Source organism: Cervus elaphus, chromosome 29, assembly GCF_910594005.1.
Source record: "Cervus elaphus chromosome 29, mCerEla1.1, whole genome shotgun sequence".
In the NCBI taxonomy this organism is placed as follows: Eukaryota; Metazoa; Chordata; class Mammalia; order Artiodactyla; family Cervidae; genus Cervus; species Cervus elaphus.
The window spans coordinates 8,669,137-9,245,852 of NC_057843.1; the positions used below are offsets into that span (position 1 = coordinate 8,669,137).

Below are 576,716 nucleotides of genomic sequence, written 5' to 3' on the forward strand. Positions count from 1 at the left end.
ACTTAAGACTTAGAATCTTCAAACATTTCTGGTTGGAATGTAAAACAGCACAATCACTTTGGAAGAAATCCTGGCAGTTCCTCAGAAGGCTACACACACAGCCGGCATTGGCCCCTACAATTCACTCCTAAAGAAATGAAAACATAGCCACACAAAAACTTACACAACAGTTTAGAGAAAGTGTTAGTCACTTAGTTGTGTCTGACTCAGACCCCATGGACTGCAGCCTACCAGGCTCCTCTGTCCATGGGATTTTCCAGGCTAGAATACTGGAGTGGGTTGCCATTCCCTTCTCCAGGGACCTTCCTGACCCAGGGATTGAACTCGGGTCTCCCTCACTGCAGGCAGATTCTTTACCATCTGAGCCATGAGGGAGTGTTCATAGCAGCCTTACTCATACAAGCCACAAGGTAGAAATCCAAATGTCCATCCACTAATGAATGAATACACAAAATGTGGCACATCCATACGTTAACTGAAAAAAAAAATGCACAACTTAGAAGTTGAGAGTAGAAAAACTATGTTTGTTTTTTTTTCTGCAGACTTGCTCAGGATTCAAGCCCATAAGGAAGCCTCTCAGATAGCTCTGAGGGACTGCCCTAAAGAGGTAAGGAACAGTGGAGATGCAGACAGAGAACAGATGTGTGGACACAGTGGGGGAAGGAGAGGGTGGGACAAATTGAGTGAGTAGCATTGAAACATATACATTACCATGTGTAAAATTAGATAGCCAGTGGGAATTTTCTGTATGTTACAAGGAGCTCAAAATCTGTGCTATGTGACAACCTAGCAGGGGATGGGGTAGGAGCTGCAAGAGGGAGGGGACATATGTGCAGACTCACGTTGATGTCTGGCGGAAATCAGCACAATATTGTAAAGCAATTATCCTCCAATTAAAAATAAATTTTAGAACAAATAAATAAGCGTGGCCATTATTAGTAGTAAATTTAAATGGAGTCACCTATAAAAAATGCTGCACATCTGAAATGAATATTATATTGTAAATCAACTACACTTTAATAAAAATTAAACTTTCCAAAAAAGAAGATAATGGAGGAGCCAGGATATATAGGGGGTTTTGCAACAAAAACCAGGTAGTTGAAACATCAAAAGATTACTGTTAATTAAAGAAAACCACACATCGCAGGGGCTCCCGTAGTGCCTCATTGTTAAAAACCTACCCAATGCAGGAGACGTGGGTTTGATCCCTGGGTCAGGAAGATCCCCTGAAGAAGGAAATGGCAGGAGATCCCCACTCCAGTATTCTTGCCTGGACAATTCCACAGACAGAGGAGCCTGGTGGGCTACAGTCCATGGGGTTGCAAAAGAGTAGGCTGTGACTTAGCAACTAAACAGCAACAACACACAAGTTAATGAACTGCGTGGGAAGATGCAGGCGTCTAGGTGCAGTGAAATCATCCTTTTGATATGCACCTTAACCAGCTAGGACCAGTATCCTGTTCTTTCCCACCGCGGGTCCCCTCGGGGCTCACCAAAGCAGGCAGCTGTACAGGCTGACGGGTAGATGGGCGCAGCATCCTTTGTCTGTGGCGCACACGGGATTCTTAGTGCTCACATACAATAGGATATTGCTACACGTGGAGAAACCTCCAGACCTGTGTTTGTGCATGTGCTCTAGTCACTCAGCCGTGTCTGACTCTCCGTGACCCCGTGGACTGTAGCCCACCAGGCTCCTCTGTCCATGGGATTCTCCAGGCAAGAATATTGGAGTGAGTTGCCATTCCCTTCTTCAGGGGATCTTCCTGACCCAGGGATCGAACCCACATCTCCTGGATTGCAGGTGGGTTCTTTACTACCTGAACTATTGGTAAAGACCCAACATACCATACTAAGTGAAAAAAGAGCCAATCACAAAATACCATATATTATTGATCCAATTTATTAATACATGAATTTGTAAGCGTCTTTTGGCAGGAAAAAGTTTTTTTGCAGTTTAGAACTCTCTATAGGAGGCACCCTTCTGTCTTGTCACTAACTTTAAACTAGGCACCCCCATGTTCTACTCATCTCTGGCCCTAGCACACATTTTCAATCTTTTGATCACACAACACTTTGCCTAATGCGTTCGTTCTTTCTATAGAACAAAGAAGTAGAAATGGAGAATAAGATTTAACAGACAAACAGATTTCGTCCCCACCGTCCCCTTCAGTAATCTGGTGAAGATAGTGTGTGAACAAGATGCATCTGAAGAAAGATCACGAGGATTTTCACGAGCCTGCTCACAGAGTTGCAGAAACCAGTAATGGAGAAAGCAAGCACCACACTCGGACAGTTGGAGAACTCAGGTTTATTACCCTAGCAGGCCCAGAGGAATTAACACTCCAAACTCTGAGCCCCAAACAAAGGGGTTACAGAATTTTTATAGACAAGCTATAGTGGGCAACACGAGCTGCTAATAGGCTGGTTTAAACTAAGGGGTTTTACATGAGCGGGAAGAGCAGTCAAGATGGGGAGGGGGATGCCTGACCTTTACACAGACAGGGGCTGGGCAACTGCAAAGAGCAAGACAAGGGTGAGTGAGATAAGCTCCAGTTCCTAGTATCGTCAGTCCCCACTTTCTGAGCCTACGTGACTTACATGATCCAGACTGTGCAAAGGGCAGCTGAGTTACAGAGGCAGAAGGAGCAGGAGGTTATGTAAAGTTTTAACTTTTCCTCTTTAACGGTGGGGGATGGTAATGACTCTGACACTTCCTCCCCAATCTCCATGATCAACTGAGATGACTTCCCAGTTTCCCTTTAGCAGCTTTCATGGCTGAGCAGAATCTAGTGAGGTTTGGGAAAAACATCGAGTCCACCATCTCCCCAGACTGCCGGCATTCTAATTAAAGGCACCTCTCCTTTCTGCCAACATCTGTGAGTACTGATTTTTAAGCAGCAAGCAGCAGGACCTGATCTGATAACTAAATGTCCAGAACAGAAAAATCTAGAGAGACAGAAAATTATTTTGGTGATTGCTTGGAGCTGGACATATAAGAGGACATGAAGACGATAACTAAAGGATGTGGAATTTCTTTTTTCAAAAAATATTTTTTTAATATAGACCATTCTTTTAAATCTTTATTGAACTAGTTACAATATTACTTTTTTGTTCTGGTTTCTTTGCCCTGAGACATGTGGGATCTTAGCTTCCTGACAGGGGTTGAACTTGTACCCCCAGCACTGGAAAGCAAAGTCTTAACCACTAAGCTGCCAGAGAAGTCCCTGATGCTGCTGCTAAGTCGCTCAGTCGTGTCCGACTCTGTGCGACCCCATAGACAGCAGCCCACCAGGCTCTTCTGTCCCTGGGATTCTCCAGGCAAGAATACTGGACTGGGTTGCCATTTCCTTCTCCAAGGGAAGTCCCTGGAATTTCTTTTCCAGGTGGTAAAAATGTTCCAAAATTGATCATGGTGATGTTTGCAGAGCCCTTGAATATACTAAAACCTAGTGGTTTGTACAGTTTAAATGAGTGAATTGTATGGTATGTGAACTACATCTCAACAAAACTCTTACAAGGAGACAGAGAGAGAGGGAGAAGCTGTTGGTAAAGGCAGAGATGCAAATTAATGTAGGGTTAATACTCAACCTGCATTAAGCCATGTTTCAGAGAATGTGGTCTAAACCTGCATGTCCAGCAGAAATTTCAGGGATGATGGAAATAATCTGTGCTGTCCAATAGGAAAACCACTAACCACATGTGACTACCGAGCAATGGAAATGTGGCTAGAGAGACTAAGGAATTAAATTTTCAAATCTGTTGGTGTTGCATTATGGATTGTTCTGTTCTAAGGAAACAAATCTCATACCAAAAAACAATACTCATGATTTTCACTTGTTCATACACTATAGGAAAAATCTTACAACTAACCAGAAAAATGGAATCAGTGTACTAGTTACCAAGGTCTTCCGAGGGATAACTTGCTTGGTAATTCATCTTCAAGAAGCTCTTAAATTTAAAGATGTGAAAACTCCTAAAGTCCAGAAGTTGCCTTAAGTCACAGCAGGAACTGACAGCTACTCCCATTCCGCTTTCCGTTCCTCCTGCTATGGACTAATTGTGTCCCGCATATCTCCATGTTGTGTTCTAAAGCCCATTGTGACGGTGTCAGAAGGTGGGCCTTTGGAAGGTGATCAGGTTGTGAGGGTGAAGCCCTCAAAAATAGGATTAGTGCCTTTACAAGAGAGGCCTCAGAGAGCTTCCAAGTTTCTTCCATCACATGCTGCTGCTAAGTCACTTCAGTCGTGTCCGACTCTATGTGACCCCATAGACGGCAGCCCACCAGGCTCCGCCGTCCCTGGGATTCTCCAGGCAAGAACAATGGAGTGGGTTGCCATTTCCTTCTCCACATGAGGTCACAGCAAAAATGCACCAGCCTGGAGGAGGGCCCTCCCATGACCAGACTATCACCCTGATCTTGGGCTTCCAGGACTGCGGGCAATAAATAAACTGCTATTTATAAGCCACCAAGTCTGTGGTATTTTGCTATAGCAGCCTGAAAGGACTAAGATGCCACAAGAAGGCAATTCCCCTCAGCAGCCACTCACTGTAACTGTGACAGGAAACTCAGGTTCTGATCCAGCAGCATCCTCTGTCAAACGGCTGTTACACAGATGGGTCTCTGCTGTCAACCAACACATACCCGTTGCAAGCAGGCCTTAAATGAAAGATCAGGTGGTAATAGATAAACCTTCGTCATGAGTTAGGTGCTATTTTTAAACCTAATTAAGAGCCCTTAAATTAAAAAAAAAACTCCATTAATTTATGAAACCTATAATACTAGCCAATCCATGTTGTACCAGATGTGAGAACAAATTACATCTCAATACAGCTCCCAGAATGGTTCAAAAATGCACGTGGGAATCACCAGGATAGCCTGTCTGCCCAGGGAGTTAGCAAATGCAGTTGGAAAGTCAAATTCAATAGAGTTCCTATTTTGATGATTTTTGGCAGTTAAAAAGAACATAAATAAGCAAGATAAAGAATCTTGAAGACTCCCCACAGAGTAAAAAAGTTTAAAAATGATGCCAAAATACTTAATGCTTTAAACATGCTGGCCCTTTAAGAAAAACTCTTCAGCCATGGGAAATAAAATGTACAATTTGTTGGAGCGAGTCAAGTTGCAAATTATATACTGTAACCACCTATATATACACATCTATTTCAATAATTTAAAGATATCAGTCTTCTAGAAACTGAAGCATCCACTAGCTCCCTTTTTGGAAAGGGAGATTTCCAATACGAAGACTTAAAGTTAACACAGCTATTAAAACATGGATTAAAAGGTATATTTTTACAAACCAATGTGCATATACTTAACATCTAAGCTACAAACTTAAAAATGGTTAACATGATTTAGAAAGAGATATATATTACCCTTATAGTAAAAAAGGTATATATTATCCTAATTAGTAAAAAATTAAAACAACATCTAAATAAATCCTTAATAAAAGTATAAAAAGTACTTCTGCTTTCTAATACTAAACCAATTCTCTCTAAAAAGTTTTTGGATCAGAAAAGAAAAAAATGTAAGAGTTTAATAACAGCAGTTCCTTTTGATAAATTACAAACAATAAATAAATGCAAATCAGCATTTGGTCAACAACTACTCATCAGATAATGGTTCCACAAACCCCGTATTCACATTTTAAGAGTTTTAATATTATTTAGTACAAGAAAGTTATATAAAAATCTATATTTCAAATTCACCTAATCAATTATGAATTTTGATTTTAAAAAGTTATACATTTGATTTTATCATAATGTGCAATTTAAATATAACATCTTAGGTAGGCAATTATTATCCTACCACAAACTTGACTAAATAGGATGTCCTAAATTTCGTATACTTGTCAGGTCATCATTACTTACATGGTATATTTAAGGCCATAAATACAAGCAAGAGTATTTCATGAGAGTTACAATTACTAATGGCTTCATGTAAAACCCCTCGAGTTATGTGAACCAATGGACTCACCCCACCTTTTCTGCCTGGATGAGGTTTACAGTGTTGCATTTCTGACAACTTTTTAATAATAACCATGATTATGTATTTTTTAATGTCAACAGATCCCTAATTGACCTGAGACCTCAAGTTCCAACTGAGGAGACTGGGGAGTAATTGCTATGTATCTGGAAATTTCCCAAAGGGAAAAAAAATATTTTTAATTTATAAGAAAAAAAAAGGAAACTAAGTTCATGTTCATATGGTTTTGGCTTCTGTTATTCCTGCCATAGAAACACATACATCTTTATGACACTCACAAAGAAAGTAAAAATTGGTTATAAACATTGCTTAATAATGTTCTTGATAAGATGGATTATTTTTATTAAGAGTTTCAAAGGGTTAAGTAACTCTGGCCTTTAAACACTGTTTGGGTACAAGGCTATTAGGAGCAAGGCATGGAGAAACTCTAGGAGTAAGATGTGATGGGCCCCGAAAGCCTGCAGACAGAGGTCTCTGCCGCAGTGGGACAGCACCTGTCCTGGACCAGTCCTGGGCCATCACAGGGGAGGGCGGTGCCTGTGAGGAGCAAGGTGCCCACCTGGAGCGCGGTACCCCTCTTTGCATGAATAAGTGGGTGATGCCTGGCTGAGCCAGCGGTGGACGGAGGGCTCCCAGCCTCGCTTCGGTCCCCGTGCTCCTCGGTGAGGGTGACGCGCTGAGTGCCGCGCCTGCCGCATCCCCTGGGGTGTGCTCTGGCCTCTCCTGAGGTCTGCTACGTTTGTTCAGACTCATTTCAGGTCTTGGATACTTCCCACTTTATGCAAATTCCTAATGGTGGTAATATTACCTTCAGGACTGGTTACTAGAAAATATACTAGGTCAAGACAATGGACACTTCCTGGTTTTTGATACCTTTGCTTTTATCATAATAAATTGATCATTTCTGTTTTTAAATTAATAGACTCTTTATCTCCCTCCTAATCCTTTTACCCTACACTCACCGACTCTGAAGTTTCCCCTATTTATTACATCTTTTACTAGTGGGGTACATTTGCTGATTACCATCCTGAAGCATTGTTAACAACTAAATCCACAGTTTACATTAGTGTTCACTCTTAAGTCAGTTCAGTTCAGTCACTCAGTCGTGTCTGACTCTTTGTGACCCCACAGACTGCAGCATGCCAGGCTTCCCTGTCCATCACCAACACCAAGCTTGCTCAAACTCACATCAATCGAGTCAGTGATGCCATCTGACCATCTCATCCTCTTTCATCCCCTTCTCCTCCTGCCTTCAATCTTTCCCAGCAGCAGGGTCTTTTCCAGTGACTCAATTCTTCACATCTGGTGGCCAAAGTATTGGAGTTTCAACTTCAGCATCAGTCCTTCCAATGAGTATTCAGGACTTATCTCCTGTAGGATGGACTGGTTGGATCTCCTTGCAGTCCAAGGGACTCTCAAGAGTCTTTTCCAACACCATAGTTCAAAAGCATCAATTCTTTGGCACTCAGCTTTCTCTATAGTCCAACTCTCACATCCATACGTGACTACTAGCTTTGACTAGATGGACCTTTGTTGACAAACTAATGTCTCTGTTTTTTAATATGCTGTCTAGGTTGGTCTCAGCTTTTCTTCAAAGGAGCAAGCTTCTTCTAATTTCATGGCTGCAGTCACCGTCCATAGTGATTTTGCAGCCCAAGAAAATAAAGTCTGTCATTGTTTCCATTGTTTCCCCATCTGTTTGCCATGAAGTGATGGGACAAGATGCCATGATCTTTGTTTCTTGAATGTTGCTTTACGTCAGCTTTTTCACCTTCCTCTTTCACTTTCATCAAGAGGCTCTTTAGTTCCTCTTCACGTTCTGCCACAAGGGTGGTGTCAACTGTATATCTGAGGTTATTGTTATTTCTCCCAGCAGTCTTGATTCCAACTTCATCCAGCCTGGCATTTCACATGATGTACTCTGCATAGAAGTTAAATAAGCAGGGTGACAATATACAGCCTTGATGTACTCCTTTCCCAGTTTGAAATCCGTCTGTTGTTCCACATCCGGTTCTAACTGTTGCTTCTTGACCTGCATACAGATTTCTCAGGAGGCAGGTCAGGTCATCTGGTATTCCCATCTCTTGAAGAATTTTCCACAGTTTGTTGTGATCTACACAGTCAAAGGCTTTGGCATAATCAATAAAGCAGATATAGATGTTTTTCTGGAACTCTCTTGGCGTTTTATATGTTGGCAGTTTGATCTCTGGTTCCTCTGACTTTTCTAAAACCACCTTGAACATCTGGAAGTTCACGGTTCATGTACTGTTGAAGCCTGGCTTGGAGAATTTTGAGCATTACTTTGCTATAGTGTGAGATGAGTACAATTGTGTGATAGCTTGAACATTCTTTGGCATTGCCTTTCTTTGGGATTGGAATGAAAACTGACCTTTTCCAGTCCTATGACCACTGCTGAGTTTTCCAGATTTGTTGGCATATTGAGTGCCACACTTTCACAGCATCATCATTTAGGATTTGAAATAGCTCAGCTGGAATTCTATCACCTCTACTAGCTTTGTTCATAGTGATGCTTTCTAAGGCCCACTTGACTTTGCATTCCAGGATGTCTGGCTCTAGGTGAGTGATCACACCATCATGATTATCTGGGTCATGAAGATCTTTTTTGTACAGTTCTTCTGTGTATTCTTGCCACCTCTTCTTAATATCTTCTGCTTCTGTTAGGTCCATACCATTTCTGTCCTTTACTGGACATATGTCTATCATTTTTGTATTATACAGAATAGTTTCAGTGCTCTAGAAACTCCATTCCTCTACTTTTTAGTTTAATTTGCAGTTGAGAACCTGTGGTTTTTTATTTTTATTTTTTTGGAACTCCCACTATCTTTGGTTTTTCCCCAAATGGTTACTAGGCGGTGCCTAGACAATTGGTAAACATACCCTGACTCTGGGAACATACACAGGTTAGGAAGGCAAGAATTAACACCTGGGGGCTTCCCTGGTGACTTAGTAAAGAATCCACCTGACAATGCAGGTTTGATCCCTGGATTGGAAAGCTTCCCTTGGAGAAGGGACTGCCTACCCACTCCAGTATTCTTGCCTGGGAAATCCTATGGACAGAGGAAGCTGGTGGGTTACTCTGCATCCATGGGGTCGCAGAGTATCAGACACAATTGAGCAACTAACACTTTTACTTCACTTTCACACACACACACAAAAAAAAAAACGGTGTGGAAATCACATTAAATCTTCATTTATATAAATACTTGTCTCATCTCAACCAGCACAACCCTGGAATATCTATAAAGGTGTGGCAAAGACATCAAGCTGAGGCCGTGGTTAATTAGGTTTCCTATACTTCTGGAATACGTCCTTCCAAGTCAGTGGATGTTCACTGGGGTGAAAGCACCCCCCTGTCGCAGGGCACCCCTTCATCCTGTTGCAAATACATTGGTACAGTATATTGTTCATTCCATCCTGGAGAATACCTCCAGTGCAACCCACTGACCTGCCTCTCTTTATGGAACAAGTTCTTTCAGCTGTCAGGCAGGCTGCAGGAGCCAGCTTATAGCAGCAGTATTCACAACAGCTAAAAGGCAGAAGCAACCCAGTGCTTCTGATATAAACAAAAATATACTCAAAATGGCTTTAAGACTTAAGTAGAAGATAGAACACCATAGAACTCCTAGAACATAGACAAAACATTCTCTGACAAATCATGGCAATGTTTTCTTAGGTCAGTCTTGCAAGGCAACAGAAATAAAAGCACAAATAAACAGATGAGACTAATCAAACTTATGAGTTTTTGCACAAAGGAGATTATAAACAAAACAAAAAGACAACTTAGGGATTCGGAAGAATTATCAATATTTGCAAATGATGTGGTCAACAGGGCTTTATTTCTAAAATATACCAATAGTTCATATGACTCGATAACAGAAGACAAACAGCCCAATCAAAAAATAGGCATAAGATCTAAATAGACATTTCTTCAAAGACGACATACAGATGGCCAACAGGCATATGGAAAGATGCTCATTGCTGATAATTACTGGAGAAATGCAAATTGAAACCACAATGGTGTACCGCCTCCCACTGGTCAGAATGGCCGGTGATCTCGGTTTTCTTCTCTGTGAAGTTGGGACTGGTGGAATAACAGTATCTGCCTTACAAGATGTGGGGGAGGAGGGGAGGAAAGGCTGGGGAGTTCCACGGGTACAGGGTTCAGTTTTGCACGCTAAGAGTTCTGGAGGTGGACGGTGATGATGGATGCACAACGATGTGAATGTACTTAACGCCACAAAATTGTACACTTGAAAACAGTTCATTTGGCAAACTCTATGTAAAGAACTCTACGTATTTTACAATTTGAAATAATTTATAAAAACAAAAACTGGGGGGATAAGGAGCTCATTTCTACACGGTGCCTGGAAACACAGCCCTCGGCTATTTGCCTTCCAGGGGGAGGTGGGGACTGGTGTTCATTTCACAGCATTAGCTGATGAGGGTCAGACACTGGGCGTGCCCTCTGGGCTTCAGTTTCATCACCCAAAAACTGAAGTCACTGTGAGAAGTAGAAATAAAGCAGATACAACTGTTAGAAATGGAGGCCTGGCCTTCACTGGCTTCCCTGGTGGCTCAGTGGTAGAGAATCCGCCTGCCAAAGCAGGAGACAGAGACTCGATGCCTGGGTTGGAAAGATTCCCTGGAGGAGGAAATGACAACCCTTGCCTGGAGAATCCCCATGGACAGAGGAGCCTGGTGGGCTATAGTCCACAGGGTCGCAAAGAGTCAGACATGACTTAGTGACTAAACAACAAACAACCACAATCCAGCCTTAACAAACAGTAACAGTTGTTGCTAGCCTGGAAGCTACCAGGGAACGGGGCTGACTCAGCCACCAGAGACCACACGGCGGACTCAGCAGGGTGGTATCCAGATGCCCCCTCATTTCAGGGGCTGGAACTTGGCTTCCAGTGCAAACCAGAGGGGCAGAAATTTTGCAGCAATGCCAACAAGAATGGACAGAATTGTGGTCAGTTTCTCTGGAGGGGTTAAAAACTCACCAAGTTCCAACGGAGGGCAGGGCATGACATCTTGACTTGTTTTTGAAGCACATATTTAGATTTCACAAGAGGCATGGGGTTGCAGCCAGAACACACTCACCGCGGGACTTTCAAACTCGTCTTCCTTCTGACCGATCCTTCCAGCTCCAGGCCTAAACTGCTGCTTGTCAGGTGCTCTGAGTTCTTCCCAAGTAGGGCTGCCTTAAATGAAGGGGGCAGGATTAGGCAAGGGGGACGTGGAGAGGCCTGAGGGTGGTTGGGGGCAGGAAGGAGCGCGCATCAGTGGCAGGCAGAGCTCTCACCCTTCTTTCCTTCCCTGAGACTCTTTCCCCAGCCCAGCACTGCTCCCTCCTTCTCTAAAGCACGATCCAGTTTCCTGATAGAAAAACCTTCCTTCAATTTTTGAATGGCTGTCAGCAGCTCTCCACCTCCCACAAAGGGAAAGTGAAAGCCGCTCAATCATGTTTGACTCTCTGTGACCCCATGGACTATGTAGTCCATGGAATTCTCCAGGCCAGAATATTCAAGTGGGTAGCCTTTCCCATCTCCAGGGGATCTTCGCAACTCAGGGATCAAACCCACATCTCCTGCATTGTGGGTGGATTCTTGACCAGCTGAGCCACCAGGGAAACCCAAGAATACTGGAGTGGGTAGCCTATCCCTTCTCCAGCAGATCTTCCTGACCCAGGAATCAAACCCGGGTCTCCTGCATTGCAGGCAGATTCTTTACCAGCCGAGCTACCAGAGAATCCCCCCCACAAAGGGAGGTGGACAGCAAATTGTTTGAGATTTAAGACCCAGGCGGACCTATTATAATTAACACCTGGGGTAGATCATTTTTTAACACGTCCCTGCCCATATACAACAAAATTACTTTTAGTAACAATCATATAATATTTCATTATTCAAATTTAGAACAGAGTTCAGGTATGAACTAAATTTTCACTTGCCAATAGAAAACATTAGATCTCACAGTTCCGTATTTTACTGTTTAAAAATTTTTGTTGTTGTTGTTGAGATACAATTGAATATAACTTTGTAGTCTACACTTCTCAGGTGGCGCAGTGGTAAATAGTCCTCCTGCTGACGCAGAAGACACAAGACTGGGGTTGGATCCCTGGCTCGGGAAGATTCCCTGGAGGAGGAAATGGCAACCCGTTCCCATATTCTTTCCTGGGAAATCCCATGGACAGAGGAGCCAGGCAGGCTGAAGGCCGTGGGGTCACAAAGAGTCAGACAGCACACACATGTACTATGAGATAATCACCAGGATGAATTTAGTTAACACCCATTACCACGCATGGTCACAATTTTTTTTTCTTGTGAGAACTTTTAAGATCTACTCTCTTAGCCACCTTCAAGTGTACAAAACGGTATTGTTCTCTAATCACCATGATGTACCTTACAGGACTTCTTTATTTTATAGCTGGGACTGTTTTAAATTTTACACACAATCAAAACCTCCAAGTTGGTGTCCTGTAGAATGACAAGCATGAAATAACTCAAGGCCATGCCTTTGTGCAATCCTTGTGTTATCATGGGTTATTTTGAATTGGCTACTAAAAGAGATGTTGGAGACCATTACTGGTCAATAATTAAACCCCAAGCTCCAGGGGACAGCCAATGGTTAAGACTCTGTCCTTCTACTTTAGAGGGACTGAGTACCACCCCTGATCACCCAGGCCCTCGGGGAGGCCAAAAAACAAAAACAACATCCCCTCCGCCCTCCCCTCCCCTCCCCCACCAGCTTTCAACCTTTCTGTATCAAATGGAACTTACCCTGGACTGAAAACGCATGAAGCTGAACCCACGGAGCAGGAACTTCGGCACAACAGGGAGTTCTCTGGATAAACTTTCAGATAGAATACAATTATTAACGGATAAATAAGGAAATGTATCATGCTGAAGCTTACATATGTACTAATAAAACACCATCTTACCTGCCAGAAGTTGTCTAGGACTTGAAACAATGAGAGATTTGTGTGTGTGTGTGTGGAAGGGGGAGGATTTTATCACTGACATTATTTGGAATTACTGGCAAGGGTGATCTAAAAAAAATGAAGTGACTCTTAGTCTGTATTATTGTGTTGAATTCTCCGCAAACAGAGTGTCCCTTGCTGCTTGTACCAGAAGAGGCTGCTCCCCAGCTCTGCCCCTTGCAGCTGATTTTAAAAGGCAGCCTCCAGGCTGTTAGATTGTACATCTGACTTCAATTAAATGAGCAGTCTCCAGTTGAGCGCTTTTATTTTAGGTATAGGACCTCTCAGTGGGGCAGGGGAAATGAATGGAAAGTCACTACATCCCTTTTTTCGGATGTCAATGCTGAGGATTTTTAGAGCATGTTTTATAAACTGAGAATTTGGGAGCCAGACAGGACAGCAGTTTTTTCAAGCTGCAGGACAGTGTTTGGCACGCCCTCTGGTGGACAGTTTGAAAACAGAACGATCAGATCTGTTGTAAATTTTAAAGTGAACAGCTTAAACCTGTCGCGAAAAGTAGACTCACTGGAAAAGACCCTGATGCTGGGAAAGATTGAAGACAAAAGGAGAAGTGGGGTGCAGAGGATGAGATGGTTCGATAGCATCACCCACTCAATGACCATGAATTTGAGCAAACTCCAGGAGATAGTGGAGGACAGAAGAGCCTCTGGCAGAGAATCCAACACGACTTAGCGACTGAACAATAATATCTTTACATTGGTTATTAAGTGCCCTGCTCTGGCTAAACCTTTTACCTGTATTATCTCCTCCTTACAACGGATTGTAAATTAGGCATCTGATTCTAATTTTACCAATTGAAGAAATAATTCAGAGAGGCCACATAAATTAACCACTACTAACACAGCTAACAAGTGGTAAAATTATGGCTGAAACTAGTTTTGTCTCATTCCAGAGCCTGAGCCCTTACCCACCGTGGACTGACTTGCTTCCACCTACACAACTGAGAGCCTGGGGTCTCGAAACGTGCCTACCCCAAACTGTGCTTCTAAAACTATATATTTGAACAATTGTGGTCGTTTTTGATGTTCACTTAAAGGTTGTGATTTGCTCTCAAATAATCACTGTGGCTTGGTTTGTCACTCTTTTCTTCTATTTTTGTTGCTTTTTTGTCTTAACATGTTCTAGCCAGTTCATGGCAATGGCTTTTTGTCCAACAATAGTAACTCTCAGACTTCAAAGAACATCAGCAAAATACCCCATCTCTGACTCCCTGGCCATCTTGGAGCCACAGAGCTGAAGCAAGCTGGTTCTGGGAGGAGCTCAGCGTTATCCAATTTAGTGGATTCACAAGGTGGGCATCTTGAAAATCCATGGAGGAAGTTTTGGCTGTCACATGATTGGAGGTGCTGGAAGTTCAGGACCCTGGATGTTTACCATGCCCAGGACAGGACACTCAGGAAGAGTTTACCCAGGCCCCATGCGACTTTCCAGGATCCTGCCAGACACTGTAAGTTAGAACATCTGCTTCAACCTGTGATGGGATTTCAAGATTTTGGATGCCTTTTCTGTGATATTTCATCCCTTCCACATCCCATGTCACCACGAGGAATTATTTTGATGTTGCACTTACACATTAGGCCTGGATGATTTGCAAAGTCCTCCTTTCTTATTTCCCTCTGCAATTTATAATCTAGCTCAACATCTTATCCCTAGTTAACTTAAGGTATTTTCCTCTTTCTCCAGCCATGTACAAATAAATCAGCTTTGCTAACACTTAGCACTAACTTTTGTCCCTTTGTCTAACAATTCTTCAGCTTTCTCATTCTCTATCTTTCTAGGAAATGGCTCCTAATCTTTGATTTTTTTTTTTTTAACCACTCTGTGAGGCCTGTGGGATCTTAGTTCTCTGACTGGAGATTGAACCCAAGACCTGACAGTAAGAATGCCAAGTCCTAATCTTGGAACTGCCAGGGAATTATCATCTTTGACTTTTCTTAAATCTAAGCTTAGTCTTTGTAAGTTTGTGCTATAAACCATTTCCGAATGTCTCACAATATAGTTCTGTTTTAAAAATATAGTGTATTAATACAAACTTTGAAATATAGGAAGGCCAACAGGCCAAGAGATGAATGCCATTGAATTGACAGTTTGTTACTCACAGTTCCCAAGAGAAGGGGTACAACACGGTGTGGGGGAGGGCACACAGGAGCATCAGGGTGGGCTAGGAGGCAGAGGAGCAAGGAGAAAATGAGGGCTAGTCTTCATCGTGGTTTCCATGGAAAAAGAACAAGTGAGTTGGGGGAAGCGGGCTTAGGATCTGGCCAGGGTGGATAATTTCAGTGGGCTCTGGGCACAGGGCTGTCCCTTGAGCTCTGGTACCTGGTTCTGGTGTGACTGGGAAAGGGAATTGTGGTCTATCAGGGATGTGAGAGCCTGATAAAGGAGGTGGCCGGATGGTGGGCTCTGGACTGGTTAGTGTGAATTTTAAAATCCTGCTCTTAGGACTCCCCTGGCAGTCCAGTGGTTAGGGCTCTGCACTTCCACTGCAGGAGACAAGGGTTCGATCCCTGGTCAGGGAACTAACATCCTGCATGACTGTGGCATAGCCAAAAAAAGAAAATCCTGATCTTGGGCAAGTTGCTTACTATCTCTAGGAATAATATCTCCAGCAGCCCTGGGAGGTCCAGTCTCTCCAGGCGCAAGAATGCCCCAGATGCCAAAGCATCAGAATACAGGCAACAAAAGACACATTTAGTACACTGCCCAGTACCTTTACTGATTAAAATGCATATTATTTTGTTCCAAACTTTCCACTTGAATTTCCCACTTAGGTTACAGCTGGGCATCAGAGTGGTTTTTAAATATTATGTCTGTAGGTGGTTATAGCTATGATTTTCAGTTTAGAACCACAAAGATGTTACCAATGTTTATTTCAGAACAGGAGATAGGATCAAATGAGACTGGAGCCACAGATGTTTTACAGATGAGGAAACCGAGGCCTGGGGACCCCAGTGAGTCTCCCACAGTAGGTAGTAAGTAGTGCTGGTTTCAGGCTCAATCTCCAGGATTCCCAAGACTTTCTTTGGCATTCAACAGCCTTGACTGGGAATCCCCTGGTGGCTCAGATGGTAAGTAATCTGCCTGCAATGCTGGAGACCTGAGTTCGATCCCTGGGCTGGGAAGATCCTCTGGAGGAAGGCATGGCAATCCACTCCAGTATTCTTGCCTGGCAAATCCCCATGGACAGAGGAGCCTGGTGGGCTACAGTCCATGGGGTCACAGAATTGGACATGACTGAGCGACTGAGCACACAGCGCAGCCTCGACTAAAAGCTCCAAACAGACAGTGTGAACGTGCCCCGCAGACGCCCTCAGTGAAGACTGAGGGTAACTCTAGTGTGAAGGCCCACTCTGAAAGTAACAGCAAAAATGCGCCAAAATACAGCCAGTGTTTCATTTTTTATAATCCTAGGGAGACAGAGCACCTGTGTTCCATTGGCTGCATCCCCTCTGCCTTTCTCTCACTTCCTCTTCTGCTGTGTTGGCCGAATAGGAGCAGTGGTCCACTCTGCCTTTCTGCCCATCTTAACAGTGCGACTTCTCCATAGTCTTTCCCGATCAGCCAACAATGGGACCATCATGGCCTCCCAAAGTCTTCCCGGGTCTATTGAAACCCTATGCCAGTGCTTCTCACATTTTCCTGCCAAGAGCCACTGTTTCTAACCTGTTCCTGGGCAAGGCTAAGGCCCCTCACACGGGGAACATGCTCAGTAGAACAGGTCAGTAAGACTCTCACGTGAGATCTGGGGGTAGACCTCAAAGGCATCTGAAAAACTTTTGAAAAATATGGCTTTCCAGTCCCATTGCAGAGCTGTGCCGTCATAATCTCTACAGGCAGAGCCTGGAGTAAGACTTCTGATTTTTACTTTTATTTTCTATTTTTTGGCCACACCAGGCAGCATGCATGAACTTAGCTCCTCGACTAGGAATCAAACCCGTGTCCTCTGCAGTGGAAACACGGTGCCCCAAGCACTGAACCACCAAGGAAGTCCAAGAAATAAAATTTTTTAGAAACTCTCCAGATCACTCTGATAACTAAGCAGGTTTGGTAACCCTCTCCCTTCAACCAGCACCCCAAAATGTTGACCTAACATGTATGGATACCCTGCAGACATTGCAACAATCTGAAATTGGCTTTGGAAGTAAGCATCTTGCAGGCTGCTGCAAACCTAGAGAGACTGTGATGTATTTTCAGGTCGAATTTCAAGAACGGTACCTTCCCACGCAATTACAGGACCAAACCAGATGGGAAAATGGTCTAAAACAATGTTGTGATGTTAATACCTTTATTTGCATGTACTTATACATCTCTTGAGATGATCAAGGTAGTTGCCAGAACCCAAATCGAAACATTCACTGCATTAGAATTTAAAAATTAGGGCACTGATGTATATCTCACCAGAGACTCATATTTGCATAATTATGAGTGGCCTGCATTTTCTTGGCTCCATCTCTGTCTTAAAGGCTTGAAGTCATCCTGCCCTCTGCCCGCTCTTACAGAGGGCAATTTTTTTTTTTTTTATTCAGCAAACATTTATTAGGTTCTTACTTATCTGACCACTATTGTAGTAGTCCTGGAGATTAATGATAAACGAGGCACAGCCCTGGCTAAGTGACTCTTACAGCCTAGTGCAGGGCTCAACAAACTACAGCCCAAGGGACACATCCAGCCTGATTTTGTAAATAAAGTTTCATTGGAACAAAGTCACACCCACTTACCTATATGTTTTTTATGGCTGTTTAAAAAAAAACTAGCTTTGCTGAGATATAGCCCACATACCACAAGATTCACCCTTTTAAACTTTACAATTCAGTGATTTTTTGTATGTTCACAGAGTTGTGCAACCACCAGAATTACTTAATTTTAGATCATTTTTGGCACCCTCAAAAGAAACTCCATGCTCTTCAGCAATCACCTACCCCTTCTCCTTTGCACCGGCCCCTGAAAACCGCTCATAAACTTTATGCCTCTATTGATTTGCTTATTCTGGACATTTCATGTAAACCGAACCATAGAGTATGCAGGCTTTGTGCTGGCTCTTTTCACTCAGCATTGTTTTCAAGGTTCATCCTTGCAGCTCATGTCGGTACCTCTTTATACGGCTCTCTGGCGGCTTCCGCACTGTATTAGCAGAGTTACGTAGCTGGAACTGAGACCGTCTGGCCAGCAAAGCCTAAAATATTTGCCAACATTGATTACACTTTATCAAAGAGTTTGTGACCATGGTCTAAGGTGAGGGGAAAAAGGAGTTTTAGAATCTTAGAGTTGGAGAAAAGCTTACCAGCCAGCAAGTGCCATGCCTCCCTGACTCTGGAATCTCTTCATTAGCACCCATGCTAGGTATCTTAGTGTGTGGAAAGGACATCTGATAGTCTTTTTTTTTTTAGTTTATTTTTATAGAGGGGACGTTGGTTTGTAACATTCTGTAAGTTTCCTGCGGAAAACAATATACTTTACTTCTGAGTACTCTACACCTTGCTCACCAGTAAACATCTAGTTTCTGTCCATCATGGAAGCAAATTCTTTGTTTTAAAAAATGTTTATTTATGTATTTGACTGCACTGGGTCTTAGTTGCCACATGTGGGATCTAGTTCCCTGACCAGGGGTTGAAGCCAGGCCCTCTGCATCGGGAGCCTGACGTCAGCCATTGGGCCACCAGGGCAGTCTCATGGAGGGAAATTCTTAAAATAGTCTCTTCCCCCACCTCCAGAGAAGGTGGAAGAGGGAAGAAGGGAGACAAACAGTGGAGGATCCCCCCAAATGAGAATGCTGCTATAGACTGAATGTTTGCGCTCCCCTAAAATTTGTATGCTGCAAGCCTAACTCCCAATGTATTTGGCGATGGGGGCCTCGGGGTTGATTCGATCAGGAAGGGTGGAGCCGTTTTCCCATCCTCAGCTTGAGAAGACAGAGATGATGTGGCTGTCTGTGAGCCAGAAGGAGGTCCCTCACATCAAATTTGCTGGCACCGTGATCTTGGAATTCCCAGCCTCCACAACTGTAGGAAATAAATTTCTGTAGTTTATAAGCCACCCCGTCTCTGGTATTTTACTACAGCAGCCTGAATGGACTAAGACAAATGCCCTTCTGAGCTACAGAAACCCTTAAAAAAAATTTTTTTTTCCAAAAGGGCACAGCAGAGAACCACAGGGATGGACTGCGCCAGCTTCAGACAGAGTTTACCCAGTCTGACAAAGAAATAACGCTGCGGCCCAGATGGCTGGGTTCAGACAGGTCTCAGGCTGCTGAGAGAACTTCGGAAATGCCTCTGTGGTGGTGACAAGGCGCTCCAGGGGCAGAGTCTTCCTTCCGGCCCAGCACGCCATGTAGTCACAAGTGTACGATGTCTTCAGGCCCAAACTGCCCCAGAGAGACACCCCTCCAATTTCAGATGGTAAATGAGTGTTCTCGGGGTGGGTGGTGCGGGGTTGTTAGATGCTCCAGGCAGCATTTGCTCAGGACTGCCAGTAGCCAGTCCTACGAGGGCCTGATCCCAGGCTCCGCCGGGTGGGACAGGGTCTGCTTCATTCATCCCGTCTCCCCAGCACCCACATGGCACCTGGCTCGTGGCAGCTACTCAGTGAGCACGTGACGATGGACTCACTTGAAGGTGAAATGCTTTTTTAGATCTGGAAGTGCCTGTTGGGGTCTGTGTGAGGTTTGGAAAAGAATTTCCAGACATGAGGCAGAATGAGAGAAGAATAAAGTTTACTAGAGAGGGAGACACCGTCTGAACAGTGGACTGGCTCAAGGGAGAGCTGACTCCTTTTGTGGGCTAGTGGCCAATTTTTAGAGGCTCAAGACAGAGTATTCCTACTGGAAGGGTGGCGTTACATAATGGATTAGGATGTTACAGAGTGGGTAATAGGGTGGGCATTTTACCTAACATGGGCTCAGGGAACTGGCCTGTTTAGATCCCAAGGCTCATGGCAACAGTTGCTACAGGGCTTGGTTAATTCTGAAGGTTTTTCCTGTGGTATAAGGTGCCACATTTTCTACATTTTCCCCTAAACTTTGATTCGGGCATCCTTTAAACAGAGCCTCTGAAGGCTTTGCCTCTCAGTGTCTGAGAGCCGACTCATTGGAAAAGACCCTCATGCTGGGAAAGACTGAAGGCAAAAGGGGAGGGGGGCGGCAGAGGATGAAATGGTTAGACGGCATCACCGACCCAATAGACATGAGCAAACTCCAGGAGATAGTGGGGGACAGAGGAGACTGGCATGGCGCAGTCCATGGGGTCGCCAAGAGTCGGATGCCACTTAGTGACCGAACAACAACAAATCTGAGATCAGCTCCCACTGGCTGTGAGCCGCCCCAGGCTGCAGTCTGGTCTGAAAATTCAACACCAGGTTAGGTCGGGGCTCCGTATCTCATACCCAAGAAGGTGAGGGGTGTTGCGGGGATCAGAGATGCAGTTTTGAAGGATGAGGGCGTCCCAGGGCAGTGTTTACTGCAGATTCTGGGGCCTCGCTTCCTCTAGATGTCTTTCTATGCCCATTGAGATCCTCACTGTGTCTGGGAAGTGGGGATGGGCAGGGGAGGAGGTTCTTTTCCTGATGGTGCCGCGGCGTGTAAGTGCTCCCAGGCTTGGCGTCTATCCAGGAAGGGGCTGGTATGTGGGTCTGCCCCCCTCAAGAAGTCACTCAGGGAGGAATGTGCTTATTTGAGTGAATGTTTCCCTCCCCCACTCCCCACCAGACAGAAAACCTCTTCCCAACATGGAGAGTGCCAGGGGGCAAGGCAGTGGCCGAAGCTCTACTCTCTGAGGTCCAGAAACCAAAGTCCTGCAGGGGGGACCCGGGCCACGTGGGTCTCCTCTCCACTCCCCCCAGCTTGGGGCTCCCAGTGCCGGGGGTGAGCGCCCCCTTCCTGTAGCACTGAAGGTCTTTGAGGGATCACGAGTCAAACCCACAGAACAGAAATCTGGTGCAGAGGTGATCAGACCAGAGAAGAAGCTAAAGACAGAGCGGGGACCCTGACTCACCTCCAAAGTCTTCCTCTGATGAGCTCTCTTTACGGGTTAAGGTGAGGCTTGAGTTCCAGGGACCTGGACCTGAGGGGAGGTGCCCATGAAGGGCAGGTGTAGTGTTACCAATTTAAAAAGTTGGGAGGAGTCGGGGAGGGGGTGGAGAGAGTAGGGGCATGTGGAGGCTCTGTCTCTCCTTCCCGGGTCCTCGACACACCCCCACTTGATGGAACCTCTCTCCCTCCCTCGGGGGAGTCCCACATGGGGCCATACTTCTGTGGGGAAGAAAGGGTTGATGGGTTCCCTTCCAGCCATGTTCCTTTCTCCTCCCAGATGACGCTGTTAAAAAGTAGAACATGTCCAAGCAAGCAGACACGAGTAGAGATGAATGTCGTTGTGAGGCTGGTGCAATCTCCACCCCGTTGGTCAAATCTGCTTGAGACTGTTAAATCCAGACAAGCCCCCGATGCCACTGCGTGGGATGCCCCTCCCTCTCAGCCCAGGTTGCGCCTCTTTCCTTCCACCTACCCCCACCCTCCAGGAAAGAGCCCAGGATGAGGACTGCTGTGTCAGATTCTGCCCTGATCCTAGGACAACGATAAGAACTTGTCATGGGACTTCTCTGGTGGTCCCTTCCACTGGGGAGGGCACGGGTTCAATCCCTTGTCTTAGAACTAAGATCCTGCATGCCACGCTGCGAGGCCAAAAAGTAAATAAAAATAAATTTACGTAAGCGACTTTAAAAAATAAAGAAATAAATAAAATTTTTAAAAAGCATGTGTCCTATTGGAGCAATGAGAAACCTTTTTTGCTGGTTGTCAATGGGTTTCTGATGAAGGCAGCTTGTCCCAGGGATTCACTGGCAGAATTTCTAGCGTAAAGTATTAGGGGGAAAAGTGTTGTCTTTGGAAAATACAACCTAGAACTTTTCTGTCTCTCCCCGCCCTCATCCCCAATTTTTAAAATACTCATTTATTTATTTGGCTGCACTGGGTCCTAGTGTGGCATGTGGGATCTAGCTTCCTGACCAGGGGTTGAACTCGGACCCCTGCACCAGGAGAGCCAAGCAGAAGCTACTGGACCACCATGGAGGTCCCACCCACCATCCCCAATTTTTATCACTGAGTTTTCTCTCTAGCTTCTGCTCCTTGTATCTACCTGGGATTTTCCCCTGCGTGGCCCCTATCCTAACCTTTGGTTGCCAGCCTCCATTCGGATTCAAGAGTCAGTAGTTTGGGGTTCAGGGTTTTTTTTCCTACCTGAATGGCATTGCAGGGGTGGGCTGGTGGCGTCAGCATCTCAGGGGGCAGTAATGCCCAGAGGGCCCACCCACTCATCTCCTTAATTCCCCTGCACCTCTCCTCCTCTCCTGGGGTGGGGGTTGGCCACCAGCTGCTGCTGAGAAGCCTTTGGCCCAGTCAGAGGCCACTGAGGCTGACAAGGCTGCTAATAAGCACCCAGAATTTTCCACTCTGGGCTCCTCTGCCCCTCCCCCACCGAGAACAAAGGAAAAGGCACGCGTACACACATGTTATTAAAATGAACTGTTTATATTATCTCAGTTGAGTCAATACATTATAATGTATTAAAATGGAAAGGTACAAAATTGAAATAAATACTTTCTGATTCATGTATAAATCTTTTTTTTTTTTTGTCAAGATGAATTTTATCGTCAGTACATGTCACAAGAAAACATTTAAAATGACACTGAAACAATCATTTAAATCATGGTGCATGGAGGAAAAAGGTAAAGAAAACAACTTTTGGCTTGTTTTGGCATGAGACTTTGATACAATTTGGGTTCCCCAAGACCATGTGAAGGGTGATAAAATAGAAATGCTCAAAACCGACTTAAAAAAATAAACAGGCTTTACAAAAACCCTCTTTTTTTTTTTTTTTTTTTTTTTGATGAACCCAGCCACTTCTCTACATGGTCTGCACTTACAGAAGATACATTCAGTATTGTCCACGGGAAGACAGCAACTGCCTTTCGTTTTAAAGAGCTCGGTGGAGGGGCTGAAGGAATGTGCTGCTGCTGAAGGCGGGGAAGGCGTGCAGGAGAACGGAGAGTCTAGACAGTCTTCAGGAAGGGCTCTGAGAATGAGGAGGGTGGAGGGTCTCTGGAACAAGAGCTGGCGCAGAGAGAGGTGAGTTGTCCAGATCTGAAGCAGAGCAGGAGTGCAGGGTGGAGGCAGTGGTCAGTAGTGAACGTTTGGGCGGGGGCTGGGGGAGAGGGGGTAGGGGGGTGGGGGTCTTCCCCTGAGCAGTACTGGGTTTCCCCTCAGCCTGGGAACATTTCTGTCTCAGCAAGAGGCTCACCCAGTGCTTTGGGGACAAGGCTGGGGACTCTTCAGGCACAGCAGCGTGGGGGGGACCAGGACAGGTGTGGGCTCAACAATGAACGCCACGCAAGGGGCTTTCTCCTCCGGTTCTAATCGCTTGGTAGGTGGTTGTTAAGGCAATAAGGACTTTAGCAAACTAGACATTAAGGGCAGCTAAATTCAGCCAGATGGAAGGGAAATAAAAGGTGAGAAAGTGTTAGCCACTCAGTTCCAACTCTTTGGGACCCCATGGACTGTAGCTCACCAGGCTCCTCTGTCCATAGAATTCTCCAGGCAGAATACTGGAGTGGGTTGCCATATCCTTCTCCAGGGGATCGTCCCAACCTGGGGATTGAACCCAGGTCTCCTGCATTGCAGGTAGATTCTTTAACGTCTGAGCCACAAGGGAAGCCCTAAGCAAAAGGCAAGGAGTCCCTTCTTCTCAGCTACCTCCCCGCCCCATGCACAGGAGGCCTCGGCTCCCAAAGCTCCGAGCGTCCAGTGTGTGAAAGCCCAGGGTTTGCCCTTTGGAAGGCTCTGTGGATAAGGAGGCTAAGCCCTGCTGGAGGCAACTTCTCTCCAGACTCTCTTTCCTGAGGTCCTTTCGGGAGGGCAGGCCATCCATGGTCACCCAGCCATGGAGTGAAAAGTGGAAGCACCATGGTTTGTGCAGAGCTAGGGCAAGTCCTTTGCTGTAGACTATCTGGCCCATCCCAATGGCCTTGAACTCTGTGTCCTGGAAAGCAAGGCCTGATGCTCAAATGCCCCAGTGAGACCCAGGCTCCGCTAGAGGACAGGGCTAGCCCTTCAGGGTTCAGGAATGTTCCCCCTACATCAGATGGAATGACAATTATGAAGTCCATGGGAGTTTGCGGTCCCGACACGGGTTGTAAGCTCATGGCTGGCTCCTCCGGGGTTTAAAGGAAGCTCCTTTGATCTGAACCCACTCACAGATAAACATACAGAAGACTGAGCAAAACAGATGGAAGAACCTATCCCTTTGCCCTTGTTCTGGAGTGAAGGAAACAGACCTTGAAATACGGCACAGAAGATAAACCTTAAGAGTTGCCTCCATTCTGGGCAGGCTGGCTGGCAAGATGCAGGATAAACTGACTGAGGAGGCTTAGAACCGAAGAACTGGCTCTCAGACAGTTTCTAAAAGGTACAGCGACTCACTCCAGCAAATGCAAGCTCAGTAAAGAAGATAACATCCCCTCCATCCTGTAGCACCAGGTTGCAGCCTAATGCCAGAGCTCTCCTTGAGATGCCTGGGGCCTGAGGATGTGATGGCATGGATACGGTGGTGGCTGTGATCTAATTACTCAGCATCACCTCAAAAGCGGGCATTCATGGGGAAATGATGTGCAGAAGGAGAAATGCCAATTGTAATGGTCAGCTGTTTGGGGACCAGTGTCCTGCCTGACTTTTCTCTGGTGGAAGTCATATTATTTTGGTCCTAAGAAAAATAGGTAACATTTCTTCCAGGAATCCAAGGATTATGATGACAAATCCATAATAAAACCAATGTGATCTCGAGCTGTGGGTGCCAGATGAAACAAGACTGGTCAAGAGTTGATTGCTGTTGAAGCCTACTAGTAGGTCTGAGGGACTTCATTGTATAATTTGATTTTCGTTTGTATTTAAATATATGTTTTGATTTTATTCACAGCATAAAACAAGGCCCCTTGGATGTTCTCTAACTTAACCTCTTATTTTACAGAGAGAACCCAGTGTCCAGAAACACATGGGGTGTTCATGCAGCGTGGGTACTAAAACCAGCACCCTTTCTGCAGGGATTAAGATATACTGGTTGGACATTTAGATTGTTTCCATGTCTTGGCTACTGTAAATAGTGTTGCAGTGAACATAGGGGTGCATGTATCTTTTTGAATGATGGTTTTCTCCGGATGCCCAGGAGTGGGATTGTTGGGTCATAGGGCAACTCTATTTTTAGTTTCTTAAGGTACTGTCATACCATTCTCCATAGTGGCTTTGCACCAACAGTTTAAAGAAATCCAAAAAAGCAGGGATATACATATCTGCACGGCTGATTCAACTTGCTGGCCAGCAGAAAATAACACAACACTGTAAAGCAATTATACTCCATTGAATTTTTAAAAAGATATATTGACTGGATTTACACACTTAAATCGATGTCATGTTCTTCAGCTCTGCTGTTACCATGTTGAAAAGCAGGTGGCTGTGTTTTTTTAATTTAAATCCTGCCAATTAGCCTTAAGAGCCTAACTGCCAGCTGCCCTTCTCCCATAAAGCCATGAGGGGGCGCGCTCTCTGAAGACTCTCTTCTCCCAGCATTTCTAAGGCACTCGCTCTCCCCTAAGGTTTCCAGTAGCCACTTGAACACTTGTCTAAGGAAAAGCAGCTGCTGTAGCTGCTTCTTCTTGGAGGACCCACCACCAGGAAGGACACTGAATGCCCTTCCTGAACCCCTGGCCGGGTGCAGTTTTCTCTGGAGCCTGATAGAGGGCCTGGTGGGGGAACGGGAGTGTCACATTTCTGACCAGGGTAGGGGTGTCAAAGGCTGGCATGGCAGCCCCTGAAAGGAATAAATCCCTTCAAAAATCTTCAGCTCAGGTTACTCGATCTCTTTAGAGAAACGGCCCTGTAATCTAATTGGAATCAGAGATATGAATCCATTTGATAAGAAAAAGACTTTTAAGAACTAGAGGCTAAGAAGAGGGAGGCTGAACACTGGACTTTCCTCACAGTGATGACACGAGAAGGGAATCAAGGGGCCTTGGTAGCAAGTCATAGACTTTAGCTTTAAAATTAAAGTAAAAATGTTCTATGTACATGCTTGTAAGCTTATGAGGACACACCTCAAGGAGTGTTTTCCCAAAGGAGAACAAGCCAAGCAAAACAGGCAGTTCCAAGGTTCCAAAAGGAGGAAGGTGAGGTGGGAAGTCCTGTACCATTTTTAGAAGAATGACATCCAGGAAAGTTCTGAGTCCACCATTTTACACAAGGGGACCACACTTTGGATTCTGGGGGTTCAGTTGAGATAAAAGTTAGCAGAGAGGTGCACAATGGAAAGAAGAAAACAAGAAACTTATAGTAAGAATTATGAATACTTGCATGGATGAAAAACCATGGCTTTTTATCTGTTCCTGAAACAGCTAAAAGAAACAATGGAATGTTCTGGGGAGATGAGATGCTATGGGTTGGAAGACCTCCAGGAAAGTTGACATGGCTGAAGGAAAGATGGGGTGACTGGGTGGATGGACAGACCACTCCCATTATCTAGAAAAATCTGTTCTGGCAAGAAACTTGGTTTATTTATAGATTTCAATTCTGCTATTTCTTACTCTCATTGTTCCTCCTTGTCCTTCAAAATATAGGTAAATAAGACATCGGCTCATTTTTTACTCATAACCCTACCCTCTTAACTTGGTTTACCGACAGCCCGGTTTGGAGAGGGGGTGTGTATCTATGTGTGTTGCTCATATTGCCTGCAGTAACTGAGAGAAGAGATTCTTTTTCTCTTCCCCAGAAACTTACATAAAACATGGCAGTTTGGGAAGTATCATCTGAATTTCACAAATTAAAAGAAGGTCTCTGAGCTACCAGTGACAGTCAGGAGAGGGGAAAGGAGCATTGTGGTTGGGGACCTGATGCAAATTTATAACTGTGTTTCTTTGGGAAAATGACTTCCTCTCTCTGGACTTGAGTTTCCTCATCTTGCCACTATGTAGTCTACCTTGACTCTGAGGAAATATAGCAAGTGCCCCTCAAATCTAATTTTAAAAAGTCAATATATTTTGAAAAACATCCATGGCAATGGTCAGCAATGAGCTCAGTGCTCATGGTCACAAATGTCCAGCAGGATGAACAAGACAAGAAACTCTCTGCAGAGCGGGGACAGCAGCAAGTACCCGTGTCTACCTCACCGGCTGGCAGAGCTGACATTTCACTGCAAAGCCAAGAAGCCTGAAGACCTCAGAGGACCAGCTGTGTCTGTGGATTTGAGGAGGAAGGAAAGGCCCATCTGGAGATAGGTGAACTTTTCTGCCAAAAGACCAACGTCTGCAAAACCAGACATGCTGGAAATGCTGGTGCTTCTAATAGCAATGTTGGTTGCACAACAACGCTATGCATGTTGGTTCCTTGCAGTGGGGGTGAGAAGATACAGCATAGGAAAGTCCTTGTGTTCCTTGGGGAAAAGCAAGCCCATGATTCTGACTCGAGTAGAGGGAAACATAGGATGCCAGGGCAGAGAAAGTCAATTCCATTTGCCAGAGACATCTCCTCCCAGTCTCACCTCCTTCCAAGCTGGGCAGGCGTCCCCCCAAGGAAGAGAAGATTCTAGAAGCCAGGGTAATGTCAGGCCAGTGGCTCGTGCCCTTTAAGACAGGACACGTCTTTCCCCTGAGCAGGGCAGGGAGGCTGTCAGCACGGTCACCAGAGCCCCTGCAGGCCCGTCTCTTGTGACCCTCTCTTGCTCTCAGGACACTGAAGACTCAGGAAGGCATAGATGCCTCCCCTCCCCCCCCAAAACATTTCCTCATCTTCCATCTGGGGAAACTGAGGCATGGGAAGCACAAACAGTTTTCCTGCAGCTCTCATACTGATCCAGTCACACGCCTGGGAGGAGAACCCTGGGTCTCTCTGAGTCTTTTGCTATCTTTCATTGCCTCTCTGCTTAATTTGCATTTAAAGTCTGTCTGCTTATCTATCTATAATATATGTACTATTATGTATAAAATATAAATAACTTGTAGATTTCTTTCTAACTCCCTGTCCTTTTCTCCTCCTTTTTACATAATTAGGTTTGCGGGGTGGGGGGAAATTGATGTTCCATGGCGAGGGAAAACCACAGTACTGCTCAGAGGAACAGCCTTCTAGGATGAGAGATGACAGCCTTTGTCTCTGGGGTGGGCGGTTGCTTCAGGTCTGGACCGTACAGCAAATCAAATGGAACACAACTCAGCAGAGGTCGGCAATGGAGACATCTGTGCCAGACGACATGAGCTTCCACAACCTGGTTTTAAGGAACAGTAAATACAATAGAAATAGATAGATACACTATGCAGAATCTTGAGTCATAAAACAAGTGATAAATAGAATTATGCTAAATTAAAGACGGACATCATAGGGAATACTCTGGTCAACAACCAATCACCATTAGAATCAAAAAGTAAACCGGCCTTTTCACTGAGTACCTCCACGACGTTTCTCAATGCACTAAGTACATTTTAACCATGCAAAAATACACAAACCTCTTAACTAGGTTGTTTTTTTTTTTTTTGTAAAAAAAATCAAACACCAACATTATGCATTTTTTTGTTAATTATATTGGTTAAAGTAACAGCCAGTGGCTGCCAAGTATCAGATACATCATATACATAGTTTTATACAGAATCTGGACAACACAACATTACACATCAGAGAGAGAAAGAGAGAAAAAGAGAAAGAGATTATTTGTTCCTTTGTGGGTTTGTTGTTGTTGTTCAGTAAAAAAAAAATAAAGTAAGATATGAGAAGCAATGCTAAGAAGGAAAACACTTCAACAAGTTAGGAATACATAGGGAGAATTGCTAATAGAAGTACAGGAGGAAAAGAGTTCATAGTTAGGTCTGTGTCTAGAATTTTCTTCACTAAGAAGCAAAAGAGCACAACAGGTGTATTGGTTTGGAAAAGCAGAAAGAGCAATTAACATCATGCTGTCTGGTTCCAGCACGTTTCCAGCAAGGAGGAAAAAAAAAACCATAATCACAAATTAATTTCACAAGTTTTGTTTTCAAAAATGTCCTCCCTTACCCAGGAAGCTGGGTAGTACAGGGGTGGGTGGGGGGAGCTCAGTTTTGAGAGTCCTTGGCAAAGGTTTGGCCAAAACAGTTGGCCTTAGATTAGTTGGAGATATGAGCTGTCTGTGGGAATTCACGCGATGGAATGCGACGTCGGTTCACTGGGTCCCCAGGCTCCCTGCGCCAGCCGGTGATCTGGCCGAGGGAGCACTCAACCCCCAGACAGGTCTGCTAGCCAGGCCCCAGTCCTGCCCCTGAAACATTTGGCGTCAACACAATCCTAAGAATTCAACCTGGAAAGAAACAAGACCTTGAACACAAACTATGGAAGCACTACCGTGGTCACGGTGAGATACAAAAATGTGAGAATTCAGATGTAATCAAAAATACAAAATCAGTTTCGAGAAGATTTGCTTTTTGTTTTGTTTTGAAACCATTACAGTGCGAGGTTTTTCAAATTACAGTAAAAGTTATGTGTCTGCTTACAGTAACTAGAGTAAGTAGCTGATTTTGCTCTGCTGGAATCAGAGGTCCCTGATAAGTGAGGATGCACCAGTCTGAAAGCAACCCAGCACGAGAAATGGATGTCTCAACAGAAACACAGGTCATGACGACGGTCTTCACCCCTCTGAACAGTTAAAAAAGATGGTGTCCTTTGAACCACTCATTAGCATGAGTGTCTTCTTCCGTTGAAAAAAATAATAATAATAAAAAATGGATGGTATTAAAATTCCCACCAGAAAAGGACTGGAAATCTGGGGCTGAAGGGTAGAGCATCTGAAGGGAGTTTCTCACGTCACTGAGCTTCCCCATCACGCTTAAAAAGAACTGGTTTAGCACGAGCCGCTCTGGGCACTGCCGCTTTGCGCTTTGGCCTTCCGTCCCAGGCTACTGGAAGAGGAGGAAGCGCCGCCTCGGGGGGTCAAAGGAAACCGCGGCGGCGGCCACGCCCTTGTGCCATCAAGCATCGCCCTCCTAGGAAAGGACCACGGAACTGCTAAGCAACGGTGGGGTGGGGGTGGGGCGGGCAGGGACCAAGGAGTCCTTGTCTGGCCAAAGGGATGGCCTCTGTCAAGATCAGTCTCAGAGCCTCGGGTTCTGGGAAGGATGCAGAGGAAAGAGTCAAGAACCACACATCACACCTGAAAGGAAAAGTCACCCAGTGGATGAAAGAGCCACGTGGCTCAATGAAGTGACAAGTGACAGCCTTCATGTTCATGCTGAGGGACAGCGGAGAGGGAACGGTGATGAGGGATCATGCGCTTCCATTCTAGAACTGACAGTCGGGATGGGTCAGGGGGAGGAGGGCGCCCTGGAGAGCCTCCGAGAGCCCTTATCTCTGTCCCAAGAGGCGGCGCTGGCAGCTGTGGGCAGGGACCTCCGGCCAGAAGACTGCCGAGCCCCTCTCCCGCCCACCCCTCTCAAGCCTTACCCTGAGTTCTGCCTAACTCAGTGGGGCAAACTCTCCCCAGGTCTGTTGAAATTAAAAGGGGATAATTTTTGACAGCCACGGCGGGATCAGGGCCTGGGATCTGCCCCTCCTACATTGGGGGTTAGCAGCCCTGTCTCCCATCCCCCTGGGATGTGCCTAGGTGGTGGGATCCACCTGCCTCCCGTGAATGACCTGTGTAGGTGAGTGATCCCTTTACTCACAGCTACACTTTGGGAAAAAGAAGAAACACACATTCCTCCATTCTGTTAGAAAGCTTCCTACCTTTGATATAGAATGTGAGGCACCCAGGAAGAACGCAATTATTGGTTGTAATTTGGGCCCGAGAAGAACTTTGGGCACATTTTGCTACATTCCTGGAGATGAAAAGATAGTTCTGTCAGACCCTGCAGGCTCAGCGCCCCCACACCATGCTGGCTGTGCTCCCCGGGGGGCGGTGGACCACCATGTTCCTCCGAAGCATGAGGCTTCCCCCAGCACGCATCCCTGGCTTGTTCTGACCCCAGGGGCTGTGGAATCGGGCAGAACCTGTGTGTGTATCCCTTGCTTGTGGCACAAGGGGCTCACAGGTCCTCATTGCTTTGGCTGTGAGAGACTCTGCACTTCCTAGGTTCCCCAATCCCGTTTCCTACCCAGCCTTCCCTGGGGGGTTAGGGACCCAACCTGACCTATTATAGCAAGGCAGTTGCCCTAGAAACATTCTCTGTGTTCTTCCCCCAGCTCTGAAAGGCCTAGTCCTCTGGGGCACAGAAGTGGTGGGACTCCAAACAAGCTGCCTGCTCACAGCTCTGGGTGCCACTGAGGGGCTGGTCACTTCCAAGCCAGCTTAGGTCTACAGGGACCGCGGACTGCAGGTCTCCGCTCCAAAGGAGGATTTTTCAAAGGCGCAAGCTGCTTTGCCTGAATGGCCTCAGCCAATGCCCCTGTTCTTTTTGAGATGAACCCGGAAAGGCCTGCCCAGCTAGACCTACTCTTGCCAAATGGTGTGTCTCTGATCTGGCAGTTGGTCACTAAGCATCATTTAAGGATCATTGATCACAGGTGTACTTACAGAAGTGAAGGGACAGGATAGAGTTAGGGAATGAGACGATAAGATAGTGTGGCTTAAATGCTGAAGAAATGCTCCAAGATTCCTCTGGGCTGAGTTTCTGTTGCCAAACTCAGGCAAATGTGAAGCCTGGTGAAAATTTCCAGAACTGGGCTGTGATAACCCATTTTCAGTTCCTGAGACTGTTTAATACTGTTTACCATTAATTGTGGAGCTGCACTGGCTCAAAGAGATTCCCAGGAACGGGGCTGCAGAGAACAGGCAGTCAGCCCAGGGACACTGGTGGGGGAAGCGGGTTTGGTCAATAATCTCTGTGCATTCAATACAGCCGATTCTCCCCTCGCGACGAGCAGATTCTCTGGTCTGGTCTTTCCCCCAATACACTTAATCTGCTTAACATCAACAAGAGAGGGATTGGGAGATGCAGAATGTTTTTACCTTCAAGATACATGTTTTGAGTTTATAAAGATGGTGAGATGTTGGCTTCCTCTTTTGAGCAAGAGAAAAATAGAGCTGAATGATTTAGGAGATGTTTATCTTCCATTTAAGGAAGATCCCCCCGGTTCTTATGCTCATAAACATGAGGATGAGTTTAAGAGGAGAAGCGGAGATTTTTTTTCTCCTGCGTGTTTTTTTTTTTTTTTTAAGAAGTTCACAGTCTGGAGACAATGAGCTTCACAGACATTTGTTGAATGAGTAGGTGTGTTGATAACAGAATTCCGGGTTGAGAAGGGACCTGAGGGAGTGTTGCTTTCGTTTTGTAGGAAAGAAATTGTACTTCAGCTGTTTCAGTGGATTGGTGGTGATTCCAGTTTCCTTGCTACTGCAAATAGATTGTGGGGAGGGGGACCCTGTTTGGAAGGAAGGCGGGGCTGGAGGCAGCTCTCCTTGGCCCTGTGATGAAACAGCACGGCTTCCTAAACAATCTGCGTTTCTACCACGGAAGTCCTTCCAGCCTGCTCTCACTCAGCCATGCTTAGAGCAAAGCACTGGATATAACAACTGGCAGACTTACAGTGGTCCAGTTTGCTGAACTGAACTAGGAGATTAAGAAATTAAAAATAACTTTTAAAAACCCACTATTTCTCATCACTGTTAAACAATGAGGACTTAAAAAAAAAAGCACCACCTATTGATAATCTGTAGCTTTGAAATGAACTTACTTGGAGGTTAATATGTAATATTTTAGAGATGGGCATCTGGTTAGTGGTGACTGCAATAGATGTGCTATACTTTTACTTCAAAAACTCTTTTGATTAAGCACCTCAAGATAAATATCAGCATTCACCATGAGAACAGAACAGTGTACCCAAAAGAATCATTGTTAAAAGGAATGAAATACAAATTCATCATTGGCCTAAAGGAGCATCATAAGAGTGAATGTCTTGTGGGGATCAGCCCAAAGCTTTGTATTTCCTAGGAAACCTTGAAGGTTAGCTGACTGTGTCAGGCCATTGTGCCTCCTTTTTCTCTTGTCTCTTCCTAAGATGACAGCCTTCTCTCTTGTTCTCTACAACCCATGCACACATTCACAGCACACTGCTGAACCTATACTCTGTAAACCCATAAACTCAGGATGGAGATATGTGTTCGTGGACATGAAGAAATAATGGCTAAGAATAATAGCTCGGGGTGGGGGGGGATGGGGTAGATATGTTGAGTTTTTGGTCTTTCATCTCCTGGAGGTAAAGAGGTCTGCTATGGACTAAACATTTGTGTCCCCTGCCCCCGTCTCATGCCCAAATTCCATATGTTGAAACCCTAATTCCCAATGTGATGGTATTTGGAGGTAGAGCCCTTGACAGATAATCGGGTTTAGATGAGGTCATGAGGGTGGGGCCCCTATGAATGAGGTTAGTGCCATTATAAGAAGAAGAATGGACCAGAGCTCTCTCTGCCACATGAGGACACGCCTATCCCTTCTCCAGGGGATCTTCCTAACCCAGGAATCTAACCAGGGTCTCCTGCATTGCAGGCAGATTCTTTACCAACTGAGATATTAGGGAAGCACGGCAAGGAAGCAGCCGCCTGCAAACTAGGAGAGATCTCTCATTGGACACCAAACCTATGACATCTTGATCTTAGACTTCCCAGCCTCCAGAACTAAGAGAAATAGATGTGTGTTTTTAAGTCCTGCAGTTTATGTTACTTTGTTATAGAAGCCCAATCTAAGACAGAGTCCTTTCCTAAATTCCTTATCTGCATCCTGTTTCAATCTTCAGATCAAGGCTAACGTGACTACAGGTGAAGCGACTCGTTTTCTTTCTAAAGCACTCTTAGGGAAAGAGGAGTCTTCTCATTACTCTTCTCGATTTGTCTCTTCTTCTGGTGAAACCATTTTCCCTAAGAGAGCACTGCTTCAGAGCAGGACTCCTGGTGACCTTGCAAGAGGCATCTGCTGAAAGTGGTAGTCAAGGGAACCAACATATTGGTGTCCACCGGGGGCTACGTTTTAGGGAAAGGAGAGGAAGAGTAGGGGACACATTGTGTTAAGGTCCTAAATCCAAGGTGTGCTACCCACTAGGGGTGCTCTGCGATCTTTCAGAAAGGCCGGTGGAGACAAAGAGCTGACAACACCCCCATCATCTTCTCTCCCTTAGAGCTCAGAGAGCTGTATCTGGACCCATCACTTTAAGGCTTACCCTTCAGCACTTGACGTATAGGTTCTAGTTCTCTGTCCAGACTATTCATTACTTGAGGACAAATTCTACTCCAGTGCCTGGGCTATTTTCTAGTTGAAGGATGAGTGAGTAAATTAGGAGACTAAGTTATGAATGAACAGACTGGCCTTGAGTCAAGAGTCCTGAGCCCTTGGTTCTCAGGGGAGGGGCTCTCCTTATCGGGAGAGACTGCTTCCGTTTTGACAGCGGACCTGAGACAAAGCAGAGTTAGAACCAGGGTTCTCCCAGGTCTGTGGGGCAGTCTGTCTGGAGGCAGCAGCTCTTGTTGAATGCAGAGCTTTCCTGTCTGGGTTTTTGTTTGTTTGTTTTGCTTTTCAGCAGCTTGGGCTCCTAAAGATGAAGGTGCTACTCAATGCCTTCAGCTCTTCTCTACAACACAAAGAACACCTCAGGAGAAATCAGAGGAATACAGACTGACTTAAAAAGTAAGTTCTCATATATCATTTAGGCACTTTTTTTTCCCCAGAGAATCACTGGGAAACAGGGAAAGGGTTTCTTTTCCATATCTTGACTCAAGCTGATAACTGAGGCCCCCTGCTCTTAGTTCATTTCACTATGAGTTGTTTATATAGAAGTCAAGCCGTTCAGTCTGCTGCAGGCTGAGATAAATGTCCCATCATAGGTGGACCCTCAGAGTTCTATTAGGCAGCAGGAAGAAAAGAAAGGTAAGATAATCCCACCAATTTACATGAGGGGTGCATGGCCATTCAATCAAGACACCCGAGCCCACATCATGGTTTGTCTTTCATTAATCAAGGGAAGTAGGGCAAATGATTCAAACCCCAATGTCTCTTTCCTCCTCTGTAAATTAAGGATCTACCTTAAATTCCCCCAGATAATAAGATCACTATTAACATATTCTTAAAAATGACTTGTGCAAAACAGCAGCCCACCTTTTCTGAAAGGATACTGGACTGATATGGTTAGGGATGCAGGTGGTCATCACCCTTCCCATTATGAAAAGATTCCAGGCCATGGGTTGGCAACAAAGACTTATTTTATGGAGGTTAAAGAGAGAATGACTAATGATCCAGACAGACCTATACTCTGTAAACCCATACAATCAGGGGATTCCAATGAGAGGACCAAGCCTGTTTATTCTATTATCAGGGTCTTATGTTCCGAACAGCCACCCATGCATGTCCACTTAGACATGCTGAGGTTCTGAGGTCTGTACCAAAGGCCCGGCCACTCTGATGGGGAAACATGAATTCCAGGAAGGCTGGGAAGGGTCTTGTGCTTGCCCAGCTTTTTTGTGCCTTGTCTCATCCAATGTCTGAATGTCTTTTTTTTCTTCTTGGAACATGAGATTAAGCTAAAGAAACTGTGGGGGCAATCTGTGTGTAGGGCTGAAGAAATTGGAGGCCATTGGGGAAAGGATCAGACAAACCCTAATTTTTCTTGGCCTCCTTTTCATCGATACTCTTTTCATGGCATCTGGAAAGGTCCAGAACCACTGCACTAACTATAGAAGCAAGTGGGCCTTTCCTCAGATCCCAAAGACTCAGCTCCCTTTAGGATATGCTGAGCACACAGCAACCAGCTCCTAGCTGCTCCAGGGAGCACCCAAAGCTGGCTGAGGTCTAGTCACTGTGGGAGGCTGCAGCGGACTCAAAATATCCTAGAATGTTGGCCTGACCAGAGCGGAACCAAAACTTTTTTAAGAAGCAGAGTGTGCTCTTTTGTGTCTCGTGGGCAGCTTTGAGCTTTGAGAAATCCCATGCAACATTCAAGCCTTCCTGCCCTTTGGCTTTAAATCAGACTTGGAATGGTTGATGGACACCTTCTAATCCTCTGATTTGCCCTCACTTGCAGAGATGTGAGGCCCATAAGCCAGTCACCACCACCTGATGACCTTATTCCTTCTGGCTTCCACTGCACTGAGAGGACTAGAGGAATGGGTTCTAGACGCACCCAAGCTGCAGGGAACTAGGCTTTGAGCCAAGACGTGCACATGAACACACAGGAGCAGCCCTCGGCCCGGCTCTGGGAAGCCTTCACGGAGGGAGAGGGTTTAGCCACAAGGGGGCGCCATTCTCTGAATCACGTTACTGATTGAAGAGAAATGGGCTGCAGTTTGAAGGACTCTTCTTTCAGTGAGGCTTGGTGAAGGCGAGTGGACAGTGACATTGCTGGAAATTGTCTTGCTTTCTTATCAGAAGGCAGCCAACATCTCAAATGAAGCAATGAGGTCACCCGACTGTGAGCATGGTCAACCCAACTCACCTATCTTTACGTATCCTATGGAACCTTCAAAACCCAACTCAAAGGCCAGTCTTTTTGAAGCTTCCTCTTCTCTTTCTAATCGGAAGCACGGCTTTTTGTTCAGGATGCCCCTAGCACTCTGCACTGTCTCAGGGCTCTGCTTGTCACTGTACTATGATTATTAATGTACATTTCTTGCCTCTCATACTTAATTCCTTGAGGTTTGTTTTCTCTTTAGCGCCCCTACCATTCTAGCCCTGCTGTTGGCAGAGTAGGTGTTTGATACATATTTGAGAGCCAGCTGACAGACCAAATCTGAAGTGGGAATACTGTCTGGCAGCAAAGCTGCAGTGAGGTGAAATAAGTTCATCAGGCAGACCTAATGGTCCAAGATCAAGACGTCTCTACATGGCCGTACTACACCTCAAATGCAGGGTAAGAGACATTCATGCATCCTTTGCCACATCCCACTGGAATACACTTCCCACCTCTAATTTCAAAGTGACTTCAAAGTACCTCAGGCAAACATAGAAGTCGTCCTTGTCTCAAAACAGGCCACCCAGAAAGCAGCTAGAGCTTCAGAAGAGGAGTCCAGGTTGGAGATTTCTCCAGAGGTTCAAGAGCAAGACACAACCATAAGCTGGACTGAAAGCAACCCTATCTAGAATGATCACATCCCGGGACAGTGCCCTCTCCCTTCTCCGGGACAGAGAAGCGTCCAGACCAGTAACAGTGAACGAGAATGCAGAGCAGCCTCAGGTCAGCGCACATACTTTCCACAACAACCCAATAACAACGGTCAAGGCCAAAGACCAACCTGCCATGCAGAAAATACCTTTTTACAATGAGGTGAAGCTTAACTTCCTTCTCCCCATCCTCATGCTCGCTCTGTCATGCTGGAAATTCCCTCTCAACTAAGGGAGCTTTGCTTGTGGGCCAGGGGTGGGGCACCACGTGGACCATACTGGCTGGTCTGGCTCAGAAGTCATGTCACACCCTCCCGCAGGGTCACCTTTAGAGGCTGGTGCGTTTGGATCCTTCCTCCATAAGAAACAGATTAAACCTGGGGCTGAGGACCATGAACACGCCTACCTAAAATGCCTCTGCCCCAGCCACAGCAAGGAGTTCCTTCTGTTCACCCTGGAATCTCCTAGCTACCCGTATCCTGGTGGCGATTTGGAGGTACAAGGGGTCTGGTCATCCAGGAAAGGTGACACCAAGTGTGGAAATGCCCGGAACCTACATGAAGAGAGAAGTCAGCCCAGGATCCAGAGTTTGGAAGGGTCCTCCAGCAAACCAGGTCTCCCCTATGGGAAAGTTGGGGGCTTGGGATGAGTGGAAACACAGAACAAAGACAGGAGGGTGTGCAAGGCTCTGTACTTAAATTTATTTCAGCATTCGGTGAGCCGGAAGGTGGTGGTAAAAGAAAGGATCCCACAGAAACTCACCTACAAGAGGGCTCCTCTGAATCTACATTAGTTATGTCCCCACGAGAACAGGGAATAATTAGAATTGTGCTTTCTAGTGCCTAAAAAAGCAAAGAAAAACACTTCTTAGACAATTATTTCAAAAGAAATTTTGGAATCTTGGGAAGCTCAGTGAGGTGGCAAATTCCTCAGAACCTAAAACCAACTTTGGAAGTCTATTGTCATTGTGCCTATGTGTGTGTTTTGTGTGTGGGTGTGTGGATATATCATATATTTCCACTCACCTACTTAAGGTATATAGATAGATTGATAGATAAATATATATTTATCATTAGATTTTTTTTCCCCTTCAAGTCAACACCAGTGTGTTCCATCTTCAGTACACATTTTATATGCATTTTGATTTATACACAGACCATTATACCATAAAAAGAGAGAAAGAGCTGAGAACAGGCAAGGTATAATCTAGCCAGAGCTGTTGAAATGCCGGTTCAGCATTGCTAAGGAGAAAGGCAAACCTCCCCAAACACAAGTAAAAATGTCTGTTCTTAATACACACAAGCAATTCCTTACGATCATCAGAAGGAAAAAAAAGGAGGAAAACAGGACATACTATGAAATTGAATCGTAAGCATTTTTCTTTTCTTGTAGTCATTGTATGTGTTTCAAGGGAAAACATGGCATTTGTAGAAATTATTCTCCCCTGCTTCTATTACAACTTTTCCCTAGCTCCCTGGAGCTGGGGAATTAAAAAAAAAAAAAAAACATGTACAGAGTATCACTCAAGTATCATCTTAAAGGCTCTTCACCTTACAGACCTTTCTTTATCCCATTGAAAACATTTAATGACGTTGAGAAATGTCTTCCATATTTTGGCAAAAGATACAGAAAAACACAGAGTTTCTAGGACTCATAACCTGAATTGCTTAGTTAAAAGAAAGTCATTCTGTTCAAATTACAGAAAAGGGGAGTCAATTGCAGATAATCCACCTTGAAATTTCTATTCAAGTTCCCTTCACCCTGTACTGTAATTGGTCAGGATTCTTCTGTAACTGGGTCTTTACGGCATCGCTGGCTTGTCGACTACAAACATTCCCAGGGTGCCATCCCTCTTAACACGTGGTGTGGAAGAGGATTTCACAGGGCTGGAGGAGATGTGAGGGCCGGGCACAGGGCGGCTCACCTCCAAACAGCACAACGCAAAGAAATCAACCCAGAGAAAACGGCGAAGTCAAAATGTCGAAAGCAGCCAAGACGGATGAGAATGCTAGGGAGTTCGTGGGCACTGTATTCCATGCCAAGAGACTGAAATTAAAAACAGAAAGCTGGGACATAAATCAAAATGGAAAGCTTCGAAAAGTCAAAGCCAAACCAATGTTTCCTTTTTCCCCCTACGCACAAACCTTTTGTTCTAAACCCAATGGCATTAAGATCCATCGTTTTATCTGGAAGATTCAAGTCTGCAGGGACACTTTCCTTCCATTTGATCACATGAGTCCACAGAAATAAAGCACCTTTGGAACCAAGAGTTGTTCAAGAATCCTAATGTCTTATTCAATGTGTCGAAAAAGTACAGTTAAAATAATTAGAAGAATTCATCAAATGACAAACAATAATATTGACTCCGGGGGGATCGGCAAAAGGGCTCCCAGGACAATTCACAACTAAGTGGACAGAGCACAATAAAAGGCTATGACGTTTCATGAATAGTCTGTGTTATAGCTTTGAACTTTATTGCAAAGCAAAAAATATATATTTATATATATATATATATATTTTTTATCTACATTTCACCTCTGACATTGTACACAACACGAAAGCACTGGAAACCAAAAAAATCATAATGAGGTAGATACATAACACTTACAGATGAAGGAGACTAAAGAGTTTAAATTTGGCTTAATACTGTGGTCACCAATGTATGCATTTTCAACACAGCAGCAAGCGTGGATTCACAGGGCAAGAAACCCAGTGATCTCAAACCCCAAAATAAGCCCCATTAAAAAATACCTGCTTCAAAATGAAAAAAAAAAAAAAAATTTTTTTTTTTTTTAAGTCAGGGAATCATATGTGTTCAATTACAAGCCCTGGTATAATAAAGTTTGTATTTTTGCTTTTTTGCCCAGGAAAAAAATATATAATTATATAATATATCTCTCTATATAATTTTCACCTATGTAATTAGGAGTAACCTGTCCCACGGGGCTCTCCTCTGGATCCCTGCAGGCGGGGGTGGGGCAGCCTCGGGGGTTCAGAGCCTGGGGTTGACAGTAAGGGTCTCTGGGCACCCTCGCCTCTGCACCAGGGACCGCCGGCCTCGAAGGGCCCTTGACACACGCCTGGAAACAGCTGGCAATCAATTCAGCCGTGACGTCTCCAGCATGACTTTACCTTCCGAGGATCCCCTGCTCTCCTAGTGGGTGAGGTCAAGAGCACCTGCTGATTTGGGTTGCTGGGATTGTCCCTTTCCCTTGATCACTTCCCTTTACAGCCTTTGCAAAAGAGAGCTTAAAAGGCCACCGAGAAGGTCATCTTCAGCCTTGGTTTTTACTGTAAATGCATTCTGCACTATAAAATGCACGGTCAGGCAGTGGTAGCTGATGAAAAAACCAACTAGTCCGTGTCTGATGTCTTGGATGGGAGAAGGATGGGGTGACGGAAAGGGGCCAGGAGAGGACACCTGGCTGGTGGAGGCAAACAGTGGGAGGACAGAGCCATGAAATGACCGACCAAGAAAGGGTTGGCTCAGCCAAGTGCAGGCAGAGATCTCAGGGGCTCCAACCAGAAAGCGCAGGAGAAACTCGGGCTCATGGCTAGTGACTCTTAAGGCCCTGGAGACCCTAGAGGGAGCGCGGAGGAAGCAGGGCTCAGAGACACTGACGGGGCCAAAGGCGAGCTTGAATCAAGCTTCTACGGACTGTTCAATAGGTATTTTGTCTCTGCTTGTGACCCTGCTTTGGATGGGATTTGTGTTGCTGGGAAATAGCTGGGAATGGGTCAGCTCAGGCAAGAGGGAAGACAGAGGGGTCCAAGAGGAATGCCTGGTGAGTCTGGGAGACTCAGGATTGGGGGAGGGAACAAGGTGAGAAGGCTGGTACCTGAACGATGGCACATCAGGGAAGCTTAAAGTCAGCCCGTGCTGGGCGGGACCAAGCCCTGCTCTCCAGGATGGGAGTGTTGCTGCACTGTCCCATCTGTTTGTGGACCATCTTTCTCCTCTGCTGGACTGCAGATCCCCTAAGAGAGCATCTTTCCCCTCTGCCACCCCAGTGCCTAGCACAGTGCCTGGCACATGAAGAGCATCACCCAGCCTGGATTGCATTTTTAGAAAATGCAAGGAGAGAAAAGTTTGGGGAAGAAGGGAACTGACCACAATGTTGTAAGAATTTTAAAGATCCTACATTTTCTCCCCCAAGACCATAACCAGGAACCTCCTCCTGTCTTCTGAGGTACATCTCAAGGCAAGAGTCATGTTTGAATTTTGAACATAAAACATCGTCCCGAGAAGAAATAACACAGAGGCAGAACCCAGTGGGAGAGGAACTAAAAACAACTCATCTGAGGTGAGGATGTGCGGAAACCAAGTAACAGTAAAGTGAGCAGCCATCTCCAGCCTGGAGCTGGGCTGTGGGGAGGGGAGGAGGTCGCTATATCTTAATTTTGCATCATTTCAGGAGACAAAGGCAAGGTGAGCTTATTACCATCACTCTCAAGCGATTCCCAGTCTTGCCCCCCCAGGAGTTCCTGGGAGGCTGTGGTTGAAGGCTCACTAATCCAGGGATTAGGTCCCCCTTCCCTCAGAGATGGGAAGCAGAAGAAATCAGCCTGCTGAGCAACAGACAGCGTTGGAGGCCTTACAGGATGGGACTGTCTGACTCCAGGCATTCAATAAGGAGTATTTTCACTCGAGGGGAGGCCTCGAGAAAAATCTGATACCATTTTGTCTATGACTGTGTGGACAAGCAATAATCAGGTGGCGTCTGAGTCCCCTTCAAACCCTGAGATTCCATTGCTCCTTTGTGCTCTGAAGAAGCCCCAGCTCTGCCCAAGGACTGGGATTTTTTTTCTCAGCAGGTAACTGCTCTGACTACAGCAGGATTAAGGTTGTGTGTGTGGTGTGTGGTGTGTGTGTACGTGCACGCGTGCGCCCAGGAGGCATCAAGCTGACATATCTGGAAACAAACATGTAAATTAGGAGGCTGACCTACCTCTGTGCGGAAACAGGACATAGGGGTCTTCTCTCCCCCACAACTTTCCCCACTCTGCGCTTTCCTGCCCATCTCTTTGCCCAGGCGCTCTTCCTCTCTCACTTATCCTGTTTTCCTCCCTTAATCAGCTCACATCACAGTTTTAACCACTTAATTCAGCCTAGTATTTCCACTCTGGTCATTTCCTCCCTCAGCTTAGGAATTCACAGTGGCTCCCGACACTCATCATCCCAAAAGCCAGTGGATCGGTTCAGTTGTCAAGACGTTCGTGACTGTGTCTGCCTGTCTCGCTATTTTCGTACCTTTGTGGTTGGGACCTGCAACGGAGGTCACCAGGCTCACTCCCATGTTTTAGAGATGAGGAAACTGAGGCTCAAGGAAGACAAGCGACTGGCCAGGAAGTGGGGACAGGGAGACGATGCAGGTTCCCTGGCTGCCCACACCTACACACACCGCTGCTCTCCCAATGCCAGGCTCACACGGGGACTTGCCTGTCCAGACTCCTCCTTCTCTCTGCCATGTCACAGCCGGCATCTTCAACAACCTTCTCAGAATTTATCCAGTGAAGGTTAAGTTTCTGATTCTGTCCTAATTCCTACTGATCAACTCTCCTACTGGACCCTTAGAGAAATAATCCACTTGTCTGGAGATCACCTCTCCTTTCAAGATCGATCACACAAAAACCACCACTATAAAACCCCAAGAAAGGAGACACAGAAGTTCTCAGGAAACCAAGACAGACACCAGCTCTCCGAGAACTCACATGGGAAACAGGCATCCCTTCCCACGGGGATACCCCGTTTCATAAACGTCATTAAACTCTTAGTCCTCCAAAACTCACTCTTCTCCTAGCCTCTATGGCCATCTACAAGGAAACAAAAATGCCAGGACAGCCTTGGTCCCAAGCTGTCCCTGCCAGGCACTCGTGGCTAGCTGGCCTCAGTGAACCACTGGGAAAGGGCACGAAGAGAAGCCTGGAAGACCAAAGATCCAGGTCTGACCCCCAGCTGGACCCCTGACTGACCACAGGACCCTTGAGCTCCCCATGCCTGTTTCCTCATCTGTAAAATGGGATGGGGTTTCTAATCTTGCCAGATTACTGTAAAGGTTTAGATAAGATCACTGTTCACAGGCACCTGGACACGGCCTTCCATATCATTGGCCTCAGTTAGGGTGAGCTGCATCTGATGCCTCCAGCCCTCCCAGAAGGTTGATGTCACCTGCCCACAGGTCACATTGATGGGACCCTGAGACTCTGGGCATCCTAAATACTCTTTTCCTCTAAAGCAACTGTCCCCTTCCCCCACAAGAGGACACACAGCATCTCAGATGAGGCTCTTCCTCCACCGCAGAGAGGGCTCGGGGCCGCACCTGACTTCTCTGGCCATGGCATCCAGAACTCTACATCTTTGGGGCCGGCACGGTTTCAGATACCAATCAGTGGCCACCATCCACCTGATGGACGGTCAGCTCCTGCTCCACAGTGGGACTCATCCCCTGAGAGGGAAGACTCTCCTGGGCAAAGGTTCTGTCTGTGCTTTGAGTGAACAGGCACAATCGCCGGGTGTAGATTTGCAGTGGAAACTCAGTGATGCCACAGCCCCGGGAGGTGGGCATGTCCCTTCCCAGAGAGGCAGGTTGTCACAGCCCCAAAAGAGGTGCTGGACACTCTGACCAGGCCATGGTGGAGACCCCTTCTCCTCGGCCCTGGTTCATTTGTCCTCAACTCTGAACATCATGGAAGACCCGGAGCCTCTGGGTCCTCTAGACTGGCCCAGGGCTTGAGCTCAGATGAGTTGATGGGAGATGAGTGGGGTCACAGGGTTCACAGGGTCCCACCAGCCCTTCAGTCACTTTTTAAGCAGGGCCAGGGGTTGAGAAATCTCCTGGTATCCTGGCATCCTGGCATTGATTCCCTAGATGTTTTCTGAGCTGTAGAGACGAGCTGGCTTCTAGGAAAGACTCCTAGGTCTGTGTCAGATAGGTCTAAAGGTCTCCAGAATGGTACTTCCAAGGGTAAGAGAACTCCTCTTTAGGAGGAATAGAGAAATAATGAGTGATAAATTCCAGGGATGGGTCTTAGCAGGAGTGACCTATGGAACAGGACAGAATGCAAATGAACAGTACTTGAATAAGATCCCCTGAGTCGCTAAGAGTCTGTGTAGGATGGGGAGGCAGGGAATGAGGCCAACAGAGAAAATGCATTCTTGTCAGAGGACCGACCTCTCTCATTCCAGAGGAATTCCATTCAAGCTCCCACCAGCCGTGGGGTGGAAGCAGGTTGTGCTGGAGCAGTTAGGCAGTGTCTGAATTTATCTTTTAAAAAAAGTGTCTCGGATGGCTCGGCCACCTTGTGCAAGATGTGTAAACTGTGTGCAAAACTCAGACTTGTGCAGACAACCGGAGGAGTTGAGAAGCTGCCTTCTGCGTGCAGGGCTGCCCCTGCCTACATTGTGCTTTGTCTAACCTCAGGATCGCTCTTCCGCCCAGCAACCCCTCTGTTACACCTTGTTAAGAAGGGTTCGGCCAAGATGGCCCCAGGGTGGTTTCTAAGTGAAAACTGGAACCGCTCAGCTCAGCTCCAGAGCTAACGTTGTGTTGCAAATACCTCCAAGTGACATGCAACCAAGGGCTGACCTCTTCAGGGCTTCAGGGGTCGAGTTCTTGGGAGACATCCTTTCTGTCTAACCTTCAGATTAAAAGCAGAGGCAGTAACCCCGCTCAGTGGCTGCCAAGGGAGGACAGGGAGAGCAGGAAGCAGTGCAAATGCGGGGAACTGGGCTTTGGCACTGGGTGGAGTGAGTCAAGTCGGTGGGAAGGAAGAGGCTGGCAAAAAGCTGGGTAGGAAATACGAGTTCACCCTCTGGGGATAGGTTACTCCATATAGAGGCCCACAAATAAGGAAAGAAAAATCCCCGGATCAAATCTTTCCCAGAGTAGCTGGCTCCCTGCCAGGGTCTTTATTCAGGACCAAGGTGTAGGTGCTAATTTAGCTGCAGGTCCACAAACATCCCCGCCCCGCCCCCACCCCAACCCCCCCGAGGTCACATGCTCATTGTTCCACTTAAGCCAAATTTTTTCTTGCCTTAAGTCAACACATCCCCCAAACATCCTATAAAAGTTAGACTTTATCAAGAAAATAATTATTTTGAATAGAGAAGAGGATGGAAAGCTTCTTTGTAAACATCTAACCGAAATGTAAAAATACACATCAGTTCACTTATAGAACCAAACAGGGTTACACTGAATCATTGAAAAGGAAAGAAAAGGGAAAGTTTTCTCGGGAGCTCTTAAATTTAGGAAAAGAATCACTGTAGCATGCTCACCTTGAACCAGAGGTTGGATATTGTGATTCTGGTACAAAGAAAAATCTGTGCGGGAGATGGAGCGCGGAGGCAAAGGCGGGAGGGTTTGCATAGTTGTGAAAACAGTGGCTTCTCATCAAGGTGAACAAGTGCGTCGTCTGATAAAATAGCATTTGATTTTTTTTCTGTTCATGTCTGTTTACGGTATTTTTCTCTGTTCATCAAACATTTCATCCATGGAAGCATATATACAGTACACACACACGCATGCGAACACTAAACTCTGGAATTACACAGCCGTACTTAAAAGGACCCCACACCACTTGTTCCGGGCAAAGTTTCTGTATTTACTCATCCGCTTGTGCTACAGTCTAACCCTTATTTCTTGTCAAAACTCATCTTTTGGGTTATTTCTCTCGTTTGCGAGGGAAGGGGCAGGTGAGAATGGGGGCATCAAGGAAAGCACCAGAAATGGTTCTAGTCTCATTGATCTTCTGTGGAAATGCCTCATGCTTTGCTCAGGGGTTCACTACTTCCTAAGAGATGGGGGGAAACAACTGCCTCTTTCTTCGAGCTTTCTTGAGGTAAACATGATTTGTTAACATCTTAGGCAACAGACGTTTACAGTGCTATCGAGAAACCTTAGAATAAGAGAAAACAACACCAAAGTGTAACATCAATGCTCCAAACAGTTAGAAAGCACGTCTATGTTTTCATTGATTTCCCTGTCCTCACATTCAACCAAACTTCTTCTAATAACATATAGAACAGGACGGTAATAAGACTTATTTCCTATATCATACTGGGCATTCCTTATCCCATCCCACCATAAACCTCTCTTGCTCACATACCAACAGTTGTGAACCAACTGAAAAGAAAAGAAAGATGAACATACTTTATGCTTTTTCATTCTTTCTATCTGCCTCAAGCATATATATATATATATATATATGTGTATATATATATATGATAGTTTACATTAATATAGGAAATAGTGAAGGTTTTTTAGTTACATTTTATACAGAATCACTGCATCTTATCTTTATTTTCTATTCTCTCTTTCTTTTTTTTTTTGGATAAACAATTGGCTATAACAATCTATAGTAAGGCTTCACAGAAAGAATTCTGCATGTTTTGTTTTTCTCTAAGAACCAAAGTTTATAAAATGAGGTTTGATTCTAGCACCTTATACAGTATTAGTGATGTTGTTCCCTTGGGAGAAATTAGCACTACCCAACCCTTTAGGTGAGGTCTATCAGTTACACGATTTTCAAAGGTATTGCCGAAGGGAGGACATACAATTTGGTGGAGATGGAAGAACAGGAGGGGAAGAAAGCAAAACTTCAAGATAGCAACATACAAACTAAATCTTAAAAACATGCCAAGTTGCTGTCTCCAAATTAATCATGATTTCATGTTTGAGGGTCATTGATGAATCCTCTGAAGTTACCCTTCCCTGTGAAGTAAGGAAATACGATGTCTATTTGAGATGGGGAGACTGAGTCTGGGAGCCAAACCCAGAAAACGATCTGGGTTAAGTCACAGAGTCAGAGACCCCCTACCTCTAGCCTTTTATTCCCAGTCCCCCATCCCCTTTGATGGGTGGGTCGAGATTTTGGAAAAGCAGCCTTTTGGCCACTGATGAGAAAGCAAAACTAACAAAGAAATTTTGAAAATATCAGCACCAAAGGAAGTTCAAAAAAGAAGCTGCTCTTGGCTCCCTTCACAAACGTTTCATGTTTATGGAGACAGCGACTTTTACAAGAAAGGAGAAGAAAACTCATCACTGGAAGTAACCTATCTCATTTGTTGGCGTCCTTCCCAGAAGTCAAAACTCTCCCCCAGAGCTGTGAGTTCCCGTTGAGTAGTGTCTATTTTTGCAGAGGAGTAATCAACTCCCATCAAAGCTGCATCAGAACCTCAATTATATAATTATATAACTATAGTGATATCTCTATCTCTATATCTATTTATATATGTATACATTAAGTCTTTTACTGCACTGGCACGTAAGACCAAGGAAAAGCCCCGACACTGCTGTTTGCTGCAAGTGGCTGCCTTGTCCGGAGAAACACGAGAAGCACCACAAGAAAAGGCACCACGAGGTTTCGAGAAGTTAATTGTTTGTTGTCACCGCCCTGACCTCGCTGTGGTGGGGCAACAGAAAAAGTTTTTCCTCTTTAGCAAGAACCCTGGAGCCAGTGATTCAAACATGAGCCCAACCGACGAGCCTCTATCCATTTCAACTTACCAGGGAGAGAGGGAAGAAAAGAGCCTGATGCGGTTCCTTTTATGGAAACGTCTTTTTGGCTCATAGAAAAGGAAAACCTTTCCATTTTTAAAAAGAAAAGTGAAGAGGTGGGGGTGGGGGGGCACTGAGACACCGAAAACCGGGCCCTCCTAAGAAAAGTGAGAATCAGAACAAAAATCTTAAACTAAGGAAAGTCTTTTTATGGACATCTGTCTTTCTAATATGTTTCCTTGGTGGCAATGCATTAGCGCGCACACACACACACACACACAGAGATGAAATGAAGGAATTACATCCATAGGCACTGTTAGCCACAGATAGCACCGGCTCTAGATTAAATGAGGACAGAGAGATGTCCACACCTGTCCACAGAGCTGAGAACCATGAGTGTTGGCTTAGAATCTACATCAGAATTACTCCATCTTTATGTCTGGCCAAGAAAATTGGAAGTTTTTGGCCATTCAGAGCACCAAGAATGATGTGTGCCACTGACAAACCAGAAGAGGAAAGGGGACAGATTGCAGACTGCATGGGAAATGGCATCTTAATTTTTTAGTCACTTGCTGGCCTTGAAAGAGCCTTCCCTGTGATTCTCGTTCCAGGCGGGGCCACACCCCCCATGGGGATTGGGAGCCTGCACTTGCTGCAGAAGGTCTGGACCTGAGGTGGGGCGAGGCAGCCCCATCCTCACCAGCCACATGCCTTCTGTCACGCCTGGTCGGGGCTGGACGAAGGAATGCCCACTGGTGATGCTGGTGTGACCTGCAAGGCTTCTGGGACTTGCTGTCTAAGCCCATGGTGACAGGATGGGGGATCCTGAGACTAAGACCAAAAGGCCTACTTGCAGGGACCCTTCTTCCCAAACCCTGGTCAATCCAACAACTCAGGAGGCTGCTCAGAGGGAGTCTGACACTGCAGTTTTGGTGACAACTTATGTAAACTGAATTATTGCTTTCCCTTCTGGTTCCTTGAATTGGGTTTCGTTTCCCTTAAGTTGCTCAAATTCTGATGTTTATCTATACCAAAAATAATACCCCCATTTCAGTGTGAGGAAAAATGAATCATTCCTACCACTTTTCAGCAATCTATTCATCCACACCTACTTTGGGGTCGTGGTCAACAGGGGCAAAAAAAGACTTTTGCCAGAAGAGACCTCTGTTTGCAGACAGCCCCCCTCTAGCATCTTCATGGGACAGAAAGAAGCTACCTGGACACACCACCCCCCCACCCCCAAGTCTCCATTCATGGTATTTTCAGCCTACACGCCTCCTGCAGTAACAAACCTGAGTGTTCAGGAGTCTGACTGCCCATAGTTTTAAGAGAATGGTCTCTGCCCATTTGTTCCTTCCAGGGGTTCCTAAAACTTTCTTCTTGATGGGAGATGCATTGCTGACCTCTGAGCCCATTGCCTCTCCACAGACCCAGAATCACTGGTGTCCTGACCACAGTCCCCGCAACCCCGGTGGGTGGAGTTGGGATGGGTGGGTGCAGTGCAGTTCTGAGCTGCTGGGACCAGGAGGGCCAGGCCCCAGCCTTCCCAGCTCCTCCTGCCGCTGCCAACCAGAAGAGATGGCAGAGAGAAGGAAACCCACATCTGTCACCACCCCTGCTCCCTGTAAGAGACCAAGGGCCAGCACAATCCATGGTAGCCAGAAGCGCTGCTCTGTAGCTTTGGAGAAGGGAAATACTGATGGACTTGGCTCAGAGGTCTCCCCTTACTGTCAGAGTCAAATGTTCCCTCGGCTGGAGGGGCTCAGCATTTGCTCTGTGTCTCTATGTACTGAGAGCTAAGTCATCAGCCGTGTCTGACTCTTTGCGACCCCGGGACTGTAGCCCACTAGGATCCTCTTCCATGGGATTCTCCAGACAAGAACACTGGAGTGGGTTACCATGCCCTTCTCCAGGGGATCTTCCCGCCCCAAGAATCGAATTTGCATCTCTTTTGTCTCCTGCATTGGCAGGCAGGTTCTTTACCACTAGTGCCACCTGGAAAACCCATCTATGGTATTGGGTTGGCCAAAAAAGTTCATTCAAGTTTTTTCCATGTTATCAAAATCTAAATGAACTTTTTGGCCAACCCAGTATTTATCATCCTGCCTTCCACTAGAGCGCTGTGACTTTCCAGCTGGGTCATCGTGGCCAGAGTGTGTTACAGCTGAAAAGGACATTTTGGAAACAAATAATTGGTCCAAGATCACACTGAAGTCCTATGGGGGTCTTTATCCTTAGGATGGGTGAATGCCATTCTCAGCCTTTACACCTTCCATGATTCAGTCAATGATTTCCCTCCCTAGGTTCATCACCCATGGACAAGGACTGTGTTGTGCACACAATAGGTGCTCAGTTAAATCAAATTAAATCAAGTTTTAAGAGCTTTCTTTTGCATCCAAAGGGGCCCATTAATGAATGCAGCCTAGGTCACCTGCCAAAGGCATAAGGACTCTCCCTGGCTTTAACAGAGGTTTCCCTTAAGCCTTTCCTGGACACATCAGGTGTGACGAAGGGCAAAGGTAGGTGCCTTCTTAGCCCTCTCCCCACCTCTGGCTAAACCACTTCCCCACAGACCTACTCCGGAGAGATGGAGCTAGAAATAGGCTCACTTATATTCCTTTAGGCTGAGAATTTGGTCAACAGCAAGGTGGCCGTAAACCACCTTGGGAGGGTCAGCTGATAGGCTTAATCCACTGTCTAGAGTTCACTGTTATTTTTGACATCAGCAAACTCAAGAATAAAAGAAGGTCTGGTCTGAAGTTTGGAAGCTATGTTTACTCACACATCTACTTCAGGGAACGTGGGGAACCGAGGATAAAGATGAGGGACACACAGGAGAAGGGCAAGTCTCAGAAGGCTGATTAAAACTCCTGCAACCAACTCCCACCTGAAATTGCCAGGCTCTAGAACCCTCCTTTCATAAATGTCTGCCTGATCATTTGTCCAGGGGGGAGGCAATAGCTGGAATCTCCAAACGAACAGTGTTGATGACTCTGCTTCCTATACAGCCTCCAGGATGCCTCCCAACCAGCTTCTCAGACGCCACTCACACTCAAGAGTAACCAAGAGAACATTTTGTTAGCCCTTTAGGGGAAATTACAAATTTTATGCCCTCAAAGCTTTGATTTACCTGAGAATTTAAAATAGTTCAGCTCTTTAAAGAGCCAGTTAGGAAGTCATGAGTTTCACTGGGGTTAAAATGGGAAGAATGACTGATAGAAAAGTAGCCAAGAGAAACCAAACAAATGCTAAGAGAACGCCTGATAAATTAACCATTATCTGGGGAAGAGAGACTGGATTGCAGCCTTCTGACCCTGCAGGCAGACGCACTGGGAAGGCCAGGGACTGAGTGAGCTTGGATGTGCCCCCCAAGTTCCTGCAGGGTAAGGTCAGTGAGGCCAGAGCTAGGACTGCGTGGCCTTTCCTGGGCAGACGGTGGAGTTAGGAATCCCAAGCTCTACCAGCTGCCAAACCGCAGTGACCACTTGCAGACGCCGAGAAATGGCAGAAACTTGATGGGAGCCTATTTTTCTTTTTTCCTCTTTTTTCCCTTCTTTCTTTTTCCTTCTTTCTTTCCTTTCTTCCCTTCCTCCTGCCTTTTCTCCCTCTCTCCCTTCCATTCCTTTCCTGCTCATATATTTTCTTCGATTGTGCACATTTTTTGTTTTTGTTTTAAAAAAAGCCACCTGAGTCCGTCCATGGCTGTATTCCCATCTGCCAGGTCCCACCTCTGCCTTTCCCTCCTTATACCCCAAGGAGCCGCTTTTCTGGGACACCAGTAGGAAACGGGTTTCTTGCTGATGTGTCTGGTCACAAGAGTCCATTCAGGGAAGAGATAACAGCTATTATAGGCTGGGGGCTGGCGCTGGGGAGAAAGGGACCTGAAAATGGGGGGAGGAAGGGTCCTGTGCGCTCCCGAGGCGGCAGTCTGCAGCAGCTGGCCACCTGCCACACCACCCAGGGTCGGGTGATGTGCGCCTGTCAGGGTGAGGGAGGGGACCCCAAAAGCTGCTCTTCTGCAGTGAGCTTGGAAAGTTTTCCAGGGGTCTTGTCCAGACCCCGTGGTTCTCTCCCAGCTGACATGGGTCGGAGACGCAGCTCCTGTCTGGATCCCAAACATTCTCAGTTCACAGCTCCGTCCCTCGCTTCCTGCGCAATTCCGGTCAGAGCAGAAACCTAAGAACAGGAAGCAGGGCAAGAGAGGTTTGTGACTCAAAGCACAAGTGCAGTACCTCGTCCCTCCAGGTGACCCCCTCAAAGTTCTTCTCCCCTCTGGGGAAGGACCCCTCCAGCATAACTAGACACCCTGGCACTTTGGGTCACGTGCATCCTGTCCCCCGAGGGGGAAGGGAAGTCCAGTGGACTTTTCCACACCACGCACACCGGATTCTTCCCAGCTCTGCCCCCAGACTTGTGACCATCACTGCACTGGGGAGAAATGTGGCCCTGCCCCGAAGTCGTTCTGCCTCCTAGGCGATTGCCCTGAAATGTCTCTGTCTGTCAGAGTCACCAGGAAGGGAGTCACACTCCCCGCGTCCCTGCGGCCTCACGAGGTAGCTTCACGCCATTTGAAGGTGCTCATACTGCCCGGCCAAACCCAGGGGTCTGAGTTTCCGTGGCCAGAGTCCCTGGCACCAAAGGACATCTGATGCTGACTGGACTCCAAGCAGTAACTTCCCGTCTTCCCTGTCCCCCTGTGTGAACCTCTCCTTCCTGCCCTGATGGCCACCATGCTAACAGAGTTTCTAGGCATGATCTACTTTATAGAAAGTGGGGAGCTACTTAGTCAGCTGCGGCATGAGTCTCTGGTTGCCCTGCAGACCTGCTTCCTGTCCCAGGGGGAAGAGATTCAGGAACAGCGTGGCCCCGGCCAGGAAGAAACAGAAGTCCATCTAGGCGAGGTCTATTTCAAGTCCAGCAAGAGACCTAACATCAAAATATTTCATTTCAGCAACTTTTTAAGCCCTTTAAGAAAAAGATACACACAAATATATATGTATTTGTGCACATGCATGTGTGCATGTATATACATAGACATGCACATTTGTATATATACACATACGTGTACATATACATGCCCAAGATTGGCATGTTCATGTGTCTCGATGTGTTTAAGAAGCTGATGATGCAGTTAGGTGATCATGGACTTCAATCAGGCTCCTCATTTCTGAACAATCCACCATAATCTCAAAATCTCAGATCACCTCACAGCTTATTTGTCCTTTCTCTCTCTCTCAAGCATTTCATAATTACTATAATTCCAAGCAAGTAAAAACGAAGCCCTCAGTAACTAGGAAGTTAGCCTCCCCTGCGAGGTTGGAGGGGACCCCGCCAGGCTATGAGCCATCATGTGCACAAAACTTTCTGCTATTTTGATGAGAAGATGCCCTAGACAGCCTAAGGGACAAGAAAACTTATTTTCCTTTGAGAGCTCAAGTTGGCCTCCAAAGTTATCAGCCCCTTTCTCCCCCACTCCCACCCCATTTCTCAAGTCTCCACTGGGACCCATGGCCCTTTAAAAGGGCCATGCCTTTTAAAGACAAATGTATTTAAGTGAAGGAAGAAAGAGAGCCTGTCCTTAGCCCCAGGCAGGCTGGACCAGAGGAGAGGCTGGGCCACAGCTTGGAGTCCCGCGGGGTTGGTGTCCAGGCAAGGTGGGGGAGAGCCTTGAAGGGACTGAGTTTCTGACCAGTAACCCCACCCAGAATCTGTGTGTGCTCAAGGACGGGCTTCAGGGAAGGAAGGCCTCTGGATTCAGTGCCAGGGTCAGGAGCTATCTTGAGCACAGGCTAAGGAGGGGCACAGCAGTGGCCAAGGGTGATCTGAGGCTCTGCTCAGCATCCCAACTGCAACCTCTCATCCTCCGGGCCTGGGTTGGAAGGACAGGACCCTGACACCCTCTCTCCCCAGTACTACCTTGGGTTCCTGAAGGAACTCACATAGGGCCTCCCCATCCTGTGTCCACGGTGGAGGGGACCACTGTGGACTGCTGAGTGCCATGCCTTTTCTCAGCAACAAAAGAGCCACTTTTCAAACCATATAACCTTCCCTTTCTCTTTGTCCTCTTCCCTCTGAAAGGCAGAGAAAAGACTTCTTTTCTTTCCCTAAAGACTGGCATCATCTAATACTTTCCGGAATAACAAGTGGTTGCATTCTGGTTCTGAGACACTGAGGATGCCCCCTCTGAGCTCTGAGAATGATCTTTCTGTGGCACAAAGATTTTAGAGGATTTAGGGAGATGGCCCGAGTAATACAGAAAGAGCACTCCTAACACTACCGAGGACCCAGGGCACTTCTGGAAGCCTCGAGGTGGGGCTTGGATTTCCAACCTGCTTAGCTCAGTTGGGGGGCTTTGGCTCTTTGTATAAACTAGTGAACTAGTATAAACTAGCATGGCACTGGAAAAATCATCTCAGATGGGCTATATTTTAGGCTACTTCGGAATCCTGACTTGATTCCTAGAGTGTGTTTTGGAAAGGAAGAACTCTGCACGTGGAGAAACAAAAGAGGAATTTTAAAAAGTTTCATCTTATGGGAGGCAGCTAAGGAACTGAAAATTCCCCCACCCTGGCACCACCAAAAAAAACCAAAAAACAAAAAAGGCAGTCGCATGTTTGATTTGCTTTCTAGTGAAGACCCTTGTCTTTGGAAGCCAAGACTTGCCAGCAAACAACAGTGTACCAGACTCTCCAAGGACGCAAACTAACCAGAGAGCACCCAGCTATTCCAACACAGCACAAGCAACCGTTCTCTGGGTCTGGAGAGAGGAGATGAAGGCGGTGGCAAACTGAAGCTGAGCCCGGAGCAATGGCAGAAACAAAGAAACCTCGTCTGCTGGTCACAGGACACGCTCACTGAGATCTGCCTTCATTTTCCCCCAAAGGGAGAAGAGTAATCAATTATTTGTTTGCTTCTCAGAAGAGCATTCTCTGATGGAAGTCAAAAGGATTTAAAGCTCTCCCTTTTTGCCCAAATACTTGGGGGAAAAAAGGAGGGTAGCCTTTTGGGGGGGGGAGCAGAAAGACAGAGAACATCTCTCTTGGCCCATACTGAGAAAACTCTGTTATTCTGCCCTCTTATAATCACTTTAAAATATCTGTTAATCAAAAACGAGGAGAGGAACTAGATGTCTTTCCCTCTCTCAGCAGCACCTCGCGTGGTACCTGGCACACAGCAGGTGCGTGGTGAACATTTAGAAGCATTTGAAATAGGAAGCAAACTTGACAACAGTGATACTTTTATCCTCAAAGTGCTTTCCTAGACATTAATGACTGTATCCTCACAACACCCCTGTGAGGTAAGTAATACTCTTCTCGCTTTACAGAAAGAGAATTTGGCCCCAAGAGTGACTTCACTCAGGTCTGCAGAAGGATGGAGTCCTGGGTTGTTGTTACTGTTTTTTCACTTCCAACGACGTGATTTGTTCATGAAAGCGTGCCTTTCCTGTCCATAGATGCTTTCTCTGACCTTCTATTGGAACAATAACGCTTCAATACGTCACTCCCTAGAAATCAATTTCCTCTATTTGAAAAGAACATGCCTTGGTATTTCTGCCCCAGAGCACATAGGAAGTAGTGATTATACGATGGCCACTGTTTTCTTTCCACGCATTTCTGGGAGCCTGCCTCTTCTTGATCATTCTTCCTACCCATCCACTGAGTTATTTTGTTCTTCTGCAGCTCCAATCCTCGAAGTCCTCATTCATAGATGGCATACAGTTCATCCGCCGTCCATTCCCGTCAAAAGAGGAGTGCCGCTGAGAACGGGAGTCTTGTGTTTTCCTTCCTCTGGTTAGCATCAGAAATACTTGTGGAAAGAAATAATTCCAGCACGATTTGGCCTATCCACAGAATGATCAGATACAAAATCAAACAGAAGTCATTATTGAATTCCAAACTGTGATCTGGTCCCTTGTGCTGTCAAAACAATAATATTAATTGAGAGCAGGGTCAGAGCAGGTGGGAAAGAGGTCTCGTCAGGGCTGACAAAGAGCAGGAAGATTTACAGCAGCACCTGGACCTGTAGGACAGGCTTGGGTGGTGCCTTTTTTTTTTTTTTTTTTTGGTGAGAATTTTTGTACCAGGATACAACCTGAACTCCAAGGAAAAGGCCAGAACCAGAGCCAGGTTGACTGAGCTACAATGGGTGAGGCTTCTAGGATTTTCCTCTCCCAGAAGGTTCTCAGAGCCCATAGAAAACCCGTTTCGCATCTGGTCCTCCTGGAGAGCTCACGTCACTCTCCACTGCTCCCACCTGCCCTCACTCTGGTGTGGATCCTAAGAAGTACATGGAGGTTCTTAGGATGGGTTTATTTTCCTGCTCAAAGAGTATCTTTATAGTTGAATTGATAATAGTCACCCCATAGTAAAAAGAAAAGAAAAAAGAAAAAAAAAAGGAAAGAAAAACTCAACCAAACATTTCCAATTCAAATGATGAGGGGAAAAACTAGCCACACTTGGATAAAAACTGTTAGTAACATCCGCCAACCCCTGTCTGTCTCTGAATCTCTGCCTGCAGGCTCCACTCAAAGCACACCAGGGAATGATAAAAATTTGCCGTTGGGACCCACATTGTGGCTGAAGGGTCCCCCCCCCCAAAAAAATAAAGTGTTGCTTCTGTATTCTGCAAAGAGGCAAAGAGAAGACCAGTCCATTTGATGAGATGAGCCTCAATGTTGAAAAAGATTATAAGGAAGAACGAAAGTGAGAGATATTTCCTAAAGCGCTTTCAATCACCTTAAAAACAATGTCCAAATCCTCTCCGAATTCACCCATTCTCTTATCTGCCCAAAGCTCAATGAACATCAGGTTTTCAAATGGATCCTTCCCACAATCTCCAATAATTTAGGAAAACTTAACATCAGGACATTTGGTTTTAGAATTACAAGTGGCCGGCTTGAGTCAGGGGACTCCCCTAGTCGCCTGACCAGAATACCATTGTGTGGGTTCACAGTGCTGGGAAGTATCTAAAAAAACTACAAGTTTGTGAGACTTCACCCTGTCCAGCTACGCTGCTCGTCCTGGGGGCTTCCAGGAGCTTCTGTACCTGGACAACCTGCTACCTTTCACTTCCCAAGTAACAAGACCGTCACTGGTCCTCATACGATGCCTTCGCTACAGGCAATAATGACTGAATCCTCACAGCATCCCTGAGCAGGAGAGAAAGAAGCTGGCCTTCTTCCTCTCCACTTCACAGATGGAGAAACCAAGGCACCAAGAGGTGAAGTGAGTTATCCATGATCACAGTGGGGACCCTGAATCAGCCCGTGACATTTCCTGATCTTTCTGGGTCAAAAGATGAGCTTCTTGGAGGCCAACAGCTGAAACAACTCTCCCAGCCCCACTCCGGCCCAAGGACCCCAGACCCATGTGGAGGACGGATAACGACCAAGGCGGGTCATCTGCTAGGTGACCAGCTGTCTGTATCCACCATGTCAAACGGCCAAAGGCTGCTTCTAGAGAGACGTTCACTGGGCGACCACTTGGCACTGTATCCAAAGGAAATTATTCCTTTGTTCTTTGTTTGAGGATGGATTTTTAGGACTAGACCCTCCTGGATGAGCACGAGTGAGCTGACCGACTTCCATTTCTGGTATGGGGGCCTTGTGATTGCTGCTCGGGATTGGCAAGGGCAGGCATCTCCTATTGGGGTTTGCATGTTGTTCTGCATCGGATGGGGGCAAACCAGGGCAGGAGCCCCTGAGGTCCTGCCTGCTCATTTCCGACTTGGTCTATTCTTAGCCCTTGACACAAGGGGTTGGCTGTGTGCAGGGGGATCTCCTACGGTGTCCGTCTGCTGCCCTCAGGAGCTGCCATTTATAGGACTCCCGACCTTTGGCTCCAGAACATACCAACCTCGTCCTGCCAGCCACTGCACAGGAAAGTGTGGGGAGGAAGGAGGCACATCCCTTCCCAGGAGGAGGGGAAGCAGCAGGTAATGCCCAGGAGAGTCAAGTAAGGCAGACAGAACCAGGTGGGCAGAGGAAGAAAGCTGCAGGCAGATGAAGGCAGTGCCCTTGTCTTTTGATATTTGGCCAATAGCATAAGATGCAGTGTTTTGAGCAAGAAATGAAACCTTTAAAATAGCTAAGGATGGGCAAAAAAAGAGGCTTAGGTGGCCACTTTAGGAAATAAGACTAAGCATCATCTTTTTCCCAGGGAGGGGCTTCAAAAAAGATCTCTGAGTGGGCAGAGTGGCCTTTTCACAGGTTTTGAAACAGATAGGCACACACTGATTTAGGGTGCTCTGGGGCAGTCCTCTATGAGCTTATGGTTTTGTAGCCTGCAATAGGCTGACCACCGCCACTTCCACGTCCAGGAGGTCGAGTTGTGAATGAGAACGGAATGTGGCTTATCTGGACGGAACGTCTGTTTCTGTGCTCCGTGTGAGACTGTCACGTTTGTATGTTGGTGGCCAGTGTCGGATGAGGAGATGGTGATCAGACTTTAACCTGGAGCAATTTCCCATCTTTGTCCATTTCACATAAGTCTGGACTCTCATAAAAAAGCTGATGTTGATTTAGATTCACTTCCTACAGGATACCTGTGTGTGCGTCACGAGGAAGGTGGCGGGACAGAATCTAGGAACCAATCAACGTTTGAGGACGAATGAACAGAACTAACTGGTCCCTGTAAGGCAGGTCCAGCCCCCTGGGGGCTGACCTCTTTCCCCCATGCAGAGGCTCTCCCTCATCTCCCCTGAGCCCCTTGAGATTTTTCCTGGCCATTTTCTGGTCTACACTGGGAATCAGGAGAATTTCATTGCAATGAGCCTCCTTCCCTTCATACTCTCCAAATATAGATTTCCCCTTCCCCATGCCAAATCTGGTGATGTTATTTTAATATTTTTCAGTTTGGCAAAGAAATCACAGATTTTAGTATTTTGATAAGACAATCAAGTGAACGTGCACAAGGAGTGCATCCTTCCTGAAGACCAACCACCTGGAGCTGCTGTCACCACACAATAGAGGCCTCGAAAGGGCTCCATTTGAGTAAGAAGCCACTTTCCTTGGCAAAGACAATGCCATCACATGTGCCAAGTGAATGCTAGGGGACCGCCTCCCCATCCAAGAGCTGGGAGCAGGAATATGACCAGCCTTTTTTAGTTTGGGACCTGACACCCTTTCTTCCAGCCCAAAGGCTCAGAGCCTGCACACTGCTGTCCTTTTCATCCCTGTTTCCTAGATAATGGAGAAAGAACATTTTGCTGCAGTCTGGGAGCATCAGGGTCCAGGGCTCATTAGACCTCCCCCAACCTCCAGGAGCAAGGAGCAGAGCAAAAAGAGAAAGAGGAAGAATGCTTCCTCCATCGGGCTTATCAACACAGTGAGCGGACTCTCGGTGGGTGCATAAAGGGCGTCTATACCCATTTAGAGGGCTGGACAAGATCAGCATCAAAAACCTCTCTTCGGCCCCTGCAACCCTGTGAGGGGGAGAAAGAAGAGGGAGAATGGAGAGAATGATGTCATTCGGTGGTTTTTAAGAACCCATAGGTTATTCTCTCCAAGAATAAGGCTGCTATTGGGAAAGGGTCTGATGCCTCCGGCAGGACAGGCCGTTTGGCTGGTGGAATCACCCTCAGGACTATGGACCAGACAGGTATTTGTATTCTTTCAAACCTTCCCTGAGACTCAAAGGGGCGTGGCTATTGAGGGGATGGGTTAGGCCCCTGGGTGTCTTAGGTGATTTTGTGCCTGGGGAGTGGAGTGGAGGAGTTGTGGGAGAGAGAGAGAAGCCCCTGAGCTATTAGGAAGTGTTGCCTCTCCTGACCAAAGAGGGACGGGACGTGTCGGCAGCATCTGCCACCAAGAGAGAGGGAGTCTGACCCCCACAGCGCCCCCGGTTCCCAGCCTGTTTAGACAAGGCTGACCCTGCCAAGCAAGGAGAACTTTCTGAAGACAGAGTGGAAGAGTATGTTGGAGAAATGAGAAACTCTGGGGATGGGTAAGGTCAGTGGGGGATTATCCAATGAATTTAAATCCTCTTAGTTCTCATTTACTTGTGACAATGAGCTCAGAGGACACCACCTTGATGCTGAGGGGACCAAGGTTTCCTTTCTTGAAGGGGCCCAAGAAGAGGCAGACTACCAAGCAAGGGAGAAACAGCTTGCAGAAATGATGCTAACAAAATCATACCGATGTTAGAGATGCCAACATGTCTCTGAGAAGGAAAAGAAGGGCTAGATTTTCTACAGGGGAGCTGTGGGCAGATTTGATGGGGGTGCAACGAGGAAAGAGAGAGTCTCCGAGTTTATTCTTTAGCTCTCGGTACAGTGTGCTTACCTTCTACCAGACCTAAATATTGAGCCTTGTTAATTAGTTTTCATTAGGAGTTCCTGGGCAAAAAGTGAGCCCAGGGATTTAATAAAAAAAGGAAAAAACATCATAAAGCGTCCCCTTAGGGAGCAGCCAGGGCACCATGGCCTGCTGCCTCAGCGCCCGTAATGGTTTGTCAGGGGTCAGGTTGATTAACTGGGGTGGGATTCCTGGGGTGGGCTGAGGCCCTCGCTTCTCATGGGAGTGACAAGACACCTGAAAACTCTCTTCATGTTTCCCTGGCTCCCATGATCTTTACTTCTTTCTTGACTTCCTTTTCCTGTCTCTTTGCAAAACCGGACTTCTCTGTCAGTGCTCACAGATGCATGTCTTCACCCTTAGGAAAGGCCGTGGCCCAACTGAAGGCATGGACAATAACGGCAGGGAAGCAGGGCGCCCTCCTCTCTGAGTCCTACGGAGCCCAGTCCAACCCCCGTGGAAAGAAAGGCTTCCTGAAACATCCTGTGGTCTTCTCCTCTGTTCCCAGTGGCTAAGGCGCCCCGAGGGCCCTCCCTGAGTCACCCCAACTTTGGGTGCTCCAGGTCAACGGACGTCAGCCGTTTTCTCAGTTGCATGAAACACACACGCATGCACACACACCCCACACACAAGTGTGTACACACCGGATGTGTTTTAGTAAAACAGAGGTGGCAAGTCAAAGTCTGTGACTGCCGCGAAATGAAAAAACAGAAAGGAACTAAAGCTAAGAATGGATGAACAAGCCGACGTGGCCGGGGTCCCAGAGGGATGCACCAGGGACAGCGTCAAGGACCGCTCTGGTGGCGGACACCCGAAGCGCTGAGGCAGACGAGAGCCGGGACCCCAGCAAGCAGGGAGGATGCGGAGAGCCCCCTCAAATGGCCTCACCTCCTCTGGCCTCTGCAGAGTAAGCAGTGAGCTAAGCCCTTGGTAGGGAAGCAGAATAGAAAAGAAAAGCACCTCGGACCAGACTGGAGCTCCCAGTTCGCCGCCGAGGGCGGGCGGGGACTGGCCAGCAGGGTCCACCCGGGGCCTGGTGTGCTGTGCGCAGAGTGCTTCCTGGGCCTGGACGCGCCCGCCTGCCCCTCCTCGGCCCTCCTGCCCGCGCCAGGGGCCCACAGGGGACACTTCGGCAAGGGAGGGGGCAGGACGGCACTGCAAACCTAGTCACCATCAAGGAAATCAGAGGGGGATCCGGTTTTACAACCCAACTGACATTTAAAACTTGTGGGTTTTTTTCCTGTTTTGTTTTTTTACAGATTTAGATAAACAATGAAGGGAGGGAGGAGAAGCTTCTTTGAATAATATTTTTTTTTAAAAATCCACAAACATTAAAAAAAAAAAAAAAGGTCCTCAGTTTTTGAACTTCTCTTAAGAGTAGTTCAATGTGAGGCCTTGCACCCTAAACAGTTATATCTGGAATTGAGAAAAAAATCACAGCTACACACAACAAAGACTAACAGTATTTTTACTTAAAAATATTGTGTGTATATAGAGAGACTTGTGTATATATATATGTATATATATATATATATCTTTTTTGTGGAGATTTTTTTCCTTTTGTGATTTTTTTCTTTTCCTTTTTTTGTTTTTGTTTTTTTGTGCCCAAGTAGAGAGATGATGGGATTGAAACGATGCCCTAAAACAAAATATTCCTTACAGGAGCAATACTTTGAAAACTAACGTTTAAAAAATAGTTTGAACATACTTGCAACACCTTGAGAAATTCAACTTGGTACAATGAGAAAATAAATAATTGAATCAAACCTTCACCCGAATGACACGCCTTCTAAGACCCAGAGTATGCTGCTGGCGTGTCTTGCCATCAGACCGGAACTCAGGATCAAGCACCATCCCCTCCCCAGCTTCCCAGCCCCTTACACTTGACCTTAGCCATACCCAGAATCTGTCTTATATCGCTTTTTCTACATTTCTGGCAAGACCTTGCAGCAGACACACACACACACAAACACACGTAAACACACACACGCACACACATATATGTGTGCGTGTGTGTGCATTATGGGCACACACAGACACACACACACACATGCAACACACACAAAATTCCCCACTCAACCCAGATGCACCAAGTGAGCTGAATGACTTTCAGCCAACCACAATGGTGAAAGACAGAAGCACCAAACAGTCTTTGAAATGGGTAGGTTATTACAATTTGATTTTTTTTTTATGTTCTAATTTTCCTCTTTGTGTTAACTATTTTTAAAAAGCACAAATGAAAAAATGAATTCTTTCCAGATCAATTTAAGGCTTCCCACCAAATGGAAACAGAAGAGGCCTTATCCAATATCACATGTGATAAATGTATACCTTTCACGGCCTTAAAATGACAGAACAGATCATTTTTGCCAGTCACTGATTAAGTATTGTGCCTTTAAATTGATGTCGTTCTTTTTGCTACTATGCTGAGTTTTATTATTACTGATTCTCTTTGATGACGTATATGGAAATGTCCTTTAATTTGCTTTAGAATTTCCTATTCTTATCGAATTATTAGGGTGGCTTTTTTTTTTTCTGTTTTGCTTTTCACCAGGAAACAGACGTGATTCTTACTAGGTGGACACTGAAATGGCACCTAGTTGGCCTTCAAGGAGCTCTGCCAACCATCTGAGTTTCAAATGGCCTTTTGGCTCCTAGAAGGGGCTGAGAAGTTGGGGGCAGGGACAGGAGGAGAGGGAGAGAAAGCAAAAAGAGGGAGGGGTTTCAATGCTTTTGCTTTTGGTCAATTTGTTTTCTTCAATACAAATAATCAGATAGGAAGAATGATTGCTTTGAGTTTTACCCATTGGTTGGTTTTTTTTTGTTTCGTTTCTAGATTGGTTTCATTTGATTGTTTAATTTTCCCTCTCCCGGTGCAGAAAACCACCAGAGAGTTTTGCATGAGGAGACGTGACAGTACTTAATGAAACTCAGCACCTAAGGGCATAAGGCAGTTGAAGGTTTTGTTTGTTTGTTTGTTTTGTTTTGTTTTGTTCTTTCAATCAGCACCAATCCCGGAAATGATCTACACTTGGTGTAAGGTATAAAACTTTGTGTTTTTTTTTCTTTTGGAGTGGAGACAACTGCTCCTTCTCCACCCTATAAACCATAGTGTGGGATTTTTTTTTTTTCAATACTGTTACTTATGTGTAAAAAACAAAAGAAAGGTTTTCTTTTTGTTTTTACTTACAAAACATAGAGAATATCTTTGTATACATACAGCGACTGGAAAGAAAGCTTATCTGAAGGGGTTGTGACTTATTATTTTCTTTTTTTGTTTTGGAGCATTGGTGGTGGTGGTGTGGTGGTGGTGTGGTGGGTCTGTGTTTTGGGGGAAGGGAGGGTTATATTTCTTGCAGGCGGCTTTACCGCAAACCAAACTTCAGGTCCCCTTCTCAACTTGGGTCAGGATGCTCTCAGAGCGAAGACTCATACTGTAGCAGCTCATAAAGGAGCGGTCCATCCCGATACCGGATGCCCACCGCGGTGGGTGTGACATACTGAAGAATGTTAATAGTCCTTCTCAACCTCCTGTCTACAAAATGAGCATCCCAAGCTGGGTATCTCTTTCTTGGCATGTCAATCTTAATGAGGGGCCCTTCTGGGAGGTAAGGACGCCCCGTCGGGGTCGGGGGCCCCATGGGTCTCACTTGGAACACGGGCAAGCAAGTGTCAGCCGTGAGATCCTCCTGTTGTTCCGTTACGGCTCTGGTAGGCGTGACCTGGGTCCCCCGGTACCCAGGGGTCTGAGGCGCCATGGGCTCAACATCGGGGGGCAAAGGGATGCCCCAGAGCAGCTCGGCACAACAGGAGCTGGCCAAGATCTTAATTCGCGGCCCCATGGGATGCAGCACACCATAATATAACAGCATCAGTGCGATCCCAGCCACGAAGCTAATAAAGACACAACACAGTGCTGGCACCGCAAAGAAGTCAGTGGTCTCTGGGTTTCTGTAAAAATACCAAAGGAACGTCAAGGCAGCATTCTCGGTCAAGACTATCGTGTAATAGGCAAACATTCGGTATCGAGTCCGCCCTTCCTTGACGTTAAACCAGCAGAAAATGTACACAATCCCTACCACCATGTTGAAGAGGATCTCCTCCCACTTGGACATGCAGAAGTCTGTTCCGCCATGGATGATCCAGAAGGCCATGGCGCACCAGTGGACCACCACGAAGATCCCGAAGTAGAGCTGGAAGATGGAAGCAAAGAGGGCAAAAGAGATAACTCTGGATGAGATGGTGAAGAGGCGCCAGAAGAGGTGGATGAGGGCCCCTCTGTAGCTCATGCTCTTCTTGTCGTCCCTGGAGTCCCGCAGCAGCTTGTGATAGGAGGCTAGCACCCAAGCCAGGGACATCAGGGAAGTCACAGAGGAGACACCTGCCGGAAAGACACAAACCCACACCGTCAAAACCGGGGCCGTCCACTGCCGGGCCCTGCAGGGCTGCCGGGCCAGGGAGACGCCCCCACACACTCGCGCACACACGCTGCCATCTGATGGAGGAGGGGGAAGAAAAAGCACCAGGAACCAAGCTCGGAGGCCGCGGCTGCCCGCTAAGCTGACGGCTTTTGTGAAATCGTGTCAATAACCCAGTCCAGAACCTCTGGAGATCCACAGCTGCAGGCGGAGGCTGACGTGCTTTGCCAAGGGGTTGGGGAGCCTGGACCACCTGGCTGGCTCATCACTTCTGCTGCGGGTGGGACCGCATGTGTTTCCAGTGTAAGAAATCACAAGCTCACCGTGGGGTCCATGTCCTTGTCACTAGCAGGCTGTGTTCTCAGAGGAGCCAGCAGAAGGGATTATGGGGTGTGAAGACCAAGAGCTTACTCTCTGCCCCAAGCTGCACAACTCTCCTCCTCTCAGAAGGTCCTCGAGTCACCCTTTGCCTTCTCATAAGCTCATCCAACGCCCCAAGGAGCCCTCAAAAGGCTCTTCTCCCATTTAAAGTCTTCTCATCCACTCCCTGGGCTTCCCCTGGTGGCTGTGTGGTAAAGAATCTGCTTGCCGATGCAGGAGACTTGAGTTCGATTCCTGGCTCAGGAAGGTCCCCCGGAGGAGGGCATGGCTACCGACTCCAGTATTCTTGCCTGGGAAATCCCAGAGGAACCTGGGATTGTCCTCCTGGACAGAGGAGCCTGGTGGGCTACAGTCTATGGGGTTGCAAAGAGTTGGTCACAACTGAGCAACTCAACAACAACTACACGTCCACTCTCTAAGGCCACTCTGATCAAGGACCAGGAAAGCCTATGTTTCTTGGGCTGCTTCCTCACTCACTCTCGGCCTCCCCATGATGCTTGTTGCCTCCTCCCACCAACCGCTGCCCACGGCTCCTTAAGGCCGTAACTGGTGAAGCCCGGTCCCTCTCTGAAGCCCGGTCCCTCCTTGCCTCCGTCCAGCAATGGGAGGGAGCAGGGTAACTCGGGTTTTGAGGATTTTTGCCCCTCCCTAGCATGGTGAGCTCTCGAAGGCCTCTGCATGTTCTTCCCTCCAAGTTTCCTAAACAAGCAGGTGAGCGTGTCTGATCCCAAGTGATACTTGAATCCCTACAGAGCAGTTTTATTTAGGACGCTGCCTATCTGATGTTTGTAACTCAATCAAACTGAACACACTAAACAGTGACCAGAGTTTCTCCAAATCCACCCACCAGCAGGCAATCTTTAGTCAGACGTCGTCATGAATCCCCTCTGTGCAAGACTCCCCATCACGCCTCTGCTCCTCCAAGCATCATCTCTACTCAGGCTACCCAGCGCTGCTTTTGTTTTCCCCCTCTCCCCAAATTCCAGAACTAAATGCAGCTCAATTCAGCTGGAGTCCTGAATACTGCCCCAAAGGCCACATTTCCTAACCAAATCCCCCTCCCTCGCCCCAGAGCACGATTTCCCTTTGGCTTCTTTCAGGCTGACAGCAAAGTCACCTGGTCATTTTCTCTCTTCAGCTCCAAGGTCAGATCCAGAAGCCCTATTCTTAAGACTAAAGAAGCGGGCCCAGAACTTCAGCCTTCTGCTTGTTTTTCCCTCAGCCCCTGTTCACCCCTCCACTCCTCTCCCAACCTCAGTGGAGGATCAAAGTCTGCTGTCGCTTTACCCTCCCACCCACCCCACGCCCTACCCTGCACTGGTTCTTCCTCTCCCATCCTCATCCCCTCTTTTCCAACATTTCAAGAAGCTGTGCTGGTTTGTAGCTTGCAGAACATCAGAGTCTGATAACAAAAACCATCTTGTTGGTGGAAGAGAGAAAAAGCCTGAAAGGTTAACTATCACAATGAGTACGCACTGCTTTTCTGATCATAACAACCAATGCAGAAAATAAACAGAAGTGATCCCCACTTCTCCATTGAAGCCAATCTTGAAAATGCCTGACAATGCTGCTATCACTTTTCTGGAAAGTTCTGAACACAGTACTCATGTGTGTCCTGTCTTGCCCGTTGTCACGCAAGACATTTCCACCAGCTGCTCCTGATTCCACGTGGGCTCTCTGACCATGTCACAGTGGTCACGCTAACCTGTGAGCCTCCTGCATGCCTGTTCTTTGGGAGTTGGGGCTGGGAGGGGGATGGGTCCCCTTGAGAGTCATGTGACTTGGGCTGTTGGTTTCTGGAGGGTAAGGAACATGCCAGGCTTATTACCAGACACCGGAGCATCCTCAGAAAGCTTCTTTGTGATGTCACCTCACTTCCGGTGAGCACTATCACTTTTTCTTGATGCTAAAAGTGATACGCCTTGGACGTACTTCCACCCTCAGTGATCAAAGGGGAGTTCTAGAGCAGCTACATGGGAAGAAGGCTTGATTTTTCTATTCCTTTTAATAAAGCAAAATGTATCACTTCCCCTGTCCACAGAAAAGCAGGAGTCAGGAGCTCATCAAGTAAGAAAAAGCAGTTTAGCTTTTGCTGAAGCGTGGTCTAATGCAGTCTCTGAATGTGCTCTTGAACAAACCTGCGGTGCAGAAGCAGGACGGGCCCTCAGCTGTCACGGTCCTGATTTCGTTGTTTGGTGTGTTGTGGTGGTAGCCCCGTTCATGCCACATACTAGCAAACAGGAATTCAAACGTCCACTGGCTGCATGTGGTGAAGCCACATCAATCCTCCATCATCAGCGTCGCTTCTGGGTCACCTTTGCCACTTCCAGATCTGTCCTTCAGGTGGCTTCAGGGTATTACAGAAACTCACCTCTGAGCCAACTCGGTCCACGGTCAGTGCCTCTGGAAGTCCTCTCTAGGATGTGGCGTGGGTGTTCCCCAAACGTCATAAGACATCACTGCTGAATTACAAGGAGAGGTTCGGAGACAGTCACGTGGAGGACGGAGCGCTAGCACTCGGCCGGGGGTCTGTGGGTCTGCTGATGTCCGGCCCACATCTTACCTCTCTGCCTCGTCCATTTCCAGCCTGGTGAAGCTGTAGATCACTAAACAGTATATCCTCAGTGGCTACACACACCACTCACTTCAACCCACTCACCCAACAGGAAACAGGCATCCTCGTGAAAAAACATGCCCTGTGATTCACTGAGCCGGAATCGTACTGAGAAGAACACTATGATGTTGGTACTCACTACGGGCTGTGTCTCCATCTTCTCCCCTCCCCCCAGATTCTTAGGTGGAAGTCCTAACCCCCAGGAGTTTAGTGTGTGACTGTATGCCGAGACAGGGCCTTCAAAGGGGCACTGACTTTAACATGAGGTCATGAGGGCGGGCCTGGATCCAACATGACCTTATGAGAACAGACCACGTAGGCCCATGGAGATGCCAGGGGTGCGCTCATACAGAAGAAAGGCCACTTGAGGACACGGAAAGAAAATGGCTATTTCTATCAAGAAGCAGAGTCGAGATTTAAACTCAGACTCTTTGGCCTTAAAAGTAGCCACTGTACTGAGACACCCTTCAGATATGGTCTTAGAAGGGGCTGGGCACCCTGGGAGTGAAGGATCTAAGCCTTTCTTGGAGAGTGGACAGGAAGTATAGCACCCACGGGTATCTGAGAGAGGCCCCTGATAAAGGAGCTGAAAACCAAATCCAAGTTCTCCTCTACCTTCCTCAGGAAAGGAACATGCAAGCCACAAAGAAAGAGGCGACCACCAGAATTAGCTGAGATCACTCTCCTCCTGTTAAGTGACCACTCTTCAGAGGCCTGACTTTCCTCCTGTTAAGTGATCACTCTTCAAAGGCCCGATTCTCACTCTTCAAAGGCCCGATGCTCACTCTTCAAAGGCCTGACTCTCACTCTTCAAAGGTCTGACTCCCCTCCTGTTAAGTGATCACTCTTCAAAGACCTGGCTCCCCTCCTGTTAAGTGATCACTCTTCAAGGCCTGGCTCCCCTCCAGTTAAGTGATCACTCTTCAAAGGCCTGAATCCCCTCCTGTTAAGTGATCACTCTTCAAAGGCCTGAATCCCCTCCTGTTAAGTGATCACTCTTCAAGGCCTGAATCCCCTCCTGTTAAGTGATCACTCTTCAAAGACCTGGCTCCCCTCCGGTTAAGTGATCACTCTTCAAAGGCCTGGCTCCCCTCCTGTTAAGTGATCACTCTTCAAGGCCTGGCTCCCCTCCTGTTAAGTGATCACTCTTCAAGGCCTGACTCCCCTCCTGTTAAGCGATCACTCTTCAAAGCCTGAATCCCCTCCTGTTAAGTGATCCCTCTTCAAAGGCCTGGCTCCCCTCCTGTTAAGTGATCACTCTTCAAGGCCTGGCTCCCCTCCTGTTAAGTGATCACTCTTCAAAGGCCTGACTCCCCTCCGGTTAAGTGATCACTCTTCAAAGGCCTGGCTCCCCTCCTGTTAAGTGATCACTCTTCAAAGGCCTGGCTCCCCTCCTGTTAAGTGATCCCTTTTCAAAGGCCTGATTCCCCTCCTGTTAAGTGATCACTCTTCAAGGCCTGACTCCCCTCCTGTCAAGTGATCACTCTTCAAAGGCCTGACTCCCCTCTGGTTAAGTGATAACTCTTCAAAGGCCTGGCTCCCCTCCTGTTAAGTGATCCCTCTTCAAAGGCCTGGCTCCCCTCCTGTTAAGTGATCCCTTTTCAAAGGCCTGAATCCCCTCCTGTTAAGTGATCACTCTTCAAAGGCCTGACTCCCCTCCGGTTAAGTGATCACTCTTCAAAGGCCTGACTCCCCTCCTGTTAAGTGATCACTCTTCAAAGGCCTGACTCCCCTCCTGTTAAGTGATCACTCTTCAAGGCCTGACTCCCCTCCTGTCAAGTGATCACTCTTCAAAGGCCTGACTCATTTCAGAGGGAAGGGGTGCAGGGCTTTCCCTCCGCAGCGGCTCACTTGACAGATTTCTGTCTGGCCCGAGGTCAACCCCAAAGTCAACATATGACCCTGGCCGAGACCCAAGCCCACACCGTGCTCAGCCTGTGAGTGTTTATGACTCCTCCCACTTACAGCTCCATCACCTGCATTCCAGAGATCAGGCTGGAGACTGCTAAACACTCCTTGTTCAGCCGTTTCGAGTTCCAGGCAGTGACCTTCGTGGCTTGCTCGTTTTTCCTGGTGCAGACCATGAGGGGTGGGGGTTGCAGCTGGCCCATTGGGCAACCTGATTCCAGCCCCACCAGCTGGGAGGTCACTAAGTCAGGGCCTCCTGGGGGGCACCCCCTGAGAAGGGCTGGGGTCAGGGGTCTTGGGGCTCTGATCACCAGACTAGGGATCTAAGGTTTCTAGAAAGAGGATGTCCATACCTCAAGACCAACAAAACACAGCATGACGGGCAGAAGTCTCAGTTGGACATCTTTGACCGGGGAGGCCCCTAAACCCAGCACGGTCACCCTCTGGTGGCTGACATGTCGTTGCGGTCAGAGTTAAGGCTTCGGTACTTATAAGGCCTGCGGGGCTCCTCAAGACACTGCCTTGAGTTCTGAGTGCACCCTGTCCAGTCCCCGTTCACACTCCTCAGCATTTCCTTCTCCAATGGCCTCAAACCGAAGCTCCTGTCATGCTGCCAGGCCTTCATCCTGGGCCCTACTCAGGACAGCCCCTGGCTGCTCTGAAGTCACCTCCAGCTAGCTCCTCACACCCGCTCTGTTCCATGTCCTCCAGGCACAGGCCCAGCGCAGGACATGTGTGCTGGCTCTGTCCATCACCTGCATGGCCCTTTCCCAGGTCCCCAAGTGTCACCGCACGGAGGCTTTACCAGAGCACGGCTTTTCAGCAGGCTGTTGCCAGCCAGACACTGAAAACTGCAGCTCCCAGTACCTGCTCCCGCCTTCCAGGCCTTCAGTCCAGTTCAGTCCCTCAGTCGTGTGTGACTCTGTGACCCCTTGGACCGCAGCACGCCAGGCCTCCCTGTCCATCACCAACTCCCAGAGCTTGCTCAAACTCATGTCCATTGAGTTGGTGATGCCATCCAACCATCTCATCCTCTGTCGTCCCCTTCTCCTCCTGCCTTCAATCTGTCCCAGCATCAGGGTCTTTTTTCTAAAGAGTCAGCTCTTCGCATCAGGTGGCCAAAGTATTGGAGCTTCAGTTCCGGGCTGTATTTCCCACTTTAGTGTCATTCACCGTCCCGTGCACTCTCTTACTCCTTCCTTTTTTCCTTAAGTATGTTCTCACCTTGATGCAGATGAGCCCCTCAAGGGCAGGGCAGCAGTTGGTCTGGTCCTTCTGAAACTACGTGCAAAATCGCAGGGGTATTTCGATTCTCAAAAGGGGCTGATGGAGAAAGGAGCCCACCAGCTGTCCCACCCTCCCACCACTATCCCTGAAAACGGGAAAAGAGAACTCCCGGGGGGCCTCCATTTATGCCTGCATCTTTCAGAAGAAAACCTTGAGGGCAGAAGGCAGAGATGAGGAGGAATAATACCCACTAAGTGTTCCCAGTACAGCAGGCATCGTGCCAGACACTTTGCATAAATTATTCCCTTTAATCCTGACAATAATCCCCTGAAATGCTTATTGGTACCCCATTTTATAGGAGAGGAAACCAAAGTGCCAGGAGGTAAAAGGATTTGTCTAGTTGTAAGGCTTGAAGCGTGTGCTCGTATTCTGATGGGTCCCGTCTGGGGCCATGCTGACCCTGGAGGGACCGCTCCTCTCAGGTTTGGCAAATTCCTAGAAACAGCAAACAGGAGGTGCTTTTCATATGCAAACCAACCGGTCCAGAACTCACACCTCCTTCAACCCGGCCCTGTCCCTCTGGGCCACTGTTACCCCATCCTAACCACCTCAGGGCGAGCTACCAGACAATCAGGGACAGCCCTGGACCCCAGAGCCTGCTGATATTATTCAGACTAGCTTATCTCAAGCCCCCCACCATGGCGTGGCATGCCGGCCTCTTCTTGGGAATCTGTGAGTAACAAGTGATTTGTTTTTAGTGGCAGCTGTCTCCTGATCTATTGGCCTTGAGATGCCTAAACAATAACAAAATCTGTCTTTTAAAACAGCTACAACATCAGCAAACTGCTGGTGAGGGAGCTTCCAACCCAGTACCTCCAAAGGCCCCAGTGCCCTGGGCTTACAAGCTCCAGTAGTTTCCCCTTCTCCCATGGACTCACATGCAAGCTCCCATTAATGGCGCCCAAGACCTCGGGGTCTATGCCCTGCTCCTGGCCCGTGGTCTAGTGATATTAATCCACTCACAGAGGCAGGAGAGCACTGTGGTTCTGCCAGCTGGGTAAAGGCAGACTTTAGAGATTCTAGAACAAATGTCAGCTGCTCAGCTGGTCTGGCACAAGCCTCATGAATGCCAGAATTCTGGTGGGCCTGGAGCACGCTGTGAAGGAAGCCGTCTGCCGTCACTGGAAGGTCCCAGTAAATCTACCCTCATTGAGGAGCAAACAGCCGACAAGACTCAAAGCTCTGATGCTCCCACAGTGATAGCCATTGAATCGTACACTTCAAATGAATGACTTGTGCAGTATACAAACTGTATCTCAATAAAGCTGTTTAAGTATATATATTTTTTAACAAAGAAGAAGAAGAAAAGATGCTCTGCTGACAGGACCATGGGCAGGGCTGAGCTATGGAAGCAATGCAGGCACCATGCCCCATCCTCCCAGCCTCCTGGCTGCTCCCGAAACACTGGGGTCACCTTCTCAGCTCAAGGCCTTACATTTGGCTATGCTCTCCTCTGCTGCGTGTACCTCCAGTGACCTGCAGGCTGGCTCCCTCCCTGCTCTACATCTTTGCTCAGAGGTCCCCTTCCTGCCCCCTTATTGAAAGCTGGACACAGCTCTGCTCCCCCAGGCTCTGGTCCCAGCTTTAGAGCTCTGCGGCATACTTGCCATTTTCCAATACAGAAGACAAAATATTTGTTCTGCTCCTTGTCCATCTGTCTCTCCAAGACAAATAAGCTCCATGAGAGCAGGGCTTTCTGTCTGTTTTGTTTATTACTCTTATCTGCCCCCAGCTCCTGGAACCATGCCTGGCACATGCTTAGCAAATAGTTACGGAATAAGTGGTCACATTATAGTTACTGCTCAGGCTTCTGAACTGGCAGCTCTCAGAGCCTCCCCCACGAAGCACCGCTGGTCAGCCTGCCTCGATGACCCTCTTGTTACAGCATCTGATGCAGAAACATTTTCAGGTGGCCAGTTGTTATTTCATCTGTGCTAACTGTTGTTGTTTAGCCACTAACTCTTTTGCGACCCCATGGACTGTAGCCCACCAGGTTCCTCTGTCCATGGGATTTCCCAGGCAAGAATACTGGAGTGGGTTGCCGTTTCCTCCTCTAGGGGATCTTCCTGACCCAGGGATGGAACCTGTGTCCCTTGTGCTTCCTGCACTAGCAGGCGGATTCTTTACCACTGTGCGACCAGTGAAATTGATTTACCCTGCCTTTCTCATAGCCTTCCTACTGCTTTAAGGACTCTTCCTCATATGTACATACTGCACTTTCTTTTGCACTTAAAATTTGTTAAGAGGGTAGATCTCACTTGTTCTTACCACAATTTAAAAAAAAAAGTACTCTCTTTTTCTCTAGCTTGTTGTTAGGGGCAACCTCAGCCAAAAGGCCTCAGAATTGGATACAAAGTCAAGTGAAACGCACACACTGAAAGCGTCATGTCTCTGCTTAAAATCCTTGCAGATTCTGGTTAAGAGTGTGAGGTTTTAATGTTCTGTTTGATAAGAAGCCACTGGGAGCTGGAGCGGGGCTGTGAGCTGGAGTTCGTTGCTCAGGGAATTCTGTGTGTAGACACCAAGCAAGTATCTGATGGGAGAGAAGGAGGGGTGACTCCTCAGGAGACAGAAGCACAGCTGGAGAGAGATCCTCCTACAGGGAAGTGAGAGAGGCCGCGTCTGTGTTCTGGTGGCAGAAGGCAGGCACGTCCCTCTTCACTGCAGCCGTCTGTGACGATGCAAGGCAGCCAGGGAAGGCACACACCTTCCCCTTTATTAATCCAGGCGGCGAAGACACAGACGTGGGTCGAGCACCCTGAAGTCCAGACCGGAGGCTGGAAGATCTTTCTATCAATCTGGTCGGAAGCCCAGGAATATCAGAGCCAGCAGCTAGCTCCAGCTTAGCACCAGGGGGGTGGGGGTGGCGCAGGAGGTGGGGAGTCAGGGAGGAGGGGGCTGCTCCATCAGGGTTAGGCCAGGTGGTGGCCAACATCACAGAAGATCGGGGCACCAAATCTCCCTATCACTTTGTACAAGGTGATTCATTATCTGATGGTGTTTGACACAGTGGAAATTCACACGTTGGTGTGGAGCACAGATCTGTCACCTTCAGGCCACACAACATCATTGTCACCGTCTGGCAGCAGCTTTACCTAACTGTAACCCAAATCCTAAATGATCAAGTAACCAACTTTGGGGAGTCTCAGGTGGCTCAGTGGTAAAGAATCTGCCTGCTAATGCAAGAACCGTAGAAGACATGGGTTCGATCCTTGGGTTAGGAAGATCCCCTGGAGGAGGAAATGGCAACCTACTCCACTATTCATGCCTGGGAAACCCACAGACAGAGGAGCCTGGTGGGCTACAGTCCATGGAGTTGCCAAGAGTCAGACACGGGCAATGTACCCATGTACACTGAGCGACTGAGCATGTACGCAATCAAGTTTTGTAACCCAGATTTGGAGGGTAACCGCTGATGTCTGGACTGGATGCAGGACTGGAGAAAGCACTTTTCACATTATAGAAAAGAAATCTCCCAAGAGGAGAGAGGTGGTCATCTTTGATCATGGGGAGAGGAGGGTGAGGAGGGCCAGTTAACCAACCCCACAGCTGGCCCTCCTTCCCCTGAGAAGGGGAACGTGGAAGACTGGTCCTCACGCAGAAGGGAAAGCTGATCAGGACAGGGAGCTGACGCCTCCTCCAGGATGCGAGCAGCTGAAGAAACAGGCAGACAAGAGCCGCAGAGAAAGCGGATGGACACCTGCATCTCTGTGGAGTTTCCCATCAGCTCTTGCTGGGAAAAGGAGCAAGTGTGAAGTGGGAGGGCTTCTGATAGAAGAGGAGCCAGCAAGTGAGCTTAAGAAAGACAAAAACCAGAAACTTCCAGTGGTCCAGTGGTTAAGACTCCGCACCCCCAATGCAAGGGATCCAGGTTCGATCCCTGGCTGGGGAGCTAAGATGCCGCGTGATGCATGCGGGCAGCTCAGAAAAAAGAAGAAGAAGAAGAAAACTAATTAGGGAGGTCAATACCAAAGGGATGGAAAGACAGGGGCCTATTTGAATCTTAGAGTTCAATGTTTGTCTAAAAGAAAACCAATGTTTAAGGATACCCACCAAAGGATAGGTGTCTTTGCAAACCCCTTCCTGACACAGCATCTTGCCTATAGCAGAGCAGATGCCTGACACATGGTGGGTGGGAGGCCATGAGCAACAGGTCACAGAGTCGTATGAGAAGGACAACACCTCAATGTGAGCTCAATCCCAAAAGGCAGGCTCAGGCACTGTGTGCGTGGAGCGGCTGGCACTCCCCCACCCCCGTCAAAAGCGTCAGAAAACCCCCAAAGTCGGGAAAGGCGAGAGAGCTGCTAACTCTCAACCCGATCCCCAGAGAGCATCTTTCATCTCAACATACCCCAGCTCAACCTCCTTCCATCACCACCTCCCCCAGGCTTGCTAAGTGTTGTTGATTTCTGCTCCAGAGTTGCCTGCCAATCCGTGCGCTTGGCTTCCTCTTCCAAGCACTCCAAGCCCATGGTTTCAGCCCTGGCTGCCCACAGCTGCCTCTAACAGGGGCTCTGGGCTCTCGGTTTCCTCCCTGCATACCAGGAAAGGGGTCTTCCTTAAAAGCTAATCTGGCACCAACGCAGGAGACACAGGTTCAACCCCTGATTCGGGAAGATCCCACACGCCCCGGAACAACTAAGCTGTGAGCCAGGATTATTGAGCCTGTCTGTGCCCCAGAGCCCGGGAGCTGCAACTACTGAAGCGCCTAGTCGGTGCTCTGAGACCAGAGAAGCCGCTCTCCGTAACTAGAGAAAAGCCCGGGCAGCAATGAAGTCCCATCTCAACCAAAAATAAATAAAAAAATAAAATTGAAAAATCTAACCTGGGACCCCTCCGGTGTTTTAGTGGCCAAGACTCTGCACTCCCAATGCAGGGAGCCCAGGTTCAATCCCTGGTCAGGAAACTAGATCTCACATGCAGCAACTAAAATCCAGGGCAGGCAAATAATTAAAAAAAAAAAAAAAAGCTAACCTGATCATATAGCTTTCCTACATAACCCTTCCCACTGCACTTGGTATACACCCAAGCTGTCAGGCCCACGCCTTCCTCTCCACCCTCCCCCACATCACTCTCCTTCCCCTGACTGCTGACCCCCAGCCATGCTGAATCCTGTCATTTTCTAGAATAAGCCAGGCTTTTCCCACCCCAAGGCCTTTGTATTTGCAATTCCCTCTGCAGGGGAGGTTGTTTCTGCTCCTCCCATAGTTGGTTCCTCCTCATCGTTTATACTCAGGCTAAGTGTCAGCTCTCTAGAGAGGCTTTCTCTGATGTGTGTGTGCTAAGTCGCTTCAGTTGTGTCTGACTCTGTGCAACCCTATGGACCATAGCCCGCCAGGCTCCTCTGTCCATGGAATTCTCCAGGCAAGAATACTGGAGTGGGTTGCCATTCCCTTCTCCAGGGGATCTTCCCGACCCAGGGATCCAACCCACGTCTTTTATGTCTCCTGCACTGGCAGGCGGGTTCTTCACCACTAGCACCACCTGGGAAGCCCAGCACTGCACCAATAAGCTCTCTGCACACCCCACCCCAGGTACTGCAGTCTTGGCATCGTGTTTGTTTGCTTAACGCATTTGCCACAATATGCCGGCTATCTAACTGTTCCTGTTATGTCTCCCAGGAGAGAATGGAAGATTAGTGAGGGCCTGGATTACCTCTGTTACGTTCCGGGTTGCCCTCCGCATGTAGTATGGCACCTGACTGAAAGCGTCTTTGTTGACGGGAAGACTGTGTCATGTACCCATAATACACCCGCCAAAGTGCTGCAGACGGGTATGTGCAGTCCACTAGACCTTCACAGCCACCCAGAGGAGTTACTATGCCCACTTTACGGATGAAGAAGCCCAGTTAGGAGATCAACTTGTCCCACGTTGTAAAGCCATTAAATGGTGGAGGTGGAATTTACACACAGCTCTGGTGGACTTTTCTCACCATGCGGGACTGCCTCCCCATCCCTGTCATAGCCAGGAAGACTCTAGAAGCTCCCAGCTGACACCAGGCTCATTACCAGTGAAAAATGGCACTCCATGTAAAATGTGTACTTTTTCTCCTTATTTAAACTTGACTTGAGACATCTGATTTAAGGAGGACTCCAAATGACCAAAATACTCAAATGAAAGTGAAGGTGAAAGTCGCTCAGCCATGTTCTACTCTTTGCGACCCCATGGACTACACAGTCCTTGGAATTCTCCATGTCAGAATATTGGAGTGGGTAGCCTTTCCCTTCTCCAGGGGATCTTCCCAACCCAGGGACTGAACCCAGGTCTCCCACATTGCAGGCGGATTCTTTACCAGCTGAGCCACAAAGGAAGACAAATAATATCTGCATAATATCTGCATGATTTAATATTACCACTATGATTGTATTTTGAATTGATAAGCATTAAAGAGTTGATGCCTTTGAATTGTGCTGCTAGAGAAGACTCCTGAGGGTCCCCTGGACTGAAAGGAGATCAAACCAGTCAATTTAAAGGAAATCAACCCTGAATATTCATTGGAAGGACTGAAGCAGAAGCTGAAACTCCAATACTTTGGCCACCTGATGCAAAGAACCAACTCACTGGAAAAGACCCTGATGCTAGGAACGATTGAAGGCAAAAGAAGGGGACGACAGAGGATGAGATGGTTGGATGGCATCACTGACTCAATGGACATGAGTTTGGGGAAACTCTGGGAGATAGTGAAGGATGGAGAAGCCTGGTGTGCTGCAGCCCATGGGGTCGTAAAGAGTCAGACACAACTGAGCGACTGAACAAAAACAACCAGTTTTACGGGTAAATTGGATACAAATCCATCTTTCAGGCTGACTACTGTAATGTTAACTCAGTTATAAAAGAGGAATCAAAGGTGGAGAGATGGCACAAGGATAAAAAGTGGAAGAGGCTGGTATCTGGCAAGATCCGTGGAAAACTCACCTATTACAAAAATAGCAGTCTACCTAAGCGTCTACTAGCATTAATGGTACAAAGTGGACAGGTGTCACCAAAGGCCACCAAATGAGACCAGCTGGCCATGATGTCATTAGTAAAGTGTGGTCCAATTCTACCATCACCAACAACAAAATGGCCAGTTGCTGCCCGAGGCCCTTGACATTTGTCATGTCAAAATGTCCAGAACAACCCTCCGAGGTAAGTACTAATATTATCTCCATTTCAGAAACAAGAAAACTGAGGAACAGAGACCCTCAGTACCTCGCCATAGGTCACACAGCTGTCAAGCAGCAGGAGGCGTCCCCCCTGCAAGAACTGCTGCTTGCAGGCTGCGGCCCTACAAGAACGCACAGCATCCACGCCGCCAACAAGCCCCTTGAAGTTCACAGACTCGGCTGTCCTCTCCAGATGGTGTGGAGCAAGGGGGGGATCCCATTGGAGAGTGCCCTACAGGTGCCTGTGAACTTGGTGGCACCCAGGGCCCACTGGAGCAGCTTGGGGAGCCAGGGGCCCAGAGGCAAGGACCCAGGAGGCCCACAGGCCCCAGTGGCCAGGGACCCTCTGCCCCAGTTGCCTCGCTAACACAGATCATACACACTCACATCCTCTGGAGTCAGGAATCTCTGCACTGAGTCCCTTCAGCAACATCTCTGCTTGAATGCTCCCCATGACGGGAAACTCACTACCTCATGAGACAGTCTCTCCATCTCTGGATGGCTCCTGCTGTTTGAAATGTCTCCCACATGTGAATTCATAACCATCTCCCTGTAGCTCCCTCCCGCTCTTTGGAACGATCATGGTTCCCCTACATCCCTTCAAATGCTGGGGTTCACATAGCCTACATCTTCCCCAGGATGAAATGTCCCCAGTATCCCCCAGGCATCGTGATCTCCAGCCCCTCCTCACATGGGCCTTTGCCCCAATCAGAACTCCAGCCCCACGGAAATAAGCTCTGATATGACCTGGACATGTGCAGGCTGGCCTGACTGAAGTCTGCCCTGACGTCAGCAACCCAGGGTGACAGGGTGCTTTGACCAGAGGAGTCCCACCTAGAAGGGGCTTCTTGGGTCTCCGGGTGGCCCCCAAAGGCTTCCTGCTGCTGTAGAGACCAGTGATGTCCAGACCAGCCCCTGGGCGCATGGAGGCTATCTGGAGCCGCGGGGGCCAGGAGTGGGGGGTGGGCGCGATACCCTGGGCTCTGGACCCCCACCCCCCGTCTGCCTAGAACATAGCTGCTTCAGCCTGTTTTATAAACGGGGCTTCTACATTTTGTAAACGCGTTTGAAGCACCACGGCTCAAGAATGTCTAAAACTGCTGATGCCGCGTGACACGATTTGGCCTCTTGGGCACCTGCTGTCTCCCTCATCCCGTGTGTGCCAACGCCGCGGCTCAGGCCAGCGCCAAGATAAGGGGCCTCTTCCCTGGACCCGGAGACCCAGGCCCCCTGCTCTGCCGCTGCAGGGACACTGGAGACCCGGCTGGACTCTGCGCACGTGAGGACCGCGCAAGCGCACGCGTGACGGCGGCGGTACGGGCGCGCACACGGGGGCGCACAGGCCGGGCTGCGCCCCGGAGTGCGCGCAGAGGGCGGGTGGGGGCACTCACAGGGCAGCGTCTCGGCGCGGCTCTTCTGGATCATTATGCAGAGCTGTAGCACCAGTTGGGGGGCGCTCTCCAGGAAGGTCTCCAGGAGGCGCAGCATGTTGACGTCTGCATATTCGTACATCATAGCCCAGTAGAAGCGTCGCTGGTGTTCCTTCTGCCGCTGGCTCTGAATCCCCAGGTACATGGTGCGGATATACCTGCGGGAGGCGGGACAGAGCAGAGAGAGAGGCACGGGTTGGGGTGGCGGTTCTGGAAGGGCCAGGCCCTCCCGGGCAAACCAGCCTCCCCTCCTTGGTTCGGAGGTTTTCCAGGTGCTGGGACCAGCTCTAGGGGTTCTCCCAGCCCACGAATGAGGTACTGAGGCTTCAGGGTGGGGTGGGGTGGGGCCAGGCCAGGGAAGGGGGCCCGGGCAAGCTGTCCCCTCCCCTGCCGCGGTTTGCTCATCTGTGAAGTGAGAAGTGGAAGAGTGGGGCCCAGGGAGCTTGCCGGCCTGCCAAGGCAGGATCACAGGTGAGCTCGGGGGGCAGGTGGGCTCGCTCAAGTTCGGGGTCCCAGGGGGAAAATTCCAGTAGGGTTTTCACCTCTCTGGAGGAGGAGGGAAAGGAATTAGCATTTATGAAACTCCTACTGGGGATCACTGGAGGGCTGCCCGCTGTGGCCTGGGGCCCGGTCGACAGGCAGAAGTAAACCCATGTGGGCCAGGCAGGCAGGGCTCAGGGGCGCAGGCTCCGGAGGTGGATGTGGGAGCCACCAGGACTTGGCCGAGGCTGTTGGACCCCAAAACTCACGCGTGCCCCCCTCCATGCTAGGGGGAGCCTACAGTGGCGCCTCCATCCAGGTGCGGCCTGGGACTTGGCCACACAGACACATGGACCCCACTCCCTCTGAGGAAGCAGCGCAGGTGGAGGGCATGGGCTCTCTCCTCTGCTAATTGTGGGGGCCTGGACTAATCACCCCAACTCTGTGTCTCTGTTACTCTTCTTTAACATAAGAGAGTTACAGCCTCATGAGGCTGATGGGGAGCTTGGGGAGATGATCCCAGTGCTGGCTGTGGACCCAGGCCCACGGAAGAAAGCCCCTATGCCTGCTGCAGTTCTCGCTAAACTGTAGAAGCTTTCTCCAAGCCACAACAAGGGGAGGATGGACAGTATCATGTAAGCCAGACTTGGGAAGATGCCCTGGAGAAGGAAATGGCAACCCACTCCAGTATTCCTGCCTGGGCAATCCCATGGACAGAGGAGCCTGGCGGGCTACAGTCCATAGGGTCGCCAAGAGTCAAACATGACTGAAGCGACTTAGCACACACAGAAGCCAGACTCAGCCAGCGGTCTCTGGGGCCGAGTGCAGCCCAGAGAAGCTGGTAGTGCCAGGACCAAAGCAAAGTTCAGAAAGCACAGTGGGCCCAGGTAGAATCAAGATCAGGCAGCATCAATTGGGGTCACAGACAACAGGACAGACTGATACGTGCATCCCTGGCCACCCCCTGGGAATGTGTCTTCTAAACCACCAAGCCAGAATCACAGAGGTTGAGAGTGTGGCTGACCCCTACATGGTCCCCGCTGTCCCCAGGCACCCCATCAGGGGCCCACTTGGGGGTCTGTCTCCATCGCCACTGCCAGCCTGGTCCCCGCCATCACCCCCTCTCTCTTGGATCAAAGCAGAAGCCTCCTAAATGGCCTCCCAGGGCCCACTATTGCCCCCAGAACAACCCACTCTCTGCCCAGCAGCCAAGGCACTTTGTCAAGATCACAGACGCAGTCCTGTCCCCAGCTTCTTCAGCCCTCCCTGACTTCCCATCATGCTCAGAAGAAAATCCCACCCCTCCCTCGGCTCCTGGGCCCTGCCCGCCCCCCAGCCTCATCGCCTGTTCTCTCGCCAAACGTTCTCGTGTCTTGTGTCTCTCCCGTGGACACGTGAGCTTGTCTCTGCTCACACTGTCCCCCGGGGGCCTGTGGAAGAAGGAAGACTCCTGCCCCCAGGGCTGAGTCCCCCTGCACTGTCACAGCACTGTGAAGGCAGCCCACCTCCCCGGGTACACTGAATTTCTAAGAGGCTCCCAGAGAGGGGCTCTGTTCCCCCCTCCTTGAAGCAATGGGAAAGGTGGGCATTGCCCAGGAACCTCTCATGGAGTTTACAGCAGCCCGTGCTTTAGAAGCAGAGGTGAGAAAACGTACATTTGCAAAACAATATAAAACTACAGTGATGCTCCTATCTAAGTCCAAACTGGTGGGCCTCCTACCTATGGAGAAGACCTCGAAGAAGACCCATCGGCGGGGCTGAGACAGACGCCTTATTTCCTGCATATACACTCCCTGGGGTGAGCGGAGAACAACCCTGGGGAGGCGCTGCAACAGGCATGGTGTCAGGCTGGAGTGAACAGTGCGTGGCTGCCAGCCCCACCGGGCACCGCCGCGGGCCAGGCGTCTCCCGAAGGTCCTGCCACGCCCTGGGGGTCAGCTCTGGTTACCGTCACTGAACACCAGACAGAAGCTCTGAAGTGAAGCAGGGCGCTGACTCCTCGTCTGCTCCAGGTTCTATCACTCACCGGCTGCGCCGCTTCCCGTGAGTCCCTGCCTCTCTCCAGGCCTCTGTCTGTAAGTTCCCCGAATCACGGGGCCAGGGCAGAGGCAGACGGGAGGATGGGGTGGGGGCGCTGGCGGCTGACCTGACCTGGAAAGCTGCGGGGTCACTGAGAGAGGGGCAGAGACCGAGAGACACGAGAGACGGCCACAGAGAGGGACGGAGGAGACCCTGGAGAGGGAAAGGGACGAGGGAGAGGGGAGCTATGTCAGAGCAGAGGGCCTGAAGGAGACCGGCTAGATGAGGTGACCGTAGCCACAGGCTGGGCGGGGGAGGCCGCTGTAAGGACCTGTGGTCCCAAGTAGTTGGAAGGGGCCGGGGAGCCGGACTCCAGAGCCCCGGGCAGAGGGGACAGTCGGATCAGGTCGGATGGTGCCCTGGGGGGACAGCGCAGGAGGGGAAGAGGGTGCCCTGGTGAGTCCAGAGGCTCCACACGGGCACCCAGAATAGCCACGTGGCCCGAGAGCCTTGGTGCCGTGGGTCTCCCGGTCAGATATGGGCTCTGTGCTCCTAAACTCCTCTCTGCTCAGCTGTGCTGCCTGCAGGGCACATTGCCGGGGGCCAAGACTCCCTCAGGGGCCAGACCACAAAGCTCTACTTTGTCAGGTCTGCTCTCAGACCTCAGCCTCCACCTCCCCTAGCCTCACAAGGGGGCCCCATGGGGGAACGATTTGGTATCACAACCCAAGCCTATCTATGCATCCAGGTCCCCAGGCGAGGTAACACCAACACTCAGGTTCACCCAGGTCAGCCTCGCCAGGGCAAAGGGAGCTCTTGATCTGCCCTTCCACGCCCCTGTTCCCCAAGCCCCTAGCCCCTCTGTCCAGCATGGCCAGAGAAATGGAAGACAACGAGCCCAGAACACATTGGTTGAACCATAACACCTGCCAGAGAAACCAAGCTTGCCTCCATGGTAACATCCCAAGATACGGGAAGAGATGAAGGTAGGAGCCACTCCCCACCCGTGAGCAGACAGATGCTGGAAGCCCCGTGTGCACCAGGATCAAGTCTGAGACCAAAAATGGTTATCATGCCTCCTGGGATGCCAGCTCACATAGCCTGCTGCCTGGAGTAGGGACTGTATCAGAGTCCAGTTCAAAACTCCCAGTCAAGGGCCTTCCACCCAGTCCTCTGGCTCCTGCGCCCTCCTCTTCTGTCCTCTGGCTCCTGCGCCCTCCTCTTCTGTCCTCTGGCTCCTGCGCCCTCCTCTTCTGTCCTCAAGTCCCTGGGTCCCTGGTAGACCTTACAGAATCCAGAGTGGGGTCTTGATGACCTCTGGGGAAGCCCAGCCAGCAGCCTCTTCTTGCTAAGCCGTCACCCCTGTGCAGAGACAGCCATGGCCAGGGCCACAAGGTGGCGCCAGACCCTAAGCCACGCAGGAAGGCTGCTCCTCTGCACCGTGATCTCATGCCCAGCCGGCGGCCTCCCAAGGCCTGCACCTTTCAATGCGGCAGCGTCGGGGTGCAAGGGGGCGGCTGGCCAGGCCGAGGGGCAGTCCCAGGTGTGCCATGTCCCCACGAGAGAGCATCTGCAGGAGACACAAGGTGGGCTGCTGCTCCCTCACCTTCTCCCTCTCCCCGGCAGGTTCCAGAAAGCTCACCTCCCCCAGAAAGGTGGTTTGGGAGGAAAAACATCCAACTCTCCTCCTCCTGACTGGCTTCCACCTGGATTCTGTGTCGCCTGCTGTCACACTGTTTCTCTCCTAAGAACATTGGATCATGAAAGGCACGGATCTGCAGGCAGCTGTCCTTGTGGGGCGAAGACTCAGGAAACCTGTGTCTGGTATGAGGTCCGCGGGGCTGCTCGACCTTGGGCAACTCACCCATCACAGAGGGGCAGGCCGAAGGCTCGCTAAGCCGAAGGATCCTTTGATTAACTCCATCTCTCTCTGGCTTCTCAGAGCCTAGAGAAGGGCCAAGCCTCGTGACAAGTAACACCACTGTTTGTGTGGCGCTCACACGTGACTGCTGTGAGTAATGTGAGAATCTTTAAGAGAAAAACAAAGTCTACCAAACACTGGAAGTAGAAATATTGATAGCATCAATTCTACACACTCTTTTCCCAGAAAAATAAAAGAGGAGAGAACACTTCTGTGTTCACTGAGGTCAGCATTACTCTATCAAAGTCAGACATGTACCACACAAGAAAATAAAACTACAGACAATATCTCTTAAAAAAGTAAAGTGTTAGTCACTCAGTCGTGTCCAGCCCTTCTCCAGGGGATCTTCCCTACCCAGGGATAGAACCTGGGTCTTGTGCATTGCAGGCAGATTCTTTACTGTCTGAGCCATCAGGGAAGCCCCATCCCTTATAAACACAGATGCAAATACCTTTAACAAAATACTAGCAAATCAAATTCAGTGATATAGGGAAAAAATAGTATTTGATAGCCAACTGGAGTATATCTGGGGAATGTAAAGCTGATTCTATACTCAGAAATCATTAATGTAATTAATGATATTAAGAGGTAAAACCACACACTATATTAACTGATGCAGAGAAAAGCATTTGACAGAATTCAACATCCACTGATGATTTAAAAAAAAAAACTCTCAGCAAACTAGAAATAGAAAAGAGCTTTCTTAACCTGACATAGATGAAGGACATCTATAAAAATTAATAGTTAATATCACACTTAATGATATAAAGACTGAAAAACTTAAGATCAGGAACAAGGCAGTAATGTCTACACTCACCATTCCTATTTAACATCATACTAGAAGTCCTGGTCAGTACAATAAGTCAGGGGAAAGAAATAAGTTTATACAAACTGCAAGGAAAGGGACTTCCCTGCTGGTCTGGCAGTTGAGAATCTGCCTTCCAATGCAGGGGACACAGGTTCTATCCCTGGCCAGGTAACTAAGATTCCTCCTGCCAGGAGGCAATTAAGCCCCCAAGCCACAACTATGACCTGATGCAGCCAAAAATAATCAATCAATTAAAAAATTTTTTAATTGCAAGGAAAGAAGTAAAATTGTCCCTATTTGTAAATGATATGATTATCTGGATAAAATCCCCAGAAATATAAAAAAAAGTTCACAGAAATAATTAGCAAGTTTAGCAAAGTCTCATGATACAAGGAAGACAGAGGAAGGAGCCTGATGCTCTGCAGTCCATGGGTTTGCAGAGTCTGACCCGACTTAGCCACTGAACACCAGCAACAACATGATACAAGGTCATCGTGTGAAAACTGAATGTAATTCTTTAGACTACTAGTGAACAATGGGAAATTGAAATTAAAAAAAAAAAAAAGGTACCACTTAAACAGGTTCCCTTAGGGAAAGGCAGACAGGCAAGGGGATTAAGAGGGACAAACCATGAGGCATTAAAAATAAATAAGTCACAGGGACGAACGCACAGCACAGGAAATGCTGTCAGGACGTCCCAGGAACTTTGTTCAGAGTATAATCTATAAAGATATCGAATCGCTCTGCTGCACCCCTGAAACCAGTATAATACTGTAAGTGACTTATCCGTCAATTTAGAAAAGCTTTTATGTTTTTGCAGTATTTAAACACAAGCAGCCCGTGCCTCCAGGGGCATGTTGACCCTCGTCCTGGGTGGGCGTGGAGCACTCTCTCACAGGCACACACACACCACCACCAAGAACGCCCCACACAAACACAACACACTCATGCACACTGCACTCACAATGTGGACACACTGCTACATGTGTACATGCTAACCACACGTGAAGTTCACGCACCCTCACGGCCACAAACTGTGTCCAATGCAGACACACACGCACACACTGCCACGCACCCGAACACACGGCCCAAGTCCAGGCCCTCGCTTGTATAGAACCCCGTAGCCCATGATCATATCCTGGTGTCAACAGGCCCCAACCGGGGACCCCTGAGGGGTGGGTCCCTGCCTGCCCCTGGCGTCACAGCTGACTCAGAGGACGGACGCAGAGGGCAAGCCCAAAGCACATCACTTCTGGGTAGGCGTGGGGATCTCCCACTTCCCCCACTGGTAGCCGGGAATCGCCAGAGAGAGGGCGCTGCAGCTACTGGGCAAGGAGAGAGGGCATGCAGGGCTCTCATCGTGGGAGGAATCCTGCCCCCTGACATCAAGGACAGAGCTGGGCCAGCTGCTACCTCCACACCCCCCCGAGCTCACTGCCATCTGAACTTGTCAGCCCCGGCCCTGCCACACCTGTCCTGCTTCATCTCCACCTGAGCCTGGCAGATCGGGGAAGCCTGGCTTGTGGTCGCGGTGAAGGCGTTGAGAGCTGTCACCATGATGCCTGATCTGCACTCTCGTCTGGTCCGGCCTTCTAGGTGGAGGGGCTCCTTCCCGCATGTCCTCTGCATCGCTGACTGCATCCCAGGGGCCCAGGGCCAGGTGGCTGGGAAGTGGCCCCATAGCAAGGTGGGGCGGTTTCAGGGTTCTGGGCTGCGTGGCGCTTGTGCAGGAACCTTGCTGGTCTGGGGTCTGTCACCTGCTGAGGATGGAAGCTGACCTGGGTCCCCAGGCATTAACGGGGGCTCCAGGGCTGTGGTATCAAAAAGGGGGTGCTCCCACCTGTAGGATACTGACTCCATGCCCAAGTAGGAACCCCTGAGAGTCTTCCCTGGGGCCCCAGGTCAGGACAGCGAAAAGTCCTTCAAGCTCTTCTAGGCCATCACAGATCTTGGGGGCACCCAAGCTGTGGCAGACAGGATCGGGGTTCAGCCTGCCTGCCTAACCTCTGCCAGGCACTGATACTCCCATTTTTACAGATGAGGAAAATCGAGGCTAACCTGGATCCAGTAACCCAGGGGGCTCCCCAGTGGCTGTGCAGTGAGGTACCCAACCTCCTGCCTCTGCCCCACCCCCCACACACGTGCTCCCCGCCCCTGGCCACACACGCTGGCCCTCCAGTCCCAGGCCTTCCTGGCATTGCTCATCTCAGTGTCTTGGCTTCTGCTGTCCCCATCATCCCCGAAGGACCCAGTTCTCCCCACGTGCCTCACTCCATGCCCAGGTCACAGCATTTCCCTTCCCCACTTCTGTTATGCTGGGTCCTCAGTATAGTAATAGCTCCTATTTGTGGGGTTCTCCCTACATAATAGGCACAGTGAGAACCTTCTACGTATGTTATGTCATTTAACCTGAGAATGTCACGATCATCAACAGATGAAGAAACCCAAGTGAGAGGAAGTCCCAGGATGCGGCTGCCAGCCTCATGCCACGCGCTGGACTCCAGAGGCGGTGCTTCTAACCCAGAAACGCTGCATTCTTCTATTCCTTATCATTTCCCCCTTCTCTCCTTCCCACTTCACTTTCAATTACGTCATCTATTAGCCCCGTTTTATAGAATCAGAAAACTGAGGCTCAGAGGGGTTACAGAGCACCCCAGGTTGGAAAGTCAGATTTCAGCCTTGATTTGATTAGCGGCGCCACACGCCTGGTTTCCACCCAAGCGGTCCCTCCCTGCTCACAGCCCATCCACACTGGAGTCAGACAGAGAGGCCTCTCCAGCTGTATCTTAACCCCCGGCTTATGTGCTGTACCGCCGCTGCCCCTACCCCACCATGGTGAGCATCCACGCAGAGGTGCTAAGGTGCATTTATCCCCTGCTCTGACAGTCTCGTTTGACCAAGAGATGCCTGCAACACCACCTTCAAATACATAAAATACATGGTCCCCGAGGCAGGTGGCCAGAGCGGGTGTGAGGAGCATGATTAAAGCAGGAATGACCCGGGTTGGACCCAAGAGAGAATGCCAGCCAGCCTGGCAGGACCCCACCACGACGCGGCAGGTTTTCTGCCCTCTCTGGACAGGTTCGGAGAGAAGTGAAGCTCCGGGGCTGTGAGGGGTCAGTGGCCCACAGCTCAGAGCAGAGCGGCTGGAACTGTCCTTCCAGTGCATCAAAGGCACGGCGCGGTGCGCCCACTGCCCGCCTGGGCACACACACGTGTGCGTCCACCCAGTGGTCCTGGCCGAGGGCCCCCTCACACTGTCCAATGCCGACGTGGGTGGCTCACGGGGCCCCTAAGCCGGCACACTGGCACGACTACCAACACAGCCCCGGCTGAGGGCTCTGGGCCCTGAGTGGAACCTTCCACCGCCTGGCTGGCCTGGAAGCCCCCCACTCCTCCCCTCCCCCCACTCCGGCTGAGACGTCTTCAGTTCGCAGGAGGGGTGGAGGGGCCAGCTGCCGGCTCAGCCCCGGAGAGCAGTGCATCAAATCAGAGCTATTTTTAGCCCTTCTCTCCAGCGTCTAACATCAGCTGAGCAGTGGTGGCCAGCTTGGGGCACACCTCTGAAAGAGCATGTCTTAGCTGGGGCCCAGGGAGATGACGGGGAAGCGCCCCAATGCTTCAGGGAAGGGAGGTGGCTGTCAGGTCCTGGTGGCAAGGTGGCCTCAGCATCCCTCCGAGCGTGGGTGTGAAGCGCCCCACCCGCCTCAATTCCCCACTGGCACAGGGGGGCCCAAGCGATTGTATCTTCTCTGAGACTCTGCAAGACACCTGGTTTAAACAATCAAAACGCCTTTGCAAACGTACATGTTGGAGGCACGCTCTCTGTTTCTCATCAGCTCCCAGGAGGACAGAGAGCCGAGCTTTGAGGTGTGGGTTTCTCTCTGCACAGCTGGTGCTCAGCACACTGCCGCACACCTGGTGGACATTCCCAGTTTGTCTCATGAATGAATGAACCAACTGGTCAGCCTGTGAGTCAAACCCTGGAGCCCTGGGACGTTTAGAGTGCAACCTCCCTGGTCGGGTATAAGGAAAACCCCTGTCTTCTCCAAGCTCTGTGTCAGCTCGGAGTGTCCACAGTGGGCGTCTGGGAGCTAGAGCCCAGGGCAGAAGCTGGAGCCCTCTTCCCTGCTCTTCTCCGGCCTCCCCATCCGCCCCCAACTCGTCCTCAAGCCTCACTCTCTGGCCTGCTGGGCCCCCAGTCCTGAAGGAACGAGGGACTGCCTTCCTCTCTCCAGCCAACAGCTCGTCTTAACCAAGTTTGCAAGCCCATCACCAGCCCCACCCAGCCTTGTGAGACTCTGCTGGGAGCTGGAACCGCTGTGCCCACCGCGGAGAGGCCGCTTCGCCTTCATCTGGATGAGAATTGAAGACTCTGACGATGGCCCTCCAGCGCTGGCTTTGCCTGCTTCTTGCTGGAACGGATTTACCGGTCTGCACCGAGCACTATGGGAGGAGGTTGGCCCTGCCCAGTGAAGTACACGTTCAGAGTGCCTCACCACCTCAGCAGGAATCCACTGGCCCCAAGTAAAGTCACGTGCACTCTGGCATGAGCTCTGAATCATGTGACCAACATATAAGCATGAGCCTGCCCGGGCAACGGCCCTGAGGATCCCTGGGCCCGGGTAGGAGGACACGCCTGTGCCTTTGCCGTAAGCCTCTGGTGCAGGGTGTGGCCAGCACATCCCAGTGTCCCTATTCTATCCCACAGTGGTGGTGGTATTGTTCAGTCGCTCAGTTGTGTCCGACTTTGTGACCTCATGGACTGCAGCATGCCAGGCTTCTCTGTCCTTCACCGTTTCCCAGAGTTTACTCAAACTCAGGTCCATTGAGTCTATGATGCTATCCAACTATCTCATCCTCTGTCGTCCCCTTCTCCTCCTGGCCTCCATCTTTCCCAGCATCAAGGTCTTTTCCAATGAGTCAGCTCTTCGCATCAGGTGGCCAAAGTATTGGAGCTTCAGCATCAGTCCTTCCAATGAATATTCAGGGTTAATTTCCTTTAGGATTTACTGGTTTGATTTCCTTGCAGTCCAAGGGACTCTTGAGTCTTCTCCAACACCACAGTTTGAAAGCATCAGTTCTTTAATGCTCAGCCTTCTTTATGGTCCAACTCTGATCCATACATGACTACTGGAAAAACCATAGCTCTGATCATATGACTTCTTTCCAAATCTCCACATCTGAGCGGACAACCGAGCAGAATCTACCCTGTGGCCTGCAGGGTGATGATCGTGGTGATGGCAGCAGTGACTTGGACGAAGCCACGGAGCCGGGGCAACCCCTCAGGTGTGTGGGTGGGGGGAGCTGGAGGAGGGGTGGGGTGAGCAACAGCATCTGACCGTGAGCTCAGATCACCTGCCAGGGCAACGAATCTCCCCTGAAGTCAAGGCGGAAAGCAGGGGCTCCCCCAGCAGCACAGGGCACAGGCTGTATGAGCAGGAGACACCCCCGGGCCCTGTCTCTTCCCCGCAGCTCTGACCTCTTCCTCTCGTGGCTGGGAAGTTACCTCATTCATGGAACGGTTACCTGAGAGGGGTGCCGGAGGCCTCCCACGTGCCGGACACAGAGCCAGGCACGGTCCAGGCCCGAAGGCGCTCCTGTTCAGTGGGGAGAGGTGAGGGCACTTAGTCAAGGGCCAAAGCTATGGACTGCACAGTTCCCAAAAGCAGGAGGGGCTCTGGGTAAAGAAGAGGAAGTTCCCAACACAATGGAGGCAATGAGGAGGGTTCCAGGAGGAGGTGAAGTCTGGGCAAAATCTCAGATACTCAAGAGACCCATTCTACAGGCCATAAGTCCCTTTCCCAGTCCCGTCTGCCTTGACCCAGTGGGCATGGGGCCAAGCATACGGCTTCTGCATCATGACCTGAATCTTTCTGGTGAGAGATAACCCATGGGGCTGAAACTGGGAGCTTTCTGAGGTCAGGAGCTGGGCCATCCTCAGCTTCCCATCCTCCCTAGCCCAGGAAAGAATGGATAGATGGATGGGTGGAGTGACAGTCGGACGGATGAAGAGGGAGTGGCTGGGACCAGAGAAGGTCCACATCAAGAGGGAGGGACAGCTTTTGAGCAGGGGAGGGTGGCGTTCTGCCTCCTCCAGCAGGTGGGCTAAGCCTGGCTGGTAGCTAGTGTGGGGGTTCCGCTTTACTCTCAGTCACTATTCCTTCTGCCTCCTGGTGGCTCAGATGGTAAAGCATCTGCCTACGATGCAGGAGACCTGGGTTGGATCCCTGGGTCGGATCGCTGGGTCGGGAAGATCCCCTGGAGAAGGGAATGACAACCCACTCCAGTATTTTTGCTGGGAGAATGCCATGGACAGAAGAGCCTGGCAGGCTACAGCCCACAGGGTCACAAACAGTTGGCCCTGACTGAGCAACCACACCACCCCTCTGAGGCCTGCCAAGAGGATGCCCCCTGAAGCCAGTGTGGCCCAGGGCACCCTCCCAGCCAGGCCTCAGATGCCCCATCCCCCATGGGCTCCCGAGGCCCAGAGGCAGCAAGCACTCCTCCGAGGAGCCAGTCAGAGCAGAGAGCACCTATCCTGGGCCAGCAGCCCTGGACAGGGCAGAGGGTGGCTGCAGCAGGGCCCAGGACCCCAGGCCTCTCCTGTCCTCCCCACTGGCCAGGCCCGAGATGGCCAGAATCACATCAACACCTGGAGCCTCTCCTGCATCATCCATACAATGGGAATGAGGATCCCTGTGGAATCTCTTTTGGGTTCCTGCACATGCAAGCGAAGAAAGGGACACATCCACACAACAGTCTCTGGTCTAAGAACGCATGACAAGAGTAAAAAGCCTAGGAGCTTCCCTGGTGGCGCAGTGGTAAAGAATCTGCCTGGCAATGCAGGAGACACAGGTTTGATCCCTGGTCTGGGAAGTCCCCACATGCCTCGGAGCAACGAAGTCTGTGCACCTCCAGTAGAGCCCGTCCTCTAGAGCCCGGGAGCCGCAACTGCTGAAGCCCGTGTGACCTAGAGTCTGTGCTCTGCAACTAGGGAAGCCACTGCAATGAGAAGCCCATGCTCTGCAAAAAGAGAGTAGCCCTCGCTCGCCACAACTACAGAAAAAACCTGCACAGCAATGGAGGTGCATCACAGCCAAAAGTAAAAAAAGAATAGAGAGCCCAGCCTTCCCCTCCGACACAGGAGGCTTAACTATCAATTCACACCTCAGCACATTCGGAACAGAGTCTGAGCTACAAGAGCAGATGACACAGCTGGCCGGCACTGCAGACCCCTCGTTCACTGACTAAACCGTCCCCCTCCCAAGGCCGTCCATGAGTCATTGCTGATCATTTTCTGTAAGGCAGGCAGTTTGCTGGAAGCTTCTCATGGGCCATCTTAAGTAGCTATCATGGCTGCCCCATCAAGCAAGCACTACTGCTGGGCTATTCTCTACACAAGCAATCTGAGGCTGGCCCAGAGAGGGCATGCTATGTGCCCAAGGTCACACAGCAAGGGTGGAGGGGCTGGGATTCACACCTGGGGCTGGCTGAGCCCCAGAATCTCAGCAACATGTCTCCCTGTGAAGATGCCTTCAAAATCACAAAGAGCTACCCAATCGGAGCCCACCAACATCCCCAGGAACAGCTATGCCAGGCAGCTCCTTGTACAGCTGCTCTGGAAGTCAGCAGAACACAGCATCTTAAGCCCACACCCTTAGAACTCACGTTCCAGATTGAGGTAGAGAATAAACACAGGAGCAGATAATTATGCAGCATTATGCCCAGGGTGATGTGTGCCCGGTGTGAACAAAGCAGAAGGGTAGAGACGGAGGAGCGTGCATGGACGCGTGTGTGTACAGGGGGCGCACAGGCCGGCATGCAGCTAGGGGCTGGGCCATGCGGAAGGAACAGACAGTCCCCAGCTCAGTGACAGAAACGGACCTGAGCAGAGGTTGTGGGAATGCCGGGGACCTGCAGGCTGGGCAGGCATGTGGGGACAGGGCGACCTGGGGCTCATCACAGTGGAACTTGGTTTTAGTGCCAAATAACAGGAGGAGCGTCTTGTACATTGCACATCACGTTGTTTCTTTCTGATCTTTGTGCCTTGGTCTCTCCGCTTCCTTACATGGGGCTGTCGTGTGAGGGGTGGCAAGTGACTGCCAATGGGTTTGGAGTACTCTGCTGCTGCTGCTGCTAAGTCACTTCAGTCATGTCCGACTCTGTGTGACCCCACAGACGGCAGCCCACCAGGCTCCCCCGTCCCTGGGATTCTCCAGGCAAGAATACTGGAGTGGGTTGCCATTTCCTTCTCCAATGCATGAAAAGTGAAAAGTGAAAGTGAAGTCGCTCAGTCGTGTCCAACTCTTCGAGACCCCATGGACTGCAGCCTACCAGGCTCCTCTGTCCATGGGATTTTCCAGGCAAGAGTACTGGAGTGGGGTGCCATTGCCTTCTCCATTGGGGTACTCTAGTCCTTCCTATTACTGAATACCCCATTGCCTAGACCCACTAAGTAAGTCAGTCTTAGTCACTCAGTCGGGTGCGGCTCTTTGTGACCCTATGGTCTATAGTTTGCCAGGCTCCTCAGTCCATAGAATTCTCCAGGCAAGAATACTGGAGTGCTTAACATCACTCATTATCAGAGAAATGCAAATCAAAACCACAATGAGGTACCATCTCATGCCAGTCAGAATGGCTGCTATCAAAAAGTCTACAAACAATAAATGCTTGAGAGGTTGTAGAGAAAAGGGAACCCTCTTACACTGTTGGTGGGAATACAAACTAGTACAGCCACTATGGAGAACAATGTGGAGATTCCTTAAAAATCTGGAACTAGAACTGCCATACGACCCAGCAATCCCACTCCTGGACACACACACTGAGGAAACCAGAATTCAAAGAGACATGTATACCCCCATGTTCATTGCAGCACTGTTTATAACAGCCAGGACATGGAAGCAACCTAGATGCCCATTGGCAGATGAATGGTTAAGGAAGTTGTGGTAATATACACAATGGAATATTATTCAGCTATTAAAAAGAACACATTTGAATCAGCTCTAATGAAGTGGATGAAACTGGAACCTATTATACAGAGTGAAGTAAGTTAGAAAGAAAAACACCAATACAGTCTATTAATGCATATATATGGAATTTAGAAAGATGGTAACAATGACCCTATACACAAGACAACAGAAGAGACACAGATATAAAGAACAGACTTTTGGACTCTGTGAGAGGTGAGGGTGGGATGATTTGAGAGAATAGCACTGAGACCTGTGTATTGCCATATGTGAAATAGATGACCTGTCCAACTTTGATGCATGAAACAGGCACTCAAAGCTGGTGCACTGGGACAACCCAGAGGGATGGGGTGGTGGGAGGGGGGTTTGGGATGGGGACACATGTACACCTGTGGCTGATTCATGTCAGTGTATGGCAAAAACCACCATAATAAAGTAATTAGTCTTCAATTAAAATTAAAAAAAAAAAAAAGAATACTGGAGTGGGTGGCCATTCTCTTCTCCAGGGGATCTTCCTGACCCAGGAATTGAACCTGGGTATCCTACATTGCAGGTGAATTCTTTACATCTGAGCCACCAGTGAAGCCCCATAGATACACTACCTTTTGTTTATTCATTTATTCATTGATGAACATGTTTGGGTTGTTTTCACTTTTTTGGTTATTTTGAATTATGCTACTGTAACATTGGTGTACCAATTTTTGTGTGGACTTGTGTTTTCAGTTCTGTTGGGTACAGAGCTAGGAGTAGAACTGCTGGATCATATAGTAACTCTAGGTTTAACTTTCTGCAGAACTGCCAGACTATTTTCTAGAGTGGCTGCACCATTTTCAGGACTGCTCTAATTTCTCCACATCCTTGTCAACATTTGTTATTATCTGTCTTTAATTTTAGTCATCCTCATGGGTTTGCAGTGGTATCTTGTGATTCTCATTTGCATTTCCCTAATGACTAATGTTGTTGAGTACCTTTTCATGTGCTTGCTTACTGGCCATTTGTATATCATCTTTGAAGTTGATCTTTAGGTAAGATGTAAAGTGAGGCCCAAGTTTATTCCTTTGCTTGTGGAGACCAGCTGTCCCAGCACCACTTGCAGTAAAGATTATTCTTTCCCCATTTAACTGTCTTCACACAAGATATGTTTCCGGACAGCTCTGTTCCAGCAACCTACCTGTCTATCTCTATGACAGCACCACTGTCTTGATTGCCATAGCTTTGTAGAAAAGGCTGGAAAACAGGAAGTATAATTACTCCAGTTCTGTTATTCTTTTTCATGATTGACTTTCTCTCTCTGCTTTCTAACATTTATTGAGTGGAGATCTATGTCAGATGCAGGGCTAAGTGCACTGTGTATTAACTTGCTTAATGTGACCTGTGAGGTAGGTACTACCATAGTCCCATTTTACAGATGGAGAAACTGGGGCAGAAGCTGACTTTTACCCACTAAACTCCTACACAGCAGCGGAGGCTGGTCTCTTGGGGGTTTCCAAGACCACACAGGTGGTCTCCAAGACCACCCTCCGAGATCAGGCGACTTGGTTCCCAGCCCCTCTTAGCCCCTGCAGCCGTGTTCCTCATAATCACCCTGGGATACTGTCAGCCTGTTCACAGGGAAGTCACTCCCAGGAATGTCTGCTTAGGACTCTGTTAGGGGCTACACTGTGTTCCCCCAAAACCTGTATGGTGAGGGCCTAAGCCCTCAGACTGAGTATCCTTGCAGACGGGATCTTTAAAGGGGTAATCAAGGTAAAATGAGGCTATAATCATGGGCCCTGAGCCAACAGGTATCCTTTTAAGAAGAGGGGTGAGGACACAGGTAACACACAGACTTGGGGGGGGTACCACGCGAGGACACAGCAGGAGGCGGCTACCATGGACTGAACTGTGTCCCCCACCCCGTCCCTAATTCCTGTATTGAGGCCCCCACCCCTACAGTGACAGCATCTGGAAGTGGGACAGTCAAGGAGGTGGCTGAGGTTAAATGAGGTCTCCAACCTGATGGGCCTGGAGTCCTTACAAGAAAAGGAGGAGGCACCAGAGACGTCTCCCTCTGTGCACACACAGACCAGACAGAGGGCCATGTGAGGACACGGGGACAAGGCGGCCACTTACAAGCCAGGAAGAGAGGCTTTGGCAGAAAGTAACCCCGCCTGCACCCGCTCTCAGACTCCCAGCCTCTAGAACTGTGAGAAGGTAAGTTTTTGTTGTTTAAGCCGCCGGTCGGCGGCACTATGTTAAGAAGTCTTGGCAAACCAGCGGAGTCCTGGGCCTGTCCTTGGGGAAAAGGCGTCTCTGTCTGTCCTTTCAGCTGACAGCTGCTGCCTGCTGCCCGTGCCAGGCCTCATGGTCATCAGGTCAGGAAGCAGGTGGGTAGGTGTAGTGAAAGTCGTTCAGTCGTGTCCGACTCTTTGTGACCCTGTGGACTGTAGCCTGCCGGGCTCCTCTGTCCATGGGATTCTCCAGGCAAGAATGCTGGAGTGGGTAGCCATTCCCTTCTCCAGGGGATCTTCCTGACCCAGGGATCGAACCCGGGTCTCCTGCATCGCAGGCCAATTCTTTACCGTCTGAGCCACCAGAGAGGCCAGTCTGGGGGCAGGGTGTGGGTCAAAGGGCTCTGAACCTGGAGGTTCAAATTCTGCTTCCTCTCCCGGTGTTACACAGTCATCCCTTTGACTTCAGCCAAAGGAGGTAACACATTCCATCTCATTTTGCAAGAATAACAGAAAGTTAGAAGTGGAATGGGCAGGAATCCAACCAGTTCCTTTACAGATGAAGAAAACGGAGGCTCCAGAGAGGAGCCTGGCTGTGACGATCCCCCCTGCCCCGGTCTCCTGACTCCCAGCCTGTGGTTCGGCCCTGACTGCTGCCTTTGCTCACGGGGTCTCTTCTGGGGAACTGAGGGGGCAGGGTGAGGGGAAGGGCAGACAAGGGAGCTGGCACAGCATGATTCTCACAGTTTGCCTCGAGCTGGAAAGGAGATCAGCCTTACCCTCCTCGGTAGCCTGAGACACAGACTCCCCCATTCACCATCCCACAGCCCCCCAGAGGTGGTCCTTTACCTGGCTCCATTCCCCAAGACTTTCTGCACCGCCTGCCCTGGTGGATGGCAGGGATGGACGCTGGCAGCTTGTCACGCTTCTAGCCCTGCCTTGGTCTGTCTTCTTAGCCCTGGGGGGCCAGTTCCACCCTTCCTGCAAGGTAGCGCCTGACCCTACTCAGAGACGCTCCCCAAGAAGGCAGCGAGCTCGCCTGAAGGTGGGAGGGACACTCGGGCACAGCGATGCTCGGACCCCACTGGAAGAACACTTGGAGGTGCAGAGCCAGGCGAGCCCCAGGGCGTGAAGGGTCTGCAGCCACGCAGGGGGCATCCCAGAGAAAGCAGCGGGCATCAAAGGATGGGGTGGCGGAGCCAGTGACTTCACAGGGGCCATGGCCAACACTCACAGCAAAGTGGCCGGCTGCCCCTCTGCTCCTCCCACGCCAACCTCCACCCCAGTGGGCTGAGGAATTGGACTAGAATTTGGAATTAAACTGCCTTCAGCTTCTTGGGGACAGGTGAGGCCTCTCTTATCCATTCCCATCAGAAGGGAGAGCCCATTCCCTCCAGATGGGCCCTTCCATTCAGCGGGGCATCGTACGCCTGGAACAAGCTTCCAGCAGCAGACTTGCGGTCCCCCGAGTGTCCCCCAGCCCACTCCCTCCCCCTGGCAGTGACAGGCTCCCCGGGACTGGGGGATGAAGTGTTAACGTCTGGCGGGCTCCCAGGAGACAGACAGGCAGGCCCTGAGGTAGCGATGCCGCAGTCAGTCACCGACAGGAAGAAGGGATGAAAGGGCTGTGGGACAGATGGAGGCTCCAGCTGCCCGCCAGGAGCCACGGGCTCCCGCTCCGAGGCCCCTCTCCCTCTGTGCGGCGTGTTCTCACCCCCCACCCGAGGTCCAGTCCCTCCACCGGGGGCGGACGGAGCTCATCAGCCAGGGACCTTCACCCCAACCCAGGGAATGCCTCTCCTTCCCTCCTCCGAACCAGCCAAACTGGGGACAGAGGGCATCTGTTCAGATCTGAGTTGGTTGTGTTTGGTCCAGGAACTTGAACTAAACCGAATTAAGAGCTGACATGCGTGCTAAGTCACTTCAGTCATGTCCGACTCTTTGCGACCCTATGAACTGTAGCCTGCCAGGCTCCTCTGTCCATGGGATTCTCCAGGCAAGAATACTGGAGTGGGTCGCTGTGCCCTTCTCCAAGGGATCTTCCCGACTCAGGGATGAAACCAGTGTCTCCTGCCTTGGCAGGGGGATTCTTGACCACTAGTATCACCTCGTATACCTAATCTCAGAATGACCCCCTAATATTATCATCCTTTTTTAAGCTGATTTTTTAACTGTTAAGAAAAGCTATTACAGTTAGATTTGTAATTAAACATGGACATTTCCAAATGCACTGGACCAAAACAAACAGGAGAAACCATGGCGATTTGTAAAGTCTGTTGGTCCAGGGATGTGCTTGAGTAAGGGGTGACCTTGGGGTGACCTTGGGTAAGTCCCTGGCCCTTTCTGGGCCTCAGTTTCCCTCAAGCGCATCAGGCTAGATGATCCAAATGGCTCTTAGCCCTGCTTATCTAATCCCTCAATCTCAAAATAGTCTCCAAATGGACTCTGCAAGCCCTCCACGAAGTTCGGTTCTCGGCCTGGATGATAACCAAGACAAGTCATCTGGAAAAGGAATGTTCTCTCTGTGCCATCTGTGAGGAGCGTGGGAGACAGGCCCGAACCCCGGGACTCAGGGAGCCTGCTGACTCTTTGGAGCCGGCACTAATGTAATTATGTGATTAGGACATTCACCTCGGTTTTCACTGTGCTCCATGTGGTTAAATCAAAAGTGACAATGAGCTGCCTGGTGGGTGACGCCATTCTCCCAGAAGGGCCCACGGAAAGTTACTCTAGGCGGGGGTCATCCTCAGAGCTGAACACCCACTGGCGAGATGGGCGGTTTCGGAGGCATCTGTCACCTGGGACGGCGTGTGCCTGTTGCTGCCAGGGTGGGAGTCACAGAAGTGGGGGTGGAAAGGGTTGGGGCCACCCCCCCCATTCTCCCATTTCCAGATGGAGAAGCAGGTTGGTCGCTGGCTAACAGAGGCGGTGCCATTTCAGCTGTAATTTCCCATCTTTGAACAGGCTGACTCACCGCTCCTCTATCCCACCAGGAGGGAGGAGCTCAGTGGAGAAAGTGACAGAGCCTGAGAGCCTCCAGAGAGGGGACGGGGGAGGCATCAGGACGGAGGACTGTCCCGGGGGGCATCCGGGTCTGCGGTCAGCAGCCAGGCCTGGGAGCAGGACTGCTGTGTGAAGCGGGTAACTCCTCCCGGGCAAAAGTCAGGTCTACGCTTCTACAGGAAAACACTAAGCCTGAGCAGGGGGCCTGACCTCCCTGGAGGCTGGAGGACAGCCCTCTCCAGGGCTCCTGCAGACAGAATTGGGGGTGCTGATGCCCTGAGTCCTGACCACCTCTCCCAGTCACCCTGGGCCCCTGCTGGCTCCGTGGCTCCTGCATATAGGCTCACGCAGGGATGAGCCCTCTAAGACAGCCGGAGGGTTCCTCAGGTGCCTCTCCTCCTCTCCTCCTCTGCTCCTCCTGCTTTGCAGTGAGCTTGGCGTGGTGACTGCAGAAATGACAGAGGAACTGGGTCCCTCTCTGCTGCCACCAGTTCCCCGTGGCCTCGGAGGCTGGGCGGTCGGGACCAATGGTTTGACACTATGGGGATACCGGTTTGGCCCAATATCTCCATCAGCTGGGACTGCTCTAACCAAATAAGAGGGCGGGTGTGGGACTCAAATAGCAGACAGACACCACTTCTCACAGTTCTAGAGGCGGGGAATGCCCAGATCAAGGTGCCAGCAGTCCCAGGTCTTGGTGAGGACTCCCCTCCTGGCTTGCAGATGGCGACCTTCTCACTGTGTCCTCATACGAGTTCAGAGCTCAAAACAGAGCTCTGGCCTCCTCTTCTTTTTTTAAGATTTTTTTCTTTTTAAAGTGAACCATTTTTAAAAGTCTTTACTGCATTTGTTACCACATTGCTTCATGTTTTATGTTTTGGTTTTTTGGCCTCAATGCATGTGGGATGTTAGCTCCCCCACCAGGGATTGAACCCACAGCCCCTGCACTGGAAGGTGAAGTCTTAACCACTAGACCACCAGGGAAGTCTTCTCCTCCTCCTCTTTTGATAGGGGCACAAGCCCATCACAGAGGCTACACCCTCACGGCCTCACTTAAGTCTAGTTTACCTCTCAAATGCGGAGACTGTCACCTTAGGAGTTAAGGCTTCGACACGACTCTTGGGAGGACACAGCACTCAGTCCATACCACCCAGTTCAGAGAAGACAGGAGAAAATCACAGAGGAGTCAACCATCTGTGGAGCTGAAGGCTCCGCGTGCCTTTGGCAGGGATGGCTAGGAGGTCCTTCTCGGGCCCCTCCCAAACAATGGCTGAAGACATGAGGGGTGAAGAGTACAGAATTCAACTTGTCCCTTGCTCTCATGTATGACCCTGAGCTTGCAACAGCCCTGCGGAGTAAAGTGAAGCCCTTCTCACTCCATGCCCTGGCGCCCTGCTTGCCTCACCCTCAGCCTGCCCGCGGTCCGGGCTGCCTCCCGATGGGCAGGGCACGCAGGTCTCTCCCCAGGCAGGTGGGTACGGGCATAGGTTCCTCCAGGAGATCAAAGGAAGCCTCAAGCGCATTAACCTACGAACATCAGGCAGAGTTTGAGGCCAGTCCCTGGGAAAGGAGGCATCTGTTCCCAAAGGCAGAGGAGAAACAGATTAAAGTGAGAACTGAGGCCTTCCCTTTGATCCGGAGAGGAGAAGAGAAGAAAGCAAACTCAAGAATTTTCACTGTGGGTCAGATGGTCTGCCACTGAGTCGGGGTTGTCTGATTTGATCCCCAAATAGTCCAGCCAGAGAGGGTTGTTCTCCATTTACAGACAAGAAAACAGGCTCAGAGGTGCCAAAGGATTGGCGGCTCTGACAGTAAAGAACTGCCTTCAGTGCAGGAGACGCGGGTTTGATCCCTGGGTCAAGAAGGTCCCCTGGAGAAGGGAACGGCAGCCCACTTCAGTATTCTTGCCTGGGAAATCCCATGGACAGAGGAGCCTGGTGAGGGACTATGATCCATGGGGTTGCAAAGAGTCAGACACGACTGAGCGACTGACACACACAGAGAAAGTCGGAGCTTCAGGTCTGACATCAGAGCCGCCTCGAGTCCCCAAACCTGCATTTTCACTCCTCCTCTCTCCCCCGCGCTCTCCACCACTCACTCCTTCATCCAACAGTGCTCGAGGGCCTGAGACACAGACGATCTGTTCCAGGGATCCAGCTGGCATCCTAGTGGTGGGCGAGGAAGAAACACCTACGCAAAAAAACAGTAAGTCTTTTCAAGAAAACAAAACGAGGGCCATGTGACAGGGAGCGGCTGGGCGTGCCCAGGCTGGACTGACCAGTAAGCAGGGCTCTCTGAGGACAGGACATGTGTCCTGAATACTAAGGTCCGGGGTTAGAGTGCTGCAGGCAGAGGGCAGGGTGAGCATCTGGGCCCCCAGAATGACTGAGGTCTGATGAGCAGCAGACAGCAAGTGCCATGACACCAGGTCAGAGAGGAAAGCAGAGGTGACCTTCGAGCCCCCATAAGCAGGTGGGTTTTCCCCTAAGTACAAAGGGAAGCATTTAGAATGACAGGATTTAAACGGCAAAGTGGCAAGATCCAATTTACTAAGTAAGAAGATGGTTCTGGCTTTTGTGTGCCCACCGGTGGGGAAGCTGGACACCACGGGGCTTGGGCCACATTCCGGACGAGAGAGGGCAGTGCCCTGAGTGGCAGTGGGCAGTGAGGCCAGAAGTCATGACACAGAACGGCTTTTAGACCAAGAGCTCTGCGGGTCCCTCCCTGCCTGACCAGGGCTGGCCGGAGACACAGGAGTCAGGGATGGGACTCACTGTGAGCCTGAATCCAGAACCCCTGATGTGTGGAGGGAGACATGGGAAACCTCTGATGAGTGAGTGAGTGAGTGAAGAAGTCCAGGAGAATTTCAAGACTGTCCCTTCGGGCAGAACCTCCCACACAGACACCCACCCGGATGGAGGATGTAAAGGGCTCCAGCAGCCATCAGCGGCATCCTGGCCCAGGGGGCCGGGAAACAGGGACTGTACCCTTCAGTTTGCCTCCTCTCACTTTTTTAACGTGAGGAAGCAGGAGTATTGAGAGAAAGAAGGAAGGTCGGTGACCATAGCTGGGCCCTCTCCTCCTGCCAAGGGCCACAGGAATGCTTATTTCACTGATGATAAAATGGGGTATTTTGCGTGCATCTGACACAGATGCCAGTCTAACCATACACCACCTTTTTAGCGTAAAAGCTACACCTTTTTTCAAGGGAGAGCGTCAAGCACCTTCTCCCTTAAGTGCTGCTCTGACTGCGCGGTTCTCTGAAGTACAATGAAAGATCTTGGCTCAACCAGCACTTTCACTTCTGATGGAGGGACTGGTGCCCAAGCGGGGGGCAGGGGGTGCCTCCCGAGAGCACGGAGGGGACTTATTTTCAACCTTTTCTAAGAGGCAAGAAAATGCAAACCATAAGTAGGCTTAAATGCTTTTTTCCCAAAGCATAATATTACCATACAATGGAGAGGTTATTAAATCACATAATGCGACTCAATTCTGTAACTTGCTTTGGGTGACCCTGTTCTACATCTCCCCCCCGCTCAACCCCAACCCTCCTCCTTGAAGGAGCTGGCCCCACGTCTGGACGCCCCAGCAAGCCAGTGTGTTGAGTTCTCACATGCCCACTTGATTGTTGCTGTTGTTTAGTGCCAAGTCGTATCCAATTCTTTGCGACCCCATGAACTGCATCAAGCCAGACTCCTCTGTCCTTCACCATCTCCCGTTAAGTTTGCTCAGATTCACGTCCACTGAGTCGGTGATGCTATCTAACCATCTCATTCTCTGCCGCCTCTTCGCCTTTTGCCTTTAACTTCCTCCAGCATTTCCCAGGCTCCAGACCCACAGACTAGCAAGCTCTGGCCTAGATCCCTGGGCCCTTCTTACAGTGGCCGAGCTGAGCTCTGATGCGGCTCCACCCAGTGGGCATGGCTCTGAGTCAGGTCTATTCCCTGGATCTGCTCACCATAGAGCGAATAGAGCTGCAATAGAAGGTGACATGTCTCCTGAGCACCTTGGTCCCCGAGGGCTCAGGGGCCCCCTAGACACTCCTCCATGGGGAGCTGCCGGGTTCACTGTGAACTGCTGGCTGGCACCTAGCACAGTGCCTCTTCAAGCAAATAATTTGCGAGGACTATAAGAATAGGGCGATCCTTCTGGCTTTCTGGTCATTTTACATGATAATCGCAGGCACTCAGGGGCCCTGAGGGAGCCGTTCTGGATTACTCTCTTTCCAGAAGGAAAACCAAGACAGCAAACAGCTCACTAGAGACATGTGGGACTGAGGGCTTGGGGCCTGAAAGCACCATCTCTCCCAATCCAGCAGCTGCAAGGCGTTGCTGGGGCAACAGAAAGCTGTCTGACAGGATCTGACAATTTAACTCTTACTCTGCACAAAACACGAAAGTGAGAACAATTTAACAGATGTTCTTGCTTCCGACAGTTCACACGACGGAAAGAAGCTTCTGACGCATCTGGTCTGGGCCAAGTCAAGGTGCTTCCCGTTTCCAGGTGGTGCTGTCTCACACCCCATAGATGCAGGCTGCCCGGTTCCCTGGGAACCAAAACTGATTTCAGTATCTCTAAGAACTAGTCGTCCTCCAGGAAGCCAAGCTTGCCCTCCAGCCCAGGGGACTGAGGGGTCTGAGCTGGGAGCCTTTTCAAGTACAGTGATGCCAAGAGGTCTACAGTGGGGGTTCTCAAGTTTCAGAGTCTATCAGTATTACCTGGAGGATGAGGAGCGGGCTGCTAAGCTACAGATAGGAGTGGTTTCTGGACCCCATCCCCAGAGTTTCAGCTTCAGTGGAGCTCGACAATCTGCATTTATAATAAGCTCCCCAAAGATGCTGCTGGCCCAGGGACCCACCTTTGAGATGCTGGTCTGTACGACCTGGCCACTCGGGGCACCCTTATGTGCAAGCAGGGTGGGCATCGGCCAGGCATTTGTCAGGCATTCAAGTTCTCAGGCCCTGCTCTCAGACCTCTGGAAAAGCATCTCTGGGGGCAGGGTCAGGAATTTGGTTTGAGCTCGCCCTCCAGGTAATTCTGATGCTCCTTGACATTTCAGAGGGGCTTCCCTGGTGACTCAGTAGTAAAGAACCCACCTGCCATTGCAGGAGACATATGAGATACAGGTTCAGTGCCTGGGTCAGAAAGATCCCCTGGAGGATGGCATGGCAACCCACTCCAGTATTCTTGCCTGGAGAATCCCATTGACAGAGGAGCCTGGCGGGCTACAGTCCATGGGGTCGCAAAGACTCAGACACGACTGAGAGGCTAACACACACACGCTTACCACACACACGCTTACCACACACACATACAACTTAAAACTATGCCAAGAGTCACACTCCGTAAGTCCCTAGCGAAAGCCTGGTAAATCTCCGGGAGGAATCTGCCTAAGTTTTTGCACATGGAGTTTGCAGCAGTTAATTTGGTCATTTGGTAGTAGCTTTGCTCTTTCTCATTCCTTGTACCTGATAGACGAGGCTTCAGGTTCGATTTTTCCAAGTCAGGAGGGTATTACTGCACATGATGCAGAAGTGTTCCTTGAGTACACGTATCACAGGAGCAAAGACCAAATTAACAGGAACTGATGGACCACCCGTTCTGAAAGAATGAACTTGACCCATGTTCTAAGCGAAGAATTTAGAGTAACCCAGTGCTAACTGCCATGGGCATCCCAGTGTCTCGGTGACCATCACCAAGAGTAAGAAAACCATGGTGGAGGAGTAAGACACTACATTGACCATTCTTCCCAGGACAGGCACGGAAATGTCCACTGCCCAGAAAGCCTGTGAAGCATCAGCTACATTTAGAATCTGCGCCTGCCGGGCTGCGAACAGAGGAAGGAGTGACATTACCTAAGCCTCAATGTACCAGACTTTCCACACACTCTCTCCTTCAATCTTCCCAATTGCCCTCTGAAACCTACTTGATCCCCAATTCACAGATAAACAAACTGAGGCCCAAGGAAAGCAGGAGGCTGCTGGTAATTCTTGAGGTATCATGACTAGGTGCTTTCCAAATAGGGTTTCCTTCTTTGGGATATTACTATCATTCCTTTCTTTTCCCCCACAAGTAGGAAATTGAAGTTCAGAGAGGTGAAGCTATTTGCTTAAGGTCACACAGCAAATGAATGATAAAGCCAGACTGGAACACATATCTTTCCAACTGCCCAGTGATGCCTCCCTTTAAGTCCCAGTTGCCTCTGTGAGACGATGGCGCAGGAGAGAGGAGCAGATACTTCAGAAGGCACCTGCAGCTAGCTGGGGCTCTGTGGATGCTAGCAGACTCTGATATCTTCGTCTTAAGAGAACAGTGTGCTGTATATTTCTAGCTTTAACAAATAAACCAAGAATTAGAGTGAAACATGACTCCGTAGGTACATGGAGGACTTTCTATTGATAGAAAGATTGATGGACAAACAGGACAGTCACCCAGTAGGACCAGTGCCGCCTGATTCTTTCCTGTGTTTCTCTTCAAAACAGCACTTGGGCAGCACAGCATGGGACCACCAGTTTGGCAGAGGTAGATATCCCAGGAGAGGTCAGAGTCCCCCTCTTTGGCCCTAAACCTGGACCACAGGCCCTGACAGACTCTGGTCTTGGGGAAGCCCCAGCCACATCCTCAGCAGGAAAAAAATTATTTCTTATTTCATTCCCATCCCCAGCTTTGGTGAGGGAGAGGTGCCAGGTGAATAGCTGGATTGCCACCTAGGGTGTCTAGAAAACAGTCTCACTTTCATCATCATTCCCACTTCTCCATCTTACCAGGAAATGTCACCTTCACGAGATTCTATTTCCTCTCCAAGAGCTGCTTCCCTAGAAAAAGGCTCCATCTGTACCAAGCAACAGAGGAAAGAGCACAGAAATTGATGTCAGTACATCAGGGTCCGTGAGGGAAGAGGAGATGGTGTTTGTCCCCCAAAATTTATATGCTGAAGTCCTAGCCCCTTGCTGTTCTTCAGGAGCTAAGTTGTGTCTGACTCTTTGCAACCCTATGGATGCCAGGGTTCCCTGTCCTTCAAACCCACCATCTCCCACAGTTTGCTCAAACACATGTCCATTGAGTCAGTGATGCCATCTAACCATCTCATCCTCAGCCACCCCTTCTCCTCTTGCCCTTAATCTTTCCCAGCATCAAGGTCTTTTCCAATGAGTGAGCTCCAGGTGGCCAAAGTATTGGAGCTTCAGCATCAGTCCTTCCAATGAATATTCAGGGTTGATTTCCTTTAGATTGACTGGTTTCATCTCCTTGTTGTCCAAGGGACTCTCAAGAGTCTTCTCCAGCACCACAGTTCGAAAATTTCAATTATTCAGCGCTCAGCCTTCTTCATGGTCTTTAATGCGATGGTATTAAAAGGTGGGACCTTTGAGAGGTGATTAGGTCAAGATGAGGTCATGAGGCTGGGGTCCTCATGATGCAGCTAGCACCTTTAAAAGGGAGGAAGAGAGCTCTCTTTCTGTCCATGAACACACTGGAAGGGCTACGCAGAGGCACAGCAAGAAGACGGCTGCCTGCAAGCCAGGAAGTGAGCCCTCACTGGGAACCCAATCTGCTGGCACCTTGATCGTGAACATCCCAGCTCCCAGAACTGTCTGTTGCTTAATCCACCCAGTGTATGGTTCTCTGTTACAGCAGCCCAAGCCGAGTAAGACAGACGGGACGTTATAGTTCAGTGTGTACCAGGGTCTCGGTAGAGAGGATGGCAGAATCCTGGAGGTGTGTGGTGGTGACAGCACAAGGTTAAGGGACTCAGTGCCACAGAACAGCATGCGGTTAAGAGAGCAAATTTTATGTCGGCTTTGCCACAGCTTTACAAGATAAACATTTTAGAAGACTTGGGTTCAAACTCACGCTACGCTGGGGGCAGCCTAGCATCTCTGTTTCCTCCTTTGTCAAGCGGTCCCATGATGCCTGACCTTGGCAAGGCTCCCTTGGCTACAGGATACAGGAAAGAACTCGCAGCCATGTGCTGGCCAAGAGCCCCTGGGCTGTCCCCACAGACTGCTGTGGAGGGGGCGTGGCTGACACAACCCCACACGACCTCACGAAGAAGTCACAGACCGACCTGCTTCTCCAAGCAGGAAGGGCACAGTGGTGTCAGCTGCCCAGGAAAGAAAGCAGCTCTGGCAGATCCCCCAGCTCTTAGAAAAGTGACACTCAGATAAAGCTACACTGACAAGCAGACACAAGAAGCAACATATCCCCACCCTTCATGCCCTGGGTGTGCAGGACCCAGAGCCCTCCCCCTGGGGAATGAGCTATGTAGGATAGGCATTTAACCTCCGTGACTGGGCTAGGGTCAGGTGCTTCCCTGGCGGCTCAGGTGGTAAAGAACCTCCCTGCAGTATGGGAGGCCCAGGTTTGATCCCTGGGTCGGGAAGATCCCCGGGAAAAAGGAACGGCAACCCACCCCAGTATTCTTGCCTGAAGAATCCCGTGGATGGAGGAACCTGGTGGACTATAGTCCATGGGGTCACAAAGAGTCAGACACGACTGAGCAACTAACACACAACAGGCCCTCAACTCTGGACAGCTCTTATTTCGGCAGCTGATGGTGATGTAGGTGATGATCAAAGACATAGATTTTGGAGCAGACACTGTCACCTCCATCTCTCCAACTTCCAGGGTTTTGCTCTCCTGATTCCACATCTGAAACCTAAATGGCCCACTAACTCGAGCCTGCGTCCAATTCCATTAGAGGGAGTGATGGAGATGAAGGAGACTGGTCCCTAGTTCCCGTGCACCACCTGGGCCCCCAGGGATGTCCAGGGATGCCTACCCTTCCCCCCACTACCACTTAAACCATAACTTGCCTCAATTCAGAACAGATTTATAGGAGAGAACAGATTTACTGCCTGATATGCATATTTAATGACCTTCAAAGATAGTTCATAAATACACCACGCAATTTATTGGTATTTAATGTTATGCATTAATTAATAATTTTTACACCATCCAACATTTGCCAGTTTGAAAAACTTAATATGACATTCAATAACTCTAGTCAAAACTTAATAAATTTCCATGGATTTATACATCCTGGGAAATATACACCATCTAAAACAAATTAAATAATGCATGTGATATGGTGGGGGGGCAGTGTAGGACAATTTATTAGAGCTTAATAGGAAATAGGTGTATTTTATGAGCTTCTTATTAGAAACTCTTGTGCATTCTCTTCCAAAGACAGAGAGCGGCACATAGGCAGCCTGCTCGCCACGGCTATGTCAGCTGCAGTGACAGCCTCTGACCCAAACACAGAAGGAAATGAGCTGCTCTTGCCCCGCCTGCCCAGCTCTGTCCTGGGCACCCTCTCTTCTCTGCATCGCTTCTTGGCTTTGACAAAGGTGTTTATCCTGTGTCTCCATGGATACGCCCACATCCACAGGCTGCTGGGGCTCCTCCACCCTAATCAGTGCCTCCGGCTCAGTGCGGCTGTGAGGCATTGGGCACCGGCCACCCTCCCTGGCCCCAGAGGTGGCTTGACAACTCTCCCCTGACCCCCCAAAGGCTAACACACAGCCTTGTCCTGCCACTTTCTGCCTAGGAAATCAGCTGGCTCCCATGGCTGTAGGAGCTTCCCAGGTGGTTCAGTGGTAAAGAATCTGCCTGCCAAAGCAGGAGACACAGGAAATGTGGGTTCTACCCCCTGAGTCAGGAAGATCCCCTGGAGGAGGAAATGGCAACCCACTCCAGTATTCTTCCCTGGAAAATTCCATGGACAGAGGAGCCTGGTGGGCTACAGTTCATGGGGTCACAAAAGAGTCAGGCATGACTAAGCATGCATCCACGTGGCCTATGGGCAAGGCCACACTTCTGAGCTGGACATTTCAGGCCTCCCAAGCATCTCCCTGCCACCTTCCCAGCCACAGCTCTAAGTGACCCCATACGAAGGTTCCCTCCAGGCACATCACGCTGCTGCCATGACCAGCCCTGGCTGGGCCTCCCACTGCCACACACAGCCCTTTGCCCTTCCCCCTGCCTGGAATTCCCACCGTTCCCCTCCTCCTCTTCAATTCCTCCCTGAGTATCAGGGTCTAGCCCCATCTTCAACCTTCTCCCTGAAGCCCCTCTGAGTCCCCAGCTGAATAGAAGCCAGTCCTCCCCTGAGGCCTCTGGGGGTCTCATGGCATACCTGACTCCACTTCTCTTCCCACTCTCTCTCTCCAGGAAGGACGTCAGGAAGGACTGAGGCCCATTCACCCTGTCCCCGCCCACCCCGAGCGGCCCAGTGGGTCTCAATATGCATTTGCTGAAGTAACACGTAACGAAAACCAACGCATGCTCCTTTGTATCTGCAGAAAAAGGAAGCAAGTTCCAGAGTCCCAGTGGCTCTGGGCACATGCAGCCCCAGCCAGCAGAAGGCCGCCAGCACGTTCCCGGTTCCTGGATGGCCCTGCCTGGAATCCGCCAGGGACATGAGGCATCAGCATCACCACGTCAGACCCAGTCCCTCTGACATCTCCTCTCCTGCCAGCCACCTTCCGTGCAAAGACTCCTGTTTCTCTAGCCACCTTGAGACTGGAGGAACTAAAGTCAGGGAAACTTCTGGGTAGCAGTAGGAACCTCTAAGTTGTTGCAGCAAAAAGGATCCTAAAAGTATGTTAATAGGGGGAAATGCCAGAGACATGCAGGTATTTTTTTCAACTTTAAATTCCTACCCCATCTCCCCCCAAACCCTTTGTCACCTGTTACCCTTCACCCACTGTCAGGTAGGCCCACGTAAAAGGATGAATGAGTAGAGAGAACGCCATAGCTCACGCACAGACTCGGAGACAGACCTGTGTGCTCATGTGTCATGGTCTTAGACCGGGACCCGGGACTGGAGTCAATGAGAAGAAGGATGCAGGGGACCCGAGTCTCGAGTGAAACAAGGGCACTCTACTTGCAGAAACGCATGCTTATATATCCTCAATAAAATGATTACTCAGCCATTAAAAAGCACGAAATTCCACCAGTTGCAACAAAATGGATAGTCCATTAAGTAAAAGGTCACTGAAGGGAGTCACTGAAGGGAATCCAAGCAGGTGCCCTTTCCCACGATCTCAGTCCTGAGAACTGCGTGCAGCTCTGCTCGTTCCTGTTTTCCAGGAACCAATAAGGAACAGAGAGTCCTTGAGAAATGGCACACAAAGGAAGAAAACATGCTGGATCCCTTCAAGTTGAACGTCCCCTGACAATCCAGTGCAAAGGACACAGGTTCACTCTCTAGTCCAGGAAGACCCCACGTGTCACAGGGCAACCAAGCCTGTGCTCCACAGCTACTGAGCCCAGAGCCTGCGCTCTGCAACGAAAGGGCCACTGCGAGGAGAAACCCCCGCACAGTGACGAAGACCAGCGCAGCAGAATATATATTTATGCTTTATGGAAGCACAAGCCAGAGTCAAGATTGCTGGGAGAAATACCAATAACCTCAGATAGGCGATGACACCACCCTTATGGCAGAAAGTGAAGAGGAACTAAAGAGCCTCTTGATGAAAGTGAAAGAGGAGAGTGAAAAAGTTGGCTTAAAGCTCAACATTCAGAAAACTAAGATCATGGCATCCGGTCCCATCACTTCATGGGAAATAGATGGGGAGACAGTGGAAACAGTGGCTGACTTTATTCTTCTGGGCTCCAAAATCACTGCAGATGGTGATTGCAGCCATGAAATTAAAAGATGCTTACTCCTTGGAAGGAAAGTTATGACCAACCTAGACAGCATATTAAAAAACAGAGACATTACTTTGTCAACAAAGGTCCATCTAGTCAAGGCTATGGTTTTTCCAGGAGTCATGTATGGATGTGAGAGTTGGACTATAAAGAAAGCTCAGTGCCGAAAAATTGATGCTTTTGAGCTGTGGTATTGGAGAAGACTCTTGAGAGTCCCTTGGACTGCAAGGAGATCCAACCAGTCTATCCTAAAGGAGATTGATCCTGGGTGTTCATTGGAAGGACTGATGCTGAAGCTGAAACTCCAATACTTTGGCCACCTGATGCGAAGAGGGACTTATTTGAAAAGATCCTGATGCTGGGAAAGATTGAGGGCAGGATGAGAAGGGGACGACAGAGGATGAGATGGTTGGATGGCATCACCGACTCAATGGACATGGGTTTGGGTGGACTCTGGGACTTGGTGATGGACAGGGAAACCTGGCGTGCTGTGGTTCATGGGGTCTCAAAGAGTCGGCCATGACTAGGCAATTGAACTGAAGTATAAAAAGTAAATAACAAAAATAATAAATAAATAAATTTTAGTATTGACTAGACTCTCCCAAGTAATAAAATACAACAAAATTTCTTTTAAAGGCCATGACATTTCCCAGCTTCCATCTATAACTTGTTTTACTGGCTGATGATCCCAATTATCCAGCAATTTTGAAGCTTTCTTTGATTATTCCTTCTTTCTCTGGTGGAAGTGCCACCATTTCATGGTTAATAATAGACCTGTTGGCACTCCCTTGGTGGTTGACTTCCACTGGTTGAAACTTCGGTTTCCAACATAGGGGGTGTGGGTTCAATACCTGGCCGGGGAGCTGGGATCTCACCTGCCTCCTGGCCAAAAGACCAGAACATAGAGCAGAAGCAATCCTGTAACAAATTCAACAAAGACTTTTTAAAAAACAGGTAATCCCAAAGCTGACCCCCTAAAAAAGGGGGTTATGTAGAGATGTCACATCTCAAATCCAAATGATGGCTAATGCAAAAAAATGGACAAATCCACGAATTGGGCTTTTATTCCAAAGATTAGTTGTTCAGAAAAACTTCTGGCTTGGAATAAGGCTGGCTGCTGAGCTTCCACAGAGCAAGTTTCACGCCATCCAGTCTTTCCTGCACTAAAGCCCACCATCAGCACTGAAAGTTTGGCTGCTGCCGCCTGTCAAGGGTGCCACAAGCGAAGACCTTCAGGTGGAGGTGTGATCACGTCTGCACATGTCAAAGTCTGCACATGTCAACTCAGCTCTCTATGCCATCCCTCCAACCAACTCTCTTTCAAAGGCAAACGGTGGAGGGTAAAATGAATACATGGCAACAAAGCAAAGATAAATAAAAGATACAGTGAGAATCACAGTTTCCTTTTGATTTCTCCCAGTTGAAAATCACTGCCAAGAGAGCAGATGAACTGTTTACTTTTACAAGACAGGGAGTCTGGGGACACGCGCTTTGTGTCCCGGTTTCTCTAAGATGCCTTCGTACAATGAATGCGAAAGTGACGGGGACACCTGCTAGCCAGGTGCAGCCCCACCTGGAGAATCAGGACACACGGGGCTGTTTATGAGCGACCCCCTCTCCTGCCTCCGCTGCTCCCGGACTCCATCCGCGGGCCACGAACCTATGTCTGATCCACCCCCAAGGCCAAGAAGGAATTTTAGTGGCTGTGTTGTGACAAAGAGGAAAACATGGAAAATGTTCTCTTGGCTGTCCAGTTAGTATTGAGGGAAAGGCCACAGTCCACGAGAGATCCTTCCAGGGTCAGTTTCATGAGCTTATAAGGAAGGATTTGGGTGCAAGTGTAGAAAAGAATCACAAACTGATTTGTGGCTGGAATTGGAGGGCCTGGCATTTCTCTTGTGGCTCAGCTGGCAAAGAATCCACCTGCAATGTGGGAGAGCTGGATTCGATCCCTAGGTTGGGAAGATCCTCTGGAGAAGGGAACGGCTACCCACTCCAGTATTCTGGCCTGGAGAATTCCACGGACTGTATAGTCCATGTAAACAGTCGGCATGACTGACTGACTCACTTTCATTTCTCTGAACCTCCACATGCTGTGATGTTCACTTGCAGATGCTGAAGTGGCTGAAGGACAGTGGAGTTTAGCACAAACACTGGAAGGTATTGGGGATGGGGAGTGACCCAAGGACAAGCTGGGGAAAGAGCCCCTGGGGAGGGCTGGCGCCTCTGGGATCCCATCTCTGCTCCTTTCTCACTGTGTAACTTTGGGCAAGTCATTTAACTTCCCTGTTTTCTTACCTGTACAACAGGGGTACTTGCCAATTACCTTACGGGTTCATAAGAATCAGATGAAAGAATATATATGAATTATGTCGGGCAACTTGTAAATAATATTGTACAAATGTAAGCTCTGATGTAGATCTGGAGAAGAAAACTAACTAATAAAATAAACCTCAGGAAAGTAAAAGAATTAATTCAATAAAGAATTAATTAATCATTTTATTTTATAATTTTTTTTTTTTACCACATCATGTGGCTTGCGGGATCTTAGTTCCCAAGCCCTAAACAGTGAAAGTGTGGAGTCCTAACCACTGGACCATCAGGGAAGTTCCTCAACGATTTTTTAAATGAGTTGATATATAAATTTAAGAGCTGTTTCTTTGAGAAAAAGTAAAATAAATTGCTATCCATCACAATCAAGGAAAGCAGGGAAGAAAGCAAAGTGCACAAGATGAGAAACGGGATGAGGAAATGACTTAGGTGCTCCATGCCACACAGCGAAACCTGCAATCCTGAGTGAAATTAAGTATTTTATGGAAATGTACAAATTACCAAAACCAATCTTTAGAAAGATAGAAGTAAAGAAAATAATGATCACAGAAAAAGTTGTTGCGGAGTTGAGCCCACTAAAAAAAACTGAGCCCAATCAGTTTAACAGAAAATTCTATTTAATCCTGAAGAAACAAGACAACTGCCATGCAATTCAAACTGTTCTGGAGCACAGAAAAAGAAGGAAAGCTTACAGAATTTTTTATAAAGTCAGTATAACACTGGCAACAAAACCTAAAAGACAATAACATAAATTAAAAACTGTAGACCAACCTTACTTAGAAATAGCACTGCAAACTCAAATAAGATATTATCAAACAGAATCCATCAGGACAGTAAAAGACATATCTCAGACAAACAAGTTATGTATCCTGCAAACATAGGGGTATGTTAAGAAGTCTACTACCATAACTTTCCATACTAATGGATCAAAAGAGAAAAATCATACGATCATCTCCATAGACACTGAAAAAAACACTTTATTATAAAATTCAACATCCATTCTCAATCAAAATAAAACTCTTGCTTTCATCTTAAAATACAATAAAATACTTAACTTGCATACATGATCACACACACACACACACACACATCCCTCGACTCAAAAGGCTGTATCATGCTTATTTAGGAAACATTTGAAGTATCACAAGAATGCTTTGAAATGCCAAGAAATATGAATTTTTTTGCATTGGTCTGAAGGTACCAGTGAACTCAAACTAGAGATAGAGGTAGAAAAAAATATAAAAACTAGAAAGGAGAAGGTAAAATTATTATTATTTTCAAGTGAAAACTTCAGAGAATTAAATAAGTAAAGGAATTCAACTGGGTTGTTAAGTACAGAATTAGTAAGCAGTAGCCATCAGCTTTCCAAATGAAAACAACTAGTGAACGAAAGTGCTGTATAATAGTAACACAAAAGCTAAAATACAGTCACAGAAATATATTCACTGGGAAATGCGTATGAAGAAAATATTAAAACTCAACTGTGACTTAAACAGATGGAAAGGCATCCTGTGTTCCTGAACAGGAAGTTCCAACATTGAAAAGATTTAGAATTCTCCCTAAGTCAATCTGTAAATTTCACTTGACTCCAATAACAATACTAATGGATATTTGTTTAACTAGATGAGCAGGCTCTCAAATTCACATGGAAAAATAAACAAATAAGTATACTTAGGAAATTTCTGTAAAAACAGGAGTAATAGCAGACTACTAATAAATGATTTAAAAAAAAATCACAGGGGACTTCCCTGGCGGTCCAACAGTTAAGACTTCGCCATTCAATGCAGGAGGTATGGGTTCGATTGTCTGGGGAGCTAAGATCTCATGTGCCTTGTGGTCAAAAAGCCAAAAACATTTTTTTAAAAATAGAAGCAATGTTGTGACAAATTCAAAAAAAGACTTTAAAAATGATTCACGTCAAAAAAAAATTTTTTAATTACAAAGCTATATAATATTAATAGTTAAAACAGTGTAGCGCTGACAAATAGGTACAGTCAGATCTACCGAATAGATTAGAAAGGCCAGAAATAGACTGAAAAGTATATTGGAATATATAATAAACCACAAAGACAACATTTATTTTGAGTCAATTGGGGACAGGGAGGCATTCTTCATAAGTGATGATCACACAGATTTTTGCGTGGTAAGCCGCTTCAGTCATGTCTGACTCTTTGCGGCCGTATGGACCTCAGCCCGTCAGGCTCCTCTGTCCATGGGGATTCTCCAGGCGAGATTACTGGAGTGGGTCGTCATGCCCTCCTCCAGGGGATCTTTCCCACCCAGGGACTGAACCCGTGTCTCCTGTTGCTCTTGCATTGCAGATAGATTCTTTACCGCTGAGCTACCAGGGAAGCCCCACACAGATCTTTAGAACCCAGGAAAAGTGAAAAGTGGACACTGCTTCACAACATACCCCAAGTAAAATTCAGATGGAGCAAATATTTAAACATAAAATGAAATTGTTAAATTAGGAAATTATTTTATAATCTCATCATCCAGACAGCCTTGCTAAATATGACACTATGCCCTAACCCTAAAAAAAGGATCTACAAATGTGATTTTTTTAAGTAAATTTTTTCATGAAACAAAATACCATAAAATCAAGACAAATAATCAATTGGGAAAAAATTTATAACTCACATTAAAGATAAAAGGACCACTATCATCTTTATATTTCAAGACTGTGGTACTATGGAGAAGTTTTAAAATAATTTTTTGCTACTAAGAGGTGGTAGAACTCTGATCAAAAGAGGGGGGCTTTTGGGTTTTGAGCAAAAAAAGGAAGTGGAAGGCAGCAGACCAGCGGTCCACAACCGTTTTGGCACCAGGGACCGGTTTCGTGGACAGTTTTTCCACAGACCAGGGAGTGGGGTGTGGATGGTTTGGGGATGATTCCAGCATGTTACATTTATTGTGTACTTCATTTCTATTATTACGTCAGCTCCACCTCAGATGATCAGGCATTAGATCCCAGAAGTAGGGGGCCCTGGCAGTAGACTGTCAACATTTAAGAGAGAAAACTTTAGAATCAGACGCACTTAGGTTTAAATTGCACTGTGCCACAGACAGGCTGAGTGATCACGGTCATTTTTCCTTTTAAGTTCACTGACCTTCAGTTTTCTTATCTGTAAAGTAAGGATGTACACCCGTGTTAAGTCGCTTCAGGCGCGTCCCACTCTGCCACACCATGGACCGTAGCCTGCCAGGCTCCTCTGTCCGTGGCATTCTCCAGGCAAGAACACTGGAGGGGGTTCTTGAACACTGAACACCAAAGAGCCATTTCTTCCTCTAGGGGATCTTCCCGACCCAGGGATCAAACCTGTGTCTGCACTGGCAGGCAGGTTCTTTACCGCTAGTGCCACCTAGGAAGCCCCAAAATAAGGATACTAAGATCTTTCTCACAGGTTTGCTTTAAGGATTAAACTAAATGTATGTGATTGGATTAGCTGAGTGCATGATATATAGCAATCTACAAATATTACCTGTGTATTAAGAAAGTAATATTTAAGCAGCTTCAAATTTTAGAAACTCCAAAACACGATAAACACATCCATGTAGAGATGACCAATTAGGTGCCACGATACTATTTCCTGAAGAGGTGCCTTCTGCCCAAGGAATCTAAAATGGCATTGCTAGCTCATCAATTCACTCAGAGTCTCTCAATGATCCACTTGCTAAGAGCAGCAGCAGCATCAATTTACAGTTGAGAAAATGGGGAAGGCCACCATTCCAGCTGTTCAGGCCCAGAACCTTGGAGTCAGACTTGAATTTTTTCTCTCATATCCACATCCAGTCTATTATTATTTTAGCCTTCAAACATATATTCATATTTCAACCACTCCTTATTAGCCTTCATGTGACTGTTTTAATCCAATACCCTTCTCTTTCACCTCAATCACTACCATGCAATAGATCTTCCCTGAAGGAAAAAAAAAATTGCTACTTTTGTCCCCATAGTCTATCCTTCACTGAAATGAGAAGGCTCCTGTTAAAATGTGAATCATCTCATCTCTTCAAAAAATCTGCAGTGACTCCCATGTCAGTGAGATCAAAATCTAGAGATCTTACTTCAAAATCCAAGGACCTTACTTCTGCCCAGCAAAGGAAACCATCAGCAAAATGAAAAAGCAACTTACGGAATGAGAGAAAATATTTTCAAATCCTGTATCTGATAAGGGATTAATGTCCAAATAATAATAATATCCAATTGGATATCCAATAATATCCAATAAAGAACCCACACAACAGCAAAACACAACAAATAATAATCTGATTTAAAACGGAACAGAGGAACTGAATAGACAGTTTTAAAAAGAAGGTATTCTAGTGGCCAACAGGAATATGAAAAGATGCTCAACATCACTGACTCATCAGGCAAATGCAAATCAAAACCACAGTGACCTCTCATACCATACCTGTTAGAATGACCGTCATCAAAAAGACAATAACCAGTGCTGGTGAGGATGTGGTGAGAAAGGAGCCACTGTGTATTATTGGTGGGAAAGTAGATTGGTACAGCCACTATGGAAAAACAGCATGACTAGAACTACCATACAGTCCAGTGATCCCACTTCTGGATAGACTGTATAAAGGAAATGAAATCACTATCTCAAAGAGATATCTGTACCCACTCCACGTTCATTGCAGCATTATTCACAATTGCCAAGATATGGAAACAACCTAAGCTTCCATCAACAAACAAATGGATAACCATACTGCAGTGATAATATACAAAACACCATGTTACGTGGCCACGAGACAAAAGAAAATTCTACCATTTGTGACAACGGGGATAGAGCTTGAGGGCACTATGTTAAGTGAAATAAGCCATTGCTGTTGCTGTTCACTCGCCGAGTCACGTCTGACTCTTTGCGACCCCATGGACTACAGCCCGCCAGGCCTCCCTGTCCCTCACCATCTCCCATGTTTGGGAGTTTGTCCAAGTTCAAGTTCAGTGCATCGGTGATACAATCCAGCTATCTCATCCTCTGACGCCTCTTCTCCTCTTGCCCTCAATCTTTCCCAACATCAGGGACTTTTGCAATGAGTCAGCTGTTTGCATCAGGTGACCAAAATATTGGAGTTTCAGCTTCAGCATCAGTCCTTCTAGTACAGAAGGACTAGAAATAAGCCAGTACAGAAAGACAAATACAAATGCATGATCTCACTTATATGTGAAATCTTAAAAAATTAAAATAAAACTCACAGAAACAGAAAGTAGAATAGGTTGCCAGGGACTAGGGAGTGGGAGAAATAGGGTGAAGTTGGAAAAACGGTACAAACTTTCAGCTCTGAGATGAATAAGGTCCGAGAATCTAATGTGCAACATGGTGACTAAAGTTTTAAAAAAAAAAAAAAACCCGAAGTTTGTACTATGGTACCCAAGATCCCTCCCCCGTGATACCAGCCCGATTTCCTCTCTGACATCCCCTCCCACCACCCTCCCTTGTCGTCCTGCCCCATCCAGCCTGAGCGGCCTCCTTGCTGTTCCTCAAACATTCTAGGCGAGCTCCTGCCCCAGGGCCTTTGAAGAAACCTGCAACACTCTCTCCCCAACGTCTGTGTGCCCTACCCCTCACTACTCTCAGGTCTTTTTACTCAAGAACCGCTTTCTCTGGGTCACGTGTACATGAAGTTAATGATGCTCTCTTCTCTACTTTGGAGTGTATTTAAAATTTTCCACTAAAATATTAGTTAAGTCAGTTTCTTGCTGGAGTTTTCTCTGGCTAGCCCATCTAAAATTTTAGCACTCTCTCCAACAATACTTCATATCTGCATCCCCTGCTTTGATTTTTGTTCCTTGTTACTAACATTGTCTTTATTTGTTTTATCTATTAACTGAATATAAGCTCCATGAGACCATGAGTTTTTAATCTGTTTTGTTTGCTATTATCTCTCCATTCCTTAGCACAACCCCTGGAACACACACAAAAAGCTGCTCAATAAAGTGCTGCTGAATAAACAAGTAGGTGAATAAACCCGGTCATTCTCCCTAAGACACCCAGTGGCGTGTATGTGTGCTCAGTTGCTCAGTCATGTCAGACTCTTTGAGGCCCCATGGACTGTAGCCTGCTAGGCTCCTCTATCCATAGAATTTTCCAAGCAAGAATACTGGCGTGAGTTGCCATTTTTTACTCCACGGGATCTTCCCGACCGAGGGATCAAAACAACGTCTCCTGCATCTCCTGCATTGGCAGGCAGATTCTTTATCACTAGACCACCTGGAAAGCCCCCAGTGATGATGAATGGTGAATTCATTTTGTTTGGTGAATCCTGGTCTCCTGTGGAACCTTCTGCTTTCCATCCTTTGGAAATCCCCAGCAGGTCTTACAGACATTGTGTAGACCTACAGGTATTACTCTCGCTTCCAGGAGAGCTGAGAACCCCACTGCCATGTAAGCGTCACCCACAATCTGAAGGAGCAGGGACTCCAAGCTCAATTCTATTTTCCCCCACCACCTTTCTGCTTTTCCATGCAAGGTGCACACAGACCATGGGAGCTCTTGAGGAGCAGACTGTATAGATTTCATTACACATTACATACAGAGGTTAAGGACTCTGGGCCTGTTCTGAGGCCCATCAGTACCTCAGAGCAAAGAGGTGTAGAATGTATCACAGCCATGGAAGCCAGCACCACCTTAGGATGCCAAAGGAAGAAAGAGGTCAGACAGAGACTGGTCCCAGTTCTTCTTCAAGAAATAAACTTGCAAAAGAAAAAAAAAAAAGAGTCATGGCTCTCTGAATTCAAGGTCAAGAATCTGCCAAAGGCCCTGCTGTGGACCTAAGGTGCAGAGTTACCCTTCTGTTCAGGGACTGTGGAGTGTTTCCCAATGATAAGAAGTCACAACACTCTAGGTCACTCACAGGAAGAGACAGACATGAAGGACTGACTTGACATTGGCAATGAGATTCAGCCCTGACAGTCACTGAACACCACTGGGAACCAGCTCCATTTTTCTGTTGATTCCCTGCAACTACCTGTGTTAAGTATCAAGACATAGGGGCTGAATCTACAGCCTGGTTAATGGGATGGGCTCTGTGATGGTTATATTATACAGAGAGTGGGGTAATGTCCAGGAGAGCTGACATCAAGGTGAGAACAATTACCTGGAGAACCCAGTAGTTAAGCAGAAAGCATGAATAACTGACTCATTTGCTTGAATTAAGGGAAATGAATAGTGAGAGATCACCAAGGCTGAGAAAAAGACTGTACATGGGTTAACACTTTTCTCATCATTCCCTTGGTTGAATTGTTTGTGATAAAAACAAGATAGCCAGAGGGGTCATTACACAATGACTTACAATTGGATATGAGAGTTAGCTGAAACTTGGCTAAGCCAAAATCTCAAACCATGTGAGACATGAGATCGCCAATACCTACATGAGATATAATTCTAAACACCAAATCCATTTCAATAGTTGAAAGAAGTCATGAGGAAGGGAGAGGAGGCTAAAATAATAGCTCTTAATATAGTACAGTGGCTGGAAGAATAGGTTCAATCCTGGCTTTACTATCTGCTGGATAGGTAACATTTAGTAGTTGCCTGGGGCTTCCCTGGTGGCTCAGAGGGTAAAGAATCTGTCTGCAATGTGACAGACCCTGGTTTGATCCCTGGGTTGGTAAGATTCCCTGGAGTAGTTGCTTAGCCTCTCTAAATTTTAGTCTTAAATTAGCCCCAAATGGGACAATATGTGCATCTCGCAGAACTGAAGTTCTGAAAATTAATGAGACCATGCAAGTAAAACATTTAGAATAGAATCTAGTACTATTATTATTGCTATTGGGAAATTATTATTGCTATTGAGAAAGTATTATTAATAACATTGTAATGATGATGGGAGGGAGGCAAAATACACATGTAAACATCCTATCTAGGTAGCAGACTATTAGAAAAAAAAAAGTGCTTCCTTATAAATGGGAAGTTGTCTGGAAGAGATTATGTGAGAAATGATCTAGCCAAATCAGTCCCTCCTTCCTGGTATCTTTCCACTAACTTCTCTCTGCTACATGTGATGGCAACAGATAAAATGTTATGATTCTGCCTTGATCAGTAGGTATTCATGTGATCAGATGGTCTGCAGAGAAGATCACGAACTGGGAAATCAGGTTATGGTCACTTTTGCACAATGTGACCTACAGGAGGTCACCATGCTCTCCTAGAAAGTAATGGCATTCCTTGTAAAATTCTGATTGAGATCATGATACTCCTCACCTCACAGAAGAGGCTATAAAAGGGACAGACCCATTTTATATAAATTTGTGTGTGTGTGTGTGTGTGTGTAAAGTTTTGGAACAGCCTGGTGTCTGGATGGGCAGTGGTTATACTTGCAGTGATTTTCAATGCAGTGTCAGCAAAGAATTGCCCCTGTACAAGGGAGTCTCTATCTGGGGCTTTTAGTGTGGGCTGCTGCTGGCTGTGGTTCTGAAAAATCGGCTCTGTGCGCCTACCTTCCCCACCAAAGCTGTCCTTAGTCACAAGCCAGTATGGTTGGGAGATAGGATATGGAGCAGCTGCAAGATATTTTACTGCTCTTCTTATACCAACAGTAGCAGGAGTTGCTGACCATGGTTCTGAAAAGCCTTCTCTGGTCCAAACAGTTGCTGTCTGTGGTCACAACCCGCTGTGGCTCAGACTTTTTCTCAGTGTTCAAAGATTTGCTCTAGCTGAAGTTGCCTTCCTCCCTTCCCTTGAGAGTTCTAGCTAGTTCTTCCTTGATCCTCTTGCTAACAGACTAGCCTGGGGGTCATGCTGATTCAGAGGAATCAAAGAAGTCAGTTCTATTTCAGGATTAATTTGGATGTTATCTGAACAAGATGAGTCTATCTTTTCTGGGTCCTCAGGATTGCTATGGGACTTCTCTGGTGGCTCAGCAGTAAAGAATCAGCCTGTCAATTCAGGAGACTCAGATTCGATTCCTGGGTCGGGAAGATCCCCTGGAGGAGGCATGGCAACCCACTCCAGTATTCTTGCCTGGAGAATCCCATGGACAGAGGAGCCTGGTGGGCTACAGTTCGTGGGGTTCCAAAAGAGTTGGACATGACTTAGCAACTGAACAACAACAAAGAACAGGATTGCTACAGGTCTCAATTAGCAGCAAAAAAACAGCTGAAATCAATATAAAAGCAGACTCTAGGGGACCTTCTACACAAAGAATGACCCAGGTTCCAGAAAGGTTCTCTATGGACTTGAATAAGCAATCAGTGAACCTCTGGACCCAGACCAAGAACCATGGTTTCTAGTCTAAATTTCATTGAAAGCAAAGTTGCAGGATTACTGTCTTCAGTAACTGATCTTCAATATCTATCTCTGTTCACTCAACTTTCTTTCTTCATCCTGTGTAAGACAGCACTTTTTCTTTTTACTCCTGACTGTACATCTAGATGGAATTGGTTCAAACACTGTTTTTCTCTGGTGTGTATATATGTATATGTATATATGGAAAAGCTGAGTCAAAAAAATGTGGGAAAATAGAAATGGGTAATTCCATTCTCCATTTAGATGCTGGCTCCACATTTCAGCTTCCTGCTTATAAACAGGTGGTTGACAACGGATGTCATGAGACAGCCATGTGATGCATGCAGCAGGAAGCACAGAACTGGGCAGGAATCCTACCCACAGGCCTCCGCAGTCTAAATATCAAGCTCTGCACTCTTCAGGGAATGGAGAGCTATAAATAGCCGAGCAGTGACATCACCTTCTTCCAGCCTGTTGTTGTTTGGCTATCAATTATACTTTTTAAAGAGCTTACCAAAAAAATTAATAGATGGTAGGAAATTCTACAGCATTGTTTAGCCATAAACATACACACACACACACACACATCCCGCAGGCCAACAGATTTTGGTGGCTACTTATTAGAATAAAACGTCTTCCCCGATAGCTCAGTTGGTAAAGAATCCGCCTGCAATGCAGGAGACCCCAGCTGGATTCCTGGGTCGGGAAGATCCCCTGGAGAAGGGATAGGCTACCCACTCCAGTATTCTGTCCTGGAGAATTTCATGGAATGTGTGTAGAGTTGATGGGGTCACAGAGGGTCAGACACGGCTCAGCAACTTTCACTTTGTATGCTTATTAGAATCAAGGGTTCATCGAGCCCACCCCTCTGAATGTATGCTGGAGACCTTGAGTCTGACTAACCCCTAATGCTCTCTTCTTGTCTAAAGGGGCAGAGTGCTTCTCTCAATAATTTCTTGGCACTGTCTCTAAAAAAGGTCTCTATTTCTTTGAACAGTGAGAAACTTGAAACTTGGGTTCAACTTTGAGTGAGTAGCAGCCTGTGATCCTTTAAAATACATCTGAGACTTACCTGGTGGTCCAGGGACTAAGACTCCACACTCCCAAGGCCAGGGGCCCATGTTTGATCCCTGGTCACAGAACTAGATCCCACAAGCCACAACTAACAAAAAGATTCAGTGTGCTGCAATCAAGACCCTGTGTGTTGCAACAAAGACCCAGCACAGCTAACTAAATAAACAAATAAATAATGTATTTTAAAAATAACAAATAAATACAATAATATTAAAAAGTAAAACAAATCTGATGTGTTAATGGGAACTCTCACCCCTCTTGTTCCCATCATAAAGTGAGGCCCAGACTGGACATAAGAAGGAAGGACATGGGAAGGGGAGCCTCCACTTCCACTTGACCTTGAACCAATTTCCAGACCTCCTCCATCTTGCTAACCAAGCAGCAACTGTGTATCAAAGAAGTCAACTCTATATCTGGAGAGCAAGCCTCCGAAAGCACAGGTGATGCTGTCTCATGGGAGATGGAGAAGGGAGTGGTCCTTGGGGTATATCCTCCACAGCCTGGGCAGAGCATCACCAAATAGACACCGGTGACCTCAAGCCCGCTCCACTAAACTCCTGCATGGTGCCACCCTCATGCTGACCTGAAGCCGAAAACCCCCTTGGAAGGTCAGAGAATGTCACCTTTCCCCAGTGACCTTGGATTCTTACATTTCTTAAAAAAAAAAAAAAAAATTGGTGTCTCCGTTAACAAATAAGGAGCAAGAGAAGAGGGTAGGCGGGAAATCGAGAAAAGATTCTGTTTAAAAATGTATATGTGCGTGTATCTACATTTATATAAATAGCAATCGAAATGGAACGTGGAGGGGCCCGTGCTATTTTAAGGACGAGCTGCAGTCGTAAAGTAATCTCCTGAGTGATGCTACTTTCTGGCCGCGCGCCCTCGCGTCCAGGCGAGGCTGTGGTGCTTTTTATTCTAGTCACATTGAATGCCTCTTACGAATCCATCCATCTTAATCGGCACCTACCACTCGCGGCATCTCTGCAGTCAGGAAGCAGAGCAGCAGACGGCAGGAGGGGCGGACCGGGTGTCAGGGCAGTGGCGAGAGGTGACGTCATGACAGGAAGGAAGGAGAGGAAGGGGGTAGGGGGAAAGAGCTGTTGGGGTGGGGGAGGAGGTGCAGGCCCAGCCACGGAGACCCCTCTGACTCCACCTCTCTCGCTGTGAATGGACCCTCCTTGGCCGGTGTGAGTCAGCGAGGTGGGGGCTGAACGGTGAGGCGAGGGGGCAGACCCTGCGTCTTCAGGGGGGCACATCGCAAAGCTCTGGCTCAAACAGCAGGTGTCCCTGCAACTGAAGCTCCTGATCCAGGGGGGTTGGAAGGGGGTGCAGAGGAGGAGGGAGGACCAATGGCTGGCCCCTGTATCTTCTGTCTGCTCTGTCTCCTTCCCAGCCTCAGCCTTATCCCCTCCCTTGCCTGCTGTCATGGAGCAGTCCTACCCCCAGCCCACTTGACTCCTGACAAGTTGGAACCCCTGGCTCCTCCTCTGTGTTCCCTCGGGAGGTGCCCATTGGGGTTTCAATCACCCAAAAGCCAAGTTCTTCCAAAGAGGGTTGAGGGCTCCCCAGTCCACTCAGCCATAGCCACAGAAGCAGCCTCACCTGCACCTCACTCCATACCTGCAACCTCAGCCCACCCGCAAGCTGTCAGGGTGGGGTCTCGGGTGAATTCTGAGCTCAGCAAACCCCTGTGCTCACCCGGTCTGGGTAGGCCCTTATGATGTGGCCGTAATTCCACTTCGTATTTCACTTACTGCTGCAGCCAGAAACACTGGAGACTGCGTCCTCCTTGGCTGGGCACCCGAAAGCCTGCCAAGCCCTGGCTCTGAACTCATCCCCCAGCAGGGAGCTGAGGTCCCTCTAGAAGCACCCCCTAGCTGGGGTCCCTCTAGTTGCATCCCTCTGTGATGCAATGTGGCCACCCACCGACATCACCACACCAGAGGCTCCAGGGAGATCGGCGCCCTCTGACTCAAGCCTGGGCTCGTCACACACCTCCAGACACTGTCCTTTGGAGTGGCTGCACTGGCCTCACGGGGCCAGCACCTCAGGCCTGGAACCAGAGTGGGTGGCCACATTGCCTCATGGGTGCTTCTAGAGGGACCTCGGCTCCCAGATAGGGTTTGAGGTCAGAGCCAGGGCCGGGCAGGCCTCTCAGGTGCCCAGCCAGGGAGCACACAATCTCCGGTGTTTCTGGCTGTAGCAGGTCAGTGAAATACCAGGCGGGATTTTGGCCACATGCTAGAGGCTGACCCAGCCTGGGCGAGCATGGGAGGATCACTCCAGTCTCCTGGAATCTGGTGCTTCCAGGCAGGGCTGCGAAGTCTGGAGAGGTTACACCTGTGTGTGCAACCACATTCACACACCATTTATCATATTACACAAATCTCACACTGGTTTGGCTCCAAGTATTGGGATCTTTTTGACAACATCTCATTTCTTTGCTGAACATGGTCAGGTGAGGGCTGAGTGAATGTGATGGATCAATGAAAAATTTGCAATTCACACTGGCCACACTTGTCCGCCAGCAAGTCACCCTCTTGGGCCTCAGTTTCCTTACTTACATGATCACTGAGGGTGAACTATATCTACTCGAAAACCCCTTCAGGACCAAGTTTTGGGAGCCTATGCTACAGATCCACAGAAATCTAAATGTAGAGAGAAATTTTAAAGGAGGCAATGGCTCAAAAATTACATGTTTTCTTTGGTCATCATTATCTGTTAGCAACTTCTCAGATCAATGATATTTTTCACGGATACTGACTAAAATATACCTTTGTAACTCACCATGATTCTCTCTATTCTATTAAGAGGCTCTCCTGAGGGTGAGTGGATCCATGGGCACACCGAGTTTTATTACATCTGGGAGCCCAAAGCTCCAGACGTCACGGTCCTACTTTGTCAGTGGTTTCTGTCCTCTTCTGTCCTCTCCTGACAGTATTTTCTGATGGCCTCCAGCTAATTAGAGCAAAGGCTTTGAAGAGCTTTTCTATGGACTCTACTTTTCTCTCAAACCTTCTTCATATACAGCGGAAGTTAAGTGTGAAGGAGCACAGCGTGTCTCTATTCTGTTGAGAGCAAGAAATAAAATATTTGCCAATGACAGATTTCCCTTGCAAGTTTCCTCCTTGAAAAAGAATGAAACATGATATCCACCCATCCCTGTTTTCTCAGCCTTCTGTCTCCTGGTGGTGTCAACAGAAACGTGCATATGTGTTTGTGTAAAGACAGTTCCTGTCCATGAGAAAAGGACTGGCCTTAGGGGATGGGGAGCGAAATAAGCAAAGTCTTCCCCCACCAACTAGACAGATGTGTACACACACACACACACGCAAAGGCGTCGCTCCAGTTTTTCTCTCAAACTAACTCACCTGTACTGACTTTCATATTTTCTTTTCAAGATTCTTTTAACGTGGACCATTTTTAAAGTCTTTATGGAATTTGTCACAACACTGCTTCTGTTTCACGGTTTGGTTTTTTGGCCCCAAAGTACGTGGGATCCTAGCTCCCTGACCAGGGATGGAAACCATAGCCCCTGCACTAGAAGGCAAAGTCTTAACCATTGGGCTGCCAGGGAAGTCCCTCGCATTTTCTATATTCACTTTATTAAAAACGAGTCCACTCAACAGAAACTTAGGGGTACCCAGTATACGTCAGGCACCTTGCTTAATCCTGGGGCTACAGCAAAGACAACCACATCACCTACAAGTACCTCAGCCGTCTGTGTGTCAGACACGGCTCTAAGAGTTTCACCTGCTTTAGCTCCCTCCATCCTCATAACTACCCCATGAAGCAAGCACAGTCATTTTCTCCCCATGAAGCAAGTACACGCAGGCCAAGACGACGGAGCACAGATTAACCTGAAGCCAGAGAGCTAGCAGACAGAAGAGCCAGTGTGTGCACCTGGAGTCTATGCCCTCAGCCGCCTCCCAATACTGCCAAGCTTGCTTTCTCCTTCTAGCTGGTGAAATGCCATTTGAAAAAAAATAATCAGGGGCTTTCCTGGTGGCCCAGTGGTAAAGAATCTGCCTGCCAAAGCAGGACACACAGGTTTGATCCCTGATCCAGGAAGACCTTACACGCGGGGGAACAACTAAACCTGTGGAGCACAACTGCGGAGCCCATGCGCTAGAGCTGCAACTACTGAGCCCACGGCCACGGTCATCGATGCTCTGGAGCCGCAACTACCGAGCCCACGGGCCGTGGTCACCGAGGCCTGAGCCCCAGCACCCGTGCTCTGCAACAAGAGAAGCCGCCACAATGAGAGGCCCGCCCACCACGACAAGAGAGCAGCCCCGCGCTCCACAGCTAGAGAAAAGCCCTTGCAGCTTTGAAGACCTACCACAGTCAAAAAAAATAATAAAATTGCTAAAAACAACAAGGCACCACGAACAGAATTTCTTCTTATATTAGAGAAGACCATTCCAGGCACAGTGGATAGTACATGCAATGGCCTGAGGACACGAACATCTGTAACGGGGCATGAAAAACCACGAGTGTGTGGCTGGCTAAAGAATAGTGGGTGGTGCAATGAACATTGGGGTGCACATGTCTCTTTCAGATCTGGTTTCCTCAGTGTGTATGCCCAGAAGTGGGATTGCTGGGTCATATGGCAGTTCTATTTCCAGTTTTTTAAGAAATCTCCACACTGTTTTCCATAGCGGCTGTACTAGCTTGCATTCCCACCAACAGTGTAAGAGGGTTCCCTTTTCTCCACACCCTCTCCAGCATTTATTGCTTGTAGACTTTTGGATAGCAGCCATCCTGACTGCCAGGACATAGAAGCAACCTAGATGCCCATCAGCAGATGAATGGATAAGGAGGCTGTGGTATATATACACCATGGAATATTACTCAGCCGTTAAAAAGAATTCATTTGAACCAGTCCTAATGAGATGGATGAAACTGGAGCCCCTTATACAGAGTGAAGTAAGCCAGAAAGATAAAGAACATTACAGCATACTAACGCATATATATGGAATTTAAAAAGATGGTAACGATAACCCTATATGCAAAACAGAAAAAGAGACACAGAAATACAGAACAGACTATTGAACTCTGTGGGAGAATGTGAGGGTGGGATATTTCAAAAGAACAGCATATATACTATCTATGGTGAAACAGATCACCAGCCCAGGTGGGATGCATGAGACAAGTGCTCGGGCCTGGTGCACTGGGAAGACCCAGAGGAATCGGGTGGAGAGGGAGGTGGGAGGGGGAATCGGGATGGGGAATACGTGTAAATCTATGGCTGATTCATATCAATGTATGACAAAACCCACTGAAATGTTGTGAAGTAATTAGCCTCCAACTAATAAAAAATTAAAAAAAAAAAAAAAAGAATACTGGGTGGTGTGATGTTAACGGTATGTGTCAACTGACTGGGCCACGGGGTGCCGACATTTGCTCAAACGTTATGCTGGGTGTGCCTGTGAGGGTGTTTCTGGATGGGATTAGCATCTCAATCAATACACAGGAGCAAAGCAGACTGCCCCCCCAATGTGGGTGGGCTTCATCCAATTAGGTGAAGATATGAATAGAACAAAAAGGCTGACCTTCTCTGAATGAGAGAAAATTCTTCCTGCCCGACAGCCTTTGAACTGGGATGATGACTTTTTCCTGCCTTCAGACTCTCACTGAAGCATCAGCTTTTCTTGGGTTTTGGGCCTGCTGGCCTTCAGACTCAGACTGGAATTACAGAGCAGCTCTCCTGGATCTCCAGCTTGCCAGCTACAGACCATGGAGGCTCATCAGCCTCCATGACTGTGTCAGTCAGTTCCTCAAAATAAGTATCTCCTTGCCTCTGTCTCTATTTCTACTGGTTCTATTTCTCTGGAGAACTCTGGTCAAGATGGGTGGGAAGTGCTGTGTGCTTAGTCACTCGATCATGTCTGACTCTTTGCAACCCCACGGGCTGCAGCCTGCCAGGCTCCTCTGTCCATGGGGATTCTCCAGGCAAGAATACTGGAGTGGGTTGCTGTGCCCTCTTCCAGGGGATCTTCCCAACCCAGGGATCAAATTCAGGTCTCCCACATTGCAGGCACATTCTTTACCAACTGGGCCACCAGAGAAGCCTGGGAAGTGCTGGGGGAAATGAAAACAAAAGGCAAGCTGTGTCCAGGTAAGGAAATGTGGCTGAGATCACGGAGGACCAGGAAACAGACAAAGCTGTCTCTTGTCCCTCCCAGAGAATTGCTGTTAAAATGGGTGGCCAAGTCGTAGACTCTTAGAGCAGAATGGTAGGCATGACCAGGGTGAGTAGGGGATGACTGGGGCTCACGATGACCATAAACTAGTGTGCCAAGAGGCATCTGTGGTCCCAATCACAGGATCCAGATCTGGGGATGAAGGGGGATTTTTGTTGTTCTTCAGTTGCTAAATCGTGTCTGACTCTTTGCGACCCCATGGACTGCAGCACGCCAGGCTTCCCTGTCCTTCACTATCTCTCAGAGTTTGCTCACGTTCATCTCAACTGAGTCGGTGATGCCATCCAACCATCTCATCCTCTATCACCCCCTTCTTCTCCATCCCCCAGTCTTTCTCAGCATCAGGGTCTTTCCAACGAGTCAGTTCTTTGCATCAGGTGGCCAAAGTATTGGAGCTTCAGCATTAGTCCTTCCAAAGAATATTCAGGACTGATTTCCTTTAGGATTGACTGGTTTGATTTCCTTGCAGTCCAAAGGGACTCTCAAGAGTCTTCTCCAACACCACAGTTCAAAAGCATCAAATCTTCAGCATTAGAGAGGTCCTAATTCCCCTCACCCCACCCTGCCCTGCCATTTATGGAAGAAGAGGCTGAGGTCAGGGAGGGGAGCATAGGTCTGGGGTGACATCTCTGTGTGTGACAGAGTGGGGGTCACAACTTCTCCCCAAAACCCAGTCTGGAGCTCACTCCCCAAATCACCCGTCCTCCGTGACCCAGCTGGCTCCACCTCAGACATGTCTAGGAAATCTGCCCCACAATACAAGGAGAAAGAGGAAGTGTGGCCACACACACACACATATCCCTTGGTTGTCATTTTGAGCCTAATTGTTTTAACACCAGCTGTCAGGTCTGCAAAATTCTTCTCTGGTACCAGTGACCTGTAAGATCTAGAATAACAAGGATGTGTTTAAAAATAGTCCAGATTCCTAGAATTCAGTTCTCCTTCTCACCTGCCCTTCTCCATCTTGCTGACAGGCCTGGTAAGAACTCCACTTCAAATTCATGAGTACAAAGCCAAATGCTGTGATTCAGATTTATTAAGAGCGGTAGAGAAAAGTGGTGGACAAGACGCAGGGACTTGAGCTAGTTTTCAGCAAAGCAGGCTGGAAACTTTGGCAGACACTCAACCCCGCAACCCAGCAGATTCACCTCTCCCAGTTCTCCAAGCTGGGGCACTCATTTATCCCACTGCCCCCAGTGGGGATCCAGTTCCCCCAGGCCCTCATAGACAAGCTAAGGCCTGAACACCCCTTGATAGTGAGACCCTGCAGCCCAGACCCCCACAGACTCTGTTCCTTCTGCCACTGAGCATCATGGCAGCGAAGGAGGGCCAGCTCTGCAAGTGGACTAACTCAAGGTCAAAGCCTGCACAGCTGCTAACTGGCCGTGGGGCGTGACAGTCAAATTCCTACATCTCCCCCAGTCTCAGTTTCCCATCTGCAAAACCTGGCTCCCGTGACTGCTCTAAGAATAAACCTAAGGTACAAAGTACCCCATGGCCCACAACTGGAAGGTCACAGAAACCCTTTTCTTCCCCTTCCTAAGCCCAGCTGTCTCACTCTTTCAAACACATCTTGATAACAGTAAGTAAGGGGAAGTTCAGTCAGTTCACAGCATCGTTTAAGACATGGAGAAAGTGGAGGAAAGTTCAATATCCAACGTTGAAGACATGGCCAAATTATGATTCATCTCTTCTATGAAGTTATGTGCAAGCATTCAAATTCTGTTTTATTGACATGAGAAAATGCTCAAAACATGATGTTAAGAGAAAACTCCAGCATGCAGATTGTATTTATAGTATGATCTCAGTAATGTGAATGAAAACACAAAAATAAAACTAGGCGAAATGTTGACAGAGCATTTCTGGGCTAAGGATTTATCAGTGAGAGCTTTCTCTTTATGCTGTTTTCTTTCCAGAACAAAAATGTTTAAAGAAACAAAGCGATAGCCACCAGATTTCTCATTTCAAAAGAGAAGAGTTGGGCCAACACAATTGAGGGGCAAAGAGTCTCTTCCTGGACAACAAAATTTATTTAAAGTTCTGAATAAAAGCTGTTTTCCATGTTTGACCCAATAGTGAGGCAGCCCAAGGAGATGGAGAAATGAGTCTTGTTCTGGACCTCTTGTGGTTGTGCATAAATGAGTTGAGGGGAAGCTTTAAAGTAACTGACTCTCTTCCTGTGGATGGGGTAGGCATCAGTGTGTGCAGACAGAACCCCGTCAGTGCGTGCAGATGGAGCCTCATCAATCACTCTCAGGAAAGCATGAGACGCTCAGCTCCAGGCCAGCATGCAAGTCAACAGCACAGCCAAGAAGGCTTCTCCCCAGACCCCAAGATTTAAGGTCAACTGGGAGAACTTTCACGTACTTATAAACTGACAATTTAGAGAATTAAGAGAAATGTGAAAGAGGACGTTGTCTGAATGCCCAGACCAAGAGCAGCTATCAGAAATGTCCATCTGTGAGGAGAACCAGAAAGTTCTATCCTTGGAGAAGCCTTGAGGAACACTTAACCCAACACATTCAAGTTACTGATGAAAAAAACAGCCTGACAGAGGTGCAGTGATATTTCCCACAGTTGCCAAGCCAAGAAGCATGTTTGAATAACCTAGACAGCATATTAAAAAGCAGAGACATTACTTTACTAACAAAGGTCCATCTAGTCAAGCTGTGGTTTTTCCAGTAGTCATGTATGGATGTGAGAGTTGGACCATGAAGAAAGCTGAGCGCCGAAGAATTGATGCCTATAAACTGTGGTGTTGAAGACTCTTGAGAGTCCCTGGACTGCAATGAGATCCAGCAAGTCCATCCTAAAGGAGATCAGTCCTGGGTGTTCATTGGAAGGACTGATGCTGAAGCTGAAACTCCAGTACTTTGGCCATCTCATGCAAAGAGCTGACTCATTTGAAAAGACCCTGATGCTGGGAGGGATTGAAGGTGGGAGGAGAAGGGGATGACGGAAGATGAGATGGCTGGATGGCATCACCGACGTGATGGACATGAGTTTGAGTAGGCTTCAGGAGTTGGTGATGGACAGGGAAGACTGGCGCGCTACAATCCATGGGGTCGCAGAGTCAGACACGACTGACTGACCGAACTGAGCTGAAAAGGCACAGGAACTGAGCCCATGCACAGCCTTACTGCCCTGGCGCCCTCTAGTAACAAAAAAGGTCATTGCAGCTGAGCAGTGTTGGGATTCTCCAGGCAAGAATTCTGGAGTGGGTTGCCATGCCCTCTTCCAGGGATCGTCCCGACCCAGGGATTGAACCCACATCTCTTGTTTCCTGCATTGGCAGGCTGGTTCATTACCTCTAGAGTCACTTGGGAAGCCCATATGATGTGTACTTCATCACAATAAGAAACAATATCACGGGTGTGCATTAATACAGAAATATGCAACAACGTTCTGTTTAACGAAAAACATAATATGTTATGTTATGTTAAACATATGTATTTATGCTAGCACAAATATTAAAAGATATGAATCAAACTGTTAACAGTGGTTATTTCTGAACCATGAGACGCCACTTTCTTGTCTTCCTTTACATATTTGTGTTTCTGTTTCTATGATGGACATTATAACTTAACAATAAAAATGTTTTCAAAGATAGAAGGAAGAACAATGTGGGAGACAGAGATTGATGGAATGACTGACTCACTAAGGAGTGGAGTGAGAATTGGGCTGGGGAGGGAAAGAACAGACGCAGGAGAGCCAGTGATGTGGCCTTTGCCGCAATGAATGAAGGACTGAGTCGTTCATTCACACAGTGCCCACCGTGGGCAACCCTGGCGAAGAGAAGCAGGCATCCGCCCGGCGACAACTGGGGCAGACGGCAACACAGTTTTCATTGCTCACTCCTCACTTTGTACGTTGGATGCTCTACGACACATCAGCCACTGGAGACACCAGTATGACCAAGACACTTTATCTGCCTTCCCAGAATGGACTATGATGGGAAATAAAATACATCCTATGACGTGAGAGAGAAAAATAAGCCCCCAAGGGATACAGAGCAAGCCATCCGTGGCCATACAGAGGGCTGAGACAGGAGCCGCGTAAAAGGGGACTTCTCTGCGAGCTGGCACCTGCAGACTCATGCTGGCCAGACCCAGAGGAGCAGAGTCTGGGGTTTCAATCAGAGGACACAGCATGTGTAAAGACTCAGAGGCCACGGAGAGCCTGGCGGTACACTACTGACAGGGGCTGTGGGATTGCTTCCCGTGAAGAACTTGCAGAACAAGCAGGCATTCCTGTCCAACTGGCCATGGGGTTTTCAGCGGCTGCCTCTGCAGGTTAACCAGCAAGAAGCCGTCTCCCTCTTCTCCCTGAGTTTACAGAAACTCATCTCTGTTCCAGCTGCAAAGTGGAGAAAGTAGGCTCCTCCTCCAACCTAGGGAATGAACATGATTGGTTTAAGTCAAGCAATTACTCCTATTTCTCTTTTCTGGTGATTAGCATAGAAGTGGACACATACCCAAATTCTGGCCAATGAACCCTAAGAACCCTGCTAGGTGGCTTCTGGTTAGGGTTTTGCTCCTCAGCAAAAGGAAGGAGCTGCTAAGGAACAAGTTCATGTTATACCTGTCCCCTTAGATCCAGCCTGGGATGCTGCTCTGATAACGGGAACTGTGGCAGCCACTTTATGAGCGTGAGGGTCAGGCTAGGAGAGTTGCAGAGACAGGGGTCCAGCATCCTAACATTTTCGAACTACTAGACAGTTCTTAGAAATGCCCATCTCTAGCATTCTGTTATGTAATATAATTAAATGTCTTTCTCATTAAGGTTCTGTTAGTTGGTTATTCTGTTCCTGCTGCTAAATGCATCTTAAGTAATATGCCAGCCTCAAGACCAGATGATAATATGCAGGCTTCTGTGGGTCTGGCAGTAAAAACCTGGGTCCCAGTGTTCATCTAATGCCTGGAAGCCAGTATTTCCCTTCCATCAGGTCAGTCCTCCCCTGCAGCTTTTCACAGGGACCAAGAAATAAAGCTGTTAACATTGTTGCCAGCCAGCTATCATCATCACTGCCATCAACAGTGATGCACTGGGTGCAGAACAGATTATACCAAACCCAGAGAGGAAGGCGGGCTGGTGGAGTCAGCTCTTCTTTCCCCCAAACAAAGCACACTTGGTGAAAGAAGCAGGAAACGAAACCAAAGGTTAAACATCCACCAGATCTCATCTGGTCGTTGTGGGTACAATGGCGGCCATGTCCGCACCACGGACACCTCTGCCTTCCTCCCAGGCCTCCCTGCTCCCCTTCCCCAGAGGTAGAAGAGGTAACACTCAGGTGAGTGAGGCAATGGGCAGGGCAGGATCCTGAGGCCACAGGGGTGGGTGGCAGAGCTGGGCTGTGCAGGGCTCCCCTGAGAGAGAGGAGAAAGAAACGTGCAGCCACCTTGTTCGGGGACTGATGTTCATTTCCGACCGTGAGGTCCACCCAGGGAGTAGGACAATGTAGCTCTGCTCCAGCCAGGTTCTGGCACGGTTTAGCCAACCTCTCTTTCGTTTCCTTCTCGTGTGCTCGTCCTGCTCAAACGCCCTCCACAGCTCCTCCTTCTACCGAATCCAGCCCAGCCTCTTGTGCCCGGTCCTCCACCACGTGCCCCAGCATGCCAGCTTTGTCTCACACTTGGGGCTCCAGTGTGTACCCAAGGCCAAAGGATGATGTGGGCTCTCAGGCAGGGGGGCAGACCGTCAAAACCCTGTGAACTGTATCAGGGGTCTCTTCGATTCCCTCTCTCTCAGCGAGGTGCCCTTCCCCACTTCCTGTCCATGGCCCACGGGGGCTCCATGCCCGACATAACACATCCATCTGGGCCCAAGCGCTGCTGGGAGCCCCGGAGGAGCCCCAGGTCACGCTGCCCAAATCACACCCCCCAGACCCTAAGAATCCATTCCAGGCCTGGGGCTCCCTAAGCTGAGGGACACTGGCTTACCTCATGAAGACCTTCTAGCTCAAAAAGAGCAAGGGCCTGATAGATTATCCCTCTTAAATCGTCTGAGTTGTGTACAGCAGTCATACACAGACGGGAGAGCTGAACCAGAAAGAAGGCTGAGGACTGAAGAACTGATGCTTTCGAACTGTGGTGCTGGAGAAGACTCTTTTGAGTTCTTTGGACAGCAAGAGGATCAAACCAATCAATCCTAAAGGAAATCAACCCTGAATATTCATTGAAAAGACTGATGCTGAAGCTGAAGCTCCAATACTTTGGCCACCTGATGCGAAGAGGTGACTCACTGGAAGACACTGATGCTGGGCAAATGGAAGGCAAAAGGGGAAGGAGGCGGCAGAGGATGAGATGGTCGGATGGCTTCACTGACTCAATTCACGAATTTGGGCCAACTCCAGGAGATGGTGAAGGACAGGGGAGCCTGGCGTGCTGCAGTCCATGGGGTCGCAAAGAGTCTGGCATGACCGAGCGACTGAACAACAAAAGCTGCGTAAGGGGTTTGTTAGCACAGATGCAGGGTCAGGCCCCGAATCAGACCTCTCCCCAAAGTCAGCAGATGCGGCTGGCCCTGTTCTGCGGCTCCTGGTGCTCACACTGAGTCGTGGCTGACTCCTTTCCAACCCCACGGACTGCAGCCACCAAGCCCCTCTGTCCACGGGCTTCTCCAGGCAAGAATACTGGAGTGACGGCCAACAAACACAGGAACAGATGCTCAACATCGCCCATCATTAGAGAAATGCAAATCAAAACTATGACGGGGTATCACCTCACACCAGTCAGAATGGCCATCACTTAGAAGTCTACGAACAATCAATGCTGGAGAGAGTGTGCAGAAAAGGGAGCCCTCCTGCACTGCTGGTGGGAATGTAAACTGATACAGCCACTATGGAGAAGAGTACAGAGATTTCTTAGAAAACCAGACATGGAGCTGCCATGTGACCCAGCAATCCCACCACTGGGCATGCACCCTGAGGAAACCACAATTGAAAGAGACACAGGTGCCCCAATATTCATGGCAGCACTTTTTACAATAGCCAGGACATGGAAGCAACCTAGATGTCCATCGACAAACATGGATAAAGAAGTTGTGGTGTATATATATACAGTGGAATATTACTCAGCTATTAAAAAAAAAGAATGCATTCAAGTCAGTCCTAATAAGGTGGATTAACCTAGAGCTTATTATACAGAGTGAAGTAAGAAAGAGAGAGACAAATATTGTATAATTATCCAAGCATTTGGAATCCAGAAAGATGGTACTGATGATCCTACTTTCAGGGAAGCAATGGGAACAGATTTGTAGGCCCAGCAGGGGAAGGAGAGGGTGGGACGAACCGAGAGAATGGCCAGGAAACATTTACACTCCCGTGTGTAAAATAGCAAGTGTGAACTTGCTGTCTGACAGCAGGATCTCCACCCAGCGCTCTCTGACGACCTAGAGGGTGGGATGGGGTAGCAGACGGGAAGGGGGTTCAGGAGGGCGGGGACATATGTGTCCCTGTGGCTGACTCCTGTCGATGGATGGCAGAAACCAACACAATATTGTAAAGCAATTATCTTCCAATTAAAAAAAATAGAAAAAAAATGCTGGAATGGGTTGCCAGGCTCTCCCCCAGGAGCTCTTCCCAACCCAGGGACCGACCCTTGTCTCTTATGTCTCCTACACTGACAGGCAGGTTCCTACCACTAGGCCCACCTGGGAAGCCCCTCGGCCTCTGGCAAATCGCTCTGACGGTAAATCAATCTCTCTCCCCGCCCCCCTCCACCTCTCTCTCTCTCTCAGTGAAGAGACAGAGGGTCTGATGGAAATAGAAGGAGCTTTGCAATAAGACAGATTTGAGTTCAGAATTGGTCCCATTCATTCTACAAAACAGGGCTTCCCTGGTAGCTCAGTTGGTAAAGAATGCACCTGCAACGCAGGAGACCCTGGTTTGATTCCTGGGTTGGGAAGATCCGCTGGAGAAGGGATAGGCTACCCACTCCAATATTCTGGCCTGGAGAATTCCATGGACTGAATAGCTTAACATTCTACAAAATGCCTGACCAGTGTTCCTCAAAACTGTCAAGGTCACCAAAAACAAGTCTGAAAGGCAGCCAGTCTAAACAAGTCTAAGGAGACATGATGCCTAAAAGCAAAGCCATGTCCTGGATGGGATCATGGAACAGAAAAAGGATGTTAGAAAAAAAAAAAAACTAAGGTAATGTGATAAGGTATGGATTTTGGTTAATAATAATGGATCTATACTGGTTCATAAGCTGTGGCAAAAGTTCCACACTGACATGAAGCATTAACAATATGAGAAATGGGGTATGAGATATACAGAAACCCTTGGTAAAACCTCTGCAGTAATTCTGTAAATCTAAAATAGTCTGAAACAAAATGTTTATTAAAATATGATAATAATAACTGGTCCTGGGCACTTAATAGTGGTATAACTTTGGGGAAATGATTTCCCCTCTCTAAGCCTCAGTTCCACATTATAAAATGGGACAAAAATATCTATGTCATAGGGATGATGGAGCACCTGTAAAATGCTTTCACAATGCCTAGCACACAATCTGCACTCATTAAACAGTCCTTTCTAAAATCCCAACCAAGAAATGTACTTGATTCACTGTTAGCAAGTAATTAACCCATATTTAAAATTTCCATTTTCCCCCAAAATGTCCTTTATAACTTTTGTTTTGGCCCAATCTCAAGGCTCACATATTCCATTATATTGCCTTTTGGTCTAAAACAGTGCCCCCCTCCTTCACCCCTTTTTTTTTCATGACACTGACACAAATTTAAACCAGACACTCCCAGGAGGTCAAAGAACAAAACCTGTCCACCAGAGAGGGAGGTGAACTCTGGCATAAGTGATGTGGCCATTGTTCACTCATAACTCCGTTACGTCATGCCCTGCCTACCACATGCCGTGCATTCTGCGAAGGACACCATATGCACTGCCCCTACGGTTCTCAGCCATCCTGTCAAATTAAGATGATTATCCCTATTTGACAGACGAGAAAACGGAGGCTGAGAACAATTAAGAGACTTGCCAAAGTCCTACAGCAGTCACTAAGAAAGCTGGAATTCGAACTCTGACTTAAAACTCAAGTTCTTTCCCCAAAACCAAAACTATAGTCCTTTTAGGGCATGCATGCGAAGTTGTTCAGTCATGTCCAACTCTTGAGACCCCATGGAGTATAGCCCTCCAGGCTCCTCCGTCCATGGGATTCTCCAGGCAAGAATACTGGAGTGGGTTGCCGTGCCCCCCTCCAAGGGGTCTGCCCAACCCAGGGGTCAAACCTGCGTCTCTTACATCTCCTGCACTGGCAGATGGGTTCTTTACCACTAGAGCCACCTGTCCTTTCAGGGCGCCCCCATTTACTGGGAGAGACTGGCACAGGAACAAGTTATTACAACAATACAATGACAAAAGTGCCAATACTCAAGCAAGTGGAGGATGCCACAGGGACCAAGAGAAAGGAAGCAAGGCGTCTCAAGAGAGATCAGAGAGCCTTTTCAGGTGGGGGAGAGGGGGAGAGCCAGGTGGGGCTGTGGGGGCATCCTACCCTGCAGGATGAGGGGAAGGGCCTTCGCCAGAGGTGGGTAAGACGAGAAAGCAGGTGGGCACCAGGCGGAAAAAGGTTCCTAAAGTCTTCATTCATGTTTCTATATGCTGATTCATTCCTTCACTCACCAAATGTTTATGGGACTTCTCCTAAATGCCAGGTCTGTCTGAGATGCTAAGGATACAGCAGAGAATAAGGGGACACAGCCCCCAGTCACACGGAATTCACAATCTAACCAAGAAGGGGGTAATAAATAAATAAGTGACATGGATGGTGGTAAGTGTAGGGAGAAGAATAAAGCAGAAAGTGAAAGTCACTCAGTCCTGTCCGACTCTTTACGACCCCATGGGCTGTAGCCCACTAGGCTTCTCTGTCCATGGGATACTCCAAGCAAGAATACTGGAGTGGGTCACCATAACCTCCTCCAGGGGATCTTCCCAACCCAGGGATCGAACCAGGGTTCGCTGCAGGCGGATTCTTTACCAGCTGAGCTACCAGTGAGGTGACAGGGAATGTCTGGGGCCAGAGGGCTGCGATTTTCGAGAGGCAGAAAGGCCTGGTTGAGATATCTGAGGAACAATCTGAAGGAGGACGTGAGGAGGCTGGTGGTGAGGGTGGCAGGAGAAGAACCCTGCAGGTGGAGGAAGCAGCAGAGACCAAGGGTGAAGTGAGGCAGGAAGGGAGGATGCGCCCAGCAGAGGGGGCTGCACTGGTACCTATTGGAGATACACACTCCTGCCTGAGGGCTCTGTCTGGCAGAGGCAGGCTCCAGACGGCAAAGGACTAACACTCAGACCAGCAATTTGTCCCCACAGATTCATAGAGAAAGACATTTAATATGTGGTCCCCTTTTGTGATTTCATAGTGCCTAGACTTGGCCCCGAATCTGTGTTGCTGATGGAAACTAGTGTGTGTGTGTGTGTGTGTGTGTGTGTGTGTGTGTGAATCTGTGTTGCTGATGGGAACTAGTGTGTGTGTGTGTGTGTGTGTGTGTGTGAACCTGACTCTTTTGTGACCCCATGGACTGTAGCCCGCCAGGTTCCTCTGTCCGTGGCATTCTCTAGGCAAGAATACCGGAGTGGGTGGCCATGATGGGAACCAATGCCATCCATTCATCCGAGTGCAAATGGGAACAGTTCCCACCATATATATATGGAAACCAGTGCTGTATCCACTTATATAGATGCTCTACCCTTACTTTGCGGGATGAATTAAACAAAAATTGAAATGTACTTAAGAGGCGTTCGTTAAGTAGTAGGGATTTGCTATATGATGTCTGTGGGCTTCCCTGGTAGCTCAGTGGGTAAAGAATTTGCATGCAATGCAGGAGACCTGGGTTCAATCCCTGGGTCAGGAAGGTCCCCTGGAGAAGGGAATGGCAACCCACTCCAGTATTCTTGCCCGGAGAATCTCATGAACAAAGGAATCTGGCGGGGTACAGTCCAAAGAGTCACAGAGTCAGACATGACTGAGCAATTACACAGATCTGAGGGCTGTCGAAGGACCTCTAGAGTCCCCCTGTCCATGGCCCTGTCTTCCAGCCCACCTGTACCCAAGCCACTCATGTAGGGGGCTCCCCACGAACCTCCTCCAGCATTGGTTCCAGCATCGGCTCTCCTCCTCCTCCAACATCCAGGCCTGCAGGACAGACCCAAATCCATTGCAGGCCACTGCATGAAACCTCAGCTTCGTCCAAACACGCCTTCCTCCCTCACACAGCAGACAGGCCTAAGAGGCCAGGAGGGATGTGTGAGGTTCTTCAGATCCATCATAATCTGAGCGCTTAGGGGTTCCCCAATGCCCTGTTTAGACAATCCTCACTTTCTAACAGCCAGTAAATACTCTGAGACCCAGTCAGCATTTTTAAAGGTCCTTAAATAGCTCATTTGCATAATCCATATTTTCAGAGCCCCTAAACATTTGTCCTGCCTTCCTAATCTCAATCTTTATTATGTGTGAGGAAGAAAGGGCTCCCAAGGAGGGTAGCAGCCCTTCACATCCCTTCTGGGAGGATTGATTCTTGTTACTTTTTTTTTTTTTTTAATGACCACATTTTCAAAAGCAGGCACAGAGCTAACCACAAAAGGAAAACATTTAAAGGGAAGCTGTTAACCTGTGCAGGCTTGCAAATGTTCTTTCCTTGAAGGCCGGAAACCCTGCGGGCTCCTGAGGATGCTAATTACACACTGGCCCCTGCGAACGCTTCAGTGAAGGCCGGAGCCCTCCCCCCGCCCAGACTGGTTCCCTCCTGGAGCTACCAAGAATGCAGGCTCGCCTGAACATCTCTTTCAGGACCACCTTTCCAGTTTCTGTCTCAGCTCAAAGCCTCCCCTATGGAAAGGAAAGGCAATTTGCTAGGAGAAATTTCAGTGTCAGGATTGGGGGCTATTCACACGAATCTGGGGGGAAGCTTTTGCCCAGTAACAGGAACGTTTGATTCCTGCAAGAGAAAGCCGCAGGAGCTAGTAAGGAAAAGCCCCCAGGAAGATGAATCCAGACGAAGAAGACCCCTGCTGCAACCCCTCCAACTCTCCTGGATGGAAAAATGATCCGTCCTGTTGGGAAGGACATCCAAATTCCAAAATGTCTACAACCACAGTCAAACATGGACACCGCCTCCTTCTCCCTCCAGAATACTGAGCCAAAGAAACCAGGCCTTAAAAGGTACTTACTGTATGATTTCCTTCCTACTGACTTTCTAGAACTGATAAAAACAAACCTGCTACGATGAGAGAAGCTAGGTTTACCCTGGAGTTGGGGCTGGACAGAAGACTTGGGGGGGTGCGTCCAAGGCGCAGGTGAGAGCTTGATCTACGTGCTGTTACCTGGGCGTGTTCACCCTGGAGATATGTACAAAGCAATATACCCTTTCTTTTCTTTTTTGAGGTTATCCAAATTGGCTTCCCTGGTGGCTCAGACTGTAAAGAAGCTGCCTGCAATGCAGGAGACCCAGGTTTAATCCTTGGGTCAGGAAGATTCCCCTAGAGAAGGAAATAGCAACCCACTCCAGTATTCTTGCCTGGAGAATCCCATGGACAGATGAGCCTGGTGGGCTACAGTCCACGGAGTCGCGAAGAGTTGGACACGACTGAGCGAATAACACACACACAGAGATCACCACTACCCCCCCTCCCACCCCCCCGCCCCCCGCATCGGGGTTCTCCTACTCCTAGCAGGGCTCTCAGATCCCCTCCCATGCACCTTTGTTCAGCCAGGAGCCCAGCTACCTGTGAAAAGGGACACTCCCACACTGTCCAGACTTCTGATTTAGGAAGGGTGAGGGGTATTTATAGTAACACAGATATCTCTAAATGGGTTGGGGACTTCTTTGCTCCTTAACTCCCATACCTGCTAGAAATCCACTTTGGAGAGGGATGGCTAATGGGGGTGAGGGGTAGGTGTTAAGCACAAAAGCAGCTGGCAGAGAAACTCAGCCAGGTCTGCCAAAGAGGGATCTCTCCCTGTTGAGTGTCTTTGAAGCTGGGAATGGGCACCGGGCCAGATGGCGCCGGGTTTCTCCAGCCTCCGGCAGACTGCAGGGCTGGCTGAACTTGAGACCCACTGCCAGGCCCTCCAGGGACCGGCTGCTGCTAGATCCAGAAGGAGGGAGCAGAGAAAGCTGTGGAGGGGGTTGGGGAGGGGGTTGGGAAGGGAGATGAAGGGAATGACGAGGGAAAGGTGAGAAACGAAAGGAGAGAGGAAAAGGGTTATTTGATCTCCTCTGAGGGCCAGCAGGGCGCTAGTGGGAGGCAGTGCAACCCTGTTCACCGACGCTGGCCTCTCTAAATCTTGGGCTGCTGAGGCGGCGGTAACTGGGGAGGGCAGAGGAACCTGCACACCGGACTCTCAGCAAACCCGTCGCTAAATCCTGCTCCTCCCGCTGCCCCCACACAATCCCGCCCCAGCCCACTGGCCTCGCCCCCTGCACCCTCCATCCCCAGTACAGTCCTCCCGGCGCCTCCTGAGCTCCACGCAGCCGGGCCAGCCCAGGGATGCGCGCCCAGGAGATGGGGAAAGGGCGGGAGGCTGCGCAGGGAGCCCGATTCCCCGGTGGGAGCTTCCTCAGCCCACACCGCGTCCCCTTTGCCCGACACCCCCGCCCCCTGCCCCGGATGGGAAGAGTCTGCATTCCGAACAGCAAGTCAGTGCCGCGGCGGCGGGTGACGTCGCGCGCTCGGGCTGGCGACCCCGGGTGAGTGTGCGCAGGGGACGCGACCACCCCACTTGATCCCGACCCTCCGCACCGGGAGCCCGGTGGCTTTTCCTCCCGGCTCTTCTCGCCACCGGTCGCCTTCGCCTGCTTCTTCTCGCCCGGAGTCGCCAGCGCTGTCACCAAGAAGCCACAGTCCGCGCCCCGAGAGCGCCTCCCCGGGGCTGGCTGCGGATGCGCGGAGCTCTTGGTGAGGGCGTCGCGAAAGCCCCCGCCTCCCTGGTCTTGGCCATGGATGACATCATCCCCCTGGAGCCCTCGACCCCGCGCCTGAGCTCCACTGGTGCTGCCTCTCCTCCACACCTCCGCTGGGAACCAGCTCATCCTTCCTACCCACCAGCGCATCTCTTCCCGAGTCCAGCCTGCAAGACCCAGAGCCAGTCCACCCTTCTCTTCCCTAGTTTTCCACTTTCTTTCCAGCTTCCACCTCCTCTCAGATCCTCCGCGCCCTAATGGTGAGCAAGTCACCTTTCAGTTGATAGATAGGGACATGATCAATGGATGGATTGATACACATAGATGATAGATAATTATGATAGAAAGAGACATATACATAGATGCTAGACAGCCAATAGAGACAGATGAATGACAGACATACAGATAGATGATAGCAACAGATGATAATGGATAGAACAGTAGAAGATCCACGGGCAGATGGAGAGATGAATGTATAATGAAGGGGCAACCTAGGACCTCAGTCTGGCCAGGTCAGCACCCAGGCTTTCACAACTTGCCCAACAGAAATGAAGCTGTAGCATTCCAGCTGCATAAGCTGTGCAAACTATAAAGAGCTTTGCCCTCCTTCCTAACTAACCACAACGGCAGCTTAGCCTGGACACCCAAGGTTCTGCTTGTTGATGGTGTGGGCACAGCTCTGAGCCTGCCGGGCTTGCCTTCTGTCATCAGCACCCTGATTCATCCTTTCGGTCAACCAGCATCCACTGAGCCTACTGTACCTGCACACTCTTGGGTCCTGTCACCCAAGACCAGCTGGGCATGTGTCTGCTCCCGGGGTCTGACCTTCTGGTGGGCATCAGATCCCCCAACACAGTAAGTCCATGTGATAGGTGCCCTGGGAGAAGTTAAGAATGGAGAATTATGAAGCATTCGAGGGAAAGCATTTGATTTGGGTGTTGAAGAGTGGGTTGGGAGTTTCCAAGAGGAGTGGCCTTTCAAGCAAATGCACCAGGATGCACCCACAGCAGTGGAGACCTGATCTCTCCTGAGATGGGTGATGCTGGGTAGTAGATGGTGTTCAAGAGAAGAGGAGAAGGTCGGCTGGTGCCAGGTTGAGAGGGGCCCTGACCACCAGCCTATTTCCTTGGTTACCGGGTCCTCTGCTAGACCTGTCGCCAGGCACCTATGGTGACACAGGGTGAACCCCCAGGCCTCTGGGCCAGATCTTCACACTCCGGACACACGACAGTCCGAGAGTTCTCTGTTATCAGAGAAGCTCTGGCTGTCACATGGCTACATTGCTGTCAGCAGGCCTTCCATCTGTCTGACTTAAACCCCCGCACCCCTGTCCAGGCACAGCCTCCCTCCCAGGGTGACTCAGCTCCTGGCTCCTTCCCTTCCTGCCACCCGCTGAGACGTGTGACCCGTTACCATAGCGATCGCAAGGCGGTTCATGCCTGTCTTCCCAGAGGAGACCTGGATGTCTAAACTGCTCCTGAAAGGAAAGCCTGGGCACAGCTGCTCACCTGCAGAGGTGCGTGTCAGATGGCGTCTCAGGGCTCTCCATCCGTGTGTGAACTCGGGGTGGGGGCAGCAGTAGGGACGGGGACAGGTGCCTCCGCCATGGGGACTCTGGGCTGGTGTTTCTCTCCGTAAGATTCGGGTCTCTAGTGGGACGGGGACAAAGCCCCTGGGGGCAGCAGCTGAGAAAGGACAGACCAGGTCTTTCCACTATTCCAGGTCATGGCACACGTGTGTATCCTCGGAGAATACACCTGGGGGAGATGCACGCTTATTTGTCAGATGGTATCATTTCCATCAAAGGCTCCCCAGGTGGTTCAGTGGTAAAGAATTCTCTCGCCAATGCAGGAGACACAGGAGATGTGGGTTTGATCCCCTAGGTTGGGAAGATTGCCCTGGAGAAGGAAATGGCAACCACTCCAGTAATCTTGCCTGGAGAGCTCTGTGGACAGAGGAGCCTGGTGGCTACAGTCCATGGGGTCCCAAAGGGTCGGACGCGAATGAAGCACAAACAAAAACAATACAGACTGGGGCTACAAGAGTCGACGGGTGGGACCCGTTACTCGCAGACTTCTGGACCAAGCGAAGCGGCACTTCTGCCATCCCAGCTCTCTGAGCGGAGCTGCTTAAGGGGAGGTGGGCTGCTGGGCATTCTCTTCTGCAGGTGGAGACAGGGCCCCGGCATCAGGGAACCGAGGTAAGAGACCCAGGAAACAGGCTAGTAGAATGCCTGGCTGGTGCTCCCAGCACACCCAGGCCCAGCCTCGGGGCATGAACCCAGCAAGTGGGCCAAGCAGTTAGTTGCAGGCTCCAGCCTTCAGGGCACAGCTGGCCGAGGCTGTGGCTGCAGCCCCCAGAGACCCCAGCTGAGCCTGCACACACATCTCCTGGAGGCAAGGCTAACGTGGTTAATTGGTTCCAACCTTCAAGCTAAGAGCACCAGCATTGATTGGGCACCCGGGGGGCTCAGAAGCTGTGACCTCGGAGGATGTTTCACTTCCTTATAGGCTTGAACTCAGCAAAGAGAAATATGATCAGAGGTCGTGGCGCTCACTTCCCAGCTGCGCTGAAGCGTGGCAGAAAGGCAGTGGGTTATAAATAGTGGAGCAACCACTGACAAATCAATGGTGAGGAGGGAAGATGGCTCTCTTCCGCAAGGCGGGGCATGGCCACCTCTCCAGGGAAGAGCCAGACCTGATCAGAGCAGATGGGAGGAGACAGTGAACCTCACGCCTGCTCCCCCCAGTCCTGGTCCCCTGGCCTGTCTCATAAGGGCATGCATCTGCCCTGACTTCCCCAACACAGGATCTTCCAGGGTGGGGAGAGCGGGAGGGGACTTCAAGCAAAGGCCTTGGCATTGAGCTTGGGCTCCTGGTGGAGGCGGGGATGCGCCCCAGTTAATGTAGGTTAAGGCAGGAAGGGGCACTGTGAGTGTGCCCCCACCCCGCCCCTGTCACTCGTCCATCCCCACCAGAATCTCACCCACCGGCCAGTCTCCCCAACATCAGCTGTTCAAGAATTAATCCAACAAGTAATTTGGGAAGGTCATGTATGCACTGCTATATTTAAAATGGAAAACCAACAAAAACCTATTGTAGAGCACACGGAACTCTGCTCAGTGTTCTGTGCCTGCCTGGATGGGAAGAGGGTTTGGGGGAGAATGGATGCGTGTATAGGTGTGACTGAGTCCCTTCACTGTTCACCTGGAACTATCACAACATTGCTAATTTGACAATACAAAATGACTTTGGTGTTAAAAAATAATACATAAAAAAAGAAAAAAGAATTAATCCAACAAGTAAGAACTCAGTTCCTACTCTGTACCTGCTGCTGCTAAGTCGCTTCAGTTGTGGCTGACTCTGTGCGACCCCATGGACGGCAGCCCACCAGGCTCCTCTGTCCATGGGATTTTCCAGGCAAGAGTACTGGAGTGGGTTGCCATTGCCTTCTGCGACTCTGTACCTAGCCCTGTGCTAAGGTCCTTGTGATCCACCCTGTAAAATGGAGGTAGTTCCACCTGTGCTTCCACAGGGTATTTGTGAGACTCAAACAAGAAAACAAATGCCATGTGCTTACAGCCTGTGAAGTGGTACAAGGTGTGGTTTTAACAAGAAGCCCTTTGGGTGCTTCCAAGAGAGGAATGTGCCAGCCCCTAAGGGGCCCCTTCCCCTCCCTTGGTCCTTGCAATCTCAGCCAAGGAGCTGTTGGTTGGCATTTATGGGCTAATTTCTCAGGCCAACTTTGTAGTTACTCCTAACAGAAGGATTTAGGATATATTTTCAAGGCTCTTATAAAAGCATGCTTCCCCAGAAACTTGCTCTATGACCTTAAGCAGGTTGCTGGCCTCTCTGTGTGCCAAGTTTTCTCATCTGTATAATCTATAAAACTAACATCATGGCATCTGGTCCCATCACTCCATGGCAAACAGATGGGAAAACAATGGAAACAGTGACAGACTTTATTTTCTTGGGCTCCAAAATCACTGCAGATGGTGACTGCAGCCATGAAATTAAAAGACACTTGCTCCTTGGAAGAAAAGCTATGACCAACCAAGACAGCATATTAAAAAGCAGAGACATTACTTTGCCGACAAAGGTCCATCTGGTCAAAGCTATGGTTTTTCCAATAGTCATTTACTGATGTGAGAGTCAGACCATAAAGAAAGATGAGTGCTGAAGAATTAATGCTTTTGAACTGTGGTGTTGGAGAAGTCTCTTGAGAGTCCCTTGGACTGCAAGGAGATCCAACCAGTCAATCCTAAAGGAAATCAGTCTTGAATATCCATTGGAAGGACTGATGCTGAAGCTGAAACTCCAACATTTTGGCCACCTGATTGGAAGAGCTGACTCATTGGAAAAGACCCTGATGCTGGGAAAGATTGAAGGCAGGAGAAGAGGACGACAGAGGGATGAGATGGTTGGATGGCATCAGCGACTCGACGAACATGAGTCTGAGTAAATTCCGGGAGATGGTGATGGACAGGGAAGCCTGGCGTGCTGCAGTCCATGGGGTCGCAAACACAACTGAACGACTGAACTGAAAATGGGGATAATGAGATTAACTGGGAACTTCCCTGGTGATGGTGGTTAAGACTCCAAACTGCCAATGCAGGCAGCATGGGTTTGATCCCTAGTTGGTTAACTAAGATCCCACATGCCGTGCAGCACAGCAAAAAGATTATTTAAAAAAAAGGAAAAGAGTAACTGTCTTACAGGACTGCTGTGAGAATCTGAAGAGTTCGTTTACGTGGAGTGCTTAGCGTAGCGGCTGGCTCACACTATGTAAAGAAGAGCTACTTAGGACCACGGTGTGATCCTGCTGGTGGGAAAGGAGGGTTCAAGCTAACCTTCTGTAAAGGATCCAGGGGAGCCCAGTGGACAAACGCTTGGCTTTAAGACACGTCAAGCCCTGGTCTCCCCACACCTCAACCCACCTCCCTACAACAGCTTCCGTGGGGAGGAGACTCTCTTACAAACTCAGCCTGGAGACTCTTGAGTCTCAGAAAAGACACAGCAGAGCCTCCCAGAGGAAGGACAACCAAATACAGAACCCGTCTTTTCTCTTCCTACAATCGGGTGGGCGAAGAGATTGGATTTTTGTTGTGATGGGGAAGGGAAGAACAAGGCATATAATAAAGTGACAGACAGCTGGGAGCGCCTAGATGTGCAGGCTGCCGTTACATCCCATCAGATTAGATGCTCTTAGCATAGAAACCCACGGGCAGGGGTGCTGCCTTGTTTAAGTAATGGTTTCCAATCATGACACAGACATTCATCAATAATATTTTATTCCTTCAGAGCCCGGCACAATTCATAGTAGCTTCTAGCCTTCTGCCCCCTCAAGCAGAAAACAGCCCTCAGCTCATAAACTCAAGAGGAAGCTGCAACCAGGAGTCCAAGGTCACACGGGATCCCCAAAGCTCCGAAATCCATGGAGACTTTGTTGTCAAGAACACCAGAATTCATGATTGCTATACATGCTTGGTCCTGACATACTGTTAAATTCCAAACAGCATCCAATCAGAGCCTCAGGTCTCCCCTCCCTGCTTTACTGCCCCATTCTTCTGTGCTAAGACTGAACCAGCTTCTAGAGATACCAACGTGATAAGACAGAAGCCCTGCCTTCAAGGGCTTCCCAGGTGGTGCCAGTGGTAAAGAACCCACCTGCCGATGCAGGAGACGCAAGAGACACAGCTTCCATCCCTGGGTTGGGAAGAGTCCCTCGAGGAGGAAATGGCAACCCACTCCAGTATTCTTGCCTGGAGAATCCCATGGACAGAGGAGCCTGATGGGCTATAGTCCAGGGGACTGCAAAAAGTCAGACCCAACTGCGTACACGCACTGCCTTCAAGGAGCTCTTACGGTCAGCCTAGCTCCTTGAGCCTGGCTTTGTTCCCCGCACACCTCTTTCCTCCTGCCTGCCTGCTTCACCACCATCACCGCCAGCTGGTTCTGAGAAACTGCGTCTGGGTCCCAAGCAGCACTCACTTAACCCTTCCCTCCCGCTGAAAAGGGGCAATGCCACCAGCCTCGAGGAGCCTCCAGCCCACTGGGGAACTTCTCAAGAAATGTAACCACAACAGCCCTTGCCCTGTCCAGGCAGTGTATCCGAGACAGATTAGTCTCTATCTTAAAAAGAGTCCAACCCGTCTCTCTGTGTGATTATGCATGGGACAGCCAGCCAAAAGAACCAGTAGTCCTGAAAAAGGTACTGCAGAACAGCGCTCCCAGGCGCACTCCTAGGGAAGGCCTGCAGGTCGTGACCAAGCTGGCCGTCCTGCTTGGTCACCGTGGCCACTGCTAGGAGGAGCTCCAGTATTTGTCCTCTGCATTCAAAGAGCCAAAACTGCTGCAGATAAGAAGTGGCCACGTGGTCCCACTGGGTACAAGGCAAGGTCCACCTCAAGTGCAAGAGTGATGAGGAGGGACTTACCCGATGGTCCAGCAGTTGAGAATCCGCCTTCCAATGCTGGGGATGCAGGTTAGATCCCTGGTCGGGAAACTAAAATCCCACATGCCCCAGGGCAACTAAGCCCGCATGCTGCAACTGCTGAGCCCACTTGGTCCAGAGCCAGCATGCCACAACATAAGGTCCTGCATCCCAGTGCAGCCACATTAATTAACTAATTTTTTAAAACGTGTTAAAAAAAGAGTACATGATGACATGAGACAAATCCCAGAAGTCAGGTCCTGGGTGCAGCATACGGGACAAAGATTGAGCATCAAAATGCCAAACTGAGTCCTCAAGCAAGGGATGAAGTGGCCAGCGGGAGCAGAGAAGGATTCATATGCGTCTTCTCCTTACAACTCAGCTGAGGCTGATTAATCCCCTCTTACAGATGCAAAAACAGAGACTCAAACGGGTTCTGTGTCCCAAGGCTCCTCAATGGTTAAATGGAAGAACCAAGACCCATGGGTTTGTTTCTTTTTTTATCCCTAAAGCCTGAGCTTTCTCAACTATGCCACGCAGCCTACAAAAATAGAGCGATCATTTCCATTTCTCTATTTGCTATTAATATTTAATTAATCAATATTTAATTCATCAAGCACCTCTTAAACACCCTCTGTGTCCTCGGGTCGCAGCTGGGCGTCCCCCGCCTCCCCAGGTCCCCGAGAAGGACACGCCCACCGCGCTTCCTTTCCTCTCCCTGGGCAGCCGCCCGGGCGCTGACTCCGCAGCGCTCCCAGTTACCCCGCTGAGGCAATTTCAGCTCCAATTTGTTCAAACTCCAGACCAAAGGCTCAGACTCAGCCTCTGATGTGCTGAACAAAAACCAGAGACAGGAACCTGTCTCAACCTGAGTCAGGGCGGCGGCGAGAAAGTGCCGGGGCGGAGACGGCCGGCGTTGGCGGCTCTCCCGGCGTCCCCATTCCCCCAGGTCGCGCTGTCCCCACGGCCCTGCCCTGGACACGGCCCGCGGTCGGCGGGGGGGACACTGCTCGCAGACCCAGCATGTGCCAGAATCACCTGCAGGCCCCGCCCCGCCCCACTCTGCCCCAGAAGGGGCGTGGCTGGGGTGCCTCACAGGCAACCCGACCCCATCCGCCAGGCATGTGATACCGGGGGTCCACTGGCTCTAGTTTGAAAAACACTGCAGCAGGCAGGAGACAGGGGTTCGAGGCTGGAGCAGGCGGGGGTGGGGTCGGGTTGGGGGTATCAGCGGTGGAGATTACCTTTGAAAGAGAGCTTTCTATGTTAAAATCTAACATGGTCCATTGAGGATGGGAGCCCTAGGAGGGGCTCTCTTTAGAGTTGAGGAAATCCACAGCTACAGAAGATGTCCCCTGTCTCTTTCAGTTAGCATTTCCCCAAAGGCACCCTCTCCACAACAGAGCCTTCCTCCAGATGGGACTTTCTCCCCTGCATTGGACAGCAAGGAGATCAAACCAGTCAACCCTAAAAGAAATGAACGCTGAATATTCCTTGGAAGGACTGATGCTGAATCTGAATCTTCAATACTTTGGCCACCTGATGTGAAGAGCTGACTCATTGGAAAAGACCCTGATGCTGGGAAAGATTGAAGGCAGGAGGAGAAGGGGATGACAGAGGACAAGATGGCTGGATGGCATCACCAACTCAATGGACATGAGTTTGAGCAGACTCCGGGAGATGGTGAAGGACAGGGAGGTCTGATGCCCATGGGGACACAACCGAGCACTGAACAACAGCTGCATCGCCGGAAGCCACACTGCGCCCCTCCCAGGGCCAGTCTGTCACTCGAGACCTTTCTTCATTACGGAGGTGCACTGTCTTTCCCCAGCAAAATGGGTAGAGTAGTTGGGAATATATATAGAAGGGAACTTAAAACCTTGAAGGAAGGGACTTCCCTGGTGGTCCAGTGGGTAAGACTTTGCCTTCAATGCAGAGGGTATGGGTTCCATCCCTGGCAGATGAGCTAAGATCTCACGTCTCATGTCCAAAAAACCAAAACACAAAACAGAAGACATATTGTAACAAATTCAATAAAGACTAGAGAAAAAGCTTTATAGGAACAAGAGGTGGGGAGAATCACGATTTCAGTTGAACCTAGGAAAGTTCTCATGCCTGTACCTAACACACCACACACATTGTCACACATAGCCCTCTACCAAAGACGTTTACACATCTTAAAGTAGGCATGAGATATCACGTACAGTTAATTTCCAATGTCCACCCTGTGCTCCATGGAACTGGTTTAAGAATTCCCTCTTCCAGGGTTGTCATAAAATGTTAATAAACTATGTTTGCCTTGTTACAGACACTATGTCTATTAGGAGAGGTGTGTGTGTGTGTGTGTGTGTGTGTGTGCGTGCGTGTGTGTATCTGATTCTCTGTCCAAGTGTTTATCCTTCTTCTGCTTTTGTGACTTTGGGTTGTTGATTCCTGTATGCTGCCTCCCCTGCCTCCACTGGTCCTCTCTAGACATCTCTCTCTGGGTTCCTGTGGATCTGGGCAACTGAAGGTACTGGGGGGGGGCGGCAAATGCCCCCAAACGAGGGCTCTGACTCAAACAGAGAGAACACGGGGCTCCCAGGTTCTGCAAGGCCTTTGAACTGACTGGAGTGTGTCATGCGGGGGTGAGCCAGAATTCATCTCATCAGAAGTTCAAATGCCTGGGACAGATTTCCAGACACTTTTGTTCCAGCCTCGTGTCCCAAACACACACCTATCTGCTGGAGCCCTGCGCTCCCCTCCGCCAGGTCCATGTCTATGTGAATAAAAACTTCAATCCACTGGTTATGTTTGATGTCCCTGCTGCCTTTCAACACAGTTTTTACATAATCTGACTTTAGAGCCTTTACTTTATAATGTGCTTCTTTTCTAAAAAGGAACCGATACTTTTGGCTGATGGAGTCGATTCAAAAACTGCCTATTGAAAACCTGCTTGCGCCCGCTAGGAGCTAAACACTCAGGGGTGCAGGGAAGGGCTGGCGGGGAGATGGAGGGATGCACGAGACACATCTTTTCCCTCCAAGAAGCTTAGAGTTGGGGCAGCATCGAGGGAGATGGTGATTCACACAAACCAATTCAAACGCATGCCTGGTTTGGATGAACACTCCAAAAGAGTTGAACACACATCTCTTCAGGAACAAAAGCCTAATTGCTGTGTTTGCACAGGCCTGTGATTGCAAGTTTGTGAATTCATGAGTTAGAATTTATGAACACACAATCATGGTGCATGAAATAAAGCTCTTGATATAATAATACTAATACACACTAGGTACAGTGTGACCAGATGAGTAATTAGCAGAGTTCTGGGCTGTGACACCGTGGAGGGAGGGAGATAAACTGCCTCTATTGATGAACCGCCGTGTTCTCCAGCATGGCCACCTCTGGCTGCACGTGGCCAGGGAGCCCGGGAAATGTATCTGGTCCCAGCTGAGATAAATGCCCGCCAGGCTCCTCTGTCCATGACATTTCCCAGGCAAGAATACTGGAATGGGTGGTCATTTCCTCTTCCAGGGGGTCTTCCAGTCCAGGGATGGAACCTGCATCCCTTGTGTCTCCTGCACTGACACCACTGCACCACCTGGGAAGCCCCTACAAAACATACACCAGACAGCAAAGATCTAGTCCAGGGACTTCCCTGGCGATCCAGCAGCTGAGACTCCACGCTCCCAATGCAGGGTGCCTGGGTTCAATCCCTGGTCAGGGAACAAGATCCCACATGCTGCAACTAAGAGTCTGCATGCTGCAATAAAGATCGAAGTTCCCGTGTGCTGCAACTAAGACTGGCGTGGCCAAGTAAATAAACATTAAAACAAACAAACAACAAAAAAAGATTTAGTCCAAAAAAAAGTGTAATTATCTCATGAACAAATGTTATGCTGATTACACGTTTAAATGATAATTTTTCACACACTGGGTTAAATAAAACTTCATTTTACACAGTGTTAGTCGCCCAATGGTGTGTGACTCTGAGACCCCATGGACTGTAGCCCACCAGGCTCCTCTGTCCATGGGATTCTTCAGGTAAGAATATTGCAGTGAGTTGCCATTCCCTTCTCCAAGGAATCTTCCCAACCCAGGGACTGAATCCAGGTCTCCTGGCCTGCAGGCAGATTCTTTACCATCTGAGCCATTCATTTCACCTACTTCTCTATTTTTTTGAATGTGACTACTAGAAAATGTAAAATCCCAAATGAGGCTCGCATTTTGGGTCCACATTATAATTTATTGGCCAGCACAGACCTAAAACATTCATATCCATTACCTCATTTAATGCTCACCATGATTCTACAAAGTAGGCATGTTAAAGCCAAACTAACCACGGCTCAGAGAAGTGGTGAACTGGCCCAGGTCACTCCACCTAGCTCACCCGCTTCCTCACGGGCGCTGCAGGGCTCACGCTTCCCAGACCCACTGTAGTAAGAATAGGAGGAGTGGATGGACTCGCCCTGCAGGTGGGGTCAGTCACCCTTCTGTGAACCATCCTAAAAGTAACCCCTCCATCTGGTGCTCTCAGACCTCAAGGCCCAGAGTTACAGTCCCCGAAACTAGGCTGGGAACCCCTTCTCCTGGGAGCTGCCCCAACACCCGGCATCACGGTGCTTCAGCGGCCATCAGCAGATGCTGGCTGAGCCCTCCGAGAACCTAAGTGGCTCCTGAGGGCACCTCCCCCTCCCTGGTCTCTCTGTGTTGGATGCCGCAGTCTCTGGACAGTCAATGCTCAAATAACTGCTTAATCAATTCACTGTTGAAATGAGGACTGCCTCTGCACAGCCACACTCCTTTTTACTGTTTTTAAAATAACCAAGTTTATTGTTTAGAGCAGGTTCAGATCCCCATATAGTCCCTTGGGCTTCCCTAGTGGTTCAGATGGTAAAGAATCCACCTGTAATGCAGGAGACCTGGGTTCAAGCCCTGGGTTGGAAAGATCCCCTGGAGAAGGGCATGGCAACCCACTCCAGTATTCTTTTTTTTTTTTTTTCACTCCAGTATTCTTGCCTGGAGAATTCCAAGGACAGAGGAGCCTGGCGGGCTACAGTCCATGGGGTCGCAAAGAGTCAGATATAATTGAGCAACTTTCACTTTCTTTCTTTTATAGAGTCCCTGTTCCCCGTACACAATAGCCTCCCCCGCCACCACCATCCCCCATCAGAGTGATCTATTTGTTACCATGGAAGAACCTATGTCATAGACACCCAATGCATTCATGTGTATGTGCTCAGTCGTGACCAACTCTTTGTGACCTCAAGGACTATAGCCCGCCAGGCTCCTTTGATCATGGGATTCTCCAGGTAAGAATACTGGAGTGGGTTGCCATTTCCTCCTCCAGGGGATCTTCCCCGACTCGGGGATTGAACCCAAGTATCTTGGGTCTCCTGCACTGGTAGTTGGATTCTTTACCAACCATGCCACCTGGGAAACCCAAAGTCCATAGCTGACATTACAGTTCACTCTTGGTGTGGTACACTCTATGGGTTTGGACAAATGTACAATGACATGTATTCACCATTACAGTATCACACAGAATAGCTTCAACACCCTAAAAATCCCCTGTGTTCCACCTATTCAACCTTGCTTCCTCCAAACTTCTGGCAACCAGTGATCTTTTTACTGCCTGCATAGTTTTACCTTTCCCGGAATATCACATAGTTGAAACCAAACAACACACAGCCTTTTCAGATTGACTTCTTTCACTTCATAATATGCTTTTAAGTTTCCTCCAGTCTTTTAGTGGCTTAATAGCTCATTTCTTTTTATTGCTGAATAATATTCCATTGTCTGGATGTACCACAAGTTATTTATCCATTCACCTGCTGAGAGACATCTTGGTTGCTTCCAGGTTTTGCCAATAATGAATAAAGCTGCTATAAACAGCCATGTGTGGGTTTTTGTATGAACATAAGTTTTCAATTCCTTTGGGTAAATACCAAGTAGCACAGTTGCTAGATCGTATGGTGAGAATATATTTAGTTTTGTGAGGGCCTGCCAAACTGTCCTCCAAAGTGGCTGCAGCATTTTGCACGCCTAGCAACAGCGAATGAGACCACAGCACCTCTGATGACCTGACACCATGTTTTCTTGTTTCGGGGCGGGGGAGCTCTTCTGTGCTCCCGGCCTCCTGGGCCCAGACCCCAGCTACCCAGTGTTGCAGGTGCTTCTGCAGGCTGCAGGCTGCTTCTGCTGGGTACTAGGTAACTTTCCTCCCTAATAATGACTATGCTAACGGCAAGCACTTGATAAGAGCTGGGTACCAGGCAGAGCTCCTCCTAGGCGCCAGCCCATCCATCCTCACAGAAGCCCTGGGGCGGGGGGGGGCTGTCATTCTTTTCCTTCACACGGACTGTGGACACTGAGGCTCTGGCATGTGCAGGGGCTTGCCCGAGGTCACACCACTGGTCGGTGTCAGTGGTGGGGTTTGAACGCTTGGCAGATGACCCCTGGAGGGTGCCCTTGGTATCTGTCTCTCCGTCTCAGCTGCGAGCTCCTGAAGGGCCGGGACTACTCACTCTCCTGCAGTCACGCCTGCGCCTGGCGACTTCCCTGCAGCCATAAAACGACGCTGACTGAGCCCTCAGTGACCCTCCAGTCCCGTGTCTCGGGCGCTGCTCTTTCCCCTACATGAGCTATCCTGAAGAATCCCATCCTGTTTCTCAGCCATTCTCTCTATGCCCCTTCCTCCCCGGCCCTGCACCCTCACAGCCCCAGTCTTCCTTCTGGGCCGATCACCCCTATGTCCTGCAGAGACCGGGCCTTGTGTGAGGACCTCCAACTCCCTTTGAGATCCCTGACCATCCTTGGGGCTTCTCCCTGCAGAAGGCCTTCACTGCCCCCTCATATTCACTGCTACGGGTTGAATGCTGGTGTTCCCCCACCCCACAAATTCACGTGCTGAAGCCCTGAATCACAATGTGGAGGTGGGTGACTGGGGGTGATTTGGGTTCCATGAGGTTATGAGGGCCTTAGAAGGAGAAGAAGGAACTCAAGTTCCCCCTTTCCATCACAGGAGGACACAGCTGGAAGGCAGCTGCCAGTGAACTGTCAATAAGAAGGTTCTCATCAGAACCCAACTATACGATCTCCCTGACCCTGGACTTCTAGCTTCCAGAACTAAGAGGAATATTTTTGTTATTTAATCTCCTCAGTCTATGGTTTTTATTAGAGTAGCCCAAGAGGGCTAAGATGTTCAGTGTGTCAAGCAAAAGAACTCATGGTCACCCTTGCCAAGGCACCCACCTCCACATTCTCAATGGGATTCCTGTTGCCCACCTACCCATCTGAAACCTGGGATTCTCTTAACTCCTCCCTTTTGCTCATATTCTTGTCTCTCAATTTTCCCTTCAGAACTTCTCTTGGACTGATGCTTTCCTTTCTAGCCCTCTGTGCCATGCTGGTTGGAGCTATTTTCCACCCACTTTGGAACAACTGGTCTACTAGTCCATCCTACACACAAATCTGCAATAATAATAACACTCGAGCCACACACACATCACTCCATGACCTGCTATGGCTCCAGAGTACCCACCGGATTAGGTCCATTCTTTATTCAACATTCGTGCTCCACAGTAATCCAGGTCCCCACCCCATGCCTGTCTCAGCGCATCCTGCGCATGTCCGCACTCCAGCTCAGTCAGCTCCCTGTCTCTTTCCTGCCCAAGCTGGGCTCCTTTCTATCTCTGAGAGGCTCCTCGTGCTGTCCCCTGGCCTAAATGCCCTTGTTCCTATTCCCTTTCCATCTGGATGCCAACATATCCTCCAGAATGGTCTGAAATCCAGCCACACCAGGACAATTGTCCTGATAACATCAGTCTCACGGTTTTGGTCCTTCCAGACTGCCCAAATCAAGAACCCTGCGTGGCCACTGTTCTTTCTCTTGACACCTGATAGTTGGGGTCCCTTGTGCACCAATGGGGTATCTTACAGGGAGCTGTGTGTGTGTTAGTCATTTAGTCATGTCTGATGGTTTGCGACCCCATGGACTATATATAGCCTGCCAGGCTCCCCTGTCCATGAAATTCTCCAGGCAAGAATACTGGAGTGGGTTGCCATTCCCTTCTCCAGCGGATCTTCCCAACCCAGGAATCAAACCTGGGTCTCCCACATCGCAGGCAGATTCTTTACCTTCTGAGCCACCAGGGACAAGGCACCGAAAAATCCTCAGACTGAAGACCCTGATCAACTCAAAAGTAAAAAATGATCCTAGTGACAACTCCCAGGAAAACATAACCTTCCTCCTGAGAAATACAGCACCTGTCTGAATGACAACCCACCAGCAGCGACCACCTGCTGAGAACCCGAGGCCTTGCAAGTCAAGCAACGTTTCTGGTGGGTAGGCGGGTTGGGGGTATGGACAGACAACTCAGTGAACGTCCCTGCGGCTGTGAGGGTAGGACTACACCCCCCTGGCCCGGCCTCCTGTTGGGCAGTAGGGAGCTGGCTCTGCCGGGTGTATCAGGAGACTCACGGCGCAGTCTGCTCACCAGCCACAAGTACGATCTCCAAGGTGTGGAAGGAAGGTGGGGATGATGTGACGTGAAACCTCCTACTTCAATGCCCTCATCCAAAAGCACCCAGATGGGGAGACCCGTCGGGGAACGCCTCCCTTCAGACCCATCATCCAGCACACGTCACCACCATTTAACAGATGTGAGCTGGGCTTCCCTGGTGGCTCAGTGGTAAAGAATCCTCCTGCCAAAGCAGGAGGAGACATGGGTTCAATTCCTGATCCGGGAAGATCCCACATGGTGCGGAGCAGCGAAGCCCATGAGCCACAACTACTGAGCCTGTGCTCTAGAGCCCAGGAACCACTGAGCCCAAGTGCTGTAACTATTGAAGCTCGGCAACAAGAGAAGCCACCGCAATGAGAAGCCTGTGCCCTGCCATGAGAGCATAGCCCCTGCTCTCCGCAACTAGAGAAAAGCCCACGCGGCAATGAAGACCCGGCACAGCCAAAAATAGATTAAATTATTAAAAAAAAAAATAGACATGAGCCAAGTGCCAGGCCTATCGAAGAGCTCTAGGTGCTGTCTCATTTAACTTGTTACAAGAAGAGTATGAAACAGGTGGTCTTGCTGCCATTTTAAAGACTACCCAGTGGAGGATCAGAGGGGCGGCATGGCTAGTAAAAGCAGAGTCGGCACAGGGCACGCAGAGCGGCCATCTCCCCAGCTCACAGTGACTCTCCCATCTCTCCAACTGCCACTGCCCCATCACAGGGGGCCCTGCCAGCCTTGAGGAGATGGCCCTATCCACTGGCCACTGTTTGCTGGACCAGAGGCAGGCTGACTCAGGCTGGGCTGATCAGTCACTTCCCCAGAGCCTCCCTCTCGCCAGAAGAGCACGTGACCCAAGCTGAGCCCGAAAGAACCTGACCCTGAGAGAGAAAACGCCGAGGGGGAGGGCAGGGAGGAGTCTGGGGGCCTTCGGGCTGCTCCCTCTCGGTCCACGGTGGTCCCCAGGCCCAGAGGCACGCGTGCGTCAGGCCTCAGGGGCAGCACCTCCGCGCTGTGCTGGCTCCGTGGTTGCTCTTACACCCAGAAGGCTGCTTAGCACTGGAGTCTGAGCACACGGCCCGGCAAAGACCAGCGTGGCCTGATCAGCAAGGTGGTTCCACAGTGGGAAGGACCGCTCTACTCCCCCCATGGAGATGGGTCATGAGAACCAAACTGCAAGGCTACGAGGGTGCAGGAAACGAGCCTAGAAAAGCAGAGTCTCAGAACATTCAGCAGCTGTCTGCCAGCACGGGAAGAGCTCACAGACACACACACACATACACACACCCCAAGGAATTCACACTGAACTGAAGAAGAGGGAGGGAAGAGAGGCAAGCCTCACACAGCCAACTCCAGCGCACCAGCAAGGACCCCAGTGGAAAGTTCACGCTCAAATCGAGTGCCACCTCCTCCCCCAACACCTCCCTCAATTCCCTGGCTCAGACGAACCTCACATATGGAACCAAGGCTTTATTCACAGCTCTTAGTCAATACAGCTCATGTCTTACTCAACGTTATAGTAAATAAATACACGAATCTTCACTCCCTTCGTTGTTGTTTAGTCACTCAGTCGTGTCCGACTCTCTTGTGACTCCATGGACTGGAGCCTGCCAGGCTCCTCTGTCCATGGGATTTCCCAGGCAAGAATACTAGAGTGAGTTGTCGTTTCCTTCTGCAGGGGATCTTCCCCACTTTGGGACCGAACCCGCATCCCCCGCATTGACGGGTGGGTTGTGGACCGCTGAGCCACCCATGAAGCCCTACTGGTCTGGGTGGAGGCAGAATCTTTGACCCATTCATTTTTGTAATCTCAAAGCCCCCAGACCCAGTCCCCAGCCTGTGGGAAGAAAGTGTGGCAGGATTTGTGTTGAATGAATGCACACCAGCGGGACCCCCATCCCACCTGTGCCTGCCATAGGGCTGTCCCCCACCTAGGGCTTCTGGGAGGGAGCCCCTCTGGGGGACGTGAGCCAGAACTCAGCACCGGGTCCCTGGTAACTCCCGAGCTGCAGGGTTCTGGTGCCCCTCTAGGAGAATCTTGCCTTTGCTCAACTAGTTTTTCCTTTGCTTCCTTCACAACTTGGCACCAGACGTAGGGCTGAGAGCCAGATTAGCAACGAAAACTGTCAAGAAATATCTCCCCTCCAGAAAAAGCAAGGGAAAACAACATCTTGGTGGGTTTTTCCAGGGGAAGAAAAAGTGAAATAGTCTCTTGCTGCCTCCTCTGTGTTGGCCTAAAATGGCAGTTTTGCAGAGGGAAAACATATTTCTTCTGAGCAAAGCTGTTTGTGGTGTGAAAGATGGAGTGTGTGTGCTTAGCACAAAGACACAAATTGGCCTGAGGCTCAGCTACACAAGCTATTTTCACAGGAGTTTACGTGGGGGAGGGTGAGGCTGAAGAAAGGAAAAGGAAAATCTTTGTTTTGTGAAAATGGAAAAAAAAAAAAAAGGGAGCCTGGATCAAATTCAAACCTGGCATCTGATATGAAGGAGGCTTGTAATAGAGCCGTGCGGGTGAAGGAATGGGTACTAAGGGGAAGCCCCTGATGTGCCTGCTCCAGATGCAGCCAGATGGCTTGGCACCTGAGCTATACATAGGCTCTGCTCCAGGGCATGGCCAGGCATCCCTCTGAACTCTGCCTCCTGCACTCCTGGGACCCATCTCACAGGGCGCTTGAGAAAATTGAAGGGGGGCGCTCCCTTGGTGGTCCAGTGGCTAAGACTCCATGCTTCCAATGCAGGGGGCCCAGGTTCAATCCCTGAGCAGGAACTAGATACCACAGGCTGCAACTAAGAGTTCGCACGTCACAACTAAAGATCCTGCTTGCTGCAACAAAAATCGAAGATCTTGAGTGTTACAACTAAGACCTGGCCGGCCAAATAAATAAATAATTTTTTTAAATTATGGTAAAAAACTACAATGAAGTATCACCCTACCCCAATCATTGACCATCATTTTAAAAGTCCACAAATAATAAATATTGGAAGGGCTGTGGAGAAGAGAACCCTCTCACACTGTTGGTGGGAATGTAAATTGGTGTAGCCACTACGGAAACAGTATGGAGGTTTCTCAGAAAAAGTAATGAGAGAGCTACCATATAGTCCAGCAATCCCCCTCCTGGGCATGTATCTGGAAAAAAATCATAATTAGAAAAGACACATGCGCCCCAAAGTTCACTGAAGCAGTGTTTACAACAGCCAAGACGTGGGAGCCACCATGATGTCCAATGATAGATGAACGGATAAAGAAGATACGGTACATATACTCACAACAGAGTATTACTCAGCCACGTTAAAACGAAATGAATGAAACACTGTCATTTGCAGCTACATAGATGAACCTAGAGATTATCATACAAAGTGAAGTAAGTCAGATAGAGAAAGACAAACACAAAACAATATCACTGAAATGTAGAGTCTAAAATATGATATCAATGAACTTATTTACAAAACAGAAACAGAGTCACAGACATAGAAAACAAACATGGTTACCAAAGAGGAAAGGCAGGGGAGGGATAAATCAGGAGTTTGGGATTAGCAGGTACCAACTACTGTACACAAAATAGATGAACAACAAGGTCCTACTGTACAGCACAGGGAACTATACTCAATATCTTGCAATAATCTATAATACAAAAGATCATGAAAAAGAATACATAACTGAATCACTCTGCTATACACCAGAAACTAACACAATATTGTAAATCAACTATACTTCAATTAAAAAGAAAGGGCCCGCCTCAAAGTCAACCTGGACCGGAGTTGCTCAAAGAGTCTGGGAACCACCTGCAACAGAAAGCTCTCTCTGTGGGTAAATCATGCAGATCCACAGGGGGAGCCAGGACAAGACCCAGATTCTCCGATTCAAGAGCTGGGTGCTTGTCAGCCTAGCCTCACCTGTGCGACGTGCTGAGTGCCAACTGTCTGCAGACAACCATCTGGAACCACAACCAAACGAGACAAAGTTCCCGCCTTCAACAGGCACACGCCTGGGTGAGGAGCAGAGGAGGCTCTGGGAAGGCGGAGGCCAAGGCCAGGGGACAGAGGACGGGCTGCACTGGGGCTGGGGCGTGGAAGCCAGAGCCTGGAGGGTCTCAGGGGCGCAGCACGCCAGACGAAGGAAAGGCAGCATGGCTGAGCTTTGGGGGACGGGGACTGGGCCAAACCAAATAAAGAGAAGGACCCTGAGGGCAGGGAGGGCGGCATAAGCCGAGGCCAAAAGGTAAAACATCGAGGACGTTTATGGACAACAGGAAGAGACTCCAAGTGGGACGCAGCCGCATGGGGCATGAGGCCAGGGAGCCAGAGACACGGGCCTGGTGCTGGGCTGGGCGGTCCGGCTCCGACCTTGTAAGTCGCAGAGGGCCCTGGGAGGCATTCCAGGAATGGAAAGGCCTGCATCTTAAGAAGGTCAGCTCAACAGCCACTGAGAACTGGACAGAATAGGAGATGACCTGGGCCCCTAAAGGTGCCAGCACCCAGGGAGGCTAGTGGCTGTGAGGTTCCCGGTGGGACAGCTGCAAGCTGCCAGGCCTGGCTACCCTCTTACCTCCCCCTGCCTCTTATGGGGACGGGGCCAACAGGTCAGAAGCGCATATGTGTGACACTGAAGGGACACAGCACTCCACTGGCACATACGCCCCCGGCCCAGCCTTGCCTGTCCCCTTGCGGCGACAAATAACACGGGTTTCTCCTGGGGAGCACTGCTGATGTGCTGGCTACTGGCTGGTGCCCCAAAGACTCTGAGCTTCAGATCCACACACAGTTAGGCAGCAGTGTGACCTAGTAGTCATCAAGGGTCCTCTCTGAACAGTCTACTGACCTGTCAAATGGGGACGATTATACTTACCTTAAGGGGCTGCCCTGAGATCCAGAGACGACACATGACGAGTGCAGCCTAGGGCCCGGCCCCACCCTCTGGAGGCTGCTCGGAAGATGATGATGATGACGACAATGATAAGGGAGCACCCACCGCCCAGCTCGCACCACCGGCATCACCACCAGCGTCAGCAGTGCCATCAAGTCAACTTCCCACGTGGGGCAGCTCCCGCGCCTCATCAGCCCACAGGAGCCAGGTCAAGACACCCACAGAGCTCTTTGCTTCAGGCCCTGAGTTGAGTATAACCCCAGGACAGATGGAGCATCAGGTCGCATCTCAGCACCCACCCGTGCTTGTCTGACCCCCAGCGGCAAGGGATCAAACGGGCTGAGCTGGGCTCTGTTGTTGATGTTCCTTCATCACTCAGTCCTGTCTGACTCTGCAACCCATGGACTGTAGCCCACCAGGCTCCTCTGTCCATGGCATTTCCCAGGCGAGAATACTGGAGTGGGTTGTCACGCCCTCTTCCAGGGGATCTTCCGCTCAGGGACTAAACCGGAGTCTCCTGCACTGGTAGGCAGATTTTTTACCGTCTGAGTCACCAGCGAAGCCCCCTTATCCTCTAAGTCATGTGCTAAGTTTGGATATCTCGGGTGGCCACTGATACCTTTAACTTGGGACACGTTTATGTGGTATTTGTGCAGTGGGGCCCCGAAGCCCCTCGTGTTTGAACTCCTTGGAACATGGCCATGGCTGTGAGGAGGTCTCAGGTGAGGAGAGAGTTGGACATGCCCAGCCCTCTTAAATGCAGGAGCCTGGGTGCTCTGACAGTTCCTGTGGGCTGCATTCAGCAAACACGTATATAAGCCTGTAACACCTTCCAGACTAAGCATGAATGGCAGCCACGCAACCTCAGAAAAAGTGCAACCCGCCATCTCTCCTCATTCCATAGATAACGTTCATGCCTTTTGTGAGTTTTTGTATTGATTAGTATCCCATTCACAAGCACGATAAGGAATGGACGTCAGAGATTCTACTATGAAAAGATAATTAAGCAAAACCCTCCATCATGTTACTGGATCTGTTTCACTCAAGAGGAAACAACTCAACAATTATCAGTCGAGCTCTTAGAAAACTCTTACTATTTACAGCTGCAGATGTGAGCTGATGAGGATTTTCTTAAGACTGTGTTACACATATGCAAGATGGATATACTGAAATGCCAAGACTGAAGTGTAAGTCTATTAACTATAATCCCTGATTTCAAATCTCTGCTTTGCCACAATGGACCCGTTTTTCTCATTTACTGATTTGATCAAAAGTGAATCAAAAGTGAATGTTCTAAGTCGCATACGTGCACGCTCCATGCACGCTCAGGGTGTGCTCTCTGCGACCCCGTGGACTGCAGCCCACCAGGCTCCCGTGTCCATGAGATTTCCCAGGCAAGAATACCGGAGTGGGTTGCTATTTCCTTCTGCAGGGGATCTTCACGACCCAGGAAATGAACCTTTGTCTCCTGCATCTTCTGCATTGGTGGGCGGATACTTTATCACTGCACCACCGAGGAAGCCCAAGTCTTAAAGGAGGGGACCCATTTTTACGGGAACACATTCTCTGTGTCTGTTTTGTATCTTGAGACTTGGTGTCAGATGTATTTTAAGAAAAAAAATGCCTCTGCTTTCAAATGTTAGAAAATTACTACTTTAGGCCAACCCTCTCATTTTATAGGTTAGGGGTCTGCACCCCCCAAGAGGTGGTGAGATTCAGCCAAGGTGATACAGGTACTGTAAAGTATAATTAAACCAGGGGGCAGGGAAACATTTGTTGTGTGGGGGACACTAAATAAATGGAGGGGGAAGGGAAGAGTACACTTCAGGGACAGAGAAGTAACCTGAGCCATTTAATAAATTAAGCGGTTTTCATCCATCAGGGATTTGGAGAAATAACTAGCTTTGCTCAGTCTGGCCACAGGGGGTCAGGTGGGCTTCCGTAGCTTAAGCCACCTGGTTACGTTCACCCATTGTCCGCCAGGAAAGCCCCCAAATCCTCAACTCTCAGCTCACACACACCCTCCGCTCCAGGGAGGGGAGGTCATTCAGATTTGGCCATGGTGACCAGTTTGGGGAGGCCCAGAGCCCAGCTGGAGCCAGCAAGAGCTAAGAGATTTTGGGAGAAGTGTGGAGCGTGGTCACTGCCAAAGAGGCCCAGAAAGGAAATGATCACCACTCGACCCCACTTTACCAAGGAAAAGCCAAGAGGAGGAAACGTGAAAAGGCACTCAAGTCACAGAACCCCACTGCAGATCTAACTTAGAGGGGGGCAAGAAAAAAGAGGCAGAGTGTAGGTCAAAAAGCAGAGGGAGGACTTCCCTGGTTCCAGTGGGTTAAGGATCCACCTGCCAACGCAGAGGACACAGGTTCGGTCCCTGGTCCAGAAAGATTCCACACGCCAGGGGGCAACTAAGCCCGTGAGCCACAACTGCCGAGCCTGTGCCCTGCAGCCTGGGGGCTGCAACCGCTGCAGCCCACTTGTCCTGCAGCCCATGCTCTGCAACAGGGGAAGCTACCGCGCGGAGAAGCTCTCCTACTGCAACCGGAGAGTAGCCCTCACTGGCTGCAGCTACAGAAAGCCTGTGAGCAACAACAAAGGCGCAGTGCAGCCACACACACATGCACACGCACACACACACACGCAGGTGTGCACACACACATGCACGCGCACACACACGCACACAGCAGCTGGAGGCACCACTGAAGGAGCGAGACTGAGGACCCGGGGGCAACATGAAGTGACCGGCCAGTGCGTCTGAGTGGAAGCACTGCAGCCTCGAGGGCCCTGCAACCATCATGACCACCCTCCCCCCTCACCAGACACCCCCTGTGCAGGGGAACAAGCACTTATGGGCTGGAAGAACGTTAAGGGACCTCTGTGTGCCTCTGTCCTTCTGCAGATGAGGACAGTGGAACCCAGATGGACATGGCTTCAGCCAACAAAGCGCTTGGAGCAGAGACCAGCCCACCATCCCCGGCAAGCAGGAGGAGGGAGACTGTTGGGCGTGAGCGGAGGAGCAGTCACCTCCACGAGCCCGTGGGCCAGCTCCTGTCTGGACTCACCCCTTCCCCTGCGTAGCCCCCAGCAGGTGCTTGAAGACTTGTTTACTGAATGAGCCCGCGATTGTTCCAGGCCCTCCCTGGGCATGAGCTCCCACTCGGCAAGCTCACACCTGAGTCCACGGAATGCAAGAAAGCTGCTCTCCAAAGAGCCGAAGGATGTCAGGCTGTTAGCCGACCAAGCTCCCCATTCGCTGCTTAAAAGCATAACTTGTTAACTGCTGACGCACTGAATTATTCATGCCCCCATGGCTGGGGTTTCCCACCTTTCAACCACTACTCACCTCTTCCATCCTGGCTCCAGCCAGCCAGCCAACTCCCTTGGTTTAGGAAGCTGAGGAAGTATGAAGAAATGTAACCCCGGGCAATTCCTTACAAAGGCCAAGGCTTTACAACAAGAAGCCCAGGGTGGGCAGCCGGCAGAAAATAAGAGATCCCACTTTCCACTGCCTTCCTCAGAAACAAACCCCTGCCTGCCTGCCTGTCTCCTTCTCTTCCTCCCTTCCTCCTAGGCCCCCAACAGCCTCCTGTCCTCCTCTTTAATGGGAATCACTGGTTGGAGATGTCGCTTTCTCACAGGGAAAACCAAACCTCAGAGTTTGGGGGCTTGAAGAGGCCTCCTAGATTCAGGGGGCTGTGCTGGCCAGGCAGACACATAAGGCACTTCCTGGATGTCTGCTCTGGTCTCTTTACGGACATCAGCGCCTTCTGTCCCTGCCACAAGCATCTGAGGCAGTGGCCCCTGCCCCAGCCAGGGGCGGAGTGTAAAGGCTGCTTAGAAACTAGGAAGCAGTTCAAGGGACAGAACCTCTCTATAATAAATTCTAGAAATGTTTTTCATGAGGATTTTATTAAAAAATATGGGAAATGTTGATACCAGAATATTCAGGAGAAACAAGCAGAATAGAGAAGGGTAGGAAGAGCATGATATCCACACAGCTTTTGAAAATCACGTCGACGATGCAGATGTTAACAAAGCACAAGAGAGGAACAAGAGATGAAAGTCAATGACCTCCAAGCAGGAGGCTGTGTCCACTTAGAAATCGATGTTTGATATTTTCTGAGTTTCATCCCATGAGAACATACTGCTGCCACAGCCTGGGGGTGGGGGCGTGGCCTGGTGGACACGGGTCATTATCGGTTGTGAACATCTCAGGACAAACAGATGCAACAAACCAGCTGAGCAACCAGGCCAATGAGACAGGTGAGCAGGGGCACTGAGAGGGAAGATACCAGCCCCAGTGCGGGAGCCGGCCAGGCCCTGAGGACAAGGTGGAGGGGCGGAGGGCTGGGAAGGAGGCAGTGGTGAGGGATGCTGGAGCCCAGGAGAGCGAGGAACTGGGCCTAGAGCCCTGGAGACTGGGACGGGCTTGAGGGCAAGCCCATCTCCCTCAGGCCCAGGCCGGGGCAGGAAAACCCTGGGCCTCATATCATTGGTAGAATAAGACATTAAAGATGGTTTTTACATACTCACACTGTTCCAAAATTCGTAGGTATACAAACAAATATATATATATATAAAATTTACATATACAAATACAAAATGACACATAGCTCAGACAGTAAAGAATCTGCTTGCAAGCATCTGCATTGCAATGCTTGCAATGACGGTAAAGAATTCTGCTTGCAGAGAATCTGCTTGCAATGATCGAACCTGGGTTCCATCCCTGGGTCAGGAAGATCCCCTGCAGAAGGAAACGGCAACCCACTCCAGTATTCTTGCCTGGAGAATCCCATGGACAGAAGAGCCTGGTGGGCTACAGCCCATGGGGTCGTAAAGAGTCGGACACGACTAAGCGACTCTCTCTCACACACACACACACGTTGTATACATACTTGTGTATAAGGTCCTCTTGACACTCCCCCACCCAGGCCCAAGCCACACTCCATCCCTACCGATGCCCTTTATTTGCACAGAAGCAAAGATGAATACTCGGTCTGATTCCGCCATCTTTTTGCCCACGGGAAGCACTGACCTGCACGCCGCCCTCCTCACGTCACACCATCTGGCCATTTACACCGGGGCCCAGCGTGGCTCCGGTCGTGGCCCTGCTGCTGCAGACGTGGGACAGCCTCCCTGGGCAGCATCAGCACTCAGGACCCAAGGAACTCCTACACGTGACTTTCCCAGCCGGGTCTGCGGAACTCAGGGAGGGTGAGGGGGGACCAGGGGCCCCACCGGCCAACCCTGGTGCAGCATGGCCCGGCCCCCAAACTGCAGGGCAGCGGTGGTCACAGCCTGTGGGTCACGCTGCCAGGCCCCCGGGCACTGCAGTGCTCCCGCCCACCCGAGGCGCTCCTTTTCAGGGGGAATCTCCATGGAGTGCCCGGGCATGCTGGCTCCCCAGGGACTCCACACGTTATGAGAGGATAAAAGATTTAAGCCTATGAAACATAAAATATTAACTTAATTATCATAAATAATACGTGCCCCGGACTTCCCTGGTGGTCCAGTGGTTACAACTCCATGCTTCCACTTCAGGGGGCATGGGTTCCATCCCTGGTCAGGGAGCTAAGATCCCACATGCCACACGGCGTGGCCTAAATAAATAAATGAAACATGCCAAGTGCATTTCTGCTGAAGAGGAGGGAAAAGAAAAAAGACAAACACTCTTAAGCAGGAGGACTCACAGAGGGGATGAGGGTGAGAAGCCAGGGTGGGCGAAGTCTCCCAGACAGGCCACAGTGGAAACCGGGAAATCAACCTTCTTTCTCCCAGGTTGCCTGCCTCCTCCATGCAGCCTACCTTGATTTCTCACTTCTGCACCTACCTAAGGCTCGCTGGAAGTTCTGCCTTGGGGAGCCAAGTTTTGGTTATGGGCGACCTGGTCTCTTTGCCCACCATCTACAGAACTCCTGGAGGCAGAGACTGGATCCTGTACACTTTTGAATGTGTCCTCCTGAAGACAAGAGTCAGCCCAGGAAACTTCTACCAAATGAATGAATTGCCTCCCCCCTCCCAGTTCCAATGGCCTCTTTCCATCACCACAGGCAGCATGGAGTGTGCTCTGTGGCTTATTAAACATGTCTGCAAGTGTCCTCTCACAGCACCCTCACACCAGCTCTGTCTCATGAGTAGATGGGGTGATGGTTTTCCCATTTTACAGATGAGGAAACTGAGGCTGGGGAAGATGAGCAACACATTAGCTTTCTAATCTCAACTCCAAAGATCTTTGCTTCCCCATACAAATATTCTATTTGTTCTTTGCATTACATTTTCCACCCTAAAATCGCTCTTATAAATATTAATTCTATCCATCTGGTTCTGACTGTACCAGTAACTCCAGTAGGGGAGGAAAGGTGGGTACCTCATGCCAGTCCCTACCTCCTCTGGTCTGTGGGACTCATTATGCTGTTTGCTATTTAGTCACTAAGTCGTGACTGATTCTTTGCTACCCCATGGACTGTACTCGCTAGGCTCCTCTGTCCATGGAATTTTCCAGGCAAGAATACTGGTGTGGGTTGCCATTTCCTTCTCCAGGGGATCATCCCAACCCAGGGATCAAAGCAGCATCTCCTGCATTGGTAGGCGGATTCTTTACCACTGAGCCGCCTGGGAAGCCCGTGGGGCTCATTAGAGAACTACTCAAAGAGATGCTACGACTACTAAACCTTGGTTACCGGGAGGGTTAAACTAGGTAACCCATCTGGAGGGCTCACACTGCCCAAGGACTGCCCCGGCTGCTCCAGCATCGTCCTCGCCACATCCATAGGAAGGACTCTCCGGCTCTGGGAGACGGGGGCCTCCAGCAGACACAGAAAGCAGCTGGATCCCGTGGACGTGTCCGCAAGGTTCTCAGGGGTCTTCATTGTGGCTCTACCGTCAGCTGGCCTCCCCCAGCCAGTGCACATGCCCGCACACACAACTGCACCCCTCGACGCTCACCGTCCTGCAGGGCTGTGGTGACCCCTCCCCATCCGACCAGCTGCCCTCAGACCTGGGCCCTCCTGACACCAGGTGGAGGGCACAGCCCCCCAGAAGTGGAGAATATCGGGAACTTTCCTGAAAACCTTTACAACTTCCAGAGGTTTCCTGAGAGCCTCCTGTACCTCTTAACTCAGATCGGCAAACCAGCAGGAAGGAGGTCCAATAATGTGCCAGCCTGTCTCTGGATGTGAGGCAGGCGGCAGGACGCAAAACAGACACGCCCATGGAAGCACAATTTCAATGGCAGCGGACAGACAGCTAGCCACTAAGCAAGTGATGAGATAATTTCAGAGAGAGGTGAGTGCCGTGCATAAAATAAGGCCAGGGGACGTGATAGAGCAACAGGCAGTACAGGGCAGAGCCAGTTTCAGGGTCGCTAGAGGCCAGGCCAGGACTGCAGGCACCTCTGAGAAAAACTTGAGGAATATGTGAAAGATACAGATTCCTGGGACCAGCTCCTGAGCACTGGATTTTCTGGGTAGAACTGGGAAATCTGTATTTTTCCAAGCATCCCAGGGGATGCGGATGAGGCCAGAGGTTTGGGAAGAGCTTATCCAGGCCTCTTCCAGGCTGAAGACTCCATGGGGGCCAGGGCCCCTCTCTGAGTTCCTCTTGGACTCACTCAAGGCCCAAGGCCCTTAGGATTGGAACTACTCCTTGGTTTGTGAGACCCTGACTCCAGGCAGCACTCCTAGCCGGAAGCCTGGGGCGGACCCTGGCCTCTGCTCGGTTCCTCTGTGGCAGAGTCCCCCTGAACCTCCTACCTCACTCCCCCCAGCTCGGCTGCCCATCAGGGAATGAAGCAGCCTTGGCTGGCTGCCCAGGCGCAGGGCGGAGGCGGTAGCTGCAGGCTTTTATCAATGGGATCAACAAGGCATCTGCTGGGACTGATGCGGGACAGGATCCTTGTGACGGTGCCCTGGCCAGCATTTTGGAGGTCACCCTGCAGAAGTGGCTGGCCTTGGCGGCAGGAAGCTCTTTGTGGGGAGGGTAAGTGGCTCAGGGCTTTAGGGAGCTTGGAAGCCCTCCCCGGGACAGTCACAGTGTTTGCTGGCTTGCCACAAGGCAGCTTATTCTTATGAAAGTCTTTTCTGGGGTTCTCCTGGCTAGAACAGACTCATTTGGCTTCATGAAATCGTCCCTTGGCTTCTCCCACTGCCTTCACTTGGTTCTTATTTGGTGAGGCGCCAAAACCTCTGTTTCTCAGGACAGGGTCAGATAGAGGGCTGGTGCCGTGTGTCAGTCTGTTTATTTGCAGGAAGATCGATGCCTGAAGCAGAACCAAATCCTGGGAACACAACCTTGGGTCTGGGGCTCGCTCTGGCTCCCACCTCCCCTCCCCAGGCCTCTCTGCAGCGGCTGCAGAACAACACGGTCCAGGGCCTGGAGACCGAAGCCTTGCAGGGCCCCCAGGTCTGCCAACTCCACCACTACTGATTCATTACTGGGAAACCCAAGAGAAGGGGACTGAACAAGAGAGAAGGAAACTAAACAAGCCAGCCTTGACACTCAGACGCACCTCTGCGAGGACAGCTCTGCAGGTGCTGGATGCTCCCACCTTCCCCAGGGGCTCATACGGGCGGCTCCGAGGGAAACACCTGACCGGTAAGTCCCCAAGGGTGTGGCTAACACCTTCCGCTAGTAACAGCTGAGAAATAAGAAAGAAAAAGAGGAGGTCAACCAGGGCTCTCCTGGTGGCTCAGTGGTGAAGAGTCTGCCTGCCAGTGCAGGACACATGGGTTCGATCCCTGGTCTGGGAAGATCACACATGCAGTGGAGCAACTAGGCCCTCAACTGTGCCGTATCTGTTGAGCCTGTGCTCTAGAGTCCAGGAGCTGCAACTACTGAGCCCATGTGTCCTAGAACCTGTGCTCCCCAATAAGAGAAGCCACCGCAAGGAGAAACCACTCTTGTCAAAAGTCAGCACGGGCCTTAGTCTTCCCAAGTCCAAGGATCAGCTCTCAGGACCCATCTTACCTGGCCTGTATCAACCATCGGGCAACACTTTCTGTTGAAAGCCATTTTTCCCTTGGTGTCCAGACAGCCTTTTAGGTTTCTTCTAAGCTCTCAGGCCACTGCTGGCATCCCTGTAGCCTCCTCCACTCCCTGTCCTTCAAGTGCTGGAGAGCTCAGAGCTGAGCATGTGTCTCTTCCTAGGTGGTCTCATCCGTACTACATGTTCAATATCACCCACACATTGAAGATTCCCAAACTTCTGTCTCCACGTCTCACGTCTGCCCAAGTGTCTTCATCCACTACTGCTGCTATAAGAAAAACACATAGCTAACGTGGCTCATAAACAACAGAAATTTATTTTTTATAGTTCTGGAGGCTAGCAGACCAAAATCAGGGTGTCGCAGGGTCGGGTTCTGGTGAGGGCTTCTTCTGGTTGCACCCTCAGCTGGCAGAGAACAGTGAAAGAAAGGAAGTTCTCTGTGACCCTTATAAGGGCACTAATCCCATTCACGAAGGCCCCACCCTCATGACCTAAGCACCTCCTAACACCATCATGCCGGTGGGTGGAGTTTATGGTGGGCCTCGTCCAACCCACTGAGGGCCAGGACAGAGCAAACAGCAGAGGAAGGGCGAGTTCTCTCTCTGGTTGAGCTGGGACACCCATCTTCTCCTGTCCTTGGGCACTGCTGCTCCTGGGTCTCAAAGGCCTTCAGACTTGGACTGAATTATACCACCAGCTTTCCTGGGACACTGGCTTGCAGATGGCAGACTGTGGGAGTCCTCAGCCTTCAGAGGTACGTACATCAATCCCTCACAATAAATCTTTCTCTGTATCTATATCCCATTGGTTCAGTTCTCTGGCAAACCCTGACTATTATATCGTCCTTTAGAGAAAGCCCTCCATGGCTTCCTATTAACATTTAACGCAAAGTCTCAAATGCAAACTTCTCTTCATGGCCTGCCTCTCCATCCCCACAGGTCTCCCAACCACACCAGCTTCTTGGCCAGGCCTCGCATGTTCCAAAGCATCTTCTGGGACCTTAATATTTGCTGTCCCCCTGCCTGGGGGGCTCACCTCCAGACCGTCTCAGACCTCATGTGCCCTTCCCACCACTAAGGTCACCGCTCAAATGTCACAGCTTAGATGTCTTCCCCTGACCTCCAGCCTCACAGGTGCTGTCCTCTTCCCTGACTTTTTTTCTCCATAGCACTTATCATCATCCCAGATTAAATGATTTACTGGGTTTATTCACGGGCTTCCCAGGGTGGTAAAGAATCCACCGGTCAATGCAGGAGACACAGGTTCAACCCGTGTCAGGGGTCAGGAAGATCCCCTGGAGAAGGAAATGGCAACCTGCTCCAGTATTCCTGCCTGGGAAATGCCACGGACAGAAGAGCCTGGCGGGCTGCAGTCCATGGGGTCGCAGAGAGCTGGACACGACAGAGTCACCGAGCACACACGCAAACATTTGTTTACAGCCTCCCCGTGAGACGGCGTGTAGGGGGAGAACTTCTCTGTCTGGTTCACCACCAGTAAGTGCTCACAGCGGACTCTGGCACACAGACAGGCCTTGAGGAGTGCTTGCAGAAGGAGGGAGTGAGTGAAGGGACGATATGCTGAGGGCATCTCTTTCAGCCTGTCCTGCTTTGCTCTCTCTCTGGTCTTCTCTACCTGCTCCCCCCACTTTGAGTCACAGTCGGCTTTCTCTCCTCCCTTCTCCCCGTTTCCTGTCAGGATCAGCTCGCCTACTCGGGACTGGCCCAGAAGCAAAGCTTGGGGACCTCCATGAACCAGGCTTCCCCGTCCCTTCCCCCAGGCCCCGCCCCCAAGCAGGGATCACACAAGCTCTTCACTTCTGAGTCTCGAATCACCACAGGCTCCCTCTCTTTAGGAAGCCCTCTGGGTCCCCTGATGCTATTGGGCTGGGCTGGAGACAGGAGCACTGCTGAAACCCTGCAAGCCTGACCAGCCATCGAAGCTCCGTGGTGCCCGTCCAGCCTCCCCCTCAACCTCCTGGTCCAGGCAGAGCAAGCTGGAGAAAGCGGAGAGTGACCCAGTCCATCTTCTGGTCTTATGAGTGAAGGAACAGCCCCCATGCAAAGCAGACCCTCCCCATCCATCCACCCACTTTTCTTGCGTCTTTGCTTCCCAGCAGTTACAGCAAAGTTTAACTATTTAGCACTATGAGCTGCCTGTCCTGCAGAGCTCCCATTGGAAGGTCAATCATCAGGGCAGAGACTGAATGTGCCTTGCTCACCCCAGTATCCCAGCATCTGGCACTCAGTATGTGCCCCATGATCAGCTCTTGAATTAATGAATGAAGAAGAGGGAAGTAAGCTGCCTATGAACACCCTTCAGGGAACTAGGAGGTGACAAGAGCGAAGGGAAGCGAGAGGAATACAGCGCCAGAGTACTCCGACTCCTGGGGGGAGAGCCCCAGAATAAAACATCACGGACCAGGCAAGGACCCAAGTCCGGTTCCTGATTCCCGGGCAGCACACCTTCACGGCTTTCCATTCACTGCTTCAGGGTCCTGCTTTCAGCACTTGCACCAGCATCATCTGTATGTGCCGAGCACCATGCAGGTGGCGGGGGTTGGGGGGGAGACACACCAGTGCCCCCCAACAAAGCCCTCACCCTCCCAGCCCGAGCGTCCTGGGGAAGGCAGACGGCGTGCTTGATTCCCAAGTGCTCAGAGAGGTTATATAACTTGCTCAGGGACACACAGCCCTGCAGCAGCAGATGCCAGGTTTTGATTCATGTCTGCTTGCCTGCCCTGCGTGCAGCGCAGCCTGCCCTCCCCTGCCCCCGGGCCCCGACCCCACACACACCTCCACCTCCTCCCACTCTTACTCAGCCCCACGGTCCCTGCTCCCTGCACTTGCTGAATGAGCCCAGGTCATGTCCACATGGCCAGTGATGCGTGTTTGTCCTCAAAACCGGCAAATCAAGAGGCAAACAGGTGTGGGACCCAGTGCCCCAGATAAGAACAGAAGGAAGGACAGGAGGAGAGACAGTGGAGGGAGCCAGAGAAGGCCTGGCAGAGGTGGGGCCGGGGCCCAAGGAGGCAGCCACTCAGGGAGGAACGCCCCCAAGTGAAAATGAACGGAGGCACCTGCCAGGGAAAAAGCTTCTGTTAAGTGCCTCTGTTACCATCACCTGTAATAGCAACGATGATGCCCGCGCATGTGCCTCTGCGCGTGCACGTGTCCACACACTTGTGTGTGCAGCTCCTCCAGCGCCAAGCCCCTCCTTGCACCCAGCGAGCTGCCAGCCTGGCCCAGAGTCCTGGCTCGGGCTCTGCTGAGAAGGGTGCCCCCTGCCCAAGCAGAGCTTCCGGGGCCTGTGCACCACACCATCACCATCTGACCTCTGGCCGGTTACCGGCCCCCTCAGCATCAGCCCCGCAGGGCTCAATGCTCACAGGTAAAATCATCACTTAGGTGTTCAGACTCAGAACAGCTTGGTGGCAGCACTTGCAGGGGCTGAACATCAAGGTGGGCCTTGCAGAGGCATCCGGGGGCTGACGCCCACTAGCCTTTCCCCTGCCCCGCAGTGCCTGGGGTAGGTGCAGTGTGTCCTCTTGCATAAACCACTCCCCGCTCCAGGCCTTCTCCTCAGCTCTAAAGAAGGGAGGGTAAGGGTTGGGAGGCGGGGCTCATTTGGTTTCTAAGTAACCTCAAGCTCTCCAGCACTGAACGCTTCACACTCTGTCCCCCGTGGACCCAGATGGACCCGTCAATCACAGGCAGAGATCAACCCCTGAGCCTCCTGCAAGCTGGCTCTGGGGAACTGGACCTCTGCCTCATTCCCAGACGGTGCAGCAAGGATGGCAGGACTGACTGCACCCATCCCCAGCCCCCTGCTCACAGAGAAGCTCCAACTGCCCCGGGGCATGCAGGAATTTATCAGTTCCTCCTCTCTGGAACAGCTTTCCCTGATCAGCTCTGTTCCTAGCGTTCTGTTCCTGAGAACCCCCATGGGGACCAAGATTCGCCTTGAGGATAAAAATAAAAATACCCCCAGGCCACAAAATCTCACTTTCCTGCTTTCTAACAAACACACCACAACCCAGGGGAAAGGCGGGACCTCACCCCACCTAAGCAGGGAGTGGGGGTGAGATATTCTCTAGCTCCTTCAGCTCTCTAGAATTCAGGGGTTTAGAGTGTCCTCAAACACATACAAACATGCACACATGGGCGAGCTCCAGCAGAAACACGGGAAAGCAAAAGAGTCGCTGGACCGCTGTGCTACAGAGGTAGAGTCACGGAATGGTTTTTCTTCTTTAATTCTAATGTTGTATCTTACTGTTTCATGAGAAATGAAATAGGATGGAAATAGTGAACAGGGAATCCAAGGGTTCAAATTCCAAGAACACAGGCTGTCATGATTCCTGGGTAGGTAGCACCCAGCAATGATGTCTTAAAAATCAACGTCTTTTAGTGAAGTTAGCAGCTAAAAGGAATGAAACTTCCTTCCACGGGGAAGAAGGCACCATGAGGGGAGCCATATCCTTCTTCATCCACTAGACAATGCGCTTCCTGCTGGTCCAAGGCAAGCAACATACGGGCAGTGAAGGCTGAGCAGGATCAGAGAATGAGAAACACAGCTCCAGGAATTACGTCTTAACTGCTGACTCCCCACTGATGACCCCTAGAAGCCATGAGGCCTGAGTGTGAAGCTGTGAGCCCCGGACAAAAATGTTACCCATGTACAGGTGGTCAGGTTGTGGACTGCCCAAGGATGTAATGTCTTGGGGTGGGATGTTTATACTACAAACATATATACCAAGTTATCTGAGAGTATGTGACTCTGGGTCTCCTAGCTGAGTCCCATAGCAGTAGGAGAAAGAGCGCTCCAACATACATCCATCTACATCATTCCTCTGTACATGCCCATGTCACAGCACTGTATCCCAACTATGCCGGGGAGGGGCCTGAAGCCACTTCCTTCTCCCGCCTGCCCCCTCAGGAAGCCTGATTCCTGTTCCCTCTGAGAGGACAACATGGAGCAGTTGCCTCACCTTGGTGGTGGGTGGGAAGAAGTGAGGGGGGTGTGATGGATAAGGTGTGATGAGGCTGGCCTGTGTGTGAAGCCAGAGGTGGGGGCTGGATCACCTTGTATATAACCAAAAGAGTTATTCAAGGCAGGGCCCGTTTTCTAATTCATGCAAAGGCCCTAAGGGCTAGCAGAGGCCTGGGTGGGAGTCAGGCCTGTATGCTCCTCTATAAAAGGAGAAAGCCAGAGGGCCACCTGAGGGGCATAGGCAGGGTTTCTGCTTGGACGTGGGTAGGAGGGCTCACCCTCCCTGAAAGCTCCAAGCCCTGCCTCGAGGCTGCACCCTGGACCCACAGCTCTCGTCGTACCTGAGCTCTGCTCTGGGCTTAGGCAGTAACCTTCTAGGGAGGTAATTCCTCTGTTAAAAATAGAAGGAGGCAGCCTGCCGATCTCATCAAACTTGGGGAACACAGATCCAAGCCAAGCCTGATTGCTATTCTCAGGAGATTGCCTGCTTTTTATTTATGCGTTTACTGGGAAGTTCTTTATTTACATTGTTGTAATTTACATCTCCCATGTTGTAATTTACATCTCCCACAAGCTCCTCGGTTCCCCAGATCCCTTCCTTTCTAGATGATGCTTAGCTACCGAGATGCTCCCGGCTGCCAGCGGCTCACAAGGCTCTTCTGAGAACTGCTGGGTAAATATTCCCTGAGTTCACTGGCAAAGTGGTGAAAGAGGGGGTGGGAGTTTCTTTACAAATAACTGGGCTCATGGTTGGGAGACGGGCAGCTCCCTCAAAGTTGATTCCACAGAGAGAACAATCCTCATAAAAGCACTTCTCACAGCCGGAATCAGATCCAGCTGTCCTGTGATGGGGCATGGGGACCACCAAGTTCCAGAACCTAAGTGGTCCACAAAAGCAGCCACAGCATGCAGCAACAAATACCTCTGCTGATGTGGGGGAAACCTGACAATTACCCCTGCTCCTAGAGACCCGCTAGCCTTTCCCAATGTAACAGGGAGATGTGAACCCCTTTTCATGTATCTCCAGTCTCCTGCCCCTCTCACCATCCCAGGCTCCATGCAGGTGATCAGCAGGGAGGAGGAAACTTCCTGTGTTCCTCATCACCCCTCTTGGCTCATCCCCAGCCTCACCTCTCCCAGCCCAGGCTGGCCCAACCCAGCCAAGGAGGCCACAGGCAAGGTAGCTGCCCCCAACTTGGGTGCCCGCCTTTTGCCCAGATTTGGGGTCTCATCCTTGGCTGCCCAGTTGCCCTCTTCTGTTCTCCCCTTCCATGGCCACGGTCTCCCCACTGCCTGGCTCTACCTGCTTCAAGCCTGGAAGTAGGAACTCAAGCCCCACACTGTTCTGTTCAGAAGCCTCAGTCAGCACCCCGACACCCAATCTAATCTCAAAAGCACTTGCCTCCTGCTCTTGGTGACTCCATGTGACCTGGTCTCCACCCAAATGAAATGATCAACAAAAGTCATGTCAATTCCCCTACATGGGATCTCCTGTCCTGGACCTCTTTTATCCCCTGCTGTGTCTTTATCACAGTATTCACTACCTCACTCACAGCGCAGGTTACCTATTTTTCATATTCTCCATCTCCCCCGCACACCAGAACAGAAGCTCTAGAAGGCAAGAAGCTGTGTCTGTTCTGTTCACCCCTGTGGATCGCACAGGCCCTGCCACACAGTAGGGGCTCAAGCCCTGCATGAACATGCAACGAGAAGCGACCTGTGACCAGCAAGCTCCTCTCTTTACATGCATCACCTCATCCTTGTGTCAGCGCTATGAGGGAGGCGCTTTTACTTCTCTTCATGTCACACAGGAGAGAACGTTCAATGAAATTCCAAGTCACAGAGTCTGCAGGGTGGTGAAGAAGCCTGACATGGCTTTGTTCAGCATGATGGTCCCCAAGTTCGGAGGGATGAACAAGGAACTGCGCCCAACTGACCCCGATGCCCAAGCTCTCAGACATCACTCTGCTTCGGAGCCCCCCTCCCCATGTGCTACCCACCCCCTCTGACCCTCTTCCCCTCCTAATCCTCAGTCCCCACCTTGCTCATCCTTCAAGGCCCATTTCCTCCATGAAGCTCTCCCAGATCCCTACAGCTGGGCCTTGAGCTTCTTAATCATTTTCAAAATTTGTACAAATTTTTCACATCTACTTCCTACAACAGAACGGTGAGTTCTTGGGGACACAATGCATGGATCTGAATCACAGCCCAGAACACACACAGCATTCTACAGATAATGAACGAAACACTTGTTAAATGAATGAAGGAAAAGAAAATACATTTAAAATTGCTTTGTCTGGGCTGACTGAACCATAACAGAAGCAGTACTTAATAGATTTTGAAAATAGCAACATACACAGATGAATGCATAAAATATATATGAAATTTTTCATATAGCTAACACCTTTTCACAACTTTCACATATTAAAGTTCACTCTTCTTTACATGTTACTAAATAAGTTCTTAAGGATATTTAAGAAAGCATCTCTATGAACAAAGCTAGTGGAGGTGATGGGATTCCAGTTGAGCTATTTCAAATCCTAAAAGATAATGTTGTTAAAGTGCTGCACTCAACATGCCAGCAAATGTGGAAAACTCAGCAGTGACCACAGGACTGGAAAAGGTCAGTTTTCATTCCAATCCCAAAGAAAGGCAATGCCAAAGAATGCTCAGACTACTGCACAATTGCACTCACTCCACACACTAGTAAAGTAACGCTCAAAATTCTCCAAGTCAGGCTTCAACAGTACATGAACCATGAACTTCCAGATGTTCAAATTAGATTTAGAAAAGGCAGAGGAACCAGAGATCAAATTGCCAATATCCGTTGGATCATCAAAAAAGTGAGAGAGTTACAGAAAAACATCTACTTCTGCCTTATTGACTATGCCAAAGCCTTTGACTGTGTGGATCACAACAAACTGGAAAATTCTGAAAGAGATGGGAATACCAGACCACCTGACCTGCCTCTTGAGAAATCTGTATGTAGGTCAGGAAGCAACAGTTAGAAATGGAACCACTGGAAAAAAAGAAAGAAAGAAATGGAACAACTGATGGGTTCCAAATAGGAAAAGGAGTTCATCAAGGCTGTATATTGTCACCTTGCTTATTTAACTTTATGCAGAGTACATCATAAGAAACACCGGGCTGGAAGAAGCACAAGCTGGAATCAAGATTGCCGGGAGAAATATCAATAACCTCAGGTATGCAGATGACACCACCCTTATGGTAGAAAGCGAAAAAGAACTAAAGAACCTCTTGATGAAAGTGAAAGAGGAGAGTGAAAAAGTTGGCTTAAAACTCAACATTCAGAAAATTAAGATCATGGCATCTGGTCCCATCACTTCATGATAAATAGATGGGGAAACAGTGAGAGACTTTATTTTGGGGGGTTCCAAAATCACTGCAGATGGTGACTGCAGCCATGAAATTAAAAGACACTTGCTACTTGGAAGAAAAGTTATGACCACCTAGACAGCATATTAAAAAGCAAAGACATTACTTTGCCAACAAAGGTCCATCTAATCAAAGCTATGGCTTTTCCAGTAGTCATGTATGGATGTGAGAGTTGGACTATAAAGAAGCTGAGTGATGAAGAATTGATGCTTTTGAACAGTAGTGTTGGAGAAGACTCTTGAGAGGTCCCTGGACTGTAAAGAGATCCAACCAGTCCATCCTAAAGGAAATGAGTCCTGAATATTCATTGGAAGGACTGATGCTGAAGCTGAAACTCCAATACTTTGGCCACCTGATGCGAAGAACTGACTTATATGAAAAGACCCTGATGCTGGGAAAGATTGAAGGTGGGAGAAGAAGGGGACGACAGAGGATGAGACGGTTGGATGGCATTACTGACTCAATGGACATGAGTTTGAGTAAACTCCAGGACTTGGTGATGGACAGGGAGGCCTGGTATGCTGTAGTCCATGGGGTCGCAAAGAGTCAGACACAACTGAGCGACTGAACTGAATGACTGACTGAAGGATATTTATACAGTAGTTTGTAACTATTGCCATGCATGACACTTGTTCCTTTCAGTATTTCAACCCTAACATTCCTCTTCAACATCTAGGCATTTCTCTTAAACTCATATCTTGGAAGTCAATGTAAATAACTTCTATCTTGGCCAATAGCAAAAAAGTTGCTTTGATCAGATTTTTAAAAATTGTTTGGTATGGAGGGGGAGCAGGGGGTGAAATGGGTGGAGGTGGTCAAAAAAGGAAAAAAAATGTTACCTGGGTCTTGTCAAATGCTAGCTGCCTTAATTCTGAAAGATCATCTTTATCCCCGCTCCTTGTTTTATCCTTATGTGCCCTTCTAGACTATTCCAAGACTGAAAGCTCCTTGAGAGCAAGGAGGATGGCTTCCTCATTCTATTTGTGTTCCACCAGCATGAAGCATGTCTTTCAGTCAAACTGTACCACGAATCTTTAAACATGGAGGGAGAGTAAATATTCTGCAACATAGGAGTGTTGACTTTGAAAGGAATGTCTGTCCACTTTAGGACATTTAGAAAACAGATGGGATTCATTGGATCCCATCACCCTGAGAGGGCCACTGACATGTGGATGACCCAGCACCTCGCATTCTGACTTAGCCTCTGGGCTAGAGAGATGGGTGGGTAAGGCCGCCTGGGGGCAGACCAGCCTGGCACAGCCACAGCGGACACCAGGAGGTCCTGAGAACACCTGGCTTCCCACAGAACTCAGTGCCAGAGAGGAATTCTGGTACTTGGAGGTGTGAGAAGCAAAGATGTGAACATCATCACAGGAGGCCATCACACATCATCACTGTGTTTTAAAATACAGTGTATTGGAGACTTCCCTGCCGGTCTGGTGGCTAGGAATCCACCTGCCATTCCAGGTGGACTTGGGATAAATCCCTGCTCTGGGAAAATTCTTCCCCATGCTGTGGGGCAACTCAGGCCGTGTGCTTCACCTACGGAAGCCCATGCACCCTGGAGCCTGTGCCCAACAAGAGGAGCCACTGCGATGAGACGTCCACGCACCGCAGCAAAGAGCCGCCCCCGCTCACCCCAACTAGAGAAAGTCTGCACGCACCCAGCTCAGTCAAATGTAAAAATAAATAAATTTTTTAAAAATAAAACATAGTGTATTGGAAAATGTGACTTTCCAATAGAATAAAGACACGGGCCATTGAAAAGACAGTCTGTTACTCAGAGATCCAATAGGAGGGCCACTCTGGGGACCACTAGGGTCAACCAGGAGGCAGAAGGAGAGGGGAGGAGCTGTGGCAAGGGGCTGTGTTGTGGTTTCTGCAGGAAAGATGAGCAAGGCAGGGTAAGCAAGCTCAGGATCAGCCAACCAATCATTTCATGGGGTGTGGGGCTCACGGCTGGCCCCAGTTATCTAGTGTACCTGGCCCTGAGGTGATGAGGGAAGGCGGGCAGAGGCCTGGAACATGAGGACTGGATAAAAGAGGTGGAAGTGGTCGGGGTTGTATCTGAAAAGGGCATTGGCAGGTGTCGCTGTTGTTGTTTATGAGTCATGTCTGACTCTGCAACACCATGGCCTGTAGCCCACTAGGCTTCTCTGTCCACGGGATTCTCCAGGCAAGAATACTGGAGTGGGTTGCCATTTCCTTCTCCAGGGGACCTGCCCCACCCAGGGATCAAACCCGGGTCTCCTGCACTGGCAGGCTGATTCTTCCCCACTGAGCTCCCGGGGAAGCCCAGTGGCAGCTGAGCCCCATGCTACCTCGATGAGCTGGCTGCCCTGGGAGGGGCAGTCCCTGCAAGGTCAGCAAGGCCCCAGATGTCAGAGCATCAAAATATAATTACTGACAATAATTCTTCTCGGGCGGGGCACACTCTCTGGCTCAAGGAGCTAAGTCATGAGACATGGGCCTCCGGGTCACACCAGGCCTAGGGCTCACTCTCCTCCAAGAAAAGGCTCCTCCACCCCCGCCGGGTCTCCATTCCAGGGGCCAGGCCGGGCTGGTTCACAGGCCGCTCCTGGGAGGACAGAGAGTAACGAAAGACTTGCCTTGCTCAGCGGTGAAGGACAAAGCTGAGTCCATCACAGACCGAGTGCTCCTAAGGACGGGAAGCTGGGTGGCAGAGTCTAGGGCGCCTTCCTGGAGCTTCAGACTGTCAAGCAGAGGGAGCCTGGGAGGGCATAGCTTTTCAGAAGAGGAGAATGACTTTCAGAATCAGGATCAAAGTCCAGATGCCTTGTTAACCCTTACTGTGCCGCCCCTCCCCGCCCCCGCCATCCTGAGTGATTCAACAGAAAATTGCTATTTTATTAATACCAGTATGGTTGCCCACATCGTCATCACCTTCCTGAGTTTCACATGAATGGTAAAACCCCACTCCTTTGTCTCTGACGCAGTAATAATGAAGCACTGACAGCCCCCAGACCCAGATGGAGACTGGATTTTTAAAAATCAGGTCAGGCAGCCAGGATCCTTGGGGGTTCCACTGGTCTTAAGCTCTGATTAAAGCCTGCATCTCAATGAGCAGAGCTTCAGGTCTCAGAGTGGGAGGAGAGAAGAAGGCTCAAAGGCAGGGGAAACCGAGGCCACAGAGGCCCCAAGGCCAGCCAGGCTAGGGCTGGACCAGAGCGGGGGAGGCAGGGCTGGGTGGAAGTGTCAGGAAGCATAATCAGCTTTTTTTTAAAAAATTGGAGTATAATTGCTTTCCAATGTCGTGTTAGTTTCTGCCATACAGCCACAGGAATCAGCTGTTTGTACACATATATCCCCTCCCTCTTGGACCTCCCTCCCAGTCACCCCTCCAACCCACCCGCTAGGTCATCACAGAGCCCGGAGCTGAGCTCCCTGCGCTCACAGCAGCTGCCGACTATTTCACAAGTGCCAGTGTATTACTGGTGCTGCTCACTCACTCAGTCACCTCTGACTCTTTGTGACCCCACGGACTGCAGCACACCAGGCTTCCCTGTCCTTCACTATCTCCCAGGGTTTGGTCAAACTCATGTGCATCGAGTCAGTGATGCCATCCAACCATCTCATCCTCTGTCGCCCCCTTCTCCTGCCCTCTGTCTTTCCCAGCTGCTGCTGCTGTTGCTGCAAAGTCACTTCAGTCCTGTCTGACTCTGTGCGACCCCATAGACAGCAGCCCACCAGGCTCCACTGTCCCTGGGATTCTCCAGGCAAGAACACTGGAGTGGGTTGCCATTTCCTTCTCCAATGCATGAAAGTGAAAAGTGAAAGTGAAGTCACTCAGCCCTGTCCGACTCTTCGAGACGCCATGGACTGAAGTCCACCAGGCTCCTCTGTCCATGGGATTTTCCAGGCAAGAGTACTGGAGTGGGGTGCCATTGCCTTCTCCGTCTTTCCCAGCATCAGGGTCTTTTCCAGTGAGTTGGCTATTTGAATCAGGTGGCCAAAGTACAGGAGCTTCAGCTTCAGCATCAGTCCTTCCAATAAACACTCAGGGTTGATTTCCTAGTTTGATCTTGCTGTCCAAGGGACATGTGTGTGTGTGTGTGTGTGTGTGTGTGTGTGTAGTACTACTCTCTCAATTCAGGGTTTATAGTGTGTGTGTGTGTGTGTGTGTGTACAGTACTACTCTCTCAATTCAGGGTTTATAGTGTGTGTGTGTGTGTGTGTGTGTGTGTGTGTACAGTACTACTCTCTCAATTCAGGGTTTATAGTGTGTGTGTGTGTGTGTGTGTGTGTGTACAGTACTACTCTCTCAATTCAGGGTTTATAGTGTGTGTGTGTGTGTGTGTGTGTGTACAGTACTACTCTCTCAATTCAGGGTTTATAGTGTGTGTGTGTGTGTGTGTACAGTACTACTCTCTCAATTCAGGGTTTATAGTGTGTGTGTGTGTGTGTGTGTGTGTGTGTACAGTACTACTCTCTCAATTCAGGGTTTATAGTGTGTGTGTGTGTGTGTGTGTGTGTGTGTGTGTGTACAGTACTACTCTCTCAATTCAGGGTTTATAGTGTGTGTGTGTGTGTGTGTGTGTGTGTGTACAGTACTACTCTCTCAATTCAGGGTTTATAGTGTGTGTGTGTGTGTGTGTGTGTGTGTACAGTACTACTCTCTCAATTCAGGGTTTATAGTGTGTGTGTGTGTGTGTGTGTGTGTGTGTACAGTACTACTCTCTCAATTCAGGGTTTATAGTGTGTGTGTGTGTGTGTGTGTGTGTGTACAGTACTACTCTCTCAATTCAGGGTTTATAGTGTGTGTGTGTGTGTGTGTGTGTGTGTGTACAGTACTACTCTCTCAATTCAGGGTTTATAGTGTGTGTGTGTGTGTGTGTGTGTGTGTACAGTACTACTCTCTCAATTCAGGGTTTATAGTGTGTGTGTGTGTGTGTGTGTGTGTGTGTGTACAGTACTACTCTCTCAATTCAGGGTTTATAGTGTGTGTGTGTGTGTGTGTGTACAGTACTACTCTCTCAATTCAGGGTTTATAGTGTGTGTGTGTGTGTGTGTGTGTGTGTACAGTACTACTCTCTCAATTCAGGGTTTATAGTGTGTGTGTGTGTGTGTGTGTGTGTGTGTGTGTGTACAGTACTACTCTCTCAATTCAGGGTTTATAGTGTGTGTGTGTGTGTGTGTGTGTGTGTACAGTACTACTCTCTCAATTCAGGGTTTATAGTGTGTGTGTGTGTGTGTGTGTGTGTGTACAGTACTACTCTCTCAATTCAGGGTTTATAGTGTGTGTGTGTGTGTGTGTGTGTGTGTACAGTACTACTCTCTCAATTCAGGGTTTATAGTGTGTGTGTGTGTGTGTGTGTGTGTGTGTACAGTACTACTCTCTCAATTCAGGGTTTATAGTGTGTGTGTGTGTGTGTGTGTGTGTGTGTGTGTGTGTACAGTACTACTCTCTCAATTCAGGGTTTATAGTGTGTGTGTGTGTGTGTGTGTGTGTGTACAGTACTACTCTCTCAATTCAGGGTTTATAGTGTGTGTGTGTGTGTGTGTGTGTGTGTGTACAGTACTACTCTCTCAATTCAGGGTTTATAGTGTGTGTGTGTGTGTGTGTGTGTGTGTGTGTACAGTACTACTCTCTCAATTCAGGGTTTATAGTGTGTGTGTGTGTGTGTGTGTACAGTACTACTCTCTCAATTCAGGGTTTATAGTGTGTGTGTGTGTGTGTGTGTGTGTGTGTGTGTACAGTACTACTCTCTCAATTCAGGGTTTATAGTGTGTGTGTGTGTGTGTGTGTGTGTGTACAGTACTACTCTCTCAATTCAGGGTTTATAGTGTGTGTGTGTGTGTGTGTGTGTGTACAGTACTACTCTCTCAATTCAGGGTTTATAGTGTGTGTGTGTGTGTGTGTGTGTGTGTACAGTACTACTCTCTCAATTCAGGGTTTATAGTGTGTGTGTGTGTGTGTGTGTGTGTGTGTGTACAGTACTACTCTCTCAATTCAGGGTTTATAGTGTGTGTGTGTGTGTGTGTGTGTGTGTGTACAGTACTACTCTCTCAATTCAGGGTTTATAGTGTGTGTGTGTGTGTGTGTGTGTGTGTGTACAGTACTACTCTCTCAATTCAGGGTTTATAGTGTGTGTGTGTGTGTGTGTGTGTGTGTACAGTACTACTCTCTCAATTCAGGGTTTATAGTGTGTGTGTGTGTGTGTGTGTGTGTGTACAGTACTACTCTCTCAATTCAGGGTTTATAGTGTGTGTGTGTGTGTGTGTGTGTACAGTACTACTCTCTCAATTCAGGGTTTATAGTGTGTGTGTGTGTGTGTGTGTGTGTGTACAGTACTACTCTCTCAATTCAGGGTTTATAGTGTGTGTGTGTGTGTGTGTGTGTGTGTGTGTGTGTGTACAGTACTACTCTCTCAATTCAGGGTTTATAGTGTGTGTGTGTGTGTGTGTGTGTGTGTGTACAGTACTACTCTCTCAATTCAGGGTTTATAGTGTGTGTGTGTGTGTGTGTGTGTGTGTACAGTACTACTCTCTCAATTCAGGGTTTATAGTGTGTGTGTGTGTGTGTGTGTGTGTGTGTGTACAGTACTACTCTCTCAATTCAGGGTTTATAGTGTGTGTGTGTGTGTGTGTGTGTGTGTGTACAGTACTACTCTCTCAATTCAGGGTTTATAGTGTGTGTGTGTGTGTGTGTGTGTGTGTACAGTACTACTCTCTCAATTCAGGGTTTATAGTGTGTGTGTGTGTGTGTGTGTGTGTGTACAGTACTACTCTGTCAATTCAGGGTTTATAGTGTGTGTGTGTGTGTGTGTGTGTGTGTACAGTACTACTCTCTCAATTCAGGGTTTATAGTGTGTGTGTGTGTGTGTGTGTGTGTGTACAGTACTACTCTCTCAATTCAGGGTTTATAGTGTGTGTGTGTGTGTGTGTGTGTGTGTACAGTACTACTCTCTCAATTCAGGGTTTATAGTGTGTGTGTGTGTGTGTGTGTGTGTGTGTGTGTGTACAGTACTACTCTCTCAATTCAGGGTTTATAGTGTGTGTGTGTGTGTGTGTGTGTGTGTGTGTGTACAGTACTACTCTCTCAATTCAGGGTTTATAGTGTGTGTGTGTGTGTGTGTGTGTGTGTACAGTACTACTCTCTCAATTCAGGGTTTATAGTGTGTGTGTGTGTGTGTGTGTGTGTGTGTACAGTACTACTCTCTCAATTCAGGGTTTATAGTGTGTGTGTGTGTGTGTGTGTGTGTGTACAGTACTACTCTCTCAATTCAGGGTTTATAGTGTGTGTGTGTGTGTGTGTGTGTGTGTACAGTACTACTCTCTCAATTCAGGGTTTATAGTGTGTGTGTGTGTGTGTGTGTGTGTGTGTACAGTACTACTCTCTCAATTCAGGGTTTATAGTGTGTGTGTGTGTGTGTGTGTGTGTGTACAGTACTACTCTCTCAATTCAGGGTTTATAGTGTGTGTGTGTGTGTGTGTGTGTGTGTGTACAGTACTACTCTCTCTATTCAGGGTTTATAGTGTGTGTGTGTGTGTGTGTGTGTGTGTACAGTACTACTCTCTCAATTCAGGGTTTATAGTGTGTGTGTGTGTGTGTGTGTGTGTGTGTGTACAGTACTACTCTCTCAATTCAGGGTTTATAGTGTGTGTGTGTGTGTGTGTGTGTGTGTACAGTACTACTCTCTCAATTCAGGGTTTATAGTGTGTGTGTGTGTGTGTGTGTGTGTGTACAGTACTACTCTCTCAATTCAGGGTTTATAGTGTGTGTGTGTGTGTGTGTGTGTGTGTACAGTACTACTCTCTCAATTCCTCCTGCCCTCTCCTTCCTGAGACTCATCTTTTTATCACAACTGTTCTACAGGCAGGCTGTGAACTTCCAGACTTCTCCCTCTCTGCACTGGCTGCCCCCTCTGCCCATCCCACAACACCCCCTCATCTGGTAAGCCCCTCTCCAGCTCTCAGATCCAGTGGAACAGTGCCCTCCTCTGTGAAGTCCTTTGGATCCCACCCTCCAACTAGCTCCGAAGGAGAACCCACTGCGCCCTCCCCAGTGAGGTGTTATTGGAGACAACCATTGCGAGCAACTAGCTCATGCCAGTCGCTTATTGTCCTTCACTGGCGCACGTTCCCTGCGAGTGTCAGTACTGCCACTTCACGGACGAGGAAAGTGAGGCTCAGACAGGTGAAGGAACCTGCTCAGATCCCTTCAGCCAGCAAGTGAGGCAGAAACTGGACCCCGCCTAGTTTTGCTTGAATTCCATGCCCAACGTCTATCTTAGTGGCCAAACTGCCCGCTCAGCTTTCTAGCTGGACTATAAGACCTCTGAAGGCAGAGACCCTGGTTCATAATGTTTGCAAATCATCAGAGCTCAAAAAATTTTGATGGATGAAAGACAAACAAATGGATGCATGGATTGCCAGAATCTCCCACTTGAATGCAAGACCATTGTACACGTGTAGATTTCATACCAGACCAAAGGTAACCCTGTAGTCCTTATACTCCCAAGACTGGGAGGAAGATTCAGTAGGGTGACATATTAGGGTGAAAGCTGAGCTGCCGTATCAAATATAGCCCAAAAGATAATTGTTCAAATAAAATATGATTTGGATTCTCTTGCACGTGTGAATCCAGGTTTATAGGCAGCTCTATTCCAAGAGGTTCTATCAGAACGTAAAATGGTGTCACCTCTCTGGAGAACAGACTGACTGCTCCTTAAAAGTAAAACCTACAGTAACATGTGGACTCAGCAACTCCAGTCCAACTGCTATATCCAAGACAATGGGTAATACAGGTTCACAAAAAACTCATATGGAATGTTCACAGCAGCATTATTCATAACAGCCCCAAAGGGGAAACACCCCAAATGTCCATCAACTGATGAATGGATAGGGCTTCTCTGGTGGCTCAGGGGTAGAGAATCCGCTTGCCAGTGCAGGAGACATGGGTTCTATCCTTGGTCTGGGAGGATCCCACATGTCTCAGGGCAACTAAGCCCATACACCACAACTACTGGGCCTGTGCTCCAGAACCCGGGAGCTGCTAACACTGACCCCACGTGCCACAACTACTGAAGCCTGGGCATCCTGGAGTCTGTGTTCCACAATAAGAGAAGCCACTGCAATGAGAAGACTGCTCACCACAACTAGCGAAAAGCTTGCACAGCAAAGAAGACCCAGTCAATAAGTAAATAAAACTATTTTTAAAAATTGATGAATGGATAAACAAAGTTTAGTGTATGCGTGCAATGACAATATTATTCAGCCATAAAAAGGGATGAAGTACTGATACAGCATGGATAAAACTTGAAAACATTACACTCAGTGAAAGAAGCCATTCATACAAGTACATGTACTAGATGGTTCTCTTTATACGGGCTGTCCATAACAGGCAAATTCACTGAGGCAGAATTCAGTCGTCAGGGGCTGGGAGGAGGGAAGTAAAGCAGAGTGACTACTAATGAGCAAAGGGTCTCTTTGTGGGTGGTAAAAATGCTCTGGAATTAGTAGTAAAACCACTAAATTGTCTGCTGAAAATGTTTTTTATTTTACAAAATAAAAAGAAGTCATCCTATCAAGACACAGGCTAATGGGTCAGCTGTGCCCTTCTCAACCCACAGCTTCCAAGGTTGCTATACATTTCCCAGGACACACCATGACAGGCTGGCAAATGTGATCAAGCCGAGCAGCCAGCCATGTGCCTAGAAAGAAGAGGATAGATTTTGATAGGACTAGGCAAGATAAGAATCTTTGCCCCCAATGGCCAATTAAACAATAATCAACTCTCATCTAGTCATTTACTCTGCATTGCAGGCAGATTCTTTACCATTTGAGCCACCAAGGAAGCCCATTTACTCTGCAAATACTAATAATAACTGTTAGCATTTATACAGTGCCAGGCCCTGATTTAGCTACTGTGTGTGCATCATCTCATTTAATCACAGTAAACCTTTACAACATATATTACTACACCCATTTAAAGGTGGGGAAGTTGAGGCACAGAGCATTAAATAATCTGCCCGGGGTTGCACAACTATTATGGAGCAGAGTCAGGAGGTGAACCCAGAACCATGACCATAGAGCTGTTTCTTACTCAGTGTCCAGAAACGGTGAGACAGGGGGTGCAGCCCGGGAGCACTCATGGGTGCTGGCCATGCACACTTTTGCTCTCTTGGTGCGACTGGTCACTTTGCTCGTGCCCTCACTGGGTGAACCTGGGGCACAGACATGTAAGAGCCCAGCAAACTCCCTCAGTGAGCGTGCTCAGCGCTCTTAACCTTTGCTGGCATCAGCCTCACCTACAGAGCCTCTGAAGGCCTATCTCTCGGCAGGCCCAGAGTCTCCAGGCAGCGGCCGGCCTGTGTCAAAGCTCCTGCAGGTGGTCAGAGGTAGGTCAGGTCTGAGAGTCTGAGAAACACTGACGAAGCCGACAATCAGCCAAGGCTTGCGCACATAGTCAGGGCATTCTCCAGGGTGAAGCCCCTGGGTCTAATTTACCACACTGGACCCTCCCGTGAGGCCAGTAGCATCATCCCCATTTTACTGCTGATGAAGCAGAGGCCCAGAGAGAGCGCTGGGGCCCCAGGCTGCTCTTTCTGCCCGCTTGTCATCCACGGCTCCAGGCCAGCTGACCCTCTTCAGGGACAGTCACGACTCTGTGATCTGCCTCAGACACGGAGCCCCGGGAGATCCAGACCTCTGCCCATGGATCCCCTAGAGGTCCCCTTCCTCCAGCATTGTAATGACACACTCTGTATCTGCCACCTCCTCAACCTCTGGATCTCAAGCCTTCACCAGGAGTCACCTGAAGAGATAGCTGAAGATACAGATTGCAAAGTTGGGCCAGGAAGGCTCTGATTTGAGAGGTCTAGGGTGTGGCCTGGAACTTGAATTTTTATTGGACACTCTGGGGCCAGCCTTGTTGGGGAACTACCTTTTGGGTCTTTTAGTTCAATTCCCTCCTTTTGTGGGGTGAAAACCCAGACCCAGAAGGATCTCACCCTGTGCATCAAATCCTTGCTGTGCTGTGGTTAGTCGCTCAGTCGTGTCCGACTCGTTGTGACCCCACGGACTGCAGCCCGCCAGGCTCCTCTGTCCACGGGGATTCTCCAGGCAAGAATACTGGAGTGGGTTGCCATGCCCTCCTCCAGGGGATCTTCCCAACCCAGAGATTGAACCCAGGTCTCCCATACTGCAGGAAGATTCTTTAACATCTGAGCCAGCAGGGAAGCCCAAGAATACTGGAATGGGAAGGGAAGCCTATCCCTTCTCCAGGGGATAGGAGCCTATCCCTTCTCCCGGTTCAATTCCTGACCCAGGAATTGAATCGGGGTCTCTTGCTTTGCAGGGGGATTCTTTACCAGCTAAGCTACCAAGGCAGCCCGCATCAAACCCTTACTGGCTCCCTACAGCCCTCAGGTACAAGTCTAGCTCTTCCCAAGCTAGTTCCTTCTCTTAAGGATCTCATTTCAAATGATCGGAAAGCTCCCTTACCTCCATCTGGCACAGTTCTTCCCTGTTCTCCTCCCACTTTGCCTAACTGCTGCTTATTCTCTCAGCCCCACAGCACCTCCTCCAGGCAGCCTTCCTGGATCCTTTAAATGGTAGGTTAGAGTTCTCTGGTCTCCCAGAGAATTGTATCTGTGTACTCCACCCTGGCCCTCCCCACGCTGAACTGCTTTACTTCTCCATCTCCCTTTAAGGTTGTGAAGGCGGGGACCAGCTTGGTCGCTGCATATTACACTGTAGAGCTTTGTTGAATTAATGAACTAATCGACGAGCATGAAATAAACAGAATGAGCATCCCACAGGCCCCAGCTCAAGGTGGGATGGTGTCCCTTGGGCCTCGGGCACTGGGCGGCGCCGCCGGCCCGGCGCATTGGTGTGGCAGCGAGAGGGAGGGACCGCCCGGGCGGGCGGGCAGCTGCGGAACCATCTGCTACGCGGGCGGCGGCGCCCGCCCCAGTGTTTGTTTACAAACCAGGCTCTGCGCGCAAGAGAAACAGGGATCTTCTTCCAGGCGCGTGGCGGCCGCTGCCAGCCCGGGAGGAGGGGTCGTCGGGGGCCAGGGGTTGGAGACATAGACAGGGACCGGTACGTGGAGGGCGCAGCCAGCCTGTCCGCTCCCCCTTCCACACGTCCACTCCTGTCGGCGCCCCAACCCACCCGCAAAGGCTCGAGGTCCAGGCCCCTCCCCCTCTAAGCAGCCGTGGGACCCTATCCAGACCATGGGAAAAACAGCATCCACGTAAGAGTGCGTCAAGGATGAAATGAGGTGATGCTCACAGTGGCATTTTATTAAACTATTGCAGTGCCACTGAGCGATGTGATGGGGGTGAAGCATTTCACAAAATAAATGTCTTTCTAGTCCGAGTTATCCCCTGACTCAGGAATCCCGTTCAGACAGTCCCAGGTGCAGATGATACCGCTCTGATTAAAATTCATTCTGGAAAGGGAAAAATTCATTCTGAAAAATGAAATCATTCTGATTTAAGTGCATGTCTGGTGTTCCAATTTTGGCTATGGTATGACACGGTATGATATGGAATGGCATGGCATGGCACAGTATGGCATGGCATGGCGTGGCGTGGCGTGGTGTGGTATGGTATGGTATGGTATGCTGTGGTGTGGTATGGAATGGTATGATATGATGGCTGCCATTTCCTCCAGCAGCCACAAGCCTAGGGGGAGCTCAGAGTTTGGGGAGGGTAGCAGGGGGTGATTCAGGAGAAGAACCCCAGGCAAACTCCCCTCGTAAGTACAGGTGTGGGGAGGTGGGCTGGCTTCCATCCCAAAGGTAAGGATGGTCACTTAGATTCCACATGGCTTTGGGTGGCGGTGGCTGAGCGCCAGGCTTTAGAGGGACAGCTCAGCTCAGTTCAGTTGCTCAGTCGTGTCCAACTCTTTGTGACCCCGTGGATCGCAGCACACCAGGCTTCTCTGTCCTTCACCATCTCTGGGAGTTTGCTCAAACTCATGTGCATTGTGTCAGTAATGCCATCCAACCATCTCATCCTCTGTTGTCCCCTTCTCCTCCTGCCTTCAATCTTTCCCAGCAAGATGGACAGCTATGGGAGGGCAATTTGTCAGCCCCCTGCTGCAAAGCTTTCCCTCCTCCCCTTCTCCCTGCCCCTACTGCAGACCTTTCCCTAACACTGTCTGTGTCTAGACATCTTGCATCCTCTGCGAGCCTATGAGGCCTCTACTGGGCCAGAACTGGGCATGAGTTGGGGATGTTCCCACATGCTCTCCAAAGAGGTACAAAATGCTTGCCTTGTATTTTCCAGTACCCAGGGGCTTCCGTATGATTATTGGTTTGTTTGCAGTTTTTCTCAGTTACAAATTGAAGAGGTAACACTGATGACAAAGAGGAGGTCACACCTTCTGTCCACAAAGGGACTCACATTCTAGAAGGGGGAAACAGAAAAAGCAGGAACTACCACTATTCACTGTCTACTTACCCAGTGCCCAGTGCTAAGTTTGGTACTTCTCTGGCAATGCATTCAATAAATACTTATTGTGCCGTGTACTGGGCCCTGAGGATAGAGCCAAGAACAAGTCTTGTAGTCAAGAAGAAGTATTTAAAAATAATTCCAATGACAATACATATGCCATAAGGGAATACCTCTTTTAATCCTGACATCAATCTACTAACAACTCTTAATGGTAAATATGACTATCCTCATTTTATAGATAAGGAAATAAGAGCTCAAAGAGGAGAAAACCTGTCCCCAATCTCCAAGCTGGGGTTTGGAGTCAAGTCCAAAGTCATGTTCTGACTGCAATGGCCACCTAGTGGAGGGGTGGAAATGGCCAGTTTCCTGCTTCCTGACTGGAATAGTTGGGTTATAGCCACATCTTCAAAGAGTGGGTGGTGAAAACTCTTCGCTGAGGCTAAAGCAGGACAGAGTCCACTTGGAGAGTCCATTTAAAAAATTCTGAACCAGTAAAAATCTGACTAGGAGCCACCATCTGACAAACCCATTTGGCAGACACCCATGCCCATCAGACCCACCCCAAGGTCTGGTGAAGAGGTGCCCCTCCACACCCCACTCTGTGAAAATCCACTCATTAGTTCACTCATTCAACACACCCTGAAGGACTGTCCTGCCTGGAGAACTCCAACCCCAGCTGGGAAGATGGAGACATACCCCGCACAAGGGTATTAAGGCTGGAGGAGCCCTGTCCATGGTGCTGAAGGATCAAAAGAAGAGGATGGAGGGTTAAAAGTCCAGTGCCCTCTGGTCAGGGGCAGGTGTCTGAGGGCAAAGTGGGACCATTCAATCTCTTTGGCCAATAGATTGAGAAGGAGGAGGGGGCTGGCCAGAAAAAGAGGGAGGGGGCAGGACAGCTGTCAGCCGGCGGAGCAGGGACTTGACCTGAGGCTGTTAAAATAAGTCCTGAGTCGGTGTGCATGGGTCAGGCGAGGACACAGCCAGCATTAGATGCTGCTGCTCTTAGCTCCCTGGCCTGTGTCCCTCAGTTGCACTTGGCCCTCTGAAGAGCAGGCAGGAATTGTAACAGGGTGAAACCAGGACAGCAGCAGGCTAAGACATCCAGGTGAAAGCAATCTCAAAACACAGGATTTTGCAGCATGAACAGTCTGGGATGACCAGGATGCTGAGAGAAACCAGACCTGACAGCAGACAGCAAGTCAGACTGGATCTGGAGGTCAGACAGGGTGGGAGGAGAGGCTGTCTGCACTGCCTCACCTGCATCCTCAGGTACTCCTGCCCAGGCTCACCTGGCGGGGGGCTTCTGGATGGAGGGGCGCTCTGTCCAGGGCATACGAGGTGCTTGCCACTGGCTAGGAGGTGGGTTTCAGGGAGCAACATCAACTAAGGTACCCCAGGAAATGGGGAGCCAAAGCCAGAGGGTGAGGAAGGGCTTCTAGGCTTCTTGAGAGATCCAAGGCATGAACCTGTGATCTCTAAGCCAAATGTCCACAGGCAGAATCAGATATCCAGTGAGGTTGATGCCTTGACTTCCAGGTTCCTTCACTTAGCCTCACTCTCCCTCAATCCCCTAGTAAGAATTTATAAATCACATGTGCAGAGCCCAAGATCACCGGCTTCATGAGTCAGGAGTTATCTCATCCACAGCTCCTCTTCTCTGCGTGCATAGAGCGTAGGACCCAAACAAACTGGGGATCAAGCAACTGAGAAAATGCACTATAGATTCTTTAAGGCAATTTTGCTGAGTCCTTAAAAAAAGCAAAGGATCCCACAGAAATAAAACATAATTTTCTCTAATGAGAGCTGATCTTAAAGTTCGAGTTTCACGTATCTTATAGAACAAATCTTTTTTTAATATAATGTCATAAGCAGCTATGCATTTACCAAAAATGGTTCTTTCTTCCTAGGCAAGCAGTCAGACTGCATTTCCCAGAATGCTTTAGCAATCAGTGTGGTCACATGATTGAGTTCCAGCCAGAGGGATGTGAGTGGAGGTGAGCATCCCTTCCAGGTCTGGCCCACAAAACTCTCCCATGGGTAGTTGTCCCTTGTCTTTTCCCATGCACTGGCTAGAAATGAAGGACTCTGGTACCCATTAAGATGGAAGATGGGGTAGTCGTGGGGCCTGAATCACCCCATGGAAGACTGCTCACGAATTACCCCACTGTCATCCTATGCGCACAAGAAATAAATTTAAATCCTGTTAAGCCACTGACACTCTGGCATTTAACAGACTACAGCATCCAACATTAGCCTAACTAACAAAAGCACTTACTACATGCATAGAATATGGCGAGCCAGGCTGGGGTGGGGAGTGTATGAGTCAGAGTGATATCTGAATATGGGGGGAAGGGACCATGCCAGGAGCAGCCCCAGAGACACCTGGCTCAGTGAACATTTGGGGAAGATTCCCCACCTTCCACCTGTGCCCAGCTGCAAAGTGGACCCAGCCACAGACAGTCACTAGTCACCTCGTGGCTGTTATGCCAGATATCGGGGCTGAACTGCTGTCCCCATTCTTTTTCAATTAGAGATTAGTGAATGCATCTCTTTCTCTTCAAACTTTTTCCTTGAGCTAATAATTTCCCTTAAAATCTACTGAACTTGCCGTTGGGTCTGACAAAAAGCTTACTGAGTGCCTTGCTCCAACCCACAATTTCGCTCAACCTTCTAAAGTTCCCTTTTATATCAACGGCCATCAACCCTTCCATTTGCTGTGTTCTGGGTTATAGCTCTCTCACGCTTCACTTCTCTGCATGGTCTCATCACATCCTCCAGTCTCCGTCTCTGCTCTGCCCCGCTTCCCATTTCTTTTCCAATAAATGGTTTCCTTCATCTTTACTGCATTTCCTCCCTTCCCAGCATCCTCACCACAACCCCACTAACTCTCTGAGAAACATTCCTTCCCCATTAATCTGCCAACTAGGAGAGAAAAGTTAGTTTCCCTTTTGATCCCTGTTCATCCCTGTTGAAACCTGGATAACTACTGAAAAATTAGTCGGCCATCGTCGTTCCTACTCTCCTATCTGCTGAGGTGGTGCCCAATCGTCTTCTGATCTCTTAAGTCTGAATTTCTCATCAGATTAAGGGGAGAAGAAAACGCTTCATCTTTCAGGAAAGGAAACAACAAATTGTAGGAAGAAAATACACTGCTTAGTCAGAAGTACAGTTCAAGAATCATCATGATTTGGCCTCGACTTTCACCTCTTTAAACATTTCATTTTCTGCCATCTTAAGAAAAGCACATCGACTTCTATCGAATCTCCTTCCATATTTCAAATACTTGCATCCTCCACCCTTTCATTCCTTTTTTTCTCCAGGTAGTTATACTTCTTCCACTTTCAAACAGACAGATCCCAAGAAGGCATATAAGTAATGAAGTAACTTTAAAAATATAAATCAATTAGGGAAGAGGTAAGATCTATGGGTCTGTGTACCTTAGGATTCTTACTGTCACTGAACAGAAAATGGAACCCTAAACTTTGATGCAAGGAGAGTTGATGACAAAGTAGAATGGGAGACAGGAGGCGTGATAAAGATCTCAATGGTTAATATTAGGAAGCATACTGTACATGACAGTATTATTTTTTATTCATGTAATAAAAGCTTGGAAATACTTTAAAACTATTTCTTTACTTCCTATTTGCTAAAAGGATATGACACAGTATAAAACAAAAACCATTATTATAAAAACAAAGACAAGAAACATGCTAAGTGGGGATATACAGGTGGAAGAAGGGATAATTATAACTTTCTTTTAAAATCTAGACTCGAGAGAATGAACACAATTTGCACACAGAACTTAGCTTGAAGCCTCCCAGCAATCATGGCAAAGATGGAAACACGAGAAGATCACGGCAGTGGACTGTTCCTACCTACAGTTAGAGGATCACCTCCTAATTATGAGCTGTGACAGGAAGTTGTCTCACGTGTCTTCTCACCTCCCTTAATCTTAAGAATTTTCCAAGTTAATCTTCAACCCCTTCATCTTTAGAAAGAATTTTCCAAGGTTTTTTTTTTTTTAAATCACATAATCCTCAAATGTCTTGGTGTACCCCACTATCCAATGGCTTCTTGCCTCCAATGTGACAAAAGAATGGTTGATGTTCACATGGGAGAAAAAATGTTAGTGTCCTCCTAATGCCACAGAAATGGTGGGAAGCAGAGAAGTTGGAGGCTGAAGAGAGTCTGGGTACAAGAAGCAGATACTGAGCTGGTTTTAGAAGAGGGGTTAGGGACAGAGGTCCTGCCCAGATCCCTCCACACTGCCCCTGGGATGCTGGGCACAGGGACAGTGGGCCATTCCTACCAGCTGACAGCACGTGGTATGGAGGTGGATGCTAGAGGCAGAAGCACCGTATCTGTGCTCAAAGATGTGAACTGTTTCAGGAGTGGCCTGCGAGGATCGCCACCTTGGGCCACAAGAATTTGTGATTGGTACATTCGGAAGTCAGGGTCCTGCTGGTATTTTCCTGAGAGGGGTAATCATTCATCGGCTGTGTGACTGATATCCAGTAACTTTCCCGGAATCCCCGTCCCTAAGGAAGTCTCGCACACGTGCACGATTTGAGGATTGGGATTCCCTCCTGATGAGCAACACCCAAGGGCTGTGATGAACTCTGGAGGCTGTGTTTAAACAAATGGGCTAATGCACGCTGGCTGAGAGCCAGGCATGTGCTAGGTACTGTGTTGGATCTGAAGGGTCAGAAAGGTAATTCAGAGACACATCCTGCCCATAAAGACCCATAGTCAAACAAAGGGGCAGAACCCTGGACAGGAAGGACTGCTGAACAAGGCAGGAAACGAGACACGCCTCAAGGTGACTGTGGTCCCCTAACTACCCCCAATCTGTGGACACTCTGTGGTAACACCCCCTGTCCATCTGGAGCAGCCCAAATGTAGTCTTTCTCTCTAACATATGCACCAATCAATACCGAAGATGAATTAAACTGATGAAAATCAATCCCAAAGCCAGCTTTTCTTTCCAGACCAAAAATTTCCATCAATAATAGAGGATTAAAAGACGCCAGTAAATTCTGAGGCTTGTGTTGTACAGAGTTCAATCACAGGTTGTGAAAATAGATTAAGAAGTCAAAACCCTTGTCAAGAAGCTGTTCTGCTGGCCCTTGGCAGATGGAGGGGGGCCCTGAGTGGACCTCAGGTTCAGAGTAAAGTTACAGGCCCTGAGCTGGACAGTCCAGTCCATGGCCCCCAGGGAGCTGCTCCCAGGCAGGCAGGCTGGGCTCTATGGCCCCGTTCAAGAGGCCTAGAGTCCAGATGGTGGGTTCTGGAATCTGCCAAGAGACAAGCCAGCAACACGGAGAAAATGCAGTGGTCTTATTGGCTGTTTGAAGAAAATAATTGGAAGGGAACAAAAAAACTGTTGAAACCCAGGTTTGGGTGACATTATGGAAGGTTACAAATTTTAGACTCTTAAGGCATTTGAGCAGGAGGGTGAGACTTAAAAGAGGCAGGCTTCCCCACTCTTGGGGCAACAGGGAGCCCGGATACGTTTTCAAAGTCTTTGCCTCTGAGGTTCATGGCTACAGCCACAGGTCCGCGCTGTACCAGCTCCAGCAGACACAGAAAGAATGGAGCCAGGGCACTCAGAGCTCCGGTTAGCAGAAGATACACTCTTTCTCCCAACTCTGGTCTCCCCAAGCTTGGTGACACCCACAAAGCCCATGGCCCACTGTCAGTTGTCAGATACAACACCTGAGATCCATCCCGCAGCACTGCCCAGCCCCGCCTGGCGGATGGAGCTTCCGACCTCATGATTCATTCATGTATTCATCCACCCAATCAATCAATTCCCCGGGCCCTGGCTGGGCACCAGACACTATGCCGGATGCGGAGGATGGATAAAGCAATGCCGGTGATTCCTGACTCATAGGCCCTGCCCTGGAGAATACAGTCTAGACCCTCATTCGCTCAGCAAACATTCTCTGAGCACATGCTATGTCCCAGAGCTCTGCTGGGCATGCAAGGACGCCACCTTACCCCCAGAAATTCATGATTGATTCAGTGAAAGATGGGCAGAAAGATGGCTAAGTGTATGCAATACCTGGGGTGAGCCTCGAGGCCCGGGCCCCCAAGGAGAAATCGCCAAGTGGAGGCTGCATGCCAGACCTCGGTGAAGAGATAACACACTGTTCTGGAATGAAGTCATAACACTGGAGCATCTGTAGGCAGTCGCCTTCCGGAAGCAGGATGAGAACAGTGCTGAGACCCAAGATGAAGGAGGAAGGGTGTGCTGGGGACTGAACGTGTGCCCTCAGATGTACTGAAGCCTTCATCCTCAACGTGACTATATCTGGAGGTGGGGCCTTTGCAGAGGTACTTAAGGTTAAACCAGGTGATGAGGCTGATAACCCATGATGACCAGTGTTCTTATAAAAAGAGGCGACACCAGGGAACTGTAACAAGAGGAAAGGCTGCATGAGGGTACATCGAGGTGACCACCTACAGGCCAAGGGGGGAGGTCTCACTGGGAACCAAGCCAGCTGACACCTTGATCTTGGACTTCCAGCCTCCAGACATTCGAGACAATTAAAGTCTGTAGTTTAAGCAGTCTAGTCTGTGTTACTTGGTTACGACAGCTCAAGTAGAGACGACAGGATGTTATCAGGCCCGAGTCACTTCTCTGTTCAAAATCCTATGACTCTCCGCCCCTCCCTTCACCTCTGTGCCCATCCACACTGGTCCTCCCTCCATTCCCATGACACGGCCTGCTCCCATGGAGCACAGCAGTGTCCACCAGAATCATGATGTTAGCCATCAATTCGAGCCACAGATGTAACTGTTTTCATACATACGTAATTTAAACTTATGTTTCACAAACATAAATTTAAATTTTCTAATAGCCACATTTAAATAGTATTATTTTTAATATTTATTTATTTGGCTGCATCGCGTCTTAGTTGTGGCATGTGGGATCTTTGTTGAGAGGCAGGCTTCATCACTCCACAGCATGTGGGATCTTAGTTTCCCGACCAGGGATCGAGCCCATGTTCCCTGTATTGCAAGGCGAATTCTTAACCACTGGACCACCAGGGAAGTCCCTAAATAGCCTTTTTTTTTTTTTTTCAGAAGATGAAATGAATTTCACTTAACTCAATATACCAAATATTGTCATTTTGATATGTAATCAATATAGAAGTTATTTGTGAGCTACTTCATATTCATGAATTTCATTAGAAGCCTTTGGAATCCAGTGTGTATCTGACACTTAGCACACATCTCAATTTGGACTGGTCAAGTTTCCAGGGCTCAACAGTCACCCAGGGGCAGTGGCTGCCATGCTAGAAAGTACAGGCCTTGCAGTGTTCTTCCTCCAGACTCCACAGGCTCATGCCATCACCTCCTTCAGAGGTCACCTCCCTATGAGGCCCACGCTGACCACTCTACTGAATAACACCCTCACCCCCGTCTTAGTCCATTCAGGCTGCTATAACAGAACTCCACAGATTGAGGAGTTTACAAACCACAGACATTTATTTCTCACAGTTGTGGAGGTTGGAGTCCAAGATCAAGGTGCTGGCAGATTTGGTGTCTAGTGAGCCCCGCTTCCTGGTTCGTAGATGGCCATCTTTTCACTGTAACCTCGCATGGAGAACGGGTGAGGGTCTCTTTCAGAGAGGTGCTAATCCCATTAATGGGGGCTCCATCCTCATGACCTAATTGTTTTCTAAAGGCCTCCACCTCCAAATATCACCATCTTGGGGGTTAGCATTTCAGTATATGAATTTGAGGTGAACACAGTCTAACCCAGGGCAGCAGTGGGGCTACATGACGACTTCACACAAAAGCATTCTGCAAAGCACCCAGCTTGTCCCGAATGCTTTATCAATGGTAGTTCCTTGTATTAAGTGCTATTAGCATTATTGCGTGCTAGGTCACTTCAGTCGTGTCCAACGCTTTGCAACCCCTTGGACCTGTGTCAGGCTCCTCTGTCCATGAGGATTCTCCAGACAAGAATATTGGTATGGGTTGCCATGCCCTTCTCCAGAGGATTTTCCTGACCCAGGAATCACACCCAGGTCTCATTATTTAGATGCAAACTGCTTCTCTGCCAAGTTCCATAAAACCCTGTGTAACTGAGAGAAATTGGAATTTGGACTTACATGTCCCATGTTTGAGTCCTGACATGAGCACTTGCTTTCTGTGATCTTAGAAGTCCTTTATCCTAAGGTCCACTTTTATCATCTGTTAAGTACAGTAACAGCCCGGGGTTTCAGGAGAATAAAACAAGAAAGCAAATGTGAAAGAAGAAACAGTTGTGAACTACAATTCCTCATCCACAACCCCAAATCCAAAAAAAAAAAACCTCGAAACACCAAAGCTTTTTCATAAATCTTGGCAGTGAGATCTGCCCCCAGCCAACAGAAGGCTACCTATAATCTCTACGTGTGTGCACATTCTTAGGTTTGCTGCAGAAATATCACAGGTTTAATTGTGAGAGGCTGCCTGGAAATTTACACTCAGAGGCATTCGATACACACACATGCACCATGTCACCTCTGGAAAACCCCAAAACTGAATTCCAAATGTGAATGGCCCCTAGATAAGGGACTGCAGAACTGTCTGTATAAACTCGTCATCCTTATCCTCACTGCATGCCAGGAAGAGGGTACAGGAGGAGGGTGGGCAGTCCTGGGGGTGAGGACCCAGTCCATCCTGGGTACTGGGTGGGGCCCTGAGGAGGAGGTGACCTTCCAGGCCCAGTCCTCTTTGGGTCACCTTTGGCTAAAGCCGCTAGAACAGCCAAGGAAGGAGCCCAAGGCTGTTCTCCCCCCAGCCCCCGCCCCCATAAAGTAGAAACCCTTCACCATCTTCCCAGCTCCAGAGCGAATCTGGGCACAGACTCCGGTCCCCATGGCAACCGCTCCAATCTGTGTCAGCAGGAGCGCGTAGTCTGCTGCTGCTAAAATTACAGGAGGGGGGACCCCTCACACACACAGCCCTCTCTGCTCAGAATCATGACCCTGGGGAATTCACAGGAGAGAAGCTGAGCTTGGGAGCAGCCTCAGCATCCAAGTGCACTGACCCGAGCCAGGCTGGGGGTTCGGGGGTGAGATTTGGGTGGGCAGAGGGGCAGGAGTGAGGGAAACACTTACCCCCTACTTGGAAGGGCCTCACTGTTGACCCTGATCTTGACCCGGGGCCACTCCAGACAGCAGCGGTGCTGAAGTTCTCTGGGGAAAGGTATTCTACAACCTCCCTTGGTACCTGATTCTAGGATTTCTTGAGTCTCTGCTCAGCAGACTGGGAAAACAGACCTATTTTTAAATTTTCATTTGGAAGGATAAAGTAGGGGAGGGAATTCCAGAGGGAACGCAGAGCTGACACTGATTGCATTTCTTACTCTGCACCCAGAGCTTTTATCGACGTCGTCAACTTCCATCGGCACTGAGAGCCCATGGATCACTGTCCCCATTTGACAGAAGAGGAAAGTGGCCCAGACATCTTTCCTGACTGCCCACACCTGTCCCTGCTTACAAGCCCAGAACTCTGCTGTGTGCGCCTTCTGCGAGAAACACCCCCCAAGCCATCTGCCCGGGGGTCTCCGGGGCCCCCCTCTTGGCCCGGCAGCCCCCCGCCCTGTGACAGCCCCCAGCACACTATTGTCGCAGTCAGCAGTGTGTGTTTCTCAGCCTCCACCCCCAAGGCCCTGGAATGAAGGAGTTTCGTACTCAAGGAAGTCGGGTACCTGAGCACATGCTAGGGCGGGATGTCAGCCGGGGCTCCGACACCCTGGCATGCCACGCCAGCCGTCGAGCCCCTCTCCATCTGTTCCTCACTTACTGCCCAGCACCCCACCCTGCCGCCAGGTCCGAGAGCTGCCCTGACTTCCCACCCTAAGGATCTCCCCACCCTCAGGCCCTTTGTACGCCTATGCCCTTTCTGGGCACGTTTTTGGGCTCACTCCATGCTGGCTCCTCCTTTCCATCAGCTGGCACCCACCTTCTCTAACAAAGAACCCCACCTCGGTATCTTCTGAAACAGCCCCAGCTCACTCTCCTCCAGCAATGTGGGCACCCTGGTGAAACACTCAGGGGTGCTCATGACCGATGGGTGCAGAGTCACCCAGCCTCTCCGGCTCTGAGTCCCCTGTGCCTGACACAGGACACCCCCACGAGAGAAGGGGGCACAGGCTGGTCCCAGTGGCAATCCAGGAAGGTCCTAGCCATTAAGAGTCCATCCAGAGGTTCCTGGCATACCAACGATGCTGAGAGAGGAAGGGGAGCCCATTTAGCCAGCCCCACCGTGGGGAGTGCAGAGTGATCCCATTCAACCCCCAAGGCAAACATCCCCTCCTGAGGGGGCGCCATCCCCATGAGCAGTCTATTCCAACCAACCTCTGCTGATGGCCAAGGCAAAGGGACCCCTGGGCAAGGCAGAGAAACAGGGCACCAGTGGACCTTAAAACCCCAACCATTCTGCAGCCTGCAGTCTGCTCCCCTGGGGCAGGAAGTAGGACCCACGGGTCGATCTCCAGCCACCTCTCACAGGGAGAGAACGTCTACTCCCCTGCAGAGAAAACAGTGACCTCTGGGCAGACGCCCAGCGTGGACAGCCATGTGTGGGCAGCTAGTCGGCTGCCTTGCTAGTCGGCAACCGTAGAGGAAAGGGGAGGGGGTGCAACATACGTTATCGGCAGGAGAAAAAATGGATAAATTCTGGCACATCACCAAACAGTTTGATTTAGGTTAGGTTATATGGAACAATGGAATAAATACAGCCTTTAACAATAAGGAAGCAGATCTGTATTTCTGACTGGAGATTCATCCACAGCAAGAAAAGTTAAGTTGAAGATGGTATGTCTCCTATTACGTTATTTTTGTGAAATAAAAATCTGTGTTCTGTATATGAGTTTGACTAAGTATGAAGAGTCTGACCAGACTCTTCACCATCTGGTGACGACCAGACTCATCACCGGGTTGGGGGCGGGGATGCTGGAGCAGGAAGAGGGGCAAGGAAGAAAGGGGAGGATATGGGTTTACTTTATAACACGTCTTTGAATTTTGTTACAAAGACAAAGTAATAAAAATAAATTTTGTAATATAAAACCAATGGAGGTAAAAAAAAATCCAAAAGGTACCTGAATTACCCCCACAGAAGAGCACACATTCTCTTCCTCAAACGGGCAATACCCTGAACTGTTTGCAGAGACGCACATCAAAAAGCAAGAAAAAAACGCACTTGTTAATTGACATATTTTTTTGTTCTTTGCCTAATTAGAAGAGCCCAACCTCACCAGTCATTTTTGTCCCCGTAATAAGACAGCTTTCGAGTGAACTAACAGAAAGAGGTCTCTTCTCACACCATTTGTCCAAGCTCCAGCACATGCCCAATTGGAGATGTGCCTCTTTATAAAACAGGACAGATTTTAGGAGGCAGGTAAAGAAAGAGGAAAAAAGAAATCAGAACATGTCAAAAGAGATATCGCTTACAATCCCACTGACCTGATTATAGGGCTCATTTTAGCAGTTTAACTATTTATCTATTTCTCCTGGTAGAATGTGATCATCGAAACCTGGGAGACGAAGCGGCAGTGCCCGCCGCTGGGTCGAGTCCGGCCCCAGCTTGACGTGCTGGGGACAAGCGGGGCAGGACTCCCTGGCTGCTCCCCAGAGCCATCCACACAACCCACTTCTGTCCAGCTGGCCGGCCAAGAAGTCTCTGCTGAGTGCTGGCTGGTGCCAGGAAATGATTTGGAGGAGGAGACAGACAGCCCCTGCCCCTAGAAAGCATATAGTCAAGTCAGAAAGAGACCCAGAGGGAATGCCAGGAGACCAGAGTGTGGCCAGCCTCTCAGGCACTGGTGGCCCATTCGTGTTGCCAACCTCTTTGGGAAGGAGAGTGGAGCTACCATCATCCCCATTTACACAGGAGGAAACAAAGGCTCACTGAGTAAGATGGGTGTAATAAAACGACAAAAAGCACAGGACGCATCAATGGTAAATAATCATGAAGGAAACTCAGGGGCCGTAATGATTTGGGCCAAAGCTCTCCATGGCAAAACTTGTGATAAAGTCAAAACCATTAGACATGCAGATAATACCACTCTAATGGCAGAAAGTGAAGAAGAACTAAAGAGCCTCTTGTTGAGGGTGAAAAAGGAGAGAGAAAAAGCTGCCTTGAACTCAACATTGAAAAAAATAAGCTCATGGCATCTGGTCCCATCACTTCATGGCAAATAGATGGGGAACAATGGCAACAGTGACAGACTTTATTTTATTTGGCTCCAAAATCACTGCAGATGGTCACTGCAGCCATGAAATTAAAAGACACTTGCTCCTTAGAAGGAAAGCTATGACAAATATAGACAGCATATTAAAAAGCAAAGACACCACCTTGCTAACAAAGGTCCACCTAGTCAAAGCTATGGTTTTTCCAGTAGTCATGTGTGGATGCGAGAGTTGCACGGTAAAGAAGGCTGAGCACCAGAGTGGATGCTTTCAAACTGTGGAGTTGGAGAAGACACTTGGGAGTCCCGTGGACAGCAAGGAGATCAAACCAGTCAATCCTAAAGGAAATCAAACCCTGAATACTCATTGGAAGGACTGAAGCTGAAGCTCCAATCCTTTGGCCACCTGATGCAAAGAGCCAACTCACTGGAAAATGCCCTGATTCTGGGAAAAGATTGAGGGCAAGAGGAGAAGGAGGTGACAGAGGATGAGATGGTTAGATAGCATCACCAACTCAATGGACATGAATTTGAGCAAACTCTGGAAAATAGTGGAGGACAGAGGAGCCTGGCATGCTGTAATCCACAGGGTTGCAAAGAGTCAGACACAATTTAGTGACTGAAAAACAACAAAAGCACTGAGTTTAGGTGAAAGTGACGTAAGGAAGCCCTAGGGGCCTAGGAGAGGCAGCCCCCGCTTTCTGGGCCATCTGCCTGAACACGGCACAGGTGTGACGCACAGAAGACCAAGTTCTGAGATAACTGAGGATTTCTCTCAGGAAAACTGAGAAAATCGAAGGTGCCAGAGAAACTCAGAAGAGGGACTGTACCTTTAGCACGACTTCAGCTTCTTAATGCATTCATGACTCAAATGGAATAAATCTATTCCTGCAGGAGCAGAATTACACAGTTCTCTGTGATCCAATGTCAAATAGGTTATCCTTTGATTAAGGTCTTAGCATGGATGAGAGTTTTATTGAAATGATTTCCATTATCTGCACAGCAGTTCATCACAAATGTATCTGGCCCAGTGTATTTCAAATATGATTTGATCACACAATGAAATTGTGGGCATTTAAGGCATTTTAATTGAGAAATTAAATGCATCTGCCTTGCTTCCTCTCCTGGGGCTGATCCACCCCAGGAATTTCCATGGCAGAGGCTCAGATGAGCCCTCGGAGGTAACTTGGCTCAGCCTGGATTCTCCCTCCTTTCCCCACGGCTCTCTGACCGTCAAGTTGAAAGGGAACCTTATAATCAAAGAAGATGTAAATAAGAATAAGCCCTGTCGGCTTAATGGGGAGAGAGGGCAGCTTTCATGTGCATTAATTAGCAGGGGACTTACTTTGCGATAGTTCATTAGGAACCAATGTTAGTCCCACTGTTTCCCCCAGTGTGACTCAGGCTGCAGCCTCACTGCCGCATTCAAAGGCGGCATAAAAAGCGCGCACTCCTGGTCCTTTGAGGCTCAACGGGGCACCAACAGGTCAGAGGCTGCGCACAGTGCAGGGCACCCACTGGAGGATGCTCCTGCCTGCCCGCCCTCTCTGAGACCTGGAAGCAGGCCTGGGTGGAGCAGGGCCATGTGGGCTCTGTTGAGGGACCACTCCTTCTACCACCAGAAGACGCCGCTGCTTGGCCAGGAGCAACGTGCTGGGTGTAGGAAATCGGAGGAGAGGATTTCTGTCCCAAATACAGACTCTCTGTGACCCCATGGACTGTGGCTCGCCAGGCTCCTCCGTCCATGGAATTCTTCAGGCAAGAATACTGGAGTGGGCAGCCATCCCCTTTACTAGGGGATCTTCCCTACCCAGGGATCAAACCCAGGTCTCCTGCATTGCAGGCAGATTCTTTACCATCTCAGCCACCAGGGAGGCCCTTTCTTGCTTTCCTTTTTTTTTTTCTGCTCCAAGCACAGAAAAGGTGGTCCAACCCTGCCTTTGGGGGGCAGTCTGGAAAGCCCAGCTTCACTCTCCATAAGATGTCACTGACAACCAGAAGTCCAGAACATCTCACCAACTTGGAGTGGGGCTCAAATCGTAACGTGCAATCTGTCCACACCACGCTGTAAGGCAGGCGCGAGAGTTGGGCAGAGGGATGTGGTTGGAAGGGTTCCAAGAGTTGGAAGGGATGTGGTTCAAACAGCCTGTGAATCTCAACATCTGAGCTGAAATAATGTGGGTTCACCCTGCAACCTGGGACAAGGGCGAAGTAGGAGCCTCTGCTCCAAGAGTGGCCCCCGAAGCCTCCCTCTGCCCTTGGCACCCGACCCTTCCTCAGTCCCTCTGAGACACCCTGCCCAGACCTGACAACGCCCAGGAAGTAGTGGACATGCTCCGCTTTCCTGAACAGGGATTGGGCTGTGCTGCTGTTCTGCTATCTCTGGGTTCAAGGACTGAAAAGGACCTAAAGAGGCCATGAAAGGATAAGAGTGGGTCCCTGGGGTTGACCTTCCCACAAAAGAGAGTGGGAGCAAGTGAGCAAAGCCTGTTGGCCTCCGACTTTTTCCACAAAGTCGGGGGCCCAGCGTGGGGTGGAAATGACATCTCTGGGTTCCTCCCTGGGATGCACAGGCTACCAATGCACAACGACCAGCCACTGCAGAAACAGGCCTCTCTCGGGACCTCCCTCTTGTAGACTTGGGGGAGCCCAGCTGCCTCCAAGAGTTGGAGGGGGCCCTGGGCCCTGCCACTATCGTCACTGCAAGGAGACCTGGGTACAACACGAGGGCGGGGGGATGAGAGGGGCTCACGGTGCTCTCCCCACCCTCCTCCTCCTCCGGCAATCCGGCTGTGCGGTGTCTGCCCCTCCCCAGGGGTCCCTGGGCTCCCAGGCCTGACCTGCCATCACCTTTCATACGTGATCTCTGGGATTTGACGGGGCACAGCATCCTAGACAGTGCATTAAGAAGCAGAGACATCCCTTTGCCCACAAAGGTCTGTCTAGTCAAAGCTCCAGTTTTTTCAGTAGTCATGTATGGATGTGAGAGTTGGACCATAAAGGAGGCCGAGTGTCGAAGAATTGATGCTTTCCATCTTTGGTGCTGGAGGAAACTCTTGAGAGTCCCTTGGACAGCAACGAGATCAAACCAGTCAATCCCAAAAGAAATTAGTCCTGAATATTCATTGGAGGGACTGATGCTAAGGCTGAAGCTCCAACATTTTGGCCACCCGTTGCGAAAAGCCAACTCATTGGAAAAGACCCCTGTTGCTGGGAAAGATTGAAGACAGGAGGAGGAGGGGAGGACAGAGGATGAGACAGCTGGATGGCATCACTGACTTGATGGACGTGAGTTTGAGCAAGCTCCAGGAGATGGTGATGGACAGGAAAGCCTGGCAGGCTGCCGTCCATGGGGTCTCAAAGAGTCGGACACAACTGAGCAACTGAACAAGCATCCTCACTGGGGTCCTGGCTTTATTTATGCTTTTCTACTGCACTCCCGGGTGGTGTCTCCCCAAGCCTGGGTCAAACTTTTCCTTCCAACCTGTATGCGCTTCCCTTTCAAGGTCCAGCGATGTTTCTACCTGGTAAGAGGGTGAGGAACTCATTCAAAGCAAAAAAGCCACATGCACCAAGATGTCCACGCCTGCATCAGACATCAACATTAATGATCTAAAAACAATCTAAGTGGCCAAACAAGAAGAGAATGTTTAGTTTCAGTGAAAGCTCTGGTAAACTGTCACAAAAGTAATTATGAAAGGCACATAACCATAAGAGGAGGTGATTTGTATTATATTAATTAAGAAGGGGAACACAGAATGGTATGCCTACTATGATTACAATTACATATTTTAAATTTTTGCCAATAAATGCAGAAATATGTATGTGTATGTTTTAAAGTTTTTGAGGTAGGAAGATAAAGTTTTTTTTTTGTTGTTTAAAAAAAAAAAAAGACTCCTTTAGGTAAACGGAAAATGGGGATTCTAGAAAAGTGTTTGTATCGTATATGTGAAAATTCATTGCCTGGGTTTTCTTGACTCCTTGAATAACATTAACTTGAATATTGTTATTCATAAAAAAAAAAAACTCATCTAGTAACATTTTTACAACAAATAACATCAAAAGAAAAAAGTAAGGGACCTGGTCAAAGGGGGACCTCTGTGGGGTCCCCAGCCCAGTCTCTGTCTGGCCTCACCACATGCCTTTAGTCCTCTCTGAACTCAGTTTCCACACTTACATTGAGGGATCAGTTACACAGCATAACTGCCAGTATCTCTTCCAGTTCTGATTTTCTACGGTTTCGTCCACCCACAAAGTGTTCTGCTGCTGTTTAGATGCTCACTCACGTCCGACTCTTTGCAGCTCCATGGACTGCAGCCCGCCAGGCTCTTCTGTCCATGGGATTTCCTAGGCAAGAATACTGGAATGGGTTGTCATTTTCTTCTCCAGGGGATCTTCCTGACTCAGGGATCGAACCTGTGTCTCCTGCTTGGCAGGCGGATGCTTTACCACTGGGCCACCTGAGAAGCCTGAAACAGCGCTTACTGACCTAATTAAACCATGGCTTCGACCATCAGTATTTACCAAACTCAGAGCGCTGGAAATCTGGCCAGAACACCATCTGTGTGCTCCGTGCCCTCAAGAGCTCAGAATAATTGGGCACATATGATTTCAGCCGAGCTCGACTTTGCACAAATAGAAGCTACACTCTTGCCTCAAGGCTGGATCACTTAGCACTCCCCAGAATTTAGGGGAGTTTAAAAATAAAACTCTCCTGTTTCTGAGAATTGTACTATTTACCACAGAGCAGATCCTGACTGGGGGGGGGGGGGCAGGGGGAGAGGGCAGAGAAAATATTTATTCTGAAAGTACTTTATGTTTACATAGCACCTCACGCTAATGAAACATCTACCGATCTTAATGATGAGAGGAAGGTGTAAATTTAGAACTCCACCCACCAGCCTGGCGTATTTCTGATTCAGTCCAAATCTGTTTGAAATAAGTTACCAGACTTCACCAGCTTTCAGAGTTAATGTGTGGGATCTATTTTTTCCCTTTTACAAAGAGGCACTTGCCAGTAACGGCTTCCCTACTTCCCAAGATTCAGAGAAGGTTCTTTTCTGTCAGTGCTGGGCCAGCTGCCAGCTTCCAGGGAAGGGGCGGTTACTCACACTCTAGATGGGCGAGAACTCACACCCTTTGTCTTGCTCGTCAATTTACAATCGGTCATCTCCTAAGGCAACACTGGCCTAGGCCAGCGAAATTAACTACCTGCCTGATACTGGACTGCAGGCGATGTTCCTCACCCATCTACGAGGCAAATCCTCACCTCCTTTGCCTGAGAAATAAGTTCTTGGGCCCTGGTGCCCCCAGCTGTACCCCTAAACTGTTTCTCACCGCCCAGCTTTGTCTCTGCAGGGATGGCCTCACCGCCCCACCCACGCCATCCTCTGCCCCATGGTCACCTCCTTCTCTTCCTTCGAAGAGCTCCTTTCCAGCTTTCCTGACCCTTGGGCAATGCCCTGCCTCCTGACACCCCAGAGTAGCTTGCATGAAGCTCTCTGAGCATCAGCACTTGAGTGACCCCACGACCCTTAGAAATTATGCTCCGTGCCCTGCCTCCCCATGCCATGTGAGGCATTTAAGGGCAAGGAGCACGCTTCCCATCTCTATAGCCCTGGCAACAAGCAGAGTTCCACAGGTGTGCATGGCATGGCTGTCCGGGTGCCAGGTGTCAGGCATCACTGCCTCAACCCCTGTGCAGGGGACCCAGGCTGGGAAGAGCACCTGAGCACATGCGTGTTAGATGTGAAAGTTGTGTGTGTGTGCAATGACTGCATGAATCCTCAAACCGATCCCACGACAGAAGCTAGTTTTTCTCATTATATAGAATGACAAAGGCCAGGGGTGAAAGAGTGGAGCCAACAATGATTGGAAGTGGGGTAGGATGGATAATGACCCGGCACCACAGTACCCAGGAAAGAGGCTGCCAGAGGTCAGGCTGCTGGTAACCGCTCTTTTCTGGAGAGAGGTCGGCCATGGGATCAAACTGCCCTGGGGCACCCACCCGAGACCCCTCCTCAAAGACTCACCTGGGCTGCTGGCGTGGGCCTGGGAGCAGCAGGGACCTGCTCTCTGACTGCCCCCAGCTGCTTCCCACCTCAGCTCACACTGTCTCTCCAGAGGAAGCCCTGCAGTGGGCAAGCTGACTGCTCTGACCCTCTGCACTGACACGTGCACCCCGCCCCCACAGCTCGCCGCCGGGGTCGCTGGTTCTCCTGGGCCGGCATTCTGTACATGAGCAGGACTGGTGCTACCCTCCCTGGGATTTACAGCTGCTGGTCTCAGCATCCCGTGAGGAGCTGTGGGCCTGCACCTGCACTTCACCCCACATCGACCAGGTCAGGTGTCTGCAGTGGGGCCCCAGGAGGATCGGCAGGTGGGGAACTGGGAATGTGTGCGGGTGGGGACCCCAGCATGTATGCAGGTGGGGACCCTGGGCTCCACAAACTCCCCAGGGGAGCCTCCTGGTCACTGCAGTCTGAGCATCACCAGTGGGAGGGACCGAGTCTCCAGGTGGGCCTGGGTCCCCTGGAGGACAGTCTCCATACAGCTCATGGCCCCGCAGCTGCTCACATTCCCTCAGGGGAAGATGTAGGAGTAGAAGCCCAGTGTGTTTTCTAAAAAAAGAAAAACAAGTGGAATGCACCTCCCTAACCCAGACTTGGCACTAATGTACGGCTTCGGTGATTTATAAACGTTTGCTTAAACATGAAGAAGGCATTTGAGAAAGCCGATCACATCACGGGTAAACCCAGAGGTTGAACTGGGCTGACCCGTGGAATATTCTGGAAGTCTGAGCACTAATGAGCCGGAGCTGCAGAGACAGTCGGGCACACGGTAGGCGCTCAGGCAGTGCTGGTTCTGACTGTCGCTGTCAGTAACTGTCAGCCTTCAGCAGCGGTGGGCATCACACGTGGAGGAGCTCATCAGAACAGCGTCCTGTGCTTTATTGGCGCTGTCGCTGAAAAGGATCCTAACACGATGAAGACACTCTATCCTGCCCGGCCCGCACAAAGGCAGCCTGAGACTTCACACCTCTGAGATGGCCAAAGAGGAAAAAGCTCTCAGGGGCAGCACATCGAGCTGGGCTCGCTGGAAAGCCGCGTGCGTGCGGAGGTGAAATGACTTACCTCAGCTACAAAGTGAGTCCCCAGCGGAGGCGGGAATACAATCCAGGTCTCCGGTGTCCCACTCTGACAGTATTTCCTTTCTAGATCCTGCTGCCTCCTCGGTGAAACGGGAGACTTCAAACACAAAGTCAGTGCAGTCGTTTGCTCTGCTACTAACAGATGCAGGCGGCCTGCATTCTCTGAGAAGGTTTAACGCCAGAAATATCTGAAGCAGAACAGAGGCCTCCGAGGTCACTTGGCCAGTCCCGTCCCGCAGGGATGGGTCCTGCCCTTCTTAGCGATGTCCAGGGAGAGGTTCCACGGCAATACTGCCTCCCGCAGAGGTCTGCCTTCGCTGGAGGGTGGACGAGAGGAGCTGGAGGGTGGATGAGAGGAGCCGGGTTACCCTGAGCCCCGCCTCCACCCAACACACGTGGCTTCTCCTCTGTCCTGCCTTCGCCGCCCTCTGTTACAGGGTCTGGAAGTCTTTCTCTGGAGTGTGTCTCTCTTCCTCCTTCCAAATCTTGTAGAAATTCATAGCTTGGGGCTATGCTGTTTAAACACTGCTAAATGTCCCCTCCGAGGAGGCATGCAAGAGTGGTCTCCAGGAGGAACACTCCGGGCTGCCGTCGTTGGTGAACCACCCGTATCCTTCCTCCGCTCCTTCCTGGTGAGCAGAACGCCCATCTTGATGGTGTTCCTCCGCACAGGGAAGCGGGGCAGCTCTCAAGTTCCAGGGTGAATTCTAATGTGCCTGCATCAATCTTAGAATCCCATCCCTCCTGGGATTAACTTTAGGCACGGTAACAGCGTAGATGCTGGCCAAAGTAACACGGTAGAGGCACACTGTGGAAAGTGTATGACGGTCTCCTCCTCCTTAGGAGAGACGTGTGTAGCGACTTCCCTTGTTCAGTGGTTAAGACTTCACATGGCCAGGGCAGAGGGTACAGGTTCCATCCCTGGCTGGGGAACTAAGATCGCAAATGCCAAGTGACGCAGTCAAAAGATTAAAAAAGAGAGAGGGATGTGGAAAGGGACCTTCTCTTCTTCCTCTGGACATGTCATATTGCAATATTACACTGGGATCAGTGAAAGTCATTCTGCAACCACACAGTCTGAGGATGATGGAGCATTAAAATGGAAGGAGCCTGGCTCTCCGATATCGTTTTGAGCTACTGAATTAACCAACCCTAGAGTCACATTACCTAATGACTTCCTCTTAAATGACATGATACATTTTCCTTATTACACAGGCTACTTTGAAGTGCATTTTCTGTACCTCTAGCCAAAAGCACCCTACCTGATCAGCAAACTCTCTTCTCGATATGGCCTTTGCATTGAATTGAGGAAACACAGTACAACTAACACCAATTTTCATACTATGTCTAGGACCCACACACTACACATTAGTGTAAGAGTTTAACATTTTAGAAATGTCTCCTGCATGACTGGTTCCATCCCTGGGTCAGGAAGATCTCCTGGAGAAGGGAATAGCTGCCCACTCCAGGATTCTTGCCTGGAGAATCCCTTGGACAGAGGAGCCTGGTGAGGTACCAACCATGGAGTCGCAAAGAGATGGACACGACTGAGTGACTTAACACACACACCTGCAAGGCTGGGATGTAACCTGAAGGCCCTCCTTCTCTCAAACCTAAATCCACGGTGAAATCTTTTACACTAAACCAGAGTAAACAGCTCCGTGGTAAGCAGGAAAGGTTTTCATGATGATTATGGCTCTAGGGAAAGAACAGTCACGTAGTGTCACTTCGTTTATCAGCAGAAGCTGGCGGGCTGCCTGGGACAGGGAGAAGCAGAATATTAACCGAAGGCGTGCTTCTTTAACGGGGGCATTGTTTAAATTCCGGAAAACATAAAACATTTTTGCTTGAAGTTCAACAGTCTTCTTTTACGGGGGCATTGTTTAAATTCCGGAAAACATAAAACATTTTTGCTTGAAGTTCAACAGTCTAGAGGTCAAACCAAGACTTTCAGACAAAAGGAACGTGACAAACAGTCAATGTCTCTGTGGGCTCTGATGTGAGGAGGGGTGCAGAGAAAGCAGCAGGGATTCAGGAGCAGGTACAGACCTGGAACTGCTTTCCTCCTCCTTGTATCTGAGTTCCTGACAACAGGGGAAAGCGGAAACTGGCTTGCCCTGCTACTCAAAGAAACTGGGACCCACTACAAAGCCCCTCAAGCCAGAAAATGGAGCTCAGGTTTGCAGGAGGAGGCTAAGGGGTGGGTGACTCTCAAATCTGCCCTCTGGAGATTACCCCTGGGCCACTGGGAGGAAGTGGCTTCTGCCAACCCAGCCGGGAGCTCCCCATATGGTTTCTGGACTCCCACAGCCTTTACTGCCTGGGCTTCACACAGATGGCTCAACAAATACAGCTCTGCACTGTAGTTTTAAACAAAGACAGTTCACAGAGATGCCAGTGAAGAACGACGCACTGGGCATGCTGAAGCAACAGGGTGAGCCGAGACCAGCGAGGGGCGCTTGGCTGCAATGGGACGAGCACTGTGCTGGGGTCCCCAAAAGCCTGGGTGCCAGCCGTGACTCCATCCACCCCATCCGTGGGACCACCTGGTACGTCTGTAAATGAGAGGCTCTACATCCTATTCCAGCTCAACACTCCATGAGGTTTTTTTTCCTCTTGGCCATTTCCTTGCTGGCCACTCATTCAACAGCTCTGTATCTATGACAGCTCACTCGGCCCTGAGCGCTCAGGGGTGCAGGCAGAATGAGATGAGGTTCCCGCCCCCTCCAGTGGGAAATGCTGTCTGGCCCAGGCGGGAGGAGGAGCAGGCACCATCCAGGATTTGGGGCGGGGGTGGGGGGAGCGGGTCAGGAAAGGCTTTCTGGAGGATATCATGGCCAGATAGGAGAGGAGTAGGAATCAGGCAAAGGAAAGGCTGGGGCTGTCCAACCCTGCCTGAAGGTGCCAAGAAATGGTGGCATGTCCACTAGAAGCTTGGAGGGCAGCATTCACAGTGCACAATCTAGAAACACCTAAGTGACTGACCACGGTCAACCAAGAGAAGCCCTGTTTCCCTGTTTCCTGAGAAGCACCGCCTCTCAAGAAAGACAAGCCTGGCTTTGAATCCCTGCTCCACCATCTACTACGTGTGTGATTTCAGGCAAGTGAACTTCTCCAAGTCTCCGTTTCCTCACCTTAAAAATGGAATGCATACCTGTTTCACGGAGTCAGGAAGATGAATAGGGATGACCATAGGAACCTGTCTAGCCACAGAAGGGCCACTGAGGGCCACAGAAGCAGAATAATAAAGGGGAGCAATTATTATCATGTCCGTCCTTCCCTTGGCTGCTAGGTGTGCTGTGGTGGTTGTGGGGGTGCGGGGCTGCAGGGACATTATTTTTGAGGAGGCACTTGATATTACTGGGGGTGGAGACCAGGTGGCTGGCCCCACTGCTCCGGCTCCAATCATGGAGCCCCATCTCCTTCACCCCCCGCCCTACCTTCAAATTCCACCTAAACTTGAACATGTGGTGGTGGCAGGGCTACCAGACAAGACTCATATTTATGGACAGATCCTACTCTTCCAATTAAAATCTTGACATAGAAGGACTTCATTTCATGAAAGGCCCACTCTAATTTCAAAGCAAAAGAAAGAGAGAGAAGAAAAAAAGAAAAGAAAAAAATATATATATATATCTGTTTTTAAAGGACTATTGCCTCAATACAGATGCAAGCGCAAAAAGACCATACACAGATGAAAAGATGACAGCCAATACCTGCATCTGGCAATACTTTGCTGATAAAATAATTGAGTGGCTTTTGCACTTAAATGCAAGGGAAGCCCTTCATAACCGGAGCCTCTGTTTTTGTCTTATGTTCCATCTAAGCATGGCTCCTTGTGAAAGGAGCCTGAAGGCCACAGAAGGAGAGGGCTGGGAAACACGGTGTGGGCACTGGTCCTCACTCTTCCACACCGTAGCTACGGGACCCCAGTGTCCTCATCAGGGCAGCACAGGGACCTAGGGAGCTGACTTCTGAGAACTCAGCTGGGACCCATGTTCGGATCCGAAGAGCAATGTGCTCTACTGTAATCAGCACCTAATCCCAAGATAAGATCGAAGTGGCTAGCACAGCGCCGGATGTTTTGTCACCTGTGTCGTTCCACGGAGTCCTCACAATGTCCTTGGAAGGGAAGCATCCTTGGGCCCATTTTACAGAGGAGGTGAGGGGTCTCCACCATATCACACAGCCTCTGTGTGGGGCGGGCGGGGTGGGTTCACTAGGGAAAGAAGGCTAGGACAGCCTAAGAGAAAATTCCCAATGCGTTGGCTCATGACACAATTCAACTCTCATCCATCTAAACAGAATAACAAACCAAACTGAAAAAAAAAAAAAAAAAAAAGCCCCAGCTCCCTGAAAAAGCAGCATTGGGAATACAGACTGCACCTCTGTCTCACAAGCAGGGCTGGTATGACTCTGAACCAATTTTATCCTGCCTGGTAAACTACCACCCCATGTGCCTTCCTGCCACCCTGCTCCACCCGCTGGGGCCTCGGATTTAATCACAGTCCTGCACCTAAAGGCTGGTCCTGGGCCCCCGCCTGGCCTGAGGGAGTATCACTTGACTGAGGGGCCTTACGAGTCTTTTGGAAGTTTAAATCTTACTCCTGCGTATAAGATCCTTCCACTCAGTCAGCTGTGGCCACTAACCATCCAGCAACCAGCTCCCGTGAGTTCACTCAAGCTGGCTGTAAATCCATTACTTTCAGCTTTTAAGCCCCAGCTACACATACAACGGTGGCCTTCTAAACACATGGCGAAGAGTGCACCTACTACTTAGGTTCACATTCCTTAAAGAGTCAAGACTGAACTCTTTCTAGAATCCAAGACACCATCTCTGTCCCACCTTTAGACCTCTCTGTTGGGTCAAACCCCTGAGAGGCCCAGGACAGACAGGGACCTGGTCAGAAGGCAGAGGAGCAAGGTGGTGGGGTGTGGCCAGGGGGGACTTGAGACCATACCAAGATGGAGCCAGGGTCCGGGGGGCTCGGGCAAGTGGAGGGACGCCAGGCAGCCAGGGGCTGGTTTCCTGGGTCTCTAGGGGCTCCGTCCCAATTCACAGAACCCAGAGGCAGAGAGAACAAACTTCTGAGTGTTAGAAAGGTCACAGAAACACTTCCATTTCAACAGCAATCTTGACTGTGCTTTAAGGTGACCCAGGAAGTGAGGGACTGTGCTGTGTTAGTGAGAAGCCCACAGTCGTGGAGGAACATTGATCACCCTCTTGCAGGACACCCCCTAATGCCAGCACCAGCCTAGTCCTGGCCCAATGGTCTCTGGACCCTGCAAGGCAGGGCTAAATTGACACTGGTTCTGTTACAAACTCCCATTTACCTCTCTGGCCAATAAAACAGACGTGCCAAAGCTCAAAACACAGAAGAAACCAATGTACTTTTTTCTTCTTTTTTAGGTGTCATATTCAATATGGTGACTTCAGGACTTGATCAAAGTCTGCGATGGAAAAGCAACCCCTATTGGCTCTTAGGCATCTAGCGGCCCTCTCCTCATTGGCTGGGCCCCTAGCTTCCGTGTAAGCAATCTTGGGAGCAGGGGGTGGCCGCTGCCCACCCTGGAAGTGGAAATCTCCACTCAGTTCCTCTGCTGGGAGCACAACTGGAGGGGTGGTGGTGGAAGGGGGCACAGGACCCGGTCTCTGCCAATTAGACGTGCTGACCAGGCCGCAGGGCACCTGGAGGTTCCAGGGTCATGCCTGAAACTTTGATGAGCTTGTTCCTGCTGGGGTGGCTGTGTCAGGGCCTCTGCAGCTCCCCCATGCACACATCATCCGTCCTCTGTCTGCTGTCCAATCCACACTCAGGCACCTAAATTCTCCCTAAACCTTCGCACTCGTTCTGCCCACTGCCTCCCCACTCAGACAGCCAGAGGGAGATCCCACTGTTCGTGGCTCCGGAGGACAAAGGAGCCATTCACAATGATCGTGAAGGCATCTGACCAGCATTCTTGAGGTTAGGGCTCTGATGATGTCAGGACTCAAACCAAACTACAACAGATCCACTGCCAGCAGATCCTGAACCCCACAAGGAGGATCGGGGCTGCTCCCTGGAATGCTCTCCGGGAACCACTGCTGGGAGAGCCCAGCCCTCTCACTGCGTTCAGACAGCATGGTGTTTAATCCCACAGTGATGTCATCAACAGAGGGAAATGATCAGCTCCCCGTCACTAAAAAGGTGCAAGCGGGCACATAAGGCAGAGAAGAGACATCTTCCTAGAACGGGCAAAGGCCTCGAAAGACTCCTTTCAATCCTCAGCTTCAAATAGCCTCCCCGGGTAAGGAATGACCACAGACACAACCAACCAACCTGTGACTGGTTGTTGGAAACAGAAAGTTAGCCTCAGCGTGGTTGGAAACTGTCTCCTGGGAGTGTACCAGAAAAGAAGGGGTGCGAGGGAAGCCGGGAGCTCTCGGAACTCACTGACACCTGTTTTGAAAATGTGCTAAGAAAATTCCATTCAGTGTCAGGGCAGAAAGACTTCGGGCTCACACCTCAGAATTGTGATATCAGAAGACAATTTCGGCTTACATATAATAGAGATGCTGTTAAATATCTACTTGAGCCAAAAACAATTTTTTTTACAGAAATCCAATCTGACATAAAATGATAATTCTGACCCAGATCCCTTTGCAAAAGAATAAATCTCTCAAAACCAGTCTTACACTACCAAGCATAAAACAAGCTGTTTCATTATGATTGGTTTCAGATCATGATGCCAGCACCACTTCTTTGACCCACACCTCACACTGCCTTGTCTTCTTACTAATTTTCTGTGGCACTATCTTCCTTCTCTAACTTCATGCCAAGACCCTAGAGAGGTGAGATCACGTCGGGTGCCCCAGAGTCAGGTTCTCAGTGAATGTGGAGGCAGAAAGGCTGAGGGAGAATGTTCCCCCTTCCTTCAGCCAACAGATATGCTCACTAAAATCAATGAGCTGAAGATGCTGAACACGTGGATTCGGGTGAGGAAGCTTAAACCATAATGTTAACACTGCTTTTAACGTTTTGAACATACAACCTGAAATTTATTTCTTCAAGCATATTTAATGAGCTCCTACAAGTGCAAAACATTAAAAATGAATAGGACTGTACCTGCTCTTTGGTGCCTAACCTGGCAAAACAAACTGTAATATGATAAACACTATTTTAGAGGTTTAAGGTATTTAGGGGATTTTAAGAAAGTTGTGATTACTTACGGCAGAGTAAACCAGAGTAGGATGGATGTGCCCTGCACATAGGAGAGGCTCAATAAACGGATGATTGGGTGGCTGAGTGAGTGAATGGATGAATGGATAGATGGAAGTGGGTGGATGGATGGATGGAGGTGGGGGGATGGAGAAATGGGTGGATAGATGGATGGACAGACAGATAGATGGGGGGGTTAGGGGGTTGGGTTACTATAACCAGGTGAAAAGAGTAAGGAAATCGCAGCCAAGAAAACCACACAGGCCAAGACAAAGGGACAGGAAAGCATCAAGCACCAAGAGTGACTTGGAAGCCCACGGCTGGAACATCAGGTCCAATGAGGGAACAGCTACAGTAAAGACTAGAAATTTCAACCATGGGGCTCTGAAATTCCCAAAGAATTCATCTCACCTAAACTTTTCTTCTTTCCACACCTGGAGGAGGAAATGGCAACCCACTCCAGGATTCTTGCCTGGGAAACCCCATGGACAGAGGAACCTGATGGGCTCCATGGAGTCCCGAAGAGTCGGACATGACTCAGTGGCTGAGCAGGCGTGCACACTTGACACCCAGCACAACACAGAGGCCACAGAAAGCACCAGATAAACATCTGCTGAATGAATGGAAACCGTCACACTGCTACAGCCCTTACACAGGTCCGCAATCTCTGTGCTTCAGAATTGTTTGGCCCTTAGGAAAGTAAGTAAGTGCAACAAGCCCGCTGGGGTCAAAGGTACAACTCCATTCTACAGTTAAGTGTACAAATATTCATAGTAAGTGGGATAAACAAAGACTATAAATACCCTTAAACTACCGTAGGTCATGTTCTGCTGCCAAATGAACTAGTGCCAAACTTAAGAAAACAGGTTCATGTCTTGGAATTGTAGATAAGGGATTGCGAGCCCACAACATTGCTTTGTAAGCTTTTCTGACTACAATGCAGAGTAAGAAATACAGTGTCCACTGAAACTCATTACACACACACACACCCTACAAATATATCAAACTGAAACAAATGTTTTGTTAAATAATACTTCCTTACAGTACATGAGGCCCTTTGATATTTTCTATTTTTATTCTCTTTATTTTTAGAATTCTGTGCTCTGCTTAGTTGCTCGGTCATGTCAGACTCTTTGGGACACCATGGACTGTAGCCCACCAGGCTCTTCTGTCCATGGGGATGCTCCAGGCAAGAATAATGGAGTGGGTTGCCATGCCCTCCTCCAGGGGATCTTCCCAACCCAGGGATCAAACCCAGTGGATTCTTTACCGTCTGAGCCACCAGGGAAGCCCAAGAATACTGGAGTGGGTAGCCTATCCCTTCTCCAGGGGAACTTCCCAACCCAATATGATCTTTTCTTCTCCATGTGATTGCCTAACATGCATTCAAGTCTGATTGAAGCATTTTCTACATGAAAATGATATTAAAAATTGTATACTTCAGCCCACACCTGTCTCTCCCTTTTTTGATTTTTCATAAGTAATACATTAATCATCTGTAACACAAAATTTAGCAGTTAATACTTCAGTATAAATATATTATCTGTAACAAAATTTAGCAGTTTATACTTCAGTGTCTTTATATTGTCTCTTTTTGTTGGGGGCATATATAATTTCTCTAACTGATCAGGGGAACTCAAACACAGAGAGAGACTTCTCCTTGGAACCCTCCATCTCCTGCCCCCACCCCCAAATATCCTTCTTCAAGTCACCCAGAGCAGTGAACAGCTGGGGGATGGTGGCACCACGTTTAATGGGGTAGTTGCTGGCTGCCAGACCCAGGACTTCAATTACCACCTAGTCCTTCTTACAGCCCTACGAGGCACACCATCATCATTCCGGCTGTTTCTGAGCCTCTGAGATGCCAAGGCTGGTCCATGCCTTCCTCTCACCTCCTATGGGTGGAATGGCTGCTCCTTGGAATTCATGATGCTACTTATGGGGTGGACAGTAAAAAAAAACATAGATTGATCTGTAGGCAGAAAATAAAGGCTGATTTGCTTTCCTTATAAAACCTTTTAATGAGACAGCTCCAGGCTACAGAAACAGGAGTGTACTTTCAACGTTCACGCATGAGCATAGTTCGAATCTGTTCAGAGACATACAGCTAGCCATTTTTGGTTCGACTTTCTTTTCCCAAATTGTAAATACTTTTCCCCAATTTGCAAGGTCTATACCCCATTTCAAATGAGATACTGCCATATATCATAGAGTCATGAAAAGTGAGAGTGAAAGTGTTAGTCGCTCAGTCATGTCTGACTCTTTGCGACCTCAAGGACTGTAGCCTGCCAGGCCCCTCTGTCCATGGAATTCTCCTGGCAGAGATACTGCAGTGGGTTGCCATTTCCTTTGCCAAGAGTAATGAATCTTGGTTCAAATAAACATACAAATGTGGAGTATCACACTCATAATTTGTAAATATATTGTACCTTCTGATACATTCTAGACATTCTTCAAAGAGGCTGCATTCTATACATTTATCAAATATACTACATTTGTAAATATTTTATCTCTTCCAATTGTTTTTTTTTAAATAATCCATTTGCCATAGTGCAGTGCAAGCATGCAGGTCAGACACCGAGCTTGGAAATAATCACAGGAATGTCCACTAAATGTGGACTTGGGAGAGTGGGGCCTCCAGAGGCCCACTGTACATATGCAGGGGGCTCCCCAGTACTCTGCTCCGAGTCTGCTTCTTCAGAAAGCACTCCGATCTTCCTAGTTAACAAGGGTAAGACAAGACATACCCACTCTGTTAATAAAATGTAATGCTCAAAGCGAGCAGAATTAAAAAAAATTACATACAACTGGTTCTGCTCTTATTATGTTTGTGGACTTATGGAAGTTTCTTTTCTTTTCTTTTTTTTTTTTGGCCACACCATGTGGCAAGTGGGATCTTAGTTCCCCAAGCAGGGATTGAACTCACACCCCCTCTATTGGGAACATGGAGTCTTAACCACTGGACTGCCAGGGAAGGCCTGGTAGTTTTTCTTAAGCTTCAGATTCAGTGGCTCTGGGGTGTGACTCAGGCATCTGTACATTTTTAAAAGCCCTCCCAGGTGATTCTGATGTACACACTTGGTTAAAACTAGCTCACAGGTAGTTAGTTGGTGGCTGTAGTTTCCTCGAAATGCTTGCTGCCAAGCCGGAATTCCACTGTCTTCCAATTAAGTCTACAATTAAAACTAATTTCAATCATCTCATTTCAGGACTGTGAAGACATTTTTAAGTATAAATGCAGTAGAAAGCATAAAATAAAAGACTGAAAAATTTGACTAAGCAAAAGTACAAAATTTTCTAAATGTCAAAAATGCTAAAAGCAAAGTTAAACGAGGGGAAATACGTGTACAAGTGACAAAGGTAAAGACAGAGCGTTCAGGGATTACGTGTAAAACAGACAGCTAGCGGGAAGCCGCTGCATCGCACAGGGAGCTCACTCGGGGCCTGTGATGAGGGAGACGGCGGGATGGGGGAGGGAGGGAAGTCCGGGAGGGAGGGGCACATGTATACACACGGCTGGTTCACCGCACCGTACGGCAGAGACTAATGTGATTGTGAAGCAATTACATTCCAATAAAACAATCTTAAAACATTAAAAAAAAAAAAAAAAACGAAACCAGGAGAAAAATGTGCCAAGAACCTAAGAGGCATTTCACGAAAGAAAAAAATGTAAGAAATTTAATCTTAATGAAAAGCAAATATATGAAAGTAAAACCAAGGGATACCTTGTTAAACTGTCAGAGGCAAAGTTTAAAAGCAAGGCCCCCAAATAGCCTGAGTGAGGTATATACATATATTGGACTACCATTATGCAGCAGGCTTTGTTCATGTTTATCAAAAGGCATCAATCATCCAACAAACTGTGGAAAATTTTTAAAGAGATGGGAAAACCAGACCACCTTATCTGCCTCCTGAGAAACCTGTATGCAGGTCAAGAAGCAACAGATAGAACTGGACATGGAACAACAAACTGGTTCAAAACTGGGAAAGGAGTATGTTAACACTGCATATTGTCACCCTGCTTATTTAACTTCTATGCAGAGGACATCATGCTAAATGTTGGGTTGGATGAAGCACAAACTGGAATCAAGACTGCTGGGAGAAATATCAATAACCTCAGATATGCAGATGACACTACCCTAATGGCAGAAAGCAAAGAGGAACTAAAGAGTCTCTTGATGAAGGTGAAAGAGGAGAGTGAAAAAGCTGGCTTAAAGCTCAACATTCAAAAAACTAAGATCATGGCATCTGTTCCCATCACTTCATGGCAAACAGATGGGGAAATGATGGCAACAGTGACAGATTTCATTTTCTAGGGCTCCAAAATCACTGTGGACAGTGATTGCAGCCAAGAAATTACAACATGCTTGCTCCTTGGAAGAAAAGCCATGACAAAGCTACACATACATACATACATAGCTATACATACAAAGTGTATTAAAATGCAGAGACATCACTTTGCGAGAAAGGTTCGTCTAGTCAAAGCTATGGTTTTTTCCAGTAGTCATGTATGGGTGTAAGAGTTGGACCATAAAGAAGGCTAAATGCCAAATAATTGATGCTTTCGAATTGTGGTGTTGGAGAAGACTCTTGAGAGTCCCCTGGACAGCAAAGAGATCAAACCAATCAATCCTAAAGGAATATTCACTGGAAAGACTGATGCTAAAGTTGATGCTCCAGTCCTTTGGCCACCTGATGCAAACAGCCGGCTCACTGGAAAAGACACTGAGAATGGGAAAGATTGAGGGCAGAAGGGGGGTGGGCAACACAGGATGAGATGGTTGGATGGCACCACTGGAGGAAACTCTGGCAGATAGTGAAGGACAGGAAAGCCTTTTATGTTGTAGTTCATGGGGTTGCAGAGTTGGACACAACTCATCCACTAAACAACAATATCAATCTATTGAATGCATTAATCCATTAAAATGTTTTCTAAAGGCACAGTCACCTTCCAACTAGGGGACTGTTAGCATCATGGCTGCAAGGGATCATTCAGGCCGAGAAGGAGCTGGAGGCAGGAACAACCTGCTGGTGAGGCTGATCCCGCCTGGAGACCCAGCCCCGAAGTCCACTCCTCTAAGGCAGTTGGGGCTTTTTTTATATCTTCGGCTTTCTTCCAGATTCTTTACAAGCTCCCAAGTTTCTTCACAACTCCCTAGCTAGGTACAGTAGTGGGGGATTCATTCATTCACTCCTCCAAATATTACATATTTACTGAGTATCTAACACATGTCAAGTGTTCCAGGCTTTGAAGAAACATCCAGGAACAAAACAAAGACCTTGTCCTCTCTGAGCTTATGGTTTAGTGGAGGAGACAAATCTTTCCTGTTAGGTTATGATGGTTGCAAGGGGAAATAAAGGAACTAATATCAGAGATGCTGCTTTGCACAGGCTGGTCAGAGAGGGCCTTTCTGATGAGATAGTTTACAGAGAGCTAACTGAAGCAAGGTGGGGAGCCCTGTAAGCCCCTGGGGGTGCATTCCAGGCAAGAGGAACAGTGAGTGCAAAGGCCCTAAGGCAGAAAGGAATGGGAATTACCACTGGGGCTGGCCAATGAGCAGAAAAGGTGACATAGCTATGGTTTCTCGTGAAAAGGAAGTGAAAGTGTTAGATGCTCAGTTGGGTTGACTCTTTGTGACCCCATGGACTAGCCTGCCAGGGTCCTCTGTCCATGGGATTCTCCAGGCAGGAATACTGGAGTGAGTTGCATTCCCTTCTCCAGGGGATCTTCCCAACCCAGGGATCAAACCTGGGTCTCCTGCATTGCAGGCAGATTCTTTACCATCTGAGCCACTATGGTTTCTAAATGGAACCCATTTTTAAGAAGAGGGAATAGACCTTATGACTTGAAGCTAAGCCAAGCCTCCCATGTAACAGGGCACGGAGTCTTGGGCTCCTTGAGTTCTGCTCACTGTGTGTGGTACACAATGTCTCCAACTAGGAACCATCTAGAGACCTTAAGGATGAAAAGTGGCTGGGGAGGATGGCATGTATAGAAGACCCCCTGAGTAATCCAATTTGACCACCTCCAGAGGTAACATTTCCCTGAAAGAACAATAAGGGAGTAAGACGCTTAATGCTCATAAAGGCTTGCTACTCTGAGAAATAGATCAGGGTTCTGCCATAGGATGTTCAGCTTCTCAGAAAAGCGTGTTGTCTCTTTGATGCGCCTAATGAGAAAAGTGAATCATGGAACCAAAGCAGTTTCATGGGAGGAAGTGAGAAAGTTCTGAGTCTGGCTATCGTATGGGGGAAGCACTTACAGACCGAGGGCTTCTGCGGACAGCGCGGCTGGGAATCCGGCTTCTGAAAGCGGCTGCGGACGCAGAGACACCAGACACGGTCCCCATCGCGCCCAAAGCGGAGGCCACACTCTCAATCACGAGCCACTGTTCTCACCAAGGCCTGACGACGTACGCCGCCACTGGGACGCACAGCGAAGTGCACGAACACGCACAGGCACGCACACACGCACTCGCGTACACACGCACAGGCACGCACGCAAACATCCTCAAACCGCGCCTGCGTGCACACGCACACGCAGCTCCCAAGTACTGCCGCGCTAAATCCCAGTACCATGTATCTCAGTTGTTAAGGATCCCGGTTTTCAGAATTGCCCCTAATTTATAACAAGATGATTGGGTAAGTTGCAGACCCTACAGAAGGATATTCACTGAAATTTATAAGGGCGAAAACGGAAAAGAACCTGAATAACGAAAATTGTAAACCACTAAACTTCCCGCAATAGAGTGTTGGTTGTATCTGCACGGAGCACCTATTACAAAGGATGCTATTGGCGAATATCAATACTATGTACTCCTGAGAATAAAAAAGTCTAAACTGATGGTGATCCGGATATTAACAGTAGTGAAATGGTGAACTCTGCTTTTTATTTCTCTGTGCCAGTTTAAATTTTTACAAATCATATCCTTTTTATGAGAAAAAAAGTTATTGCATTTTGCAAACATAGGTATTGAGAGATGGAAGAGAGGAAATTACTACTAACCACCTTCTTTTCCATCCCCCAAGAGCCAGTGAATCTTTGCTGTACTTGATGGAAACGCTCACGTCGGAGAAGCCCAAAAGGACAGCGGTGGTCCTCTGCTGCCTGTAGAACCCCACCCCTACTCCTTGCATGGCATTTGGGTTCCTCCACAACCTGTCTCATTCCCACCCGCCTTGAGTATGACCTTGATCAGCCTGGCCTGTCCTTCTAATCCCCTTTCAAAGTCCATGGCGCCTAAGCCCCCTTCTACAAGCCCAGCCTTCATTAGCCGACCCTCCATACTCTTTGAGTCTCGAGATTGTGCCATGCAGTACAGCTTGTTAGGACCTTGCCTATCTCCACAAATAATGTCATGGAGATGCCATCTGGGCTGGACCCTGGGAAAGAAACTTCTTGGCAGGAGGAATGACAATGGCAGAAATCAGGAAGAATGTGCACAGCTGTTCTCAGATGCAGTGCAAGCCTCTAACGTAGGTCAAGGAGTGGCAAGAAAAGCCATACACAACTGTTGGAAATGTCTCAGTATTTCTTTCTCTCTTCAGATAAACCTCTTTTTTCAGCTCCCATTACTGTGGTTGTCTTTCTCATGTCACACTTTTCAGGGAGGAGACCTCTGATCTCCCTATTTGAAAACTGACACCTGCCCCTCCATCCCTCACCAGGGTCCTGGGCACATTCTCACTCTTTTCTGTTTATTCCACAGTGTGATCATTCACGTGTCTGTTTACCTTTGCCAGAATGTAAACAACATGCTTTGTGTGTTGTTCCCCAAGAGCCCAGAAGAGCGCCCAGAACAGAGTAAGCATCTGTCTGTATAGCGCAGGAATGAATAATTTACTTAACTGCCATGGCACCCCACTCCAGTACTCTTGCCTGGAAAATCCCATGGATGGAGGAACCTGGTGGGCTGCAGTCCATGGGGTCGCTAAGAGTCGGACACGACTGAGCGACTTCACTTTCACTTTTCACTTTCATGCATTGGAGAAGGAAATGGCAACCCACTCCAGTGTTCTTGCCTGGAGAATCCCAGGGACGGGGGAGCCTGGTGGGCTGCCGTCTATGGGGTCGCACAGAGTCGGACACGACTGAAGTGACTTGGCAGCAGCAGCAGCATGTCCAGCTTCTCAAGATCCTCTACGGAATAGTTTTAGGAAGAAATGATTTTGCTGGAGATTCCCACCTTTTCAGGTGGGGAGAAACAGGAAGCAAGGGTGGCAATTGTTGAAAAACGTGGTCTTTTCATTCACTCAGCAGTCAAAAGATGGAGAAACTCTGCCCACTTTATCGCTGGCGGGGCACCAGGATATCCAGGGCTTAGATATTTCATTTGTGAGAATTCAAGTCTCCATCAACAAGAGGAAGATGAGGATGAAAACAGAACCGTAAGAGGCAAGAGTTAACACACAGCGCTCAGCTCCAGTAAGTTCAGCCATAAAAACCAACAGTAACTGTACCCTAGTCCAGTATTTGTTGCAGTTTAAGAACTTCTACTCAGCCCTGTGCAAAATTCCCTTCGATCACCTCTTAAGCCTTGTTTTAAATTTTAAATCCTTAAAGTGGCCAGTAACTTAAGATCGGCAGGGGTAGGAGGCCAAGAATGGAAAGATAGTTATGTGGCAGCCTGGATGGGAGGGGAGTTGAGGGGACAGTGGATACATGCATATGTATGGCTGAGTCCTTTTGCTGTTCACTTAAAACTACCTCAACATGGTTAATTGGCTATATCCCGATACAAAAGTTTTTTGTTTTTTTTTTTAAGAAAATAATATAGTGCTTAACTAGATAGACCCAATTGCATTCTGCCACAGCAGTGGTATTGTTGAAATAATTGGTTTTGTTATTGTAGTGTTATATATTCATAAATATATCTTCCTTTAGAAGTGCCCGCTCAAAAAAAATAAAAAAGAATGGAAAGAGAAAGGGCTATTACAAGGTTTTCAAATGCTACTCAGACCAAATTTATCATTTTTTTTGAAATCAGAATTTAGGACTTGGAAGATGAAATTCTAAATCTGCAGCTGATGGCATTTTTTTAAGAGGAAACGACTGAATTAACTCTACTTTTAAATCTCAATTTAAACAGATTAAAAAATCTTGAGGCAAGGAGAAACTACAATTTGCTACAATGACTTTCTGAAAAGATGTTATAAAACAAGCAAAGAGGAACTGCTTATGCTGGTAGATGTGAAAAGCCACACTCCATCACCTGCCTTAAACTTCCTGAAGTCCAGCCGTGGTCCTTAACCCCAGCACCCAGGTGTGCGTGTTGGGGGGGTGGGTGGGGGGGGGGGAGTCCTACTGAATCAGGCCCAAGAAGTACTGGGGAAGGCCTTGACTGAGATCCACAAACCAACCATTCACTAGAAAGGAGTATCCCTCCCTTTTCAAAGTGAGAAAAACTAGTCTACAACAATGTGCATATTTTTGTATTTCATAAGGGATCCTGCAAAGGGGGCTTTTAAAATTGCACAACTCACTCTGTGGTATATTGGGTTGGCCAAAAGTTCATTCGGGTTTCCTATAACAGCATATGGGAAAACCCGAATCAACTTTTGGCCAACCCAATAGTTTTCTAAGGTCAAAATGGGGCCTAGAGAAGCCTCAAGCCTCTGAGAGCAACTCAGGAGCTAAAGAAAATCCCAATTCCTAAGGGAAAGTTATGAGGTATTATTTGACTAAAAGCATTACTCGGTTTGGAGTAGATGTGAGTGAGAGGAGAAAAACTAAATTCCCCGCATATAACTATTATCAAAGGCCCATAGTAAGAAATTTGTGCTTCCTCTTCCCAATACAAAATTGCAAACCTACCACAAAATCTTGGGTCATATTTTAGGCGAAACGATTTCCATCAATTATTCCTTCTCTGCTACAAAATTACAGATGCTCAAAATACTTAATCCAAAATTTTAATGGGAAAGTAGTGCCTTCCAGTATTGTAAAACTTAAAACCCTTGCTGATTGTTTTCTACCCTTGGGAAAGGATGCACAACATAGAGGAAATGAAGTCCAGAATCTCTCTCAAACCAATTTCATTTTATTTGGTAATTTCATTCTTGCTTTCAAGTCCCAGTGAATAGAGAAAGCAGGTGTCTGCCTCACTAATCATAGCCCTGGGTTTAATAACTCAAAGTTGGGTCTCCTAAGATAAAGTCTCTAAGGAAAGCACTTAATGTAGAATATGACAAGCTTTCCCTAATGAGCAATTCAGTGAGAATTTTGCAGCATCCCTGGAGACAAAGGGAGGTACTTTGGAGTATTGTAAACCACACTAGAGATCACAGACTCCCTCTGAACTTGCCTACAAGCACCTGCTCAGGAAGGACACTGGTCACCTCAAAGCTGTCAAAGGATGAAATCTCAGTATCTTTCTTGAAAATTCACTCCTAGAGACGTTTTACATATATGTCACTTAGCACAGTGGCTAGCACATAAGTAGATGAGATACAACATTGGTGTTATGTAGCTTGTACTTTTCTGGAAAATGCCCTTTCAGGGGTAAAGATGAAGGTGATCACCCTGCCGCCCAAACACATCCTGGGTTCATTCCTCAGTTTCTCCTTCTTCCAGATTCTTTTGTCCAGTTTTTCTAAAGATAAATTAGTAAAAGTAGTCTAGTCACACAAGACTATTCAATCTTGAACTTTAATATTAGAGATAAGCAGAAATAGAAAGAAAACAAACTATAACCACTGCATAGTTCCCAGTCATTTATTAGCGTAGAATTTTCTGCAGGTTGGTGACCATTTTACAGGTTGAAAAAAGTTAACTGCAAGGCAGTATAAACAATTTCCTCCAAGTTGGTATTGTAGCAGATCTTTGAGCTATCAGTTCATTTTCACACGAAACTACTGGAAATTTGTTTGGGACATTTCCAGTCAACCACTGGCTGAAACGGGATATGAGCCATCCTTTTAGCTGCTAACCGTAATGAGGTGTAGCAGTTTGAGACGATGACGCCCATGGCACAGCAATGCTGAAGTTAATTATCTACACCTTCCCAAACTGTTCTGACACCCTAGTCACTGTTCTGTGAGTTATGGATTGTGGAATAAACAACTGGGACCCTAATATGCTAATACTGCACAGAATACTGGAACTAATAGTCCAAGCAGCAGCCGCTCCCAGCTTTTTGATTTCACAGACCACTATAAAATTCTCTAAATAGCTTTAAGAGAACTAACTCGGGATAGCAAACTTTTTATTTTTACCAAATAAGGGCATAGAGTAGACAAATTTTTTTAACTGAAAATATATTTTGAAGTCATTATACCGTCTTTTCTTTTTCCTATTTTGCCTCAGATCAACACCCTTCTGCTGGTCATTCAGGAAGGGTGGATTGAGACTTCTAGCACTTCGGGTCCACAGGTCACAGCGTACGCACACTGACCCACAGCACTGTTGATTCCAGACAGGGCTCTTTCCTTATCCCTTCAAACTACAAATCCCACCTCCATCCCACTCCTACTGACTCACTGCCACTGTAAACTTGGATCCACCCCACTCCTCCCAACTCACTACCACTGTTAACTTGGAGAAAGTTCACAAACCCCTAATTGAGGCCATGGCATTTACAGATCTTTTTGTTCCTTTAACTTTCACATATGTTATTCAACAAAAGTATTACTAAAAGCTCCTTCAGGGGACAAAGCTACTTTATTTGGACAAAATTTGCTACATATACAGAACAACTTGAGATGTATTTCCAGTCAACCCAATCCCAAGCATTTGGTAATTACAGCCAAAAGTTTGGAAACTTACTGGAGACACGACCCTGTTTATATATAAATATTTTTATTTTATGTGGAAAACACACACACACGAGCAGCTTCTACGAATATCTGTACATTCTATGAGAAGTGAAAATTGTTTCATGCTATAAAAGTTTTACTCAAAAAACAATTTCAAACTATTAGGCTTTAAATAATGAGATGATTTAATTTTATTAGAATAACAGAATATTATATTCAGTATATACTCTTCTACACAAAACACATTTGCACGTGTTTCTGAAAGCTACTTGTAAAAAAAAAAGTTTAGAGGTACTATCTATCACATTTTGAAAATGTCCGGGTACTTTGGTAGTATTTTCTAAGCATTATGTTAATTTGCGTATTTTTTTAAGTAAGACAAAACTGGATGGTCAATGCGGGTTTGTGTAGGTTAACCTAAAATCTGGCATATTCTTTGACAAATCTTGCTTTCAAAAGCTTATTGATGTCGTTTTCTCTGCACATGATTTGTTTTACTAGCATCTGGGGGAAACGTCTGGATCTCTTCTAACTTTCTCACTAACTCATGACTGCAGGAACTAGCAAGCTTACAGAGAAGTCAGACTGGCTCATCCTGTGCCTGGGGCGAGATGAGGTCCATTCCTGGCTCTCAGGAGGACCGAGGGAGAGTGGCCAGCCACACCTGACTGAGCACAATCGGAGGTGCCTGCCAACACCACAGCTGAGAAGATCTCTTTAAAATACTGTGGATTTTTACAGGAAATCTTAGATAGGCAGGAGTGCTAAGTCTGCCGCTATCCTATTTCCCCACGAGAACATGCAGGGAGGGAGATGGAAATGCAAGGACACGAGGAGACTGCTTCAGAGTAGAGCAGCAGGAACCTCCCGTTGCAGGCGGAACAAAATATGACGAGAGGGAAGAAGCCTGGACAGTGGTTACAGAATTCTATCCTGACCTAAGACAAAGGGCCAGAAATTGGGCTATGTTTAGAAGAGCTGAAAAGGAAATGGAATAAAATTACCCAGGAAGGAGAAGTGGAACAGACTTAACAGGTCTGATCAATTCTAGAATCCTTTATACTCAATGCTTTCTCCACGTTTAGGTCAAGAGTTCAGAAACAAAAGGACAGAGACCAAGCATCGGGGCACAGATGAACTCAGGCTCTTCCCTCAGGGCAGGTGAAATTGGGAGGCACATATTGTAAAATCCAAACACTATATTCCAAAAGGAACACGGAAACACCTTTGAATCGGAATGCATGATTCTAACTTGAGTCAGGTTGAAAGAGCCAGGCTCCCTCCACCAGTGTGAACGATCAAGAGTCAGCGGTCCTGACGGCACTGCTTTAGAGGCTAGAGCTGTGCTTTTCTTAGTCAAGATACATTTTATCTGTCTACAAGTCCAGTTCACAGAAGACATTCAAATTGTGTTTCACATACAAAAGCAGTGAAGTCTAAGGTGTTTCCAGTGTGCTGCGCTGTAATATGATGATCTTCCATCTTTCTACTCATCCCAAAATTACTTTCTTCAGATTTCTTGATTTTTCAAGGATGACCTTCTCAGTGGAGTTGTATTTTGCAGAAAAGTCCCAATGAACGCTGTAACGAACAGTTGATCTGAGATTCCAAAACGGAGATGAGAGCTACTAAAAATGGAATTTTTTTCAAAACACACTGCTAATTTAAGATAAATCCAAGTATTCTGAGTCAAAACATGAACTGAAGGCAGTTTTCCCTAAAGTTATAAATAGATTAACAAAATTCCGAAATAATCATACACTCAAGAAAACCTTCAAGGAATAAAGAACAAAGTATCTGAGAATCTCAACAATTTTCCTGAAAATGTGCTACAAATTTCAGAGTCACAAATAGCAGAATCCCACATTTCCAGTCACTGTGTTCATTTGAAGTACACATTTCATTTGTACTATGAATGTGATATCCTAAAACATGAGAAAAAGTCACATGTAGGTAGAAAATCTTTATAATAATTAAAAATTTTAGAGGAAATATGCTCATTTTTTAAAACAAAACATTAATATTCAATGTACTATGAAATAAAGGCCCCTAAGCCAGCAGGAGGTAGGCACTACCTAGAAGGGCGATCCCACACCTAATGCCTCAGGCCCTGTTCTTACCATCTGCGCCTTTGCGGCAGCCCCTTGCAGAAAGCTTTTTCACCGTGACGTCACAGAGGTCTGGACTTGTGGCTTTAACAGTTCAGTGTGTAAGGCGGTAAGTACCCCTCAAGATCGGGTGCTCCATTCAAAGGTGACAGACAACTACTGATGGGGAGTGACAACAAAGCCGGAACAAGGTCAGGTGTGAAATGAAGACGGTCTTTAAGATCATCAGGGCTTCCTGAATGACAACCAGCCTGTACACTCAGAAACTACTTTTGTTGTGGAAATGATCCAAAGCTTTCTTCTGATCTTCCAAACAGGGTCTAAAACTTCCAAAATACAAACAGCCGTCGTCTGAGGCTCACTTTCTTGTGTGTGCTGCTGTGTACTGACTCTCCCCAAATATCCAACCAACCTTAGGTAACTGAGTCAGTCTCTGAATCCTCACAGTGATGATGTGTAAGGCTGTGACATGCAGTGAGCCAAGAGGGTACAGACTTCCCGTGGGACACACACTAGAAATGCTACTGTCGTACAATTGAGGCCAAAGTAAAACAACTTTAGGTTTCATTTAGAAGTTTCTAGAAGGCAACCATCAAATACTGACTATATTCATGCCATCAACTCTCCACTATGTTCAGGATTCTACACTATTTCCGGAAGTTATACAACAGGGACAAAAGACCCATTTTTATGGTATTTTCTCTAATTATTTAAGATATTTTGAATTAAGCTAATCTTTGAGCCACATGCCCATTCATAACATACCAGAATGAAATCAAACTCATTACTAGGAAACACTAGGTATTTCCCAATATCACCTGCCACTGTCTTTAAAATAATAGTATGCCAGTGTGAACTACCCAAATTAACATCAGAATGCCTACTGCTCAAGGGATTTCCCATACTATCTCATAATCTCCAGGAAACCAATTCCCTGCCTTCAAGCACCTTAGCTTAGTTATATAAGAGCTTACCCCTCCCCTCATCCCCACCATCATCTTTATTCTTGGGCTCTTAAGTTTTTCCCTCTCTTGGGTCTCTTTCATTTGTACTCACAGTGTTCAGAATCTAAGAAGGTCTTTAAAATATTCATTCCAGTAGGGACCAAGTCTTTTCCTGGCTGATTCCTTTGGGGTATATCAAATGCCTAGGCCCAGTCAATACTGTGGCTAGAATTGGCTAAGAGGAAACACCTCCATTAACAAAAGTATCAAGAAGGACAGGTTTTTTAAAAAGTCAGTTGTAATGGGAAAGCAGCTAAATAGGCAATACATACTTAGGGTAAAATGTAACTTGATTTTTAAAAAATTCTGATTTTTTTCATTGTGCCATTTATTAAATATATATCAGTCAATTCCTATTAAACCAAGCAAAGCAAGGGGACGGAGGATGCAGTTACAGTATATTCTATATAGTTTATTAGGTTCTACATGCCTTCTAATAGAAACATTATCAAAAGTTCTGTTCTACCAATTTCTGTATTACTGGATTATCTACTAATAATAAAACTTGGAATAAATAATTAACACCCTACTGAGCTAGCACTCAGTCTCTAAAGTTCCTTGAATTCTCCTCATCCTTTCCCTTTAATCTTCTTTCAATTGCTCTGAATATGGTCTTAAAAAAATCAACCTTTCCCCAGTTTTGGTCAAAAGAAAAGGGAGGCAATCATATTTGACCATCAACGTAACTACCCATCCCAGAATGCTTACATCTCTTAATCCCAGCAGGAACAAGCCAGAGAGGACACCTACCAATCACGGCACTCCAGTCACCCAAAGAATGCCCAATTCTCCCGTCAAACGCCAGTTCTCCATCCATCCCCTAGGTAGAGAATGCCCTAGTTCACGTTCTGGGTCTCCTTCAGAGTAACCCCCAGTTTTAAAACAGTGCACGTGGAATACAGGCAACTTTCCATTTTTAAGGGAAATAGTCCTTCTTGGAAAGTCAAGTTTTGTTCCTTCTCCTTTTCATTCACACAGTCTGTTTCATGGCCATTTTCCTTTCCTAATTCATTCATTCAACAACAGGGAGAGAGAAGCAGGTGAACCGAGCGGCTCCTTTCCCTCTTTATTGGCACTTCCGTCCCACATGATATCTCATTTGAAAACTGGCAGCATTTTGCCACTGGTGTATCTGGATCTACTGGGTAGAATTTGCATATCCTGCTATGACCATGCTGAGGCCATTTCCAGATTGAAGTTTTGTAATTACTACCTTTAGGACTATCACCTGATAATTATTTCATGTTTCTCCTCCTGATCAAGAATCGCCTCTGAGGAAGCGACACTACATGTGGTAGAGAGAAAGGCAAAAAAGTTGATCAAATTGGCATGGGAAGATTATATAAACTGCCAGATCTTCAAAAGATAACTGTCTCCAGAGTATGACATTGATACTAACGGCTGAGAATTTGAGACATGCATGCTAACTTAGAAATACAAAATTATAATGCCTGTTCTTCTATATGTTTTAATAAATCTATTGATTCACCTAGTAAGTCATTATATATACAAAAACAACAATTTCCAGAGTTCCTAAATATTTCCAACATAGTCAACTTAAGGATCCAAGATTCTGAACATGCCATCACCAAAAAAAATTGCAAACCTAAAAAACAAAAAGGAAAAAAAATTAAACAATGTCAAAAGGAAAATATTTTCTTAGAAAAGGTCAGTATTTTATAATTTTCAAAATGACATTTTAAAGTTAGTGCTTTTTCCCCCATTTACAGTTATACGTTTTTAAAGTCTAACATCAAAGTTCTCCTTAATAACAAGGCTATTTACTTACAACAAAATAAATACTTAACTACACTCATACACATTACCTATTTAAATATTTAATGGGTCAAAATACCTTCATATTTACAGTTTGAAAATATAAAGTGGTACTGGTTTTGGCTTTATTTTTTTTAAAAAGCTATCCTTAAGGTAACAAACATTCAGATGCATAAATGAAATTTTTTATTTCCTTCTTATGTAACTCACCTTTAGAAACTATGTTTTAGCCAGTTAATAGTGGTTAAAGTCTTTGTACTTATATTACTAGCTTTTAGCACATGAAATAAGAAAGATGACCTTCAAAGTTCTTGCAAACTCAAAAAAAGGGTCCATCTATATAGGATTTATTTGAAAAAGAAAAACAATTTTGCTTTGGAAAATATAAGACATGGTTATTTTTAACCAGTAATTCTCATAAAAACATTAATACACAAAAATGAACTATAGGAACAATTCTCCTAATTACAGGCTTAAAAACCATGCTATTTAGACAAGCCTATTTAATGATTCCATAGAAAATTGAAAGTTCAGAGTTCACATTTCCAAAAGAGGAAAACAACAAATTAGGAAACAACCTATTGTATACTGCTTTTTTTTAGAACAAGGCTAGGGTGAATTATTTAAGTATAAATTGAGCTCACAGATATAGTTATTGCACTCTAGATTAGCCAAAACAATGCCTGGATTTACGTAACATGTAAATAAGTTTATCATCACAGAAGGTCATATAACATGAAATAGAAGAATATATTTTATAAATTTTAGGTCATTCTCAACATCTGAGAAAATACTATCCATAAAATACTATTTGTAAGAAGATACTGTTTGTAGGGAAATTAGGTGATGTTTAGAACTATACTGAGTCTCTAGAAGAAAACATGAAAATAAACATGACTTAAAAAAATAATTTTTAATGCTATCAGTATTTTACAATTTGCCCTCTGTATTACTCTCTGGAAAGAATGACAATTTCATTTTCTCAGCATCTCATCAATTAAACAAACTGATGTATAATTTATTTAGACTAAATGTAAGTAAATTTATAATATTATTTTTGCTATTAATGCCATTACATGTAGTAGAGGAAATGAAATAACATAAAGAACCACTTACTCTGAAAAAGTAGCTAAGTATAAGATCTGAATTTGAGCAAAGACTCTGCTGAAATTCCATTCTGGGGGGCTCTGGGAGGATCAGGTCTAAGAATTGCCTGCTACCATCAACACATTTAACAGGACATGGTCCATCGGAATAAACTTAATAAAGAGAGCCTCTAAACCTCCCTAAAAATGTTTTACTATAGTAGAGGGCTGCTATCATAAAATATAATTTGAACTAAGATACATGTAATAATTAGAGCAGAGTTCACTGATAGGACTAGCACTCTTAATGGGCACTTCACATTTTAAAAAACCAAAAACACATACATACATAAAATATCAAAATTCTTTATGACAGAAAAACCTGTGGCAAGAATCCTTACTATCTAGTCTGAAAAAACTTATTAAGTCCACAGTTCCTTTTGAGAGCAAACATATATATTGGTTTTCCAAGGGGAAAAAAAAAAAATTATTTCAATCTGTAAATACTTAACAGTCTGAGGTGCTTTCCTATAATAAACATTTTGCTGCTACTTAAGTAGCTCACAAGATCTCAAGTTTTTAAAAGTATGTTTAACCAACTCTAAAAGGTTTAATTGATATATAGTTTTATATAATTAATCCTTTTGCCATTAAACACTCGAACCAGTTTAGTTAGGGTGCCAGCATGTTGTTTAATATCTTTTGTTCACAACTTACAAAAAAAGTTAAGCTTATAAAGAAAGGAATTGGGGTTGGAGAGGAGACACAGAAAAACATGAAGGCCTCGCTTTGTCCCAGGCTTTGCCATTACCATTCTGTCTGCAGTGGTTTCAGGACGAGGCGATCGCACACCTTCTAGTCAGAAATCAGATGACCTCAAAACAACCTCATTTCAGTCTTAGGCCTCATGTCTTTCCTTTAGAGCTAAAAACAAAAATACATGTGAATGAACAAAAGGTCATGAAATGAAATCTCTAACATGACACTGAAATGTAAAATATCAGAAGCCACTATTAATCTCAGAAAAATGAAAAGGTACACATTCCCATCCAGTGTATCGTAACCTTACTTAGAATGAGAGGGTACTCTTCTTACCCTGTCAGCTGCTAGGTATGACAATAATGACAATTTAATTCCAAGGTGGTTCAACAAAGTCAGAGTAGTTTATTCATTCATCTCCTGAGATTATGAAATGTTTATTTCTTACAGAGTTAAATATAACAATATCATTAATAAAGTTAATGGTGTTAGACAGCAACTAAGCTCTTCGTTATGCACATAAACCAAGGCAAGAAAGAAAAGTGTAATAATGAACCAGAAGAATGGTCTGGCCCTAAGAAACACATTTTTATGTATTCTAAGAACTCCTCATTCCAACAGTAACGTAGACGAAAATTAACCTGTTTCTACAATCAAAGTAAGTGCTCACTCATTCAACAAACACTGAACGTTGTAAGCGCTGGAAGCCAAATGCTAAATTGAAAGATGGCTCCAAACCTCAGTGAGTGGGATCCTAGCCTTTTATTTCCTAACTTTTTTTCTTAGGTCTGGGTTATAATGCTAAGGAAGGCAGTATGTATCTGCAACAACAGAATGAGACTGTAGGGCTGGAAACAAAACCCACTCAGAAGCAAGTTCTCATGATGCAAGTGAATGTCAGCCACCAATTGGCCTCTTCTTAATTTTTTAAAAAAAATTTTAACTGTTTTGGCCGTGCTGGTCTTTGCTTTCTCTGGCTGTGGCGAGTGGGGGCTACTCTCACTGCGGTGTGAGAGCGTCTCACTGCAGGGGCTTCTCTTGTTGCCGAGCATCGGCTCAAGCTCGCGGGCTGCCGTACTTGTGGCTCCCAGGCTCAGGAGCTGCGGTGCTTCACAGCACGTGGGATCTTCCCAGACTGGGGATCAAACCAGTGTCCCTTACATTGCAAGGCAGATTCTTAACCACTGCACCACCAGGGAAGCCCTGGTCTCTATTTTAGTGTGAAGCTTGTGTTTTCAAAACCCCACATTAATCCTGAAAATTAGTTCTCTTTCATTTGTACAGCCTCAGTGGTTTCAACAACAAGTGTAAACATCTCAGACTATTTTGTAAGGCTAAATGAGCCAAGAAGCTTTCAAAATTACTTACTGTAACAGTATTTCATTCACCTGAAGCCACAATTTAAAACTCAGAAACTCGGCAGCCAAAGTTCCACTAAAAGAGATGGCCTTAACTATAGTGTAATGAAAATGAATATCTTATAAATTTTTATGCTATTCATAAATATCCACTAAACAAAATACATGAATTACCACTCAAGTCTACACACTGTTTAATGTTTTGCATTTTTCTGCTTGATCTATACCAATGAAATTCTTTAATTGTACATGAATATGGCACCTTACCAAAAAATATCAAAATATATACACATGACTCAATTTAAGCTCTATGTTTGTCTTAAATCAGGGGTCATAAACACATCTGAATTATTTATCTTCTTTGATTTTTTTCATGTGAAGTCCAACTAAATTTAGTATCTATACAACTGTTACAAAGCTAAATGGTTTGACTCTCAAGTTTCTAGGTCTCTGAACCATCCTTTAAAGTAATAAACTGTAATTTATACTTAAATATTTAGAATAAAGAAGTAAAGAACTGTTTTGAGTCATATCTAGATTTAGGGTATGATTTGCCTCAAGTGAAAATATTAAAAACAAATTCAGTAAGCTTTGAAGATCATTTTCCCATGGATGTTCATAAGATGATTCTGTAAGCTTTTTATTTTGATGCATTCAAATTTTCATCAAGGAAAACTGCATGCTGGTCTTATTTGTAAGCAGTCAGTGCTGCCTCCTTTATCACGTATGTCATAGATTCTTGTTTTCCATTGCAATAAATTTCAAAGAAAACATAAATAATCAATAGATACACTTTTTCTATAAGCCTTAAGCATTTACCTAAAAATCTCAAATTTGTATCTTACATCAACAAAGAGAACTCACAGTTCTTCTCAACTCATATTTGCTAGCATTCTTTGGCAAAAATAAAAAAGTAGCTGCCTCTTTCAAAACTCAAATCTTTCCCTTGAGTAACTTTTAGCCTCATGCATACTATGTTCACAGCTTCATTTCCCCCTTTTGCTTCAGTCATAGTATGTTTTGTCATACAAATTACAGCTCTATCATATTCCCTGAACCAATCCATCCAACCCAGAAAATGCAACAACAAATATCTGATACTATTCTTCAAATTCTACAATTTTCACTGCTCCCACTTTGGTCAAGGCCTTTAATGATAAACCAATGAGATTTTAATACTCAGGAGAACATGTTTTACAGCTAATTAAGGCAAGTAATTTTATACTCAGTTTTAAGTTATACTAATCATAAAACTCCACTTCAAGACTCCTATATTGAGGTCTCCTGTTAAATAAAATCAGAGTTGCATTAAGTTAATTATAAATTTCAACAAATCATAGAATCAAATTTCTATAAAAACAATGCCTATCTGTTTAAGTGCACCCAATGAAATATACATTCTCATGAAAATCAGTCCCTTAGTTTAGATGTTACTATAAGTGCCATACATTTATCAGTCAGAAAATCCCAAATTCAAGGATTCAATGGGAAGATGGGAAAATGCTCCAAAAAACGATGTTGAGACAACTGCTAGCCATTTGGAAAACTTTCACTAAATCCTTACCTTCATTCCTTTACAGGACAAATCCCAGGTACACCACAAGGCTAAAGTTACAACATGAGACTACAGAAATACTTGAAGAAAAAACACAGGAAGGACTTCATGATTTTTTTAATTGTAGAAGTCAAAAACAGGTCACAATTGATTTTATAAAAGATAAATCAAACAAAAAATCAATTATAAACAAAAACAAACAATACACCAACGAAAATATTTGCACCAAATATTAATATGCACAGTCTTGACAAATTGCTAAGAAAAAGACAATTCTCTGGGAAATGGGCAATGACTACAGACAATTCACTGAAAAATAAAAATGATCTATAAACATGAAAACATCTTCAAACACTCATAACTTAAGAAATGCAAATTAAAACAGCATACTAACACATGAGCAATGACGATCAAGAATCTGGGGGATGGGGTGCTCAACTATACCACTAGGAGAGGTATAAACTGATACTAAATGTTTGTGGAACAATGGTAATATCTACAAAAATGTAGAAACCTACATGCTTTTGACCCACAAATTTGACTTCTAGGACCAGGATTCTTTATATTTCTTCTTTCATGTACGCAAAAATATTTGTACAAGGAGACTATAATGACAATATTACAGCTCTAACATTAATGTACAATAATGAAAGAAAAATCTGGAAAATCATCCTAATGTCTGTCAAAAGGAAGCTGGTTTAAAAAAGTCATGTTTCATTTCATCTAGCTGAGGAAAGGTGTCCTAGATAAACACGTTTCACCAACTATCTGAAAGAACAGCAGTCCTATAAAACCTTTCATACGCCAAAACGGAATAAAGCAAAGAAGCAATTACCTTAGGACACATCCTGCTAACGGATGCACAAAATAAATCGAGATAAGCACAGATGCTCACAGAGTTCAAAGCTATGGAAGCTGGACACCGAGATGCTGAGTGTGGTTCCTGGGGAAAGACGTTAGTGGGGCCACTTTCACTGACTGGGATGCACATCGCCTCTGTAATAGCCAGCTGGAAAACAGACACTGAAGGCTATTTTGGCTTTTTTTCATAAAAGCAAAAATCCTCCTTGGAATTCTTCTGGTTAGAGAAAATAGGCACTAAAGTAGGACTTTCTTTAAAATGAAGTAGAATAAAGAGAACTTTCGAAAAGTAGGGGATACCAGTATCAGTAAGTGCATAAATGACACCACTAAACAGATAGATATACAATATCATTCATTTAAAAAATAATTTTTAAAAAGCATGCAAGAGTGTGAGTAAAAAAAGGAAAAAACATGAAAATTATGAAAAGCTATCCAAGAAACTGTCCAAACATATAAGAATTGGGGGAAGGGCTTTCTACTTATTACTTTATAACTACTGCATATAATTTTTGTTATATATGTAATTATTGTTCTATAACTAAAATGTTTTTCAAGGACGCTTTGCTATTTCAGCATTTCAAGACTATGGACTGATTTCTCAAAATGGAAGAGAATTTACAGCCTTGAGTCACATCTCACGAGCCATCCTCTGAACGTGAGAATTGTTTGAGGACCACAGGGGCACTCAGTGGTCACGCTGATATAAACTGTTGTCATGGCCCTGGGCACTGTGCTTCCTGAAGCTGGCCACCACTAGCTCCTTCATGTTCTGAAATCTGCACCTGCAGGCAAAGTACACTCTCACTCTTATAAACCAGTGGCAGGTTGCAAGGTTTTGAGTTTACGTTTAAGTGCCTAACGGGCTACCCAATAATAGCTCAGCATGTGCCTTGAAGTCAGTCTTCGCTTGTTTACCATACCCTCTGTCCTAGAGACAGGGCCAGTCCAATGAGTGTGCCGTTGCTAGAGATGTCTCCAGTGATCTTAGTCACCAAACCCAACTCCTTCAAATGACAATCTTGCCATTCAATGTGATACCCACTATGATAAACAATACATGAAACTGGCCAGGCTTCCCAGTAAAACACTGCTGAAGAAAATCAGTCTCCTAGAAAGGAGGAAAAAATGAACAAAACAGGCTCCAAAAAAAAAAAAAAAAATCCGTCCATTTAAAAATGGTCTTAGCTCTATAAACCTTTTCATGTTTATCCCAAATCAGCACTAAGCAGAGACAGAACTTTTCAATTATTCAGCAGGACAAGGAGGTATATCTCCTCCCCTGGCACTATGAGATGTTGGCACTTGCAGGAGCCCTTCACCCTCAAAAGTTTATGACAAATGGACCTGATAATTACAATGCACCATTTCTCACTGGGAGCCACGGTGCGTAACCACTGGCATGTACACAATTTTGAACATTTTCAACCTGCATTTTTCTTCAGTTATTAGGCCACTATAATTGAAAGTGCTGTGGGACTTATCAGCATATTAATTAATGCTAATTAATTTTACCTGAGCCCTTACTAACATATTGTAATAAATTCCAAACCCTTCTCTCTCTCCTATGTAAGGGTACACAGGGATCTCCTTCCTAAGGCTAACTTTTCCCCTATCACACAGTCCCTGTGGAATTTTATTCCATGAATGAGTCCCTCCTTCATTTACATCTTCCGTTTTCTCTCCAGTGGTTCCTTTCCTTTTGTCTACAGACACTTTCAGATTTCCTGATCGAGGCTAATCCACAATCCATTTCCTTGAACACACCACTGAGTTTAGCTAATGTCCTTCTTCCTCTTTGTGTTTACTGCCAAGTTTGTAGAGGGTTCTACATTCGTTCATTCACTCAAAAGTATTTTCTGAAAAGTGACTACGTACCAGAGCGTGGGGACACAAATCAGCAAGGCCCCTCCCTTGGGGAGCTTATGATTCCATTACACAGATAAGCAAATACAGTTTACTCCTAAGTACTCCTAAGGCACTCTCTTACAGGCTCCCTGCATACTCCTAACAAACAGCATCTTCTCTCTTCAACTGATAATTCAGTTTCTGAAATGACTTCTATTCTGAGCTTAAAAGCACAAACTGTTACTGATTTTTGTATCTTCCATTTCTCAGTATTTAGCTTAATGTTGTTTTCTATATATAATGTTTTCTATGTAGTAGGTATTCAAAATGTGCACAGTGGACAAGTCAGAATGGAAGAAAACAGACTGATAACAAAGCTAATTACAACAGTACAAGAAAGCAAGCATATTTAATAATATTCCCTACTAGTAGGTATATTTCAAATTGCCTTATGGATTTGCCCTACTTTCTCCCATAATGATGAGATATATATGAACTCAAACAAGAAATGTCTTTAAACAAATGCCCTGATACAATCTGATCACTATGTGAACACAATGTTCAGATTACACTACAATTCATTTGTGCTTAGCACAGTAGCTGTGGGTGGCAGTGGTCTAGTTCTCCCATATTGAAATTATTAAAATTAGATAACAGACATCCAGGTAAACCCTACATTGAAAAAAATGATTACTTTGTTACAAATAATACAAGCCAATGACCACACTAACTACCCCATACTAACTAGCCATTATATCCTGCAAGTTACTAGATGTATGCTTCCTTTTACATGTATGTGTGTATGGGGCTGTTCACTTTGAAACTTTGCAGAATACTGCTATCTCTCCATTCTTCATAGCTTTAGCAAATGCTAAACAACAGTGTCCACCATATTTATCGATTTTAGCAGCAAATTAACATACTTATGTTCTAGTAAATGAAAATAAGCATCAAGTATTTTCACCTTATTTTGGTAGGTGGAGCAAGATATCAAATTTAAGTTAAACATTTAAGGGTTCTGACTACATTCCATTAGAACTATTAGAACAAATCTAGAAATATATTTAAGAGTTATTTTAGAAAATAATATATTCACCTAACATAAGCTGTAGATATTTTAGCTCTTCTCAGGCCTTTTTTTTCTTTTAATTAGAGTATAATTGCTTTACAATATTGTGTTAGTTTCTGCTGAACAACAACGTAAATCAGCCATATGTATACAAGTATCCCCTCCCTCTTGAGCCTCCCTCCCCCTCCATCCCACCCCGCTAGGTCATTACAGAGCACTCTTCTGACTTCCAATAAATTTTATCTTCTTATAACTAACACTTCACATTTTTTAAAAAATGATACAGTACAATACAGAACTCTACACTTGGTTATGCTATATCTCATTTCACTTTTGGCCTATTTTTCCAAACTATCCAGATGTTGAAACTATCTTGATTCTGAAAACTGATATACTTGCCTCTTTCCTGGTTTTCAATTACAGAAATTCAGTTCAGCATAGCTCACTCATGTTTGCTTCTCAGCTTTGCAGAAGCAGGGCTATGATACCTGGAGAAAACATTCTATGTTCCACAAGCCTTCTGGGGTTACATTGCCTAGCTGATTCCAAGATCCAGAACTAATCCTCTGAGGGTCTGCAAAAACAATCAGTTACAGGTATCCAGGAGAGTCCTCTCCCAGGGGTGGACTGATTTCAGTGGACTGACTAAGACCAGAATACTAGTTCAGCAGCGAATAGCTTCAACAGCCAACAGAACCAAGAGAAATGAGAGCCCTCTGGTCAATGATTCCCACACACCCGTGTCCACAAGCACACCATACTGGAAACCAATATATAATCAAAGCGAATCAGATAATTGAATCATTTGCTCACTGAACTCTTTCCATGTAGACATGCCACACAGGAAGCCAAATTATAATCAAGCATTTGTTCAGGGAGCACAGAAATCTAAGCAAAATAATTCATTATCTAACATATTTTAAAACATCAGGGTAAAGTCTCTGCTATCATTCTCTACCACAGGATTATTACTCTAGTAAAACTGAGTATTAAATGGGGTGCTCTGGTATTCGAATTAACAGTATAAAAACCTGCCTGTATTATCTGACTAACCAACTCTGTTCCTGACAGTGCCACTTCTTACCTAGATACCATGTACTCCATCAGGGTATGATCAAGTTCGGCTGGCCTGCAGGTTAGTCTGCCTTACAGACTCTGTAGTCATACTGATACAGCTCAAGGCCAACTCCTGCTTCTGTAGGCTCTGGGGAGCTTCTAGAGACCGCATCACATGCACTGGCAGGCTCAGGACCCCTTCCTCCATCTTCAAGGTCAGCATCAGCAGCAGTGCAGATCTTCAATCTGACTCTGACCATCCAGTCCCCTCCTTTCACTTGTCAGGCCCCCTAAGATTATATACCCCACCTAGATAATCCAGGATAATCACACCATCTCCAAATCCTTAACTTAATCATATCCACAAAGTCCCTTCTGCACTGTGAGTTAACATACTTATAGTTTCTGGGGCTTAGAATGTGACATCATTGGAGGATCATGATTCGGGCCTACACAGAGTTACTGCATATAGATATATATATATATATATATAGTCTCACCACTGATTCTATGTCACCCATTTTAAATTTGGTGAAAAAGTTCAATTTATCCGGAAACTTCAATACTATTAACTAAGGAAGACATGGCTATTTCCATGCATAGTTTATACTAAAATTAGACTTCAGTTTTCTATTTCAGTTTTTACACAAGATGACTGATGTTTGATATACCAATGGGGGAAAGAAAAAAATATGAGTTAAGCAATCATTAAAGCCTATACCCTGTACCAATTAATACGGGACCAATTAGCCAGAATGAAGTTAATATATAAGAGAGATCTAAATGTTTTATTGAGTTTGTCCTATTAAAACTGGCAAATATGCAAAGGATGGAAACAAACTACTGAGTTTATTAATCAAACTCTAATTACCAAACAAGTGCAACCTTTCAACTGTCTCAATTTTAAGCATCCTATTCACCCACCACCTAATCTTCCAGAGTAGTCGTCCTGACTGTTGCTTACCTCCTGGAGATGCCAGCTCCAACAATTCCTCAACCATAACGGATCCTTCAACTCATTGATCCTACCACTTTTTTGTTATTCCTTCCCTGTCCTGATCCTCACATCCCAGTCTCACAGTCCACCACTCCCTAAGGATACATTCTTGCCCCTCGCTCCTCTCATCTCATGGTACCACAACTAGCAAAAACCCAACATTCATATCCAACTTGCTGCCTACTTCATGCCAAATCTCCACCACTAACTACAAACAGCCCCTTTCAGCCACCTCCTAATCAAACTACATTTCCTCAGTCCACTGAGTTTCCACTTTCCCAGATAATGATTTCACACCACTCACCCTCTGTAACCCTGAAGATCTTTCTTCCCCAATCCTCACTTTAAGGTGATAACTGTTACTTCCTGTTTCGTTCAGCAAACAGAAACCAACAGATCCATGGGATCTAACCTCATCCTGTACCCACTGACTTGCAGCTTACCCATATATGCTCCTCTGACTCCACTGGTCTGGATTAATTGGCATTTCCTCACTGCAGTCTTTGACCTTTTCCCTTCTTTTAAAAAATCAAGGCTGCAGCTCTAGCTCTAGCTACCCCCCCTCCTGCTTCATCACCTTTTCTCTCTGTGGAGCATGTTTATAAGCAGACAAACAGCCTGGAATTTTCCCCATTACACACACCTATTCAGTCATCTTTCTCCCATCTTCTCCTGGGCCTCCCTTGTGGCTCAGCTGGTAAAGAATCCACCTGCAATGCAGGAGACCTGGGTTCGATCACTGGGTTGGGAAGACCCCCTGGAGAACGGAATGGCAACCCACTCCAGTATTCTGGCCTGGAGAATTCCATGGACTGTGTAGTTCATGGAATCACAAAGAGTCAGACACGACTGAGGGATTCTCATGCACTCTCCTTAGCCTACACATCAGGTGCTCACCCACAACATACCACAGAAACTTCTCATCAAGGTCATCAATAATCCTTCAGTTCAGTTCAGCTCAGTCGCTCAGTTGTGTCCAATTCTTTGCGACCCCATGAACTGCAGCACGCCAGGCCTCCCTGTCCATCACCAACTCCCAGAGTTTACTCAAACTGATGTCCATCGAGTAGGTGATGGACATCCAACCATCTCATCATCTGTCATCCCCTTTTCCTCCTGCCTTCAATCTTTTCCAGCATCAGGGTCTTTCCAATAACAGTTCTTTGCACCAGGTGGCCAAAGTATTGGAGTTTCAGCGTCAACATCAGTCCTTCCAATGAACACCCAGGACAGATTTCCTTTAGGATTGACTGGTTTGATCTCCTCACAGTCCAAGGGGACTCTCAAGAGTCTTCCTCAACAGCACAGTTAAAAACCATCAATTCTTCAGCGTTCAGCTTTCTTTATACTCCAACTCTCATATCCATACATGACTACCAGAGAAACCTTTGTTGGCAAAGTAATGTCTCTGCTTTTTAGTATGCTGTCTAGGTTCGTCATAACTTTTCTTCCAAGGAGCAAGCATCTTTCAATTTCATGGCTGTAATCACCATCTGCAGTGGTTCTGGAGCCCAAGAAAATAAAGTTTGTCATGGTTTCCATTGTTTCCCCATCTATTTGCCATAAAGTGATGGGACGGGTAGCCATGATCTTTGTTTTTTCAATGTTGAGTTTTAAGCCAACTTTTTCACTCTCCTCTTTCCAAAGGCTCTTAAGTTCCTCTTCACTTTCTGCCATAACGGTGGTATCATCTGCATATCTGAGGTTATTGATATTTCTCCCGGCAATCTCATTCCAGCTTGTGCTTCTTCCAGCCCAGCGTTTCTCATGAGGTACTCTGCATGTAAGTTAAATAAGCAGGGTGACAATATACAGTGACGTACTCCTTTTCCTATTTGGAACCAGTCTGTTGTTCCATGTCTGCTCCTAACTGTTGCTTTTTGACCTGCATACAGATTTCTCAGGAGGCAGGTCAGGTCATTCTTCCATCTCTTGAAGGATTTTCCAGTTTACTGTGATCCACAGTCAAAGGCTTTGTGTAATCAATAAAACAAAAGTAGATGCTTTTCTGGAACTCTCTTGCTTTTTCACTGATCCAACGGATGTTGGCAATTTGATCTCTGGTTCACTGCCTTTTCTAAATCCAGCTTGAACATCTGGAATTCCTTGGTTCATGTACTGTTGAAACCTGGCTTGGAGAATTTTGAGCATTACTTTGCTAACATGCAAGATGAGTGCAATGTGCGGTAGTTTCAGCATTCTTTGGGATTGAGATGAAGACTCACTTTTCCAGTCCTATGGCCACTGCTGAGTTTTCCAAATTTGCTGACATATTGAGTGTGGCACTTTCACAGCATCATCTTTCAGGATTTGAAATAGCTCAACTGGAATTCCATCACCTCCACTAGCTTTGTTCCTAGTGATGCTTCCTAAGGACAACCTGACTTTGCATTCCAGGATGTCTGGCTCTAGGTGAGGGATCACACCATCATGATTATCAGGGTCATGAGATCTTTTTTGTACAGTTCTTCTGTGTATTCTTGCCACCTCTTCTTAATATCTTCTGCTTCTGTTAGGTCCATACCATTTCTGTCTTTTATTGAATCCATCTTTGCATGAAATGTTCCCTTGGTATCTCTAATTTTTTTGAAGAGATCTCTAGTCTTTCCCATTCTATTGTTTTCCTCTATTTCTTTGCACTGATCGCTGAGGAAGGCTTTCTTAAAAAAATCTCTCCTTGCTATTCTTCGGAACTCTGCATTCAAATGGGAATATCTTTCCTTTTCTCTTCTGTTTTTTGCTTATCTTCTTTTCACAGCTATTTGTAAGGCCTCCTCTGACAACCATTTTGCCTTTTTGCATTCCTTTTTCTTGGGGATGGTTTTGATTGCTGCCTCCCGTACAATGTCACAAACCTCTGTCCATAGTTCTTTAGGCACTCAACTGTAAGGGATTTGATGTAGGTAGGTGATACCTAAATGGTCTAGCGGTTTTCCCTACTTTCTTCAGTTTAAGTCTGAGTATGGCAGTAAGGAGCTCATGACCTGAGCCATGGTCAGCCTCCAGTCTCACAGTCAGCTCTCAGTAATCCTTACATGACTAAATTTAACAGCCGATTCTTGGTCTTCACATTACTCAACCAAGATGATGAATCTTTACCCATGAACACTTCCCACACTTGACTTTCAAGACACCAGAGTATTCTGGTTTTCCTTCACCCTACTGGCCAGGCCTTCTCACTGCTCACTGCCAGATTCTTCTTGCCCAGTTCAGTTCAGTGGCTAAGTTGTGTCCGACTCTTTGGGAACCCATGGACTGCAGCAGTCCAGGCTATCTCCCAGAATTTGCTCAAACTCATATCTATTGAATCAGTGATGACATCCAGTCATCTCATTCTCTATTGCCCCCCTTTTCCTCCTGCCCTCAATCTTTTCAGCATCAGCGTCTTTTCCAATGAGTCACCTCTTTGCATCAGGTGACCAAAGTATTGGAGCCTCAGCTTCAGCTCAGTCCTTCCAATGAATATTCAGGGTTTATTTCCTTTAGGATTGACTGGCTTAATCCCCTTGCTGACCAAGGGACTCTCAAGAGTCTCCTCCAGCACCACAATTTGAAAGCATCAATTCTTCAGCACTCAGCCTTCTTTATGGTCCAACTCTCACATCCATACATGACATAACCCTAAAAGTTAGAGGTGACCCAGGGTTCAGTACTCAGGCCTCCCTGTCTATATTCCCTTGGGAAAGTCACTCAGTCGCAGGATCTGAACCACCAATTGTGCTGAGAACTCCAAATTTTACATTCAAGCTTGGATCAGAGCCCTGAACTGCTGCTGTCTCCTAGATTATAACTACCTACTCAACAGCTTCTCTTTTAAGTTTCAAGCAGGTACCTCTGCAAGTCCCAAACCATATTTCTGACTTCCCTTTAAGCCTGCTCCTCAGAGTCTTTCTCAGCTCAGTATATAGCAACTTTACCTCATCCAAAACCTCAACACCACCCCTGACAACTTTCTTTTCCTCATATCCACCACTGTATCCATCAGTAGACCCAATTAGCTCTACCTTCAAAATAGATACAGAATCTAAACACCAGCTCCAGTGATACCATCTTGAGCCAAGCCACTGCCAACCAATCTGTTTCCACCTTTGCCCCCCTGTATTAATACAGGCTATGTTTATATCTCCCCAAAATTACATTGAAACTCTAACCCCAAAAAGTGACAGGATCAGTAGACGGGGGCCCTTGGGGCATGATCAGGTCATCAGCGTGGAGCCCTCATGAATGGGATTGGTACACCCCAGGGAGCCCCCTTGTCCCTTCCATCATGTGAGGACACAAGGATAAAGCTTCCACTATGAACCAAGAGTCTGTGCCCCGACCAGTAATGCTGAAGAAGCTGAAGTTGAACAGTTCTATGAAGACTTACAAGACCTTTTAGAACTAACATCCAAAAAAGATGCCCTTTACATTATAGGGGACTGGAATGCAAAAGTAGGAAGTCAAGAAACACCTGGAGTAACAAGCAAATTTGGCCTTGAAGTATAGAATGAAGAAGGGCAAAGGCTAATAAGAGTTTTGCCAAGAGAACGCCCTGGTCATAGCAAACACCCTCTTCCAACAACACAAGAGAAGACTCTACACATTGACCTCACCAGATGGTCAACACCAAAATCAGACTGATTATATTCTTCGCAGCCAAAGATGGAGAAGCTCTATACAGTCAGCAAAGACAAGATCGGGAGCTGACTGTGGCTCAGATCATGAACTCCTTACTGCCAAATTCAGACTTGAAGAAAGTAGGGAAAACCACTAGACCATTCAGGTATGACCAAATCAAATCCCTTCTGAATATACAGTAGAAGTGAGAAATAGATTTAAGGGACTAGATCTGACAGACAGAGTGCCTGATGAACTATGGACAGAGGTTTGTGACCTTGTACAGGAGACAAGGATCAAGACCATCCCCAAGAAAAAGGAATGCAAAAAAGCAAAATGGCTGTCTGAGGAGGCCTTACAAATAGCTGTGAAATGAAGAGAAGTGAAAAGCAAAGGAGAAAAGGAAAGATATTCCCATTTGAATGCAGAGTTCCGAAGAATAGCAAGGAGAGATAAGAAAGCATTCCTCAGCGATTAGTGCAAAGAAATAGAGGAAAACAATAGAATGGGAAAGACTGAGATCTCTCCAAGAAAATTAGAGATACCAAGGGAACATTTCATGCAAAGATGGATTCAATAAAGGACAGAAATGGTATGGACCTAACAGAAGCAGAAGATATTAAGAAGAGGTGGCAAGAATACACAGAAGAACTGTACAAAAAAGATCTCATGACCCTGATAATCACAATGGTGTGATCCCTCACCTAGAGCCAGACATCCTGGAATGCAAAGTCAGGTTGTCCTTACGAAGCATCACTAGGAACAAAGCTAGTGGAGGTGATGGAATTCCAGTTGAGCTATTTCAAATCCTGAAAGATGATGCTGTGAAAGTGCCACACTCAATATGTCAGCAAATTTGGAAAACTCAGCAGTGGCCATAGGACTGGAAAAGTCAGTCTTCATCTCAATCCCAAAGAAAGGCAATGCCAAAGAATGCTCCAACTACCACACAATTGTACTCATCTCACACACTAGTAAAGTAATGCTCAAAATTCTCCAAGCCAGGATTCAACAGTACGTGAACCGTGAACTTCCAGATGTTCAATCTGGTTTTAGAAAAGGCAGAAGAACCAGAGATCAAATTGCCAACATCCGATGGATCATCGAAAAAGCAAGAGAGTTCCAGAAAAACATCTATTTCTGCTTTATTGACTACACCAAAGCCTTTGACTGTGTTTATCACAATAAACTGTGGAAAATTCTGAAAGAGATGGGAATACCAGACCATCTGACCTGCCTCTTGAGAAACCTATATGCAGGTCAGGAAGCAACAGTTAGAACTGGACATGGGAACAACAGACTGGTTCCAAATAGGAAAAAGAGTACGTCAAGGCTGTATATGGTCACCCTGCTTATTTAACTTATATGCAGAGTACATCGTGAGAAACGCTGGGCTAGATGAAGCACAAGCTGGAGTCAAGATTGCTGGGAGAAATATCAATAACCTCAGATATGCAGATGACACCACCCTTATGGCAGAAAGTGAAAAAGAACTAAAGAGTCTCTTGATGAAAGTGAAAGAAGAGAGTGAAAAAGTTGGCTTAAAGCTCAACATTCAGAAAACGAAGATCATGGCATCCAGTCCCGTCACTTCATGGCAAATATACGGGGAAACAGTGGAAACGCTGACTTTATTTTTGGGAGCTCCAAAATCACTGCAGATGGTGACTGCAGTCATGAAATTAAAAGACACTTATTCCTTGGAAGGAAAGTTAATACCAACCTAGGCAGCATATTAACAAGCAGAGACATTACTTTGCCAACAAAGGTCCATCTGGTCAAGGCTATGGTTTTTCCAGTGGTTATGTGTGGATGTGAGAGTTGGACAGTGAAGAAAGCTGAGCACCGAAGAATTGATGGTTTTGAACTGTGGTGTTGGAGAAGACTCTTGAGAGTCCCTTGGACTGCAAAGAGATCCAACCAGTCCATCCTAAAGGAGATCAGTCCTGGGTGTTCATTGGAAGGACTGATGTTGAAGCTGAAACTCCAATAGTGTGGCCACCTGATGCAAAGAGCTGACTCATTTGAAAGGACCCTGATGCTGGGAAGGATTGAGGGCAGGAGGAGAAGGGGACGACAGAGGATGAGATGGTTGGATGGCATCACCGACTCAATGGACATGGGTTTGGGTATGCTCCAGGAGTTGGTGATGGACAGGGAGGCCTGGCGTGCTGCAGTTAATGGGGTTGGAGAGTTGGACATGACTGTGCGACTGAACTGAACTGATGAACCTGGAAGAGGACCCTCATTAAAACAGAACCATGCTGGCGCCTTAATCTTGTACTTCCAGCCTCCAGAACTATAACAAATACATTTCTGTTGTTCATAAGCCAGTCTGTGGTACTTTGTTACAGCAGCCAGAATTTATTTTGAAATTAATGTTCCCAGGTTGCCCCATTTGCTTTCTCTTTAAGAAAAAAAAAAATGAAACCCATGTATAGTGAAATTAAATAGATTTCATTTCAATGAGTATACATACCATATAACAAAGACCCAGATAAGGATTCGAAATACTTCCAATTTTGGACTATTAAACAAAGCTGTTATAAATAAACATTCTTATACAAATCTTTTCAAGGATGTGAGGTTTGGTTTCCTGGGTAAATACGTAGGAGCATTAATTGCTTTGAAATAGATTAAAAACATGTACATGCATGTTCACGGCAGCACTATTCACTATTTCTACCAAAATGCAGAAATAGCTCAAACATCCATCAACAGATAAATGTTTAAGGAAAAAGTGGCAAATCCATACAATGGAATAGAATTTAGGCATAAAAAGGAATGAAACAATGCTACAATGTGGATGAACCTTGAGAACATTGTTAAGTGAAAGAAACAAGACAAAAAGATCACATTTGAATAAAATATTCAGAAGAGGTAAATGAGACAGTGAAAAGTGATGTCTGTCAGGGACTAGGGGGTGGAAGTGATAGCTTAATGGGTGCAGGTTTTCTTTCAGGGTGATGAAAAAGTTCTGGAACTGGTAGAGGTAACGGTTGCTCAATACTGCTGAATGTACTACATGCTGTTGAACTGATCTCTGAAATGGTTAATTTTATGTGAATTTCACCCTCCCCACCAAGAAAAAACACCCCCCACACAGGATTTTATTTTACATCATTTGAAACAGAAGCCCTCTCAGGCAGTGTGGACAACACAAAATCTTGTGTCAACACCACTGTATATTGGTGAGCTGGGTCATTCCACTAAACCACGTGGTCTGGAGCAAGTCTCTTCAACTCTGCAGACTTCGGGGGTTTCTTTTCCATGTATGGAAAGAAGATCCTTCACTAGGCTGTTCTAAGGATCAACTGAGATAATGACAATAAAAATACTTAGCAAAGTGCTAGGCATAAAAAAATTAACCATCTTTTATATTAGCACAATAGGAAATATGCTCAGACTGGAAGGCCAAGGATGAATATCAGGGTGGCAGCTAGAAACATTCTGAATAACTAGTCTTGTAAAGTTGGAGAGAGGAGGATCCAGACCAAGACACACCAGCCAACTATCCTCCTTTGGCTTCTATGATGACCTAACTCATCAAGAGTCATACTTAAGATTACCCCTGCTGCTGCAGTCGATGATTTAACACTACATTCAAGACTAACTTGAAAGTGCTGCTGTTCTGAGAAGGGCTGAAGAAAGATTACTGGAGATAAAAGAGGCCACTTTACCGAAGCTCTAAGCTTAGGATCCCCAAGTACTTGGGTGATGCAACAGGGAGCGAGACAACTATTAAGCCATCTCAAAGTTTAATCCCAATTAACATAGGGTGACAAACTACAGTTTGACTATAAAAATTTGCTTACATCAAGGAAAAGCACTAACATATACAACTAGCCATCCAGAAGTAGCACTAAGTAGATTTAACATGTCTAAATTTAAAACTTCTTAAAACTCAATATGCAACAGCAACACAAATTAACAAAATAACCAATAAAAATTACTATCACTTAAACATCTCTATGGCAGGTAGTATGCAACATAGGTTACAAATATTATCTGCAGTCTTCACAACATCCAAGCAGGACCCCATGATGCCAAGCAACTTGGGCAGAATCAAACTAATCAGAGGCACTTCTGAGACCTGACCTTGGGGGCGCTGACTTCAAAGCTCCATCAACTACTCCCTCCTTCCTCTCAGCCCCGAAAGAACTTCTAGGCTTTTAAGTCCTAGATTCTAAACCCAAGTGAGTGCAACTTCAGAAGGTATTTGACTATTCAAAGGTCAGTCAGAGAAAAATCAGATTGCAACATTGGGGAGCCTTAGCAGACAGAGTGAAGGGATTAATTCTAGAACGGAGTCACATCAGTTGTACTTGGTTGAAATACAATTTCTGGTTCACAGTAGTTTGGGCTTTAGGCCACAATCAGAGCCTGTCTCGGGGAGGCTTAGAGAGCTAAGTTACTGCAGGAAGACGGAGCCCACACCTAGAATAGTGTGTACTCTGCAGATGCCCAGGAGCCTCAGACAAGTAAATAAATAAATATAGAAACACTAGAGCTCTAGTCACTTTAAGGTTTAAGGGGGCTCATGGGTCAATTACCTAATGTAGCTGCATTTTGTCTTCTTTCACATACCCTGCTCTCAATTCAAAAGAAAGAAAAAGACAGGCTATAAATAAAGATCTCCTCAAGCATGTAGGCAGAAAAAGCAAATCCCACAAGAAAGAAAAGGAGTCAGGCTGGCCTCAGACTTTTCCACAGTCACATCCCACGCCAGAAGGCAACAGAGCAACACCTCACTCGTTCCGAGAAGAAAGCAGAACCGGGAACATTAAAGCCTCCCATCTGGGAGCTCCTCCGAAGCCACGGGCCGCAGGCAGCCTGACACACAAGGCGCAGGGAGCCCAGCAGCCATGAGTGAGTGTGCCCGTCACCGTCCTGCGCTGAAAGCCAAACAACTTCTGCGACCTTTCTCAGGGGCTCCAACGCCCACACCGATAGCCCAGCCCAGCCTGAGTCCTCCCTTCGACAGCGACCCTAGCCACCCACTGTGGGGTCTCTGCATAGTCCCCATGGCCAACAACTGCACTCCCTCCAAAACCACTCTTTAAACATAACAATGCCCCCCAACCTCATGAAGGACCCCGACTGACTGCTTTTTATGCTAACCGTTACTCCATTCATTCATTCAACATTCATAAAATGCTCACTGTGTGCCAGGACTCTGTGAGGTGTTTAAGACGGAGATGGGGGTGGAGGGAAGGGACCAAGCATCAGGTCTGCTCTCCTGAAGCCAACTCTCAAAGTGGGAGGCAGACCACAAACCAACCAGCAACACTTGAGTGGTATAAAGGTAAGACGAAACGGGGGGTGAGATGTCAGCAGACTAAAGGGACAGAAGTTGTTACAAGGTCATTAGGCTGGATCTAAGTTTCACTGATGCAAAGAAGTTATGAAGAAGAAAGATATACCAAAAGAAATAGATATATCAGCACTAGTTTCATAGTACAACTTAATGTAAACAAAGCAATAAACAGGACAGAAAGGACTATTTCATAATAAATTAACAATCCACTAAGAAGACAGAAATAATACATTTTATGTATCCACCAACAACAGCTCTGATAAAAATATCACAAAACTTGGCAAATTCACTGAGGGAAGCTTTAACAAATCGTGGTATAGTACGGTTGTTGTAACAAAATACCAATGGGTACTTCTGATCAATGGGCAGCTTATAAACAACAGAAATTTATTCCTCACAGCTTTGGAGGCTGGAAGTCAGAAATCAGGGTGCTAGCACTTTCAGGTGAGGACCCTCTTCCCAGGGGCAGACCTTGCATACTCATATGGCAGAAGGGGTCAAAGAAGCTTTCCAGTGTCTCTTTTACAGGGGCACTAATCCCACTCATGGAAGGTTTGCCCTCAGGACCTAATCACCTCCTAATACCATCACCTTGGGGGCTATAGATTTCTATGTAAGAATCTGGGGGTAAGGGAACACATTGAGACCATAGCAAAATCTTTCTGAGAAATCAAAATACGAAGCAGGTAAAAAACAAGAACAAAGCATTTGAAAGACTCATTAATAAGTCGCATTATATATAACAGAAAATGTATATATACACATATTTATATATATAAATTAACAGACAATATACATTCTTTCCGAAGATATATTTGAATATTCACAAACACTAATCATGTATTACTAGACCATGAAGAAAATCTCAACACAGTCCAAAAGAAAAACCAACACAAGCCAAATCTGCTAGCCAAACTGCAAGGGAACTGGAAATTAACAACAAAAAGCTAAAGACAGACATTTACTTGCAAATGTAAAATGTCCTTTTCCTAATTCAAGAGGATCTAAAACTGGGTATTTTTAACTAATTAGGAATGAACAGTGCAAAGATGACTACAGACTAAATAGAGTGAAATGCAGTCAAAGCCACAATGTAGGCAGGTTACCTTTCAGGAGCTTAATGTACAGTGAACATATGAAGTGATTAAAAAACATCATTACATAAAGTTTCTCTTCTTGCCAGCCCTGCTCTATGAGGTAGTAATACAGAGTTAGCAGGTGAAATGCACATAGGTAAATTTGTGAGCGGGCTCCATCCCACCCCTCAAGCACTGCGCAGGGAGGGCTACAAGGAAGGAGCTCTGGCTACAACGCCAGCTTTGCCACTACATAACCAGCCGCGTGGCCTGCATGGGCTATTCAAATGCTCTGCGCCTCCATTTCTGTGGCTACAATATCTCTAAGGTTTCTTCTGATTTTCAGAATTAAATCCCTCTCAATGCAGAAGCTCTCTGAGTTAACCTATTTGAAAGCAAGCTCCTGTGTCAGGCACATTTCCCTGCTCTACAGGAGACAGCACAGCACACATTAACCTTTCCTTAGTGACAGTCACCCGAGTACTTTCTATAGTACCTGTGCTTTAAAACAGACACCACAATTCAAAAGTGGGAATAAGATAAATTCCTGCTTTCAAGGAGCACTTCCTTTTCATTTGCCAAGTGATTTCTCAATTTAGTAAGACAGGTTATTTTGGGGATAGAGGGAGGAAGAAAGAGAAAGAGTCTCTCCTTTTTGTGGAAAATACTGGTGCTAAAAACTAAAAAGATTTATTGCTAAAAAATCAGGTATTTCAATGATTTTTCGTCCACTGATGGGACTTTTAAAAAAGAATCTGATCATCAAACATTTCTTGAATTTAATCCTTGACTTTAAATGTTACCAAGCATATAGATCTGCTTTCCACTTCCACAGGAAGACCACTAGATGCCCAAACAATCTCTTGTTCAAGAGTTAATAACTGATTCTAGAAACTAAACAACTGGTGGCTCAATGGTAAAGAATCCACCTGACAATATAGGAGATGCAAGTTTGATCCCTGGGCCAGGAAGATCCCTGGAGAAGGAAATGGCAACCCACTCCAGTACTCTTGCCTGAGAAATTCCATGGACAGAGGAATCTGGCAAACAAAAGTCCATGAGGTCGCAAAAGAATCAGACACCACTTAGCGACTAAACAAAAACAAATTCACAGGACACAACCAACCATAAAATACCATTTTTAAGAAGATTACAGACTCAGTGCCCCCAACCCTGCAGAAGGCCACTGCCAACCCACGCCTCCGTCAGAGACTTCTGGACACTCAGAGAAACAAGCACAATCTATGAGATATAGAAGGGAAGTTTGCAATATCCAACATTGTTTCTTCACTGAGGATACGCTCACTTGTGGGAAAGCTGAGAAGATTCTGCAAGTGCATGGACATAAGAGATGATGCAGCTGAGAACAAGATGGTGGAGGAGTTGGTGGACGTGGAGTACATCGCTCTCCATGGATACATCAGGAACACACCTTCAGACACAGAAGTGCATGCAGAACACCAGCTAACAGCGGATAGGAGAACCTGACCAGCGGAAAAGAATATACAGAACCACGCAAAACTCGGTAGGATTAAGGAACTAGGGGGAAAAACAGGAGTGTTACTAGGACTGGACCTGCCTTCGGTGGGTGGGGGAACTGAAGCAGGGGTCCAATCCCCACATTGGGGCAACTGTCTGAGTCAGAGGAGAAATATTTAAGGCTGAGAGTGAAACAGCTGATCTATGGCAGCCTAAATGGAATAAGAATCATACAGTCCTTGCCGCAGCCATACATACCCCAGACAGGGATGCAGGTCCCCTAGAAGGTACAGTGGCTGGGAGCTGAACCTTAGGGATTGTGGAGCAATCCCAGGGGGAGGGCTGCTGTTGACTTTGGCGAGACGGACTGAGTGGATGTGAGGGAGGAGACTGTGGTGGGAAATGCCTGTGGAGGAAAGCCAGGCAGCCATGGAAGCAAAGGGATACTGCTGAGTCACGCGTAGGGGGTGTAGCCATCACCATAGTCTCGCTCTCCCCACATGCCAGCATCAGCAGCTGAACAATAGACAGGCTGGCCTGTCAAGCACCTGATGCACCAAACTACAGAGTAGGACCCCCCCAGGGTGCTGCCTTAAGTGACTGACGCGCTGAACTACAGAGGAGGACCCCAGCCAGGGGGCCCCTCTATGTGCCCGACACGCCAAACAACAGAGGAGCACCCCAGGTAAGGGAGCCCTCTAAGTGCCCGAACAGGAAGAGCTATGGAGAAAGACCAGCCAAAGAGGCCGTCTCATCACCAGCTACACAAGGCTCAAGAAAGACTGTGAAAGGGCCATCCCTCCTGCAGCTGAGGAGTCCATGTCCCTCTACACCTGGCGCCGCTGGGGTCCCCACGGCCCAGCAGTTGCGCCACCTTCATGCTTAGGCCTCACTGGGGCAGAGCTGCCACGGGCAAAAAAGGAAGAGTCTTGCATCTACGCATGCAGGGTCACTACAGTCGTGTCCATCTCTCTGTGACCCTGTGGACTGTGGCCTGCCAGGCTTCTCTGTCAGGGAGGGGGGCTCCCCAGGCAAAAATACTGGAGTGTATTGGCCAATACTGGTTGCCATACCCTTCTAGAGCACTGTATTTCCTGCTGCCCTAGCTGCCAACTCCCCTGGTGCTGCCAGAGCCCCTGCGACCCAAGCAGCTGCACCACCTCCACACCTGGCCCTCACAGGGGCGAACCCAAGTCCTCCAGGGCAGCCTCAGGAGCAAACCCCAGTGGAGGACCCGGAGGCAGTGTGCCTAAGGAAGAAGACCCAAAACCTCCCCATGAGCTGTACAAGCTGCAGATTAAATCCAGACGATCAACCAGGCAGACCCTGTGTCTGCAGAATACATAAAAGGACACCGGGCACTCCCACAAAAGAAAATGCACTAGTTCTGATCGCTGTGGACACTGGAGGCAAGAACACGCAGGAGGAGGACCAGATGAGAAGCTGAGCTGCCCCACGGCAGGTCCCGAGGCCGGCACAGCGTTGGAGGGCATCCTAGGGAGGCGAGGGGGGCTGAGCCTCCCAGCGAGGGGAAGGGCGCTGACAGCAGTGACTCAAGAGAAACGCTTATTATTCTCATGTTTTGATTTGTTCTGTAGTTTCTTTTGGATTTTTTTTTTTTCTTTACTTCTTCTCCCACCCCCAACTCTGTTGTAGTTGTCGATTTTATTGGGACTGTGAAATTTAATTAAGCTTTTGAGGTTTTTTTTTTTTTCCAATCAAACTATTTCTTGTTGTTACAAACCTCTGCCTCTACGTTGTCTTTTGCAGTTCTGTGGAGTTTCCCTTTTCTTTCCTCTTCTTTTTTCTTCTTTTTTTAATTTTAATCCTTAATTTTTAAAACTTATTATTTTTTCTATATTTCTTTGTTTGCTTTTCCTACTGTTCTTCTCCCCTTGCAGTTAATCTTAATGTTATAAAAATCTCCTTTATCTACTTTCATTTAACTTTGCATGTCTATTCTTTCTTTTCTTTCTTTCCTTTCCTCTCATGTGTTAGTTTTGTTCTCACTGCTTTATTCCCCACTTGGCACCTTGCTTTAGTTTTGTTTTCCAGTTTGTGCTTTAGTTACTTTTGTTCTTAACTGGTAGATATAATTTTTGGTTTCCTTTATTTGCCGGGTCAATCTACTGTACCTTATTTTTGTTGGACTGTTTTGATTTTGCTTATGGATGTATATATATATGTGTATATTCCATTATTTTAATTATCATTTGCCTGATTTTGTACCTGCCATTTGTTTGGGGTTCATCTTTGTTTTCTCACTTTTGGGTATTTGTTTTAATCTCAGTGCCATAACTAACCACTTGTGGAATTTTCCTTCCTGACCAGGGATCAAGCCCTGAACCTTTGGAGTGGGAGCACTGACTCCAAGACCCTAGACCACCAGAGAACTAACCATAGGGAGTATCAAATAGTGAGAACTCACACAAATGAAACCACTTGAACACAAGACCCAGCGTCACCCAACCACCAGTAGCACCCTGTGCAGGACACCTCATCTAAACAACGAACAAAACAAATACAAACCCAGTCATCAGCAGAAAGGATTACCACCTCACTCAGCCTCACCCTTAAGATGAAAAACACAAAAAACTCAGCATAAATCTCACCCTATACGAAGCTTACACAAACTACTGCACCAGTCTTAGGGGGGAAGAAACCAAAAGGAAGAAAGAATTCAACCCTGAAGCCTGGGAAAAGGAGACCTCAGTAAGTTTTAAAAAAAAGAAAAGGCAGAGAAATACTGCACAGATGAAGGAACAAACTAGAAACACAGAAGTCCAAGTAAGTGAAGAGGAAACAGGCAAACTACCCAAAAAAGAGTTCAGAATGATGATAGCAAAGATGGTCAAAAACCTTGAAAGCAAAATGGAGAAAACGCAAGAAATAACAAAGACCTAGAAGATTTAAAAGAATAAACATACACAGACAAACAACACAATTGCTGAAATTAAAAATACTCTAGAAGGAATCAATAGCAGAATATCTGAAGCAGAGGAACAAATCAGTGAATTGGAAGACAAAATGGTGGAAATAACTTCTGAAGAGTTGAATGAAGTAAAAAGAATGAAAAGAACTGAGGATAGTCTCAGAGACCTCTGGGACAATATCAAACAAACCAACATTCAAATTATAAGGGTCCCAGAAGAAGAGAAAAAGAAAGGGTATGAGAAAATTTTTGAAGAGATTATAGTCGAAAATTTCCCCAACATGGAAAAGGAAATAGTCAATCAAGTCCAAAAGGCACAAAGAGTCCCATACAGGATAAACCCAAGGAGAAACACGCCAAGACACATACTAATCAATCTAACAAAGATTAAACACAAAGAAAGAATATTAAAAGCAACAAGTAACATCAGAGAAGAGAAAGAAACAAAAGGAATCCGGATCAGAAAAGAAGTAAAGCTCTCACTGTTTGCAGATGACATACTGTATGTAGAAAATCCTAAAGATACAATCAGAAAATTACTAGAGCTAATCAGTGAATTTAGCAAAGTGACAGGATACAAAATCAATACACAGAAATCACTTGCATTTCTATATACTAACAATAAAAAATCAGAAAAAGAAATTAAGGAGTCAATCCCATTCACCATTGCAACAAAAAAGAATAAAATATCTAGGAATAAACTTACCTAAGGAGACAAAAGAATTGTACACAGAAACTTATAAGACACTGATGAAAGAAATCAAAGATGACATAAACAGATGGAGAGATATTCCATGATCCTGGGTAGGAAGAATCAATATTGGGAAAATGACTATACTACCAAACGCAATCTACAGATTCAATGCAATCCCTATCAAACTACCAAAGGCATTTTTCACAGAACTAGGAAAAAAAAAATTCACATTTCATATGGAAACACAAAAGACCCTGAATAGCCAAAGCAGTGGTGAGAAAGAAGAATGGAGTTGGAGGAATCAACCTTCCTGACTTCAGATTAGACTACAAAGCTACAGTCATCAAGACAGCGTGGTACTGGCACAAAAACAGAAATATAGACCAATGGAACAAGATAAAAAGCCCAGAAATAAACCCATGCACCTATGGGTAACTTATTTTTGACAAAGGAGGCAAGAATATATCGTGGGGCAAAGACAGCCTTTTCAATAAATGGTGCTGGAAAAACTGGACAGCTACATGTAAAAGAATGAAATTAGAACACTTCCTAACACCATACACAAAGATAAACTCAAAATGGATTAAAGACCTAAATGTAAGGCCAGAAACTAGAAAACTCAGAGGAAAACACAGGCAGAACACTCGATGACATAAATCAAAGCAAGATCCTCTATCACCCACTCCAGTTGCTGCTGCTGCTAAGTCGCTTCAGTCATGTCTGACTCTGTGCAACCCCATAGATGGCAGCCCACCAGGCTCCCCCATCCCTGGGATTCTCCAGGCAAGAATACTGGAGTGGGTTGCCATTTCCTCCTCCAATGCATGAAAGTGAAAAGTGAAAGTGAAGTTGCTCAGCTGTGTCCGACTTTTCGCAACTCCATGGACTGCAGCCTACCAGGCTCCTCCATCCATGGGATTTTCCAGGCAAGAGTACTGGAGTGGGGTGCCACTGCCTTCTCCGATGACCCACTCCTAGAGTAATGGAAATAAAAACAAAGGTAAACAAGTGGGACCTGATTAAACTTAACAGCTTTTGCACAGCAAAGGAAACTATCAGCAAGGTGAAAAGACAACCCTCAGAATGGGAGAAAATAATAGCAAATGAAAAACTGACAAAGGATTAATTTCCAAAATATACAAGCAGCTCATACAATTCAATACTAGAAAAACAAACAACCCAATCAAAAAGTGGGAAAAAGACCTAGGCAGACATTTCTCCAAAGAAGACATACAGACAGATAACAAACACATCGTTCATTGTGAGAGAAATACAAATCAAAACTACAATGAGATATCACCTCACACCAGTCAGAATGGCCATCATCCAAAAGTCTACAAACAATAAATGCTGGAGAGGGTGTGGAGAAAAGGGAACAGTCTTGCACTGTTGGTGGGAATGTAAACTGACACAACCACTATGGAAGATGGTATGGAGATTTTTTTTTTTTTTTGGTATGGAGATTCTTTAAAAAACTAGGAATAAAAGCACCATATGACCCAGCAATCCCAAACCTAGGCATATACCCTGAGGAAACCAAAATTGCAAAAGACACATGAATCCCATTGTTCATTGCAGCACTATTTATAATAGCTAGAACATGGAAGCAATCTAGATGTCCATCAACAGATGAATGGATAAAGAAGTTGTGGTACATACACACAATGGAATATTACTCAGCCATCAAAAGGAAGGCATTTGAGTCAGTTCTGATGAGATGGATGAACCTAGAGCCTATTATACAGAGTGAAGTTAAGTCAGAAAGAGAAAGATAAATATTGTATACTAATCACATACACAGAATCTGGAAAAAAATGGTACTGAAGAATTTATTTGCAGGGCAGCAAAGGAGAAACAGACATAGAGAACAGACTTATGGACAGGGGGAGAGGTCAGGAGAGGGTGAGATGTATGGAGGGAGTAACATGGAAACTTACATTATATATATAAAACAGACAGCCAACAGAAATTTGCTGTATGTCTCAGGAAACTCAAACAGCTGCTCTGTATCAACCTAGAAGGGTGGGGTGGGGAGGGAGATGAGAGGCAGGTTCAAAAGGGAGGGGATATATGTATATCTATGGCTGATTCATGTTGAGGTTTGACAGAAAACAAGAAAATTCTGTAAAGCAATTATCATTCAATTAAAAAAATAACTAAAAATTTTAAAAAAGATTACATACATTTAATGTCAAAAGCCATATAACTAAATTACAGTATCTTAATTCAACCAGAATTTTAATTCATCCTAAATTTACTTTTGGACTTTGCACTTGTACCTAGTTTTAAAAATCCAGGTGAAAAGGACAAGGAAGTAAGACAAACAGGAATATTTTCTATCCAGCCAAAGCTAACTGTCTCAAAGAAAGATCCTTTTCATTTTTCTGCCAGTTCACAATAAATGTGAGAAAACAATTCAATCTTCACTTGAAAAAAATCTCATCTATTTGATATATAACAGCAGATAAGGAAAAGGGGTATTTGAGGTACAAAGCTCAAGTGTCAATCTGAATTCTTGTGCCAGATTGCATGGAAAAATCCCTGATCACACTTCTTACATTAAAGGTCTGACAATAAAGTAGTAAAATCAATTCTTCAAAGCCACGGGAAAAGAAATCTCATTACATATTCAAAACATATACTTCTAGAAAGACAAGTCAGTCATTTTCAGTTCTAGAACTAGGCTAGCATTTAGCATTCACATAAAAGTACTGAGCAGCTGGTTTCATGTGTTTGTTGTCGCTGCTGAGACACAGCTGGTCTGCAGTGCTGCATGAGCTGTAGGCGGGCAGCAGTGACCCGGCTGTGTATTTTCCAGGTTACTCTCCATCCCAGGTCATCACGAGGCACCGCATACGGCTCAGCGTGCTGCGTAGTGAGCCCCCGCTGCTCGCCTGCTCTGTGCCGGTAGTTTCTAACGGTTGGGTGGCTTCATGTTTTAATTATTTTGGGGTTGCTGTTAAACTGTTAACTCGGTTTAAAATTTATTAATTTTTAATGATTCCAAAATGATATATTTTTGAGCAAATAGTTAAAAATTCAGTTCCTCTTCACTTTCTAGTCAAGACTTGCACCTTAAGTTTTCAAGTTTTCCAAAGAACAAGCATTTTACAATGGTAAATGTATACTAGACATACTAGAGCAGTGTGTCATTAATAGTATGGTAGATCTCTAAAGGGAAATTCAGAGTTTCTTTCTTCTCTCCTCACAGTATCCATCAATGCTCCTTGGATTCATCAGGATTTCAGACAAAAACTAGGATTGGGACGTTACACAGAGAATGCCAAGGGCACTGACATATAGGAAAGGGTCACTCAAAATCTGAACCTAAGCGGTATGGTCTCCTTGGAATTCTTTCAGCTAAGGGGGTAGGATCTCTCGACTATGGCTAATACTTGGCCCTTAAAAAAACAAAATCTTTCTTTGGCCTGCTCTGCATCTTGTTCTCATTATGACCTACTTGGGATCTGCTGTGATCTAGCTCAGCTCTGGGCACTTTGCCTACAGGACAGGCATTGAGAACCTTGTATGAAACACTGTAAGGTAGACTGTGGACCTTCCATCACAGTCACGGGGCATCCAGACAAAGAGAGAAGTAATGTGGAAGGGGCATGATAGTGAGAAGTAAAGTTAGGGGCCTTTATACAGAACGCTGAATCCAAGTATGTACACACCTACTAGAATCACCATAAAACCATTGAAGCCTTCAATCCTTCTTAATATTCCACATAACTGCAGCAATATTAACATTAATCATGTGAAAAATAAATGTGTTTCCAAATAGTAGATTTTATAATCAAACAATGTGAATTCTGAGAAGACCTAGAAATGATGTCATGACATCACACACAATACATCTCTAACTAAACAGGCATTTTATGGTTCCCTAAATCCTCTATCAACCAGCCATTTTCTTTGTGTACTTTCAAACACACCCTCTTTTCCTGGCTTGTCTTCTTCAGCATGCTTCATTTCAAAGTGTCTTCTATCTTCCAAAAGCAAAAATCGACCCCACAGCAAACTTTTCAATTTGGTATCTCTCAGGCTCACAAAATGCTAGAGAGAAGTTCCTCAAAGAATATTGGTTGAGTAAATGAAAAGTTATAGAGGTATATTCAAAAGCTACCAGCAATTCATGGGATGAAAGAAACAGTTAGTCACTCAGTCGTGTACAACTTTTTGAGACCCCATGGACTGTAGCCAGGCTCCTGTGTCCATGGGATTTCCCAGGCAAGAATACTGGAGTCAGTTATCATTCCCTTCTCCAAGGGATCTTTCCAACCCAGGGATCGAACCTGGGTCTCTGGCATTGTGGGCAGATTCTTTACTGTCTGAGCCACCAGACAGAAATTCATGGGAAAGGAAAACAAATAAACAGATGATCAACATGATACGTAATTAAAACTATGCTCAGAAATTACTTTTTACCAACCACACTGGCAAAACTTCAAAATAATTTGTTGGTGCTGTGGAGAAATAAGCACTTACTTGCACTACTGGTGGGAGTTCAAACTGGTGCAGCTTTTACAAAGGGCAATGTGACAACAGCTATCAAAATTGCACAGGCATATACTCCTGGTGACATGGCTAGTAAACTTCTAGAAACTTACGCTATAGATATATTGATACATTAACACATGTGTGAAGGTTAGATGTGTATGTGTATATGTATGCATGTGTGGTGTACATTTACGCTTAATACAGTACAGCAGCACCAGCAAAAGATTTCAAAAATGTAACTGTCCATCATAAAAGGTATGGTATGCCACTCTTTATGGAAAAAAATACATATACTTTAACAGTAATGTATTTATAAATGTGTGTGTGCGTGCACATGTATATAAAAGGATAGGCAAACAACATTGGCTGACTCGGGGGTAGAGAACCAGTGGCTGAGGGACAAGGATGACAGGTAGACTGTGTATCTTTGATTTTATAGTTTATATCACTAAACCACTCAAAAATAATTTTTAAATATTAACTTTAGTTAGATCATGAAATCTATGTTTCTAAGGAATTTTCCCTTCTCATATCACAAATTCAAAAGAAAACCTCAATAAAATGTTTTCCATCAATTCTCTATTTCAATTACTATTAAGACTCTCTTCTTTGTATATCTTTCAAGTAAATTTCAATTCCTAAAACCACACACACATTTCCACATGGAAATCTAAAGAGGCATAATCCTGATTAAAAACCTAAAGAAAGAGAAAGAGGGTATACTTACCCTGTCCATCTAAAAACTACAGAGAAAGGCTGAGAGCTGTAAAGCTATAGAAAATGCAAGCTGCTCACTGAGTGGAACCTGAACACGTAACACTCAATACAACATCAAGTCTTCGGAATTTTTTTTTTTCATTGACATTATAGCTACAAATAAGGATTACCAGAGCAAAAAAGAAGAGAAAAGATCTCTAAAACAAAGTACTCAATTACACTGTTGTTGTTCAGTCGCTCAGTTCTGTCCAATACTTTGCGACCCCATGAACTGCAGCACGCCAGGCTTCCCTGTCCTTCACTATCTCCCAGCATGCCAGGGTTCCCTGTCCTTCACCATCTCCCAGAATTTGCTCAGTCTCATGTCCACTGAGTCAGTGATGCCATCCGACCATCTTATCCTCTGTTGCCTCTTCCTCCTCTAGGCCTCAATCTTTCCCACCAGCTTCCAATGAGTCAGCTCTTTGCATCAGGTGGCCAAAACACTGAAGCTTCAGCAACAGCCCTTCCAATGAATATTCAGGGTTGGTTTCCTTTAGCATTGACTTGTTTGATCTCTTTGCTATTCATGGAATTCTCAAATGTCTTCTCCAGCACCACAGTATTTAACTAGCATAATTTCCTAGCACTACTGACCCAGAGCCATATCTTCTCTAACATTTGGGCCTTAAACTTCAGGGCTACGGGGCTCACCACCAGAGATTCTGGTTCAAGTCTGGGGTGGGCTCAATAATTTGTGCTCTTAACAAGTACCAGTGATGGGATGCTGCTATGCCAGGACCACACTTTGAAAAGCACTCACCCAATAATTCCAAATAATTTCTTTTCCATAAAGAAAACTGAGCACAGAAGAATTGATGCTTTTGAGCCGTGGTGTTGGAGAAGACTCTTGAGGGTCCCTTGGACTGCAAGGAGATCCAACCAGTCCATCCTAAAGGAGATCAGTCCTGAATATTCATTGGAAGGACTGATGCTGAAGCTGAAAACCCAATACTCTGGCCACTGATGCGAAGAACTGACTCATTGGAAAAGACCCTGATGCTGGGAAAGATGGAAGGTGGGAGGAGAAGGGGATGATAGAGGATGGCACCTCTACTGAGTAGGCACCACCTACTCGATGGACATGAGTTTGAGCAAGCTCTGGGAGCTGGTGATGGACAGGGAAGTCTGGTATGCTGCAATCCATGGGGTCACAGAGAGTCGGACACGACTGAGCGACTGAACTGAACCAAATAATCTATTACAGACATTAAATGTCTTCAAAGTCTAAGTCAGTGCATCACAGCCACAGGTGGTGGTTCTAAGAGGCACTGTCTAAGCAACTCTATTCTATAGTCATAATAATCACCTCTCAACTAAACCTCTTATTCAAACCTCTGTCTTACTTGCTAATCACCTAATGTTCAACTTTTACTTTCTTCACACTATTCTCCTATGTACATGTACTTTTCATTAGTTTTGGCCATTTACATTCCTTTCCACCTGTAATGTGATGTGTCCTCATCTCCAGCCCTGGAAAAAAACTTCCAATGGAAATGTCCAAAATATAAGCGCCAGGGACAGAAGTTTGCTTGAGTCAAGTCAAATAGATCAAGTCAAAAAGAAGGGTTATAAGAAAATTTACACATTTCTGAGATAAAAAACCATCTGTAAGGAAAATAAGGAAAAATTTCATTTGACATCTAGTGTTATGTTGAAGAGAAATACTGAACGGCAAGTTACACTGCAAACCTAGGAACGTAACTGGCTTTAAACACAAGCACGCAAGGGGGAGGGTGCACACGGGCACCAGGGCTGGAATTTAAACGCACGTTTACTGAAAGCTTTATTGCTTTTAGGCGTCAGAACTAAAGTATTATCATTGTTATGTTTATAACCAGCCAGGATCACATTTTGACAGATCTACAGAAAGGTGGTACCAACTTCATACAAAACACCTCCTTGTGAGAGGCAAATTGAAGGTGGACTGGAGCGATAAATCATCATTCTGAACCCTGGAACTAAACACAGATCTTTGGGCCAAATGTCCTTCAGGTTCCCTTCCTGGAGAAGGGGCAAGAACTGAGGATCCCAGTTTTATTTTGTGAAAGTATAAGGCAGCGCAGACCCCAAGGAAAGAATGCAGCCAAGAACTCTCCAGGGAGATCTGGAAAGGAACAAATACTAACATATTAAAGTCTAAGACTTAGCTGACTCCTGGAAGAACTGTATGCAGAAGAACAGACTAACCTTTGCTGGGAAAAGCATTACTAGCAGGGCTTTTAAAGTCCTCCTTCAGAAACAGGGAGGCAGCTCAAACACTTTGCGCAAACTCCCACCGTTCCCAATAGCCTGGTTCCTTTTAAAACCTATGTTTATTTCCCAAGGATATGTCAAGATCTCACAACCAGCCCACACCCAAAACAGAATTAACTCGGTGCCTACCATTACACCACAGACCCAACCAGAACATGTCACCTCCTATTTTAAAACCTAGCAATGACTTCCCCTCACTAACAGAATGAAGTCTAAACACTTTACTTGCTTATGAATGAGGTCATTCACTGGTGTGCTGCAATTCATGGGGTAGCAAAGAGTCTGACATGACAGCAACTGAACAACGAGGTCATTCATGACCTGGCTTCCTACTTTTGGTCCTGATCGTCCATCAAAAAGCCTCATCCTCCAATCACCTGTATTTCCTCAAAAGCATCCTTTGGACATACTTATATAAAAAAACATAAATGTCTCCACATTCCTCTCTGATATTTCCGAAGCCTGGGCAGGGGAGCAGCAGCAGCAAAGAGCCACCATTCTACCACGAAGCTTCCTTGAGAGCTATATGCAGTGAGGAGATGTCGACTGAAATTATGTTTTAATTCTTCCAAGAAACCAACACATACTAGATAATAAAACAGAAAAACAACAACAACAACTGCAAAGACTACAGGGGGAACAAGGTCAATGGAAATCTTTCTTCGTTCCCGTATTCTAACCAGAAGAGTTAGGAGATGTTCTCTTTCAAACCTAGACGGTAGCCTTTGCATCTCAATGATACATAAGGATCTCCTTAAAGTCATTATCTGAGTCATTATCTGGGGTAGTAGGTTCTCTACTGCCCCACTCTAGGGGAAGGTCACACAAACTGCCACCACATCTCAGCAGCTCCTAGTTTTCTGGAAGAAAAAGGAGAGCAGGGAGAAGGTCTAAAATTTGCTCTTTTGGGTCAAATGGAATAAGGAAGCAAAATACTTTTCCTAAATGGAAAAATACCATTCCACAATATGAGCAATATGAAGCACAAGCAGGGAGATTTTGCTGAACAGAAATAAAAGTAAGAAAACAGGTTAGTTCTGAATCTTTTCAGTCTTTTTTTCCTCTTTATCATCTCCTCTTAAATCTCAGGTTTTCTGAATTGTACATGAGTCCTAAGATCTTTAGAATTAAGACAAACAAATAAATACTGGAACAAAACTGACAAATAAAACATACCCCAAAATAAGACTTAAGTCTGAAATCCTACTTCTTGAAACCACTCTCCCCTGACCCACAGTAAATGCCCTAAGCCCCTTCTCTCTAACTGCCCTACCTGAAGCAGGCATCAACCCCTTTTCCTCTCTGAAGACAGAAGAGCGGTAAGGTAGGGTCTTCTCATCACTGTACTCAATGTAAACAACATTCTTAAAACATGTGCCTCTACCTTAGAAGATGATTACCTGCTAAAACTCTGCCCTTAAAATCCATTCCATAAAAATAAATGAAAAAAAAATTCATAAAATCCATTCCAGAAAGATTGTTATGAATGCAGGGAGCATAGGGAGATCCTACAGGTACTTCCCACAATGAATCATCCATACTTAGGACATATCACATGTCAAAACACTGGCAGGTACAGCTTTCCCACCATTTTCTCTGATTAGTATGAATAATCAAGGATTAGAATCAGAATTTATTTTATTTTAGGAACAGAACACTGGTTACAAATCTAATATAAGAAAAGAAACTATATTTTTCAGACAAGTTTCTACTATTAAAAAGAGCCAGAACAACTTTCAGGAAGAAGAGTATTTGAAGACTTAGAGTAAGAGGCTTCAAGACTAATTTTTAAAGTTACAGTAATCAAGAGAACGTGATACTGGCATTAAGATACACAAAAAGATCAATGGCACAGAACAGAGCTCAGAAATAGAATCACACATTTATGGGCAACTGATTTTCAGCGAAGGTGCAGAGGCAATTCAGTAAAGAATAACTTGTCAACAAATGAACTAGAATAATTGGATGCTGATAAGCAAAAAAAAAAAAACAACCCTGAACTATACTTCATATTATATACCCAAAAAAGGCAACAAAGTGGATCACAGCATAGACCTAGATATAACCCATAAAACTGTAAAACTTCTGTAAGATAACAGAAGACAATCTTTGTGTACCTGGGTTTGTCAAAGATGTCTAATATACAACACCAGAAGCACAATCCATAAAAGAATAAATTAATAAAACAGATTTCATCAAAATTTAAAACTTCTGCTCATTAGAAGATATTGTTACAAGAATGAAAACACAAACCAGAGACTGGCAGAAAATATTTTCAAAGCATGTATGTGATAAAGAACTTGTATCCAAAATAAACATTTCTCAGTACTCAACAGTAAGAAACCAATCAGTCCCAATTTTAAAATGAGCATGAAATTTTAACAGATACCTTGCCAAAGAAGATATATGGATGGCAAAAAGCAGATGAAAATATGCTCAACAATATTAGTCATTTAGAGAAATGTCAACTGATACCACGATGCATCTCTTTAGTTCAGTTCAGCCACTCAGTCATGTCTGACTCTTTGCAACCCCATGGACTGCAGCACACCAGGCTTCCCAACTCCTGGAGAATGCTCAAACCCATGTGCCATCCAAGCGTCTCATCCTCTGTTGTCCCCTTCTCCCCCTGCATTCAATCTTTCCCAGCATCAGGATCTTTTCCAGTGAGTCAGTTCTTTGCATCAGATGGCCAAAGTACTGGGGCTTCAGCTTCAAGCCTTCCAATGAATATCAGGACTGATTTCTTTTAGGATTGACTGGTTTGATCTCCTTGCTGTCCAAGGGACTCTCAAGTCTTCTCCAACACCACAGTTCAAAAGCATCAGTTCTCTGGTGCTCAGCTGTCTTCTCACATCCATACAGGACTATTGGAAAAACCATAGCTTTGACTAGACAGACATTTGTCAGCAAAGTAATCTCTCTGCTTTTTAATATGCTGTCTAGGTTGGTCATAACTTTTCTTCCAAGGAGCAAGTGTCTTTTAATTTCATGGCTGCAATCACCATCTGCAGTGATTTTGGAGCTCAAGAAAATAAAGTCTCTGTTTCCACTGTTTCCCCAACTATTTGTCATGAAGTGATAGGACCAGATGCCATGATCTTAGTTTGCTGAATGCTGAGTTTTAAGCCAACTTTTTCACTCTCTTCGTTCACTTCCATCAAGAAGCTCTTTAGTTCCTCTTTGCTTTTTGCCATTAGGGTGGTATCATCTGCATACCTGAGGACACTGATATTTCTCCCTGCAGTCTTGATTCCAGCTTGTGCTTCATCCAGCCCAGCATTCTGCATGATGTACTCTGCATAGAAGTTAAATAAGCAAGGTGACAATATACAGCCTTGATGTACTCCCTTCCCAATTTGGAACCAGTCTGTTATTCCATGTCTGGTTCTAACTGTTGCTTCTTGACCTGCATACAGATTTCTCAGGAGGCAGGTCAGGTGGTCTGGTATTTCCATCTATTGAAGAATTTTCCAGTTTGTTGTGATCCACACAAAGGCTAAAATCACAACTGATTCCACTGAACAAGTGTTGGTCTGAACTGTGTGCCCCAAACTTCATGGGCTGAAGCCCTAACCCCCAGTACCTCAGAATATGTGGATCTTTAAAGAGATGATTAAACTAAAACAAATCTGGGGCCCTAATCCAATCTGACCCTACAAGAAGAGGAAATTTATTTATTTATTTATTTACTTATCTTTAAGAAGAGGAAATTTAGACACAGAACAAGACTATAAAGAAAAGATTGTGTGACAGGCAACAACAGAGCAGCAATCATTTACAAAACAAGAAAAGTGGCCTCAGGAGAAAGCAACTCTGCTAACACCTCCATCTTGGACTTCCACCCTCAGGAATCACAAGGAAATTCATTTCTGTTGTTTAAGCCCCTCAGTCTATGGTGTTTGGTTATGGTAGCCCTAGCAAACTGACTCAGCAAGGATCTGAAGCAACAGTAAATAACTCTCACGCAGCTCATGGAAATACCAAATGGTAAAACCACTTTGGAAAACAGTAACAATGTCTTAAAATCTTAAACACATACCTCCCATTTGATCTAGCCATTCCACAACTAGGTACTTACCACCTAAAGAAAAAGCTCAAAGACTTGTACACAAATGTTCATGGCATATTTATTTGTAATAGCTCCAAACTGGAAACAACCCAAGTATACATTAACAGATGAATGGATAGACAAACTAGTGTCTCTGCAATGGAATAATTCCAGCCAAAAAAAGGAATGAACTATTAATACGTCCACCAGCATGGTTGAGTCTAAAAATAATTATGATGAGTTAAGGAAAAAAAAAAAAAGAGGACATAGTATATAATTTCATTAGCATAAAATTCTAGAAAAGGTAAACCAATCTATAGTGAAAAAGCAGATGAGTAGCTGCCTAGGGAAGGGATAATAAAGAGTTATAAAGGTGCACAAGGAAACTTTGAACAGTGATACATATGTTAATTATCTTAATTTTGACTCTCAAGGGTGATAAACATTCCAAAACATACCAAATTATATGCTTCAAATGTGCATAGTGTTCTGTAAGCCAATTATATTTCAATGAAACTTAAAAATCTAAATATGTGCATATTACATATATAATACCACAAAGGAAAAACAGACATAAAGTCATCCATCAATAAAAGTTACTAATAAACTTATTTCAGGCCATGACAGATGGAGTAAGTAAAAAGTTAAGAATATAGAAAAATATTAAGCTGAGACACACAGGCGCATACTCATATCTATGCACTCACATCTAACTCTACATCATAAAAAGAGAACTGTTCTTCTATTCAAGGAGTCACAACACTACACAAAGAGTGAAATATTAGACCAGTAGAGAACATCTTAACAAATTACAAAAAAGAAGAAATAACTCAAACACTCTAATCATGATAAAATAAAACTGGAGATTTATGACAACAGCAAAGCCAACCAAAAATCCACTAACCTACCAGAATTTAAAATACTCTCTCAAAAATAAATATTAGACCAAAGGGGAAATCAAATACGTAATTACAGATTATCTCAAAAATTATAATTAAACTTAAAACCATGTCAGAATCTACAGGTCACTACCAAATCTTTAATATGAGAAAGTTCAGTTTAAATGTCTATGTTACTGAATACGAATGAAATAAAATCAGTGCTCACTTCAGCAGCACATATACTAAAATTGGAACGATACAGAGAAGATTAGCATGGCCCCTGCGCAAGGATGACACGCAAATTCGTGAAGCGTTCCATATTTTTAGGAGTGTATCTACCTAAAGAAACAAAAGACCTAAACATAGAAAACTATAAAACACTGATGAAAGAAATCAAAGAGGACACAAATAGATGGAGAAACATACCGTGTTCATGGATTGGAAGAATCAATATTGTGAAAATGAGTATACTATCCAAAGCAATCTATAGATTCAATGCAATCCCTATCAAGCTACCAATGGTATTCTTCACAGAACTAGAACAAATAATTTCACAATTTATATGGAAATACAAAAAACCTCGAATAGCCAAAGCAATCTTGAGAAAGAAGAATGGAACTGGAGGAATCAACTTGCCTGACTTCAGGCTCTACCACAAAGCCACAATCATCAAGACAGTATGGTACTGACACAAAGACAGAAATATAGATCAATGGAACAAAATAGAAAGCCCAGAGATAAATCCACATACCTATGGACACCTTACCTTTGACAAAAGAGGCAAGAATATACAATGGAAAAAAGACAACCTCTTTAACAAGTGGTGCTGGGAAAACTGGTCAACCACTTGTAAAAGAATGAAACTAGAACACTTTCTAACACCATACACAAAAATAAACTCAAAATGGATTAAAGATCTAAATGTAAGACCAGAAACTATAAAACTCCTAGAGGAGAATATAGGCAAAACACTCTGACATAAATCACAGCAAGATCCTCTATGACCCACCTCCCAGAATATTGGAAATAAAAGCAAAAATAAACATATGAGACCTAATTAAACTTGAAAGCTTTTGCACAACAAAGGAAACTATAAGCAAGGTGAAAAGAAAGCCCTCAGAATGGGAGAAGAAAATAGCAAATGAAGAAACAGACAAAGGATTAATCTCAAAAATATACAAGCAGCAACTCCTGCAGCTCAATTCCAGAAAAATAAATGACCAATCAAAAAATGGGCCCAAGATCTAAACAGACATTTCTCCAAAGAAGACATACAGATGGCTAACAAACACATGAAAAGATGCTCAACATCCCTCATTATCAGAGAAATGCAAATCAAAACCACAATGAGGTACCACTACATGCCAGTCAGAATGGCTGCTATCCAAAAGTCTACAAGCAATAAATGCTGGAGAGGGTGTGGAGAAAAGGGAACCCTCTTACACTGTTGGTGGGAATGCAAACTAGTACAGCCGCTATGGAGAACAGTGTGGAGATTCCTTAAAAAACTGGAAATAGACCTGCCATATGACCCAGCAATCCCACTCCTGGGCATACACACCAAGGAAACCAGATCTGAAAGAGACACATGTACCCCAATGTTCATCGCAGCACTGTTTATAATAGCCAGGACATGGAAGCAACCTAGATGCCCATCAGCAGACAAACAGATAAGAAAGCTGTGGTACATATACACTATGGAATATTACTCAGCCATTAAAAAGAATTCATTTGAATCAGTTCTAATGAGATGGATGAAACTGGAGCCCATTATACAGAGTGAAGTAAGCCAGAAAGATAAACACCAATACAGTATACTAACACATATATATGGAATTTAGAAAGATGGTAATGATAACCCTATATGCAAAACAGAAAAAGAGACACAGATGTACAGAACAGACTCTTCGACTCTGTGGGAGAAGGCGAGGGTGGGATGTTTCGAGAGAACAGCATTGAAACAAGTATACCATCAAGGGTGAAACAGATCACCAGCCCAGGTTGGATGCATGAGACAAGTGCTCGGGGCTGGTGCACTGGGAAGACCCAGAGGGATGGGATGGGGAGGGAGGTGGGAGAGGGGATCGGGATGGGGAACACATGTAAATCCATGGCTGATTCATGTCAACGTATGGCAAAAACCACTACAATACTGTAAAGTAATTAGCCTCCAACTAATAAAAATAAATGGGGGAAAAAAAGAACGAAATAAATTAAGTATACAAATGAAGAAGTCAGAAAAACAAAACAAAACAAAACATGAATTTAGGAAACCAGAGAAGAGGCATTATGAATGCCATCAATTGAAATCCACACACAAAAAAGGGCTGTGTCTTAGAAATAAAATTCAATATAACCTATAAGTCACTAATCAGCCTACTCAAAAGTTAAAGAGAGGTCATAAATAAATACACATAACTAAAAATGAGAAGAAGAAAAGTGAAAAATATTATAGGTGACTAATTTCTTAACTCAATGCTAATTATGAGAATAAGGTCCAATGAATAAAGAGTCAGCAAAACTGATTCAAAGAATAATAACCATAAATGGCTAATATCTTGCATGGAACAAAGAAAGCAAAAAAGCTACATTCCAAGTATCAAATCCAGGTATTTCATGCATGATTTGTTACACAGTCAAGGAATAGGGTGTTCTAAGGCTATTTAAAGTGTCCCTATGAACAGATGAAAGAAAAATTCCCAATTCCTTTAAAAAAGGAAAATAATAAAACATACAAATACACGTACCACACATGAAAAGGCATGTTAATTTAACTTACTAAAACTGAGGAATATCCAAATAAAATAATATCAATAGAAAAAATACAGCTAAACATTAAAGAAATAATATACCTTATCAAGGTTTGTATTCCAATTAGAAAATTTAAAAATATCATATTCAGACTTTTAAAAACTCTTAACAATGAGGTATCCACTTAGTAAGAAATGTGCATGATCTGTATAAGGAATCCATATCACTCAACTGGGGAACATAAAAGAAGCCTCAAATTAACTGGGAAGTGTCTGGTTTTGAAATGGAAGACTCAATATGGCAAGCTGCCAATTCACTTCAAAGTAACTTATAAATCAGTAACATTCTAAATAAAAATTCCAACATACTTTGTAAACTTCAAAATGATCCTAAAGTTCACCTTGACTGAAAGGTAAGACTGACCAGAAAATTCTGAAGTAAGAAAAGTATCAGCTATAAAATTAAACATAAAAGTATACTAACACTGAATGGAGTTTTATATATCCAATAGACTAAAATAAACAATACTAGGAGTTAACAAGGATGTAAAACAAAATGCTACTAGGAGTACAAATTATAAAGAGAAACCATCATTTTATAAAAATGTTTGTCAGTATCTACTAAAACTGATCATAAGACAATGTGCAGAAAGAAAAAACAAAATAAAAAGCCAAATAAAAAATAATAGAAATAACACGACAGAAAGCTAAAATAAACACAAAAGTATTAAAACCAACAAAGAAATTTTACTCTTAGAGACATACCCAATAGAGATGTGTGCATCAAAAGACAATGGGCAAACATGTTCATAGTAGCATTATTCCTAATATCCAAAAACCAAGACAATCCAAATGTCCATGAATATTAGTACAGATAAGCAAATTATATATTCAGACAATGGAACACTATACAGCAAGGCAAAAGAGCAATCTGCAACTATACCCAACAACAGAGCTGAATCTCAAAAAACAATGCTGAGTGAAAGAAGTCACACACCAAGGAATCTGTATGATTGTATATGGAACCATTCATATAAAATTTTCACACAGGTAAAAAGTTCATGTTTATCTGAGCTGCATGAAAGAGGAAAACAATTAAGAAACTTCTGGCCAGGCCCATGGTTTCATCCTGAGTCCCCCAACCACTGGTACCTGCTTCTCCTGTCTTCATATGACATATTCCCTGGAATTGCACTCATTTAACAAGCCTATTTTGTTACTCAGAACAAGTCTGCTTGGCTTGGATGTGGTCACCTCAGCCTGTTTTGCTTTGGGCTTCCAAATTTTAAATGGCACTGTTTAACATTTGGGCAGATTGAATTCTGTGCCTTAGGAGTTAATTAAGGGTCAAATAATCCAGAGAGGAGGTCAGGTATGTTTCAAACTGAAAAGAAAGTCTTTTTTCAAATCAGTAAGGCCAAAAGACTTTATAATTTGAATATTAAAGTTTGATTAAAAATTAAAACAAACAAGGGACATCCCCTCCTCAGAGTGGGGAAAAATGATTAGTTTTCATAATAGCCTTGTACTGTCTTTAGGATACAGATCCTCAGTGTAATTCAGGATCCTTAAATGAGATTCAAGAACTATATACACTATACAAAGCTTTACACTTAAAAGAGGCACGTGCTATTTGTTTTATACAAGTATCCAGCTTTTCACCTATTTCAGATCTCTCAAAATAGTTTACTACTGAATTCTCATAAAGCATCCATCATCACCCACTGCAGGCTGTGATCACACAAGGCTAACTGGCCTCCCCATATTTGCTCAAACCTCTCATCAACCTCTGTTCCCCTCCGCTCTACTCCAGAGTGACCTCCCCAATATTTAAAAAGAGAATCTGATCTTTGCCCACAGTGGCTTTCTGGACCCTTTAGGATACAGTCAGAAGCCTTACATTACAAGACCCTCACCGGTGGGCTAGTCACCACATCCTGCACTCCTCCTGCTTACATACACTTCACCTTCTGGGTCTGCTTGTGCAGGACCCCACTCTCCACAGGCACACTCCCTTCCTCATAACTGTGCCCACCGCCTCATACATCCTTCCCCCACTCTTCTATCAGATGCTACTCATCTCTCTGCTGCAGATTTCAGAATACTAAAGAGGTCTCTGCTGGTGCAAATGAGGTAATAAGCACCTACATATACCCACATCAAATAACAGCATCAACTACTCTTGTTCAATTTGTTTCCACTAGACTGGAAGCTTGACACAGAAACCATGACTTTCTTATCCTCCGCTATATACATGATGCTCTTGCACATGCTTGCTGACTGAACGAGTCTAGAAGCACAAAATCTACTGACCTTACAGTCTTCAGTCAATTATTAGTACAAATGATATAACCTTATTAAAATTTCTCTTCAAACACTCCTCACACCTTTATTTGTCATTAAAATACTACACGGGTTTTCAACAATAAAACCAGTATACAAGGTTTGTATATTTATATATATTAAATATATAGATTAAACATATATATAAAAAAATATATATCTAAAGAGTGTATGTTTTCTCAGTAAGGATTCAGAGCAGAAAGAATATTAATGCAAGAATAATGGCTGCCTAATGAAGTTTCATTTTAATTTCTAAAGTCAATTAATACCATGCCCAAAGGGCATTATAACAATGACCAAAAACCTCCTTTTTTCAAGCACAGGGTCAAGTCTATGTTCAAACATGTGCTAAATTTTAAAGCTTTATTTAGGAATAATTTTCCTCGTAAGAGGGTGATTCTTTTATTACAAGTATCTATCAGATAAGAAATTAGCGATTAACACTGTGGCCTAACTTAAAAGAAAGAAAAGAGGTCACCATAAAAATTAACCCTCTTCACAGTTTACAGTTAAAATTATCTAAGAATAAAAGAAAAATGCCCAGTAAGGATTACTAAGTGTGCAACCATCTGAATTCACTTCTAAACGAGAAACTAGAACAGGGTAAATTACCACAGACCCTAACTTCGTTTTCCCCATACCCTGAAAAGAAATGAAGAGTGCCTGCTCTGGCCAAAGCCTGCAGCCACAGGCATGAGAACGAACTGTTAAAATTCTCCCTTTATATTTATTTTTGATCCTTTCATATACCTATCCTGTATCCTTAACGACCTCAACTCAGTTCATCAAAAGCATGAACTCTGATACATTCTCCTATCACCAGAACTTAGCAAAGACCTTAAACATATTTATAAAATGAATTAAATATGCACAATGAATACAGTAGCAGTAAGGCTGAAGGTCAGGCCACAGCCCAATTTACCCATAAGCCAACTGTAAGCCTTACATAAGTCTGATAATTCTAAATACAATGTACAGGAGTCATTCATTATATATTAGATTTTTCCTCATTCTTTCCTGAGGCAGAGTATCAATTCATTATTGTTGGACCAACCTTCCCACCTTTTTAGTAGGTTTATTTCAATTACCCTCTTTCCTTCTCTACTGGGTCCTTCCTTTTATTTAAATACATGCAAGTCTGCCCCAACTTGAATAAACTTCTCTGAACCCCACAATCTCTTCCAGTTCTCTCCTGCCTCAAGTCCCTTCATATCCAAAAGTCTTGAGAAAGTGGTCGACATCTCCTCACCTCCTACTCACTCTTTAACTATACATGCAAGTGAAGTAGTAAATTACAGAGCTGTGAAACTAAGGATGAAAATAATTTGCGGGCAAAATCATCACAAAGTCATTTAAACATTTCAAAACTTATAAACTGAGAAAGTTACTCAATCCTCTTGGGTAGACCTTCTCTTACCACTCCAATTTTATATCTAGCCCACCTCCCACTTCAGCAATACCATGGCAAGACCTAAATCTTCACCATGCCTTTTTGAATAGGTCTTATTCCTTGTGTTCCCTCTGCTTAGAATGTTTTTCCAACCTTTAGTTGATTTAACTTTCTCATTCTTTAAGGCCAAATTCAAATGGCACTGCCTCTCCATAACTTTCCCTAGTGTTTCACCCAAAACAAAACTACTCCTTTATCTATGTTTTCAAAACACTAAACTCAAGCTTCCCTGACAGCAGACAACATGTATTTTATTTTCTTGCCGTCTCCTTGGTTGAACTGAATTACTGGAAGGCAGAGACGATCTTAAATGAAGTCAAAGACCTGTGAGGCCCCTAAAGTCTACAGCAATTATCAGTTTCTCAAAGAGGCATGTGACTCCAAAGAATTTAAAAATATGCCCCCTAAATCAGCACGGTACCTGTGAGACCCATTAAGTGTCTATTAAATTGTCATCAATATGCCTGCAGAGTGACTGCAGAGTGATGAATCTAAACATTTACTTTGCGGGAGAGAAGGAACACACCATGCTTGTAGACTTCTAAGTAACATGCTGCCAACACCCCTCCAGGAGGTGGAGCTCAGACCCCTCACACACATGCGCTGAGTCCTGGAGGGTGGGCCACTGAGTGACTCGCTTCCAAAGAAGAGAAAGGCAAGAGAAAAAGACTAACTTTAAAGTGAAGAAAACTGGTAAACACCACCTTACCCCAGTGATTAAAGGTTAACCTCACCCATGATGTCATGGAGGCATCATGAGCCCCTTGACAGCAATATATCAAGAAGGGCAAAATCCATGACCTCAGTATAACCATGAAGAAAACATTGGAGAAATCCAAACTGAGTAACATTCTACAAAATGCCTGACCAGTACTCCCCAAAACTGTCAGGGTCATGAAAACAAAGAAATACTGAAACTGTCACAGCCCAAAGGAGACCGAGGAGATGTGACAACAAAATGCAGTTTGGCTCCCTGGACTGGATCCTGGAACAGAGAGAAGATACAAATAGGAAAACTGGTGAAATTCAAACAAAGAACTTGGAGTTTAGCTAATAGTAATGCATCAATATTGGCGTCCTGGTTTGGACAAACGTACCATGATAATGTAGGGCTTCCCTGGTGGCTCAGAGGATAAAGCGTCTGCCTACAATGCGGGAGACCCAGGTTTGATCCCTGGGTCAGGAAGATCCCCTGGAGAAGGAAATGGCAACCCACTCCAGTACTCTTGCCTGGAAAATCCCATGGACGGAGAAGCCTGGTGGGCTGCAGTCCACGGGGTCGCAAAGGGTCGGACACGACTGAGCCGCTTCACTTTGCTTCGCTTCGCCGTGGTAACGTAAGATTTAGCGGTGGAGGAACTCTCTATGCTGTCTTTACAACTTTTCTGAAAACACAGAACTGTTCAAAAATTTAAAAAGCTCATTTTTAAAAGTCTAGTTTCATCTAGACTTCTCAGATTCAGTTTCCAAACTTCAAAGAACCATTAGCTTACAAACCAGTTGTCCAATCTCCATTAAGTTACATTAGACATGCCATAAAGGGTATTTTACTCAAACCAAAGCAAAAATCTATCAATTACAATTAAGAAAATTATAAATTACAACTTAGAAGTTTGTGATTGGCATCTGTTTCTTGGTAATGAAACTCCAAATGTGTAATTAGTGATTTTTAAAATTTGAACCATTCAACTCCCTACATTCAAGCACTGTAATGTGCTACCATGCAATGAGTGGGGACAAACAGACCAACAAACAATAACAAACACCTAGGTACCACAACAGGGAAGCATGGAGCAGGAGCATCAGCTGTCTGAGGAGAGTAAGATGGAAGGATCAAAAAAAATGAAAACTTTAGAAGGAGATCTAGGATGGGAAGCATCTGTCAGAGGCGGTGGGTTGGGTGTATCAGGCAGAGGGAGCAGCCTGCGAGAGAGAGGACACGGCTGGGTCATCAGTGCGGCGAGAGCCTGACGTGCTAAGCAAGGCATGGCAAGAAAAGAGGCAGATCAGCTCTTCCCTCTGCTTTTGGAAGTCGTGCCTGGAAGCTTGGTCAGAGCTTCTTTAGCTTTCCCAACCACTCTGGAGCAGCTAAAAACCTTTGTGTTTAGTTCATTATTTGCCATAAAGACTGACTGACAGAACTGCTCTTATGAAGATGCCACCTCCATACCATCATATTCAACAACAACAAACACTTAAGTGTTTAACCATAGGTCTCTGTGCTTGATCCTATCTACACAATTTTCTTTCTCCCCAGTAGGTGCAAAACAACATGGAAGGCAGGTTTATAAAATGCATAGGTTGCAAAAAGTAAGCAGACATTGCAAACACAATGCTCTAAGTTCCACATGTACGTTCAAATGCATCCATTACAAACAGGCAGAGATGAAGGAGGGAGGGACTGGAGGGAGAGAAGAATTCCCACCACATTAACCCCACCATACTGACACAAGCCAAAAATATAAACTGAAACCTCTCAAGGCCCGCAACATATTCAGCCCCAAATGACAGTAGAACATACAGTTAAAAGTAGGAGCTGTGAGGCCAAACTGCAGGGTTTTGAAGCCCAGCTCTACCACTTCCTGACTCCATGACACCAGGCAAATTCCTTAGCCTCTCTGTGCCTCAGTTTTCTGCCTCGTGAAATGTGGATGTTACCAGACCCTATCTAATGAATGAGTCTGATGTTTTAACGTAATTAGTACACTATGAACTACCACTGTCAGCTATTATTAATAGGCACTATATACCACTGGAAGAGTATATTCTCTGCGCCTTCACTGAACGGCAATCATTTTCTCTCCTCACTCAAGAAAGCATGTCAGAGAGTAACAACCATGTTCTTGTAATCTACTTGATCTACTCCTATGATTTACAAAAGTCATTCTCAAGTCATTAGTTCAGTCCCTCAGTCGTGTCCGACTCTTTGCGACCCCATGAATCGCAGCACGCCAGGCCTCCCTGTCCACCAGCTCCTGGAGTTTACTCAAACTTGTGCCCATTGAGTTGGTGATGCCATCCAGCCATCTCATCCTCTGTCATCCCCTTCTCCTCCCACCTTCAATCTTTCCCAGCATCAGGGTCTTTTCAATTGAGTCAGCTCTTCGAATCAGGTCAAAGTATTGGAGCTTCAGCTTCAGCATCACTCCTTTCAAAGGATATTCCGGACTGATTTTCTTTAGGATGGACTGGTTAGATCTTCTGGCAGTCCAAGCGACTCTCAAGAGTCTTCTCCAACATCACAGTTCAAAAGCATCAATTCTTTGGTACCCAGCTTTCTTTATAATCTCACATCCATACATGACTACTGGAAAAACCATAGCTTTGACTAGACGGACCTTTGTTGGCAAAGTAATGTCTCTGCTTTTTAATATGCTGTCTAGGTTGGTCATAACTTTTCTTCCAAGGAGCAAGTGTCTTTTAATTTCATGGCTGCATTCACCATCTGCAGTGATTTTGGAGCCCAAAAAAATAAAGTCTGCCACTGTTTCCCCATATATTTGCCATGAAGTGATGGGACCAGATGCCATGATCTTAGTTTTCTGAATGTTGAGCTTTAAGCCAACTTCTTCACTCTCCTCTGTCACTTTCATCAAGAGGCTCTTTAGTGCTTCTTCACTTTCTGCCATAAGGGTGGTGCCATCTGCATATAACTTACTACTACTAATAAATTCTGTACAACTTACAGTAACAACCACACTTTGGTGTGTCAGAACATCTAGGAGAAATGCTGGTCTATATGATAGAAATGGACAGCAGCTTACCTCACACTGCCCCCACACGCCTCATCTCTTGCTTTGTCTGGATATCCATTTGGCCACACACTTTAAGGGAAGACTGAGCCCATCTCCAGTAGCAGTGGCATCGCCCACAACTTGTGAAGAAAGCAAATCCTCAGTCCCCGATTCAAAGTAGTAAATCAAAAACTCTAGAGGTAAGGGCCACCAATCTGTGTTTTAACAAGTTCTCCAGGTTATTCTGGTACACACAGTCTGAGAATCATTGACTAAGAACCACTGAGCTAATAATGGTAAATTCCCCCTAATCTTGTCAGTGATTGGTGTAGGAATGGGCATGTGACAACTCTGACCTAGAAAGAGTACTCCTGGAAATTTTGCTTATTCTTAAAAATGAACACAAAGAAGGGATCTTCTCTCTTCCTGCCTCTAGACGATGCTGACTGGAGAGCTGATGCTTAGAACTGCTGCAGCCATCTTGTAGCTGAGAGGATAAGCCAAGTCTATCTGCCATACTGGATCCTTGGTATAATCAAGGTGAAAAAGTAACCAATTGTGAATCTACACTTCCATGAGACCTCCTGCTATTTGAGATATCATGTTTCATCAAATATACAGCAATGCTAGAAAGCATCCTTATTTCATAAGTCATCAAGGAAGGGAGATGCAGGCAACTGCACTGACGAGCTATCCACCTAAATGTGTAAAGTGTCTCAGTGTCAGGAATGTTCAGATATGAAGAAAAGGTACATCTCGCAACTGAAAACAGTAAATTCTTTATTGTTTAACCCTCTTATTGAGAAGGGGTTTTCTACTGCTTGTTGTTTAGTCACTAAGTCGTGTCTGACTCTTTTGCAACCCCATGGACTATAGCCTATCAGGATTCTTCCATCCACAGGATTTTCCAGGCAAGAATACTAGAGTGGGTTGCCACTTCCTTCTCTAGGGGATCTTCTCAACCCAGGGATCAAACCTGCATCTTCTGCATCGGCAGGTGGATTCTTAACCACTAAGCCACCAGAGAAGCTCTTTTGTTGCTTACTGCTTAAAAAAATAAAAAATCATAATCAATTATTTGAAAGGATATTAGTTTCAATTCTGGGTCTTCACTAAGACACAGACTACAAAAGACGAGCAGGGATAATGGTGAGGAGTCTTGAAATACAAAGTAAGACAAAGGAAAATATTTAGACCAAAAAAAGAAAGTTTAGAAGAGGGCATTATAACTGGCCTCAAATATCTGAAGGGCTGGAGTAATAAAAGGGGATTAGACTTTATCTAGCTCCAAATAAAGCTGGGAAAGGCAGATTTTAACCTAAAGAATGAAATCTACCAATGGAAGAGTTGTCTTAAAAAATGGTTCATGCGTTCCAGCAGACACATAATGATCACTTCAAAATCATACCAAAGGTATGATTCACGTACTTGAAAACATAGATCTGACTATCTCCAAGGATCCTTTCAACTTTAAGAACTTTTAATATTTGTAATATTAATTTTCTAGTTTTAATATTTTCTAACCAACTTTTAATATTTTCTAAAATATCTGAATACAGCAAAGGAAAGAAGACTCATTAAAACATACAATTGAATCAAAACTCTCAAGAGGACGTGATCTCAGCAGAGTGCCTAGGAGAAACTAACTTTAAGAAATCAAGGTATCTTTGAGGAGTGAAACTCACAGCCTACACAGAGTTATGACTGTAGCAGCTCTAAGCATCAAATCAGCAAGCAATAGCAACTGCAGGCTACAAGAAAAAAGGTCCCTTCTTAATTATAAAAAACAAACACTTTCAAAGGTCTACCCACCTCTAATCTAAACTCCTGTGGTTGTGATAAAGCTAACTCTCCACCACCACTACCTACCTGGATATAGCTTCCAGTCTATAAGAACTCTACTCAATCCATATCCCAAAGCTAGCCAGGACCTTCCTCTCCCCCATCCCAGACTAATTACTGTCAGTGCCTTTGTTCATGATGTCCCAACAAACCTAGGATGTCACTAACCATTTGCCCACCTGAAATCAGAAAACCTTGAGAAGTACAACCAAAATACCCAGTCCCACAGTTAGGATGAACGCCATGATTCTTCTGCCAGTAAGCGCCAATAACTACCATAATGCACAGCACAGATCTCCCTCTATACTGAGATTGCACTTACTCAAGAGAGCAGGATTTAGTACTTGATTGTTCTCTCAGATGCTTTTACTTTTCCAGTTATAATGTAAACACATTCAGGGGCCCCCACAGTTCTTTACAATGTTGGGGTCATTTTAAGCCCTTAATAAATCTAACTGATTAGTCAATCACTTTAAAAGCTATCAAAAATCTTTTAAGAGTTTAATACCTAATATATTTATATAATGGTAAAATATTTATTAAACTATATCAGCAAGTACCTGCAGATCAAAATTTTGGTTGACTTAACTAACAAAGAAGGAAAACTAAAGAATAAAAGGCCTCTGTAAAAGGGAACTATACTTAGTTATCCAGGTCATGGCAAATACATGAAGCTGAATAAAAGAAAAAGAAAGCAGAAGGAAGATCAACAGAAGGATCAATGTCACCCTACTCCACAGAATGTCATATCTGGAAAATAGTCTAACTCCATCACATTTTATATATTTTAAAAACAGTGGCCCAGAAAAATAAGTGATAATCTCAAGGTTTTTTTTTTTTTTTAAAAGCTCCTTTAAAATTTTCCAAGACAGGAACCTTCCTAATTGTAAAATGAAACTAAAAAAGAAAGCCTTCAGAATGTTTTAAAAGAATGAACAGAGAAACAAATCCAAGAGTTAAGGGCATAAAAAGTTGAGGGAAGGAGGGAAAAGCAGATAATGCACATGGGCTGTATTAAATAGGAATATATATGCTACCACATAGTAAATCCAGAAAAGTCTTCTTTTCCTAGTCCAAAAGATGCTCTGAACTCTGCTGCTGCTGCTGCTAAGTCACTTCAGTCGTGTCCAACTCTGTGCGACCCCACAGACGGCAGTCCACCAGGCTCCCCCGTCCCTGGGATTCTCCAGGCAAGAACACTGGAGTGGGTTGCCATTTCCTTCTCCAATGCATGAAAGTGAAAAGTGAAAGTGAAGCAGCTCAATCTTGTCCGACTCTTCGTGACCCCATGGACTACAGCCCACCAGGTTCCTCCATCCACGGGATTTTCCAGGCAAGAGAACTGAAGTGGGGTGCCATTGCCTTCTCCAGCTCTGAATTCACTGCATCTTTATGGCCTTAATTTTGTAAATGGTGAATGAAGACTCACCAAGGTCACAATCTAGAGTGCTCCTAACCAATTGTGGAAGAGGAAAAAATCTTAATTTTTTATTACAATCACGTTTTACCTCAAATTTCATTTTAAGTCGGCTAGCTAAACTAGAATCTAAAAATGGTTTGATACGGACATTGTGACAGTGAAAAAGTACAGTACATACTTTGTTCTCCAAAAACTACAAAAAATAAATTTTTTGGCTTGTTTTTGGCTTACATAAAAGTGTGACCTTAGACTTTCTAAAATTTTGAAGACATTATTTATTACAAAACGCCTACTGATTAACCCAGTGCGGCACTGAACTTCAAAGTTTTAAGATGGTCTGTCTGGCTGATATTTGGGATCTAGAAAAAGAACTCTGTAATGAACCACAAACCACTATCCATTTACTTAGATGTCACATCCAATGGCTAAGACCTAGCCGAACTACGTAGGACAATCATTTGAGACCTCACAGACATTTTCATGCACTGGTCAGTGATCCACTCTCAGTCCAGCTAAGCTTTCTGGACCATGGACCACCAGAAATATCACTTCGAGGAAAGAGGAAACAACTGTTCTTTAAAGAGACGGTTTGTTTTACCCGATTTGTTCCCCCTTTCATGAAAGCAAGGAAAATAGAACCCTTTACTAATACCATATCATACCAAAACCAAGTGATTACAGACTAAAATCATTTTCTAATAAAATCAGGCCATTTGTGATGATCACAAATCAACAAATAACAAATAATTGTTAGAAAACATTAAATCATACTCTGTGTGGGTCCAGTTCTAATAATTATCATTTTTTCAAACTTTTTAAAAAATTCAGTTGCATGTGAAGTATAAGCACTGCACAGCATTTATTACCCAGGACAAGGTATTACCAAGCCTATTTCCATACGCACTTAATTCTAATAAATAATCACTGTTGCAGGAAAAATTTATCAGAGAGTTTGTCTTTTGATGTTTCCACTGTCAGATTTTCTGTGTTCTCAAAAGAGCTCAAAAAATCCACCCAAATCTGCAAGTACCATGTCTTCACTTGGTCACACACCTATGTTCTGCATTTGCTAGAGACAGACATCGACGATAAAATTAAACCCCGTAATAAAATCTGAGGGTGAAACTCTAGAGAAAAGAACACTGAGTGACAAAATACACACTGAATCTGGTAGAAGTACTTTTCTAGGTAGGGTAAAATACGTATCCATTTTGTTGTCTGCATGGTCTGTCACTGGTTTCAGGGTCTCACACTCCCACCACCACTTCTGTAGTACTTACTCTGTGCTAGGCACTGCCTCAGCACCTCAGATACATTCACTCACTTATTTTACCTCTGTCACTCATTTCACAGCTGAGAAACTGAGGCAGAGCTGAGTTCACTGACATGCCCAAGGTACCCACAGTCACAGCAAGCGCTAAATGAAAAGTTTAAGTTTTACTTCTTTCTAAATCTTCTCTGCTGTTCCTGGCCCCATCCTCTCTGACAAATGCATGCAAAACAAAAGGTCAAACAGACATCAAAAAGACAACCCTTCCTCAGCCCAGCTTCTGGTAAGTTATAGCCTTGGTGCTTCTGAATGGTAACGTGAAAAGAAGTGTCTGGAGGAGTCCCTCGCATCTTCGCTCCACCCTTACAATCTTCCCTCTACAGAGGGAAGGAGGAGTGTGACCAGGCCAGCACTACTTCCTACTTGCTTCCCTACTGAGCTGGCCTATTCACAGCCAGAAAGCCAATCATCCCACAGGCCTCCGCTTCGATTCAGGTACTGGAGTGAGGTTTGAAAGTGCCTCAAGCAGAGCCAACAGTCCTCTGATCCTTTACAGTGTGGAACTCTGCAATTGTGTCTCATAGCAGCCATGCTGGAATGAGGTCAATTACTCTAGGCACCCGCTAGACTTTTGCCTTTTCTCCACCCCTGGGGTTCATGCTCTGTTCCCAGCACTTACTCAGAGCTGTGCTTAGCCTTTCCCCCTTGGTTTTACTGCTCCTACATTTATGTTATTCTAGTCTTCTCCCCTATGGATTCCTGTGGGGAAAATGAAAGGTCTGAGAGGAAAAGTAAAAATAATGAAATGAAAATTCAGGAGTCCTGTTTTAAGTCACTGTTTTAACAGGTATATGGTTTGGTTCCTTTCAGATAAACCAAGCATTAAAACATAGGAATAAATGGCTCAAGTATAGTAAATAAATATACACATCTATGCCATAATAGTCAAGGTCTCTCGTTCTTAGGATTCCCCCTTTTTTTCTATCCACTAGTTTCCAACTACACTGCTCTTCCCTAATCACACACTCAACTATATTTCTCAAAATCCACTTGCCAGACATGAAATATCAGAAAGAACATCAGACCTGGACACATGTGATGTGGCTCCTAGTACACTGCCATCACTTACTTATGAAGCATTTCAAAGTCCTTAAGGTTTTGTTCACCTTTCCAATGAGGGGTTCAAAGGAGATAATGTGTCACCAAAGAACGAAAGATGTCAAAAGGGTTAAGACACATTTTCAGTCCAAGAAAACCTCCTGAAGCAACATGTCAACAGCAAGTCACCCAACCTTTTCCTTGGTAACTACTCTTTTAATCTGAGAAGCGCAGATTTACTAATTCCTAAGGTTTTGTGGAGACTCTGAACCAAATTATGTTTCGAGTTGAAGCCTGGACAAGCAAGATGAGGGGCAATGATGTACAGCTGGGAAGATGGCACGCTGTCTACGGTCACAGCAGCTTCGGGCTCACTTCGCACAAACCGTAACTTCTTAGTACCTGTTTCCTATTTTTGCCCCAACTAAGTCTTCAGAATAAAGGTTATGTGTTAACTCCTAGGTCACGCTCCTGAAAAAATTAACAATGAGTTCGAATCCAGTATTAACAGAACTGAACAGGGACAAAAGTAGCCGAAGAACAGCACAAAAACACTATATGTTCTTGCATCCAAGGGCCTCAAATTTTTGTCCAAATGGTCACTAAATTTGGTCATGTATAATGCTAGAATTTGTCTTCTCCTGAATACACTCTGTGTTATACTGTCTCATGTTACATAAGAGAACAGTAAGGTCTTAAAAAGCAACATGCAGTAGTCACTATCTAATGTTTTGCCAAATGATCCCAACTTTCCATACCTGCAAACTGATTATAACGCATACTATCCATCAACTAGATAAAACAGAACCATTCTAACTGTACTTCAGTTTTGCCGGTAAGTGTGTAACTGTAAAAGAGTAAATCAAATCACATCTACCACTGTCTTGGGTTATTTCAGAAGTGCATTTACCCAGAGGGGTAAATGCGTAACTGTAAAAGATTAAATCAAATCACATCTACCACTGTCTTGGGTTATTTCAGAAGTGCATTGACCCAGAGGGGAAAATAATCCAAAAATGTGGCCTTATGCTATAAGGCACCAAACCTTATTAAAATCTTAGATTTTATTTAATTAATTATTTATTTTTATTATTAATATTTATTAATCTATTTATTTAATCTTAGATAGGAAAAATATTAACACTACTACTCAGTCAATAACAGTACTGAAAACAGCATAACAGAACCATGATGGCTGCCAGGTAAACAAGCAAGCCAATTAAACAAGTGAAGGACTTGAATAGCTATTTCCCCAAAGATGACATAAAGACCTACGAATAGCCAACAAGAATGCTCAGTATCATCAGCCATTAAGGAAATGTAAATCAAAACCACAGTGAGATACCTTCACACCTACCAGGATGAATGTAACGAAAAAAACAAGCAAAGTAAGATGTGTTGGGGAAGATGTGGAGAAACTGGAACACTTGTTCATCAGCTGCTGAGGAAAACAGCTGGCAGTTTTAACTCAAAAAGTTAAACACAAAATTATCATATAATCCTGCAATTCCACACCTATTTATTTGTACACCCAAAAGTGAGAGACGGGACTCAACAAGATATCTGTATAACAGTGTTCACAGCAGTTTTATTCGCAAAAGCCAAACAGTGGAAACAATCCAAACGCCCACCAAACTATGAACAGATAAAGAAAATGCTGTATATATCTGTATGACAGAATATTTTCCAGTTTTAAAAAGGAATGAAGTTCTGATACATGCTACAAGATAAATGAACCTATGAACCACACTAAGTGAAATAAGCCAGACACAAAAGGACCAATGTATGACCCCCGTGTAGGAGGTTATTAGATCCTGACAACAGAAGGTGGGACAGAGGGAACAAGGGGCTTGGGAAGGAGGCAATGGGGAATAAACATTGAATTGGCACAGAATTTCTGTCTGGGAAGATTAAGAAGTTCTGGAGATGGATGGTGATGATTATTATACAACATTGTGAATGTACTTAATGTCACCAAACTGCACACTGGTTAAAATGATACATTTCCCTATGCATATTTTACCACAATGATAAAAATCTTAAATGTTAAAATGGTATATTTTATGCTTAACATGTTACCACTATAAATATTTTTTCAATACAGAAACAAAGAGGAAGCAAAAAATAAAAGTCCATGTGATCTCAACAGGTGTAGGAAATAACATTACTCCTGTGCAGTCATGAAAACGAACACTGCAACTTCTAGCTGGATCTGATGTTAGCTCTGGGTCAGTAACAAGTACCCCAGGAGAGCTCTAAATGAAGATGACTTAAACAAGGTCCTGATTATCAGATAAGGTCTCATACTAAACAAAAGATAAATTACAGTGCTAACTTGCAACCCTACTCAGCACCTCAAAATGTTAAACATAGAATTATTACAGGACCCAGCAAGTCCACCCCGAGGTATATGTTGAAGAGAAATAAAAACAGCTCACACAAAAACCTGCACACGAATTTTAGCAGCACTGTTAACAGTCAGAGAGTAGAAACAACCCAAATGGACAAACAAAATGTAGTGTTATCAATACAGCTGGATTTTATTCAGCCATAAAAAGCAACGAAGCACTGATACAGGCTGCCCTACGGATGAAGCTTGAAACATTACGTAAAAGTCAAAGCAGCCAATCAGAAACGACATGATGTATGATTCCACTTAAAGGAGATGTCCAAGAGGCAACTGTTCTACAGATGGTTCCCAGGAGCTGCAGGCAAGGGGCAAGGAGGAGTGACCACAATGGGTTTAAGGTCCCCTTCTGGAGGGATGAAAATGTTCTAAAATGAGATTGCAGTGACTGTGAATATACTAAAAACACAGAATTATACACTTTAAATGGGTAAATTTTATGATGTCAATTATATCTTAAGCTGCTGAAAATAATTGCTGCCTGTGATCATCTCAAGTGCTAAAGCAGAATCTCAGAAAGGAAAACAAGAGCATCTGAACACAAAGTACATTGAACTCATTTGTTTTTTAGGTCTTAGCAATGTTAGAAAATATCCTTAGATTTGGACAATTAAAATGATATTCTATTCTATCACCCACTACAATGGTTACTCCAACCTAAGGATTTAGATGAGCAACAATGAACTTTTGACTCTTTACTAGTTTAGAAATTACGACAGAAACAAAAGGCAAAATATTTTGCCCTTTTTACATACATTGTTCTTGAGTTCCTGAAGTCTGTTTTATCATAAATGTCACAGGCTTTGCCAGATGAGGGGACAGAATGACATAAAGAAGAAAGGATTTGCTGGAGTTGTTGTTGTTCAGTTGCTAAGTCGTGTCCAACTCTCTGTCACCCCGTGGACTGTAGTCTGCCAGGCTCCCCTGTCCAAAACTACCTCCTGAAGTTTGCTTAAATTCATGTCCACTGAGTCAGTGATGCCATCCAACCCTCTCATCCTCTGCCCCACGCTTCTCCTTTCACCTTCAACCTTACCCAGCATTAGGATCTTTTCCAGTGAGCTGGCTCTTTGCATCAGGTGGCCAAAGTATTGGAACTTCAGTATCAGTCCTTCTAATGAATATTCAAGGTTGATTTTCTTTAGGACTGACTGGTTTGATCTCCTTGCAGTCCAAGGGACTCTCAAGACTCTTCTCCAGCACCACAATTCAAAAGCATCAATTCTTTATTGCTCAGCCTTCCTTATGGTCAAACTGTCACATCCACACATGACTACTGGAGAAAACATAGTTTTGACTTTACGGACTTTTGTCAGCAAAGAGATATCTCTGCTTTTCAATATGCTGTCTAGGTTTTCCCTCCAAGGAGCAAGCATCTTTTAATTTCAAGATTGCAGTCACTATTTGTAATGATTTTGGAGCCCATGAAGAGAAAATCTGTCACTGCTTCCACTTTTTCCCCTTCTACTTGCCATGAAGTGAAGGGACCAGATGCCAGGATCTTAGTTTTTTTTTTGAATGTTGAGTTTCAAGCCAGCTTTTTCACTCTCCTCTTTCATCCTCATCAAGAGGCTCTTTAGTTCCTCTTCACTTTCTGCCATTAGGGTGGTATCATATGCGTATCTGAGGTTGTTGATATTTCTTCCAGCAATTTTAATTCCAGCTTGTGATTTATCCAGCCCAGCATTCTGCATGATATACTCTGCATAGAAGTTAATTAAGTAGGATGACTATATACAGCCCTGTTGTACTCATTTCCCAACTTGGAACCAGTCAGTTGTTCTACGTCTGGTTCTAACTGCTGCTTCTTAACTGGCATGCAGGTTTCTTAGGACACAGGTAAGGTGGTCTACTACTCCCATCTCTTGAAGAATTTTCCACTGTTTGCTGTGATCCACACAGTTAAAGACTTTAGCATAGTCAATGAAGCAGGTTTTTTGGCTTTTTTTTTTTTTTTTTAATTCTCTTGCTTTCTCTATGATCCAATGAATGTTGACAATTTGATCGCTGGTTCCTCTGCCTTTTCTAAACCCAGTTTGTTCATCTGGAAGTGCTCTGCTGACACACTGCTAAAGCCTATCTTGAAGGATTTTAAACACAATCTTAATAGCATGTGAAACGAGCCCATCTGTATGGGAGTTTGAGCATTCTTTGGCATTGCCCTTCTTTGAGATTGGAATGAAAACTGACAGTTTCCAGTCCTGTGGCCACTGCTCAGTTTTCCAAATTTGCTAGCATATTGAGTGCTGCACTTTAACAGCATTATCTTTCAGGATTTTATAAATAGCTCAGCTGGAATTCCATCACCTCCACTAGCTTTGTTAGTAGTAATGCTTCCTAAGGCTTACTTGACTTCACACTTCAGGCTATCTGGCTCTAGGTGAGTTATCACCTAGATAACCACGATTGTGGTTATCCGGGTCATTGAGATCTTTTTTGTATAGTTCCTCTGTGTATTCTCATCCTTTATCATGCCCATCCTTGCATGAAATATTCCCTTGATATCTCCAATTTTCTTGAAGAGATCTCTAATCTTTTCCATTCTATTGTTTTCCTCTATTTCTTTGCATTGTTCATTTAAGAAGGCCTTATTTCTCCTTGCTATTCTCTGAAACTCTGCATTCAGTTGGGTGTATCTTTTTCCCTGTCCCCCTTCCCTTTTGCTTCTCTTCTTTCCTCAGCTATTTGTAAAGTCTCCACAGACAATCACTTTGTTTTCCTGCATTTCTTTTTCTTTGGGATGGTTTTGGTCACCGCCTCCTGTACAAAGTTACAAACCTCTGTCCATAGTTCTTCAGGCACTCTGTCTACCAGATCTAATCCCTTGAATCTATTTGTTGCCTCCACTGTATAATAAGGGATTTAGGTCATACCTGAATGCCCTGGTGGTTTTCCCTACTTTCTGCAATTTAAGCCTGAATTTTGCTATAAGCAACTTGTGATCTGAGCCACAGTCAGCTCCAGGTTTTGTAATAACTGACTATACAGAGCTTCTCCATCTATGGCTGCAAAGAATATAATCAATCTTATTTTGATACTGACCATTTGGTTATGTCCATGTGCGGAGTCCTTTCTTGTGTTGTTGGAAGAGTGTTTGCTATGACCAGTGTGTTCTCCTGACAAAACTCCATTAGCCTTTGCTGCACTTCATTTTGTACTCCAAGAGCAAACTTGCCTGTTACTCCAGGTATCTCCTGATTTCCTACTTTTGCATTCCAATCCCCTATGATGAAAAGGACACCTTTTCTTGGTGTTAGTTCTAGAAGATCTTATAGATCTTCAAACAGAACCGGTCAACTTCAGCTTCTTCGGCATTAATTAGTGGTGGGGCACAGACTTGGATTACTGCTATGCTGAACAGTTTGCCTTCAAAACAAACCGAGATCATTCTGTTTTTGACACTGCACCCAAGAACTGCATTTCAGACTCTGGTTGACTATGAGGGCTACTCTACTTCTTTTGAGGGATTCTTGCCCACAGTAGGAGATATAACGGTTAACTGAACTAAATTTGCCCATTCCCGTCCATTTTAGTTCACTGATTCCTAGAATGTCGATGTTCACTCTTCCCATGTCCTATGTGATCACATTCAATTTACCTTGATTCATGGACCTAACATGCCAGGTTCCTATGCAATAGTGTTCTTTACATCATCGGACTTAACTTTCACCAGCAGACACATCCATACCTGACTGCCATTTCTGATTTGGCCCAGCCGCTTCATTCTTTCTGGAGCTATCAGTAATTGCCCTCTGCTCTTCCCGAGGAACATACTGAACACCTTCCAACCTAGGGGGCTCATCTTCCAGCGTCCTATCTTTTTGCCTTTTCATACTGTTCATGGGGTTCTCACGGCAAGAATACTGGAGTGGTTTGCCATTCCCTCCTCAAGTGGACCACTTTTTGTCAGAGCTCTTCACTATGACCTGTCTGTCTCGGGTTGCCCTGCGTGGGCTGGCTCATAGCTTCACTGAGTCACGTAAGCCCCCTCACCACCACAAGGCTGTGATCCATGAAGGGGTTTGCTGCAGTATGGGCCACCAAAGAAACCGACTGTACACAGAGCACCTCAGAACAAAAAAAGCTCATCAGGAATTCTGCTGGTGCTAGAATTAGGGGCATGTAGACACACAGAAATGTGCACACACACATACACACAGCTAATTAAAAAACTGACAGGGAAAAAAACCAGCCCAGGAGATGTTGCCTGTTACACTACTAATTACCAGAGGTTAACAGCAACATCCCTCAAAATACCATCCCTTCACTAAGGCACAGGCTTTAGGTCAGTTTACCCATCTTCAGGGGGGGGTTTCCTACACATTCTGTATCCACACAAGTACACTTTCTCAACAATAACTTCTCAAGGCAGTCACATGAATATCACAGTGGCAGTGACCTCTGACACATTCATGCCTGCCTCCCCCTCATATAAAACACGTTTGGTTTATTCTAACAGGGCGTGATTAATGCCTAAAGGAGGGTAGAGCTTCCCCCCCACCTTTTTTTTTTGAACCACAGCAGCACCTTCCACATAAATCAATTCTAAACTGCAGAGCTTTTCTTTCCTGTACTCCATGGTTGTCTCCAGATATGTCTGCCTACTCCGCAGGAGCAAAAGCCAGAAAGCACGCAGGCCCAAAGAAAATCACCAAGAGTAAAACACTACAGAAGACTCACGGGGAAAAACATTTACTTTAACAAGCGAAACCAGGAGGAGGATTCCTGCAAGTCTTTGCAACAGTGGGATTGTTTCAAGTCACAGATTTAATTAATTATACCAACTTTCTCATCTGCTATTTAAGTCATTAATGTATCTACAATTTCCATTTGCCTCATTTGGGGACCAAAAGGTATGATTTTAAAATATAACGGCTTCCAGAGAACCGGCGTGTGTTTCCAAAAGATGGTGTAACACTGTGGGAATGTGATTCTGGGGCCAGACTAGCTAAATTCAAGCCCGTCACTAAGCCATCTGATGCTGGGCAACTCACTTCTCTGTGCTTCCATTTCCATGTCCGTAAATGGGAACAACAGTACTAGTCTCAAAGGATAGCTGCATGGACTCATGTATGTATGTAAGACATACGTACAGTGCTTAATGCCTTGCCCCCAGGAGACGCTCAACGTGAGTCAGTCGTTGCGATGGTGGTTATTCCAAATATGAGTAAGTGCCTCGATGATGACTCTTCCTGCCCATGTCCCTGTTGAGGCAGAATTTTCCTTTATTCAACCCACCTCCACCAGTCCCTGTGGCCCCCACAGAACTAATATCTGATTGCGCTTATCAATAGCCATCAATGTGGTTATGACACAACCACAAATCAGTTCTTTATGAACTCCACACAAAATCATTCTGATATTCACTTAGCTGATGGGACATAGAAAAAAACACTGGCACCTTTCTGCTGTTTGTGATTTGGGAGGAGGGCAGCTCTTTTTTTACATATATCAGTATTTTTGTCTGACTTGTTGACAATGTATTTATTTGTCTAAAATCTACTAAGTTTCAATAAACACTAGAAAAAACATCTGCTTTCAAATTAAAACTACTACTGACAAGGTGCAATTCAAAATATTTCTTTCTATAAATTCTATCCTACATATAGTTCTTCCTAAGGATCTAAGAGAACAAAATAATGACAACTGTCAATTATTTCCTCTTACTGAATGAAGAATGAAAAGGGGACCTGAAATTGCATTAGGAACACATGCAGAGACTCCAGACATTTCCTCTCTACAAGTAAGCCACTCCTCTCTCTACCAGATGGCAAGTGACACTCCAACAAAACCCACATATTTAAAACAAGTGTAGAAATGTTTATTGTACATTCCTTTCCAAAGCAGCTGCTCAAGAGAATGTACTTGTGCAGCAATAAGGAAATCAAAGTGTATGTCCAACCAATGAAATCTTTTACGAGCTGAGCACTGCACAGACTCCAACACTGGTAGCTGCCAGCTGCTGCCTAAATACTATTTTCCAACATCTTCTGAAGGCTAGTAGTTACTCAAATAGATTTTTAAAAGAAAATGAATGCAAAATATTGTAATTATTAGAAGATTATTATAATTAGACATTCTGTTCTTTCCTTTGATTCAAAGAACAAAGTGGCTGTGACTGTAGCAAAGAACACACATGCCTTCCTTTAGTGGTTCATTAATCAAGTGAGAGGTTACACTGCCTGCCGTTGTAGAGTCCCTAACTTGAGATTCCTCCAAGTCCAGCTCCCACCTGAGGTCCCCTGACAAGCCCTACAGCTCTCTTCAGTAACTCGTTCCTCAAGACACTGGGGAGCAAAAGGGAAATGACAACCAAGGACCTTTTCACCTTCTGAAATACCCCTAAGCCACATTCTGAATAGGAGAATATTTAACCAAAATCCCAAAGTAATTTGGAATTATCAGGATCCTGCTTGCTCCTATACAAAATACAGGAGGGAAAAAAGGAAGATCTATAGCAAGATCTATTCCTCAGATTCCTATTGGAGTAAATACTAAAAAAATAATAATAATAATAATTCTGATTATCTACTTGAAAATCATTATTTCAGTCTGAAAGCAATGTAGGATTTTTAAACCCTGTTCACTATGCTTCCCTCTCCTACCAGACCAATGACACCTCAGCATCATGACTAGACCTCCCGCAGTCTGTCAACAGTATCAACAGGGCTACTCAGCATTTTTGGTGATCTTTTTTTGACTGTACAAAGAGCGTGATTCAAGCACAAAAATACAGCTGTGCAAGTTTATCCTTAAAAGAATCAGAAGGAGGCTGATGTGCATTTAAAGCTGGACAAAGTAATATTAATTTCTGACTTTCAAGAGAGACTGCCTCACAAACGATTCTGTGAGTATAAAATAAATGACCTTATAAAAACTGATTTTACAAGTTCCCAACTTGAGTACCAAGTGTTTCCAAATTGATATTATCATCATTGTCCTACACAATTAGCATCTTTAAAGCACTTTTACAAGTTATCCATCTTCAAAAAACTGAATAATGTCACAACTGAAGTAAACCTGAGAAATGATCTAGTCCAATTGACCAAGATATTAGTGTATCCTGTTGTGATGCTTATAATCGTGTAAGATTGGTATAGAGGTACTATCATTCCCAATTTACAGAACCAGAAACTGAGAGTCAGCTGAGTAAATGGCCTATTGTAAAAGATTAGCAAGGATTGACTGCATTTACTATGTCAAGAATAAATTCCCCCCAAAGAAAACTTAAGCATATTATTGACACTTCAAAGGACAAAAAATGATTTCAAATATACCAGTAAACTGGTGTTTTTATTATAATGTCCCTTTATTTCTGAAACAAATGTATATACTTAAAAAAATTATGTTGAACTAAATTTCACATTAGGCTGTCTTCCAAAGCATTAAGGTACTGCCCCACAGTACCTCCCGCCACTCAAAACCCAAGGATACTGAAACAGCTGGGTGAGAAGGCAGATGAGGTGTACTTGGGGCTCACAGTGTTGACACCCCCAGCACTGCACCACGGGGACCCAGGCCCACAGCCACCAGTGCGCCTTAATGAAGTGGGGTGTCTCTCTCAGAGAAAACCCCCACAAAGCCTCTAGGAAGGAGCGAGAGACCGCCTCTGGCGGTCTTCCTGGTTACTATTCTTAGTTCCACATCGGGCAAAGTCTGGCACCACTGGCAGCAAGATGTTACTGCTGGCAGCAAGGCGGACTCCAGCTGCTCCGCTGACAGCCACTTCCAGTGTGGCCAAGACTACGAGAAGACGGAGAGGGCGACTCCCACAGAGCAAGCGCGCCACGTGTGCCAGACGCTCTGCCAGCGTCAACTCATCCAGACCTTGAATAACCCAACCTAGGAGGCAGAGTTCTCACTCCACTTGGGGGCAAACCAAGGCTTTGAGAACTCAGCAATCTGTTCCAGAGCCTAAGCCTACAGCACTACAAAACCTGATGAAAATGCACTATCTGTAGGGTTTACAGTAGTGGGTAAGGGAGCCCCACCATATTCCCATTTGTTACAGTATGAAGTTAGTGGTGGTGGTGGTGGTTGCTCAGTTGCTCAGTCGTGTCTGACTCTCTGTGACCCCATTCACTGCAGCACGCCAGGCTTCCCTGTCCTTCACCATCTCCCGGAGCTTGTTCAAACTCATGTCCATTGAGTTGGTGATGCCATCCAACCATCTCACCCTCTGTCATTCCCTTCTCCTGCCCTCAATCTTTCCCATCATTAGGGTCTTTTTCCAATGAGTCAGCTCTTCACATTAGGTGGCCAAAGTATTTGAGCTTCAGCCTTTCCAATGAGTATTCAGGGCTGATTTCCTTTAGGATGGACTGGTTTGATCTCCTTGCTGTCCAAGGGACTCTCAAGAGTCTTCTCCAACACCACAGTTCAAAAGCATTAATTCTTCAGTGTTCAGCCTTCTTTACAGTCCAACTCTCACATCCATACATGACTACTGGGAAAACCACAGTTTTGACTATAAGGAAGTTAGGTGGAACAGGTTGTATTACATCATATAGCCCAGCTCAAAGACCCTTGCTTATCCTACAGTGAAGCTCTAGTTTTACCTCTTTCATAACCTTTATTATAGTCTGTTTTCATAACCATATAATTTTCTTGTTTGAAAGGTTACTACTATACCCAAACTGCCCTTATTTTTAGTCAGACTGACATTGGGTCAAAAGAGAATTTCCAAATCTGCAATGTTTAAGAAAAAATCATGTATGTTAAAGGTTGCACCCTGTCTCTCAAAAAGACATGTGAAGTCCTAACCCCCAGGATATCAGATTGAGATCTTATTTAGAAACAGGGTAAGCTGCAGAGGTAATAAATGAAGATGGAGTCATACTAGAGTAGGCTGGGCTTTAGTCCAACATGACTGGTGTAAGAAAAGGAAAATTTGGACATAGATACAGAGAGAAGGATTTCACGCGACATCAGAGGCAGATAATGAAGCTTTGCAGCTACAAGCCAAGGAATGCCACGGACTGACGGCCATCATCAACAGCTAGGAGGCGGCGAGGAAGGATTCTGCCCAGGGACTCAGAGAGAACATGGCCCTTCTGGCACCTTGGTTTTAGACTCCCAGTCTTCAGAACTGTGAGAATAAATCTCTGTAGCTGTAAGCCACACCATTCACGACATTCTGTCACAAGAGCCTTAGAAGGAAGCTAATACAGTGGGATAATGTACACTGCAAGACCTCTCTGACATACAAAGCCTGAAGTCCGAGGTCCTTCTTAACTGTAAGCAACACAGCACTGATCCCGTTACACCTGGTCTTATAAGAGGCCAGAGGTGACTATAGCACAGAGGGCCTGGTACCACAGAGGCCACGTGGGACCCAGGTCTTCCACCCAACAGGCAGAAGCAGCAGGAAAGTATCCCATGGAGAGAGAGGTTATCCTAGAGAACACCATCACCGGCAAAAATTACCAAAGACCACAGGTACATTTTCCAGTCACACCCAGTAACCTCACATGCTCAACAATGAATTAGCCTACTCTAATCTTTCGAAAGTCTGACAGCTCTGGGGTCAACCTGCAGCAACCTCAGGAATTAATACTAATACTATGAAACTCTGAAAATTACAAATGGACCCCCAAAATCACTGTATTGAAGTCTTATTTATGCAGCTTCAGGTGGTCATGAGGCAGTTCTGAAAGAGTACAATTTGAATTCCAATCAAAAAGGAACTTTCTTATACATACACATTAAAGCTGACAAAAACAGGATATAAAATATCCCAACAATGGAGAAATCACTTTAAAAAGTACCAAGTTTTTAAGAATAAACACCTGATAGCTTAAAAAAAAGAAATGGGCAAGGAGCTTAGATCAAACCAAAAACTTCTAATTTTACTGTAATTTTGGCTATAAATAGAACTAAGACAAAACTTAAAGATATCTGATAAAGAACCAGGTAAACTCTTCCTCTGCTCTTTAATTCTCCATTTTTCTCTTTTTTTTTTTTTTTAACTGGTTTGGGTTCTGCCTGAGCCTATAGGAGTCCAGTGGCCCACAGAACAGGCATCTAGCTAGAGAAGATCCGTCTAAGTCAGACAATTGAACTACAAGTTGACAGATGCTTCCTTTATGAAAAGCAAGTAATTGATTATTAATTTACTAATTCCTACCAGGACTTTAGCCACCATTCGTAGAGAACAGACTAAACTAAACTTCTTCAGTTTGTCTAACGTTTCCAAGGCAAGAAATTAAAATCACCACCTGAAACAACCAGACCCTGCGCAACTGTCACTGGCAACCCCGCCCCATCCCCATCACGAGTTGGCTAAGGCTGTTTTCAAGGTTCCATGAGAGACTAGGATGCACAGAGACAAACAGTATGAGGGATGAGAATGGTCTGGTTAAATACGGAGTGTTGGAAGAATGTTTCATCATGAAAACCGAGTAGTAGGGTAACGAGGTAATGAAATATAGGCCCTAGCCTTCTGGAAGCACAGACTTCATACTTTGGGTTTAAAAGTTTGGGTTACCTTCTGTGAACAAAGAGAGACCACTGAAGGTCTTTGATCTGGTGAGAGGTTCAGAGAATTAAGATCTGTCAATGTTATTAGAAGAGAGTATAAAATGGCTGGTTAACATCTATCTTGGCTGAGGGGATTTTAAAGAACGGTTGCATAGTTAAACCATTTGTATGAAGTATTTTCTCTATCAACTGAAGGGTGGTGAACTCTTTATCCATCAGAAGTTTATACATGCAGGACAATATTTCATATTTTTTTTCCTTAAAAAACTCATATAAACATAATATGTTTTGACTTTTAGACAAGAATGTATGTCAAAAGGGAGAAGGCAATGGCACCCCACTTCAATTCTCTTGCCTGGAAAATCCAATGGACGAAGGAGCCTGGTAGGCTGAGGTCCATGGGGTGGTGAAGAGGCGCACACAACTGAGCAACTTCACTTTCACTTTTCACTTTCATGCATTGGAGAAGGAAATGGCAACCCACTCCAGTGTTCTTGCCTGGAGAATCCCAGGGATGGGGGAGCCTGGTGGGCTGCCGTCTATGGGGTCGCAGAGTCGGACACAACTGAAGTGACTTAGCAGCAGCAGCAGTATGTCAAAAGACTGCCTGCCAGGGCACCTGAAGCCGGTGCTCTGGGACAACCCAAAGGGATGGGGTGGGGAGGGGGAGGCGGGAGGGGAGTTCAGGATGGGGGGACACATATGCACCTATGGCTGATCCATGTCGATGTACGGCAAGAGCCATCACAATATTTAATTATCCTCTAATTAAAATAAATAAATTAAAAAAAAACATAAAACAGAAGCAATATTGTAACAAATTCAATGAAGACTTTAAAAAAAATAAAAGACTGACTGTTAAATCTATTCTTGAATATGGACAACTCATTTTTTATACAAGCATTTATCAATATGTAAATAAATTACAAAGTGAATATAGTTTTCTTCTTGGTTTCACTTACAATGAGAACACACATTTAACAGATACGTATTTCTAACTGCTTTAACAATATCACATCCTTAGTTGAAGAATTTACTTTGAACACCTAAGCAAGGCATATTTCTACATGTAGAAAGAGGGTTTGATAACAGTCAAATAAAGGAAGAAAATTTGGTCTGGCAAGAACCTTATCAATGCCAGGTACAATTTTCAGGTAGAAAAAGCTGTTCATATCTAACATTTAGTAAGTGTTTAGTAAGTATCAAAGCATTATTCTTAGACTTTACATGTATTAACTCCTCGTTCTCAAAACAACCCTGTAAGGTAGTAATATCCTCCTCCACAAAGCTGTTCTGGATCTTTCTACCCCAAATAAGTACTATTTTACCTATGAGGAAACCCAAAACAAGAGAGGTTAGATAACAATACAAGTTAACAGCTTCAGACTAAGCGCTCAGGCTCCAGACGTGCTCTGGGGGCCTCAGCTCCCTTGGGCCTCCTCACAAGCAGTGTCTCGTCACCACAGGCCAGGCGATAGGAGGGAGAACTTGGATGTCAGATACCATCCATCCTTTATTGGGGTCAGCTCAGATTTAATAACACTTCGTTGTCTTTTTCAAAGTTGAGACCCTGGGTATCGCTGTGGTGACCAACACTAGGCCTTTTTAACCTAAGAGCGGTAGAAGCAGACGAGACCAATTTCAAAACATTATTTTTTAGGTAACACAGTTGAGGCCGGTTCCCAGTGGGACACTGTGACCGGAACACTGGTAAGAGGTGTGCCCTGATCCCAATGATTGGCTGTGGGGAAATAATTAGCGTTGCTTTTGCTTTTTAAACTGACAACAGTACTGGGCAAGGAAGAGAAAATGATATTGCTTGTTCATTGGTTTTCTGTGTTTAAGTTGTGAGCAGGACTATGAAGAAATAAAACTATCTGAAGGGTTTGTCTGTTGATTTTTTCAAATTTTCATAAAATACACGTGACATAAAATTTACTATCTTAACCATTTTTCAGTGTACAGTGAGTCCAGAGGCATTAGGCACAACCATCACCAGTACCCATCCACAGAACTCTTTCACCTTCCTGAACTGAAACTATGTAACCTGCCATTCCCCACCCCCAGCCCCTGGCAACCACCATTCTTTCTGTTTCTCTATGAGGCTGGCTACTCTAGTTAACTCATAAAAGTAGAATTATACAGTATCTGTCCTTTTTTTTGTTAACTGGCTTATGTCACTCAGCATCAAGGTTCCTCCAATGCTGTATCATGTGTCAGAATATCCATCCGCTTTAAGGCTGAGTAATGTTCCATTATACATACACATTATATTTTGTTTACCCACTCATCCATCCATGGACAGTGAGGCTGCTTCCATCTTTTGGCTATTATGAATGATGCTGTTATGAACATGTGGTACTGACATCTCTTCATGTTCCCGTTTCCAGTTCTTTAGGGTATACACCCAAGAGTCAAATTGCTGGATCATATATATATTTTTAAAAAAATCACCATTCTTCTTTCACAATGTCTACATAATTTTACATTACCAGCAACAGTGCATGAAGGTCCCAATTTCTCTACAACCTCACCAATACTTGTTATACTGGTTTTCTGACCGGAGCCATCTTTTTCTTTAAATTCTAGTATAGATGATTTACAGTATCATGCTAGTTTCAAATGTAGTTAGGAGTCGTCTAAAGAGTATGAAGTATTATTTACTGGATTTTTAAAAACATTATTATTTAAAGCTGTATCTACATCAACCAAGAGTGATTAATCATGTGAAATTTAGTGATTCATTCTTCCTTTGGTCTGGAGAAGTCCTATAATCTGTGTTGATTAATATTGCTACAGTGTCACTAAGATTTCAGAGAGTGCACCCACATGGGCTTATGAATGGAAAACTGAAAAGGCTTGTGAATAAGGTTGTAAACACAGTGTACAGCATTTCAACATCTGCAGCAGTATTAAGTTCCGGAATCCCTGAATGTAACAGTATTTGCTTTGATCAAGCTCAGACAGGGTCGCCCAGAGGCTTCTCACAACACGAGGGAGTCAGGTCTGCTTGCAGACTGGGCAGTGTCCTCTGGATACAACTGATGCAACGCTGGGAGTGAAAGACTATGCCAGCACCAGATAATATAAGTAAACACATTACAAGTATGAAAAGTTATATTAATAAGATCAACCAGACAAAAAATGTTATCTCAAGTAGTGTGTATTTGACCTGTAACACCATACAGCTCCTATTAAGGATTTCGGTGTCTAGATTTTATTCTAATTATTATTTGCAGTTTTCTCTCTCAAGCACAATAGTCTGAGAAGATATTAATTATGTATTACCTATACAGGTCACAGATTTTGGCTTTGTAAGAAAAAAAAAAAGATCCTCATCTAGACCCTGGTACAGTCTCAACTGGTGGTGATATTATGTAGAGAAACTTTAATTATTAAATAACCTCTAAATAAATACATATATGTCTTAAAGCTTTAGTAACGTAATTTTTAAAAGCCAATTAAGAATACCAGAAAATGTAACCTAAGTCACATTTGAAATTAACAAACAAGTATCTTAAAACAAGTTAACTGTTAAATTTTCACTATTAAACAAACAGGCCTCTACCTTTAAATATTTTCTGAATTCCAGAAAGATTTATAAAACATATCAACATGTTCTGATGAAAATTTTCAGTTTCATTTTTACATTAAATCATACTTAGATGCTTTAACACCTTTATAAGGAATTTTTAGATAATTTTAATCCATTCCCAGTGGTTATTAACACACAAAACAAAATCCAATTAGTTTCAGTATAAAGTTTTAGTGTAAATTTCTTAGGTATTTTAAATTTAAATTTCTTAGAATTTTGCACACATATTTAGGTTATACATTTGGTGGCCTGTACAATTAACAGATAAAAACAAGGAGTGACTTTTGAGAGCAGTTATTTGGAGAATAGCAGTCAACAAGTTCCCTAAGTACGGGATATAGTTTTGTTAAAGTTACAACAATTTATCAAGATTCCAAAGTGTCCTAAACACAGATGAACTATTTCTTTTAAGACCTGAAACACTGACAAGGCACAGGTATAGAGCACTTTCTTTTTAAGTACTTTTTATTTAGTCTATGAAGGTCACTTTAATCTCAATGAAGTTTCTTCTAAAGAAAAATTATTCAAAACTCTAGTTGTATATTTTAGCTTGGTGTATTTAGCATAGATCACACAAAATTATTAAACACAGCTGCTACCTTTAAAAGCTAATTTAAATTGCTACCTGTCTTACCTGACCAGTTAAAATAAAGTCGATCTAATTTTTATGACCCACAGGCTAAGAACGGTTTTAACATTTTTAAGTGTAAAATAAGGCACCTGACATGGCTAGCAAATCCTAAAATATTAAATTAAAATATAAATCAAAGTTTTAAAAATAACTGTCTCTTTTATTTTCCAAGTAATAGCAATTTACATTACATACACACACACGCACATACAACCTCTTTTAACCTAATTTGTAGGGTACCTGATCTAAGTACAGGATTCTTTCTCAGTCTCTGGTCACCAAAACCACAAGCTCCCTCTTCTGTTGCACAAAGCTGTCCCCCAGCAGGACCACATTCCCAGGCTTTCTTTTATGTGGGCATGGTCACAGGGCAGTTCTCCCTATGGGATGTTATTAGCATCAGTGATGTGAGTCGCTTCAAGTCAGGGCACTTGAGAAGCAGTTATGCTTTCTTCATATTCTCTTTCTCTGGCTGAATGATGAGGGAGTAGAGTCCCTAAAGAAAGCCAAAACCATGGTCAGCCAGGACTGCCCACTGTAGGCAATGCGTTTCCCGTGTTGAGCCATGGAGATGTTTATTATATTACAGTTACTTAAGAAAAACAATGCAATATCAACATACACATCGTATGTTTGCTGCCTTTCACATTTAACTAACTTCTACTTAATGTGGAAGTTCTCCCAATCCTAAAACAAAACCAAACCCTATGAAAACAGACTGTTTACATTGCTGAAAGCCGTCTGTTCTACCCATCAGTCTTTATCTTGACAACTGGCTACTGTTGCTCTTTTTTCCCATTTACTGTATGCTCAGATGACTTTTAATTTAAAACCCCACTATAAATACATTTCAAATGAGTCGAAACTTAAAGCCATTCCTGCTTCATATATGTAGCTCAAGTGCTAACACAGCACTGAGACATGAACTCATTCCATTCAAGGACTATGTTACAGAGCAGAAATGTGTAAGTCGATTGAAATAGTCCCTCTTCACTTCTTTATTGTATATAAAGTCCAAAAAAACTCGAGAAGAATAATAAATTTCACTTAACCTTGACACACTGTAGGATCTCTAAACTAGAGAGACTTTCTAAAACAGAACTTTCTAAAACAACAGAACCTGGACAACTCCAAACTCTGCATCTTGACACCATCACAGATTCAAAAGCATGTCAGTTATGCCACAACACGTGCTTCTGTAACATGGAGTCTTTCACACATGACTGGCAAAATGGGAACGACAGCAGTGTAATGCTGGTTTCTAAGTGATCCTTCCCAGCATGCTCGTGTTTCAAAGCTATCAAGGACAATATTTTTCACAAATAATAAAGAATCAGTGGGGGGTGGGATGGGGGGTAGAAAATCGGTGAGATTCTTACCAAAGCACCTTCCTTTAGTACAAGCAGTGGTGGCTGACTTAGCGTCTTCCGTATCTGTTGCACTTTGCACTACCTGGTGATGCTTGTGGGCACACAGGAAGGCTAAATCCTGGACCAGAGCTTTAATTTTGGTGAAAACTGGTCACCAATAGAAGCTAATACCTGCAAGAATCTACAGATCAAAGAAGGAAAAACATGTCCCAGGATAAAACAAGGTCTTGAACCATCTAGATATGAAGCTGAGCACAAATGTCCCCAATGCTACAATGCTATTATTTTTATTTGGATTGTCACTGTTTTTGTTAGTGCTCTGGTTATAAAGTCACATGGTTTTAAGCAGTCTAGCCTTAATCCTATTTTTCCCACAGTCCTGTAAGCTTCATTGTTTGATTTGACAGAAGAGAGGGTTTTCAGGAATATCACATTATGGTAGATATGTCTGTACCACGAATTGAGACTGTAAACTACAAATGCCAAATAGGTAGAATGACACATTCCAACCTTACAGGACCCCACTCAAAATCTTGTAAAATATCTGACAAATACCATCTTATTTCATCCTAGACCACTACATCTTGAAAACTACCTCAAAATTCTGTGGTCCCTATTAAATAATGGAAATAACAAATATGACCCACAAATGGCACAAAGATGTTCCAATTCTCTATGTTTCCAAATTTATGTTATAGTTGCTTTTAACTTCAGCTGCATTTTGACATTTGCGAATAGAGTAGTAAGTCCTTAATGTAGCTTCTCTTTTCTTCCAACCCCAAAACGTGCCATTACCCACTAGGTTTAAGCAAAATCACTTGAGACTGCTTAAATTTTGAATATATAACTTCTTTATTGGAAGGTACAACCTCTTCCTTCAGAGTCAGCTTTGATGAAAACCGCCTTACAGAAGGCAAAATGACAGTATCTTAAATATATAAGGCTATGTACAACTACTAACTATTTAGTTCACTACTCAAAAGCTGCATTCCTTAAAACCAAGCAAAATGACAGATCTGGAGTTCTCTTCATTTTTATCCAGAATCACAGAGAATACAACCAGCATACGGTGTGCTTGCCCCTACATCCTGTGTCCCTCTCTGCCAGCTATTGACCCTCTTGGGGTTTCTGATCCTGAGCTTCCCAGTTACAAGGAACTCGGGTTTTCTCACCACTACCACAGGACCTTTCGAGATGGAGCTCAACGGGGTGTTATTTTGGTGTGCATAGATTTTAGGGGACCCTGTTGATCCCTGTACTAGTATCTTACCAGCAGGGAACAGCACAGTTAAAGACTGTACAACCCCTTCCTGACCCCTCCTCGAGCCATTCCTGCCTGTGAATCCATCAAGCCAAATGTTAGGTTATTTTTCTTCTCTGCTGCCTTCATTCCTGTCTCTAATGACACCTATTTAACACCTATTAGGATACTTCTCCCCTTTCATTCACCAGTTTCTTTTTAGGAAGCCTATCCTTGGCACCAATTTCAACAAATATAACATTTCTGAAAATCTGAGACATGAAATTCACTCTGGATTGAATATCAATTTACCTGACATAACAAAATGCCTCTAACCTGGCACTTCTGGAGCACCAACAGTGATCATTCGTGCTAATAATGACCTTGAAGTACTTCAAACTTCCAAAGAAGCTTCTGAATCAAAAGAAGATTCAATTATATGCTGTACAGTTTTAATGTGAAATTCTTTGACAGTATTCTCAATCTTAAGTATAACTGGTATGCCATAGCATATGGGAAATATACCCACTGGATTAATATACATGTTCACCAACCATTCCAGCTAAGAGTAAGGTCTGACTAGAAATTGCTTAAATACTGGTGTTCCATTAAATCATCATCAGAGCTTCCTTTATTCACTCCACCCCTCTATATATCTGATACACCTAGTGCTCAAGTTTACAAGAAAAAAAAATTTCCAAGTGATTCTAATGTAAACTCCTTCTCCTTGAGAACTACTGCTGTAAATACTAATAGAAATCAGTCGATGCGAAAGTGAAAGTCGCTCAGTCGTGTCAGACTCTTTGCGACCTCATGGTCTATACAGTCCATGGAATTCTCCAGGCCAGAATACTGGAGTGGGTAGCCTTTCCCTTCTCCAGGGGATCTTCCCAACCCAGAAATCGAACCCAGGTCTCCCACACAGCAGGCGGATTCTTTACCAGCTGAGCATAAGGGAAGCCCAGAAATCAGCTATAGATATGTGGTTTTCATCCTTGCACTGCTTGGGGAACATTCTGAAAACATAGGTTTTTAAAATATATAGATTCCAAGGCCCATCCCAGGCCCTGCTAGGTCATAACCTCTTATGGCAGAACCCAAATATCTGACTCTCCAGGTGATCCTGACACAAAGTCAAGGTCTGAAAACAACTGCTTTATAACCTTAAGAGCTATTTTACTCCTGGTGTTTACAACAGGTAGACAGAGAATCAACATATGGATATATCCCCTCAGCAGAGTTTAACACATTAGACTAAAAATCAGAGGTCTCCAAGAACCTCAGCATGTACGTCCAGCGAACCCAGTGGTTCAAGAATATTATTCCTCCACTTTCAATAAGCCAGAAGAGCAAAACCCCAAAGTAAAACAAAGTTTTTTGGTGGGAAGAGTCTCCTGATCATTATAAGAAAAATAGGATGTAGAAACTGCATATATTTTGCCATCAGTGAGATCTGCTTCAAAACTTTCCTCCACCAGTTACCAATGACTTATTACTCAATCTCTCTAAACCCATTTCTTCACCTGTAAAATGGGCACAAAAACCTTAACAGAAAGTTAAATGAGACAATATTTGTAAAAACGGAATTTCTATATGCCATCTCCACTCTCCTTTGAGTCATACACTCTAACCTATTATACATACTTTTATTAGCCCTTACCTCAGGTTACTGCTATTACAGACAAGAGAACACATGAGACAGATTTCAATTTTGTTCCTCCAAAACTAGCATGAAGCATAAACTCTGTCTACTGACAACCGGCTGAAAACCCACCAGTGCCTAGATTCACAGTAACTTCAGGATGGAATTCTTCCTTACCTCTCAGGTTCTGATTCCAGTATAGCAACAGCCCTCCAACTTTAGAGAGGTAAGAAGGACTGGGGAGCTTGTTTAAAATACAAACCCCACCTCCCACCAGCAAAGTCATAATTGATTCAGGCAAGGACAGCAAAAATACACATTCCCAGACTTCCCTGGAGGTCCAGGGGTTAAGACTCCAAAATCCCAATGGGGAGGGGTTAACGAGTTTGGTCTCTGGTCAGGGACTAGGATCCCACAGGCATCACAATGCAGTCTCCCCTCCAAAATTACACATTCCCTGGTCCAACTCCCTAAGGTTCTGATTCTTTAAGCCCTTAGTAGACCTAAAGTCCCAGGCCTACCCTAACAAGATAACAGAGAACAAGAAGTTCTCTGACCGCCCTAAGAAACACAGCCAAAGAGAGAAAGCAGAACATGCGTACTGTCTGGAAGGGTCTGGGTGCCTAATTCCCTGCCAGCTGTTTTCTCACTGGCCTTTCCAAGCCATGGATTTGGTATCTTCCTCACCTTTGCCACCTTTCTTCATGTGAGCAGTATGTTTAAGATAGGATGAAAAGGGGGCATAAGGGGAAAGAGAAACTTTTTATTTCATGTACCTACGATTCTTTGGGAGCATCTAGCCAGAGTAAACAGTAACTATCAACTCTTCCTCCCTTCCAAGGGTGCTATGAAGAAAACTGATGTGTTTCCTTTTCTGTGAACTGAATATTCAAATCTCTTCCTGGAAATGAGTTGATGAACATACAATCCACATTCTGTAAATTCATGACCAAGATACAACAGAAATAGCTTCCTCACAACTAAAAAGAAAAACAACCAAAATATGCATTCAAAACAAGTTACTTTAAAAACCACTTGTTTGATATTTCATGATGAAAGCAATATACATAAAGGACACTTTTTGTTAGCAATATGCAAAATTTTGCCTTTAGGATACTGTCATTTTGCTTTAAAGTATATTAAAATAATGCAATATACTAAGATCAACAGATTTACCTACATTAGACATGCAGAAAAGAAAAATCTAAGGTTGAATTTTATCTAATAAAATACAAAACACAAAAAGATTCACTTAGAATCATTTCCAAAAATCGCTTACAACTAACAAGAAAGCTAAAATATTTTTCTAAAAAAAAATTTTTTTTTTTTTTTTACTGACACTAACTTTTCAAAGTTAGAGCATACATATCAAATGATTAATTGCAGTTGGTGACTTTAAGGTTCTTCCCAATTAGAAATTAATCTTGGTAATCAATTCAGAAAAACCCCAAAAATGTATGTTAGACATGTACATCACTTTAGCTAAACCTAACAGTAAAATATGTTAAACAGAAGATTATAAAAGGACACTTTAATTTTAGCTGAAATTGCAAATTCCATAAAAGTTGCTAATAAACCAGGAAAACAACTATCTGCTATAAATTTTAACCTTAGCTAGTAATATATTAATATATATAATGCTTCTATAGGTAGCAAAATGATTACAAGTAATGAAAAATTTTAAATTAAGTCAAAATAAATGATACTACTTCAAAGTAGTTCCTGGGAAATCCACACTTAAAAATATTTTAATTGTTCAAACTAGGGTCTGAAATTTCTTGTTTAAAACTTCAGAGTGTTAATACCTATAGCACAATGGACGCCGAAATGGAGGGACCTGAAAAATCAATGAATCTAAGTCTTTATTTGACAAACATGAGGAAATTGAGTCCAGAGTTTTTTGGCAACTTGCAGAATGATAGACCTGATTCCTTAACTCCAATGTCCCCTTTTTATTATTGATGTGTCCTGTGGTATTTTTTTTTCCCTTCTTTTTTGAGTATCTCCAATAGGGATAAATAGTGGATTGTCTTAGGCAAAAATCAAGTCAGTGAACTTTCTAAATGAGGCTACACTTTCATTATTTTCTGAAAAAAATGAATGCTTTCGGAGCCAAATAAGAAATTCAGAATTTCTGTGTAGAATAAACAGGGTACAGAGAGTATCACAAGGAGTAAACTGAAGTTTTACCCACAATGGTGTTTGCAGAAAGCACACTGTAAATCAAACCAGCCCATGGCGAAAACAGCAACAACAGAAACACTTTCTTTCTTTCTGCATCCCACCTAATTTTTGCAATGGCTTCCCAGGTAGCTCAGTGGTAAAGAACCCGCCTGCCACTGCAGGAGACACACAAGAGACGGGTTCAATCCCTAGGTCAGGAAGATCCCCTGGAGGAGGAACTGGCAGATCCACTCCAGTATTTATTCTTGCCTGGAAAATCCCAGGGACAGAGGAGCCTGGAGGGCTACAACGCATGGGGTCACAAACACTCGGATGTGACTGAGGGACTGAGCATGCAAACATAATCACTTCAGTACTCCAGAATCTAACCATTACATAACCCTAACTGACGGACCTTATGGAAGTTTGCAAAATCAAAGCAAATGATGTTAAAAAGCAGAAATGAACTGCCCATGATTTATGACACGTGCCTACTAGGTTTCGGGCAATATGAATTTGGTGTTTTGTTTCTGGATCATTCTGAAAATACTAGCCTTCCTTCAACACTTTACAATTTTACTAAAAGTGTGCCATTTTTTCATCACCTTCCTTTGAAAATTCACCATAGATGTCTAGTTTGTTCTGTTTCTGTCCACTCAAAAATAAGAAATAATCTTCAGAGAGTCTCTCCTCATACTCTCCTTTAGGTACATAGCTCTTTGTCCAAATATAACTCTTCTACTCTCACAACTAATCATGTATTTCTATGATTTTTCAAGTGGTGAGAGGAGGAAGACAATAACAAGAAGGGACTGTCTTTGTTAAATTTGTCCCTTTTTTTCTTGATGGTATCAAAGCTTCTTGCCCATTAAAAGATGATAAGTTATCTTACATCTTCTTTTAGTGCTTTTATAATTTAAAATTTCCTATGTTTACTTTTAATTCTTTTAGAATTTTTGTTTATGTAGAGAGCAATTTTCCCCCTAACTAGGTAGTCAATTGACTATCATTTGCTAAATAATCTTCTTCTCCCTTCACTGATTAGAAATGCCACCTTCACTATCTACTAAATTCCCAGAAACCTGTCAATTTCTCTTTATCCTACTTCAACACCTATTTGCTTTATTCCTCTGCCAGTGGCACATTGATCTAATTATTGACACTTTATAGTACATTCACTTTTTGACAGAGGAACATTTTTCTTTTTCAAGATTTTTTTTGACTATATACATGCATCATTTTCTCAGATCAATTTTTCTCGGGTTTACCGTCAAAAAAAAAAAAAACAAAAAACACCCACTGACTTTCTTTTGAACCAGAATTCTATTAAATATATACACAAAAATGGGGGGAAAAGATTCTTACAATATTGAGATTCCCATCCAGTAATAAACAGATACTACAGAAAGTCCCCCTACACACACACAGACATAGACACAAACTCACATATACAATCTTTTATGGTGACTCTGACTAGGATTCTGGCCCCAAATGAATGATTTTCCTTATTTGTAAAATAACACTTCCATTCCTAAATCACAACATTTTAGAGCTAGAGGGACATTACAGACCACTTAGTCCAACACCTCTTGTAATCCCAGTCATATTTACCTCAAGTCTACTTAGGAGAATCATTTAAAAATTAATTTCCCTTCAACATGCAACACAATCATAAAAGTGCTATTTGAATCACATTAAAAGGCAAAGAAGAATACTTTGAGTTTAGGAATCCTTTTAGAATGAGATCCATGCTTAGGTTCAAAGAAAAAAACCCTGAGTATGATAAGTGCATACACTTAAGATAATCCCAAGTACTGTGTTTAGACACTCATGTTTCCAAGGTAAAGTTGTTTTGTTATGATATTGTCCAGGAACCAAGTTTCACATTATCAAAGCATTCCATTCCCAATTGTTCCACCATATTAAGAACACAAATCCAATAACAATCTCCAAATGGAATAAGCCTGAAACCCAATTCTTAAAAGCGCTTCTCAAGCCTGGCTGACCATCTGATTACCTGTGGAGCTTCTAAAAATAAGATTGCTTGGGTCTCACCTTGGGATTCTTCCTCAGCAGGTCCAGCAATGCTCAGGCATTTTTTTTTTTTTTTAAATGTTGTAGTAGGTTCTATTCTCAGCCTGAATTAAGAACCACTATTCTAAAATATTCAACAAGAACAAACCTCCATAATTTTCTAAGTATCCCTACACTTGGGGGTAAGGGGAAGTGGATAATTTATAGAAGCATCTTCACCAATACTTGCTGCTGATTACAGAGAGCTATGTCCTATGTCCTTATGTTATACCACAGTCTTGAAGTGAAAAAAAAAAGCTAAAATAAAGCTTTAGATTGTTCACAGGTTGATGACCCCATTATGGTAGGTGAACCATTTTCCCCTTTTTTTGGTCCCTTGAAGGCAACCCTTTACTCCACCTCATCTCCCAAGGTAAAGACCAACTGAAGTTCACTTTTAAAGTGGCAGAAAGAATTAATATTTTAAGAAAAATCTTTAAAACATACCCATAAAAATAAGTACATAAAAAGAAAAATTAATGATTGGATTGCAACATCATGACATTCCACGACATTTTAGTCAAAGAAACTGTGCTCCTTGACTGCAGTGAACTACCAGCACACCAAGCACTCTCTAAAAGTAGCACAAAAGCAAAGAAAGGCTGATACACTGAAGGAAAAAACTTAACACACAAAAATGCAATATGCAAACCTATTCCTAAGCTTCAACCTTCCAAGAAAATGATCTCACTTTCTAATAACAACACATTGTCCTAAACTGTGAAGCCTGGTATAACTCCTGTTCCTGGTATGAGTGACTCACAGACCTGCTATCCCTGGGAAAACACCTGAAAAATAGAGCACATAAAGCTAGACAGAAAGCTCCACATTAAGTAATTAGTGATGGTAAAGCATGCATTAAACAGACTTCAATCACAAGGTTCATGAAACAGTCATCCTACAGGTAACTATCCTTCCATGCTTCCATGTTTTGGCCCAACCAAAAACATTTTTCGACATTCTAGGGAGTCATCTGATGAAAGAGATGTCAAATGTTTTCCATCTTGACAGGAAAGGCAACATGCACAGAAATTCACCACTTTACTGTCAAAAAAACCTAATTTTTCTTAAATAAGCACTGTGCTTTGGTCCAAGCAAAGAGTCAAATAATTTTACATTAAAAAAAAAAAAAAGGCAAGTGAAGAGACAAGTTTCATGGTTTAATGCAATCAGTTTTGACAACCTCACCAACATCTTTTCTTGGGAATTTAGCCCAAAACAAATACTTAGATCTTAGCCTTTAAGTCACATGACCACGTGAAGTACATAAAATTTAAGGAGCAAACATGACTCAGAGAACTTCTGTAACCCAAAAGATCTGCAAAAAAGCTGAGATGATGTATGTTTATAAACAATGACAAGCTTGCCAAGAGATTAAAGCTAAAAAAGAATAAACACTTTTCTCCAAAGCTTTTACTTATGAATGATTTCCATGGAAGCCACGTGCCTAGCATGTGTTAAAGAAAGACCCTGCTCCTGGAGTATTTCAAGCAAAACAAGAAAAAAAAAATTTAGAAAAATCCTTCCTCAGTAAGTATTTCAATTGAAGTACAGTATTAATACATTAGAATAAATAACATAGCTCCATTACCATGTCTTTTAGTATCAACTTTATAAACCATTCAGACATATATCCTAATCTTGAAAAAAGAACAAAAAACTCAGACATGGTAAATCACAGATACCTTTCAAAAAAAAGTCCACAACCTGAACTTTTACTCTGTCAAATACAATTAAGGTTTAGGTAAATGGGTCGGGTTGGGGGGATTATTCTGGCTAAAATATTTGTGAAACAGAACTCCAATTTTAGTATGTTCCAAAAGCTTACTACTAAGAAATACCTAGGATGGATTACATTAGAAACAATTTTCTCAGGAATCTGAACCTGACACCAAGGTTTTGATTGCCCACATCTCCATGTCTAAAACCTGGAGAGATAGGTAACTTAGGCTTATTCGATACAAGCCTACTTATTAATTACATGCTGTTAAACTTTACTACTATTTCAAAAACCTCTCCCTATACTTTTTGTCTCTCTTGCCTTCATTCCTTTGCCTGTCACCAACCTACAAGAAACCAAAAACAGTATCCCCCATACCAAACATACTCTTCGATTCAGTACGGATTGGGATGTTTTCAGAGCTAGACTTCCAATTTAAAACATACTTCAAAATTTCCCTTGACCCCCAAATTTGGCTCATAATAGCTAAAAGTTAATCAGCATCCCCCCCCCCCATTTTTACCCCCTTTTTCTATAGACCTATCAGCAGGAAACAAATTATCTGCAAACAGGGCTGGGAAAAAAAGTTGCTTGTTCAACCTAGGAACACAAGACCAGGAAAACCACTCACAAGATCAGGAAAACTCCAATCCTGAATTTGCATGTAAATTCTGGAGGACAAAAGTCTCACATTGTGATTCTACTTAATTCAATTCCATGCTTTCTGAAACATTTGTATTTAAAATTCTGAATAGCCACCTAGACAATACAAAAGACAACGAACTTTATTTCAGTTAACCTAGGTACATCTCAGTAAACAGAAAAATCTGAGCACCTAAAATCTCCTCCTAGGCATAGGAGCCTGAGCAATCTAGGCAAAATGTCTTCTCACAGAAGCAATGTACCTGAAGAGCTTCCTATCATTTCTCTTCAGAAAGGTTTTTTTTTTCTTGTAAACACTCTCATCCACACCTCAGTGTCTCCAAAATACATTCAAACTGATTTAAGTTGGAGGACGCAGATTTACCAAGGTTTTTATAAGATCATTGCCTTAGTTTAGCCAGTTAACGCTGTCAAAAAAAGGGGGGGGGGGGGATCTGCAAGTGGTTTTTGAAGGATTTACCTGGCACACGGGAAATGTACAAGGGGGTAAGGCCCCCAGAGCCAAGCTTGGGGCTTGTGCAAACATAAATCACCTACGTACTGCCCTGGCTACCAAAACCAACATTCCACCAGGGTGTGTATCCAGGTGGCTGAGTGATTTTCTGCAAGTGAGAATTAAAAACGCTTACACCCATCACATACTATACAATTTTACCTGTTATTAAAAAAAAAGGCACGTCTAATTCAGCCCAAAACACCCCCCAAAAAAAGTCCTTTTTCCTTCAAGGAGAGCAGCAGTTTGTAGTCATTTGCAAGGCACGGGATTGCAGGAAAGGAGGAGGGGGCGTGGAATGGAGGGGGGCCAAAAGAAGAGCCAGCCAGGGGGTTTGCACAGGGCCCCCACACAGGCCACTGCGGAGAGAAGACGGGGAAAAGAGGGGAGGATGTCTCACCGGGGGACAAAACCGAGTGCAAACTGGCTGGAAGAAGGAAGGTTCCCCCCCAGGAGGCGAGCTGGGGTGCAGATAAAAAGCGCTAGCGGCTGGTTACCTTGGGATACAGGGCAAAGGGACCCCGGGAATATGAGAGGTCTACGGAGATAAGAGGGGAGAGAAAGGGTGAGGCAGGGTCTGCGCTAAGTGCGAACCAGGGATGGAGACAAACAGCCGGACTTGGGCCTCCCCGGGCCAAAAGGCGTGGCCAGGGATCCAGACCGAACGATGGTCTACTTGAGACGCCAGGGGAAGTGCGTGGCAAACGCTCCTTCAAGACCCCCGGGCCAAGGCCCGTCCGAGGAGCCCACCTGCAGGGCACCTCGGGGGCAGAGCGCACTCTGGAGGGCTCGGCCTCGCCCGCGGGGCCCTCTGCAGGGCTGGCTGGCCAGGCCCCCGCCCCCACCCCCGCAGTGTTCTTACCTCCACACCTGCCCCATCTGCAGCAGGTGGATGACCGACTGCCAGATCCACACGGAGAGGCGGCAGAGGCGCTGCGCCCCCGGCGTGGCCGTGGCCCCCGCGCCGTGGCCGTAGCCGGCCCCCATCATGGGGGGGCCCCGGCTGCTGAGCCCCTCCACGGCGCCCAGCCCGCCGCCCGTGTAGTCCTGCACGAACCAGCGGAAGCTCAGGCTCTGCACCAGCAGCGACGGCACCAGCACGAAGAATAGGGTCAGCCCGAAGTAGCCGTAGTCCCCCTTGCGGTAGTAGTCGAGGGCCAGCCACAGGTCGGTGCCCACGTCCCCGAAGAAGACCAGTAGCGCCAGCACGATCCACAGGCAGTCGAGCCACGGCCGCTCCACCTGCGGCGGCTGCGGCCGCTCGGCCGAGGGCGTCGGGGGTTGGCGACCGGCGGCCGCGGGCGGCTGCAGCGGCTGGTCCCCCCCGTCGGCGGCGGCGGCGCTGCGGCGCGGCTTCTTGCCCAGGAGGGAGCGCAGGCAGGCGGAGCGGCAGCCCCAGTAGCACGAGGAGGTGTTGCAGCAGTGGCAGATGTGCAGAGAGCTGCTCTCGCCGGGTTCGCTGCCGTCGCCGCCGCCGCCGCCACAGCCGCCTCCCCCGGGCTCCCCGTCCTCCTCGCCGCCGCTGCCCACCGCCTCGTCCAGGTTGTGCAGCTGGGCGAAGCCCACCCCCACGCCACCGCCATCGGATTTCGCCGCCATCTTGACTCTCTTCCCAGCTCCGGAGGTTGGGGGGGGAGGGACGGGGGGGGTAAGAAGGCAGGGAACGGGGAGGGGGGGGGAAACGAATGGAGAGGAAGGGGGGCGGGGAGGAAGCGGGGGAGCAAACGAACGAGGGGGGAGTGGGCCAGGGAACCCCCTCCGCTTCCGGGTAGTTGGCGTCACTTCCGGGCGAGCCCCCCAATCGCACGGCGCCCGCAGCTCCCCAGCCCTACCCTCCCGGCCAAGATGGCCGCCCTCCTGTGCCTCAGCTGCTTGGCGGGGGACCGGGGGGTTCACCCCGCCAGGGCTCCCCTTCCCCTCTTCCGTTGACCCCGAAACCCATCAGGTTGACCCCTCGGCGTTTCTGAATCCCGCTGGGCCGAGTAAGGCGGTCCAAAGTGATCCCTGGAGGGGGCAGTGCCAGACGTTTTGGGGTCCCCTTCCTCAGCGTCGCAGCTCTCAGCTTTCCTCCTGGAGAAACGCCCCCTAACACCCTCCCGGCTGCTGGCGGAGGGGCGGGACCTCTGAGGGAAGGGGCGGAGCTAGTGCAAAGCAGGTGATTACGTGTCACTTCCGGGAGATAGGATGACCTCATTGTGTAGTTAGACAACCCACCCCCCATCAAAATGGCTGTGTCTCACCTCTTTGGCTGTTCCCCCCCCCCCTTTTTGATGTTTTTCTTTTAAATTTATTTCCTGTTCTTTTCTTATTTTGAGGGTCTTTAGAAATTGTATGTCAGTTTAGGTTCCCACTCACAACTTATTAACTCTCACTTCCATATAGACAACTCCCTCCTCTTTTACCTCTGTTGACCCCCTGACTTCCTTGTCTCTGATAACTTCCATCTTTTGCAATAAACTTCCCACCATTCCCTCAAGAAAAATGCAGGCAAAATCCAGTTAAAAATCAGCTTAATTGCATCTTTAAAAGTAGAGCATAGAGACTGGATTGGCATATTGTGACCTTGAGTGTATTTTCTTCACTATTAAAATGTGTTTCTACCAACTTTTTTTAAAAGTATGCAGTTTTTTCAATTTTGTGACCTTAATTTGGAAAATTCAAAACTAGCCAGGGTTTAAGCTGTTTCAAGTACTTGTTCAAGGTTTTGGATGTGTGAAAATTGCCTCCTAGAATTTTGGGGGTGCTAAGCCTCTGGTCAATAAATATGGCTTTAAATAAATGAAAATATTATCAATGTGCTAAATCATTAAAATAGGTGCAGGGTACACTACTTAATCTTAACAATTTACAAAAGTGAAGCAGCACTGAATGGGTTTGAATTACAGTGATCTTCTAGTGAAAGTATATTGGAAGCCAGATAGAGCAAGCTGCATGGTCACAGCTGTTACTGGTCAGGTGAGAGGAACATTTTGGAGTTACAAGAAAAAAAATTTCAAACTGAATTTTCTCCTTGATGTCTCTGGATTTTTGTGGTCATTTTTCTGATTCTACATCTCCCTTCAGAAAAACCTAATGATGCCAATAATTTTCTTTGGAATATAGAGGACAAACTAGGTAATATTTATATGGCATTGAGGTTTTATGGAAGAAAAATGCCTTTGAAATTTTCAGTACCCTTATTTTGAGATAGTGTTTAACACCAAAGTTCCTACTTCAGTTTTGGAGGTGACAGAGCAAGGTGAGTGTTCTGTATGTTAGTTCACAATTTTTCATGGATATTTATGCAAAGGTAAAACCTGTAAGGACTTTACAGAAAGTAGTCATAGAGAATTTTTACATCTGCCATTTGGGGAGAAGTAATACAAAATCTGCTTTTGGAAACAAGTCACATAAGGGTATCCTTTTATTTCACACTATGATTTAAGCCTCCTTGTTCCTAGGGGAGTGAAACTTATAGACAATGGGTAAGGATTATTTCTTTATATAGTTGAGATTTTGTTTCTTTACTGAATTTTATTTAATAATACTTTTAAAAGATGGCATGGGTATAGAATAGGACTGCCCAGGGTTGGATCCCAGTTCCACTAAAATAATACATGAATAATGTGAGCAAGATAGCTAACCTTTTTAAACCCCAGTTTCCTCCATTATATAATGGGAATGTAACAGTGCCCTCTTTGAAAAGTTGTTGGGCAGTTTAAAGATGGTAATCTATTTAAAGCTCTCAACACAATATACCTGATGAGTAGTAAGCATTGGATGAATGGTAACTATTTGTTATGTTCACATATACCAACATATAGTTACTTAAATTCTATGAGCCAGTAGATTTAGTATCTCTAATATAAATGAAGACATTTTCAAATGCTTCTAGGAAATAGATGCAATTGATTTGTTTTTAAATATATTTTCTCTATTTGAGCCTGTGAGGCTGTGAAATGAGATACAAAAGCAAGAAGCAATGACATATTTATGATTTCTACTTCTCTGTGCCCTGGAAGAACATCATCTACTAGTGAAATTAGCTAAGTAAATTACATTCACTATATTAAGCTGACAAATAGGGCTAAGTCAAAAGGGCTTATCACAGTTGAAGTTTCAAGTAGATACTTAAAGATCCACGGACTGTCAAGTGATTTCAACTTTACATTTGCTGTTTCAACAATTTTATCATTCTGCCTTCTTTGGAGAGGATACTATGTAGAACCCAGGAGGTTCTAAAATTAAAATCTGTGATAAGAAACCTATCATGAAGACTCACTAAAAGGTTAACATAAATTTGGACTGTGCTATGAATGGTGCTTTTTTATGTAGGATTTTGGGGCAATTAGGTGTCCAAGCAAATCCAACAGCCAGCACAGTGACGAACACATAGTGAGCACTCAATAAATATTGGTTAAATGAGTAAATTATTTTTCAGATAACTGAAATTTACCCTTTCAAGCGTTTCCCATTGTATTATTTTACATTTTAAGATGTAAATCTTCATAAAACTCAATTGATATATTACAACGATACCTCAATTTTTCAGTAAACAAGAGATAGGGAAGAGAATAAAAGAATTAAATAAAAGAAATATATTGTCCACTGATCTGCTTTCCTACCAGCACAAGTTAACTCTTTCTTGATGACTTAACCTTAAGGCAGCCTTATGCTAAGAGGCTCTGACTATTTGTGGACTTACCAAGGAGCCACCCTCCTACTGGTAAGCCACCAGACCTACTGATCACTTTTGTTGTTATTGTTGTTTCCAAATAATTTTTTAAGCTCTACTGTTCATCCTTCAGTCAGTTAACAAGTGTAGCCCCTGTTCTATCCACTCTGATATAGGCTGGGAAGCCAAACCACAAAGGGTGTTGGAATAACACATGAATAATAATAAATAGATTTTTAGAGACTCTTCTATAAGTAAAGTAAGACAGATATAGTATATAGAAATTGTGGCATACGTTTTGGGCTGTTCAGAGAGAACTTTGGGGATTTTTGTCCCAACTCTCTTATTTTCAGAAAGGCAAAGAGGGGAAAGTTAGTGTTGAATGCTATTGTGTATCAGTCACTGTCCCAAAAGTAATTCCATTTAATCTCACAACAGTCCAAAATGGCATGGCCATTAGTATCACCATTTTAATGGCCTAGAAGACAGCCTTGAATCAGCCTAATGACATCCAGAATCACACCTGTGGGAGGTAGGGGGGCCTAGATTAGAATCCAAAACCTATTAATAAATTACTTGAAAGTGAAAGTCAGTCGTGTCCAACTTTTTGCGACCCCATGGACTATACAGTCCATGGAACTCTCTAGGCCAGAATACTGGAGTGGGTAGCTGTCCCCTTCTCCAGGGGATCTTCCCAACCCAGAGGATCTTCCCACCCCAGGGGTTGAACCCAGATCTTCCACATTGCAGGCAGATTCTTTACCAGCTGAGCCACCAGGGAAGCCCAAGAATACTGGAGTGGGGAGCCTATCTCTTCTCCAGCAGATCTTCTTGACTCAGGAATCAAACCAGGGTCTTCTGCGTTGCAGGAGGATTCTTTACTGTTTCCCTGGGCCAGGCAGCATTTGGCCCCTCAAAATGAAGTCAGTGTTACTGTATTAGTCAATGGAGGTTCTCTGTTATGTTGCTGATACCTCTCTAGGGAACAGGACACTTGAATTCCAACATGAGAATTTGCCCTAGCAAAAGTATTCCAGAGAAGCTTCCTCACATGTGCTTCACAAGATTTTCCTAATTTGAGACCGGGTAAAGCCTCACAACCAGTAGGCAGATGTCATCCTTATCAATTCTATTCCCTGTAGCGTGTTGTCTTCTATAGAAATAGGACTTCTCTGAGCACTGCAGAGTGAGTGCAGAGAACCCATTATCCTGAGAAGCTTCATATCTACGTTTGATATTAAGAACTGAAATCTTAATGAGCTTGTGTACATTCCTGCTGGTGTTATAAAATGGTACAATCTCTATGGAAGGCACATCTGTACTTCTGGATAATAACTCCACAGAGGAGTATTTTGTAAGTGTTTCTGTCTCAAGAACTCTGACACCTGTGAATTGACTTCTTCAGCGACCTTTTATTTTTATCCACTATATTGTCTGAATAAGAATAATGAGTTTCATGAGTTAACACCCCACAGAGCAGAGGACAGTATAAGCTCATCATACATATCCTTGTTGTGTTCAGTTATGTCCAACTCTTTGCAACCCTAAGGACTGTAGCCCACCAAGGTCCTCTGTCTATGGAATTTTCCAGGCAAGAATACTGGAGTGGGTTGCCATTTCCTTCTCCAGAGGATCTTCCTGACCCGGGATTCAACTCATGTCTCCTGTATCAGCAGGTAGATTCTTTACCACTGTTGTCACGTGGGAAGCCATACATACCCTTAACTTATGTGAAATCAAGTATTCATGCTCCACTAAAGGAAAATGAAGAGCAAGTAATAAATCAGAATCATACAGGCCATTTCAGAGAAGAAGCCTACGCAGTCCCCAGGTTGAGTGTGAGATGGGAAATGGAAATATGCTATTTTCACAATAGACCTTCATTCCAATCATATGATTGTCTTACCAGGCCAAGTATGAGTCTAGAATTTAAAGATTTATGTATGTCCTGCACCATGGCCCCTGAAAGCGAGCCAGGTCTCTTCTGTGGTCTTCAACCAAAGGTACAAGACTTGATCTGATACTGGAAGACAATCTGACTGGGTCGGTCTTTTCGGCAAACTGATAATGATGTCTTCAAAACAAAGAAAAATGTGAGCATACGCAGCTCTTATGCTCAGTGCTAACTGCAGAGGCTAACCATTACCAACAGTACTTTCAAGTAATATGTAACCCCACAGTTGTGTCTCTCTCAAGTTTTAGACATATTTCCTGATTGTAGCATTTCAGTATGTGACAGACAATAAGTTAAGTCTAAGTTAATTTAGCAACTGTTTATTGAAAACCTACAATGTATCTAATTTCCTTTGGTGCAAAGAAATAGATGTAATTTCTACAAACTGCAGTCCATTGATGATGGAAAATAAACACCTACAAACATCAGTTAACAAAACAGCATTATGAATAAGTCATGAAGTGATGCAGAAATTCATAAAACTATTATTAATTAGAGAGTACAATATAGGATATTAATTTACCAACAAATATTAAAGTGCCTGGTTCATGTCAGACACCCCCCGAGGCACTGAGAACAAAACAGGCCTGGTTCTGGCCCCCATAGAGCTTACAGTTACATAGAAGTGACAGAGAATAACTGAATAATTGTAAAGATGAAGAAGGCAAGAGAATATTTATAAAAGCTTTAAGAAATACCCAATGAGTGGAGTTTCACTTGTTTTTGTTTTAAGCAGAGAACTTACTTAAATGTAAGAGATCAGGATGCCAATTCTAAGGTGACATTTAAATTGAGATTGAAGGGTGAGGAGGGACCAGTCTTTGCTGGAGGGACCATGTGGCGTGGTGCTGAAAAATGCCTTCCAGATGAAGAAAATCATCTTGTCAGGGCCTGAGCTGTGAACTGCTTGGCCTGTTGGAGAAACTGACATGAGGCCAGCCTGCAGGTACCTAGCATTGCAAAGGGGAGAGTGGATCTGAGGAAGACTGTGATGCAGAGTCTCAGCTTTGCAAGACGAGTTCCGGAGACGGACGGTGGTGCTGGCTGCTCACCACTGTGGATGTACTTCCCACTGCCGAGCTGTACCCTTAACCTAGATCATGGTGGTAAATCTTAAAGAGATTCAGGGGCTTCCCTGGTGGCTCAGACAGTAAAGAATCTGCCTGCAACGCGGTCCAACCCCTGAGTTAGGAAGAGCCGCTGGAGAACAGAACAGCCACCCACTCCAGTGTGCTGGCCTAGAGAGGTCCATGGACAGAGGAGCCTGGCAGGCTGCAGTCCGTGGAGTTGCAAAGAGTCAGATATAACTGAGCAGCTTTTGCTTTTGCGTTAAAGAGGAGCTATATGTATACGTAAAGCTAATTCATTTTGCTGTACAATAGAAACTAATACAATATTGTAAAGGAACTATACTCTAATAAAAATTATTAACCTGGGGGCTTCCCTGGTGACTCAATGGTAAAGAATCTGACTGCCAATGCAGGAGACACGGGTTCAATCCCTGGGCTGGGAAGATCCGTATGCAGGGGAGCTTGCGGTGGAGCAGGTGGTGGAGCAACTACGCCCTTGCACCACAACTATTGACCCTGTGACCTAGAGCTCAGAAGCCTTAACCACTTAACCAGCATGAGCCCTCATGTTGCAGCCTCTAAAGCCGGTGTGCCACAGAGCCCATGTCCTCCAACAAGAGAAGCCCCCGCAACGAGAAGCCTACGCACCACAACTAGAGTGCAGCCCCCCGCTCACCCCAACTAGAGAAAAAGCCGGTGCAGCAACGAAGACCCATCACAGCTAAAAAGAAACAGACAAATAAAAACATTTAAAAATTAATTTAAAAAATAAAAACTGCAGGGAAAAAAATAAAAAACCTTCTCAACAAATTAGGAATGAGAAAGAACTTCCTTAAACTAATAAAGGATATCTTTAAGAAATACCTAGAGCTAAGAACATATTTTAGAGTGAACAATGAAAACTTCCTTAAGGTTGGACACAAGCAAAGATGTCTGCTCTCACCATGTCTGTTCACTGAACTGGAGGTTTTAGCCAATGCAATAATATAGGGAAGAAATTTTGAATTGAAGGCATGCAGATTGGAAAAAGAAGTGAAATCCTCTATTTGGAAATTTTATTGGATTGTCTATGTAGAAAATCCCAAGATTCTATAAACATGAAACTGGAACTAATATACTAATTTAACAGTATTTAATGATACAAGGTCAATATACAAAAATCAATTTATTTTCATATAGTAGCAAAGAAAAATTAGAAAATAAAATTACTGAAAGAAAAAGATGGTAAATCTTATGTGTATTTTACCACAGTTGAATGATTAGGTGGGGGGAAGGAAACTGTAAAATTGAAGAAGGAGGCATTTAAATCACACTAGAGAATTTTGTTTTATTTGAAGTGTTAATTACATGGTACAGGCAACACTAACAAAAGGATTAGAGGAGGTGGAGGATACAACTGGGAGAGTTAAAAGAAGGTGTTGTGGGGGAAGGGAAAATTAATCCCCAAAGTTGTGGCAATGGACAAGGAGAACCTAGATAAAGGTTGGAGTGAGGCAGGGTTTCCACCGGCTCCAGTCGTCAGGCAGACCAGGGACAAGGATTTGCATAGACAAAGGATCAGGCTGGAGAGGAAAGATGAGAGAGGGGTGGGGAGACTAGAAAGTTAGGCTTGATGCAAGAGGCAGGGGGCGCTCTTGCTATCACTGTAGCGGGACGCCGCGCAGAACAGTGATCACGTGCTCAAGAGCTTGGGGCAATCAGGAAGGAGAAAGAAAATTAGGAGTGGATGGAGTCCTGGGGAAAAGGTTTAAGGGGGAGTGGGGACTCTGTTACGTTTAGGTTCCATCAGATCTCAGCCTTCATCCTTCCAGACTGTGGGTTCCAGGCTTTTCAGTCAACCTTATACAAAAGCCCCTCTATCCTGCTGACAGACTCTATCTAGTGAGTATATATTGGGAGCCTACAGTCTGTTCTAAAGTGATTGATTGTAAGCACGCTGAGAACAAGTAATGACATAAACATCCTTAACCTCAAGCCAATTACAATCTTTCGTGTGAGTCTGGTCGTGGGGGGAAGGGGGTGTCATATATTTCCAAATGATAATTAAATTATGTCTTTCTCTGGCTCTTCCTTTTTAAAGAAATAAAAGTTGGGGGGGGGGTTGGTTTGTTTTGTTTGGGGTGTGTTTTGGGGGGTCATAAAGGTAAACTTTGTATTTAAACCCCAGCTCTGTCATTAGCTATAGCAGTGGTCCCCAACCTTTCAGCACCAGGGTCGGGTTTCATGAGGACAGTTGTTCCATGGATTGGGAGATAGGGAGCATGGTTTGGGGATGATTTAATCACATGACATTTGTTATGGACTTTATTTCTAACCTAATGCTGCCACTGATCTGACAGGAGGTATTTGTCCTTGGCCCAGAGGTTGAGGACCCCTGATTTGAGGCAAGGTACTTTCTTATTCAAGCCTCAGTTCCTCAGCCATAAAAATAGGGAGAATAAAATCTACCTCACAGTGTGGTTTGTGATGGTTTATGGAAATAGCGTGTGTATAATGTACCTGCTGTGGAGTATTAATACGTGTTGCTGGCCCTCCCCTGCTTCATGTAGCCAGATCTTAATGAATGTCTTCTCTGGTTCCCAAGCTCCTGGTTCATTGATTTTTTAAATCACATTTCCTCTGGTTTTCCAGCACTGTGAGGTTAAGGAACTGTCAAGCTTCTTGTGGACTTTGCCTTTCATACTAGAAACTGGGTGATAGATCCCAGAGTCACACGGCCCCAAGTCTGAATTCCCAGCCCAGCCCCTTACTCTGTCACCCAGGCAAGTCACTTCCACTCTCAGATCTACTTTCCTGATGGATAAAACAGTAAGCATACCAATGCCTGAGGGATAGTCGATGCTAAGTGAATAATATTAGTCCTCCTTCCCTAGTCACCCCCCTGCCCCACCTCTGTACTTGTTTTCTATTGAGGACAAATTACCACAAACTTAGTGGGTTAAACCAACACAGATTTATTACCTCACAGTTTTGAAAGTCACAAGTCCAGAGTGGGTCTCAGTGGGTGTCGAGGGGGTAGCAGGGTTGTGTTTCTTCTGGAGGCTCTGGGGAGAGACCATGTCCTTGCCTTTTTGAGATCCAGAGGCTCCTTGCATTCCTCAGCTCCTATCCCTCCTCCATATTCAAAACCAGCAATCATGTCACCTCTATAGCGCGTTAGTCACTCAATCATATCTGACTCTTTGTGACCCCATAGGCTGTAGCCCACCAGGCTCCTCTGTCTGTGGGATTCTCCAGGCAAGAATATTAGACTGGGTAGCCATTCCCTTTCCCAGGGGATCTTCCCAACCCAGGGATCAAACCTGAGACTCCTGCATTGTAGGCAGATTCTCTACCATCTGAGCCACCTGGGAAGCCCAAAACCACTAAACTGTCTCCTTAAAACGTTTTTTATTTTAAAAAATAAAAAAGAAGTCATCCTGTTATGACTCTCTCACAAACCCCAAGGTCACTGAGCCAGAATGAATTTAAAGAGCGCTGTGTATACAGCTCCTATGTTACAGATGCAGAAGGTGAAGTGGACAATAGAAGACAATTATTTAAGGTCACACTTGATCACATTAATTCAAAGATTAGGATTTAAGGTTTCCTGATGTTCGGGCCAGAACTCTTTCTGCTATACAATATGGATTATACCTTACAAAGTTGTTCAGATTTTTCAGCTTTCAATATCTGATGTCTCCTCTTTCATTTCTATTTCCTAATGACAGAAATAGTGGACTTAGAGATTAAAAACACACAAAGTAGGTGTGAGTTCCAGGGACACCCTTTGCCAGATCTACATCTTCAGACAAATCCAGATTGAATCTCAATTCTCATATAGGATAAGAATATTAGCATCTGCCCCACCTTCCTCTGAGGCTTGTTGAGAGAAGCTCTCTTGTAGGTTTAGGTTTAGTGGATGCATAAAATACATAAGGAATGACTTTTTTCCAAGTTGAGACCCCCTACCTAGTCACCATGACTTTATTCTCTTGCTTTTCCACAAAGCCTGCCCACCGTCCCCAGACAAACAAACCTAAAATCCTATCACAGTACTGTGAAAACAGGTAATAGCTCGCTATTTACTATAACACCAAATCCACCTGCACCCCATAGTTTTCGGATCTTCCATAATTTTGTTCCCAACCTATATAGTCAAAATCTTCAATGTTGAATAGAACACACCCATATCAGGAAAATTTTCTCATTTTCCAGACATACCTGGCTCATTCCTGCACTCGAGCTTCTGATCTTGTTGGTTTCCATTCACAAAATCTATTTACCTCCTCTTTGTCTATCATTCAGTTCAAACATTCAAATCAATAAATGTAATGAAGGTCTACTATGAAGAAGGTGTCACACTAGCAATGGCTCAAAATCACTCTCATCTTTCAATATCTGTTTCAAATCCCACTTTCTTCAGTAAATTACGTCCTTGATTATTCCAACACAGAATGATAACTTCCTCCTCTGAATTGCTGTAGCATTTAAAATTTCAACCACAAATCTTACTTTATCTATATGTAGTCTTAAATTCTCTAATTTTGTGTAATGATTAAAAAGAGAAATAGAGGGCTTTGCTGGTAGCTCAGTGGTAAAGAATCTGTCTGGCCATTGCAGGGAACATGGGTTCAATCACTGGTCCAGGAAGATCCCACATGGCTCAAAACAACTAAGTCCATGGGCACAACTACTGAGCCAGCGATCTACAGTCCATAAACTGCAACTGCTGAACCCATGCACCACAACTACTAAAGCCTATGTGCCTAGAGCATGCGCCACAACAGGAGAAACCACTGTAATGAGAAGCCCACACACAGCAACGAAGAGTAGCCCCCGGTTACCACAACTGGAGAAAGACCGCACCAAGTGAAGCCATAAATAAATAAAAATTTTTTAAAAATAGAAATAGAGCAGTAAGGAGCCATCATTTCATCCAATCTCATTGAAATAAGAACAATCTGAGACCCGTTTATTCAAGCAATGTTTATTGAGTACTTACTATGTATTAAGGCTCCCCAGGTGGATTAGTGGGTAAAGAATCTGCCTCCAATGCAGTGACACAAGAAACATGGGTTTGATCCCTGGGTCAGGAAGATCCCCTGGAGGAGGGAATGGCAACCCACTCCAGAATTCTTGCCTTGAGAATCCCATGGACAGAGAGGCCGGGTGGGCTACAGTCTGTGGGGTCGCAATGAGTTAGATATGACTGAAATGACTGAGCATGCATGCATACTCTCTATTAAGCACTTTGCCCAAGGAAATCTAGTGGTGAACAAAGCAAAGTCTCTAGAACTCCCAGAAAAGAGGATGGACATGTGTCAAGTTGAGGATATAGCAGATGCAGAGGCAGTGACATGAAGGAGCTCTGGGCCTCACGAGACTGTTCAGTGTGTCTATAGCATCAGATGCAGGGAGATGTGTGAAGGGAGAGGAAGATGGTGAACGTAGACTGGGACCAATTTTTGAAGACACATAAAAATCAGGTTTAAGACTCTAAAGTTGATTGTATAGGAAGTAGAAAATCATCAGAGGCTTTGATTCAGAGAAATGACAAAATTAAGTTTTTGTTTTAGGCAAACAGCTTTGATGAAAATGGAAAAGTTAGAGCAGACACTAACAACATGTAGATATCCTAAGATGACTAATTCTTTGGCATCCCTATAAACCAGAATTTTTTTTGGCTCAACGTTTATTAGTGCAGATGGGTAGAAACTAACATTCTTTTTGATAAAAATCGTATACAGAAATGGATGAAATGTTCCTCAGTTCGGTTCGGTTCAGTCACTCAGTCATGTCCGACTCTTTGCGACCCCATGAATCCCAGCACGCCAGGCCTCCCTGTCCATCACAAACTCCCGGAGTTTACTCAAACTCATGCCCATTGAGTCAGTGATGCCATCCAGCCATCTCATCCTCTGTCATCCCCTTCTCCTCCTGCCTCCAATCCCTCCCAGCATCAGGGTCTTTTCCAGTGAGTCAACCCTTCGCATGAGGTGGCCAAAGTATTGGAGTTTCAGCTTCAGCATCAGTCCTTCCAATGAACACCCAGGACTTATCTCCTTCAAGATGGACTGGTTACATCTCGTTGCAGTCCAAGGGACTCTCAAGAGTCTTCTCCAACACCACAGTTCAAAAGCATCAATTTTCCGGCACTCAGCTTTCCTCACAGTCCAACTCTCACATCCATATATGACCATTGGAAAAACCATAGCCTTGACTAGATGGGCCTTTGTAGGCAAAGTAATATCTCTGCTTTTTAATATGCTATCTAGGTTGGTCATAACTTTCCTTCCAAGGAGTAAGCATCTTTTAATTTCATGGCTGCAATCACCATCTGCAGTGATTTTGGAGCCCCCCAAAAAATAAAGTCTGATACTGTTTCCACTGTCTCCCCATCTATCTCCCATGAAGTGATGGGACCAGATTCCATGATCTTAGTTTTCTGAATGTTGAGCTTTAAACCAACTTTTTCACTCTCCTCTTTCACTTTCATCAAGAGGCTTTTTAGTTCATCTTCACTTTCTTCCATAAGGGTGGTGTCATCTGCATATCTGAGGTTATTGATATTTCTCCCGGCAATCTTGATTCCAGCTTGTGCTTCTTCCAGCCCAGTGTTTCTCATGATGTACCCTGCATATAAGTTAAATAAGCAGGGTGACAATATACAGCCTTGATGTACTCCTTTTCCTATTTGGAACCAGTCTGTTGTTCCATGTCCAGTTCTAACTGTTGCTTCCTGACCTGCATACAGGTTTCTCAAAAGGGAGGTCCTAAGTGCAAACAAAATCATGCTGGGAAAGACTGAGGGCAGGAGGAGAAGGGGGTGACAGAGAATGAGATGATTCAATGGCATCATTGACTCAATGGACATGAATTTGAGCAAACTCCAAGAGACAGTGAAGGACAGGAGAGCCTGGTGGACTACAGTCCATGGGGGTCACAAAAAGTTGGACACAACTGAGTGACTGAATAACAAAGCAGAATCAATTGTCCTTTAAAAAACTGGCAAAATGTTACTCCTTTTATATAGTCCTCTTGCATCCATCAGTTCTATTTTGTGATTTTCTAAGCTAAAGAACTTTTGGGGCACACATTAAAGGATTTAAATTTTAGATACTAAAATAACTCAGTCCTTCCAAATAGTCAGCACTACACAACACATTATTTGGTTTTAAAATTTCAGCAGAATGCCAACTTTCAGTTAATTATAATCACACAAAATCTTTGCAAAGAGACTTTAAAATGTGTATATATATATATATATATATGTATGTATATGCCTGACTAGGATTTTTTTTTTTACTCCAAATCATTGTCTACCTAGGCATATGTTGTGGACACATCCTAAGATGACCTTCAAGGATTTGTCTCCTAGTATTCACACCTTTGTAGTCCCCTCCCTTTGAATGTGGACGGGAACTTTGTGGCTTGCTTCTAACCTGTGGAATGTTGCAGAAGTGACATGATATCACTCTTCTGGATATAAGAATCCATCATATAAGACTCCATCTCAGCAGCCTGAAGCTGGAGCCTCCCCCTGTGGGCTGGATGTGGCAAGGTAACCTCTAGGATAGGGGAACAACCTCCTGCCAGCAAGAAGCTAGGGCCTTCAGTGATGAAACCACAAGGAAAGAAACAGTTTCTGCCAGAAACCCAACTTTAGCAGCAGACTCTTCCTCTGTCGAGACTCCATATGAGAACACTGCCCAGTCTACACCTTGATCACAGCCATAGGAGAGCTGAGCAGAGGACCAAGTCAAACTGTGCCTGAACTCCTGCCCCAAGAAACTGCAGGACAATAAATGTGTATTGTTTTAAACTTGCTTGGTGTGTGGTTATTTGTTATGGAACAATAGAAAACTAATACAGTATCTAGACAGATGCAGTTCACATTTTACTGGCTATTTAGAGTTGTATAAAAATTTAATTAATTGGCACCATATTTCTAATTGGTTCAAATATGTTTCTATTTCTAATACACTATATCCCCCAACCCACAACTGCCCTACTGGCCTGCCCCATGATCCAGATACAGTTCCAACCCTGGGTGAAGGGACTTCCCTGGTGGTCCAGTGGTTAAGAGTCCACGTTCCCAGGGCAGGGGGGTCTGGGTTCAATCCCTGGTCAGGGAACTAGATCCCACCTGTTGCTACTAAGAGTTCTCATGCAGCAATGAAGATCAAAGATCCCATGTGCTGCAACTAACACCTGCTACAGCCAAATTACCTAGATAGTTAAAAAAAAAAAAAAAAAACCTGGGTGAAGAGAGACAAGTAAAGGGGCTGGTATTATGGTCTAAAACCATCTCAGACCTGGGCCTCAGCAATGGAATCTGGAAGAAGAAAAGGAGACAGATGCAAGAAACAACTCAGAGTCTTATTTTATATATATATACATATAGTATAGATAGTGTATATATAACTATCTATCCATCTATCTACATAGATAGATAGTAAGAATTTGGCTGCAATGCAGGTAATGCAGGAGACATCAGTTCTATCCCTGGGTCGGGAAGATTCCCTGGAGAAGGACATGGCAGCCCACACCAGTATTCTCGGCTAGAGAATCCTATGGACAGAGGAACCCAGTGGACTACAGTCCATGGGGTCACAAAGAGTTGGACATGACTGAGTAAGCAAGAGAAAGATATTTTTGGCCATGCTGCACAGCATGTGGGATCTTAGTTCCCCTTCAAGGGATGGAACCTGCACCCCCTGCATTCGAAGCATGGAGACTACTTAAGCACTGGACCACCGGGGACATCCTCATTTGTCAGCATTAGCCTGAGCAACCGAAGTACTGTACAGTCATATCTGATGCTCATGGTAATGGTCCTAAGGCAGGACTGGTGGACATCAAAGAAACACTAAGTAAAATACAGAAGCTTAAGACCCAGAGGAATCGGGTGGAGAGGGAGGTGGGAGAGGGGATCGGGATGGGGAATACGTGTGAATCTATGGCTGATTCATATCAATGTATGACAAAACCCACTGAAAAAATAAATAAATAAATAAAGGAAAAAAAAATACAGAAGCTTTAACAGCATTTTTAACATTCTAGTTCTTGAGAGGTAGGTTCACAGCTATTCATTTATTATTATGTTTAATAATTTAGTTTGTGTTAGTCAATCAGTCATGTCCAACTCTTTTGTGACCCCATGTACTGTATAGCCTGCCAGACTCCTCTGTCCATAGAATTCTCCAGGCAAGAATACTGTAATGGTTAGACATTCCCTTCTTCAGGGGATCTTCCTGACCCAGGGGTCAAACCTGGGTCTCCTGCATTGCAGGCAGATTCTTTACCATTTGCCCCACCAGGGAAGCCCAGGTTTTCTGTATGTATAAGTGCATGTTAAAAAAATAAAAATAAATCTTAAGCTCAGCCTAATGTACTTCTTCATTGTTAACCTGTTTCTCTTACCTACCATAACAGGACTGTGCCATTTGAAAGAGTGGAATATCAGGTAAACACAAACTCTGCTAACCAGAATATCACACTCCCTGAGGACATAATTCATTGAGATGGTTTTTGTTTCCCATCTTTTATAGCATAGGTATAATGAGAAAAAGGAAAGAATACAAAGCAAAACAAACCAGGATGAGAAGGCAGAAAAGGAAAAACCAACTGAGAAATTCCTTTTTATGTCGCTAAAAAAGGAAAGGGGGAAAATCTGAGATGAAGAAAAGCAGATTTAGGTGGGAGGAGCAGACAGAAGAGAGAAAACGCAGCATTGTACATAACAGAGACAGAAATAATTTACACACCGTATGCAAATCAGGTACGTGAGGCTGAGCCAAGCACAGAGCAGGCTTCCACACCCACTCACAAGATCTTTAAGACACAACTTCAGACACAGCAGCTACTGAGGAATAGACGCAGCAAGTGTCAGCAGCATGTTCTGCTATGTAGAGCAGAGAGCTTCTTCATTTTCAACCAACCTTCATGGCACAGAGAACAACCCTTAATACAGTGCAGGATATAAGATTAAGACACTCCCTATCCTCCAGGGTCCTTCAGATTAGGGAGGAATCGAAGAGAGACAGAACAAAACTCTCTAAGTCAGGGGTCCAAAAAGCTGAATTGAGCAGAAGGATGTGTCCTGTTGGGCAACGACAGTGAGTGTGTGTGTGTGTGTGTGTGTGTGTGTGAATCTAAAAGCCTTTAAGCATCCTCCATTCTGACCCAGTTCCCACCGTTCTGCAAAGTCTTACCATGACAACTCACACATTTCCTCATCTGCTTGGTCCTGGGAGGTCTTTGAGTTTGTGGCCCTCTTATACAGGGCTTCCCTGCTGGCTCAAACAGTAAAGAATCTGCCTGCAATGTAGGAGACCCGGGTTTGATCCCTGGACCGGTAAGATCCCCTGGAGAAGTGCATGGCTACCCACGCCAGTATTCTTGCCTGGGAAATCCCATGGACAGAGGAGCCCGGTGAGCTACAGTCTATAGGGTCACAGGGTTGGACAGGACTGAGTGACTAACACCCTCTTATATGAGTAAACACGTGTGATTCTTGACTTTTCACGATTCTTCTGTCACCTTCTTGCATCATAATGGCTATCACGGTGAGACTCCCAACTAGATCAAACAAGTCATTTTCAAACTAACAGATGCCACCTCCAGCTTCTGTGCTTTCTCTCTGCTAACACTGTGTTCCTTTTGTTCCCAGAACTATGCACTAGGCTGATAGTTTTAAAGATTTTTCAAGAAAAATCCCTAAATCCTTTTCTTGATCTGTGTGTTAGAGGATTATTTTCTGCCTAGGCACATCACTGGACTGGCCTCCTTGCTCCCCAATTAATTCTTAGTTTGTCTATAAAATTACACTTGCCATCTGCTGATAAAAATCACAAAATCTTCAAGACTTTTTCATGATTCTCACTATTTAGCGCTGGTTTGTCTTTTATCAGCTGAATCAGCTGCAAACTGGGAGACTGGTTCCCAGTTCTTTCTTCCAAGTCTCGAGGCAAGAATACTGGAGTACGTAGCCATTCCCTCCTCCAGGAGATCTTCCCAACTAAGGGATCACACCTGGGTCTTCTGCAACTCCCCTCTGAACACTTAACACAAAATTCACTATAACTAAGCTTTCTGGGGGGAAAAAAAAGAAGTGGGAAATGTACTAGGTGATTTCAAATAACTTGAGAATGGGTCATAAACTAATGTGTTCTAAGAGAGACACATTAAAAGGGTGGATAAAAAATAGTATATAAATAAAAACAAATCCCTCAAAATATAATGTAGCAAAATCAACATGAAACAAAATAGCTGCAACTACTAAGTTTGAATCCTAGGGCTCAAGGTTAGGTGTGGAAGAAATAAGACACTGTTTTAGTATTCATTAAACAATTGAATTTCTATTCTACATGCTAATCCTATCTGTAGGTTCTTAGCTGCAGATGGTCCTTAGAGTGGTCCTCCCAGGGATGTGATAGGGTCCTGAGGTCAGGTACAGAGTTAGTACATATTAGTTTGCTTGGGCTGTCAAAACAAAATGCCACAGTCCACAGCTTAAATAACAAAAATTTATCTCTCACACTTCTGGAGGCCAGGAGTCCAAGACTAAAGTGTCAGGACAGTTGGCTTCTTCTAAGGACCCTCTCCTCGGCTTCTCCCTGCTCTGTCTTCACAAATCTTCCCTCTGGGCTTGTCTGTGTCCTAATCTCTTCTTACAGGGAACCAGCAGGACTGGATTAAAGCTCATCAATATGACCTTGTTTTACAATAATTACCTCTTTAATATCTTATCTCCAAATATAGCCACACTCTGCGGTACTGAGGGTTAAGTTTCAACATATAAATTTGGTGGGGGGAAGCATGTGGGCACAACTCAGCCCTTAAACAGCCTAAAGTGGGGTAACTCCTTCTGGCCCTCAGCCAGTCTTCCACTTTTTTTTCCCCCTAAATTTCGGTTTGCATATTACATATTAAGTCACTTTACTGAGAACAACTTTTTTCATAGTTACACTCTTATCAGGAAAATGTGAAAAAAAAAAGACCCAAATACATTTTCTGTGATTTATGCCATAACCACCACCGTTTAGTAGATGATTTAATATAAAACAATTATACTGACATATCTTGTTCCATTTCCCCATCAGGTAGAAATACAACTTTAAGGTGGATAAAAAATAATCATTCATGTATTCTAAAAAATTTTAGCCATAAAATTGTCCTTCTATTAATTAATTTGGCCTCATGTCAAATAACACAGAGAGAACACAGCCCCTTAAACAGAAAATTGGATTAAAGATTTACTGAGCATGGCCCCGCCCATCAGAATAAGACCCAGTTCCCCCTCAGTCAGTCTCACCCATCAGGAAGCTTCTTATAAGCCTCTTATCCTTATCCATCAGAGGGCAGTTCAGTTCAGTTCAGTCGCTCAGTAGTGTCCGACTCTTTGTGACCCCATGAATCGCAGCACATTAGGCCTCCCTGTCCATCACCAGCTCCTGGAGTTTACTCAAACTCATGCCCATCGAGTCGGTGATGCCATCCAGCCATCTCATTCTCTGTCGTCCCCTTCTCCTCCTGCCCCCAATCCCTCCCAGCATCAGGGTCTTTTCCAATGAGTCAACTCTTCGCATGAGGTGGCCAAAGTATTGGAGTTTCAGCTTCAGCATCAGTCCTTCCAATGAACACCCAGGACTGATCTCCTTCAGGATAGACTGGTTACACCTCCTTGCAGTCCAAGGGACTCTCAAGAGTCTTCTCCAATACCACAGTTCAAAAGCATCAATTTTTCGGCACTCAGCTGTCTTCACAGTCCAACTCTCACATCCACACATGACCACTGGAAAAACCACAGCCTTGACTAGACGGACCTTTGTAGGCAAAGTAATGTCTCTGCTTTTTAATATGCTATCTAGGTTGGTCACAAATTTCCTTCCAAGGAGTGAGCGTCTTTTAATTTCATGGCTGCAATCACCATCTGCAGGGATTTGGGAGCCCCCCAAAATAAAGTCTGACACTGTTTCCACTGATTCCCCATCTATTTGCCATGAAGTGATGGGACCGGATGCCATGATCTTAGTTTTCTGAATGTTGAGCTTTAAGCCAACTTTTTCACTCTCCTCTTTCACTTTCATCAAGAGGCTTTTTAGTTCATCTTCACTTTCTGCCATAAGGGTGGTGTCATCTGCATATCTGAGGTTATTGATATTTCCCCCGGCAATCTTGACTCCAGCTTGTGCTTCTTCCAGCCCAGCGTTTCTCATGATGTACTCTGCATATAAGTTAAGTAAGCAGGGTGACAATAGACAGCCTTGACGTACTCCTTTTCCTATTTGGAACCAGTCTGTTGTTCCCTGTCCAGTTCTAACTGTTGCTTCCTGACCTGCAAACGTTTCTCAAGAGGCAGGTCAGCTGGTCTGGTATTCCCATCTCCTTCAGAATTTTCCACAGTTTATTGTGATCCACAGTCGAAGGCTTTGGCGTAGTCAATAAAGCAGACATAGATGTTTTTCTGGAACTCGCTTGCTTTTTTGATGATCCAGCGGGTATTGGCAATTTGATCTCTGGATCCTCTGCCTTTTCTAAAACCAGCCTGAACATCTGGAAGTTCTCGGTTCATGTATTGCTGAAGCCTGGCTTGGAGAATTTTGAGCATTACTTAACTAGCGTGTGAGATGAGTACAATTGTGCGGTAGTTTGAGCATTCTTTGGCATTGCCTTTCTTTGGGATTGGAATGAAAACGGATGTTTTCCAGTCCTGTGGCCACTGCTGAGTTTTCCAAAGTTGCTGGCATATTGAGTGCAGCACTTTCACAGCATCATTTTTCAGGATTTGAAATAGCTCCACTGGAATTCCATCACCTCCACTAGCTTTGTTCGTAGTGATGCTTTCTAAGGCCCACTTCACTTCACATTCCAGAATGTCTGGCTCTAGGTGAATGATCACACCATTGTGATTATCTGGGTCATGAAGATCTTTTTTGTACAGTTCTTCTGTGTATTCTTGCCACCTCTTCTTAATATCTTCTGCTTCTGTTAGGTCCCTACCATTTCTGTCCTTTATTGAGCCCATCTTTGCATGAGATGTTCCCTTGGTATCTCTAATTTTCTTGAAGAGATCTCTAGTCTTTCCCATTCTATTGTTTTCCTCTATTTCTTTGCATTGATCACTGAGGAAGGCTTTCTTATCTCTCCTTGCTATTCTTTGGAACTCTGCATTTAAATGGGAATATCTTTCCTTTTCTCCTTTGCTGTTTGCTTCTCTTCTTTTCACAGCTATTTGTAAGCCCTCCTCAGACAATCATTTTGCCTTTTTGCATTTCGTTTCCATGGGGATGGTCTTGATCCTTGTCTCCTGTACAATGTCACGAACCTCCGTCCATAGTTCATCAGGCTCTCTGTCTATCAGATCTAGTCCCTTAAATCTATTTCTCACTTCCACTGTATATTCATAAGGGATTTGATTTAGGTCATACCTGAATGATCTAGTGGTTATCCCTACTCTCTTCAGTTTAAGTCTGAATTTGGCAATAAGGAGTTCATGACCTGAGCCACAGTCAGCTCCCGATCTTGTCTTTGCTGACTGTATAGAGCTTCTCCATCTTTGGCTGCAAAGAATATAATCAATCTGATTTTGGTTTTGGCCATTGGTTATGTCCATGTGTAGACTCTTGTCTTGTGTTGATGGAAGAGGGTGTTTGCTATGACCAGTGCGTTCTCTTGCCAAAATTCTATTAGCCTTTGCCCTGCTTCATTCCGTACTCCAAGGCCAAATTTGCCTGATACTCCAGGTGTTTCTTGACTTCCTACTTTTGCATTCCAGTCCCCTATGTTGAAAAGGACATCTTTTTTGGGTGTTAGTTCTAAAAGGTCTTGTAGGTCTTCATAGAACCATTCAACTTCAGCTTCTTCAGCATTACTGGTTGGGGCATAGGCTTGCATTACCGTGATGTTGAATGGTTTGCCTTGGAAACGAACAGAGATCATTCTGTCATTTTTGAGATTGCATCAAAGTACTGCATAATGCTGAAGAAGCTGAAATTGAATGGTCTATGAAGACCTACAAGATCTTCTAGAACTAACACCCAAAAAAGATGTCCTTTTCATTATAGGGGACTGGAATACAAAAGTAGGAACTCTTTTAAGAAATGCCTAGAGTAGCAGGCAAATTTGGCCCTGGAGTATAGAATGAAGCAGGACAAAGGCTAACAGAGTTTTGGCAAGAGAACGCACTGGTCATAGCAAACACCCTCTTCCAACAATACAAGACAAGAGTCTACACATGGACATCACCAAGGGCTAACACCGAAATCAGATTGATTATATTCTTTGCAGCCAAAGATGGAGAAGCTCTATACAGTCAGCAAAAACAAGATCAGGAGCTGACTGTGCCTCAGATCATGAACTCCTTATTGCCAAATTCAGACTCAAATGGAAGAAATTAGGGAAAACCATTAGACCATTCATGTATGACCTAAATCAAATCACTGATGACTATACAGTAGGAGTGATAATAGATTCAAGGGATTAGATCTGATAGACAGAATGCCTGAAGAACTATGGACAGAGGTTCATGACACTGTACAGGATACAGGGATCAAGAACACCCGCAAGAAAAAGAAATGCAAAAAGGTAAAATGTTTGTCTGAGGAGGCTTTATAGACAGCTATGAAAAGAGAAGTGAAAGGCAAAGGAGGAAAGAAAAGATATTCCTATTTGAATGTAGGGTTCGAAAGAATAGCAAGGAGAGGTAAGAAAGCCTTCCTCAGTGATCAATGCAAAGAAATAGAGGAAAACAATAGAATGGGAAAGACTAGAGATCTCTTCAAGAAAATTAGAGATACCAAGGGAACATTTCATGCAAAGATGGGCTCAGTAAAGGACAGAAATGGTAGGGACCTAACAGAAGCAGAAGATATTAAGAAGAGGTGGCAAGAATACACAGAAGAACTGTACAAAAAAGATCTTCATGACCCAGATAATCACGATGGTGTGATCACTCACCTAGAGCCAGACATCCTGATTGTGAAGTCAAGTGGGCCTTAGAAAGCATCACTACAAACAAAGCTAGTGGAGGTGATGGAATTCCAGTTGAGTTTTTTCAAATCCTAAAAGGTGATGCTGTGAAAGTGCTGCACTCAATATGCCAGCAACTTTGGAAAACTCAGCAGTGGCCATAAGACTGGAAAAGGTCAGTCTCCATTCCAATCCCAAAGAAAAGCAACGCCAAAGAATGCTCAAATTACCGCACAATTGCACTCATCTCACACGCTACGATTTGGACATGACTAAGCGACTTCACTTTCACTTTTCACTTTCATGCATTGGAGAGGGAAATGGCAACCCACTCCAGTGTTCTTGCCTGGAGAATCCCAGGGACGGGGAAGCCTGGTGGGCTGCCGTCTATGGGGTCGCAGAGAGTCGGACACGACTGAAGTAACTTAGCAGCGGCAGCACACGATGGTAAAGTAATACTCAAAATTCTCCAAACCAGGCTTCAGCAATACATAAACCGTGAACTTCCAAATTGTTCAAGCTGGATTTAGAAAAGGCAGAGGAACCAGAGATCAAATTGCCAATATCCACTGAATCATTGAAAAAGCAAGAGAGTTCCAGAAAAAAATCTACTTCTGCTTTATTGACTACGCCAAAGTCTTTGACTGTGTGGATCACAATAAAGTGTGGAAAATCCTGAAAGAGATGGGAATACCAGACCACCTGACTTGCCTCTTGAGAAACCTGCATGCAGGTCAGGAAGCAACAGTTAAAACTGGACATGGAACAACAGACTGGTTCCAAATCAGGAAAGGAGTACGTCAAGGCTGTCTATTTTCACCCTGCTTATTTAACTTCTGTGAAGAGTACATCATGAGAAATGCTGGACTGGATGAAGCACACGCTGCAATCAAGATTGCCGGGAGAAATATCAATAACCTCAGATATGCAGATGACACCACCCTTATGGCAGAAAGCAAAGAAGATAAAGAGCCTCTTGATGAAAGTGAAAGTTAAAAGCCTGACTTAAAACTCAATATTCAGAAAATTCAGATCATGGCATCTGGTCCCATCATTTCCCATGAGATGGGACCACTTCTGGTCCCATATCATTTCCCATATTTTCCATGGCAAATAGATGGGGAAATAGTGGAAACAGTGAAGACTTTATTTTGGGGGGCTCCAGAATCACTGCAGATGGTGACTGAAGCCATGAAATCAAAAGACACTTGCTCCTTGGAAGAAAAGTTATGGCCAACCTAGACAGCTTCTTAAAAAGCAGAGACACTACTTTGCCCTCAAAGGTCCATCTAGTCAAAGTTATGGTTTTTCCAGTAATCATGTATGGATGTGAGAATTGGACTACAAAGAAAGCCGAGTGCTGAAGAATTGATGCTTTTGAACTGTGGTGTTGGAGAAGACTCTTGAGAGTCCCTTGGACTGCAAGGAGATCCATCCAGTCCATCCTAAAGGAAATCAGTCCTGAATATTCATTGGAAGGACTGATGCTGAAGCTGAAACTCCAGTACTCTGGCCACCTGATTCAAAGAACTGACTCATTTGAAAAGATCCTGATGCTGGGAAAGATTGAAGGTAGGAGGAGAAGCGGACGATAGAGGATGAGATGGTTGGATGGCATCACTGCCTCAATGGACATGAGTTTAAGTAAACTCTGGGAGTTGGTGATGGACAGGGAGGCCTGGCATGCTGCAGTCCATGGGGTCACAAAAAGTTGGACACGACTGAGTGACTGAACTGAGCTGATTAATTGCTAAAACAAATATTTCAAATATAAAAGGGATATTTGCTATCTTGCAGCATATGATCTCATTCTACATACAGCTCCTTTTATAAAGAGGGTTACACATTTTTCATTGGTGAAATTATGAAGATTCTGTATTCATAGAACTACTCCTCCTTATCTCTGGTCAAGAAGAACTGGGTACACTCAGTCCAACTGCTTTCAGGCAGTGTTGGGGCATCAGGATGGGTCCACAAGGCTAGACTCCCTCGTGTACATGGTCCCACACCCCAAACACAACTTGCATCCCTCCCCATCACCCTCAGCTAATGACAGAGGGAACTTTGCTATTCCAGCACTGCAGTCTCGCTGCTGTAATCCAAATAGGAGCTTTTCCTTTTTGATTTTGGAACCTTCTCTCTCTCAGACTCTGTCATCCTTAATGAATTAGGCTTTTTGAAACACAAGCCTGGAGATCTGATAGGCACCTTCTACTTCCTGCCTGCCTCTGCCTTTCCCTAAGGTGATGAAGGATCTGCTTGAATCAAAAAATATGAAAAAATGTAGAAAAAATTAGGATTTTCAATTACTATTTAGTTGCATATAATTAATACATGTGTCCATGAATATTTGTACTTTTTCTAATTCCAGTGTTCTAAGAGTTCCATTTGGTATTTTGTAATTGTATGATTTTTTTTCAATCAAGAATGACAGGGTCTTATACAAAGGGAACATATTATTAATAAATACCATTAATAAATACCATAACTTTACACTGGGATCACATGAAATATTTCTGAACCCAGGGGTATAAAACTCAAAGATGAATCAAAATCCAACACATAATCATCAATGTATCTGAATGTTCCTCTTTTGAAGCATACTTTCTTTCTGATTGAAAAAATGGGATACATGCTCTTGGTTAAAAAAGCGAAAAACACAGTGAAAATCATCTGTAATCCAACCACTCAGATTGGCCCATCAAGTTTCAGATCCCTCTTATACATTTAGACAGTCTTTATAACTAGTTGTTGCTCGTGTGTTTATCCATCAATTGTGTGTTAGCTGTTTAATATGGGTAAGGAAAGGCTTTCCCAATGGCTCACTGGGTAAAGAATCTGCCTGAAATGCAGGAGACAAAGGAGATGAGGTTTGTTCTTGAGGCGAAAAGATCACCTGGAGAAGAAAATGGCAATCAACTCCAGTATCTTTGCCTGAGAAATCCCATGGACAGAGGAGCCTAGTGGGCTATAGTCCATGGCATCCCAAAAGAAACGGACATGACTTAGTGACTTAAACAATGGGCAGTAAGAGTAAGGACTCAGAGTAAGGACTCTGAAGCAAGGCTGCCTGGGTTTGAATCTTGACTCAACACCCACATTTTACCTGTGTGACCTTGGACAAGATACTTAGCCTCTCTGACCCACATTATCTTCAACTATACAATGGGGATGACAACTACCTTGACATAGGATGTTGTAGGAATTAAATCAGTTACTACATGTAAACTCTTAGAACAACATGCAGTACCACACAATACATATTCTCTATCATTTCATTTTAATTGTGAAGTGTCATGCTCCAGACATCCAAAGACACACATATAAACACACTTTGTCTTCTCAGTTCAGTTCAGTTCAGTCGCTCAGCTGTGTCTGACTCTTTGTGACCCCATGAATTATAGCACGCCAGGCCTCCCTGTCCATCACAAACTCCCAGAGTTTAGGCAAACTCATGCCCATCGAGTTGGTGATGTCATCCAGCCATCTCATTCTCTGTCGTCCCCTTCTCCTCCTGCCCCCAATCCCTCCCAGCATCAGGGTCTTTTCCAATGAGTCAACTCTTCGCATGAGGTGGCCAAAATATTGGAGTTTCAGCTTCAGCATCAGTCCTTCCAATGAACACTCAGGACTGATCTCCTTCAGGATGAACTGGTTACATCTCCTTGCAGTCCAAGGGACTCTCAAGAGTCTTCTCCAACACCACAGTTCAAAAGCATCAATTCTTCAGTGCTCAGCTTTCTTCAGAGTTCAACTCTCACTGAAGAAGGAATTCATAGGGCCTGGACTCCATCTCAGGCCTGTCCGTGCTGGCCGTGCTCGGCTGCCTCTCCAGCGGACTCTGAACTCTCTGCTTAGTGCCTGTGGGGATGACAATGGAAGGATAAGACCCCCTCCAGACAGGGGAATCTTGAAGATCACATCCAGGCTACTCATTGCCTAAGAGGAAGCATACTGTAATCACCCCTGTCTCCGGACAGGTCATAAACTTTTTTCGTATCTATCAGGATGTAATCACAGGCTTATCGATTATTAACTGGTTGGAATGTAACTGCGGGCTTACTGACTATTGACTGTTTGGACACGTACACACGGGGAAGGTGGTGGGTTTGGGCACATACACATGGGGTAGGTGGTGGGTTTGGACACGTACACATGGGGTAGGTGGTGGGTCTGGACACGTACGCATGGGGTATAAAAGATTTTCACAAATGCTGGTCGGGGTCCTTGGCTAAGAGGAGACTCTGCCTTGGGCCCGCCGGCGTAATAAACTGCACTCCACTATCTGCATTGTCCTTCTGAGTGAGTCTGTTTCCCGGAAAGCGTGGCTATAACATTTGGTGCATTGGCTGGGAAACTCCTCACTTTGAGGAGACAGGTCTCATTTGAGGCCACCCCGAGGCTTTGTGGCTTGAATCTCCTAGAGGGGGGAAGGCGCCTCGCCCCTCTGGAAGAATTCAGCCTTTCAAAGCCTGGTTTCTTCGCTTTGGCAGGTAGTGAACGGCAGCAGGGGAACTGAGCGCTCAAGTGAGGAGGAGCCCACCGGCAGGGTGGAAGAGGGGGCCTGATCACCCCCCTGGGAGGGACTAGAAGGAGCGGGGACCCACAGGAGCCTGGAATAGGCAGGTGGCGATTGCTTGGTACACAGGTCGACGAGCGTGCTAGAGTTTAGGAAGGAAATTTGTGAAGGACATATAGGAGGTGTGTCCACGCCATCTCGGGGAAAATTATTACCAAGCGATCGCCAGGGGATTTTTAGGATAAGAAACTGGTCCTTGTATGCTCATATTCTGCCCTCCCCCAGGAGGTGTCCCGTCTGCTGTGAAATTCTTGACCCCCTCGGAATTGTTAGGCTAGAAGGAGGGGGATACAGAAGTGAGTATGAATTGGCTTTTCCGGAGATGACCTGGGACATGAGATATTTAACCCATCTGTGTTTTCATCCGCACCTGATCAAGCCCACCAAGGCAGAATGGACTTTAAGGGAGAAACAGTCTCGGACCATGTGATGTTCTGGTTCAGCTGTGCTGACCAGCAGGTGAAGACACGCTGATCCCCCTTCTCCCTCTGGGATATGGCAGGTAAGGCTCTTCTCACCCCAATTAGGAAGGAGGCAGAATGGCAATTTAAGTGTCACTGAGTGGAAATATCAGAAGTACATAGAGTACTGAGAACTTCGTAGACAGAACGAAAAGTAAATGTAGAAGAAGGTCTGAGAAGGTAAGCAAGATGGGGGAAAGTGAATCTAAGGCAACTGTATTGGAGTGCATGATTAAAAATTTAAAGAATGGATTAGGAGGAGACTATGGGGTGAAGATGAAGCCTAACTGCCTCCACATACTCTGTGAGGTCGAATGGACCCCTATGGGAGCAGGATGGCCATCAGAGAACACCGTGAACTTAAAAATAGTAGAAGCAGTCTATCCAGTAGTCACAAGAGAGCCAGGACACCTGGATCAATATCCATATATTGACTCATGGCTAGGGTTAGCTTGAGACCCTCCTACTTGGACAAGGTTCTGTATCCAGAAGGGAAAGGGAAAAATATTAATGGCACAAAAATTGACTGATGATAAAAAAGGAAATTCTACAGGATTTGGACGGGGATGACCTGACCCCTCCCCCATGCTGGATAATGACACGCCTGCCTCCCAGTGCTTCACCAGGACCGGAGGCCGCCTTAATGCCCGATCCAGGGCCAGGTGAAGTTTCTACAACAGCCACTGCTCCTCCGCCAGCTTTCCCGGAGTTCGTAGAGCCGCCGTTTGGGCAGGCTCCGATCCCGGTGACAGAAGCCTCTGGCCAACACTTCCAGGATCCGGCTCCAACTGAATGGCCCAAGCTATACCCGCCTCTCCCAGTGAGTACTGACAAGAGGGGGAGGGAGATGTTGGAATTAAGCAGAGACTGCGCGCTGCCAGAGAGCCAGAGGGAATAAAAGAGAACAGACAAGAGACTTACAGCGCTAGCTGCTGCTCTGGGAAAGTCTATCTCGGGCCCTCCAGAAAACCTCATCTGCCCCAGGGACAGGACAGTCCTTCAGCCGGTCCCAAGGGAGGCCCCTGTCCCTGTTACAGCCAAACCATTGTGCCAGGTGCAAGCTTTTGGCCACTGGAAGAATGAATGCCCTAAGGCAAGGAAGGAAGAGGAAGCTCCCGCAGTTTGGGGGCTTGCTGACTTGGAAATTAACTAGGGCTGCCAGGGCTCAGAGATATCAGGTCCCTGAGAGCCCATGGTAACCGTAAAAGTGGGGGACCAAAACATTGACTTCATGGTGGATACAGGAGCAGAACTGTCGGTAGTAACAAAATCTGTGGCACCTCTGTCCAAAAAGACTACCGCTGTAACTGGGGTATCGGGAGAAGAGACGTTTAAATCATTTTGCCAGCCCAGAAAATGTCAGATGGGGGGGGGGCACCAAGTGACATTCCTGAGTGCCCAGTACCCCTGTTGGGAGGAGACTTGCTCTCCAAACTAGGAGCACAGTTGACTTTCTCCCCTGAGGAGAGGCCCACCTTCTGGATGGACTCTATGACGTATTTGCCCTCTCTCTCAGTGCCAACCCAAGATGAGTGGAGGTTGCATGAGCCCCTGAAGGCAGAGCCGGGTGGGCCGAAAGAGCATGAGAGAGAGCTAACTCAATTGTTCCCTGAGGTCTGGGTGGAAGACAACCCCCCCTCCCCCCAGGCTGGCTGAACATCACGGCCCAGTGATAATGGAACTCAAACCAGGCACCATCCCGGTTAGAGGGCGCCGGTACCCGCTACGGATGGAGCCTGAACCGGCATATTGCCCCACATCAATAGATCGAAACAAGCAGGCATTCTAGTAGAGTGCCAGTCGGCTTGGAATACGCCAATCCTGCCAGTCAAAAGGGAAGGAGGACAGGACTGTAGGCCTGTACAAGATCTCAGGCTAGTCAACCAGGCTACCGTGACTTTACACGCCACTGTTCCAAACCCCTATACCTTGCTTAGCCTCCTCCCGCTGAGGACTAAAGTTTACACTTGCCTAGATCTCAAGGATGCCTTCTTCTGCATACACCTCGCCCCAGCATCACAGCCCATCATTGCCTTTGAATGGGAAGATTCAGTCGGGAGCACCAGATAACAAAGGCTAACTCCACAGCCATCTTTGGGGAAGCCTTGGCTTCTGATCTGGACTCATTCCATCCAGAAGAGTATGGATGTCAGCTCCTACAATACGGGGATGAACTGCTGCTGGCTGCCTGAGACCAAGGAAAAATGCTAGAAAGGGACAAATGCACTGCTCCAGCTGTTGATGGAAGCAGGTTACCGGGTGTTGAAATAGAAGGCACAATCTACAAAGAGGAGGTAAGGTATCTGGGGTTTGTTTTAAAGAAGGGCTCAAGGTTCCAGACCCTAATTGGGTCCTATATACTGATGGCACTAGCCTGATAAAACAAGGACAACAGCTGTTGGGTTAGCCAGAGCAGAAGGGGCCATCAAGACTGAAAAGAGATGGTGGGAATTGTCAAGTGACGAATTGGTACCGGAGGAGCTGGCACACACTCTGGTAAGCCAAACACACCAAGTGACCCACCTAGGCCATGCTGCCTGCTCACAGGTTAATGCTGCCTCTTGGGTATTCAGACAAAAACCTCCAGGTATTCAGTTGAAAGGCACACTGCCCCTTGAACACCTGGGAGTGGACTTCACTGAAATGAAACCTCACCGACACTACCATTATCTGCTGGTCATGGTATGTACGTTCCCGAGATGGGTAAAAGCTTTTCCTACCTGGACTGAAAGAGCATCAGAAGTAGCCCGGTGCCTGCTTAGGGAAATGGTTCCCAGATTTGGATTTCCTACCAGCATTAGATCATGCAATGGCCTGGCTTTTGCAGCTGATTTAGTACAACAAGTAAGCAAAACTTTAAACATCAAATGGAAACTGCACACTGCATATAGGCCCAGAGTTCTGAGATGGTGGAATGAACCAACCGGACACTTAGAGAGACTCTCCAAGTGGATCAGAGAGACTGACTGCTCCTGAGTGGACTTGCTTCCGATGGCTCTGCTCAGACTCAGGATGACCCCACAGTCCCAAGGCTATTCTCCATACGAAATTGTGTATGGGAGGCCTCCTCCCATAATAAAACAGGTGTCAACAAATTTGCCTCAGGTAAGGGGGGATAGGATTTCACAGCATATGGAACTGGGTAAGGTAATAAATCGGGTAACTAAGTTTGTACCAGAAAGGGTGCCGTTCCCCCTTGGGGAACAGATTCATGAGTTTACACTTGGTGACCAAGTATGGGTCAAAGATTGGGAACATGATTTGCTAGCCCTTTGGTGAAAGGGCCCTTATGTTATTCTAACTACCCCTACTGCAGTTAAAGTTGCAGGTATTGTCCCTTGATCCATCACACCAGAGCAAAGAAGGCATACCACGCTGACCCGGAAGACGCTGAGTGGACCACCCAGAAGGACCCCACCGACCCACGGGGAACCAAGATCATTCTGAAGAGGAAGAAGAGAACGAGATCCCGGACGAGCCCTCTACAGGATGGAGCTGGGTAAACGACTCCTGCTGCTCGGCCTCATCAACGCAATTCTGAACCTGACCAGTGTTCCTGCACAGGACAACGTCTTCATCTCTGGGCACATTCTTACGCAAACTTCCACAACTCCTCCAACTATTGGGTATGTGGGGCCATGCCCCTATCCGTAGTGGACGGACTCCCCTGGTGGGTATCGCCACTCCGTTATGGGGATTTTATACCACTGTGTTCCTTCTTAGAGCAACAGAAAGGAACTTTTCTCTCTCTCACCAATCATAACCTTTCTTTGTTCTCCTGGTGTAAGAAGAAGCCATCAATGGGCCAGGGACATAGGGTTACATTTAACATGAACACCAGCCTTATGGAGATAACAAAGGCTTATACCTCATATATGAAAATTAAAGAGGAAAAGGGCTCCCTTAACAAAAGGGGGACAGGACTCCCGGTACCTTGAGCAATACTACCAGGTCTGGGATGAATATTTCTGGATGACTCCTGAGAAAGGACAGTTGATTACCCCTGCTACTATTTGCTGGGAACAAAAAGAACAGAAAGTTGGATTTGGAGACCACCCCCTAGACCCAAAAGAATTAAAATATGTGGGTTATTTGCCCCCTGAACAATGTAAACAAATCTTGGAAGTTACCTATCACCCCAATCAGTCTGTTCAGTGGCCCGGTTCCGACTGGAAATATAACCCTGGAATCCGCTGGGTAGCCCCCAATGGGACCCAGTGGCTCTGTGGGCTTAACTTATGGCCATGGTTACCAGTTGGCTGGGTGGGGCGTTGCACATTAGGATTTGCTTTTGCCCATGGCAGAATTAAGCCTAGCCTACACCAGCCTCCAGTAAACCTGCCTTATCTGCATGCAAGATGGACACGATCTGTGTTCCAATGGTATGACTATCTTGCTGCCTTGTTTGTACCCTCTGTAGGGACAACGGATATCATGGTTAAGGTAGAGGCCTTAACTAATTTCACTAAACAGGCCCTCTTAGACAGTACAAAAGCCATTCAAGCTTTGAACGAAGAACAAATTCAGATGAGGAAGGCAGTAATTCAAAATAGGATGGCATTAGACATACTCACAGCAGCCCAGGGGGGGACTTGCACCGTAATTAAAGTCGAATGTTGTGTTTACATCCCTGACCTGTCTGGAAATGTATCTACTGCCTTGAAGGATATGCAAAATCAAGTGAAAGCCATGTCTAATGAAAATATTCCCTATTGGACTTCAGTTCTCTCCTGGGGAAAGGGAGACTGGTGGAAAACCATTGTAACTGTTGTTATAGTAATCTTAATCATACTGCTCTGTGGGCCCTGCTTCCTACAATGTCTTGTGAATTTTGTAACCCAGAGGTTGATAGCATTCTCTCATGTGGGTACAAGAGGGCTAAGGTACAATATATCTCAATGAGTGATGCTCATTATAGAAACTAAGAGCATCAAGAGGGGGGAATGAAGAAGGAATTCATAGGGCCTGGACTCCATCTCAGGCCTGTCCGTGCTGGCCGTGCTCGGCTGCCTCTCCAGCGGACTCTGAACTCTCTGCTTAGTGCCTGTGGGGATGACAATGGAAGGATAAGACCCCCTCCAGACAGGGGAATCTTGAAGATCACATCCAGGCTACTCATTGCCTAAGAGGAAGCATACTGTAATCACCCCTGTCTCCGGACAGGTCATAAACTTTTTTCGTATCTATCAGGATGTAATCACAGGCTTATCGATTATTAACTGGTTGGAATGTAACTGCGGGCTTATTGACTATTGACTGTTTGGACACGTACACACGGGGAAGGTGGTGGGTTTGGGCACATACACATGGGGTAGGTGGTGGGTTTGGACATGTACGCATGGGGTATAAAAGATCTTCACAAATGCTGGATGGGGTCCTTGGCTAAGAGGAGACTCTGCCTTGGGCCCGCCGGCGTAATACACTGCACTCCACTATCTGCATTGTCCTTCTGAGTGAGTCTGTTTCCCAGAAAGCGTGGCTATAACATCACATCCATACACGACCACTAGAAAAACCATAGCCTTGACTAGACGGACGATTATTGGCAAAGTAATGTCTCTGCTTTTTAATATGCTATCTAGGTTGGTCATAACTTTTCTTCCAAGGAGTAAGCGTCTTTTAATTTCATGGCTGTAATCACCATCTGCAGTGATTTTGGAGCCCAAAAAAATAAAGTCTCTCACTGTTTCCACTGATTCCCCAACTATTTGCCATGAAGTGATGAGACCAGATGCCATGATCTTAGTTTTCTGAATGTTGAGCTTTAAGCCAACTTTTTCACTCTCCTCTTTCACTTTCATCAAGAGGCTTTTTGGTTCCTCTTCACTTCCTGCCATAAGGGTGGTGTCATCTGCATATCTGAGGTTATTGCTATTTCCCCCGGCAATCTTGATTCCAGCTTGTGCTTCATCCAGCCCAGCGTTTCTCATGATGTACTCTGCATATAAGTTAAATAAGCAGAGTGACAATAGACAGCCTTGACGCACTCTTTTTCCTATTTGGAACCAGTCTGTTGTTCTATGTCCTGTTCTAACTGTTGCTTCCTGACCTGCAAACGTTTCTCAAGAGGTAGGTCACATGATCTGGTATTCCCATCTCTTTCAGAATTTTCCAGTTTATTGTGATCCACACAGTCAAAGGCTTTGGCATAGTCAATAAAGCAGAAATAGATGTTTTTCTGGAACTTTCTTGCTTTCTCAATGATCCAGCAGATGTTGGCAATTTGATGTCTGTTTCCTCTGCCTTTTCTAAAACCAGTTTGAACATCTGGAAGTTCTTGGTTCATGTACTATTGAAGCCTGGCTTGGAGGATTTTGAGCATTTCTTTAGTAGCATGTGAGATGAGTGCAATTGTGTGGTAGTTGGAGCATTCTTTGGCATTGCCTTTCTTTGGGATTGGAATGAAAACGGACGTTTTCCAGTCCTGTGGCCACTGCTGAGTTTTCCTAAAATGCTGGCATACTGAGTGCAGCACTTTCACAACATCATCTTTTACAATTTGAAATAGCTCCACTGGAATTCCATCACCTCCACTAGCTTTGTTCATAGTGATGCTTCCTAAGGCCCACTTGACTTCACATTCCAGGATGTCTGGCTCTAGGTGAGTGGTCACACCATCGTGATTATCTGGGTTGTGAAGATCTTTTTTGTATAGTTCTTCTGTGTATTCTTGCCACCTCTGCTTAATATCTTCTGCTTCTGTTAGGTCCCTACCATTTCTGTCCTTTATTGTACCCATCTTTGCATGAAATGTTCCCTTGGTATCTCTAATTTTCTTGAAGAGATCTCTAGTCTTTCCCATTCTATTGTTTTCCTCTATTTCTTTGCATTGATCACTGAGGAAGGCTTTCTTATCTCTCCTTGCTATTCTTTCGAACTCTGCATTCAAATGGGAATATCTCTCCTTTCCTCCTTTGCTTTTTGCTTCTCTTCTTTTCACAGCTATTTGTAAGGCCTCCTCACACAACCATTTTGCTTTTTTGCATTTCTTTTCCATGGAGATTGTCTTGATCTCTGTCTCCTGTACAATGTCACGAACCTCTGTCTATTGTTCCTCAGGCACTCTGTCTATCAGATCTAGTCCTTTGAATCTATTTGTCACATCCACTGTATAGTCATAAGGGATTTGATTTGGTCATACCTGAATGGTCTAATGGTTTTCCCTACTTTCTTCAATTTAAGCCTGAATTTGTCAAAAAGGAGTTCATGACCTGAGCCACAGTCTGCTCCCGGTCTTGTTTCTGCTGACTGTATAGAGCTTCTCCATCTTTGGCTGCAAATATAATCAATATGATTTCGGTGTTGACCATCTGGTGATGTCCATGTGTAGACTCTTCTCTTGTGTTGTTGGAAGAGGGTGTTTGCTATGATCAGTGCATTCTCTTGGCAAAACTCTCTTAGCCTTTGCCCTGCTTCATTCTGTACTCCAGGGACAATTTTGCCTGTCACTCCAGGTGTTTCTTGACTTCCTACTTTGTATTCCAGTCCCCTATAATGAAAAGGACATCTTTTGGGGGTGTTAGTTCTAAAAGGTCTTGTAGGTCTTCATAGAACCACTCAATTTCAGCTTCTTCAGCATTACTGGTCAGGGCATAGGCTTGCATTACCGTGATATTGAATGGCTCACCTTGGAAATGAACAGAGATCATTCTGTCATTTTTGAGATTGCATCCAAGTACTGCATTTTGGACTCTTTTGTTGACCATGATGGCTACTCCATTTCTTTTAAGGAATTCCTGCCCACAGTAGTAGATATAATGGTCATCTGAGTTAAATTCACCCATTCCAGTCCCGCTTAATTCACTGATTCCTAGAATGTTGACATTCACTCTTGCCATCTCCTGTTTGACGACTTCCAATTTGCCTTGATTCATGGACCTAACATTCCAGGTTCCTATGCAATATTGCTCTTTACAGCAATGGATTTTACTTCCATCACCAGTCACAGCCACAATTGTGTGTTGTTTTTGCTTTGGCTCCATCCCTTCATTCTTTCTGGAGTTATTTCTCCACTGATCTCCAATAGCATATTGGGCACCTACCGACTTGGGGAGTTCATCTTTCTGTGTCCTATCTTTTTGCCTTTTCATACTGTTCATGGGGTTCTCAAGGCAAGAATACTGAAGTGGTTTGCTGTTCCCTTCTCCAGTGGACCACATTCTGTCAGACCTCTCCACCATGACCCATCTGTCTTGGGTGGCCCCGCACGGCATGGCCTAGTTTCATTGAGTTAGACAAGACTGTGGCCCTGTGATCAGATTGGCTAGTTTTCTGTGATTATGGTTTAAGTGTGTCTGCCCTCTGATACCCTCTAGCAACACCTACCATCTTACTTGGGTTTCTCTTACCTTGGACGTAGGGTATCTCTTCACCTCTGCTCCAGCAAAGCGCAGCAACTGCTCCTTACCTTGGATGAGGGGTATCTCCTCACGGCCGCCCCTCCTGACCTTGAACGTGGAGTAGCTCCTCTTGACTCTCCTGCACCCGGGCAGCCGCCGCTTCCTGGACGTGGGGTTGCTCCTCTCGGCCGCCGCCTCCGACCTCAGGCATGGGGTAGCTCCTCTCACTTTGTCTTCTAATCCTCATCAAAAATTGTTTTACTATGAAAGGTATGGGTCAATTTGTTGATGAAAAGGAGGCAGATAACCCAGCAAACAGTTGATTGAAGGCTCTAGCCTACAAACTTTAAAATAATAACTCATGTGATTACTGCATAGTTATGAATTTGTTGTTCTTTATTCACTCACTCATTACAACTCTTTGTGACCCCACGGACTGTAGCCCACCATGCTCCTCTGTCCATGGGATTTCCCAGGCAAGAACACTGGAGTGGGTTGCTGTTTAGATTGACTGATTTAAAACCAACTACCTCCAGAAAAGCTTTTCCCAAAGGATAGAGGACTTAGTTACCCTTTCTCTCTCTCTCCCTCCTCCTTACTCAAAATCCTTTATCTTGGGAATAAAGAAATGCAGAGCCCCAAGGAAAGCTAACTGGAGGATTATAAATTCACTTGGGAGTGGGTTTTACAACTCATTGCCTCCCAAGACATCCAAGATTCACTCTCCATCTTTCATCCCTACTTGTTTCACCAGATTTATCCAAGTGGTAGGAAATATGTCCACTGTGGTTCTCACATTTCACATCTTCCAGTTTGTGCTGCTAGAGAAATGCTAATTGACCTCTTTTGTTCTGAGGCCAAAAGTCCTAGAGAAAGGACTCTTTGGCTCTTTTGGGTGTCCTCTCCTGGGTCAACCAATCATGGTTGGGGCAGAAGGCAGAGTGAGTCAGGGAAGAATTTACAGGGTAAACCACAGAAAGGTTATGTTACCAAGAGAAGGGAAAATCCCATAAAAGTCCAGAACAAACAGATTTATCATTTATACCTGTGGCTGGTTGCCCAACTGATAAGAGCATCCATCTTTGGTATGCCCTTTTACAGAAAGAAATAATAAAATATACTTTTAACTTATTTAAATGCACTTGCAATTGCAACCCAACTGACTTTTCAAATGTTTAATCCAACCTCCAAAGATTGTGATTTCTGAAGTGAAAGCTAGCATTTCCCAAAGAAAGCAGAGTTAATACAGCTGCTCTTTCTCTAGAGAAACAGAAATAAGAACTCAGCTTTCATGGCATGTATATTTGAAAATGTCTGATTCAGGATAAAGAGTCTGTGAATGTGATTTTGTAGCTTAAAACAAAAAGAGCTAGGAAGGGAAGTATCCAGAGTAAGAAGGGTTTTGTTTATGTTTTCATTTATCTGCTTACCAGAAACAGAGATAGGGACACTCACCTCCATTAAGAACTTGCTCTAAAAAAAAAAAAAAAAAAAAGAACTTGCTCTGTACCAGGCTTTGGCCCAGGGGGTTAACATGCATTATACTTAATTTTTACCACCCTCCTGAAGACAAGAAATTATCCCCATTTTGCCCAGGAGGAAACTTAGCTGCAGAGAAGTTGAGTGGTTTCCCCAAGTTAACAGACAATAAGTAGTGAAGCTGGGATTTTAATTCGAGTTCCTCTGTACATTGCTTGCAAGAGCTCTTGCTCCTTGCCTCACACTCAGCAAAGGGGAATAAAAAGAGAATTGGTCTGAGGTGGGGTAAGAAATGGGGTGGTGTCCTTACTGTGTGCTCAGCCACGTCTGACTCTTAGTGACCCCATGGACTGTATGTAGCCCGACGGGCTCCTCTGTCCGTGGAATTCTCCCAGCAAGAATACTGGAGTGAGTTGACATTTCCTCCTCCAGGGGACCATCCTGACCCAGGGATAGAACCCACCTCTCCTGTGTCTCCTATATTGGCAGGAGGATTCTTTACCCCTGAGCCACCTGGGAAGCCCTGAATCCTTAGTACCACATGAGTGAACTTTCAACATTGAAAACACAAAATATAAAGTTAATAAATTACACCTTAGCTACTTCAAATCACTTAAGAAAATGATCAGAATCACCTGTATTAGCCAATGGAAAAAAGAAGACATTGCGTGGAAAAGGAACAGAACACAGCAGTGAGTAAAAAGGGAACGTGTAACTATTTGTGTGTCTATTCAATAGCTCAGAAAGTTTCTTGTTGCTTCCTTTTAAAATGAAGTTCAGGAGTAGGTTTCAATATAAAGAATTACAGGATCCCTCAGAATATGATTAAAAAAAACATATTTAAGGTCTAAAACACTGGTAAGGGTTAAGTAAGAAAGATTCCTTGTAGGCTAGAATTTTCATATTTTGGTGTCTATTAGACTGAAACCACAATCACAGACAACTAGCCAATCGGATCACACGGACCACAGCTTGTCTAACTCAATGAAACTAAGCCATGCTGTGTGGGGCCAGCAAAGACGAACAGGTCATGGTGGAGAGGTCTGACAGAATGTGATCCACTGGAGAAGGGAATGGCAAGCCAATTCAGTATTCTTGCCTTGAGAACCCCATGAACAGTATGAAAAGGCAAAAAGATAGGACACAGAAAGATGAACTCCCCAAGTCGGTAGATGCCCAATATGCTATTGGAGATCAGTGGAGAAATAACTCCAGAAAGAATGAAGGGATGGAGCCAAAGCAAAAACACCCAGTTGTGGCTGTGACTGGTGATGGAAGTAAAATCCATTGCTGTAAAGAGCAATATTGCATGGGAACCTGGAATGTTAGGTCCATGAATCAAGGCAAATTGGAAGTCGTCAAACAGGAGATGGCAAGAATGAATGTACACATTCTAGGAATCAGCGTAGGAATCAGTGAATTAAGCGGGACTGGAATGGGTGAATTTAACTCAGATGACCATTATATCTACTACTGTGGGCAGGAATTCCTTAAAAGAAATGGAGTAGCCATCATGGTCAACAAAAGAGTCCAAAATGCAGTACTTGGATGCAATCTCAAAAATGACAGAATGATCTCTGTTCGTTTCCAAGGCAACCCATTCAATATCACAGTAATCCAAGTCAATGCCCCAACCAGTAATGCTGATGAAGCTGAAATTGAATGGTTCTATGAAGACCTACAAGACCTTTTAGAACTAACACCCAAAAAAGATGTCCTTTTCATTATAGAGGACTGGAATGCAAAAGTAGGAAGTCAAGAAACACCTGGAGTGACAGGCAAAATTGTCCCTGGAGTATAGAATGAAGCAGGGCAAAGGCTAATAGAGTTTTGCCAAGAGAATGCACTGATCATAGCAAACACCCTCTTCCAACAACACAAGACTAGACTCTACACATGGACATCACCAATGGCCAAAACCAAAATCAGATTGATTATATTCTTTGCAGCTAAAGATGGAGAAGCTCTATACAGTCAGCAAAGACAAGAACGGGAGCTGACTGCAGCTCAGATCATGAACTCCTTATTGCCAAATTCAGACTTAAGTTGAAGAAAGTAGGGAAAACCATTAGACCATTCAGTTATGACCTAAATGAAATCCCTTCTGATTATACAATGGAAGTGAGAAATAGATTTAAAGGACTAGATCTGATAGACAGAGTGCCTGATGAACTATGGACAGAGGTTCATGACATTTTACAGGAGACAGGGATCAAGATCATTCCCCAAGAAAAAGAAATGCAAAAAAGCAAAATGACTGTCTGAGGAGAACTTACAAATAGCTGTGAAAAGAAGAGAAACAAAAAGCAAAGGAGAAAAGGAAAGATACACCCATTTGAATGCAGAGTTCCAAAGAATAGCCAGGAGAGATAAGAAAGCCTTCCTCAGCGATCAATGCAAAGAAATAGAGGAAAACAACAGAATGGGAAAGACTAAGAATCTCTTCAAGAAATTAGGGATACCAAGGAACATTTCATGCAAAGATGGGTACAATAAAGGACAGAAATGGTATGGACCTAACAGAAGAAGAAGATATTAAGAAGAGGTGGCAAGAATACACAGAAGAACTGTACAAGAAAGATCTTCACAACCCAGATAATCACGATGGTGTGACCACTCACCTAGAGCCAGACATCCTGGAATGTGAAGTCAAGTGGGCCTTAGAAAGTGTCACTATGAACAAAGCTAGTGGAGGTGATGGAATTCCAGTGGAGCTATTTCAAATTGTAAAAGATGATGTTGTGAAAGTGCTGCACTCAGTATGCCAGCATTTTAGGAAAACTCAGCAGTGGCCACAGGACTGGAAAATGTCAGTTTTCATTCCAATCCCAAAGAAAGGCAATGCCAAAGAATGCTCAAACTACCACACAATTGTACTCATCTCACACGCTAGTAAAGTAATGCTCAAAATTCTCCAAGCCAGGCTTCAGCAATACATGAACCAAGAACTTCCAGATGTTCAAGCTGGTTTTAGAAAAGGCAGAGGAAACAGAGATCAAACTGCCAACATCTGCTGGATCATTGAGAAAGCAAGAAAGTTCTAGAAAAACATCTATTTCTGCTTTATTGACTATGCCAAAGCCTTTGACTGTGTGGATCACAATAAACTGGAAAATTCTGAAAGAGATGGGAATACCAGATCATGTGACCTGCCTCTTGAGAAACCTGTATGCAGGTCAGGAAGCAACAGTTAGAGCTAGACATAGAACAACAGACTGGTTCCAAATAGGAAAAGGAGTACGTCAAGGCTGTCTATTGTCACCCTGCTTATTTAACTTATATGCAGAGTACATCATGAGAAACACTGGGCTGGAAGAAGCACAAGTTGGAGTCAAGATTGCCGGGAGAAATATCAATAACCTCAGATATGCAGATGACACCACCCTTATGGCAGAAAGTAAAGAGGAACTAAAAAGCCTCTTGATGAAAGTGAAAGAGGAGAGTGAAAAAGTTGGCTTGAAGCTCAACATTCAGAAAACTAAGATCATGGCATCCGGTCCCGTCACTTCATGGCAAATAGTTGGGGAAACAGTGGAAACAGTGGCTGACTTTATTTTTTTGGGCTCCAAAATCACTGCAGATGGTGATTGCAGTCATGAAATTAAAAGATGCCTAGTCCTTGGAAGAAAAGTAATGACAAACCTAGACAACATATTAAAAAGCAGAGACATTAGTTTGTCAACAAAGTTCTTCCTAGTCAAGGCTATGGTTTTTCCGGTAGTCATGTATGGATGTGAGATTTGGATGGTGAAGAAAGCTGAGCACTGAAGAATTGGGGCTTTTGAACTGTGTTGTTGGAGAAGACTCTTGAGAGTCCCTTGGACTGCAAGGAGATGCAACCAGTCCATCCTAAAGGAGATCCATCCTGGGTGTTCATTGGAAGGACTGATTTTCAAGCTGAAACACCAATACTTTGGCCACCTGATGGGAAGAACTGACTCATTTCAAAAGACCCTGATGCTGGGAAAGATTGAGGGCAGGAGGAGAAGGGGATGACAGAGGATGAGATGGTTGAATGGCATCATGGACTCAATGGGCATGAGTTTGGGTAAACTCTGAGAGTTGGTGATGGACAGGGAGGCCTGGTGTGCTGTGGTTCATGGGATCACAAAGAGTCAGACATGACTGAGTGACTGAACTGAACTGATCATTGAGGTCCTTCAAAGTTTAAAGATAGTTAGATGAAAATGCAAAATCATGCTCATTGTTATTAGTGATCTTACTTAAAACTTTAAATATATAAATATAAACCATATGGAATTTAATAGTCTTTGGCTCAGTTAATACTTGTTAAGGGTCTGTAATTCTGGAAGGGTTTTTCAGGACAATGTTCTATTAAAATATTAAATAAAAATATTTATTAAAACATCTTATTAAAGCATGTTGTTCTTCCTAGAGTCTGTCATTCAGAGTGAATAAGTCAGAAAGAGAAAAACAAGTATTGTATATTAACCCATATATATGGAATCTAGAAAAATAGGACAGATGAACCCATCTGCAAAGCAGGAATTGAGATCAGTTGTGGAGAATGGACTTGTGGGCGCAGAAGGGGCGCGGGAGGGCCGGGCAAACTGGAAGAGCAGCGCTGACATGTACACCGTACCACGTGCTAGACAGACAGCTCGTGGGGAGCTGCTAGGTAACGCAGGGAGCTCAGCCGGGTGCTCTGTGAGGATCTAGACGAGGGATGGGGCGGGGGTGGGAGGCTCAGGCGGGAAGGGATATATGTACACGTGGGGTTAGTTCACCTTGCACAGCAGAAACTAGCACAACATTGTAAAGCAGCTATACTCCAGTAATAAAATGTAAACCAGACAAAAAACAATCATGTCCTTTCCCAACAGGAAACAGGAATGAAGTAGTTAATCCCTTACGTTAAATAATTGCTTCAGCAGGCTCTATCAATTTTTTCAGTTCATGCTTTAAAATCTCAAAACAATAACATGTAATAGAAATATCACTTTCTCCATCACACTAAAGTAGATTGTCAGTCACCACCGCCTCCGCAGTAAGTCAGGTGCTACTGAAACGCATCACACGATGCAAGGCTTTGCTTTGGGCATCACTCCAAGGATACAGCCATCTTGGATCCACTTTTATTTAGCCTCCGTCTGTGCCCTCTACCCTTCTGAGTCCCAGGTTAATCATGTAAAAATAATCTTGTTACCTACTTATACCTTAAAGTTACTGGGAAGATGAGATGGGACCAAGGACTGATTGGCTTATTCACTCTGTCCCCCACCCCTACCCAGGGGGCTTGATCCATGATGGATATTCAGTGGGTGTTCAATGAATACTTGAGGGGTGCACTGAAGGAGGAAATCCATCTGAGTCTAAAAATAAAATTAAGCATCTGTAAACCTCAGGTCCTCAGCATTCCCACCCACCATTAAACTTTTACTGCCATCTGGAAACTGTTTGTGTACTTTGTATTAACAGATAGGATTCACAGAAGGGAAAGAAAGAAAAAAAGCCCACAATCCAAGAATAAAGGTATAAAAATCAACTTAATTGAAAGGTTTTGAAAAGGTTTAAATATGAACTTTCATTCATCAACTTTTAAATTTCAAAACAGAAATAGAATTATTCAGTAAAAGCAATGAAGAATTAAAATAAAACTTCAGTGTAATATTAAGATCACTTGGTATTCTTGCCTGGGAAATCCCAGGGACAGAGAAGCCTGGCCGGCTGCAAAGAGTCTGACGTAACTGAGTGACTAAAAAACAATAAGGAAGACAGGGAAAGACACAGAAAAGGGAGGACTTAATATGCACATAGCCCTCGCCTCACCCTGGGACAAAGATCAGCCTCATTGTCTAAGACTGACTTTGAAATGCCTGCCTTTATGTGTTTCCAGATAGAAATGTGTTGCATGAAATTGTTATCAAAAGTTGGGGCAGAGGGGTTAAATTCCTCATTTGAAAGGACTGGCAATCTTGAAATCACTTCTCCTAATCTTCAGAAGACAATGAAGGGAGAAAAATCTCACACTTTGGTACTTTGAAAGAGAAGTGGGCCCTGACACTTTTCATTCTACTAACAAAGAATTATTTCATGGAGAATAAAGAGATTCATCTTTGTGGCTATCAAGCATATTATTTTCCAAGACTTGATGACCATTGCTTTATCACAACAATATGCAAAAATGAGAAACCCGTGAACAGTATGATAAGGCAAAAAGATAGGACACAGAAAGATGAACTCCCCAGGTCGGTAGGTGCCCAATATGCTACTGGAGAAGAGTGGAGAAATAACTCCAGAAAGAAAGAGGAGATGGAACGAAAGCAAAAACAGCACCCAGTTGTGGATGTGACTGGTGATGGAAATAAAGTCTGATGCTGTAAAGAATAATATTGCACAGGAACCTGGGATGTTAGGTCCATGAATCAAGGTAAATTGGAAGGGGACGAAGAGGAGATGGCAAGAGTGAACATCGACATTTTAGGAATCAGTGAACTAAAATGGACCGGAATAGGCGAATTTAATTCAGATGACCATTATATCTACTACTGTGGGCAAGAATCCTTAAAAAGAAATGAAGGAGCCCTCATGGTCAACGAAGGAGTCCAAACTACAGTACTTGGGTGCACTGTCATAAATGATAGAATGATCTCTGTTTCCAAGGCAAACCAGTGAATATCACAAGAACCCAAGTCTGTGCCCCAATCACTAATGCTGAAGAAGCTGAAATTGTATGGTTCTATGAAGACCTACAAGACCTTCTAGAGCAAACACCCAAAAAAAAGATATCCTTTTCATCATAGGGGACTGAAATGCAAAAGTAGGAAGTCAAGAGATACCTGGAGTAACAGGCAAGTTTGGCCTTGGAGTACAAAATGAAGCAGGGCAAAGGCTAACGGAATTTTGCCAAGGGAACGCATTTGTCATAGCAAATACCCTCTTCCAACACAAGAGATGACTCTACACATGGGCATCACCAAATGCCAATACCAAAATCAAACTGATTATATTTGCAGCCAAAGAAGGAGAAGCTCTATACAGTCAGCAAAAACAAGAATGGGAGCTGACTGTAGCTGAGATCAGGAACTCCTTATTGCCAAATTCAGACTTAAATTGAAGAAAGTAGGAAAAACCACTAGTTATTCAGATACAACCTAAATCAAATCCCTTATGATTATACAGTGCAAGTGACAAATAGATTCAAGGGATTAGACCTGATAGACAGAGTGCCTGAAGAACCATGGCCAGAGGTTCAAGACACTGTACAAGAGGCAGTGATTAAGACTATCCCCAAGAAAAATAAATGCAAAAAGGCAGAATGGTTGTCTGAGGAGGCCTTGCAAATAGCTGAGAAAAGAAGAGAAGCTAAAGGCAAAGAAGAAAAGGAAAGATATACCCATCTGAATGCAGCGTTCCAAAGAATACCAAAGAGAGATAAGAAAGCTTTCCTCGGTGATCAATGCAAAGAAATAGAGGAAAACAATAGAATGGGAAAGACTAGAGATCTCTTCAAGAAAATTAGAGATACCAAGGGAACATTTCATGCAAAGATGGGTACAATAAAGGACAGAAATGGTATGAACCTAACAGAAGCCGAAGATATTAAGAAGAGGTGGCAAGAATACACAAAAGAACTGTACAAAAAAGATCTTCACAACCCAGATAATCATGACGGTGTGATCACTCACCTAGAGCCAGACATCCTGGAATGTGAAGTCAAGTGGGTCTTAGAAAGCATCACTATGAACAAAGCTAGTGGAGGTGATGGAATTCCAGTTGAGCTATTTCAAATCCCAAAAGATGATGCTGTGAAAGTGCTACACTCATTATGCCAGCGAATTTGTAAAACTCAGCAGTGGCCACAGGACTTGAAAATGTCAGTTTTCATTCCAATCCCAAAGAAAGGCAATGCCAAAAATTGTTCAAGCTACCGCACACATCTCACACACTAGCAAAGTAATACTCGAAATTCTCCAAGCCAGGCTTCAACAGTACGTGAACCAAGAACTTCCAGATGTTCAAGCTGGATTTAGAAAAGGCAGAGGAACCAGAGATCAAATTGCCAACATCCACTGGATCATCGAAAAAGCAAGAGATTTCCAGAAAAACATCTATTTCTGCTTTATTGACTACACCAAAGCCTTTGACTGTGTGGTTCACAGCAAACTGTGGAAAATTCTGAAAGAGATGGGAATACCAGAGCACCTGACCTGCTTCCTGAGAAATCTGTATGCAGGTGAAGAAGCAACAGTTAAAACTGGATATGGAACAATGGACTGGTTCAAAATTGGGAAAGGAGTATGTCAAGGCTGTATACTGTCATCCTGCTTATTTAACTTCTATGCAGAGTACATCATGAGAAACGCTGGGCTGGATGAAGGACAAGCTGGAATCAAGATTGCCGGGAGAAATATCAATAACCTCAGATATGCAGATGATACCACCCTTACGGCAGAAAGTGAAGAAGAACTAAAGAGCCTCCTGATGAAAATGAGAGGAGAGTGAAAAAGTTGGCTTAAAGCTCAACATTCAAAAAACTAAGATCATGGCATCTGGTCCCATCACTTCATGGCAAATAGATGGGGAAACAATGGAAACCATGACAGACTTTATTTTCTTGGGCTGCAAAATCACTGCAGATGGTGATTGCAGCCATGAAGTCAAAAGACACTTGCTCCTTGGAAGAAAAGTTATGACCAACCTAGACAGCATATTAGAAAGCAGAGACATTACTTTGCCCTCAAAGGTCCATGTAGTCAAAGCTATGGCTTTTCCAGTAGTCAGGTATGGATGTGAGAGTTGGACATAAAGAAAGCTGAGTGCTGAAGAATTGATGCTTTTGAAGTGTGGTGTTGGAGAAGTCTCTTGAGAGTCCCTTGGACAGCAAGGAGGTTAATCCCGTCAATCCTTAAGGAAATCAGTCCTGAATATTCATTGGAAGGACTGATGCTGAAGCTGAAACTTCAGTACTTTGGCCACCTGATGTGAAGAACTGACTCACTGAAAAGACCCTGATGCTGAAGAACTGATGCTTTTGTTTTGAACCATGGTGTTGGAGAAGACTCTTTAGAGTCCCTTGGACTGCAAGGAGATCCAACCAGTCCATCCTAAAGGAGATCAGTCCTGGGTGTTCATTGGAAGGACTGATGCTGAAGCTGAAACTCCAATACTTTGGCCACCTGATGCAAAGAGCTGACTCATTGGAAAAGACCCTGGTGCTGGGAAAGATTGAGGGCAGGAGGAGAAGGGGACGGCAGAGGAGGAGATGATTGGATGGCATCATCGACTCGATGGACATGGGTTTGGGTGGACTCCGGGAGTTGGTGATGGACAGGGAGGCCTGGCATGCTGCAGTTCATGGGATCGCAGAGAGTCAGACACGACTGAGAGACTGAACTGAACTGAACTGCACTGCACTGATGCTGGGAAAGATTGAGGGCAGAAGGAGAAGGTGCCGATAGAGGATGAGATGGTTGGATGGCATCACTGACTCAAAGGATATGAGTTTGAGTAAGCTTCAGGCGTTGGTGTTGGACAGGGAAGCCCTCTGTGCTATAGTCTATGGGGTTGCCAAGAGTTGGACATGACTGAGCGACTGAACTGAACTGATAGGCAAAAATGGGTCCCTAAGTGCAAAGAAATTAAGACAAAGTTAGAAATCCTTCTGTTCTCACCCTCTGGAATTGTTACAAAACAGGTCTCTCTTATCTCTCTTCTAAAAAATATTCTGTCTTAGTACTTTCAGGATGATCTTGCTAGAAAACATCTATTCCTTCCTCAAAGGCTAAGATAACCTTGAGCCCCAATGGCCATTCTCAGCCCCAAATGCACTAGAATCACCTGAGGAGCTTTTAAGAAATCCTACTAGGCTTCTCAGATGGTGCTAGTGGTGAAGGATTCCTGGGTTGGGAAGATCCCCTGGAGGAGGGCATGGCAACCCACCCCAGTATTCTTGCCTGCAGAATCCCATGGACAGAGGAGCCTGGTGGGCTATGGTCCATCGGGTCATAAAGAGCTAGAAGCAACTGAACATGCAATGCTCACGTCCCAACCTGCAGGGCCTGATTTTATTAGTTTTTTTTAAAATGTGCAGTGAGGGATGAAAATGACTCATCCTTAACTTTGTGTGACCCTCCTCCTCTCTATGTGGGATGAATCATTCCTTCACTCACATTTCCAGAGCTTTCTCTATACGCCTCCATCATATCACATAGCACAGCATAGCGCAGTTCTGGCTCACCACCTGGGCACTCAATTGTTAGACCTCAGCTCTCCTGAGACTGGGGTCTCAGTCTCATCCTTTTCTGTGTCCCACCGGGAGAGCCTTTCCTGATACACACCCAACTCTTGGAAAGTCTGTTGGGCATCTTGAGAGATACAAGTGAGAGCAGGGTGGGTGGAGAGAACGAGGGTTTTGTCATTTCAGTGACTATTTAGGTGACTGACTGTCAGCCTCCAAAATCGTTTCCTCCTCTCCAGGGACTGCTCTAAAGACCAGTGTGACTCCTGCATTCTGTCACAAAGCCTCACACCTCTCCCTCCGGGACATCGCCCAATGACACACACATTTCCCCCTTTTGTATGGCTTCGTGTGTCTTCAGAATCATCTCCCTCAAGCATTTTGCCTCTGTCACATCCTTTCTTAGAAACGGACTCAGGTTTCTAATGATTCCTTGAGTCAAATTTAAACTAATCATGGACTTTGAGGTTTTTCCACTAATTTACCCAAGTGCCCTGTCTTTGCACCACCCTGAGTTTCGTTGCATCTTCAGATTGGAAAGTAGTGAAAATGTGAGTCAGTCACTCAGTCAGTCAGTCGTGTCCACCTCTTTGTGACCTCATGGACCGTAGCCTGCAAGCCCCCTCTGTCCATGGGATTTCCCAGGCAAGAATACTGGAGTGGGTTGCCATTTCTTTTCCAGAGGATCTTCCCAACCCAGGGATCAAACCTGGGTCTCCTGCATTGCAGGCAGATTCTTCACCATCTGAGCCACCAGGGAAGCCCATTAGCAAAGTACTATCTACCCTCGTGCCTCTGGAACCCACCATATTTTCTTCTTCCACGTGACAAAAAGGCTGTGCTCCCTTCCACCAACATACACCACAGTTTCCTTATGCAAAAAACAAAGCAAAACAAAATTTGTTTAAAAATCACTACTTAAACGTCTATAAAATCTCTCCTCATCACTTCTACTACTTTTAAAAAAATCATTGAGTATGAGTCTTAGTCATTTTTCTTGGTGTGTTTTGCTTTTTATTTTGGAATATTTCCTTTTTTGTTCGTTTGTTAAAAAAAGGGATCTGAAACCAGAAGACTGTACTAGCTATTTTGCTCAGACTTTTCAGCTCAGACAGCCTGGTTGTTCTTACCTATGACACACAGGCAATTGTGATCGGCTTCATCTGCTTACCTGAATTCAGTGTTGTAGCATCACAGAAGATAAATGCATCGAATGTGCTTTGTGAGCTCTAAACTGCTTTACAAATACAAGATAGTTATTATTACTGTGATGATTTTCTGTGACCTAACTTCATGCTAGTAGTTAAACACACAGCTCTCCACCAGTGAAATACTCCTCTGGAAGCATTTTAAGTTGTTTGGCAAAGAAGATCATAGAACATTTCTAAGGTTTATCTTCATGGCATTATTATGCTAATGGTATTTGTTTATTTCCATGTTTCCAACAAGCTTTTGCAAGTTCCGAATGTGCCCCTTCAAAACAAAGTTTAAAAGCTAGCTGCTGAAGCCACATGAAACCACAGCAAGGCACCATATGGAGAGCAGGGTCCCCTAGGAAGTCAAGTGCATTGTGGGACAAAGAATCCAGAATAGGTACTCTGCTCTCCTTGGCTGTTTCTCAGCGGTCGTTCTGCTTCTGAAGCAACTCGGGAGCCCCCAAAGAAAAACACCACATGGAGTAGCCAGCCTCCCACCTCCATCATTCCTTCAGCTCTGCCTAAGTGAGTCACAGTAATATTTGAAATTGGCAAAGCAACTTCTTTCCAGGGCGATCACAGCACTAAGACGTTCCCTCATTAATGCTCACAGCTCTCCTGTGGAGGAGGTGGGTGGCAAGCAATTTCAAATCCTTTTCTTCTTTACCTACCAAAGAGTCTTTGCTTTCAATAGCTGACACGAATGAGTGAACCATTTTGGTTATAAGATTATGATCCGCCCATCACCCCCCATTAACGCTATTAAGACAACCTTTGTCCGTCTTAAAATCTGTGCAGCCAAGTGTGTGGCAGAGTATAAAAAGAACATGAAGACTGTCCTGGGTGTCTGTGTGTGACTAGGCATTAGACACCATGTCTTTTGTCTGCTTTGGAAAACTCCCATAGGACAAACAGGATTAAACAGGACACTTTCCTTTCTCCTAAGCCTCCTGCGCCTCGCCCCTTTTCACAACATCTTATCCCCTGACACAGCCCCCGAGCTCTCTGCTCTGTCCCTCACGCCGGACAGCCAGAAATGTCTCTGTGTGCCTCGCCCTCTTGCCCTACTCAGGCAAGGATTAATTTCCTCCATGATATAAGAGAGGGCAAACAAGCCAGAAGTCAAAACTACAAAACTCTGGGCATCCCTGGGCTCCTCATTTCTGCATCCATGCTAGAGGCTCAGAGCCATCACACTCATCCTTTCAGAGTTTCCTCAGAGTCAGGGGAACCCAACTTCCAGGATCTAATGCCTGATGATCTGAGGTGGAGCTGATGAAATAATAGGAGAAATAAAGTGCACAATAAATGTAATGCACATGAATTATCCTTAAACCATCCCCCACTTCTGTCCGTGGAAAAACTGTCATCCACAAAAATAGTACCTGGCTCCAGAAAGGTTGGGGATCGCTGCTCCAAGACACCCATCTGGGTCACACTTAGAGCAGGTGCCACACCATATGTTCTAGGCTCCATTACAACTTCCACTCTGCTAAATAACTGGATCTACCAAAGGAAAGTTTAAAGGTCATCACATGGGAGAATAGACGGGGAGACAGGGCTAGTATTGAGCAAGTATTTACTAGTAATACATGCCAAGCACTGTGTTAGGTTCTGTGCTCACATTTCATGGTTGTGGTAGCCTATACAGGAGGTACTGACATCTTTGTTTTGTATTTTGCTCAAAATCCCAGTGGCTTGACACAACAAAGATTTAGTTCTCATTTCTGAAACCTGTCCATCATACCTCTGCAGCACACAGTCCCTCAGGTATCCAGGTAACAGAGGCACTGACATTTGGTAGCTGCACTGTCTGGACCCTTTGGCCATGTCAGTCACCACGGCAGCATAGGAAAGCCTGGGAGGGTCACATGGGCTTTTCATTGCTTTGGTAGAATCACTTGTGGTTCTATCCCATTGATTAAATACTTCCATGGCCCCACCTAACTCAGGCAACAAGGCAGGGAGATGAATGAAAGCAGATGGAATGTTCTGTGAGTAGCTGTGGTCACACGAGGGTAGCACAAACACAAATGCCAAAAGCTATACTTCTGCTTCTTTTAAATGCATCATCCCACTGCAAGGCTGTTCCAAAACCGATTCATCTGGGCCTCTACTGAAATTGTTTTCCATCAATTAACATTCTTCGAACACTTCTTGCGTTCAGGGCGATGTAGGTGGGGGACCAAGAGGATGTTTACAGATTCAGAGGGAAAGACAGGCATGTTCACAAATAAATGTCCTTTTAATAAAAGGCAGATTTTAATGAATGGAATAAGAAAGCTACCAAGTGCTTTGGGGCTGCAGAGGAAGTAATCACTTCCTGCCAAGGTGATAGGAAAGAACTTAGAGGGGATTTAGCCATTTCAACTGGACTTTAAAGGCTGATTAGCATGTCCCAACCGGAGAAGGCAATGGCACCCCACTCCAGTACTCTTGCCTGGAAAATCCCATGGACGGAGGAGCCTGGTGGGCTGCAGTCCATGGGGTCGCTAAGAGTTGGACACGACTGAGCGACTTCACTTTCACTTTTCACTTTCATGCATTGGAGAAGGAAATGGCAACCCACTCCAGTGTTCTTGCCTGGAGAATCCCCTGGACTGAGGAGCCTGGTTGGTTACAGTCCATGGGGTCACAAAGAGTCAGACATGACTGAAGAGACTTAGCACGCACACCGAAGGAGAAGGCCGAAGAGCTGAGGCCAGAAAATATTTTAGATTCATACAAGAGGGCCATGAAAGCCATGCTTGGGAGCATAGACACTCTGGGGAGATGAGGGACCATCCAAAGTGGGTCTCTGAGCACGGTGGTGCCATGGTGAGATTCATCGAGACGCTCCTAGAGACAGCAGCCACCAGGGTATAAACTAATGATTTTTTTCCTCTTCCTCCCTTTGGGACCTCCTAGTCTTCATGAACATATTTTCCTTCTACCCGGGGGTTTATAATCAAACATGAATTTAATCTGCCTAAACACACATACCACAGAAGCAAAGTTTCCGTTTTATTCAAAGAAGACTGTAATCAGGCATTCATATTCCTCTGGCTCTTTGGGTGATTCTTTTTATCCTCTTTGAAATAAGCATTCTTGTAAACTAGTGCAACCTCAGGGATTTCCCTGGAGGTCCAGTGGTTAGGATTCCGCCTTCTAAAGCAGGGGGCGTGGATTCCATCTCTGGTCCAGAAATTACTATCCCACATGCCTTGGAATGCCAACATTTTTTTAAAATAGTGCAACCTCAAAACAAAGATTAAAGGATTGATTCTCACACTGTAGTCTGGTTCTCTCTGTTGAATTCAGCTGTGCTGAGTTTGGACCCTCATTAGGTCTAAAGTCCAGCTTACCATCTATTTGCTGTATGCTTTTGCCAAGTTACTTAGCCTCTTTGTGCTTTTGGTTTTTTTGATGAGGTAGGAAATAATTGAGGCTTCCCTGAGGGTTCAGATGGTAAAGAATCTGCCTGGAATGTGGGAGACCTGGGTTTGATCCCTGGGTCGGGAAGATCCCCTGGGGAAGGAACCGGGAACCCACTCCAGTATTCTTGACTGGAGAATCCCATGGACAGAGAAGCCTGGCAGTCTAGAGTCCATGGGGTGGCAAAGGGTTGGACACGACTGAATGACTAACACACACAGAAGAAACAATTATTTGTTCCTTCCTGGGACCAATATGGATGAAGTACCTTCCACAGGCCAGGGAATGTACAGATGGCCTTGTAAGAGCGTTCTGTCTTCTTCTGAAGAAAGGAGGCAGGAGGGAACGGAATAGGTATTAACTGCATAGCTACCTCCGCTTGAGGTTGCACACGTGCTCTGTCAGTTACTTCCAACGTGATTCCCACGAGGGAGGTATTTTCCCCGTTCTACAACGAAGACACTAAGGGACACTCACGGTAACTTGCCCAGTGACATCCGGCAGATGAGTGAAGATCCAGGTTGGGAGACCAAGGTCCACACCAGCTTTACCCACCAAGACTCGAGGCACTGGGAGGCACTTGTGTTTCTTCCACAGCGTTTTTTCTCCTCAAAGCTACACCAGGCCTCTTGGCATCCACGGAGCACCCCTCGGCTCTTCTGACATGCTTTTCTGGATTATTCAGCCGTGATGGATCAATCCACAATTTTGAGCCCCAGGCTTCCTCTCCAGCCCTCAGGTTCCCCTCGCCCACCCGGCCAGACTTGTTGCTTCTATGGGCGTCCTTGTCTCTGGAGGATTCCTGTGAGTCACCATTTGGTCACTCCCTCTTAATTGCTCACAATTACTTAAGTTCTTAGTCTTATAATAAGCAAGGAAGAGGGTAGCATTTTCTAAGACATATGTGTTTAGTGTTGCTGGCAGATTTGTAAACTTATTACTGCCTCTACATACCATATAATTAAGATTGAATTATCCAAGGCTTTAAAATAGTGCCTGCTGCTATTGTGCTGCTGGAAATGATAAAGAAAAGATCTCTGCCTTAAGAAAAAAATATGCAGCTCACCTCTCCTCCCTCTTCTTTGAAATTCTCATTCTCATTAGGGCTATGGGACTGAGTTCAGCAGGCCTGAGGCAGAGGGCTCACTAAGCTGAAATGCTTTGCTTTTGGAAATGCTGCCACATCAGAAGAAAAGGGGCACATTCTAAGATATATGCTGTGGCCCCTTCTAGAAGTCACCTGCAGTGCCAGGCAGGTGGACTAATGGCAGGATGGAGGGGAATTCACACAAAGGCAGAGACTCAGATGCGGCTCGTGTCTTGGGGTGCGTGCATGCTGAGTTGCTTCGGTTGTGTCCGACTCTTTGCAACCCTACGGACTGTAGCCCACCAGGCTCCTCCATCCATGTGATTCTCTGGGCAAGAATACTGGAGTGGGTTGCCATGTCCTCCTCCAGGGGATCTTCCTGACCCAGGGATTGAACCTGCTTCTCTTGTGTCTCCTGCATTGGCAGGCAGGTTCTGTACCATTAGTGCCACCGGGGAAGTCCCATGTCTTGATGAGACTGGACCAAAAATGTCTCGAGGCTTATACTTGAGAAGAAGAGTAGAGCACAGCTGTGCAGGTTACCAATACTTGATGCCCTGGAGAAACAGATAAATACAAGAGTAACTGCAGCGTGGGAGCCTGGAGAGAAAGATGGGACAGAAAAGGACTAATCTGGGCACATGTGTGAAGTGCCCACTGCAAGAAGAAGACTACAGGGCTCATCCCTGTCCTTGGAGCATCAAGTGGGAGAAGCAGACAGAGAGGCAAGCACGAGATGCCAGTGCAGCACATAAAAGACACGGGTTCGATCCCTGGGGAGGGAAGATCCCCTGGAGGAGGACATGGCAACCCATTCCAGTGTTCTTGCCTGGAGAATCCCATGGACAGGGGAGCCTGGTGGGCTACAGTCCATTGGGTGCAAAGAGTCGGACACGACTTAGAATGCACCAGGTAATGATGCTGTGGTGCAGGAGGCCCCTTGCAGTAAACCAAGTAAACAAGAGACCAGGTCAGCGGTGGCAAGAGTGTAGAAAAGGCAACAGATGAAGAGAGTATCTGGGTGGAATCGCTCTGTACCTCTTTGGTAACGTTTTCCCACTTTTTAAAATGTCTCATCCCCTCCCTCTGAGTTGTGTCCCTGATGTCTTGGGGACAGAGATCTCATTTCACCTCAGGCACTTGCACGGTCCCTGAACCCAAGTGGAGCTCAGGTGAGGGATGGCTGAGTAATTTCACACTGTCTCCCTCAAGACCAGTCCTGGGGCCCAGGGGTGGCGCTGAAACTGTGAAGAGTCCTCCCAGGGGAGGGAGCTAGGCAGGCATGATCCCAGGAACCCAGACCTCCAAGGACACCCAGCCAGAGAGTCAGAGGAGAGGAGATCAAAGGAAAGTGGGAAAAGGGAAGCAGGGGGGTGTCGAAGAAGGAAGAAGAGAGAAGAAATGGAGGGGGTCAGGGAAGAGCCAGGAGGGGAGAAGAGAGAAAGGAAGAAAAAGAGGAGTTTAGGGAGGGTGGATGGATTTGAACACGAGCTCCATTCTCTCCTGAATCCCAGGACTCCCAGCTCCGGTGGGAGTTGTTCCTGCTGCTCCTGGTCTTGCTATCCTGGGGTCAGAGTGGCCCCTGGTCACACCTCGACACCCAGAGGATGCCCCCTGCTGGCCCACAAGGCCCTGTCTGCATCCTCTGGGATGCCAGCACCAGCCCAGCACAATGAAGCCCCCTTCCCACCTGCACCCTCTGGCCTATCATCGTAGTGGGTTGCTCAAAAAGTTCATTTGAGTTTTCCGTAACACGGAATGGAAAAACTGGAATGAACTTTTTGCCCAACCCAATACATAGCCTCCACAGTCTATAAGCTGTCTGAGTAGTATTTAGGAAGAATGTCATCCTGGTGAAGAACATGGGCTTGGAGTTGAGCTCATATGCTTGCTCTGCCACCTGCTGGCACCTGGAACAGTGCGGATCATATGGTGGTGCAGAAATGAATGAGTCAGTGAATGGGTGAGAACTACTTGTGACACCTGGAGCAAGTGAACGATTCTGAGCCTCAGTTTTCCCACCTGTGAAATGGGGGTAATAATACTACCTATGGTTTCAGAAAAGGCAGAGGAACCAGAGATCAAATTGCCAACATCTGCTGGATCATCGAAAAAGCAAGAGAGTTCCAGAAAAACACCTATCTCTGCTTTATTGACTACGCCAAAGCCTTCATGTGGATCATAATAAACTGTGAAAAATTCTGAAAGAGATGGGAATACCAGACCACCTGACCTGCCTCTTGAGAAACCTGTATGCAGGTCAGGAAGCAACAGTTAGAACTGGACATGGAACAACAGACTGGTTCCAAATAGGAAAAGGAGTGCGTCAAGGCTGTCTATTGTCACCCTGATTATTTAACTTATATGCAGAGTACATCATGAGAAACGCTGGGCTGGAAGAAGCACAAGCTGGAATCAAGACTGCCGGGAGAAATATCAATAACCTCAGATATGCAGATGACACCACCCTTATGGCAGAAAGTGAAGATGAACTAAAAAGCCTCTTGATGAAAGTGAAAGAGGAGAGTGAAAAAGTTAGCTTAAAGCTCAACATTCAGAAAACTAAGATCATGGTCCCATCACTTCATGGCAAATAGATGGGGAATCAGTGGAAACAGTGTCAAACTTTATTTTTTGGGGCTCCAACATCATTGCAGATGGTGGTTACAGCCATGAAATTAAAAGACGCTTACTCCTTGGAAGGAAATTTGTGACCAACCTAGATAGCATATTAAAAAGCAGAGAGATTACTTTGCCAACAAAGGTCCGTCTAGTCAAGGCTATGGTTTTTCCAGTGGTCATGTATGGATGTGAGAGTTGGACTGTGAAGAAAGTTGAGCGCCAAAGAATTGAGAGTTTTGAACTGTGGTGTTGGAGAAGACTCTTGAGAGTCCCTTGGACTGCAAGGAGATCCAACCAGTCCATCCTGAAGGAGATCAGTCCTGGGTGTTCATTGGAAGGACTGATGCTAAAGCTGAAACTCCAATACTTTGGCCACCTCATGCGAAGAGCTGACTCACTGGAAAAGACCCTGATACTGGGAGGGATTGGGGGCAGGAGGAGAAGAGGATAACCGAGGATGAGATGGTTGGATGGCATCACCGACTCGATGGACATGGGCTTGAGTAAACTCCGGGAGTTTGTGATGGACAGGGAGGCCTGGCGTGCTGCGATTCATGGGGTCCCAAAGAGTCGGACACGACTGAGCGGCTGAACTGAACTGACTGAATACTACCTATTACATAGGGTTACTGGGATGGTGAACCGCCATGTCAAGCACTTATCTAAGGCCAATTGCTCTTGGGCAGTGGAAACAGGCTGGTTGCGTGGGGGGCGTCCCATTGCATTTCCACAGCCATCAGGGCATTGCTTCTCAGCGCGGTGCTGGAACCACCTTTTTCAAAACCATCTGGGAGAAAGGCTGAGTGTAAGATGCCAGAAAGGGAGACTTTTTGGCTTTATTCCAAACCTACTAAAGGACTCTTTAAAAGTGAAGCCTTAAACCCTGTTATTTCCAGGAGCTCCAGGTGATTGTCAGTCAACTCATGCTAATGTTTTAAGAGCTCTGTATTTAGGTTTCCCTTTATAAATTAAAATACAGAGTCAACACATGAATATAACCATTCATAGCTGAGGACATCAGGCCACAGGGTGGACCTCTCTAGAGTCGAATTTATACATAATGAAAGACCGGAAGTTCTGTAATGGAGTAATAAAAGTGGGCTCCTAACACCTGGCACCAGATTTCCTCTTGGAGAGGAAACTGTCTTTGATAAGCCTGTTGGCGCTGGATACTTATATCCAGGGGGCATCAAAAACATAAACAAAACCCAGAAAACAAAACAGAAAAGCAATCGCTAAAACTTTTCTGCATTTAAAACAAATAAGGGAGACAGACAGCAAGAAGGAATGGAAGGCAGGACTGCAGAGAAACAAGGACAGAGGCTAAGCCGTGGTTGAGAAACAACTCAGAAGAACCAGGCTATGTAAACTTTAATTTCAGACTGTTTTCATTGTTTCAACTTAAAACCCCTGTCTTCCCAAACGCACTGCAAGGGCTCCCACACCTAAAAAGCTAAAGTGTAGGTACATCTGTGTCCTCTCCCCAGCAAAGTACTGTGTCAGAAAAATAGTACAACCTTTATGCAAGGTTTGGTCATTGTGTGTGTGTGTGAGTCACTGAGTCACATCTGACTCTTTGTGACCCCCATGGACCAGAGCCCACCAGGCTCATCTGTCCATGGAATTCTCCAGGCAAGAATACTGGAGTGGGTTGCCACGGTCATTGGTTGCCCTTTTTTCCTCCTCCTCTCGCCTGTCTTCTTGACTCAAATGAACCGCCAAATCTTGTCAGAGGAATATTCCTAGTGGCTCAGACGGTAAAGAATCTCCCTGCAATGCAGGAGACCCAGGTTCAATCCCTGGGTGGGGAAGATGCCCTGAAAAAGAGAATGGCTACCTACTCCAGCATTCTTGCCTTGAGAATTCCACGAACAGAGAAGCCTGGCTGACTATAGTCCATAGGGTCGCAAAGAATGGGACAGTGAGTACCTATATTATTATATAGTTTTTGACGTAGAACCCTATATCTAGTTGATGGACATTTTTTAAAGATTTTTTAATGTGGGACATTTTTAAAGTCTTTATTAAGTTTGTTATAATATTGCTTCTGTCTTATGTTTTAGATTTTTGGCCACGAGGCATGTGGATCTTAGCTCCCAACCAGGGATAGAACCCGTACCCTGAGTATTAGAAGGTGAAGTCTTAAACACTGGACCACCAGGAAAGTAAAATAAATTTACTCATTATAAAATCATGTTATCTAAAAAAAAATAAAATAAAATCATGTTATCTGAAGATAATACCAGTTGTCTTTCTTCCTTTCCAGTTTCTTTGCCTTCTTCCCCCTTGCTTTATTGCATGGCCTACAGCTGCCAGGACTATGTTGAGTGGAAGTGATGATAGTGGATAATCTCACCTGGCTCCTCATTTGTAGGGGGTAGTTTCCAAAAAACTGGGGGACTTACACTGTCAGTATTAAGACCTACTGAAATATGTAATAGTTAAGACAAATATGGTATTCATTCAAGCACAGACAAGACTACTGGAACAGAATAGAGTGTCTAGAGATAATCTCATATATGAATAGTTAACTGGACTACTAAAGGCATTTTAGTGGATATTGAAGTGGGCTGGAGAAAAATGATCTTTTTCCTTTTTAAAATTTTATTTTGATTGATTGATTGGTATAGTTGACTTACAAAGTTGCATTAGTTTAAGGTGTACAACACAGTGATCCAGTTATATATAGCTTATATAACTGAAAGCAAGGGTGCGTGCTGCTTCAGTTGTGTCCAGCTCTTTCTGACCCTATGGATTGTAGCTGACCAGGCTCCTCTGTTTGTGGAATTCTCCAGGCAAGAATACTATATCCAGGCAAGATCTTCCTGACCCAGGGATAGAACCTATGTCTCTTACATCTCCTGCATTGGCAGGCAAGTTCTTTACCACTGGGAAGCCCTTCAATAGATCATGCTGAATCAACTCGATATCCATATGGGAGAAAATTAACCATGACTCTTACACCAAATGAAACAACAATCTCCAACGGATTGCATACCCAAACATGAAAAGTAAAACAACACAGATTTTAGGGAGGCAGAACATTGTCATGACTTTGAAGGAGATAAAGATTTTTAAAACAGGATACAAAAAACAATATCCATAAAGGAAAAAAAATAGATAAATTAGATTATATTAAAATTAAGAACTGTTCATCAAACATCACCATTGACAGTCAAATGTGACCCACAGAATGAGGGAAGACATTTGTAATACATACCAAACAAAAATTCTTATCTAGAATATACAGAAAAAAATCCTACAAACCTACAAGAAAAAGGAATACCACTCAATAGAAAAATGGACAGAAGATACGAACAGTCACTTCAAAAGGATATCCACATGACCTATAAGCTCATGAGAAGGGGCTACACTTCATTTGTCATCCAGGAAATACAAATTAAAACCAAGATGAGATGCCACCCCATCCCAACCAGAATGGCTAAAGTGAAAAAGACAGAACATATTAAGTAGATGTAGAACTGAAATGCTCATAGACTGTCGACAGGAGTATATATTTGTACAACCACTTTCAAAATTGCTTGACAGTATCTATAAAGCTGAATATGTATATAATCTATAGTCCAGCATTTCTACTCCTAGGTGTAAGCCCCACATAAAAATGTACATATATTCACCAAAAGACACAAGAATGTTCGCAACAGCCCAAGTTATAGTAGCCAAACACTGGAACACAGTAGAATGGGTATTTTACTCTAGGGATTACTTTATGGTGATGAGAATGAACAAATACAGCCGCATGACACTGGGAACTCTCTAGAGCATACAGTTGAGTAAAAAAAAGCCACAATAAATGAGTACATATTGTATGATTTCAATTATAGGAACAACATATATCAGATCTCTAGAGCTAACTTATCTTGCATAATTGAAATTTTACACGTTAATTAGCAACTTGTTTCCTCGTCCGCCAGGCATCTACCTTTATATTTTTTGCTTCTATGTGTTTGACTGTTTTATTTGTATTTATTTATTTGGCCACACTGCTTGGCTTGTGGGATCTTAGTTCCCTGACTAGGGATCAAACCCGGGCCCTCAGCAATGAGCGCTCAGAGCTCCAACCAGTGGACCACCAGGGAATTCCTCAGTTTGACTATTTCAGAAACTTAATGTAAGTGGAATCATGTGTATTTTTTAAACTCCCTAGAGTTGGCTGTATAGCCACGTTGAGGGCATCTGGCACAGCACTTTGCTCCTACCCACGGTACAGTAACAATCCTTTAGTATTAGGGGTCTTCTTTCATCAACTAGTGGGTGCTGTGCTGAGTCACTCAGTCATGTCCAACTCTTTGTGACCCCACGGACTGTAGCCCACCATGCTCCTCTGTCCAAAACACTGGAGTGGGTTGCCATGCTCTCCTCCAGCCAACCCAGGGATTGAACCCAGGTCTACCGCCTTGCAGGCAGATTCTTTACCGTCTGAGCCACCAGGGAAGTCTTTCATCAACTATGGGGTCATCAACTGAAGAAATGATGTTCTGTTTACCTGTGTGTCTTCATTGCCCAGAAGAACACCCAGCACAGACTGAAAGAGTCCATACATACTTGTTGAACTGGAGTGACCCTTCTAGTAATCATAAAGGGTAGGATTTACCATTGCCACCAGCCAAACTTCTTCAACATAGCTTTTAAGAGTCTACTTGAAGCCAAACACTGGACTAGTGTTGAAGTTGCAAAGAAGAGGAAGATCAGTCCTCATAGGTAGGTACTCAGTCAGGCAGGGAAATCCCCGGGAACACATGCCAGGCTTGATGGAAGAGCCTCGGAAGCACTGATCAGCTCAACCTCTGTGGACATAAGACATTTCCAAGAGTAAGTGATGACTGAGTGACTAGGAGTTCGCCAGTTGCAAGGAGGGCAAAGGCATTTCGGGAAGATAGAAAAACCATGAACCTGAGTAGAACAGCTTGATACCATGTGGAGTGATGGAGGAGGGTGAAGACTCAGAGGTGAATGGCTTGGTATGGAGGCTGGGTGCATCCTGTAATCAATGGGAAGTCAGTAAAGGGTGAACCAGGAGGGCAGCAGTGTGCAGCTGCAGAGAGATTACCCTCTTTGCAATGGAGACAATGGATTAAAAGGCAAAAGGGAAGGTCACAGGCCCACTAGGAGAAGGTGACAGTGAAAAGTGAAAGTCTTAGTCGCTCAGTCATGTTTAATTCTTTGCAACCCCATGGACTCTAGCCCATCTTGGAATTCTCCAGGCAAGAATACTGGAGGGGGTAGCCATTCCTTTCTCAAGGGGTTCTCCCCAACCCAGGGATCCAACCCAGGTTTCCTGCAATGCAGGCAGATTCTCTTTACCATCTGAGCCCCCAGGGAAGCCCAGGAGAGGGTGGGGGTACTGTAACAATCCAGGCAGGAGAAGGCAAGGGCTTGACTTGGGCAAAAACCATGGGGATGCAAACGCAGGAAAGGGTAAGGACCAGAGTAGGAAGGCTCCCCACTGTCTCCTGTAAAATGGTTGGGGAAAGGAAGATGAGTAAGAGCTATGTTATAAAAGTAATATTCTCTTTTCAAATTTTCCTTCTTGGCACCAGAAAAAGAAAAGCAAAAAGAGAAAGAGGGGGTGGGATTCTGGAAGGAAAGGTAGCCCATATGCTAATGTCACTGGGGAAATGGAACCAGCTCACAACTTCCTTCTATTATGTTACGTGAAAATACATTTTCAGCTGAAAGGAATTATTTTAAAACACGGGTGTGAAATAAATGAGCACACGAAACCATGTTGTCCACAAGGCCTCAGCAGAATGTTTTCCTTAGATAGCAGCCTCGGGCTAACACTGCCAGCTTTCTGCAGTCCCAGCAAGAATCTGTGCTTTTGTCACTCAGGGATTTGTAAGAAAAAAACCAAAAAACAAAAAACCCCTCTGCTTATTGAAAAAAAGTCTCTGGATCTCCATGGCTGGCAGGTGCTTAAGATGGTTGAGCAGATGTCTTCCTGAAGCACCCAAAGTCAGATATATACGTTGGGAAGCACACTTGTGCCAGCTCCACACTGTTGTCCTGGAGGAAATATTCTAGGCATTCAACAAGGGGTTCTATGCCTCTCCTCCCTGACTTCTCTTCTGCAGAATATGAGCCCAGGTGAGTGGCTGTTCACTGGCATTTGGGAGGGTCTTAGCTAAGTCCACCTATTTGGTCACCTCTGAGCAAGACTGAAGCCAGCTAACAAAGGATCCCTGTGCAGCTTCTGGAGCTCTTGACAAGTCTCGTGAGCTTTCCTGGTATTAGTCCTATATCCTGGATGCCTGTCCCCCGAGTCTCCCTCTCTTTTGTGGCAGCTACCTGTCATCTCTCCTTGTCTATCAAGCTCCTTCCCCCATGATGATGAACGTGTCCAGTTCTTGCGACCCCATGGACTGTAGTCTGCCAGGTTCCTTTGTCCGTGGAATTCTCCAGACAAGAATACTGGAGTGGGCTGCAATTTCCTCTTCAAGGGGATCTTCCCAACCCAGGGATCGAACCCATATCTCCTGCATCTCCTGCACTGGCAGACGGATTCTTTACCACCGAGCCAGCTGGGAAGTGATGGGACCCTTACATTCTTTCTCAAGCTGACTATACCACCCGATCCCCCTTTCCTTTGGCAAGTGGATGGCACCTCTCCCTCAAGGGGAAAAGGAAGAAAAAGGACAGGCGCACTTCCTACTCTGCATGGGGTTGTGTTTGGAGCAGCCCCGTACAGGATGGATTAGGAAGGTGGCCAAGCCAGGAAGAGTGTTCTCACGAGGACCTGAAGTGGCCACCTGGACCTTGAGGGGTCCACCTGGACCTGGACCGGGGGCTTCCAGGCTCCAGAACTGAGAAAAGATATCTTTTCTGCAGTTTAAAGACATTTTGTGATGGAAACTTGAGCAGACTGATAGACGGGCTTTCCCAAAGGAAGTTCCTTCTGTTACTTGGCTTGGTGGTTGGTGGGGCCTCTGTGACCCAGTGGTCAGTGACCCCTCATTTGGGTAAGCACAGCCAGCCTGGCTCTACCTCCTGACGCCTGTCCCTCCAGAGGTGGACACAGAGCCATTCCTCAAGGAGACCATCCTCACTGATAGTGATAGAGGGAAGAACAAGACCCACCCCAGGAGACTGGGATTGGGTAGAGAGGGCCAACAATTCAGGGAGGAGGAGCTAAGAGTAACCCTACTAACAAGCTGGTGAGTTAGCCTGTCAGACACGAGACTTCTGGGTCAGAGACAAAGGATGCTATTACTCGGAACAACAGCAGTGCCCAGGGTACCAGCCTGCCCCCCAACCCCAGTTCCCAGCAGGTGATGTGATAGGAACCAGCGCCTGATAGGCGCAGCTGGCTTCACAGGGAAGAAGCTTCATGAACCCAGTTGTCTCCAGTTGGCTGGAGGCTGGTCTGAATTTTGCTCCATAGCGGGGGCGTCATCTCTCTCACATTAGATAGCAAACACCTGCCCTTGGCTGCAAAGGACCACACCCCTGTCTCTGCGGGCAGCTCGCCACACCAGCACCCTGGCAGGACACACCACGTGATAGACTCTAGCGGCTCTGCTGCGCTGATCCAGCCCTGCCTGGGCCTGACACCTCCAGAGCTTCCATTAGCAGCACTATTTCTGAACCACAGTAGGTACTCTTTCTTAAGTGAACAATGCAGAGAAATAGAGGAAAACAATCTCTTCAAGAATATTAGAGATACCAAGGGAACATTTCATGCAAAGATGGACACAATAAAGGACAGAAATGGTAAGGACCTAACGGAAGCAGAAGAGATTAAGAAGAGGAGGCAAGAATACACAGAAGAACTGTACAAAAAAAGGTCTTAATGACCCAGATAACCAAGTTGGTGTGGTCACTGACCTAGAGCCAGACATCCTGGAATGTGAAGTCAAGTGGGTCTTAGGAAGCATTAGTACATACAAAGCTAGTGGCGGTGATGGGATTCCAACTGAGCTATTTCAGCTCCTAAAAGTCGATGCTGTTAAAGTGCTGTGCACAATATGCCAGATAGTCCTTCTAGATAGTGGAAACTGCCCTGGAACCTACACTTGAACATACACGGGTCTGATATCCTGCCACTTCACAATATGTCTGCTTTTGAAATGTGGGCTTTTACTATGATTCAGGTATGGTAAGGCTGACAGGTCAAGAAAAGCCACACTGAGATAACAGTTTATGACTCACACTTCTCAGGAGGAGGGCGCACACGAAGCTAAGGGGAGCCGCGTGGGAAGCACTAGGGTTGGTCAGGGTGCAGCGGGAGAAAGGGGAAGCTGTGGTTTACACAAGGACAAGCAGGCTGGGGTGGGCTAGTCTGAATAATTTTGGAGGGGCACAGGGCTGTCCCTAGTTGTCTGGTACCCGGGCCTGGGGTGATTAGGACAAGGAGACAGTGGCCCAGACTGTCAGAGCCCAATAAAGGAGGTGGTCTGGGAAGTGGGCTGGACGGGTTGGTTTGCATAGGAAAGGAGAGCTCCTAGCCAAGTGGTTTTGTAACTCAGTTGGAGCAGGTCCCCACGGGACCTTGGCAGATTGGGGGTGTGTGGAAACGGGTCTTCCCCCACATCCTCTGCTTTAGCTCCTCTCTGAAGTACCTAGATAACAGTATTTGATGCACACTTCCTGAGCTGTTTATTTAGCAGACATAAAAAAAAAACAAAAACAAAAACAAAACCTCCCCCTCTCCAACAAAAAGAGGACATTAACTATCTGGTGACCAGGAGCACAGAGCCCCAGAATTCCTGGAGCCTAGGGATTGAAACTGTTCAACCCTGGGACACTGCCCTGTTACCTCACCATCAGCCAATCAGAGAAATGTGCATAAGCTGATCACAGATCGCACAGCGCTGCCCCCTGGCCCCCACACCTGGCTTTAAAAGTGCTTTGCCGAAACTTCAGGGAACTTGAGGATCTTTTAGGGCCACCTTGCATGGCCCTGCAATAAACCTTCCTCTACACAAAACCCCAACATTTCAGTCTGTTTGGCCTCACTGTGCGTCAGTCACATGAACTTGTTTTACAGTTTACTTCATCCATGAACTGGGTCAGCAAGGCCCCAGATGTTAAAGTATCAGAATAAAAAGACATACTTAAGACAAAGTCAAATAAAGGCAATGCCTCATTCTGAAGGCAACTCCAGAAGAATGTGGAAATGAGGCGGTGTATCAGCTAAGGTACTGAGCAGCCCTATGCCAAGGTCACAGGATGAAAATCTCCAGAATTAACCAAGTCCCACAGTAACAGAGGACGAGATGGTTGGATGGCATCACCGACCAATGGACACAAGTCTGAGCAAACTCCCGAGAGGACAGGGAAGCGTGGCGTACGGCAGTCCATGGGGTCTCAAAGAATCAGACACAACTTAGCGACTGAACAACTTCGTGACTGTTGCCATGAGCCTCTGGGTTTAAATCAGCCAGTTTCTTGACCTCATATTAGATAAAATACCCACCATATAACACCCTAACCAATCACCTAATGCTACCTTTCCATAGGAATCTTGAGGTCATAAAAATTGGCTACCAGCCCACGAAAGGGGTCAGCTCTCCCTTGAGCCAGCTCACTAACAGTGTATCCTACTCTAATAAACTTTATTTTCCTCTCATTTTGCCTCATATCTGGAAATTCTTTTCCAACCCACGCACAGATTATGGTAGAACACAAAGGAAGAGTAAAGAATTTTCATGCGTATATTGACCCCTCCACCCCAACTTTATTTGGACAGTACTCTCATCTTGTTAGGCAAGCTCTCCTCATCTATCTGCTGAAGAGGAAGGGCCTTAGGCATTTGGGGAGGAATTTTAGAAGCTGTACCAGGAAGATGGAAACTCTGCTGTGTCTGGCCCTGTATCTGGAAATACCACATTAACATGAACACAGAAAACACTTGGAAAATTTTTCATTTGCTGTTTGTTTTCTGGGAGCAGCTGATTCCTTTATGGACCTTGAATCAAGAGCCTAGAATCATAAAATGATGTCAGATGACTGCAAGAAAACATCGATACGCCTCCAGAAAATCAGCTCAGCCTAGAGCCTAGACTCCTAGAATTGGTTTTGTTTTGTTTTTCCACCTACTTCTTCTCCTTGGGAGGGAGGTTTCCCAGATTTGCTGTTAATTGTTTGTGGTCCAATTATGATTTCCAAAAAAGATTAAAAACACACACACAAATGAATGGGATGAATGGAGAGAGTAACATGGAAGCATATACACTACCTACCATGTGTAAAATAGACAGCCAATGGGAACCTGCCATATGACTCAGGGAATGCAAACCAGGGCTCTGTAACAACCCAGAGGAGTGCGGAGGGGTGGCAGCTTCAAGAGGGAGGGGACACATGTATACCTACGGCCGACTCACGGTGATGTATGGCAGAGGCCAACACAATATTCTGAGGCAACTTTCTTTCAATTAAAAATAAGTTTGGAAAAAATAAATAAAACAACTTCAGGCTCTGCTAGGTTTAGCCCTAGAAAGTGACTCTCCATGGGGTCCTTCTGTGCCTGCCACTGCACCAGTCCCACTCCCTTCACTGCCGGAGCTTTCCAGATGCCCTTCCTAAATACCAGGTAAGAGTGAAAGGGTAATGAATACCTTTGCAAACAGCCAGGCTCCCACACTCTGGACTCCTCACAACATTCTACAAGCGACCTGAGCTATTTCAGCTCTGGTCCCAGTGGACTAGCATGGCCTTCAGACTATGTCAGCCCTTGGTAACCAAGTCAGCCCTTCCTCCTTCATCATCCAACTCCCACTCCGTGTCTCTTGGTTCCCTTTGCAGGCATCTCCCTGACCCCACTCCTATACCTTTCCTCCCCACCACCTATAGTCCTAAAACTATCTCGAGATAAAGAAACTAAAGTGTTATTTTGCTCGAAGGCCAGAGAAGGCTCACCTAAGACAGTAAAGAAAATGATCATAAGGCAGTAAAAAAAATCAGATTTGACCTCTGGACACAATTTTCCATTGTTGAGATTCATAGATTTTGTGGAGGCTAAAGCCTGAAGTCACAACATTTTGATAGGCAGGATCAACAGAGGAGGGATGGCCGGCCAGAACTGCTGCTGGGGAGCCGGAAGTCATTTCTATACTGGGATCTAGAAAGAGGGTACTCTGCCCACAGCAGTTGGCTAGGGCTTGCCTTTCTGTTTGAGCTTCCACAACAGATAAAGACTTCAAGAGAGGACAAGATAAACTACTGGGTGGCCTGGAACGTGAGGGCCATAAGCTGGTATTTATGGGGCTTGTCGACTTGAAATAAAACACTATCAGGGACTTCCCTGGCATCCAGTGGTGAGAACTTCCCCTTCCAATGCAGGGGGGCAGGTTGGATCTGTGGTTGGGGAGCTGAGATCCCACATGCCTCCAGGTCAAAAAACAAAACAAAACTAAAAGGTTAAAAAAAAAACAAGCAATATTGTAACAAATTCACCAAAGACTTTAAAAATGGTCCATATTAAAAAAAAAAATCTTAAAAAAAAAAACCAGAATGACTGACACATTCTCCTACTCAGAGGCAGTATAAGCAACTGAAATGGGATGGAATTTAAAGCAGATTGAAGGGGGAAGAACCCAGCAAAACCAGACACTCCCCATCTCCCACAATAGGTAAATAAATCTCAGCAAGACATCAAGCAACCATTTCCAGTGTATTAGATCTCAGGGTGGGTAGATGCTTCTCAACCTGTGTTCCTCGTGGGGACTGAGGAAGACATGGCCAGGACTGCAGGAGAAATCCTCCAGGAGCAATGAGCCTTTCATTCTTTGGGTAACAGCAACTAGATCTGATTAAAGTAATTCTCTGAAAATCTTTCAGGTATTGGAAATGATCCCAGAGATCATCCTTTTTTCATAGAATGGAAGGAGATATCAAAAGAGGTGAAATGACTTGCCCAAGGGCTCACCCCAAGCTGGTAGCAGAATTTAGGCTTTGTCACTGTTCTCTGACTGCTCCCCATTCCCCAGCCCTGCATTGTATCGCTCTAGTGCTGCTTAGAAATGAGCTAAATTAAACTGGCAAGATTCAGCTTTATTTCCTTTATAGATACAATGTTAGTGACATATCTGGAATAGAAAATAAAGATGTAACGCAACACATAAGAATCCTTTTTTGTGCCTGTACAGAAATGTGTGGCTAGTTTTTACAACTGTGAGTGTGTAATGGCGTGGGGCGGTGGGGTGGGGGCGAGCAAGGGTGGATATGAGACTTACCAGAGGTGTAGAAAAGAAGTTGTGACCTTCAGTCCCTGATACTGGTCTTTACTTGCCTGAAGGTAGGGGAATAGCACAGATGACTTACCTAAATCATCTGGGTTCAGTTCTTTGAAGTGTTTTGAAAGTGTTTATCACCATCATCTAGTGTTCTTCATAAAGTATTTTTCTTGAACAGGAAAAAAGAAAAGAGTATATCTTAACCCTGAGTTCCTTCCTGCCTTTGGTTGTTCGATGGCCTGCTATACAAAGTAAGGCCATCATCAGCCACATCATTGGAAGCTTGTTAGAAACACAGAATCTCTGGCTCCGTTCCAGACCTGCTGAGCCAGAAACTGCATTTCAACAAGATTCCCAGGTGATTTACTCGCACTTTAAAGTTTGGGCAGCCCTGCTCTATGCGGGTCTGCCGTGAGACTAAAGAACAGGATGGAATGTCTCACACTATCACCTTCTTTTTAAAAGTGCAGTATCTATTGAAAAATAGTTAAAAGTGTTAGTCGCTCAGTCGACTCCAACTCTTCGCGACTCCATGCCCTGACTATAGCCCACCTCTGTTCATGGAATTCTCCAGCAAGAATACTGGAGTGGGTAGCCATTCCCTTCTCCAGAGGATCTTCCCCACCGAGGGATTTTAGTCGGGTCTTCTGCCTTGCGGGCATTTTCTTTACCGTCTGAACCACCAGAACTTCCAGCTGACAATTTAAAAATATCAAGATTCTGTAATATAAAAAAACAAAACAAAACACCCAAACTTAGTAACGGTTCTTTTTAGTGGATGTTCCTCATAGATATTTCACGGACACGCGGAACGCTGAAGTTGGAACAAGCCTTGGAAACCATTTAATCTACCGGGTATTCTCCCAAAGGCAGAGTGCTACGCGGCCCGCACCCCGCCCACTCGGCGCCGAGCGGTTCGCGGAGCGAGTCGCGCCTCGTGACGTCATCAGAGCGCGCCCCCCGCCGCTGCCGTTTCCCCGGCGTGCGAGTTCGGTAGTTTCAGCTTCTCCTCGGGTCGGCCCTGCGGTAATTGCGGTCATTCAGGTCCCGAGATCCGCAGCGTCACAGGCTCGGCGACATGTCGATGCTGGCTGAGCGTGAGTGTTGGGCGCGGAGGCTCGACCGGGCTCGAGGGTGAAGGTTCTGGGTGACACGGTGGCCACAGACGGCGCGGGTCCCCGGCGCGCAGTGGGCCGGAGGTTGCCGGGGGCGGGTGTCCTGGAAGCCCATCTCGGCTCTCCCTGGCTGCCGCGGAGATTTCCCGGCTCAGCCTTCCTCGAAAGTTAGCTGCAGGCCTGCTGATGAGACCGAGTGTCCACTTGGGACGCTTGTCCTCGCTCTCAAACCTGGACACGTGGGCGGTGGGTTCCAGTGGGGGTCAGGACTCTGGTTTGGGGAACCTGAACTCTTACTTCCCCAGGCCTCAGCGTCCTTTGGCTAAAAAGAAGTTGTTGGGCCAGCAGTGAAAGCCCGTCCTTGAAGATGTATTGAATCAAGAAAAAGAAAAGCCAAGAGCTTAGGAGCAGTAAACACTGGAAGTTAGTGTTTTTAAGGGGAAGCAGGGCTAATGAATGATTCTAAATAAAATCGCGGTGGGTGTGACTTTGGTAGTTGGAATTAGTAACAGTCTTCTTTGAGAGGCGTGTTGGCCGCAACGCCCGCGGCGCCTGTTTGCCTTTGACATTCACTATTATTTTGTGAAGTTCGTCAATTTCCTTCCTTTGGAGCGGCTTTTAACTTTTGAATGGCACCTGTAGTTAAGGCTACCGGCCACCAGAGGGCAGTCGTGCTTTGGCCCTGAAAAGCCGGCCGGTCACTTTGAAAGTGTTTGGTGAACAAGGACCAAAACCAGCGTATTTAACAGACCAACAGCAGCTACACAGGGACTCCATGAAATAAATGCTGTCGGCATCCTCTCATCTAAAGAGATGGAGGATTGGGAGCACAAAACTAAGTGGGTAAGACACCATTCAAGTTTTACAGGGACAGAAGTTGAGATTCAGAGGAAATAATTCACCCCAAGTCGTTGAGGTAGAAAGTGACAAAATTGATCTAGTTGTCGCTGTTTCTTTACATTCTTGTCACTAGCGTCAGCAGACTACTCTTGGTTTTTAAATTAGAACTTCCAGATCGGAGTATGTATGTATTAGAGTGACCCTGTGGGCTGTTTCTTCATCTGTATAACCAGCGTGGCTAAATGTCTCCTGGTTTTAATATTCTCTGATGTACACTTAGTTCAGCGTGTACCTGGAAACATTAGCTCTAGTTCTGCTATTCATTTATGTCTCTTTCCATGACCTGTTTCTCTGGGGCTATTAAAAACATGTTTGATTATGTTCATCACTAGGTTGCCTTAAAAAAGTCAGTGAGATGGTGAATGTGAAAACAGTTCAAAACACGGATGCGCGGTGCCATCTGCGGACATCAGTAATTCAGACTGCAGGATTTCAAGAGAGGATTTTCAGTTCTCCCCCCATCCCCGTGTCTCCAGATTTTCAAATCTTTGGCATAATAATAGATAACATTGGGTTGGCCAGAAAGTTCACTCAAGTTTTTTCCATACCCTATACTTTGGCCAACCCAATATTCTGTGTTGCCTTGTAATATGATTTACTAAATTAGTGGCATCCCCTGATTTTAGACACTTAGGACTGGTGTTCTTATTTTAGAAGTGAGAAAACAGAAGCTTAGAGAAATCCCAGTTTGCCATTTCACTACCCAGCAGTTATTTTCTCTGATAGTTTGTAAAATTGTAATAATTCTGTAGATACAGTTTTGTAACCTACTTTTTCCCGCTGATTAACCTTCAGTTACTATTTTCACTACTGTTTCCTTTGTTTTCCCTTGCCATATGGACTAGATTGTGTTCTCTTTTATCTTCACAGGCATCTATCCTGTTTTAAAAATGTAGCACTTTTCTTTATGTTTCTCAAAAACATCCTTTATCCTGCGTTTCTCTAATTGTCAAATATATTTTATTGACTTCCCCTATTTAAGGTAAGAAATCTAGCCTACTGAAACATAAGAGAAAAATTTCATTTATCACTCTCACTTCTCAATCCTTATTTAATTTGGAGTCTTAGACCCACATTTTATTAGGACCAGTGTTTGACACTTGCAATTATTACATTTTCTAATCAAATGACAGTGCTATCATTAACGGATTTTAGTGGTCATTGCATTACAATTTTATGCTGCTGTTCCCTTAATCTTGACTCTATTTCAAAATTAATCTATGCCTTAATCTATGTCTCAAAAAATGTTTTAATAAGAATACATGGGTGGAGGATATATTTTTTGAGGTCTTGAATATCTGAAAGTGTCTTTGGGCAAAAAAAAAAAAAAAAGAACAAAGAGAAAACTTCTGCCCCTGGCTCTTGGCACTCAAAACACTTCCCAGAGTAAGCTGAATCCTGGCATAAACTTTGTGGTCCTGGGCGTGGAGTGATTAGACCTGGTACCTCTTGTGTGCAGGGTTGTTTGTTAGGGTTACCCTGAAAATATCTGGCTAGATCTCCATATAGGAGGAGTCCCTGCTAGAGGATGGTTACCCCCTTCATCCCAAAGAGTGATTCTGCAGATTCAGGACACTATCCTGAGTCCTCCCCTGCATTTAACATCCTTACTTGGGAAACACTGGCCTACTGCATTGCTTCCCAGGTGGTACACTGGTGAAGAATCTGCCTGCAGTGCAGGAGACACAAGAGATGCAGGTTTGATCCTTGGGTTGGGAAGATCGCCTGGAGAGGGAAATGGCACCCTACCCCAGTATTCTTGCCTGGGAAATCCACTGGACAGAGGAGCCTGGCGGGCTACAGTGCACGAGGTCACAAAGAGTCGGACACGACTGAGCACATATGTGTGCACTCTGTTGGTTGAAGATACCTGCCATTTCCCTGGGAAAGCAAAGCTGACCTTGGCTGACTCTGCTCTTGTGCCAGCATTATAGTAATGGGTTTGTGACATAAACTGTATGCCATCTTTATTGCAGAGGGTGGGCACACTCATTCTCAAAAATGTCTCTTTCACACAAGCCCCAGTCAGAGACCCCTGGCCGACGCTAGTTTGGAGACATGGCTCCAACATGCACCTGGAAGCAGCCTTGCAGAGAGAGCCCTCGTTAGCCAGGCTCATCTCTTAAGCTCTTCGTTAGCAGAGGCAACGTGAGGCTGTGTATTTACTAAGATAAGTAAGTGGTAACTTAGTCACCTTAGTAGCGTTTTGGGGTCCCCCTTTCCCTGCGAAACACGATAAATCTAAGCCCAGCTCATTTTCCTTTTTCAGTCGTCTTTTTCTGCCTGCATGCCTGTAAAGGTTTACCTATTGCTACAGTGTGGATAGTTAAAAATCTCTTAATTGGTTTTATGTGCGGTAAATCAGTTAGGACACTGCTGACGCATGAGCCGCTGTTGGTACTCTGCTTCCATTGGTGCGACAGATAAATGGTGATGGCATTTGACCTTCAGATTTTCCACTTGGCCACCGTTTACTTTGGGTTTCATATGCTTGTGTAATAAACTTCTGGAGTCCTTTTTCTCGCCTGTAAGTTTCCTTAAAAGTGTAGCAGTAAGTTTGAGTTTCTAATGGTCAGTTAGTTCAGTTCAGTTCAGTCGTGTCCGACTCTGCGACCCCATGAACCGCAGCACGCCAGGCCTCCCTGTCCATCACCAACTCCCGGAGTCCACCCAAACCCATGTCCATTGAGTTGGTGATGCCATCCAACCATCTCATCCTCTGTCGTCCCCTTCTCCTGCCCTCAACCTTTCCCAGCATCAGGGTCAGTTAGTTATATACATTAAAAAACAAAAACAACTTGTAGGGACTCAAAGCAGTTTCCTCAATTCAATTATCTTCCTTTTTTCCCTTTCCCCTTTTCTTGTCGCCTTTCTTCTTCCTTCCCTCCTTTTTTTTGTTTCTCAGTCATTCATATATTCAATCGTGTTTTTTCCTGAATGCCTGCTATGGGCAAATGCAATGAAGCATAAGAAAGAATAAGAACATAGATGTGAGCCTTAAAGAGCTTATGGCAGAATAGCAAACATAAGAGATGGATGTAAACAACTGTAATACAGAGGAATGTTAAATAAATGCCAAAGAAAAGAAACAGGTAATTTATCGTGTGAGTTCAGAGAAGGGGTCATATATGGCTGTAGGGTGTTTCAGTGAGATTAGTATCTGTAGGTCGTGTGGAGGTTGATTCTCCCCAAGTTCATGACAGCTGTGTGCTATGGATTAAGAATGTGAGCTTTGGAGTTGGTAGGACCTTGGTTTGTATAAAGACTCTGGTCTTTGCTTGGGGGTATTAGGCGTATGCCTCCTGAAGGCCTCAGATTTTCTCATCTGAAAAGCAGAGATCAGACTGTCTCCCCTCATTGGGTTACTGTGGAAACTGAGAGCGTATGGATGCATTTGGCACTTCCCATGTGTGTGTAATGACGGGTGATGGCGACCTTGGTGTCACAGGGGCCTTACGTTGCTGCCAATCGCTGAATGGAAGGCCCGACTGATGCTGCATCATGTATTTCGATTTGTCACATTTGGAGGAAACATTTTTATTTCACTTTTACAAGATCAGTCTGTATGTTCAGATTATAGAGTTTTTGGGGAAACTAGGATGAATGATCCAAGCTGATATTATGTCCCAGTGGATGCCGCATCTGACATCTGTATCTAATAAAACTGTATGTTGCATTTATAGAAGTGTTGTGTGTGTGCCATAGGTGTGTGTGTGTTTGTGAGGTGTTTTCAGACTTGAAAGACAAGCTGCTCATGTGATACTTTGTCATTGACAGGTCGGCGGAAGCAGAAGTGGGCTGTGGACCCAAGAAACACTGCGTGGAGTAACGATGATTCCAAGTTTGGCCAGAGGATGCTGGAGAAGATGGGGTGGTCTAAAGGAAAGGTACCTCGAAGAAGAGCACAGGAATTGGAGCCAGGCAGAGAATTATAGATCAGGAGATTGTATCTTTCTTAGACTGGGAGAATTTATTTTGGATCAATAAGTGATTTTAGAAAAATAACTAAGTTTTAAAGACGTTGTGATAGTAAAATTAGAATTGAACATGCGTGCCAGCTGTCTTTGTTAATCGTTTAACCTGCTCTGATATTTGTCGATGGTGCCTTTTAGTTGGTTGCATTTGGAATCACACTTAACCATCAGTTTTACGTTGCTTAAAGTTTTATTCACGCTTATAACTGGACTACACATTTTCTCCTTTTTCTCTCATTTCATTTATTCCTTACTCAAATAGGGCTTCTGGATGTCTCTATATGGTTCTTGCCAAGGTCTTTGAAGATCTTGTTTCCAAACCCAGTGAATCCTTTTTTGGTTCTCACATCACTTCATCCCTCAGCAGCATTGGATGTCATCAACCACCCCTGCTTGAAGTACCTCTGTCTTGGCTTCCACAATACTGCCCTCTGTCCTGGTTTTCCCCTCTGCTTTACTAACCACCCCAAAATGTGTTGCTGGCTCTTCCTCCTCTAGACTCTTGAGCTTTGGAATTCCTTGGGGTTCAGCCCCAGGCCCTTTTCTGTCCTCTGCTTGGGTGAACTCATTCATTCCATGCCATGCTTTGAATTATCTAAATTCTGAGAGTTGTCACTTTTCTATCTAGTCCAGATTCAAGCCTCTCCTTTGAGCTCCAAGGTTATAAATTCATCAGCCTGCTTGGCATTTTCACTTGAGTTAGCATCTTAAGTTGATTATTTTTATTATAAAACTTTTTGATCCTTCTCAAATCTTTTTCTTCTCAAGTTTCTTTACCTAAGCCGGAAGCCTGGAGGTGGTGCTGGCCCCACCCCTGCCTCACTTCCTGCGCCCCCAGTCACGACTCCTCTCTGCGCAGGCCTGTCCTGGACTAGCCACCGCCACCGCCTGTCCTGACCGACACAGCGGCCTCTCAGCTGTTTCCCTGCCTCCCTTCTTTTCCTTCTCTGGGCATTTGCCTTACAGCAGCCGTTGTGAGCTTTTAAAGTATAGAAATTCGATCATGTCATTCCTTTGCTTAAAAGTTCAGTGATTTCCCATTGTTTTAAAGAGATAAAATCTGGAAATTCCATGGTGATCCTTGATTTGGACTCTGCACTTTCACTGTCAAGGGCACGGGTTCAGTCCCTGTCTGGGGAACTAAGATCCTGCAAGCCAGGGGGCGTGGCCAAAAAAAACAAAAAAATAATAGAATCCAAATTCTTCCCATAATGTCCAAGGTCCTTGAGATCTGGTCCCTTTATATCTCTTATTTTTTTTCTCCATCCACTCTACTAGAGCCACCTCGGGTGACTTTTAGTACACCAGGTGCTCAGGGACACCTTACAAATGAGTGTTAATGATGCGGGGGACTTGGGGTCCCCTTCCTCAGGGTTGTTTTGTAGAATTATTTAATGGAAAGTGCCACAGACTTGTAATGCCTCTGATGGGCTTCTGTTAGTTTGGTAGTAGCATTCTGCTTTTGCGCGTCAGGAAAAGGCACGTTCTCTTTAGTATTTTCATGGTCTTTAAAGCGAGCCTCAGGTTGAAGAATTGGCATTCATTACTCTGAGTGCAGGGCTTCCCAGGTGGCGCTAGTGGTCAAGAACTCCCCTGCCAAGGCCAGTGACATGAGACACAGGTCTGATATCTGGGTTGAAAGATCCCCTGGAGGAGGTCCTGGCAACCCACTCCAGTATTCTCGCCTGGAGAATCCCATGGACAGAGGAGCCCGGTGGGCTACAGTCCACAGGTTCTCAGAGAGTCAGACACGGCTGAAGCGACTTACGCAGCACCACACTGTAAGCGCATCCTTGGTGTTACAGACATATCTGAAAGAACCCACTAGACTGTCCTCTTGAGGACAAGGATGGAGCCTTCTAATGTGAGTGATGAATCGGTTAATGAAGGAAGAGAGAGGTAATTTCTTTCCTACCTGATGAAAATGCTAACTCTCTTTATGTTTAATCTCCACAGGGTTTAGGGGCTCAGGAGCAAGGAGCCACTGATCATATCAAAGTTCAAGTCAAAAATAACCACCTGGGACTAGGAGCTACTATCAATAACGAAGTGAGCAACAGCGTGTCTGCTGGGGGGTTTCCCTGCATCGTTGTTATTTTTGTCAGTGTAAAAACAAATTAATCCAGTCAAATTGATTGATCAGTTTTAAGCTATTCAAGAGTGTGCAGTCCATGTTTTGGATAACAAGCCAGTGACTAAGCTGCTGTGCATCATGGAACATGCAATCATTTTGCCTTATTGCTTATGCATAAAAGATTCCAAGTAGCCTTATTGCTGAACTTTGCAAAAAGTGGTGGGTTTTTTTTGCACTTTAGGACAGAGAGGAATTTTCATCTTGACCTCTGTTGGACTATTAGCTTATACTGCTAAAATTGGTGGCATTTTGTTTTGGAAATACTGCAAGAGAGTACCGTTCTTTTCTTGTCCATTGTCTGTTTCTGACTGTTGGTGTATAGCAGTTGAGATAATTCACATTTCCTAGTAAACACCAACGCTTCGAAAATATGACCCTGTAATTAAAAGTTCATGGCTTGCCCTGCCTTTCATTTTCAGTATCGTTGCTCACTGTAGGAAAGCATCTAAACTGAAAGCTTTGTTCTTACATTTTTGCAGCCAACAGAATCTGGTAGAAAATCTGGAGAATTACTTTAGGTGAACTGGATGACTTTGCTTTGTTCAGTAGCTCTGAGTGGTAGACTGGAGCAGCTAAGATTGTTTGGGCTAACAGCTGAAAGCTTAAACCACTAAAGGAAGAGTTTATACATTTGTCAAATCATCATGTTGTACACCTAAAACTAATACAATGTTTTATGTCAGTTATATCTCAATAAAATGGAAACAAATGTGGTAACTGTCTGACAAAATCTAAGACCAGTACTTCAGGGGGTTCACAGTGCACACACTTAGTAGTTGCAACGTGTAGCGATATCTTCTGTATTTTCATCAATTAATAAACACACCGTAGACAATTTTTTTAAAAGAGTTTGCATAAGGTTGATTTTTGCAGGTAGCTTCTTAGAGGTGGATATATAAATATACTTAATTTTTTAGGAGAAACATTGCCTATTTAATAGGCTTTAGCATTTTCAAAAATAACATATTTAAGCATTCTTTGAAAAGTACCTATGAGGCAACTTCCTAAAGGGAAACCCTGCTCCCTACAAGTTGATATTATTCTGAAGATGCTCATTCTGTTTTAAGTGAGACTCTGTTATGATGAACTTACTAACTGAGCACCTTACCAGTGGGCGCTTGTTGACTTGGGGGACTTGGAGCCCTTCCCTCACCCTCCCCAGTGGTGGTTTCTCACATTGGGATGGATGTAAGCAAATAGAATTGGCATACAGGCTCCAAAAAGCGAAGCAAAGCCCTCAAATCTATCCCTGCTTTTTCCCTTTAACCTACATAATTTTCCCTTAGTGTGAAAAAAAATTTTTTGTTTTGCTTTATTTTAATATTTAGCACAAAGGTTGCCTGCTGTTTATTTGACTATTAGTTGACTTGATAAGTTACCCACATTTGAAATCAGGGCTTAAGCTTCCAAGATGCTCAGTGGCTCAGTAGAAAAGAATTTGCCTGCAAGGCAGGAGACTGGGGTTTGATTCCTGGGTCGAGAAGATCCCCTGGAGAAGGAGATGGCAACCCACTCCAGTATTCTTGCCTGGGAAATCCCATGGACAGAGGAGCCTGGTGGGCTACAGTCCATGGGGTCGCAAAAGAGTCAGACACAACAACAAATAGATAAATACAGTTCAAATTTATACTATTTCTTCTTCATTCAAATTTATAAAGTAATGTTTTGGTGAAACATTTAAAAATTCAGATTTCCTTGATTGCAGTATATATCTTATCTCAGTGTAGGTAGATAACAGGTTTGCCTCTAATTGATTTTTTGGTATTTTTCAGGACAACTGGATTGCTCATCAAGATGATTTTAACCAGCTTCTGGCCCAGCTGAACACTTGCCATGGGCAGGAAACAACAGGTGGGGAAACCTTTGCTTTTTATCCATTAGACGCAACTGAGTGACTGAACTGAACTGAATCTCAATATAAAATATTTTTATCAACTTTTTTTTTTTTACTGTTAGTGTCATATCTGAAAGTTAATTGATTGTAGCTATCACAAATAGTCTGTTTACATTTCTGGGTACTCACATTGAATTAACATTAGTCATAAGCAGAGGCTTTTTTTCCCCGTTAAGAGTTTGAGAATGACAGGATCAGTTTATTCAGTTTACATTTCTCTGCTGCAGTCCCCTTATCCCAGCCTTACAGTGTCCGGGGCCCTGCAGTTCAGGCCTGGCCCTTTTTCATCTTTCATCTGCACTCTTAGTTTGCCATCCGGCCTCCCAGCGGGTGTGGTGCCCATTGCCACATTTCTCTCCACTGCTCCACCCTGTCTCCTGGATCCCAGACTTGTACTGAGCCCCCTGCTCAGCATCCTCATCAGGGTTTCCTCGACTTCCGGAACTCAACATGTCCAAACTTCAATTCTGCACCTCCTCATCTCCCACCCTGCAAACAGTTGGACCCGCATACCCCACAACCTGTTTTATCCACCATCTTCCCCATTTCAGGTGATGTCAGCTTCATCCTTCTAGTTGTTCCAGCGAAAGAGCTGTTGTCGGTTCTGCCTTTAAAATATATTCAGACCCTGACTTCCTCTTGTCACCTACACTGTAACCAACGTGGTCTGAGCAGCTGGTATTTCCTGTGGATCATTGCAAGAGCCTGTAAAGCCTTTCTCAGCCATGGCACTGCTGATGTTTTGGGCCAGATCATTCTCTGCTATGAGGCATGTCCTCTGCATTTAGGACGATTAGCAGCATCCTTGACCGCTATCCACTGGACACCATTTGCACCCTCTCCCTAGTTGTGACAATCAAAAATATCTCCTGATATCACCTCATGTCCCGTGGGCACAATGCCCCAACTCTGAACTTGTCCACCCGTGGATTCACCTCAAGACCACTAGAGGGCACTGTCTCCCTGTGATAGGTATGGTGCTATTAGCTCTGTCTCCAGTACAGTTCAAACCAGGCCTTGCTACTGCCAGTCCCAGTACTGAAAAGCCTTTAAATATTCCTTTAAGGGAAAACCTGGCCAGGGACCTGGAGAGCTGAGACCATTTTTCTGCCAAATCATCTCTGGTAAATACAATATCTTCATCCAGATGAATTTTTGGTCATATTACTTGAATTAAAGCTGATAGGCTAACCTAGTAACCTATTTTTCTGCTATAATATTTTTAGTTCTTTAAGATTGCTTACCTAATTACACAGTTTGCCTGTCAACTAAACAGATTCCAAACTATTTTCTTCATAGAATCTTGCACAAATTTTAGAAATAACACTTATTTCCTTGTGGGACACGAGAAAACTCTATAGTCTTTAAAATTTTATTTTTAAAAATTATCCTATCTCAAGTAGTTAACATATGACTCAGCTTGGCTTTTTGGTGGACTTACCTCATGGTTTCAAGAAATGCTTTTTACTTCTATCAGATATTTTGTTCCTTGTGATTTTAAATATTTTTGGAAATAAACTGGGATGCTGTTAGCCTGTCATCCACAGAGGTGTGGTTTAGGACAAGGATCTTCAAGTTTTTTTGCTCCCAGAGCCTCTGAGGCAATTTGAAAAACAGTAAAAGACGCTTACTCCTTGGAAGGAAAGTTATGACCAACCTAGACAGCATATTAAAAAGCAGAGACATTACTTTGCCAACAAAGGTCTGTCTAGTCAAGGCTATGGTTTTTCTAGTAGTCATGTATGGATGTGAGAGTTGGACTATAAAGAAAGCTGAGCACCCAAGAATTCATGCTTTTGAACTGTGGTGTTGGAGAAGACTCTTGAGAGTCCCTTGGACTGCAAGGAGATCCAACCAGTCAATCCTAAAGGAAATCAGTCCTGGGTGTTCATTGGAAGGACTGATGCTGAAGCTGAAACTCCAATACTTTGGCCACCTCATGCAAAGAACTGACTCATTTGAAAAGACCCTGGTGTTAAGAGAGATTAAAGGTGGGAGGAGAAGGGGATGGCAGAGGATGAGATGGTTGGATGGCACCACTGACTCAATGGACATGAGTTTGAGTAAACTCTGGGAGTTGGTGATGGACAGGGAAGCCTGGCGTGCTGCAGTCTGTGGGGTCGCAAAGAGTCGGACACAACTGAGTGACTGAATTGAACTGATACTCTGTCTCACATTTTTAGATTGATGGCTGTAATGTTTTTAATCATAGTTTTAAATAGTTGCAAAGAATGTGTATCTGGCCTATTTGCGAAATATCGACTTTTGAAAATAAGAGCTTTTCATCAGTCTCAAATGTGTTCAGTAGGTATTTAATACTAGGGCAATTTGGTATCCATGGTCTTCTGTTTAGAAATAGAAAAGCAAGTCCTTTAACACTCAGCAATACTATATTTTCTAGTTTTTTTTCCTCTGAAATAATTCCATTGTATATACCCCATGATATTTAGTATTAATATATTTTTTGCTTGAATTTTTAAAAACTCATCACCTTGTCATGTTTCTCTGCTACAAAACAAATACATATACACTTTTGGTTTATTTCTAGTAACCTCAAGGCCTCCATGTAAATATTTTTCCTTTGGATTCAGTTGTCATTACTAATTAGTAGGTTATAACTAGTAAACTAGTATTTTGGTCATCTGATGCAAACAGACACCTCATTGGAAAAGACCCTGATGCTAGGAAATATTGAGGGCAGAAGGAAAAGAAGGCATCAGAGGATGAGACAGCTGGACGGCATCACCGATGCAATGAACTTGAACTTGGGCAAACTCCGGGAGATGGTAAGGGAGAGAGAGGCCCGGTGTGTTGTAGTCCATGGGGTCGCAAAGAGTCGGACACAACTGGGTAACTGAACAACAATTAACAAAACCAGGAAATGCAAGTTTTGATAAACAATTGTTAGAATGGTAAAACCTTTCTGGAACTGCATCTCTTGATGAGATAGATAGGGTGGGGAGGGGACTGGCTTTGATGAAAGGACCCCTCGCTCACACCAGCACTGCAGCTTGTTCCTTATTGATCCTGGTGCAAGGAGACCTGTGCTCCTCTGGTGTAAAGTGGGAGGAGGACGCAGAGGAGAAGCGAAGGAGGAGGACCGGAGTGATGCGTTTGCACAGAACAGAGCAGCTTTAGGTGAGCGTGCGCGTGGACAGGCAGGTAGAAACTGGTGCCCTGGGACGTGTCAGGGCTCAGGTTTGCTCTGGGAAGGTGGTGAGGCTCCCAGGAGGTTCTCCCCTCCCCTAAGTGTGAGCACAGCTCTGCGGGGATAAGTGCACATGTTAAGGATGCACACTCTCAGATGTATCTGCCTGGCTTCCAGTTCCCTCACAGCCACCTCATCAGTGGGTCTTATTTTACCCCCCATGCTTCGGTGTCCTGTGAGGTGGTTTAATAGTCATAGCAGCTCTCTTCCAGGGTGGTTGTGAGATGAAATGCAGGAATGCATAGAAAGCTTAGCCCAGCACCTAGGACTTAATAAGCCTTCCATTGGTAAAAAGTACTTCAATCTGGTACGTTACTTGGTGATTTGTGTTTGGAACATCAAAATAGAGACTGTAATGTGGTATATGAAATTTTTTGCCTGCAAAAAGAGCAGAAGAAATTTATGGGTAGGATGTCTTTGAAAGAAGTTGCAAGTTGTTCTTGGAAGTGATCATGGAGAATGTTTCAGGCTGTTAATGTGATTAAGCCATGCTTAATCTGAAAACTTGAAGCATCTACCTTTATGTTGTTTGGAGACTTACTGTGTAATTTCCTGGGAAGAATTACAGTTAGTTAACATGTTTAATCATGTTAAACAAGCATGCGCTTGTTTTCCTTCGGCATTAAAGTGAAAATTTCTTTTTTTCTCCTTTCTCTAATCTCATGTTTGTGTATTTCCTTATGACATAACTATAGGAAAATTCAGTCTCTTTTCTACCTATGATGTTCTCTTTCTGCTACTTGAATTTGACAAATAGATAAAGATGAGGGCATACAGGCAGCTCGCTAGAATCCTGTCACTGACTCTCACCCCAAATCTACTTGCTTTGATATTTCGGGTGAGGGACTGCATTCTCCCCCACATTTTCCTCTTTCATCAAAGGAGTATTACCACTGACTTCATTCCTCAGTGACTTGTTTTTATTGCTGCTTTTACCCCGGAAGGTGAGCCTCCAGCTGAATCTGCTCAGTGCCAGCTCTGCTCCTCATCTCACCTCTGATCTGTGTTTGGATTATCATTGGCCTGTCTTACCTTTACGCACTTTTTAAAAGAACCTTTTATTTTGAAACAATTTTAGGCTTACAGGAAATTGCAAAAATAGTTGTAGAAAGGGTGCTGAATACCTTTCATCCAGTTTCTTCAACGATGACATCTAATAGAGCCATAGCATGGTATCAAAACTAGGAAATTGACTCTGGTGTTGACTGTTAACTGGACCACAGTTCTTATTCAGCTTTCGCCAGTTTTTGGGTTTTTTAGCCTTCATTTAATTGTGTGTGTGTAGTTCCAATGCAGCTTTATCACATGTATAGATTCATGTAGCTACCACCACATTCAAGCCACAGAATTGCTTTATCACCACAAAAGAGCTGTCTCATGCTGCCTTTCTGTATCTGTACCCACCTTACCCCTCCAGCTTCCAAAATCCACTTTCATCTTTGTCCCCTGTAAACCTCTCACTGTTCTCCATCTCCGTAGTTTTTCCTTTCCAGAATGTCTGAGTGGATCATTGAGTATGTAGATTGACTTTTTCTCTTAAGCATAATCCCCGCCAGTGAAGTCCATCCAGCTTGTCACACAGAGTCAATATCTCCTTCCTCTTTATCGTGGAGTAATGCTCCCATGTAAGGGAGTACCAGAATTTGCTTAGCCATTCACCCACTGAAGGCATTTTGGTTTATTTCCAGTATCTTATGGTCACAAATAAGACTGTCATGAACATTCACGTGGAGGTTTTGTGTGAACACAGATTTTCATTTCTCGTCCTTCAGGATGTTATAAGTTTCTGGAAAATAGCCTTGCCTGATCCGTAGTACATAGTTTAAGAATATTTCTAATTTTTGGTTACAGTTCAGTAATAAATGATAAGGCTCCTAAGGGTTTTATTTCTATAAGACTGTGTCACCGTAGGGGATTGAGAATGGAATGCAGAGTTTAACGTAATGCTTTTCATCCTTTTCTTTTAAAAGACTCCCCAGACAACAAGGAAAAGAAGTCTTTCAGTCTTGAGGAGAAGTCCAAAGTCTCCAAAAACCGTGTTCACTATATGAAATTCACAAAAGGTAAAATTGCGTGTTTCTTTATTTGTTTTAAATCTCTGTGTTCACATCTGGGTTTCTTAGCGCATTTTTAGCTCTTCGCCAGCATCACTTGTCTTATGTACAAATTGGAAAAGGAGGGACCCCCTGACCGGCTTGATCCACAGCAGTGCTGAGGTGTCCGCACTTGTGAGTCACCGGGGGTCTTGTTAAGTGCAGACGCAGCCTCACTCATGGGCCCCAGATTCGCCCTTAGACTGCATGCAAGTCCTCTGGCAAAGCTGAGCGCGGAAGTTAACTTTCTATTAATATTTAGAGGAGAAAACAGACTTTTATGTGGCTAAATTTATCGCTCAGTACTTTTAGTTACATTTCTCGTAGTTGCATTAAGCTTTTTTTAGAGTTTAATTTTGGTGTTGAACAGCTCTTGAAATGGACCCATTTAGAAATCATATAGAATCTATATGAGATTCATAAATATTCATGAAGTGGTCTCTGTATTGAGTTCTCTAGTATGAAAGATCTCAGTCCTGAGTTGACTCTTCTATTGTTCCATACCGTTTCTCTGTTTCACGTAGTGCAAACTTAACTGTTCCATGGTCATTGCAAAGGTAATGTTAGTCTTCCTCCATCGCCACCTCCCGACTCCGGTTCCAGGGCTGTACATGGTCAGTTGTGGGTGCAGCTGTCCTCTTTAACCAGGAGGTGGCAGTCTTGTATTGGAAAGAAACCATTTAACTTTGCACTCCTCAACTCCCCAGATGTTTTCCCATTGTTATGTATTAAGCATACTTCCCAGGTACAAAACCCTGTTTATTATATTAATATACTTAAAGTATAAGTATGATGATAATTATGTTATCTAGTCACCATGTGATGGTTCATCTATGGAGGACTGGATGTGTATTTCTACCTCTATATGGCGAGCAAAGCACATCTCTTTGCTTTAGTCTTGTTGACGTGATTGGGAATTCCCTGACTCCTAGAACCCCCTGAGGGGCAGTAGGAGCTGGAGTTTCCACTGCTCTAAACTGTTCACGGTGGTTCTCATTTGGAGCAGGACCCCACAAGATAGACTGGGCTCAGTGTGAGGGAGGGCTCCTGGCAGAGCTGATTAGTTTTGGGGACATATGCAGAGAGAGACTGGGGCTTCCCCCTTCCGTCTCCCGGCAGGCATGGTCATCTGGCTCATCACGTTGGCCCCTCTTCTTTCTCCCAGGATAGAACCTTCTCTGTCGTTCTCCTGTATGGCTTCTGAGCAGGGGTTCTCTCCACCCCTGACCTGCTGCAGGACAGAAAACAGTCCTTGGTGGCCCCTCAGTCCTTTTCAGGAGGGGCTAAATGCTCACTTCATCCCCATCCCTGAAATAACCTTCCTTTTCATTAGACCCTATAGAAAAAAAAAAAAAGATACAGCAGAAGGGTGCCGAGCAAACAAATGAAATTAAAAGTACCCTGTGACTTTTGGATAGCATGGCAGCCTTTTAAGCTTTCACTTTTGCAAATAGAATCTTCTTATTTTCCTTTGGTGGTAGCCTGCATGCATGATTTCACCTGAAGCATTTGCTGAAGCCGGAATAAACCTCTTCGATCTGCTTTAATCTATGGATGCCGGGAATATCTTCTTTCTATTTCTAGTTAAGCCATCCCCTTGCCAGTTCACCCTGTCAGCCTGCTTGGTGTGTTATTCCTTCTTTTTGTCTCTTTTGAAATGAAGTTTGTGGGACTTCCCTGGTGGTCCAGTGGTTAAGACTTCGCTTTCATATGCAGGGGGTGCAGGTTCATTCACTGGTCAGGCAGTTAGGATCCCACATGCCTCAGGACCAAAAAACAAAACAGAAGCAATATTGTAACAAATTCAATTGAAGACTTAAAAAAAATTGTTAAAAATAAAATAATATGAGGTTTGCTTATTTATTAGCTTTGTTTGGGGAGAAGGGAGGATTGGTATGCAGGGATGATAATTCAAGATATATTACAAAGGTAGCAGAGAAGATTGAGCGGGAAAACAGAGGAAAAGCAGAGTGGGAATCAGTAGAAAACACAAAGGAGGCAGAAATCCAGGTAGTGAGGAAATAATCAGTTGCCATCTATTTTAACAGTCCACAGTGTAAGTTTATTTTAAAGTTCTTTAATTTATTGAAAGAAGTCTTCCTTGCAGAGCAACTGTTGTCACTGCATGTGAATGATAAACTCTGTTTCCTCCATGGCAGACTATCTTAGGTCACAGGAAACTGGGTTCTGGCTGTGACTCTCTCAGACAAATCTCTTAACCTCTTGCCTTCTGTCAGCCTCAGTTTCCTTTTTTGTGAAATGAAAGATCTTTTTTAAGTCATTGTTGAGTTCTAAAGTAGGTTCTTTTTTAGAATTTATCAGAAATGATGCCATTATGTGGAAATCATGGGTGTTCAGCATAATGGATGATAAGGATTTTAGCTCAGGGATCTGCTCTTAGTTACAATAACTCACTCATTGGATGAGGAGGGTTCATATTGTAGCTCCATCAGTGGTCCAGAAAACCAAAACACTAGAAGGTAGCATTTTATTTAGCTTGGTGTGAAGAGTGAAGATAAAAATTTCACTGCAGAGAGATTACAGCAGCAAAATTTGTTACTGTTTAAATATTGGCTGTAGCATTTTAGTTCTGATACATAATTATTCCTTTCTCTCATCCTAAGTTTATAATTTAAATTTGACATAATTTATTACATAATTCCAAGATGTTAATTCCATCCATATTTGTTTAAGGGCCTAAACTCAGTGGTAGTTTCTTTTAATCTAAAAAACATTTGGTGAGGCTGTATCTGCAAAGAAAAGAAAATTACGGAAGACGTCAATTTCTCCAAAGCTGCTTTTGAGGTTTTAAATGTTTAACAGGGAGACCTTGTCCAGAGAGCCCAGCTTTTTGCTCCCAGTCGTGCGGTGGCTGAGTGGGTGGAAGGTTGTGTAGACATTACTTGTGCAGCTTCATGTATTTAGACTTCTTTTTCCTGCAACAGTCTGTGATACTTCACTCCTTAAATAAGGAAAGTGCTTGCACTCCTCTCGCGTGTCCCCGTGGTCAGCTGCTCGTCCGACACTGACTTTAGTGTCCTGACGAGGCTGGCTCCCTGCAGTCAGACTCTACTAGAGGTGGGTGTTCTGCTGCTTCTGGCTCTTTGCACATTTAAGTGTAAAAGGAGCACCATTGCGGGCTTTAAAAAATATTCCAGCTGTCTTAGCAGTTGTGAGGATCTCATTTCACCCCCTGTTTCGATTCTTTCAGGTTTCCTGATTTTCTCACAATATTACCCTTTCAGAGAAGTTTTCTAATCTTCCATTCCTTGGCTTGTTAGCAGTTCTATATGTTTTCATTAAAAAACAAAGTCAAAATATAACATCATCTGTTTTATCCTTCTTGATTGGGGAATGCAAGTAAATTTTTGAAGCAAGTGAAGCTAGCTACCTATATAACCCTTCAGTATTTTTTATTTAACTGGTGTATTTTTCAACCTGCATTTCCTTTCCCGTGTGCCTTTACTATGAGGAGAAAAACTCAGCTTTTTGTGCTCTGGTTATAACACAGTGCTCACTTGTTGGGCTCTATGACTTTTGCCCTTAAGCTAAGAGAGGCTCTGCAGCTCCATGATTCTGAGGTTCTTGTGCTGGTTTTTTACAGTTTCACATGCTTCCACATGGACTTCTTGGTGTTGAAAGTGAGTCTGGCTGTAGTGGTCACATTCTTCTCTCCAAATTGCTACACTGATAGACGGGAACACCTGAAAGTCCTCATTATTAGAAAAACAGCTAAAATGATCATAAGTAAAGTGCTGTTCTCTGAAAGAATCAGATCATCCTTTCATGACTTTGTTACATCAGCTTGGCTACTGGAATCTCTTTTTTCCTTGATTCTTAGAATATTGTGGCCAGTTGAAGACTAGTGGGGACAGAAACCAAATCCAGGCAGATGTCATATATTTCCTATTCTGTTCAATTTTTTGATGTCCTTTTCTCTAAGAGAGAAGTTCATCAACAGTATTTGCTGTGATTTGACCATGATTGAGAATGGAGACCAGTAACTTTCAAACTCATTTTTAATATACATATTGTATTCAAAACTGGCCATAATTTTATAACATTTATAAACTATTCAACCAGGACGATTAACTAATAACTATTTCAGTAGCACTTCCATCTTCACAGTTTTATCTACCTTTAAGTTCCTTTCCTTTGGTCTCTGACTCTTAATTCTTCTCTGTGTTTTGTTTTCCAGATCAAATCCAGAGCAAGGCCTGTAACAGTCCTGGTTTCCACATTTGCTTAAGTGAACTTTGCTAAAGGATAAGCATTTCTGATACAAGAACCCGTCACCAAAACTTTAGAGACACTTGCACCTTCATTGGTACATTCTCTTATTAGCTTGACAGCTTTCCCTTTGATTTTTAGCTTCATTTTTCATCTCTGCGTGTTCATGTTTTGGCATCCTGTTTTAGAACTGTGATCTTGCATGCTCGCCGCGCCCCCCCACCCCCCCGCCAAATCCCTCGAGCATTCTTTTTAGTTGTTGTAAAAGTGATTGTCATTTGCATTTCTTTTAGGGTGTCTGTTCTGTTTCAGAAGCTAGCTTAGGGGTGGGTGGCCACTACGTATTTTGATCCCAGTACAACTCCTTTTTCTGAAATAGAAGCTGCCGCCCTGAGTGTTCTCTGCAGTGTGGAATGGGTCATACTGAGGACTAAGCTCAGAACAGACCGCAGGCCTCCTGAGGGTTGTGCACGTCTCCCCTCAGTGGCCAGCTTTATTCTCCACTCTCCTGGTTCACTGTCTGCGTTCCCATCTGGGAGGCTTCATTTTGCTCACGAGTAGGCTTGCTCTGGGGTCACCTGTCTGGGCTCTGTGGACTGACCGGCTAGAAGCAGGAAGCTATCTTTACTCCCAGCTCAGAGGAGAGGGGAGCGCAGTGCAGAGCCCGCCTTCCAGGTGGGAGCAGGCCGCGCCGACTGGACTCGCGAGCCTGGGACGGCAGCCTCGGAGACGGGTTTTGGCACCTGGTTTTGCATTACATTGCAGGGTGTTTTTGTTTTTTTTTTTTTAATTTCATGGAGTCACTGAGCAATATCACATTTGAATGCCCCAGCGATAGCCAGTGAACTGGAACCCTTCTGGGTCACGACAGTTCTGTGCCAAGTCAGGTTGCCGCAGGAAGCCAAGAAGATAACTGAGCCCCTGACAGTGCACTCAGGTTTCCAACTCAGAGCACAGATTCCTGTGTCTAACCCAGAGCCTCACTCCCCCAGAGCTTTCAGACTTATACATCTACCACGAAGTTGACAAATGGGAATAGATTTGGTTGGCTGCTCAAACAGTATTGTTGGTAGAAGTGGAAATTCCATAGAAGTGAATTTTAAATTAGTTGGTTTGTGGGTTTGAAATTAAGTTAAAGAGTTTAGTGTTTTTAATAAGAATCAAGGATCCTTTGGATACCATTTTTGCCAGAAGCCATTTAATTTCCTACTCATTAATTATCCTTTTATTTAAAATGATAGCACTATTACAGTGAAAAAAACAAAAAAAGCCTGAAATCTTTTCACCCTAATGCAGCAATTTTTATTTGCATTTATTAAAAAAGTTCATACATTCAATTAATTACTGAGCTTGTATGTGTCAACATAGGATGTTCTCATTCCTGTGCACAGGTGGGGTTTTGGAGCTATGTATCTTAGCAGCATATTTTTATTCTAGAGTTTGTAACCCTCATTGAGTATAACTTCTGTCTCCTTGAAGTAACGGAATTTTACTGTTTACTAAGGGAACCCAGAGGCCCAGAAATTATACCTTGAAAGTGTACCAGTAGTAGGGCTAGCTTGAGAATTTAGTTTTCCTCTCCACCTGCGTACTCAGGCTTGTTTGTACCATTAAGAGGAAGTCAGGGGTTCTGGTTCACTTGTTTGATTTTTAAGTTTAATTAATTGTATTTACTGATTAAACAGTGTGACCCTGATGCTGGAAAAGATTGAAGGCAAAAGGAGAAGGGGGCAGCAGAGGATGAGATGGTTGGATTTTGCATCACTGACTCAATGGACATGAATTTGGGCAAACTCTGGGAGATAGTGAGGGACAGGGAACTCTGGCCTGTTGCAGTCCATGGGGTTGCAAGGAATCAGACAAGACTTAGCAACTGAACAACAACAAAAATCTGTGAAAGGGAAAGAGAAAGTTGGTCGTTTACAAAATTGTTTATTTATTTTCCAAAACCCAGTTTCATAGTTTATATTTGTGCTCCTTATTCTAGAATGTATTACTGAAGGCATCATGTTTTTCTAGGGAAGGATCTCTCATCTCGGAGCCAAACAGATCTTGACTGCATTTTTGGAAAAAGACAGAAGAAGACGACTCCTGAGGTATTAAACTGCTGACGATTGATGCATTGTGTCTCAACACTGATTTTCAGCTGTGTATAGAGCTATTTATGTTTATTACTAATAGTACTTTCCAGACAAAGTTACCAAAAAAACCTTTAGAGGCTTCATACAAAGGCTAAATGTGATCCCCTTGATAATAAATTGATAGGTGATAATAATAGTTGATAGATTACAAGGAGCCTTAAAAAGAATGTGTATTATCTGGAGTTTTTTCCTCCTGGTGTGTGGACTAGACTAACCTCAGGGAAGAACTCCCGTTGCCAAAAGCCTAAGCCAGAGGCGTGTTGTTTAGAGAAACAGAGCAGGAATGCTGGGGGCACACTCTCGATCCTCTATGTGGTTTAGGAGTATTTTCTCTAGTGATAAGGCTGAAACAGGAAACAAGCTGGATAGCGGAAGGAAACTGGGAACGTGGGGGAGGGAAAAATTGAGAGAAGGAAAAAAAAAGAAAGGAGTATCAGGAAGTTCAACCAGATAGGAACTAAATGGAAATAGTTTTTTAGTGTCTCCCATTTCTTGCTGATTGTCAAATCTGAAAACGAACTTCCAAGCAGACTTTTTTTTGGTTGGTTAAATTAAAAAAAAAAAGAAGAATTATTGATTGATTAACTGATTTCACAAGAGATCTTTAGTTGCAGCATGTGGGATCTAGTTCCCTGACCAGGGATGGAAACCCGGGCCCCTGCATTGGAAGCCCGGCATCTTAGCCACTGGACAACCAGGGAAGTCCCTGGTTGGTTGGTTGTTCCTCATTAGTTCTAAATTTTCATGTTCTTTTTTGTGAATTGGGTTGAGTCTTGTGAGTGGTTTGCTAGATGTGGACTCTTGAATTTGAATTTCCCTTCCTCCTACAAGTCTCTGTCTCTCTGCCTCCTCCTCCTCACCCAGACCTGGCATCACCATTCATGAGTTGAGCTGCTTTCCCAGCCTAGAGTTTGCTAAGGTCATTTTACTAGGAAGCACCTTTTGGTTAGCAGTAAATTTAAACTAAGCCCACAAACAAGCTCATTAACACATTTTAGGTCTGTATTTTTTTGCCAGCAGTGATGACTTCAGTAATTTTTATCAGCATGTTGACCATTGATTTTGAATCAAGATTCATAATAATTTCTCTGAGCTGGTACATTTGACCAAAGCCAGATAGATCAAATTTTGTGAAGATGTGTAAAATCTAATTGAATCTTTGAAAAGAACTCATCTGAATGAGAATTAACTTAGAGGCTGGGAACATGTCAACTGCCCACAAGTTTGACCTAAGTCAGAATAAGAAATGCAGTGTGGCAACTGTCCTGAGTTCAGGCTTGGGCTGCTTTAAAAGCAACTGGAAGCAACAAATGTTGGGGGTGTTTTCTGCACTGGTGACTGGGTGCTGTATTTTATAAGAATGTGTTCAGAGCGTGGCAGTTGGGCCAAAGATACCTGGAAAGCGAGTTTTGCACAGGAATTAGCAGATGAGCAGTTAGGAGATTCTGCCTGGACTACAGAGAGACCCTGACTTTGAACATTTGAATGGTTTCAGGGGTCCTCTAGGAAAGGAACAGATTGGTTTGGTAAACTTCAGAGGACAGACTAGTACTGGTGGACGAAATTCATAGAAAGATTTCTCCTCAGAGAAAGGAAACAGTGTGGGCTGGCAGAGCGGGCCAGCTGGGCAGGATGTACCGCGTGGTTAGTTTCCTGGAGGGATTCTTGCAATAGGTGAGCATGAACTGTGTGCATGGGAGCACTCGGGTCCAACGTTCTCTGATTCTGGAGGAAAGTGAACACACGAAATACGCACATCTGAAATGGTATTTGACTTGAAGGTTTACCTTTTCCTAGACCGCAAAGGAGAGACCATTACTCCAAATGCTCTTCCTTAACTTCAGGTGTGTGGGGCAGTTTTGACTATCTACTTATGTCCTTTTTCCAGGAGATGAGTGTGAATTGTTTGATGTGTGTAAAGAAGAAATCAAATGATGTTGAGGTGAAATAGCAGGTTGCCCTCACAGGGGCCTGAAGCCCTGCATGACCAGCCCTCCCAGCTCTCACTCACCCTCGCGCTCACTGCCATCCTCAGCTGGTTCTCCCTGCGGCTCTGCCCGTCACTCTGGCTTCCAGTTCCTCCAGCACTTCAGGAGGGTTCCTGCCTTGACTTTCAGCATTGGTGGCCCCTCTGCATGGAGTGCTTGTCCCCAACTCACATTTTTGTGCAAATGTCACCTCAGCTGGCCTTCCTTGACACCCTAATTTATAATAGCAGAAAATACAAACAATAACAACAAAACTCCCTGATACTCTCGTCCCCTCTCCTTTGCTTTATTTTTTTCCATAGCAGTTATCACCGTCTGAGGTACTAAATAGTTTGCTTGTACCATCTGTGTTTCCTTAGTAGACTGGAACCTCCATGAGGGCAGCAGTTTTTACCATCTAGAACCAGGCCCGCCATGGAATAGGTTCTCAATGAAGTTTTTGTTGAATTGAATTCAGCTGTTGATGTATACTTTAATCCTTGGGGGAACAGTACAGACTAGGGCATCATCAACACTACTACTGGAGAAGTTAGAAACAGCTACAGAGAAAACTGATGATTGACCTGGGCCCAAAGGGCAGGAGTCTCTGAATGGACAAAGCACAAAAAAGAATATGTACCATGAATAACAGCTCTTCCCAGGCCTCAAACTCAAGTGCCAGTGGGTCCAGGCATGTGACTGGAAATGTGTGAGTAGTCTGACTTTAAGATGACAGGGAATCAGGGAAACTCATAGCCTGGTCTGAAAGTGTGCAAGATTCACAAAATAATAACCATGATGATGGTGTCAGTGATCTCACCGGACGCAGACTGCTAGTTTGTAATCCTTCACTTACCTGCAAGTGAGACAGCTGGGCAGTGTTATGTACACAGGAGTGGAACTGCGTGGTGGAGACTAGCTGCTTGGACTGTCTTGTTGAGAGTGTTTGGCAGTGTGTACTGAGCGTGGGTAAGATGTGCTTCCTGTCTCCCGATATGTGAATGCTCATATCTGTCCTCTGGAGGAGCTTGTGTTCCTCTGATGCTCCAAGTTCTCCATGCTTTGCCTGTCAAGGGCACAGAGAAGGGTGAGAAGCTTAGGGAACGTGGAGCACAGTGGGCAGCTGCCTGTCTGCAGGGGTATAAATAGTGCCTTCAATCAGGTTCCTCGCTAGCCTCATCTAATTCAGAGTGCGGGTGAAATCGTTCCAAGTGAGGAAGAAGCATTGCAGAGCGAGATTTTCTATTGAACACAGCTTTTGATAAAAGCAAGAAGAGCTAGGTATTGACTTTTTGGTGCCTGTTCTATCAGTGGTCTGTTAATCAACAGAGGATAAATTATTGCTCTTCAGAAGCAGGAAAGGATCCCCCTTGGCTTGAAGGCGTTTCCACCCTTCTTTTCTTTGTTTTTTTCTCTATTGGTAGAGGATCTTTCCTCCAGCCATTTTCTCCTTGGGGGTTTTGTTAAGGACTGAAGGGAAACTGAAGGGAGCTCTTTTGATTTATCTTCTATCCTTTCCTTTTGGTCACTCCACGGGGCTAAAATAGCCGAGTTGGCTTTAATATGTTGCCATTAGAGACCAAACATTAGCTGGAATAAACCATCATGCCTCACAATGAAAAATGTCCCCTGATTGGCTAATTAATCAGTCAAAGGGGAATGACATGGCTCTCGGCTTGAGGGACTCTGCTGGAGAGAAACAGGCTGTTGATAAATGGTTTTCCAACAAATTCATATATCAAGGAAACTTAGTCATTTTTTAACTATAGTTTGTGTGACTGCAATTTTTTCCAACTTTTCCTTTTCTGCTGCTCTGGCTGTTTAGGCTGTATTTTCTGTTGCTGTTGATAGAAAAATATAGGATTTTAGATATGAGAAAATAAATGCTTTCTCCTTACTCGTGTCTGTTAGTCTGATTGCTTTTGATTGTCTAGGCTTATCAGGAGGTGAAAGAAAATCAGATAGCTGTCTCCAAAATAATTGATGGATTATAAATTTTCCTGCCTTCTTTCAAAGTTAAGATCTCCAGATTTAGGTCCACACTGTCTGAATTTGAATCCTGCTTCCAAAGTAATATATGCACATAGATTTAAAAAATTAAGCTGCAGTAAACATCACAAAAAACAACATTCCTCAGTCATACCCCTCACCTCTTTATCTCCTAGGCCTGTTTCTTATAGCACCTTCATTTTTCACATGGTATCTTATATGGTATTTATCTTTACATTTAAAGCACAGATCTTACATTGACTCTCTTCATGTCTTAGTTCCTGATGTTATCTGGACTTTTATTTTGGTAAGTTAGGATTTAGGCCTTTTACCACTCAAAATGCTGATGCATTATTCTTATTATTTATTATAGTGTTATTTTAGTGTTTGGTGTTTATATTTTTATGACTATGTAAATAGTGTTCCCTGCTAAGCCAAGTAGCGTACCCTCATGACGTTTCTTTTCACACTTTTGTTATGTTTTCTGTTGGGGAGTGAGGTGTAACTGTGTAATTTCCCCGTACCCTCTGCTGGCCACAGCGTGCAGAACTTTCTGCTGTGTCATTTATGTCTGACGGTCTGTCAGCTCGGTGTTTTCCTCAGGACCCCGCCCTCCTCAGACCCCCTCGGCCGCTCACTCTGGATTGGCTGTTGGATTTGCCTTGTTCACTGTAGACGGTCCACTCTGCCTTGCTCCTCTTACCTGCTCTGGCCTGCATCCCGTGTCTGTCTGCTCGCCCGTCTTCCAGCAGCTTTCTGAGAAGCCCTGCAGTTCTGAAAATCAGAATATCATGGCACATTGTGTGGGTATAGAATTCTGGACTGAACATTATTTGCTTTCAGAATTTAGAGGATGTTGCTCTACTGTCTTCTGATATCCATTGGTACCCTTCTTATTTCTCTCCATGACACATATTTATTTTCTTTATTTTGTCTTAAAGATTTTTTAGAATCTTCTTATCCTTAGATTTCTAAAATCTTGTGGAAATGTCAATTTTTGCATATTTTTATTCATCAGACTCTTGCTAGGCCTCCCAGTGTGAAGATTCATGTTATTCTATCAGTTCTGAAAAATTACTTTTTATTCTTTGATTCTTTTTTTTTTTCTCTTTAATCTGGAATCATTAGGTAAGTGGTGGACATCAGGTTATTCCTCAGATTTTTCTTATCTTTTGTCTCCTATTTTGTTCTTCTTTTGGGGAGATTTTCTTGATTTTTAAAAAAATTTTCTTGACTTTTATCTTCCAATTTTTCTGTTAATTTTGAGTTTTGCTCTCATATTTTTAATTTCCCTGAGCTATTTTTCATCAGCTGATTGTCCCTTTTTATTTATCTTTATCTTTAAGTAGCATCTTCTTATTTCATGGATTCCATACATGTCCCCTTGTCTCTGAATGCATGTCACGAGACGTACAGGTTGTTTTCTGTCTTTGTCCCCGGGCTCCTTTTCTCTCAGTTTTGACTCGTTTCTTCGGTGCCGGGGGAGGTCCGCACTGTCCGATGCTCCTTCGCTCTGCGCTTTAAGAGTCCGTCAGTGAGCAGCAGATCGAGGGCCCTGTCTGCCTAGCGGCAGCGCTCAGCGCCTGAGTTGTGCTGTGGAGTGGTCATGGCGAGTTGGCTTTTTCCTTAGGGAACCCCCGGATGGATGTCAGAATTCTCGCAGGTCTTTTCTTCAGCGGTTCGGTTCCTCCGGAAAGGCACTCTTGCCCCAGGGGGCGCCTGGGGCGGGAGGACCCTGCACGCATGCAGTCCTCTGCCGCCTTGGGTGGCTGTCTTCCCTGCCCTCCAGCCGCGGCCTAGGTGAGCCACTGAAGCTCAGTCTCCCTGAAAGAGTAAGCCTGTGTATCCTCACACGTTTTTATTTTAGGGGGAAAAATTGTCTATTCCTCATTCTGTAAGTGGATAGGGACATTCAGCTAATAGTTACTAAAGGAAAGAGAGTTAGAAACTGAGAGAAAGCCCTTTCGAATCAAAAGAAAACTTTTGTTCAAAATTTAACAACCCTTTTCCTCATTTATCAGTTCCAAACTGTAAACTGTTCTATCTCAAAAGACTTGGGTAGAGGTGTTGTTTTCATATCCTGGCCCCAGCATTTTTCTGATTCTAAAACAAAAAACCAAAATCTTGCTTTATTTGCTACTCAGATTTACTTCCTTATATGAAGTGTCTTTAAACAGGGTTGGTCTAGAAATAATCTAAACTGTAAGTTGTGCCTGGCCTCTCCTGTGGACTTCCTCTTCCTGCTCCCCATCCTCTTGAGTATCTCCTACTCCCACCTTCAGAACATGAACCTGGTAAGACTGAAAAAACTCCCACTTCGAAGTGAAGGAGTTTGTGTATTTTTCATTACTCTTCTTTCCCTCGGCTCTAATGAAAATGAAAGTCGCTCAGTCGTGTCTAACTCTTTGCAACTTCATGGACTGTAATTCTCTAGTCCAGAATACTGGAGAGGGTAGCCTTTTCCTTCTCCAGGGGATCTTCGCAACCCAGGGATTGAACCCAGGTCTCCCGCATTACTCAGCTGGTAAAGAATCCACCTGCAATGTGGGAGACCCCGGTTCTGTTCCTGGGTTGGGAAGATCCACTAGAGAAGGGATAGGCTACCCGCTCCAGTATTCTTGGGCTTCCCTTGTGGCTCAGCTGGTAAAGAATCAGCTCTAATATTCACCTTTGTTATGAATTTTAGCACAACGCAGTCGCTGAGCTCCTCGGTTGTCTATAGCATGTCTTGAAAATGTGCAGTTCCGGGGTGGGGTTACAAAAAAAAAAAAAAAAAGAAAATGTGCAGTTCCTAACTCAGCCCATAGTGGTGTGTGAGTGGGTTGCAGAAAGTACTCGGAGCATCCAGAAGTACACTGTTGTTGCTGTGAGCCCAGCGCGGAAGCCTCTTAGGCTGATTCCTGTAGCCGGCCAGCCGCCTCTTGTGTGTGTTCTCCATGCACACGTGGGGGGCCATGGGTCATGTCTCTGGCCCTGGCTCCATTTTCCTCTCCTGCAGAAAGAATGCGCGGTGTTCTGCTGGAAGACAGGAGCCTCACCTGCTGCAGATGTGCCTTTCTCAGAATTATCATTGCTTCGTTGGGAGAGATGCGTGGACACTAGTCATGATGCCGAAGTGGAAATGGTCATGAGCTGAGTGACAAGAGAGTCTCCTCTTTAGTCTCAGGGCACCCTTGTGGCCCCAAGCCAAGCTTCTAACTTCTCTGGTCCTGAGTTTAGATGGAGGCATTGGCAGGGTCATTCCAGGTGAGAACAACTATGAGTAGATGAAACATATACCCCAAGTTACAGGGGGAATAACCTAAGAGCATGAAGCATCTTTTTCATCGTTGTGGATCATACTTACCCTATGCAGTCGGATAGTGAACTTGAGAATAATATTTGATTTGCTTCTTTCCTTTAACCTTCATATCCTGTCAGACATCACCAACTCTGTTGATTTTGTATGTTTAACAAAGCTACTGCATTCTTCCTGGTTTTCCATGTTTACTGATGTCCTGATCATGATTGCCCCTGAATTTCTTTCGGAACTGGCCTCCCTGACCCCAGTTTTTCTTCTTTTCAGAGTGTCCTGTTGTCATCTGTTCTCTCAAAATCTCTCTCTTGTAGCATCAGCGTCTTCTCAGTCATCACCTACGTCCCCCCCACACACACTCCCTCACTGACTCCCTATGACCAGCACACCAGAGCCTCCACCAGCTCGCCCTGCTGTCTGTCCCTGGTGGAAATGCCTGCTTCTCCGAGCTGCAGAGCACCGCCCCGCACCAAGGACGACCCCCTGCGGCCCCGGGCAGCTTCTCCTCCCACGTCTTCATGCCCCCACATCACCACCTCCACTTTCTTTTTTTTTTTAAAATATGGACCGCTTCATGAATTTGCGTGTCATCCTTGCGCAGGGGCCATGCTAATCTTCTCTGTATCGTTCCAATTTTTTAGTATATGTGCTGCCGAAGCGAGCACCGCCTCCACTTTCATTGCCCTTGCCTGCTCCGCCCTGCCTGTCCGAGTCCTTCCAGTGCAGCTCTAGTCCTGCTTCCTGCCATCGAGGAAGTAAGAGGGGACACACAGTTGTTCAGTTGAGCAAGCACTGGACTTAAAGTCCTGGCTCATTCATGTCAGCAGGCTTTGACTAAACGCCTCTTTGCTGGGCACTAGTGATGCAGCCGTGGCAAAGCAGACAGGGACTGCTGCCCTCGGGGCCTGCGTCACAGCTGCACCTTCAGGAAAGGATTCCTCGCGGCGGCCTCTCTCTTCACCCGCCTCTGCAGCCGTTTGAATTTGCTTTCCCTAAGGTGCCGCCTTAGCGAGGCACCTCTTCATTTTCCTCTTCATCGTGTCTGTCTCACTTCTCTCTTTAACTTTTTTTTTAATTTTAAGATTTTTTTTTTTCCACGTGGACCATTTTTGAAGTCTGTATTAAACTTGTTACAATATTATTTCTGGGTTTTTTTGGTTGTTGTTGTTGTTTATGTTTTGGTTTCTTGGCCATGAGTCCCGTGTAATCTCAGCTCCCCAGCCAGGGATAGAACCTGCACCCTTGCACTGGAAGGCGATCTCAACCACTGGACCACCTGGGGAGTCCCTGTCTTACTCATTTATTTACCCCATTAGACCATGGCCATGACTTCTGTTCATTCATAGGCCCTAGCCCACTGTCTCTAATAGTTGCTTCCTAAGAAGCTAGATAACTGTGAGTTAATTGGTATAATTAAATGCTTAGATAGGCTGAACTTTTTTTTTAATACTCATGGGAATCCAAATGTATCATTTTAGTTACAGGTTAATTTTCCTGTTTCTTAATCAATAACTGTACATAAGAATTGTTAAGCTTCTGGTTACTGCTTTAAAAATTACATTAGCAAAAAAAATAAAATAAAATTACATTAGCAAAGAACAGAAGAATGAAGTAGTGACGTGACAAAATCTTGCTAGACATTGACAGAAATATTGGGAGTTCATCAATTTTGTATGTATCTGAAAGTTTCCATAATACAAAATCTGCCAAAGAACCCACTAGTTGTAATATTCTTTAATGTTTATTTCACTCTGCTCAAAGAATAGTTGAATTATTTTCGTGGTAGGTCAAAATGTCATGGTCATTCTTCAAGTGCAAGGTTGTTAGCGCCCAGTTTATTTTTGTCATAATGTGTCCTAGTTTGCTCCTCCCTTAAATCCTTTCAATAAGTCTTCTTGTCATCTATGTTAATATTAATAGAAATCAAGGATGGAAGCCAGTGGAGACAGGGAATAAAGGTGGATGAAGGATGCATGCCACCAGAGAATAGGTATTTTGATTCTTTCACTGAATGTAATTTGCCTGTTCTCTGAGCACTTCCTTCCCCCGTACCTGGAGTTCTGCCACGGTCCTTACTTACAGTTCATCCTCCTGATGGCGTGGCACAGAGACGAGGTGTAGAGACAGCAGAGTCCTTGGTTCCTCCTGAGTCCACTGTCCTCTGCCTGTCTGTGCCTGCTTGGGAAATCTAGATCTGGGAGTAACAAGCAGGAAGAAAGATATAGGAGCATAGGGTAACTCATAGGTTTTTGCCATCATTTGGGCTCTGGCAAAAAGACTTTAGTCCCAGAGTGGGAACAAGTTCAAAAAATGGTGGTTTTATCATCAGACTTAGGAGTGGAATGCAAAACTTTTCCAGGCCTACAGTATCCAGATATGATTACTGATCCACAAGTGCAGGAAACCCTGGCTCAATTCCTGGGTCGGGAAAATCCACTGGAGAAGGGATAGGCTACCCACTCCAAGATTCTTGGGCTTTGCTTGTGGCTCAGCAGGTCAAGAATCTGCCTGGAATGCGGGAGACCTGGATCTGATCCCTGGGTTGGGAAGATCCTCTGCAGAAGGGAAAGGCTACCCTCTCCAGTATTCTGACCTGGAAAATTCCATGGGCAGTATAGTCCATGGGGTTGCAAAGAGTCAGACACGACTGGGCGACTTTCACTTTCATTTTCCATGAGTGAAAGTTGTTTTCAGACTGAAGTTTACCCTTGTCCGTGCAGTGAAAAGTTCAGAGGGAATTGTCTTTGACTTGTGAGTTACTCACTGTGTGAAGTCTCAGAGGTTTGTCTCACCAGCCCAGGGGACTGAGGTGTCGTTGGCTTCCTGAGCTTACTCCTAAAGCTGTTCTGTGTGCTGCTGGGGAGGGAGTTCCTCCGATTTATGACTTGTTCCTCTGGTCCCCCGTCCCCCAAGCTCTTTATTTGCTCATTTCTCTGCTATCTTTGGGTTCCTTTCCTTATCTTCACTGTGCATTTTCAGCTTATTCATAGGACAGAGTCATGACTTGTCAGGCATTTAATACATCTCTTACTTCCTTTTCACGTTGGAGGGACAGTGTTGTAAGTTGGCTTCATTTCAGTGGCTCCCTTGCAAGATGCGATGTTTTCTTTACCACTCTTAGTCTATGACCAGCAGGGTCTCTTGTGGGGCTATGATGAAATCCACGATCCATAATAGAAGTGCTTTTATCTTTTAGGCAAACTTGTTTGGCTGGTAGTTAGGATTCTTGAGTTACTGATCACAGGCTTCAAACATCCAGGATCAGATTAGAAGGACAATGGATGTTCTATTTATTAGAAGGGGCTTGGCATAGTTCAGTGAGTATTGATTCTGTCAAAAGCCAGAAAACTTAGGTGCAAATCCCAGTTCTGTCACTTAACCCTCTGTGTGACTTTGAGCGAGTTGTAGGGTTTTAGAACAGAAAGGGACCATCTAGTTCTCCCCTTAACTTTCAGAAAAGGAAACCAGAGTCTGTAGAGGTTGGGCTCAACCACAGGCTGGGTGAGAGGATTCCATTCTTCACTTGTGGTTGAGGGACTACACTGTTATCTGGCTACTTAATTGCCCTTTGCTTCTGCTTCCTCATCTGGACAGTATGGATGAAATTGTGTGTGTGTGTGTGTGAGAGAGAGAGAGAGAGAGAGAGAGCATTTCATTCAGACAGAAAGCAAATGTAAAGAGTGTCATTATCTTTCAAATGATAGGAAGTAAGTACAAACAAATAACCTGGATCATATTCATTTTCTTCTACTTTAGCATATGAGAAATTGAGTTTGGGGTGCAGTTGTGTGAGTCTTCAGTCTTTATTCCCACCTTACTTCTCTTTCTGTAGGATGAGGCCAGATTAATCTGTGATATTAGGAAGAATTCACTTAAGTTTTTGTGTGTTCTAGCATTCTATTTTTAGTAGCAGTTATGTACATGAAATGTATTTGTCTCTATTTTGCTGAGTTTGTGATACTAAAATGTAGCAGACCTCTGCCACAGATCCAGCAGGGCCACTACGTCAGCATAGGCAGAGTGCAGAGAGGAGAGTTGGACAGATTTGTTGTCCACATGCTTTGTTACTGGGTTCTGCTGAGCGCTCGCCTTGGGAAGTGTTGGGGGGAGGCTGTGGGGGGCAAGGACAAGAGGGCAGTGGCCTTTCCTTTTGAGGCTCGTGTCACCTTAAGAATGTGCACTTTACTCTCAACCTGCACGTGTAGATGAACTCCATCCCATTGTTTTAGTTAACCATGACCAAGAGAAACCCAGTTTACTCATAACAGCGTTTGCAGTCCCACTGACATTGTGTCATTGTTGACACTGCATAGAACTCTGCAGTGACAGCCGGTTGCATCGGTGTAGTTTAGTGACAGTGTTGTGTTATTTGTCGCTCAGTCCTGTCTGGCTCTTTGCAGCCCATGCACTGTAACCCGCCAGGCTCCTCTGTCCACGGGATTCTCCAGGCAAAAATACTAGAGTGGGTAGCCACTCCCTTCTCCAGGGAATCTTCCCACCCCAGGGATTGAACCCAGATCTCCTGCATTCCAGGCGGGTTCTTTACTGTTTGAGCCAGCAGGGAAGCCCAGTTTAGTGCAGGGTCACTCTTCAATTGGCCAGTGCCTTCATACGTTTCCAGTGTCAAAGCAGCCGCGAAACCCTAAGGCTCGTACCGAATAACAGACTCTTACTAGGTAATGTGCCTGCACCCAGGGTCTCGCTCTGTGGCAGTGACAGTGTCAGCAGAAAATGTAATTTAAACTAAAACTAAGACAAACAGAAATCTTAAAGAACAGAGGTAACAAATGGAAGAACGGTGTGGGGTAGCAGATGAGTACAGGCTTGCTGCAGACCTGGGTCTCAGTCTTGACTCAGCCCCGTGAGTTCTCCGACCTTCAGCAGGAATTTTGCCAGCTTTCCAGGAGGCAGGTGGTGACAGATAGCCCAGCCAAGACTACCTAGACTCCAATTTGGAATAGGTTCCCTCTTCAGCTTTGTTGGAAGTTACCCTACGTTGGGGAAAAAGAACCTACTTTTCCCAATAAAATTTCTAAGATCCATGTTCAAACCCATACTCCTTGAACACTGTCCTCTGACCCCATGAGCTGACTTCTCCTCTCCTGGCCCCCTTGCATGCTCAGGTGCATGCGGAGATCTTCTTCTGTTCACTGCACCCTAGCTGAGAGTGGCAGTGGGTGACACCAAACAGCTGTGGGCTGCTTGCCCATTTGGCTTTGGCTCAAGTATTTGTGCTTCTTCCTGCATACTTCCTCTGGGCTAGCCACTCACCTGTGCATTTCGGATCCCATCAAAGATGGACTTCCATAAGCCAGGCACATGTGGTGGGAATGACCTGGAATCTTTCATAGCAGCTGTAGAATGCAGAGTAAGGTGAGTAGCAGAGCCAGACTGGAGAAAAGTTAAAACAAGAGCAGACAGGTCCATTCATCTCCCCAGCAACTGCCAGGCTTCTGGGGCTTGAAGGGAACTGTTTATCCTGTAACGTAAAAGCAACAACACTGAAATGCTTCAGGCGTGAACACACGTTTTGAAGTCTTGTCAGTTTTACTGAGACTATCTTACACTGATAACGTATTCAAATACAGTTAACAGTATAAAACATAAATGCAGGTCTGTCGTATATTTATCTAGGCCTACCATTTTCTGAATTTTTTTCTTCTGTCCAAATAGTAGAATAGATTCTAAATGCACTGAAACTTAAAATATGGACAAACAGAAAACCTTTCTCAAATCCTGTAGTTTATTCAAACAAATCTTATACATCATGCTCCACTTATTTTCTAAAAAAATAGGAAGAGTCCTCATCTCTAATTTCTTTTCTGTAAAAGTGTTTTTAGGTACAAGCTCTCACTTTCTTACAATACATGTGTGATGGAAGGGGCAGCTTTCCTTAGAGTAGAAAGTGAGGCGCAGGCAACATGTGTAACTCAGCACAGATAATCCCTAACCAAACGAACAGCCGAGGAGAGGGGAGGGTTTTCTCACTGAGGCAAGCCTTTGGGGGTGGGGTGATGGTTGTTTTCCTAATATCAAATAATTGCTTCTTGTGCATAATTTGGGAAAACCATTATTTTCTGAAAAAAGCTAACACTAGAGGGAGCTACTGAGCAGTGACTTATTCACAGCCCCCAGACCCCCACCATATTAGTTGCAAAAGTAATTTATAATGATGTGGAAGGGTTTCAGTTTTCAGCAGCTTACTGCCAAAGGACTTCTCCTAAATACCCACCCAGCACAGCTTTCGAATTTCCTGGTTGACTTTTCATAAATCAGGAGTCCCAGCTGCAAGCTTGAGTGATAATAAGAAATTTTATTTTTTCTCTTCTTTGATAATTTCCATTTTATGGTTTTCTTTTATAAATATATATCAGTTGAAAGTATACCTTCATATTGACTTTTCCTTTTTGAACCACCTGCTATTTAAAAGCTGGTTAAAAAAAAAAATGTTAGCCATACTACCTCCTTCACTGGTTATGTGTGGGGCAAATGGATGTGGGAAGGCCTGAAAGCCATCTTTAAATAAGGCCTTGGTGCTGACCACTATGCTGCTCTCAGTATTCTAGTCCTACACACATGCACACACTTTAGTGGGCTTTGAAAGCTTTACCCAGATCACATATGCTCTAGGAGAAGTTGATCAATATACAGAAACCTACATTTCTATACACTAGTAATGAGCAATGAGAAAGAGAAATTAAGAAACAGTCCCACTTATAACTGCCTGAATAAGAATAAAATACCTAGGAACTTTATAACTAGAATAAATTTAACCAAGGAAGTGAAAGACCTATAGTCTAAAAACTATAAAACATTGATGAAAGAAGCTGAAGACAATACAAATAAATGGGAAGATATACTGCACTCATGAATTGGAAGAATTAATATTGTTAGAGTCTTTATACCACCCAAAGCAATCTATAGATTTAATGCAACCACTCTCAAAATACAGAACTGTAACTAGTAATCCTAAAATTTCTGTGTATCTACGAAAGACCCCAAATGGCTAAAACACTCTTCAAAAAAAACAATGAAGCTGAAGGTATCATGCTCCCTGATTTCAGCCATACTACAAACTGTAGGACTGTAGTCATCAAAACCAGTATGGTATTGGCACAAACACAGACACATAGATCAGTGGAACAGAATATAGAGCCCAGAAGCAAAACCATGTTTATATGGTCAATTAATTTATCACAAAGGAGCCAAGATTATACTATACACTGAGGAAAAGACAGTCTCATCAATATTGTTGGGAAAATTGGTTAGCTGTGTGCAAAATAATCAAACTGGACTACTTTCTTACACCAGATACCAAAATAAACTCAAAATTGATTAAAGACTTAAATGTGAGACCTAAAGACTAAGTAGAGTAGCAGCTGTTGTTTTGGCTTAATTCATCATTTATAGCTTTAACACATTTTAGGATGACTGAGATTCTTCTGACATTGATGTGTTAATGCAGATTTCTTCTCTCCATCAGAAACTGAAAAGACATTAGTTACAATTGTCCCATTTTGTAATTACCAAATAATTATGAATTTCTCTGTGACTGAAAGTATGCTACTAGTTTACTGTTTCTTTAAATTGTTAGAAATAACCAAAAGATGTCTTTGGAGCTTTTTATCGTGATGATGAAGCGCTAGGAATAAAAGTGAGTTTCAGATATCTTTGATCCCGGGCATCTATGATTTAGATTTCTTTTCTGTATCTCTGACTCAGAGGTTCTCTTTTTATTTTGAATAAAATATTTGTGTGCTAATACGCTCAGACTGCAGTAATCTACATGACTCAGGCGTGCTTTTGTCTTTAGAAAGTCTCTGTTGTTGTGAGTTTTACTGTTGTCATTTGGATAGGAATTATGTTGCCTGCTATAACCAGACACGGGTTCAAAGCTTTCACTGAGATCAGTAGAACCACTATTGACTGGTTTAGACTCTCCCTGGCAGGTCTGAACTAAATACAGAAGGTCCAGGAGTTGTTTTTGTCATTACAACAACAGTAATAATAATGCCTTATTTTTTATGGCGCTTTTGGGTTAGCAAGTACAGTCTCAATATTGTTTCATTCTACATCATGAGATACCAACTCTGAGAGGTGGGCAGGGCAGGTGTTGAATATGAGGACGATTCAGAGATTTTATTACTTTGTTGAGGATTCAAACAAGTGTCAGGACCTGTGCCGTAAAACAGGGATTTTGATTTGAACTCAGCAGCATCCGTGCTGTAGTTCAGCCTCCTGGTGCTGCAGATTGACCTAGGGGAGCTGTGCTGAGGGTCAGAGGGAGACCGAATCAACCTCAGTTCACACCTTGGTGCTGTTTCTCGTGGTTGGGTCTTACTGTCAACATTGCTGTCAGGGAGGGATCCCCCCAAAGATGTTCCTCAAAACACGAGACCGTGTTAATAGATATTTGACGGTGGGAGTTGATGATTGTCATGTCACATGTTTGAATACATTTGGGAAACACCTGATGAAACATATAATTATGTAAGTTTTTATATGTAGTTTTAGTTTATATGTTTTATGTAGTTTTTTTTACTGCATTCTTAAAATTCTTTATGTGGTAATAAACATATTTTGAAGATATATCTTCAAAGCTTCTGTTACTTATTTGACTGTGGACACCTCTTTTTGAAAAACCACCTGTTTATACCTCTTGCAGAAAGTTGAGGAACACTGCTCTAGGTCACTAAAAGAAGAAATTACCCATAAAGAAGTCTAGGCAGAGCAACAGATTTTTATGGTCTACCTGAAGTTAAACAAGTTAGTTTTCTAGAACTTTCCTATGTCCTAAACATTGTATGCTTAGAGGAAAATTTATTACCAGGATACAACTAAACAAATAGGACAGCAGTGGACAAGGCATGCCTCACTCACTGGGTCTTCTGTATAACAGAGAATTACAGTCATTTCTTTTCCTGTTCTGTTTTCTGGAGTGTGATTTGATAGCCAAGTGAATATTAGGATGGAGGCTGTAATGTAAGTTTGAAAGGTTCTGACTCACTGGATTTCTTACAGATTGTCTTCACTCTGGTGGAAATTAACCAAATCAAAATTGCCGGCAGCTCCGTCTGGGCGGGGGACAGCACCTGTGCCCCTCACCTGCCTGCGGCCCTCTGACTTCAGAGGGGAGCCCTCCTGCAGGCTGCCCAGCACCTAGTTTTTGCATCCAGTTCCGTAGAAGTCTTATCAGTGCGAACAGGCTGCTTCATGCACTCAGTGGTCATTAGATACGCTTTGCAGCCTTAGAAACCTTCCATCTCATTCTTTTCTGAGCCCACTATTTCTCCAGATCGCTGAGCTCTTTTACCACTCGGCATCCCAAGTCATCAGCTAATTCTCTTTATGGAGTATCTTTACCTTTCTTCTGTGTGGATAATAGTTTTGCTTAAACCACAACTGGCAATTAAAGGAGTGTCTCTATTTTATTCACCCATACAAATTCTATGTTCAGTTGAAAGGAAGGAATGGTAGGCAGTGTGAAAAGGATTCAAGTAATATTTGTGGATGGGGCCTTTTTCGTTGGTTTTTGTGACTGTCATAATATTTGAAACTCCCTATCATAGACTTGAATTTTAAAAACTGTAGGATCACCTTAATTTTAACTTTACCAATTTAGGTATGCTTTGGGAGTCTTGATTTTTTTTTTTTTTTTTAATAAGTAGTGACTGAAGTGTGTCATGAAGTTACAAGGTAAAGACTTTCTTTTACTTAAGGTGACATTGATTGTTGAAAATGTTTGTTGGCACCTTTAGAAGGGACCCTTTCTACCTCTTGATTATAGCAGCTGAGAAAGAAAGCATACGGGAGTGAGCCAAGTTCTTTGCAACCAGGTCAGAGGAATTCTGTGAGCTTACTTGGCTGAGGAGGAAGCTTGATAACCCCTAGCCCGGTGGGTCTGGTGATATTTTTTTCCTTTGATATTAGCACTTTACCCCCGTCCAAGTGATTGTTGTTGCTGCTGTCGGGTGCGTTAATCTTAGACTTTCTCACTTTTAAAATCAAGAAACTTGAATTTTCTGATTCTCTAAATGAATGCCCACTTTTTAAGTGGGCAGAACATTGACCCTCTGTAAATATTTGGAAATGTGTGATGTGCTTTTTCTGACTTCCACCTCCTTTATCACTGTTTCTCTTCTACAGTGATGTTAAAGTTCCCATTCTGACACACACAAGAAAGCTTGTCCTGAATAAATACAGTAAATAAATGGTCTTTCTCTTCCTGAGAAGAATTCAGAGCACTTTTTGTTTTGATGTCGCAACACAAAAAATGCCATCTTAAAAATACTGGTGCAGTTGGATTTTAGTTTTGAATTCCAAAAGTCTAATTTGAAAGCATACATTATTTTTCCACTCATTTTAAAGCTAGTAATAGGGACTTCCCTGATGGTCCAGTGGTTACGACTCTGTACTTCCACTGCAGGGGGTACAAGTTCAATCCCTGGTCAGGAACTAAGATCCCACATGTAGCACAGCTGAACAAAAGCAAAAGTAATAATAGGCAAAAGGTTTGATGCTTTTTACTTCGCCATATTGCTTCAGCCTTAAGCAAATATATAACAAAGCTACTTCTTATGAGAAAACAAAAGTTCCTTTTCTTCTTAGTTAAAGGAGGTGTATGTGTGAATGTGTACAGAAGCTATATATTTGTAATTACAGATTTTAATTGGTGACAGATTACCAATCAGTGAGCATTGGTAACTTTGGTTCTTATGAGACTGTTCCTAGAAATACACCCTCACGGCTCTTGCATTGCATTTTTATTCCTGAACAGAAAAGTCAATGAAGAGAGTTATTATATTAATTGACAAACAACTGCTAGGCCACTAGCAAATCCATTTTTTAACAGTTTACATTTGTTCAAATTCCTAAATCTTTGGATGTAGTTTTCTTGTACAAAAGCTGTGCTGGACTGCGTAGCTTTCACCACACCCTGTTTGAGTTATCTTGCTTCTTGTTTCAATATGTTAATGGATACTCATTGCAATAATATTTGTTTTAAGTTTATCTTAAGTCAGATCTCCACAGGTAATAAGGAACACACTGAAATGACTCATGTTACCATGATTTGTTATAACAACATTCATTAACTCTATTTATGTTGCTGCTTTTTGACAGAGGTCCCTGAGGCTAAATGACTTGTAAACTTACTCTACTTTTATTTTTGAAGATAGACTCCTTTTTGTTTGGTTATTAAAACTAATGACCTTTCGCCATAAAAGTTAAAGCAAGTGCCGACGTTCCAGTGGATCTCTGAGTGCTTCCCTTAGCATTAGCCCATTAGGAGCTCTTGAGTGGGAAATAATCGTCTGGCACAAGACATTTGAACAGACCAGGCTCAGGAACATAATTCTTGGCTCAGAAAACTCTTGTGTCATAAATAATCATTTGGCCGGACAATTTTTAAAGACCAGCTAAAGAGGATTATATAGACACTTGCTCGTTAAAATAGTTTAGGAAATGCAAGCAAGAGTGGATACACATTTGAGGGCAGGAACTACTCGAGCTTATGCTTCTAGAAAGTCCTCAAGGCAGATCTCCAACTCTAGCAAAGTCTTGGCACGCAGCAGGCACGCCGCAGATGGTGCTAGGGTTGGAGGTGTGCGTGCACTGAGATCCACCGCCAGGGGAACATGACTGGCGAAGAAGACTGTGGAACGAGGCTAGGAGTGTCAGCATCTCCCTGGGCATGGGAGATGCCTCCCTGGGGAAGAGGTGGGCAGTGACCTGGGACAGCCTGTAAGATGGGAGTCTCCAGTGAAAAGGGGTTTATTTTGTTCAGTTGTACATATGATATATTATAACTGTATGTAATTGAGAGTGCCGTGGACTGCAAGGAGATCCAACCAGTCCATCCTAAAGGAGATCAGTCCTGGATGTTCATTGGAAGGACTGATGTTGAAGCTGAAACTCAATACTTTGGCCACCTGATGCAAAGAGCTGATTCATTGGAAAAGACCCTGATGCTGGGAAACATTGAGGGCAGGAGGAGAAGGGGACGACAGAGGATAAAATGGTTGGATGACATCACCAACTCAATGGACTTGGGTTTGGGTGGACTCCGGAAGTTGGTGATATACAGGGAGGCCTGGTATGCTGCGGTTCATGTGGTCTCAAAGAGTCGGACACGACTGAGTGACTGAACTGAACTGAATATACATTATGACATAAGTAATATCACAAGTTGTAACTACATCATATATACGTGTGATGTCTGTATACACACATGCATACAGTAGAATGCTATTTGTTGCTAATCCAGGTCATATACACTGTGGGCCGTGTGTCACACACAGAGCGAGCCTGTCCTATCCCTGTTCACGCTCAGTTGCTTGAGTTGTGTCTGCCTCTTTGTGACCTATGGACTGTAGCCCGCCAGGCTCACCTATCCATCTGATTCTCCAGGCAAGAATACTGGACTGGGTTGCTATGCCCTCCTCCAGGGGATCTTCCTGATACAGGAATCGAACCCATATCTCTGGCGTCTCCCCAATTTCAGGCAGGTTCTTTACCCACTGAGCGACCCGGGAAGCCCACCGGAAGCACTTAATTGGTGCTTGTTCCCTGTTGTGTTCAACCTGTTGATAAACTGTTAGTCTGAAGGTCGTAAAATATCACTAAACCTTATATGAGTCCCTTGTTTGCATATGGCATGCCATTTGCAAATCCCTCATAAATCCATTCTAAGACTGTCTTACTGTGAATCTGCTTTACTTCTTTCATTAATCATGAGCAACTCCTGAGGCTGCCGTGTGCCAGGCACTCTTCAATGCAGGCATATTGGAGACAGGCCTCCAGGGAACCCTGTGCAGACATGTGCCGGGAACTCAGCGCCGGGAACGCTGCATGCACTTGGAGCAACTGAGGGATCTGAAGCACACAAAGGGCATGATCATTTCTGCAATTTAGAAAGATCCCTTGGCTGCAGGAGATATGGGAAGAAGGGTGCAGGCGGGAGGGGGCAAGACTAAACAGACCCCTCAGTGGAGAGGCTGTTGTTCCAGAGGGGTCAGGAAGGCCTGGGCCAAGCTGGAGAGAAAGGAGCAGGTTTGAGTGATGCTGGAGGGCAGGATGGATGCCCCAGGACTTGGGGTCTGACTCGGCTCTCAGCTAGGCAGCCGCACGAGTGGACAGTAGTGTGGTTCCCGGGGATGAGGAGTACTGAGCTAGGAACAGATCTGGGCTGCTGATCAGCGCAGCAGTGAAGTACTAACTCAGCACGTGTGCGTGTCGTTCTGGGCCTTCCCTGCTGTCACACGTTTTTCTTTGTTCCCACTCACTATGCATTCACTTGCCTCTCATTTTCTTGCTGTTACTGTTGTTTTTGCTCACCTTTCACCTGATGCCATGAGGTCCTTTTTCTGTGGACCCATCCACGTCTGCCAAAGCCTCTCTTCCCTTGAGCCATGTCTTCCTGCTGATCCTCCTTCCTTGTCACTGGGCTTCTTTCTCCTATCACTTCATGTGATTGAAGGCATTCTCCCTTGGGTCTCATGAGAGTCCCTGTAGACACAAGCTGGTGGGTTTGAGGGGGAGGGGCCTCGAGAGAGGCATAGGGACTCCCCTGGAGGTGCGGGGATGTGGGAAGGAGCTGAGCGAGTGGCAGAGGAAACTCAGAAGATGCTCCTGGGGTTATTAGTTCAGAGTCAAGGCTATACCTGCCTCTTGGGATGACAGTAGTCTGCCCTAAGTGTGATTATCCTGGAGGAAAGAGCACTCTGCCCTAAGCTTGTGGGTTTGTTTTTTTTTTCCTGTTTGTGTGTGTGTGTAAATTTCAAATGATCTCTTTATTATAAAAGTGGTAAATATTCACTGTAGAAAAACTACTGCCTATAGGTATGGATTTAGAAGTGGAAAAAAGCCATGATCCAGGGACTTCCCTGGTGGTCTGGTAGTTAAGACTGCACCTTCACTGCAGAGGGTGTGGGTTTGATCCCTGGTCAGGGAACTAAGATCCCCCATGCTCTGTGGCAAAAAAAAAAAAAAAAAAAAGACTTTCTCATTAAATTGAGGGTAAGGAAAAAAGGAAGAAAGCCATGATCCAAACACCCAGAGATAACCCTAATTAAACCTCGGAATGCAGAGGAGTGTGGGCATGCTGGAGGCGGTGTCTACCACCTCCTGGCGTCTCAAAAGCAGGATCACAGTGTACATACCCTGGTGCAGCTTCTAAAAAATGTGCACATGTCTCTTTGGGAGCTTGTGATTTTAGCCACTGAGCCTGAGAAGCATGCTGCTTACGGGCCCCATACTTCCTGGCCGGTTCCTGAAGGCACCCCCCCGGACAACTGTTCTTTCTACAGGGAGAGTGGCCTGCCGCCCCATCGTTAGCCTACTGTTCTTCTCTTTCCCTAGGATCCCCTTAGTTCCGCTTGTTAGCTATGGAGAAGAGAGGCTTTTTCACTCCCCCATCTGTTCCCCCCGCCCCCCCACCAAGTGACCCCCACACCCTATCATGTTTTGATGGCCTAAAAGTTGCATGGTAATCCAGGGAGTGAAGGAGCTGGCTGGAAGGGGTGAGGCAGGCAGGAAGCTGTCCCGGGCTGGGCCCCTTTCACGAGCCCACCAGCAGTTTCCATTCCCCGCCTCCACCTTCATCCTGTGCTGTTCTCTCCCCCTCATCCTGCTTTTCCCAGTCTCCTCAGTTCCCTGGAATTACATAATATTCCTGTTAGAATCAGTTCCTGTTTTGCTAGCGAAGAGGAATTGTGACTCTTTCAGGGAAAAACCCTGTTCTAACATTAGTAGTGACTGTTGGTGGCCAATCCATGATCTCACATGGGAAGCACACCACCATGCTGGCCTCTGTGTTCCCGTCTGAGTCAGCACGCATGTGGGAATACCGCTCGGCCACGGTCGGGTTCCCCTCTGCTTTATCCCTTCTTGGAGCCCTAAGTGATGTCTCTTAGAATGATGGAACCGCCAGCTTCAGTTAGGCCACTTAGATAGTGATCACTTTTACTCACCAGTAGATGCCTTGGGTTACTCACTCTACTCCAGGGACAATTCTCCTTATATACCGGCATTCACTTTTTAAAATATTTTATTATGCAAAACTTAACATGTAAAAATGCAGAATAATCAGAGTCCCTACCTATCTGTTCCCAGCTCAATCCTCAGTGATCAGTTCAGTGGCCAATATTGTGTCAGCTGTACTCCACCCACTTTTCTCTCCAGTTATTGAAGCAATTCCTAGACATCATATCACTTTATCTTATTATCGGATTTTAGCATTTCATTATTACTTCTCTAACAGATAAGGACTCTTAAACACACCACCCCAGCACCATTATCACACCTAAATATTGAACCACAATTTCTGAATGGCATTAGATCCAGTCAGTATTCAAAAATGTTCCCAGTTGCCTTGTAATTTTTTAGTTAGTGTGTGTGTTTGAATCAGGATCCTAACAAGATTTGTATATTGCAGTTAAATGATAATATCTTTAGACTCTTCTAACCTATAGGTTCTAATTCCTCCTTTCTTTTTTCCTTGTACTTTATTGTTGAAGAAACCTTGAGTTCCTTGTCCTACAGGCTTTTTCTGTATGCTGGATCTTGTTGACTTCATCTACATCCTTTAATATATTGACTACATTCACTTTTTAAGTCCCACAATGAATCCTTTTACAGCATAAATCACCATGCCTGCTGACACCCCTCTTGTATCGTAACAGAGCAACTTGCCTGGCTCTTTACCAGGTGAATGGTTCTTGCCTTCATGGGACACAGTATATTCTGAAAGACAGTAGTTAATATCGTAAGCTCTTCCAAAGTACCAGTGTCCAGAAATAAATATTATAAAGCATAATGTCAAATATAGGCATCTCTGTTAAAACACAATGTGTGTGTGCTTGAAAAATGTTAGATTTTGCAGAATTCCATGTTAAAAATAATAGAGTTTGTGGGGAACCTCAGGTAAGAGGTAAACTGCTGAAATCTATGCAGTTTTGTAACCAAGACCACACACGTTGGCCTCTCCACCCCACCTTTCCCCACCCTCCCCCCACCACACACACAGTGTTGCCTCATGAAATAATTCACTCAGACCAAGGAGGCTACTAGGGGCGATCTTTAAAACTCAAAAACAGTAGCATGAACATATTGGCTTGTAGGCGCTAAGTTACTAAGGATGGAAGTGGAGCTCTGAACTATGGGAACACCATTAAGCCTGGTTCCCCAGGAAGCAGACTCTCAAATGGACATTAATTAGCATGAAGGAAATATATTGCGAGGTGCTGTGTGGAGACTTCGCTTTGAGGGGTGCTCAGGGGGAGGAAACGGGATCAGGCAGGGAGAGCAGCTGGGCCTCCATGATGTAGTCAAGTCCTCCCTCAGCTGGCTCCCCAGGATTTCCTCAGAATCCCTCCAGATCTTTGCAGGAGCTGGGCCTTCATGGCCCTGCAGTGAGCAGTCACTGGGGCCAGGCCCCTGTCCCCCAGGAATGGGAGTGTGACCTTAGGTCAGGGGGCTGCTCCCAGGAGGACTGACCCAGGAACAAACCCTTCAGTCCTAAAGGGCAGGTCTGGGGATGCAGCACGGGAGTTGCTGCCAGAGCTCATTTTAATTTTCTCAAAATAGAGCCAAAAGGGTTCTGCCTGAGCAACAGCCAAACTGAGAGGTTTGGGGGGTGTTTTCCTTTCCTTCAGGAAGCATGTTTCTGCACACGCTGTCCTGGCTCCCCTAGCCTAGGAAAAATCACACAGCTTCCATATTTTACCATGACTCTTCCCCTGCTCACCTGTGCCAGACAAACTGCTTGTTGTTACAGATACAGCTGTTGTCACACTACAAGCTAGGCAAGAGAAGAGAAAAGGAATAATTCCAAGGCCTCTTCACCTTTTTATTGACTTGAGAAAGTGTCGCCATCCACAGACTTGTTCTTGGTGATATTATCAGGCTTAATGCCCTGAAAAACTCACCTAGAATGTAAGACTCCTGCCAGGGCAGCAGGTGATCAGCAGTATCTGACTTAGGCATCCTCTCCCACCAGATGTCACATCACAGGCTTACATGGTTAGTTACTGCAGAACAGTGGAGCAACTGAGAAAGGAGTCGTTTCTCTGGCCATCAAAACTCTCAGCTGGCTAATTCCTCTCAATGACTCTTCACGTATGTTGACAAAGAAATAAGTGATGAAGGGCTGATTCTATAGCATTGCAAGGATTAATGAAAATGTGAAAAAAATGACCAGGGTCATGAACTCCAAATGGCTTTTCAACAAGTGCTTAGTTTTATGTGTCTGACTTCAACAACCTCGATTTGGTGAGGTTTCTGTTTCTATAAACAGGGAAGCTACTTTACCTAAGCACAGTCTGAACGTTGTGTGTCCTATGCATCTTCAGTGGGAAAATGGATGGCCTCGTCTTTCCGCACAGCATGTCCTAGTTCTGCCAGGTTAACCACACAAAAGCCCTTCATCTCCTAGCCATGGCACCAGCCCAGGATCTTTTAGGTAACCAGTCCTTCCATGTTTAATTTGATTTCCCTGACAACAAATCGCTCCTTGTTTCGCTAAGGAGGAAAGAACTTTTCACAGTACATTGCCGTATTCCTTTTAGGATGCATGACTCTATCCTCATGTGGAGAATGTATACCCACATATTGATATAGAGAAAGATATAGAGAGTCATATATCACAACGTGCATTCATAAACTGGTTATTTAAAAATTGCTGTTTCAACACTGGCTTGTTCAGTGTTGTTTAAATAAGTATTTCTCTTAGGCACTCTTTGTAATTTGGACTATTTTGTCATTAAGTCGTTTGGAGAATTGATCACTGAAGCACTGTTGGATGAAGCGTAAGAATCTTGTCTTCTGTAGACTTTGACTGGAAAGTATTAAGGAGGATTCTGATTTGTTAATTTGCCAGGCCATAGAGATAATGGGAGAAGCTTAAACTCAGCCCTAAATTAGTAGGATTTCACCAGGAGCTCTTAGTGTAGTTTAATAGAATTCTCAATGCTTATCAGTCATTACATCGTAATCCTAAGTAATTCCACTGGATCTACTTTTTAACAGCCAAAAAATTCTGTTTAAAACAGAAAATCTTTAACCTAAAGCTTTACAGGAATTTGCTGGATAATTTTTTTCTTCCATAAGGTTTAAATGATAAATTCTCTGTGTTTATTGGGAGTCAGAGTTCTGGTAGGCCTTTCTTTTTTGATATTATAATGGTATTCTGTTATTTTAATTGGAGTGTAATTGCTTTACAATTTTGTGATGGTTTCTGCTGAACAACAAAGTGAATTAGCTATATGTATGCATATATCTCCTCCCTCTTGGACCTCCCCCCCGCCCCCCATTCCACTCCTCTAGGTCCTCACGGAGCACTGAGCCGAGCTCCTGTGCGTTAGACGGGCTCCCACGAGCTTTCTGTTTTACACATGGTAGTGTCTATATGTCAACCCTAATCTCCCATTTCATCCCACCATAAAATGGTACTTCTGTTGGTCAGGGTTCTGTTACTTCTTAACTAAAACCCAGTGAGCTGCTAGGAAATTCACCCAGCTTTTTTTTTCTTCAAACAGCACTCAGTCTCTGCAAATAGTGCAAGGCCAAAGTGGCTGGGTTTTGTTTTGTCATCTGTTGCCTTTCTGATGTTTTCTGCATTAGGAAGAGTCATTTTAAGCAATGTAGTAGCTGTAGTGACAGTCAGCCTGCTCACTTGCATCCCCTGACATTTGTCCAGGGCTCCTTTTGTAATTCTCATCTCAACTCTCAAAATCACATGGAGGGTCTCAGTTTTACTTGACCAGTTTTGAAATGTTTTGTGGGCCTGAACTTTCAGTTCAGTTCAGTTGCTCAGTCGTGTCCGACTCTGCGACCCCATGAATCACAGCATGCCAGGCCTCCCTGTCCATCACCAACTCCCGGAGTTTACTCAAACTCATGTCCATCGAGTCGGTGATGCCATCCAGCCATCTCATCCTCTGTCGTCCCCTTCTCCTTCTACCCCCAATCCCTCCCAGCATCAGGGTCTTTTCCAGTGAATCAACTCTTCACATGAGGTGGCCAAAGTATTGGAGTTTCAGCTTCAGCATCAGTCCTTCCAATGAACACCCAGGACTGATCTCCTTTAGGATGGACTGGTTGGATAATTTAATTAGCCTTAAAATGCATTTTATGTCTGGATTTCTGTAACCTAGATTAGATGGGGTTTCAAACACGGAAGCTGACCGGAGGAAGCTGCTTTCCCTAAGTACGATCTGAACATTCTTGCCGGTGTTCTTTCTAAAAGGAAGCCTATAGGCTTCCCTGGTGGCTCAGTGGTAAAAATCCACCTGTCAATGCAGGAGACACAGGTTCAATCCCTAGTCCAGGAAGATCTCACATGCCTCAGAGCAACTAAGCCCATGCGCCACAACCCCTGAGCCTGTGCTGTAGAGCCCGGGAGCTGCAACTGTGAGCCCACGTGCTGCAGCTACCGAAGCCCGTGCGTCTAGGGCCCTTGCTCCACAGCAACACAGGCCACTGCAGTGAGAAGCCGGCACACCACAGCTGGAGAGGGGCCCCGCTGCCCACAGCTAGAGGAAGCCCGTGCTCAGCAACGGCGGCCCGGCGCAGCCAAAAGTCAGCAAATGAAGTTATTAAATAAATAAAAGGAGGCCTATAATAGAGTGTCAGTTTTAGTCATCTAACTCTTATTCCAAAATTAGTAAAGTTTCAGATTGGACGTTGTTTACCCGCTTACTTTGTGATCCTAAGAAATTCTTTTTAAAAAGTGTGTGATGTACTTTTAAAACAGTGACATTATTCATTTAGTTAAATCAGTCATCTAATTTTAGATTATCACACCCCATGCTCATCCCAGCCCTTCCTCCTTGTTACCATGATAAATATGTTTTTATGGAGGCAAAAGCTTGGCATTCACACTATTCTGTTTTTTAATGGGCCCCAGTTACTTGGGATTGGATTAATCATGATGTATGACACATTATCATTGGTTACCATGTATCTTAGACTCCTTTTTAGAGATCCCAAGAAAAATCTAGGACTATTAGGCTGATATCTTGGAGGCACCTTCTTAAAATTATTGGATAAAAGCAGCTGTCTCTGAGTTGAAGTTACAAGTGAACTTCAGAGCCCGCTTTCTAGTCATTTAGGCTCAGCCTGGATCTTATAGTTTAGCCAATACTGTATAACAGGCTGTGTATAAAGAGGCTCCAGGGATGGTCACAGCTCCCTGCAGTATAATCTCTCATTATTTCATCATTCTTCTTCTGAGTAACGTTATTTTAATTGCTTTCTTCCTTTTTAGTTCCCTTGATCCAGACCCTTCCAATTCCTTTTTCTTCTTAACTCAGATATTTCTCCTTGCCATCTAAAAGCATTGTTGAATGACAGATGATTAAACAAATAAGACACAACCCTTTTCAAATGATCAAGTATATCATGAGTTTATATTCACACTGCTCATTCAAATTCAGGACCACAAGACTTAATGTCATTAATCTTTTATTTTTATTTAGCCACAGTAAGAAATCTAGGAATTTCTCAATTCTAGAAATAAAAGCATTTAAATGACACATTATTCATTTGCTTATTTCCCATTGAATATATAGTAGTCACAGAATAACATCAATAACTTGATTATCAAAAAAAAAAAAAAGAAGAAAAAGTAGGTTGAGGTGTTTTTAAAAAATTATTTTTGGCAATTCTTTTTGTCCCTTATGGTATATCTATTAGGTTATGTACAGTCAAATTACAGTGTTTCAAAGTCATTTGGAATTTTGTTCTGTAAAAGGATTCAATTGACTGATTGCAAAATCAAGTTCATTTCATTTTATTTTTTTAGAATTTTATTTATTTATTTTTGACTGTCTTGGTCTTTGTTGCTGTGTGCAGACTTTCCCTAGTTGTGGGGAATGGAGGCTACTCTCTTGTTGGGGTGCTAGGCTTCTCATTGCAGTGGCTTTGCTTATTGTGGCTCCCGGACTCAAGTTCAGGTTCAGTAGTTGTGGTGCATGGGCTTAATTACTCCACGGCATATGGGATCCTCCAGGACCAGGGATAGAACCTGTGTCTTCTGCATTGGCAGGCAGATTCTTTACCACTGAGCCACCAGGGAAGCCTTCATTTTATTTTTAGAAATTGCATTCTTAAATTTTAATTTTGTTATTTGTCTACTGATTCCTGATTATATTCTCCATTTTTATTCTCTTATGTTGTGAATTATTCACTTCTGTAATTTAAATTCTGCACAGACTTTTTGCATGGAGCCTGATTCCAAGATCTTTCTTCTTTACCTGGTTATCCCACTGGTCAGGCCGTGCAGCTCTTACTGCCCACACATAATCCCCAAAAGAAACACTGGTTCTAAATGAAGACACGTCTACTGTACAGTAGAAACCTACACAACATTATAAAGCAACTGGACTCCAAGAAAAATTAACTTAGAAGTCAAATAAGTGGAGGCACATGTGCCCATAGAAACCATTCTGTCTGCAGCCTCTAGTTCATAGGCCTCCCGCCGCGTGCCCCCCATCCCTCCCCTTCCCCCGCCAGGCAGAGCATCGACAGGCAGACAGGCAGACAGGCAGATCAGACTTGTGCTACGTGCCCGGAAGCCAGTAGCACAAAGCAGTTAGGGGCAGGGCTCGGAGCAAGGAAGGTGGTAATGCATTCCAACCAGAGAGGAAGTTCTTATAAAAACGTCTACCCCTGTTGCTGCAGTTTTAGCAAAGTGAGATGTAAAATATGGGTATTTGTACCTTTTTTAAGGCAATTTTATTTGGACCGAACCATTTTGATATATATTACAAACCTCATATCTTTTCTTCATTCTGCACCCCTTCCTACCTCCCTCCCTCCAATCCCCAAGCTGCCCGCCACCCAGCCCCTGCTTAGGCTAGTTTATTGCCAGTCATGGTGCTCTCCGCTCTGGAAAGTAGCAGGAAGAGCTGATAAGGTGCCGAGGACAGAAATCTCTGGTCTTATCTCTCTCCAGCACACGGTGCCGAGAGTGCGTCCTTTTCCTGTCCTCAGACAAGAGACATAAACCGACCATCTCCTGGCAGCAAGGACTTCAAACAGGGCTCGGGAGCCTGCCTCTACTTTCTGTAAGGCCAGAAAGGAGAAAGTGGGTCATCACTTTTTTGAAGATTGTTTTAGTACCACTAAAAATGTGTGTCGTCTTCCAGATCAACAAACATAACTTCATAATAAGACACGAATGAAAAAAAGCAGAAGGAAAGAAAAAGCAGCGAGGGCTGAGGGAAAGGGCTACCAAAACAGCCAGAGCTACAAGTCCCTGGGCTGTTTTGTTTGGTTAGACTTTTGCCAGGACATAGGTTTGGCCTGAAAGGATTAGATTTGGCTTTTTGTTTGTTGACAGATCAAACAAACGGTTTAAAAGCTTTTGTGATATTAAGAAATCGACACATAGATGGCCCAGTGTTGGAGGAGACGAGTGAAATATTGATACATTTTTCCTTTGCTCCCTCTGGCTGGAAAGTAGAAATAACATTCTCTCTGAGATCTCCATCCTGTGCTGTAATGAAAATAGGATGAAGAGGAACCTTCCCTTGGGTTAGGGCACAGCTAGTGGCTAGCGAGGCGGCGCTTTGCTTGTCTTGCTGTAGTCTGAAGTGACTGGTAGGGCACTGGTGACGCAGGTCTACGAGTTAACTATTTCTCCTCTGGGTCCTCTTTGGAGCCACGCTAGGTAGGAGGCGGTCAACCTTGACTTCATCCTCAGTCATCTAGACCCTCAGCGTCTAGTTTGCAGCTTAAGACTTTACACTATTGAAGAGACCAGGTTTGGTACTTTGCTACCACTTTTGGAAGACGTTGGTCACTGGCCAGTGCTCACAAACAGCCAATTGTTGGAATTCCAAAAGTTATTAACAGCTTTAGAATTGTACTTATTAGGTAATGGTAAATGTCCAATTTTATTCTTGAAAGCTTTTTAGCCTCCTGTTACTGAGTGCTGTGAAATTATCTAGGCTAAAATGAACATTAAAATTGTAATGGACCTTAGCAATAGCTGTTGCTTTTCAAACTGTATTCCACAGAGCACTGAGTTTGTCCGGGGCCTGACAAGGGAAGAGGAGGTATGTGAGCTCTGGTTTTCCCAGTGACACCTCAACCACAGTTCCCCTCAGGTGTTACACGCTAACCTTCTGTTTAAGACTTTGCTTGGAGAAAGGCACACACTGCTAAAACCGTGTTTAAAGAAAGTCACTGAGTAGCCCTCCTTGCTTGTTTTGCAGACGATTTGCTTTGAGGTCCAAAAGGACAGATTTCTTGACACCTAGGTCATTGCCATTTCTATTGTACCAAACTCAGCACCTTTCTTTCCTTTGAATATTTTATACCAGTGCCACTCAAAGTATGGCCAGCTTGTGACAGGGCAAGAAATTGAGAGTAAGCATTTAGAAACTTTTATAATAGTGTGATATTAAGTTTTAGAAATTGGAACTTGGGTTTTATGTGTCTTTTTGAAATTTTGTTTTCCTAGTAATTTTTATTTTTATTTTAAACAAAAATCTTGGCCAGCAATGGATTGGAGATTTTAAAAAGAAAAAAAAGTAAAATAAAAAATGGTCCTTCTCCTTTGGTAGTTTGGGAAGTGCTGTTCTGTAGGCATTGAGTTGAGCCAGTCAGGGGTCTATAAACAAGCGGCAGCTCTTGCTTTAGGAACTTAGGATTCTGAACAAACAGGGAGGCAGTATATTACTTGTTCTTTCTCCCTAATAATTTTTTGGTTATAAAATAAAATTATAGTTTATGTGAAACTAAGAGATTATATATTTACATTATATGTATGATGATGTATAAGAGAAGGATTATATATTTAATAGCAGTAATAATGTTTTCTTTTTTAATGAACTCTCTGGAATTGTAATCTCAGTTTAATTGGTTAGAGGTTTTGTTGAATGGAGTTGTGTTGTAGTTAGTTTTCTTGTTTAGTTTCTGTCCTAAAAAATAAATTCTCCTGATGTATTATTAAAAAAAAAATTTTATTGTGGTAAGAATACTTACATGAGATCTCAGACCATCCCCCCACCCCCACCCCCGGCTTTTTTTTAAACTGTGTGTCTCCCCGAGGTGGGAGCTCCTTTCTGGGCCCTGGCCCTGGTCAAGTAAGCAGTAGCCGCTCTAGCTGCTCCAGGAAGGGCTGGATGGCCACATTTTTGGTCCTCAGTCTCTCTCTCCTTTTTTCTGTATAATTTACTTTTATTGCATGACTCAATGACTTCAGACTTTTGTCTAATTTACTCTTACTAACTGCGTGTGTGCTCAGTCATGTCTGACTCTTGGCAACCCTGTGGACTGTCGCCCTCCAGGCTCCACTGTCCATGGGATTTCCCAGGCAAGAGTACTGGAGTGGGTTGCCACTTCCTCCTCCAAGGGATCTTCCCAACCCAAGGATCAAACCCACGTCTCCTGTGTCTCTTGCACTGGCAGGAAGAAGGTGCCACTGAGGCACCTTAAATATCCTTTAAACACAGAATTATTTTGCCCTTCCATATTTACTCCTCGAAGTATTTTAAAAATATTTTCATTTGCTATTTTAACTTCTGGTCAATTAAAAAGAGGTCTATAGTAGAGATTGTCATACTGAGTGAAGTAAATCAGAGAAAGACAAGTATGACATCACTTATATGTAGAATCTAAAGAAATGATACACATGAACTTATTTACAAAACAGAAGTTGAATCACAGATGTAGAAAACAAATTTGTGGTTATGGGGCAGAGGGGATAAATTGGAAGATTGGGAATGACATATACACAGTACTATATTTAAAATAGATAATAATAACCTACTGTATAGCACAGGAAGCTTTATTCAGTACTCTGTAATAACCTATATGGGAAGAAAATCTAAAAAACAGTGGATGCACATATATATACAGTGGATACACACATATAAAACTGACTTCACTGTGCATCAGAAAGTAACGTAACATTTTAAATCAACTCTACTCCAATAAAAAATTTAAAAAGAGGTCTGTATGATAATTAATCTTATATAGTACACAAGAACAGAGGGAGAGGACTTAATAATAACTTCGTTCACCTAAATTAATTTATCTTTCTCTTCTTAATAATCGTGACTCTTCCAAATAACTGTTCATATTCTATTCCTTGTTTCAAAATACTAGATTCTCTAGCATCTTCAAAAGATGCTATGCTTTCTATAATAAGAGGCCTAAATTTGAGTTGTTATGATTCTTAAGCAATTTTCAAGTCAGTGGAGTAAGGAAGGAGGAGACAGACCCTTCGTTAGCTGCTGTGTCTGCTTTTGGAGGTCCCAGCACAAGCCTTCAACCACTTATCAAAGCTATTTGTCCTGCCTCCAGAGAGCAGGGAACAGAACCAGTTGACCTAGAATTATAAAATACAGTCAACTTGGATTATTTTTAGGCTTCATTCAAAGCAGTTGGTACCTATGTCACATTGATCATTTCTAGCTTTGGAGGAGCCTCGTTTATCTTGTAACGGCCAGTGTGTTGTGAGCTGTTGCCACACGGATTGCTGCAACTTTCCAAGCCTTGAGACCTTTCAGAGAGGCTGGAAAACCTTCTCCTTTCTTCTTTCCCCAGAGGCTGCATGACTCTTATCAGGAGCTCTGATGTCAGTTACTTGAGAGGAGTTGTTGTCATAGAGAACCATCCTTTTAAAATATGTTTATGTTGGCTTTTCTTAATGGGTGGTCATTTGAGCAGCTGATGAGGCAAGTGGAAAAACAAAATGAACAGCTTTGTTAGCGTTGACCTTCCTATGAGGAATTTGGCGTTATTTGTATTTCTCTGCTGTTGTCCAGGGAAAAGCAAGATACTTTGTCCCTTCCAGTTCCCATTATCTTCTCTGAGATGTCCAGTTCATTTCTCTGAGTCTGTAGGTTCCAGGCAGTGTTCCAGCGTTTTAACATTAGAGAGGTGTCTGCCTGCTTACAGGGGGGTGTGAGTTCTCTTTAACATCAGATCACTTCATAACCAAACTTCTTCCTTGTCTGTCAGAAATCAAATGGCAAATAGCAGCCCTCTCTAGCACTCACCAGTATAATTCAGTAAAGTAGCAAGAGACTGAAATTAGAACTTCATCGAAGCCTCAAGCCCTCCAACTCCATATGTGTGTGTGTATGTGTGTGCGTGTATGTACTTCACATGCATCTAACATTTCCAAATAGCAGATTATATTTCACAATCAGTTCATTCATTCAGCAGGTATTTACTTAGCTTAGTTACTTAGTTTACATATATACTGGAGAAAAAACACATTTCCACAATTTTTTTTTTTTCTGATGAAATTCAAAACTTTAAGTTTGAAATTCACATAATTTTCACATGTCATGAAATAGTCTTCCTTTGATTTTTCTTTTCCCCCTGAACTATTTATAATGTAAAAACCGTTCTTAGCACACCGTGAGGTGTGCAAAGATCTGCAGCGGTTGGATTTGGCCCTTGGGCTGTTCTCTGCTTGCCCTGTTCTAGAAAGAGCCCTCCTGGAGACTTCCCTGGTGGTCCAGTGCTTAAGACTCTGCACTTCCAACATGGGGATGAGGGGCACTGGTTTGATCTCTGGTTAGGGAACTGATATTACATGTCCCGTATGTTACATGTTGTGTGCTGCGGCAAAAAAAAAAAAAAAGAGAGAGAACTCGAGCCTTCCTGGAACCCCTGCACAGGCCCCTAGAACCTGTTTGCATGAGCAGATACACATTACACACACACACATAAAGTTAAGAGGTGCTGCATAATTCTAGTCCCATTGTACTTTTTTATTTTTAACCTCTCTTCAAATCAAACCTTCCCTCCGGTCAGTAGAGTCTTGTATTTGTTTTTAACTCTTGGGATACTTGCCCACCTGAAAGTGATTGTGTCTTCCAGGCAGATTCCACAAGGCTGGTTATTTCCTGAGATGTTTAGCCTAACTTTGTATGTTTAGCCTAACTCCAGATGTGAGTAAATGATAATCTTGAAAAAAAAAAAAACCAAAAACAAAACACGCAAGATTTCACACTTGCGTAAACTTCTTGTGAGTGCAGAAATAGCTCTTTGTCAGTGAAACACTGTTTTCAATCATATGGAAACCAAAAAGATGCCATAGAAGGCAAGAGAAGAGGTGTCGACAGAGTCACACTGTCCGTATTTTCTAACCAGCGTGTTGATCACTTTTGAGCTTAACCTTTGGAGACAAACCATTCTGATGACTGCCTGCAGTCAGCAGCCTCACCAGTTGTGTGATCAGCTCAAGACAACCTGCAGGCTGCTGTCAACGTGGGGCTTCTCGTGGAACTTGACCCGACTGTTTGTCTTTTCAGAATGTCTCCTACCTTTGCCTCTGTACCCTAGAACTCTCTTGCTTTCCAGTCTCTTCTTTTGATGGCAAGAACAGTTAGCTTAAACCTCGCAGGTTATTTTATTGCTTGTGTTCAGCTCACCACACATCATGCCTGTGACAATACCCCTACAACACACCACCTCATTTTGCTGATTTATTAATACCTAATTTTCTGGAAGGTGGTGTGATAACAAGTGGAATAACAGACCAGAGGAGACATGAGTGGATCATTTGGCAGAACTGTGCATTGCTCAGGGCCACAGGGAGTAACCAGCTGATCACATTAAAAAGGCAATGGGATGTACCTGCAGTAGCCCCAAGAGGCAAGGTGGCATCTGATTAGAGGAGCATGGTTTCATCCTGTAGGAAGAACAGCCACCTCAGAATGCCAGCTCTGTCTTTCCTTCCCGCTCTTCCATGCACCTTCTAGTCATTAGCCCTGCCTGGCTTGCAGGGGACCCTGAGCCAGCAGACACAGAGCGTCTGGTGCAGTGGGGGTGGTGGGAGCACGTCCCAGCCTTGATCTGCCGGGGTTGGTGCTTTCTTGGAACCCGCACCATGTGTTTGCTTTTCTTGAGAAGCTTGCTACGATGAAAGAGCAATGGTTCCTGCCTTCAGGGGACTTACAGTTTCCATGGGAAGATGCTTAAAAAGCAGACTGTACAAGACCAGAAGGTAAAAGTAACAAATTGCTAGTCACAGGTAGTAAACAAGAGAGGTCCTTCCCCAAGGGACCAGCTTCTGGGGGGAGGCGCTTTTGTACTTGATCTTTAAGGAAGTGATGCCTGCGGCTGCATACGGAGGGTCTGAAGAGCATTGCAGGGAACACAGTGGATGACCCCAGCAGCGACCTCTGCCCCCTCTGTCGGCAAAGCGTTTCGTGCCCCCACAGTCAGGCACCGCCCTCACCTCAGCTCTGCCCTCCTCTTGATGGGACATGAAATCGCTTCTGACCTGAATTCATCACTGTCCTAAGTGGATGGGTGCAATTTCTACCTCCCACGATGACATCAAGACGTAATTAATTTGTGTTTGTCAGAACTGTCCCTCTGGAGAGCTTAGAAAATATGCCAAGTGTTCTTTCGAACTCGTCACTTGCCAAGCTCTCTTAACTCTTCCCAGACGGATCCAGCGCAAGCTGACGACAGGCCAGGGTGGAAGTGAGCTTTTGTTCTTCACAAGCCACAGCACTCAGAGCTAATGACCCCACTGCCGAGTCTATCACCCTGGAGCGCTGGTGTCTGCTTTTCCTTTCAGTGAGAAAAGCTCACTGAAGGATTACTGTTGCACCGTGATCTCTGTGTCTTGGTGTGGAAATCAAAAGGCTTCAATCATCTTGTCACTTAAAATCAGCAGTGACACATGAGAAAGGCTGGGTTGCTAAGTTTTGCCTTTAAACTTCATCCTGGACTGTAAGCTTAGCACAAGTGGTAAGATTTTAGGTTTAAGGTGCATCTGCTGTTAAACTTTTCTCTAAATTCTCTATCCAGACTGCTGTGTTTCCCTGCCTCAAACATTACTAACAACAGTCTTCTGAGAATAATAAAGAGAACCCTCTTTATTTGGTCCTTTTACTGTTAATCCATCTGATGGGGTATTTGAGTGGCACGGAGGACAGGGAACCCAGAGAGGCTGAGCACATGGCTCACGGAGCTGGCAGCCTCTAGAGAGAGCGCCTAACAAAAGCAAAGGACAGCCTCTTCTGAGAAAAGGTGACGGGCATCTTTCAGGCACCCGAGATGCTTGTGGGATGTGGGTGTGCTCAGTTGTGTCTGACTCTTTATGACACCATGGACTGTGGCCTGCCAGTCTCCTTTGTCCATGGGATTTCACGCTCCCAATGCAGGGGGCCCAGGTTTGATCCCTGGTCAGGGAACTAGATCCCACATGCTGTAGCTAACACTTTGCACGCCTCCATTAAGACTGTGTGTGTGCTAAGTTGCTTCAGTTGTGTCCAACTCTGTGTGACCCTATGGACTGCAGCCTGCCAGGCTCCTCAGTCCATGGGATTCTCCAGGCAAGAATCCTTGAGTGGGTTGTCGTGCCCTCTTCCAGGGGATCTTCCTGACCCAGGGATTGAACCCACATCTCTTATGTCTACCTATGTTGGCAGGTGGGTTCTTTACCACTAGCGCCACCTGGGAAGCCTGCAACTAAGACAAGATGCAGCCAAATAAATAAATAATAATAATTTTTAAAAAAAAAAACCCTTAAGTACAAAATGGGATTGCTATTTTAAAAGTTACAGCTTCTTACCACCTTTTTTTAGAAACATTGGAGTGATTTCCAGGAAGTAAGTTTAAAATAGATTCATATTCCAGTTAATAGTCAACCCCAGTTTCTTGCTTTTATTGATTTTAGCTTCTAATATATAGTGTTAATTCTTTTAAATGTATTCTTACAAATTATTCAGTGCAAATAGTATTTGGCCCCTTCTGCTTTCCTAAGTGGATTACTAGATCTGCTCTCTGGCAGATGGTTGGTATAAAGTATTTTTATACAGGTGGTTAATATAAAATATTTTCTGTGCATGGACTTGTGAGTGCATCGCTAGCACTTCTGCATCTTGATTTGGCAGTTGGGGTGCTCGTCCTCTCTGAGCCGAGCTCATCCTGCTACTTGCTTCTCCGGCCTCACTCTCCCTCCTCTGCTCTCGGTGGCCCAGAGGAATGGCTGCCCCGAACATCATTTCAGAGTTCAGTAACCTTTAGACTTTCAAGTTGAATCTAATCTACTTATTTCACTTGCTTAGTAACTGAGACCCAGAGAAGTTATGGGATTTATCTAAGGCTCTCCATTAGTTAATAGCAGAAATTGGAATTTTAAAAGAAGAGGTTTCCTAAATCCCTGAGGTTAATCAAATATTTGGTAAAATCATTAGTTAGCCATACCTCCCTTGCTAGTATTTTGTATGAACCAGGAAGTTTTCCAGTTAAACTTATTTTACTCATTTTTAGAACACTGCTAGCAAATTGGGAGTCTCAAAGTTTATGAAGTAGTGTGAGTCACATCTGGTATTACAGAATTTATTTTTTTGAGGTTGCATTATGTGTTTAGTGGAAACCTGGGAAGAAGCGAGTGGATTCTATCTCAGTACTAAAAAGTATCTAGCGCGTTTCTCAGTACTTATTTACTTTGAAGAAGCAACTAGATATGAAAAGTATTAGTTTTCTTGAAGAAGTGTGCATTTTTCACATTTGTGGCTGAGAATATAGAAACAAGAATTGTAATCACTGCAGTAAAATGGGGTGTTGGATCTGTAAAAGCATGAAATATGAGACCAGGGCCTTCCTTGCTCCTACAGCATTCAGATTTGCAACCTGTCCCTCCTTCGTGTCCATGGTGTTTAAATCAGATACACTCTTGGAGTGTGGGAGGCTGCCCCTGGCATTCCCCAGCTCTCCCCGAAAGTCATTGTCTTGCCCACACTCTCCTCGGGATCAACAGCATTTGGGTGCCGGCACCTCTGGCTTGTCTCCATGCCCTGCTGAGCTTGATGTGCAGTGGCCCGTGATTATCAAAATCCTCATCACCAGAGGAGTTGATTATGAGCAGAGTTATTTTCTGGGACTAGAAAGGCCCGCTGAATTCAATAAGTGACTCAAAAATGATCTTGTATTTTCTAGTAACTAAAAGTGTGATTAACACCAGTAATTAGTTCCTGTGATTTAACTGTTAAAAGCAGGAATTCAGAAGGTAATAAATGAGTGAACAAGGTAAGGAGCCATAGGATATGACTTGAATTTGAGCTCCTAAGACACAGAGACGCCCCAGAGGAGTTGGCCCACATAAAACAAACTCCTTTAATACTGTGAAACTAAATAAGCCCTGTTTTATATAAACAGGCCGCCTTCATACAGACTTGCTGTGTGTGGCTGTGTGCCCTTACTTCATGGAAGGCAGGACCTTTCTTGTCCATGAGACTGGGATTGGCTGGGATCAAGAGAGTCTTAAGATTTTTCATCCTGTTCTGCAAAACTTCAGATCTTTTTCAACATTTGAGGAACCAGAAGACAAAGTGACCTTGTTTTTGGCTCCTGTGCAGCTAATTTTAAATTTTCCTCAAAATTACTTCTTGGGCTTCCAGGCAAAATCGAATACTGATAGATAACATTTATTTATTTATTTATTTTGATAGATAACATTTAAAAAGCTCAGTTGGTTTATTCCACCTTGGTTAAAGGTGTTCTACATTTTACCTTTTGAAATTTAAAAAACTGACTACATGATTTTGTGTTTTTAGCCCTGAGTAAAACTAGGTTTGTATTGATCAAATAAGTTTGCTGTTGTTGGTAAGGTATCTTTGGTGACAGCTGTCTGGGGCAATGGCCATTCAAAGCCCCGTTGCCCACTGAAATAATACTGAGTCAGTCAGAGCTTCAGGCTGGAGGCCACTGGGCTGGGTCTGGAGTGTTGCTGTAACAAGAAGATATGTAGTTCAGTTATATGTGTTGGTTGTAATAAAGTTAGCTGCATGAACAGAGTTTTGCCCGCCAAGTTCAGAATAATTTGTGGACTCCAATTGGAAATGGATTTATTTAGAAAACTGTTTTCCAACCTGGAAAGGGTCGGACAACCAATCTCTTCCTCTGTGAATAAGTGAATATGAAGGAAGAACCCAGGTAATTATGAAAACCTAAGTTTAGCTTAATTGCTTAATGGCTTATTTTAAACGACTGTGGGCAAAATTATTCCAGACACTGACTTTACTTAAAACACAGTCCTTATATTCTTCCACTTGAAGGTACTTCCTTTTTTACACACACCTTTTTATCTCCTTACTACCAGCCAGCCACAACCTATATGGTGTGATACTAGCATTTCATTTTTTCCCCAACCTATTAAGTTAGGGTTTTTTTTTTTCTCTTCTCAAGCTTTACAACTGGGAGTGTATTTATTTAAAATTAAAATGTAAACCGCAGTTAATCCCAGTGGTTACGAGTGAGTAATTCCTCCATTTAGAAGCAGGACGGACACAGCCACAAGTGTCTAGGTCACGGCAGTTGGGGGGCGGGAGGGGACATCTCCCGTCTCCCAGCCCTGGCGCCTCCTCCCCTGAGTGGCTGCCAGAGGGCCACGCTTTGCCTTTGGAGGGAAAAGAAGGTGCCCTGGACACACCAGGGTCCAGGTTGGCATGTGGCTTCTGGGGTTTACATATACACAGTTTCTAAGCTTGTGGGTCAGGGCACAAAAGCCTGTGTATCCACAGCGAGCCGAAGGAGGTGTCTTGATGAAACCACAAAGCTCCGGGCTTTCAGGGTCTTTGTTTCTGAGCCTCTAGGACTTTTGTTGCCATTTATCGTGTTGTTGCCAAGGAGCTGTTCACTCAGAATTCCGTCCAGGTGACTTGCCGTCTACCTTGTGAAGTTAGCGTCTTCCTGTCCGGCCTCCGGCCCTGGGCAGTCCTCAGCCGGTGCACCTGGCCGCCTTGTTCCGTGTCGTGCAGCTCGGCTCTGGCCAGCAAGGAGGAGGAGACGAGGGGAGACCTGGTCCCCTAGCCTGGTCTCTGGGCTGCCAAGTGTGTGGGGCTCCGGGCGGAGGCCTCCTGGATGTGGTGAGGCGTAATTAGCTGGTAAATAACTGTTTTTCACTCTTCCCCACCCCAGGACCTCCCCAGCCCGTCTGCCACGGAGGAGACGGACACCTCCCGCACGACCACCAGCGCCTTCACCATCGGCGAGTACTTTGCCAGGCGCATGGCGGAGCGGAAGAGCAAGGCGCAAGGCGGGGCTGCAGGGCCCGAGGCTTCAGAGACCCCAGTGGAAAGGAAAGGGGGGAAGAAGAGAAAGAAAGAGGCAAAAGATAAAAATGCAGACAACGACATCCAACCTAAGGCCAAGAAGAAGAGAAACCAAGTGGAATGTGAGCTGGGAGACCCTCGCTGGGACGAGAATCCTGGGGCTTCAGCTGGGGCTGGAGAGGGTCGCGTGGGGCCACTCGACGAGCAGGACTTCCCACCAAAGCCCAAGAAAAGGAGAGAAAAGGAAAAGGGACCAGAGCAAGTTGAAGCAGCAGTGGGTAGTACGCTAGATGAAACACCAGTGAAAAGGAAGAAAAAGAAGAAAGGTTCCAAGTAAGTTCTCTGGGGCAGCGCCTCCCAGCTCCTCTGTGTCGGGGCGCTGCCGGGACAGACTCCCGGCCGGGCGTCAGCCGGGTTCACCCGGGGGGCCACGCCGCCTCCGACATGCCTGGCCCCTGCCGCGTCTCGCCCGCACCACGTTTTCCCAAATCCTGTTCCCAGAACGTTTCAATGTTCCAAGTCATGGCTGTCACAGACAAATAAATTTCTCACTAGACTCTGAGTCCTTTGGCACATTTATTCACCTTCGTGTGAGCACAGCGTTATATGCACACACGTGTGTGTGTCTCTCACTGTCTGTATTTGCTCTTGGTTTCCTTCAGTAACAATGAACTGTGCTTGCTTCTGAAGGACTTAGTCTAATTAAAGGATTAAAAGGCATCCAGAGAGTTCTTTCTGTTCTATAGCCAACCCACGTGTCTCTGCCAAGTTGGTTTTATATGATTACATTCCCAAATCAGAGCGTTGCTTTGGTCTGGTTTGGTGGTGATGGGGAAACTGCGCTAATGCTCGCTCCCCCACTGAGCAGTGACAGCCGTGCATTTTGAGGTCTTCTTCCCCAAGACTGCAGATTGAAGCAGTAAGGTGACAGTGAAGACAGTTTAACTTCCCGGCTCTCACAGGAGGCCTCTCGCGGTTCCTCAGCGGGAGTCGGAGGTCAGATACGTATCCAGTTGGGGTCCCTGAGGACAGATCCCCTAGAGAGAGCTCCTCTTCACCTCTGACCATCAGGAGATCCTCAGGAGGCTAAACAAAACAAAACAATGAGACTGTTAAGTTTATGAAGTTAATTTCATCACGATTGAGACTCCCGTAATAGTAATAAAATAAATGAATATTACATAAAGTGTAAAAGATACCTTCAGCCTTGCTCACACCAACTGGTGTCACCTCCTGTGTTTATACCCGCCCCGACACACCCTGTCTGCCTGTGTGATGGTTCAACTCTCCACACTCGGGTTTCCCCAGAAAACTGCAGACACCATGACACCTCTTTGGGACACAGAATGAAAAAGAAAAGTGCAGCGGGTTTTGAGGTCCAGTGCTGTGGTTTCCTCTCTTCCGCTCTCTTTGTTCTCTTGACCTCTGCCTTCTCTTCTGCATCCTTTCCCCCTTGCACTCCCTCCTCCCTGCTCCCCTCTTATTTTCCATTCCCGGTTTTCCTCTTAGCCCTTGCTGGCTGCCTGCTCCCCATCCTGCAGACCTGTCTGGAGCCGCGGGGCTGTGGCACGCGGGCGGGCAATGTGCTGCCTTCCACCTGATTTGTAGATATGCTCCTGGATAAGAGGAATGAAAACTCAAACCACCACCTGATGAACTCATGCCCTTGATTTAAACCCCTGGGGTCACACATTATATATGAAGAAGCATGGCCCTGAGATTCTTAAAACGGAGAAAGTGTATGAAGTATGTTTGATTTGAGTCTCCTAATACTCTGAATGATGCTGACTGCTTAAAAGTATACACACACACACCACAGGGAAAATTCTTATGAGGTCTAGTTTCTGAGTTTATCGTGGCCCTCAGCGTTTAGAATTCCAAGCAAGGTCCGGTATAATAAAGCACCAAAGATTTTTAAAGTCACTTTTCTTCCCAGAAGGCACATGCCCAAGTTATCTCTGCTTGTCCTGTCTTGTTATGGAACTAGAATTTCAGAAGGGAGTGGCCATGTAGAAAACCTAAAGATAATTATCTTTATATGTATATAGACTGGGGTGGGTTTGTCTCTTTTTTGCCTTTTGTTTACTTTAACTTCCTTTACCAATAAAAATGAAGAGTCAGGAGAATATGCTGAACTGTGTGCAGGAGGAGGAAGTGAATGGGCATTTAGGGAGCAGCTAAATGCACACCAGTCACCTGGGGTTCATGGGGTGGTAGGAAGACCAGAGGAGGGAGGGGCTGCGGGGCGCTCTCAGAGCTGGAAGCCCAGGGCAGTGACATCGTGAGACTAGGTAAGTGTGGCTCTCACGGAGAGCACCTGTAGACCGTGATGATTGTTTTAGTGGGCCACAGAAGGAACCAGATGACTTTAATAATCGAGAGGGTAGCCTGAGAAAAAGGCACACACGCAGCAAAGAGCAGACAGTGTGACCATTTGCTTTGACACAGAATCTTTTATTTTTCTCTAGAAATGCTCAGCTTCCATTTTTCTGAAGTATCTCTTTCTCAGGCCACTTCGTTTTCTGGATCTAAGGTGGAATTTAGAACAATGAAGTGCATGTGGACACCTGAATTTCATAGGCGTGATATTTTAAAAACAGTTAATATATGAGCCATGTTTTTTGCATTAGGTTATCTCACTAGGTGAAAATATGTTAATACTGTAGCTGTTAATGCTTTCTTTGGCATCCTTCAATTTTAAGAGGGGAATGTAGGTGCCTAGGAAAATCTTTCTGCCATTAAGAGGTTCTTAAATGTTGTCGGTAATGCCCTTCTTTGCTTTACTGTTAATTGTAATAGAAAATAATATTACTACATGTGGTCTTATGTGCCCAGCCTTGTTCCAAGCACTTTAAATAAATCAACTCATTTAGTCTTCAAACAACCCAGTAAGATAACTATTATTGTTATCTATTGTTAACTATTGTTATCTATTGTTATCTATTATTATTGTTAACTATTATTGTTATCCCCTTTTATGGGTAAACTGTATTTTATAAAAGGACCTCTTTCAATTTTTATCACTAGGTTGATGCTGCTCCCAGGGAACCAGCGATGCTCCAGTCCCTTCTCTTCCCTGGCCACACACCCACGATTTTTTATTTAGTCCTCACCCTTGTGACGTCACCTGTCCTAGCAAAAAAATTCTCTTTTTTTTCTTCTTTTTTTTGTGGCCATGGCCATGCGACATGCGGGATCTTAGCAAAATTTTCTATGGCTGATGCTCTTCACATGCCCTAGTTACTTTTAAATGAGAATATATTTGAAAGCAGCTGGCAAACTGCAAAGAGTTTTACAGTTAACTTGAGTTAGTATTGTTCATACAAACCGGAAAATACTTTTGGGTTCATGGCATGTTAGAAATTCTCAATAGGTTTTTCTTTTCCATCGTGGTCAAGAGGTTGGTGGGATATTGTGTGAGTAACTCAGCTTCCTAAGACCTGTTTGCCAGTCTATGAAACAAAGATGGAATTCCTTCCAGTTTGTAGAAAATACTCATGCTCCTGAAAGGTGAAACCAAAACGAGCAGTTGTTTCATACCACGGTGCGTATCTCTTCTCTACTCACCTGCTGGCTGACCCTGGCAGGACAAGCCGGGACCTGCGTTTTTTAGGAACAACATCAGAGAAACGTGTCAGCACCGTCTGCCGCAGCGATCTCAGCCTCTGGTCCGGCCAGCAGCGCCTGCCTTGGATTTGAGCAAGAAATTCCCCGCCGTCACCCTGTCTGTCTCGCAGGTTCTGCAGCCACTGCAGTTTGGAGCCTGTTGCACTGGCTTGTGGAGCTGGCCAGGTCAGATTGGATGCTCTGATACCAGGTTTTATAGCGCTCAGTTATTACTGAGCAAATTAGTATCGTGTCCTCATAAAGAGGATGACTAGACTCCTTGAGGAAAATATGCTCTTCACTTAGGAAATCCTGAATACACTCAGAAGCCACGCTCAAAGCCTTGATGGGGTCAGCGCAGGGGATGCAAACAGAGGCAGTGCGTAGGAAAGGGTAGGGAGGAATGGGCGTTTGGGTTGCCAGCGAGGGGTGATGGCAGGGTGCCTTCCTCCCACCTGAGCTGAACTTTTGCAGAAGCGTTGCTGTTTAATCGCTAAATTGTGTCCGACTCTTTGCAACCTCATGGACTGGAGCCCGCCAGGCTCCTCCGTCCATGGGATTCTCCAGGCCAGTATACTGGAGTGGGTTGCCATTTCCTTCTCCAGAAGATCTTCCAGACCCAGGGATCAAACCCACGTGTCCTACATTGCAGGGAGATTCTTTACCGCCACATAAGTAGTCAACTTTTAAGGAAAACTACAGCACAGTGAATTATTTGACCAAAGGAAGAATTGTGTAACCAGTTTCATCTTAAATTTTCTGTTGGTATGTCCCATGTCACATTTCCTCAGAGAAAAGTACATGGTTGCTGAAAGACATTTATTAGTTCTGAAAATGTCTACTGAGCCCCAACCTCAGGCTGCGCCCAGGCCAGTTCAGGACAGAGAAACAAATTTAGTACAGGGTCCACCCACCCTCAAGACCTACCAACTTGTGTCATTGGGAATGCGTTGCCGTGCCCTGGGACATACTCTGTGGGCCATACCTGAGACCTGGCTACGTTTACACAGGCTTGATGGTGCTGCACCTTCCTCAGCTGTCATGTGGGCGTTATCAAGTTGGGTGGTGAGCTTCGGGAAGTTCTTTGCTGACTCATTTGACCTGAACCTGAAGAGTGACTTTCTCCTACAATCTCCCTTATTAACAACATTTTTAACTCTGTGATAAATAGGCAGAATTATATGCACATTCCTCCATATGCGTGTGTGCTCAGTAGTATCTCTTTGTGACCCCATGGACCGTAGCCCACCAGGCTCCTATGTCTGTGGGATTTCCCAGGCAAGAATACTGGAGTGGGCTGCCATTTCCTCCTCCAGGGGATCTTCCCAACCCACGGATCAAACCCGTGTCTCCTGCATTGGCAGGTGGATTCTTTCCCACTATGCCACCTGAGAAGCCACATCCCTCCATATAGAGTAATCTAGAAACGTGTTTTGTGTAAGTGGGGAGTGTGAGAAAGACCCCAGCTTCTATCTCAACCTCCCCTTCCCCTTGTCCCTCCTGTCACCAGCGCATCAGCTGAGGGAACCAGGTGTGGAAGAACTAGAGCGGGTGGCCTTCAGGTAGCCTCCCTTCACCTAACAGCCGGGACACCCTTTGAACCCAGATGGAACAAAAGCCTATTAACAGGACTTCCCTGGCGGCGCAGTGGATAAGAATCCCCCTGCTGACACAGGGAACATGGATTCGAGCCCTGATTCGGGAAGATTCCACGAGCCACAGGCCACAGGGCAACTAAAGGCGTGTGCCACAACTGCTGAGCCTGCTCTCTGTAGCCAGTCCTCTGCGGCACGAGACGCCGCCGCAGCGAGAGGTCGGCATCACAGCAGAGAGCAGCCAGCCCTGCTCAAGGAAGCTAGAGAAAGCCTACACGCAGCGACGAAAACCCAGCACAGTCAGAAGTAAACAAACAAAGAACAAACATTTGTTAAGAAAATAGAAAACAGCTGAAGGCAGATCCCAACTCCATCCAGCCTTCAGAACCTGGGGAAATGAAGGTGTGAGAACTCAGGGGCGATGCCCAGCACCTTGGCTGGCAGAAGAGTCCCCTTCTCCCTCATCCTCGTGGCTTCCCCTGGTGAGGGGCTGCATGGGACCCCACGGACTGTAGCCCGCCAGGCTCCTCTGTCCATGGGGTTTCCCAGGCAAGAATACTGGAGTGGGTTGCCATTTCTTTCTCCAGGGGATCTTCCCAACCCAGGGATAGAGCCCATGTCTCTTGCATTGGCAGGCGGATGCTTTACACAAGTGCCACCTGGGAAGCCCTGTGTTACAACTTTGGGATGTATCATTTTCCCCATCAACTCTGGAGGCAGAGTTAATCTTTGTATTCCTGGAGCTCCCAGGACAGTGCCTGGCACACCGCAGATTCAGGACGACCCTTAAATGAAGAAGCAGATGAAAAGACCACAGCAGGGACCGCGCCCTGAAGGCCTGAAGTGTATCCCGAGATGAAGATGCTCAATCAGGGCTGCACCGCCATAGCTACAGCCCCAACTTGGGAGTTCCTTCCGATTCTCAACACGAGAACCCCTATGTCTGAGACCTCCACACCCAGCCTGGGGGCTTGATCATGAACTTCTCCCCACTTTACCCCCACGCCTTCCTTGTCACCTCGCCACTGGGAGCTCAAATGGCCCCTCTCAGGGCCCCATTCTCAAGGTTTCCTTCCTCCAGTGGTGGTTGTGGGATTAAATGAAAAAAGGACCTAGTGAAACACCTGGAGAAGACTCTCAATGCAGTCTGTCTCTTCCTCCGAGCACAAGAGGAGAATGAGAGTAAGAGCTGCCTACAGGACACCCCGCGGACAGACAAGCCTGGCGGGTTACAGTCCACGGGGTCGCAAGAGTTGGACACAACTCAGCAACTAAATCAGGCTTCCCTGGTGGCTCAGCTGGTAAAAAAAATCCGCCTGCAATGTGAGAGACCTGAGTTCGATCCCTGGGTTGGGAAGATCCTCTGGAGAAGGGAAAGGCTACCCACTCCAGTATCCTGGCCTGGAGAATTCCCGCAGAGAATTGAGTGACTTATCACTTTCACTTCACTTTAGCAACTAACTCATCACACGAAGTGGGGACCCCAGTCATGGGAAGGCACTGGTGGCCCCTCAGAAGAGGACGTACTGGCAGCAGGGCCAGCTCCCTGTCACCGGGGGCTCCCGAACCCCTTCGTGGGGGACCGGCTCTGGGTGCAGCAGAGGAAGGTGTGGCCAGGTCATCCTGAAAACAGAAGAGTCCCAGGAGGGCTTAGCACTCCCACTGGGAGGCGAGCTGTGGGCTGGGCCCTGAGGCAGGCCGGGTGTGGTCACATTGACTCAGACTCCGGATCCTGCCCTCCCTGGGTCTCCTTGGTGGGCTGAGTCGAGCAAGTTGTTGCAATTCAGCCTGGAGGGATTACAACATCCTGCTGTGATGGGGCGAGGTGCTGCCAACCCGAGATGAACGCACAGTGCGAGCCGGTGCCGGCAGAGGCGCGACAAGTGTCCTTGGGCTTCCAAACCAGAGGGCCCTTCCAAACTGCCGTCTCCGAGAGCAGCGATTCTGCTCTCCTCCACGCCGCGAGAGCCACCCCACGACATTCCCCACCTTGAAGATGAAGAAAGAGGTTCAGAGTTTCTAAGTACCTTGACCAAGGTCGTCAGTTCACAAAGTGCCCGTTGGAATGGTGTCTCCCCAGGCCCAACCCTTTTTTGATCCTGGAAAGGTTATGGGTATTACATTTGATTTTTGTTTTGAATAGTTGAATTAATTTTGCTCAAGATGTAACTTAGTCCATTTGGGCATGGAAGCCTGAGTACTACATTTGATTTTTTGTTTTGAATAGTTGAATTAATTTTGCTTAAGGTATAACTTAGTCCATTTGGGCATGGAAGCCTGGGTTGGGAAGATCCCTCGAAAAAGGAAATGGCAACCCACTCTCGTATTCTTGCCTGGGAAATCCCATGGACAGAGGAGCCTGGCAGGCTACAGTCCATGGGGTTGCAAAGAATCAGACATGGCTGAGTGACTAACACTTTACAGCTTTTGTAGTTGAATCACCATTCTTTTTTTTTTTTTTTTTTTTTTTATTCATTTATTTGGCTGCATCAGGTCTTAGTTGCAGCATGTGGGATCTAGTTCCCTGACCAGGGATCGAACCTGGGCCCCCTGCATTGGGAGCTCAGAGTCTTAACCACTGGGCCAGCCGGGAAGTCCCTGAATCACCATTCTTGAATATACTGTTTCTTTTTTTTTTTCTTGTCTTTTTTCTCTTTGCTTTTCAATTTGGGGCATTTTTATTGACATGTCCTCAAGCTCACTGCGGAGAAGGCAATGGCAACCCACTCCAGTACTCTTGCCTGGAAAATCCCAGGGACGGAGCAGCCTGGTAGGCTGCAGTCCATGGGGTCACTAAGAGTCGGACACGACTGAGCGACTTCACTTTCACTTTTCACTTTCATGCATTGGAGAAGGAAATGGCAAACCACTCCAGTGTTCTTGCCTGGAGAATCCCAGGGACGGGGGAGCCTGGTGGGCTGACGTCTATGGGGTCGCACAGAGTCGGACACGACTGAAGCGACTTAGCAGCAGCAGCAGCAGCAAGCTCACTGACTCTTTGCTCAGCTGTGTGCAGTCTACTAATGAACCCATAAGGCATTCTTCACTTCTGTGACGGTGTTTTTGATTTTGAGCATCTCTTTTTTACTCTTTCCTGGAATTCCCATCTCCCTGCTTACATTACCCATCTGTTCTTGCATGTTGTCTAGTTTTCCCACTAGACCTTTAGCAATTTAATCATAGAGATTTTTCTCTGTTTTTTGGTCACACCACAAGGCTTGTGGGGTCTTAGTTCCCAGATCAGGGACTGAACCCATGCCCTTTCAGTGGAAGTGAGGAGTCCTAACTACTGGACCGCCAGGGAATTACTGATCACAGTTAAAATTCCCAGTCTGATAACCACAACATCCATGTCATATCTGAATTTACTCTGATACTTGCTCCTTCTTTTCAAACTGTGTGGTTTGCCCTTTGGTATAATTTGTAAATTTTTTGTTGAAAGCCAGACATGATGTACTGGGTAAAAAGGAACCTGGTGCTGCTTCCTGAGGAGGTTTATCCTCATGGTTTGTCCTCTGGTAAGTTGCCCTTCTTCTGTATCCATCTGTATCTCTCCAGTCTTGGGAGCATCAGCTTGTCCTGTGTTTAGACCAAACCTCAGTTTTTGTCTTTTGAATGGCAAAGGGTGGGGGTGTTGTGGGGAAGCAAACAGACCAGTTCTTCCCTACTGTATGTTTCTTCCCTATGACTCTCCTTCACTAACTCAGACAAAACACTTCATTTCTGGTCACCAAATGTGTGGTTTTTCACTGACCAATTTTCTGCAATACCACCTGGGTGTTCTACAATTTAACTCAGTTCTGATGCCGTCTACCCGGAGACAGCATTAAGGATTCGGTCTCAAAAGACTGCCCCACCCGGGGCCCCCTGCCCCACTTCAGACCCCAGCTGCAAGCCCAGGTTGTCACCTGCTTCTGACCAACAAATTACAGATCAGAGGTTCCAATACCCGCCTCCTTGGGTGTAATCAAATTGCAAGAACTCAGGGAAACTCTTCCTTACACTTAACAGTTTATTAAAGCATGTGATAAAGGATACACATGAGTAGTCAGATGAAGAGATACACAGGTCAGAGGTTGGGGAGGGTCCCCAGCACAGGAGCTTCTGTCCCCTGAAGCTGGGGGCCCATCGCCCTCCTGATGTGGATGCGTTCACCATCTTGAAGGCTCTCTGAATACTGTACTTCAGAATTTCTATGGAGTTTTTTTCATGCATGATTAACTCTATTTTCAGCCCCTTTCCCTTCTCAGGAGGATGGAGGGTGGGGCTGAAAATTCCAAGCTTCTAATTATGCTTTGGTCTTTCTGGTGACCAGCCCCTGTCCAGATGCCCACCCAGAGTCACCTCAATAGAACAAAAGATGCCCCTAGTGCTCTTATCACTTAGGAATTTACAAGGGCTTCAGGAACTCTGTGCCAGGAACCAGAGGCAGAGACCAATATATATTTTCTATTATCTCACATCCTGTGACCTAATTCTCTGATGGATCTAAGAAGATTGTTGATTTTTGGTTTGTTCATCTTTTTTTTCTTGTTGTTAGAATGTGACTTGGCTGGTTTAAAACTCAACATTCAAAAAACTAAGATCACGGCATCTGGTCCCATCACTTCATGGCAAATAGAAGGGGAAAAAGTGGAAACAGTGACTGATTTTATACTCTTGGGCTACAAAATCACTGCAGACGGTGACTGTAGCTATGAAATTAAAAGATGTTTGCTCCTTGGAAGAAAAGCTATGACAAATCTAGACAGCGTATTAAAAAGCAGAGACATCACTTTGCCAATAAAGATCCATATAGTCAAAGCTATGGTTTTTCCAGTAGTCACATACAGATATAAGACTTGGACCATAAAGAAAGCTGAGTGCCAAAGAATTGAGGCTTTTGAACTGTAGTGTTGGAGAAGACTCTTGAGAGTCCCTTGGACTGCAAGGAGATCAAACCAGTCAATTCTAAAGGAAATCAGCCCTGAATACTCATTGGAAGGACTTTTTGGCCACCTGATACAGAGAGCTAACTCACTGAAAAAGACCCTGATGCTGGGAAAGATTGAAGGCAAAAGGAGAAGAGGGCAGCGGATGATCAGATGGTTGGATGGCATTACTGACTCAGTGGACATGAATTTGAGCAAACTCCGGGAGACACTGAAGGACAGATAAGCCTGGCACGCTGCAGTCCATGGGGTTGCAAACAGTTGGACATAACTTGAGTGAACAACACAAATGTGACTGATAACTTCTAAGCCCCTTGCATGGCAAACTAGAAACCAGAATTCCCATTCTTTTACTTTTAATTCATCTGTGTCTTCGTGTTTAAAGTGGATTTCTTTACAGTCACCATGCAGTTGAGTCTTGCTTCTTTTTATCCAATCTGACAGTTGCCGCCTTTTAAATGGAGTAGCTAGGTCATAAATGCTTAATGTAATCGTTGATATAGTTGGGTTTTAATCTAACACCCTATTGTGTTTTCTATTTTGTCCCATATGTTTTTTGTTTGTTTCTTTTTTCCTCTTCTCCTGTCTTGTATAAATTGGATTAATTGATTTTTTTATGATACAGTATTACAGAATGACACCCAGTCCCTGCCCTAAAGGAATTTCAAAGTTGGTGGCGGTGGCAGCAGCATTCTGTCACATGATGTGAGCAGTGCTTAACGCGGGTGCGGTCCCCTGGGAAATCTCTGCCAGCACGCATGTCTGTGCACTTCTCCGTGGGTACACTGAACCTCAGCGAGCATCTGATTAAAAAACCAAACACAAAATAATGGTAGCTTGAAACCCACCCATTAAAGCAATCACACAGAGCCAAACAAATAAAGAAGTATCCTTGGTTTCTCACACCAGAATTGCTGCCTGATGACAGAGTGCCCCGTGATGAGATCGCTATCAGTCCTGCCTCATCATGTCACTCATTATCCTGACACGTGTTCACATAGGCTCAGAAAAGACATATTTCCCATTTTGTATTAATTATAGGTGATTCCTAGTCAGTCTCTCTTCTTCCTCTGAGACATTTGAAAAGAAGAGGCAATAGGATTGAAGAGACAGAAACATACCTCCTTGAACCAGTTCTTAGTTTTTCTTGCCATTTGCTGGTTTTCCATTTAAATTTGTCTGAGAGTTTAGCTTCTGACCAATTAAAGATCATTTCAGGGACTTTCCCTGGTGGTCCAGTTGCTAAGACTCCACGCTCCCAATGCAGCGGGCCCGGAGTCAATCCCTGGTCAGAGAACTAGATCCCAAGTGACACAGCTAAGAGTTCGCCTGCTGCAACTAAAGGTCCCTGCTTGCTGCAATGTAGACCCGGTACAACCAACCACACACACACATACATAAATAAATAAACATTAAAAAAAAAAGATCATTTCAGTGCAGTCATTCTACACGCATGCTTCCCTGCAGAAGGAAATCTGATCATTGTTCAGAGTGGAGCAGGAGAAAATTAATGTGGAAAACATCTGTTCTTGACATGGAACTCTCCTGGCCCTCAGTGCTAGGGAGGGGGCAAACACAGATCCCGGGATGAGCACCGCTTACCTGGGCGCTGTCTTGGGCATGCACACAGCACAGGCAAGCCCCTCAGCGCTTCCCTGGGCCTCCGAGGCTGCCTACCCTGTTTGCTGGCCGAGAGACTCGCTCAGATGTGCACAGATGGGACTGGACTTGCGGCTCTAGGTCAGGATCTGTCCCCCATTCGCTGAGAGACGTGACTGATCAGACATAAACACACACATGTAGAGGGGGCATTCTGTAGTAACCAGAGAGTCTGATCTGGGAAACCCCAAGTTTCTCTACCCCAGTGTTTTGTTACTCTCAAATCCAAACATCAAGGGTTTTGATGTTACCAGGCGCCTCCACTACCCGCACTCAGGAGCAGTGTCATCTGAAAATCCTATTCCCACCTCCCCCAGGTGCCCTGCAGAGCAGCTGTCACGTCTAGGATGCTGTGGGACTCTGTCCAGCTGTCCTTGTGTCCACTGAGGTGGTCCTCCATGTCTATCATACATCTCTGCTGTCTGGTTTAATCCCCCCAAATTATTCTAAATCCAAGAACATGATGAATTTCTCCTAAACTTCTGACTGTGAAGAGATTTCTTTTGGCTGAAAGAGGGGAACTCTGTTTCTGAGAGGGAAGTCAGGCCTGCGGGAGGGGGCGAGGAGGAAGGAGAAGGCAGCCAGCAGGCCTGGACCAGGTCTCCCGCCTCCCCTGTAGGCAACAGGGTTTACCCATTTGCTTTTCGCCTTACCTTGAACTTCAAGTGCCCTTTGGAGGAGGAAAGGTCCAGTGGAACTTGAGCGATACATATGGAGAGGGTAGACAAGCAGGGGTTAGAAGCACTTATGCTCTGATTAGAAGCACCAGGAGTGGCACTAACCATCCGTGCTCGTTAGAAGCACTCTGTCTGCTGTGGGGCTCTGATCTGAGTCAGAAGCCGACACAGGGAAGCCCCAGAACTGAGGAGCAGAGACCTGAGGATGAGATGTGTGTTCAGGTCTCTGCTCTGCCACCTGCCTTATCTGGGAATTAATACTACCATCTGGGCTGCCTAATTCACAGAGGGTTGTATGGAGGCAAGGACAACCTGGGAATGACCTTTGCAAGGGCGGTCAGTGGAGTCCAGATAAGTCAGTGTGAGCAAAGATGACCATCCTGGTGATGATGACTTCGACCTCCAGCCTGTGTGAGGGACAGAAAGCCCCGATAAGACACGTGCACAAAACCACAGGGAGGAGGGCTGGGGGCCGCGGCAGCCCCAGCTCAGCATGGCCAGCCAGCACGTGCTCCTGGGCAGAGTGCAGGGTCAGGAGCCAGGCCTGCTGCCTCGAGGCAGGGATGTGTGCCCGCCTCCCTTCTCTCTCCTTCTAGAATCACCAGAACTCTTCAGTTGGGAATAGAATCAGGGAAGCTCCTCGAGGGGAAAGTTTTGTGGGCTGAACCCTATTAATTTTATATTTAAGGTTCCATCCATTCATTATTATATAACATTTCACAGTTATTTAAGGTGCATGTTCAGTTCAGTTCAGTCGCTCAGTCAGGTCCGACTCTTTGCGACCCCGTGAGCCACAGCATGCCAGGCCTCCCTGTCCATCACCAACTCCCAGAGTCCACCCAAACCCATGTCCATCGAGTCAGTGATGCCATCCAATCATCTCATCTTCTGTTGTCCTCTTCTCCTCCTGCCCTCAATCTTGCCCAGCATCAGGGTCTTTTCAAATGATTCAGCTCTTCACATCAGGTGGCCAAAGTATTGGAGTTTCAGCTTCAACATCAGTCCTTCCAATGAACACTCAGGACTGATCTCCTTTAGGATGGACTGGTTGGATCTCCTTGCAGTCCAAGGGACCCTCAAGAGTCTTCTCCAACACCACAGTTCAAAAGCATCAATTCTTTGGCGCTCAGCTTTCTTTATGGTCCAACTCTCACATCCATACATGACTACTGGTAAAACCATAGCCTTGACTAGATGAACCTTTGTTGGCAAAGTAACGTCTCTGCTTTTTAATATGCTGTCTAGGTTGGTCATAACTTTCCTTCCAAGGAGTAAGCATCTTTTAATTTCATGGCTGCAGTCACCATCTGCAGTGATTTTGGAGCCCAGAAAAACTAAGCCAGCCACTGTTTCCACTGTTTCCCCATCTATCTGCCATGAAGTGATGGGACCGGTTGCCTGAGGTTCTTTCAAAAACACCATGTCAGGAATCCTGTATTATCCCCATTTCACTGGCGAAGAAATTGAGGCTGAGATCGGGTGAATGAACTATCATCACACCACTAGTAACTTGAAGCAACCATTTTTGACTTCAAGTCCTGTGTTCCTGTAAATGCTGTTCAGTGAACTACAACAAACCTAAAGGAAGATGAGAGGGAGGGGAGATGGGAGAGGAGAGGGGAGGAAGGAGAGAGGGGAAGTAGGAGAAAGGGGAAGGAGGAGAAGGGGGAGACTAGAAAGGGAAGGAGGTGAGCAGCGAAGCAGGGAAGGAGGAAAGGAAAAAGGGAAGAAGGAAAAAAGTCATTTGAGAGAGGGTAGAGTTCGCATAATATACACCGCAAGAGTAAGGCTCAGTCTGTGAGCAGACAGGTCCACTGTCCCCCTGAATTGTCACATGGCAAGCCCTCAGCTGTACTCTCCAAGGCTTCGGAAACACCCATCCCATCCCGCGGCGGTCCAAGCGCCCGCAGGCCCCGGCACCGCAGACTTATACATCTCAGTCCTTCTTGGCATAGTTGCCCTGAATGCACCTCGCCATCTCCACGGATGAACCTCTGCCAACAACTGGTCAGACAGGTCCTGGGCCCAGCGCTGCTCAGACAGGTATCGGGGATGCCTCGGACGGGGCATGCCAGTCCTGGACCCTCTCGCTCAGCCCTCTGAGCCCCGGGCTTTGGGGACGCTTGAGCTCCATGCGGAGCTCAGGCACTGAAGGTCCGAGAGGCAGCTGGGGTCACAGCTACCCAGCAACCCTGAGCACCGCCCGCACCAGGGCGCTTTTGCATAAAGTTGCCCAGGTGAATCAATGCGTGGATGCAAATCAATGAAGAAATAAAGGGAGACAGCTAGAGAGCCCGAGTTCCTGGGTGCTCACAGCTCACGCGCTCGGAGCGGAGCCCCTGTTGGCAACGCGGCGTTTAACGCCCAGGTCCTGCACAATCTAGGCTCGCGCGCTCTGTCCGGACGAAATGCCAGAAATAATTATTGTAGACAACAACCGCAACACCTATTCTCTCTGCCCTCGCCGTTTCCTCCATCTGCTGTCGGACTTTGGAATCCTTCTGGACAGCCCTGCGCTCCCCGGCGCCCGAGCATCTTCCTCACCTGGTGCTTGAATGCGGGCACTCTCTGCTCCGGAACCGCGCGCTGGGAGCGCGCGAGGCTGCAGGCGGGGAAGGGGACGCCCGCGGCCGGCAAGGGGGCGCTGTCCCCTAGAGGCTTCTGATCCTGCGGACCATCGTCCCGTCCTGGAGAGGCAGTGCGGTTAGAAAGGGTAGAGTCCTTCCAGGGGGGCTGCCGCGCAAATACACCTGCGGGGATCCGGTCTCTCTCTCCACAACTAGGGCCACCCCCGGCCAGGCGCGGCCGTAGCTCCCCGAGGTTCCCGGAGCATTCCGGTCTGGGGATTTTAGTTGAGAGATTTCTGGTAGAGGAGTTCAACAGGGGCAACGGCCTAGGCTTCCCCAAATAGGGAAGTCCACCTAGACCGCGGACACATTCACTACGCAAATCACCCCCTTCCTTCCCGGTCCCCGGTGCCAGCCAGCTCCGCCCGCTCCACCCCGGCTTCCAAGATGCTCTCTCCGCTCCGGCATCCACTGTCCAGCCAGGGCTGCTCCCCGTCCTTTGCTGTTCATCTGGGGCCCGCGAGAGCGAAGGGGTGGAGAGCTGGAGCCTAGGGTCCTGCCTCTGGGTCCTGGCTGGAGGAGGGAGGAAAAGTAGGCAATCTATTCTACGTGTAAAGCCCGGGGCGCTGTAGGTTGAAGGTGGGACTTGAGAAGTTGCATTTTTCCATCCGCTTACCAGGTCTTAGCCCTGGCGCTGCTTCCGGAGGGTATGTTGCCCACAGAGGCACCCGTGAGGTCAGTCACTGCAGGCAGGGACCCTTAAGTCCAGGCTTAGAATTTACCGGCTGCATGTGAAGTTATATTAACATCAACCGTCATGTATGCATGGAGTTTCAGCTTTCACACACAGCCCTGTGAGGTCAGTCGTATCCTCCTCATTTCCGACTGGGAGAAGAGCCCTGAGTCATGCATTAGGTAACCCAGCACTGAAGACCGGTCCTACCTCCAGACCCAATCCCACGGTCCTCTCAAAATGCCGGTGCTTTCAGGGTCACCTCTGCGGAGCCCTGCACGGCGATGGCTGCTCAGTAAATACTCTGTGGATCGGATTCCAGGATCGGATTCCTCACGACTTCCCTGTTTTATATAGTAGAGTGTGTCTAAGCCATATCTGCTCACTCATTTATTCATCCACTTATTCGGCCTTTCCTGACCACCTACTGTGTGCTGGTGCTCAAGTGAGGAACAGCCCTATTCACAAGATGAAGCAGGATGAGGAGCTGTCCTCTGAGCAGGGCTTTATGTGCCCCACAGAGGGCCCTGAGCTTCCAGCCCGCAAGCCTTCCAGTGGAGCGCAGGCCCAATCTGGTCTAGGGTGAGGGGGGTGGTGTCAGGAGGAGGGGAACTCGGGAGCCCGCTTTGTGCCAAAGCCTAGGATAGTCAGACTGCAGGGGTGGAGGGACAGAAGGACTCTGCTCTGAGAAGCAGGACTGATGGTCGGCAAAGAACAGAGAAGACAGGAAAAGGGAATTTCGCGAGAGAAAGGCTGGAGGCGAGGGAACTGGAGGCTGGGACGCCAGAGACCAGGGTGGGGTGGGGGTAGAGGTGTAAATAGAAAGACATCAGAGGCCAGGGTGAATGAGAGAACTGAGGCCGAAGGCGTGCTCTCTGAAGAGCCAGGGAGCTGCTGAGCGTCGAGGGAACCCTCCAGTGGGTGCCACGGAGAACCCGAAACGGGATCCAGCCCCGCCTCCAGTCTCTTTGCCTGCCCAAGTTGGCTGGGGGTGGGGGGCGAGATTGTGGCCGCCCAGGTCACAGGCCGGGTGTCATCGCCAAAAGTCACTCGTGCCCGGCCATTCCCAGAGAAACCTGTTTGGCTTCTATTCTCCGTAGGATTCCACGCACGGGAGGAGCTGGCGGAACCTGGCCCTGGGAGGCCGCAGCCAGTCGGGACGAGGGGCTGGAGGCCGGCTCCCGCTCCCGGGCCCCGCGATCACAGGCGGCTCCCGCCTCCCGGCCGGAGGCACCTGCGCTGGGAGCTGGCGGGCGGAGGGGCGCCCCCGGGGCTTCGGGGCACTGATCCCTGGGAACCACCGGGGAGACGGAGGGGCGGGCCGGGGGCGGGCACACCCTGGGGAAGCGGCCCGCCTCCCGCCTCTCCTCCCCGCAGGTCGGAGCCGGGACGCGGCGGCCCGGGACGCTGGGAGGGGGGCCCGCGCCGTGAAGGAGGGAGGGGCCGCGCCGCCTTCGAGAGTCATTGGAGGACGCGGCCTCTCGAAGCTGATAAATAAGGGGCCGGGCCGCGGCTGCCGGCCAAGTTGGACGCCGCAACCGGTGCGAGGGCCAGGTCAGCGCCGGCCCGACGACGCGAAGCGAGGCGACCCCCGTGCGGCCATGGCCTCGCTGCTAGGAACTTACCCGTGGCCCGAGGGTCTCGAGTGCCCGGCCCTGGAAGCCGAGCTGTCGGACGGGCTGTCGCCGCCGGCCGCCCCCCGCCCGCCGGGGGACAAGGGCTCGGAGAGCCGTATCCGGCGGCCCATGAACGCCTTCATGGTGTGGGCCAAGGACGAGAGGAAACGTCTGGCGGTGCAGAACCCGGACCTGCACAACGCCGAGCTCAGCAAGATGCTGGGTGAGTGAGCCGGCGGGGCGCGGCCCGAAGTCGGCGGGCGGGGGGTCTGGGGGCTGGAGGCCGGGCGGGTGCAGTGAGGGCGCGCGGGGCGGGGGTGGGACAGACTAGGCGTGGGGGACGCACGGGGGCGCGCACCGTGCCCGCGAGGTTGGGCATCTGGGCGAGCGTGGGTGTGCGCGCGGGGACTGGGATTCCACGCAGAGACGCGTGGATCAGGCCCAGAGTGAACCGGCACGGCCCGCCGGGGTGGCCGGGGAGGCCCACTGGAAGGGACGGGAGCCGAGTTAGGGGCCCTGGGGCACGGGCGGGTCTGAGCTGCGGCCTGGTGCGGGGGACTCGGCTTCGGAGATCCTCGCGTGCACGGACAGGTCGGGTGTAAGGCAACAGGAAAACCCATCATCCGCTGAACTTCACCTCGGGCACAATCACAGAAGGAGGTCGTACCTCTCATTAACGAATATTCGTAAAGAGAGACCTTGCGGTGGCCTATTCCTGCTTTAACTTAATTATCAAACCAACAGCAAAATGGACTTGATTCGAGCCTCTTTCTCAGTCGCAGGAGTGTAGAAAATTTGATTCGGAGGCTTAGGACGGCCTGTGCGGGTATGTCCCAGAACCCGGCCGATTCCCTGGGGCTGCCCCGGGGTCCCAGCCCCAGACGCTGGGCTGGGGACAAGTCAGGCCAATAGAGAAAGGATGTTCTGGAGGTCGGGGGTTTCTTCTCTCTCCACTGTCAGAAGCTGGGCACTATATCAGCTCCAGCCAACGCCTCACCTCTTTGCCCTTCGTGGTAGTTTTTATTCATTTTGACGGATGGGAATCTTTCAAAGCACTTTTGTGTGCCCAGCAGGCGCCAGGCCCTGTGAAAAAGGACAGTGTGTGGTCACCCGAGGCTGGCCCTGCCCCCAGCAACCCCACCCGGACCAGCTTGGAGCCTTTTCTTTTTCCTTTTTCCACTGGAGCTTGGGGCTCCTTCCCCAGATCGGTGGAATGAGGCCTGACACCCCTCTTTGTGCTGTCTAAAGCCACAGGCCCTCTGGCAGAAGGGGTCCTCTTGCAGTTTGAGTGCCCTTTCAAAGCAGCTGATAGAGTGCTGGTTTCAAAGAGCCTCCCACCCTCTGCCCAGCCCCCTGGCTAGCTGTTCCCAGGACGAGTTAGTGGGCCAGTGTGTCTTAGCGAGCCCTGTCCCAGATAAAAAATACTTAAAATCATACTTTATACTGTGTTGGCATAAAGACAAATATATTAAGATATACAATAATAAAACAGTTTCTTCAAGCAGAAAGTTTATATTTTTCTTGAGATTTCTAAAGCAATGAATATACTTTTTTTTTGGTGAGCTCCTAAACGTAATTTTTTGGTGTGACCCAGGTGCTACGCCTGTTGCCCAAGCACAGCTCTTGTGAGGAGGATAGAGCAGGCCCAGCCAAGGGTGGGAGAACTCAGGTTGGAGAGCCTTGCAGGATTGGGGCTGCCTGCTCCCAGGGAAGGGACAGGCAAAGGGACTTGGGTAACAAATGCCTCCTGTAAGCTGGTTCCTATTGGCAGTTGGCACTTAGGCTTCTAGAGGTTACAGTGCATTTTGCAGGAAAGATATGGATTCCTTCCTGCTTAACCACACAGCCCCTGGCACTAGGCAAAGGAAACTGACCTAGTGTTGCTTTGAAAAATGTGGATTTTCTACACCTGCTGAAGGGGAGGGGGCAGCAGGATGATCTATTTCCATCCCAAGCCCATGATCTTGCCCAGCCCTTTCCTTTCTGACTTAGGAAAGGGAAAAGGCTGAATGCGAGAGCCCAGACTTTTTTGACTATTAGCTCTCCAGTCTTTGACTCTAAAAGCATCACACAGTAGCACTCATGTATGTTATGAATGAGAAAGCAGGTAAAGACAGTTATACATTTAGTGGTTTTAAAAATGAACCTATATTTTATGAATACTACAATATCTCGGTACACTCAGAAACTTTGAGTCACATTTTACATTCAGTCCACAGTCAGGGTGTGGGTGTGTCTGGGTCTTGGGCCTCTTGCCACAACTTGTGGCCTTAAACAGGCTGGGAACTAATGGCCAACTCCAAATCTGGAGTTCCTGACAGTGCTCGCTTTGGCGGCACATATACTAAAATTGGAGTTCCTGACACTTTTAAAGTTGTCTTTTCAACTGAGAGCTAATTGTATTAATTGACAACATCACTGGAATAGTGTTATATACTTTCATCCAAACGGTACTGGATGATCACTTTCCTCCAGCCTCCTCTGTGTACCTCACACCGAGGGCCAGCCAGCACCCCCAAGAAGGGCAGCCACGACATAGCTCTGGACTTGGCCCTGTGCCGAGTGCTCTGGGTGGGAGATGCGGCCCCTTTCCTTCCAAGTTTTGGGGCAGGGGGCTGCCCTCTGGGCTAGTTTGTCTCAGACTTCAGGGTACAGTAGAGTCATAGGGGAACTTAAGTTCCCAAGCCTACCCTAGGAGGTAACCATCTAAGGTGTCCAGAAGTGACCTTTAGAAAACCTGCAGCGGGATGGGCAATGTGCTTTAAGAAAGAAAGAGACACTAAAGTAATCTACGCAATTACACACAAGTGAAAAGGATGAACAGAAAATACACATGAGAGCAGCATTTGTGCACCAGTGGGACACAATTGTGGGATGCTTCTTCAGACGGGAGTTTTGGTTTACTGCGGGGAAAACAAAGATCCGGGGAAGGTAAGGGGTTTACTTCTGTATAGAGAGTCTGGCTGATAAGGTGCCCTCTGCCATGGTCACAGTAGACAGAAGCCATAGCTTGTGTGTGTGTGTGTGTGTGTGTGTGTGTGTGTGTGTGTGGCATGAAGGTTCTGTTTGACCTTCAAATGTAAGGGCTAATCCTCTGTTGCCATAAGTGAGACCCTGTAGTTTACATCTTGTAATTTACCTCCATCTGTGAAGCTGACTGATCCTGAGTTCCCTCACAAGAAAACCTGTGATAGACATATGCCACAAATAAATAATATAGTGTCACTTCCTGAAGGGCAGCGATAACTCAGGAAGGCAGAGTTTTCATTAGGATGCACAAATGATAAGAACTGACCCTCTGAGGGTGAAGGGAGCCCAAATCAATGTTGTGGTCTACATATTTTTGTCCTGTGGGTGACACTGGGTTAGGTGGACCATTCACTGAGAATCTCACACTGTTTACACATTCGTGTTGTCTGGTGGCTTTGATAGGAGAGGTGCCATGATTGTGTTTGTGTGTGTGTCTTTTGCACGAATGCCTTGGAGCATGCAAGTGGGAGAGGTTGGTTTGGCCTTACTGCGCGTGCAGGATGTGGGCTGAGAAGAGGGTGCGAGGAGTGTGGGGCGCCTTGTGTGAAGAGGGGGCACTGGGGTGGGGGGAGGGACAGGGGACCCGAGGCGGCAAGCGTGTGGCGGCCCCAGAGACAGGTGCACGGGGGCGCCCCGAGCCGCGCAGAGACTGACGGCGGCCTTGTCTGACTTGTGTGAGCAGGAAAGTCGTGGAAGGCGCTGACGCTGTCCCAGAAGCGGCCCTACGTGGACGAGGCGGAGCGGCTGCGACTCCAGCACATGCAGGACTACCCCAACTACAAGTACCGGCCGCGCAGGAAGAAGCAGGCCAAGCGCCTGTGCAAGCGCGTGGACCCAGGCTTCCTGCTCAGCTCGCTCTCCCGCGACCAGAACTCCCTGCCCGAGAAGCGGGGCGGCGGCCGGGGGGCGCCGGGGGAGAAGGAGGACCGGGGTGAGTACTCCCCGGGCTCCGCGCTGCCCGGCCTGCGGGGCTGCTTCCACGACGGCCCAGCCGGCGGCGGCGGCGGCGGCGGCGGCGGCACCCCGGGCAGCGTGGACGCGTACCCCTACGGGCTGCCCACCCCGCCGGAGATGTCACCCTTGGACGTGCTGGAGCCGGAGCAGACCTTCTTCTCCTCCCCATGCCAGGAGGACCATGCGCACTCCCGCCGCATCCCCCACCTGCCCGGGCCCCCCTACTCCCCGGAGTACGCCCCCAACCCCCTCCACTGCAGCCACCCCCTGGGCTCCCTGGCCCTCGGTCAGTCCTCGGGCGTCTCCATGATGTCCACCGTGCCTGGCTGTCCCGCGTCTCCGGCCTATTACTCCCAGGCCGCCTACCCGCCTCTCCACTCCAACCTGCACGCCCACCTGGGCCAGCTCTCCCCGCCTCCCGAGCATCCCGGCTTCGACGCCCTGGATCAGCTGAGCCAGGTGGAACTCCTGGGGGACATGGATCGCAATGAATTCGACCAGTACTTGAACACTCCCGGCCACCCAGACTCTGCCGCCGGGGCCCTCAGCGGGCAGGGCGCAGCGGTCTCCGAGGTGACACCGACGGGCCCCACAGAGACCAGCCTCATTTCCGTGCTGGCTGACGCCACGGCCACGTACTACAACAGTTACAGCGTGTCCTAGAGCCCGGGCGGCCCGTCCGGCCCGGCCTCGCCGCCGCCGGGCCCTCCCGCGCCGAGCGCAGCGCCCCGGGGTGGGCGCGCACTTCCACCCGCCGCCCGCCGACCGGCTCTGCGGGTCCGGGGCCCCGCCCCCCGCCCCTGCCCCTCCGCCCCGCCCGCCTGCGGCCTGCGTTCGGAGTGTATTCCTTCAAAGGAGTTTCCACTGGCTCCACCCTGGGAATCAGGCGCGGTCGTTGCTGAGGACGCTATTTCCCGGTAGAGTTTTCACTGACCTCTCCTCTCAGTCTTCAATCCGGAAACAAATTTGGGAAAGCCCAGCAACATTCGCATCCCTGCCGCTTCTGACACAGCCGCAGGGATCCTGCCGTCCTGACCTTTGTTTGGTCTTCCAGGTGAGGGGAGCCCTGGGCTAAGATTGGGGCACTGGCGGTCCAATCCCAGTTCTGCCTCCGGGGGCTGGGGAGACCTGACTCCCCTCGCCTCCCCTTCCAGCCCATCCCCCCCATCTACGGAGTGAGGGACAGACTCCGTATCTTAGGTACCCTCCACTCCAGGGTTTTCTGATTTAGGATTCTCTCCAAAGGAAGCTGAAGCTGGCCTCAGTGAACTCATTCACGTGCAACCTGGTGAGGATTCCGTGCACTGCCCAAGGACGCCAGGCTGCTGCCCTTGGTCACCATCTTCCAATATGAATGATCCTAGTCTTCCAAAAGGACCCTTTATGAGTTTGAGAAAAAACACTCATCGTGATTTGGGGAATTAACGCCGGGGGTTAACTGCATCACTGACAATGAAATTGAATTCAAGCTGCTTTTTTAAAAGCATACTTTTTTTTTTTAAGATAAGTTCTTTGATAGCTCAGTTGGTAAAGAATCTGCCTGCAATGCAGGAGACCCTGGTTTGATTCCTGGGTCAGGAAGATCTGCTGGAGAAGGGATAGGCTACCCCCTCCAGTTTTTTGGGGCTTCCCTTGTGGCTCAGCTGGTAAAGAATCCACCTGCAATGCGGGAGACCTGGGTTCGATCCCTGGGTTGGGAAGATCCCCTGGAGAAGGGAAAGGCTACCCACTCCAGTTTCTGGCCTGGAGAATTCCATGGACTGTATAATCCATGGGGTTGCAAAGAGTCAGACCTGACTGAGTGACTTTCACTTTCTTTTCACTTTCATACATTTCAAAACAAAATACATGCCTGAATATTTACAGTGTGTATGAGACACACACAACACATACACCTTCATGCTCAGCCTGAATCGGATACAGTTTGCTGACCTTGGCAACTTCTTGTCAGCCTTCCGTTCCTAATGAACCTAAGAGCAGGGAGTTGGAAAGAGTTTCAGCACCGTGGCATCAGTGTCTTCCAATCTGATTGTGCTGATTTCTTGAGCAAAATTTCACCATGCTCTCCCTTCTGCAGATGCAAAATGATCTTCCTTTCCTGAAATTTCTTTTTTCTCTTCTTTTCTGTTCTTTCTTCACCCCTGAATTGGCTACTGATTCAAAGATCCCTTGACTTAAAAATCCCAGGCATGATTCCTATGGCAGAAATGGGAATTTGTTCTCCTCACCAGCCCTCTGGTTCTTCAGGTAACATCTTCAGCCAACACATCAAAGCAACTTCCCTTTATTATACTTACTTCCCAAAGAATAGAAATGCACTGTGATTCAGAAAATATTTCTGAGCCCTGACCCCATCCCAAAAACATTTCTATCCTTCCTCCAAGTCTCCGTTGAAGGAACATACCTATCAGACATAAAAGACAGTTGTCTTATGATTTCAGCATTTTATTGCCTGTATGAAATATGTAAGTGTTTTTATATATTCTCCTATTATTTTCACCTTATATTTTGTATTGTTGAAAGATCCTTTTTTTTTTTCTTCCAAGGAATTCTCTTGTAAAATCACTTATAAGATATGATTAATCTTTATGCTATTACTGTATGTGACTTTTGGTAATAAATAGTAAACCATGGACAATATGATTGGTGCAGTCCAGAATGTGTATTAATAATCTTATAAAACAGTATCACAGACATTAAGCTAAACTGTTCCATTTTCTGTAGGAACTATATATGCTTTGGAATGGTTGTAGATATTGGTTTGCCTAAAATATTTAATTTAAATAAACATTTTTGTACCACGATCATTCTATCATTTGAAATACAGTTTGGTGAAAGAAAAAGTTTTCAAGTGAGGCGTAGATATTTATGCCAGTTCTCCTTCTGGTGTTGGTCAAAATGTTCTCTTCATCATCTTTTTTTTTTTAAAAAAGTTATCTTGTTGGAGTAGTTGATTGGTTGATTTTATTAATTATGGTAAAGAGATAAAGCCTAATTTTACACCTTAGAAACAGTGTCATTCTTCTTGATATTGAAAGAAAAGACAAATTCATAGCCTAGTTGCGAAACAATTTTCTCCTCGGAAAGGATGACTTCACACTTCTAAGATGGAATGCAGTGGTTCTCAGGCTGTCTCAGGATGGGAAGTGGGGCCCAAGTATTTGCTTCCTTAAGGGGAAACTCCATTTTCCCCTTCTTTTTGAAATCATCTTTTGAAGACTATTTAGATTGTCCTCTATGCATCTATGCATCTAGGGATGTGGTCTTACAAGAATCATGTGTTCTCAAAGCTCCCTGGAACGTTGCAGAGAAGACAGGGCAGCACAAGGGTGGGTAATTAAAGGATGTAATATCTTGTTAGGGTTTAGGATGAAAATCCCAGCCAAACAGTGTCCGGAAAAAAGTGATGATTCCTCAGTCCCCAGGCCATTCACTACATCTGGCTCCTCTCTGTGGGAAAGCCGTTGTAACTTGTTCATGTCAATAGAAGCCCTGTGTTCTTCCAGGGCCTCTGGGCCAAGGAGTAGGTCTTGGGAGGGTCTGATTGGGCAGACGTTCTTTCTGCAAATTGGATCGTAATCTCTAGTCATTACTTTAATAGCACTTTATAGATATAGGGAGTTTTACAGCAAGTTTTATGGTCTGTTTCTCATTCCCAGCCCCAGATGGGGCCCGTCATCACTCCACCCCATTGCACAGTCAGGAACACTGAGGCCCAGGGAGGGAGGTGGCACCCTGGGGTCACCCTACTCAACTGGTGGAGGCTGGGTTTTCAGCACTTCAAATACATTTGCTGGCATTGACAGTCTCCCAGTTCGAAGGCTCATGCCTTTTCTGGAGACTCACCAGACATGGGGTTACATCCGGCCCATTTTTACCTCTCACCTCCCAGGGAAAAAGGATGAACAAAGGGGAAATGACAAGGCTAGCATTAGATGACACCCGAATTCCTTGCTGCCTAGGCCCGCCCCCGTGGCCAGCTGACAGTGAATGCCTGCAGTGTCATCCGCTGTCAGGAGAGCTTGTCCTGCAACGTCCACTGGTCGTGTCTGGGTGTCAGCGTCAGCGTCCGGCCCTGGGCGGTGCCAGAGGGGCGTGTTTCACTCCGGCCGCACTGTGGGGGCAAGGGTGGTGTCCCCCGCCTTCGGGAGGGCAGGAAACTGGCCGGCGACAGGGTGCTTTCTCACTTTTGCTCAGCTGTGAGTGAAACGGTCATGCCCGGAAGCCAGGGGTATTTTAGAGATTTAGCCGCCCCTCCCAGGTACCCAGCTCTCCTGCCTGCCCCTCCCAGGACACGCGTACTTCTGGCTTTGGCTGATGAGAATTGATGCGTGTGCCCTGTTTTATGGGCTGTTTTCCTAAAACATGAGTGTTACCACGTCACACTTCCTTAAGACACTTTGGTGCCTGTGCGTCGCCCATGGCACACAGGGTGAGTGCAGAGGTGGGTCCCCAGGGGCCCTGCGAGGTTCATGGGTCCGGGGAGGGGCCCTGGTACTGTGTTCACATGGCCAGCCCCCACCCCCTGCCCCTTCCCCACAGTGTACCCACGGCACGGAAAGCCTATTGTTCTCTGAAAATGCTTTCTTTCCCCAGGCTTTTGTGCGTGTCCCAGCACTATTCCCCGACCAGGGAGACCCTCACTCTCACGGCCTGTCTGATGACATCTGACCCACTGTCCAAATCCAGCTCCGACACTCCCATTCGTGCTGGCTCGGGGGTGGGGGAAGCGGGTCACTCTCCTCTCTGAGCTCCAACAGGACTTGATGGGATCTAGCACTTACAGCTGGTGTTGGTGTCATCCATTTGTGTGAGTCTTCCCCAGCAGGGCAGATAGTAGCTGCTCAACAAGTAAATGGATGAATAAATGAATAAGGTAAACATCTGAGAAGTCCTGTAGGTGTTGCAGTGAGTCCTGGTGTTAAAGACCTGAAATCTTCTGGGTCCCTAATCTCCTCACTCATCTCTCTGGAAACCCAGACCCTGGAACCCTTGTGTGTGCAGTTCTCGGGGCTCTGAGACAGAATCTGATGCAGCCGTGGCCAGATACCCTCCCCTGTTACAGAAGTAAACGTCAGGAGGTGGGCACAGGAGACCCAAGCATCTCCTCTCCCATCTCATCCTTGAGTACCAGAATACAGCTGAGGGCAGATGATTTGTAGCATTTGTAACTTCCTACCTTTCTTTTGGAAAGCCTGTGCTGTTGATTTCATCCTAGTGAAAGGGATTTGGACAGAAAGAAGGAAGGAAGGGAACGAAATATTTATCTGCGTATCATCTATCCATCCATTGAACCCATCCACCCACTTCACTTACCCATTGATCATCTTTCTACCCATTCATCCACCCACTTAGCCATTTATTATCTATCTAGCTATCATCTACTGATACTTTAATTTTCAGAAGAAACATAGTCTTTGTAGAAAGTTTAGGAAAAAATAACATCATAGGGAAAAAATTAAGTCATCTATGGTCAACAACTTAGTAACGTTACTGGTAATTTTTTTATACACATCAGTGCATTTTATTTGTTTACTCATGCCAGCCCTGTTTTGTTTGTCTAGCTCTCCAGAGACACATGTGTTTTATGATAGGCATTTTTATTCATTAATATTAAATAGACATTTTCTCATGTCCTTAAACTTTATTTTTCTGCTAAGAGTGTTGAAAAGGGCAGTTGAAAAATCAACATGAAAAAAATATTAGAAAAAAAGAAAAATTACACACTCCATGACCTTGACATAACTGGTTCATTTTTGTATACTCAACTCCCCATGCGTTCGAGATATAGATACCATTGGTATTTGGTTTTATCCTTCCAACATCTTATTATAGAAATTGTCCCACATTGATAGCTGTCCGCATGTTTATCACTTTTGATGACGACACAGTACTTCAGTGCAGGACTGTGGCTTAATTTACTTGGTACTAAATAACTAAGTTGTTCCATTTTCATTTTTTGCCATTATAAATAGCACGGCAGTGAACATTTACTTGTTTCTGCCTTTGGCTGCATTCACAGTCGGATATCGCAGGTCTAAGCTATGAGTAAGTTTACAGCTTTTCATCGAGGCACAAAATGACTCCATGCAATCAATCCCCAGAATGAACTCTTTCCTACCAGGAAGAAGGAAGGCTCCTGAAGACAGTCTACACTTGGTTCCAATCTGCTCATGCTCAGTGGCCTTCCCCTGTCACGGCAGCTCGTCTTCCTAAGGACCAGTTATGAGCTTGCCACCGGCTTTACTGACGCACTGGAGGTATTCCATTCCTCAGTCACCACGGTAGACAGCACACCCTTCCTGAAGCATCATCAGTTTACTCTACGGAAGACAGGCTTCCTCTGCCAGTCAGTGTGGGAACTGAACTGGTCCTCAGAGTCCCCCAGGGCACAGGGCAGCTGGCTGCATTCAGAGGGTACTCAGAGCTCCGAGGAGCAGGAGAGGGTCTGGAAAGACCTGGGAACCAGGGCAGGAGTGACCTCCCCGCATCCCTGGATTTTGATTGGAACTTGGGCTAATGTCTGGACCTGTTCTCTCATCCGGGACAGATAGTTAGTGAATTTCTGGGCTCGTGAGAAATTGTAAAGCTTTTATACACACGTACAGAATAGCTGTTGTCTCCTTCAGATCTCTTTAAACAAATTTTATTTCTTTTAGACCTGGAGGCTGGTACTAGTTTAAAGAGCCTGGAGCTAAGTGTTAGTTTATCACACTGAGACCGATTGCGCAATAGACCTCACGATGTGGGAGAGGGGCTTGTAGAGAGGAACCCTCTATTTCCTTGTCTGGCACCGAGCTGGGATTGACAGAGACAGTCTGGGTCATTCTGTCCATTCCCCTGTCTCTACTGAGGACTGAGTCTTAGCCATTCTTCTTCAGACAGGTTTCTAATTGATTTGAGTCCTCTACAGAAAGGGGTTTTTCTCTCTTAAGAGAGTCTAATGAGTTCCATCATCAAAAAGTTCTTTCTCAGGACTTCCTTGGCGATCCAGGAAGATCCTTGACTTGTTAAGACTCTGAACTTCCACTCCAGGAGGCGCGGATTTGATCTCTGGACAGGGAACAAGATCCCGTATGCTGCACAGTGTGGCCAAAAAGTTTTCAAAAAGTTCTATCTTGTACCTTCTTGTACCTCGCCTAAATCCCTCCTGCTCAGTTTCAATCCATGTACACTTAATGTCGTCTGCAGAAATTAACGGGACTTGTCCTCAGGTGGTCCTCCCCCTGGAGGCTGGTGGTCATGCTCTTCCCCTCTTCATCACGGGACCATGTAGAGGCCCCGATGCAGCCTGGATTTCCTCCAGATCCTCTCAGGCCTGCCTTCTCTTGAACTGGAGGGACATGGGATTAGGGTGGGGGTGACAAGGAAGGTCCCCCTGTTATACAAACCATGAGCGAGGAAGGCGGGGGATCACCCAAGACTGGGAGAGGACTCTATGGGCACTTCTGGGATGGTTCTACGTGTAGGCCTGGGGTGTAGTCATCTCTCAGAGGGTCACGTCTGGGCCAGAATGTGAGTCCCCTAGTTCTGCTCACTGTCCTTTCACTGGTCACTAACATTCCATCCATCCAAGGGGCCTTGGGGAGGCACAGTTTTGGGACAAATTGGGGAACCTTAAAACAAGGAACGTAAGCCCCTGGATTCTGGGAAAATCAGTGGATTCTGATGAGTGAAATATCTTTGCAGCAGGGGCCTCAGGGCCACTGTGTCTTAGAGGTTCTGTTGATGAGACCTGAGAGATGTGGTCAGCTTCCACAGGCGGGGGTCCTCCCATGAGGACGGGTGCCCCAGGGTGTCCACATGCTCCACACGTGTGTCCACGTGCTCCACAAGCATGCTGGCTTGTCCTTGTCACATCAGAGGACCCAAGAGAGCTGTGTAGCTCCTCCGCTCCAACTTTGACAAGGCTTATGACTTCCTTTTTCTTTATCCCCTTTCCTGAAAAGTAGAAGAACCAGCTGCCCCATTCAGGGTGCTGTGAAGCTTCAGGAAAGCATGTGTAACGTCCTTAAGATCTGCAAGACAGGGTATAATAAGGTAGATTGATTTGTTCCAATGAGGACCATCAATCGAATGAGGTGTCTTCATGTAAATAAAGCAGTTACATTTTTACTGGAAAGAATTCTCATCCTAGCTCTGTGACCCTGAACAAAATGAGAGGTCAGAGCTGGAAGGAATTTTTTTTTTGCTTTATTTATTTATTGTTTATTTACTTTTGACTCACTGGGTCTATGCTGCTGCACACAGGCTCTCTCTGGCTGCAGGGTGTGGGGACTATTTTCTCACGGTGCACAGGCTTCTCACCCTGGTGGCTTCTCCTATTGTAGAGCACAGGCTCAGCAGCTGTGGGATACAGGCTCCTTGGCACGTGGGATCTTCCTAGGCCAGGAATTGAACCTGTGTTCCCTGCACTGGCAGGCAGATTCTTATCCACTGGACCACCAGGGAACCCCAGGAACTGTTATCGTGCTGTCAATCCCCAGATTTGATGAAAAAGGAATTGGAGGCCAGGAGAGGTCAAGGGATTCACTTGAGAGGGAGCAGCTTGGAGCAGAAACTGGTGAAGGGCCTTGAGTGGCCAGGAGGGGCCCCACCCCTCAGGACCCAGCCTGGCCAGTCATCCTCAGCAGTGCTGGCTGGGGGAGAACGCCACCTCCGTGGCCTCTCTGCTGGATGAGGGGCGTCTCAGCCTTGAGTGGGGGTAGGGGGGTGGGGGGCTGGCTAGTGGCACAGCAAGGACACAGGTGATGGGACAAAGTGTTCCTCGGAATGCAGACAGTAGGGGATGCAGGAGCCTGTGAGTGGGCATGACCAGGAGACTTCCCCAGAAGCTTCTTCCTGGATTCCTGCAGCCTCCGGGTGCTGACTCAGGAGAGGGAGGCTAGGGATGAGTGTCCTGGGAAGGGAGAGCCTCGTGTGCTCTGGTGGGAGGTGGGCACCTGGCCCTCGGCTCCCCGGCCCTTCTGGGAATGGTGGAGGGGGGCACAGAAGAACCCGGACATCTCTGGAAGCCTGGGCCCCTTTGTAGTGTTTCTGCCACCCCCGCCTGCCCCCTCTGTGACCAGGCTGCCAGCGCCCAAAAAAAGTAGTAGGTGGTTCAGGGTTGGCAGAGGGGCTGGGAAGCCGGGGCAGAACCCCGAAGTGGCCATCACAACCCAGCACGGTCTGCCTCCCTGGAGGCTGGGGGACCGAGAGGAGGACGAAGGCCTGCAGGAGGGGCCCGGAGAGGGCGGAGGAGCAGCCTGGTGCCGAGTGTTTTCCTGCCCCTGGGAGCTGCTGTGACCAGGAGGAGGAGGATGTGGCCTGAGCCCAGTGTTTCCTGCCTGATAAGCCGGCCCCTCCCTGGGAGCCACGGCCAGGCCACCTTCGCGCCCAGAGCCCTGCCCAGGGAGGGGCCGGCCGAGGAGGAAAATCACTTCTCCAGATTAGCTAGCCCAGGCCGAGCCTTCCTCCCCCGCCCCGTACTGAAGCAGCCACAGGAAACGGGGCTGGGGCCAGCACGCCCAGAGGTCCCCACCTTCAGAGCACTCAGGCTCCAGGCCCAGGGACTCCGGCCTGTCTTGGGGCCTCAGAGGCCACGTCCCCCGAGAGCGGACGCCTTCCTGCTCCAAAGTCAATCCTCTCCAAGGAGGGCAGGGACTGCAAATCTTTTAATGTGTTTGTCAGATCTCATGCCTGGGGTTCAGGCTGCAAAGCTGGTCCATTTCTTGTCAGTCCACGCACTGGCCCCCTCCCACCTGGCCGCCATCCGAGGGCAGAGGGCGGACAGTGGTGGGCTTGGCAGGCCCGACGCCAGGCTGGCGCAGAGGGAGGGGCCAGGGCTGCCCGGGGCCCCAGCTGCTGCCCTGCTCTGCCCTAATGGGCTGTGTGGCTGGAGTGAGGTCCCGACCCTTTCTGAGCGCTGCTCCCTTCTAACTGGAAGGATGAGGAGCAGCAGCCACACAGGAGCAGAGGGTCTCCCTCCCAGGGACTTGGGGAGCCGCATGGGCAGTGACCACCCCCCTGAGAAGGGCTGGCTCTCAGAGAGCAGCCCGTCCCCACGGAGGGAGGGGAGGAGCGCCTGGAGGGGCAGCGCCTGCTCATTAATGTCACCTTGAGCTGACTTGCCCCTGCTCTGCTTTCCTCTCCCATAGAGAACATCCTCTCCGGTCTCGCTCCCGCCATCCCGTCCCTGGGCCCGGTCTCCTCCCTGGGAGTCAGGATACTTGGGACTCCAGGTTGGGGGCAAGGATTATGCCTAGGACCCCAAGGCAGGCAAGAGGGGGCTTCTCAGAGACACCAGTCCTGGAGAGGGTAGGCGGCTGCTCAGACACACAGCCATCAATGGGGACCCCACCAGGACCGCAGGCTGCCGACATCCAGGCATGCCCCCTGCCAACCCAGCAGCTGGCCCTCTCACAGGCCCTCTGCTCTGGGCACTCTGCCCCCAAACTGGGGTGCACCTCCTCCCTCAAGCCCAGACCTGCTCCCCAGGCCCCTGATAAAGGCACCCCCTCCACCCTCAGCAGGAAGCCAGTTCTTGGTCATTAAAGTGTGCAGAGGGAGAATTTAATGCCCAGCACAGGTGAACATGTGCTTGCCTTGCAGAAGACATGTGCCTAGGTATTGGCGGACACCCTAGTGGGCACGTGCATGAGGAGACGTGGGCAGCACTCTGCCCTTCACACTTGGAGGCACTGTCTACAAAGCGCTTCTGATGAATGGTGTCTCCCGTGACCATGGCAGCCATCCCAATGCAGGTATGATTATACCCTTTCACAGGTGGAACTGATGCTCAGGTGAGGCAAAGCAGGGCTGAGTCAGGTCCCGTCGCTTAGAGACGGGGATCCCGCCGATGGAGCAGGAGACAAACGTACCCTCCCTGGTTCCTGCCTCAGAGGATGGCTGTGCCTGGGGTGAGCGTCCACCCATCACAGCTGACCCTGAACAGCTGGTGGGCAGCGGAGAGGAAGGTGGGGAATTCCCTGGGCTGCTAGTCAGCTCGCAGCCTGGCTGATGGCGCAGGGCCACGCGAGCTGCCTGGGCTGTGCTGTCCCCTGATCTGGGGTCGCCTGGTCATGGGAGGCCTGTAGATAGGAGAGGTGGGTGGAGGAAGGAAACTGTATTCTAAGCCTTTCCATTTTATGCTCTGCAGAGCTGGCTCAGCCACTTGTCTGCTGTGTGACTTTGGGCAAGTTACTTTCCCTCTCTGGGCCTCTGTAAATTAGAAATCTGGACTTGAGAGTCTCTGGAGGCTAGAATACCCTGGTTCTCTGAACCTGTGAAAAGGAGCAAGAAGAAGAGGTGTTCCCCTCCTCTCTACTCCTGGCCTCAGCCTGGGAGTGGTCTCTAGGGAGGTGGCAGTCATGGGGGGGTCCCTGGGTGGGGTCCCCCTGAGCTGCACACACCTGTGCTGGGGGTGTGGCTCCCACGTTCAGGCCCTGAACACATCCTTCCTCATCATCCCTCCTTGCCCAGCTGCCTTGGGCTCTCGCCCAGCCTTGTCGCCAGGCCACGGCCTAAGGCCCCCAGACACCTGGCTGGGCCCCATTCTATGTGTCACCAGCCCTTGGCACCACCTCCTTGGAACTCTGCCTCACCTTGCCCAAGTCACCTGATCTGTCTCCCTTTCCGCAGAGGGTATTTGGCCTGACGAGATGAGGCAAGAGGCCTCTGCTGTCAGAGCCCAGCCTGGTAGGTCCTCACGTAACCCTGATACCCAGGAGCGTCCCTCCCGTCAGGCAGGACCAAGGGAAGGCTGCAGCTGGGCCCTCCGTGGTCAAGGGGGACTCCAGGACTCCACCCTCCCAAGCCCACAAGCGCTGTCCACTCCCGGGCCTCCCCACAGTCACTTGACTATGGTCCTGAGTCCAGCCAGAGGGGCCCATAACGTCTGCAAATGTCGCTTTGGGGCAAGCTTCTGCCTGCCTGCTACCACCAGCAAGGTGAGGCCCAGACCTCTCTGAGGGATGCTCAGGCCCCAGCCCAGCTGGCAGCCTCCTCTTCCCTGACTCACTGCCCACAGCGCGCCCTGTGTTCTGGGCACAGCAGATTTCCAAATGGGGCTTGTTTCCTCATTCCCCCCTGCCTTTGCTTGGGCTGTTCCCTCAGGCTGAGATGCCCTTCCCCACATCTTCACTTGGACTCCTACCCATGTCTCAGGACGCAGCTCAGATGTTTCTCCTCTCAGAAAGCCTCCTCCAAGCACTCTCCACCCATCCGACCCACCTCCCCCAGCCCACGCCCCCAGAGCGTGTGTGCATGTCCCCCCAGCCTCTCATGCAGTACCGAGCACGTGATAATGCCTCTGTTTTCCAGCCTGTGTCCTCCTGCTAGTCTAGGAATGGATTTATCTGGGAAAAGCATCGTCTTTATCTTTGATTCCCTGGGACCTGCTTCGTGCCAGGCACACAGTAGGTGCCCCCTCAGCGTCTGCTGGATGATAGAAGCTGCTCAGGGCTCCAACACTTCTGGTCTGCCTTCTGCTCAGTGTTTGACCTTAGACGAGTCGCTTCATTTTTCTCTGGGACTTGGTTTTTCTACTTGTAAATCAGTCAGTACTCGCTTATGTTGAGAGATTTCAGATTACGGCAATTAAAAATCGAAACTCAGGAGATGATCAATGGTGAAGTTTACATTCATAATTCAATCTCTCTCTCTCTCTCTTTTTTTTAAACTTGACTGCGCTGGGCCTTTGTTGCTGTTGGGGCTCTTTGTAGTTGGGGAGCAATGGGCTGCTTATTGTGGTGGCTCCTCTTGTTGCGGAGCACAGGCCTCACTAGTTGCAGCATGCAGGCTCACTACTGCTTCACTCGTTGCAGTAATTGTGGTGCATGGGCTTAGTTACTCCTCAGCATGAGGAATCACCCTGATCCAGGGATCGAACCTGTGTCCCCTGCATTGGCAGGCAGATTCTTATCCACTGTACCCTCACGGAAGTCCCACAATCACCTTTTGATGATCACTGGAAAATTTTAATTCTACACTGGCTGTCTGCCACCTTTTAGCCTGTGCCTGTACCCCACCCTTGGCCGTCTGTCAGGAATGAAAACTATTTGTAATGTCCCCACAGGAGCAGGTCAGGAAGAAAATCAGTGCTACATGTGGGGAGATGATACATACACATATATATTACACAAACTCCTATATATACATATATTACACACACATATGTATTACATACACATATATTATACACCTGTACACACATATATTGCACATAATCACTTATACATAAATACATACTGCATGCATATACACACATATCATGACTTTCCAAGGCCTGATACAAAAGACTTTGGGCCAGCTTATTCTCCCACCCCAATGGGGCCAATCCAAGCAGCTGGCTCTAAAGATTCCTGTTGCTGTTGTTCAGTTGCTCAGTTGTGTCCAACTGTTTGTGACCCCATGGACTGCAGCACGCTAGGCTTCCCTGTCCCTCACTGTCTCCCAGATTTTGTTCAAACTCATGTCCATTGAGTCGATGATGCCATCCAACCATCTCATCCTCTGTCACCCTCTTGTCCTCCCACCCTCAATCTTTCCCAGCATCAGGGTCTTTTCCAATGAGTCAGCTCTTCACATCAGGTGGCCAAAGTGTTGGAGCTTCAGCTTCAGCATCAGTCCTTCCAATGAATATTCAGGACTGATTTCCTTTAGGATTAACTGGTTGGATCTCCTTGCAGTCCAAGGGACTCTCAAGAGTCTTCTCCAGCACCACAGTTTAAAAGTATCAATTCTGTGGTGCTCAACCTTCAAAGTAAGGAGTTGGCTGCTAATTCTATAGTAATAAGGATGTACGTTCACTTTGGAAGCAAATTTAGCCCCTTGCTAAGTTATCTTTTCCAGGTCTAATTTAAAAACCTTTTAATATTTTTTGCTGTAGTCCTTCTAGAGTTTTCTCACCCTAGGTTTATGTATGTGTTTACCCATATATTTTTAAATTTTATTTTAGGATATTGGGATTACATTGTTTTGTAAATTCGCTTTTGTAAAAAGTGAAAATGTAGCCTGAATACATTTTTACAGTAGTGCGGGCCTCTGAACAGGTGATGAACTCTGTTGTGGGCTCTTCTAGAAATCACGTTTCCGATCCCCATGTTACGGAACCCCACAAATGCCCCAGTTTGCTGACGAAGCCTGAATTGCCGTAAATGAGAACCTACTTCCTCGACCAGAGAGTTGACCTGCCGGTCACAGTGAGGAGCAAGGTGTACAACCGAAATCTTTGGTGTACCTCAGCCTTCAGTGAGGCCCCCTATGCAGAAGCCATCCCACCTTAGGGCTCTCTCCTGAGCATATTCCCATTGCCCAAAGAGTGTGTGGGGCTCTCTTGCCACAAAGATAAGGAGGCACATGTTCACTTTCTAAATGTGGGTTCTGGGACTTCCCTGGTGATCCAGTGGTTAAGACTCTATGCTTCCAATGCAGGGGGTACAGTTTTGATCCCTGGTCCAGGAAACAAGATCCCACCTGCTGGGGAGCTAAATAAATAAATTTGGGTTTTATATGCCATTGAATGTCTGTTCTCGAATGATGTGTTCCATACTCCCCCGAGTCATCCACCAGCCGGCTCTCAGGGTAAGGCCCCTAGGGCCCAGGTGCAGGCTGCAAGGATGCCCACTTGCAAGGCCAGGCCGGGCACCCAGAGGGAAGTGACTTGTCCGCGGCTTCGCGGTGAGTCAGCAGCTTGGCCCGGCTGCCCTGAGTGCTGGGAACCAGCCCGGGGCCCAGCACGGCCGCCCGGCCTCTGACGTGCACCGTCTTGCTCAGGGCGGAAACCTCTCTTCCTGGGAAGGAGGGTAAAGGCCCAGGGGTGACCAGGCTTGGAGGTGCCTCCTCTGCTAGAAACGGCCCAGTGACTTTGGGGTGACCTTTTCCTGTGCATGTCCCCTCGGTCCAGGTTGACTGTGACTGTGCAGGACATGGTCTTCCTGTCTCCCCGATATCGGGGAAGAGAATGCCCAGAGGGCAGGGCTCCCCCTCTTGCTGCCTGTGGGGCCTGGGGTGAGTCACTCACTTCCTCCAGCCTCAGTTTCCTTAGCTGGAAGAACACGGATCCTGAGGCCCCCCTCACTGGGTGGGACGGTGGATTGAGATTCCAGTTTCTCATCAAATGACTCAAAAGTGGTGCTTAATAAATATGCGCTTTTCTTTTGGTTTCATCTTGTTACTGCCCATCTGGGGACACGACTCACACTGGGGGCCCTTTCCCACAGTCCCTCCCAATCCTGGTCTGCACCAATCTGGCTTGGTGGACGGTGCCTGGGTGCACAGAAATTAAAATACAAGAGGGTCACTGTGCAAATGCAAATTCAAGGTAGGCTCCCTTATTTCCCTTTAAACCTGGACTCCAGGAGGCCCCCAGCACCCCTCTATACACAGACATTCTGAGCTCCAGATTCCACCAGCCAGCCTGTCCTCCGTCACCACCACCCACCCTAACCATCACCCTCCTCCCAGCAGGAGCCCTTACTCAAGCTCCACCTGCCCCTGAGGCCTCCCTTCTGGCGCCCTCCTGACCTGTGTGCCTGTGGGCTGTCACCCACGGTCACACGTGCCCTATGGACAGGGTACCAGCTCCTTTGGGGCTCACCTCTAGCTCCAGCCTCCTAGAAGGGAGGGGTTGCATTGATGTGATGGCTGGTTTAGGGAGAAGAGTGGACGCTTAGGGTTAGGTGTCAGGGACCTGGGTTCAAAACCCAGCAGGTCACTTATTAGCTTGGGAATGGTAGGTGAGTTCTCTGACTCCTCTGAACTTCAGTGTTCTCATCTGTAAAATGAGTGTATTGAAATAAGGTGTCTGGCACCTGGTAGTTACTTGGTATTAAGTTAGAGATGACCTTCATTGTGCTATTTTTTGCAGTCTTCTCTGTGTCTCATTCATTCTGGGGGTTCCACAAGTGCTCTTTGAATGGAGTAGCAGCCAGCATGCTTGGCTAGGTTGTGTGCCAGTGATGGTCACGAACGTGGAACAAGCAAAGCTCTTCCCGGAGGCCTTTTCGGTTCTAATCTGAGCCCCTTCCCCAGGTTGATACCCTCAGCCCTTTCACAGCCTCCCTCCTGTGCTGCACGTTTGAAAAGTTTTCAATAGCTGTTCACAATAGATCTGAGTGTGGGATTTTCGGGGACAAAGACTTGGTGGCAGGGAGAAGGCAGCCCCTCTGGCACCCTTCCACCCAGCATTCCAGGTATTTGATCCCTGAGTTGGTGTCATCACCAAAGACCACGATGGTGACCTTGGGCAGTTCCCTTTCTCTCCCTGGTACTCATTCTCCTCTGCTGTACTTCAAGGTGGCTAAAGTGGGTACCCCTAGGATCCCTTCATCTCTGCTGTTCTACAACTCTGAGGTAAAAAAATCCTCCTTGTCTCAAATAAAAGTAGTATTTTATTCTCAAATTTCAGATAGAATGACAGTAGCCATATGGGTTGCAGGGGATAGTAATTGTTGAGTATTGGTGGGTAGCATTAATTAATGAATTTGCTTCTGTAATTAACAATTTACTTAACTCTTCATTTATCCTGTGTTCTGTGTCAGTGTGGCAGATCAAAGTTGGTTAAGAATGCTTTGTCACTCCTTGCCCTGAAAGGCATGTCTATTTTCCCACTCCCTTGATTCTGAGCTGGATCTGGCACTGCTTTGACCAATAGAACAATAGAATGCAGTTGAAGTGATGCTCTGCTTTAAGAGGTTTATCACCTTCTATTTCCTACTGCTTGGAACCTGGTTGCCATGTTGTGAGGAAGCCCAAGCAACCATACAGAGAACCCACATGGAAGGTCAGGGCTCCAAGTCAACAGTCTCAGCTGAGCTCCCAGCCAGCCACCAGTACCAACATACCTGCTAGCCATGCAAGTCAAGCATCTTTGAAGTGGCTCCTTCAGCCCAAGTTGAGCCATGTGGAGCCATGTGGAGCCATGTGGAGCAGAGACAAGCAGTCCATATGAACCCTGCCCAGGTAGAATGATCCTGATCGTTGTTATTTTAAGCCATTAATTTTGGAGCTAGTTTGTTACCCAGCAATAGTGACTGAAACTTCAGAGCTAGCGCTGGTATGGTGGTGGTGGTGATGGTTTAGTTTCTCAGTCGTGTCCAACTCTTGTGACCTCCATAGACTGTAGCCCACCAGGCTCCTCTGTCCATGGAATTCTCCAGGCAAGAATAATGGAGTGGGTAGCCATTTCATTCTCCAGGAGTGCTGGTATGTGGGAACCCAAAGATAAATTCATGTTTTAGTCTATGTTCCTTTTAAAACCAGAACCTAAGACAAAGGCTTGCTTGCAGCATATAGTTTCTTTGAGAAGTGACCTCAAAAAGCAGAAATGAAGCCCAAACAGGGAAGACAGAGGGGGGAAAGCCAATACTTAGGTGTGTCTCTGAGTTGTCCACTACTGTGGGCAACTAGTGCTTGATCCCATGGGACCTTCTGAGGAGCCCCATAGATGGTGTCTCACTTAGAATGGTCTGCCTGAGAGATGAAAGGAAGAAGTATTTAGCCACCGGCCCACTCCCCCCATTGGCTGGAGTGTTCTATGGGATGTTAGGGCCCCCCGCACTTCCAGAATGTGCATGGTCCCTGACAGTGCCTCAGGCTGTGACAGGAGCCCCCCGGCAGGAAGCGGGGGACATTTGGCAAACATTGGAGTAAGGATTGGCAGTATTGAATGGACAAAATCAGCACGAAGCAGTTACTGTAGACGTGGCTGGAATCTGAGGTGAGGCCCTGAGAATGGGAGGTGGCCCACAAGAAACATCCGGGATGACACGGCCCTTTGAGAAGCGGAACAGCTGGTGCCCTTCTTAGCGCATGCGCTGTGGCTCCTCCGTGAAGCTGTCGGTTTTTCTCAGTTGCACCTGCAGGCTGGTGATAATTCTGGGCTCTGAGTCCCGATCACCAGCAACCTCCTGGTTCAGAGCTTGAAAGCGAGTCTCCTCAGGACACTAAGACGTCCAACTGGCTTTGTCCTGGAGGCAGTAGCTTGTGGCCCACATTAGTGCTTCTTGCAAAGAAGAACCTTGAGCAGCGCTGCCCACCTTCCAGCAACAGCTCTATCCTTTTGCTAAGACAGCTCCAAAGCTTTTGTTCACCCATCTGGCCTAAATTATTCGCAACAACGTTAGAGGCACTGGGAGTCTTCCGGAAGAAAACACCTAAGTCCGGTTTACAGAAGAGGCTCTTTCTAGCTGTACCACTTCCTTTGGACAGGGATCATGGAGGCGGCATTCCCAGGCTGTGCTGGAAATCTGAAATCCACAGGAAGGACAGCCTCCCAGGACACTCTTCCGGGATGATGGCGCCTGGAGAATACCGTCCTTTTTTTTTTTGCAATTGGAGTATAGTTGCTTTACAGTGCTGTGTTAGTCTCCGCTGTCCAACAACGTGAATCAGCCATAAGTGTATACAGGTCCCCTCCCTCCTGGGTCTCCCTCCCACCCTTCATCCCACCCCTCTAGGTCATCACAGAGCACCCAGTTGAGCTTCTTGCACTATACAGCAGCCTCCCGCTAGCTATCTATTTTACACACGGTAGTGTATATGTATCAATATTGTAGCAAGTTCAGAAAACTGTCTCTGCCCTCATTTTGTCTTAGAACCTAGGCTGGGAGCTACATGGCCAAGTTATCAGAAGATTGGAGTAGGCAGGATCCTCAGATGGTAAAGAACCCACCTGCCAATGCAGGACATATAAGAGACACGGGTTTGATCCCTGGGTTGGGAAGATCCCCTGGAGGAGGGCATGGCAGCCCACTCCAGTATTCTGGCCTGGAGAATCCCATGCACAGAGGAGCCTTAGCGGGCTACAGTCCATGGAGTCACAAAGAGTTGGACGTGACTGAGTGACTAACACTTTCACTTTCAGAAAGGTTACAAGGGTTACCTTGCTCCTCGTTTCAAAAATGTGGGAACTGGGGATGGTCTCTGTTTAATCAACCTTTGGAGCTGGTATGAAAGAACTTTACAGAAAATGTCAGAAAGTCCTGGGGTCCTTTGGAGGACATTTTAAAAGTACCATCATAGGGAGTTATAATAATAAAGCATGAATGGTTGACAGAAGTTTGGACTTAATGAATTTTATAGCAGAGACTACTGAATGAACAGGGTATGATGACATTGCTGTTGGGGTGAATGTTTTCTGAAGAGGGAATGATAATGATGGATAAAGTCAGGTCATTAGTTCAGTTCAGTTGCTCAGTCGAGTCCAACTCTTTGCTACCCCATGAACTGCAGCACGCCAGGCCTCCCTGTCCATCACCAACTCCCAGAGTCCACCCAAACTCATGTCCATTGAGTCAGTGATGCCATCCAAGCATCTCATCCTCTGTTGTCCCCTTCTCCTCCTGCCCTCAATCTTTCCCAGCATTGGGGTCTTCTCAAATGAGACAGCTCTTCAGATCAGGTGGCCAAAGTATTGGAGTTTCAGCTTCAACATCAGTCCCACCAATGAACACCCAGGACTGATCTCCTTTAGGATGGACTGGTTGGATCTCCTTGCAGTCCAAGGGACTCTCAGGAGTCTTCTCCAACACCACAGTTCAAAAGCATCAATTCTTCTGCACTCAGCTTTTTTTATAGTCCAACTCTCACATCCATACATGACCACTAGAAAAGCCACAGCCTTGACTAGATGGACCTTTGTTGACAAAGTAATGTCTCTGCTCTTCAATATGCTGTTTAGGTTGGTCATAACTTTCCTTCCAAGGAGTAAGCATCTTTTAATTGCATGGCTGCAGTCACCATCTGCAGTGATTTTGGAGCTCCGCAAAAATAAAGTCAGCCACTTTTCCCACTGTTTCCCCATCTATTTGCCATGAAGTGATGGGACCGGATGCCGTGATCTTAGTTTTCTGAATATTGAGCTTTAAGACAACTTTTTCACTCTCCTCTTTTACTTTCATCAAGAGGCTCTTTAGGTCCTCTTCACTTTCTGCCTTAAGGGTGGTGTCATCTGCATATCTGAGGTTATTGATGTTTCTCCCTGCAATCTTGATTCCAGCTTGTGCTTCCTCCAGCCCAGCGTTTCTCATGATGTACTCTGCATATGAGTCAGGTCAGCATTGCTCAAATCACCCATTTGACTTTAAAAGTGCAAGCTCACATAGAAGAGACTATTCAGGTTCTGTCCCCTGGCCCCTGAATAGTCTTCCATCTAAGAGTGGATACTGTGGTCTGGCTCAGAGTCCAGAACAAAAAGTGTGGCTTAAACCCAGGTGCCATTACACATTCAGGGAGGGTGGTGGTCTTGGCTACAGGGACCCTGCCTTTTGAGACAGTAGAGAAGACAAAAGCTCTCATCTAGAGGCTGGAGCTCTGGATGCATCTGTCATGACTTCACCCCCCGCCCCCATTAGTCAAGTGACCTTGAGTAATCATTTCACCTGTGTGAGCCTCAGTTTCTTCATCTGTCATGGGAGAAGCATTCCCTGCCTTGCCAGCTTACTGACGTCAATCAAGTAATGGGTGTGCGGCTCAAACCACTGACAGGGTGGAGCTGCCTCTCAGGCGACTGGATTAAGGAGCAACCTCTCTTCTGTCTCTTCTGCTCCCCTTTGCGTGGTGTCTTCCTTCTCTCAGCTTGGAATCTTAGCTGCTAGAATATCAGTCTCCTAGAATCCTTATAGCCTCCCACCAAAAGGGAGGGAGCTTTAAGCAGAAAAACACCTGAATCAGTCACCAGGGCTGGAGGTGGGGTAGGTGGGGTGACTATGGAGCATTTTGATTGGTCTAGCTCGGGTCATGTGCCCATGCCTGGCCCAATCACGGTGGCCCAGCGCAATGGTGTCCTAGTACTGGTCCACGAGTGGAATGTGCTATTCCTTTGGCCAGGGAGGGAGGCATTAAGGCTGAGAGCCTCCATCGTTCTGATTGGGGCTGAGAGAAAGTCAGTGCCCTGGTTGGGGCAGGCAGTGGAGACCAGTTTTTCAAAGAAGAAGTTGTTGATCTGGGCAGTCAAAACTGTAAGTGTTCACTGAGGTGTAGGGCTACTTTGTAAGCCTATAGGTGCCGGGTCCCTGTAAAGTAATGTCAGTATTTCTGTTGTTAGCCCTGTACCTGCGTTTCTGCGAGGATGACCGGGGACTGAGACCCTGCTCCAGTCTGAGTATCCTGGCCAAGAAGGTTGAGGACTTGACTTATCACCTATTAATGAAAATTCCATGTCGTATTGATAAAACAGTTCGCTCATTTAAAAACAGAGAACACTGTGAGTGCCTTTAAAGGACTTCTCCCACCGTGGTTTTCTTTTTCTACTCTGTCCACACAGCCGCATTTTGCTGAACTGGTGATTTTTGGCAATGCTCTCCGGTCTACACCCATACAATGTGCCTGACACCGTCTGATGATCTAAGAAGACATCACAGATGTACAATGGCTCCTGGCTCTCAAAGGAGTTGTAGGCTGGCAGGAGTTGCAAACGAGGACCAGGAGCGCAAAATGATGAGTGCTCAGGAGCTGTTGGAGTGGAGGAGAGCAGGGAGGCTGAGGGACTCAGGATGTCTGGTCTGGGGAGAGGGAGGCCCCTGCTTCTGGACTTTTCCCCACCCCCTGCCATTGCCAGGCCACCGATACTTGAAAGGCAGTAAAATGGGGAGGCGAAGAATACTATCTATGTCTAGCCTCCCTGGTGTTTTTTTAGCCCCTGCTCATCAGCTTTCTCATCTGTAAAACGGTGATGGTAATAATAGTACCCACCTCATAGGATTGTCATGAAAATAAAATGTTACTACACATCAAGTGCTTACAAGAGTACCTGGCACACAGTATATGTTCAACTCATGTAACTTGTCATCATGTTACATCAAATATTTGCTCGTTAATTCACTGACTTTCTCTCATCCCATGAGATTATAAAGCAGGGGCTCTTTTTTGACTGTTTGGTGCAGTATTCTCAAGGCTCAGAATAGCTGCTAGCACACAGTAAGTACTTACTAAATATTTGTGTACTACATACCTGATAGTTAATATTATACTTGGCTTGAATTATTTTAATAGCTCCCTTCCTGGTCTCCCCTCTTCCAGCCTCTATATCCCTCCAATCATTTTGCTCTTACTCAAGAGGTCAGGGTTTTGGTTTATTAAGCCTTCAACTGATTGGACAAGGCCCACCCACATTAGGGAAGGCAATCTGCTTTACTTTGAATCTACAGATTCAAATGTTAATCTCATCCAAAAAACACCCTGTCAGAAACATGCAGAATAATGTTTGGCCAGGACTTTAGACAGTCTTTTGAGTTACATGCTGATGATCCTGGAGCAGATTTTTGTCTTGTTTTCAGTAACACCAGTATGGTTCTCAGGGTGGTTGGTAAATGCAGAGAACCATTTGCATTAACTTTCTTGAAAAAGAGGAAGTCTAGATCCTTACATTTTCACAACTCAGGCACTTTCTCGTTGAACTCATTGCTGCTATAGGTGTATTGAAAAATGAAAATTCAATTGCAAACACCAAGATAAATAGTTGCAGGTTTACACCCTCCAGTAAGTGGCAAAGTTGCTGCAGCAAGTCTGCTCCAAGTACTGCCTCTGAGCCCTTCTACAAGATTCCTGCCTTAGAGGTCCTGCACGTCACGAATATACCCTTCGCCTGCCACTCCAGCTTCCCCACTGGCCTTCCGGTGGCCCAGTGGCCTCGTGACTCTTACAGGCCTGGCATCACTGGCTAGAGCAGCAACAGTCCATCCCTTTGCCCACCCCAGAGCAGGAGTCAGCTCTCCTGAGTTGCTTGTACCCGCCAGAATTCCAGCATTCCAGGGAGAGCCGCACACTCTGTCTTTGAGAGGGTTACACCAAGGCAGGAAAAGCTTGGGAAGGAGACAGAGGTCAAGCCTTGTCATCTTCCGGTTTTAGCCTCAAGTTTACTGAAAACTCACTCACTGTCCATGTGACTCACAAACTAGGAAGCTGGCAGGAGCTGAAGTCCAAGTGGAGGGGTGTCGGTCTCGTCCTGGCTTCTTGTAGAGAGATTCCGAATAACACTCCATTGAACAATGACACACCAGGCAAGACTCCAGGACAATAAAAGTCAACCAGGACCGTCCCAGACCAACCGGAGCGGGTGGTCACCGCGCCTCTGGAGCGCTTTATTCTTGGGCTCTCGGGGGTGATTCATCTCTCGCTGAGGAGGTTAGTGTGGGAGTGGGACTTCCGAGCGGTGGGCTCAGAGACAGAAGGGACATGGACAAGATCACAGATGCCAACAGTGCTGGGTGCAACGCTGGGTCTCTGGCCTCTAGGATGGTGCCCGTTCCCCTGTCTCAGGCTAAACAAGATGGATTCTCACAGAAAGAAGCATTTTCCAGAGGTATGGGCTCTGCGCCCTCCAGCAGGAAAGCCGCTAGGTACGGCAGGCTGCACATGGTAGATCCTCAGAGAGGAAGGGGTCCCAGCATCTGTTCCCCGGATGGTGCTGCAGGTCTTCCTTGGGGGACAGGACCACCCACCCTCTTTCCTGTTGAGACCTTCTCGAGGCTGTTGTGTTGTTCGTGTCTGTTGTCTGAGCTCAGACTTAGTCACCAGTGGTGTCTGACTGGCCTCATGGGACAGCCCTCTCCCATCCTGCAGGGAAAATCTATTTGGATTGGATTTTCAGGTGGTGAAAGATGATGTCCAGCAAGAAGATACAGAACATGCAATAAGTGTTGTGTCTTCCCTGTCCCCACCTCCTTCACCCACGTAACTCAGTTACACATGAAACAGACATTCAATAAGTACTGCAGCCAGGACTTCCGTGTGTTTCTTTTAATCACTAGACATCTCTGACCTATAGGGTGCCGAGCACATCACATAATCCTTTCATCATTGAAAATGGTTCTTCCTCAGTCTTCAGACTGTAGACATCAGGGGCCTTCTACTTCTTTGCTTTTGCTTTCTTCCTTTTGTTGGTTTTGGACAACTGAAGAGCTTCGTCTTGGCCTGACTGACCAGCAATGGGGACCAAGGGAGGGATGGGAGCGTTGAGGTTTAGAGTCTTCTTCTGAAGTTTCAGGTCCAAAATATCAAAGGTTATCTGTATCTCATACTGCAGCAGCTCCTTGAGGCACTCGATCTGGATGTGAATGGCCTCATTGATGAGTTTCTCTAGCTCCTGGAAGAAACAGAAAGTGGCTGGTGAACAGGGCCTGGGGAAAGCTGAGGCCGCCTGCAGACAGAGTCCCATCACAGGTGCCACTTCTCAACCCAGCAGCCTCCTTGCTCAGTGTGCTGGGGCCTTGCATCCCCTGCTCCCCAGACTTACTCTCTATCCATCTCTACCCTACTCTATGCCCCAGGAGGTGACTTTTAGGAGCTGCATCAACCAGCTCCCTTGACCTGTCACTACCGACTGGGTTCAGCCAATGGGAGGCCCTGGCAGGAGATCGGAGGGCGAGGAGAGGATGAAACCTCCATGGCCCTTCCTTCACTCCCATGCCTCCATGAATGCCAGCTCTGCAGGCAGACAGGGCACTGCGAGAGTCTATGGTGGTTTGGAAACTGGGGGCTCCTTTGGTGGAATCTGTGCTAGAAAGAACTTGGACTTGGGGGTCAACCAGGCCTCAGTCCAAATGTAAACTGGACCACATGCCAGCTCGGGGACCTTGGGCAAATCAGTTAAACCCTCTGAGCCTCAGCCATCTCATCACTAAAATGGGGACATGAATTATACATCTGAGGGATGTTTCATGAAACATGTGCACAAAACCCGTCCCCTCCTGTGCCCTCCCAGGAGCGAGAACCCCAGGGTCCCGCCCGCAGGTTCTCTTGGCGGGAAGGGACGTAGGCTGGGACAGGCAAGCCTCCCCCTGCCCCACGGGCCCCTCTCACTTCTCTCTTCAGAGCCTGGTGCCGCTGCCCAGGCAGCTCGGAGAATGTCTCCTGCAGCAGGTGCTGCTGCTCCAGGCGCAGGGCCCCCTTCAGCAGCAGCATGTTGGTCCGCTTCTGCACCTCGGCCGTTCTCAGCTCCTCCAGCTGCTGCTCATGCTTCCAGACTTCCCGGTCCTTGCCCTCGGCCAGTGGGAGCGGCTGGGGTGGCGTGCACACCTCCAGGTCAGCAACAGTCAGGTTGACATCCCGGTCCTGGCCCAGGATGTACTGATAGAGTTTGTAGTGGCGGATGAAGGTGTTGTGGAAGTAGTCACACAGGGCCAGCAGGTGGGTGGTGTTGAACTGCCCCTGGTAATCTCTGAGCTTGTTCCCCAGGATTGTCACAGCCTCGGTGATGGAGCAGCCTGTGGGCACAGAAGGGCCGGGTAGCAAGTATGAACCAGACCAAAGTGGCAGGGATGGCTGATCAATATCTGCTGACCCCAGAGACCATGTCCTACCAACTGTTGTATGTCACCATTTTTTAGATCAAGAAAGTCGTGGGGTGTATCATGTTTCCCTTTTTCCCTTGGCTCCTGGGAAGCTCAGGGGCAATTTTATGCAGTAACTTACCTTTATCCTATTTTTTTCTTATATGATTATCCCACTCCTTGCCTATATTTTGACATTTAGCTCTTGTTTTAAAGGCTTATTTCAGCTGTGCTTTATGCTGTTTCCACTTCAGACCCTTCAGGAACGAAGTGAGGGTATCAAAGGGGTTCTGATATGAGTGGAGTGTGAGAGGGTTGCAGAGACAAAGACATTATACTGGCCACTGGGGTCACTGACTTAGGCAAGTATTCTTTAGACTGTGTAGAGATCAGCCCTGAGGGTAGCACTGGGCAATGCTCCTTGGAGGATAAACCATCTTCTCCCATCTTCTTCCTTTCACATCTCACTCTTTTTTAATTTGTTTACTTTTCAGCCACACTGTGTGGCATACAGGATCTTAGTTCCCTGACCAGGGATCGAACTCATGCCCCCTGCAACGGAAGTACATATTCTTAACCACTGGACCAGCAGAGAAGTCCGCCTTTCACGCCTCTGGCTCACAACTCCATCAGAGGCTCAGGGTAAGAGTGTGGTCAGGAGGGCAGGACTCTCCCGAGCATGTGATTGTGTCTCAAGACAGAGGTGGTTCAGTAAAGGGTCTCGCTGACTGAGGTGCGTGCCCTGTGGACAGATCTCTGGCAGGGAGAGGACAGGACAAGTGACAGAGAAGGACCCTGGACCCTCACACAGGTGCCACCCTCTAGGGGCGCCGTGAGCTCAGCCATGTCTCTCTCACCCACCGACTCATTGTCAGCTCTGCAGGACAAGAGCTTGGGCACAGACAGGGGGATTTCACAGCTCCCTCTATGTCGACAGAGACCAGGGAGCCTGGCTTTTCTCCTGGGGTGGAGGCCAGCCTGCTTGCAGATCCCCCCACCTGGTGACCACCCTCTTCAGGGCCCTGCCAGAGTGCCCCTGGGGCCTTCAGGAAGGGCTGTCTCTGCCCCGCCCATAGGGCTGTTTTTCAAGCCCTCCCCACCCGCTGATTCTGCCTTCACTTTGGCTCCTCAGTCTTGGCTCTGCATGGGTGTTTTAACCTTAACTCTCCCCAGAGTCTGAGAGAGCAGGGCTTACAGAAATATTAGCACATGGAGCACTGCTCCACCTTGAGCCTCAGTAGAAAGTGCTGTGAAGTGTCACTAAGATTTAGGCTTTAGTCTCACAGGGGAGGTCAAACCCATCCATCCTAAAGGAGATCAACCCTGAATGTTCATTGAAAAGACTGTTGCTGAAGCTGAAGCCCCAATACTTTGGCCACCTGACACGAAGAGCTAACTCATTGGAAAAGACCCTGATGCTAGGAAAGATTGAGGGCAGAAGGAGAAGAGGGTGACAGAGGATGAGATGGTTGGATGGCATCACTCATTCAATGGACATGAATTTGTGTAAACTCCAAGAGATAGAGAAGGACAGGGAAGCCGGGTGTGCTCTAGTCCGTGGGGTCACAGAGTCAGACACAACTGAGCGACTGAACAACAGCAACCCCTGGGGGAAGGGAGCGGGGAGCCTCTCCACCGTGCAGAATTAAAGGTTAGTGGGCTGTGCTTTCCCTTCCTTTCAAGGCAAATCAGCAACTCCACGGTCCAAGACAGTAGCCCGTCTCAGGATGGGGTAGGGGAGGGTGCTGGGCCTGCATGATGGACACAACTCTGTCTCCTCCTAGTTGTGACTCTTGGACCACCATTCCCTCAAATGTTAAATAGGGAATAGTCATGTTTACTTCACAGGATTGGTAGGGGGATCAAGTGGGATGGTGTGTCCAAGTGCCTTATACAGAGCCCACTACAAGGTAGTAGTCAATGAATGCTGCAGGAAAAGAAGTGTTTGTTTCTCCACTGTGAGAAAACTCTCCAGGCCACATCTTTGTACCTCTCCATAGGTCTTGTCATTTATCCATCCCTCTCTCCATCCATCTATCCATCATCCGAACATTCACTCGTCATCCATTCATCCATCTCTCCATTCACCTATCATCCATTCACTCATTATTCATTCATCCATCTCTCCACCCAACCATCTTTCCATCCATGCATGCTTGCATCCATCTATTTATCCATCCACAATTAATTTGTCAAGCTGTTACTGAGGGCCTATTAATTGCTAGGCATTATGCTAAGTTCTAGCAACATTATGATGTGTCTTACTAGACACATCTCTTGCCTTCAAAGTTCACACAGGAGAGATACACAAGCTGATATTGACACATGTGTAAAGAGGAACAGAATCAGGTGATAGGGAATGCTCAGTTGAGGATATGGGTTCTCCTGGAGAAGATGAGGCATAAGCGACATCTCAGAGACTGAGTGGGGCTGAGCCAGGAAAGATTGAGGGGGAGGCACGGCATGGGTGCGGCCTGAGCGAGATCCGAGGGGCAAGGAGCCACATGGCCCGGGTGGGAAACAAGACTGAGTTTGTTGTCGTTGGCACCTATCGGCAGAGGCAGAAAACAGCATGTAGAGTGGAGAGGTGGGAGGAAGGCAGATGGGAGGGCCTTGAGTGCTGTGTTGGAAGCCAGCACTTGTACTCCAGGCAGCCCAGGGCCTGCCCAGGGAGACTGTGGTCACGTGGTGGCCTGTGGGGAGACTTCGGCCCAGTCCAGACAGGAGTCATGTGGCCTAAGAGTGCCAGGTCAGCAGGCACGGGCAGCAAGGACAGATTTGAGTGGCAGGACCAACGGTCGGGTGTGGAGGGGGATAGAGGCCTGCCTGACTCACAGCCTTTTCCTGGGGACCCTTAAGGGGCAGGACGGCCACCACGATAATATGACACAGGTGGGATGTAAGTCTGTTGTGACCCCTGCCCTCAGAGCGCTTCCAGTCTGGGGAAGAGGAGACAGCTGGACAGATGACATCCCCTCTTTTTCTCTCAGCCCGCAGCTCAGGGCTCTGTGCTCAGTGAGGGTCAATACATATCTAGTGAGTCAGTGGACAAATTGTGACATGTGAAGTGTAGTAATGGAGCTATTCATTTATCCCTTCAACAAGGATTCATTAGGGACCTTGCTTCCATGGGCCAAGAACTCACCTACGGTCCAGGAAGGTGGTGAAGTGCTGGGGGAAACACACACAGTATAATCCTGCTCAGGGCTACTTAGTGCTGGGTGGGCAGACTGTAGAAAGAAGGGACTTTCTCAAGGAAGTCAAGGGATCAGGTCCCTGAGGAAGTGGGGAAGGACAGGGGGCGGGCTGTGTCAGAGGGAATCACTGAGCAAAGAAAGGCGGAAAAGGGGGAAGCAGGGGAAACAGCATGCACAAAGGCCGCATGGCTGGAGAGAACGTGGCTCATCTGAGGAATGGAAATGCTGAGGATTGGGGGTTGGCGGGCTGGAGAGCAGCCAGCGGGACCCCTGGTTCTCACAGAGGTCTCCTAGACCACCCACCCCACATCTCTTATCAACTGGTTCAGTTCAGTTCAGTTCAGTTCAGTCGCTCAGTCGTGTCTGACTCTTTGCAACCCCATGAATCATAGCACACCAGGCCTCCCTGTCCACCACCAACTCCCGGAGTCCACCCAAACTCATGCCCATCGAGTCAGTGATGCCATCCAACCATCTCATCCTCTGTCGTCCCCTTCTCCTCCTGCCCCCAACCCCTCCCAGCATCAGGGTCTTTTCCAATGAGTCAACTCTTCGCATGAGGTGGCCAAAGTCAACTGGTTACCTCGCTGTATTAAGCAAAAGTTGAAAGTTAAATTTACTGAAAATAATTTTAAGGAATTAATTTTGTCCATTGTTTTCCAAGGAAAATAACAGTTTTGAATGACATTTTAAGAATTGTTTGCATTGCTCTTGTCATATTTATATAGTTTCTTTGCTTATATAATTTGACAATTGCAAATTAGGTACATAAATAAGCCACATTAAAAGTTACTCAGAAAGTACAGTTAAGTTTGATGTTAATAGTTTTTCAATTTTCAATTTAATTTTAAAATGTTATTTACTCATCTTTAACCTTGCATTGAATATAAAGAGTAAGCTTTATAATGTATAAAGCAGATATACATATAGTGTATAATCATACATGCAGAATACTTATGTTATTGAAATTTGATGACGTTGGGCAATTAGGGGAAAAAAGCTCTAAAATGGCTTCTCAAAAGGCTCCAGCAATCCCATTTCGGAGTATACGTCCAAAGAAATGAAACCAAGATCTTGAAGCTGTAGCTGTATCCCCATGTTATTCACAAGAGCTGAGGTATGGAAAGAGCCTGTGCCTGTCAGGTCTGTTGATGGATGAATGGTTAAATAAACTAGGATATACACACACACACACACAGTGGAATACTATTTAGCCTTAAAAAGAAGGAAATGCTGTCATTTGCAACAACATGGATGGACCTGAAGGACATTATGCTAATTGAAATAAGCAAGACACAGAAGGACAAATACTGCATGATCTCACTCGTAGTTGGAATCTAAAAAGGTGGAACTCGTAGACGCAGAGGGGGACATGCGGAGCTGTGAGTCAAGGACAGAGCTTCAGTTATACAGGACGAGAAAGCGCTGGAGACGGACCACAGAGGACGTCCCCACAGCCAACAACACCGCTCTGTGTATTTGAAATGTGCTACAAGTGTTCTCGCTACAAACTGAAGTGGTGACTCTGTGAGGCAGTGGATGAGGAAATCATTGGGGTGTAACTTCAGTACTTATTTCTCAATTATTGACAAATGGATACATTTTATTTGTCAGGAGACTCATGTTCAATCCCTGGGTTGGGAAGATCCCCTGGAGAAGGAAATAGCAACCCACTCCAGTATTCTTGCCTGGAGAATCCCATGGATAGAGGAGCCTAGAGAGCTACAGTCCGTGAGGATCACAAAAGAGTAGGATATGACTTAGCAACTAAACAACAAACAACCACCCAGAAAAATAAATAAATGTGACAGCTTCTCAGGGAAATGATAGTGATAAAACTACGTGGGTGGAGACACAGCTCCAGCAGCTCCAGAACAACGCACTTTCCTCCTGTTTCTGATTGAGCCTCATAGCTTCCCACCTGTGTCACAGAGACCAGTGACCCATTCATTCCTTGGACTGTCTCTTGTGCCAGGAAATAAGCTGGCTGCTGATTCTGGGGTCTCCACCCCTGAACCTGTGCCCCAGGGACCAGCGGGAGCCCTGGGTTCCATCACCACCCAGAGCTTTCTAAAAATACAGCACCCCCTCCCTCCCCATATACACATACTCCCAACCATCTCAGGAAAAGAACCACTGACTCCACGATGGGGTCTGACTCCACGATGACTGCTGCCTGACTTCCATCCGAGTTATGAGGCAGATTGAGCCAGAGAACTCAGACTTTCATACCCAGGGGCCATCACGAATTGACCAACTGGTAGAAGGATGGTGCCAAAGCCCCATAACACTCTTCTCTGCCAAGAGAAGCCCCTGATGACTCAGAAAGCTAGGGATTAAGTCTCTGGGAGAAGTCTCCGGCTGCCAGGCGGCCAGATCTGTCCTTGCAAGTTGCTCTTCAATTTACAGGGAGTGTCTGGCTTCATTTGCATTTGGCTGCTGGGAACTTCCTGAAGACGGTCCCCAAGGGCCTGGAGGCCAGCACCTGCACAAAGCTGGTGGGAGTGGGGAGGGGAGCTTGGGGATAGCGTGGGTGGGATGACAGCCTAGATGCTCCAGAATCAGGGCAAAGGGACCCAGGGCCTGGACCAGGCGGGCCGGGCTCCCTCCCTTCCTCCCACCCAGACTGTAGGATCTGGGGCTGGGCAAGGGGGAGCACATGGAAGGGGGGGGGGGTTGGGAAAGGAGAAGAGGGGCTGCTCCTTTTGGGTGGGCATGAGGGGGAGAATCCAGGTGCTACTGGTGGCCCCTGACAAACCAGTTTGGTTTGCCCCCGCCTTGGCTGCGAGGGGAGGAAACCCGTCAGGCTGCAGCCTGACCTGCCTTACAGTTCCCAATGCCTGAGCTCCTGCCAGGGCAGCCTGGGACGCTGGGAAAGCAGAGGAAAGCCAGGACCCTCCACCCCACCCCCATTCGGGGTCCCGAATGCTGCCCCCGATGACCCCCTTTGTGCCCTTGAAAAGGTTCTGCCAAACTCATCCGCCCCAGGGTGCTGGTGCCAGCTCAGAAGAGGGTGTGTGTTTTCTTTGGGGCAAGAGAGGACTCTTATTCAGGGAGCTCCCTTTGTTGGCCCGCGTGCCCTGGGTCATCTCAGGCGCCGCCCAAGGCCTCCCGGCAAGGTGAGCAGGTGGAACCGCCAGCCCCACTTTACCTGAGAGAGAACCTGAGGCTCCAAGAGGTCAAGGGATATGCCACAGGGCACACAGGTGGCCCTAGTGGTAAAGAAGCAGCCTGCCAATGCAGAAGACATAAGAAACGCAAGTTCCATCCCTGGGTCCAGAAGATCCCCTGGAGGAGGGCATGGAAACTCACTCCAGTATTTTTGCCTGGAGAAGCCCATGGACAGAGGAGCCTGGTGGGCTACGGTCCAGAGTGGCGAAAGAGTTGGACACGACGACTGAAGTGACTTAGCACGCATGCACACACACAGCTGAAGAGTTGCAGAGCCAGAGTTCCAACCCCAGCCTGACCTGGGGAGGCCTCTTTCAGCATCCAGACTGCAGTGGCTTGGACTTGCTTTGTAAACCCTGGAGATGGACACTGGAAGGGGCCCCCAACACTCTCGGTCACAGTTTTCCAAAGGTGGTTTTGCAACAGGTATTACACAGAAATGCGTGGCCTTGAATACAGGTTGGAGCCAGGGAAATTAAACAGGTGTCCTTAACATGCTCATGAGCACAGCAGAATATGCTAATAGGCTCAGCAAATGGCCAGAAAGGGTTGAGTCTATGCAATATTTCTTAGATGTATTGGAGGCAAACACATGTAGACCTTGGAGGTATATCAAGTTCAGTTGCAGACCACTGCAATGAAGCGAACTTTGCAATAAAGTGAGTCACCTGAATTGTTTGGTTTCCCAGTGCTCATGAACGTTACACTTACACTATATGTAGTCTTAAGTGTACAATAGCACTCTGTCTAAAAAATAGTGTGCAACCCTTTTAAAAAAAATATTTACTTCTGAAAATGCTAACCGTCACCGAACCTTCAGGGAGGTGTCATCTTTTTGCTGGTGGAGAGTCTTGCCTCGATGCTGATAGCTGCTGCCTGACCAACACCAAGACCACAGTACCCAGGATCCACTCACTCTGCACCTTGCCAACCATGTGCTCTGTTCTCAGCCACCATTCAGAGTTTCGAGGAGGCCACCAGGGAGCCCAGGGCAGCCCCCTGGCCTGAAGACGGCCTCGACGCTGGGGCCATGCCTCAGAGCTGTCTGTGGTTGTAAGAGCACAGCCTGGGAATTCAGGCAGCTGTGGGCTCCTAGCCTGTTTCCGCTTCTTAGCTACTTGCATGAGCTGTTTTGCCTGGGCACCACTGTTCTCATGTGTAAAATGGAGGCAGTAAAGACATCTGACTCGTAGGGTTAGTTGTGCGCATAGGGGACAGAGCTCCCACAGTGCTTGGTACACTGCGTGCGTGCATACTTCAGTGCATGCTTCACTTCAGTTGTGTCTGGCTCTTTGCGACCCTATGGACTGTAGCCTGACATGCTCCTCTGTCCAAGGGATTCTCCCAGGTAAGAATACTGGAGTGGGTTGCCATGGCCACCTTCAGGGGATCTTCCTGACCCAGGGATCGAACCTGCGTCTCTTACATCTCCTGCATTGGCAGGCGGGTTCTTTACCACTAGTGCCACCTGGGAAACCTTGGTACACAGTGGCACTCAGTAAATCACATGGTTGTCATCACTGTCGTCGAGACGATTCCAGGCATCCCCACTCCCTGGGGGCTGTCGGCTGTTCTGGGATAAACCTGTCTTCCCCAAGGACTCCACAGGCTCCTAGGGCAATGAGTTCCTAGAGGCTGGTTTTCCTCAGTCCACTCACCTAGGAGAGACTCTCTCTCCCTTGCTGGGGTGGGCATGGGATGCAGATGTGCCTTCTCTCCTGCCCACACCAGCTGCTAAGGGCAAAGGATGGCTGGGGGTTGGCTGTCTCCAGCTAGAGGCTTGCAGAGGACAGAAGAAGAGGCAAGCCTTCTGGTCAGACCATGTAGTGAGGACCCAGTAGTTCACAGCTCTCCCCAGATCTCTGGAGTGTTCTCTTCTCTCCCTGCTACTGTGAACTTCTCAGCACCTGCTGGAAGGACTCGATTTCTCATTTCCGAAAGATCTTTCCAAAAAGCTCTGGACATGGAGTTGCTGCCCAGTATTCAGCTCTTAGTAAATAATAATACAAGCAGCCTGCACGGGTGTGCTACTTTACAGGTTTAAAGCATTTAATTATCCATCAATTTATTTAATTGGTCACAACCAACCTATGAAAGAGGTAATTGCTGCCATTTAACAGATGAGGAAATTGAGGTTTAGTGTATGCAAGCAGAATCAGGACTCAAACCCATGTTCTCCAGCTCCAAGAAGTATGCCTCAGCTACAGGGGTATTTTTAAAGTGTGAGCAGAAGACATGGACTGAACAGAACTACAGTACTCCCACTAGAACTTTTTAAATTTTATTGTGGTAAAATACACACAACATAAAATTTACCTTTTTAACCATTTTTATGTGTACAGTTCCACAGTTCATTGTGATCCACACAGTCAAAGGCTTTGGCATAGTCAATAAAGCAGAAGTAGATGTTTTTCTGGAACTCTCTTGCTTTTTCGATGATCCAGCGGATGTTGGCAATTTGCTCTCTCGTTCCTCTGCCTTTTCTAAAACCAGCTTGAACATCTGGAAGTTCTCGGTTCACCTATTGCTGAAGCCTGGCTTGGAGAATTTTGAGCATCACTTTACTAGCGTGTGAGATGAGTGCAATTGTGCGGTAGTTTGAGCATTCTTTGGGATTGCCTTTCTTTGGGATTAGAATGAAAACTCACCTTTTCCAGTCCTGTGGCCACTGCTGAGTTTTCCAAATTTGCTGGCATATTGAATGCAGCACTTTCACAGCATCATCTTTCAGGATTTGAAATAGCTCAACTGGAATGCCATCACCTCCACTAGCTTTGTTCGTAGTGATGCCTTCTAAGCCCCACTTGATTTCACATTCCAGGATGTCTGGCTCTAGGTGAGTGATCACACCATCGTGATTATCTGGGTCGTGAAGAACTTTTTTGTACAGTTCTTCTTTGTATTCTTGCCACCTCTTCTTAATATCTTCTTCTTCTGTTAGGTCCATACCATTTCTGTCCTTTATCGAACCCATTTTTGCATGAAATGTTCCCTTGGTGTCTCTAATTTTCTTGAAGAGATCTCTAGTATTTCCCATTTTATTATTTTCCTCTATTTCTTTGCATTGATTGCTGAGGAAGGCTTTCTTATCTCTCCTGGCTATTCTTTGGAACTCTGCATTCAAATGGGAATATCTTTCCTTTTCTCCTTTGCTTTTTGCTTCTCTTCTTTTCACAGGTATTTGCAAGGCCTCCTCAGACAGTCATTTTGCCTTTTTGCATTTCTTTTCCATGGGGATGGTCTTGATCCCTGTCTCCTGTACAATGTCATGAACCATAGTTCATCAGGCTCTCTGTCTATCAGATCTAGTCCCTTAAATCTATTTCTCACTTCCACTGTATAGTCACAAGGGATTTGATTTAGGTCACACCTGAATGGTCTAGTGTTTTTCTCTACTTTCTTCAGTTTAAGTCTGAATTTGGCAATAAGGATCCTTGTTCATGATCTGAGCCACAGTCAGCTCCTGTTCTTGTTTTTGCTGACTGTATAGAGCTTCTCCATCTTTGGCTGCAAAGAATGTAATCAATCTGATTTTGGTGTTGACCATCTGGTGATGTCCATCAGACGTGGAAAATTCTGAAAGAGATGGGAATACCAGACCAGTGACCTGCCTCTTGAGAAACCTATATGCAGGTCAGGAAGCAACAGTTAGAACTGAACATGTAACAACAGACTGGTTCCAAATAGGAAAGGAGTACGTCAAGGCTGTATATCGTCACCCTGCTTATTTAACTTATATGCAGAGTACATCATGAGAAATGCCGGCTGGAAGAAGCCCAAGCTGGAATCAAGATTTCCGGGAGAAATATCAATAACCTCAGATATGCAGATGATACCACCCTTATGGCAGAAAGTGAAGAGGAACTAAAAAGCCTCTTGATGAAAGTGAAAGAGGAGATTGAAAAAGTTGGCTTAAAGCTCAACATTCAGAAAACTAAGATCACGGCATCCGGTCCCCTCACTTCATGGGAAATAGATGGGGAAACAGTGGAAACAGTGTCAGACTTTATTTGGGGGGGGGGGCTCCAAAATCACTGCAGATGGTGATTGCAGCCATGAAATTAAAAGATGCTTACTCCTTGGAAGGAAAGTTATGACCAACCTAGACAGCATATTAAAAAGCAGAGACGTTACTTTGCCAACAAAAGTCCGTCTAATCAAGGCTATGGTTTTTCCAGTAGTGATGTATGGATGTGAGAGTTGGACTGTGAAGAAAGCTGAGTGCCGAAGAATTGATGCTTTTGAACTGTGGTGTTGGAAAAGACTCTTGAGAGCCCCTTGGACTGGAAGGAGATCCAACCAGTCTATCCTAAAGGAGATCAGTCCTGGGTGTTCATTGGAAAGACTGATGCTGAAGCTGAAACTCCAATACTTTGGCTACCTCATGCGAGAAGTTGACTCATTGGAAAAGACCCTGCTGGTGGGAGGGATGGGAGGCAGGAGGAGAAGGGGACAAGAGAGGCTGAGATGGTTGGATGGCATCACTGACTCAGTGGACATGAGTTTGAGTAAACTCCGGGAGTTGGTGATGGACAGGGAGGCCTGGCATGCTGCCATTCATGGGGTCACAAAGAGTCAGCCACGACTGAGTGACTGAACTGAACTGATGTGGCACTAAATCCATTTGCATTGCTGTGGAACCATCACCATCATCCGCCTCCAGGACTTTTTTCATCTTGCAAAACTGAAACTCTGTATTCATTAAACACTTCCTTCCTATTTCCCCTCCTCAGTCCCCTGCAAATCCTTTTCTATTTTCTGTCTCTACAGATTTGATCACCCTAGGCACCTTACATAAGTGGAATCATACAGTATTTGTCTTTTTGTGATTGGTTTCTTTCCTTTAGCAGAAGGTCCTTAAAGTTCAGCCATACTGAAGCCTGTATCAGAATTTCCTTTCTTTTAAAGGCTGAATAATATTCTATTTTATGTATAGACCACATTTTGTTTATCCATTTGTCTGTTGATGGGTTACTTCCACCGTCTGGTCATTGCTGCTGTGAATGTGGGTGTACAAATATCTGTTCCAGTCCCTGCTTTCACTTCTTTTGGGTATATCCCCAGAAGTGGAATTGCTGGAACATAGGTAATTCTATGGGTGGGTTAATTCCATGTTTAATTTTTTGAGCGAGTGCCTTAATGTTTTCCCATTCACTGTTTTTGTGTCTATCTTAAAGAAAAACCAATAGTCCCATTAAGGAAAAATCTACCCAAACATTAGGATTTAGAAAGATTTTGTTGTCCTTATAGAGATTTCTTCCCTGTTCACTTTCTTGCAACTCAAGGAGCAAACACAGGATCAGGTATTTTAAAGATTGTTATGAGCTTTTGCCTAAGCTCTTCTCTTTGTCCATAGTGGTCCTCTTGCCTTTTCTGCTCAGCAAATACACCCTTCACCATCCCTCACCCCTAGTCCTTGAGAAGCTGGCTAAAGCTAAAGAGCTTTGGCAGGAAGGACAGACTCTAGTGCCAGGCAATCTCGAGGTTAATGCTGGTATTTTTCGCTGTGTGACTATTTGCAAGTTACCTAACCTCTCTGAACCTCAGTTGCATCATTGTGAAATGGGGACAATAGTAGCCACCCAACAGAGCTTGGTGTGAACATTAAATGAGGTGATCCAGGTGGAGAGCTTGCGCATCACGACTGCTGAGTGATGTTTGCTCTTCTCCACCTACTGCTGCAGAGCTCTGCCAGTGCTGGCCGGAGGATGGCTGAGTGAGTGGAGCAAGGATTAAGCTGCTTTGGACAGGTTCAGAGGTCAGAACAGGAGCCATCAGATGGAAGCCTCAGAAAGATTTCAGTTCAGCAAGGGAGAACTTTCTAGAAGTGAGAGCTTTATCAGTGGAGGAGTGAGCAGGCAGTTAGCTGGGAAGAGCATTCCTGAGTGTGTGGTGGTGCTGGGAGGGAGGGAGGGTTGAATCGGGTGACTTTTTGGATCCTTTTGATTCTAAGCAGCCATGGTCCCACATTCTAGGGTGAGGTGGGTGCCTCCTGCAGCCGTCTCAAGTTTGGTGAAGGGCCACTGACTTTGGATCTTCATCCTATTGTTCATCACCCCCAAGGCGAAAATGACCACGTAATCTCACTGTCTCAGGGACAGGGCACGGTACCAAGACTAAAACTTGGTGACTTCATACCATCCTTTGTCCCCTCTGCTGATGGGGGACTCAGAGACTGACCAAAATGTCCAACCAACTGAGGAAAGACACGGGAAGTTAGAGGTAGGGCAGGGATCACTCCAAAGGGCCAGAAGTCTGGTCCCAAGGACGCTAGTACCACCCCCCGCCCCACATGGGGAGCGCATCCATGCCAGAACACATCAGCTGATGGTGAGGGCGCAGTCTCACTCCTGGACATACACCCTGAGAAATCCGCGATTCAAAGAGACACATGCACCCCAATGTTCATTATAGCACTATTCAGAACAGCCAAGTCATAGAACAACCTAAATGCCCATTGACAGATGAATGGATAAAGAAAATGTAGTACATATATATAATGGCACACTACTCAGCCATAAAAAGGGATGAAACTGGGTCATTTGTAGAGACATGGATGGACCTCAGACTGTCACACAGACTGAAGTAAGTCAGAAAGAGAAAAACAAATATCGTACATTAACGCACATATGTGGAATCTGAAAAATGGTACAGATGAACCTTTTTGTAGGGCATGAGTAGAGAGACAGATGTAGAGACTAGACGTGTGGATTCGGGATGGGGAAAGCTGGGTGGGATGAATAAGGAGATTAGGATTTACCATAGACACTACCATGTGTAAAACAGGTGGCTAGTGGGAAGCTGCTATGGACCACAGGGGGCTCAGCCGTGACGACCTAGAGGGGCAGGTGGGAGGGAGGTTCAAGAAGGAGGGGATGTGTGTATATATACAGCTGACTCACTTCATTATACGGCAGGAACCAACACAACATTGTAAAGCAATTATACTCCAATTAAAACAAATAATGTCTATGACACAAGGTCACAGTGAGGCTTACAGATGCTACGTGTGAAAACGCTGAGATTTCTGTACCTTCCTCTGCAGCAGGTGCAGCCCCTCAGGAAAGGTTCCGGTGGCACCTCGATTTCTGGCTGGCTGGCTGATTCAGCCCCACCTGGTGGTCTGTGACCTCTCTCAGCATCATGGGCTGTATTAACTCAGGGTTCCCCCCTCCCCTATTCATACGTGGAAGTCCTCATCCCCAGGACCCCAGAATATGACTGCACTTGGAGACAGGGTCTTTACAGAGGTAATTAAGTTTAAATGAGGTCATGAGGTGGCCCTAATCGGCTATGACTGATGTGTTTATAAGAAGAGATTAGGGAACAGACACAAGAGAGGCCGCGTGCGGTATGTAGTGAGGAGATGGCCATCTGCAAAGCCCGAGAGGCCTTGGAAGAACGCAATCTTGCTCACACCTTGATCTTGGACTTCCAACCTCCAGAACTAGAGAAAATACATTTTTGCTGTCGAAGCGGCCCGGTCTGGGGAACTACATTATAGCAGCCAGAGCAAACGAATACAGTCAGGGGAAGATCTCTGGGCTAAGAGTTGCCCCTTTGATAGGGAGTTTGAGATGGACTTGCACACACTGCCGTATTTAAAGTGGATAACCAACAAGAACTTAGTGTAGAGCACAGGAAACTCTGCTCGACATCGTGTGGCAGCCTGGATGGGAGGGGGTTGGGGGAGAAAGGATACATGTGTATGTATGTCTGAGTCCCTTCCCTGTACGCCTGAAATGTCACAACATTGTTAACTGACTATATGCCAATACAAAATAAAGTTAAAAAAAAAAAAGAGTTGCCTCTTTGCCCCGAGAGATGGTCTCCTAGGGTCTCAATTAGCACCTTCAGGGGGAGCTTCCATTCTCCTTCAGCAAAGTTGCCTCCAAGGGTTTAGTCTGAGGGGTGTTCTATTTGAGCTGCCCAGGAGAAAGCTGCTAGACAGACAGGCTCTCAGGAAGGCAGAAAGGCACCTGCTTTCTGCGGCACTGGTCCTGAGTCAGTGGAGGCTCCCCCATGTCGGCAGATGCTCAGGGGCTGGCGGGGTGGCCCCTGGGCATGGCTGCGAGTGCTCTGGGAGGGAGCATTCATGCAGGGAGCTTGGGGGAGTCATTGGCTCCTGCCAGCCCCCTTCCACCCTACAGCTGCCTGGATGACATTTCCTGGAGAGTCAGGAGTGACCGTGGGTGGGACCACAGATGCCAGGGCCGTGACACAGTTCACTGGACCCTCGCCTGGCCGCCTCTTGCCTCCACTGACTGGTCACCAAGGCCCACTTCCTCCCAGACTCATGATTTGGGGGCCAGGTCAGCAGGAAAGGGGTCTTCCCCAGCCCTGAGGTGCAGACGGAGCCCCAGAGGAGGCCAGTGCCCACCAGATGCTGATGATGACAAGAGGCGGAAGCTGCAAAGTGGCTCCAGGGATGGTGGGCAGGTGTTCCCAGGTCCCAGGTGAGCATCTGAGCTGGTTTGGGTGCCTCCAGCCCTCAGTTCCCCGCTGAGCGAAGCCTGAGTCAGGAGGCTACCCCCTGCTCCCCCTCCTCTCCTGCTGCTATGGGCCCGCTGGAGATAGGAAGCTTGGGGTCTCCCCGGCACTCTGCATTTCTGCAGCTCCCTGGGGTCCCCAAATGCCCCAGTCTCTCTCCCCTCCTCTCCCAGAGCTGAGGTAGGGTGTGCAAAATCTGCCACTTCCTGCGGTTTCCTCCCACCAGGCCGGGGCTGGCAGGCTTCTGTCCCTCTGTGCCGAGAGTGGTGACTTCACCCTGGGCCCCAAGGACGCGGCAGGATAGGATCTGCCCGGGGCTTCCCAGAGCCTGGTAGAGGAGGGGCCTACACAAGGACTCTTTCTTCTGGCTTGGAGCTGAGACTCGAACATGCCGGTGAGCCGTTTGTTGGAGCGGAATCAGCTTCTGCTTTTGAATAAAGGGCCACCCTTTCCCTCTCGGTTCTGGGGCCCGATTGGGCCCGGAGATAAGCTGAACAGGCGGCCAGCCTGGCGGAGCTCTGAATCACTGCTGTGCAAACATGACCCTCCTTAGAGGCTGCCCGCCAACTTTGTTACCTTGTCTGCAAACAGAACTCAACCACCACAGTCTGGGATTAACTAAACAAAAACAAACAAAAAAATCACCCTAAGAGAAGCTCCCTTCCAAGAAGAGTGACAGCCCCATGTGGACTTTAGCCGAAACAGAAGCTTGAAGGTGAGCTGATAGCCAGTGTGAACCCTGGCTGTTGGCATCTCACACCTCACAACCTGTGACGGGTGGGCCAGGCCTGGGGGCGGGAGCCAGGCAGGAGATGAGATGAGGCCGGAGGTGAGAAGGACCACAGCTCATTTGGAATCTGACCTGCCTGCCCCTCACGGCCTGGGTCCCCTAACAAGGGGAACGAGTGGTGAGCACTGCGGTCTCCTCGCCTGCGTGCCATGGGCAGGGCAGCTGCCTCACGGGCCAGTCTGGACCTCCCTTCCCCCGGCCCCTGACTTGAACCCAGCTGCAGCCCTGCCTGTGAGGAAGGAGGAGACAAGAAATGGGCCAGACAGTGAGCCCCCCACTCTAAGGGGTGGGGAGAGGGAAAACCTCTGGTCCCGGATCAGCAGTCTCTGCTGTGTGACCCGCTTCACCTCCACGCCTGGTTGGGGGGTCTGACCTTTGCCAAGCACTTCCTCTCTGTCACTCCATCATCCTCTGCAGGCCTGTGTCTTTAATTTTTCCAACCCCACTGTGAGTTGGAACTCTTATGGCCCTCATTTTAGAGATTAGGAACTGCAGGTCCAGAGAAAGTGATGTTTTCAAGGTTGCACAGTAATACATGCTGGAGATGGACTTGAACCCAGGTCTACAGACTGCAGAGTTCGGTGCCTCCTGGTTCTGCTGTGTGGCCTTTGGCCTGGCTCAGCCTGGGCCTGGAGCTGATGCAGAGTGAGAAGGAGTGCCCTGGGGAGGAAGGCACCCCCTGCCTCAGAGGATTGAGGTGCTTGTTCATGCCCTTGAGTGTCCTGGGGATGGGGTTCTGGGAGGCAGTATGGACATAGCCTGATGTCTGGGCTGGCCTGGCAGGTATCATCTGGTTGGCGCCATGGCAGGGCTCGAGTGCATGGACCCAGCTCAGGAGGCGGAGTTCTAGGGTGGTTCCCACTCGTGGGGTTCCCTGCTGCACCCCACTGTCTGCACCCTCCAAGCCCGGAGCCAGCCAGAGTCGGCCCTCATGGCGGGTCAGTTTCCTGGGACCGTCTTTTCTGCCTCCTTCCTTGCACTCACTTCGGGAGTGAGTCTGCCGTTTGCTTTACCTCTAGGTCCTCTGCCCACTGTCCTGTCCCCTTTTCTCTGATGCATCTGAGGAGAAGTGGTCCCGGGGCCATCTCTGCTCCTCCTGAGAAAGGGCTGATGACTTCAGTGTGTTTGGAGGTTGATGAGAAGCAGGTTCCGCATGAAGCATGCCTGGCCGCGCTTGATCAGGCCATCTCAGAATCACATCACCTACCTTGAGGCTCTGGGTCTTTGTCCCTGTGGTCCCTCCTGAAAATAAGAGCCAGTCCTCACTGAACCCCTCCATGCATCAAGAGCCATGCTGTGGGCTTCATCTTCATAACCTCAATCCTACAAATCGGGTGCTCTTTTTTAAAATTTCCTTTTGATGTGTAATCAGAGGCTCAGCGGTGGTGTGGCTGCCCAGGACCACGCATCCTACAAGGGACGGAATTAGGATTTGAGTCTTCCGTCTGGGCTCGGAGCCTCCAGATGACTGATAGCTTCAGCAAGTCCAATTTCAGGTACTGGGAGCCCTCCCAAGAGCTTGCTCCTACTTGATATTTGTAACAATCAAGTTTCACAAACTTGGAGTAGATTTAAAAGTAAGAGGAAGCTCTTATAAGCTGGATGTCCCAGGATCAAGATTTAAAAGCTGCCAGGAGGAGGAAAAGACGGGTCAACAGTGACAAATGGAATCAGTGGGGATGATTGTAAAGTCCTGCATGTGTATTCCATATCGCCAAGTACAAGGGCAAGACGACTATGGGTGGTGCACTGCCTGCCCATTATGACTGTGACATTGATGCTGATAAAGTAAATGTGTCCATAAGCTATAGAAACAGGAGCATCACCACCAGGATAAGGGTGACGATAAAATCCCTTATCACTGCATCGATCAAATTGCAGGTTGTATCATGTTGGGATCTGGATGCCATATTTTGAGAATGACATTGACAAACACAAGGATGCTCAGAGAAGGGGACAGGATGAAGAGGTGGGGTGGAGGAAGGAAAGTGAAAGTGTTAGTCACTCAGGCCTGTCCAACTCTTTGTGACCCCATGGACTATAGTCCGCCAGGCTCCTCTGTCCATGGAATTCTCCAGGTAAGAATACTAGAATGGGTAGCCATTCCCTTCTCCAGGAAATCTTCCTGACCCACGGATCAAACCCAGGTCTCCTGCATTGCAAGAAAATTCTTTACCATCTGAGCTACCAGGGACGCCCGTGGGGTAGAGGGGTCTATGGAAATGACATCGTGGTAAGAATGATAAAATGCACTTGGGGGTGTCCAGTCGACATGTGAAGACATGACGATCAGAGTATATGAAGCCCATTAAGTATTTTCAGGGCCCACTCACTGCTCTATCTAGAGGATAGACTTTGGGCGTGTGAGTATTAATAGAAGGTGCCAGAGGAGGGTGTAACTAAATGTGAGGAGGAATTTCTAATAACAAGAGTGGCTGCACAAAGGAATGACCTTCCTCAGAAGGAGCGAGCTCCCTGTGGCTTACAGTGCCATCAGAAGCTAGGAAAGCCTTGCTGGCTTGTTGAGGGGGAGTCCCTTCAGTAGAGGGAATTGAGTTTTCTGATCACCAAGTCTCCTAGTAACTCTGAGGTTTAAGAGTCTAGAGACATAGATAGACCGTGTATTGGCAAGGCATGCAATAGCCAGAAATACTGAAAGCACCAGAGCGATCTAATCTCCTCGGTTTGGAGTTGGGTTTGCATCATCGTCGACTGTTTTTCAAGGGCTCAGCCTGTGGAAGGCTCTGATGGAAACTTGAAAGAGCCCGAGTTCCCACCTGCTTGAGGCTGACATTCTTCTCCTGCTCGTCAGTGTTTGTTCTGGCCATGAGCCACGGCAGAGCTCAAACCACAAGGCTGAACCTGGTACCCGGGCATCGCTGTGAGCAGCGGGGAGTGGGATCCAGAGGGATGCCAGGAAGGCTCCAAAGGGCGGGCGGTTGTCTGGGGTGCGATGAAATTTCCTAAGAATCCCTGAAACCAGCCCCTGAGGACTGCATGTCTTGCTTCAGCCTTTGGGCTGTGATCACTGGGTTGGAATGCTGGCTGGGAGGACAGACATGGAAGGGTGCCCACCTGACAGCCCCAGAAATAAAAAGAAAGGGCTGATGCAAGTGCGTGTAAGATATACAATAGGAACACTGAGTGGCTTGAAGTAGAGGAGTGATGGGATTTTACTTGTGTCTGAAAAGAATCATGGTGCACTTTGGTCAACGGATGCACGATGTGAAAGCAGTGACGGGTTGAGAGATGGAGATAGGTTAGGAGGGTGGCGGACAAGGAGGGCGTGAAAAGTGGTTAAGGCTGGATGCTGAGGTGCAAGACACCCTTCAGTAGGTGAATGGATATATCAGCTGTGACACATCCAAACAATGGAATATTACTCCGTCCTTAAATGAACTCCATGTCTTTACATGGAGGAAACTAAAATGTGTATTACTTGTGAACGTAGTCAATCTGAAAAGGCTACAGACTGTAGGATTCCAACTATATGACAAAAGGCAAAACTACAGAGGCAGTGGAAACATCTACTTTCTACCAGTTGCGGGGGACGGAAGGATGATTAGATTGGACTTGGCGAATTCCTAGGGTAGTGAAAGCATTCTGTATGGTACTGTAATGATGGATGACACATTTGTCAAAAGCCAAGAACGCATAACACCAGGTGCGAACCTTAATGTAAACTACGAACTTGAAGTGATAATCACGCATCAGTGTCGGCTCATCAATTAGAACACATGTACCCTCTCTGGAGGGGGATGTTGATCATGGGAAATACTGTGAGTGTGGATTGGGGGAAGGCAGGGTTTCCATGGGGAATCTCTGTACCTTCTGCTCTATTTTACTGGGAACATAAAACTACTCTAAAAAAGAAAGTCTATTAAAAAATAGTACAACCTGAAATCATAAAACTCCTAGAAGAAAACAGGTGAAAGCTCCTTGACGTTAATCTTAGCAAATAATTTTTGGGATATGACACCAAAAGTAAAGGCAACAAGAGCAGAAACCAACAAAGGGGACGACATCAACCTGAAAGCTTCCGCACAGTAAAAGAAATGATCAACAAAATAAAAAAGGCCACCTAAAGAGACTTCCCTGGTAGTCCAGTGGTTAAGACTCTGTGCTTTCAACGAAGGGGGCATGGGTTTGATTCCTGGCTGAGGAACTAAGGAACCAAAAAAAAAAAAAAAAGCCAATATAATCATCACAATAAATATTTAAATAAATAAAAGCAACCTACAGAATGGGAAAAAAATATTTGCCAGTCATATGTCTGATAAGAGGTTAGTACCCAAAATATATTGAGAAATCATACAACTCAATAATAAACATTCAAATAACCCAAGTAAAAATGGGGAATATACTTAAATATACTTTTTCCCAAAGAGGACATACAGGTGGCCAACAGGTACATGAAAAGATGTTCAGCATGACTACCATAAGGAAATGCAAATCAAAACCACAATGAGATCTCACTTCATACCTTTCAGTATGTTTATCATCAAAAAGACTAGAAATAACAAGTCCTGGAGAGGATGCAGACAAAAGGGCACACTTGTGCAATTTTGGTGGGACTGTAAATTGGTGCAGTCACTATGGAAAACAGTGTAGAGGTTCCTCAGTCAGTCAGTTCAGTCGCTCAGTCGTGTCTGACTCTTTGCGACCCCATGGACTGCAGCACGCCAGGCCTCCCTGTCCATCACCAACTCCCGGAGTTTACTCAAACTCATGTCCACTGAGTCGGTGATGCCATCCAACCATCTCATCCCCTGTCATCCCCTTCTCCTCCCACCTTCAATCTTTCCAGCATCAGGGTCTTCTCAAATGAGTCAGTTCTTCACATCAGGTGGCCAAAGTATTGGAGTTTCAACTTCAGCATCAGTCCTGCCAATGAGTACTCAGGACTGATCTCCTTTAGGATGGACTGGTTGGATCTCCTTGCAGTCCAAGGGACTCTCAAGAGTCTTCTCCAACACCACAGCTCAAAAGCATCAATTCTTTGGCACTCAGCTTTCTTTATAGTCCAACTCTCACATCCACACATCACTACTGGAAAAACCATAGCTTTGACAAGATGGACCTTTGTTGTCAAAGTAATGTCTCTGCTTTTTAATATGCTGTCTAGGTTGGTCATGACTTTTCTTTCAAGGAGCAAGTGTCTTTTAATTTCATGGCTGCAGTCACCATCTGCAGTGATTTTGGAGCCCAAAGAAATAAAGTTTGTCACTGTTTCCACTGTTTCTCCATCTATTTGCCATGAAGTGAGGGGACCAGATGCCATGATCATAATTTTCTGAATGTTGAGTTTTAAGCCAACTTTTTCACTCTCCTATTTCACTTATATCAAGAGGCTCTTTAGTTCCTCTTCACTATCTGCCATAAGGGTGGTGTCATCTGCATATCTGAGGTTATTGATATTTCTTCCGGCAATCTTGATTCCAGCATGTGCTTCATCCAGCTCAGCATTTCTCATGATGTACTCTGCATATAAGTTAAATAAGCAGGGTGACAATATACAGCCCTGACTTACTCCTTTCCTGATTTGGAACCAGTCTGTTGTTCCATGTCTAGTTCTAACTGTTGCTTCTTGACCTGCAATACAGATCTCTCAGGAGGCAGGTCAGGTGATCTGGTATCCCCATCTCTTGAAGAATTTTTCCACAGTTTGTTGTTTTCCACACAGTCAAAGGCTTTGGCATAGTCAATAAAGCAGAAGTAGATGTTTTTCTGGAACTCTCTTGCTTTTTCAATGATCCAACAGATGTTGGCAATTTGATCTCTGGTTCGTCTGCCTTTTCTAAATCCAGCTTGAACATCTGGAAGTTCACGGTACACATACTGTTGAAGCTTGACTTAGAGAATTTTGAACATTACTTTACTAGAGTGTGAGATGAGTGCAATTGTGCGGTAGTTTGAGCATTCTTTGGCATTGCCTTTCTTTGGGATTGAATGAAGACTGACCTTTTCCAGTCCTGTGGCCACTATGGGGTTTTCCAAATTTGCTGGCATATTGAGTGCAGCACTTTCACAGCATCATCTTTTAGGATTTGAAATAGCTCAACTGGAATTCCATCACATCCACTAGCTTTGTTCGTAGTGATGCTTCCTAAGCCCCACTTGACTTCCCATTCCAGGATATCTGGCTCTAGGTGAGTGATCACACCAACGTGATTATCTGGGTTGTGAATATCTTTTTTGTACAGTTCTTCGTGTATTCTTGCCACCTCTTCTTAATATCTTCTTCTTCTGTTAGGTCCATATCATTTCTGTCCTTTATTGTGCCCATCTTTGCATGAAATGTTCCCTCAGGATCTCTAATTTTCTTGAAGCGATCTCTAGTCTTTCCCATTCTATTGTTTTCCTCTATTTCTTTGCACTGATCACTGAGGAAGGCTTTTTTATCTCTCCTGGCTGTTCTTTGGAACTCTGCATTCAAATGGGTATATCTTTCCTTTTCTCCCTTGCTTTTCACTTCTCTTCTTTTCACAGCTATTTGTAAGGCCTCCTCAGACGGCCATTTTGCCTTTTTGCATTTCTTTTTCTTGGTGATGGTCTTGATCCCTGTCTCCTGTACAATGTCACGAACCTCCGCCCATAGTTCATCAGGCACTCTGTCTATCAAATCTAATCCCCTGAATCTATTCCTCAACAAATTACAAATAAAGCTACCACGTGATACAGTGGTCCCGTTTCTGGGTGTATATTCAAAGGACATGAAATCACTCTCGAGGAGATGTCTGACGCCCATGTTTGGTGTGGGCTTCCCTGGTGGCTCAGATGGTAAAGAATCTGCCTGTGATGCAGGATCGATTCCTGGATCAGGAAGATCCCCTGGAGAAGGGAATGACTACCCACTCCAGTATTCTTGCCTGGGAAATTCTGCAGAATCACCTGGTGGGCTACAGTCCATGGGGAGCAAAGAGTTGGACATGACTGAGTGACTAACACTAACATATATTCACTGTGGCATTATTCACAATAACCAAGATACAGAAATAACCCATGAATCAAATGACAGACAAGTGGATAAAGAAAATGTGAATATACACTATATATGTGGGTATGTATACATACATGCATACATGCGTATACATGCATGCACATACATAAAGGAATATTATTCAGCCATAAAAGAAGGAAATTTTAGCATTTGTAACAACATGATGAACTTTGAGGTCATTATGTGTCAAGTGAGAAAAGTCAGAGAAAGACAAATACGGTATGATTTCACTTACATGTGGAATCAAAAAAACCCTGAACTTCATCATGGAAATAGTAAAGATAGGTGGTTGCCAGAAGCCATGGGTTGGTGCATGGGTGAAATAGGTGAAGGTGGCCAAAGGTACAAACTTCCAGTTATAAGATAATTAAGACCTGAGGATATAATGTAAAACATGATGACTATAATTAACAATATCATATTGTGTGTTTGAAAGTTGCCAAGAGAGTAGACCTTAAAAGTTATCATCCCAAGAAAAAAACCAGGTGAGGTGGTGTTCATTAAACTTATTGTGCTAATTATTTCACAATATATACATATATCAAACCATGTTGCTTACATTAAACTTATACAATATTGTATGTCAATTATATCTCAAGAAAGCTAGAAAAAAATAGTACAAAGAAAAATGTCCTGACCTACTTAAAGAAGAAGTGATCCACTTAATGCCCCATCAACCAGGATCTTTTTGTGTGCATTTCCTACACAAGGACATTCACAATCATAACCACCAGAGTCCAGAGATCACCCTCAACACAACACTCGTGTCCAATACCCAGACCTGACCCAAGGCTCTCCAGTTGTCCCAGTGACATTCTTTACAGCAAAAGGACCCAAGTCGGGCCCCCCCGTCATGTTTAGCGGACACGTTGCCTCAGTGTCTCTCAGTTTGGAGCCGTTCCTCTGTCTTTCCTGGGTTCTCATGACCTTTGTGCTTTGAAGCTTACAGGAGAGGGACTTTGCGTAGTGCCCTTAATTGGAAGTTTTTTCCGATGATGTCAGGCTCTGAGACTCTGCTAGAACCATCACAGAAGGATGCTGGCTGTTTCTTTTGCATCCCATTGGATGGCACGATAATCTGTGTCCTCTTGCTGATGGGGCATTGATTAAGGAGGTGTCCACCAGGTTCCCTCACCATAAACGTATTCTTTTCCCCTTTACCATCAGTAATGACATTGTGGGGAGACTCTGAGGAAGTGTGTAAATATCTCATTTCCCATCAAGCACTCAGCCACTGATTTTAGCACCTAAATTCTTGGTTGATTCTTGATTCTTGGTGATTCTTGGTTGAGTATTACTACAATGGTGGTCATGGAGGGGATGCTCCATGTATCTGCCTAATGAATGAATCTGCATCTCAGACAAGGGTGGGAAGATGTGGCCACACCCCCTCGTGCTGTGGATCACAGCTAGAGATGCTTACCCTCTTCATCTGCAGCCCAACACAGGCTAGCAGTGGGAGAGCTGTTCTTCCATAACCTGACTCTGGTTCCCCCACCCCTGCCAGCAAGCTGACACCTGTAGAGGATCCCTCCAAGACAGTCAGCAGAGCCAAAACGGACACTGGGAACAATTTGCAGTCTCTCAGGGGTACAATGGAAATTCAATGAAGGATTTTAAGCAGAACAGTGACACATTTAAGTTAAGCAGGACCAAAATAAAAATTCTGAATTATTATTTCTTTTCTCTTTTCTAAAACAAAAATTGACTTCTCTTGGACTCTACTCTCAACTAGCTGCCCCAGAGGTATAGGTTTAGTGATGAAGTTCATTGTTGTTGTTTATTTGCTAAGTTGTAACTGACTCTTTGCAACCCCATGGACTGTAGCCCACCAGGCTCCTCTGTCCATGGGATTTCCCAGGCAAGAATACTGGACTGGCTTGAAACTTCCTTCTCCAGGGGTCTTTCCAACTCAAGGATCGAATCAGTGTCTCTTATGTCTCTTGCACTGGCAGGAGGATTCTTTACCATTGAGCCTCCAGGGAAACCTGATGTAGTTCATACTAAAGTGTAAATGACTGGCTGAGAAAACAAACACCCCTGGTTGCTTTGTGAATAGCTTGGCGTGGTACAAGAGTTCCCACCAGGGTGATCAGGAACAAGACTCAGCAAGGACATTCTGTTTGTTCCACTTTCCAGAAAGTCTGGACAGGGCCCTGTTTGGGGCATGTGAAGAGGCTAAATCCCACAGAAAGAAAGCCAGTGGCTCCAGGCTGTTTGGAGGGCCCCTGGGGCTGTGAGCCCTCCCCAGGCCTCACTGACTCCTGCCCCGCCTGTCCTGTACCTTTGGTTTCCTTGAGCAGCTCTTCTGTGAACTTGACCACCTGGGCCACCTTCCCCCATGGGAAGCCTTTGCCCACAGCAAAGATGATACTTTCATAGAGGGTGTCCAGCAGGATGCTTCTGCGGGAGTCTCTGAGCTCGTCAAACTCTTCCCAGTTCAGCAGTCTCCGTAGGTGCTCCCGACCTTCTGGTTTCTGCAGGGTGTGATATGAGGGGTGGAGGGTGAGACTGAGGTATCGGGACATCATCATCACTGGGAGCCCATGCTGGGCCCCTAGGATCCTGAAGAGTGACCAGGACTAGGGGTACACTTGGGCAGAATTAGTCTTTCATTTCTGAACAGCTTTCCTTCACCTTTCTAGCCCTGCTCCTTCCTCTAGGAGTTTTCATCCTAGCGGCTGCAGCTCCAGGTTTCTACCCCGCCAGCAGCCCTCAAGTCCTGAATTAGTGTGATCCATGCTTCCTCTTCCCTCAAACAAAATTTGACATCCCTCTGAGACTGCTCCAGAGATAGTGATATAACCATGAAATTCATACTAAAGTGTAAATGACTAGCCAAGAAGAAGCTTGATGAAGCAATGCTTTAGCAGAAGGAATGCATCTTGCTTGGTGAAGCTAGGGGATTAAGACTGGTTAAGGTACCTTTTATTCCTTTCTTTAGGTTAGAATTCATTTTACTTGAGAGTTCACTTGGCCTTTCTAGAGAGCTTCCTAGAGATCACCAACACACGTAGGAGAATCAAGTCCCTTTCAAGGAGGGGGTAAGAAAAGGTGTGGCATGAATGGGGATTCACTGAACACAGGAGTGTTGCTCCCCTGGGGCGAGGCGAGTGGGGAACTGATGGCAGACGTGCTTTAGGGAGGCCCAGAGCCTCGTCTCAGCCCCTGGGGATCCTCTCCCCTCCCCCACAGCCCTTGGGTCAGCATCTGAAAGGACAGCTGGCTAGAAAATCCAGGAAAGATGATGAAAGCACCTTTCCTGGGCCAGGGGAGGAAGCCTCAGCTGGGGGCACCTTGCCTGCTGCCTCCCTGTCAGCTTGAGACTGCCGGTCGGAGGCTGACCTGTGCACACCGCTGGCCCGGGGTGGTCTTGCCTGAGTTCTACAGCAGAGCCTCTGCGGACAGACTGGAGGCCTGGGCCCTGTCGGCCAAATTCTCCTCAGTCCACAGGGGTTCACACTGCTCATGCATTTTGGCCTCAGAAATGATTCTGAGCAACCGTCGAAATCTGCCCCCTTCTCTGCCCTAAGGACACAGACACCCCCCCACCCCGGCTCCCACCACACCCACAACCACACACATATTCCCTCCACACATTGGCCTACAATCCTGATGGGCCCATAGGGCCCGAGGGCTCTGGTGAAGGTGGCACCCCTGTGACCGGCCGCAGGGGCCTCCCAGGCCCCCCCTGGAGTGTAGGCGGGCACAGCACCTCCACGCCCACCTCCTCTGTCCTTCCACGTGGCCTCTGCTGCATCAGGGGCTGTCACCGCAGGCCTGGAAGATAGCCTCCCGCTCCAAAGACTGGACCAACTTTGGCCTGGCATTCCCTGGGCACACACCCGCCTGTCTCGGGCCTCTGAGCTGACACTCAGGGACAGGAGAGCTGTCCAGTCGTCCCTGGGAGGACAAACCTCCCTCTTAGACCAGCCGGAGCACACTTTCTTTTAAAAGTCATGTGTTCTCTTCACCTGAAATTGGAAGACTTTTTTCACTCCCTGGGGTGTTAGGAGTGCCATGGCCCCTGCATCCAGTTGCTAGGAGACCTAGCCAGGACTACCTTGGAGCTTCAGGAACGCTAGGCTGAGGATGCCTGCTTTGTGAGGTCATGAAGACCCATGTGGATGTGGCTCTCCCAGCTTCCCTCCTCTGGTCCCTCTTCTCCAGCGGGCTCTGGGTCTCAGCCCCCCACACCTGCTCAGCAACCTGGAGCCCTTTCTTATTTCTCGCCCTGCTCCTTGAAAGTTGTTCTCCTTCAGGCAGTGAGCCTTCTCAGGCTTTCCCATACACATACATATGGCCCCTCAGGTGCTACATCTTTCTAACCCAAGCCGAACTTTTCTCCTTCCTTCCATAGTTGGGGATTTTTCTCCATGGAGAAGTTGACTTCCATATGCCATCCTCACCGACTCCTCGTCCCGCCAGGATCCGGTTTCTACCCACTTCTGCACTGGCCAGTGGAATTGTGACTTCTGGTTTAGTGCAAACCAGTTTTGTCTTGGGTACAGAAAACAGCTCTGTAGGGGTGTCCCTGTGCAGCGCCCAGACACCCCACATGTGGAGATCCGTGGGGATCCAGTCTCCTTCCTGGTTAGCCTTGCCTTGCTCTCTCCTGGAAGCCCAGCTGGTGCCCGCAGGTCGAGTCCTGCTTCCCGCTCCCCCTGCCTCCCTGCCTGTAAGTCCTGACTCCGCGCCCAGGAGCCACCTGGGGAAAGGCTGGGATGCTGTGGGGAGTTGGTGTTTGAGCCCTCGGGTCCTGGGGCCACCCCCACTGGTACCTTCCCGGTCCCCTTGGCTCTTTGGTGGGTGAGAGGGGGTCCTGGCCAGACATGAGAACTCCCAAGGTCCCAACCACACAGAGCCATCATCCCCTTGGGCCATGTGACTCCACCTTCCTTGACCTTGTGGACAACTCACTTAGGATCTCTGATTATTTTATGTGAGTTATATTGTTCCCTCTCTCTGCACACTCAGGCACACATGCACTTAAAAATTAACTACGTCATAAATATTCAGGCAATTGTCTGTGAGTATATAGATATATGGAAAGATAATTGATAGATAATATGAAATAACTTAATAAAAACTAAAGATTTAAAAAAATTTTAAATAGGGTCATACTGAACATGCTTTAAAAATTTTATTCTTTATTATTTTTACTGATACACAATTTCAAAATACAATTAGATGTTTACATCAGAGGAAAAAAATGGACTACATCAATTTCTTGCTTCAAAACCTTCCACAGTTGTTCGTGGAGCAGCCCCCTTGTAGAAGACTACATGGGGCTTACAAGGCCCTCTGCGATCTGGGCCATTCCTTCTTCTCCAGCCCCATCCTCTCCCCCTTCTAGAACTTTACATGTACTGTTTCTCCTCCTGGAAGCTCTTCTGACCTCTCTCTGCCCTCATCCTTCTAGCACCTCGTGTCTCAGCTTAATCATCTCTTTCCCAGGAAAACCTTTCCGGGTCCGTGTGACAGGGTCCATAGCCCTGAATGCATCATCGGCAGCACTTCACACTTTGTAGGTGTTCACTTAACCCTTTTGATGATTTGTTTTGATGCCTGTTTCCTCTAGGTTGTGAGACACGAGGGCATTTCCTCTTATTGATGACTTTTACTTACCACTTAACATGCCACGGTATGCTCCACTGTATGTTGAATGCCTGTGACTGTCTTTATCAAGCCCCTATGATGTGGCATTTCACCTTTAAAAAAATATATTTCTCTATTTGCCTGCCCTGGGTCTTAGCTGTGGCCTGTAACTCTTAGATGCAATTTGTGGGATCTAGTTCCCTGACCGGGGATTGAAGCCAGGCCCCTGGCATTGGGAGTGTGCAGTCTTAGCCTCTGGACCACCAGGCTAAAGATAAAGTGGCTATCTTTATCATGACCCTATGATGTGACATTTCAACTTTCTACTGAATGGATGCCTCCCCGTCCAGCCTACTTTTTCCTTGAGGGTGTGGACAATATCTTCTTCACCCCTGAGGCCCTGAGTCCTAGTGGACAGCCTGGATGGTGGCTGGCACTCAGTAAATTTCTGCTAAGTGAATAATTGGAAGCATCATAAAGTGATACCGATAGAATGAAAACAGGTCAGTAAATTTCTGCTAAGTGAATAATTGGAAGCATCATAAAGTGATACCCATAGAATGAAAACAGGTTATGGACAGAGTCTACCTAGGCATTTGACTCATTTTTCCCACACCCAGGCGGCTTCCCCTGTGGCTCAAATGGTAAAGAAACTGCCTGCAATATGGGAGACCAGAGTTCAGTCCCTGAATCAGGAAGATCCCCTGGAGAAGGTCATAGCAACCCACTCCAGTATTCTTGCCTGGAGAATCCCATGGACAGAAGAGCCTGGCGGGTTACAGTCCATGGGGTCACAAAGAATTGGACAGGACTGAGCAACTAACAGTTTCAGGGTTCTTTTATTAAAATGGACATCCTTGAATCTTGCTTGAGATCCATACAAAAGCCACATAGTCTGGCTTTGAACTTATTAACCTTTAAGGTATCTTTTTTATTTACCATTTGTGGAATGAATGTATATATTTCAGCTTACTTATCCTAAAGGCCTGTTTAGTCATAGAAACAAAACAAAAATCTCATAGAATTACCAAACAATGCTAAAGAGTGTTTTTAGTTAGTAAATAATGGACGTTATACTCCGGAAGTTTTAAATACATTTTCTCTTTTAATCCTCACAACAGTTCCATGAGATCGATGTAATGATTATCATTCCCATTTGACAGACAAGGAGACTGAGTCCTAGAGCAATTGTGTATCTTGCACAAGATCAAAAACTAGTGCTGGAACCTTGGTCTTAACAATTGGCTATAATGGGGCTTCCCTGGTGGTTCAGTGGTTAGGACTCTGTGCTTCCACTGCAGAGGGCACTCGTTGGACCCCTGGTAGGGGAACTGAGATCCATACACAGTGCAGTCCAAAAAAAGAAAACCACAGTTGGCCATACTAAATGCTACTGCAGACTTCAAGACTCTTCTAGATAAGTTCAGAACATTCAGGCTTCATAGACTCTAGTTAATGCTCAAGTAGAACTGACTGAACTGCTTGCTTCAGTCTACAATATACATAATCACCACCAAGAGATTTTTGACTGTCCTTGAATGATTCAGGGCAGATTTGGCCACTATTGTTTCTTTTTATCCTTTATCAGCTTCATCAACCTTGGTTTTATTTTTTTATTTTTTATTTTACCGTCACTGTTTGACTCTCAGAACTTACTCATCACACAGCTTAAAGTCTGTACCCTTTTACCAACCTCTCCCTATCTCCCCCACTGCCCAGCCCCTGGTAACACTTTCTATTCTGTTTCTATGATTTGACTTTCTTTTTAGATTCCACATGTAAGTAGATACTATGCAGTGTTTGTCTTCTCACTTAGCATAATGCTGGTAAGTTCTGCCTGTGTAGTCATAAATGGCAGGATTTTCTTCTTCCTAATGGCTGAACAATATTTCATTGTGTATATGTATCACTGATGGACACTTAGTTTGTTTCTGTATCTTGGCAGTTGTGAGAAATGCTGCAGTGAACATAGGGGTACAGATACCTCTTCAAAATCCTGTTTTCATTTCCTCTGGGTACAGACCCAGAAGTGGGATTGCTGGATCATACAGTAGTTCTATCTCTTAATTTTTTTGAGGAACCTACATACTCCATAACATTGATTCTCATCAACATCATTTTTATCATCTTCGTCATCAGAAGTGAACCTCTACTAAGACATGAGTTTGGATGCAAGACATATACAAGAGTACATGCTCAGTTCAGTTCAGTTCAGTCACTCAGTCATGTCTTTGCAACCCCATGGACTGCAGCATGCCAGGCTTCCCTGTCCATCACCAACTCCCAGAGTTTACTCAAACTCATGTCCACTGAGTCGGTAATGCTATCCTATCATCTCATCCTCTGTCGCCTCCTTCTCTTCCTGCCTTCAATCGTTCCCAGCATCAGGGTCTTTACCAAGGAGTCAGTTCTTCGCATCAGGGGACCAAAGTATTGGAGTTTCAGCTTCAGTATCAGTCCTTTCAGTGAATATTCAGGACTGATTTCCTTTAGAACTGACTGGTTTGATCTCCTTGCAGTCCAGGGGACTCACAAGAGTCTTTTCCAACACCATAGTTCAAAATCATCAATTCTTTGGCGCTCAGCTTTCTTTACAGTCCAGCTCTCACATCCATATGTGACTATTGGAAAAGCCATTGCTTTGACTAGATGGACCTTTGTTAGCAAAGTAATGTTTCTGCTTTACAATATGATGTCTAGGTTGGTCATAGCTTTTCTTCCAAGGAGCAAGTGTCTTTTAATTTCATGGCTGCAGTCACCATCTGCAGTGATTTTGGAACCGAAAAACATAAAGTCTGTCATTGTTTCCCCATCTATTAGCCATGAAGTGATGGGACTGGATGCTATCATCTTCAGTTTTTGAATGTTGAGTTTTAAGCCAGCTTTTTCACTCTCCTCTTTCACTTTTATCAAGAGGCTCTTTAGTTTCTCTCCGCTTTCTGCCATAAGGGTGGTGTTATCTGCATATCTGAGGTTATTGATGTTTCTCCTGGAAATCTTGATTCCAGTTTGTGCTTCATTCAGCCCAGCAGTTTGCATGATGTACTCTGCATATAAGTTAAATAAGCAAGGTGACAACATACAGCCTTGACGTACTCATTTCCCAGTTTGGAACCAGTTCATTGTTCCATGTCAGGTTCTAACTGCTGCTTCTTGACCTGCATACAGGTTTCTCAGGGTCAGATAAGGTGGTCTGGTATTCCAATCTCTTGAAGAATTTTCCACAGTTTGTTGTGATCTACACAGTCAAGGATTTAGAGTAGTCAATAAGGCAGAAGTAGATGTTTTTCTGGAACTCTCTTGCTTTTTCTATGATCCAGCAGATGTTGCAATTTGATTTCCGGTTCTTCTGCCTTTTCTAAATCCATCTTGAACATCTGGAATTTCTTGGGTCATGTACTGTTGAAGCCTCATTACTTTGCTAGCGTATGAGATGAGTGCAATTGATTGTGTGGTAGTTTGAAAATTCTTTGTCATTGCCTTTCTTTGGGAATGGAATGAAACTGATCTTTTCCAGTCCTGTGGCCATTGCTGAGTTTTCCAAATTTGCTAGCATATTGAGTGCAGCACTTTCACAGCATCATCTTTTAGGATTCGAAATAGCTCAACTGGAATTCCATCACCTCCACTAGCTTTGTTTGTAGTAATGCTTCCTGAAGACCACTTGACTTCGCACTCCAGGATGTCTGGCTCTAGGTGAGTGATCACACCATCGTGGTTATCTGGATCATGAAGATCTTTTTTGCATAGTTCTTCTGTGTATTCTTGCCACCTCTTCTTAATATCTTCTGCTTCTGTTAGGTCCCTACCATTTATGTCCTTTATTGTGCCAGTCTTTGCATGAAATATTCCCTTGGTATCTCTGATTTTCTTAAAGAGATCTCTAGGCTTTCCCATTCTATTGTTTTCCACTATTTCTTTTGTGTTGCTCACTTAGGAGGCTTTCTATCTCTTCTTGCTATTCTTTCTTTGGAACTCTGCATTCAGACGGGTGTATCTTTCCTTTTCTCCTTTGTCTTTAGCTTCTCTTCTTTTCTCAGGTTTGACCACTTCCAATTTACCTTGATTCATGGAACTAACACTCCAGGTTCCTATGCAATATTGTTCTTTACAGCATCCAACTTTACTCGCATCACCATTCACATCCACAACTGGGTGTTGTTTTCGCTTTGGCTCCGTCTCTTCATTCTTTCTGGAGTTATTTCTGCACTCTTCTCTAGTAGCATATTGGGCACCTGCCTACCTGGGGAGTTCCTCTTTCAGTATCCTATCTTTTTGCCTTTTCATACTGTTCATGGGGTTCTTAAGGCAAGAATACTGAAGTGGTTTGCCATTCCTTTCTCCAAGGAACCACATTTTGTCAGAACTCTCCACCATGACCCGCCCATCTTGGGTGGCCCTACATGGCATGGCTCACTGGGCCCTGCGTTGCATGTGGATTCTTTACCAGCTGAGTCACCAGGGAAACCTGTTTATCTATTTAGCTATCATTTAATCTGTCAGTCATCTATCAAATTATCCATCGATCATCTATCAATCTATTAAATACCTACCATCTGTCTATCTATCTCCTACCTATCCCTCTATTATCTATCTTCTTGGTTTTGTTTCTCTGAAGACTCCTAACTGATAACACCGCCGTAAAGGTACTTGCATGGCATACATAGCTTTCTGTTCACATATATGTTGTTGCTGTTTGTTTTTAAGTCACTCAGTCGTGTCTGACTTTGTGACCCTTTGGACTGTAGCTCACTAAGCTCCTCTGTCCATGAGATTTCCCATGCAAGAATACTGGAGTGGGTTGACATTTCTTCCTCTACAGGATCTTTCTGATCCAGAGAGAGAACCCACATTTCCTGATTGACAGGTGGATTCTTTATCACTCACCAATGCAGGAGATGTGGGTTTGATCCCCAGGTCTGGAAGATCCCTTGGAGAAGGAAATGGCAATCCACTCCAGTATTCTTGCCTGGGATAAATCCATGGACAGAGGAGCCTGGCAGGCTACAGTCCATGGGGTCGCAAGAGTTGGTCACAACTTAGTGACTCCACAACAGCAACTGGGTCTCACAACACCTGTGGTCATGTTGCAAGCACATGGGTGGGAATCCCATCCTGGGGCCCCTGGTGATCCAGCTGAGGTGTGCTGCACCAGCCACTGACCACTGACCTCAGGACTTCTTGTGATGTAAGAGGAAAAACCGCCCACATCTTGGTGAAGCCACTGTTACTTGGGCTTAGAATTACGTGTAACTATATTCAGTCTCTCAGTGTATGGAGACTGATTTCTGAGCTCTAGTTGGGTCAAGCCAGGTCATAAGATGGACCAGGCAGAGAAACGTTCTTGTTCACAGAAGTAAAGTGATTTGCCAGAACCAGGAAGTGGGGGTGTTTTGGTTGCCGGATACGTCCCCTGGTCACCAAAGTGAGCTGCACGTCCAACTTCCTGGCAGGGCCCTGAGAAAGGGACAGTTTTGGGAGACTTTTCCAGGGCTGGGGAGAGTAGGAAGTCTGCTCATTAATAGAAAAGGAGCCTCGTGGAGGGCATATCGTGCTGATGAAACAGGAGTCTACCCTAGTGGACACTTCTCCGAAGGCAGATTTAAGCCTTGGGAGTATGCAGCCCTTCAACAGATGGGGATCCTTGGATTCCCAGAGGAGGACCCCTGAAGGGATGGGCAGATGCACAGTTGACAAAGGTCATTTTTAAGACACCTCAGCCTGTTAATAAACTTCCATGTGATTCTAAGTTTGGATCTTTCACTCAAAGACTGAATGGAGCACAGAAGAGCCGACAGCCTGCTAAAAGTGTGAGATGCAGACACAGCCTCCAAAGTCTGCTCTAGCTCGGCTCTTGCCTCCCTCTCCCATCCTGTCTGCGCTCACTCTCCTTTACTTCATTTGCACTGCTGGACTCTCTAGGCCTCGGTCACGCTCCTTCTCAGGGCTTTTGTATTTTTCTTGCCCCTGTCCTCGGGGGTGGGGGGCAGCTCATCTCCCAGGGGCCTGTTTGGCCAGCTCACTTCACCTTGGCCTTAACACCACAGGTCACAGCCCCAGAGATGCACCCTTTGACCCCGCCTTTAAAAGGCCCACCCCCCTGCTCTCTCTAGCCTCCGTACTGTGCTGTGCTTAATTACTGTTGTGTCCGACTCTTTGTGACACCATGGTCGGTAGCCCTCCAGGCTCTTCTGTCCATGGGGTTCTCCAGGCAAGAATACTGGAGTGGGTTGCCGTGCCCTCTTCCAGGGCATCTTTCCAACCAAGGAATCGACCCAGGTCTCCCACACTGGAGGTGGATTCTTTACCAGCTGAGCCACCAGGGAAGCCCATGAATACTGGAGTGGGGATCCTATTCCCAGGGGATCTTCCTGACCCAGGAATTGAACTGGGGTCTCCTGCATTGCAGGCGAATTGTTTACCAGCAGAACTACCAGGGAAGCCCTTCTAGCCTCTGGTCCTGCTTTGTTTTCCTCCCCAGCACTTACAATCACCTGACACATATGGATTTACTCTGCTCTCTCCCACAAGAACGTAACCTCCATGACGGCAGGGTCTTCGCTCTGTTCGCTCTGAAGACCCTGTGCCTAGAACAGGGTCTGTCAAGTGGCGGACGCTCCACGCATATTTGTTGAAGGAATGGAGTCAGGACTTACCCGCAGATGCTTCCTGTCTTGGGCAAGAGTGGACCAACAGAGTGTCTGAGGCCATGCCCCGAGGGCGCTAGATGGGTGCAGAGAGTTCTCAAGCCAGGAACGGGTGACGGGACCGGGGAGGGTGGCTGTGGTTGGCTAAGGCTAGAGGATGGAGGTGGCGGGAGAGGAAGAGCCAGAGCAGGACGGCCAGGCCGAGATTCGCCCCACAGGTCGAGGCTTCCAGAGTCGAGCCCGAAATGAGGGCCGAGTCCTGGGCAGTGAGCTGGTGATGTGGGGTGCAGACGCAGGGGGTTGAGTCAAGGGAACATGAGGCCAGGTTGTGGGCTGGGCACCACTCACATCCCAGTCTCATGGGATGGTGGCAGGACTGGAGCGGGAGGGAGAATCTCCATCACAGGTGCCCAAGAGGGGACTTCCCTGGTGGTCCAGGGCTAAGGCTCCACACCCCCAATGCAGGGGGCCAGGGTTTGATCCCTGGTTAGGGGATTAGACCCCACATGCCACAACTAAAAAAAAAAATATTCTTCATACCACAACTAATACCTTGCACAGCCAAATAAATAGGTACATGATTTTCTTTCTTTCTTTCTTTCTTTTTTATAAAATGTGCCTAAGGGGACTAAGAAAGAGAGTGCACAAGTCTGGATGGGATAGGTGGTGAACTCCCCAAAGGGACAGGGAATTTGCCCCAAAGTGAGAAGTGTGGTCTGGAGGCTGCAGCTTTGTGGGAGACCCGTCGGTCCCTCGGAGGGCACGGGATGGGGGGTAACATGGGGGAACCCTCGAGGATACTAGGAGGGCGGGGCTACAGTGACAGTGAGGAAGTAGAGGGCTCATGCCACAAAGGGTGGACAGTACAGGAGAGCTGATCTCAGAGAGCACTGTGCTTGGGGCCCAGCACTCTCAGGCTCAGTAGTTTCTACAGATAACTCAACAACCTGATTGATTTACAGTGAGGAAAACGCCATGCTTCAGATCACATGGTTATCCCTGCCTTCAGGCAGTCCTGGACCACCTAAACACGATATTTTAAGAAAGAATCAATTTCTGCCCTCAGAGTATATTTGAGAATGCTAGGTTTCCCCCCAAACTGCTGCCAATATAAAACCCAAATGACCAATTTACTCTAAAACAGTAAGAATAGTCCTCCCAGGGGAAACTGGTTACTCGGTGTTGGTAGAGAAAACAGCTGATGGATGGTGTTAGCTGGTTCTTTCAGGGCTCCGTGTACGTTAAGTCCCCTCATCTGAATGAGTTCTGTTGTAAAAGCATGTTTGTAAATCCAATTTGTTTGTAGATCCAACAATATTTACCACTGAACCACCTGGGAAACCCCAACCCATGCCTGTATTCTTGCTTGGAAAATGCCATGGACAGAGGAGCTTGGTGGGCTGCAGTCCGAGGGGTTGCAAAAGAGTTGGACACAACTTAGTGAGTAAACAACAGCCAACAGAACCCAACAACATTAGCCCAGGTGCCCAATTAACACAGTCGGCTACATAGTACTCCATTGTCATAGGTTTATGATACTTTTCACACAAACGATGTATTAAAAAACAAACACAAAAAATAAAGAAAACATTTTTAATCTGACAGTACAGTACCCTGAAAAGTTGGGTAGTACTTACAGCAGGCGTACAGGGGCTGGCATCGGGTGAATGGCCAAGAAGAGTTACTGGAGGAAGGAGAGGAGGTGGAAGGTGGTAGAGCTGAAGGGTCATCAGCCCATGAGATGCAGGGCAACCTGCGCTTTCACTCATGCTTGACGCTGACGTGCTTTGAAAGCTCTCACTTGAAGGTTTATACATAGGGGACTTAATGTACCTAATTCCTATCTCATGTGATGGCATCATATTTCTTTTTCTGCTTTATTCAAGGGTATGGCAACCAACCAGCTACCTTGTCCCCCAGTGTCCCCCCTTCAGGCCTGGTGTTTCCATGGGGTGGGTGTGCTGTGCCCTTTGCCAGCACAGGCTGCTTGTGGTCCATGCAGGCAACTGGAATCGGGGCCGAGGGGAGCCCCTGGTAGCCCAGAGGCTTGGTGGGCTCCCCTACAAGCCTGTATTTAACTGTCTTGAAGAGCGTACCCTGGGGCAGAGGGCCAGGAACAGTCTGTATAGCCCGCTAAGCTAATTACTCTCTCTGCAGATGGCGTCCCCCTAATCCTCCCTGGGTTTGTCGTAATCCAGCTCTGTTCTGGGGAGAGATGCTGGGTGTCTGGCCTCAGTGCAAATGGGCAGAGGAGACCAGGTACCTGCTCTCTGGGGCTGGGACTGTGGGCTCTGGAGACAAGGAGAGCGGCCGTGAAGACGCCAGCCTTGCGGGCCCAGGAGGCTGAACCACGGCAGGGAGAGAGGCGTGAGTTCCCTCCGCTGGATGTTACCCCCACCCCAGGGGGCTCAGAGGAGTCAGGGGAGCTGGCCTGCCCTGGGGCTTTCCCAGAGGATGGTGAGTCCGTGTCACGGGAATGGTCAGCCCAGGGGCAGAGTATCTGGGGTCTGGGCAACAGCCAACAGAGAGGTGCTTGTGCCCGAGACTGCGGGACAGACGTCTTGAGTGAGATGCTCGCATGACGGGAGGCCGGGTCTTTTCCCCTGCTGGCTGGTCATGTTGCAACACGGCATCGCTGAGATGCAGGTTCCAGCTCGCTGATTTACAGGTTGTTAGTATCAGAGCCTGGACCTGGAGAGGGAACAAGACAGTCTCTGGAGCCAGAGAGGGAGAAATCCCTCCTGAGGAGCCTCCTCGGGCTCCTGGAAGAGGGAGACTGCCCCCACCCCGATGCCTGCAGGGAAGCAGAACCCCCGTGGTGGGGGGGTTGGGGCACATTTGCTTTTCGGAGGACCCAGAGCCAGGGTGACAGAAAGAATGGCAAGGAGTGGGCCGGGGTCCCTAGGCATCGCCTCTTTGCATTTTCTGACTTCAAGGCTAGCATCGCTGAGCCTGTTTCTACAGAAGAGGAAAGGGTGGCGCCAAAGGATTAAGTTATGGGAAGGCCACCAAGCCAAGCCCACGTCTGCCTGTGAGCTCTTTCCTTCTGGTTCTTCGCATGTTCATGTTCATCCCTGGGTGGGGCAAGTGCCATCCTCCTGTCCCAGGTTTGCCTACAAAGAGACCAAGGCCTGGGGACCAGGGTGATTGGCAGAAGGCGTTCAAGCAGCGAGGACCAAGCCCAGCGTGACTGGCGCTAAGTGTCCCTGCACCTTGGTCTGCATCCTCTTCTTGCCCCCGCTGATGGCTCCTTCCGTGGAGGAGGAATCTGCTCCGCAGTCATGGGAAAGGGCAGAAGCCATTGCCTCCTGGCAGTGTGACTGTGGAGGAGGCTCTGGGCGGGCATGTGGTCCTTCCTTCAGCCAGAAGGACCACGTAGACGGTGCGAACATCCCCACTTGGGGCAGCCTCCAGAGAAGTATAACCTAAGTTGTTCCCTGCGTGCCCTCTAAGATGCGTCAGCATCATCACAGATTCCTATCAGTTGCGGTGACCTGGGAAGGGCCTTGGCTAACCTTGGGGAAACAGGAGAGCTGGTTGCCATTTTCAACACCGAGGTGCTCAAATGCACGTCTATGTATGTGTGGGGGGTGGGGTGTGTGAGCCTGCACGTGTGTGTGTGTGTGTGTGCAGGGGTGCATGTGCACATGTGCGGGTGGGGGAGACCTGGCACTGGGGAGATACAGTTGCCACCAGCAGCCACAATGCCCAGCCCTGCTCTGGCTGGTTGTGTGGTACCCACGTTCTCTGGGGCCTGGCTCCCAGGTGGGAAGAGGCTTGGTTAGACGTAACCAGCCTTCGTTTCTTTCCAGCAAGATGGCCTGTACATGCAGTGTTCATCAGCTTCTTAGCTCCAAGTTAAATAACCCTTGTCCCTATAACCTTTCCCTGTAAAGCACATTTTCCAATCCTTTAATCAACTTGGTTATTTTCCTCTGAACTCCCTCCAAGACACCGATGTCATTGGATAAGTATGTCGGATAAATTAGTCAGTAAATCAATCTGTCAACAATATCTCTTGAGCAACCACCCTGTGGCTTGCAGGAGGTGCTGGGCTGATACAAACCAACCACACAGGAACACAAAAAATGTTCACTCTGGCTCAGATCGTGGGTGCATTTGTCTGGTTGCGGCCAGAGGCACCGGGGTCATGCTGGGTGGACATTGTTCCTTTTAATGAAGAACCCCCAAAGAGCAGGACCTTCCCTCAGCGTCAGTGTCTGAAAATATTTTAAGAAATCATTGAATGAATCACTGCAAGGGTTACAGAGTGGAGGGCATGGAAGCAAAGAGGGCTTAAGACGGTCCTCGTCGGGGACCAAGCCAACCTCAAGGTTGCAGACGAAATGTTGGTGCTGGGCTGCTTTGGAAGGTTTTCTCCCAAATGCAGCATGATCAATAATACAGTCAAGCAGCCAAAAAAAAAAAAAAAAAAAACACCTCAAAATCTGGAGAAAACCAGATCTTTATTTGAATAGTGCTTTCACCATTCATTAACTGAGTGAGTCCTGGGTGAGTTATTTAAGCTTTCTGAGCCCCAGGTACTTTAAGCATAACTTGGTAGGATTATACTTACCAGGAAGGATTGTTTAGGCTTAGATGACATCACATTTGTAAATGGCTGGTGATCTGTATTTATTACCTCTTCCCCACACCAAATTATGGATCCGTTTCCAAAGAGTATTCAATTCTTCTGGGTGGATATATTGATATATTGTTGGCCATCCCACTAGCTGGATTCTGTTTGTCAATTGTGTGATGTACACAATCGCATTGCCTCTGCTTTTTGATCTGAGACAGTTTTCTTCAAGGTTGAAAGACAAACCTTTCAACAGTACAGTGCATGCTTCATCATTTTACCATCTCAGGTTAGTAGCTGCGAACTTAGCTTTTATCCTCTGGTTCGGGATCCAAATTCCTTTTTGAGTTTAGCCTCAGTTTTCTGTGCTGGGCTTTCCTGGTGGCTCAGCTGGTAAAGAATCTTCCTGCAATGCAGGAGACTGGGTTCCATCCCTGGGTTGGGAAGATCCCCTGGAGAAGGGAAAGGCTACCCACTCCAGTATTCTGGCCTGGAGAATTCCATGGACTGTATAATCCATGGGGTCGCAAAGAGTCAGACACAACTGAATGACGTTCACTTTCACTTTCTGTGCTAGAAAGAGCACTGGGCCTTAACTATGACCCCTGTCTCACTGAGCAGGGCAACTTTGGACCAGTCAGCGAAGAGACACTTGTAGCTGCGAAGCAAACATTTCTCACTGTGCATCAGAATCACCTGGAGGTCTCAGCAGAAGAGATGGCTGGGCTCCACCCTGGAGATTCTGATTCAGTCAGTCAGGGTGGAACCCAATAATTTGCATTTCTAAAACGTTCTCTGGTGATGCTGAGGCTGTCTGTCCCAGGCCTGCACCGTGAGAACCACTGATGTAGGAAGAACAGCCTGGAGCTTAGTGGAGCTCAGCCAAGTGAGCCGACCCTCCGAGCCTGCTTCTTCATCTATAAAATTCCACCTTGGAGATGGGATTCAAAGGTAATAATTAGACAAATGATGATGTGCAAGGCACTTTATAAACTATAGATCACAACGTATTTGTTAATAGTTTAATATCTGCCATCAGCTTTAGCTTACTCACCTATAATATGGGGATAATAATAGTAATTTTTATAAAGATTAATTGTGATGATCTATATAAAAGCAATTTGTGAAATATAAAGAACTATGGATTCTCACTCTTGTAATTTCCCTGAGCCTCATTTCCTCATCTGTCATCTGGCAGGATGGCCTCCGGGTTCACATCGTGTGCCAGGGCTGGTCACAGGGCAGTTTGCTGCTCTAGGTGTAGATAATGCAAGTTTGTGTTTGATATCCTGGCTGATGCCACCCTGGGTCCTTGGGTCCCTCTGGTCAAAACTGCATGTTGGGCCATGTTGCAAGTTAGGATGCTTCTGCCTGCAAGAAACAGAATTTCAGCTAAAAGTAGCTTTCAGATATGGAGCTTGTTGTCTAACCCCATATCATCTAACCAGAAGTCCAGAGGAGGGTAGTTTCAAGGTTGCTTCTTTCAATGGCTTGACCAAGTTAAGACATTGGAATTCTTTTTTTTTTTTAAGCTTAATTTAATTTATTTATGTAGCTGTACTGGATCTTCATTGCTGTGTGTGCTGTTCTTTAGTTTCAGGGCGCGTGGGGGCTACTCTCTAGTTGCGGTGTGTGGGCTTCTCACTGCAGTGACTTCTCTTGTTGCAGAGCACGGGATCAAGGTGCTCAGCCTTCAGTAGTTGTGGCACATGAGACCATCTCCGTGAAGGGGAGAGAAAGAAGCAGGATGGGCAGGAGGAGCCAGGTTGCCACGGAGTCTCGATGGCAACTCAGCCAGTTTCATAGGGAGTCTGAAGGCAGGACAGGTCTTCAGTGCAGCCCCATCTGGGGGCAGGAGGACAGGCCTTCAGAGCCGGGGAGTGGACCTGTCATTGGTTGTCATTGTCATTTTGCAAGGGTGTGCCCTTGGACAGGGCTGCCTTACACAGAAGCAAGCTCTAAGGAGGATGACAGCTGAGAGCTGTTATTTGAAAAAAAAAAAAAGGATGCAAAGTGCTAAGAGCAGGGGTACCCCATAGGCTTTTCTAATCTTCTGTCTTCACTGTAGCAGTCTCTGAGGCAAGCAGTGTCTCCTTGCTTTGTATGCAAGGCACCTTGCAGGGAAGTCACTTGCATGGCCTCAGAGCTAGGGAACAGCTGAACTGCTCTAGAATTCTCATCTCACCATCTGAGTCCAGGGCTCTGCCCATGCCTTCCACCCTTAGGCACCAGCAACAAAGGCTCTGCCTTGGGCCCTGGACATTTGAAGGGCTGTCTCCGGCCTTCCTCTATCTACACGCCTTCCTGGGGATGGGGAGTCTGGAGGGACAAGGGGATGCGCCCCACCCGGACTTCACATCTTCCCTTCCCTTCCTGACCAGGCACTGGGAACACGGAATTTCTGGGAAGTTTCTAGGGCTTGCACCACCTCTTCTCTGGGTCCATCCTCCCCAGGGCCCTGGTAAGGGATGTGAAGTAAAATCCTTCGATGGCTCTTGAATAAAAGACATGGTCTAAACAGAGCGCAGAGGGCACTTATTCAGAAAAGCAGCGTTGCTGTCCTCACTTTCGGGTTCCAACCCCAACTTCATTCCTCAGTTGTCACCTGCCTCTGGGTAATTTCAACCTCCCAGCCTCCATTTCCTCCATCATCAAGGGAAGGTGATAACGTGGGTCCCGAGGACACAAACGGATGCTGAGGTTGTGAGATCAGTGTCACAGCAGACTCTCAGCAACGTTTCAGGGTCTGTCTGTAGCGTTCGCGTGGCGCCTTCTGCTGTTCCCATCACAGGCTGGCCCTCGTCTCTCTTCCAGACTAGACCCCAAGCTCCGGGTACAGGGGAGCTTTCTGTCGTGTTTTCTGCGGTGGCCCAGTGCTGAGTCTGGGGCTCAGTCTGTGTCTGTGGAGTGGAGGGGTGAAGATGGAGCAGGAGAGTCTGCAGGGCGCTGAGGGAACCGGGCTTTCTGAGTGAGATCAGGGGCCGAGCCAGTGCGGGGGATGCGGGGGCGGTGCGGGGAGAGTGGGGAGCCAGCCAAAGCCAGCAACAGCATGGAATCTGAGTCTACTAGCAGACCTCCACTCAGGCCAGTTGTGACAGGGCTTCAAGACAGGCCTGTGTGCATGCGTGTACTAAGTTGCTTTAGTCGTGTCCCGCTCTTTGTGACCCCATGGACTGTAGCCCGCTAGGCTCCACTGTCCATAGGATTTCCCAGGCAAGAATACTGGAGTGGGTTGCCATGCCCTCCTCCACAGGATCTTCCCAACCCAGGGATAGAACCCATGTCTCTGACATCTCCTGCACTGCCAGGCGGGTTCTTTACCACTGACGCCACCTGGGAAGCCTGCAAGATGGGAGCTGCACGACAGTAAACTCCCTGTTGGCTAAGACTCCGAGCTTCACCAGAACCCATCTCTTACAGAACCTCATTTCACAATTGGGAACATGAAGGCCCAGGTAGCAGAACCCGAAGGCTCAAAGCCACACAACCTCTTCCCTTCCAGGAGGCCCTCGCTCCTGGCAGGAGGTACCTGTCCCAGAAGGCGTTGGCAGAGGTTCTCCAGCCTGGCTGTGCTTCAGAACCACCTAGACTAATGACTCATACCCCTTCCCCACTCAGAGGTTTGCGTTCATTTTGTGGAGTGGAGTTTGGAAAACCTGTAACTTCAACCAGAACCTCTGGTGGTTTAGATACACATTTGGTCTTGAAGACTGATGATTGAGAACCACTGGTTTGGAGATCTTTATAGAGATTAAGATTTTGTGTTTTCTATTTGTTTATTTCCTCATTTCCAGGAGAATCTGAAACATTGTATCACTCACTGTTATGTAAACAATGTTAACATACGCAATCATTAGGAGAGAAATGGGATCAAACTGGTTGTTGTTCAGTTGCTCAGTCGTGTCCGACTCTTTGCGACCCCATGAACTGCAGAACGCCAGGCTTCCCTGTCCTTCGCTGTCTCCCGGAGTTTGCTCAAACTCATATCCATTGAATTGTTGATGCCATCCAACCATCTCATCATCTGTAGACCCCTTCTCCTCTGCCCTCAATCTTTCCCAGCTCATCGTGGTCTTTTCCCAAGGAGGTGGCTCTTCACATGAGGTGGCCAAAGTATTGGAGCTTCAGCTTCACTATCACTCCTTCCAATGAAAGTTCAGGATTGATTTCCTTTAGGATTGACTGGTTTGATCTCTTTGCTGTCCAAAGGACTCTCAAGAGTCTTCTCCAGCTTAGTTTTTATATAAACTAAATAATTGCTTGACTGAAATTTCATCTTTATGGGCATTAATAGCCCCTACATTTATACAGAGTTGAGGAGAAGTATTTCCCCTGGCTGTACATTAGGATCCTGACAGAAACACTGAGAAAGTGCCCATTTCGTAGTGGTCTCTGAGGAGGCTCTGGGTGAATTCTAACACACAGCCAAGTGTGAGAACTATTGCTCTGGCATGGATAGAGCTCCCACCATCACCAGCTTCATAGCATCCTCAGGGCAAACCTGTGAAATAGGCAGGGACTTTGTTTTTATTTTAGTGATGAAAAAACTAAGGTCCAGATAGTGAATGGGCCAGCTAAAAGCTACAGAGGGAAAGGGCGGGTACTGGGTCTCTCTTGGAGGATATGGTAACCTCATCTTGACCTGGTCAGCTCTTAGTCACCATAGCTCTCTGTGTAGTGGAGAGCAGGGGTGAATTGGACCCATGTAGCTTCATGGACACCTTCTAAGGACAGGGTGTGGCAAGGATGGACAGCCATCCCTGAATGTTCCCGTACAGTTCAGGAGAGCCACTGGTTTCCTGCAGAGACACAGACTGAAGATGGCCAAGATTTTTAGGGACCATGTTGTCTAGCCTCATCATTTTTTGGAGAAGAAATAAGAAGTCCAGAGATGTGGTATGAAGTCCCTGAGACCTCACCACCCCAGGGAGACAGCATCAGGGTCCCAGACCTGAACATTCTGTCTATGGTGCCAGTTGCCAGCCCTTGAATGCAGCTTTGGTCCTCCAGGAGAAGAGAGGCAGAAGCAGCCAAGTTTTCCCAGAGGGCAGAACTAGGCTGGGTGCTCTTGGAACCCAAGAGGGCCTCCCCACATCCTAAACCAGTTCCTGGCAACACTCGCCCTTGTTGAAAGATGCTGGAACATGCTGCTACCCTCCCTGACTTCCTCCCACTCTTCTTCCACACGCCCCTGCCATGTCTGCCAGAATGACACAGAGTATCCAGTTTTATTGCTCTGGTCTTGTATATCAGTTTCTCATAAACTTCCACTTGCTTCCATCCTCTGAATTTCCATGGATCTATCAACATTCTCCTGGTATAGGAGGCTTTGCCACGTAGCATCACCTGCCCAGGTGAAAGGTAGCCGGCAAGCCCCAGGGCGAGGAGGGACTATCCTTGCACCACCCACGTTAGGTCTAGGTCGCTGGCTGAACCTGGGTCTTCTCTTTCTTGGTGCAGGATTGGCTTTTCTCTCCCAGGCAGGAAAGACCACATTCCAGCTTTTTCCAGACTCTGTTACCCGGCCAGAGAAACAGATGGAAAGCCAGAGCTTCTCCCTATCTCCCTCAAGACATTACTGTAAATGCTTTCTCCTCCTTTCTGAAAAGCTGAGAATGTGTCCCTCAAGTTATCAGGTGTTAGATTCCAGAGGTTGGGGACCACTGCCCTAAAAGGAGGGAAATGCCCCACGGCCTTTGCCCATGCCATTCATTTTACTTCAAATGCTTTTCATTTCATCTTTGCCAAGTTAAATGCCCTTCATCTTTTGGATTTGTTGTCTGGGGATATTTTGATGGTTTGGGAGCATGAGTAGTATTTAGCCAAGCTTTCCCAGGAGTCATGAAATAGAAAGGCTTACATTTTACAGTAAGATGCTCAAATAGCACAGTTTACTCAATAAATTGAAAACAACAAGAAGCCAAAGGAAAGAGATGGGACACACCCAGGATAGAACTGCTTTAGCTGAATCCTAGATTACAAAATATCTGTAAATCCTGTCAATCTCTATCTCTCTCCCTTTCACTCTCTCCTTCTTTCTCTGCTACATCAACTTTCCTGATGATAACGGAGTAATAGGGACCAGAACTGGAGATAATCCAAGGGCCTCAGCAGAAATGACACGTGCCTGTTCTATCAGAAAGGAGAGGAGCTGAGAATGACTGGCCCCAAGTGCCCACATGTATTTCCTCCATCATCTGTTGAACAATTAACAGGTTTTATCTGCATTCCTCGATCTGGTGAACCTTCTTATTTGTCCTCAGCTCTGGTCCCAATAGTCCAAGCCTCGAAAATTTTGAGCAGAATGTTTGATCTAATTTTGTAAGAAAAAAAATCAAGGCAATGTATTATTGCGATTCTTTCTTCAATCCTTTTCCCATGTGAAACAGTCTCAAATTCTTGTGGAAGTCTCAAGCATCCATGGGAAGTTCCTACTTCATCCTTCCATTTATACATTTACCTTCAAGGTTAACCACATTGCTTTAGTACTGGTTAGAACTCAGTAGAGCATCAGAAATGCCTGTGGATGAATGGAAATGTGTTGGAATGTGTTTACTTTGCCCAGACAAGCTGAGCCAATAGTTTTGTGTTCACATATAGCATTGACATAAGCCATACCTGAAAGTAATAAAACATTACAAAGCAGGTGCTTTTTAGATGTTCTTTCTTGTTGTGGATTTAGGGCTTTTTCCAGGTCTGGGTTTGTACCACCTAAGCTGCTCATCGGCTCTGGGAGGGGGTGCATCGCCTGCTCTTGCTTTGGAGGGGACCTGGCCCTGGGGCTTCAGACAGGAGGGTGGGGCCATCCCAAGAACTAGTTCCTTATCAAGAGGATACAGAGTCCTGAAAATCCCCCCACCCCTGGAGCTTGTATTTCCTTTTGGATCTCTGAGCATCTTTTGATCTTGAAACTAATCCATTTTTCCTCTCTCTCTTCCTATCCCCCCCCCCTCCTTTCCTCTGCTGTCTCAACCAATTTAGGGAAATAAGTGACCACAAATAACAGCTCCATTAACCCCTTCCCTGCAGGAAAGCTCAGCTGAGCTGTAATTAACTAGAGCATGTAGTACACATCTAGTGGGTTGCCTGACTAAATGGGGCGTTCTTTCAAGTATATACACATGTAATTTTTTTTTATTGATACACTTATTTCTCTGTTTAAGGGCTTCCTTGGTGGCTCAATGGTAAAGAATCCACCTGCCAATGCAGGAGACGTGGGTTCGGTCCCTGGGTCGGAATGATCCCCTGGAGAAGGAAATGGCAGGGCATTCCCGTAATTTTTTTTTTTAATTTATTATTTTTGTTGGACTCCAGTATTTTTGCCTGGGAAATCCCATGGGCAGAGGAGCCTGGTATACTATTGTCCGTGGGGTCACAAAGAGTTGGACACAACTTAGCGACTAAACAACAGCATATTCCTCCAATTAATGCCACAAAGGCCTGGAGGACTCTTCTGGTCCCCACACAACATCACACGCAGTAAGTGTGCCTTTGATGTGTCCCCTAATTGGCTTGATTTCAGTCATTAGAGAAACACTGAAGGAGACTGTGAGCTCCACTCAGGGTCGGACTCTGTGATAAGGTTGGAGGGGCCGAAGCTTCTGACCATCTGGGTCCAGAAATCTGGTCCGGAAGGCTCTGCTCTCTTCTTACCTGCTCTGTGGACCTTCAGTAGACGCGTCTAATCTGTGGGCCCCAGGTTCTTTCCCTCTAAACACTCTGCCTATCTCCCTCATGAAGTAGTTGCAAGGAACAGCTGAGAGTGGGTGAAAGTGCTTTGTATATTGCCAAGGGTCTCCTTGAGCAGGGCTTTTGTTATGACCTCAGGTTCTGAGGCTGGGATGGCTGGGGAGCGGTCTCAGGGAGCCGTGTGGGCAGGCTGACCCTTGCCCTGGTCACTGTTTGGGCATCTGACATCTTCCCTGCTGAGAGGCATTTATGCCCAGGTCAGTCCCCTGTCATCAAGGATGGGTTGGTTCCGACCTGCTGCGGGCATCAAGCCCAGCTCTGAATTACCTAATCCCAGCTAAGAGCACTTCTGATTGCTTGACCACTGACCTCCTGCAGCTGGATTATCAGATGTGGCTTTGGGGAATAGGCTTGTTTATAATGCTGGAGACAATGGGAGGAAACGCAGAGCAGTTAAAACAACAGTCCTTCCTGTTGCCCCAGCGCCTTTCATCCAAGGAGGTCATTATGAAGCAGGCTCCTCGGGGCTGGTGGGGTGTGGGTGGGGGTGCTGAGATGCTATTTGAGGAGAGAAGGGGAAGAGGGAAAGCATTGCCTGGGCAGGGAGGGCTCAGGGAATCCCCAGCAGAGCCCTGAGGGCAGGTGCTGACATCACCACTTTATACAGGAGAGGTGACCAGGTGCAGACAGGTTCATTCATTAGCCCCAATTCAAGGTTTTACAGCTACCAAAGGGTAGCCCTGGAACTTTGAGGGGTTGTGGCTGACCTTCCTGCTTCTCTCCTTTTGCCTTCTTTACGCTGGACAAAGCTAGCCTTAACCTTACTGCGTAAGTCCCCAGCATCCCTCTTCAAGGACCAGACATGAGATGGCCTGGAGCCTTTGTTGTGGGTTCAGAAAGGGTGAGCATTAGAAAGACCCATAAGCATTACTGAGTCCAAATAACTCATTTTAGAGATAAGGAAATCAAGGCCTAGAAAGGGAAAGCAATTTATCCACACCCACACAGCACTTAACACCATACCTGGTGACAGGCAGGTCATCCACAGAAAGCTGTTGGAAGGATGGAGTTAGCAGCAATTCGGGGTAGGAGCCCAGACCCCTCCCCCAGCCTGTGCTTTCATGGGAATGGTTCTGTCCTCGGGTCAGTGCGATGGCCTGACAGGGTGGGGGGCATCTTCTTGTGTCTGCTGTCTCCACCCGATCCCAAGTCCATACTACTTGTGCTCTTTAAGTGACCAACACTTAATTTGAAGAACTTCCAAAGCTACAGAAAAGTTTTGAGAACAGTACAAAGAGCTCCCACAGCCTCTACCTTCTCCACACATGCCCCACCACCCTCATCAACTGCTTCCCTAACCAATACTCTGTGCCAGGAGGGGAAGGGAAGAGAAGACCAGAGGAGATGGGATGCTCTGTGTGTGTTTTTCAATCAAAGAGTTTCCCAGTTGCCTGGAGAGTAGAACCTTAAAGAACCTCTGTCCTGAGAAGTTGCATGGTCCTTCTTGACATAGCCCAGAATGTAGTAGGTCTTTAGTAAGTCATTGCCCAGTGAAGGCATGAATTGGTCTCATAGAATGACGTGAGTTCTACTAGTCACATTCTTTTAGGACACTCAAGAGAGGATAGAAAGCATATGAAGCTTTGGGTTTCTAGGGTGGGTGGGGATGACAAGGTTTGGAGTCCCACCTGTTGTTCTAGATTGATAACAGATTCAAGAAGGATTTAAAAAAAAAAAAAAAAAGATGTCATTTGGCTTCTCTCCCAGGACTGTGGACTCCTCTGGGCAGGCTTCTGACTCCCCAATGTCTGCCAGGTAGTAGGGTTATGGAGAGTGTTTATGGAGCTGAAATGCACTCAGAGTCTTAGATGACCCTGCCCAAGGCTTCCTTTGGCTGGAAGCTGATCTCATTTGGGGTGTTTGGCTTGTTAAATCTCCATCTGCCCTTCCTGATTTATTCTTAGTCCTTTGACCTAGGAGTTGACCTCCATGGTTTAACTCATGGGCTCCTTCACCCTCTGGCTTCCGGTTGGGTTTGACCAATGGGAAGCACCAGCAGGAGATGAGAGGGAAAGAGGAGAGAGAGGTTGGAATATTTCATTCCCCTTCCCTGCCAGGTAATAGCTTAGGCACTGTCTGCGTTCTTTCACTCAGAGCCACGTGGTGGCTGCTCCATGGCTTCAGCGCTCACTGGTTCAGCAGTGGTGTCTTCTCCCTGGGCCCCTGGAGGCATAGCTTCCCACTGACACTGTCTCCTAGGCACGTCTCTGTCCCTTGTAGGACACAGAGTGTTGGACATGCTCCAACATGCTCCCTTGTTTATTCCCTGCGTACTTACTCACTCAGTTGTGTCGACTCTTGGTGACCCCTGGATTATAGCCTGCCAGGCTCCTCTGTCCATGGTATTTTTCAGGTGAGACTACTGGTGTGGGTTGCCATTTCCTACTCCAGGGGATCTTCCCAACCCAGGAATCGACCTCAACCCTTGTCTCTGAATTACAGGCAGATTCTTTACTACTGAGTAAAGACTCAGGGAAGTCCTGTTTCTCCCTAAACACCCTTTAATTAGCCCTTGGACTGTGCCCTGTGTTTCCCATGGGGACCCTGAATGACACAGCTACGCACAACTGATTTCTCCTACTGTACTAGGAGATGGTTGGGGGTGAGAACTAGGACATTTATTTTGCGGTCCTCAGTGCACGGCACCTTGGAGGTACTCAGGAAATGTGTGTTGAGCAACTGAATGAGTAAATGAGGAGCACTCGGACAGAATGGCCCGTGATTCTCCATCTGAGAGTGACCTAATATAGAATCAGTGAGGTCAAGGTTAGGGTACTTCAGAGGCTGACCCTCTCTCTCAGAGTGGCACTTGGGATTCAGTGGCCCCAGGCCCTGAGGTGAGGGGGGTGGTGAGGGCAGCCAAGCATAATAGATAAATCAGGGTAGTGGCTGGGGCCCCACTCATCCAGCACAGCCTCAGCCCAAGGAGCAGACGGTAGATACATGTCTCTGATGAATGAACCAAGCAGTCTCAAAGGGTAGGTCATTCTTGGTTCCAAATAGTGTCAGAACCATCAAAGGGCCCTCGAACGCTTTGAAATCCCAGTGCTGACCTCACTGACCCTGTATCGGGTCAACCTCAGGTAGAGATTCATAGGCCATTCTGTCCAATGGACGTTCATCCATTCACTCATGCAGATGCTCAACACGTATTTCCTGAGCAAACATGCTGCACGGTGCCCTGCACCAGGGACCCCAAAACAGATGCCTGATTCTCACCCCCAGCCCTCTTTTCATACAGAGAAATAAGCTGTGCACACTCATGCACACACACACAACGACAGCTACACGGTCGGCATGAGAATGAGACAGGAAGTGCTAAAGGAGTTTAGGGCAGAAACAGGAAATCAGGATAAGATAGGGCATCTCCTCTCCTGAATTTTGGGTGGAGATAGTCACATACATCGACTGGGTAACCTGAATTGCATAGCCAAGAGCTGTTTCCCAATGAGCTAAACCGAAAGGGAGACCTAATCTTTGCTGATGTCCTACTGTGTGCCAGATGCTTCGTCACATCACCTCCAACTTCCTGGTAAACACTGTTGTCCCCACCACACAGGGGAGGAAACAGCTTTGAAGGTTGGACGGTTGCCCAGCAAGCTCCAGACTCAAGGTCTGTCTCCCTGCAGCCCTTTCCACCTCCAGACTTCACACACAAGCTGCTCCCATCCATTGTCCAGAAGAGAAAAGGCTCAAGAGGCGTGTTCTGCCTCCATCCCGCTGAAGGGTCATGAGTGGAGTGCTGGCCGGTTGTACATCAACCTGATCGGGGACGGGGATTTCCCACTGTTTCTTTTTTTTTTTTTTAAGATTTTTTTTTTTTATGTGGACCATAATTAAAGTCTTTATTGAATTCGTTACAATATTGCTTCTGTTTTACATATTGGATTTTTGGCCACGAGGCACGTGGGGGACTTAGCTTCCCGACTAAGATCGAACCTGCACTCCCTGCATTGGAAGGCGAAGTCTTAACCACTAGACCGCTAGACAGGTCCTTCTCCACTATTCTCCCACCCCGTGGCTTCTTCAGGTTATTTTATGTCATTTGTTAGAACCGGTGTGTGATGGTTTATTTTATGTGTCAACTTGGTAAGGTCTGTGTGTGCCCAGTTAGCGATTAAGACATTATGTCTGAGCGTGTGTTTGTGAGGGTGTTTCTGGAAGAGATTAGCATCTGAATCATCACCTGAGTAAAGAAGATGGTCTTCACCAATGGGGTGGGCACATCCATTCCACTGAGAGCCCAGAGAGGACAAAAAGGCTGAGGAAGGAGAATTCTCTTACCACATGTGCTGGGACAGCCCTCGTCTACCTTTGGACACCCAGCTCCCGGTTCTGGGCCTTCCGCCGCTACCAGGACTTGTAACTGGTGCTCAGGCCTGTGGATGTCTGATCGGATGGCTCCCCCGGCACTCCTGGCCCTCCAGCTTGCAGACAGCAGACTGTGGGACTTCTCAGCCTCCAAAATTGCCTGCCCCAATCCCTCATGATGAATCTCTGTCTGTGAATCTATATATATCCCATGGGTTCTGTTCCTCTGGAGAACCTGGGCTAACACAGAGATAGGACTGCGAACTCAGAGCCACCCCCCTACCCCCGCCCCCCCCCCAAGCCTGAACTCCTCGACCTCCTCCGGGGCTGGGTACCCCCCATCTTCTCTGCCTTTCCTTCCTCAGCAGGATCTGGCTCAGGGTGACCCCTCCCCTGCCCCTTCTCCCTCCCCTCACCTCTCCCCCAGCAGCTCCCCCTCTGCCCCTCCACTGTGAGAAGCCTGATGACAAAATGACAAAAACATTTCCAAGGAAACGAGCTGCCCCGCTCATGGAGGCCACCGCGAGTGTCAGAGAAAGCAGGATTCGGAGTTATTCATTCCACTTCCATGGAACGGTTCCAAATCGGCCCTGCACTGGTTTCCCCCTTCCTGTTTTTGAATCCGGACACTTGTGGTCACAGTATCTTTCCCTTGGTGGGTGCAGAATCCTTTAAGGGCCAGGGGTCCTTGGTTTCCATTTTGTCAAGAATGGGCTGCTTCTCTTTTGCTTTCAGCCAACCCTCATGGACGGGTGGAGGCTTTGCTGGGGATGAGAAGGCAGGCTGAGGGAAGCTTCCCAGGGCGCCCGCAACCCGGGGCCAGGAACTAGCAAACCCTGGCACTCTGCCCGCCCACAGCTTCTCCTTTGTTCAGGGGGCTTTCCCGGCCCCTGTTCTGTGTGGGTCACTGCACGAGCAATGAGATAACACTTATGTGTATATATTTATATTATATAAATGCTATTATATTTATATAGGATTTCAAGATAATTCTATAAATAAATATTAACTTACCTGTATATATTTATAGATTTATAGATACAATCACTTTGTAAGCTGTAAAGAGCTTTACGCATGTCTGTTTTATGAGTTCTTTGAAAAATTTTTTGTGTTTACAAGGCCATTTATTTCAGTGTCCTCTATAATAACCTCAGAGGGAAATGCCCACCCATAGAGTATTGGTTGCATATTTGTGATAAATCTCTTCAATGGGACATCATGAAGTTTTTTAAAAACTTCTATTTTGTGTTGGGGTGTAACCGAGTAACAAACAGTGCTGTGACGGTTTCAGGTGAACTGTGGAGGGACTCAGCCATTCATGTGTACGTGTCCACTCTCTCCCAAACTCCCCTCCCATCCAGGCTGCCACTCATGAAGCTTTTTTAAAAATTAAACTTCAGGGACTCCCCTGTTTGTCCAGGGGTTAGGATGGCACCTTCCAATGCAGGTAGCATTAGCTCAGTCCCTGGTCGTGTAGCTGAGATCCCGCATGCCTCTCAGTGTGGCCAAAAAAGTAAAATAAAATTTTGTTTTTGTTGAAATACAACATACATACAGAAAAGCATGTAAGTCGGGGGTAGAGAACTGGATGTATTATCACTTAGCAAGCCAATACAACCACCACACAGATCAATGGTCAGAACATCACCAACACGATACTGTAATTCAATGATACTTCAACTTTAAAAAAACCTAAAATTAAAATAATAATAATAAAAAAAAAAGAAGAAAAAAAAAAGAACAAGAACATCACCAGTATTCCAGAGCGGTCCTCAGTGCACTTGCAACCTTCAATCCTTCCCTCTGCCTCGAATAGGGCCACTGTCCTCTCCTCCAACTTTGCCTACAAAGGTCTGTATAGTCAAAACTACAGTTTTTCCAGTAGTCATGTATGAATGTGAGAGCAGAATAATAAAAAAGCCTGAATGGCAAAGAATTGATGCCTTTGAACTGTGGTGCTGGAGAAGACGCTTGAGAGTCCCTTGGATTGCAAGGAGATCAAACCAGTCCATCCTAAAGCAGATCAACCCTGAGTTTTCATTGGAAGGACAGATGCTGAAGCTGAAGCTTCAATACTTTGGCCACCTGATGCCAAGAGCCAGCTCATTAGAAAAGATCCTGGTGCTTGAAAAGACTGAGGGCAGGATGAGAAGGAGGTGACAGAGGATAAGATGATTGGATGGCATCGCCGACTCAATGGACATGAGTTTGAACAAACTCTGGGAGATGGTGAAGGACAAGGAAGCCTGGCGTGCTGCAGTCCGTGGGGTCGCAAAGAGTTGGACACAACTTAGCGACTGAACAACAACAACTTCTCTTATATTTATTATTATTTTTTAAAATATTTATTTATTTGGCTGTGCTGGGTCTTAGTTGCAGCATGTGGGATCTAGTTCCCTGACCAGGGATCGAACCTAAGCCCCCTGCATTGGGAGCACATAGTCCCAGCTACTGCACCACCAGGGAAGCCCCTCTCTTTTAACAACATAGATGCATCATTCCTATTTTGAACTACATAAAGGATTATATACTGTATGATTTCTTATGTCCAGTTAAGAATTCTTTAGGTCTTGTGAACTCTTTCTGAACTGTGGTTCATATTCACCATGTGCTCTGAAGAAGTGCCCCTCCCCATTCTCTGTGTGTGTGTGTGTGTGTGTGTGTGTGTGTGTGTGTGGCTACTGTCGCCATGAAAACATCCCCACCCAGGCGTTACACTCCACAGGCCCTCCACCCTGTCCTGCTCATTGATCTTGGGTGATCACCATATTTACGACATCTTGCCCCTGCTCAGAAGCCTACCATTGCTCCCAACTGCAGTGTCTGCTTTCCCTTTCCCTTCTTCCCCAAGCCAGGCAATGCCGCCCTCCTGAGAGGCAGGCATTCGCTCTATCAAGCAAGGCCCTGCCTGCAGAGTTACTGGAGGCCCCACCCTGCTCTGTCAATGGGCATCTTCCCATCCCCCAACCGACTGGAAAGTCTTTGTCAAAGTCTCTGGTTGTGTTGGCCAGACGCTCCTTCCATGAACCTCTGCTGTATTGTACTTGGACTTCACCTCATCGCGTGGGCTGGCACCCCATTGGCATCGTATCCGTCCGGCTGTTACTTTAGCTCAGGGGTGTTCCAATCAGCTGGGGAACTTTGAAAAAGAAACTGAAAACACTTTTAAGTACTACAAGCTAATTTGGGCCTCTGGTCAAACCCAGTCTCTGAATCTCTGAAGGTGGAGTGTGGACGTCAGTACTTTCAAAACCTTTCCTGGAGGTTCGGGCTTAATTGCATACTCCCCGCCTGGCTCCCCACCACAGTCAGATTCTGAAGCGCTAACCCCAGGGCGCTCTGAAGAATGCAACTGTATTTGGGCACAGGGCTTCTCAAGAGGTAATTGAGTTAAAGGAGGTGATTAATTAAGGTGGGCATTAATCCAATAGGACTCGGTCTGGATAAGAAGAGGAGATTAGGACACAGACACACAGAGGGAAGACTGTGTGAAGACGTGAGGAGAAGATGGCTGTCTACACAGCGAGGAGAGAGGCCTCAGGAGGAACCAACCCTGTTAACTCCTTGATCTTGGGCTTCCAGCCTCAAGAACTGTGAGAATGTGTCTGTGTGTGTGTGCCATGTCCGACTCTTTGCAACGCGATGGATTGGAGCCTTCCAGGCTCCTCTGTCCATGGAATTTTCCAGGCAAGAATACTGGAGTGGGTAGCCATTTCTTTCTCCAGGGGATCTTTCCGACCCTGGGATTGAACTAGTGTCTCTAGAGTCTCCTGCACTGGCAGGCAGATTCTTTACCACTGAGCCACCTGGGAAGCCTCCTAGATTCCACATGCTGCAACTAAGATCAGAGAACTCACCCCACTCTTACCATTGCATGGCCTTTCAAGCATCATTTGTTCTGCAACCACTGGTCAAGCACTTATGATGTGCCAAGCACTGCCTGGGGCAAGAGGGCCACAGCCACAGCACTTCCTGCCTGCAAGGATCTCAGCTATCCCACACTGCAGTCTAAGCTCTGTAAATCCAAGCCTTCTCATTAGCCTAATTCCTTGCTGATAAACTGTCTAGAGAGTATTAGCAAGTGTGTGGGGAGCAGGGCAAGAAGACACTCTAATGCTGGTGGGTTTTTTTTTTTTTTTTTAAGACTTTCCTAAGGACTTTCCTTCCTGTTTCAATATCAGATATCTGGGTTCTTCCAGCCCTGAGTCTCTTTTCCTGAGTTGCCATGAATGTGTTGTCGTGTGTATGTCTTTCAGTTATCACCAGAAAGAGAACCATCTTTGTGAAAACTTTTCTCAGGAGCTATAGGTTAAACAAGTAGGTTTATGTTCACAGACATAGCCTCTCTTTAAGCCGCACCGTCCGTGTATACTGGGAAACCGGAGCTCCGCGTTTTTTCTCTCTATTGTTCCTCCTCTCTTTGGTTTCCTCGTCTTCAAGGACTACATCAAAGGTTCTTTTTCATTGTTGTTGTTGCAAACATTTAAGTTCTATTCTGTTAGCAAATTTCAATTATACAATGCACTGTCGACTATAGTCACCATGTTATACGTTAAATCCTTAGACTTAGATCAAAGGTTTATAACTTGGGCTTTGTGATCTCTGGGGGCTTTCTGTGGGTGGGTTTTAGATGCCCATGTCTCCTGAAATTGTATGCAGTATTTTGCACATACGGGAATGTGCTCATTATTTAGAAGAAGGTCACTGTTCATGGTTTTACTGGAATTTTGAAAGGATAAGGTATTACCTATGAATGTTTTATTTTTATTATTTTGTCTTTAATATTTATTTTATTTGGCTGGGCCAGGTCTCAGTTGCGGCATGCAGAATCTTTAGTTGCAGCATGCAAACCCTTAGCTGTAGCCTGTGGGATTATATTCCCTGACCAGGGATCAAGCCCAGGACTCCTGCATTGGGAGCTTGGGGTCTTAGCCACTGGACCATCAGGGAAGTCCCTCCCCTGGAAAAATTTTAAAAACTAATGCCTTTGATATTTTTCTCAACAGGTCTTCAGTCAAGGGTAATCACTGTTAACATGTCATAGTGTCATCTGCTATCTTTCCCCATAAACTCCTAGTGTAACCTCAGTGGCCCTTTGGTTTAGCATCTTCATTTTAGGATTAAAATAACAGAAACTCCCAGAAGTCAAGTAGCTTGCCTACAGCAATCAGCTAGTTACTGGCAGAGTCAAGGTAGGCTCTTGACCCTGTGATTGCCTGGAAGCGGTGGGGACGTTCATGGGCCAAAGAAGGAGGACGCAGGTGCAGAGCTTCTGTTTTCTTTCCTGGATTTTAAATTTTGTGAGGCACGAGCCCATCTCAGAACGTTGAGCCTAATTCTCTGTGTCTAACAAGTTTCTAGCACATTATAGCTCTCAATATAGGCTGCAAGATTACAACTGTTAGGTAAGTTCTACTCTTGTTAGAACTTCATTCACTGGAACTCTTTATTTTCTTCCTGAATCCTCCACTCAGAAGCTTGAATATAGGGAGTCATTTGTTTATTTTAGGTTTGACCACACAAAATTTTACCAGCTGAGCTACTGGTACGATTCTTTATCAGCTCAGCTACCTTCAATGCAGGAGACCCCGGTTTGATCCCTGGGTCAGGAAGATCCACTGGAGAAGGGGTAGGCTACCCACTCCAGTATTCTGGCCTGGAGAATTCCGTGGACTGTACAGTCAATGGGGTCACAAAGAGTCAGACATGACTGAGTGACTTTCACTTCACACAAAAATTATGTCGTGTCAAATATTCTCACAAATATATCTATATATACATAAAATAACTAAATGGAAAGCATTTTGTGGGGAGAAAAGCCTCCAATTCTTTTTGAATAATGCTATCAAAGACATGAATGCAAGCACCATACTAAGGATTTTTCACAATTTTTGTTTAAGAGAGCACTGGCTAACACACAGTTGTATATACCACTTCACAAGTTACAAAGTAATTGCAAAGTAAAACACTTCAGTGTAGCCATTTTCACATGTTAAATTTATATGTGACTATCCAGGAAGGAGACTTTACTATGACATAATTGTTTCAAGAAATATTTTTGCAAGGATGTATTAACATGAATCCCTTGGTCCAATATTTGTTTTTCTTTTTCTGACTTACTTCACTCTGTATGACAGACTCCAGATCCACCCACATCTCTACAAATGACCCTATTTCTTCCCTTTTAGTGGCTGAGTAATATTCTATTTTATTTATGCACCACATCTTTTTTATTCATTCATCTGTCGGTGGACATTTAGGTTGTCAAAGGGCACACGTTTTTTGTAAGCTGTGAAGCCGTATATATACTCTTCACAAGAGCCAGGACAGAGACAACTTAAGACTGGTCTTTGCTGTGGACCCGTGTACCGTCTACGTTCAGCTCCTTGTCCTGCTGTGACTCACTGGCTTTAAAATGCAGATTTCCTGCACCCCTCCTGCTGCCTTGTTTAAATATCCCTGGAATCAGGATGCACCTTGCAATGAGCAGCATGTCTCCGTCTATCACCAATTTTTCTTTCTTTCTTCTTGACTCATAAAATGATGGCAAATTTGAGTCACTGAAATGTGGTGCTGAAAGTGTCTCCAGACTCCAAACAGCCTGTGTAGACCGTGCAGTACTGGAAGACCCCAGTGGGGGCTTAGGTGCCTCTGATCGTTGGCGGTTCTCCCTAGAGGCTGTATGTGTGCTGCAAGCGTTTTTCTCTTCACATTTACTGTTCACATCATCCTCGCTCCTTGCTTATTTGTAACATCACTCAATCCACCTTCAAGGTTTTTCCACAGCAACCATGCCCCTCCTCCACTCCCACCCCTTCCTGCTCCTTCCCTCTTAGGTCAACTTTAGTGTCTTTGCCACTGAAGTTTTCTGCCTGCCAAGCGGCCCTCCATCCTGCCTGGAGACTTCTCTCACCCTATTTATTCTCTTCCTGAATCCATCACTCTTGCTACCTGCCCTGCCCCCAGCCCCTCACCCTAGCGCCCTGGAAGGACTGCTGACAAGATCATTTCCTCCCGGGCAAGCCCACTCTGCCCGATTCCTCCACCAGGGCTGTCACCTTTCTGAACAGTTCCTGAGACTTCTATTTTTTTCCCCTTTTGCCCCTTAATCTGTTTTTCTCCACTTCCCTCCCCCACCCACACACAGCTGGAAGTCCTCCTTGGCTGGCTGTCTTCCTCCTGAAATCCCCTGGCACCCACCCCCATCCTTTGCTGTCCCAAACCAGTTCCAACATTGCTAGGATGTGGTACTGTGGGTCTGGGTTTTGCTGTGACCCATGAAGGCTGAGAGCCAAAGAATTGATGCTTTCTAACTGTGGTGCTGGAGAAGACTCTTGAGAGTCCCTTGGACTGCAAGGAGATCCAACCAGTCCATCCTAAAGGAAATCAACCCTGAATATTCCCTGGAAGGACTGATGCTCCAATACTTGGACCACCTGATGCAAAGAGCTGACACATAGGAAAAGACCTTGACTCCAGGAAAGATTGAAGGCAGCAGGAGAAGGGGGCAACAGAGGGTGAGACGGTTGGATGGCATCATCGACTCAGTGGACATGAGTTTGAGCAAGCTCCAGAAGATAGTGAGGGACAGGGGAGCCTGGTGTGCTGCGGTCCTGGGTCACAGAGAGTCAGACACGGCTTAGGATTGAACAGCAGCAACACCGAGCATAGTGACCTGCCCTCCAGTCTGCGGGCTGACCGAGCCCACTCACCACAGCCTACCAGCCGGACCCTGGCCCTCCCGGGGGTTCAGGAAAGCTCGCCACCAGAGCCTCCTCCAATCTGCTCAACCCAACATGCCCTGAGGCCCTGTCCCAAGTGGGAGGGGTTTGGGGGGTTCTAAAGGAGGTGCCCTTTAGTGCTCAGTCACGGGCATAGCTGGGCAGAAGCCATTTGCTATCAGAGTGTCTCTCACCTTATCCAGATATTTCTCGTCCACCACTGGTCTCCCCCAAGTGACCCCAACTGGGGGACATCCTTTGCTGTCCCACAGCTCTGCCCCTGTCATCTCTTTGCCCTTCTCCCCAGTACTTCCTTGTACTCGGAAGCGTCAGGCTCTCCACTTCCTCCACAGACTTCTCTTGCTGTCACCATCCTCTGCCCCTCACCCTCACTGTGAGTGTTAGTGGGGGAAGGACTGTGAGGGGGGGTCTCCTGACCATGTGGCCCTCCTAGGTCATACGTGGTAAAGAAGAGCTACGTGGACCCTCTGCGTGGGCCAGACCTGGTACCCTACCTGTCTTGTCTTGTTAAAGAAATCAAGTCCTTCCACTCCTGCTGAGAGAAGAGAAAGTGAAAGTCACTCAGTAATGTCTGACTCTTTGCGACCCCATGGACTGTACAGTCCATGGAATTCTCCAGGCCAGAATACTGGAGTGGGTAGCCTTTCCCTTCTCCAGGGCATCTTCCCAACCCAGGGACCAAACCCAGGTCTCCCGCATTGCAGGCAGATTCTTTACCAGCTGAGCCACAAGGGAAGAGGGAGAGAATCAAGAGGGAGAGAAACCTTTTGATTTTGAAAGGAAGTGACAATGAGAGATAACCCCATACAGGTGACTTTGCATATCAGCTGAGCAGTAACCCTTTTTCCCACCTTTGAGGGCCTGTGTGACACTCCCCCTTCCCCCATCGGGGCATGTAGGAATACAGGACAGTTATCTCGAACCCTTAAAAGAAAATGTAGTAGCCATCATAGTCAACAAAAGAGTCCGAAATGCAGTACTTGGATGCAATCTTAAAAATGACAGAATGATCTCTGTTCATTTCCAAGGCAAACCAATCAATATCACAGTAATTCAAATCTATGCCCTAACCACTAATACTGAAGAAGCTGAAGTTGAATGGTTCTATAAAGACCTACAAGACTTTCTAGAAAAAAAACAAAAAAAGATGTCCTTTTCATTGCAAGGGACTGGAATGCAAAAGTAGGAAGTCAAGAAACACCTGGAGTAACAGGCAAATTTTGTCTTGGAGTACATAATGAAGCAGGGCAAAGAATAATAGAGTTTTGCCAAAAGAATGCACTGGTCTTAGCAAACACCCTCTTCCAACAACACAAGAGAAGACTCTACACATGGACATCACCAAATGGTCAATACTGAAATCAGATTGATTATATTCCTTGCAGCCAAAGATGGTGAATCTCTATACAGTCAGCAAAAACAAGACTGGGAGCTGACTGTGTCTCAGATCATGAACATTGCCAAATTCAGACTTATATTGAAAAAGTAGGGAAAACCACTGGACCATTCAGGTATGACCTACATCAAATCCCTTACGATTATACAGTAGAAGTGACAAATAGATTCAAGGGATTTGATCTGATAGACAGAGTGCCTAAAGAACTATGGACAGAGGTTTGTGACATTGTACAGGAGGTGATGATCAAGACCATCCCCAAGAAAAAGAAATGCAAAAAGGCAGAATGGTTGTCTGAGGAGACCTTACAAATAGCTATGAAAAGAAGAGAAGCAAAAGGCAAAGAAGAAAAGGAAAGTTATACCCATTTGAATGCAGAATTCTGAAGAATAGCAAGGAGAGATAAGAAAGCCTTCCTCAGGGATCAGTGCAAAGAAACAGAGAAAAACAATAGAATGGGAAAGACTAGAGATCTCTTCAAGAAAATTAGAGATGCCCAGGGAATATTTCATGCAAAGATGGGCACAGTAAAGGACAGAAATTGTCTGGACCTAACAGAAGCAGAAGATATTAAGAGGTGGCAAGAATACACAGAAGAACTATACAAAAAAGATCTTCCTTACCCAGATAACCACAATGGTATGATCACTCACCTAGAGCAAGACATCCTGGAATGCAAAGTCAAGTGGGCCTTAGGAAGCATCACTAGGAACAAAGCCAGAGAAGGTTATGGAATTCCAGTTGAGCTATTTCAAATCCTAAAAGATGATGCTGTGAAAGTGCTGCACTCAATATGCCAGCAAATTTGGAAAACTCAGCAGTGGCCACAGGACTGGAAAAGGTCAGTTTTCATTCCAATCCCAAAGAAAGGCAATGCCAAAGAATGTTCAAACTACCATATAATTGCACTCATCTCACATACTGACAAAGTAATGCTCAAAATTCTCCAAGCCAGGCTTCAACAGTACATGTACCGTGTACTTCCAGATGTTCAAGCTGGATTTAGAAAAGGCAGAGGAACCAAAGATCAAATTGCCAACATCTGTTGGATCACCGAAAAAGCAAGAGAATTCCAGAAAAACAGCTACTTCTGCTTTATTGACTATGCCAAAGCCTTTGACTGTGTGAGTCACAACAAACTGTGGAACATTCTTCAAGGTGGGGATACCAGAGCACCTGACCTGCCTCCTGAGAAATCTGTATGCAGGTCAGGAAGCAACAGTTAGAACTGGATGTGGAACAACAGACTGGTTCCAAAACGAGAAAGGAGTATGTCAAGGCTGTATATTGTCATCCTACTTATTTAACTTATATGCAGAATACATCATGAGAAATGCTGGGCTGAATGAAGCACACGCTGGAATCAAGATTGCCGGGGGAAATATCAATAACCTCAGATATGCAGATGACACCACCCTTATGGCAGAAAGTGAAGAAGAACTAAAGAGACTCTTGATGAAAGTGAAATAAGAGAGTGAAAAAGTTGGCTTAAAGCTCAACATTCAGAAAACTAAGATCATGGCATCTGGTCCCATCATTTCATGGCAAATAGATGGGGAAACAATGGAAACCATGACAGACTTTATTTCTGGGGGCTCCATATCACTGCAAATGGTGATTGTTAGCTATGATATCAAAAGACACTTGCTCCTTGGAAGGAAAGTTATGACCAACCTAGACAGCATATTAAAAAGCAGAGACATTACTTTACCAACAAAGATCTGTCTAGTCAAAGTTATGGTTTTTCCAGTAATCATGTATGGATGTGAGAGTTGGACTATAAAGAAAGCTGAGTGCCAAAGAATTGATGCTTTTGAACTCTGGTGTTGGAGAAGACTCTTGAGAGTCCCTTGGACTGCAAGGAGATAGATCCAACTAGTCCATCCTAAAGGAAAACAGTCCTGAATATTCATTGGAAGGACTGATGCTGAAGCTGAAACTCCAACACTTTGGCCACCTGATGCAAAGAACTGACTCATTGGAAAAGACCCTGATGCTGGGAAAGATTGAGGGCAGGAGGAGAAGGGGACGACAGAGGATGAGATGGTTGGATGGCATCACTGACTCAATGGACATGAGTTTGGGTAAACTCCAGGAGCTGGTGATGGACAGGGAGGCCTGGTGTCCTGCAGTCCACAGAGTCACAAAGAGTCGGACACGACTGAGCAACTGAACTGGACCGAACTGATCTCCATCCCTGGGAACCTAGTGGGAGGATCCTAGAGGGGCCTCAGAGCCCTGCCCTCCCACCCACAGGGGTCCCCTAGCTCAGAAATCCAGTTTTGGAGTTTGGGAAATACTGAGTGTTCACTGGTGCTGGTCCCTGGAGGATCCATGTCCCTTTCTATTTCAAACGACAGAAACTCCAGCTCAAATTCCTTTAGTTAAGGGGAGAATTGTTGGCTGGTATATCCCAAGAGACCACTTTTCCAGTTTGAGTGCTGGGTTCAGGGGCTTCCCTGGTGTTTCAGATGGTAAAGAATCCACCTACAACGCAAGAGACGCGGATTAAATCCCGGGGTTAGGAAGATCCCCTGAAGAAGGAGATGGCAACCCACTCCAGTATCCTTGCCGCATGGACAGAGGCGCCTGAGGAGTCAGACTCAGTTGAGGGACTATAGCACTCTCTTCACTTTCGGGGCCAACCTTAGCGCACCCAGGGATGCAGCCAGGTCGCTAAGAGTTGGATTCCCATCCTTGGTGGCGGCAACTTTATCCAGCTGCACGAGGCAGTCAGCTTATCTTGGCCTCACTGCCAGCAGAGCCAGTGCCAGGAAGAGGCCCCCCTGATCCTGGGAACCTATCAGGGGACCTGGGGTGGCAGGGGAGGGTGGGGTCCCAGCACCAGGGCCCTTCAGTGCTAAAGCGGAGCAGTCCAGGTAAACTCAGCCTGCAGTGACGCTTGCTTCTTCTTTCTCCTCTGCTTTTTAAAAATTTATTTATTTATTTTTAATTGGAGGATAATTGCTTTACAATGTTTTGTTGGTTTCTGCCATATAAAAACGTGCAGCAACCATACATATACATCCCCTCCGTCTTGAATCTCCCTTCCATCCTGCCCCAGCCCCTCTAGGTCATCACAAGCACCAGATTGAGCTCCCTGTTCATATAGCAGCTTTCCACTAGCTTTTGCGAGACTCAGTTACCATCCCCTTCTTCCTTACTTACATGTTTTTGGATCAGGAAGCAGGAACCCCCTGAGTTGGCTTTTACCAGCAGCTCAGATTTCAGTGGGGAAGGGCTCTGTGTTCTGCTATTATAGTTCTAGGGGCTAGAGCTGATCTTACTGTCAGTGCCATTCCATCCCCTCTGTCAGCTCCCTTAATAGAGCCTGTCAGATGCTCTGCGTCCATCCACTGAAGGCCCTTCCAGAACATCCATCTTTCTCTTTCCACCGCACGTTTGTACATAGGCCCCCGCCCCAACTGCTGGGAGCAGAGCAGGAATGGGAAGGCCAGGCACTGTGCGGCCCGTCCGCCCTGATGCTGTGTCCACACTGCCATCTGATCACAGCTCACAGGAAGCCTGGCACCTCCTCTGCCCTTCCTGCCAGCCCACCCGGCAGGTCAGAGTTGGCACCAAGGCCGTATCTATCTGCCACGCTGGTGCTAACTTCCTCCTTCTCTGGTTAATCCTCAAGTTGTCCTGCAGGTCTCTGCTCAGGAACTCGGCACGTCACCTCCTTCAGGAAGTCTTCCTTGACTTGCATTCCCCTTGATTTGCTTTCAGTCACACCCTGTTTATAATACATCTGTATCTGTATCTCTATCTCAGAACATGTCTTATGCTGCATCTTAATTATCGCCTACCTGCCACAGTAGAATGGGACGTTTTTGAAGATGAGTGCCGTGTTTCAGTAATCCTTGTATTTCCAGGGCCTAGCATAGAGGCTGGCACATAACAGAAGCTCAAAAATCTTTGTTGGGTACACAGATGAGTGAATGAAGGAATATCCTGGCAGGGATACTTTGAAGGTGAAAGAATCAAAAGTTCATTGTCTCTTTGAAAAAGAAAATTGATTGACTTCTCCCTTCCCTGTGGCTGAGGAGGAGGTGGCAGTTCTCAAGTGACTCATCACGCAGGTGAAGCAGAGCCTGTTTGTTTCTGCCGGAGAGGCTGGAGAGTAAGAAGTTACCCCTAGAATTTTCTAGAGGAATGTCAGAGGAAAGGGGCTGTCGGCACTGGAGGGTACTGACCGCAACGTTGCCATGAGACTCCTGGGCCCGAGTCTTCTGGGAGCCGGCCTGACCTCTGCCTTCACGGTCTCTCCCATCCCTACAGAGCTGCTGTTGGGAGGTGTTGAGGGCTGTCTATTCAGAAGTAGACTGGGAGGAGCAGTCCTTGGAGGTGGTGGGGACACTGGAGGACGTGGGGACACTGAAGGACAGAGTGACAGACTGCAGTGATCCTGGGGGCATAGGGATGCTGGGGATGTGGTGATTATGGGGGACATAGGGATGCCGGGGATGTGGTGATTATGGGGGGCATAGGGATGCCGGGGATGTGGTGATTATGGGGGGCATAGGGATGCCGGGGATGTGGTGATTATGGGGGGCATAGGGATGCTGGGGATGTGGTGATTATGGGGGGCATAGGGATGCTAGGGATGTGGTGATTATGGGAGGCATGGTGACTCTAAAGGATACGGTGACACTGGGGGATGCAGTGATGCTGGGGCACATGGCGACCCTAGGGGACACAATGACACTGGGGGACATGGTCCCATTGGGGACATGGTGACTGTAAGGATATAGTGAAAATAAAAGACACAGTGACACTGGAGGGGCGGTGATGTGATGGGGGGACACAATGGCACGGGGAACACAGTGATGCCGGGGGACATGGTGGTGACTACAGGAGACATGGTGACCTTCCCCCTCTCAGCCCTTCAGTGGGGGCTAAAAAGGATGTTCACGGTCACACCTGAAGCCGCCAATCAAGCAGGAAGCCTGGGAGCCCTCCGGAAGGCATGCCTGAGGGACAGTGCCTGGCAGCTCCAGGGTTGTGCTGGGTGGGGGGTGGGGGGTGCTGAGAAAGCAGCTTAGAGGGCTTAGCTGGGAGGGAGGAGGCTGAAGAAGCTAATTATAAAGTTTGTGCAGAGATGAGAGACGATTACAAGTGCTCTTGTGCACCAAGATTTTGAAAATGAGAGCAGAGCTCTTTCCCCGAAGATGAATGGGGGTACGTGGTGAGTCAAGGTAAAAAAGAGATGTGGCCGCTGGCTAGATCGCGAGTGAGGAGAGATGGCTGTGGCAGGGAGCCTGTGGTCACCGCCGTGTGCATGGCAGCGCAGGTCCTGCTAGGTCTGAACCCACGTAATCAGGGGAGACCCCTCACTGGTCCTGACTGTGTGCATGGCGGTGATTGGCAGGCCTGGGCTCTGTGGGCAGCTTGTGAAGCCTGGGTGTCATCAATCACTAGTATTTCTCGGGTCCCTGCTGTCTCAAGCAGGGGGCTGCATGCCCTGAGGCTTATAGGTTTTGTGCCCTATGCCTTTGGGCTACTGATGCTTGCTTTGTATTCGTAAATCCATTGAATTGTGTTGGGCAGATGAATACGGCTGCATTTTACCAAAATGAGGACTAGTCATCAACCTCTTGGGTCACACAGGCCAGAAGTGGAAGGTTGGGGTATGGGATTTTAACTCATATCTTCTGATGCCAAACCTTTGCTCTTCCTTCTACTCATCAAAGGGCTTTCTGGGTGGCTCAGTGGTAAAGAATCCGCTTGCAATGCAGGAAATGCGAGAGACATGGGTTCGATCCTTGGGTCAGGAAGATCCCCTGGAGAAGGTAATCCACTCCAGTATTCTTACCTGGGAAATCCCATGGACAGAGGAGCCTGGTGGGCTACAGTCCCTGGGGCCGTAAAGAGTCGGACATGCCTGAGCAGTAGTAGCTACTCACCAGAATGAACTAAGCCCTACAAGACGGGGTGGAGCAGATTGGGGTGGGAAGGGAGCACCTCTGTGCCAACGCCAGGAGGAGACGCACAGACCCTCGGATTGCTCTCTGACTTTCCTCTTTCTTCGATCCCTTTCAGCTGCCTGGCCCTCCCCACCATGAACAGCACTCCGAGGGACGCCCCTGGCCCTGGCCACCGCGAGTGCCTCCTGCCTTCTGTGGCCCGGACCCCCTCTGTCACCCAGGTCACACCGGCCAAGAAGATAACCTTCCTCAAGCAAGGGGATCCCCGGTTTGCTGGGGTCCGCCTGGCCGTTCACCAGCGCGCCTTCAGGAGTTTTGGGGCCCTGATGGACGAGCTCTCTCAGCGGGTACCGCTCTCCTTTGGGGTGCGGTCGGTCACCACACCCCGGGGCCTGCACGGCCTCAGTGCTCTGGAGCAGCTGCAGGATGGTGGCTGCTATCTCTGCTCCGATAAGAAGCCCCCCAGAACCCCCGGCGGGCTGGGCCAGCCCCGGGGGAGAAGCCATTCCGCTCAGCAGTTGAGGGTATTCGAGGCACCGGGAACAGCCTCTACCTGCAAAGGTCTCAAAGCCTCGAGGAGGATCATGCTGGTTAAGAATGGGGACCCTCGGCTCCAGCAGACTGTGGTGCTCAGCCACAGAAACACCAGGAGCCTGATGGCCTTTCTCAGCAAGGCGTCGGACCTACTGCGCTTTCCCGTGAAGCATGTGTATACGGCCAGTGGGAAAAGGGTAGGCTGTCCAGGATACCGTTTCCTTAAAAAGTTGTCCGGATCTCAGCTCGAAACACTTAGATGGAACCCGGCAGTTATTCCTTTAAAAGAGGCACTGACACAATTGATATGTGTGTGTGTGTGTGTGTGTGTGTGTGTGTGTGTGTTAGTTGCTCAGTCGTGTCTGACTCTTTGTGACCCCATGGACTGTCGCCCGCCAGGCTCCTCTGTCCAAGGGGCAAGAATACTGGAGTGAGTTGCCATTTCCTCCTCCAGGGTATCTGCCCAATCCAGGTATCAAACTCAGGTCTCCTGCATTGCAGGCAGATTCTTTACCCTCTGAGCCACCAGGGAAGCCGTCAGACCCCGCTGATACTGGGTATAAAATAGTAACAGTGAGGACCTGCTGCTCAGCCCAGGAACTCTGCCCAGTGCTCTGTGGGGACCGGACTGGGAAGGAACTCAGGACAGAGGATGTGCGTGTATATATGGGATTCCCAGGAGGCTCAGCGGTAAAGAATCTGCCCGCCAAGCAGGAGACATGGGTTTGATCCCTCCCTCTAGCTGTGCTTTGCCGGGTGGAAGGGGGTCCTGCAGACCAGGCCTCCTGACTCCACACTCTCCTTCGCCAGCTGGACTCTCTGAAGGCTCTGCTGCGAAGCCCCTCCGTGCTGGTGTGCGCCGGTCTCGAGCCCTTCAGACCTCTGGCAATGGAAGATATCAGAAGAAAAGGAAGTGAACCTTCATCTGGGCAGACTTCAAGGAACAAAAGTGGTGAGTTGGGTCTGGAGGATGCCCAGTTTACTTGCACTGGATGGTGGTTCAGGAGGGTCGGGCAGATATCCTTTCTAGGTAATTTGGGAAACGTGCCTTTGGCCCCACATCTGGGGCATCTCAGTTCTCTAGGGGTCTCTCTTGCCCCTTCCTCCTTCTCATCGCGTTAACTGAGCCGGACAGTTGACTGGGATAGGAGAGAGGGGAGTCTGGTATTTAAAGAGAGCAAAATTAAGAGACCTTGAGCTCTAAGATTCTAGGATCTAAAATAAACTTTTATTAAGGACCACGGTGCGTATGGCATTATGGACACAGTGAATCATGGATATGTGGCATTTGCATCTTTCAAGAGTTACAACTCTTAGGCAACAGTGGGGATCAAACAGACCAAAGAAACAAATGATAACCACAGATCATCCATCCATCCATCAATCTATGCAGCCAGTCACATACCCATCCAAAAAGTCTATGTGCCAGAGCTAGTCTTTGTTATTAAAAAAAAAAAATTTAAAGCACAATCAACAAGTGCAGAGAAAAATTTCAGCAAAATTATTGGAATTACTATGGGCAAATTTTGGTGAATAAGCAAAATAATACCCTTTGTGAAAAGCTATTAAGAGAATGTCAACAATCGTTTCTGTGATTGCCCATGCCAAGTTCTGGACAGAGACCTGTCAATCCCAGCCATTCCTCTGGAGGAGCCCTCAGCCTCACTTGTTGCTTAAAGAGGGGCAGAGCTCGGCAAACCTTCTCCTAGCCAGCTGCACTCAAGAGAGTCTGCTCTTTTGCTGGCCATAGGCTCAGCCTCCGCCAGCCACTCCCTCTTTGCCAAGTGTTAGCTCAGGAGACAAAATGAGGAAGTACTAGGGCTTTCCTTCTTTCTCAGGGTCACGTCTTTCTATCCCCAGTGACCCCCTCTTTTTTGTCTTTTTCATGCTGAGGGGCAAGTTTAGTTATCACATGTGTAGGCCCTTCCTTGCCATCATTTATCAACCCCAAAACTTGATGAGTGTCAAGATGATAAATGATAAATCACCACTAGTAATTGCAAAGCATCTTACAGTTATACAATCAGGGGTGAATGCAGCAACCTACTGATTTTATTTCCTGCCCTGGGGGTGGGTGTGAAGAGGGCTAGAAGTTAACTCAGGGCACTGATGCTCTACAGCCCACTCTACTGTCTATGAAGAACCTACTCTGTGCCGGCAACTCTGAGGAAGTCTAATATGCACTGCCTCGCATCCTCAAAACAAACCCGCCAGATAGATCTATGACTTTTACAGTTCAGGAAAGAGGCTTTGCCAAAGCTTACACAGCTAGGAAGTGGCAGGGTTGAGATTGAATCAGACTTCAAGTTCATCTCACTGGGCTATACTGGTTCACCTCCTGGGAACTCTGCAAAGATTCATTCTAGAGTGGTTTCTGTCCTAACTGCTGGTTCAGGAGGTGGCAGGGGTATGCAGTATCCTTGCCTGGAGAATCCCATGGACAGTGGAGCCTGGTGGGCTACAGTCCATGCGGTCGTAAAGAGTCAGACACGACTGAGATGGGAGCGTACAGAGAGGTGTGTACAGGCTGTGAAATGCTCATGACCTTGACTCTTCTGCCCTGAAGCCCCACCGTCAGCTCATGATCTTTCCCTCTTTTCTCTTGCTCGTCATTGTGCGCCAGGGAGCTGGGGGCCCAAGGCCAAACAGAGCGTGATCCACGCACGGTCCAGGCTGGAGAACAGGTCACGGCAGTTCTCCCTGATGTCGGAGAGGTCGGGGCTCAGCGACCCCCCGGTCTGCCCACATCGAGCCTGCATGTGCCCTGCCCCCGACAGGCACCCTCTGAACACTCCTGCCCGGCTCGGCCCCTTGGTGGCAGGTGAAGACATCGAGAAGAACGTGAGCGTGAATGAGGATGGCAGCCTATCGGTAGAGATGAAAGTCCGCTTCCACCTGCTGGGGGAGGACCCGCTTCTGTGGTCCAGGAGGCTCGGGGGGGCCAGCACCCTCACCGTGACCTGTGGGGAGGGCCCCGACGCTGGGGAGGAGGATCTCCTTGGCTGTGTGTGGAAGGGCCACTCTGAGGACCCCTCAGAGCCTAGGGCACAGGGGCTGGGGCCCTGCGAGGCGGGAGGGGAGGGAGCCTTTGACCAAGGCCAGCGGCAGCCAGGGTCCAGATACGAGATCTGGATGAACCCCCTGTACACCTCCCAGGGAGAGTGGTCGGCCTCTCGGTGGAGGTCGGGGCTGACCCAGAACTCCCACTTCAGGGCCCCCAGGAGCCAAAGGGTCACCAGCAGGAGAAGAGGGAGCAAGGACAGGGCCAGCCCTGCCTCCAGCGACAGACCCCCTGGAGGCTCTGAGCCAAACTCCTCCTGCTGCTCTGGGTCCCTGGAGGATGCTGTGGCCAGCTGTGGCCCACATCTGGCCTCGGGGGCTGGTGAAGGCAGAGGCGAGGGAGCAGCGCTGGGCCGCAGGGACCGTGATGGTTGCCTGAAACTCAGGACCGGTGGCCTGACAGATGCTCTTCCTGACTCCTCCGCGAGTGCTGGGTCTCACGAGGAGTGCAGCGAAAGGGACAAGCCGTCCCAGGGCCGCCCCAGCAAGACTTCCCGGGGGGCCACCCAGCAGGGAGTTCCGGGTTCCCCCACTGTGAACCCCTCATCTATAGGGAACAAGGACCCACAGGCAGAGGAGATCGGACAGGGAGTGGGGCACCCCCAGGCCAGAAATAGGTCTAGGGTGAGGCCACGCTCGGCTCGGGGCCCGGCTGGTTCTGGGGATGATGCGGGAGGCTACACCCCATCTTCTGCCTGTGCCTCAGCCCTGGGCAGGAGCGGAAAGCAGGAGAGCAGAGCCAGCGCCCTGTCCTCACCCAGCATTTCTGTCCTCAGCCGAGGGGCCCAGAGGGCCCACCCCAGGCAGCGGCACAACCCAAAGGACATCCACTGCCCGCTCGACCCGCCTGTGTCCCGGCCAACGCCACGGCCGTCCAGCAGAGACAGGGCCCACCCACACGGCCCCCCACCCAGCCTTTCTGAAAGCCCGCAGGGCACCTGGAACCAGGCCTCCCGGGACCCAGGGCCACCCTTCTCGGCCTCTCGTTATTCCCCGGACACACACGGGCTAAGCAGCATCCCCATTACCCCTGGGAGCAATTCTGACTGTGTTTCCAATTTCTACCTCCCCGATTCCCCCTCTGCTGAGACCGAAGGGGGCCCTGAGTTCAGGCCGTGCTCACCGGCTCCCACACCTTCGGACACATCTGGCCTGTTCAGTGCCCCAGCTGATGGCCTGGGAGAAAAGACTGGGGGTGACAGATTCCAGCCTTCCTGGCCCTTGGTCCTGCCAGCCGGGTGGCCTGAGGGAGGGAGGCTGGGAGCACACTGGGGCAGCAGCCATTCACACCTGGGTACACCCTTGGCTCGGGGGTCCTCCTGTGGGACGATGCGGATGATGCCAGCCCCACAGCCACAGGGCGGCCAGGGCCCCTCCTCCAAGGCCTGCTGGGTGTGCAGCAGGTACTGTCCCAAGCCCCCCAGGACACGGCCCTCGGGCAAGAGGCATCCTTCAGGCTGCCGCAGCGAGGGTGACCACAGCGCTGATGGGGAGCCTGGTGGGGGCAAGGCGGGGGAGGAAAAGTTGGATGCGCGGCATCCGCGGCCCCCTGGCTCTCAGGGAGCGGCCTCGGGGAGAGTAGTCAGAGCTGTGAGAAGGGGCAGCCCTCGCAGCGGTCCCCAGCTCCAGAGAATGGCCCAGGGGAAGCTTTCAGGCAGAGGTGGCCTGGAGGAGCGAGAGGAAGGTGGCGGCGAGCTGCTGGGAGCTCTGCCCCGAGCCTCCCCGGAAGCCGTGGTCCGTGCGTGGCTGAGCAATATCCCGGAGGAGCCCATGAGACACGAGCTGGAGGACGAGGGTGAGGATGTGGCCGGGCATGGCCTGGAAGGCCCTCAAGAGGACCCTGTGGGCAAACATTCCCCAGATGGCCCGGAAGGATCAGTTTGGGCCGGACAACTGCCCCTGGAACAGGCAGCCAGTGAGGAAGCAGAACCAGAGGAAGTCTTTCCAGTGGCTAGCCGTGCTAGTCCCAAGTCAGCAGAGGGTCTGCCTTGCGGTGGAGTGTCAGAAACCCCTCCAGAGGCTGGAACCAGCAAAGGAGTGGCTGTGGACGGTGGGAGAGGCCAGCGCGTGCTTCCCAGGAGGGTCTCCACCTCCTTACAGATCATGAAGGCGCTGATGGGGTCCCGGCCGGGCCGGCCCAGCAGTCTGCCTGAAGTGTCCCACTCAGAGGGCAGGAGGCTTAGCCACTCAGCCCAGGCCCTCATCACCTGCCTCGCCAGACTCCACTTCTTTGATGATGATGATCTTGGGTCTCCCGCTAGCAAAGTGAGGTTCACAGACTCCCCTCGGTACCAGCAGCTCCTAAGTACCTTCCAGGCCCTGTGGCCAGGGAGTGGCCTCAGGAACAGTGAGCTGGAATCGGACCTCCAGGAGCTTGGCTGGCGCCAGGCCCTGCCAGCCCTCGGGCCCCACGTTGCAACCGAGGACTTCAGGCCCACGTCCTCCTCTGGGGTGGATGTCGGCAGTGGCTCTGGAGGCTCAGGGGAGGGCAGCGGACCCTGCACCGTGGACTGCAGCCTGGTGTCCGAGAAGATGGAGCTGCCCTTGAGCATCTCCTGCCAGGGACCTGATTCCAGAACCTTGGGGACCCCAGCAGTTCCAGGAAACCGACCGCTGAGTAGTTATGAGGCTGAGGGTGCTGCCAGTGAGGATAGGGCAGAAAAAAATGGCAGGGAGCAGACGCTGGGTGGTGACCCAGACCAAGGAGATAAAAACACAATGGAGGAAGAGGGGGTACAATTAGAGGAAATAAAAGAAGGAAAAGAAAGAGCAGAACTGCAAGTAGAGGGTGTCAGAGGGTTTCTGGAAGAGGAAGGAATCATGGAACTAGAATTGTCGGGGGCAGGCTCTCAGGATGGGGCTGGTGTCTGGGAAAATAAGAGCCTGCATGAAGAGGAGCCAGGAGACTCCACTGCCGTTGCCACGCAGAGCTCATCAGGGAGGAGAGGGAGCCCGACAGAGCCCCCCAGGAGCCTCAGCGAGAGGTACCTGGACGCCAGTGGGAGTCAAGGTGGCCCCAAAGCTGAGCCCCCTTTGGAGAAGTTGCTCGGAGCAGCTGAGACTGGCTGTGGGCAAACCCTGGACAAGCTCACCCAGGGGGCTGGTGAGACGGGCACTTGCAAGGCCCGCAGGGGGTCTCTGATCTCTGACCCTATGTGGGTGTCCAAGTTGTTGAAGAAGATGGAGAAGACCTTCATGGACCACCTCGCCGCTGCCACGGCCGAGCTCTGCACCCGCTGGGGCCTGCAGGGCGACCCCCTGCTGGATCAGATGGTGGCCGAGCTGCAGCGGGACATGAGCCAGCGGCTCCAGGACAGCGTGGAGAAGGAGCTTCTCAAGGTCCAGAGCTGGGCAGGGGGCGCGGGCGCGGGGCCGCCCAGGGAAGCCCTCCGCTGGGAGGCGTCCCTGCAGACGGAGCAGCGCAGGCGGCGCCTCCAGGCCCTGCGCAACCTCTCGCCCTTCTCCGAGCAGACGCGGGGCCGGGGGCCCCCCTCCTTCTCCCTGGAGGACCTGCCGGTCTTCAGAGGAGCCCTGGGGTCCCAACTTGGGGTAGAGGCCAAGGGGGAGGAGTTCTGTCCCTGCGAGGCCTGCGTGAGGAAGAAAATGGTTCCTGCACCCCCAGTGGATGTTGTGGGGTCAGCCAGCGCGCCCATCAGAAAGGCCTTCGACCTGCAACACATTCTGCAGAAGAAGAAAGGAGGGTGTGCTGACGGGGAGACAGCGGAGGTGGCCACCGCTGTGGAGAGGGAGGCGGAGCCCCTTCACAGGGACCCCTCGAGGACAGGCACTGTCCGGGGAGCTGATGGAGACCCTGAGCCGGGATCAGGCCAGGGCCCTGGAGCAGAGGAGGGGGACACCTGGGGGACAGAGGAGGAGGCGGGTGCTCAGGAGAAGGAGGGGCAAACAGAGCCCTGTGTGAGCAGAAACCCCTGGGAGGGGCTGGGGAGGGGGGAGCAGGGCATGGGCGGTGAGGAAGGAGACCTGGAGGTGGGCTGGGGGGCTGAGGACACTGGGGAGGCTCATGCCCTGGGAGGAGGTGGCCTGGGTCCAGGAGGACAAGAGGCTGGTGCTGGAACAACAGAGGCCTGGGAGGCTGCAAGGGAGAAGGGGTCAGAGACAGGAGGAGGATATGGAGGGGACGAAGAAGGGGGCCCTCAGGTTGGCCTGGGACATGGCCAGTCCCGTGAGGCTTTTGGAGACAGGAGCCCTTCCCCAGGGGCAGACCCGCCCCAACAGAGGTCAGGCCCCAGGTCAGGCCTCTCATCCTTCAGCACATCTTCTCTGGGGAACTGCTCTCTGCTCTCTCAGAAAGGCTCCGAAGATGAGCCGTGGGACAGATGCATGAGGAGCATTGAAGACCAGGCCACAGACGTCCTTGATCCAGAGAGAAAAGTCACAGGCATGTATCCAGAAAGTTCTGCTTCTGAGCAAGAAGGGGCCCCATCATGTTCCAGAACTCCAGAGCAAGGGACAGAGGAAGGTCTGAGTCCAGAACAGAGCAAAGAGGAAGGTCTGGCTTCAGAGCAGGAGACAGGGGAGGGCCCGGCTCCAGAAGAGGGAGATGAGGGCCCAGCTCCAGAGCAGGAGACAGAGGAGGGCCCGGCTCCAGAAGAGGGAGAGGAGGGCCCGGCTCCAGAGCAGAAGACAGAGGAGGGCCTGGCTCCAGAGCAGGAGGAAGAGGAGGGCCCAGCTCCAGAAGAGGGAGAGGAGGGCCTGGCTCCAGAGCAGGAGACAGAGGAGGGCCCGGCTCCAGAAGAGGGAGATGAGGGCCCAGCTCCAGAGCAGGAGGAAGAGGAGGGCCCAGCTCCAGAAGAGGGAGAGGAGGGCCCAGCTCCAGAGCAGGAGGAAGAGGAGGGCCCAGCTCCAGAGCAGGAGGAAGAGGAGGGCCCGGCTCCAGAAGAGGGAGATGAGGGCCCAGCTCCAGAGCAGGAGGAAGAGGAGGGCCCAGCTCCAGAAGAGGGAGAGGAGGGCCCAGCTCCAGAGCAGGAGGAAGAGGAGGGCCTGGCTCCAGAAGAGGGAGAGGAGGGCCCGGCTCCAGAGCAGGAGACAGAGGAGGGCCCGGCTCCAGAGCAGGAGACAGAGGAGGGCCCGGCTCCAGAGCAGGAGACAGAGGAGGGCCCGGCTCCAGAGCAGGAGACAGAGGAGGGCCCGGCTCCAGAGCAGGAGACAGAGGAGGGCCCGGCTCCAGAGCAGGAGACAGAGGAGGGCCTGGCTCCAGAAGAGGGAGATGAGGGCCTGGCTCCAGAGCAGGAGGAAGAGGAGGGCCCGGCTCCAGAGCAGGAGACAGAGGAGGGCCCGGCTCCAGAAGAGGGAGAGGAGGGCCCGGCTCCAGAGCAGGAGGAAGAGGAGGGCCCGGCTCCAGAGCAGGAGACAGAGGAGGGCCCGGCTCCAGAAGAGGGAGAGGAGGGCCCAGCTCCAGAGCAGGAGACAGAGGAGGGCCTGGCTCCAGAGCAGGAGACAGAGGAGGGCCCGGCTCCAGAGCAGGAGACAGAGGAGGGCCCGGCTCCAGAAGAGGGAGAGGAAGGCTCGGCTCCAGAGCAGGAGACAAAGGAAGGCTCTGACTTAGAAGCCAAAAAAGTAGTGAAACATCTGGCTTCCACAGAAACGAGGTTTAGAAACCTCCCCATGGACCAGACAGATGGCTTTGACGAAGATGACTTAGATTTCTAGAGAACTACCTGGGAGACAGTCCTGAATCAGAAGTTCAATCCACTGGAGATGCACAAAGGACATGGGCAAAAACCAAGGACTTGCCAAGGACACAGCCAGCCCTCACTGCCCTGGGTTCTAAATTCTGAGGCCCCATCGACCTGTCCACGCACCAAGTGAGGGAGGGTCTCAGATCTGCCCGGTTATCAGAAGTCAGCTCCCCTCCATATGTCTGCTGAACGCCAGAGGATGGAACTGGCTGGCTGTGGTTCAGGAGAGGTTTTGCTTGTGTTTGTTTTTTACCGGCTTGAGTTTCCCTCCTTCTTCTGCCTATTGATCTCCAGTTATTTCTCTCCTTGGCCTCTCCTGGGCAATGACCTCGCTCGACTTTGAAGTGCTTTTTTCTAGTCTTGACTTTATTTGGTGACTCTGGAGATATGAATGCTTGGGAGAAGAAGATAAATTCAGTGTCATTGGGCAAAATTTGTTCTTAGCTCCAAAGGCTGTGTCCTTCCTTAATTCATTTATATGTATAAAAAATATGTTTTTTAATGAAAAGTATTGGAAAATGCAAAAAAGCAGAAAGAAGGAAAAGTAGTCACTCTTAATCCCATCCCTTAGGGATAACTGATGTTAGCAATTTGATGCATTTCTTTCCCATCATTTTTCTAATCATTTGATAGCTGTGCTCATCCTTATAAACTTCTTTTTTTTTTAAACTTAACATAAGAAATTCCCCTTTTAATCTCAAAATCTTCATAAACCTATTTTAATACCTGAATAATGTCTTTAATGCCCAAATAATATGAGACTATAAAATACTTTTTCACCGTTTCCATTTGTTGACTATTTAGATAATTTCCATTATTTTTCCCAATATATATGGGATTTTCCATATATATAATTGTATTATATACATATAAATAAATATATATATATATATATATATATATATATATACACACAAATTTATTTTGCCCCGAATGGCAGATGATTTCCTAAGTTCTTCATATCTTCCACCAGATTGTTTTTCTAAACATCCAAGTTGTACTAAATTACATCACTTGGCCCACTACGTTCTCATCTGTGTTTGGTAGAGTCATTAAAAATGAGAAAGCCTTTGCTGATTTTATGGGCAAAAATAGTACCTTATTTTAAGGTGGGGTTATTTTAGCTATATTTGATTGCTAATGAGACTGAAGAGTTTTCTAGTCTTTATAGAAAATCTATTTACACACAGATTATATGTGTATGTCTTTTGCCCATTTTCAGCCAGGATTCTAGCTTTTTTAGGTGAATAGATTTACATGTGTCCTTTATAATTTTAAAAATTCCTATTTATCCTTTTTGAGATTGAAAAAAAAAAATGCCCTTTCTCAGCACATTTCTCCAGCAAGCCTTGAACTGGAGCTGTCCTTGATGGTGCAGAATTTCCTTCACAGGTTCTCACCAGCATTCCGATCCACACGGGACCATTTTGTGTATTCAGAATCATTGAAATGAAGGTCTGTGCTCCAAGAACAGATATCATTCACTGGTTGTTTAAATGTAAATATAAATTAAAAAATAAAATAGATAAGGTAATAATAGAAAATAAAGCAAATGTTGGGTGTAGGCTGTGTCCTCACACTGAAAGTTATCTGTTCTGCTCTATATCTGAGTGCTGGAGATGTTCTTAATTTGACATGTTTATAAAAGTTTTCTGGAGGTGAGTTTTTAAAGTTTTTACATTGAAAGTATATATGAAAAATGATATGTATAAATATATGTATAACTGAAGCACTTTGCTGTACACCAGGAACTAATACAGCATTGTAAATCAACCATACTTCAACTTTTAAAAATAAATATTTAGACGCATATATATATAAGTTTTATATTGTATATATATATGTAAGTATATATGCACACACACACTTATGTATATATGAACTGATTAGGCTTCCCTGGTGGCTTGGATGCCTGCAATGCAGGAGACCTGGGTTCTATCCCTGGGTTGGGAAGATCCCCTGGAGAAGGGAATGGCAAACCACTCCAGTACTCTTGCCTGGGGGATTCCATGGACAGAGGAGCCTGGTGGGCTACAATCCATGGTGTTGCAAAGAGTCGGACACGACTAAGCAACTTGAACTCACTCATCTTTGTCAGAAACTCCTAGTGAAACAGATTGCCTTGTAAGCTTGGGTTAAATATAATGGTATTTAGGCTTGTCCAGACCTTGTCACTATTAGTTGACATGGAGCATCCACTGTGCACCTCTTCTGTGACCTGAGGTCCTCAGTCATTTCCCGAGACATATTTCAACCTCTTTGCTTCATAATCTGCTATTTCCCCAAGTGACAGAGACAACCACCCCAGCTCTTACTGACCCAGCACTTCACTAAAATGGCATGTTCATCTCTGGTCAAGAGAAGAAAATGAAAAGGTCATGGGACTTGGAGATGGATGATCAGGCTCACGTCCCCACGACAGCAGCTCAGTTCCAACATTAGTGGAATGGCCACCTGGTGGGGTCCCTCCTCTGGGCCAGTTCTGCGCCTTCCCCTTGCTTCCACACCCTCACTCAGAGTCCCCTCTAGATCCCACCTGTTCCTTCATTCCCAGCAGGGTTTACAGAGCCCTACCCTTGTCCTCCATGTCCTCCTGGGTTAAATGTTTAGACCTGGTTGGTGGCGGGGTGCACTCATAGCTCAAGGCACCTAGTTTGTTAACGAAGAAACCAGTTGAAGCCCCTACAGCTCAGGAGAACGCCTAGCCCTCACCACTACACCCCCACTTTCATCTAATCTCCCATCCTATCTCAGCTCACCACACCCCTCCACCCTCGGCCCTGAAATCGCTGCTGGTTGTGAATTTTCCAAACGCTAGTAGCC

At 46.5% G+C, this 576,716-nt stretch overlaps 6 protein-coding genes, 1 long non-coding RNA gene and 2 other non-coding genes across 9 annotated transcripts in view; 4 read left to right on the forward strand and 5 right to left on the reverse strand.

Annotated features, from left to right (window-relative positions):
- Window positions 1-62,083: 62,083 nt before the first annotated feature.
- On the reverse strand, window positions 62,084-322,698 carry XKR6 (XK related 6). The gene is made up of 3 exons (XM_043890917.1): window positions 321,069-322,698; window positions 79,066-79,262; window positions 62,084-64,302 (listed from the first exon to the last, which is right to left on the reverse strand). The coding sequence occupies exons 1-3, from the start codon at window positions 321,803-321,805 to the stop codon at window positions 63,338-63,340; spliced, it is 1,899 nt and encodes a 632-aa protein (XP_043746852.1). The 5' UTR covers window positions 321,806-322,698; the 3' UTR covers window positions 62,084-63,337.
- LOC122686391 lies at window positions 276,042-276,148 on the forward strand. Its single transcript, XR_006338750.1, has one exon. It is a non-coding gene; the product is annotated as a U6 spliceosomal RNA (small nuclear RNA).
- A 43,618-nt stretch (window positions 322,699-366,316) lies between the features above and the next one.
- LOC122686009 lies at window positions 366,317-385,274 on the reverse strand. Its single transcript, XR_006338608.1, has 3 exons — window positions 385,058-385,274; window positions 382,871-382,872; window positions 366,317-366,345 (listed from the first exon to the last, which is right to left on the reverse strand). It is a non-coding gene; the product is annotated as an uncharacterized LOC122686009 (long non-coding RNA).
- Window positions 385,275-390,355: 5,081 nt separating this feature from the next.
- On the forward strand, window positions 390,356-451,941 carry PINX1 (PIN2 (TERF1) interacting telomerase inhibitor 1). Its single transcript, XM_043891110.1, has 7 exons — window positions 390,356-390,507; window positions 395,203-395,312; window positions 397,356-397,448; window positions 399,306-399,384; window positions 404,606-404,698; window positions 410,978-411,054; window positions 451,252-451,941. Exons 1-7 carry the CDS (start codon window positions 390,489-390,491, stop codon window positions 451,720-451,722), a joined length of 942 nt encoding a protein of 313 aa, XP_043747045.1. The 5' UTR covers window positions 390,356-390,488; the 3' UTR covers window positions 451,723-451,941.
- Window positions 418,907-419,015, reverse strand: LOC122686413. Its single transcript, XR_006338772.1, has one exon. It is a non-coding gene; the product is annotated as a U6 spliceosomal RNA (small nuclear RNA).
- Window positions 451,942-465,202: 13,261 nt separating the features above from the next.
- Window positions 465,203-468,756, reverse strand: LOC122685769 (translation initiation factor IF-2-like). The gene is made up of 4 exons (XM_043890682.1): window positions 468,720-468,756; window positions 468,204-468,666; window positions 466,398-467,091; window positions 465,203-465,431 (listed from the first exon to the last, which is right to left on the reverse strand). The coding sequence occupies exons 1-4, from the start codon at window positions 468,754-468,756 to the stop codon at window positions 465,348-465,350; spliced, it is 1,278 nt and encodes a 425-aa protein (XP_043746617.1). The 3' UTR covers window positions 465,203-465,347.
- On the forward strand, window positions 468,544-475,557 carry SOX7 (SRY-box transcription factor 7). The gene is made up of 2 exons (XM_043891212.1): window positions 468,544-468,992; window positions 472,482-475,557. The coding sequence occupies exons 1-2, from the start codon at window positions 468,755-468,757 to the stop codon at window positions 473,414-473,416; spliced, it is 1,173 nt and encodes a 390-aa protein (XP_043747147.1). The 5' UTR covers window positions 468,544-468,754; the 3' UTR covers window positions 473,417-475,557.
- A 20,904-nt stretch (window positions 475,558-496,461) lies between these two features.
- Window positions 496,462-524,684, reverse strand: C29H8orf74 (chromosome 29 C8orf74 homolog). Its single transcript, XM_043891502.1, has 4 exons — window positions 524,626-524,684; window positions 522,936-523,128; window positions 497,534-497,937; window positions 496,462-496,817 (listed from the first exon to the last, which is right to left on the reverse strand). The coding sequence occupies exons 1-4, from the start codon at window positions 524,671-524,673 to the stop codon at window positions 496,581-496,583; spliced, it is 882 nt and encodes a 293-aa protein (XP_043747437.1). The 5' UTR covers window positions 524,674-524,684; the 3' UTR covers window positions 496,462-496,580.
- Window positions 524,685-564,734: 40,050 nt separating this feature from the next.
- RP1L1 (RP1 like 1) overlaps window positions 564,735-576,716 on the forward strand; it is a 23,279-nt gene continuing 11,297 nt past the window's right edge. The window contains exons 1-3 of the mRNA XM_043890683.1: window positions 564,735-565,331; window positions 565,945-566,086; window positions 567,758-572,905. Of these exons, the coding sequence (XP_043746618.1) occupies window positions 564,735-565,331; window positions 565,945-566,086; window positions 567,758-572,905 (5,887 nt within the window). The remainder of the gene's footprint in view (window positions 565,332-565,944; window positions 566,087-567,757; window positions 572,906-576,716) is intronic.

Excerpts from the sequence above, each read along its gene's own strand:
- XKR6 (XM_043890917.1), bottom strand. The coding sequence starts at position 321,805 with ATGGCGGCGAAATCCGATGGCGGTGGCGTGGGGGTGGGCTTCGCCCAG. Across the intron at positions 79,263-321,068 it reads CAGATGGGGCAGGTGTGGAG|GTATATCCGCACCATGTACC; the intron begins GTAAGAACACTG and ends CGCCTCCCGCAG. Across the intron at positions 64,303-79,065 it reads CCGCGCCGAGACGCTGCCCT|GTGTCTCCTCTGTGACTTCC; the intron begins GTGAGTGCCCCC and ends TCTTTCCGGCAG.
- PINX1 (XM_043891110.1), top strand. Across the intron at positions 397,449-399,305 it reads GAGCTACTATCAATAACGAA|GACAACTGGATTGCTCATCA; the intron begins GTGAGCAACAGC and ends GGTATTTTTCAG. Across the intron at positions 411,055-451,251 it reads AGAAGAAGACGACTCCTGAG|GACCTCCCCAGCCCGTCTGC; the intron begins GTATTAAACTGC and ends TCCCCACCCCAG.
- SOX7 (XM_043891212.1), top strand. The coding sequence starts at position 468,755 with ATGGCCTCGCTGCTAGGAACTTACCCGTGGCCCGAGGGTCTCGAGTGC. Across the intron at positions 468,993-472,481 it reads CGAGCTCAGCAAGATGCTGG|GAAAGTCGTGGAAGGCGCTG; the intron begins GTGAGTGAGCCG and ends TTGTGTGAGCAG.
- LOC122685769 (XM_043890682.1), bottom strand. The coding sequence starts at position 468,756 with ATGGCCGCACGGGGGTCGCCTCGCTTCGCGTCGTCGG. Across the intron at positions 468,667-468,719 it reads GCCTCGCTTCGCGTCGTCGG|CCGCGGCCCGGCCCCTTATT; the intron begins GCCGGCGCTGAC and ends CTTGGCCGGCAG. Across the intron at positions 467,092-468,203 it reads CTGGGAATGGCCGGGCACGA|CGGATGGAAAAATGCAACTT; the intron begins GTGACTTTTGGC and ends AGACCTGGTAAG.
- C29H8orf74 (XM_043891502.1), bottom strand. The coding sequence starts at position 524,673 with ATGGCACTCCTAACACCCCAGGGAGTGAAAAAAGTCTTCCAATTTCAG. Across the intron at positions 523,129-524,625 it reads AAAAAGTCTTCCAATTTCAG|AAACCAGAAGGTCGGGAGCA; the intron begins GTGAAGAGAACA and ends CACACCCTGCAG. Across the intron at positions 497,938-522,935 it reads GCTGCTCAAGGAAACCAAAG|GCTGCTCCATCACCGAGGCT; the intron begins GTACAGGACAGG and ends CTGTGCCCACAG.